This window comes from Crotalus tigris, unplaced genomic scaffold (assembly GCF_016545835.1).
Source record: "Crotalus tigris isolate CLP2741 ecotype Arizona unplaced genomic scaffold, ASM1654583v1 scf7180000019173.45859301935:6455823, whole genome shotgun sequence".
Classification (NCBI taxonomy): Eukaryota; Metazoa; Chordata; class Lepidosauria; order Squamata; family Viperidae; genus Crotalus; species Crotalus tigris.
Window position 1 is genome coordinate 4,885,353 of NW_024097414.1, and position 407,148 is coordinate 5,292,500.

Genomic DNA, 407,148 nt, shown 5'->3' on the forward strand with positions numbered 1-407,148 from the left:
TGCATTGATCAGAGCTCTCCTACATTAGAACATCCCATCTGGATTGCTTTAAAAATTATCAACCTTTATTGTATCCTTTGTGGGGCTGCATTCTAAGAGATACTTCTATCTTCATAGCTTTCCTCCAGATGTTGCCAAAACAGCCCTACCTTATCCATGCCAACATTGTCAACTCATTCTTTGGGGCATCAAGGAATGAGCCCAGTGACTTGATGGAGACAACATTTTTGCCTAGTGGTTAAGGTACCAGGCTTGAAACTGGGAGAGTGTGAGTTCTAGTCCCACTTTAGATGGAGACAGTTAGATAGATTGTGAGTTCTAGTCCCGCCTTAGCCATGAAAGCCAGCTGGGTGGCTTTGGGCCAATCACCAGGAGACAGTGTGTTCTAGTTCTGCCTTAGGCACCAAAGCCAATTGGGTAATTTTAGGCCAATCACCAGGAGTCAGTGAGTTCTAGTCCCTCCTTAGGCATCCAAGTCAGCTAAATGACCTTGAGCCAGTCTGCCTTTCTCAGCTCAACCCACCTCACACAAAGTTGTTGTTGTGTGGAAAATAGAAGGAGGAAGATGTGTTGGATCTGCTCACCGCCTTGACTGATCTGTGAAAATAATAATGGCAGGATATATATAGAATAAATAAAATTTCCAGCCTCCCCAACTTCCCTTTTCAATGGAACCAGATCGGAGAATCTGTGCTTCAGTAAAGGCAGCAACGTAGATCCCTGAAAAATAACTAGCAGATTAATTACTAGCATCAAAGGCGAAGGACTGTTCTGTTTGGAATCAGAGATGGTTACTCAAGCGAGGATAATACATTCAACATTGTCCTTGCGCGGCAAGCTGGAGTATCAAAAAGGAAGGCGTTCGTTCACCTATATGCAACTTTGACTTCTTCACGCAAAGCATTACAAATGTATTATAGAAACAGAGGCAGCCCTATTGTGCATGTCCAATTTAAACAACTTCTCAAGTCTCTTAGGAATCACCATGATTTAGCAGATTAAGCAAGACGTGTGTAAAACACCAAGTTTAATTTTCTAAACACTATCAGTTTGTGGAGTCCTTACAATGAGCCAAGAGTTGTGCAGGAGCCTTTTGAACTGGGCCTGGAAACAAACTAGGAAGAGATTGAATTTGTTGAGGAAATACAATCTCATTATAGAATCTATACCTGATCTATATCTAAAAAATCTAGATCTGATCAGCAACCTTGAACTGTTACTTCCTAACCATCTTGATTGGCAGCGCTGTGGAGAACACATTACTGTAATCTAATTAGGAAATACTAAGAAGTGAGTAAGTAGGTAGAGGTGTGACTGGTTTCAAAATATTGTGGTGAGCCACAATTTGTTTAAACTTTGTTGAACCTACCATAGTTGGCTAGTTTTGCTTGGATAAATCATGATCAGCAATGTTCATAGCTGTGTTCACAAATCACACTGGTGGAAAATTTTGACCCTGTCAACTTTAGCATCTCCTCAAATGTAGCCAATTTTCTCAAAAGGTTGAGTGCAAATTCTAAAATATTGGTTTTTCAAGGTGCGATCCTACCCAACAAATCAATTCCTCTCTGTTCAGTTGAGTTTCTTTGATTGATTGACTGACTGACAGACAGACAGATGTCCTTGAATCCCATCTGTGTTCAGATATAAGTCTGATATGCAGGCTGTTTCGAGGCAGTCATAGTTAAAATATATAATTATTAACTATTAGACTTCCATACTGTTTATCCCAGATGGTAATATGTACAATCCAAGAGGGCATTTTAAAATAGAAAATTGTCATGTTACAACTTGAACAAGAATGTTATGAAACCTCTTTTAATTTCCGAGAATTCATTGATGGTACACCTAGCGAAACAGTTGCTTAATTTTGGAGACTGAGTAAGCATCCATTGCCCAAGATTTCAAAGACTCCTAGTTTTGATTGAGGATCAAATTAGAGTTAGGAAGAATTACAATCCTATCAATGGCTGTAATGCTTGCACATTATTTATTTGAATGTCTCACGAGAACAGGGTTTCTCAACCTTGGCAACATTAAGACATGTACACTTCAACTCCCAGAAATTCCCAGCCAGCCAGGTGGGAATTCTTGAAATTGAAGTCCACTGCTCTTTAAAGTTGCCAAGGCTGAGAAATATTGCACAACAGAGAGGGAGCTCATGTATTTTTCTCTTCTGATCGTTTTTCCATTTTTAATTCCAGAAGCCATCCAGAGTCATACTGCAGTTGGGTGATCTTCTAGATTGAATGAATGAATGAAATAAAAAAACAATGTAAGAAATGCAACAGCCATCCTTCAGAAGAGGGTTCTTGCTTGGATACCATCCCAGATTTGTGTCTTCCTATCTTCCTTTGACAAGATCCAAAAGTTAAGATTTGTACATTCTCCAGATTTCATTGACGTATACCCTACTGCCTCCATCCAACACTGAAGACCACTTGTACTTCAAATGCTTCTCCTTAATCAAACTTCTACAAGCTGATATCCCCCAATGTGCTTGGATTGCAAATTCCCATGATCTCTGACTCAGGAAGAACATGACATTTCATGAAGAATGAGATTTGATAGGTTAAACAAAGATACTCAGTATCTGGTACTTTACTTTTTGCTCAAGCAATTTTGGAAGGAAGGGATCTAAAGTCCTTTGGTGGCCCTCGGTGGTGGCTTTAGTTCAGACTAGACTTTGCACTGGGTTATGAACTCACACTTGGCAGTCACCTTGCTTGTCCAGCTGGCTTCAGAAGCCTTGTCTCCACTCCTGAACTTTGCTGAACTCTTTGTCTACGCAAATATGTTGACAAGAGAAACTCAAGGCACTGACTCACTGGACCTTAAAACTACTCTAGGCAACTTTGCATGCCAAGTTAGATGAAGGACAGGCAGAGATAAAAAGATTACATATCCATTATCTGTTTACTTTACACACACATACCAAAGATTGCTACTATGGCAAGTAGCAGTCTTGATGAGAACGCCTACAGAATGATAGAAAGGATATTAGAGAAAGCAATATCACTTACTAGTTGCATCATCTCAGAAGAAACTCTGCTAACCTTTTGTGAAGTCTGAAAAAGTAATAACTACAGTCACAATAATAATGATATAATAAAACCTTATGAGGGGAACATTGGCTTCAAAGAACATCTTATCCATGATGAATCATGGTTGCTCCAACCCATGGAGAAGACATAAGTCCAGAGCCAATGTTTATCCTCCTTCTGCTCTGAAGGAACATTTTTATTTACAATCCTACCTTCTTCATCCCAACACTCCATCTGTGACCTATACTTGTCAGATATAAGTAGGTAATCAGTGTCTTAAAAATGTCTTTAAAAGCTGTATACCTAGGACCAATACGTTATTTTTGTTTTGTGCAATTCTGCCCTTAGCTAAACCACGACACAAATAGCTAGACACTCTTCAGACTGTTGGGTATCATTCTAAGCTGGGTGTTTGGGATATGTAGTATCTGTGATGCATGAAGACATTGTACAGCTGCAGCTTCCATCTTGCCTTTTTTGCCTTCGCCTGATTCCAGTGTCCCTTCCTGGATAAGATTCCCATCTTGTCAACTCCTCTTGATTCCCATTGCTATCTGAAATTTGGCAGAGGAAGAATATAAACTTGATAAATAAATAAATAAATAAATACATCTATTCTTCACAGTGACCTCCAAATTCTATAGCAATGGCTTCTATACAGTTACCTTTGGAAACCTGGTTTTATTTTTATTTTTTTTAAAGGTCCTATTTGAACATGTTTTTAGCTGCATTTATGATATCAGATCTACTAAGAAGTAAATTTGCTCCAAATCTGTCTTTATCCCTCTTTTAGCTCCTACCTTTGGTGGTGTTTTGGAAAAACCGTATTAGGTGTCTTTACTTTATCCGCTAATACATCTACAAATATCACAAAAGTTAGGCTGCAATTGTGGAATATAAATTTAGAAATTATAGACATTCACAGGAGGTAAGAAAGAAAGAACGATGATGTGTCCTACCACAAAAATTGGGTTGCTAAACAGTTGTTGGATGATATTTTTTCGTGGGTCACTCAGCAGGTTATCTATCTGTCACTAGAACATCCACCCATGTGCCAAAAAACAATGTACTATTTCTAATTCTCTGTAGAAATACTTGTGCCCAGAAGCAGATGTTCTGAACTCATTTTATCTCTAACCTAGATCTTCTACCAGTTCACTCTTTGAGTTTATCTCATTCAAATACACAAAGTTCTTCTTTCTGTTCAAAATGATTGTGCTTCTTGGGGTCTTCAAGATAGATAGGAACTACAATTCCAACCCCTGGAGTAACTTTTGGAGAAAGACAGTCCAAAGTTGCAGAAAACCAGGCTAAAACAGGAGCTTTCTTCTCTTTTAATACCCCTGGATCTTGTGTTCTGGTGCACAGTTTCATTTTTTTCTGCACAAGACATTGGTTCCCCATGTGCTCAGGAGAGAAATAATTTTATGGGACTAACTAAGATGTAGAAGAGTTATAATGTTCCAAACATAGCTGCACCTTAAATCTGTTTATTTACTTACATACCACTGAATAGTCCACTCGCTCTTGGTCAAACCGGTCTGGAGTGGTTAACACTATCACAAGTAGAAAACATAGCAAACAATAAAAGCTTAACACCATTATTACAGCCAAAAATGGACACACAATAACTTTTATAAGTATAATTGTAAAATCTATAGGAGAAGGTGAGCTTTCAAAATTTCATTGGAAACAAATCAGGAAGAGAAGCAACCTAGAAATAAGGAGAAATTTCCTGACAGTTAGAACAGTGGGACAGAAGTTGCCTCCACAAGTTGTGGGTGCTATTAAGTTAATTCAGAAAAAAAATAACAAGAATTGGGAATTCATATCTGTAATCTGTAATCTTTTCCCAGTAAAGTAGTTTCATAATTAGTCATAAATAAGAGACATGATGGCAGTCTTCCAATATCTCAGGGACTGCCCCAAAGAAGAGAGGGACACCTGTTCTCCAAAGCCCCTGAAGGCAGGGCAAGACGCAATGGATGGAAACTAATCAAAGAGAAAAGCAACCTAGAACTAAGGAGAAATTTCCTGACACTGAGATCAATCAATCAGGGGAATCCATAAGTTGTGGGCGCTCCATCACTGGAGATTTTTAAGAAGAGACTGGACAGCCATTTGTCTGAAATGGCACAGGGCTCCCGCCTGAGCAGGGGGTTGGACTAGAAGATCTCCAAAGTTCCCTCCAACTCTATTATTCTGTTGTTCATTGGCTTTATTTTATTTAGTGCTGAATAATATTAGTTTACTGTTCCTAGATAACCAACCTGGATAGCATACTCCAAAGGAAAAACATTTAACCACCTGTTACGCTCAAAAGGCACCATTTTACAGTAGAAAAGGTATTTCCTACTTTAGCCTGGCCATTTTCAATTAAACAGGGTTATGGGACGTTGGAATCAAACTTCAGTTTCTTTTCTGGTTGAATGAGTGAGAAGGATCAGCTGATGCTCCTTCCATACTCTCCAGTTGGATCAACATTTGCCTAATAAGCCAGGAATTTCTACTTTGCATCACACAAACTTTCCTGACCCAGAGTTGTTAACTCATAATTCTTTGACCTTTTTTTCTGGCATGAACTTCTCTGAACGCTGCTGGACAGTGTCACAATCTGTGCTCAGCCCACTTTCCACCAGGAAGATGGCAGAGATCCAGAATTCTTATCCAAGGAGAGTAAAGGGCCAAGAGCTGATCAGATGAGCATGTTTTGCTAGGGTTAAATTGCACACGATGTACTTTCAATACAGTCTGCAGCTTTTCACATTTCATAATGTCTCTCTCTCTCTCTCCCCCCCCAAGTAATATTGGTTTCTGGTTTTAATTAATTCATTATATGTTTTGTTTGTTTCTTCTTTGCTTTTATTATTTTTGTAAACAAAGTGGTGAACATATCCAACACACTTTCCCCCTCCTATTTTCCCCACAATAACAACTCTGTGAGGTGGGCTGGGCTATGAGAAAGGGATTGGCCCAAGGTCCCTCAACTGGCTTTCAAGATTAAGGAAGAACTAGAACTCACCGTCTCCTGGCGATTGGCTCAAAGTCATCCAGTTGATTTTTATGGCTAAGGCAGGACTAGAACTCACCATCTCCTGGCGATTGGCCCAAAGTCACCCAGCTGGCTTTCATGCCTTTCATGAACTCACAGTGTGCCCATTTCTAGCCAGGCGCCTTAACCACTAGACCAAGATATAATTTTAAAGCACCAATATTACCATTTCCTCCCTGGAGAAAGATGGTATGGCAGTCACACAGAGATATTTTTCAACATAAGAAGAAGAAACTTGAATCTAATATGTGTAATTATTACGGAATATTTCTACCTAGTCTTCTCCATGGCTGTCTACTCTGAGAGTCCAGAATTTGGAAAAATTATTTTATATTCAGTAACTTCAATATTGGCAAGTTTTTGTGCAATAGTAGATAAAACCTCTCAGCTCCTGGTGCTGGCTTCTTAATATCAATATTTTATATATTTTATAGATATTGTTGACATTATTGCTGTTCAACTGTTATTTCATGTAATTCTGCTTTGTTGGCTGGTTGGGATCTTTTTGGCAATCATAAACTCCTATTAAGGCTTGGAAGGAATTTGGTAACGTTGTTGGTTTTACAGATTAATGTGATTTTAAACCCAGTTTGCCTTATTCTTTTTTTTCTTCATTAAAAACGATTTTTCAAAGGTTAACTTGATCAATTATTTTCAAGACCTTTTCACCTCCAGAGTGTAAAATTGGCTTATGTGAACCGTGATTGGACAATTGAGTTTCTCCTTTTTTGGCTATACTCCACCTCCTGTTCATTAACTTTCATGCCTAATTCACATACTCTTGATCTGAAAGCAGGTAGGAACCACAATTCTCAACGATTTGAATCTGTAGTACTTTCTGACAACATTTTCCCTCAAACCATCAATCTTTCCAAAAGCAGAAGGAGTAACTCAAGGTCCTCAAAATCCAGGATGGATCACCTTCCATATTTCTCACTAGAGACTTGGACACTTCTCATTTTATTCCTTGGCCTTCTGATGTTGTAAGTAAAACATGATGTTCCATCTTCCTCTGCCTGCATGAATTTCAGCCTTGTTCGCTCCTCACGTCCCGCAAATCAATCAATAAAGTCTTGTGGGTGATAGTCTGTTGAGTTATAGGAACAAAGACAAGCTGCTGGCTTGCCTTAACTGATCTGGTCAACATATCTGAGTCTCAAGCAGAAATCTTTCCTGGCTTTAATTGAACATGTCCAAGATTGAAATAGGATTGCATAGCTTTATTGTTAAGCTAGAGTCAAATTCCACAGACTTATTTTGTCTATGCCACTTATTTTTTTACTATGGAGAGAGAGGAAGGCAATCTTTGCATATTCCAGTTGACCTGATCTACCATTGGTGAAACCATAGACTTCTACAGAAGCCTATTTATTGCTTCAGCATCATTCCTGGCTACCCAAATATTCCACAAGGTGTTTAAAAATTTGAATTGTGATTTTATTTACAAGGGTGGGCTTGGAATCTGAGCAGAGTCTGACCTGTTAGGTTCTTGAGTGTAGCCTGATGTCTACTAGATGGTCTTATCAAAAAGCCTTTGATCTTTGGTGACCACAACCTAATCCTTTAGATCCTCCATCACACATCTGTCTACCCTACACGCATGATCTACCTAAAAATTAAGTAGAAAAGATAAAGAACCAGGAAGAAGTTCAGATTGAAAGAAAAGAACTTCCCCGAATGGATACCTACAGAATCTTTTGCCAGAAAAGCCAGCTCAGCTCTGATTTCTCAGCAGTAAATATGTCTTAAGTTGCATTTTTATTTCTCTCTTCTCCCCACTTTGCTTTTTGCCTTGAGCTGGTAGAAGATCTAAAAGAAAACTTGTCTTTCTTTTTTAAAAAAAATTGATTTTTTGCTCAAGCTTTTAGGGCTTCTTGCTAGTCTGGGCCTCCATTGCTTTATGAAATGATTGCTTTTACCTTGAGGTTATCTCTCTATGAAGATTTCTGCAAAAGCAGCAGCAGCCCCCGCTTATCAATGGCCAGTGCTTATTAAACAGTTTTACAAAGTCATTATGGGAGAAAGAAATGGAGGAAGATGCTGTGGACACACACACACACACATACACAAATATATATATATATGGAGGAAGATGCTGTGAGCATGGACACACACACACACACAAATATATATATATATGGAGGAAGATGCTGTGAGCATGGACACACACACACACACAAATATATATATATATATGGAGGAAGATGCTGCGAGATGAAATGATTAATTCCTGAGTTAACATGAACATGTTTGACTGCCTCTGGCAAAGATTTTGGGAGATTTTGCGTTCCAATCTTGTGTTCTGTTTATTAAGGGAGGGGGGAAATGTTGCCATTTTTTAACAGCTAAGCTAATTTCTTTCAAACAGAATGTAACTTTTTTTTAAAAAAAAAAATCTGCAGCAAACCAAAGTGGAGCTTTTTCTTCTGCTTTTAGCGGTGCATTGATCTGTTTGCAGATTGCAGAATTAAAATAGATAGTGTCTCCTTCCTGGCCGTGCGTTGTGATGCAATCCACCACCGAGGGTTAAATGGGCAATATCCCACATTTAAATCTAATACCCATGAAGGTTCCTGATGCAACGGCACATAGTCCTTGATTTAGAACCATTTGTTTAGCCACTATCTGAATTACAACAGGTTTGCTTAACAGCCACATGACTCTCTTAAAAACTGCAGGGAAGCAGGTGGTTGCTAAGCGACTTACACCTGATTTTATGACCCGTTTTGCCACTGTTGTTAAGTCAAACAGTGGCCAAACAGGTTGTAAAATCAGGTGTAAGTCACTTAGCAACCACCTGCTTCCAAACTGTGGTCGTAAAATGAGGACTACCTGCCCCCATTTCAGCAGCACACTGATTGCTTTGCATTTTTAGACTGGCATTTTTAGACCGTCAGGATGCCGAGATACAGGTCATTCTCGACTTATAACGGTTTGTTTAGTGACCGGTCAAAGTTACAACGGCGCTGCAAAAAGTGACTGAGGACCACTTTTCACACTTATGACCGTTGCAGCCTCCCCAGGGTCACGTGATCAAAATCCAGAGGCTTGGCAACTGGCGTGTATTTGTGACGGTTGCAGTGTCCTGGGATCAACTGATCCCCGTTTGCGATCTTCCACCAAGCAAAGTCAATGGGGAAGCCAACTTCACTTAACAACTGAGTCATTAACTGAACAACTGCAGGGATTCACTTAGCCACCGTGACGAGAAAGGTCATAAAGTGGGGCAAAACCCCCTAAAGAAATTGTCTCACTGAACGACATCAGTTTTGGGCTCAACTGTGGTCGTAAGTTGAGGACTGCCCATATGTTCTCTCCCATATCTCTGATTCATCTATATTAGGGATGTCAAACTCGCAACGTCACGTGACATGTCGCGCCTTTTTTTCCATTGCCGGCAATGGGGTGGCCGCAGTTTCGCCATGACGCATCCTGCCTGTGGGCCGGCAGTTTGACACCCCTGATCTATACGGTCACACTGAAGAGAAATAGGAAGTTCTCTTTTGGTTTCTCTGCACTGTTCTTTCAGAGTGCACATGGGTCCCTGGAGTCCCCAAAGAGCCCAGATGCATGCATTCCATCCAACTAAATGGGGCCGTTCAAGTCTGGTGGGATAGACATTTTTCCTTCCACCTATCACTTCGCTATCCCTATCCAGACTCTCCTGAACCCTGAAAAAAAAGACATTCTCCTTTTACAGATACGGCGTCTGGCCTTATGGAGTCTTCAGGAAGTTGGGCATTCCGGGCCCGATGCCTCTCCCGTTCATCGGTACGGCCTTCGGGTTTCGTTATGTAAGTTTACGGGCTGTTTTTCTGGGCGTGATTTCAAGAGCAGATTTCTGAGAGGCTTCAGATCTTTATGGTTTGTCACGGAAGAGAGGACTTGCAAACTGGGGTTTAGGGCTTTGGGTTTTTAAGATATTGCGTGGACCTTTTCAAGAAAACTTGTTCATGCAGCAGGAGGCATAGAGAAGATAGAATCATAGGATTAGGATGGACCTTGAAGGTCTTCTAGTCCAGCCCCCTGCTCAAGCAGGAGACCTTATACCATTTCAGACCAATGGTTGTCCATTATTGTTCTTAAAAACCTCCAGTGATGGAGCGCCCACAACTTCTGGAGGCCAGCCATCCCACTGGTGAATTGTTTCTCACTGAAATTTCTCCTTATTTCTAGATTCGATCCCTTCTTAACAAGCTTCCACCCATTGCTTCTTGTCCTGTCCTCAGGTGCTTTGGAGAATAAGCACTAGACATTTGAAAATGAATCCTGACATAATGTGCTGGGATTGGTTTGTTGAGGACAAATCAAAAAGAGGCAGGGAATCTTACGATTTCTCTGTCGCCCAGTTTTAATCTAGTTTAGTCTAATCAAGGGCTGAGAAATTTACCTTGTAAAGCAAAAAGCAATAAATAACACAGCTGCTTGTATATTTGAGCCTGGCAAGAAACTGGCTTTAAATTTTTGGGAGTGTGGTGTGAAAAACCTATTACCTAAGCAAACAAGTTGGAAAATTGCTTTAGTTTAATATTGTCATTATTTCAGCTTTGCGAACCCTGTTCTATTTGCAAAGCTCACTAATTATCTAACCACTCTGAATACAGAGATAATCCTCGACTTATGACCACAATTGAATCCAAAATTTCTGTTGCTAAGTGAGACATTTGTTAAACAAGTTGGGGATTAGTTGTAAGCGATTCCTGATCATTGGTGATTAGAGATATTTGCAAATCTGTGTTGGGAATTTTATGGCAAGGAATGATTGCAAGACGGTTTGATCTCAGATCTGCCAAGTGTGGTTTTTGCCTTTGACACTCACTCTTAATGTTTCTGTTACAGGGAAGATCCAATTTTGATATGGTCTGTTATAAAAAATAGGTAAAATGTGGGGGTGAGTATTTATTTCCTTTTTATTCGACTGGCAAAGTTTTCTGGGCTTGTTCCCCTCATTCATGGATATATAGCCCTATCTGTGCCAGACTTCAACGGAGAGACTTTAATCAATTGATCATTTATTCTAGGACTTACGATGGACGACGGCCCATTCTGGCTATAACTGACCCTGAGATAATTAAAATTGTACTGATAAAAGAGAGTTATTCCACCTTCCTGAATCGTGGGGTGAGTTTCAACTTTGCAGACATTCTGACAACGTTGAGAAAAACGCTTTGATTATAGACAGTCAGAGTGCGATAATTACAATCCAAGAGAAGATACCTTGCAAGCTGTGTCAGGGACCTACATTGTGTGGGTCCTGGGACATGGGCCTTCTCTCAGTGGCAACTTCCCTATGGAACATTTTCTCCCCACTCTTCCAAGTCAGGTTAGCCCCATCCCTGCTCTCATTCCAGAAGTCCCTTAAGACCTGTGACCAGGTTGTAATGGGCAGTGCGAATGGTCTTGGGGGAAGAAGGAAAGAGATGCTACTTAGGAAACAATTAGATAAGAGAGGGAGGAGTCTCAGGTTGCTTAATAGTTAGAGGAATAAACTTAGGAAGGACTTAAGTTTAAATGCACCAGCCTTTTAAAAACGATTTGGGAAGCTTGTTTGGAAGTCAGTGTAGATCAGGGGTTCTCAACCTTGGCAACTTTAAGACTTGTGGACTTCAACTCCCAGAATTCCTCAGCCAGCAAAGTCCACAAGTCTTAAAGTTGAGAACCCCTGGTGTAGATAGATTGCCTTGAAAATATAAAAATTGTGTTTGCACAGTTACGGGTGTTTCTAGGCTGGCAAAATACTTTGAAACACAAAGAAGTAAATGTTGACCCAACTTGCTAACCCTTAAATAAACACAACCAAGCTGTAAATAATAACTATACTTAGCATCGTGTCTGAATGCTTGGTTTTCACCTGACGTGATTAACAATGGCCTGCAAACCAACATCTGTGTGAACCTAGATTATAGTCAAGTAGGACCAGCAGGAATATTTCATCAGGGAGCTAGACTTTTGTAAAGTTGTAGAGTTTTGTTGAGTTTTATAGCACGGCGATAAGACTTTTGCCTTTTTGTAAGCGCAGGGCTGGTTGCTGACGAGTCTAGATGGACATCGCAATGGTGTGTTCAAAGCCTCTCCTGTTTTTTTTTGCTCTTCCTAATGTGAGATGGACATCCATTCCTCTCTCTTTCTCAAATGTGTCCCTTAGAATTTTGCTCCCCGTGGCCAGTTGAAGACATCCATTGTGACAGCAGAAGATGAGCAGTGGAAGAGGATTCGGACAGTTCTTTCGCCCACTTTCACCAGTGGAAAGCTAAAAGAGGTGAGGAATAAGAGGGAAGGACATATTAGGGCTGATTTTGCTATAGACAAAAAGTTAGGCTCTGTTTCTCCTTTATTTGCATTTTGTGTGTCTCCATCCTTCTCCCTAAGATGTTTCCCATCATTCAGAACTATGTGAAAAATTTATTAGTGCTTTTGCAGAAGAAAGCAGATCGAGAAGAACTGGTGGACGTTAAAAAGTGAGTAACAGCCTGACTATGTGGGCCGGGGGCTCTGGAGAAATGGTGGTCCTCTGTTTGGAAACTCACTTCTTGAGATGACAAAAATGGCTGCCTGGACAGCTCATGGAAAAGAGGAAAGTTGAGGATGTTAGCAATTGAAACTTGTGGAAGAACCTCTCTGGAGAAAATAGCAGATGGCAATGGAGATCCCATAGAACCGTTCTACTTAGTTCTATAGTATTCCAAATGATGAAGTGTGCTTTAGATAAATTGGATGGTACAGAGATAAATGAACAAAAGAGGAGAATATTTGTAACTCAGGGTCGAAATGAGGGGTCCTTAGTGCTCTCTGAGGATGGTTGTTTTATCGCTAGCACTGATGATGTTATCTAGTTTGGGTAATAAAACATCTACAAGAAAATATCCAAGTTCAAAGAGCGCCAAGGACCCCTCACAAATGGACAAAAAAACAGGTCAGTTGAAGATAAGCCATGATCGAGCCACAGATTATCTTAATCTGGCAGTAGATCGAGATCCCATTTTAGAAGACAATCAGGTAGATAATTGCATCTGTTGGAGTAGATCCCATAGTGCCTCAAAAAACTGATCAAGCTCAAAATCTAGGTCTCAAAAGTAAAGACTCTTCATGTTCCAGATCAAACTGTTGAAAATCTAGATCAAATTGAAATCTAGCAGAGGTTTACAAGCAGATCCAGGTCTGTATCTTGATCACCTAAAGAAAGTGTTCCGGGCATAAAAGTTTGACATATACAAATGGAAGCATACAGATGGACATTTGAGGGCCTTCTTCCTTCTTTTTCCTTATTTTGACCACTCGTGTCTTATATTTCTCCAGAATCTTTGGTGCCTACAGTATGGATGTGGTCACAAGCACCTCTTTTGGTGTCGACACGGATGCCATGAACAACCCCAAAGACCCCTTTGTCCAACAGGCACAAAAACTGATGACGGCTGACTTCCTTTCTCCACTGTTTATTTTATTATGTAGGTTGGTTCTACCTTCAGCTTTGAAATCCATTGTTTGTAACCTCTGACACAGTTTAGCACTTGTCATGGTCTGTGGGGATGGCCTTGAGGGAGAGGAGGAAGAGGTGAAGACTAGACAATGGTCAGATAAGAGGCAGCTGAGCCCACAGAAGGAATGGGAAGTGGCAACCATTTCAGAAGGGACCCTTCCTAGTTTCTTAGACTGTAAAGGGGACAGGGGTATCTCCAGACTTACAAGATTCCATTAGTGTAACCTTACAATAAAATTAGAAGTGGAACTTTTGGGTGTGCTTTTTGTCGGCACCATCTTGCGTGGCTGACGGCACTGAATCTCACGACCACTTCCCCCTTTTAAATAATTAATTACACATCTCAAATAAATGTCTCCTGTCTTGATAACCATCTCCTTCTGTTTCCAAGCAACTCACAACCTATTTGCTGATGGCATCTGCCGTGTTCTTCTAATGCTTTCCCTTCTCTTTCCAGATGTTGCCCCATGGCTAACCCCTCTTCTTGAAAAGATGAATGTAAATATTTTTTCCAACGAGTCCGTGGAATTCTTCGCAAGGTCCATAACAAAACTGAAAGAGAAGAGGGCCAAAGAGGGTCCAATGGTGCGGAAAAAGCCTGCATGACTAAGTTAATTCACGGAAAAACACACACCAAGAATCGGGAATTCATACCTGTAATCTTTTCCCAGCAAAGTAGCTTCATAGTAGCTCTTTCAAACCAAGAGACGTGGTGTCTGTTTTCCAATATGTGAGGAACTGTCACAAACAGGTCAACCTATTTTCCAAAGCATCAGAGAGAGCAGAACAAGAAATAACTGATGGAAATTAATTAAGGAGAGAACCAGCCTAGAACTGAGGAGAAATTTCCTGATAGTGAGAACAATCAATCAGTGGAATGGCTTTCCTTCAGAAGTTGTGGGTGCTCCATTGCTGGAGGCTTTTAAGAAGAGACTGGATAGCCATTTGTCTGAAATAGTATAGGGTCTCCTGCTTGAGCAGGGGTTGGACTAGAAGACCTCCAAGGTCCCTTTTTATTCTGTTAAATCATCAAAATCTAACTTCTTTTTTTTTTTTTTGACATACTGGGCCTCTTGTATAAAGCAATGCCATAAACATATTGTGTTAAGATCAATACAACCAGCTTTTGTGATGGCAATCTCTGGGATTTTGGTTGACTCAGACATGGTTCTATCCTGGGCAGGACCAATCATCTCTTGTTAGATTCAAAATAAAACATAGCATTCCATTTTAGGTATAAGCTTATCCAATCCTTTCCCGTATTAAATCCCTTTAAAATTAAAACGTAGCATTGCAACCAATGATCTGGAAATAATTAGGGGATTTCTTCTAAATAAAATGGCATAGCTGTAATCAGGTTATTGAAGTTGTAGCTATTGTGTAAATACTACTCTGGCCAAGTTGCCAAGAAGCAAGCATTCTGAAATGTTCTTATTATTGCAGGGAAGAGTGGATTTCTTGCAACTGATGATAGAATCTCAAAACTCACTGACAAGCCATGAGATGAATGGTGTCAATCACACCTATAAAGGTAATAATTTGAAACCATCGTCAACGGTCATGTCTTCAAACCGGAACCAGCTTTCATTGCTAAGTCTGCTTGTGGGAATTAATAAAACAATGTGGGCAAGAGAGACAAACTTCTCATTGAAGAAAAGAAGCACTGAGACAGTTTAGGAATATTTTTTAAAAAGTTAGTGGGTTTGAGGGAAACCTTCATAAGAATTCAGATCTTCTTGGATGCAGCCTACAATTTCTTGATCCCACCTATAAACTTCAGTTAAACCTTGTAGGAAACCAGGCTAAAGAACGCCTTGCCAATGGATCCATAAAGAAAGATGACCCCGTTCGTGTGCATTTTCTCCAATGGTTCCTTGAGTTAGGGTTTCTTTGCATCACAAGGTGGCCTTCAACTTTTCTCTCTTCTCTTCTTCATGTAGGTTTGACTGACAGTGAGATTCTGGCTCAAGCAATTATCTTCATCTTTGCTGGCTATGAGACCATTAGCAGTGCCCTCGGTTATTTGACATATGAACTGGCCATCCATCCTGACATACAGCAAAAACTTCAGGAAGAGATTGATATAGTTCTGCCTAACAAGGTAGGTGGGACTCAACTTTGATGCAATTAGGCTTTCAACTATGTCCATTAAGCTCCGCCCTGATTCCCATCATCTGGAATATTAAGTATCCAGGATGCTGGATATTTAATATTCCAGATGAGTGGCATTCTGGAATACTGCATCCCGTTTTGCTCATCACGTTACAAAAAAGATGTTGAGGTTTTGGTTAAAGTGCAGAGAAGACCAACTCAGATGATTAAAGGCCTGGAGACAAAAACATATGAAGAACGGTTGCAGGAATTGCATATGTGTAGTTGAATGAAAAGAAGGACTAGAAGTGACATGATAGCAGCATTCCAGTATTTTGAGGGGCTGACACAAAGAAGAGGGGAGTCAACTAATTTTCCAAAGCACCAGAAGGCAAGACAAGAAGCCATGGATGGAAACTGAACAAAGAGAGAAGCAACCTAGAAATAAGGAGAAATTTCCTAACAGTGAGACCAATTAACCAGTGGAACAGCTTGCCTTCAGAAGTTGTGGGTGCTCCATCACTGAAGGTTTTCAAGAAAAGACTGGATACCTACCTGTGTGAAATGGTATAGGGTCTCCTGCTTGAGCTGGGGGTTGGTCTAGAAGACCTTCAGGGTCCTTTCCAATTCTATTCTGATTGATTGAAGTAGCTCTTTGAACATAATTGGTTTTCCTTTAGATCAGCTGCTAAACAATGATGGAACAAATGCTAAACTATCCGAATTTAGGGTTGGTGCTTTCTTGTGGAAAAATGGCGTAAATCCCACATCAAAGCCTTGAGTTGATGGCCTCCTTGAGAACATTCTAATCATTAAGGAAAACCTATTAACAACGATGATGACAACCACAATAAAACACTTCTTACACTTTGCACCTTTAGAACATGCAATCCATAGTGAGTATGTTGCTATGGTAACACTATGTCACCTCCTACAGCGATAGGGATGTGACAACACAATGCAAAGCAAGCTGTTGTTGATATGCCGTTCTCTCAAAAGAGCAAGCCAGCTAACCTGGCTTGGGTCCCAGGCCTGCGGTTGGTGAATTATTGTTTGTCTAGGCTAAGGTGTCTGTGTTGTTTGATTTGTGTTGTTTACCAGATGGTTTCTGTCTGAGATGCTCACTTGATGTTTTCATTTGTTTCTATGGATTGTCCAGTCTTGTATGCCATTCAGAGTCCCTTTGAGTTCAGTGACTAGTATATTCTAAACAAACAAACAAATAAACAAAAAAAACCCACCACGGTATTGGACCTTGTTGTTATCTGAACAGAAGAGCTTCAAGGACTGTAGGACAAAATGGGAGATTCGAAACACATCCTAGGAAAGACTGTGGGAAATTGAGAGAATCCAGAAAGCCACAGGACTTAACTTTCTTGACTCCATGAGTTTGTGATCTTCTGCTCTAGATACAGATATTAACTTTTAAGCTTAATTAGGGACAAAATAAGCAAGTTTTTTCTATGTCTCTCTCCCTCCCTCCCTCCCTCTCCCTCCCTCCCCCCTCTCTTAGGCTCCAATCACCTATGATACCCTTATGCAAATGGAGTATCTGGATATGGTCCTCAGCGAAACTCTACGAAAGCATCCAAGCACCAGGCGACTTCAAAGAGTGTGCAAGAAAACCATCAAATTAAATGGAATCACCATCCCCAAAGGGATGTTCATTATGATTCCTCCCACCATCTTGCACTATGATCCAGAATACTGGCCTGAACCTGATCAATTTAGACCTGAAAGGTACCCTTTGATATTTCTATGGGTTTTTTTTAATTCTTCCAGTTCTCATAACCAATGACTTGATGGTAAGAAAAAATCAGAATGAGTTGAAACTTCCTGACAAAATGCTTGTTAGGTGATCTTGTCTGCTCATAAGGCAGACAAATTGGGTGCCTGTAACGGGCTGTGAGAATGACTTTGGGAGATGGAAGGAAGTATCCGCAGCCTAAACAATGGTCTGATAAAAGACATCTAAGTCCAGAGCAGGAATAGGGCTGGAGGAAGCATCTCAGAAGGGACTCTTCCTATTTCTCTGGAACATAAACATAGAGGAGAAGAGAAGAGTTTTCAGACTTGCAATATTCTGTTACTCTCACCTTAGAGTAAAGGCTTTGTTGTATTCCTGGTTTCACTTACCTGGTCTGGGCTTCCCTGAAGGGCTAATGGTGCCATTCTAAGACTCTTCCAACCTGCCCCCTTGAAGAATCTGCTGCCCCGAGGATCCACTTGAAAGGTTCCACCAACAAAAGGCCTCAGAAGAGATGCAACTTGCTAAAATGAGAATGGAATGAATTGGTGGTTGTCAGGTGTGAAGAATCAGGACCACATGTTAAACTCCAGTTTAGCTGATTTATTCCATCACTGGAGATTTTTAAAAAGAGGCTGGACAGTCACTTGTCTGAGATGGCATAGGTTCTCCTGCTTGAGCAGGGGGCTGGACTAGAAGACCTCCAAGGTCCCTTCCAGCTGTATTCTATTCAATTCAATTGTTTATGCCTACATGCAAGACTCTGACTGTGAGCTAGATAAGAGTTAAGGGAATTCAAGAGAGATTGGACTTAGACCGTTTGTGAGAATGTAATGATTCCAGGCTGATTGCTCTTTTGACTCCACCCCCAGGCTCTGCCTGTCCTTTTTCTAGACCGGCTGACTACTGCAATTGACTGAATGTTGGCCTGTCCCAACAGATTCAGCAAAGAGGTCAAGGAGAAGATCAACCCCTATACTTACTTGCCTTTTGGAGCCGGTCCTAGGAATTGTATCGGGATGAGATTCGCTCTCATTACCATGAAGGCCGCCGTAGCCAGGTTGATGCAGCATTTCACCTTCCAGCCCTGCAAAGAAACTCAGGTGAGGCTCAGGAATTGAGCTGTGCTCATTTATGGAGGGAAAACAACACATTGGCATCAAATCCCCCCTTTCTTTCTCAGTAGCAGAGACAGGAGATCTAATGAAAGTGTCACGCACAGAGCTATTCTGGAGGGTAAATGCTCGACAGGTAACGCTTCACCTGCAGCCAACATAACATCAAATATCTGGAAGATGTAGCTTGCATTTTTGCAGCTTAACCCTTTGACTCTTGCTTCCCAGTTGGAAGAAAATAAGAGGCATGAACTCCAAAGCCGTGTTCTTGGCCCAACTCTTTCTTTTTCTAGCATGGATCCAACTCCACAAGGGAGAAATGCAATTACTAATTTAGAAATAAATTGATATCTTCCCATATAAAATACAACTCACTTGTTCCCGGTCTCTTTCGAAGCATGCTCAGATGTTGCTCCTACACTGGTCCCTAGCATGGATGATTTTACCTGGTCTGAGTAATGAAATGCTCCTTCAAAGCATGAGAATAGGAACGACCAATAAGTCCTTGGTGCTCTCTGAGCTTGGTTGTTTTCTTGCAGAAGTTTCATTACTCAAACTAGGCAACATCTTCAGTGCTAGTATTAGCAACATCAGTGGTAGGAACATTTGAGCATGCCTTGAACATGATCAGGTCTCTGGTTTTTGACAGTAATAATCTTGATTTGATTTGATTTCACCAGGAACGAGTGATTTGGACTTTGCTGTATAAGTGCAGAACCAATAGTCTTCATTAAGATAGTCCATCTTGTTTCTGGCTTCTGCATAATGAATTGTGAAGATCTGCACTCATGCAAGTTCTGGATCACTTCTTCTGAATCATGTCTGGAGGATGCATCTCATCCTTCTTCCTCAAGAATGACCAGCTGTGAATTGGCAGCTACTTATCTTCAACTAAAGCTACAGAAGAGAAGATAAATTCTCTCTCTGGGTGCTATTTTTTCTTCTTCTAAAAATGAACTTATTGTCCAGTTATGGGATGACAAGAATCAAAAACCCCATGCAATCATAGGAAAACACTGATATATACTAGGAAATATATTTATAGGGCGAAATGAGATTTCAAAATCTATCTTCCAATATGCTACAGTCACTTGGAATGGACAACCCACAGACTGAAATTTCTTAAAACAATGACTCACCTTCAAATTAAGTAATTCTAGAAAACATTCAACACCCTTCCCTAAGGCGGATTCTTCCAAATTTGTGGATTCTGAGTCCCATCATTCCCAGCCAGTCAAACCTAATGATAGAATTATATTAGGTAGAATTAATAGATGAAAGAAATTCAGACCTTGCCCTGAATTTCCCTATATTTTATTTCTTTGTATTTAAATATATCTTGTCCACCTCTTTCCTGTTGCAGATCCCACTGGTGTTAGCCACAAAAGGGATCTTCAGAAGACCTACAAAACCCATCACCTTGAAGATCGTTCACAGGACCTAAACCAAGGTATAGTAGAGATTCCCACCCTCCAAATGGAATTTCTATGCATTTTTAAGGACTATTTTCTTAACTGGAAAATGTATTTTACCTGGCTATTATGAACTCTCTCTCCATCTCTCTTTTTTTTGTATATAATTGTAGGAGATTTAACTGTATGAAGATCCCTGCTCATAAAGATGGATGAAATCTGCCAGGTTCGCTGTTTCTCGAGTTGCTTTGTTTTGTAACTCGCGTTTTATCTCTGCCATTCCACTAAATCGTTTTCTATATATTCACCCCCTCAAGTGAAATTAATGAAATTCTTCCTTGGTTGGACCAGCTGATAGGAGAAGACCAGAACAGTTCAAAATCAGGGTCCAGTCAGGCCAGGAGAGCCAATTGGCCTTTGAAATCATAAAGATTTCATGATGATAACAGAGACTTTTATTCTTATTTCTTGTGTAATGTTTGCTTGGAATCCTGTACAAGTACTTCATAACTAGTTATGTGGAGAAATAACAAGAATTTAATAAGAGTAAATTACATTTTCCTGTGGCATACAAATGTAAAATCTGAAGAGGGCAACTGCTCTCCAAGAAAGAGTTCTTCATAATAAAGAAACTCTAAAGATAACAACAGGCTCTGTAGCTGTTTTTCAGACACACCCACTTAGGTAATAGTTGGGGAAGTGTAAATGCAAACAAGAACCCTGAAACCACATTGAAAAGTTTTGTGTTTGTTCTTTTTTAAAAAAAATCTCTTGTGTTTCTAGGAAGATGACAGAATAATGGACTAAAAGCAATGTTTGCCAACATCCGGAAAGCCGATTACTGTCATATTTTGATGCAATATGCAGTTACTCTAGTATGACACAATAATTCTGAATTTTGGAATTGGGAACATCCGGTTTATAACGTCCAACATTTTAAGCCTAGCCTTTCTTATTTTCATTTAGTTAGTGTGGAAGGAAGGAAGGAAGGAAGGGAAGGGAAGGGAAGGGAAGGGAAGGGAAAGGAAAATGATGGAAAGGAAAGGAATGGGAAAGGAAAGGAACGGGAAGGGAAGGGAAGAGAAGGAAAGGGAAGGATAGGGGAAGGGAAGGAATATCCAAATTATCCAAATTATTTTCAGCAAGACGATGGAGGAAGTGCACAGTTTTTTAAAACAGCCTCAGAAGAAAAAGGAAACGGAGCAAGAGAGAAATATTTGCATTTAGCAATCAAAACAGCCTTTTCTAGTAAGATATTTAAAATGAATTATTGTTAATCTAGGTGTAATTCGTTACTGATGCGCCCCCCCCCCTCCACAGTACACAAAGCCCTTTAGAAATGAAGTCATTAGTGTAACTGCATATGCTCTTTATTCTCTTCAAGATAGTGAGGGGGGGACCCTGAATAATTCTGTGCCAAGAGACAATTACAGCCTGCCATTCCCGCCGCAGAAGGCCATATGCATCAAGGGGTAACAAGATAACATTAATAAGCATTTTGCCGAGAAAATGAGATCAATAAAGCCTTGGCGGCACCACATCTGACTTGAAAATGATAGCCCTGATGAGTTGGCGAAACGCAGGAATATTAAGCATTTGTGACTATAAAGAATTAATAAAATATTGGGGGGGGGGGAGAATTTGGACAGCCATTTGTCCTGAAGGGAATAGGGTCTCCTGCCTCCAAGGTCCTTTTCAACTCTCTTAGTCAGTTATAAGTTCTCAATCGTCCCTCAGAATTAACCCCAGTAGCCTGGACACCTCAACAGGAAAAAAAAACAGCTCCTCGGAGAACGCCTGTTTGGTTTCAACCATTTTGTCTTTCATCCTCCACCTTAGCCAAGAGCAGGCAGATTCTCTCTCTGTCGTAGTTTTTGTTATGTCCTGAGCCTGTGCAAGCAGGCTCGGGGCATTGCAAACGGTCCCGGGCAGGTGCAAGTTGCCCGGGACCAGACAGGCTGTCGCCAGTACTTGTGCGCATGCGCAAGTGCTGGCGCGCCAAAAGTTGCAGATTGACCCGGGGATGGCCTATATAAGAGGCCAGGAGTTTTGGGCGTTGCTGGTGTCTTCTAACTGTAAGCTGAACTAAGAATAAAGAGTTCCTGAGAACTACAACTGCTTCTCATGTCTTGCCATTTCGCGAAGGACGCAACAGTTTTAGCTTTTTGTTTAGGTGTGATGCAAGGGAACTCTTCACCTTATGACTGTGGTGGCGAACCTATGGCACGCGTGCCACAGGTGGCATGCAGAGCCCTCTCTATGGGCCCGTGTACCATCGCCCCAGTCCTAGGCCTTCAGCTGGGTTTTATAAAACCTTTTTCGCTTTAGGCCTCCGCCGCCGTGTGCAAAAAAAAAAAAAGGTTCAATCAATTAATTTCAACTTCTATTCTATTCTATTCTATTCTATTCTATTCTATTCTATTCTATTCTATTCTATTCTACTCTACGTTCCACTATTCTATTCTATTCTATTCTATTCTATTCTATTCTATTCTATTCTATTCTATTCTATTCTATTCTACTCTACGTTCCACTATTCTATTCTATTCTATTCTATTCTATTCTATTCTATTCTATTCTATTCTATTCTATTCTATTCTATTCTATTCCATTCCATTCCATTCCATTCCATTCCATTCCATTCCATTCCACTCCACCCCACCCACCCCACCCCATCCCCATTTTAAAACAAGTGCAAAACAGGAACAGAGTGCACTAAGAACCAGCGAGGGTCAGAATGCCTCTCGTCCCCATGTCTTTGTGCCACACGGAAGCAATTTGAGATTTTTAGAACGACTCCCTCAGTGTGCAAATTGCTCCCCTTCCTGCCCAACTGCTAAGCACACACACACACACAGGCAGACAAACACACGTCACCCATTTCTCCCACTCCCTCCCATCAAATCCACAATGTCCCAACTCATTTGAAGAGGAGAACCTGGTTAGTCTGCAAAATTTCAAGGAGGAGCAGGAGAAGGAGGCGGGCAGCCCCCTTTCAGGCTAACAAATATTATTAAGAGGCATTAGCTTCCCTAAGCCGCGACTACCGCTCACAAAAGCAGGTGATTTTTAATAAAAATTTGTAGCTCAGGGAAAACGCTACTGGATCTTTTCAGAGGAGGCAGGCTGAGGAGGGATAGGAGCACCATGAATAATGCAGGAGAAATATTGTGGAGGCGGTTACGCCTGCTTAAGCTCATTTCATTTGAGCATGACATTAAAAGTGAGGCTAAGTCCTCAGCTGGAAACTCTCTTATGATACTTGAGGAACATGACAGGAGATTATTTGGGGGATCAGGTGGGGTGAGAGAGAAAGAATTGGAGTCCTATTCAACCGCAGAGGCATGAGAGGACCTGTGTTCTCCAAACGAGGTGGCAATTCCAGCCTATAGAAGATTGGTTTAAGTTAAGGATTGCTTGCTTGTGTGTTATCAAGTCAGTGTTGACCCTTAGCGACCATGTAGATCGATTTTCTCCAGGATAACCTGTCCCTAATCTGATTTTTCAGGTGCATCCATCTAAAGGTGCATCCATCTCTCCTGTCCCCGAGTCCATCCACTTTGCTGTTAGTTGTCCTCTTCTCTTTCTTCTGCTCTTCCCGGCATGATGGAGCTGGTGGTTTGCCTCTTGACTCTGTTCCATTTGACAGCTTTAATTGTTTTGTTTAAATTGCCTGCACCCACAGTCACACACAGAGGATGGGTGGCTGCAATAAATGAAGTAAATAAATTTGACGCCACGGGCTTTAATTATTTTAATGGTTCTTTCAAGCCCGAGGTGGAATTTTTGATAATGTAAGGTGCCCGAGGCCAGAAAAATAATTGTTGGGCAGCCATCACTGTTTCAATAAAGCCAATAATTAAATAAACAGGCAGAAGGTGAGGACAGGAAATTCAGTCACAGTTCTATTTCTGCCTTTGTTTGGGTTCCAGCTGGTAACTGATCATAAATGTTTGCCTATTGCCGTTTGACATGTTTAAAGTTTGGCCCTTTAAAATAAAACAACTTCCTGTTGACAAAGGGAGGGGAAAGGTGCCTTAGGAAGAAGGAATGCAGAATTCTGGGGTTGGCACGCAAAGGTTTTTGTGCTTCACCTGTTGTTCAGTTCCCTTGAACAAGAGTTCACTTCCGTGTTTACACTGTGTCCAAGTGCAAGACGATCGGGCAGAGGCAGATAAACAGAGTCTTTTTATTGCGTGTTTTGGGTGTGTTGTGTTGAGGTGCTAGGCCTGGCTTGGCTTAATCAGAGTCAGAATCATAGACTCACATCCTGGCCTTTGATCATTACAGGTAATCCTTGACTTAAAAACACAATCAGGACCAGAAAATTCATTGTTAAGTGATTGTTAAGTGAGTCACCATAGGACTGCACCTGATTGAACTATCTTTTTTGTCATGGTCATTAAAGAAACCACTGCAGTCGTTAAATGGGACATCACAGGTCCACGACTGGTGACTTTCTGGCTTCCCTATTGACTTTGCTTGTTGCAAACTGGCTGAGAAAGTTGCAAAACGTGATCGCGTAAGCCTCATCTTGTGAATGCAACTGGGAAACTGGAAAATTCATCTTTCAACGGTGCCACCTGGACCTGATTTTTACTACTTTTTTTCCCCCCCAGGGTCATTAAGAAAATTGCTGTAGTCGTTAAATGAGATATCACGGGAGCACAGCTGGTGACCTTCTGGCTTCCCCAATGACTTTGCTCATCGGAAACCGGCTGGGAAGTTTGCAAAACTTGATCACGTGACTGCCGGATGTTGCAATCGTCATAAACCTGACCCGGCTGCCAAGTGCCCAAGTCACAATCATGTGAGTGCAAGGATGCTAGGATGGTTGTAAGCAGTGGTGGGATTCAAATATGTGAATCACCAGTTTGCTATGTGGATGCCGCTTCCAGAAGTCCATTCTGGGTCTTCCATGGCTGAAGGCAAGATGAAAACATGGACTTCTCCACTCCTAGTCCTCAATGAATACACCATCTTGGGTCCATTGAGGTCACCACACCATGCAGCTTTCCCGTGCTGGTCCCTGACATTGGCCTCAGCCCTGTGGGTCAATCTTTTGTGACTTTGACCGAACAGCTCCAGCATTCTTGGCCCCTGAATCTCTTCCACAGAAGATATTTATCTTCATCAGAAACGGCTCCATTAAAAACACAGCCAACTTGCAAGCTCAGGTTATTATTACTGACCTTATCTCGCTCTGGCGTGCTTTTCTGTCAGATAAATCAGCTTTACGCCATCTTTTTTTTTCTATTTTATTACTACCATGTAATCTTTTCCCTGCATGCCAGAGCTATGACAGGTGCCAGATAAAATAGCTTTTGGTAATAAAGTTGTCTTTTAAATAAGAAAATACGTATCCCCTCCTACTTTCCAGTCTGGTCTGGAGTGGTTTAAGGAGGCAGGATTTTTTTCCCAGACAGGGAAAGAGGACTGAAGAGATGTTTCGTTGATTCTCAGTGCTAGAGTTTACTGAAAAACTAATTTTCTCCAGCGTTCTCCACTTATTCGATTAGCAAGTGAATTTGATCTTTAAATCCGGGTTAGAGCGGAATCAGCAACTACTGCTGGGAGGTTTCGTAATAACCTTCTACAATCTTCTACAAGGTCATCTCATTATGTTACCTAGTTTGGTCATGACATGTCTGAAGAACACAGCCCAGCACAGACAGCACCAAGGATCCCACATTTCTCCTCCTCCTCCTCCTCCCTGAAAAACTCACTCCCTTCCAGCACTGATGAGGTTACCTAGTTGGGTAATGAAATGTCTGAAAAAAACAGCCAAGCTCAGAGAGCACCAAGGATTCCACAGTTGTCTTCCTCCCCCTCCCCTCCCCTCCTTCTCCTCCTCCTCCTCCTTCCTCCACAAATCCCACTCCCTTCTAGTACTGATGATGTTACCTAGTTTGGGTCATGAAATCTCTGCAAGGAAACAAGCACGTTCAGAGAGCACCAAGGACCAAACCATATCTTAGAGCACTTCAGCGCCTATGCTAAGTTCTTCCTCTTAAAAGAGGCAAAAATGTTTCCCTCCCCCTAACCTTATTACATCATCTAATTGACACACAGAAGCCGTTGCATAATGGCATGAGGTCATCTTTTATGGTGAGCATTATTCCAGGTCTTGAGAAATGCCTTGGTGGAGAACACCCACTTGACATGTAGAAGGTCCAAAGTTTAATATCCGACGTTTTCTGGTGAGATTAAAGCTGCTGTAAACCTCAGGGATATTTCCTGGTACAGTATGCAATGATTGTATCATTCAAAAATTGTTTTTAGGCCGGATGCTAGCGTGTTTTTATTGTGAAATCTTTTCGTGACAACAGGTGTCCCCTGCTTTTCCTCTCTCCTGGCAGAGCAGCTCTCCATAAAACCTCTGTTTATTTAATCCCCTTTCTACCCCAGCAGTTGAGGAACCCTGAGGCTGTCCACAGGGAGATGCTTGAGGAACTTCCTTTGGCAGAAGAAGAGCGAAGCTTAGAGAAGAACTCAGAAAATTGCAGTGGTCCCTTGAATGCTTGGGCATCAAGTGATGTGTATATTAAATAAGAAGGTTTATTATTGTTTTTTTAAGCAAAGACTGGAGGGATCCCAAGATTAACTGGCACATCCAACATTCCTTGAAAACTGCATGAGGAAATGTCTAAACAGGCATTTAATTCTATAGATTCAGAGTGCTACTGTTATGTAACATGAAGGTACAACAGGAAGGAAGGAAGGAAGGAAAGAAGGAAGGAAGGGAGGAAGGGAGGAAGGGAGGAAGGAAGGAAGGAAGGACACACCACAGCCTCTTTGCAGCCTCCAGGTCTTCTATTCCTCATGTTCTACAACAGTTCTGGGCACCAACTTCAACATAATGGGCTTCTTTGGCTTGAGGAACCCTCTGTCATCCAGTTCCAAGGGGATCTTCCCCATTAACCAAAAGAAAGGAAGAAAGAAAACATCACAGAGATGGAATAAAGGCAATTCAACTAACAACAATCATGTTTTACACACATGCCTTTTCCTTTGCCTACACAATGCCTTGGTTGTATTTTGTTCAACTCAAACACTTTCCCCCCACTGTCTGGGATGCAACTGACAAAGGCTCAGAGAGTGTCCAGGGGTTTCACTCTGCTGTGAGCACCAAACAAGATTCTATTCTCAGTAGGCGTAAAAGCAAAACCTCTTCGTTGGTGTATCTCTCCCTCTCCCTCTCCCCCTCCTCCTTCTCTCTCTCTCTCTCTCTCTCTCTCTCTCTCTCTCTCTCTCTCTCTCTCTCTCTCTCTCTCTCACACACACACACACACACAAACACACAGGATGGACTGGGCTCCTCACCCCGAAAAGATGACTCTGTCTTTCCAAAGAGATCTTCCTTTCACATTCATCAACTTTGAACAAGACATATATGTGAGATAAGAATTCAGCTGAGTGAACTTTTCAGCGAATGAGCAAGAACCAGTTCTAACCCAAGTGGTAAATAGAACTCACCGGTGTCTCTTTGCAGGTTTGGAAGCGAAATCTTTGCAGTGCAACCACCAGACCCATTTTCAGCACCAGCAGGGCGAAACGCATAGCGATGCAGTTCCTGGGACCCGCTCCGAAAGGGAGGAAGACATACGGGTCTCGGCTCTCTTTGTTCTCTTTACTAAACCTATTTGCAAATCAGAAAAAAAAATCACAGCTGAATAAAGCTACTCTTCCCAATAGTCTGTACTTCAGCTCTGTAACTAAGATGCACCTTTGCTCCTTTCCTGCTGGATAAACTGGACTGAGAGCCATAAAGAAAGATAGTTTGTGGAGAGAGATGATTATGGTTCGATGGCTGATCTGGTGTAGTGGAATGTAGTCTGGATTCCCAGAAGGGAGGGGCTGCATTCCAGAGGACCAAGAGACAGTAAAATTTAGATAATATGTTTGGCAGGAAGAGAATTAAGACAACCTTTCTCTAGCAATTCTCAGAGTATTTTAGGAAAAGAGCAGGCATAGGGTTAGGGTTAGGGTTCTCATGGTCTAAGTTCAACCCTTCAAACTCCATTGACCCTTATCAGGTGCCAAATTAGTTGACTAAATTCTAGATCAGTGTGGCTCAATGCCAGTGGCCGTACAGCTTTTTTTTTGAGTTGTTGGAACATTAAACCAAATCATTGTCTCAGCTGTTACAGACAGCTTAGCCATCATTTTCTCCACTGGAGTTAATTAAGTTCCAACCACAGTTTATGGATGTGAATCATAAAAAATGCCCTGAGTGACATTGTTGATGTCGAAGAATGATCTGTGTCTCATTTGAGATGTTACAACCAACACCTTGCTCCCTGATGTCTTCATGGTGCTGTGTCCCTTATTCAATAGTTCCAGAAGAACCGTGTTCCTCACAACATACCTCTCAGGTCTGAACTCCTCGGGCTCAGGCCAATATTCTGGGATCCGATGTAGGACATAAACAGGAATCATAACCACGGTCCCTTCTGGGATGGTCACTCCATGGATTTCCACTGTCTTTTTGCAAACTCTGTCAATTCGTACCCCGGGAGGGTAAAGACGAAATGTTTCATTCACTACCATATCTAGATATTCCATTTGTTGGATACCCTCATAAGTGGGAGGGGCCTGCACAAAAGGACAAAACAAAACAAAATAATATGACATTCTGATACATAAGAAGTGATCTGGAAAGAAAGAATCTGAATTGGAATATTATAAAAAATGTTGTTGCAGAACAGGAATCCTGGAAAACTGGCCATCTCCCACCTCCTCAAAGTTCACATTTTGGTTTTGTAAACATTTTGTAAAAATGCTGTCCTGTTAGAAGAAGATTCTGGTTTTGCTCTTCTGGGGGAAAACATCTCTGCTCTTGGGAAGCACCTATCCTGGCCAGGAGGAGGGATCAAGTGAGAAGCTAGCCTGGAATCACCTTGCAATCACAAAAGAGCCAGGGCTGATCCCACTTTAGTTCCTCGAGCTTTATCTAATTATTCCCAGGAGTTGGCTTCCAGACTGGGGAGATTCCTGTACCACAGGCAGAACATAATAAAGTAGTTAGTGTGAACACCGCATGTGTGGGTCTGGTTGTTCATGCCTGGCAGCTCCTAAAATGATCCATTTTCATAGACCCCAAAAGAGTCTTACCTGATTGGGAAAAGTTTCATTGATCTCTTGGTACAATTTCTCTTGAACATCAGGGTACATGGCCAGACAATAAGACATGAAGCTGAGGGCGGTTCCCGTGGTTTCATAGCCACCAAAAATAAAAATAACTGACTGGGCCAAAATCTCTGTGTCTGTTAAAGCTATCAGATGAGAAAAGAAAGCACAGGAAGAGGTTTGAAGTAAAAGTTGAACTCCGTCTAGATCCCAATGACCTAAAGTCGACAGGTAAGCTGCAAATTCAAGGTGATAATCTAAGGAATCCTGTAGGGTGTTATCCATCCATTGTCGCTTATCTCATTATCTTTCAAGACCAGCCTCCTCTCTAATCAAACATTCTGATCCCTTTCAGTGAATCTGGCCTTTGTGCATGGCATTCAACCCACAATATATTTCACTTTTCCTCTCTTCCAGTGCCCGGAGGTTTCAGCATCCTTCAATAATGTTTATTTTGAGTTCATCCATGCACATCAATGTGCCCCAAGCAACCTTGTTTTTTTTTCCTTTTTCAAAAGCGAGATCTGTAACTTTACCTTTCTCTGAATTTGCCTCCCCAGAGGTATTGGCTGCAGCTTGAGAGTCCATCATGAGCCGAAGAAAGTCAACCCGGTTCTGGAATGGTAGAGAGACCCCAAAACTGTCATTAAGGAGATACAACTAACATTGATAGCTCTAATTGCCCATTGTAGACTTCCAAAGTATTTGAGATGCTCTCTGAGCTTGCGTGTTTTTCTTGCAGATGTTTCATTACCCAAACTAGGTAACATCATCAGGGCTAGACGGGAGTGAAGTTTCATCATCATGTTACCTTGTTGGGCCATGGAAGGTCTGCAAGAAAACCACCAAGTTCAGAGAGTACCAAGGATCCCACTTGTTAACCCTGAGCTACAAATATTCTCCATTATTAGAAGGTGTTTGAAACTCAACGGGCAGTTCTGAAACCTGCCTGGCATGCATAAACATACACTGAGTGCACAAAATCCAGGTCACAAAGGCCACAGAAGACCAACCACGAGACAAATAGTCTAGACTGACCGTGTGATTCCCCTTTTGTCGATCTTCTTTGATTTTTTTGACGACACCATGGAAGTAGTCTAATGAAGATTTGGGAAATATACTTAGGTTGAGCTTGTTCAGCACTGGAATAAGGAATGGGAAAAAAACTGGGGGAGGGATGGGGGTGGGAAAAAGCAAAGAGATCATTTGTGTGAACATAACCAAGTTGCAACACAGCAAGAAAAAACCCAGTGAGAGGCCTCCGTTAGCTTTGTGGAGGAGAGAGATTCTAGGAAAATTATAGTTACAATAGTGATTTCATGAGAAGGTTACAATAGTGATTGAGGCAGCCTAAAATTGAGGGAGTCAATAATGATGTTTAATAAAAATACCAGCTTGAGCAGCTACTACAATAGCTTTCTCCTACCCAAGGGACTCCTATATTATTGTCCCTATTATTCACAACCAACCCAGACTTGGGATGGTAGCCAATGAAGATGTTAGATGGTGCTAGTTTAGGGAAAGAGGTTCTAAGCTTCTTGTCAAGAATCTCAGATACTGAACAGCTAGTATGAGATAGTGGCAAAACCATGTCTCCCAACATCTATGGAGATCCTCAGTCATCCAGGTCATGGTTGGCCCTAAGAGGTTTTTTTGGGGGGAGGGGGAAAGCATCTTTGGGACAACCTTTCTCAGCCATAAAACACACTGTCTGATTTTTCTTTTCTCCTATTTTCAACTAAAATTTATGGAAAGATAAGAAGAAAAGTGGAAGATATGGAGGAAAACATGGGAATTTATAAATATGTCATCTGAATCCTCCATAAAACATAGCAGATGAAATGCAGTCTATAAGGAGTGCCTTTCCGGTAAGCAAGCAAGAGGCAGAGCAGAGATGTCCACCTCTGTGGCCTACAAAGTCATCTTACCAGCCAACATTAAAACAGGGTTGAGCAGGGTAAATCTGAGGAACTTCTTCATGTGCACAACAATAGGATCATTGGGATGGTTGAGGGAGTCAATATTGACACTGAATGAAGTGCTGGTTACCACATCCAAACTGTAGGCTGAAAAGATCCTGGAGGGAAGAAGGAGAAGCATAGCGTGGAGGTTCAACTATTAGAAGCCACCTCATAATACGTTCAATAGATGATCTCAGGGAACCCTTAATAATTGCACAAGGGATTTCGTATATTATGGAAAATGTGAATCCATTTTGATATGTCTGGGTTACAAATTTTCCTTCTGTAAATTTCTGTTAGAAAAGGGATGCTCAATAACCAATCTTATAGATATTACTTACAACTTCATATCTATGGCTTCATCACTCTCCACTTTCTTTTGAAGGTTCTTTTCCAAGATTTCATTATAATGGTTGATGATGGGCATCATCTGAAAGGAAGACCAATGTACCAGCTGCTGAAGACCCCTTGACCATTTGTGGACTGAAACCAACAAGTCGGCTCAGATAGCTATTTTCAAACCACCAGCTGCTAAGCAACATTAACTTGAATTTCTTGCTTCTGGGTGAATCTTCTCAAACTTATTTAAAATGTACCACTTATTATAATCTTAAATGTCATAGCTTGCTGACTTTGTAGCTGTTTCTTCATTTGCTGTAAGCATTGAGCATGTCAAGATATTAAACTAGATCCCATTCAGTGAGGCTGGTGGATCACAAGGGCATACAAATGTTGGCTGCTAATAAAATTCAGCTAGGATTTATGAAAGTGAGCAGAGCTAGAACCATCTTCATAGAAGAGAACTTACAAAGCTCCATCATTCCAAAGCTGGAAATAATTAATTGTCGCTAAAATAAAATGGCACTCATGGAAACCTTTTCCAATCTGATATTCTCTTCCCATGATAATCGGAAATTTTGAGAGTTGGAATCTCAGATTAAGGAAGGTCAACCTTACTTTTGATATAAGGAAGGTGGAGAAATTTAGTCAAACATTTCAAATACCTACTCCAAGGAGTGCTGGAATTTCTTGAAAAATTATTAGGAAGAAAATCAGTAACAAAGAAGAGGATTTTCTAAAAGATACCGCCTGTCTTAATAGCTGAAGGAAATTAATGGGTGTGTTCACATGAGACTTAATAGGGTTTGGGCAAGGCTCCAGAAAACTTAGGTGTTCCAGAATAGGATTTATATGACTCTTAGACTTGGTCTTTTCTTTTAGGACAAGCTGATTTCACAGATCAACGGGATCAACAAGGCTGCTAAACAGTGTAAAGCAGGTGAAGTAATATATGGAGGCTTCCTCCATGCTAATGAAGACAGAATTTGCTTAAAATCAACCACGGACAATGATTAATGCCAGGCTGAGTTTTCCTTAGGCAAGGCAAGAATTGTTGAGAAGGATGAAATGCATCCACCTCTTACCTCCTTCAGCCTCCCACTGGTGAAAGTGGGAGACAAGGCACTACGAATCCTCTTCCACTGTTCATCAACAACGATAGATAAGGCTGTATCCAGATTTCCATTCAGACCAAAGTCCTGAATAATGTGAAATATAAAGAAAGTAAAAACAGAAATGTCTCATTTTGTTCTTCTCAGGCCTTTCTTTTCAATTTGCTGTCTTATTAGCTAAGTAGACAATCTCTCTCTCTCTCTCTCTCTCTCTCTCTCTCTCTCTCTCTCTCTCTCTCTCTCCCTCTCTCTCTCTCTCTCTCCTATATATCTCTCTTATCTATTTCTCTATCATTATGATCAATATCTATCTCTATCTCTCTATCTAATCTTCTCTGTCAATTGTCTATCTAATTGATAGCCAGATATCTACTGCTGTTCTGGAATTCAAGGCGGCATACATATTGTTCCACCTCCAATCTCTTTCACAACAAGTACATGAGTTTCGGTGGAGAAAGAGTGACTGGCCCAAAGTGACTTGGGAGGCTTCCAGGATTCAGGGAGACCCTGGACCCAGGTCTCCCCAGTGCCAACCCAATACCTAAACCACAACTGCTCTGCCAAGTTCCCTTGCTGGGTTTATGTTTCTCAGCCCTGGTGAAGTTCTAACAGACTCACATTTGGATACCTACCCGGCGATTGGTGAAATAAGTATAGAATTCTTTGACCATGATGGTTTTAATGAGGGCAGGATCCAGAATGGCCATCACAGGTTGCCGGCCATCAAATAGTCTGATTGCCAAAATAAATAAAAAAAAATGTTTTGAAATGCAGGGTTTATCTTTATAGAGAGACAGGATCAAGGGTTCCTATTTTCCTGCTAAATAGCCAGTCAAGTAAAGAGCATTGTTCTGAAGTTCAGTTCTTGGCCCAAAAGTGATGTGTGTGTTGCAACAATTGTCTACCCCTTAAGAGTTTGAGGAGTGGAGGAAATAAGGATTTATAGACAGGTTGTCCAACTTACATCTCTGCCCGGTGAGCAAACCCAAATGAAATAATGAAGAACCCTAAAAAGCAGGTTAACAGCAGACAAGGCTGAAAAGACACTGCAAATAGTTTCTATCTTGCATGTCCTACATGAGCAAAGAATTCTCAATTTTTTTAGGGCAGAATGTAGACTTTCTTTCTTTCTTGTCTCAGCATAGCACACGGGCCCTGGAATTTGATGGATAAAGAGAATGATCTCTCTATCATCTCAGACAAGTGACTGCCCAGCCTCTTCTTAAAAATCTCCAGTGATGGAGCACCCACGATTGCTGGTGGCAAGCTGTTCCACTGGTTAATTTTCCTCACTGTCATTTTTGCCCTTCTATATTAGAAATCACCCTCTGAAGACAAAAGTAGATATTAACATTCCGCCCATCACCCTTCCTTCTTGAAGGTGACATTCTGACAGGTGACTCACCCCCAGATTTTGCCGTATTTCTCAAAGCATTTTTGGTCAAACTTCAGGACACCCTGTCAAATTAAAGAGGGAGATCAGTGACAACAAGGCAGTGTAAACCTTTCTTCAACAGAGACTGGAAGAGTATAAACAGCCATTAGCAACCATTAAAAGCCCTTCAACTAGTAAGCCTTGAATCCCTACTGATATGATGATTAAACCGATACAGTGACAATATCTTCAGAATGAAGACCAAGGAATTCTAAGAGAAGTGCCAAAGAAAGGCAGATGGCTTTAGTGGTAGTCCTCAACTTATGGCTACAAGCTGAGGACTACCTCTACTAGTAGTCTTTATTCTCCCGGCTCTTCTTCTGAGGAGGCCAAGAAGAGGTGATACAAGTCACAATATCTCCCTTAGGAAAGAAAAAGACCAAAAAGACTCCTTTTTCTTCCAAACTTTTTGGATTTGTTTACAAGCTACTAGGACATGAAACAGGACAACACACTCACGTGCCGATATTCATGGAAAGTTCCGATAAAAGGCAGTGGTCTTGGCCCAGGAATTCCCAACTTCTTAAATAAATTAAACGGCCAGGTCCCATAGCTGAAAGAAAAAAAAAAGAATATCAGCAGGATAATGTCACTGGGTTCTAAACAAAGAAGGCTTGGCAGGTGGAGAAGATCAGAAGGTCCATCAAGCCCACCTTGAAGGACAGCAAAGATGTCCTAGATGCAGAGAATGGGGAAGATGACCTCGACAAAGCTGTGCAGAAGCGATTTCCCAGGTAAAAGGGGCTGAAACTTTTTTTAAGTCCAGAAAAAGGAGAAAGCACTTGGAAGCTGTTCAAGCAGACACTTCCTAATTTACTGCTACATAAGGAGGAGGAGGAACTGTCCAGCCCAATAAAGCAATGACCTGTTATTATAACAAACTGCATAAATCTAGCCTTCTGGTGCAGTTGATTTCCTGGTCTAGTCTTACTACTAAGGTTGACACAGTGAGAATGGCATTGATAGCTATTAATTAGCCCCAGAAGCTGAATATCAGGTGTATCTGGATACCCCACGTCCTGTGGTTTTCCACCTCCTATTCTTTCCCACTCAAAGTCACTGGGAGTAGAACAAGTCAGAAAGAAAAACAGAGCCAAGCAGAGAGAAGAAGGGAGAAGGCAAGGCAAGATAAGAGAAAGGAGGAGAAGGGAGGTGAGGGGAGGGGGAGAGCAGAAGAAGAGGAGAAGAAAGGAAATGAGAAGAGAGCAGAGCAGAGGAGAGGAGAGGTGACAGCAGGAGAAGAAAAGAAAGAGGAAGAGAGCACAGGAGAGATAAGAGGAGAGGAGAGGAGAGAAGGAGAAGGAGAAAAGAAAAAAAATTAACAGAAAAAAACCTGAAGTCAACTCAAGTCACAATTTAACAGAACTACTATCCAATAACCGGCCCCACCTTCCGCTTTTACGCCACCAAAAGCCCCAATCCGCCCTCCAAACGCCCCAGCCGGGAGCCCTGCAACTTCGGGAGGGGCTTCCCCGTTTCCCTCTCCCCCCTCTAGCCCCCAACCCGGCCTGGCGCAGCCCCCACTTACAGCAGCCCCAGGGCCAGGAGGAGCAGGAGCAGCGCCCAAGTTTCCAGCGCCCAGCCCAGGACCGGGTCTCCCATGGCGAGCGCTTCTTCGGAGGCTTCTGAGCCGCGTCTCGGAAGTTCCGGGGTTGTATAACCGTCCTGGGAAAGAAGCCTGCCCGGGACTCCTCCTCGGCCGGCCTCCCGGGGCCACTCCCCGCTATGACTCCGATTACAAGCCCTGGAATGTCCGGCCAGCCCAGGACTATGTAGTCCTAACAGCCGAAGAGGGTTGCTCTTTCTCCATCATCATTCCTTCTCTTCACCATCTTCCTTCTCCTTTTCCTACTCTTCTTGTCTCCTCCTCCTCCTCCTCCTCTATCACTTTTCCTTCTCCTCCTCCTTCTCCTTCTCCATTATTCCTTCTCTTTCTCCTCTTTTTTTCTGGTGTTTTCTTTTCGTCCGTTCTGAAAATCAAAAAGAGAAGTTTGCTCTTTTTGTCCCGTGACTCGTCTCCTGTTCTTTTGGGACTGAGGCTCAAGCGAGCAGTATTTATAGGCAGATGGAAACTTCTCCTTTTGCTGGTGTTCTGTTAGGCCAGCAGCCCAGGCACATTTGGCCTCTGAGACCCCCTTGACCCAAGCAGGAAATCCCCTCCCTTTGCACCCCTCTGGGCAATGCAGCCCTCATTGCCCAGTTTCGCTCTCCAAACTTGTTGGGGGTCTGTGTCTACTGGAGGGTCAATTCTTCTAGGAGCTGAATTCTGGTTGGGTGTGCTTGAAGCAGAGTTTCCCCTATTTTGCCCCTTCCCCACTGCTGGACACCCCAACATCCGGCAGGTGTCTTGGTGGGAAGCAGCTGGCTTCAGAAGAAGGCTGTGTGAGGTGGGTGGTCCTGAAGAGGCTTGCGAAGGAGAGGGGGGGGCTTCTCATTTGAACACCCCTTCCTCACCCGATTGCGTCATTCCCCTTGCGCCCTGTCCAGTTATATACAGCTTTCTTTTCTTTTCAATTTTTCTTTTCTGTACTTTTTATTTTTCATTTATTTGTTAGTTAGTTTGTATTAATTTTCAACTATTTAATTGTAATTTCCGATGCAACTACTACTTAAAAAAACATCAAATACTTGCAAAGTATCCAAATGACACTTTCCTTCTTCTTCTTTCATTTAGTTCTGTGAGACTGCAAGAAACTTTATTAAGATGGCCTCTTTGTTTTTATACAACATTTCTTGAAATCTTGCGCACTAAGAAAGAAAAAAGAAGAAAGGCCAGCTGCCTTGTGAAAAAGCACCTTTGGGACAACCATGACCTGGATGACCGAGAATCTGCATAGTCAGTCTTAGTAAGACTTTTTGAGGTCATCTCAAGTAACCTCCATAGTGTCCCAAGGTTTTTGTAGCAGTGGATGGTTTGACCATACGAAACAGACTGCAAGTGGCCTTTGCATACAGTTTGTTGACCCCAACTCTCATCAAACTAGTAAAGGGGTGCCAAAAAGCCAGGGCATCTTCATGATCTTTCACTTGGCTTGCTTTCCAGATGTTTCTCATGATCGTATCTTCATCTTATCAAAGAGAGATCCAAGCCAGAAGAAATTTCTCAACAAAAATTCAGGGATTTTCCCTGATAGTTTGCAATGGCTGTCTTATTCAAAAGCTGTGTTTAGGCACGACACTAGGATGTTTTTATTGTGAAATCTTTTCGTGACTAACAAGGAAGTTCAGAGAGCACTAAGGACCAAACCATATCTTAGAGCACTTCAGCCACTATGCTAAGTTCTTCCTCTTAAAAGAGGCAAAAATGTTTCCCTCCCCCTAACCTTATTGCATCATCTGATTGACACACAGAAGCTCTTGCATAATGGCATGAGGTCATCTTTTATGGTGAGCATTATTCCAGGTCTTGAGAAATGCCTTGGTGGAGAATAGCTACTTGACATGTAGAAGGTCCCAAGTTTAATATCCGACGTTTTCTGGTGAGATTAAAGCTGCTGTAAACCTCAGGGATTTTTCCTGGTACAGTATGCAATGATTGTATCATTCAAAAACTGTTTTTAGGCCGGATGCTAGCGTGTTTTTATTGTGAAATCTTTTCGTGACAACAGGTGTCCCCTGCTTTTCCTCTCTCCTGGCAGAGCAGCTCTCCTTAAAAACTCTGTTTATTTAATCCCCTTTCTACCCCAGCAGTTGAGGAACCCTGAGGCTGTCCACAGGGAGATGCTTGAGGAACTTCCTTTGGCAGAAGAAGAGCGAAGCTTAGAGAAGAACTCAGAAAATTGCAGTGGTCCCTTGAATGCTTGTGGCATCAAGTGATGTGTGTATTAAATAAGAAGGTTTATTATTGTTTTTTTAAGCAAAGACTGGAGGGATCCCAAGATTAACTGGTGCATCCAACATTCCTTGAAAACTGCATGAGGAAATGTCTAAACAGGCATTTAATTCTATAGATTCAGAGTGCTACTGTTATGTAACATGAAGGTACAACAGGAAGGAAGGAAGGAAGGAAGGAAGGAAGGAAGGAAAGAAGGAAGGAAGGAAGGGAGGAAGGAAGGAAGGAAGGAAGGAAGGAAGGAAACACAACAGCCTCTTTGCAGCCTCCAGGTCTTCTATTCCTCATGTTCTACAACAGTTCTGGGCACCAACTTCAACATAATGGGCTTCTTTGGTTTGAGGAACCCTCTGTCATCCAGTTCCAAGGGGATCTTCCCCATTAACCAAAAGAAAGGAAGAAAGAAAACATCACAGAGATGGAATTAAATAGAGGCAATTCAACTAACAACAATCATGTTTTACATACATGCCTTTTCCTTTGCCTACACAATGCCTTGGTTGTATTTTGTTCAACTCAAACACTTTCCCCCCACTGTCTGGGATGCAACTGACAAAGGCTCAGAGAGTGTCCAGGGGTTTCACTCTGCTGTGAGCACCAAACAAGATTCTATTCTCAGTAGGCGTAAAAGCAAAACCTCTTCGTTGGTGTATCTCTCCCTCTCCCTCTCCCCCTCCTCCTTCTCTCTCTCTCTCTCTCTCTCTCTCTCTCTCTCTCACACACACACACACACACACACACACACACACACACACACACACACAGGATGGACTGGGCTCCTCACCCCGAAAAGATGACTCTGTCTTTCCAAAGAGATCTTCCTTTCACATTCATCAACTTTGAACAAGACATATGTGTGAGATAAGAATTCAGCTGAGTGAACTTTTCAGCGAATGACAAGAACCAGCTTCTAACCCAAGTGGTAAATAGAACTCACCGGTGTCTCTTTGCAGGTTTGGAAGCAAAATCTTTGTAGTGCAACCACCAGACCCATTTTCAGCACCAGGAGGGCAAAACGCATAGCGATGCAGTTCCTGGGACCCGCTCCGAAAGGGAGGAAGACATATGGGTCTCGGCTCTCTTTGTTCTCTTTAGTAAACCTATATGCAAATCAGAAAAAAAAATCACAGCTGAATAAAGCTACTCTTCCAAATAGTCTGTACTTCAGCTCTGTAACTAAAATGCACCTTTGCTCCTTCCCTCCTGGATAAACTGGACTGAGAGCCATAAAGAAAGATAGTTTGTGGAGAGAGATGATTGTGGTTCGGTGGCTGATCTGGTGTAGTGGAATATAGTCTGGATTCCCAGAAGGGAGGGGCTGCTTTCCAGAGGACCAAGAGACAGTAAAAATTAGATAATATGTTTGGCAGGAAAAGAATTAGGACAACCTTTCTGTAGCAATTCTCAGAGTATTTTAGGAAAAGATCAGGCATAGGGTTAGGGTTAGGGTTCTCATGGTCTAAGTTCAATCCCATCATTTTCTCCATTGAAGTTAATTAAGTTCTAATAACAGTTTATGGATGTGGATCATAAGAAAAGCCCTGCATGACATTGTAGATGTCAAAGAATGATCCACATCTCATTTGTGATGTTACAACCAATACGTTGCTCCCTGATGTCTTCATGGTGCTGTGTCCCTTATTCACTAGTTTAAGAAGAGTGATGTTCCTCACAACATACCTCTCAGGTCTGAACTCTTCGGGTTCAGGCCAATATTCTGGGAGCCGATGTAGGACAAAAACAGGGACAATAACCACGGTCCCTTCTCGGATGGTCACTCCATGGATTTCCACTGTCTTTTTGCAAACTCTGTCAAGTAGTGGCCCAGGAGGGTAAAGACGAAATGTTTCATTCACTACCATATCTAGATATTCCATTTGTTGGACACCGTCATAAGTGGGAGGGGCCTACACAAAAGGACAAAACAAGACAAAATAAAATAATATGACATTCTGATACATAAGAAGTGATCTGGAAAGAAAGAATCAAAATTGGAATACTATAAAAATGTTCTTGCAGAACAGGAATCCTGGAAAACTGGCCATCTCCCACCTCCTCAAGGGTCACATTTTGGTTTTGTAAACATTTTGTAAAAATCCTGTCCTGTTAAAAGAAGACTCTGGTTTTGCTCTTCTGGGGGAAAACATCTCTACTCTTGGGAAGCACCCATCCTGGCTGGGAGGAGGGATCAAGTGAGAAGCTAGCCTGGAATCACCTTGCAATCACAAAAGAGCCAGGTCTGATCCCACTTTAGTTCCTCGAGCTTTATCTAATTATTCCCAGGAGTTGGCTTCCAGACTGGGGAGATACCTGTACTACAGGCAGAACATAATAAAGTAATTAGTGTGAACACTGCATGTGTGTCTCTAGTTGTTCATGCCTGGCAGCTCCTAAAATGATCCATTTTCATAGAGCCCAAAAGAGTCTTACCTGATTGGGAAAAGTTTCATTGATCTCTTGGTACAATTTCTCTTGAACATCGGGGTGCATGGCCAGACAATAAGACATGAAGCTGAGGAAGGTTCCTATGGTCTCATAGCCACCAAAAATAAAAATAATTGACTGGGCCAAAATCTCTTTGTCTGTTAAAGCTATCAGACGAGAAAAGAAAGCACAGGAAGAGGTTTGAAGTAAAAGTTCAACTCCGTCTAGATCCCAATGACCTAAAGTCGACAGGTAAGCTGCAATTCAAGGTGATAATCTAAGGAATCCTGTAGGGTGTTACCTATCCATTGTCTCTTATCTCATTTTCTTTCAAGACCAGCCTTCTCTCTAATCAAACATTCTGATCCCTTTCAGTGAATCTGGCCTTTGTGCATGGCATTCAACCCACAATATATTTCACTTTTCCTCTCTTCCAGTGCCCGGCGGTTTCAGCATCCTTCAATAATGTTTATTTTGAGTTCATCCATGCACATCAATGTGCCCCAAGCAACCTTGGTTTTTTTCCTTTTTCAAAAGCGAGATCTGTAACTTTACCTTTCTCTGAATTTGCCTCCACAGAGGTATTGGCTGCAGCTTGAGAGTCCATCATGAGCCGAAGAAAGTCAACCCGGTTCTGGAATGGTAGAGAGACCCAAAAAACTGTCATTAAGGAGATACAACTAACATTGATGGCTCCAATTGCCCATTGTAGACTTCCAAAGTATATGAGGTGCTCTCTGAGCTTGCGTGTTGTTCTTGCAGATGTTTCATTACCCAAACTAGGTAACATCAGCAGGGCTAGAGGGGAGTGAGGTTTCATCATCATGTTATCTTGTTGGGCCATGAAAGGTCTGCAAGAAAACCGCCAAGTTCAGAGAGTACCAAGGATCCCACTTGTCAACCCTGAGCTACAAATCTTCTCCATTATTAGAAGGTGTTTGAAACTCAATGGGCAGTTCTGAAACCTGCCTGGCATGCATAAACATACACCGAGTGCACAAAATCCAGGTCACAAAGGACACAGAAGACCAACCATGAGACAAATAGTCTAGACTGACCGTGTGATTCCCCTTTTGTCGATCTTCTTTGATTTTTTTGACGACACGATGGAGGAAGTCCATTGTAGACTTGGGGAATATAGTCAGATTGAGCTTGTTCAGCACTGGAATAAGGAATGGGAAAAGAACTGGGGGAGGGGTGGGGGGGGGGAAAGCAAAGAGATCATTTGCGTGAACACAACCAAGCTGCAACACAGAAAAGTGGAAGATATGGAGGAAAACATGGGAATTTTGCAAAGATGTCATCTGAATCCTCCATAAAATGAATGAAATGGGGTCTACAAGGAGTGCCTTTCCAGTAAGCAAGCAAGAGGCAGAGCAGAGATGTCCACCTCTGTGGCCTACAAAGTAATCTTACCAGCCAAGATTACAACAGGATTGAGGAAGGAAAATTTGAGGAACTTCTTCATGTGCACAACAATAGGATCATTGGGATGGTTGAGGGAGTCAATATCAACACCGAATGAAGTGCTGGTTACCACATCCAAACTGTAGGCTGAAAAGATCCTGGAGGGAAGAAGGAGAAGCATAGTGTGGAGGTTCAACAATTAGAAGCCACCTCATAATACGTTCAATAGATGATCTCAGGGAACCCTTAATAATTGCATAAAGGATTTCATGTGTTATGGAAAATGTGAATCCATTTTGACATGTCTGGGTTACAAATTTTCCTTGTGTAAATTTCTGTTAGAAAAGGGATGTTCAATAACCAATCTTATAGATATTACTTACAACTTCATATCTATGGCTTCATCACTCTCCACTTTCTTTTGAAGGTTCTTTTCCAAGATTTCATTATAATGGTTGATGATGGGCATCATCTGAAAGGAAGACCAATGTACCAGCTGCTGAAGACCCCTTGACCATTTGTGGACTGAAACCAACAAGTCGGCTCAGATAGCTATTTTCAAACCACCAGCTGCTAAGCAACATTAACTTGAATTTCTTGCTTCTGGGTGAATCTTCTCAAACTTATTTAAAATGTACCTCTTCTTATAATCTTAAATGTCATAGCTAAGACTCTTAGACTTGGTCTTTTCTTTTAGGACAAGCTGATTTCACAGATCAACGGGATCAACAATGCTGCTAAACAGTGTAAAGCAGGTGAAGTAATATATGGAGGCTTCCTCCATGCTAATGAAGACAGAATTCACTTAAAATCAACCACGGACAATGATTAATGCCAGGCTGAGTTTTCCTTAGGCAAGGCAAGAATTGTTGAGAAGGATGAAATGCATCCACCTCTTACCTCCTTCAGTCTCCCACTGGTGAAAGTGGGAGACAAGGCACTACGAATCCTCTTCCACTGTTCATCAACAACAACAGATAAGGCTGTATCCAGATTTCCATTCAGACCAAAGTCCTGAATAATGTGAAATATAAAGAAAGTAAAAACAGAAATGTCTCATTTTGTTCTTCTCAGGCCTTTCTTTTCAATTTGCTGTCTTATTAGCTAAGTAGACAATCTCTCTCTCTCTCTCTCCTATATATCTCTCTTATCTATTTCTCTATCATTATGATCAATATCTCTATCTCTCTATCTAATCTTCTCTGTCATTTGTCTATCTAATTGATAGCCAGATATCTACTGCTGTTCTGGAATTCAATACGGCATACATATTGTTCCACCTCCAATCTCTTTCACAACAAGTACATGAGTTTCGGTGGAGAAAGAGTGACTGGCCCAAAGTTGACTTGGGGGGCTTCCAGGATTCAGGGAGACCCTGGACCCAGGTGTCCCCAGTGCCAACCCAACACTTAAACCACAACATTAGACTTGCTCTGCCCAGTTCCCTTGCTAGGTTTCTGTTTCTCAGCCCTGGTGAAGTTCTAACCGCCACATGTTTGGATACCTACCCGGCGATTGGTGAAATAAGTATAGAATTCTTTGACCAGGATGGTTTTAATGAGGGCGGGATCCAGAATGGCCATCACAGGTTGCCGGCCATCAAATAGTCTGATTGTCAAAATAAATAAAAAAATGTTTTGAAATGCAGGCCTTATCTTTATAAAGAGACAGGATCAATATTTCTTATTTTCCTGCTAAATAGCCAGTCAAGTAAAGAACATTGTTCTGAAGTCCAGTTCTTGGCCCAAAAGTGATGTGTATGTTGCAACAATTGTCTACCCCTTAAGAGTTTGAGGAGTGGAGGAAATAAGGATTTATAGACAGGTTGTCCAACTTACATCTCTGCCCGGTGAGCAAACCCAAATGAAATAATGAAGAACCCTAAAAAGCAGGTTAACAGCAGACAAGGCTGAAAAAACACTGCAAATAGTTTCTATCTTGCATGTCCTACATGAGCAAAGAATTCTCAATTTTTTTAGGGCAGAATGTAGACTTTCTTTCTTTCTTGTCTCAGCATAGCACACGGGCCCTGGAATTTGATGGATAAAGAGAATGATCTCTCTATCATCTCAGACAAGTGACTGCCCAGCCTCTTCTTAAAAATCTCCAGTGATGGAGCACCCACGATTGCTGGTGGCAAGCTGTTCCACTGGTTAATTTTCCTCACTGTCATTTTTGCCCTTCTATATTAGAAATCACCCTCTGAAGACAAAAGTAGATATTAACATTCCACCCATCACCCTTCCTTCTTGAAGGTGAGATTCTGACAGGTGACTCACCCCCAGATTTTGCCGTATTTCTCAAAGCATGTCTGGCTAAACTTCAGGATACCCTGCCAAATTAAAGAGGGAGATCAGTGAAAACAAGGCAGTGTAAACCTTTCTTCAACGGAGACTGGAAGAATATAAACAGCCATTAAAAGGCCTTCAACTTTGAATCTCTATTGATGATATGGTTAAACCGATACAGGGACAATATCTTCAGAATGAAGATGCCAAAGAAAGGCAGATGGCTTTAGTGGTAGTCCTTATCTTATGACTGCAATCAATGGTTATAAGCTGAGGACTACTTGTACTAATGGCCTTCTTCTGAGGAGGCCACAAAGAGGTGATATTAGGATGTGAAACAGGACAACACACTCACATGCCGATATTCATGCAAAGTTCCAATAAAAGGCAGCGGTGTTGGCCCAGGAATTCCCAACTTCTTAAAGTAATATAACGGCCAGGTTCCATAGCTGAAAAAAAAAACAAAGGAAGATCAGCAGGATAATGTCACTGGGTTCCATACAAAGAAGGCTTGGCAGGTGGAGAAGATCAGAAGGTCCATCAAGCCCACCTTGAAGGACAGCAAAGATGTCCTAGATGCAGAGAATGGGGAAGATGACCTTGACAAAGCTGTGCAGAAGCTGTTTCTCAGGTAAAAGGGGCGGAAACTTTTTTTAAGTCTAGAAAAAGGAGACAGCACTTGGAAGCTGTTCAAGCAGACACTCCCTAATTCACTGCAGCATAAGGAGGAGGAGGAGGAGGAGGAGGAGGAGGAGGAGGCAGCTGTCCAGCACAATAAGACAATGACCTGTTATTATAACAAACTGCATAAAAGTAAATCTAGCCTTCTGGTGCAGTTGATTTCCTGGTCTAGTCTTGCTACTAAGGTTGACATAGTGAGAATGGCACTGATAGCTATTAATTAGCCCCAGAAGGTGAATATCAGGTGTACCTGGATACCCCAAGTCCTGTGGTTTTCCACCTCCTATCCTTTCCCACTCAAAGTCACTGGGAGTAGAACAAGTCAGAAAGAAAAACAGAGCCAAGCAGAGAGAAGAAGGGAGAAGGCAAGGCAAGATAAGGAGGGGAGGGGAGGGGAGGGGGAGAGCAGAAGAAGAGGAGAAGAAAGGAAATGAGAAGAGAGCAGAGCAGAGGAGAGGAGAGGTGACAGCAGGAGAAGAAAAGAAAGAGGAAGAGAGCACAGGAGAGATAAGAGGAGAGGAGAGGAGAGAAGGAGAAGGAGAAAAGAAAAAAAATTAACAGAAAAAAACCTGAAGTCAACTCAAGTCACAATTTAACAGAACTACTATCCAATAACCGGCCCCACCTTCCGCTTTTACGCCACCAAAAGCCCCAATCCGCCCTCCAAACGCCCCAGCCGGGAGCCCTGCAACTTCGGGAGGGGCTTCCCCGTTTCCCTCTCCCCCCTCTAGCCCCTAACCCGGCCTGGCGCAGCCCCCACTTACAGCAGCCCCAGGGCCAGGAGGAGCAGGAGCAGCGCCCAAGTTTCCAGCGCCCAGCCCAGGACCGGGTCTCCCATGGCGAGCGCTTCTTCGGAGGCTTCTGAGCCGCGTCTCGGAAGTTCCGGGGTTTTATAACCGTCCTGGGAAAGAAGCCTGCCCGGGACTCCTCCTCGGCCGGCCTCCCGGGGCCACTCCCCGCTATGACTCCGATTACAAGCCCTGGAATGTCCGGCCAGCCCAGGACTATGTAGTCCTAACAGCCGAAGAGGGTTGCTCTTTCTCCATCATCATTCCTTCTCTTCACCATCTTCCTTCTCCTTTTCCTACTCTTCTTGTCTCCTGCTCCTGCTCCTCCTCCTCCTCCTCCTCCTCCTCCTCCTCTATCACCTTTCCTTCTCCTCCTCCTTCTCCTTCTCCATTATTCCTTCTCTTTCTCCTCTTTTTTTCTGGTGTTTTCTTTTCATCCGTTCTGAAAATCAAAAAGAGAAGTTTGCTCTTTTTGTCCCGTGACTCGTCTCCTGTTCTTTTGGGACTGAGGCTCAAGCGAGCAGTATTTATAGGCAGATGGAAACTTCTCCTTTTGCTGGTGTTCTGTTAGGCCAGCAGCCCAGGCACATTTGGCTTCTGAGACCCCCTTGCACCCAAGCAGGAAACCCCCTCCCTTTGCACCCCCTCTGGGCAATGCAGCCCTCGTTGCCCAGTTTCGCTCTCCAAACTTGTTGGGGGTCTCTGTGTCTACTGGAGGGTCAATTCTTCTAGGAGCTGAATTCTGGTTGGGTGTGCTTGAAGCAGAGTTTCCCCTATTTTGCCCCTTCCCCACTGCTGGACACCCCAACATCCGGCAAGTGTCTTGGTGGGAAGCAGCTGGCTTCAGAAGAAGGCTGTGTGAGGTGGGTGGTCCTGAAGAGGCTTGCGAAGGAGAGGGGGGGGGCTTCTCATTTGAACACCCCTTCCTCCACCGATTGCGTCATTCCCCTTGCGCCCTGTCCAGTTATATACAGCTTTCTTTTCTTTTCAATTTTTCTTTTCTGTACTTTTTATTTTTCATTTATTTGTTAGTTAGTTTGTATTAATTTTCAACTATTTAATTGTAATTTCCGATGCAATTACTACTTAAAAAAACATCAAATACTTGCAAAGTATCCAAATGACACTTTTCTTCTTCTTTCATTTAGTTCTGTGAGACTGCAAGAAAGTTTATTAAGACCGCCTCTTCGTTTTTATACAACATTTCTTGAAATCTCACGCACTAAGAAAGAAAAAACAAGAAAGCACCTTTGAGAGAACCATGACCTGGATGATGGAGAATCTGCACAGTCTGTCTTAGTAAGACTTTTTGAGGTCATCTCAAGTAACCTCCATAGTGTCCCAAGGTTTTTGTAGCAGTGGATGGTTTGACCATACGAAACAGACTGCAAGTGGCCTTTGCATACAGTTTGTTGACCCCAACTCTCATCAAACCAAAAAGACAGGGCATCTTCATTATCTTTCACTTGGCTTGCTTTCCAGATGTTTCTCGTGATCGTATCTTCATCTTATCAAAGAGAGATCCAAGCTAGAAGAAATTTCCCGACAAAAATTCAGGGATTTTCTCTGATAGTTTGCAATGGCTGTCTTATTCAAAAGCTGTGTTTAGATAGGATGCTAGCATGTTTTTATTGTGAAATCTTTTTGTGACCAACAAGCGAGTTCAGAGAGCACCAATGACTTAACCATATCTTAGACCACTTCAACCACTATGCCAAGTTCTTCCTCTTAAAAGAGGCAAAAATGTTTCCCTCCCCTTAACCTTATTACCTCATCTGATTGACACACAGAAGCCGTTGCATAATGGCATGAGGTCATCTTTTATGGTGAGCATTATTCCAGGTCTTGAGAAATGCCTTAGTGGAGAACATCCACTTGATATGTAGAAGATCCAAAGTTTAATATCCGACATTTCTTGGTGAGATTAAAGCTGCTGTAAACCTCAGGGATTTTTCCCGGTACAGTATGCAATGATTGTTTCATTCAAAAGCTGTGTTTAGGCCAGATGCTAGCGTGTTTTTATTGTGAAATCTTTTTGTGACCAACAGGTGTCTCCTACTCTCCATAAAACGTCTGTTTATTTAATCCCCTTTCTACCCCAGCAATCAAGGAACCCTGAGGCCGTCCGTCCGTAGGGAGATGCTTGAGGAACTTCCTTTGGCAGAAGAAGAGCGAAGCTTAGAAAAGATTCAGAAACTTGCAGTGGTGTCTTGAATGCTTGTGGCAGGAGTCACTCAAAATCAAGTGATGTGTATATTAAATAAGTGAGCTTTTTTTAAAAAAGTTAAGACTGGAGGGATCCCAAGATTAACTGGCGCATCCAACATTCCTTGAAAACTGCATGAGGAAATGTCTAAACAGGCATTTAATTCTATAGATTCAGACTGCTGCTGTTATGTGACATGAAGGCACAACAGGAAGGAAGGAAGGAAGGAAGGAAGGAAGGAAGGAAGGAAGGAAGGAAGGAAGGAAGGAAGGAAGGAGACACCACAGCCTCTTTTCAGCCTCCAGGTCTTCTATTCCTCATGTTCTACAATAGTTCTGGGCACCAACTTCAACATGATGGGCTTCTTCGGCTTGAGGAACCCTGTATCATTCAATTCCAAAGGGATCTTCCCCATTAACCAAAAGAAAGGGAGGAAGAAAACATCACAGAGATGGAATTAAATAGAGACAATTCAACTAACAAGGTGACTGTGTACATGTTACACTATGATAATAAAGGTTCATTTATTCATTCAATGACCCGTATTTTACATACATGCCTTTTCCTTTGCCTTCCTCTTTGTTGGAGTATCTCTCTCTCTCTCTTTCTCTCTCTCACTCACTCACTCACTCACACACACACAAACACAACTGGGCTTCTCACCCCAAAAAGATGACCCTGTCTTTCCAAAGAGATCTTCCTTTCACATTCATCAACTCCTTGTGTCTTTGAACAAGACATATATGTGAGATAAGAATTCAGCTGAATGAACTCTTCAGTGAATGAGCAAGAACCAGCTTCTAACCCAAGTGGTAAATAGGACTCACCGGTGTCTCTTTGCAGGTTTGGAAGCGAAATCTTTGCAGTGCTACCACCAGACCCATTTTCAGCACCAGCAGGGCAAAACGCATAGCGATGCAGTTCCTGGGACCCGCTCCGAAAGGGAGGAAGACATACGGGTCTCGGCTCTCTTTGTTCTCTTTACTAAACCTATTTGCAAATCAGAAAAAAATATCACAGCTAAATAAAGCTACTATTCCCAATAGTCTGTTCTTTGATTCTGTAACTAAGATGCACCTTTGCTCCTTCCTTGGTGGATAAACTGACTGAGACCCATAAAGAAAGATAGTTTGTGGAGAGAGATGATTGTGGTTCGGTAGCTGATCTGGTGTAGTGGAATGTAGTCTGGATTCTCAGAAGGGAGGGGCTGCTTTCCAGAGGACCAAGAGACAGTGAAATTTAGATAATATGTTTGGCAGGAATTAAGAAAACCTTTCTCTAGCAATTCTCAGAGTATTTTAAGAAAAGAGCAGGCATTAGGTTAGGTTAGGATTAGGGTTAGAGTTAGGGTTCTCATGGTCTAAGTTCAACCCCTCAACCTCCATAGAACCTTATCAGAGGCCAAATTAGTTGACTAGATTCTAGATCAATGTGGTTCAATGCCAGTTGCCCTACAGCTTTTTGTTCAGTTGTTGGAACATTAAACCAAGCCATTGTCTCAGCTGCTACAGACAGCTTAGGCATCATTTTCTTCACTGGAGTTAATTAAGTTCCAACCACAGTTTATGGATGTGGATCATAAAAAAAGCCCTGAGTGACATTGTTGATGTCGAAGAATGATCTGTGTCTCATTTGAGATGTTTCAACCAACATGTTGCTCCCTGATGCCTTCATGGTGCTATGTCTCTTATTCCCCATATTTCAGAAGAACGGTGTTCCTCATATCATACCTCTCAGGTCTGAATTCCTCGGGCTCAGGCCAATATTCTGGGATCCGATGTAGGGCATAAGCAGGAATTATAACCACGGTCCCTTCTGGGATGGTCACTCCATGGATTTCCACTGTCTTTTTGCAAACTCTCTCAAGTGGTGGCCCAGGAGGGTAAAGACGAAATGTTTCATTCACTACCATATCTAGATATTCCATTTGTTGGATACCCTCATAAGTGGGAGGGACCTGCACAAAAGGACAAAACAAAACAAAATAAAATAACATGACATTCTGATACATAAGAAGTGATCTGGAAAGAAAGAATCAGAATTGGAATATTATAAAAAATGTTCTTGCAGAACAGGAATCCTGGAAAACTGGCATCTCCCACCTCCTCAAGGGTCACATTTTGGTTTTGTAAACATTGGAAAAAGTAAAATAAGTCCTGTCCTGTTAGAAGAAGACTCTGGTTTTGCTCTTCTGGGTGAAAACATCTCCACTCTTGGGAAGCACCCAACCTGGCGGGAGGAAGGATCAAGTGAGGAGCTAGCCTGGAATCACTTTGCAATGACAAAAGGGCCAGGTCTGATCCCACTTTAGTTCCTTGAGCTTTATCTAATTATTCCCAGGAGTTGGCTGCCAGACTGGGGAGATTCCTGTACCACAGGCAGAACATAATAAAATAGCTCAAACTCTGCTTGTGTGGGTCTAGTTGTTCATGCCTGGCAGCTACTAAAATGATCCATCCTCAGCCAAGGTAGTCGCACAGCCCACAAAAGTGTCTTACCTGTTTGGGAAAAATTTCATTGATCTCTTCGTACAATTTCTCTTGAACATCGGGGTGCATGGCCAGACAATAAGACATGAAGCTGAGGGAGGTTCCCGTGGGCTCATAGCCACCAAAAATAAAAATAATTGACTGGGCCAAGATCTCTTTGTCTGTTAAAGCTATCAGATGAGAAAAGAAAGCACAGAAGAAGCTGGTGATCATCAGCACAACATTCACTGTTACACCACAGGTACACTAGAGGAGATATCTCCAATTGACTTGTGGCTTTCAGGGTAACACAATTATCCAGGAGATCTGATTTTGATCAACAGCTTTAAACAGCTCTCTCTCTCTCTCTCCCTCTCTCTTTATCATCATATGAAGAACATCAGCAGCTGTATTTGTAGCTGCAGGCAGGGAAAACTAAAATACGAAACATTAGTTTAATCAAATGAACACATTGTGGGGCCATGTAGTTTTTTCCAGTTGACTAAACCTTCCATCCTTTGATATCAATAAAATGAGGATCCAGATTGTTAGGGACAATATGCAAATAAAGGAAAGGAGAAACAGAGATAGGTCTAAAATTAATCAACCTTAAAAGAGTCTTTAGAATTTTCTCTTTTCCCCCTCACTTTCTCCTTTCAATCTCACTTCAATTAATGTTAGCTATATTTTGCAGAAAAACAGGTGACTTTTGAAGCTGACACTGTCAATAAGCCATAGAGAAGCTTTATTATATTTAACGCTATATTTGAATGGCGACTAATTTAAAGTAGGAACATTTGATCTTCTTCTCTTGACTTTGTTCTAAGAGGCAGGCATGGAGAGCAAGAAAACCTACAGGAAGAGGTTTGAAGTAAAAGTTGAACCCCATCTAGATCCCAATGACCTAAAGTCGACAGGTAAGCTGCAAATTCAAGGTGATAATCTAAGGAATCCTGTAGGGTGTTATCCATCCATTGTCTCTTATCTCATTATCTTTCAAGACCAGCCTTCTCTCTAATCAAACATTCTGATCCCTTTCAGAGAATCTGGCCTTTGTGCATGGCATTCAACCCACAATATATTTCACTTTTCCTCTCTTCCAGTGCCCGGCGGTTTCAGCATCCTTCAATAATGTTTATTTTGAGTTCATCCATGCACATCAATGTGCCCCAAGCAACCTTGTTTTTTTTTTTTTCCTTTTTCAAAAGTGAGATCTGTAACTTTACCTTTCTCTGAATTTGCCTCCCCAGAGGTATTGGCTGCAGTTTGAGAGTCCATCATGAGCCGAAGAAAGTCAACCCGGTTCTGGAATGGTAGAGAGACCCAAAAACTGTCATTAAGGAGATACATCTAACATTGATGGCTCCAATTGCTCATTGTAGACTTCCAAAGTATATGAGGTGCTCTCTGAGCTTGCGTGTTTTGCTTGCAGATGTTTCATTACCCAAACTAGGTAACATCATCATGTTGGGCCATGAAAGGTCTGCAAGAAAACCGCCAAGGTCAGAGAGTACCAAGGATCCCACTTGTCAACCCTGAGCTACAAATCTTCTCCATTATTAGAAGGTGTTTGAAACTCAACGGGCAGTTCTGAAACCTGCCTGGCATGCATAAACATACACCGAGTGCACAAAATCCAGGTCACAAAGGCCACAGAACACCAACCACGAGACAAATAGTCTAGACTGACCGTGTGATTCTCCTTTTGTCGATCTTCTTTGATTTTTTTGGCGACACGATGGAGGAAGTCTATGGTAGACTTGGGGAATATAGTCAGATTGAGCTTGTTCAGCACTGGAGTAAGGAATGGAAAAAGAACTGGGGGAGGGGTGGGGGGGGGAAAGCAAAGAGATCATTTGTGTGAACACAACCAAGCTGCAACACAGAAAAGTGGAAGATATGGAGGAAAACATGGGAATTTTGCAAAGATGTCATCTGAATCCTCCAAAAAATGAATGAAATGTGGTCTACAAGGAGTGCCTTTCCAGTAAGCAAGCAAGAGGCAGAGCAGAGATGTCCACCTCTGTGGCCTACAAAGTCATCTTACCAGCCAAGATTAAAACAGGGTTGAGGAAGGAAAATCTGAGGAACTTCTTCATGTGCACAACAACAGGATCATTGGGATGGTTGAGGGAGTCAATATCGACACCGAATGAAGTGCTGGTTACCACATCCAAACTGTAGGCTGAAAAGATCCTGGAGGGAAGAAGGAGAAGCATAGCGTGGAGGTTCAACTATTAGAAGCCACCTCATAATACGTTCAATAGATGATCTCAGGGAACCCTTAATAATTGCACAAGGGATTTCGTGTATTATGAAAAATGTGAATCCATTTTGATATGTCTGTAAATTTCCTTCTGTAAATTCCTGTTAGAAAAGGGATGCTCAATAAACAATCTTATGGATATTACTTACAACTTCATATCTATGGCTTCATCATTCTCCACTTTCCTTTGAAAGTTCTTCTCCAGGATTTCATTATAATGGTTAATGATGGGCAGCATCTGAAAGGAAAACCAATGTACCAGCTGCTGAAGACCCTTTGACCATTTATAGACTGAAACCAACAAGTCGGCTCAGATAGCCATTTTCAAACCACCAGGTGCTAAGCAACATCAAGTTGAATTTCTTGCTTCTGGGTGAATCCTCTCAAACTTATTTAAAATGTAGCTCTTATTATAATCTTAAATGTCATAGCTTGCTGGCTTTGTAGCTGTTTCTTCATTTGCTGTAAGCATTGAGCATGTCACGATATTAAACTAGATCCCATTCAGTGCGGCTGGTGGATCACAAGGGCGTACAAATGTTGGCTGCTAATAAAACTCAGCTAGGATTTATGAAAGTGAGCAGAGCTAGAACCATCTTCATAGAAGAGAACTTGCAAAGCTCCATCATTCCAAAACTGGAAGAAAGCCTAGGCTAACCAGGTTATATTTCCCAATTCTGGAAATAATTAATTGTAGCTAAAATAAAATGCACTCATGGAAACCTTTTCCAATCTGATATTCTCTTCCATGATAATCGGAAATTTTGAGAGTTGGAATCCCAGGCTGTCTGGAACGGTTAAGGAAGGTTTGATATAAGAAAGGTGGAGAAATTTAGTCAAACATTTTAAATACCTACTCCAAGGAATGCTGGAATTTCTTGGAAAGTTATTAGGAAGAAAATCAGTAACGAAGAAGAGGCTTTTCTAAAATATACACTCTGTCTTAATAGCTGAAGGAAATTAATGGGTGACCTCTTACCTCCTTCAGCCTCCCACTGGTGAAAGTGGGAGACAAGGCACTACGAATCCTCTTCCACTGTTCATCAGCAACCAAGGATAAGGCTGTGTCCAGATTTCCATTCAGACCAAGGATCTGAGAAATGTGAAATATAAAGAAAATAAAAACAGAAATGTCTCACATTGTTCTTCTCATTCCTTTCTTTCCAAGTTGCTGTCTTATTAGCTAAGTAGACTCTCTCTCTCTTATCTATATATCTTTATGATCTATTTATCATCATCATCATCATTATCAATATCTATCTATCATCTATCTACCTATCTATCTACCTATCTATCTATTTATCTATCTCTCTATAGTTTGTCTATAATTGATAGCTAGATATCTACTGCTGTTCTGGAATTCAAGACAGCATACATATTGTTCCACCTCCAATCTCTTTTACAACAAGTACATGAGTTTTGGTGGAGAAAGAGTGACTGGCCCAAAGTGACTTGGGAGGCTTCCAGGATTCAGGGAGACCCTGGACCCAGGTCTCCCCAGTGCCAGCCCAACACTTAAACCACAACACTAGACTTGCTCTTCCCAGTTCCCTTGCTAGGTTTCTGTTTCTCAGCCCTGGTGAAGTTCTAACAGCCACATGTTTGGATACCTACCCGGCGATTGGTGAAATAAGTATAGAATTCTTTGACCAGGATGGTTTTAATGAGGGCGGGATCCAGAATGGCCATCACAGGTTGTCGGCCATCAAACAGTCTGATTGTCAAAACAAAAAAAGATGTTTTGAAATGCAGGCTTTATCTTTATAAAGAGACAGGATCAACGTTTCTTATTTTCCTGCTAGCCAGTCAAGTAAAGAACATTGTTCTGAAGTTCAGTTCTTGGCCCAAAAGTGATGTGTATATTGCAACTGTGATTCTGCACAATTGTCTACCCCTTAAGATTTTGAGGAGTGGAGGAAATAAGGATTTATAGACAGGTTGTCCAACTTACATCTGTGCCCGGTGAGCAAAACCAAATGAAATAATGAAGAACCCTAAAAAGCAGGTTAACAGCAGACAAGGCTGAAAAGACACTGCAAATAGTTTCTATCTTGCATGTCCTACATGAGCAAAGAATTCTCAATTTTTTTAGGGCAGAATGTAGACTTTCTTTCTTTCTTGTCTCAGCATAGCACACAGGCCCTGGAATTTGATGGATAAAGAGAATGATCTCTCTATCATCTCAGACAAGTGACTCCCTAGCCTCTTCTTAAAAATCTCCAGTGATAGAGCTCCCACAATTGCTGGTGGCAAGCTGTTCCACTGGTTAATTTTGCTCACTGTCACTTTTGCACTTCTATATTAGAAATCATCCTTTGAAGACAAAATTAGATATTAACATTCTGTCCATCACCCTTCCTTCTTGAAGGTGACATTCTGACAGGTGACTCACCCCCAGATTTTGCCGTATCTCTCAAAGCATGTCTGGCTAAACTTCAGGATACCCTGTCAAATTAAAGAGGGAGATCAGTGAAAACAAGGCAGTGTAAACCTTTCTTCAATGGAGACTGGAAGAGTATAAACAGCCATTAAAATCCCTATTGATGGTTAAACCGATACAAGGACAATATCTTCAGAATGAAGACCAAGGAATTCTTAGAGAGATGCCAAAGAAAGGCAGATGGCTTTAGTGGTAGTCCTTATCTTACGACTGCAATGAATGGTTATAAGCTGAGGACTACCTGTACTAGTGGCCTTCTTCTGAGGAGGCCACGGAGAGGCGATATTAGGATGTGAAACAGGACAACACACTCACATGCCGATATTCATGCAAAGTTCCAATAAAAGGCAGCGGTCTTGGCCCAGGAATTCCCAACTTCTTAAATAAATTAAACGGCCAGGTTCCATAGCTGAAAAAAAAACAAAGGAAGATCAGCAGGATAATGTCACTGGGTTCCATACAAAGAAGGCTTGGCAGGTGGAGAAGATCAGAAGGTCCATCAAGCCCACCTTGAAGGACAGCAAAAATGTCCTAGATGCAGAGAATGGGGAAGATGACCTCGACAAAGCTGTGCAGAAGCCATTTTCCAGGTAAAAGGGGCGGAAACCTTTTTTAAGTCTAGAAAAAGGAGAAAGCACTTGGAAGCTGTTCAAGCAGACACTCCCTAATTCACTGCTACATAAGGAGGAGGAGGAGGAGGAGGAGGAGGCAGCTGTCCAGCACAATAAGACAATGACCTGTTATTATAACAAACTGCATAAAAGTAACTCTAGCCTTCTGGTGCAGTTGATTTCCTGGTCTAGTCTTGCTACTAAGGTTGACATAGTGAGAATGGCACTGATAGCTATTAATTAGCCCCAGAAGGTGAATATCAGGTGTACCTGGATACCCCACGTCCTGTGGTTTTCCACCTCCTATCCTTTCCCACTCAAAGTCACTGGGAGTAGAGCAAGTCAGAAAGAAGAAGAGAGCCAAGCAGAGAGAAGAAGGGAAAAGGCAAGGCAAGATAAGAGAAAGGAGGGGAGGAGGAGAGTAGAAGAAGAGGAGAAGAAAGGAAATGAGAAGAGAGCAGAAGAGAAGAGAAGACAAATAAAGAGGAGAGGAGAGGTGAGTTGAGGACAGCAGAAGTGAAGAAAGGAAAAGGGAAGAGAGCACAGGATAGGAAATAACGGAGAGGAGAGGAAAGGAGAAGAGAAAAAAAAATTAACAAAAAAAAACCCTGAAATCAAGTTAACATTCACAAGTTAACAGAACATCCATCCAATAACCATCTCCACCTTCTGCTTTTACGCCACCAAAATCCCCAATCCGCTCTCCAAATGCCCCAGCCAGGAGCCCTGCAGCTTCGGGAGGGGCTTCCCCATTTCCCTCTCTCCCCTCTAACCCCCCCCCTTACAGCAGTCCCAGGGCTAGGAGCAGCAGGACCAGCTCTGTTACATAAGGAGGAGGCTGTGCAGCACAATAAGACAGTGACCTGTTATTATAACAAACTCCATAACAGTAACTCTAGCCTTCTGGTGCAGATGATTTCCTGGTCTAGTCTTGCTACTAAGGTTGACATAGTGAGAATGGCACTGATAGCTATTAATTAGCCCCAGAAGGTGAATATCAGGTGTACCTGGATACCCCAAGTCCTGTGGTTTTCCACCTCCTATCCTTTCCCACTCAAAGTCACTGGGAGTAGAGCAAGTCAGAAAGAAGAAGAGAGCCAAGCAGAGAGAAGAAAGGAGAAAGGACGGGAGGAGAGGAGAGCAGAAGAGAAGAAAACAAAGGAGAAGAGAGGAGAAGAGAAGAAAAAAGAGGTGAGACGCTGACAGCAGAAGAAGAGGAGAAGAAAGGAAAGGGGAAGAGAAAACAAGAGAGGAGATAAAAGAAGACAAGTTTTAACAGGGAAAAAAAACACCCTAAAATCAAGTCAAGTCACAATTTAACAGAACTACGATCCAATAACCGGCTCCGCTTTTGGCTTTTACTCCACCAAACGCCCCAGCTGGGAGCCCTGCAACTCGGGGAGGGGCTTTCCTGTTTCCCCCTCCCCCCTCTAGCCCCCCCCGGCCTGGCGCAGCCCCCACTTACAGCAGCCCCAGGGCCAGGAGGAGCAGGAGCAGCGCCCAGGTTCCCAGCGCCCAGCCCAGGACCGGGTCTCCCATGGCGAGCGCTTCTTCGGAGGCTTCTGAGCCGCGTCTGGGAGGTCTCGGGGTTATGTAATAATTCTGGGAAAGGAGCCAAGCCCGGGACTCCTCCTCCGGGCCGGCCTCCCGGGGTCATTCCCCGCTAGGACTACAAGCCCTTGAATGTCCGGCCAGCCCAGGACTATGTAGTCCTAATAGCTGGAGGGGGTTGCTCCTTCTCCATCATCATTCCTTCTCTTCACCATCTTCCTTCTCCTTTTCCTACTCTTCTTGTCTCCTCCTCCTCTATCACCTTTCCTTCTCCTCCTCCTTCTCCTTCTCCATTATTCCTTCTCTTTCTCCTCTTTTTTTTTTCTGGTGTTTTCTTTTCGTCCGTTCTGAAAATCAAAAAGAGATGTTTGCTCTTTTTGTCCCGTGACTCGTCTCCTGTTCTTTTGGGACTGAGGCTCAAGCGAGCAGTATTTATAGGCAGATGGAAACTTCTCCTTTTGCTGGTGTTCTGTTAGGCCAGCAGCCCAGGCACATTTGGCCTCTGAGACCCCCTTGCACCCAAGCAGGAAACCCCCTCCATTTGCACCCCCTCTGGGCAATGCAGCCCTCGTTGCCCAGTTTCGCTCTCCAAACTTGTTGGGGGTCTCTGTGTCTACTGGAGGGTAAATTCTTCTAGGAGCTGAATTCTGGTTGGGTGTGCTTGAAGCAGAGTTTCCCCTATTTTGCCCCTTCCCCACTGCTGGACACCCCAACCTCCGGCAGGTGTCTTGGTGGGAAACAGCTGGTTTCAGAAGAAGGCTGTGTGAGGTGGGTGGTCCTGAAGAGGCTTGCGAAGGAGAGGGGGGGGGCTTCTCATTTGAACACCCCTTCCTCCACCGATTGCGTCATTCCCCTTGCGCCCTGTCCAGTTATATACAGCTTTCTTTTCTTTTCTTTTCTTTTCAATTTTCTTTTCTGTACTTTTTATTTTTCATTTATTTGTTAGTTAGTTTGTATTAATTTTCAACTATTTAATTGTAATTTCAGATGCAACTACTACTACTTAAAAAAACATCAAATACTTGCAAAGTATCCAAATGACACTTTTCTTCTTCTTTCATTTAGTTCTGTGAGGCTGCAAGAAACTTTATTAAGATGGCCTCTTCGTTTTTATACATTTCTTGAAATCTCACGCACTAAGAAAAAGAATGGTGCATCAACTTTTCATTTCCGTGACAGTGTAAGAAATTTTTAACAAGATGGCCTCTTTGTTTTTATACAACATTTCTTGAAATCTCATGCACTAAGAAGAAGAGTGGTGCATCAACTTATTTAATCTGTTTATTTAATCACCTTTCTACCCCATCAGTCACTCAAAAATCAAGTGATGTGTGTATTACATAAGCAGGTTTATTATTATTTGCTTTTGAAGTGAAGACTGGAGGGATCCCAAGGTTAACTGGCACATCCAACTTTCCTTGAAAATCACCTGAGGAAATGTCTAAACAGGCATTTAACTCCACTGATTCAGAGTGCTGCTGTTATATGACATAAAGGCACAATAGGAAGGAAGGAAGGAAGGAAGGAAGGAAGGAAGGAAGGAAGGAAGGAAGGAAGGAAGGAAGGAAGAAAGGAAGGAAGGAAGGAAGGAAGGAAGGAAGGAAGGAAGGAAGAAGAGAGAGAGAGAGAGACAATGAGAGAGAGACATCACAGCCTCTTTCCATCCTCCAGATCTTCTATTCTTCATGTTCTACAACAGTTCTGGGCAGCAATTTCAACTTGATAGGATTCTTTGGTTGCACAAACCCTCTGTTGTCCAGCTCCAGTGGGATCTTCCCCATTAACCAAAAGAAAGGGAGAAAGAAAGATCACAGAGATGGAATTAAATAGAGGTGATTCTTCAAGGGAGGCCTGAGATGACTAACAAGAGCAATGTTTTACCTGTCTACACAAGACCTCTGTAGTATTTTGTTCAACTCAAATGTCTTTTCCCACTGTCTATGTTGTAACTAACAAGGGCACAGGGAGTGTCTGGAGCTTCACACTGGTGTTGTGAACACCAAACAGGACTTTACTATCAGTAGACATAGAAGCAAAACCACACGGAGTGATGATAATTGAAATGTAGTTAACAAGTTGGCTCTCCATCCATGCTATTCATTGCAGAATCACACACACACACACACACACACACACACACACACACACACGGTGGACTCTCATCCCAAAAAGATGACCCTGTCTTTCCAAAGAGATGTTCCTTTCACGTTCATCACCTCTCTGTGTCTTTGAACAAGACATATATGTGAGATCGGAATTCAGTTGAGTGAATTCTTTAGTGAATGAGCAGAAACCTGCTTCCAACACAAGTTGTTTCCCTGTAAAAAAAAAAAAAAATGACTCACCGGTGTCTCTTTGCAAGTTTGGAAGTGAAATTTTTGCAGCACAACCACCAGACCCATTTTCAGCACCAGGAGGGCGAAACGCATAGCGATGCAGTTCCTGGGACCCGCTCCGAAAGGGAGGAAGACATACGGGTTTCGGTTCTCTTTGTTCTCTTTGCTAAACCTATTTGGAAATCGGAGAAAAATCATGGCTGAGCAAAGTTTCGGTCCCCAACGGCCTGTGCCTCAGTTCTGTAATCAAGAAACATCTCTGCACCTCTAGCTAAGTTGGACTGAGACCAATGAAGAAAGAGAAACATTTATGAAGAGAGAAATCAGTGTGGTTCAAGGGCTGATTTGATGTAGTGGAATGTGGCCTGGATTCCCAGAAGGGAGGGGCAGCAGTTCAGAGGGCCAGGAGACAGCAACGTTTAGATCGTTGGGCTGGCAGAAAGAGAATTAAGACAGCCCCTCTGCAGAAAGCCTCAGAGTGTATCTTTAACGATGTAAGCAATTGCTGTATTTTGGCAAGATTCTGTCTACAGAGAACCACTTAGAAGTAACTCTGTGTGCCTTTCTTTGTTTTTTGGACCCTGAAACCTAAGGCTGAACTAAAGGAGTGCCCTAAAAATTGTTGCAACAGACTGTAAGTCAGAAAAACAATCTTCTAAAAACTGTCTGACATCTTTAGTTTTATAATGGTATGTACTGTCCACCATTTACTTGTGTAGACATCCTCTGGTGTAGACAGTCTACTTCCAACAATGCTATGTTACTAGTGGATGGTAATATAGTTAAAACATACTATTTCTGTGTCATTTTCAATGAATGTTGAGATTAACTGCTGATCTTTGCTGAATACCATGTTGATAATGCTCTCCTTCCTCAAATTGATACCCTCCAAATACTGTGGGACAATCTGTAGAAATAGGCTATGATGATGAGAAGTTCTGGAGTTGTGGTCCCAAGACTTCTGAAAAATTGAGGAATGCTATCCTGATTCAATCCTTAGTTCAGGAGTGCTGCTATAAAATTCACAAGCAGGACAGGAGAGTATCATTTGCTCTTGGTATTTAGTGTGTATGGAGATTTTCTATCCTAAAGAGTGTTGGCCTTATTCCCCATGACCACGTCATCAATGCCATGTTCTAGTTCCAGCACAGTTAAATCTAGACAACCTATCCTTGCCTTGTCATATTTGACCACTGAATTCAATGCTATTTATGGGCTATTTTCTACCACCTGATCCTCTTTAGTTGAGGATGCCAGAGTTCAAGATTGTCTGCTTGCTACTGAGACATGGTCCTTCCTGAATTCTTGGTCTTTGGCAAGTCCTGCTTAATTAATTTGGGCTTGTTATGGAGTTATGCCCAAGAATCCTTGAGTCTACTATGATACCCCGTTAGTGACAGCTACAATGTAAGTCAACAGACCCTATTTCTCATATTTTGGTCCACCCAGCCCTGTTCAAAAGGGAAATCTTTTCTAATTAATAGGATGGGAGATTAAATATAATTTCCTTCATATACCTTTACTCTTCTACTCCTATCAGTGTGGCATGTTGCCAGTTGCCCTACAGCTTTTTGTTCAGTTGCTGGAACATTAAGCCAAGCCATTGTCTCAGCAGCTACAGTCAGCTTAGCTATCATTTTCTCCCATGGAGTTAATTAAGTTCCACACACAGTTTATGGATGTGGATCATAAAAAAAAAGCCCTCAGTGACTTTGTAGATGTCAAAGAATGATCCACCTCTCATTTGAGATGTTACAGCCAACACCTTGCTCCCTGATGCCTTCATGGTGCTGTGTCCCTTATTCACTAGTTCCAGAAGAACGGTGTTCCTCACAACATACCTCTCAGGTCTGAACTCCTCGGGCTCAGGCCAATATTCTGGGATACGATGCAAGACAAAAACAGGGACAATAACCACGGTCCCTTCTGGGATGGTCACTCCATGGATTTCCACTGTCTTTTTGCAAACTCTATCAAGACGTTCTCCTGGAGGGTAAAGACGAAATGTTTCATTCACCACCATGTCTAGATATTCCATATGTTGGATGGCCTCATAAGTGGGAGGGGCCTACAAAAAAAGTCAAAACAAAACCAAATAAATAACATTCTGGCATACAAGAGGTGGTTTAGAAGTCAAGGATCAGAACCGGAATCCTAAAGAAAATGTTCTCGCACAACAGGAATCATAGAATGCCAGCTATCTCCCACCTCCTCAAAGTTTGCATTTCAGTTTTGTAATCTTTGCAGTAAGGAAAAGAAGTCCTGTCCTGTCAGAACAAGAATCTGGTTTTGCTCTTCTACATCTGCTACTGTTGGGATCACCCAACTTGACAGAGAGGAAGTATCAAGCAAGGAATTAGCTTGTAGTCTCTGCGTAACTACAAAAGGGCTAGGACCGACTTCGCCCTCTAAGTTCCTTAGAGCCTTGTCTAATTGTTCCCAGGAGTTGGCTGCCAGCCTGGGGAGATTCCTGTATTATAGACAGAACATAATAAAGTTGTTAGCTTGAAGTCTGCATGTGTGGGCCTGGTGGGACAGCTCCTAAAACGATCCATCCTAAGATAACATAAATGTATAAGACACAACAAATTCTTACCTGATTGGGAAACGTTTCATTGATCTCTTGATACAATTTCTCTTGAACATCAGGATGGATGGCCAGACAATAAGATACGAAGCTGAGTGTGATACCGATGGTGTCATAACCACCAAAAATAAAAATTATTGATTGGGCCAAAATCTCTTTGTCTGTTAAAGCTGTCAGATGAGAAAAGAAAGCACAGAAAAAGCTGGTGATAATCTGCTCAACATTCACTATTACATCACACACACACACACACACACACACACACACACACACTAGCAAATATCTCAAATTGACTTGTGGCTTTCAGGGTAACACAATTATCCCAGGGATCTGATTTCATCAACAGTTTTAAACAGCTTTCTCTCTCATCATACGAAGAACGTCAGCAGCTGTATTTGCAGCTGCAGGGAAAACTAAAATACCAAACACTAGTTTGATCAAATGAACACATCTATCAAACTGAATCTATCAGTTTGAATATTAGCACAGGGTAGGAAGAGCAGATAAAGATGTAATTTTAATCAACATTAAACTTAAACAAAGTCTTTAGAATCCTCTCTTTGTCTTCTATCTATTTTTTCAAACTCACTTCAGCTAAAGGAAACTATATTTTGCGGGGGAAAAAAAATCAAATTTTGAAGCTGATGCCAAGGTTAATAAACCGTAGACAAGATTAGTTATAGTTTAACGTTATACTGGAAGGGTGACCAATTTAAAATAGAAGCATTTTTGATCTCCTTGGGACTCTGTTCTAGGAGGCATGTGTGAAGAGCAAGAGAACTTAAAAGAGGTTTGAAGTTAAAGTTGCACCCCCTTCTGCACCAGGGTGACCTAAGGTAGACAGCTAAGCTGCAAATTCAAGGTGATAATCACTTGAAGGAGTGATGTAGATGTCTCGTCCATCTATTGTCTCTTATCTCATTATCTTTCAGGCGCAGCCTTCTCTGTAATCAACATTCTGATCCCATTTCAGTAAAGCCGGCCTTTGTGCATAGCATCCAACTTACAACATATTTGATTCATCCTTTCTCCCAGTGTCTTGTGGCTTCAGCATAATTTGCTAATATTTATTTTGAGTTCATCCATGCACATCAATTTGCCTCAAGCAACCCTTTTTTTTCTTTCAAAAGTGAGATCTGTAACTTTACCTTTCTCTGAATTTGCCTCCCCGGAGGTGTTGGCTGCAGCTTGAGAGTCCATCATGAGCTGCAGAAAGTCAACCCGGTTCTGGAATGGTAGAGAGACCAAAAAACGGTCATTAAGGAGATACAGCTAACATTGGTGGCTCCAATTGCCCATTGTAGACTTCCAAGATATTTGAGGTGCTCGCTTGTTTTTCTTGCAGATGTTTCATTATCCAAACTAGGTAACATCATCAGGGCTAGACGGGAGTGAGGTTTCATCATCATGTTACCTTGTTGGGCCATGAAAGGTCTGCAAGAAAACCGCCAAGTTCAGAGAGTACCAAGGATCCCACTTGTCAACCTGGAGCTACAAATATTCTCCTTTATTAGAAGGTGTTTGAAACTCAATGGGCAGTTCTGAAACCTGCCTGGCATGCACAGACATACACTGAGTGCACAAAATCCAGGTCACAAAGGCCACAGAACAAGACCAGCCATGAGACAAATAGTCTAGACTGACCGTGTGATTCTCCTTTTGTCGATCTTCTTTGATTTTTTTGATGACACCAGAGAAGAAGTCTATCGAAGACTTGGGAAACACGCTAAAGTTGAGCTTTTCCAGCACTGGAATAAAGAATGGGAAAAGAACTGGGGGAGGGGTGGGGGAGTGGGAAAAAAACCAGATCATTTGCCTGAACACAACCAAGCTGCAACACAGTGAGAAAAACACAGCAGGAAGCTCCCATTAGCTGTTTTGTTTGTTTGTTTTAGGAAAAAGACTCTAGCAAAGTTGCCGGTCTATTGTGAGACAGTTGCAATAATGATTGAGAAAGGTTAAAATTGATTGAGTAAAAATAATAATAATAATAAAAAAACAACAATAACAACAACAATAATAATAGAGTTGGAAGGGACCTTGAAGGTCTTCTAGTCCAACCCCCTACTTAGGCAGGAAACCTATACCATTCCAGACAAATGGCTGTCCAATTTCTTCTTAAAAGCCCCCCAGTGATGGAAATTCTGGTTAATTGTTCTCACTGTCAGGAAGTTTCTCCTTAGTTCTAGGTTGCTTCTCTCCTTGACTAGTTTCCATCCGTTGCTTCTTGTCCTGCCTTCTGATGTTTTGGAGAATAGCTTGACTCCCTCTTCTTTGTGGCAGCCCTTGAGATATTGGAACACTGCTATCATGTCCCCCCTCGTCCTTCTCTTCATTAGACTAGAAATTTAATAAAGCTATAGCTTGAATAGCTATTGCAAAAGTTTTATTCTACCATACTTTCCCCATTATTTACCAACCAACACAGGTTGGGATGGTAGCCAATGAAGACCTTGGGTAAGTAGGGAATTACCCTATTAGTTTAGGGAAAGAAGGTCTAACATTCTAGTGAAGGATCTCAGGTACTGAACAATTAGGGCCAAAACAACTTTTCTCAACCATGAAACACCTAGTCTGATTTTTCTTTTCTTTTCTCCTCTCAACTAATTTTTATGGAAAGATGAAAAGTGCAAGACATGGGGAAAACACAGGAATTTTACTCAGATATCATTGGAATCAAGAATGAAATGCAGCCTAGAATGAGTGCCTTTCCAGCAAGCAACCAAGATGCAGAGCAGAGATGTTCACCTCTGTGGCCTACAAAGACATCTTACCAGTTAAGATTAAAACAGGATCGAGGAAGCTAAATTTAAGGAGCTTCTTGATGTTCACAACAACAGGATCATTGGGATGGTTGAGGGAGTCAATGTTGATGCCAAATGAAGTGCTGCTTACCACATCCAAACTGTAGGCTGAAAAGATCCTGGAGGAAAGAAGGAGAAGCCTAGTGTGGAGGTTCAACCACTGGAAGCCACCTCCTGATATATTCAATGGGTCATTTCAGGAATCCTTTCATAATCCCGAGGGATTATGGAAACTATGAACTGACAGGTCCAACATCATTTTTATATGCTTGGGCTACGAACTCTCCTTTTGTAAATTTATGCTAGAAAAGGGAAACTCTCCACCAAATTCTTATAGATACTACTTACAGCCTCATATCCATCACTTCATCATTGTCCACTTTCTTCTGAAGGTTCTTTACCAAGATTTCATTATAATGGTTGATGATGGGCAGCATCTGACAGGAAGACCAAGGTATGAGATGTAATAGACACTTCTACCATTTATAGACTGAAACCAACAAGACGGTTCAGGCAATGTTTAATGGCGGGCACAAATCGCTGAGAAGTCTGAAAGGCACCCAACCCTCATCGCTTACCTCCTTCAGCCTCCCACTGGTGAAACTAGGAGACCAGGCATTGCGAATCCTCTTCCACTGTTCATTGACAGTGGAGAATATGTTTGTGTCCATATCGCCATTCAGACCAAAATCCTGAATAATGGGAAATATAAAGAAAATGAAAACAGAAAAGTTTTTTGCTGTTCTTCTGTCCTTTCCTTTAAATTTGCTTTTATTAGCTGTATGTCATCTCTCTCATGTCTCCCATCTATCTATCTATCATCTATCATCTCCATCTCCACGTCTATCTGTCTGTCTGTCTGTCTGTCTATCTATCATCTATCTATCTACTTGCATAACTACCTAGCTATCTCTCTGAACTCAAGATGGCATATTGTTCCACCTTCAATCTCTTTCACAATAACTACATAAGTTTCGGTGGAGAAAGAGTGACTGGCCCAAAGGCTTCCAGGATTCAGGGAGACCTTGGACCCAGGTCTCCCCAGTGCCAACGCAACACCTAGATCACAACACTAGACTTGTTTTCCATATGCACTTGCTGGGCTTCTATTTCTGAATCCTGGTGAAGTTCTAACAGACTCATGTTTGGATACCTACCCGGCGATTGGTGAAATAAGTATGGAATTCTTTGACCAGGACACTTTTAATGAGGGCAGGATCCAGAATGGCCATCACAGGTTGCCGGCCATCAAACAGTCTGATTGTCAAAACAAAAATAGATGTTTTGAAATGTAGGCTTTATCTTTATAAAGAGACAGGATCAAGGCTTCCTATTTTCCATCTGAACAGTTGGTCAAGTAGAGGACATTGTTCTGAATTCTAGTTTTCAGCTCAAAAGGGATGTGGGGGGAGGTCCTTGGTGCTCTCTGAGCTGGGTAGTTTTCTTGTAGTACTAGATGAAGTTATCTAGTTTGGATCATGAAACATCAAAAAGCAAGCAAGTTCAGAGAGCACCAAGGACCCCTCATTTCAACCTTGAGCTACAGATATTCTCCTTTATTGCTATCAAAAGGGATGTGTGTGTTGCAAATGTGATTCTGCACAATTGTCTACCCTTTAAGGGTTTAAGGAGGGGAGGAAATAAGGATGAGAATCTTAGCAATTACAGAGCGTTCATCCAACCTACGCCTCTACTCGGACAGCAAAAGCAAATTAAATCCTGCAGACCGATTAAAAGCCCCTTCCCTTATGAAGGTGACATTCTGACAGGTGACTCACCCCCAGAGTTTGCCGTATCTCTCAAAGCATATCTGGTCAAACTGCAGAATACCCTGTCAGGTTAAAGAGGGAGATCAGTGAAAACAAGGCAGTGTAATCCTTTCTTCAACAGAGACTGGAAGAGTATGAACAGCCATTAAAAGGCCTTCAACTAGTAAGCCTTGAATCCCTGTTGATGATATGGTTAAACCAATACAGGGACAATAGTTTCAGAATGAAGACCAAGGAATTCTGACAGAGGTGCCAAAGAAAGACAGATGGCTTTAGTGGTAGTCCTTGACTTATGATTGCAATGAATAGTCATAAGCTGAGGACTACCTCAGTTTAGTACTAGTAGCCTTTATTCTTTCAGACTTTCTTCTGAGGAGGCCAAGAAGAGGTGACACAAGTCACAACATCCCCCTTGGGGGGGGGGACAAAGGAAACAATTCCTTTTCACCATTGGATTTGTCTACAGGTTACTGGGATGTGAACAGTACAATATACTCACATGCCGATATTCGTGGAAACTTCCGATAAAAGGCAGTGGTGTTGGGCCAGGAATTCCCAATTTCTTGAAGAAATTATACGGCCAGATCCCATAGCTGAAAGAAAAAAAAAAAGAATATCAGCAGGATAATGTCACTGGGTTCCAACCAAAGAAGGCTTGGCAGGTGGAGAAGATCAGAAGGTCCATCAAGCCCACCTTGAAGGACAGCAAAGATGTCCTAGATGCAGAGAATGGGGCAGATGACCTCGACAAAGCTGTGCAGAAGCCGTTTCCCAGGTAAAAGGGGCTGAAACTTTTTTAAAGTCCAGAAAAAGGAGAAAGCACTTGGAAGCTGTTCAAGCAGACACTCCCTAATTCACTGCTACATAAGGAGGAGGAGGAACTGTCCAGCGCAATAAAGCAATGACCTGTTATTATAACAAACTGCATAAAAGTAAATCTAGCCTTCTGGTGCAGTTGATTTCCTGGTCTAGTCTTGCTACTAAGGTTGACATAGTGTGAATGGCATTGATAGCCATTGATAGGGTGTATCCACTTGGATTGTGCCACCACCACCACCACCACCACCTGGTTACCACAGTGTTAATTCCTGCGGTTTTTCACCTCCAGTTCTCTTCCACGCAGCAGCTCAAAGTCGCCTGAAGCAGAGCAACGGGACAAAGTCAACAAGAAGAATAGAGGAGAGAGAAGAGGAGCGAAGAATGGAGAAGAAAAGAGAGGAACGGAGAAGAGAGAAGAACACAGGAGAGGAGATAAAAGAAGAAAAGAGTCGAGTCGAGTCGAGTCGAGCAGAGCGGAGTGGAGCAGAGGAGGGGGAGAGAGCAGAGAAGAAGAAAAGTTTTAACAGAAAAAAAAAAACTAAAATCAAATCGAGTCGCAAGTTACCACAACTGCGATCCAATAACCGGCTCCACCTTGCGCTTTTACGCCACCAAAAGCCCCAGTCCCGTCCTGCAACTCGGGAGGGGGTTCCCCCCGTTTCCCTCTCCCCTCTCTAAACCTCCCCCCCCGGCCTGGCGCAGCCCCCACTTACAGCAGCCCCAGGGCCAGGAGCAGCAGGATCAGCGCCCAGGTTCCCAGCGCCCAGCCCAGGACCGGGTCGCCCATGGCGAGCGCTTCTGCGGGCTCCCGGGCGAGGTCGGCGCCTTCTGCACGCGCCTGGGGTTTTATAGCTGCAGCGACTACTAGCTCTAGTTCGGGTGTCGGATGGGGTGGAAAGTTCATTGTCCGAGCTTGTGGGTTGTTTGCGAACGTTATATAACTGTCCTCGGGAGAAGGAGCCAAGTCCTCGGGGCGGCCTCCTGTGGCCGGTCCAAGTTAGGACTACAAGCCCGAGAATGTCCGGCCATCCCTGGGATATGTAGTCCTAACAGCTGGAGAGGGTCGCTCTTTTCCTTTCTCTTTCTCCTCCTCTTCCACCTTCTCTTTCCCCTCCACCTTCTCCTCCTCCTCCTCCTCCTGGTCCTTCCGCTCCACCTTCTTCTCCTCCTCCTCCTCCTTCTCCTGGTCCTTCCATTCCACCTTCTTCTCCTCCTTCTCCTGGTCCTTCCATTCCACCTTCTTCTCCTCCTTCTCCTGGTCCTTCCATTCCACCTTCTTCTCCTCCTTCTCCTGGTCCTTCCCCTCCACCTACTCCTTCTCCTCCTTCTCCTGGTCCTTCCACTCCACTTACTCCTTCTCCTCCTTCTCCTGGTCCTTCCATTCCACCTTCTTCTCCTCCTCCTGGTCCTTCCGCTCCACCTTCTCCTTCTCCTCAATTAAAAAAAAATGTTATGACCTGGCTATCATAAAGGACATAGTTTTGGATACCAGGAGTAAAATCTGTCATCACCTTTAAGAAAGGAAACATGATATTTGATGGGACAGAAAAATGAATGGTGAGCTGTTTTGGCTTTGATGCTCAAGCTTTAGAGATATGCCAGAGGCTGAAATGGCTCCAATTAAACATTACCAAAACATTAATTTTCACCCCAGTATGACTTCCTCATTCAAGAGATTATACCGTGCATCCGAATGAAGACTGCCAAATGGGATAGGCTTGCCCTGATTTTAAATAAAGTACTTTTATTATGTATTTTAATTTTCTTCTATGTTGCCCGAGGGGCCCTTTTTCCTTAAAAAAAAAAGCAGCACTAAAATAATATTAAAATAAGCATTAAAACTATGCCCTCTCAAATGAATATGTTGTTTAAATTTTAAAAAAATCCCTTCTTCTGTCTATTGTATTCCTTTACCTCTGCTTACCATAAATTGAGTAAATTAATGTTATTCTAGAACTTTTGAGAAGGAAATGTTCTGGATTTCCTTTATAATGGTGAGTTTCCATACACAGCCATTAGTTTTAAAGTCACTAGGCCACATGAGAAATGCATAGGTGGTATAAATTTGTGCAAGATGTTCCTTTGCAAGGGACATTGGACTGCATGGCTGTGACTCCCAGCTTGCTCTATTGGATCACATTCTTGAAGATCCCACTGGCTTTCCTGCTAGGATCGGGGGATCTCCTGGCAGACATGTGTAATCTCAAACTGAAGATCCCTCCTATTAGTAGCACCAGTTTTAGCCTGTTTCCCCAAAGTGGCTTTTGAACAAGGATGTTTGATTCTAACTGAGCACCTGTGAGATTAAATTTAATATCCTCCACTTGTTTTGGTTTTTTTTTGTTTTTGTTTTAAATGCTTGTGTTCTGTATTTGTGTGGCTCAGTGCCAGGGTCTTTTTTTAAAAGAAAAAGTCTGGATGTAAAACTAGGCCAGTGCTGCAGTCACTAAGCCATTTTAAATTGTCATTTTCCCCAGAATAGTTAATGCACATTATGAGCGTAGATCATAAAAGGCTGAGCACAGGGCGGCAGACCCTGAATGTCAAACAATGATAAATGGGCTATTTAATCATCGGCACACACACGCACACACATACACACACTCACCTGCTTCCCAAGCCGTGATTTGCATGCAGCGGGATAGTCTCCTTGCCAAGGAACTTTTCTTGGGCCTGAACAGTTTTGGTTCCTAAAATATGGTGTCTCACGAAAGGGGTGATTATAGGTCCAGTTCCTCTTGGTTGCTCACTTCATTGACATCCTGTTCTCTTTCTCTTTGTCCTGCTCTTCTATCATTCTTTCTCTTTCTCTTTCTCCTTCTCTTCCTCCTCCACCATAATTCCTTGTCCTTCTCCTCCACCATCATGCCTTCTCCTCTTCCACCATCTTCTCCTTCTCCACCACCATTCCTTGTCCTTCTCTACCATCATGCTATCTCCATCTCGTCTACCATCTTCTCTTTCTCCTTTCTCCTCCTCTTCCTCTTCCTCCTCCTCCTCCACCTCTTTTCTGTGTTTTACTTGTTCTCCTTAATTCTGAAGGTAAAAATCAAAACGAGAAGTTTGCTCATTTTGTCCCGTGACTCATGTCCTGTTATTTTACAGACTGAGGCTCAACCAAGCAGTATTCATACGCAGAAAGAAACTTTGGAGAACTTTTAATTAAAGTTAAATGGGCCCAAAGTGACCCAGCCAGCTTTCATGCCCGGACTAGAACTCACCGTCTCCTGGTTTCTAGATCAGCACCTTTACCACTAGACCAAACTGACTCACCTCACCTAATAAGGTAATGCACAAAACCGGGCTGTGCCCTGCATTTTTCCACCTGCCTATTCTAGTTTATGTTTCACCTCTCTGGGCTGCACTTGAACCAAGACTTTGAACTTGGGAGAAGCGACTGACGTCATGCAACAATTCATCTTGCAGAATCTGTGGTCAATTAAGGGAAGGAGATCTGCCTTAGCTTGAATGCAGCTAAGGCTTGCTTAAGCAGAGAGCATGATGTAACCTTGCAGCAATTAAATCCAAGTCCTTTCTTTTGCTTTCACTGAAAGGATTAGCAATTGCCACCCTGGGGAAAACATTTCACAACACGGAGCCGCTGGCACGCAAGGAGTGTTATTTATTTACTTGTCGGTGTCTCGCTTTCTCCAGTTTTCAAGGAACACCCAAAACATGAGAGAAAGAGATGGCTGCACCATAGTATATGGCCCAAGTCTTCCCCTTCTCTACGATCTTTACCAAAACCTTGTGAGGTAGATACAGGAGAAAAAGAAAAAAAACTTGTTTAGAAATTCAAAGAAGCAGAGATTTTTATTTTTATTATATCAAGTTACTCGGGGATTGAAAACCCCAGAAACAATTCATTTTGGGTCATTAAATGACAAGAAGAATCAGCTCAACTATGGAGGATTTGCTGGTTTCTCGGTGACACTCTAAAGCTAATTTTTCTCAATACAATTGGCCCTGAAAGGGTAACTTTTAACTGTGGTTAGTTTGTTTATCTGCCAAAGGAAGGGAAGATGATTGTGTTATGAAGGTTTATGAAGGAAATGGGGATGTCTAGTTTAATAAAAAGAAGGACTAGAGCTGACATGATAGCAGTCTTCCAATATTTAAAGGGCTGCTACAAAGAAGGGGGGGGGTCAACCTATTCTCCAAAGCCCCTGAAGGCAGGAGAAGAAGCAACAGATGGAAACTAACCAAGGAGAAAAGCAACCTGGAATTAAGGAGAAATTTCCTGACAGTGAGGACAATTAATCAGTGGAGCAGACTGCCTCCAGAAGTTGGGAATGCTCCAACACCTCAAGTATTTAAAAAGAGGCTGGACAGCCATTTGTCTGAAATGGTATAGTGTTTCCTGCTTGAGCAGGGGGTTGGACTAGAAGACCTCCAAGGCCCTTCCAGCTCTGTTATTCTGTTTTTCCCATTTCAGTTCACAAAGAACATTCTGGAAGAAGGCCTGGTGCTCCTTGCTAATATCGATAAAATAAGATGGATCTCGACATCTTTGATAACTCCTATTGCACCGTCTTCCTTCTGCGGCTTCTCATTCTGCATTTCATAATGTTGTACTTTATGGCAATTCTTTACAGCGATATTTTAGAGCAACTGTTAATATTTAATATCTTGTGAGCCCGGCTGGGATTTTATGGAAGAGAAGAGGCGGGTGATAAATGTTTTAAATTCAGGGGTGGGAAGGGGAAAAGGATAAGACATTGGTGAGCTCTGAAATTTGCTGAGCTACAACTCATGGCATCGCTCATCCTTGGCTCCTGTGGCTGGGAAAGATGGAGGTTGGAGCTGAATATTTTTGACATTCTATTCTGCCTTTAGATAAATCCATAAAAATAAATAAGGCTTCTGCCTTTTGTCAAGGAAGCAATCAGGAAATGTATTTTAAAATAATGCAAGTGGTCCTCAACTTAGCAACTGTTTGTTTAGTGACTGTGTGAAGTTACAACGGCACTGAAAAAAGTGATGTGTGACTGTTTTTCACACTTACGGCCCTTGCAGCATCCTCACGATCACGTGATCAAAATTTAGACGCTTGGCAACTGGCTCGTATTTGTGATGATTGCAGTGTCCTGGGATCCTGGGATTCCCCTTCTGCGGCCTTCTCTGAAGCATGGTTGGGCTGAGTGACCAACCATGCTAATAATAAAGACCTTGAACCCCATTGAACCTCCATATCTGCCCTTCCTAGGTCCTTGGGAAGGAAGAGGTGGACAAAAGTGCCAAAACCAGTCAAAACATCTGGCTGACCGAGCGACCAACCATGATAATAATAAAGAGCTTGGACACCACTGAACTTCCATATCTGCCCATCCCAGGTCCTTGGGAAGGAAGAGGGGGACAAAAGTGCCAAAACCAGTCAAAACATCTGGCTGACAGTGTGACGAACAATAACATTGATTGCAAAAAGACTTTGGATAGTCTTCGGTCCACCTCATTCTGGAGATGGATTGTCAAGGCCTCTACATTGCTCATAGGTTGCACCAGAAACAGCTGTTCCCTCCAAACGTGGTAACTAGTCTACTAAATCAACCAAAACCCAACTCTACATGAAATATTGTCTCTGGAAAGATCCCCTCCAGTGTCGGAAACCTATTTAACCCCCCCCCCCAAAAAGTAATGTCATCAACTCCTATTTGGCTCCTTTCTTCATTAAGAGACCTGCTTATATCTGATTTGCATATCCAGCTGAGCTGGTGCTGGCTCACTCAATTTATTTCCCCTGCAGAACGTGGGTTAGCAGACAAGAAGAGTAAGACATTAAAATAGAAATCAGAAAATGTGTTAAAGACAGCAGAAAGGGAGAGGGAAATATCCCGGAAACATTCAAGATAGAAAAAAAAGATCATGCTTAATAAATGATAAACATGCAGCAGCTGCTGTTAGTGGACATAAATCAGCTTTTCATAAGATATGGATGTAAAAGGAGTTATCGGATGGTCTACGAGGGGAGACCGCTGTAATTATGGGGTGACCTACTCTGGCTAATAGCCTATCCGCTTTTAGATGATAATTAGACTACTTTTTTCTTGCTCAATATCTACATCAAAAATTAGAGACCATCAACTGGAATCTAAAGACAATAAACCAAAGGCACAAAACACGGGAGAAGCAAATGGTTAAACAACTGAAAAATGGATATTTGTTCTCGTTCTGCCCTCAGGTGCTAGCCCCTTGTCCTTCTCTTGGCGAGTTAAGTCTAGTCTAACGAAGAGAAGGATTAGGGGTGACACAATAGCTGTCTTCCAGGACTTGAGGAGCTGCTGCAGAGAGGAGGGAGAGTCAACCTACTCTCCAAAGCCCCCGAAGGCAGGACAAGAAGCAACGGATGGAAACTCATCATGGAGAGAAGCAACCTGGAACTAAGAGAGAAATTTCCTGAGAGTGAGAACAATTAACCAGTGGAACAATCTGCCTCCAGAAGTTGTGGGTGCTCCATCACTGGAGACTTTCAAGAAGAGATTGACTGACATGGTATAGGGCTTCCTGCCTGAGCAAGGGGTTGGACTAGAAGACCTCCAAGGTCCCTTACAACCCTGTGAGTCTATGTTTTACGTTCAGTCGCTTTCTCTCAGCCCAACCCATCTCGCAGGATTGTCGTTGTGGGGAAAGCAGGAGGAAGGTGCGTTGTATCTGTTGGCTAGCTGGTAAAATAATAATAAAGGCAGGCTACAAATCAGTCAATCAATCAATCAATTAAATAAACAAAGGAATAAATATAGTCATTCAGCCTGAAAGAAAAATAAGACGTATTGCATTCATTCAATAGAGAAAGGGACAATATTTTACAATTCCCAGAAGTGGCCTACTTCCTAATTGTCTTCTGGTGGATCACATGGCCTTGTTCGTGGAGTTGCAATCAGGCCGGTCACATTGCCTCATCCATCAGCTGTCTTTCAGTCACAAGAACCGATTCAGCAAGCAGACAAAGGAAGTTATTTCAGGTTGCTCTATCCGCCTGGGAAATCCCTTTTCAAGGACTGCCCCATTGTTCTGCTTCTTTCGGGACCTTTGCATCACCTAGTCATAAAGTCACAGGCGGTGAAGCATGTGATGTACTTGAGATGACCTGTCAGTCCGGAATGAATTCTGCCGTCCTTGTGTCTACTTACTATATGACACACTGAGAGGGTTGTTGTGAGAAAAGACATCACCCTCCAATGGAGCAGAGATAGACCAGCAGGTAGCACCTGCTAGCACTTCCACATTAGGGAAAGTCTCTCTCTCCAATTATTGAAATGTAGGGGATGGGGGGGGGGAAAGAGACACTTCAGGTTGTGGGTGCAAAGACATCAAAGCTAAATTTTTGGGCTCCCTGCTTGAAAGTGCTGTAAGGGACAATTCCCGAATTTGAGAGGTGCTGGTGCTCTCTGAGTTGGTTGTTTTCTTGCAGACATTTCATTACCCAACTAGGTAACATTGTCAGAGCGAGTGAGTGTGGGGTTTGTTCACTGTTTATATACAGTTCTCTGCCCTGCCGATATTGGTGGCATTGTCCTTAGGCTGTGGTTGACAGAGATAGATAGATAGATAGATAGATAGATAGATAGATAGATAGATAGATAGATAGATAGATAGATAGATAGATATGGATGGATGGATGGAGACAGACAGGTAAGTAGGTAGGTAGACAGACAGATTGACAGCTGTGGGGTCTTTGGTACTCTCTGAGCTTGAGTGTTTTCTTGCAGACATTTCATTACCCAACTAGTTAATATCATCAGTGCTGTTTTTTTCTAGTTTGGATAATGAAACATTTGCAAGAAAACAACCAGCCTCAGAGAGCATCAAGGGCCCTAATTTCAACTCTCAGCTACAAAGATTCTCCTTGATTGGTAATTCCAAATTTCTCAACACTGCTATAATCCACCAGGTTATAGGCAACTGAAGAATAGTCCTTGGGCTAATTGGGAGGTGGGGAGCAAGTTGGAGGCAAACTTACCATTGCAGATGAGTGGCTATGGGGTGATGTACGTGAAGCTACCTGCCGCCCTTTGCAGATCCAACTCAGCTTTATACTGTAGACCTTCCTAGGAACACAAGGCACCCATCGTTGCATGTAGGAAAAAGAAGAGCCGTCTGTTTACAGCATCAATGGAGATATGTCACAGTATGCGAGGAAGACCTTGGGAGATGGGAAAGCAGAAGAACCATCCAGCCGGTGTAAAATGCTGCCACACTGTAAGATTAAAGGGATTTTGCCCCTAACCGAGTTGTAACAGTTGGCACCAGCCATGAGGGCTGGGAACATATTTTGGGATTTCAACTTGGCAATGTGGATTTTGCTTAATGCTTATAGGCGAAACCCAGAGTGGCTTTGCTATATGGTTTGATTTGTATGATGTTTAGCGGAATTGTTGCTTTTCATCCAAGTGGCATTTTAGGTTTCAGGTTGGGCGTGCTGGGTTCAATGTGAGAAAAGGGCATACAATTAAGCGACGCAAAACCAGAGGCAGAGACCAGCTCGTCCTAAAAGGAAGAACTTGGCTAGCAATGTACGCAGATTCAAAAATACAATTATGCATTGCTTTTGATTTATTCCAGGTTGCTGAAATCAGCCCAAAGCAGTGAACAGCCAAGGAAGAAGGAGTGGGATGCTCACTTTCTGTCTCAAAATTAGCCCAACCTGGTTCTCTGGGCAAACAGTGATAAATGTACCAATTAACTCTTGCCAGGCAGGACTAGAAAAGTAATCTAGTTAGCGCTCTGTGCCAGGATGGCCAGGGGTGCCTGCTCAGGCCAGGCAGTGGGATAATCAGTTTTTGCTATCTATCATCTATCTCTAATTGCTCTAATCTATTTCATCTCTCTCTCTCTCTCTCTCTCTCTCTCTCTCTCTCTCTCTCAAACCACCCATCTCCCTCAGAAAGGGACTTTGGGCAATGAACATTAGAATATTAAAATATAAAACCAATATATAAAAGTTAAAAGTTCTTGTTGTTTGATGGAGTTAAAAGTATCATTCCAAGATGTAAACTGTTTCAAGTCAAGCTGCCTTTTTGCAATTGACCGATGGGGATTTTGTCAATGCCGATGGTGTTTATTTTGATATTTATCAATGCAGCTGTAGGGTCTCTGCCCACCTAGTTCCTTTCCTGCATCCTCAAAGAGTCTTTCCAGTAGGGGCCTCCTTCTGACCACCTTGATTGATTACCTGCAGCAAATCAGGCCGGTCAATGACTGACAGCAAAACAGCGCCCTCTGCTGGATCTTGGTCAGCAAGATCTTGCTGTAGCTAATATGAGCTTGCTGTAGCTAATATTTCTTCAAGACAGGATTGTAGCTGAAGCTTTATCTGGGGGGTGGGGGGAGGTCACTAAATAAACTGTTGTAAGTTGAGCACTACTTGTAATTGCTTTCTGAGTGGACAGTCCTAGATCGTCCAATATTTCTGGCGAATAAGAGTTTAACCAATGTGGGATGATTGTCAAAGTTTTTAGCCCCTTTCTCATCCACATGAGCAACTGAAGCTACGTCCAGGGTAAATAATAAAAATGACCTTTGTGATTAATTCTATGGTTAGGGGTGTTGCATACCAAGACCTGGTCATGTCAAGTCTCTAATGCATGGCGATGAGAGTAAAGGAATAAAATTCAATTTGCGTGTCTTAAGGATATCCAATTCTGCAGCGTTTCAATCGGCCTCTCTCTTCCAGTTCGGTTGTAACCGAATAAGCACAGCCAATAAAAACAGAATTACAGAGATGGATGTGGAATGGAAGAGCAGAAATTACTTTGTTACTGTCGACGAGCTTTAAAAGAATCACCTTTGATGTCTTCCATTTGAAAGGCAAACAGAAGAAGGAAAGGCTTTCTAAAGCAATGCCTCTTATTTTGCAAAAACACTCTCAAAAGCAGCCATCACTTCTTTCCATTATCAATTCTCTCTTTGGGGAAATGGTGACAGTTAAAAGTTCATTCCTTTTTTTTTTATTTCAGGTTTTTGCTTTTTTTTTTTTTTTGTGTGCCATTCTTTCCAAACTATTTGCTTAAAGGAAAGTGAGAGCTGCACTAGCTTGTAGAACTGCATGGCTGGGTCCTTAATTCAAGTTGATGGGAAAGACTCCACTTCTGACGAAATATCCAGATAGCTTTCTTGGCTGCAGAAAAGAATTGGTTGGAATTGTCTTCTTCTGAGATATTTTTTTTCCAACCTCCCAATCTAGCTGGAATTCCTTGGCAGATGTTAACCAAGTATTACCCACACCTCATTGTCCGTAGTTTTCTATGCATCTGCCTGGTTCTGTAAGCTGAATGACGTAACTGACAACATGAGGAGGAGGAGGAGGAGGAGGAGGAGGAGGAGGAGGACTGTGGGGTTTGATGCTCTCTGAACTTGGTGGTTTTCTTACAGACGTTTCATGACCCAACTAAGTAACATCAACAGTATTATGATGATAAAACCTCACTCGCTTCTAGCACTGATGATGTTACCTAGTTTGGATCATGAAACGTCTGCAAGAAAACATGCAAGCTCAGAAAGCGCCAGGGACTCTTCAGCATCACCAAGGGCTGCTCCATTGGGCTTACAGACATTAATGCCTGAATGCTGCTGATTTTTTTGCTTGTTTATGTTAAATATCCAAAGTCTTTTTTAGGTGGACCAGCATATTAACATAATGGGTGGAAACTAATCAAGGCGAGAAGCAATCTAGAACTAAGGAGAAATTTCCTGACAGTGAGAACAATTAATCAGTGGAACAACTTGTCCTCCAGATGTTGTGGGTGCTCCATCCCTGGAAGAAAATAATGGACACCCCTTGGTCTGAAATGGTACAGGGTCTCCTGCTTGAGCTGGGAGTTGGACTAGAAGACCTCCAAAGTCCCTTCCAACTCTGTTATTCTGTTTTCCATATTCAGCTGTTTATCTTTACATTCTGAAACTAAGATCAGATAAAAGAACATGGAGAGCTTTCCTTCACCTTGAGAGGTTTCATCTTGTAAAGAGGCAGAGTAGTAGATGAGGTAGATCCTGAATAATTTTTTTCTTTTGCAGAAAGCTTCTCCCATGTTTCCATTTGAGTAGAAGGGAGCAAAGTTAGGACACAGTGACCTGCAATATTTGCAGAGCAGTAAACCTCTTCCATCTTCCCAGATATTTTTCCCAGAGTAATATAGAGCCTGCAGAAGGAGGATTGTGATCAGAGTAAAGAGGATCTTCTCCCCTTCCCAGTTATTTAATGATAGTGACAGCACATTTTTCTTTCCCCTTTTTAACTAAGGCTGGGTAGGAAAAGAAGAGGAACAGGAGTGAAATTATATGTGAAAGGATTCTGGGCTTCGTTGTAGAACTGCCAAAAACTCTTGGTCCAACCTGGGTTCAGAGGTCTTATGGGATAATAAAAAAGCCCCTTTCCTTCTCATTCTCCATCCTTAGTGTTTTGCTTCAGTAGGTCTTGTTCAACCAATCAATATAATGAAATAATTACACTTACCTGTTCAGCTCTGAACACCAGCTGAATCTGGCGATGAAGCGCTGTAATTTCTTCTAAAAATACACAACAACTTAATTAAGACCTATCAAGTAGACCCAACCACACACAATTATCAGAAAGGGATCATTAAGCCCACATCTCTAAGGCCTGGGGAGCTAAGGCTGAAGAACTCTAAGAGAAATGGCTTTTTCTGTCCAGTGTCATCCTTATTTCTTACATCCCTTCGGGTCAGCCTTTATTTAATGGCGAGAAAAGGCGTTTGTGCTTGACTGGTTGATCTCCCTGGTCTAACTCTTTACATTTGTGACCCAAAATGCCAGCCTTAACATTTTGAACTATAGCTATCATGGGATGGGAGCCTTAGCCATGAAGGCCGGCTGGGTGACTTGGGGCCAATCACCAGTGGACAGTGGAAAGGAGAACAACCAACAGTATTGAGAGATACCATCTGTCAGGTGATCATTTGTAATCCCTGGGTTTCCAAAGCCATTTGACTCTTGTCAAGAGATTCCAAGCTGTTTTGTTCGAGGATGCAGCTGAACAGTCTTGCACAAAGACATCCGTCTGACACCCACTTTTTCTAAGACAGATAATGCAGCAAGATAGGATCTCCTCCTGTTTTAAAAATAAGCACTTCTTTTAAAAAAAAACATATTTGGTATCTCTCTCTCTCTCTCTCTCCATATCTATATCTATATCTATATATATATATCATCTGTCTATCTATCATCTGTCTATCTATCATCTATCTATCTATCCGTCTATCCATCTATCTATCTATCTATCTATCTATCTATCTATCTATCTATCTATCATCTACACACACACACACACACACACACACACACACACACACACACACACGTACAGACTGGGTGAGACTTGGCTTAAAAACAGTAACTGTGAAAGGGACCTTGGAGTCCTAGTAGACGATCACTTGACTATGAGCCAGCAGCAGCCAAAAAAGCTAATACAATCCTGGGTTGTATAAACAGGCATAGAATCAAGATCACGTGAAGTATTAGTACCACTTTATAAAACCCTAGTGAGGTCACACCTGGAATACTGCAGCCAATTTTGGTCACCATATCACAAAAAAGATGTTGAGAGTTTGGAAAAAAATCAGAGAAGAGCAACTAAGATGATCAAAGTTCTAGAGACTAAAACATACGAAGAATGGCTGCAGGACTTGGGTTTGGCTAGTCTAAAGAAACGAAGAAATAGGAGAGACATGATAGCAGCATTCCAGTATTTGAGGGGCTGCCACAAAGAAGAGGGGGTCACGTTATTCTCCAAAGCACCAGAGGGTAGGATGAGAAACAATGGTTGGAAACTGATCAAAGAGAGAAGCAACCTGGAATTAAGGAGAAACTTCCTGACAGTGAGGACAATTAATCAGTGGAACAGTTGGCCTCCAGAAGTCATGGGCGCTCCATCACTGGAAATTTTTAAGAAGAGGCTAGACAGTCACTTGTCTGAGATGGTATAGGTCCTCCTGTTTAAGCAGGGGGCTGGACTAGAAGACCTCCAAGGTCCCTTCCAGCTCTATTCTCTATATATGGAGCCTCTCCTTCCTTATTTTTAAAGAATGGTGCAACAAAATATTCTAAGCGTGACAAAGCTGAAGTGAGAGATTAGGTTCCTTCTAAATATAAAATCCTTTTTTTTAAAAAAAAAAAAAACCTTGGAAATCTCCAACTCACTCATAAATGCCACCTTTGTTAAAAGGACTGCTCTTTACCCCCTTCTTCAACTTATAATGGACATTCGCAGCTGCAGTCTGGCAGGACCAGAAGTGAGAGTAAAACGGACCCACTTCAAAAGGGTCTTTCTTCAACAGCTTTCGCCGAACATTATCCATGGTGCTTTTGCACTAACCTGTCTTGCCAACAGCCAGGAGTGGGGATAATGAGTTTAGGAAGGCAGCAAGCCCTGACGGAGAAGAATCGAGATAAAAGACAAAGGTGACCTCTGAGGAAAGTCACGTGAAAGTGAGGAGGAACTTTGGAGGCAACGGGAGATGATGCTTCAGCAAAGCAAGCAGCAAAAGGAGGGAACCGTCGGTAAAAATATTCTTTTCATCACTTTGGGGTGATGTATTTTTCCACTTGATCAGAGGTGGGGAGAGTCTTTGGAAGAAAAACCTGGAATCAACTTCATTTACATTACCTGTGGAACTGAGTTCTTGGATGAAAGAAGGAAAGAAAGAAGAAAGAAAAGAGAAAGAAGAGAAAGAAAGAAGAAAGAAAAGAGAAAGAAAGAAAAGAGAAAGAAAGAAAAAGAAAAAAGAAAGAAAGAAAGAAAGAAAGAAAGGAGAAAGTAAGAAAGAAAAAAGAAAGAAAAGAGAAAGAAACAAGAAAGAGAAAGAAAGAAAGAAAAGAGAAAGAAAGAAAGAAAAAGAAAGAGAAAGAGAAAGAAAGAAAGAGGCCAGGAGAAAGAAAACCCAGACATTAAAAAAGCATATTTTTATTTTTAAAAAATTCTTTTAAATCATACTCCAAAGTGGTTAAAATGGTGAGGTTTTGATCATTTATGGGATTTTTCAAAGGGGGGAAAAAAATCAAAGCAAACTCATCAGCTCCATGTCTTAAAGTGTTGATTGTCTTGAAAAAAAAAACAAAAAACAAAAGACATTCACATGTACATCCATTCTACCCTGATAAAGAGAAATATACTCCCAGTCCACTGCATTGGTGCCGCCCGGAGTCACATCAGGATGGGCTGGTGTTGGCCCAAACCTGGGCAGGCCACTGAGTTGAGGTTGGCGCGCTTTGCTTGGGTCTTAGACGAATGAAGAGAAACCTGTCACTGGAGTTCTTGAGCCCGGAGCGGGCTGTCCTGTTGGGGTGTAGACCCCTCCTGAACTCTGTGTTGTGATAACAGTCTGGAAGTAAGGTTCAGCCTCGCTGGCAACTCGCTCCTCATACCTGTAAGGCGTTGAATGCTTTGTGCCCTTTTGCTGGCGTTTCCAGGAATTGTAGTACGTTGGGTCGCTCATGTAGTGGTTGACAAAAGAATGCTTGGGCAGCTCATCTTCGTAGTCTGAATCTGTCCCCTGGGGTTGGAGAGAGAGAGAAAAGGATCTGTTAATGTCTAGGTGACAATGTGGTCAATGCGATCGTTTTTTAATTGTGAATCTTTGGAAATGGATCAAAGAGATAAGCAACCTGGAATTAAGGAGAAACTTCCTAACAGTGAGGGCAATTAACCAGTGGAACAGCTTGCCACCAGAAATCATGGGTGCTCCATCACTGGAGGCTTTTAAGTTTTTAAGGATAATCATTTATCTGAAATGGTATAAGGCCTCCTGCTCAAGCAGGGGGCTGGAATAGAAGACCTCCAAGGTCCCTTCCAGCTCTATTCTATTCTATTCTATTCTATTCTATTCTATTCTATTCTATTCTATTCTATTCTATATTCTATTCTATATTCTATTCTGTTCTATTCTATTCTATTCCATTCCATTCCATATCTTCTATTCTATTCTATTCTATTCTATTCTATTCTATTCTATTCTATTCTATTCTATTCTATTCTATTCTATTCTATTCTATTCCTTTCCATTCTATAATCTATCCATTCCATTCCATTCCATTCCATTCCATTCCATTCTATTCTATTCTATTCTATTCTATTCTATTCTATTCTATTCTATTCTATTCTATTCTATTCCTTTACACTCCACTCCACTCCATTCCATGTAGGTTGGAGGACTAAGAGACAGCTCTACTTCAGGTTGCAAAGAAGGTAAAAGACTGGATTCCCCAAAACACCAAGGTGCCCCAGGGTGAAAGAGAGCACGGTGCAGGACTCGGGAAGCACCTGAAACCGAAAGGTGCCCAGCCTTACCTTCAGGGTGGCAGGAAAGAAAGAGCTTTGTCTCTTCCACCTTGTCTTGGTCCTTTTCAAACCTCTCCCAGATGTGGATCAGAATGTTTACCCTACTGAGCTGAATCTCATGTGTGTTTTCGAGATGTGGATCTCAACAAACGTATCTACATCCTAAAAAGACCCATAACCTTTCCTCGAGTTGATCCCTCCAACTGGACTGACCAGGGAAATATTGAGGGAGGGAATCTTCTCTGGGTCCTGCTTCCCATCTTGGCTCTTTCAGGAGGAACCTGTATGAACGTCCACCTCGAGTTCTCATTTATCTTTTAAGGTCTTCTGTCAAATGTATCGCTTTTCTTTTTATATGATGCCCCTAGGAGTTTAAGCTGAATGGTTAGATCTTAGAATGGCTTCTCTGCTCTGTGTTCAAATCCAACCCAGGGGGGCCATTTCGGATTTTCCCCTAGAGTGGCAGTCTGGGGTGGGGTGGGAGGGGGCTTAATTTATTATCTTTTAAGTGTGACGTTCTCTGTTTTATCTGTTGTTAAAAACACATTTGAGGACTCTAAATCTGAACGATACAGTTTGAGACGCATAAAATCAATTTTCGCGATGCAGCCACCGGTATAATGAGAATCCTACCTGGTGCTTTCAGTGGCGAGTGAGGGTCCCCCAGATAAGAAAAAGGAGGCAAACTGAAGGGAAGGGGAAGAGAGGGGTAGACAGGAAACTGGCAAGCAAATTAGGAATTATAGCTACTTGAAAAGAGCGGCAAGGAATCCCGTGTGTGTGTGTGTGTGTGTGTGTGTGTGTGTGTGTGTGTGTGTGCCCTTCTCGTGGTAAAATCAGCCTGTTCAGCTGTTTCTCCAAAGCCGGAGGATGTTAAAGCCTTGTCTGACTCTTTACATGCCCAGCAGGGAAATGACAGAAGGGAAATGACAGGAATAATGAGTCCCAGCCTGATTAGGAATTTCTATTTTTGTACGCATCGCTATTCCAAGAGAGAGCCAGCCCCCCCCCTCAAAAGGCTAAATCTAGCCACTTTATTCCTTGTTCTTTCTCAGGATGTCTCCGCACTGTTATTAATAAGAAATACACAACCAAAGCTTTGACTGAAAGGCAGAGTGGCATCGACTTACAAGCCTGTGTTTACAAGTCAGAAGTGAAGAAGCTTCTTGGATGAGAAGCAAAACATTTTCAAGGAAAAACGAAGTCCCCTTTGCCTTTTGAAAAAGCAGCTTTGGGACAACCAGGACTGGCTGGTTGCCCCAATGGCTGAGGATGTGGCAGGTAAGAATTACACCTGGCTTGAGGACATCCAGATGGGTGGGAAGTGGCCCTGTAGCCATCCAGCTTGGGGTTGATGGTCTACCGCAGGGATGTCCAACCTTGGCAACTTTAAGACTTGTGGACTTCAACTCCCAGAATTCCCCATTCAGCATCCCAGAGGTCCGCAGGTCTTAAAGTTGCCAAGGTTGGACACTCCTGGGGTAGACCATCAACCCCAAGCTGGATGGCTACAGGGCCAATTCCCACCCATCTGGATGTCCCCAAGCTAGGTGCAATTCTTACCTGCCACGTCTTCAGCCATTTGGGTTTTTCCATCTTCCACTGGGAAGGGAACCCCATACGATGATGCCCAAAGGGTTCCTGGTCTCTATTTGAATCCAGAAGGGACATCCTTGGCTTGTAAAAGCTTCTGTTCTCAAGACACTTCTGTGGACTTGACCATTTCTCAAGGGTAGCTTGTTGCTGAATGGAGAGGTAACCCGCCTTGTGAACAAGACTGGTTAGCCATGATTAGCTCCAAGCATTAGGCATACTCAGGTTCCTGTGTGGGGACCCTGAGCCTCTCCAAACTTTTTCCCACTCCGGCTCTCCTGCAGCCCTTCCCCATTATTACCCAAACAGCCTCCATCCCAGCTTACAGCTCAAAATGACTTCAAACTATTGACTAAGTGGCAATGCAGCAGGGCTGTTTGGTCTCAGCAAGGCCTCCCGATGGTTGCCAGGGCAACAGCATCAGCCTGGAATTTGATTGGGCGCTCAGGTGTGATTGGAAATTGACCAGCCAAGGTGCACGGATGCCTGGGCAGCCACACAGCAGAGAAAATGTCCCACCATTTCAAGTATTTGTATTGGTCAGGCGGAAGAAACAAAGCTCCGGGCGGACAAATTGCAGCACCCCGGGCTGGTCTCGCTTAAGGCCGGCATTATAAGGAATTTCAAAAGCCTGGCAGCTGTCAAATTTTGAGCGGCAACAGGCTGAGAGAAAGAATCAGGTACCTTTGTTTCTGATCATGCGAGAGGCAAATGGCTGGGTGTATTTGAATCCTTTTCAAAAGGCATCAGAAGAAAAAAAATATATGTACATTACTCCGCTTGGTTTCCAGCCCCTCTCTTCAGCCTTTGCTTTTCTAGGACTGATAAATTCTGCAATTCCAAGGCTCGAACCTTCATCAAAATGCAAGATTCTGATAGCTTTGCCACACTGGCATGAAGAACCAAAGGGCTTGGGTTCCTTAAACAAGCCCCCAATGCATTTGCTTTGGGGTCCCTGCTCTCAGGCGGTCTGGAGCGGAAGAGGCTTAATGATATGCAGTCTGAGGCCAGACATGTCTGATCTTCAATAATAATATTAATGAGATCTCTCTCTCTCTCTCCCCATTTGTACGCTCTCTGCTTGACAGAAACAAGCGTTATTGATGTGATTACCTTGGCCTTGTTAAAATTCAGCTTGCAGGGGATCCAAAATATTTGCCCCATTGTCACCACCAACTTTGACAGGAAGGCAATGTGCAAGAGACCCACGCAGGGGCAGAGACAGACATCCATCTCTTGCACACACCTGGGTTCAGCAGAATTATTCTGAGGGGTGGTGGGGGTGGCAGGTGGGACCTCGAAGGAGCAAAGAAGCAGGCAGGGGAATTACTGTCCAGCGTCAGTGCTAGGAGGGGTTCTTTTGGGCAATGCTCCCTCTGAGTGTTTCTGTCCAAACTGGACCAATTTCAGTTTCCAAGCGTGGATGGAGAAAACTGATTAGGGACATTTTGATTTGCATTTTCCTAAAGCAAATATTTTCCCCACCTTGCAAGGAAGTCACGCCCATCTGCCTGCCCCCAACTAAGCAGAAGTTAGACAAATCCACATTCTGCTTAAACAACCGCTCTCAAAAGCTCTGAGTGTCCACCAAGATATTTATATATGTCTACGTGCATCATAGCTCCAGACAGTTTCTGGAGTCTTATTGCTTTTTTTTTTTTTAACATTTTGGAGTCAGAGTCAGCATGTCAGGGATGTGTAGAGAAGTATCTATCTGGTACAGAGTTCGTTCATTCTTTCTTTTTTAAAAAAAGGATTAAAATCTGAAAGAAAAGCAGATTAAGAAGACTTTGGCCTCGGATATTCTGGAGCTCAATCCCATTTTCTACCCTGAAAGGTCCATCAAAGAAAAACCACTCTCTGAAAAGCTGAGGTAGGTTTGGCTTCTCCAGGAGGAACATCTGCCAAGTTGTGCAGAAATGTGAGTTCATGGCTTCTCCTTCCCTCGTAAAAATGAAGAGATTGGAATACTCAGACAAGCAAAAGTTAGTTTCCCCTCCAGATAACCAAGAAGACAATTCACATCCTCCCCAAACAAGTTGAGTTGGCTTTTTCTCCAGAGTGAACCAAAACAAGTTCTAGGTCCTCCAAATTTGAATCACGGGAAACCAGCCAGCAATGGAAGTCTAAAGGGGACAGGCATGATAATGGGGAGGGACGTCACAAAACCAGGATTTGTATTCATGCCTAAATTCCTCACAAGGTTAGGTTAGGAGTTATGGCCTCCTTGACATCGTGGACAAGGAAAGGGTTTAATGAGAGGACGGACATGGTTGGGTGACCTGTTCCTCTCTTGGCTCTGCGTACAGAAGTCGTCTTGGCCTGGAGATGGGTCTTAACGCTCTCTCCGGCGGCGTGTGGAACTCCTGACATGAATATCAAAAGTGACCCAGCCACATTCTGCACCGTCTAATGGCAGATTTTAATTCCAGGATGTCACACAGAGAAGAACAGAGCCACTGTGAGTGTGTAATCGCAAGATAATGTTGTCACTCCCCAGCGGCTCGGTCAGAGGGCAGCCGAAAGCAGCAGGCTGCCAAAGATAATTAACAAGAGGTGAAAGGCAGGTGATCAGGTGGAAGCCTCAGCAGAAACACAGCCCAGAAGACAATTAATCTTTTCTCTCTTGGGGGCCCCCATGGCTGATCCTGGTTCTTCCTGGATTCTCCTTGCCAAAGAGCTAAGCTGGTGGTAATATTTTTGCTGCTCTGGCTGCTTTCTCTGTTCTCTCAGTTGGGTTAGAGCTTACTGGTTCTCAACAGGGGTGATGGAGTTCATGGAAGACCTTTTTCCTGGTGGACACCAGCCCTGCCGAGATCTGGCCCTGGGGCAATGGCCTTGTCCTGATTGCAAAGATCATGAGGAAAAGTTTGGGGAAAGACAAAACGCTGTGTTGGGTTTCAGGGAAAGCCACCAAGTGCTGGTAGGAGGCTGAGAAGGTTACTCTTCTCCCGTTCCTTCTCTTTCCCTTCCCTTGTGGATAATGTTTGATCAGATGTTAGGAAACATCTGGAAAGGAAAACGGGAAGGAGTGAAGCTGACAGAAAAGCTCATCTAAACACAGGATGGTTGGTGGTTAAAAAAAACACCACAATTCTCAGAGCTTTTCAGAGCTTGCATTAACATTGGCCCCAACCTTTTATGGACCTTTTAAAAATGTCTTTAAAATACAGCCTCCTTGCTTTGATCTATCATAAATGTCAATACTACTATGTCTCACACTCAGTTGTAGGAGTACAGAGACTCGGAAAGTGTGAGTTTTCTGTTTGCCTTCCTCACGAATAGGATCTATAATTGCGTTTCCATCAGAGAAATCAGCCTTTCTTCCTTCCCTCCCTCCCTTCCTCTCATTTCATCTCCTTCCTTTCTCCTTCTCTCTCTCTCTCCCTCCCTCTCCTTGTATTTCTCCTCCTCTCTCCCCCCTTCCTCTCATTTCATCTCCTTCCTTCCTCCTTCCCTCCCTCTCCTTGTATTTCTTTTCCTCCCTCCCTTCCTTCCCTCCCTCCCTTTTCCTCTCCCTCCATCCTTCCTTCCTCCTCTCCTCCCTCCCTCCCTTCCTCTCATTTCATTTCCTTCCTTCCTTCCTCCCTCCCTCCCTCTCCTTGTATTTCTCCTCCCTCCCTTCCTTCCCTCCCTCCCTCCCTCCCTTTTCCTCTCCCTCCATCCTTCCTTCCTCATCCTCCTCCCTCCCTCCCTTCCTCTCATTTCCTCCCTCCCTCCCTCCCTCCCTTCCTTCGTCCCCCCCTTCCTGGACAGAAAGGACTTTCCATTCAAACCCTTACAAGGGAGGAGGGAGTGCAGAGGGCGTCATGACGTCCTAACCTGTCAGAGCCTTTCTCTCCAAGAGCTTCAGCCCGGGAGGATCCTCTCCGCAAGAGCAGCAAGCAGGGGGTCCCTAATCAACATGCCTCTGGCATTCACCTTGATTGATTGCATTTCCCTTCCACAATCTGGTATTTCAGATCCGGAGATAGAAATGCAGGCATTGTGTTGAGAAGGGGAGGGGGGTCTTCACCCTGCCTTGTCAACTTGAGGCTTTCAAGATAATATTGTGTTACATGGAAAAATGGATTAAAAATGGGAGTCGAAAGGAGACAGCCGCAAAGCTTCCAAACTTAACAACCAAAAGATTCCCCTTGGCGGGTCCCTTTTATGAGTCCATCAGGTGAAAATTGAAAAGAATGACCCTTGCTTGCTTGGAGGGAAGTGATGGCTACCACCAGGTGTGAACTGTTCAGGTTCTTGGCACAAGTTCCCCAGAAACATCAGGCTACAAGAAAATTTGGGTGACAAGAAACTTAACTCTGGTCCTTGTTTTGTAGCCCAGATCTGGCAGCCCTATATATATAAAAAATGGCTGTTTGGTGGCCTCTGATGGTCTTCGACTTCCAGGCAGATTCAGTGCAAGGTGTTCACTAGAGATCTGTTTTTACCAGGATATGTGCATTTGCATCATGTTTCCCTGGATGCTTGCTAGTTCTAAAGTCCTGCATTTGCTGTGGAATGTCTCTGATTTTGACTCACTAGCCCCTTTCATGCCAAGGAAATCACCTGCTGTCAGAAACATTATGGAGAGTTGGCTGATCCAGCAAGGTGTGGTCTGAGCTAGAGGGCACTAAAAGAATAAAGGGTGAAAAATTTCCAGAGTTACAGGATCCCCTGAAACCATGATTTGTTAGATACAAAGCCATGGGCCATCTTTCTGTTGGTGATGCTCTCGTAAGTCTTACTTACTTACTTGATCTTTGATTTTTTGGGTTCCTAGTGTGGATTCCTTTCCTTCCCAAGAGACCATAAAAACTGGTGGGACATTTGGTCCTAAACTTCTATCTCTATCAGGCTGGAGATAGATTTCCCCTTTCTCTTCACCCTACTTCTCCATTTCCTGATGCAACTTGCCTACTTTAGCAATAATCCCAAGCAAACCTTTGCTGTCCCATCTTAATAGGGTTCCTCCAACGACTGTTGAACAATCAACTCACTTTAAATGTCTACGGAGGTTCTCAGTCCTCCAGGTCATGGTTGTCCCAAAGGTGCTTTTTCACGAGGCAACTGGACTTCCTTTTTTTTCTCTTTGAAGTCGTTTTACTTCTCATCCAAGAAGCTTCTTCAGCTCTGAGCTCTGAGCTGAAGAAGCTTCTTGGATGAGAACTGAAATGTCTTCAAAGAGAAAAAAAAAAAGGACATCCAGTTGCCTCGTGAAAAAGCACCTTTGAGACAATCAACTCACTTCTGACTCTGAAGCATCCAAGGGTTTCTCGGTGAGGGCAATGCTTTCTGCCAGCACGGCTCCGTTGTACTTATTGCAGATGTCCTCATCCGAATAATGAAGGCCTCCAGGGCTTGGGCGAGGTGGCGATCTGGAACCAGGAAAGGAAATAAAACTAAGTCCGGGCTGGCTTTTGATTCTGTCTGATAGACAGAACACATTTGCCAACCTCCATCTCTCAACTGGTTACAATAAAAGCTGTGAGGCAGAATTGTTTTCTTTCTGGAAAATACCCATAAAGGAGAATATTTGTAGCCGAGGGTTGAACTGTGGGGTCCTCAGTGCTCTCTGAGCTTGGTTGTTTACTTGCAGCAGTACTGATGATGTAACCTAGTTGGGTCATGAAACATCTGAAAAAAACCCAACCAAACTCAAAGACCACCAAGGACCACACACTCTTCCTCCTCCTCCTCCTCCTCCTCCTCCTCCTCTTCCCTGCAAACCACACTCCCTTCTAGCACTGATGATTTTACTTAGTTGGGTCACGAAACATCTGCAAGTAAACAACCAAGCTCAGAGAACACCGAGGACCCCACAGTTCAACCTACAAATATTCTCCTTTATGGGTACATATATATCATCAAGTACCTTATTTTCCAGAAAGAAAACAATTCTGCCTCACAGCTTTTACTGTAACCAGTTGAGAGATAGAGGTTGGCAAATGTGTTCTGTCTATCAAATAGGCAAACAACTGGTTCTCTGTGTGGATGCCGCTTCCAGAAGTCCATTCCGGGCCTCGGCAACAAAAAATTAGCTACCGGTTCTGCCAAAGTGGTGCAAATTGGCTGAATCCCACCACTGTTCCCGCCCTTCCAAGAGAATATGCCTACATAAGCCTATCCTACTGGATGTCTGCCTGAATTCTAGGTGCTCTGGTGCCACCTCACCTGGTCCCGTTCTTCTTCAAGAAAGCATTTTTAACACTGAGATGCCGGCTGTTGAGCTCCAGAGATGTAAACCCCCCGTTATCCAGAGTGACACTTTCTTCCACGCTGGCCGCATTTTTTCCTGGAGACAAATGGCGACAGAATGAGCGAAGGCGTAGACCTTTCTCTGGCTCTGGGTGAAAACAGAGAAGAAGAAGAAGAAGAAGAAGAAGAAAAACAACCCGCCATTTTTGAGGTAACTGTCAGGCACAAAGGATCAGGACCACACATTTCATTCCTGCTCAACTCATGCCTCTATGCAAGAATCTAGTTACCTAATGGTCAGCACAAAATTGGCATGAGATAAGAGTCAACGGAATCCAGGAGGGGCTGGACTTGGAGTCTTTGTGGCAACATAAGGATGCTAAGATTATGACCTGTTTAACTCCACCCCCAGCTCTACCTGCTCTTCTCCTACAATAGCCATTTTTAAATAAAATATAAGCAGTAAAAGATAGTAGGACCACTCATCCTGCAAATCTGTTATACTGTGCTTATTGGACCATTGCGTGCATGTTTACAAAGGATAGGCAAGTTTTAACTTTTATTGAGGGAACTTTATGTTTTTTGCTCTTTTATGCAGCATGTGTTTTTCATTTGTTTGGGCCTTTGCAGAGGGATGGGAGAGAGAAGCCAGCCCTTTCCAACGAACATATTGATTTCCTTCTTCTAACCAATGAATCCAAAGCAAAGATGAAAGCACTGATGTTTTCAGACTCAGCAGGTCCTTTCCTTTTGGCTGTCCCGAGAACAGACAATCTATTGGCAAATCATGGATGGCCCATTCAAGGTAGCTTAAAAGAAAAGCTACATTGACTTCAGGGAGATTTGTTCCCAAGGAAGTAACTTTAGGATTACGGCTTTGCAGCCCGAATCTGCTCCTGTTCACTGAAAGAATTACTTCCGCCGAATTCATTGGGAATCCAATATGGTGAAGATGAAGCAAACTGGAGCGAGAAAGGCTTAGGACAACATTTAGAGATGATAAAACAAGTCGTGACCTCTTTTCAGAGTGGATGAGCACAATTATATTTTGGAACATTCTTTTGTTGCTGCTGTTGTTGTTTTTTTTAAAAAAAATACCGTTCTGTAAATTAAAAACTAGAGTAGACGTTTCTCCCGAATGCCCCTCTTAACTTGCAGGGAAGTTTTTGATTTGTAATGGCGAAAATTATTTGAAAAATCACCTCATCTTTGTGGGGTGGTATGACCCATTTTCCTATTCGGGTGAAAATGAGAAACTTGAAAGACCATCTGGTGGGACAGTAAGCATTCTAGATAGCCTCCTTATCACAACCATGGGGTTTTCCCAGATGGATCTCCATGCCACAATGGCTTTCAGGATCCTGCACAGGTGCTCTGGAACTTATAAGACCTGGTCTCTGTTCTGGAATATAAACCCAAAGGCCTTGTTGGTTTTAAGCTTTGATATTGTTAAGGAACACTCTTGTCCTTGGTCTGCCATCAATTTCTCCTGCTTCAGGAAAGTTGTTCCTGCACAACTTCTCCTGCTACACCACACCAAGACTCTGCAAAAGGTGAAGGTCAGAACTGCCCTTTCGCATTTGTCATCCAGAGAGAGAGCTCCCTGTGCATGGTGCATAGGAATTTAAAATAGCATTTAGCTCGATAAGATGCCATGCCATTCAAACGTTTCAAATCCCAGAGGAATAAAACCCGATTTACTAACACTTGTAAGAAGTGAATTTATTCCTGGGGGAAGCGGTTTTGCAGGGAAGGGAATAAGAGAATATAAATTGGGCAAATTGTGGAGTTCTGACGTAAGTTTACCTGTGTGGTTTATTTATTTATTATCACTTGCATATACAAACTCCGGGGACAAAATCTCCTACTGCCTGTGTGCCAAACATCACCGTGGTCAACAGCACCATTTTGCTTGCTGCTTGCTTGTTCTAAGGTCTGGAGTGTGTGGGCGAACCCCATTTTTCAGTCTCAAAGAGTTAACGTGCCTGTCACACAGAGACACCCAGGCTACTGGAGTGGCATGTGCTATTGGCAGCTTTTGAAAGGACTTCGTGTCTCAGGCGGAAAGGGCACAACATTGATTTGCAAAGCTCTGAAAACAGAGTTCGGGGGCTGAGCTATAAATATTTAAGCTCCCTCTGAAAGAGACCAGGAGTCTGGGTTGGCTGATAGGTGGAAACAAAGACCTACATGTATTATTAAGGGCACCCAGGAACGAAGAACGCAACCCAGGGAATCCAAATTTTCAACAGGCACTTCAACCTTCAGTGATGATAACTCAAGTCACTTGAGATCAGGCACACAAGGCAAGGATGCTATTTGAATGTTATGGAATTTCATCTGATAAAATGCACAACAAGTGTATTGTGTAAGGTGGGAGGCAGGGATCAGCCATGGGACAAGCCCAGGAGGCCTGAGGATTTAATTAGGAAATATTATTTTCTACTTTGTCACAGGCTGAGGGTCCAAGGCATGGGGAATGGAGAAGATAGCCCACCTGCACTGTTGTCTCGATATTTCTTAGTCTGGTTGTGCAAGATCAACGCAAAGACGACCATCAGGATGAGAATGAGGCTGCAGAGGGCCACTACAAGCAAGAACCACCATTCTTCGTAGAAAGGAGATCCTGTGTGAGCTGGAGGGAAGAAGGACCAACAAGTTGAGGGATCAGCTCTGAAACAGTTATGTTTACCCAAACTCTCCTCTTTTAGGCATCTCTTTCTTTCCTTTGAGAACATGGATTTATTTTGAAGGACAAGCACGGGAGGATCTCCTAGAAAGCCCACTGTGATCTGTCTGCCCTTCTACTCAGAATAAGAGAATACAAAGTTGGAAAGGACCTTGGAGGTCTTCTAGTCCACCCCCCTGCTCAGACCATTCCAGACAAATGGTTGTCCAATCTCTTCTTAGAAACCTCCAGTGTTGGAGCATCCACAACCTCTGGAGGCAAGTGGAGTGTCCCAATGTCAGTCTTGCTCAAGTATCCCAATATCAATCTTGCCCCAATAAAGACTTCTCCACATTCCCCAGGGAACGCTAAACTGAGTTTACCAACCTGAGATGGCTACAGAAGCTGCACTGGGTTCTCCGTATCCAAACTCATTCACCGCCACCACCCGGAACTGATAGCTTACTCCTTCTTTCAGCTGGTCCATGCTGACTGTGTAGGATGTGGCACTCCGCGGGATGTTCTTCACAAACAGGTCCCACACACCTTCATCTGCAGAAGCAGTAAGGAATGAGGAGGTCTGGTGGTCACTGCTGATCGTTTCACAGGGCTTACCCCAACCTTATTATGAGCAGAGATTGACACCAAACTTAACACTAGGCCAGACTTGGCAATTTTAAGACCTATGGACTTCAACTCCTACAGCTGGCTGAGGAACTGTGGGAATCAAAGTCCACAAGGCTTACAGTTGTCAAGTCTGGAGACTCCTGTACTAGTCCAATAGCCAAGAAGTAAACAATACCCCAGTTAAGGAACTACCAATGCAGACAAACAAGCTAACAGTAAACCACAACCTAATCAAGAAGCTACCAAGAATACTTACACCAACGCTGACAGGGCAAGCTCTTAGTATATAAAAATAAAAGCAAGCCCTACTTCCTTGATGATGTTACCTAGTCAGGTGACGAAAGGCCTGCAAGCAAACCACCACGCTCGGAGAGTAATAGGAACCCCACAAATACATAATCAAGAGACTTCAGGTCTATGAAGTGTTTTTTTAAAATCCCTGAAATAACCTTTCATTTGACTTGAAACAAATCATCTGGAACCCTTTTCTCTCATTGTCCTTTACATGTTCTTGATGCAGAGAGCTTCCAGCAGCAGAAAAACCCATTCCTCTGATTTGCGTGTCTCTAAACTTGGCTGCCCATAAATTTCAGCCCAAAAAGGTATTAGATTCTGAGCACCGGTGACTGTGATTAATACTTTCTCCATTGCCCATTGTTTGATGGTGGTATTTGGCAAGCCCCCAGTGATGAGGCGGTGGGCTGGGACTGAAAACCCAGCCACATTTTAGCAGTCCAACATCATGAGGGAGCAGGTAATTCCTCCTCTAAAAATCCACTGTGGAGAATCATTTGCTGGCACGGATCATAAATTCAGCCAAATGCCACCCCTTCACGTTGGGATAGATCTCTGTGCAGACTGCAGAGGATCAAATAAAAGATGGAGCTTTTAATACATAATTTTACAAGGTAATAAAGGAAGCCAAGAGTTTTATTTACTTCGAGAGGCAGAGGACAGAGAGGTAGCGACAGAGCTGATAGTTCAGAGCACTTGCAAAGAAATAAAAGGATTGCTTGTTTTATTCGGCACAAGATCCTGCTAATAGATAGGGCTGTCAGAGGAAATATGGAGGAGAATTCCAAATTAGGGGTGGGGGGTGGGTGGCATCTTTCTAAACCTTGATAAAGATAATGTTCCATGGAAACCATTAGAAAAGGCTCCAGAAATCATTGCTGTGGTTAAATCCATGGTTTAACCACTTGTCGGAGGTGAGGGGGAAAAAAAAAGAGAATTTCAATTGTCTGGGGAAAATCTATCAATTCTGCTAGCAGCCGGTCTGCCTTTTGACCCTGACTGCTCTTTAGAAGGCCAGATCCTGAAGTTGAAACTCAAATACTTTGGCCACCTAATGAGAAGGAAGGACTCACTGGAGAAGGGCCAGTAAGAAGGGGACGACAGAGAATGAGATGGCTGGATGGAGTCACTGAAGCAGTAGGTGTGAACTTAAATCGACTCCAGAAGATGGTAGAGGACAGGAAGACCTGGAAGAACGTTGTCCATGGGGTTGCGATGGGTCGGACACGACTTCACAATTAACAACAACAACAAATTTAACAGGAACTCTTAGAGTTGGCTGGAGAATTGTAGGAGTTGAAGGCCACACATCTTAAAGTTGCCAAGGTTGAGAGACACCCTCTTGGTTTGGATACGGAGATTCGCAATCATCCAAGGTTCATGGTTATCCCACAGGTGCTTTTTCCACAAGGCAACTAGACTTTCTTTTGTTTTTTTCCTCGAAAATGTTTTGCTTCTTATCCAAGGAGCTGAAGAACTGAAGGAGGAGAAGCCAAACGTTTTCAAGGAAAAAGCACTTTTGGGTCTGTCTTGCTTTCTTGCTAAGGCATCCCCTTTTGTCATACAAGTCCTATCTTCCTAGGTAAGAGGCCCATCCTGAGTTTTCCAAATGAGATTCAGGCAGGGTCCATCTTATCTTTCTCCTGACCACCCATGGAGCAAAAACATCCTGCTACTTTAGGTCCATCCTATTAAGTGGTCTCATCCCAGAATCTGGTGCCAGACCTGACATGAAGCACACATGCAGCCATGGATCAGTTGCATCCATCCTTCCTTCCTTCCTCCTCCTCCTTCCTTCCTTCCTTCCTTCCTTCCTTCCTTCCTTCCTTCCTTCCTTCCTTCCTTCCTTCCTTCCTTCCTTCCTTCCTTCCTCTTCCACCCAACATCCATTTTCCCATCAAAGGGTTGAATTCTCAATTCCGCATTACAATTCTTTTTGTAACTTGTGGCAGCTTTCCATCAAGGCAAGCTGTTGCAATGCGTTTTCCGTCTCCAAGCCATTCATCCCAAAATGTTAGAAGACGATTCTGGAAAAGGAGACTTTGCTTTTCTAGATCTACACCAAGGAGCATGAGGGAAGTCTAGTCTACATTCTCCGGGTTGGTTGGCGATTTCCTGTATCCTGACCGGGAGGCTTGCATGCGGAAGACTAGTAACTGAAGGAATGTGGGCTTTTTTTTTTTAAACCTGAGAGAAAAGAAAGCTTGTCCTGGTAAATCATACGCCCCCCAAATATGTGCAGTTACTCCCCATCAATTCTTGCTTAACGTACTGTTAGATGCAGCATGGCTGGTTATGGGGTTGCAAGAGAATTGCTCTCAATTGCTTTTCTGTTTAGAAACATCTGTCCCCTTGTCTGCTTTTCCTATAGGTTTGGATTGGCTACTTTATTTGGAAAGAGGAGATTAAAGGGAATAACTACTTTTTTTAAAAAAAAAAATGCTATCATTACACAGGTTGGGTTGCTTTTTAGCCTATTGCTTTGACTCTAACGGTAGAAGTAGGAAAGGATGCATTGCTTCTTTATACATATAAAGAACGGTTGCTGGAATATCTAGTTTAATGAAAAGAAGGACTAGGGGTGACATGATAGCAGTCTTCCAATATCTCAAGGGTTGCCACAAAGAAGAAGGAGTCAAGCTGTTCTCCAAAGCACTACAAACACAAGACAAGAACAATGGATGGAAACTCATCAAGGAGAGAAGCAACCTGGAACTAAGGAGAAACTTCCTGACAGAACGATTAATCAGTGGAACAACCTGCCTCCAGAAGCAGTGAATGCTCCAACACTGGAGGTTTTTAAGAAGAGACTGGACAGCCAGTTGTCTGAAATGGTATAGGGTTTCCTGCCTGAGCAGGGGGTTGGACTAGAAGACCTCCAAGGTCCCTTCCAACTCTGTTATTCTGTTATATGGTTACCACTGGATTCTGAAGAAGACCTAGGGGACAATCTATATTTTCTTTTACAGCTCACAAAGCCTCCTGTACCTTCAGGTTTTATTCTTCCAGGGGAGTGTGTGTGTGTGATCAGTGGTTCTGTGAGCCGCAGGTGTTAGAACAGACGCTGCACCAATGCAAGAGTGCGATTTCATGGACAATTAACCACTGCCGTGGGCTGAATCACACTGTCAGTCAAACCACTGCGGCTTCAGAACCTGACAGGGTAGATGTCACTGATTAATTCCTTCCACATTAGACGTAGGGCTGATGGAAACCTGCCACTTTTATGTCTGCCTTGCCACCACTGGCATTTCCCAGTGAGTGTGGCAAAACGGGGCATTCATCCCATGCCAGACAACGCCGGCAGCTGGGCCTTCACAGAAGCGCCTCCTGAAAGGAGCCCAGGAGAACCACATGAAAACGTGAATTTATTTTCAAGGAGGAAGAGGTGAAACCACAGCCTTGACTATTGGGAGGGCAAAGATGCCAAATGAAGGCTGACAAGCTGTTGACGTGACACCTGTCTGTCATTCAGGGGAAGAGACGAAGGAAAAATTGCCCACTGGGAGAGACAGGCCAGGCAACGGAAGACCTTGCTTTGAACTGACCGACTTGTGCTGGTTTAGGCACACGTTTGAAATGGAATAAGTGGAAGTGATAAAAATGCTATGGAAAAGCGCAGAAGGTCTTTTCCTTGAGGGCTGAGAAGCCAAGTTGAGCCCTAAATGAAGAATGAATATGAGGAGGGGAACCCGTATCACAAACTCAGCATTAGTGAAGAAATCTAGATTCTTCCTGCTAGGTGGGGATGGAGAGGTGGGAAACAGGGACATATTTTATCTCCTCTATCTGAATCCATATGGATCTGTTGTCTTGGGCAGGGTGAGAAAAAATCTCCTTCGATAGGGCCCTGAAGAATCACCAGCCCTAAGGAAATCTTTAAAACCTTCTGAAGATTGTCTGAGAATCACAGAATCATAGGCCTGGAAAGGATCTTGATCTTGAAGGTCTTTTACTCCAGTCTCCTGCCCAAGACAGGAGTCCTTATTCCATCCCAGGCATGTGGTTGCCCAATCTTTTCTTGAAAACTTCCATTGATGGATGGAGCACCCACAACAATGGGAGACAAGTGGTCCCATTGATTAATTGTTCTCACCATCAGGGAATTCTTCCTTATTTCCAAGTTGGCTGTCCCTCTGATGAGCTTCCACCCATCACTGAAGACAGAATGGAAAGTCCCAAATGGATGGTGGCCTACCAAGCCTGCTATCCAAGCGGCAGACTCTAGATAAATTCTACTTAGCTCTAATTTGGCAACGGAACTATTGGAAATTTATGATAAACAGGTGTCCTATTTTCCCGAACAAATTTAACATCCTGGGTGGAGACACTTGTTCCTCAAGAGATTGAATTTGGCCTGAGGTCCCTCAGTTGCCAGTTCCGGTTGCTCATGCAAATTTCTGGCAATTGTTGATAGGCTCTGGAGGTTTAAGTTCTGTTTTTTAAAAAATCTACAGATCTGGCTATTTCATGCCTTTTAAGATCTATCGCTCCCCAGGAAGTATGGCTCTAATACTCTTAGAAGAAAAAAAATCAAATAATTATACCTTGAGGGTATTAAAAAGAGATTCCTTTGAAACTGAGAAATGCAGAGATTATTGGGAGAGGGAGAGTGGAGAAGTGTGCTTTGGAGTTTCCTAGCTCAGAACGACAATTCTAGTGACAAATAAAGAAAAAGAGGAAAAGAAAGAGAGAAGCTGTGGCATTAAAAGTTTAGAGCTATGATAGATGGCAATTGAGAATGCTGGCTGGGGAATTCTGGGAGTTGAAGTCCACACATCTAAAGTTGGCATATTTGAGAAACACTGCCCTAAAGTAACCGCAAGATGTTTAAATATTGATAAAGTACCAGCATTTTTCATTTGCCAGTTAATATGTCGAGGTTGGGACAACTGAGAACACTGAAATTCCCCCGTCTTTTTTGTAGCTTGGTAAGTGAAGTCAGTGGCTTGGGGTCAATTGCCCAGCTGCGCATCCCTGCTAAGGATGCGATGCAGTGTCTCTTGGCCAACCTTGGGTAAAAATAATGACTCATTCAACCTCCTCTTCTGCTGAGCTTTGTAACCAGACAGAGAAGCATCCAAAGCACAAGGAGGTTCAACTCAGAAAGATCTGGAAGGTTTTAAGTGAAGCTGAAGCAGCTGGATTAGTAACTTTGGTTTTCCCTGGATCAAATTTCATGTTCTATACATTATTATTATTTGTTGCAGTCTTGTTGCTGTTGCTGTTGCTGTATCTTGCACTTATTTGCTGTAGCTGGCTATGATTGGGCCCATAGAAATTCTGTATATAGCCCTACAGAACAGACAGTGCACAATCCACATGTGCTTTTCTGCTTAACTGCAACAAGGAAGCAGGAAACTTTATTCAGAGAAAAGACATAGAGTATACCATAGATGCAACTACAAACGTATAAACATGCCATCTACTGGTTGGATGTAGTTGTTGTACAAAATACATGAACACAATATTCCAACATTAAAGAATAGGGGACTCAGTGCACAACTGTCCTGTCCATTTCTTGCAAATAAATGAATAGGATTTAAATAATCTCAGAGAAACTGAACAACAAAATACTTAAGACCCTTCCCCTCTATTTACAGATTCAATGAAGTGGGCCAAAGTTGCATTAGTATAGTTAAAAGCATCTTTGGAGCGATCTTCTCAACTTTTTCTCAGTGACACAATAAATTCTGTTCTGGTGTAGCTAAGATGCTAAAGACGATTAAAGGACGGATAACAGAGCCAGTACTGGAACAATAGAGATAGAAAATTCTGTCTTGACAATGTAACTCTTTATCAAAGGTAGGAAAGTTATCTCTTTTCTACCTGGAACCAGAATCTGAAGGTTCTTCCTTCATATATACAGGTATTCCTCGACGTACGACCCCAATTGAGCCCAAAATTTCTGTTGCTAAGCAAGACAGATGTTAAGTGACTTTTGCCCCATTTTACAACCTTTCTAGCCATAGTTGTTAAGTGAATCACTGCAGTTGACAAGTTAGTAGCACAGTTGTTAAGTGAACCTAACTTCCTCATGACTTTGCTTGTTGGAAGACCACAAAAGGGGACCACGTGACCCCAGGACACTGCGACCATCATAAATATGAGTCAGCTGTAGGGATGTAAGTGTGAAAAACGGTCCTTTTTTCAGTGCCTTATAACTTGAAACGGTCACTAAACGAACTATTGTGACTCAAGGATAACCTGAATATTCAGAGTCTTGGATCCCAGGGAGAAAATGCAGGAGGATCCCACAATGTAAGTTTCTAAGTTTTCTAATTAATATCTGTTTTGAGACATTTTCCTGGACAAGTTTCACTGAAATGAATCGGACCAGGAGAAGAGAGAAATGCTTCTATGGGGGGGGGGGGAATCCTGAAGCTTAGTTTCCCTTCATTTTGTTATGATGGATAGGCCACCCTTAGATAGTCTTGTTTTATTCAGAACATTAATTAATTTAAATGGATGAAAAAGTGGGTTACAAGCTCCAGTGACTGGTGGACGGGAGAGGAAGGGAAAGGGGGGAGGGCAGCCTGGAAATAGTGATCTTGAATGCTAAGCATGTTTCATTAACTTAGTTGTGAAAACTGTTATCAAAGCTACACTCTGGAAATTAAGAGAAAATAATGGAGTAGTTGAGATAAGCACTGGGATGGAAAAACGGCTGGCCTCAGCAAGAAGGGGGAATTTGTAGCCCTCTTCATTTGTGGGGATGATGGAGGAGTGGGGAGAGGAACGATGAAGGCAGACGAGAAGCGTCAATAAGAAGCAGCGAAGGGGATGTGTTAATGATGGTGGGGGGATGACTTGTCTTGGTGTCAGAGAAGCAAGGTAGACCTAATGCTTAGCGAGGCCTTTTGGGAAATAGAGCTTTGAAAAAAATGGGAAGAGTTCAGGGGACAGTAGAAGAGAAAACACTTCTGGAAGTCTAGAAGACTCATGGAGGCTGGGATTCAAGACCGTCAACATTTGGGCTGAGGACCATCAACATCCCAACCAAGAGTAACCAGGACCAGTCAGGAGAATGGGATCCTCAACAGTGGCCCTGGAGAAGATCTAGAAGAAAACTCATCATAAAGGGGGGTGCATCCTATATCAATCTGTAGCAGGAACCATCCATCCTTTGTGAGCTCTGAGCAAGCAAGTGAAGAATTATGGGTAGGGGTTCCACAGCTGGTTTGGGATATCTTCCTATGGTAATATCCCCCTTCATTTCTCTCTTTCCTTCTTTGGTTCTAACTAAGTTTGCTCAGTCAGTTGATTTTGATCTTCTGTTGCACAGAGAATTCAAAATGACCTACCTGAAGGCCGACTTTCTATGACGTAGCCAGTGATCGGCTTCACTCCTGCAACTCCCTCCGTCCAGTACAACGTGAGCCCAGAGGCAGATTTTGAGACCAGCACATGCTGTGGAGAACCAGGAGATCCTGCAAGAGCGGGGGGAGGGGGGGGAGGAAGAATTGGTTGAGGCAGGGGAACAAATGAATAAATAAATAATTAATAAAACACAGGATGTAGAATCATAGGGTTAGCGGGGAACTCAAAGATCTTCTAGTTGAACTTTCTGCTCAGGGCAAGAGATCTTACAGCATCCTGAACAAATGGTTCTCCAATCTTTTCTTGAAGGTCTCCAGCGTTGAAGCACCCACAATTCTGAGAGGCAAGTGGTTCCACTGAATCCTCCTTTCTCACGCTCAGGAAATTTCTCCTTCTTCCTAACTTGGATCTCTCCTTGATCAGCTTCCATCTGTTCTTTCTTGTCCTGCTCTCAGGGGCTTAGGAGAATAAGTCAATCCCTTCTTCTCTGGGACAGCCCCTCAAGTATTGGAAGACTGCTATCATATCACCCTTGGTCCTTCTCTTTGGAAGACTAGATGTATCTAGCTCCCTCAACCGTTCATCAAACAATTGAGCCCCCAGGTCCCTGTTCATCTTTGTTGCTCTTCTCCGCATACTTCTGAGAACTTTTTAAAATCATTGTCTTCCCTCAATTTGCACAATCCATCATTACCTTTCCATTAGGGAGATCAGAAAATCTTGCCTTACAACTTGGAAGTACGTGTTGCATCTGGGTGCTGAATCAGCTCCCCTCTTTGCCCACAATCGTTGTTTCGCGTTTGGCCCGCTCCTCAGATCTCACTTACCTTCCGCTGGCCCAGCTGTGATGTTGGCTTGCAGTTCAGGTCCATAGATAATGGTCCTGGCTTGTACTCGGAACAAGTAGGTCATTCCTTTGGTGAGATCTCTGACTTTTAGCCAGCGCTGCCAATTACCCTGGATGTCCACGGTCACCACTTTGCTCACCCCTTTAAAAAAAAAAGGATCAAAACAGTGTTCAAAAGAAAAGGAGAGATTGGGGAGGGAGGTGTAAAAGGGTCAGGGGGAAGAAAGCAAACAAGCAGTGAGACAGCAGAAACGATGCCAACGAGATTACGGGCAGAATGATGATCGAGCCATTTGCTAAAGAAGCTTTTCTTACAATTAGTGGGAATTTAAGTGGCAATAATGGACAATTTTCGGCAGAGATAAGTGTAATTAGACTCTGGGCTTGATAAGTGGAGGCTGGCGAGAGGCAGGGGGCAGGGGGGACCTTACAGCGCAGTTGGGAGATTTTGAAGAGGCTGCAGATTACCCTTGCTGATTAGCCAGGAGAGGTGAACAGAAGTAATTGCGGCCTGTAGCTTCTCTCTGAAAACCCAAACTGACTCTGCGGGGGGTCCTTTAACCCTCATCATTCTGTCGAATGATTCCTGGGGAGAAAAATTGCCAGACCACAGTCTCTATTGACCAACGGCTCAAGGTCTTGGAGGAAAGCGAAGTAAATATAAATCTTTTAGCATTTCCCGTGTCTACTGCTTGTGGATTAGTTCCTTCTAAAAGAAGGGAAAGAGACAACAGCAGAGGAGAAAGAAGCAGGAGATGGGATATAAGGGAGCAGGTTATGCTTTGTCATGTAAAAAGTTTCTTTTAAATCAGTTTAGAGCAGAGGTGCCCAACCTTGGCACCTTTAAGACCTGTGGACTTCAACTCCCAGAATTCCCCAGCCAGCAACCTTTGCAACTTTAAGACTTATGGCCTACAACTCCCAGAATTCCCTAGCCAGTGATACTAGCTGGGGAATTCTGGGAGTTGATGTCCACAAGTCTTAAAGTTGCCAAAGTTGGACACCCCTGGTTTAAAGTAAGAGATGCTATTTGATTAAATGCCTTTAGGTAGAAAAGGGTCTAATAGTATTGTACTTGGTGTTTAACCTTTATTTAATGGCTGATAATTTTAATATTTTTAATGCTTTTATATTCATTCATTCATTTCCCATGCCTGCCCAACTCAACCAGGTGACTCTGGGCAGCTTACAGTTCTGACATTATAAAACAGTGAAAACAATTCAAAACATCAAAGTTGTAAAAACATCCCCAACATAAACAAATAAATACAAACGGCAGCTGGGATGATTACGCGTTTACGCCACTGTAAGCAGCCCAGAGACACCCTGGCTAGCGATATGGGCGGCATCTACATTTAATAAATAAATAGATAGATGAATAAAAGGCTCACACGGATGAAATGAGGGCTAAGGATCACCTGCATTTCGTTTGGGTTAGGATGTGTTTCTAACAGAAGAAAGACGATGCAGGGACACTTCCCCTTCTCACCTAAAATTTAAATCCAAAGTTTGTTTTTTTAGGGGGAGGGAGTTTGAAAGTTAAGTAGTGGCCTTCTTGAGACTTATTAGAAAATCAATCTTTTTCCTTCCTTTAAACATCCTTCCTCCTACTGTGACTACAATGTGGCAGTTGGTATTTGTGGAAAAACCCAGGAGCACTGAATGCCTCGGCAGTTAATTGAAAGCCAACAATAGGTGGCATCTCCACAAAACTTAATTTTGCCTGGATGGGTTCAATCAATTTCAGGACTTTCCAAAGCACTTTGGTTCAATTTCTCCTTCCAGCTGCAATTTGAAATCCCAGAATCGGAAGGAAGAAGGCTGGGTCAAACACATTAGATGCCGTTCACTGTCTCTAGCGGGATCATCCAATCCGGAGAACAAAACCTCAACAATATTGTTATTTAAAAGAGGGGCGAAGAACGGCTCTGGGGTTACTTTGTTATATCTTGATATTAGGGAAATTGATTTTTAAACAAGCTGTAAGGAGCGAGTTCATAATATGAGGGGAAACCAGGCACAAAGTCTGCAGAGACCCCCTTCTTTGAAAGCAATTTGAAGCTCGGGAAATGAGGGATGGTTTCTGTATCAGAAGCAGACTGTTGCAGGAAAATATAAAATAACCTTTTTTTAAAAAAAAGGGGCAGAACCTCCCCCCCCCGCAAATTCCTGAAGGTCCTTAGTACAATTGAATATTTCTACATGCAGATGCTTTCTCTGGATCTCTTTTGACCAACAGGACCAGCGAGCCCCTATTAGAGAGGAGTTGGAATGAATTTTTAGCATGGTTTTGTGTATTTTCTAGGAAACAAGTTTGTGGAAACACACAGGGGGAAGAAACTGGATTCTCATGTCAGCTGCCTCAGATAGGTGGCCGAAATTAGTCTTTGTCAAAGGAGAAAGAGAAGATGAATGGGTGTGTACAAAAGTCAACCAAATCTCCGTGATAGATCGCCCACCTCCCAAGACTAATAGATCCTTCTTGGGGTTCCCTACCTTGAACTGGAGCCAAAGGTTCATAGATCACCCGATAACCCTGCAGGATCCCATTGGCGGCTGTTGGCTCTCCCCAAGACACATTAAGTGCAGAACACGTGATTTCGGAGAAGATCAAGAAACCAGGGGCACCTGGAGCTGGAAGAGATCAAGCAGAAGGCATGCTTGGAGTCACAGGATCACAAATGTTGCCCTGCACCACACAACCTGGATTCGTTCTATCAGGGCATTGCTTCAAGGTTGGTACCAAGTCCTGCAACAAAAAAAGTTCTTATCTGGAGTTTTGATCAGTTGGGATTGGGAAGCTCCTCAAATAGCCATCTTGATTTGTAAACTGTGGTTTATCACTGCAAGGTGAACCCAGATAAAGCTGGTTTCTTTAACGAGCCGTGGCTCAAACGCACCGTGCTGTAGGATGGTGCAGGAACCCAACCGCCGAGTTAAAAGTGCAAAGCAAGGCATCTACTCCGTGGAAGGATCCTTCTGGTGCTCACCTGCCTGGAGGGTCCTGCCTTCCGCAGGGCTTGTCTTGGGTCCATCCCCCGCTGCATTAAAAGCGGAAATACAGACCAGGTACTTGGAGAAACTGGTCAGGTTTTTGAGCCGGATGCTCGTATCGGGGAAGAAGAGAACCTTCACTTTTTCAGTGTCATTCTGACCGTCTTTCTCCCAATAATAAACCTAGTTAGGGGGAAAAAAAGAGGTAAGCCCAATAGTCTACCTTTCAAGTTACCACGACATCATTTCATACTCCAGTTCTCAACCAGCATACCTGTTGGCTCACTGGCAGGGAATGCTGGGAGTCGGAACCCCAGCACACGTGAGAAACGCTTTAGATCTAGCAGGCAGTTCTTACAGTTGGGTTTACTCAGCCAAGTTAAGGTGTCAACAGTGGTTTAGAAACCCCAAACCCAGTTTCCCATAATTCCCTAGCAGAGCCCCTGGTTTGGCAGTGGAGAGCCACTTATAATGTGTAATGGCTTATCAAGTCCACCCAAAGCTCAGCCAGAACCTGTCCAGTCAAGAACCTGCTTTGTGTTTACAAACCCAGCGATCAGAAGAATCTGTGCCAAACAGAAGAGAAGGTACACGGATTGTTATAGCTGGTAGCTATTTCTACCCAAGAGTAATGCCAGCTTCTGGGATTGGCACAGGTGGAAGCTGTACTTGGCCAAGCTCCAAGACTGATCAGGAGACAAGCATCTCAGAGTTTTAGAAGCGAATTGTTGGTTCTAGCTAGTGACAGTTACCTGGTGTGTTTTTCTCCAACTTGGCCTAGACTTCTAACATCACCCTTCATGAGGAGGAGGAGGAGGAGGAGGAGGAGGACTTGGCTTTGAGTAATTACTCTGGCAATATGCAGATTGGATTGCATTTGCATATTTGACACTTGGCAATTCTGAAAGGTCCCCGGAAATGAATGATCGTAGATGTGTTTCTGCCAAGGATTTTCTGCCCAGAAAATATTCTTAATTGGTGACAAAGGGCTTCTAGATGGTATTTTGGGAAGAATTCTTGATGATAAGTGTCACCAAACCTGGCAACTTTTAACACTTCTGGACTTCAATTCCCAGAATTCTCCAGCCAGTTGAAGTCCACAAGTCTTAAAAGTTGCCGGGTTTGGAGATCCCTGCTCTATGATCTAAGGCTAGAACTGTCCAGGGCCACCTGGATCCCAGCAGGCCCTCAATTCAGATTTCCCACCCAGAAGAGGTGCAGTAGTAACTCTCCTGAGGACAGCCCCTTAATGAAAGCATTAAGACTAATGTTTTTAGGGTTTAGAGTCCATTGAGACTTTCTTTTATGGGATCCACCTGAGCGAGGAAGTCTTCAAGTTAAGAGAAGAGGGAGTCCAACTGTGTTAGGCTTCAACTCCCATCATCCTCAGCCAATAGAGCCTCTGCAGTTTGGGAACAGCATCCTCCGGGTTGGAAAAAGCTATTCTCAGCTGACATTGTTGTATCTACGCTGATTCTTTAACTGCTCGTTGTAGGTTTGCAATTGGTTGCCTTTCTAACTCACTGAGATTGGTGGACCCTGAGAAAGCAGGTCCACAAGGAAGAATAAAGACGACATAGTTAAATAATCAAATAATTCCCGCGTTTGTGGAAACAAGGTGGGCTTGGGCAATCTGCCTTTTGGTCTCGCTCAAAGAGTCCCAAAATGCACCTGGGCTAATCTCTGAAGGGCATTTTGACCCTGACTTGCCTTGTAGCCTTGAATGATTCCGTTCTGGCTGTCGACGGGAGGGGGGTCCCAGGTGATCTCCAGCTGGCTTGCAGACACGGCACTGAGGTGGATATTCTGGGGAGGCATTGCGGGAGCTTGGAAAAGAAAGAAGAGAGAAGAGATTGGGAGAGCATTGAGGAGGCATTGATTTGGCAGTATCATCTTTAGAAACTCTGCCATCATCTCCAAAAGAATTCATTTACAATATCCTTCCTTCCTTCCTTCCTTCCTTCCTTCCTTCCTTCCTTCCTTCCTTCCTTCCTTCCTTCCTTCCTTCCTTCCTTCCTTCCTTCCTTCTTCCTTCCTTCCTTCCTTCCTTCCTTCCTTCCTTCCTTCCTTCTTCCCTCCCTCCCTCCCTCCCTCCCTCCCTCTCTCTCTTCCTTTTCTGCAGATCACCAAGAAAGCAGATTGAAACCCAACTGTTGATGTGCCTCGTAATCATCAATTTGGGAAACACAGCCTCATTTCCTTTCTGAAACTGCCCCCAATGTTTTTAAAACCAGGAGAAGAAAAAACGGGAGATGCATTCTTTCCTGAGTCCATTGTCAGTGGAAATTCCCCCCCCCCCCAACAGTGGCACTCTCTTCTCTTGAGGGTTTACAAATGCTTTGTAGAAGCAACACAAACATTTTCCCCGGTAAGCTGGCATTTGGAAAGCCTGATCCAAGTGGGGGGATTTAATTTGATTGGCATTTTAGGCCTCTTAATTATCTGCTAGAAATGAATGGTGGGACATAAGTAGGATAAATAAATGCATGTTATTTTGATGGCCTAGATTAGCCAGTAAAACAAAAAAGCCCAACCAGACTTGCTTTCTCCTAACCACCCAATCAACTTTGGCAGATGTGCACAAGCTCTCCAGCACTGTTGCTGCCTTCAACGTCACATTTAGGATCTCTGCTTCCACCTCCAAAGGAACTCATTTGTTGCAGGATCCAACAAACCAATTCCTTTGGAGGTCTCCAGGACCACAGGTTGCTCTTCCAAGCTTTTGGACTTGTGCTGGAGCCCATCCTTGGGGAACACACTCTGGAGAGGGAGAAGTTCCCTGGGGATGGGCTCCAGCATGAGTCCAGAAGCTTGGAAGAACAAATTTCTGATCCCGGGGATTGACTCAGATTGGATCTTCAGCATTATCCTGGGACATTTATATTGCCTTCATTCCCCAATTCATCCATCAGATATTTCCATCAACTTTCCAATATCCTTCCTTCCTTCCTTCCTTCCTTCCTTCCTTCCTTCCTTCCTTCCTTCCTTCCTTCCTTCCTTCCTTCCTTCCTTCCTCCCTCCCTTCCTTCCTTTCCTCCCTCTCCCATCTCCTCCCTCCCTCCCTTCTTCATTCCTCTTTTCCTTCCTCCCTCCCTCCCTCCATTTCCTCCCTTCCTTCCTTCCCTCCCTCTCCCATCTCCTTCCTTCCTCCCTCCCTCTCTTGTTCATTCCTCTTTTCCTTCCTTCCTTCCTTCCTTCCTTCCTTCCTTCCTTCCTTCCTTCCTTCCTTCCTTCCTACCTACCTACCTACCTACCTACCTACCTCCCCTTCCCTCCACTTCCCTTCCCTCATCTTTCCTTTCCTTTCCCTTCTTTGAAGATGCATGCTTTCGGTATCCCAAGCCAATTTGAGCGTGGATAACCAGAGGCAACCACCTCTTCCAAGAGCTAAGAGAGCCAAGCACAAACTGTTTCTGGCTTGCTAAAGGGATGCCAATAACATCTCTCCACAGTGCCAGAGAGCAGGACTCTGCTTGCTCGATGCTCATTCAATGCCCCACAAATGGAATCACAAACCATTTGCTACTCAAAATGAGGGTCCAATTATCTCCCCTCTGGTGGCTTCTTCCTTTACAGGCTCTGACCTTCATAAGGCACATTATTATTATATATTTTTATATTTCCTCCTCCATTTCTCTCTGGGGTTATAAAATAAAATAGTAATTAACACCCACTCTGCCTGACACCAACTATTTATTTTGTTCTAACTGTGCTGCTTCCTTATTACTGCTGCCCACCCTGCCGTTAATGGAAATGTTAATAACCAGCGCCAGGTTGTTGTGACAGATGCTTGAGCTCATTATCAGAAATTCTTATTTACCGCTCCATTAAATGATAGAATCACACACCCAAAACAGATGGGGGGGCGAGGGGGGGGGAGAGAAAAGGGAAAAAAGAAACAATTCCATGAAACTAACTGGGAAGAATTGGAGCAATTGCATTGGTCATCCAAAACATAAAAAGATAGATAGATAGATAGATAGATAGATAGATAGATAGATAGATAGATAGATAGATAGATAGATAGATAACCTTATTAAATGACCATACCAAATACATAAAACTCCTAAAAATATAAAGAAATACAAAGAAAACAATAGGGCATGTTCCTAACAAGACATCAATCCTACAGTTAACCCCAGTTTGATCTAGATATTATGCTCTCTTTGTGATGGCCTTTGAAATAAAGCATGCAAAACATCAATAAAAAGACTTGGCATGCATGACACGTTGGCCCTTTGCAAGGTAGGGAAAAAAGATTAAAAAGCAAAATGCAAAAAAGCATAACAATTGGGGGGGGGAGAGGAAGAGGAAGGAAGGAAGGAAGGAAGGAAGGAAGGAAGGAAGGAAGGAAGGAAGGAGAAAGGGAGGGAGGGAGGAGAGATGGAGGGAGAAAGGAAGGAAGGAGAGAGAGAGAGAGAAAGAAGGAAAGGAGGAAAGGAGGGAGGGAGGGAGAGAAGGAAGGAAGGAAGGAAGGAGAAAGGGAGGGAGGAGGGAGGCAGAGAGAAAGGAAGGAAGGAGAAAGAGAGAGAAAGAAGAAGGGAGGGAGGGAGGGAAGGAAGGAGAAGGGGAGAAGGGAAGGATTAAATGATAGTGATGATACTAATTAAGTGACTATTCTTTTATGAACATGTTTTCTCAAGACATTTCAATTCCTTGGGGTGCTCACTGAATACACCTATAAATATTGAAAATGACAGATATATTTGATGCACAAGAAAAAAAAAACATTCAGCCCCCTCCTCTCCAGATATACAAAATGCCCCCTCTCTATCCCATCTTTTCTCTGAGCACAGCATGAAAGCAACCCCCCTTTCTTTATCTTTGCACAAACCCAAGAAATGAATTTGACTTTTTAACGCTGGTTGTAAGAGCACGTCTTTCCCTCTACAGAATAGGTTGTCGGCGCTTCCTGGTTTTTCTCTTTGTCCGTGGCGAGAAAGAAGCATCCATATGGATTTTTCTTAAATAACTTTTAATCCAGAAAATCTTTTTTTTTTCCCGGTGGATAAAAAAGAGACATCCCACCCCCTGCAGGGGTGTTACACAAGTGGGAGAGGAAATTGCTTCTTTTCCACTTTGCCGGCTGGATTGACAGCTGGGGGCTCATCGATAGATAATGATTCAAAGAAAGTGAGATGAATTAAGGGCTGATTTTCAACAAGAAGCCCATCGATTGCAGCCTTGTTCCCAAACTGGGTGCCTACAGCATAAGTGCATCTTTTTATATGCTTATTCTTGCGCTTCTCGGTTCAGATGTGCTCCAGCTGTTTGCTAAGCTAAAAGGCTGATGCTCGCTTTTCATCAACGAAACAGCCAGGTCTTCAGAAGAAGGATGAGTTTTTGGGTTGGTTTGGGTTTCTTTCTTTCTTTCTTTCTTTCTTTCTTTCTTTTTTCTTTTTGGTCTATATGCTGCTGAATTTGACGGGGAGAGCAGCTCATTTCTCTTTTCACGGAAGCAGAACCTTTGGAAATATTTCTGGGGTTCTTTGAAGAACAGTGGGGTCCTGGTTCATGCTGACCACTTGGATTGAGGATGACGGCTTACTGTAGAAAAGCAGGCTGAGCTGGAAGGCGGGGTTAAATGTGCTATCAGTTTGGAGACATTGCATTGCCACAAAAGACCCTAGTGTCTAGATAGCAATAATAAATTCTTCAGTGCTTTGAACTCAGCATGTGTTCCTGGTTCCTTTGCACCTGACATTTATAGACATAATACTATTGGTATGTAGTTTAGAACAGCAATCTCTCCCCTCCAAAGGATGAACAAGTTTTGGTTCTCCAAGCCTTGCTGGACTACAACTTCTCTTGGCCATGATGTGGAAACAGCTGGCTTTTATAAAGCATAATATATCCATGTTCCATCCATGTTCAGGAGCATCATTCTTTGGTGAATAGACAAGGAGGCACATTTTTCCCCCAGCTCCTCTGCTTTTCCGAGGTGTGGTGGACTCCATAAAACTTAATCTCACCATGTCTACTTGCATATTTTCGGAGATTAAAATGGCACCACCCCAAACAAGTGTGAGCTGTTGGAATCAGAGCAATTAGTTAATTGACTTGTTTTATCTACACAATTTAACATAGTTGCCTCTTCTTCAGGGAGCAGTTTTGGAATCAAAGCTGTTAATCAGGCAGTTATTAAGGAGAGCAGAGACAAATCCAAAGCCTTATCTAGGCAACAAGGAAGTTCCTGGGTAATTTGCCCAGGAATTCTCTTCATCATTGCCTAAAAAAGCTCTCATGGTGGGAGATGGGGGACTTTCTGAATTATTTCAGCAGCCAGGAAGTGCAAAAGAAAAAGTGCTATTTCTATTAATGATATCAGAAATGTAGAATATGTTCTTAAATGCAAATTCAGATGAAGATTGATCCTGTGACTACACAGATATGAGAAACCAACCTTTGGACATTTAGAAATACTTTTGTAGGAGAATGACTGGGTTGAGCACAAGGGAGGGGTCAAGAATGTCATCAGTCTCAAGTCCTTTTGTGTCCAGCCCATCTTGAATCCCATTGACTCTTATCTACTGGCAATGCCCTTTGACCATTAGTAGTTCAGGTTCTTGTAGAAAGCTTAAGTTTGCAATAAGCCTGTCTTCATTTGAACCACGTTGGCTCCTGGTTTCCTGCACTTGACAAATTTACATAGACTATGTAGAGAAAAATTTCTCCAAGCAAGGATTCAGCTTGTCGGGGGGACATGGCAAGGCTCTCAAACTTTATGAGCAGTATGAAGATGGGGTATCTTCCTCTCTTGTCTTCCATCTGGAGGTGAGGAAAGAAGATCAATAGGCTTCTGAGGTCCATTTGGACCAACCCTGGAACCAATGAGGCTGAATTCTATGCAAAAGTGAAAAATTCTGTGTGAAAGTGATTAACAGTTCAGAAGAAGTGATTTTCCAGTGGGAACCAGGCAATTTCAAAGCTATTCCTTTCATACTTTCTTTCTGCTGGCCACAGCTGAGGCTGGGGAGGACTTGACCCACACCCTACTGGACAAAATCAAATTCCTTTGGTATGGAGGTGTCTTCTAGCTACACAAGATCACAAACCCCAGCGCTTAACCAAGAGTTAAACAAGGAGCCGTACCTCCGCCACACAACCCATTGGAGTCATGCTGAGCACTGCTCGTGAGTCATATTAACAGCTCAATGAGCTTTTAATGAAGCACTCAGCTGCTGCAGCAGCCAGACCAAAGCAAATGATTGCTTTGCATTTCCAATCTTATCGGTGAGGAATTAAGGGTGGCAGATAAAAGGCTGCAACAAACGTCTCAATGGGAATGTGTTTTCTTGGTGTTTTAAGACTGTGGACTTGCAAATGGGTCTGGAAGTAGAATGTGGACTCCGCAAACCTTTATAAACCCAGTGGACATTGGAAGACCTTAAGGAGCTGCAAGTTCCCTGGGATCACGCAGCTGCCCTTAGGTAGGTACTCTCAGGTCCTGGGGAAAAAAAGATGCATTAATTTAAGGCATGGGTGTCCAACCATGGCAATTTTAAGACCTGTGGACTTCAACTCCCAGAATTCCCCAGCCAGCCATGCTAGGAGTTGAAATTAAAGTCTCAAAGTTGCTAAGGTTGGACACCCCTAGTTTAAGGTGTTCCCAGGAGATGCTGAACACATAGTTCATTTTGATGTGCATAATGTTGTTGGAATGCAGGGTGCTATAAATCTGAGCACACTGCACATTGCCACTGCAGAAGGAGATCAGGGAAGCTTCTGTTTAGAAAAGATTAAATGGAACCTGAGGCACAAAAGTCAATTTTTATTTATCCTTCTCCCTTTTCTTTCCCTAAGTGACTTTCCGCCTTCCTTCAACTTTCCCCGAAAATCCCACGCTCACGTTCATTATCTAGGCTGCTGGCAGATGTCCTTGGACCACTTTCCGCTCCTTCGTAGCCAACCTGTTCCACCACAGACCCTCTGGGGAAATCAGGGGACATTATTTCCTGGGCTCTGTCCTGAAAAGCAAGCCTCCTGCAATTTATTTATTTGATTTGTCTCCTGCCTTTCTCATCCCCTGGCTGACAAGAGATAAAATAGAGCTTCTTTTAAGAAAGCCAGCAAACAGATGCGCAATTGATGTTGAAGGTTCCTAGGTAGGAAAACAAGTCAGGGAACGATAGCCCCAGACTATTTCCACAGCCACGTGGGTTTGCCAGCAACAGGGAAGCAAATAATTACAGTCAATGGGAGGATGACATCTTTGCTTTTGGCTCGTTCAAGATGAAGACAGAAGAGGCGAAGTCGGTAAAATGAGGACCCAGATTGCTGGGGGAAATATCCATAAAACTACTTAGAGAGGGCTGTAAAGCACTGTGTAGCATTATATAAGTCTAAGTGCTAATGCTATTGTTCATTTTTGACTATTTTGCACAGCTGCCCTTATGGTGACCAGATATAGTAGTGTTGGCTGTGTCATCAGTTTCTGGGCTACCTGTACTGGAATTTTGCCCCCAACTGGTGCAACCTGGTCTGAGGAACCTCAATAGAAGTCTTTCTTCACTGTTCATTTGTTGGAAAGGCGTTCTAGGGCGTTCTAAGAAGACCAGCAAAAAGAGCAGGTGTAAGATGTATTCTACTCCTTTTTGTATTCCTTTGGAAAGCATGGCATAGATCATTGTTCAACGCATGCAGAATTCTATCTACATGGTTTGGCGAGTGGAAGATGAACCGATTGGAAAATTCTACCAGCGGTTCCTCAAGTTTTAGAAACTGTTCCACAGAGAACAGGGCTGATTAATTTATGGAGTTTAGGAAGACAACAACAGAGCATTAGCTCAATGTTTGAAATGAAAAGGTCTGGAAGAGAAATGTCTCAAAATTTAATGAGAATATAATGCAAGTAGTGCTAGAACTTGACATGAAATCTTTCGTGTTAAATTCAGATGATCAGCAAAATTTAAGAGAAAGAAGATTGATGCTGAAGGTAAACATAGAATTTATTGTGAGGATCTTCCTCCAAAGGAAAGACATGAGTTTGCAGCCATGAAAGTAGGCACCTTCTAGAGCAAAGAGACCCAACAACCATGTGTGAACCTGGCCAGACTGGGAAAAGGCAGAGGATGTGATCCACCATGCAAAACATAATGACAGTTTGGCAGCCTAATTGATGCCTGAAGAATCTCTGCCTTCCATATCTGATACCTAAAGGCCACCATCAGTGATGGACAAGATAGCATTTAGCTTGGTGGATCACAACCTCTTTAGAACTTCATCTGTGCTAGACTATTTGGGAAAGGCAGCAGTGGGAGTCCTTTTATGAAATTGCCTGAAACCTCTCTCTTCTACCATCACCCCATTAATACCAATATTAGCCTGAGCAAATTAACACCAGATATTTATTTCTGATAGACAACTTTTCATTTATATGTATAGCGTGCTCCGATTTCTCCTCCTCTCTGAGGTTCTCAAGATGGTTACCTTGCATGTTTTCAGATTTCCGCTTACCTGCTTCTCCAACGTAGACTTCCACAGGGGCGCTGGCCGGGCTTTCCCCAATAATGTTATATGCTGTCATGACCACTTCATACCTCTTGTACTTTTTCAGCTCTAGAAATGTAAATAATTTGCATTACCGGCTAGCATCCTCTTTAACAATCCCCAGTAGAATTTCCCAGCTCTTGTCCTCCTGAAGCATACCAGGGGATCACCGTTCCAAAAAGCGGTTGAACATCCTTTACTTGCAACTCCTAAGTTGATACTTTCTAGAAAACAGACAACTGGACCAGCATAACCTTAGTAGCTTGAAGATGGGTGGAACTCTAGGAGCTGAAGTCCACACATTGGTTGGGGAACTCTGGGAGTTGGTCCACTCTTCTGAGAGTTGGAGTACACTCATCTTCAAGTGCCAAGGTGGAGAAACATTGCCCCAGATGATTAAAAAAAAAATCTTTGAGAGATGGCCCGTTTTGAATATGCCAACCTTAAAGTTACCCATATCTGCAGACTCTCGGATGAGACATCCATGGGTGGGCCTCTCCTTAACATCCTGCAAGTTATTACTGGAGGAAGCTGTCTGGGCTGATGGTGGAAACTGGCTGATAGAGAACTCCATCGTTTGATTCATCAGAAGATCTACCCAGCTGGACGACGGTCCAAATGGGTCTTCTGTAAACAGCTCCAGTGCTAAGCTTGCCTCTTAAAATAAAGCCACTGTCAAAGCTGCAATACCCAGCTTGATATTTTGGGGAAGGAGGGAGCGATGGAGGATTTATTAGAGAGTAAAAAAAAGCATAAACTTGGGAGATTTAGTGGAGTGAGACTGCAATGTCTTTCTTGTGCTGCAATCAGGGCTCTGGAAAATCACCAACACCGACGTTCAGTTGCAACCCTTTGTGAGCTAAAACAAGGAAGCTGCACTGACAGATATAAGAAAGAAATGACAGCACACTGCAACGCATTAAAAAAACAAAATCAAGCCTGGACAGGGAAGGAAAGAAAGTGTGTGCCTGTGTGTATGTGTGTGTGTGTGTGTGTGAGAGAGAGAGAGAGGGGGGGGGGGGAAGAGAGAAGTATTCTGGCTGTGGTGTAATTAATAACCAAACAAGCATGATATCAAGAAGACCAAATTTCATGCCTTTTACCCCAGAGGCCTTTGCGTCATCCTTGAAGTTATGGGGATTTGCATATTCAAATCAGGCCACCTATCTTTACGGAGAATATGGATCACCTGAGGAAGCCCACCAGCAAAATACAACTCAGGAGCTTTGCTGGAAATCTCCGAGAACAGGGCCGGTCTCCGTTCAGAGGCGTTTTACTTGCAAATTCGTTTTCGTTTTTTTTCCCTGCAATGTGTGAACTACCCTTCAGCTCTGCCAGCACTACCGTTGCCTTTCATTGCAGACTCTCATCCCAGGAAAGGCTCTGCGAGATTGATAATGAGGCCCTTCTAATTTCAGATTTCCTAAAGTGCTCGCAAATATTCTGCCCACGTAACTCAGTCAGACACCGGTGTGTTGCCTGCCAGTTCCAGGTAGACAGACAGCTGATGGTATCTAATTTACTGCTTACATTTTGTCAGCACAATAAATAAAACCACTTGATATATTGTAGGAAACTGACAGTTTTATGGGAATCTGAAACTCCCGCCAGTTAATACACAAGGACTTATTTTTTCCCCCACTTTGCTTGCCAGGGATGTCATGTATTTCCAAGCAATCTGCAGGAAAATGGCATTTGGGCATGGCAGTATTTGGGGAGGGGGGATCCAGGGGGAATGCTAGAGTAGAATTGTAGTGTAGTGGGCAGAGCTTATGAACGTTCATGAGGGATGGAAGCTGAGAAGGTTCAGGGGATAGTATGGAGATGCCAGCAGTATTATGGGCTGGGGGGAGCGTAGTGTTCTCCAGAATCTAAGGTGTAGAGGACCACCTAGCTCAAATACAGCACCTGCAACACACCTGGTTCACCCAAGGTGACTCTTTTCCAAGAGGACACTTTTCTGAACCACGCATCAAGCTTCCCCGGCACCTTTTAATTTGGTCCTGAAGTCTTAAAGGTTTCCCCTGTCCAGTCATATCTGACTCTAGGGCAGGGGTAGGCAACCTTGTCTCTTTTATGACTCGTGGACTTCAACTCCCAGAATTCCTGAGCCAGCCATGCTGAAGGGAAAGGGAGAGGTTTCTAAGCTGAGCCATGCTGGCTCAGGAATTCTGGGAGTTGAAGTCCATGAGTCCCCTGATATAGGGGAGGCTACTCATCTCTGTTTCCTAGCCGAGGGAGCCAGTGTTGTCTGAAGACATTTCCATGATTATGTGGCCAGAATGACTACATGCCGAGGAACGCTGGTACCTTCCCATCAAAGTGGTACCTATTTATCTACTTGCATCTGCATGCTTTCGAATTGCTAGATGGACAGGAGCTGGGGCAAGAACAGAAGCTCACCCTGTCGCATAGAGCCCGGGTCTCGAACCCGGCTTTCCAGCTTTCCCAGCCCTGCAAGGATTACATCAATGAGTACTCCCAATTAACTTACTTGTTAATTCGTAGGTTGTTAAGTCTGAGCTGCTGTTCACAGCCTTGAAGATGCTTTGGGCTATTCAAGGAAAGCAAAGAATCAGAGGACAAGGTTAGCAATTATTGCCAATTCCACATAGTTCCAGCAGTTTGAGGTGACGGTGTTGGGTGCAGGCAAAGTTCAAGGCAAAGACCCCTCCAGTCCCCCCAAGCCCCCTGGCTATATAAGTCAGCACCCTTCCCAGACAACATGCTCAAAGATCCTCAAACTGGAGGGCTTACTCAGTTATCTTACCGCACAGAAAGAAATTATGGAGATGGATGCTATAAAGCAATGAGAAATGTCTGGAGAATGACTGAGCGAACACAACTCTGTTCTAAGGAGAAGAGAAAGAGGAGATTTCTCTAGAAGCTTTTTATTCTTAGGCCTTCCAGTGAGGAAATAGTATCCCTCCCTCCCTCCCTCCATCCATTCATGTTCCTGCCATCCCTCCATCTCACCATCCTTCCATCGCTCCATCCAAATCCTCACCCCCAGTTATTACACTGGTGGTTGCTAAAGTCTCGTGGTTGTGTCCAATTTCTTTAAAGGACTTGAAACACATATATTCCCAATTCTAACCTTTTGGTTCCCATTGCAGTCCAGCTTCTTGAGGACACAGCAGACACAGATCTGGTCTTCTTCCTTGCCCTTCCTTGCCCCTCCCCCCAAGATTAATTTGATGTATTAGGAATGCTAGTTCTAGATACCAGATTTACAACCAAGACTCAAACTGGGGGGAAAAAGAAGAAAGCAAGAAATAAGAGAGGTTGGGTAAAAGAGAGAAGAGAGAAAAAGCCCAATGGATCAGTTGCCAATCTGACAGCCAGCTATTAGAATAAATTTGAGAGCGTGCACAATTTTTTCCATTCTCCGTCAACTGTTTTAATATTTGTTCATCTGACTGCAAATGACAAACCATTCATCACACATTAAAACAGCCCAAATAATTGGCTCCATACCTGTAATTTCTGCTCGCAAAGCTGATGGGTTTTTAAGGACTTTGGACTCTGTTCCTGGCCCAGCATTTTCAGGTTCGAGCTCCCGATAATAAATACGATATCCCAAAAGAAGGCCATTCAGACTCTCTACTTTTGGAGGCTGCAAAAAATGCCCATGAAAAGGGTTAAGTCGCAACATGTCTCTGATAATTCACAAAAAAATGCCACTAAGAAATACAGATGTATGTATTTCTAGAAAATGATGATATATCTGGGTGTTGGTTCAAAATATTTTGCTGCATCACATGATCAAAACTTCCATTTGGAATATCTTGCAAAGTTGAGATGCCGTGGAGAGATTATCCATCGACCTGGACAGGACATCTCTAGTGATCTTTGGAGTCAAGAGTCAAGCTGAGATGAATAGGCTAGGATCAATGGGGAGGATGCTGAGGTACAATCTGCAATCTCAGTCTTGAAGAGTTCTTTGGAGGACTCTGAAAGAGGCTCTCCTCAGACCAACAACGTTCACCCACTGGTGTCAGGGTGGTGTTAAAAGGCAGGAGAAACGAGGTGGGTCTCTCTGAAACATCAGTTTCCTCAAGGAACAGCAGCCATCTCCTGTCTTCTGACGATCTTCTGAAATTGTCCCCATGAATTAGAAACCTCGCAAGTCTAGAAAGATTGAGAAGGTTCCAGAGAGGCAATTTCCTCGGCTGACACAGGTTATTCATCAGGATTTAGCTAGGCAAGCTCAAGAAGTCAATCAAGGTGACAAAGTTAGCTTTCCTTCAACATTCCAGCCACAAGGCTGCTCCTGAGGTAATCTGCTTCATCTCAAACTTTACAGAGTTGATCTCTCAGGGCCCAGTTCTTATCACTCCCCAGGGGGTGGGAGTAAGGAGCTACATCATTAATCTGCAGCAGGCCTTAACTTTGATTTATTGTTCTCCGTCCCCTCATTTCAGCTCCCTGGTCTCCAGAACATACCTTTTGTACACTGCTAAGCCATTTGCTTGCGGCCATGTTTTCTGATAGTCTGGGCGAGTATCCCTTAAGTTCACTTAATTAAAAACTATATATGAAGGGGAGAGGGCTTGAGAAAAGGTGATTTGATTAGAATCTAAGGGGGGGAATACACCACCATACCAATGGACGAGTCATTTTCCATAATCAAGGTTGTGATATTGAAGGCCCCACAGCATTCCACCCCTCCTCCCAAATTATTCTCCTTCATGTCCTTCATAGCAACTTCCTTGAGGCATATCATCTGGTCCACATCTCAAAAGCCAGCAAAGGGTCTCGGTCTCTCTCTCTCTCTCTCTCTCTCTCTCTCTCTCTCTCTCTCTCTCTCTCTCTCTCTCTCTCTCTCTCTCTCCAGCAGCCTGTGTCTGATCTCAGATTCAGAAGCTATTAAGTGAGCCAGCACAAAGGAACCTGGGATAAATGGCATGAGATGACATTTCCTTCTTTCCTTGACAGTTTTATTTCTGCCCTGGAAAAGGTACTCTAGCAAAAAGGTCATGGCACCCTGCTCTTATCCATCTTTCATGAGTAAAAACATTCAAGTTTTGATGTAAAGGATTATTTAGGATTTCCTAACGATCTGTGAGAGAGGCCCAGAGGAACTGTGGAAGGCCCAGGAATCTATTATGATTCAAAGAGATGATAACAACTGTTGTGTTTACACTGTGAAATTGGGACAAATTCCAGATTAAGGGAAGGAACGAGTGAAAACAAAGCTGGCAAGTTAACTTCCATGCCGAGTGGGGCAGGAAAATCGGAATTTTTGACGGCAAGGACTTTCTTATTGTTAGTGATGGGTATGAAATTAAGGGATGAAATGCTGGATGCATTGGCATTTAATTCTCCAGCAAAGCAATAAAATATTACCTTATGCCCACCTGTGTTTCCTCCACATTTAACTGGAGTTTCAAATTATTTTACTTTTTTTTCATTTGAAAACTATAGAGCCCAGACTGCTGAGTGCCCCAATAATGTAAGCGTAGTAATGACATGTAATTGTCTTCAATTCCCTAGATGCAGCTCGGATGCAAGTCTTCCATTAGGTTTTCACGAAATAAAAGGCGCCTAATTATCTCAACTACCACCTATTTCACATTCATTATCCACCCCAAATCTATCAACAGGATCAACCTTTAATGAGATGTACACCATCGCGTTGTCCTTCGTGTGCGTTACTGAAATTCCATTGTATGCCTGAATGAGGGGCAAGTGACTGATAGGTACCTACGTTTGGTTCCTTAGTTAAAAACTGTCAAAATGTCTCACATTTGTTTAACATATTGTAACAGAGTGTGATTGCACCATGAACTGGGCTTCCTGTGCAATCAGGAAGACCGACACAAACTCTACATGACTAAGTGGCTGTCATGAAGTGAAGAGGAAGAGATAGGAGAAGAGTAGGCAGAGCTAGCGGGCAGAGTTAAATGCATCATTAGTTTGGAATCCTTGCATTGCCTAAGAGATCTAAGTCCAGACCCCTTGAATTCTGTTGAGTCTTATCTAGCGCCAATTTAGTGCTGACCATTAGTTGACTGGATTCTTGTGTATGGGATGACATAATCTTTTGTGCTTGGACTTAAGGAATGATCCTGGTTTTTTGTGCCTGACAAACGATGTCAGCCTACCAGCCTGTTCTCAAATCCACAGGTCCTGTGTGATCTCAGGGAAACTGCATTGTGATGCTGTGCCTTGCAGGACTGGGAGAATGGAAGATATCTTCCAGTCCTATCAGAAGGTACCAGCTTGGTCCAGGCAATGGCGTGGAGATTTGGAAACATCTTTGTAGGAATATCCAAACAATTTGAGACAAAGGGCAAAGTGTTGTCATTTTTACATTGCAGTTGTCTTGTTCTTGCTTTTAGAAGTCCAGATTCATGTGTGAATCTGGATGTCCTTATTCATTTCTTTAAAACAAAGAAACAAAGAAAGCCACCAGGTCCTCTATTAACCTGATGATATTTTAACACTGGAATCTGTAAATGAGGATTGAAGTGTTCCAGGAGTTATACTAATGATTTATTTCACACATGGAAGTTTTCTATGATTGATCCTAGGAATCATCTCCTGGTTATTGGAACCCAGGCTTCAGGGCTATCTTTCTACTCACCTGCCACTGTATTAGAACCGAGGATGTTGTGTATGGGGTCACAGACACGGAACTTGGCGGTTCATCTGGAACTAGAAAGAAAAAAAAAACCAGATATGGAGATGAGAAATGTGTTACTTGGCCATATAACTCTATAGTTGAATGACAGAGGGGTACAGGATCACTTCCCACCTTGGGAGGTCCAGAAGCTTTGGCCTATTCAGGGGAATGAGTGTCTATGCCCATGTTTTTCAATTTGGGCAACTTCAAGATGGGTGGACTTCAACTCCCTAGCCTTGCTGGCTGGGGAATTCTGGTTTATGCACTCAAGGTACAGATGTAAAACTCATTATCAGAAGACAGGGCAAGAAAGCTACTTTTGAATATAATTTGAAAGAATATAGAAATGCCTTGAAGCAGAATTCAAAAGTTTCATCAACCTAATGTAGCCTTGAAAAGCGAGAGGAAATGAGTTTCAGTAGTCTTTGCAGTGGGTTTCCTGAGCTAGCTTATCTGGAAGAACAAACATCTAAATATGGTCCTAGGGACCCAAGAATTTTTTTGGGTTGGGTGGATATTCAGTCCTAAATGGACAATGTTGGGAATAAACGTGTAGGTGAGGTTCCTGAATGATGTCTATGAAGATTCTCAGTCATCCACGTCATGGTTGTCCCAAAGGTGCTTTTTCAAAAGACAGCTGGACTCTAGGAGGGATACAACACCACCTCTCTCCTATTTACAGTTCCAAGAAGATTCCACACCCATCTGCAATATTCAGGTGACCCTGGGGGCCCCCAAAAAACTCCAAGTAGTCTCAACAACTCTCAGAGAGGGCACCAACAATCAGATGACTGCAAGAAATGGAAATCCTTCCATTCTCCACCGTTCAATCAGAACTGAAGAAGCTTCTTGGATGAAAAGCGAAACGTCTTTAGGCAAACCAAAGGAAGACCAGTTGCCTTTTGAAAAAGCACCGTCCTGAATGATGGTGAAAGAGGCACCCCAAGGAAGAAGCTGGCTGGCTGTTGTGGTCCTCACCATCTTGCAGTGTAGTGACTGCCTCCGTCTCGGCACCAAAGTTGCTGTCTCCAACATCGTTGGTGGCTTTCAGGCGCAGCTTGTAAGAGGTAAAAGGGTTCAACCTGCAGGGGAGGACAATTTTTTTTTTAAAAAATCAACATTTGCCTCATTTTGTTATGGTTCTCCTAATCTATGCGGAAGGCAGCATGGCACCATCTAAATCAGGGGTAGTCAACCTTGGCTCTTTTATGACTCATGGACTTCAACTCCCAGAATTCCTGAACCAGCCCTGCTGAGGGGAAAGGGAGAGGTTTCCAAGCTGAGCCATGCTGGCTCAGGAATTCTGGGAGTTGAAGTCCAACGAGTCATAAAAGAGCCAAGGTTGACTACCCCTGATCTAAATGTTCTGGATTACAGCTCCCAGAAGCACTAATGATGCCATCTCAGTTGGAGTTTGTGGAAATTGTAGACCCGAAGACCTGAAAGACCCCAGGTTTTTTTGTACGGCCTCTTCTGGATTTAAGTTCACTTAGCTACGCTCTCTCTAAATCTATTAGTGGGCGAAAGAATTAGTTTATAAGAGGGCATTGTGAACAGCTAATTAAAGAGTGATAATTTATTATTACCATGCTAATATTATAATCTTTTTTGCTTCAAACGCTGAAGTACCGAGGTTATTGCTGAGAGCTTGTTTGAGATAAGAACAGGGTTTACAAGACCTTTCCCCCCCACCTTAAAAATAAAACCTACCAAATGTATTACTGTAAGGCCACTCATTAATATTCTAATGTAGCCCAGCATTATATGGTTCCGGGGGTGAAAGCAATAATCACAAAGTCAAATTAATCATACATGGACGTATTGTAGAGGGCTCCAATCTTCTTGGCTACATTTCTTGGTGAATCGGAGTGACACCTTTTGCAGTGATCAAAGATTACCTACTGCTGGTTACCTACGTGGGAGATATCAGTGGATTTATGCAAGAGCAGTTTGAATGACAGAGGGATAAATGGAATGAGATCCACCTTGGTTAATCTACTAGACAATGCTCTCTAATCATGGCTGCAACTCAGAGAAGCAGTTATTCAGCTTATTTAACTTTGACAGAGACAGGGGATTCCCTGCAGGATTCCTGCACTCTCAGTGACGTTAAGATATTCAAAGATGGACTTCCAGCTGAGGTGAATTGATCTGAGCTTCCAGCATAACCAGCAGGAGTTTTCCTTTCGTGTGACTAACAAGGTCTGCAGGAGTTCAGAGTTGTTCACGATAGGCTGAGCTAATTATAATCAGTGAGAAAGTCAGCCAATGCGCAGACCCAGCTAAGCAACCCAGAGAGAAGTACTGAGGACAGAAGATTAAAACATGGGGAGGTAAGAGGTTGGGCCCAAGCAGCAGCAGAGGACTTTGCTTGGGGAAGGTCCATGTTGGAAAAATGCTGTATATTGTCTCCGCTTGGCTTGATATGAGGCAATTGCAACAGTGGGGAACCCCAAGAATGGGACCCTGTGCTTCACAACTCTATGTTTGGAAGCCACTTGTGGAAACAGTGGTTGGAATGTTTCTACTCTTCAGAGCTTCTCAATCCAGGAGGATCTCTAAACAAATCCTTCTAACATCCTACTAGCAGTTAGTGTGTTGTTCAAAATGACTGCATTTGTTGGCCAAGTATGAGATCTTCCCAAGGCTGTGCTTCACCCAGAAAGAATTAGCTCATTAATCTTGGCAACAAGAGTGTTTTTGCTTTAAAGTTGAATAGTAGCAACGTAATGAGCTATCGGCACCTCCCAGGGCAGGTCAGTTTTCTGAAGAACCCTTAGAGATAAACTCTTTCAGTACTTTGATGGATAAGGAATAAGTGGGTATTATGAAAAGGTAGATGATCTGAGGGGATTATTAGCAATAACACATACAGTTGCTAAATCTCGAATAGAGCTGGTCACTCCCACCTGCCAAGAAAATGGTACTTATCTTCAGAAACCATCTGCTGGTTCACTCCTATTTGAAGGTGGAATATAAACATGAGAATGAACAATGACTCTCAAGGAGTCCTTGAGAGAAGTTTCTTCTATCTTCCTGATAAAAGAACTACCATATCCCATGGAAAATGTAAGAAGAAATGGAAACAAAATTGAGGCCAATACACAAGAGGAAGCAAGATCTCCAGATCTTTGGAGACACCACAGAGGTTGGCCATACAGAGAAGGACTGAGTTACAAGCTCATCATTTCTCCAAACAGACATAGGCCCAAAGGGCTACAGATCATGAAGCGGTCCAAAATGGGTTAAGGAGAGAACTTGAGGGAGGAAAATCATCTAAGCTATCCCTTTTGGATGTTCGCACACTTCTGAATAGTCAGCCTACCAACGTACTTCTTCAAATGCTCACCCCCAAACCTATTGGAGCTGATACAATAGTAAGGCAGTGGTGAAAGTAGACAAATTTCAAACCAGTGTATTTTTTTCGACAATGGAGGAATCTTGGGCAACCTCCCTCCCTCTGAATAACTGAAGGATTCATACTCTTCAACCTCAAAATCCAAAACATTCCCAGTCATCCAGGAGGATTGGGATGTTACCATTAAAGTCCCCAGATATTAAAAAAGGAAACAAAAGTGGCTTACATGCTGATTCTTTGTACTTCTGTATTTTATTACTGTATTTTATTGCTTTTATCTATTTTACCCTGGAATTAGATCCTATATTTTGCCTTTATTTTTATTTTTTTATATGATTGTAAGACCAATCGATTAATCAAGCACCACATTTAATTCTGCTGCACTGCATGGAGGAGATGGGAGAATTGCCCAGAGGGGTTGGAATAGCTGTTTACATGTAGGAAAGAGCTCTGAGTGCTTAAAGATGAGAAATTCTAATGTCAAACAAACAAACATCCTTGATTGAGTAGGCAATGCTCAGGGCTTTAAATAATGAAATTGAAGTCTCTTTAGACAAGATCTTAAAGACATTCAGGTTGGCATGATTTAGAGCTAATGGAATCTTTCAGCAGAATCTCTAAAAAAAGCAAAAAAAATTCCCAATCAGACACAATTCTTTTTGGGAGTTGCAATCCCACACATTCAGAAAGCTCAAGGTTGAAGAGACAGTTCTTAGGAATATAAAGATCAATACAAACTGTAACAAGAGATGCATAGGTAGCTGTGAGGAAAGGCAGGCAGTTGCTTGAAGACAGGGGTGTTTGTAGGGGGTTGGACCTGGGGAGTCCAGGCTATCACATTCAATTTAGAATTTAGAATAGAATAGAGCTGGAAGGGACCTTGGAGGTCTTCTAGTCCAGTCCCCTGCTCAAGCAGCAGAACCTATACCATCTCAGACAAGTGACTGTCTAGCCTCTTCTTAAAAATCTCCAGGGATGGAGTGCCCACAATTTCTGGAGGCAAGCTGTTCCACTGGTTAATTGTCCGCACTGTCAGGAAGTTTCTCCTTAATTCTAGGTTGAATCTTTCAATCAGAAAAGACTCTTGGATCGGAGAATTCAAGAACCTCCATGATCTTGGAGAAGGACCTGGTCAGTCATGGAGATGTAGTCACTGGCATCTCCAATTAACATCTGCTGGAGTTTGGCAGAACCAGGAGTATGTCTGAGGGAGATTTGCATCAATGGGACAGAAGGATGGAGTTGAGAGAGACTTTCATAGAATCATGGTGCTGAAAGAGTCCTTGGAAGTCTTCTGGTCCTCTGGGTCACAAAGGGCTGGAAGCAACCAAACAACGGTGTGATAATTCCAAGGGAAGTCCACCTTATCCAGTCATCACAAAAGAAATGTGGAAATGAGCCGGACTGAAAGAAGACTGTTTGGAGTCCATCCCTACAGCCCATCTTGCTACGATAGTAACAGTAGCAACTCTACCATCGCAATTTCTTTTTAAAACCTCAACACTTCTAATGTAATGCCCTAAAGTTCCCTTCCATTGCTCAACACTTTTTTCAACAGCAAGCCATTGGCAGCTTTAAAACACCTGGATTTCCATCGGCACATTGGGAAGTAAATTAACTGGGAAGTTTCTTTTGCAAGCAGAGTGCAGCTTGAGAGGTGATTGTGGCAAGAATCTTAATGCCAGCCCAATCTAACCAAGGCTGGATAATACTATTTAAACAGGCAATGCGATCTCTTTCTTCTTCACTAGGATAAAAACGCCCTCGTTTAATCTGAAAATAAGATTTAAACACAGAGGCAGAAACTCAGAATGGAATGAATGTCAAGAAGTGGCTGCCAAAAAAAGGGCTGAAGGATTTGCAATGGTTGGCTTTGTTCCTGCATAGCCGGACAGAGGCTGAGGAGAAAAAACACACACAAGAGTCTTGCTAATTAACAAATGGAAATTAACTTGTCTGCGGTTAACATGGGGCGTTCTTTCTGAGATTTGGCAGAGAGCAAAAAGGAGATTGTGACTTAGTTCTCGGTCCAACATCACTTCTTGCAAACCTGGGTGAAGGAAGGGATGAATACAGGTAGCCCTCGACACAAGTGAGCCCAAAATATTGGTTGCTAAGCAAAGTAGTTGAGTTTTGCCCCCTTTTACAACTTTTCTTGCCACATTGGTTTAAGGAATAATTAAAAATAATAATATAATAAAGTTGGAAGGGACCTTGGAGGTCATCGAGTCCAACCTCCTGCTCAGGCAGGAAACCCTACACCATTTCGGACAAATGGCTGTCCAGTCTCTTCTTAAAGACTTCCAGTTAAGTTGATAACACAGTTGTGAAGTGAATCTGCTTTCCCCATTGACTTTGCTTGTCAGAAGATTGCAAAAGGGGATGACGTGATCCCGGGACGCTGCGACCGTCATAAATATGAATCAGTTGCCAAGCACCTGAATTTGGATCACAACCTGGGGATGCTGCAATGGTTGTAGGTGTGAAAAACAGCCCTAAAAGTCACTTTTTTTTAGTGGTGTTGTAACTTTGAACAGTCACTAATTGAACTGTCGTAAGTCAAGGACTATCTCTATACAGCGAAGAACAAATTATATTTCTATTAAGAAGACATTTTCAAGAGGCGAATCGTTGCTGTATTGCTACGCTACAGCCATTTTTCATTATTGGGGTGGGAGGAGTTTCATCATGATGCCTTTACACCTTGCTGTTGCGTAACCAGCTCTTTTGTGTTAAAGAGTGGTTCCACAAGTTCATTCAGAAATTAATTCCAGCAATGTTAATTAGTAGCGGTCTCTTTCTACCCTTTTTATTACTTCCTGTTCAGTGTGGGAGCCACTCTGCGGATAAATAGCATCAACCTGATATTAATTATTCTGAGCTTGTTCCTGTCTGTTGGGGAAGCGGTTTAATCACCTGATTTCTTTTTGTGGTTGTCGTCGTCGTTCGTTCCTTTTCATCCTTTATTAATTTATTGAAAGTATATCAGGGGAACAAATTATGAAATCACCTTCGTAATAATGAAAAAAAGCTAAAGCTGGTAGATCTCGGCTATTTATGGGTGATGGGTTAACAGGGAGATTTGGGCCTCAGGACTCTTCAGTCCAGCCTGGAGATTTGTTTGGTCACAACTTTCTGATCTTGAATTTTACTACAAAAAAAAAAAAAAAGTTGTATGTCAAGGACGACCTGTCAAAGGGATCAGTTTTTTTCTGCTTTGAGATGAGATGTTTTGCATTTTCTGTCATCTCCTGATGGAAGTATTTATACGAGACTTACCTGTCAATCAAACAGGAAGTAGCTTTGTGATTGACGGATGAAGTGTAGGTTTTCCAGTCTCCGTTTGGCAGCTCTTTCAACTGAATGGTAAAGTAACGTATCGGAGAAGAGCCGTCACTTCCAGGGACCCAGTGCAAGTGGAGACTCCGGGATGTGACTTCAGACTGAGGGACTTTTAATTCCTTGGGAGGGGCTGGCCGTTCTGAAAAACAAAACACAGAGCAGTTATGATCCTTCTAAGAAATCAAGACTAACAGATGGAGAACTTCAGAAGCAGTTGTCTATGGAGATTCTCAACCATCCACGGTCCAAAGGTCCTTTTCCAAAAGGCAACTGGACTTTCTTACTAGTTTTGTTTTCTTGAAAATGTTTCGCTAGTCATCTATGAAGCTTTTTCAGTTCAGATGAGAAGCAGAATGTTTTCAAGGGAAAAAAAAACCCTCAAGGAAGTCCAGTTGCCTTTTGGAAAAGAACTTTTTGGGACTCAGAAGCAGTCGTGGCACTGAAGTGCTGTTCACTTGAGTGCAGTCTCCTGATTTTATTCTGCCTAAACAAAATGCCCGTCAAGCACTGACGATGTCACCTAGTTGGGTCATGAAACATCTGCAAGAAAACCACCAAGCTCAGAGAGCACCAAGGACTCTACAGTTCAATTCTGAGCTACAAACATACAAAGGAATCCTCCTCCACCCTCTCCCTTCCAGCACTGATGATGTTACCTAGTTGGGTAATAAAATATCTGCCAAGAAAACAATCAAGTTCAGAGAGCACCCAAGGCCCCATAGTTCATGAATGTTAGATGAGAAGAAAAAAAATAGCATGGCCTAGTGCATGGTTAGGCAACCTTGGCTCTTTTATGACTCGTGGACTTCAACTCCCAGAATTCCTGAGCCAGCCATGCTGAGCGAAAAGGGAGAGGTTTCCAAGCTGAGCTATGCTGGCTCAGGAATTCTGGGAGTTGAAGTCCACAAGTCATAAAAGAGGCAAGGTTGCCTACCCCTGGCCTAGTGCTATGTTTGTTGGTCCCGATTATAATTCTGTTCTTCTCTTTTGCTTAACTGCTCAGGACAAAGTGCAGGGTGCATGCCTTTTCCTTTGAATCTATGAAGGAAGGAGCAGGGAGATTAGCCCATATTTCTAAGGTTTTTTTCCCCTTACATCCTTATGATGGTTGACGGCACCCTGGTAGATTTATTCAAAGGAATCTCCGGTGCCAGACGTTGCTTAATGCAGAGGAGAAAGGAGGCCATCAGTAATGTATCAGCAGAAAACTTGGCACCCATCTCTCCGCACCCATCAATTTCAGTCAGAGAAAATCAACACGGTGAGGAATACTTATTTAATTGTTTATCATGGACATTATTGATTCTGATTAAAATGTGTGGCATGTAATAAAGCAGGCATTGATTAGTGATGCCACAGTGACTTGTCTTGGAATTAATTTGAATCAAATTGAGAATCTAATTTGATTCAATTCCATCAGCACCTGTTTCGGTAAATATCTACTCCTGGCTGCCTGAACCTCCGACAGTTTTCTACAAAGAACAGCTTGTGTTTTGGCGTTTCTCTCTTCCGTCCCTCTGCCCTTCTGAAAACATTCGCCATAAGACACGGTGTGTTTTAGCACTCGGTGCTTTGACGGTGCCAACAGGATGATCAACCGTGCATTGACAAGCATCCTCTCGATGTCAACAGCCTGAGTTGTATGAGATGATGTTGGGGTCAGGACAAAAATGTTTGTTCCACTTGAAGACTCAAGGATTTGGCCAGGGTTGGGGAGAATGTAATGTGGGAACCTAGAGTGGGAAGCACATTGTATCATGGGTTGGTTCTCTCCCGGACCAACAGATTTAATGTGGTGGAATCACTAGCTAGAGTAGAAGGAGGAGTAAAGAGTGGGTGTAGCTTGGAGTTACTTTGTGGGAGGAAACGGCAGAGGCCAGACTAGTGAAGCCTTTATCTGCCTGTTCCCAAGTGAATGTATTTAGTGTGGCAAGATTCTTATAAATGCATAATCAACAATAAAGGGGGATCCTTTATGCTCTCTGAGCTTGCTTGTTTTCTTGCAGATGTTTCATTATACAAACTAGATAACATCATCAGTGTTAGCTTTCCTCCTCCTCCTCCTCCTCCTCCTCCTCCTCCTCCTCCTCCTCCTCCTCCTCCTCCTCACAAACCCCACTCCCCTAGTTTAGGTAATGAAATGTCTGCAAGAAAACAAGCAAGCTCAGAGACCACCAAGGACTCCTCATGTCAACCCTGAGCTACAGATATTCTCCTTTATTAGTGCAGCAATAAAAAAAAACGGCTTGGACCTACTCATGGAATTGTTCTGCTTCCTTGTGCCTGGCATGAAATCTCTTTCCTCCCAGGGATTTCAAAGGTTTCCCTTGACACCACCCAGCTCCCTAACTGCGCCCAGGTCCTCCACAGTGTTTAAATGATTCCGAGAGCAACTGATTCACCCACCAAGATACAGTGCAGACCGATTATCCTGCTCGTCATTGTTCCATCATTCACTGTCTGATTGGAAATTGTTTTCCCGGATGGCAGGTGGATGGATGACTTTTCAACTCGTGGTCCTTGCCTTCCTGATTCTTGACGTTCTTGGCAATAAACATTCATGCTTTGGGGCCCTTCTGATTGAATTGCTAATATATGGAAGGGTGTCCTTGAGCATGACTTGGAAGGACAGATTTGAGCGGACTGGCTGCCATTTTCACTCAAATTGTTGGACTGGTTCAGCCAATCGTATAATAAAGAATGGTTCTGTTTACTTCGGGTCTTAATTAAATTGGCCAGCTCTTCCTTGAGGTGGGTTAGGATCAAAGTATTTCTTCTCAGCCTGGCCTTTCTCAAATCTTCTGCTGACATGTTAGGTTCCTTCTTAATTCCAAATGGGTGATGCAATTATAAAGAAGATTTGTTTTAACAGGAGGCTGGGTGGGAGCGCCCTCTCTCCCCAGTGAGGTAGGCCAGGAGTCTAAATTACAGTCTTTGGGGATTTTTCACTTCAGGTTTATTTTTCTGATCTGGACATTTTCTTTACGTGTTGGCTGGAAGAATTCTGGGAGTTGAAATCCACTGTGGAAGAGGTTGACAAATGCAGGGAGTCCTCGTCTTACGGCCTGAAATTTCTGTTGCTAAGCAAGGCGGTTGTGAAGTGAGTTGTGGTAGCAGGTAGAATACAAAGTTTTCTACAGACCCCATAAAGTGCAGGAATCTTGTCTGGTTTTGCACCCCAGATTGGTGGCATCAGACAGACTTGAGATGAACTTGGAAGCTAAGGTGGCTAGGATCTTGTTAATAGTTGAATGGTGACCACGAGATCATTCCAAGATTTGGGGATATTTTGGGAAGTCAACAAAACATTCTGGAAGACTACAGTGCCAACCTCCTTCCGTACAGTTGCCAAAGGAAGTGCTTTCCGTTGATGTCCATTAATTATTGGCAGGGTTGGGCAGATAAAGTCGCAGAGGCTGGGAGGAAATGGATCCAGCTTAAATTATGATTTACAGCATTATACTTGTTTTGGCCAAGCTGTCAGCATTATTTGTGAACGGGCACGGGCTCCATCTGCTCCTTGTATGTTGTAAGTGAACAATTTATGACACGAGCATCGGAAATCTTCAGCATTCAATAATAAGCATCCAAGAAGCAGCCTTGGAGCTTCCTAGGACTGGAGGAGGAAGCTTGAAATGACATCAAGGACGGCAGAGATAGGAATGGGTAGTAGGTGCTTCGTAGAGTTTTCTAGAAGGCCATTTTTTACATTCACAAAAAGATTAACCCCCCCCCCTTGATTTCAGATTTTACTACTCAATGGAGAGTAGGTTGAACATGTCCATGGGAAAGCTTCTGGTGGCAAGCCGTTCCACTGATTAATTGTTCTCACTGTCAGGAAATTACTCCTTACGTCTAGGCTGGACCTCTTTTGGATAAGCTTTAAGTTTTATCCCTAACTGCAGTTCTTACCTCTCTTTTCTGTCGTGATCACAGTGGCTTCCAAGGGCTCACCCCAACCCTGACGGGTTTTGGCCAAAGCTCGGAAAATATATGCAGATTCAGGGATGAGATCTGTAGCTGCAAACTGTTGGACTGTCGATCCCACTTCCACCGTGGTGAACTTGTTGGGGCTGCTGGATGCCAGACGGTAAGCGATCTGATACCCTGGATTCAGAGAGACAAAGGATGAGGTCATCCTTACGAGGATACCAACACGCACACATCAGAATAATAACATTATTGTTGCAGTTGAGTTAGCTTCTCCGGTCTTTTCATGAAGGGAAAAAGTCAAGACGATTAGCCCATCCTAATTCCCTTATTTAATTTAAAGGGGAAGCAATTGAATTGACTTTTTTTTTTTTTTTTAGGATGGATCAGCTGAGTTTGTAACACCTCTCCCCCTTGGATAAAAGTCTGATTCAGTACATTATCTGGGAAATCACTGCAAAAAGACTTCTGAGTGGTAATCCACCATGAAATGTTTGAAATGTTTCACACTTCCTTCTTTGGAATGAGATACTAGAGCCGTTTCACCTTCCTGGAGCATATCCATATGGTACAGTATATGTCTAGTCTAATGAAGAGAAGGACTATGGGAGACATGATAGCAGAGTTCCAATATCTCAGGGGTTGCCCCAAAGAAGAGGGAGTCAAGCTATTCTCCAAAGTGCCTGAAGGCAGGGCAAGAAGCAACGGATGGAAACTAATCAAGGAGAGAAGCAACCTAGAACTCTATCTGCCCAACCCTGCTGATCATTAAAGCGTGCCTGGCTAAGGAATTCTGGGAGTCGAAGTCCACAAGTCATAAAAGGGGCAAGTTTGAATAAGGGGTCTCATGAAGTCCAGACCTTTGGAAAATGTTTTAAGTGGCATGAACTTTGGGTGACGAGATGGAGCAGATGCTAACTAGCTTGTCTATTTTTTTAAAAAAATGTTTATACCACCTCAATCAGAATAACAGAGGGACTTTGGAGGTCTTCTAGTCTAACCTGTTCCTCAAGCAGGAGACTCTACATTGTTTCGGACAAGTGGTTGTCCAGTCTCTTCTTAAAAACCTCCAGTGATGGAGCACCCACAACTTCTGGAGCCGTTTCACTAGTTAATTGTTCACTATCCCCTTTCCATTAGGAAAAAAAAAAGATAGGACTTCCAACAGATAATGTTCTTAGGGATGTCAAAAACTGTTGTAAAAATATAAAAATAGTTTCTGCCTGCTGGTGACCAGACACGTAACAGGAAGAGTGATTTGCAAAGGCCACGTTTTATTACATAGTGCCTCCATAATCCGTCTATTCCTTTCTTGCAAGTTTGCCTACAAATTATGCTAATTATAACCTGCATCTCACAGTTCTTTCTTCTTTCAGCATTCAGAAATTTATTGAAAACCTCTATGCCTGCCTACCCACATATTCTGAGCTGGGAGATATTTTCAGTTTGACTGATGTGAATTCTCAGCCATCCTTTTGCGGGTGGCTTTTGCCTCAGCTATTTTATGCTTTTGTTTTTAAATTTGCTGCTATTCCAGTTGCTTTCCTTTCTAATTATTGTGCATTGTCTGGCTTTTAATTGTTTTAATTCTATATGCTGCTTCCCAAGTCCCAAGGAAAGAAAAAGCATGATAAACATAATAAATCTAATCCAAATGTTTGTTCATGCTTTTGCTCTTTTTCTTTCTTTTTTTGTAATATGGCACTTGGAAAAAAAAATGCTTTTGGAAACCAATCATCACACCATGCAGGAAAATGTTGATAGGGATGAACAGATCCTTAAGAAAAAAAATCCCTTTAATTGCTGCTTTGGTAGCACAATTTTCCTTAAAAAGTAGAGAAATAACTGGAAATAAATGACCTCCAGAGCAACTTTTTATCCCTGTTTCAGTTTGGATGTTCTCCAGAACTTCCTTCACTATAACATTTCTGGGGGCCACATGCATTTTTTTAATTCAAGGCTGGCACCATAAATTGTGCATCTAAGCAAGCAGCTTCACAGGGTACCACAACTGTGATACCACAGCAGTAGCACTTAGACTTATATACCGCTTCACAGTGCTTTACAGCCCTCTCTAAGCAGTTTACAGAGTCACCATATATTGCCCTCAACCACCTGAGTCCTCATTTTACCAACCTCAGAAGGATGGAAGGCTGAGTCAACCTCAAGCCGGTCAGGATTGAATCCCTGGCAGTCGGCAGAATTAGCCTGCAATACCGCCTTCTAACCACTGCGCCACCATGGCTCAGTGTAAGCTAGACGTAGGAAGCCCTGCAAGATAATTGCTCGTCTATGGACATGCATGGATGATAAAATTAAATCATCTAAAAGGCTCAGCAAAGACTGTAAAAAATGTCAAAAGCTTGGACATGGGATCACAACACTAGATGAATTTCAAAATTATAATCCCAGTTCTGTGTTTAAGCTGCAGCCGATGCGCTTAGTTACATACAAGTTGTTGCAAACAATGTGACAGTTCTGGCTTAAGCTGAAATCCATTAAAAATGTCATCCTCTGCTCACGGGTTTAGGCATCGGGCTTAAATAAATGCAATGCATTTGATGAACAAGAGGCTGGTGGCAATCCCTCCGTGAGTGGATCAACATATTAGATACTTTCTCATCAGTATTATTTGTGTAACTCGAAGCTACGTATTTGCATAAGGAACTTACGGCTAGCTTAAGGAAGAGCAGCAGAGTTCTCTGAAATCTGCAAAGCACTAATAGGAGTATTAGCAACCAGGTGGTGCTGTTAGATATTTGCATTAAACAAGTTTCATCTTCAGAGATCATTAACTAGGAACTCTTTGTACGGGAATTTCAAGGGGAAAAAGAGAAAAACCAAGCGGTAATATCTTTAGCTTTATCCTTTCAAGATGCGATGCCGCCTGACTAGGCTGAACACCATGAATCCTTGGGAAATGAGATCTGAGGAAGTAGACTTTGCCTGAAGCCTTTCATGATGGTCCTTCTCAATCTACTCTGCTCTTGTTGCTGAGTCCCAGAATGTTCCTTGGAGAAAGAGGAAGGAAGGTGCCAGCTAAGGAGAAACTTCCTGAGAGTGAGGACAATTAACCAATGAAACAGCTTGCCACCAGAAGTCGTGGGCGCTCCATCACTGGAGGTTTTTAAGAAGAGGCTAGACAGATACTTGTCTGAGATGGCATAGGTTCTCCTGCTTGAGCGGGGGGCTGGACTAGAAGATCTCCAAGGTACCTTTCAGTTCTATTCTATTCTATTCTATTCTATTCTATTCTATTCTATTCTATTCTATTCTATTCTATTCTACTCTATTCTACTCTATTCAACGAGAAATGGTTTTGCAAAATGTTCACCCCAAATTTTGTTCCTAAAACACTTTTTTTTACTATCAGACACTTAATGCAGAAGGAACTTCGTCTAAGCACAAAGAAAAGTTAGCAGATTAGATTATCCCAGATTTCAACTCCTAATCTGTGATTGTCCATGTCTTTCTGCTCCAAAAAACCAAACCAAAACAAAAAACCCCACCATGGAATAGCTTTTAAACTTTGGGCCATTTGCTAAAAAGCAAAATTGCAGGATTTTTAATTTTTTTTTTGCAAGTAGTACAAATATAACAGAAAAGGAGGATGTTTTATTATTGGAGTTTTTAAAATGACAGATATAAGAATTTACTGCCCCCTATTAAGATTTCCTTTGGCTCCAGAAATATAGTTGGAAAAAAATAACCAATTTCACGGCAGGAAAAATAACCGAAATAGCCCTTGCCGATTCTGTACTGTTCTTATTTCAAGCCAATTTGAGCCTGGGATAGCTAAAAAGAAATTGTCAGATTAATGTGAAAATATGCTATTAAAGATGTCTCCAAATTAATCCAAAAACCACGGTTTAAGAAATCAACCTTCAAAAGGCACTTGGGCTGCAGTGAAACACTGGGATGGGTAACTTCTACAAGACCAGGGGAAGCACCGGTGAACTCAAACAAGGAAAATCAATAGAGGTAAATGGAAAATGTTCAAGGAGAAATGAATGAATGCCCTCAGGGCTGCGGGAGCAAGACAGCAATAAATGCAAGAGGCATTTTAAAGGCCATTAAGACCTGAAGAATAGAAAGTCGGAATAAAACAGGAGTCAAAACATTGCTAAACACGTAAAGAACATCATAAGGATATATATATATATATATGGGTATATTTTCAGAGTTGAATGGAGACATGCAAGGAGAGTGCCGACCTCTTTTAAATGGAAGGTTAATTGAGGTGCCCTCCAAGGGGAAATGATTCAGAGACCCAGAAAAATTCAAGCAGGAATTGAGAATTGTCCAGTTCCTGTTGGTTTAAGATGGTCAATCCAGAGGTATTTTCCAAAAGGCAACTGGACTTCCTTTTTTTTTCTCCTTGAAACATCCAAGAACTGGACCCAAGAGAGTCCAGTTACCTTTTTGGAAAGCATTTTTGGGACAACCATGACCTGCATGATTGAGAATCTCCATAGATGGTCAACTTCCAAAAATCAACCTTCGGCTGTTCCCAAGTATTTTTTTCTCTTTCCAATCAACCTGAACCAACCAGAAGCAAGCCATATTCAGCTGATGTAGCTTCTGACTGGCTTTTTCTAAATCCCAGGGCAGTTAATGGGCAAGTCACCAGCCTTCCCCAAAATTGGTGCCCTCCAAATGGGTTGGATTTGACTTTCCCTAATTCCTAAACAAACATTCAATGGTTATTGCTACATACGCTCTGCTAGACTGTTATATGTTGCTTAAAGTGATACTTCCCTAGTAATTTTCCACAGTTGTTTGGGTCTGGCTCCCCTACATGCACCTGATTCTCGTCCCTCTTTAGATTAGTGGAAGTCCTTTTACACAATCTAAGGTTTATAATTAGCATCCAGAGGTGCGCTACAAGCTGTCTTCAAACAAATGCAGGATCCGCTGGCACACCATTGCTTTCTGAGCCAAGTAAATGGCAACAGTTTAATGTGTCTATTAAATGTTAGGTCACTCTAAGTCATTTCTTCCCTCAGAGCAAACAAGCAGGAGCAAGAACAGGTTTTGCACTCGGAATACTAATGCTGGTTTTATACTCATCGTCACCTTCCAAAGCTCTTCAGACCTAACACGACCATGTCTGGGCAAGGAGACGAGCATTAATGGAGGAGAAGGAGGAGGAATGTTAGTGGTAGTGAAAGAGAAGGAGGAGGAGGAGGAGAAGGAGGAGGAGGAGGAGGAGGAGGAGGAGGAGGAGGAGGAGGAGGAGGAGGAGGAGAAGGAGAAGGAGAAGGAATGGTGATGGTGGTGGATGAGGAGAAGGCATAAAGAGAGGATATGAAAAATGGAATGCAAAATGCAGTGTCTATTCAGGATCTCCAAGTCACATTCTTTAAAACAAGGATTTAAATTTAACCCATTTCCCCTCCTCCCCGGGACTTGCTGCATTTGCACGCTCACTGCTAAAATGCTCAATCATACTTTAATACCAACTATTGGCATCTTCAACGTATAGAAAGGCCTTACAAGCTTTCTCATGTCGCCACTTCAATATTTGGATTCCTTCATCATTCAAGTGAAGAATTGTAATACGTTGTGGATAAACGGATTGTCAGGCTGTGAGGAAGGCCAAGCAAAACCAACCAAAGGAATGAGAAAAAAATATTTTGTTTTGGGTAAAATATTAGAGATGGTAGGAATGGTTTTGGGGGTTTTTTTGGGGAACGTAACCACCATTTTTGTGCTAACCCCCCAACACAAAAAGATGCTCTTCTTTTGATTTCTTTGACTTTGAAAACATCTTGAGATGTTCTAACTCTCTCCCTCACCATTTGCTTTTCACTTTCACTTACCAAGAATAATTCCATTTGGTTCCTCAGGAGCCTGCCACATAATTTGCACGGACGTCAGCCTCACTTCAGGAAATACCAATCGCACCGGGGGGCCTGGGACTGCAAGAAACCCAAAACAATACCATTATGATGGCTACCTGCTGAATTGTTCAAAGCTATCCAGATACCTTGATATAAAGATCCTGCTTGTGGAAGGTTCTAGACCTAATCTAGCCTTCTAGAAAAAGGACGTCCTACATGAAAAGGATCCAGTGGAAGAATTCCAGAACTTTTCTGGAGACATGTTTCCTTCTTGAGTAGAAAGTCCCCATCTCTAGTCTGTGAAGCTTCCTTGCTGAGCTAGAGAGACCATTTGTTTGAACTTCTAGAGGTAAATCATAAATGGTACAGAACTCAAAGAGAATGAAGAATTTTCTGCAATGTGAAAAGTTTGCTATTTGGGGAGTTAGCCTAGCCTGGAGTCCTTGAGCTAACGCATACCCAAGAAGTATATTTACAGTGGGTTCTTTAACAAATGAAGGTTGACCTCCGGAGATATCAACAGGCAAGGACCTCTGAAGATTCTTCACAGTTGGACCATGTTCTATAGACATGAAACTCCTGGCATCATATATCACAGCCCTACTGAACTTCACGTCCTCTGGGTGTTTCAAACTACAGCTCCCAATGGGGAGAGACATTGGCTGGGCAGATGGAAAGTATGGGAGCTGTAATCCAAGGCATCTGCTGGATGCCAATTAGGTTAAGGAGGATATATCAATGTCCTATGGAAACACTGAATTATCCTGAGAGGGAGAGGTTAATTTCCACATCATCCGTTTTCATGAATATTCACCCGGCACATTGCTAGCTTCCCAAATGAATTATCTTCTAATTGCATGTACTCAACGTGAGTGCCTCTGATCTTTTGAGCATCAAAGGGGTGGGGGGAGTGGGTGAACAGTGACACAGATGACAAATTACCTACACCAAGGTCACCAGGGGGACTTAATGATAATTTGCAAACCTGGAGGCACCTCAAGCCCGAATCCCACCTCTCCTCTTACCTAGGATGTTTTTAATTAAACTGGTCGGGGAGGAATCAAGCAAGCTTATGTCAGGAGTTTGGGAACGGAAGAGCAAATAGCGCCATTTGTCACCCAGGGCTGGAGGAAGGATAAAGTAGTCCAATTCTGATTTGTTAGCTAACTTAGCAAGGTTAAGCCAGACTGTGTGTACACATTGAATTGTCCATCTCATTAGGCAACAGCCTCCAAGGGGTTACTGATAGCGGATTACTCCAATAATCCTGAGAAGTATTGAATCCCATCAAAAACCCCTAGGAAAGGGGCAGCAACTCTGATTTAGGTGAGGGACTGGAATTATATGATATAATTGGACCCTCATTTCAAAAAATAAGCAGATCAGGACAAATAACCAACTCAGGGCTATGATTTTCTGTGGAGCCTTGGTGCTCGCTGGGCGTAGTTGTTTTCTTACATATTTTTTAGGATCCAACTAGGTAACATTATCAGTGCTAGAAGAGACATGGGTTTGTTATCTAGCTGGGTCACGAAATGTCTGCAAGAAAATCACCCAGCTGAGAGCGGAAAAGGACTCATAGTCTTTCTCCTTGTCTCCTCTTCCTCCTTGTCCTTCTCCCCTTCTCCTCCACTCCACTCATCCCACTCCCTTCTAGTACTAATGAGTTGGGTCATGAGACGTCTGCAAGAAAACCACCAAGCTCAGAGAGCGCCAAGGACCCACAGGTCAACCTTGAGCTACGAATATTCTCTTCTAGGAATATAGTTTTCTGGTGAGTTCAATCAAGTTAATTCAACACGGTTAATGTGATTGCTTCCTGTGGATATAATATTTGCTCTCCTGTCATATCAAAAGTGACCCGCTTGGTTGGCAACATCTGGAACTTCTACAGCCTTCAGAGGCCATGTGCAACTTGGATACTGGGTCACTTGTCCTCTCCCCTAATCAAGAAGAAGGATAGAAATCTCCCTTTATTTATTTTGCTTCAGTTCTATTATGGGATGTCAGTAGCCCAGAGCTCTTCTGAGCAACTTCTTTAGGGAAAAAGCTGTAACGGAGAGAAGGAAAAACAGCATGTGGTGGATGAAGGTTAGCTCCAAGCCTCCCCATTGTCAGAAAGTCACCGGGAGCAACATTTTTCTCAAAGTCAGACTTCAGAGCATTGACTGAGCATTCAGGGCGCTTCTAGGGATTAGATGAGCAAAGCGTTAGGGCACCCTCAAAAGCATAATCCAAAGGCATTCTGGAAGCGTTTATTATCCTAAGCAAGCATTTTAATGGCTTTTTTAAATAAGATGAGCTTTGGAATTGCCAAATTCAGAATCGCAAGTTCCTTCAGAGTCTGGGACTATGAGATGTTGGTACGGATTCATGGGAAGCTCAGACTGTTGAAGTTTCTCACCTTTGTGCCTCTTCCATTAACAAGGATTTAACTAATACCTTTCTAAGAAGCTAAGGCTAGAAAAGTTGGATAACCGTTTCCATAACAAACAGGGAGACAAGCTGTAGGATTAGGCTGGCCTCTCTATCTCTACAGCTAACGAATCTTTCGATCAGGAACTTGCAATAAAGCCCTCTCTTCTTTCGAGATGTCAAATTCTAAAAACAAATTTTCATCCTCGGGAAAAGTATTTGCGACTAATACTAAATGTTTTATTTTTTTTATAGAACAGAAAAGGTCATGTTGTTATTCCTTTGTCAGAGGCTGTTAGGAGGCCCATTTATGGTATATGAACCTGCATTGTATTCCCATTCAATCACAGAAAGGTTTATTTATCCCGTCCTGTTATATCAGAAGGTGTTTTTTTCTTTTATTGGTAGGATTGAATTTCGGTAAGAGTTCATAATTGGACTGTAAAGGTTTCCTTTAAGGCTTGGAGCTGGCTAGAAAATGCAAGGCTTTTTGGGTGAAGTGGCCTTTTTTTCCAATATTTTTACAAGAAGGGAACGGTTTAGGGAACAGATGCTCGGCTCAAAGTTAAAAGAGCATTGTCCATTGGTACAAGGAGAAAAAATTGGCTTTTTAAAAGATTAAAACTATAATCAACATAGAACATAACATGATAGGGCAGGAAGGGACCTTGGAGGTCTTCTAGTCCAACCCCCTGCTCAGGGCAGAAGCCTTACACCATCCCAGACAAATGGTTGTCAAATCTATTTGTTCTATCAAGATGCATTTTTCTTGTATTGTATTGTTTAATAATATTGACTTGTTTATATTATTATGTTTATTTTTAATTTGTTTATACTTATGTTAAAGGGGAGTTAAAGCGCATTATGGACTTGGTTATTTTTATAGTTGTTATTTTAATGTTAGTTAGAGTTTGATTATTATATTTGTAACCCTGTACTCAGCTCTGGGAAGTGGGGGAGGGAGAGGGGGGGTTTAGGGTGGGTGGGTTTTGGGGTGTATACTGTAATTTTTATAAAACTTTCCAATAAAAAAAAGATGCTTTTTTCTTAGAATGCAGGCAGTGAATGGAGATAGTTTCTGGAAGCTGGAAAGTCCACACACTGATACACAAACTTACACACACACACACACACACACACACACACACACACACTTACCATCATCCTTAGTTCGCTCAGTGACTGGTGGATTGCTGGCCACCCCATCTCCAATGCGTGTGAAGGCCAGCACCTGAATCTCATAGACCACGTACTTCTGAAGGCCAGCTAGCAGGATGGAAAGGCTGTGGTTCCCTCTGACCACTTGACTGCTTGGCTGACTTTGCACATCTCTGGCCTTATACAAAATCTGCAGGGGGAAACAAAAAGTTTTGATAGAAGTGTCTGGGGAAAGGAACAAAACTCTTCCCCAAAGAGTAACGTCCTTCCTAATAAAAGAAGCACAACCACATGAGCTGTTTTGACTTATCCAGGGCTACAAAAATCTGTTCTCATATGTACGAAGATGACGACAGAAGCTGACGTATCTTCGCAGTAGTGCTTCTCAACCTGGATGACTTTAAGATGGGTGGACTTCAACTCCCAGAATTCCCCAGCCAATTCCCCATGCTGGCTGGGGAATTCTGGGAGTTGAAGTCCACCCATCTTAAAGTCGTTCAGGTTGAGATATGCTGCTTAAGACAAATGGGGGACAATATTTGGGTTTAGATGCCTACCTTGTAGCCCAGAATGAGCCCATTTTGCTCGGGTTCGGGCACAGCTGACCACGTCAAAAGGATCTGAGTGGAACTTACTGCTTCAGCGGACACATTTGCTGGGGAAGCCAAAGGAACTGTGTGCAATCAAATGAACAGCAATTAGAACCAAACACACCATCCCATCATTCCTTTGTGCTTCTAGGATCTGAGCCACCACTGAAACACCAAAGAGAAATATAGAGCTAGAGTTGTTTTAGAAACGAAGTACAGTGTAAGAGATGAGCAGGCTGAGCCTGAGGAAGGGGTCAAACGTGTCATCCGTCATGAGTCCCTGCGCACCCTCAAGAGATCTAAGTCCAGCCCACCTTGAATGCCTTTCTTATCTCCTGCTCATTTCGCTTGATTGTTAGTTGGCCAGATTCTTTTAGAGGGCTGAGGCTTGCAATGAATCTTCATACTCATTTGAACTGCCTGAATCTGTGCACACCCAGATATCAGAACTTCTGATCTAGGTCATAAGTCCCCTTTTTTGGGTCAGTCATAACTTCCAATAGAGTCTAAGCAACTGGTCATAAGTCACAAAAAAATCCATGTGTTAAGGGCAGCTTTGACCAAAGAGATGATCTCATTCATTGGAAGTCCAGAAATGAGATTCAAACAGAGCTACACTAAATCTTGAGATGTTAAACTGAATTCACAGCTACTGGGGGGGCAGCCCCTCTGAAGGGAACCCGGTTAACCATCTGATTATGAATAGCTTTTTCCTCTTGTTTGTTGTCTTGCCGTTCCTAGCCCAACCCTTTTCTTCTCCTTTGCCTTGTAATGACATTTGAATATAATGGTTTTCCGCCATAGTAGCAGTTGTTTGATTTGCCCTGTTAAATATTTTAATGAATTGTACTGTGGAATGGGGTTGTTTTCAACAGTATTATAAGCTGTCTTGGAGATCAATCTGTATTTGAGTGGCTTGCTATAAATCTTTTAGATGAACAAATAAATTAAACACAGGTCCCCAGATGGAGGTCTCATTACCCGAACCGTTTCTCTCTACCTTGTACAGGACATTATGCATACATATCAACTCTTGCAAATATGCAAGGCTTCACACAGCAGTCTGCAACTGTCTCTTTTTTTTCCTTATGTAACCATCTTTGCTCCGTTCCTGTGGCCTAGTTGGAGAGGAATATTTGGAGTTACATTTTCAGCAAGATATGAAAGCAAGGTAAGATACTGCTATTCCCTATTGTCCAAGATATGGTCTATTAATTCTGGCTGACCACAGAATTGGTGCAAAACTTTCCCTCCCCAAGGAAGTTATTTCAGAAATAACTACCTAATGGTCCACTTTGTCTCAAGGTAGCCTTAGGAAGAACTGCAACTACTGTGCTTTATTCTTCAGCCAGTTTTAGGTACCAACTATCCCACTTCAGTAATTCCAGCACCTCCTGGCACCTTGATGCAGCCATTGGACATGTTCAGATAGAAGCAGAGGTTATAATAAGAGGTTGTTTGAGGAACTCAATGAGTGTGGACTACTCTACCTGGAAATGGCCTGATATGAAGATGTTTGACAGCATCCTGCACCCAAAGTCCATCTCTTTTCTCACAGAGATTCCAAAATTGCTTATAGTATCAGTTAAGACAAGATGCTTCTAATATTACAAGACACACTGAACAAAGACAAAAATGCCAGAAGCCAGATACCACAACCACGACAAATTGGTCTCTAGGCAGGATATAAATGTTGTCACTAGCTTGCCACAATTAAAGAGGGGACCACAAAGAACCTCCAGGGACAGACAACTCTCCAGTCCTAGACCGAGCCAAAAATGCTAGAGAATTCCTGAAAGCCTGGCGCTCAGCCAAATCAGCCATCAACAGGCACATAGAGATAAACAACATCTACATACCATTCAAAAGAAAGAATCAGCAAGCTAAAAGGCCACAGCATCTCCTGACCAGCGATCCACACAGAGATAAGCAGAAATTAACACCAAGCGATAAACAGGATAACGCCCTATTTGTAATCTCAGCTAAAAGGAGCTTTTGTGGCCATGTCACTCAAAGCAGGCTCTTTGGTGACCACAGTAGTAGGCCCACTGGTAGTTTCATATGGAAGATAATGCCTTGAAATACCCTGAAACTAATAAATGGCTTAAGTCAGGCTCTAACTGTTGCAAAAACTACAAATGGAGACTCCAATTTCAGATCGATTTAGTTCCAATAAAAGCAAGAGGCAGGATTGGGACATTGTGGTCCCTTAAGTGACCAGCTGAGATCTTTTTTCACGAGAGAAGCAAGATCCAAACTCTTCATTTTCTACAGAGATGATTCGATGTCCTGCAGCAATATTTGATGAAAGGCCATCTCATCTAACCTAATTCTTTTAGAAAGCCAGAAGCTATCCAATTAAGTCCAGGCCCTCAATATTTGCTATGGAAACATAGCCTAAGAATGTCGAACGTTTTCAAATAAAAACTTTTTTGAGGAAAAGAGAGGAAGGAAACAAGGCATCCCTTTTCAGTGTGAAGACTTTAATTTAAAGGTCACAATAAAATTACTGTCATTAACTCCCCATGACAGGCAGAAATCCTACATCTCCCCTCTCAATTGCCTCTCCATTCCTATGCCTCTGAGCACCTTTTAGAGATGTGTAACTCTATTTGGTTAACACAATTAGATCTTCAGCTTGCTCTAAGCATCTCAGATGAGAATTTTATTCATTTGTGAAAGGGTAGGGGTGGAAGGTAGCTTCCTCTCAACCTTAAAGGACAACTTGTTCAAAGCAGGAGAACGTCTCCGAGCATCTCAACAAGAAAAACTGGCAGAGGGAAACTTGCTTTGTGTGTGTGTATGTGTGTGTGTGTGTGCGTGTGCGTGCTTGTGGTAGAAAAAGGCTTTTGACCTCTAGTTCTGGAAATATGAGCTGTCTAAACAAGCACCTGTGACAATTCAGCCACAAGAAGAGCCATAGTGGAAGCCATTCGTGCTGTTGGCGGATTCCTGAAAGCTTCTGGTTGACCTGTTGTGAGCGTTCGTTCAAGCGCAGCTGGTCTTTTGAAAGGGGCCTCTGATGAAAGATACACGGATTCCCAGGGAGCCTCTGGAAATGCTGAAGAGAGTGAAGGTATTGGGGTGCCAGGTAGGGTGGTGGTAGTATCTCCCCCATCAGAGACGTAGAGGAGAAAGGATGTTCCAGAGTCTTCTGGAAATGCAAAAGAGAGTGAAGGCATCGGGAAGGCTAGGAGTGGTAGCGGTAGTTTCCTCCAGAATAGGAAAAGGACAAGCAGGGCCTGGGGGTGGAGTCAAGAGAGGAATCAACCTAGAATCATTACGTTCCCCCAAACAGTCCAACCCCTCTTGAATTCCTCTGGCTCTTATCTAGCTCCAAACTAGTGCTGACCACTAGTTGACTAGATTCTTGTGTCTAGGGATGAACAATAAATCAGTTTCATTGGAACTTAATGTGTGATCCTGACTGTTTTGCTCCTGATCCCCTCCCATCAAATACTTAGAGGAGAAACGATATGCCCTACTTAAGAGTCACAGACCACTTGTAGAAAGGCTCCAGGCAGCGATTCTTCTTGTCTGTCAATCAAAGCTGGAATAATAACCAGTAGCTTTTGGAGAGGAAGATGTCATACTCAAGGGTAGAACAGGATGTGTGGGGTGAGTACAGACATCCCTGACAGTTCGCCTCATGTCTCGTTCCTTCTTCATCAGTACCATGCACAACATTTCAGATCTGTCAAAACCTTGCCATCTGTCACTTTTAACTCCGTACCTGTATCCTCCGAGTCACACGAGAGTATTCCCAAGAAAGGCACGCACACACACACACACACACAGTGACATACCAGCCACCCTCTCTGTGAGCTCCAGGTGACCAAATCACCTCTGTAACGGTTTCTGCATCGCCAATTAGCCAGAAATATCAGGAAAAAAAAATTCTAGTTCCCTCTCCTATTCCCTCTATATTGATCCTCGGGTTGATTTTTTTTTTCTTTTTAGGTTCCTCTTCACCTGGATTTATCTCTCGCCAGAATATAATTATGTTAAAGGACTATAGATTGCCAAGAGACACGAATGTTTTTGGCAGGCTGCCTCGGATTTATCTACAGATCTTCACAAAGAGAAACTCCGTTATGAATGGCTTCGCGAGGGACAGGGTGGGGAGAAATGAAAAACAAGTGGCAATGCACCAGATTTTCGGGGCGAAAGGAGCGACTTGTCATCCAGCCGCTGTTGTTTTTCGGTTTGTTCAGTTGCTCCCGACTCTTCGAGACCCAACGGATGCAATTTTGCCGGGATTGTTTGTCAGTAGCTACTTCTTGGCGTTCTTGCAAGCTCACCGTCATGGCCCCGTGTTATTTTCTCCCAAGGAAGTTTGACCTTTTCATAGAAATTTCTTAGAGAGGGAATCATTTCATGGCTGGCACGGGTGACATCCTTCTGAATTCTGGACAGTTAACTTCTGAATAAATCTGGGTCGCTCTTTGGAGAAAACCAGGGGGCTAAATTGCATCACATTGCCTTACTGTGATATCCCAAAGCTCCTCTTAAACCAGATTAAAGCTCCGTACAGGTAGTCCTCAATTTAGGACCTCATTGGAGCCTGACATTTCTGTTGCTGAGACATTTGTGAACTGTTTTGCCCCCATTTTATGACCTTTCTTGCCACAGTTGTTAAGTGAATCACAATAATAATAATAACAACAACGATAAAAAGTTGGAAGGGACCTTGGAGGTCATCTAGTCCAACCCCCTGCTCAGGCAGGAAAACCTATCCCATTTCAGACAAATGGCTGTCCAGTCTCTTCTTAAAAACTTCCAGTGTTGGAGCATTCACAACTTCTGGAGGCAAAGAGTTTCACTAGTTTATTGGAGAAAGGTTGGTTGTGATGGCCAACAGTCTTGATGGTAACATCCAGTAACTTCAATGCCACCCAATCAGATCCATAAAGTATAATTCCTGGGATTATAAAACTGAGCAGTCCCTCAATCTGGACTGGTGATAACAGCTGCTATCTACACAGCCCACAGAATTGTTGCCAACCTCTTGAATGACTTTGCACGATGCATCAACGGGGCAGTCCTCCTTACCTGACGCCCTCTCAGCCACCTTTGTTCAAGAGCAAGCATTATACGTGGTTCTCTTTTGGTTTAATTGAGCCCTTCCTCCATCATGAATGAAAATATGCAAATTTGAAGATGCCAAGCATTTTATTGCAAAAAGAAATGGGAAGAACAAAGGGTAAGTCCCATTTTCAGTGATAAATGAGAAACTCAACCTTAGCCATGCAGCAACGGGAGGGCCTTGTATGATTATGGAGACAAATTGCAGATACAACCCCTACTCATTGGGCAGGTTAGCCACGGCGTGATTTACTCTCACTGTTGAATACTTAATTCCGGAAAGGTCACTGTGCTCAATTATTCACCCACAGGAGAAAGGTAAATTACATGGGGTGCATATGGGACGGGAGTTAAGGAAGAAGCCTTGTTAGAAGTTATCCGGATAACAGCTTAATCACTACCTTCTGCCAAAGAGCTAGTCTGGCTACTTTGCCTTGCTGCTATAAGGGTGTCTTTCTTCTGGCCGTATGTCCTTCTGAACCTGCTTGGCTGAGGTTCACTCTTGCTAAAATTGGACTACTCGGCATAGCTGGACTACATGCATCAGTGACGGAATGTAGTATGGAAGTGGATCCCTAGGAGGGAAGGGGTGGATTTCATGGGAGTAAGAGGCCACTCAGACCAGAGATTACCTGTGAGAGGAAGAGGGTAAAGACAGCCCCTCCTCAAGAGTTACCAGAGTATATTGTAGATGCAGATAGTAAAGTCTTCATTCTGGCAAGATTCTGTCTATCGGTATGAAACAATAAAGAATTCAGCTTGGAAGAACAGCTGCAGGTTGTTCTTGGTTTGGGACTTGACAGAGTCGGACTGATGTAAAAAAAAATGCCTTCCAGGTGCAGATCTATTCAGATTCAGTAGAACAGAGCCGAGGTGGCGCAGCAGTTAGAGTGCAGTAGTGCAGGCCACTTTAGCTGTTCAAATCTCACCAGCTCAAGGTTGACTCAGCCTTCTATCCTTCCGGGGTAGGTAAAATGAGGACCCAGATTGTTGGGGGCAATGTGTATATATATATATATACATTGCTTACTGGTGTACACCGCTTAGAGAGTGCTTGCACTTAAAGCGGTATATAAGTCTCATAAATAAATAATTAAATAAACAGTCCCAAGCCAAAGGAAACGCTTGGAAAAGCATTTAAGAGCAAGAAAAGATGCTCCTTTCCCATTGCTTACCTGATTCTCGTGTACGGCCTCGCACCACCTCACTCCAGGGTCCCGACCCAATGGCGTTGAAGGCTTGGATCTGCAGTTCATACTCGGTCCACTCTTGAAGATCCTCGACGGTGACTTCAGTCTCCAGTCGGTCGCTGATGACCTTGGTCAGGGCAGGACACTGCATGTCTGCACACCAGTACTTGATCCTGTAACCGACTGACTCGGGGTTCCCATTGTATTGCGCATCAGGCAGAGGCTGAACATGGTCAAAAGAAAAAAAAAAAGATCAGTGAGAATAAGGTCACTTAATCTACTGCCTGTTGTGTGCTACTTGAAGGACCACTTCTCTCTCCCCTGTTGCATCCACCCAGCTCACCAGGATAGGAAGGCAAGATATGTTGCGAGTCCCCTTGGTTAGTGATTTACATCTGGTGGGATCATGAAAAAGGACCTTCTTGGTGGTGGCCCCTTCTCTGTGGAACGTCATTCACTTGGAGTACAATAAGCCCCCATCTCGTTGCTTTTCCAAAAGGCCCTGAAGACACTGTTTTGTTAGTGGGCCCGAGGATCACAAATGGAGATGGTTGATTTGATTGTGTTGTTGCTCCCATGGGGGAAAGGGGTTGTGGGTTGTTGTTATTTTTAATGTGGTAAGACACCCAGAATTGTCTGTGAGTGAGTTGGGTAGCCATAAATTTGTTTAATAAATAAATAAAATATTCTTACAAATGTCCTTAGCAAGTGGGAGGATTCTAGAACTACAATAGATGTTTGAACTGTGGGGTCCTTGGTGCTCTCTGAGCTTGTTTGTTTTCTTGCAGATGTTTCATTACCCAACTAGGGAACATCATCCAGTAGCACTGATGATGTTGCCTAGTTTGGGTAATGAAATGTCTCTAAGAAAACAACCAAGTTCAGAGAGCACCCAGAACCTCTTAGTTCAAACATCTATGTGTAGTTCTAGAATCCTTTTTTTTTCATTTTTATTAATAATACAAAATTAAAAACACATTGGACATAGATATGACATCACTAGTTCCATACATCTTCCGACATTTTACAGTAGTATTAGTACTCATATAGAACTTTTTAATTCAAAAAGGCACTAGACAAGGCTGTCCGCTGCTTTTTATCTTATCATTAGAGGTTTTACTTAGAACAATTCGAGAAGACAAACAAATTAAAAGTTTAAAAGTAAGAAAAGAAAGTTTTAAGGTACAGGCATTTGCAGACGACCTTGCGTTTATTATTGAAGAGCCTGTACAATCTGGTCTTAGGCTGATGGAAGTGCTGGAGGACTATGGAGAAGTAGCAGGCCTGAAAATAAATAAGTGTAGTTCTAGAATCCATGAGGGTTTAAATCCTTGTAGTTCAGGGTGGAAATGAGATGTCCTTGGTGCCCTCTGAACTTGTTTGTTTTCTTGCAGACATTTTATTATTCAGCTCAACTAGGGATCATCACCGGTTCCCCTCCCATTTCAACCCTGAGCCACAAGTATTCTCCTTTATTAGATGTTTGAACTTTCAGAGCCGATGGCTGTCTGCAAACTGTTAAGACAGAGCCAGACATGTAGCTCACACTACTAATAACACTAATTATACAGTCAGGTGACCCACGCCTGTCGTTTTGTTCCCCTCTCTGGCTCCCTTCCAATTAATCCATCTTCCGCACTTAGAGCATCACCCCACACCTCTTTGACTAGGATCTAAAATGATGGTTTCGGGGTGCACACTGGCATCTGGGGTACGTCTGCCGGGATCTGCAGCTATTTTTATCCTGAAGAACTGGCTCATGCGGCAGATGACAAACAGGAGGAAAACTTCATTCTCCTGGTTAATGGGGTGCCTCAATGACCTGGAGAACACACAGGAGCTTGGGGGGTGGGGGGGGGAAGTCTTCCTTCTCTGTAAGATGAGGATGGTGAATTTGCTTGGGGAATTCAGACAGCAGTTTGGTTTTTTGCATTCGGCAGCAAAACAGGAAGGCGTCTTAGAGTGGCCGAGCAGCAGAATTGGAATATTTGAATGAATTTTCATCAAGCAAGGGTGGGTTAGCAGTCAAAGGCACAAGATAAATTCATTTATCAAGGGCCGTGCCATTTATCACCCGCTTCCAGAGTTAATCACTCAGCTCTGCAATCTATCACGGAGATATAACCTCCACATTCACTCCTGTTTCTACGTGAAAACCATTCTCTTTACAGTTTAAAACTTTTTGGAAATTCAGCTAAGAGCAGCACCGGTGGCCAAGAACTCCTTTTCATTTGCTTTGGAGTCATGTTGCCTTAAACAAAGAGGCAACATATGGTTGAGTCCCATTATGTTGCCTTGGAAATGTCTTGCTATGTTTTTAGTAGTCGGTCTGCTAGTGACTGAGCCCCCCCAGGGAGAAGGTCAGACTCAGATTGGAAATTGCAGATAGGAAAAAGAATAGAGGGGAGATAGGCGGAAGCTCAATTATGACCTCAGATTTTTTGGGGTAGGGGAGTAAATAACATAAGAAAAATTCAATGGATTTGAGCATCATCCATTAGGACAGGCGTTCCTCTCCCTATCAGTTCTGGAAGTATCATGGGAAGAAGAGCAGGCAGAGCTGGGTAGCAGAATTAAGTGCACCATCTGCTTAGAATCATTACATTGCCACAAACGATCCAACCCCTCTTGAATTCTGTTGACCCTTATCTGGTGTCGATTTAGCATTGAATTTTAGTTCACTAGATTCTTGTGTACAGGTCTGAACGTTGAATCTCTGAACTGCAACTTAGCATACGGTCTTGATCCTTTGCACCTGACAAATTGGCTTCCATTGTTCTCAAACATCTCAGGTGTTTGGGGGGTGCTGACATTCCACCCATTTGAAGGTCAATTCGAGGAGAAAAGTCTCCTAAGAGAATTAATTAGGAAGCCTTGCTTTCTTCTACATAAGCCGGTTATTGGTAACTTACCACCCAGCGGACCCATAAGCTTGTCTCACTGGCAGTACGCACTGTCACACTCCCCGGTGCCACATCTGGGGGTGCTTGGAGGGTCTGAATGACCCGTGAGGGCTGGCTGAATGGGCTTTGGCCAACAATGTTTTCCTGCTTCATCCTGAACCTGTTGGGCAGAGAGAGGCATCAATGCACAGGACTGAAAAGCTAGAAGTTCAGTTTTCCTTGAAAAGAGAGTGAGCTTTGCCCATCCATTCCAGCTTAAGAAGTGTTTCACCTATTTACATAATTAAGCCACAGACCCAACCTACGAAAGTTAAACAAAATGCATTTTATTCCATTTAAAACCAAGAAAGGAAAAGACGTATTTATGTCTGCATAAGACACACCTAGAGAAACGATAAAGGAAAATCTCATAGGTGCTCCATTATTAAAATGTGAACTAGCTGGACTAGAACACTTGTTGGTTAATTTATGAGATCCAGATAGGGTAGGGCCCCCTCCATACTTGGGGGTGGGCAGCAGAGGGAAACATGTTCAAAGAACAACGGTCACTACTGAGAAGACTGTCACAAGATTGTCCATTTTCTTGATGTTTGGAAGAGTTAGCAGTGAAAGGAAACCAGGCCTCCAAAGGACCCATTGGCTGGACACCATCAAAGCTGACACCATTACTCAAAGAGTAGTGTGAGATCAGAAGATGTGGAGAGACCTGGCCCACAGAGTCGCCAAGAGTCAGACATGACTGAAGGGATATCACCATAATCGGCATCCATTTTCTAGATATTCTCAAGGAATGGAGTCCCACAAAAGAACAGAACAAATTATACAGTTCAATTGTTTTGATTCTTATGAACCACACTGGATCTAATTAAGAGTGGTAGTGTGGAAATCTAAAGAATAATCCAATAAATATGCTTCTGTCCCAGAATGTACTGAATAGGTCTGTGCAGGGACAGGAAGCCCAAAGGTGTGACATACACAGACCATAAGGAAGAATGCCTGGTTTATAAATATCCACATGAAGTCAGCCCATGGATTCATTCTCCTCTCTTTTCCACAAGTTGTTTGTCTTCTGACAGCAGTAGTTTGGGAAGATGGACCTTCCAATTCCAGAAAAGGCATTAGCTACAAAAAGTATTAGACTCCAGTGATCAGAAGCAGAGCCGTTATAATGGAAAGAGAAAGCTTTGGGTTAAAGTCACATTGTGTTAAGGCATCATCTTCTCAACCTGTCCTGGGTTGTTCTCCCACTAAAATGTTAAGACTGAAAGAAAAGTGCACACTACATCCTCTTCATTCTTGTTAAGAGGGTGCACTAACAAAACAGGCATTAAGCAAAACAAAGCCATTAATTTCCCAAACATCAACAACAGACATGTGGAAAGAAGGACATTTGACAAAAATGTAGTCCAAGTTCAACAGTTCATGCTTCCTCCTCCTCCTCCTCCTCCTCCTCCTCCTCCTCCTCCTCCTCCTCCTCCATCATTTATGAAGGTGGGACATCACGTTGAGTCCCACCAAGATAAAAGGGACCCACCAGCCGAGGCTTCACCTGGATGGGGTATCTTTTTCAACTGTTGTGTCGATGCTCATGCAATAATTTTAGGTCTCAAAGGAACAAAAATAAGACAAATGAAATTCAGTCAGGAGAGCCATCTACAATGGCCTAACAGATGGATGCAGAGCAGGTACGTCCAGCCTAGCTTAGTTATCTGCCTCCAATGACTTTCTCCATCAAACAATGTGTCTAGAAAGTTGCCAGTTTTTTTTTTTAAACTGGCCCTGCTCCTTTTTTCACAAATTCAGACACAGATACAGAGCAGGTGGCACATTCATCAGCACAGCGATCCATGGAAATTTTGAGATGCTGCCTTTTTCCGGCGTCAACCTGCCAATGAACCTGAGGATATTGGTAAACGGGTTGAGACTGCAGATGGAGATGGCTTCTTGAAAGGAAAGAGAGAGAGGAGGGTTCTCCATCTTTTTTTTCTTTCATTTTTCCTTTCCCTTTTTTAATTTGGCCCCTTAGGTGCTGCAATCCTGCAGCTGTGATCTCAGTTTTTTAAATGGATGGGTAAGTCTGGTTTAATGAAAGCGTAGAATTGCTCTACAGCCAGAAGAATGCCTCCGTGTGATCGTATCAAAATAATTATGTACTGTCGGAACTCAATGCATCTAACATGCATTTTCCGTCACAGGGCTGGCCAACTACACGGAGAATCCAAAACAATTTATTCCAATTTACGGTTTCTCTATTGTGCGTGTTTTCCTCTTGCTATCTCTCTTAGTCCCTGTGACTTCAGTGGGAAGATTTACATTTACATTACAGGAGCATAAATAGCAAAAATCTAGTCTTTACGATTTTTGTAATGTAATGTAAGATTTACATTACGAGTGGAGAATAAATAGCAAATTCGACGGCTCCTGCTTCTGATCTGAAGCTCGTCCCTTTGATCGCGAAGCCGTTGCAAAGCATGAATTCAGTAGATTAAAACTGCAACATTGCATGACATTGTTTTTATTCCTAATTCTCTGAATTCGTTTAAAACATCTTTGCCAAAAAGATGCTAGAAGATGCTGGAGAATGAATACGAACAGGGGGAGAAATTTCATTGCATCTGCCAGCATTTTGCTGAGAAATTTTAAAAAGCCTTAATTTTATGTTTGGGCTTAATTTGGGGGAATCAGAAGCAATAAAAGAACCTATGGTAGTTAAGAAAGTAATTTGCATAAAAATGGAAAGGGAGACTTGCAGGGTACCAGAATTGTGACTATTTTTGGTATAGCACCTAATGTAAATGATTTTTTTGAGCTTTTTTTTTTTTTACTTCGACATCTTTTTCTATAAAAAGTATGCCAATGGGTCATTCAAGAACCATGACATAAAAGCAGCAGTCTATGATTTGGTGTGTTTCAGATCTGTCTGGACTCTTCTTCCAAAATTCCCAGTGAATAAGACGTTGCAAATTCTCCATAGATCAAGCATTTGCTCTTCATAATAAGCTCCAGCTCGAGGCTCAATCTCCAAAAGCTAGGCAAGATCTTTGTCAGAAAACCCTAGGAAATGGACAGGGCAAGGTAGAATGGCAACACCTTCTGAATACTCATTTGATAACCTAAACTTCTCAGGATCTTCTGACTATGTTTAACACTGTTATTTGAGACTTGACTCGATATAGTGAGAATGAAGAGAGACAGCTTGGTATTGTGGTTAAGGTGTTGGCCCACAAACCAGGAGATGGTGAGTTCTAGTCCCACCTTAGACATGAAAGCCAGCTGGGTGACTTTGGGCCAATCACCAGGAGATGGTGAGTTCTAGTCCCACCTTAGCCTTGAAAGATAGCTGGGTGACTTTGGGCCAATCACCAGGAGACGGTGAGTTCTAGTGCTGCTCTAGGCACAAAACCTGGCTAGATGATCCAAGGCCAGTATCTCTTTTTCAGCCCAACTTACCTGGGGAAAATAGGAAGAGGAAGGAGTATTAAATATGTTCACTGCCTTCAGTTACTTATAAAGTAATAAAGGCAGGATAAAAAAAAATCTAATACATAAAAATAAATAACCAAGCTGTGTCCCTGACCACACCTGGTTTAATCCTGAATCTTCTTTTGAGTTCCGCTAAATGCAGTAGGGATGGGAGAAGCAGAGCTTCACTTAATAATATTAACAATGCCCTTCATTTACAAAACAAAAGAAACCACTGCCATCTAAACAAGCAACTGCAGTGCTGTTTTACCTACAGAGAAACCAAAATCAATTAAATCAGGAGAGCTTTTAGAGGAGGCAGATTCTCAGCCACGGGAAGTGTGAACATCTTCAGCAGCCCTGTTTAAGAGGGGCTATTTGTACCTTGTCCTCTTCCCCGGGTTAATTATTTTACTCTGTGGAGAATGACCATGAAAATGCACCAAGCTGAGATCATTTCAGGGCAAACTCTGTGGAGGTGCAAATTTAAGCTCTTCGGTCCCACTGTCCCTCCCACTAGCTGCTTGGAGGATCCTAATGCTGCTTCCCCGTTGCCGGCAACCTGCCAGTAGATGCAAGCAATGAATCATCAGCTGTTTTGTTTTTTGTTTTTACCTGTAATGAGTGTAAGGTGTGAGGTTTGGGATCTCCAACAATTGAGCATTCGACTCCTTCTCCACTTGGCACAGAGTTATCCACTCTTCTTCCTCTCCTATTACGCCAACCTACGGGAAGGAGAAGAGGCAGATTTATGCATTTGAGTGGCCACACACTCAAGCAGAATGACAGAGTTGGAAGGCACCTTGGGGTCTTCTAGTCCAACCCCCTGCTCAAGCAGGAGACTCTACACCATTTCAGACAAAATGCTGTCCAGTCTTTTATTAAAAACTTCCAGTGATGGAGCACCCACAACTTCTGGAGGCAAGTCGTTCCACTGACTGATTGTTCTCTCTGTCAGGAAGTTTCTCTTTAGTTCTAGATTGGTTCTCTCCTTGATTAGTTTCCATCTGTTGCTTGTTGTCCTGCTTTCAGATTGACCTCGCCCACTTTGGGGCAGCCCCTGAGATACTGGAAGACTGCTATCATGTCACCCCTAGTTCTTCTTTTCACTAGACTAGACATACCCAATTCCTGCAACCATTCTTCACATGTTTTCGTCTCCAGTTTCCTAATCATCTTTGTTGCTCTTCTCTGCACTCTTTCTAGAGTCTCGACATCTTTTTTTATACCATGGCAACCAAAACTGAATGCAATACTTCTAGTGTGGTCTTACCAAGGCATTGTAAAGTGGTATTAACACTCCATTAAAGGTTCTTCTTCAATGTTTTTTCAACTCCCAATAGCAACCCAGTGTTCCTGGTAGAGTCCCTTCTATGTATTACAGTCACAAACTCAACTTGATGTTTGGATTCCCGTCACTTCATCCCTTCAAACTAATCACACAAAGTCAGTTGGAGGAGGAATAAATGCATTCAGAGAGAGAACTACACATGCTGCTCTAAACACCTTGAAAGATGGGCAGGACACCAATGTAATATTGTAAATATACATTCAATTTGCATCAGTGTACCAAAGGAATAGTGAAGGAGCTTAGAGTCTACAGCATGGAGACCACAGAGGGTGGGGGGGGGAATCAAAGGAACTGGAACAGTGGCAACTTGAATGTTATCTTTGTTCAAATGTTGTCCTTCTGGAGCAACAAATGGAACTGCCTTGGCAAGCACTGAGAAGAGTTGTCCCAAGTGAGCATTCAAACCAAAAGGCAGGTTTTTGTAATTAGAGGAGATTATTGGTATGGTCTCAAAGGGAACAGCTGACTCAGGACATGTCTGGAATGTGGAAAGATTCCTCCTTGAAAAGCCAGCTGGATGACAGGTGGTGAGTTACCTACCTATGGGGCTCAAGAGGCCATAGACAGATCTGGGGATGATCATTATGTCTAGTGCATCTGGAAATTGCCCAGAGCTGTGGCACAATAGTGACAAAGGCAGCCGAGCGCATCACCTTCTCTCAGTAGAAATGCCTAGCAAGCATTTGGAGCTGAGCTAAATTAGTTGGCCATTAGGAAAAGGAACACACAATTCACCTCCTGAGATGGAAACACACAGAGAATGAGAACAGAGAGAGCTTTTCCTCTAAGTTGGCAGAAGCCAAAATCTCTATTTGTGATGTGTCCCAGTTATAAGAATATCATTCTACTATCAGAAGGAGCCAAAGTGCTGTTGATGTTCTCCTTAGATATCATTAGATATCATTCAGTGGCCAGGGCTGTTGATTTCTCTGGACCTAGGATCTGAGCTACAATATGAGAGAAGGCATCTAGATACCTGGAGGACGTTCTGCTAATTTCTGGGCCGTTACAGAAGTGAACGCAGAAACATTGGAAGGAACACAGGAAGCTGTTAGACCACTAGTTATCTAGTGTAGTATAGTCTGCACAGAGATGATCTCAGAAGAGTTTAAGAAAAAAAAAATCTGAGCTTTCAATATGATGCTCTCAACCTACTACTTCTAATTTATAAGATTTGTATTTCAGCCATTGAAATTGGGCACATCTAGGCAATCAACCTCAATGCCGGGGTTTTTCCTTTTTACAAAAGAAGTCTTAAATTGATTCAGCTGGTTTTGATTTAAAGATCAGCAAAAGCATAAAATTGTCTGAATCCCAGATTCTTTACTTACCAAGCTCTAAAGGGAGAATGACATCAAGAGGCCCACTTTATACAATGAATGAATCTTAATGGCTTTGTTGACACTGAAAATCTGTCAGGCGCGAACAACCAGTTCCACGTGTGAAGAGTGCAGTTAACTATTTTTTTGCTCAAACCTTATAATACAGGAATCTTCTCAGACTGATAGTTTGCATCTGGGTAAGACTAGATAAGGTTCAACAGCATTCAAGGGGGCTTGCTCTTTTGTGACTACATAAAGATTACAAGCTAATTCCCAGCTTGACTTCTCGCCCAGTCACTCTCCATCAAAATCTAAATTGGATTTTGATGGAGAGAGACTGGGTGAGGACTCAAACTGGGAATCTATTGAAACTCATTGAGAAGTCTGTCTGTAAACTCTTAACTGTGCATTGTGGACTTGTGTGGCTAACAAATTGATCATATTTCAATGCCTTCAATGCCCAAATTGTAATATGAATTTTGGAAATAATTTGGAAGGGATTTTGAGAAATATTACTTCATGTTTTGTTATCCATAGGACCATCTCTGTGTGTTTATATATCACATACATAGATGCATATAAAATTGTGTGATGTATCAAAAGATACTTGTCTTTCGACATCCAGCTTTTCATTATTATCTCAGTTCATACGTGCAGTTGGAGGGAAATGAAAAATTAGTTCTAATACATTTTAATAGACCTTTTAAGAAACATGTCATGTAGATCCTCTGTAAAACAGGATGATGGCATTACAAGGTCAAAAACATCTTGACCTGCATGAGATAAGGCACATATAACTTCATTCTCCTTTCACATAAAGTGAAATAAAAAAGACGGAACACACTGATATTTTAAAAAAATAACCAAAGATTTGGAGAACCCAGTTGTTTTCATGCATGGGAAAATCAGATAGGAAAAAAAAAGATAATGGGAAAAGTTTAGGAACATTAACAGGGATGGAGCTAACCTGACTTTGAGGCTGGGGAAGAATGTTCCACAACTCATTATATCAACAAACTAGAATATGATTCTGTAGATGATTTCAAGATTCATAGTTTGGCCACCTGCCCAGAAAACCTGTTAATTCATTGCAGCTGCAATTCTAGCCACAGCGACAATGGAGTAATGCTCCTAGAGCTCAATAGACGTTTCTTCTGAGTCATGATGTTGAGCTGGCCAAATTCCCTACCATCTCAATGACCGGAGCAAAGTCCTGCAGGTTTTGATTTACGTGCCAGAAAGTTTGGTAAAGCCTGTCCTTTGATATCTCCTAGAAAATCTTGAATCTGGTCGTTCTCCAAGTTATCCTCTCCAAGAGCCATCTGTCCTCCCCCAAAATGATGGACTTCATTTACCACTGATGAAGAGGGCTGCTTTCGCAAAGTCAAAAGCCATCCTTGCTCCTTCTGTTTCAAGTTAGGAGCTGGGGGGGGGGGGCAGAACGATGGAAGCAAGCATTCACAGCCAAGCCAAAGCTGTTTCAAAGGATGCTGAAGAGAGAGATTCATTCCGCAAAGGCAGCCTTAATGATGATTGGAAAGAGACTAGGTTTCCATTGGAGGAAACCAAGCAACAGGCACCTGGGTTAATGAGAATTATCCAGCTGCCCTGTTTGGCCCAGCGAGAATTGGCTTGAAGAATAATTCCAACTTTGGGTTTTCTACTTAAAGAAGAATATCAAAGTCCACAGGAACAAGCCCACCGGTGAATGGATTTCTTTCCTTTGCTTTCTTGCTTTCCCACAGATTTTCTACTGCTCTGTTTAACGGAGATGTTCAGAGGAATTGCAGCATGTGCTTTGGGCCACAGGCTTAAGGGTCCGGCACCTTATTTCAGCCCACTCTCTCCTTCAGCTTTCCTGGATCCTTCTGCTCTCCAGACAGATGAATTTCTGCTCTCCAATTCTCCTTACTCCAATGCAATTATTGGGGGGTCCTTAGTGCTCACTGAGCTTGGTTGTTTACTTGCATTCATTACCAAACTAGGTAACATCCTCAGTGATGATGAACTATGATGTTGCCTAGTTTGGCGAAGAAAGATCGGCAAGCAAGCAGCCAAGCTCAGAGAGCACTAAGGACCCCAGAGTTCAACCTTGAGCTGCAAATATTTTACCAATAATACAGTTATTGCTGAGAATTTTGGGACTTGAACCACACAATCTGAAAACACAGAATTTTGGAGAAGGCCAAAAGCTGTGTTTTATAATCATATAATTTTGTGCGTTCAAGTCAGACTCGATGCTAAAGACTGTGTTCCCAGAACATTTGTCCACTTTCTCCTTCTACAGTACATTTTTGACGGCGAGAACTGCCAGGGGCGAAAGATTGAGTCCATCATAAGACTGATTTATTGCTAAAATGCCTATCCACAGGAGTCTTCTCAACTAAAGAACAGCATTTGCTTGGAGTTAGATAAAGGTCAACGGCAATTAAAGGGGGTTGGACGTAGTCTGCTTGTGACTACATAGGGATTCCAGGCTGCTTCCTCTTTTCACCCTGCCTCCAGGTTCTGCCACTTCTCCCACAGATTGCAAATTAAGAGGGTTTTAAGGGGAAGGGACTAACTTTTATATGTGGGTATGTCTCATCAGTGATCAGCCAACTTTTCTGTTATGTGCATTTCACTCCTATCACTCCCAAATCCCTCTAGAGTGTGATGTTCTCCCTATAAAATTTTCACTAGACTGCTGACATTTGGGAGATTTTTACCCATGCTTATTTTTAATTATACTTGAAATGAAAGGGGAAGTTTGGGATACCAATCAAGCTTGTTTTCTAAGCTTTAGAAGCCTGCACATATTGTCCCCATAAATCTGCATCAGACTACAAAACATAAAATGACAACAGTACCGGAGAGAGTTATATATTGAAGATTAGCAGTGGATCATGGCAGAAACATTTTCATTTATCCTTTACATTACAGGGTATTAAGTACATTTTCTTATGGCATTTCAAAAATTCTATTTTTTTAGTAGTTAAATAGACGACCCTCTCCCAAAAACTGTTAGAACGGTTAGGACAAAACTCTTCTAAGTCTTTTTGTTTATTTGTTTTTTTTTTTTTTAAAAAAAAAACACCCATCCAGATGCCAATTTTGATCCTGTCTAATGAAGCATAATAAAAGCTTTCAGTCTGTGACCCATAAACTATTTCCAAGGATATTGCAGACATAACCATTTAGAATGACAAAGGGGAAAAAATATCAGCTCTAAAAATGAAACCTTGCAAAGTACAATAAGGGATGTGAAACAAGAAGCAACTGCCAGGGGCAGCTGCTGAAGGCAGAGCCTGGGTTACACTATCAAAAATTAACAGAATAACAGAGTTGGAAGGCACCTTGGAGGTCTTTTAGTCCAACCCCCTCTCAAGGAGATCATAGGGTTAGGTCACCATGAACTCGGAGAGCAAAGTGGACATCGCCAACAAATTTGGAGTGCTTGGTTATGTTTAGGAGTGCACTGACTTTTCTAGGCTGCCCTATCTATTTTTTCCTGGTAAAATACATGGGAAAATCCCATTGGAGGAAAATTCCAGACAAGTGGCTGTCCAGTCTCTTCTTAAAAACTCCAGTGATGGAGCACTCACAACTTCTGGAGGCAAATCATTCCACTGGTTAATTGTTCTCACTGTCAGGAAATTTCTCCTTAGTTCTAGATTGCTTCACTCCTTGATTAGTTTCCACCCATTGCTTCTTGTCTTACCTTCTGGTGCTTTGGAGAATAGGTCGACCCCCTCTTCCTTTGTGGAAGCCCCTCAAATATTGTAACCCTGCTATCATGTCCCCCCTAGTCCTTTTTTTCACTAGACATACCCAATTCCTCAATTTTGGTAACCCAGGGATCCATTTTAGGAGTTGGAATGCTCTTTTTCTTTCTTTTTTAACAGGGTCTTCAATTTCCACCCCAATCCATTCTCTGTAAGAGGGATGAATCATAACATCTGGGAACATCCTATATGCTGATGTTTATGCAGATCCCAAGTAAATGCTACTGCAGGCAATGGGATCATATCAACAGCAAGAAGAGAATTCAGAAGAAAGATCAACATCCTTGGTAACTGTTCCAGCGCTGTTCCCCTAATGCAAAGAAATGACAGCTCAGGGCAAAAGTCAAAGATGGCATTTGAGGAATCACAGCCATCTGAAAATCTTTTTGAACTGCAGAAAGGAAAGCAAAGGGTGTGTGTAAGAGAGAAGTTGCAGCTGGAAAAGGAGGAGAATTCAATCAAGGGAGAGGCAGAGCTTTGCTCCCGGAGGGTTTAATGTTGAGCCGCTCAATGAAGCCAAGTACAATTATTTAAAATGAGCCCGACATCAAATTGATTCTTGGCCTTGGAGGGCCAAGAATGTTAGGGCAGATTTCTTGTGTGCTTCCCTGGATTCTTTCACATCCAGAATCACACATGGAAAAGGGAAAATGTATGGGTCAATCTTTGAGGAAGGACACCTCACTTAGAGGACATGTGAAGGTGGGTTGAGTCTGAAAGATGAGGAACTTTGGTGACGTTGGAGGCCTCCTCTTTCCAAAGCTCTGGAGGGGGCAGGTAGACAGGTTGGGTTGGGGAAGGTCTTCAAAACATTTGGGAAGCCTCTTCCTTTCTATTGCTTAGAGTGGGAAGGATTTCCACCCAGCCATCTATCCCCAAACCAAGCAAAAAATAGAAAAAGCTCTAAAGACTACCACTTCCTGCATTCACCTTACATCAGATCTCCAAAAGTATTTTGACCAACAAAGAACTTAACTGCACATTCAACGGAGTTGCTCTCCTTTCTTTTATGCACGGTCATCTCTTATGTATGTTGGGAATCTAGTAAGAATTGACTGAGGTAGGATCTTTAGGTCTGGTTAGAAACAGGCCCCTCAACTGTTGTCTAAACTACGCATGAGGGGCCAAACCATGGACAAGGTTGCTTAGTGACAAGGAAGGAGGAAGGAAGGAAGGAAGGAAGGAAGGAAGGAAGGAAGGAAGGAAGGAAGGAAGGAAGGAAGGAAGAAAGGAAGGAAGGAAGGAAGGGGAGAAAGGGAGAAAGGGAAAGGAAGAAATGAGAGAGAGGCAGGAGAGAAGAAAAGGAAAGGAAAGAGCAACTTGGTTATCAGATGAAGGGTCTGCATGTAACATGGCAAAATAGCCAGCAGAAGAATACAGAAGAATAACAGAGTTGGAAAGGACCTTGTAGGTCATCCAGTCCAAGACAGTTGCAAGACTCAGTATTAAACCTAAGAAATACCCATGGATGCTAATAAGGGGAAGGAAGGAAGGAAGGAAGGAAGGAAGGAAGGAAGGAAGGAAGGAAGGAAGGAAGGAAGGAAGGAAGGAAGGAAGGAAGGAAGGACCACAATTTGATTAACAGAAGGAGGAATGGCTTGAGTCTGCAGAATGGAATGACAGAACCCAAGAAGGATATTCTGAGCAGGCGGGGCAAAGAGGATTTCCCAAAGACTGAGAATTTTCAAACCTATCTGGCTCCAGCAATAACCACCGAGTTGGGCACGTGAGTGATTGAAAGCCCATTGTACAAGGCAAGCCAGCCAGTTCTGCTTTTCAGGTCCCATAACTTAATCCCCCCCGACATTCTGTTTAGCATAGAAACTCCCATAATAGAAGCTAAACTCGGATTTCTCCACCCAGGAGAAGATCAATTCCTTGGATTTGGAATGAGGCCCCCCTGTGCGATTTTCATGGTGCTGACTTTCTCCTGAAGATCTCAAAAGAGCTTCTGTGCCTGGAGATACTCCCACTTTTGCTCTTTTATGCTGATTATTAAAGGCACAGATTTCTTGGAAAATAGGATCATCTCCTCCGATGCAAGCTTATACTCTGATTTCTCTGGAGACGGTATAAATCCTTTGCAAGCTTGGAGGGAGAACCTGTTTTCAAGATCAAACATTGTACAATATGTTGCCCTTCTTCAGCATTTGAAGACCTAATTAACTGCAGCACAGAGATGGTGACTTCCACTTCTTGCATTAGAGTAATATCTCTCAACTTTGACTCCTTGAAGAAGAGTGGACTTAACAGAATAACACAGTTGGAAGGGACCTTGGGAATTTTCTAGTCCAATGCCCTGTTCAAGCAGGAAATCCTTTCAAACAAATGGTTGTCCAACCTTTTCTTAAAAACCGCCAGTGTTGGAGCATTCACTGCTTCTGGAGGCAGATTGTTCCACTGGTTAATTGTTCTGACTTCCAGGAAATTTCTCCTTAGTTCTAGATTGCTTCTCTCCTTGATGAGTTTCCATCCATTGCTTCTCACCCTGCGCTTTGGAGAATAGCTTGACTCCCTCTTCTTTGGGGCAGCTCCTGAGATATTGGAAGACTGCTATCATGTCACCCCTCATCCTTTTTTTCATTAAAGAAAATCACTTCAACGCCCAGAATTGCCCAGCCAGCTTTTCATGTTTTTTTTTTTTAATTCTAGGAGTTGAAGTCCACATCTCTTCAAGGTGTCAAGGTCGAGAAACGTCATGTTAGGAGAGCCATCCTGGCCAAACCCAACTCCATGCTCTTGCAATCTCCTGAAAAGCAACTTAAACTAAGCCAAAGAGAAAAGTAAATTCTGAAAGAAAGACAGGCCGAAGTGGAGAAGCTGAGCCAACACTTGAGGCACACGCTTTCTTTTGCCTGCCCCCATGAGCTCAGAGGGGGGAACTGTCTTTTCTACAATGGAAGCTGACATGAAAGGCATAAAGGGACAAAGAACCTCGGGCTCCATTGGAGAGGTGACCATTTTATGTGTGATCCTACCAGCACACCTAAGGTTAAAAGTGCCTTGCAATGCAAAACATCTGCAGGGCATGGGTTGACCTCCTTCTGACATAAGCTTTTAGGGGTTACCTAGCAATGTGTGAAGTGTTAACCAATTACTGGCAGGCATATACGAGTGGAATAAAAAATTATATCCTAGTGGGGCACCATTAAAAAAAAAGGCAATAGGCAACTATGAGTCCAGAGAAGCTTCACGTGATGAAAGAGAAGCAGGCATGAGCTGATGGCATTTATCCCAGCTGGAATAAATGTATTATACACTAAAATTCCAAAACACAAGCCCTAAACATTATTAAACTAATAAAAAAATGTGAACCATAGAGCAGATGGGTAAGCTTCATAAAATCCCAAATACGTTGGTTATAAATATATGTCTTTGTAGCCCATTTTAGCTAGATCGGACGAGTTTCAACTAGCATTTCCTCTTGAGAATGAACTCAGCAACAATAACAAAGAACAGTGAGTATCTGTGTCCTGCATCATAAGAGGCAACCATTAATATCTTGAGTTTAGAGCCGAAATGTGTACTCAGCGAGCATTATTATAGAGAAGTGGTACTCTAATGCAAGAGGGAAGCAGTAACTAAAGAAAAAAAAGGAGACCAGTCAAGATCACAGAATGCTTCTCTGACAAAACGTTCCTTCATTTCATCAATCCATTTCTTTACAAGACGACTATGGCCACCAAACTCACATAATCACAAGGCAGCACACAACAAATAAATCCCCAAGTCAACATGGAAAATTAAAAACAACAACCAAAAATGAAATCCGTAAACACTTCGAACAAACACACAGCTGGTGACACCCATTGTGGAATCCACTTCCCCAAAGGGAAACCGTTTTTGCATGAAATGATTTTTGATTTTCATGAAAACGTCACTTGTAGGTGGAATGCTTTGACCGTCCCAATTGTAAACATGTGAAAGAAGGAGCTGTAGATTAAAAGAGCATCCATGGATCGAGAGAAAGAATTTGGCATTTTTTCTCTTTTTTCTAGAAATCGATCTCTTAGCAAATGTGCTTCCCTACTTTGCAGCCGAAGCCAAGTAAAGATTAATTTGAGCTGCTAAGAGGATTAGGATGATTACATTAGGTTTTCTTTCTTTTTATTTCTTTATTTCTTTTCTTTTTTTTTCTTTTCTTTTTTTTTTTGCATACCTGGCCCTCCACGATCCACTTAGAAACTGAGGTCTTTCCATCATATCCAGGCCGGAACTGAAGAGTTGCAGATCGAGGGCTGATGTTTGAGATGACCAAATTGGAAGGTGCACCAGGAAGCTCTGCAGAAGTCAACAAGTCGAATAAAAAAGAGTACTCAGAGCAGAAAAATAAACTTATGGCTCAATTTTGGGACTGCTTGATCCACTTTACAGGACAGAATTGAAGTCAAGGTGATAAACAGAGCTTTGTGAATCCATCTAGCCCACATCCTTTCTCCAAAAGAGTGATCCATCACTTGCCTCTAGGGAGATCACCAGTATTCCTGTCCAGTGTGTTGCCTCTCAACTAGACAGCAGCACAATTAATTGGTTTTGGAATCAAAAATGATCTCCTAAGGCTACCAGAAAGCCTTTCGTACCTTAGTAAGCCACCACCTCAACATAGCTGACTCTTAGTTGGGAACTGCCTTGTCCCAATTGTCCCACTTAAAGTGTAATTTCAAAGGCCAGCCTAAATAATTAATCTGTAACACTGTAGTCCTGCTCTTTCTATACACAGTAAGCAAGGCTCAAAAGATGTTTGGGGATGGAGCATCAAATTTAGTCAGAAACTGAAGCTGGAAGGTCTCTCATTCCTTTGAATGGGGCAAAAAAAGAGGAATAAGCCAGCCTGGTCCATCTCTTGTTCTATTTCTCCTTTTCCAGCTTGTTAGATTCCTCGCCTTTATCCCTGTTGACATTTCTACAGAGATAGATGCCAGCAAAGTATCAGGATTAGCTGCTTTCTCTTTAATCTTTTTTTAAAGTCAGTAGGAAAAGAGGCTTTCATTAACCTTGCAAAGCCCCCAATTTTTACATATCAGGACAGCCCATCAGCTGCAATGCCTTCAGACCAGTAGAAAGCAGTGCTTCCCAACCTTGGCCACTTGAAGATGGGTGGACTTCAACTGCCAGAATTCCAGGCTGGCTGTGGAATTCTGGAAGTTGAAGTCCACACATCTTCCTGTGGCTAAGGTTGGGAAACACTGGTACAGAATGTAGAATAACAGAGTCGGAAAGTGAGAACTTGGAGGTCTTCTAGTCCAACCCCCTGTTCAAGCAAGAAACCTTATCCCATTCCAGACAGATGGTTGTCCAATCTCTTCTTAAAAACTCCCAGTGATGGAGCACCCACAACTTCTGGAGGCAGGCTGTTCCTCTGATGAATTGTTCTCACTGTCAGGAAATTTCTGCACCCGATTTTAATTTTATTTTTTAATTTTTCCAAGTCGTTCTTGTGTCCCTGAACAACCCCTGGGCGCTAAGCTCAATTAAATGCAACTCTGATGTATTTCTTGAGCATCTCCGAATGCTGCTTGACCAACCTGGGGGGACGCCGGATGAGATGGTCGATGAAGTGATCAAGCCAGTTCCCTTTGCTGTCCTGGCTGCTACTTCGATGGTGTAGGTCGTGAGAGACGACAGGCCTGTGATTTTGTACTCGAGGGTTGTGTTCGCCAGCGTACGAACCAGGCGAGATTCATTCCTGCTGTAGACCTCCCAGGAGATTTGATAGCCTGGAGGGAAACAAAGGAAGAGGCAATAAACCAAGCTGGTACTATCAGAAGCATCTTCTAAAGGCTCTTCCTGTGGAGCTTGGTTAAAGGACATCTCCCAGAACTGAGCAAGGAGCTCCGGAGGTTTTCATTACTTCAGCTGGAGAGGGAAGTGCTTCCATTTAAGAAAACTCTGCCTGGTAATGAGAAGCCAGCTATCAGAAATCAGTCTTCTGCCAGCTTCTTTGGTCTGCTACCTTGACGAGCTTCAAAATACATGGAGAAGCCATGTCTCTCAACAGTATTGGTCACCTTACAACTAAGGACATGTAGCTTGACCTCTTGAACTTCATCCCTTCAATGGCCCTCATAGGCATCAAGAAAAGTCTTCTCTTCTGTATTAACTGCAGTAAGAACTGTATTTGCCCAATATTGGAAAAATGAAAACTTACCAACGGAAGAAGGACTAATTAAGAAAATTTTAGATAGTGCAGAAATGGACTGATTGACATTAAGGATAAAAGAGAAAGAAGACTCAGTGTACTTTAGAACATGGGACAATTTTTATCAATGGCTAGAGAAACGAGATAGAGAGAAAGGAACGTAATATGTACCATATAACTAGCATGAATACATACTAGTAAGAAGAAGACTATTGAGTGATTAACTAACATATTTGACCACCATCACCCAAAAAAATCTCTCTTCTTTAAATTACTGAATGGCCCTGATTTTCCTCCATTTCCTTTCAGAACTGATTTAAGGACCTGCTTCTTAAAATGTGCCCTATTTTATGCCGGGAGACCTGAAATGCACCTCAGTTTATCAATTAAATGTTTTCATTCTCCAAAAGTTGTTTGTAACCAGAAGATCTAAAGCGTGAGAACAGCATCAAGTGAAGATGCTACATTTTCTTTAAAAAAAAAAAAGACATTCCTTTTGCCCAATACTTCAACAAATAGAAGAAGGGAATGTGATGGATTGTGTACTTGCAGGAGCAGTGGGGAGGGGGGGTTGGCAACTCCCCAAAAGAGGCCCAGATTAAGAGATTGTGCAGCTCCAAACTGGATGGGGAAGAGGGGAAGAGTTTCAGAGTAGCCACTCTCTAGGATATCTCAGAATATATCTAGAAGGATATACTTTTAGTCTGGCAAGATTCTGTCCCTTATCATAGAATTATAGAATTATAAACTGGAAGGGACCTTGGAGGTCTTCTAGTCTAACTCCCTGCCCAAGGTAGGAGAACTTATTCCATCCCAAACAGCTGGTTGACCAATCTTTGCTTGCAAACCACGAGCAATGTTGGTCTATCTGGAGCTCCCCAAAGGACCAATGTCCATCTCAGAAGGATTGTGTGTCCAACCTATGCCCAGGACTTTTGCAGAATACTGCTGTTTGAGCCTGCAGTGCGTGCCTCTACTTTTATACATCAATTGATGACTTTCCTTTAAACAAGAACAAAACACTTGGAATCGCTTTCTCTTGATCGGTTTCTATCGAGGCTCGGAAGTCGATTGGTGAGGCCGATTAACTGCCCTTGATGGATCTTCTTGTACAGTAGTGTAAGCAAATAAAGAATTGAACTCAATTGGATCTCACTGTCTCGTCTCTGGGTTGGGCCGGACAGGGAAACACCGATGCAAGACAGGCAGAAATGTTCTCTTCAATGAGAATCAAAGGAAGCAAATGAGATGCTAATTGGCCAATGGGAACGCATTGCAAAGTCTGAAAGAGTGGAAAATGCCTTTGTTCTGTGTTGCTGCCCTAGCACAGGCTCTGCACGCCTGGCAAATCATTTTATCTTGTCATTTCAAGCCACGTCAAGCAAAGCCATTATCCCCCTGTGTTGAAGACCTAACCCTCTACCTCACTTGCCTATTGTAGACTTCTGGGGCAAGCTATTAATGCTTTTCTTCTGTTCTTTCTCCCTGCTTCCATCAACTTCCACGAGGTCCTGATTTTTCTCAATTCCGCTTCTGATTTTACTTGTTCTCTTCTCTCCCTGATTCTGAACCCTCCGTAACAACTTCATTCACCCTGGAACTCTTTTATGAACCTTGCTGGTGTTCGTGCCCCTAGAGTGCCTAGGGGGGGGGGGAAACAGGCTTGATTGCATCTTCCTTGGTGATTAGGCCTGGGGGAAGACAAGGCAGAATCTCTGGAAGCGAGGTGCAGCAGAGGACAGGCAAAAAAGCATCAAGAGGCTGGAGTGATTTCTCCCACGAGCAAAGGAGACTTGGGCAGATGTAATAGATCTCAGAGGAAGAGGGAAGCAAATAATAGAGAACTTGACCGAAGGGCTCAAAAATATGCAGATGGATTGCAAAGGGAGAAGCAAGACCAGATGGAGATCCTTGAGCTACCAAAATCGTGGCTGCAAATGTTGTATTGGCTGCAAACATTGTGTTGGAAGGAGGGCTGGGTGAATCTTCCTCCAGCCAGAATGACCGATGCCTTTAATTTCTTTGACTTGTTGCCTGGATTCAGCAAATTATTTGTAATGAAGAGTCGCCTGTCGGAGAATTGGCTCATGATAAATAAGAGGAATAACCTAGGAATAGGCTGATGAAGGCAGGCCTTACATTTTTAACCTTCCTAAAGAGGTGTGAATCCCTATCGGGTTCAAGAGGTTCTTCAGCACTCATCCAAGCATCACGTGACCATGTCAAAATGCCCTGGCACCGTGTGGTCCATCAAGTAGATCGGCTGCTGATAACAACAACAACAATCACATCAGTAGGAGAAAGCTTTGAAGCTGGAAAAAGGAAGCATGAACTAACACGCAGAACTAAGCTTGTAGAAGACGTCTTGGGGGCCCAGTGAATGAGGCAGATAAAAAGAACTCGGAAAAGCAAATTAATGATGTTTTCCTTCTTTTGAAAAAAAAATAACGTCAAAAAATTATCAAATGGGACAAATGAATGGCCAAAAGTACTAATGAAATTGAGAAGAACAGATCTGATCCAAGGCCAAGCAGCTAAGAAGCATCTCTTTATACACTGGCCTTAGTAGCTTCTCCCTAAGCTGTGGTGTAACTGAAATGAATGACCTAAGGAGCTTCAGAAATAATTTTCTGTTGATCTGGACTAAATTCTGGATGAGAGAGCTGTACACCCAATCACCAACTGTCCGCCTGCATCCAGGCCCTCATAAATCAGAATTTATTGAGAGAACGAGGAAGATACTGAAATTTACAATGGGCAATTCACCAAAAACTGGCTGGTTCCCTCTGGTGCCCCCGTGTTTTCTTCTTATTCCATGGATTAGATTTAAAGACAAAGTCTCAGAAAATGGCATCGTCACAGCAAAGTGACAAAGGAGGAATCTCCTAGGAATTCTTAGCTTTCTGAGCAGTGTTATCTAAGCCACCTAATCCTTCGCAAGCAGTGAATGATTTTTGTCGCTTCCAGTCTTTCAGCCTAAAATGCGACGTTCCTCACAATACGAGATGGTTTCCAGTAGTGACCATAGCAGGGGATCCAAATCTGCAAGATGGTGAGCGTGGCATCACGGTCCAAGCTTGGATGGTGACACCATAAACAGCATCTTTGAGATACGAATCCTCCCTGAAGATGATCCCATGATTTCGTCTTATAAAGCTAGCCTGGTACATCTTTACACCAACATTATTATCATAAATATAAAAGCGCCTCCTTTTTGGGACAATGGAGTTAGCTTTCTACATGTGGTGGAATCTCCAGATAGACTGGAGGGAGGAGTTAAGAGGGGCCCAAGCTTAGAATCCTTGCGCTATAGAAAACGGCACAGGGTGATCTCCACCAAAATCCTTGAAGCCGTATCTTGCAATTCTGAAGGGAATGCAGTTAGTCTGGCAAGATTAAGGCCAAACAAAAGCAACCATAACTCAAGAAGAGCCACAACAATAGTTGTATTGCTAGTCAACTATGTTACAAGAATCTTGCTAGACTGATTGCATTCCCTCGGGAATGGCAAGATAATGCTTCAAGTATTTTGGTGGAGGTCCAGCAGTGTAAAGACTCTAAACTTGGGCCTCTCTTGACCCGTCCTTCTAGTCTAGCTGGCGATTCTACCACACTATCTCAGTTACTGAAAATCTATGCTACTGCGGAATTTTTTCATTGAGTGACCTGTGGGTCAGTGAGTCTTTTCTCCACTTCTGGTGTCACCTTCGTGAGTGATATATCCCAGCTCCTCACTTGCAATCTCCCAGCACCATGAGATCAAATCAGCTGGTCAAATTTCATAGGGTCATTTTGTGTTCCTCAAAGTGAAGGAGGGGAGCATGTGAGCATCTCCAAGTTCTTTTCTCTCTTCCACCCATAAACATCCTCTCCCATCTGGGGATTTGGAATCAAGATTTGAATTGAGGTGAATTAAGATGAAAGGAGAACAGAAGACCTTTAGAAGGAAAATTGATCCCACTTCAAGGTCTAAAACTCAAATCATCTTCTGCCATCTTTAAAGCTCCCGAAAACCATGGTTGAAAAAAAAATTCACTCGGGTTTCCATGGAAAGGCAAGAAACTAAATTGTGGACACTTAGCTCCTTCAGTTCTATTTCATTGTTTTTTCATCATTTTTAACTGGATATGCTGGAGGAGGAATAAACACTTTGTCTATGCAACATAAATTATTTTCCCTAGAATGATGGAGCATTTTCTTTTTCTGTCCTTGGATTTAAGGTTCATTTATCATAATAACAAATGTTTGCTAATAAACCCTTCCATTGCCTACTGTAGCTCAAATGTATAATGTGAATAAGAATAGTATACTCACAACGCAGAAGATATGTGAAACCATTACACGGTTCTGGAAGTGTAAGTGGCAGAAAGGTCCATTACTACAACATTCCAACCATAATGGAACAATGAACAGCGAGATTATGTTCTGAATCTCACCAAAATGAAGTGGAGAAGTGGAGAAGTAGAAGGGAGCAGTGACCTTCTAGGTCCTACCATGTTTGCGAAAGAAGCTTATGGATATATTTGCTCAACAGAGAAGCAACTCAACAAGCTATTTTCCGCTTTGGAGAGCGAGACAACATCTTAAGATGCCATGACTCTCCTTGGTGTAAATTCAGGCATCCCTCTAATCTCAGAGGGGTGGTAGAAAAGTGGAAAGTGTGGTGTGTACCTTTGATGGTGGTGGAAAGACATGATATTAAGTAGGTTCAAGACTGGTGTAGTTGTGTGTTGTCCCACAGATTCCTCTTGGCAAGGTCATTATTGTCAAATAGCAGTATACTGGTCCTCATACTCTCCAACCACTCATTGGTGCTCTCAGCTCCAGAGAAGTCAAAGCCAAGATCTTAACATTTTCCTCTCAGCCAGAGGCTCTTCACAGATACAAATTCCCTGAGCAGAGCAATTTCTCTAGCCTTCCCTTTCTACATTCACAGGCCCAATTGCCCCCTCTGCGATTTTCTTTGCAAGGTGTTTTCTAACAGCTCTTTGCTGATACTTGCCTGTAATGATGCCGTTTCTCTCAACAGGTTCTTGCCAGCTGACCTTGAGTGAAGTGTCCAGAATTTCTGTGAAGCTCAGGTGTCCCACCGTTCCTGGTGCTGGCAAGAGGAAAAGGAACACACACAAAAAAAATCTGTTAATGGGGGAAAAGCTTCTTTCATTTGGGATCAGATTCAGGTCAGCGGTTTGAGGATTGAAGAAACAAAACAGCCAGCAGCGAGGGCTGGCTGAGAGTGAGAATCTGAGAGCTGTCAGAAACATCGAGGTGCTAAAGATGATTGTGGTTATCACTGGTATGAATGCTTTTCCCCACTTCATCCCAACTGCTCACTCAAGGGACTGGGATGGATTGGACAGCACAGATTTATAAATAGAAAGAGGGATGGTCTTCTCTGAGCTTGGGAAGAAGGAGAGAGGTTTGGAAAACTCTGCAGGCTCAGAACCTTTGGGGTGAGAGTTTCTCCGTCATTTGGAAGAGACTAATTGTCAAACCACAGCTTAGTGCAGTGGTTCCCAACCTTTTCTATAGCCCGTGCCCTACAACGCTTCTGATATATTCTCGCACCCCTTACAACAGTTCGAAATAAGGACAACAAATTATGCACATACACTATAATTTTGAAAACCCAAGTTTTTGCATCCTCTGGTTGGGAACCCTTGGCTTAGTGAATACCAGAGTCGGAAGAGTCCTCGGAGGACACTTAGTCCAACCCCTTGCTCAAGCAGGAGCTAACCTCTTGCCCAGCTGGCAAAGAACAAAACAAACCCAGCAGTAGCCAAGAATAACTGGCTGGGGGCCATGCTAGTTAGATGGATGCTGAAAATGCTGGATCAATCGGGCTGGCTTAATGGGCACCAGAGGAAATTCTGAAGCCTTCAAAACAGATGATGTCTGGAGAAGGTAATCCAGAGCACCCATTCACCCTTGCCGCTCTGCATTTCTTGTAAACCCCGTATAAAATTAAGTGACACAGCAAGCCTTACTTATCAGATTAATCCCTTTTCTGGGTTTACAGGATAGAATAGATCTGAAGCTCACCCAAAGAGGTGCCCCTGCCTATAAGACAAACAACCAAGATCAAAACAAGTCACATTTATGAACGTGGCTCCATGGCAGCAAGGAGATCCTTCCTTAACCTTGTTAATTGGGTTGTGTGAACCCAGACAAGGAGGCTTTCGCTGATCAGGCAGACATTAATTATCCTCTCCTCCCTCAACTTTCATGAATGAGCTAAAGAATGAGTTACATTCTGGAACTGTTGCACACAGCTGTGTATCTCTGTGGTTTAGCCCCTCCACAATTGCAAATCTTGCAGGCGTTGACAGGCAGACAGCCTAATTCGTCCTACCCAAATTTTGCATTTTGCAGGAGCTCAACCCCAAATATAAAATAAGATATATACACATATATACAAGATGGGCTTGTTCCCGTTGGCAAGCTGCGAGGTGATTGTGTGAGAAATGCTGGAAAGCAGAAATCCTTGTGAAATATACCGAGATCAGCGAGAAAAGCTGCTATAACTCAGCGAGGATTGGACAGGACCAGACCTCGGTATGTTATGCCCAGGGGTATCTGCTTGTTGAAATGCTCTAACCTGGATGGTTAAAAAAAAAAAAAAAAAAAACAGGCTACCCAAATCCTCCAGAGGAAGCCCTGGATTTCAGAAAGACCCTCTTGATGTTTCAATATTGTCTTTCAAGTGTCCCTTCTGCTTGGCTAATATGAATCAATAATTCAACCTGGTGATTCATTTATCTCGTCTGTATCTCAAGAGAACTCTGGAGCTGCCTTTAATGGGTTCTCAAACAGGGTCTCAATCAGGCTCTGTCCACCCAGACCAACTCTTCCTGGTTTCCATCAACATGTCGTGAATCTCAGCCCCAAACATCCGGGAGATCAGCAGGAAGAAAGAGATCCGAATGCATATTAACTGTATGTTTTTTGAGACCTCTCTCTCTCTCTCTCTCTCTCTCTCTCTCTCTCTCTCTCTCTCTCTCTCTCTCTCTCTCCCTGTGTTTGTCAACCTTGTCAGCTTTAAGAAGTTTGGACTTCAACTCCCAGAATTTCCCAGCCAGCTCTTTCCGCCAACAACCATTATAGCATCTGGACCTGCGTTTGTCAATCTTGACAATTTTAAGAAGCACAGCTGGGGGATTCTGGGAGTTGAAGTCCAAACTTACTAAAGTTGACAAGATTGAGAAACATTGATCTGCACTGTAAAAATGAACAAATACAATCCTTCTTTAATGAAACAATAATTAAGCCCTTCATTGGTCTGCTCATGTAAGTAACACAGCGCCTTAATCACAGTTGATTCTTAGAAGCAGGGCAAGCATTCATAAGGCTCAATAATTTACAAAACAATTCCCAGAAGGCAGAGCTGCACATTATTTATAACCCTGCAGCCAATTCTCTTCCAATATGGAAGTGTTCCCCTCGGTAAGAGTCTTTTATTTTCAGATCTGCAGTGATCCTTTGCGCAGGTTAATCAAACCGAAGGAAAGGTTTTCACCTAATTAGGAAGGCTATAAACCTTGTTCATTGGCAGGCTACCTATCTCTTGTAGAAAAACAGAACAACCTCAAGAGGCTGGCTAGGAAGAGAATAAGTGGCACTGGAAGAAAAATAACAAAGGCTTATGAAACAAGATTTATTTAAGATTCATTGTACTTAGTTTGCAGAAGAGATAGTTTAAAGGGTCACTCTGTAAATATCTGAACATTTATGCATTTAAAATTCGTTGTCTGATGCCTGTTGCCTCCAACATTTCACCAACCTTGGAAGGATGGAAGGCTATCAATTTTGAGCTGGTCAAAATCAAACACCTGGCAGTGGACAGATTCAGCCTGAAATATTGCATTCTAACCACTGGGAAGGAAGGAAGGAAGGAAGGAAGGAAGGAAGGAAGGAAGGAAGGAAGGAAGGAAGGAAGGAAGGAAGGAAGGAAGGAAGGAAGGAAGGAAGCCAATAGCAATAAGTATATAAGTATACAGTATAAACACTTAAACTTATATACTGCTTCACAGTGCTTTACAGCCCTCTCTAAGCAGTTTACAGAGTCAGCCTGTTGCCCCCAACAATCTGTAAAGACAATGGCTCTACTTACTGTCTTCATGAGTCTGCAGCAACTGTGGTGGACTGGGTGGTCCATCTCCTGGGGTGGTGAAGCAAAGGATTGATGTATAGTAAGCTGTAAATTTCTTCAGGTTGGTTATGTATCCTCTGTGGACGCCATGAAAATCTGGAGGAATGGTGACGGCGGTCTTAGCATCTGGGGCATCAACTGGCCATGCCAAAAGCTGGACAGGGGTGTGGTGGAATCAAAGAGAGATGACATACTTTGAGGGTGACCTACCATCCCCGGTCAACGCCATAGACAGCAGAACTTGGATTAGCTCAGTTACGAAAGCACGGAGATTCTTCTTAACATAACTGACATAGTAAGTCATCCCAGACAGACTTACGGTGTTATGAGGCTTGTAATGTATCTAGATGCAGAAAGACAGCCCACCACCCCCATCCCCAAGACATTCAAGCTATTTTTAAGGACATAAAGAACCACGGGCAAGCTTCCTTTTCTGCTTAATGGTGGTATGACTAATCACAATAACAAGATAACAGAGTTGGAAGGGACAAATGGCTATCTAGTCTCTTCTTGAAAACCTCCAATTATGGGGCACCCACAACTTCTGGAGGCAAGCCATTCCACTGGTTAATTGTCCTCATTGTGTAATCACAGGAATGCCAAGAATATAAGAGCCCATCTCAGCAAAGAAAACCATTCAGGGGTTAGAAGGGGGAAAAAAGGATTAATGAAAGAAGGAGGATGGTCACCCGAGGAAAGGAGACGCGTGGGAGATATGGTGATAATATGTAGGAAACAGACCCAGGATGTGAAGCACTCACACAATGTATAGTGCATTGGACTCTGTCCTCTAAGCTCTACTTTTCAACTCTTCAAGGCTGAGGTAGGACCCCAAGGTTGAGATCGTTGCCTTAATATTAACATTGCTTCGTAGGAACAGCTCCCTCCATTTCTCCGTAGTCTAGATTAAAATCTCCCTTGTTCGTGTCTGGATTAAAATCCCTTCGCTGCAGAATTCTATCATGCTACTTAATAAGCTTGCTCCAAGATACAATGAACTACCATTGGCAGATTACAGAGAGCAGAAGACAAATGGAAGCTTGGCTGCCTACATCCCACTTTGATTTAACTGTGATTGATCTGTTTTTGCTTCACTGTATTGTCTGCAACCGGGCTAAGGCACTGAGAGGCCCGCAGTGAAGGATTTGGCTGCAGAAATGCTATCTCTAACAAACACAATGCTAGGCTTGCAAACCACAATGTGATACCCACAAGGTGGCAAGCTAAATATTCTCGACTAAGCATGGATAAGGTAGCCTAATCCATTAGGACAGGGTGTCCAAACCTTGGCAGCTTTAAGGGCTGGGGACTTCAATTGCCAGGCTAGAAATCAGGAGGCAGTGAGTTCTAGTTCTGCTTTCGGCATGAAAGCCAGCTGGTTGACTTTGGGCCAATCACCAGGAGACGGTGAGTTCTAGTCCAGCCTTAGCCATGAAAGCCAGGTAGGTGACTCTGGGCCAATCACTAGGAGAAGGTGAGTTCTAGTCCTGTTTTAGCCATAAAAGCCAACTGGTTGACTTTGGGCCAATCACCAGGACATGGTGAGTTCTAGTCCCACCTTAGCCATGAAAGCTGGCTGGTTGACTTTGGGCCAATCACCAGGAGATGGTGAGTTCCAGTCCCGTCTTAGCCATGAAAGCCAGCTGGATGACTTTGTGCCAATCCTTATGTTCACCACTTTGAGTTATTTATAAAAATAATAAAAGGCAGGATACAAATAAACAAAAACTTCCAGAAGTAAAAAACAACAACTCCACTCCCCAATTCATGATGGCAGAGAAAGCGTCGTGTTCGGCTTTGCTAAATTATACCTATAAAGCAGATTGAAAATGTACCAATGGGTCACCAATGGGCTTTTACATTTCTTCGAGTTGAATATTCGACACTTCCATAAAAAGAAGCTGAGTGCATTTGCCAGGAAAAAATACACAATGAGTGACACCAGCCAGGCAAGGAAGCGCACGAAATGTGGCAATTTATAAATCATTACGCAAATTATGTGCTACATAAAAATATGATAGAAATGTCCTCCCTACAACTGTCCCTATTATAATGTGGTGTTTTTTTAAAAAAAAATCTAGACTGTGAAATAAATATGATCTGTCCAGCTGCTTCAGTCATTAAAGGGGGGGAGGGAAATGAGATGAAAAAGCAAGGAAAGAGAAGGTTAAAAAAAGAAAGAAAGAAAAGAACCTTGACAGTTAAAAACCGGGATTTGAGTAGTTCTTGACAAGTGCAAATCAACCTGTGTACATTTTGCTTTGTATGTTTTCTGAGAGAACTGCTATTTAAACAACAATTGAATATAAAAACAACTTCTGAAAACAGCCTAATGATATTGGAAAATTTAGACATTTCGGGTGGGTTATTTTTTTCTTTTAAGGGGGACCTTTTATTCAGCTGCCTTCCTCATTCAGGTAGCAGTGGCAGGAAGGAAAGGAAGTCAGATCTGCATTGAACATGCCCCCCCCTCCCAGGAGAGACCCATGTTTGTAGGGTGGCGATCTGCTTCCTGGAACCCACCCTAACGTGGACTCATCCCAACCTTATATCCTTGGTTGATCCCGTTGATGAACTGCTGCGGAGGTGGGTTCCAGAAGAACTGGACGGTGGTGGAGTTGACTGCTTCTGCTTGGACATTCTGGGGGGGAGCGGTGGGCACTGCACAGAACCAGCCAGGAAGACGACCAGGCAGACGGGAAGGTAGAAACAGAGGAGGAGGAAGTCAAAAAAGAAAAAAAGGAAAAATAAGCCCTTCCTTGACTGCCATTCACAATTCAAAGGCTGTAACAGTGGTGTGGAAAAAGAGACTGGAGATTTATGTCCCGGATATTCAGGGGAGGGGGGAGAAGTGACTTAAAAAAGAAAGTTAATTGGGTGATTTTTCATTTTCTCTGAGATGGGGATCCTTCTGTGGATAGAGCAAGAGATGGAATGGTTCTTGGGCCTTTGTTATTCCACCGACAGGCTTTTTCCCCAAGATAGAATCGCTAATAATGATGGGTGAATCCTTTCTCTTTGTTATCAGAGGAAAAAAGAAACACTCACAATGTAAAAGAAGGGTTGTGTTTTCCTTGGGAGAAGAAAATTGCGGAAGGGAAAGAGACACCAAGGCAGCCTCTTCTGGGAGAAAGATCCCATCCCACAATAGAGTAGCTTCTCTTTTATTGGGGAAGGAGGTCTTCTCCTTCTGCTCTTATGGTCAACCGGGCCAAGTCCTAAGTGAGGGCGCACAGATTATAGAACGAAGGACACCGTTTTAAACAAACAGAAGTGCTAAATGCAGGCTGTTAGTATGCCACACATCTGGAATTGTGTTTCACATAGCTCTCCATTTGCAAACTGAATGGATACAACAGAAAGATGAAAGAATAAAGGATCTGTAAATTTATCTTTTACAGGGCTTAATTCTTTTTGCTTTTGGTCTTTTTAAAGAATATCCTGAATACAGTGGTCCACTATCAAGGAACGGACTCTCACTAAAGTAGTCCTTAGTTGTTCAAGCACAAAGTAACAGGACTACCTGTTAAGCTCCAATAAAACTGGTTTATTCCTCATGCTTATACACAACAATCCAGTTAACTAATGGTCAGCACTAAATTGGTATTAGATAAGAGTCAATGGAACTCAAGTGGGGTTGAACTTTGACCATTTGTGATAACAATTCCAGATACATCACTTGCTGGACTCCATCCCCAGGCTCTGCCTGTCCTCCTCTATCAATAGGCATTCTCCCCAAATAAGAGAAAAATACATTTTGTACATTTATTTGGACTGCCAGTTCTCCTAGTAGCTGAAATCGGAGAATAAATCCTCAATAAGATATTCAAATGAATGTTGTTGTTTTTTTGTTGGTTTCTCTGAGGGGAGATATCTCTGCAATCTGATATTTGAGTTGCATTTGTTTGTGAGATTTGTCTATGTACATTTGGCAAATAAATAAATAAAAGTTAAGAGAGTTTGTATGCAACAAGCGATTGAGATTTCTCCCTGGAATTACCATTCTCACATAGTCCTTGTGTTGTGAAAGGGGGGATGAGCTATGGTAATACAAGAGGACTATAACGGACATCATTAATCACTTTAATTCTACCACCTGATTTGATTCCTGGAGTTACCCCATGTATGATTCATCTTTACAAGATTGTCTGGACTCCCCTAATGATTCCGCCTCTAATGAGGTCTGTCATTCCCAGGAAGTCTTTCAGAAAAAGGTATGGGATATTAACTCCCATTAATTTAATAAAGCTCTTCTTCGTCATTCTCAAAATAGCATGTATCCTTCAGGTAACCTTTTATAACTTTCAGTCCCTTTGTCCTATTGCTGAAGTGTTGTGAAAGCTAAAGGGGAGGATCCAAACTCCCCATTTCTTGGTCTAAGAAAGTCTAACTGCCTTTTGGAAAAAGAGCCTTTGAGTTTTTCTGATCTGTCTTTACAATTTCTGCTTTGGAGATTTCGTTTCTTTTTTCAGCTTGGGCTTGCATGGATTACTCCTGGGGCCTCCTGTACTTCATTTTGGACAACTGCTTGTGCTTCACCCTTGACACAGCTTCAACCTTGGCAAATCTCTCTTATTTAAGATCAATCAATTTAGAACTCGTTTCAATATTGAAGGAGAAAACTTCTCTTAATCTCACTTTCTCGTATTAGTCATAAGTGGCCCAATCTACGTGTAACTTCCCCTAGATTGGGAGATGCTCTCTTTTATTTCCCCATGCACACACACACACACAAAAACCCCCACGTTCATTTCTTACATCCAGGAAATACCCTTCCATACGCACACCTGGCACATAGGCAAACAGACCCAACTCTAGTGTACTGATAGAACCCCTGAGGCCGGGCCAAATCCCCCGACAAAGAGGATCTGGAAGACCATCACTCACCTCCTTGCAATGTATATTCAGTGACTGCCCTGCTGAAGGCTCCCAGGCCAGCTCCATTATAAGATGCCACCTGGATTTCATACTGAGTCCAGATGATCAGGTCTTTGATCAAGCAGTAGTTTATCTCCGCGCTGGTTATGTTCTTGTATTGATACTCCCCAGGAAGTCCTGCTAAGCGGTATCTATAAAGAGAAACGATTCTTGATTGCAATCAGTTCAAGGATTTCAATGAAAGAAACCCATTGGGTTGGACTCTTGAGCAAGAGTAATGGGTGATGGCAACATTGCCCTTCTAAGATCACTAACTGAAAAACCAACAAACCACAGATCCAGTCCATTTGGACCTTGACGCCATTCCCTAGATCAGTGTTTCTCAACCTAAGAATTTAGGATGTATGGACCTCAACTCCCAGAATTCCCCATGCTGGCTGGGGAATTCTGGGAGTTGAGGTCCATGCAATGTAAACTTGCTGAGGTTGAGAAACACTAGTCCAGACAAAGTCACTCTTGGAAAAGCCATGAATGTAGGCTCAGTCCTAAAAGTGAAGATGCATCTTCTCTTCCTTTTCTTAAACCCTAATTACGTGAACAAGCCAGAACTGATATGGACTCAAAAGTTATTGGTAGGGTGGTTTCAGCCCTTCATCTGGTGCTTAGAGGTTGCTGAACCAACATTTTATTATTATTATTCATGCTCAGTCCAATGGGATTGTCTAACTGGCCAGCTCTTTTACAGTTTTAGAAATCTCACTTTATTCTGCTGGACTTTGATGGTAAGAGAAAAATAAATTAAGCTCTATTTCTCTTGGGAATGGGATTAACTCTGCAAACATCATCACTACCACCGGCACAGCAAGAACTATTCATAATAGCGGTATTAACAAATTTTTAGCAAGATTATTATCAACACATTTAAAAACTTGCAAAGACAGAATTACAATGATTCTTATCTGATTGCCAAAATATTTATATGATGAGTCTGGGTGGCGCAGTGGTTAGAATGCAGTATTGCAGGCTAATTCTGTCAATTTCTAGCAGTTCGATCCTGATTCAGCCTTCCATCTTTCCGAGATCGGTAAAATGAGGACTCAGATTGTTGGGGGGCACCATGCCGACTCTGTAAACTGCTTAGAGAGGGTTGTAAAGCACTGTGAAGCAGTTTATAAGTCTCAGTGCTATTCCTATATTCTGATCTCATTATAAATACATGTCCAGGACTAGAACAAAAACTTGTGTTTTATCCTGTTTCATAGCTGTTAGAAGAAAAAAAATTACAGCCTTGTGTAATAAAAATGTTGATTTAGTGTCCAACTTCCATTTGCTTCCTCCCTTCTCTCTGACACACTTAAATATTGTATTTGATCAGGCTGCAGCTTTAAATCACTTTCCTTGTTTATTCCTTACTTGGTTCCCTAAAATGAAGAAGTGGATGCGATCAAGCTATCCCCAGGATGCATGCCGAAAGCAGAATGTTAACAATCACGGAAGTAAAAAGGCTGTCTTAGAAGTGAAAAAGTTGATGGAAAATTCTGAAGAAATGACTAGATGATTAAGAGTTTGCCAGTTCAGGCTACTAACAGGATTAGGCCTTTTCTTGCTTTGCTTTACCACTGCATTCAAATAAGTAAATTTGCTGTTGTGTTTGTTTTACCTGAAGCAGGCAAAAGATGGAGAGTTCCTTCAACACTGTAGAACACATAACATAGAATAGTAAGGTTGGAGGAGACCGTGGAGATCATCTAGTCCAGGGGTAGGCAACCTTGGCTCTTTTATGACTCGTGGACTTCAACTCCCAGAATTCCTGAGCCAAGGTTGCCTACCCCTGTTCTGCACTGCAAGTATCCAACAAGCCATTATTAAAACAGGTTTAGTGCGATAGGCAAGTGGAATCCATTGCTCCAACCTCTCAAAGTCAGTCAAGGGTCTTTTACCTTATGATGTAGCCATGGAGAACACCATTATGTTCACTTTCGGGAGGAGGTTGCCACTGAACCATGATGGATTGATTGGTCCGTCCGCTAGCCACAATGTTTTTGGGCGCCGCACTTGGGGGTTCTTCCGGTAACATCAATCTGAGCACAAGAAAAGTCAAACAAAACAACAACGACAGATCTTTACTCGTATCTTTGCTTAAAAAGAAAAGAAAAGAAATCTTGTTTGCTTCACGGAGGCTAAATTAGAAAGCAACAAAGCTGAGTTGCTGTGGACATTTGTTGCAACAAATCAGTGTAATGGAAGAATCAGTTAGGCAGACATTCAAGAAAGAGCTGCTTATTCTAGCTCAGGGGTGGGCAACCTTGGCTCTTTTATGACTTGTGGACTTCAACTCCCAGAATTCCTGTGCCAGCTAGCTCAAGTATGCAGCTTGCCCTGATCAAGATAGCAAGCCTGAATGAGGTCATAATCTGGCCTCAAATTTGCAATCTTGATGAAATTGGCTCCTTGGTTTTGCTCCCTCAACCTCACCCAAGGTGAGATGTTCACACCACTTCACACCAGTTCACAATCCCAAGCCCCTTTCTGCTTTGAGTAATAGCACTAGCGAGTTTTAATCAGATGTGGTTGAGCTGTGCTTTTATGCCTTTTCCAGTGGGATTCCAGTAAGGAACAACTAATGTGCTGGAGCAGCTACGCAGATGATAAAATAGAATTTAAAATCATTTAAGAGAGAGATTTGAAGCGATTTCTCTGTTTACACTGCACTTGTGTTGGTACACGAAGGCTCAAATAGCTAACTTCCCTGAAAATCCACCCAGGTTGAGAGAGAATTTAGAGCACTGAAGCAGGATGTTTATCTTCATCCAACCTCTCAAAAAGATCTCCAGAAGGTTAGGAGAGATATTGGAGAGGAATCTCCTGAGACAGCAAAGGCAGTAGCCACCTTTCTCTTAATTCATAATCTATGTTTATGCCTTCTCTCTTTCAAGTGCCCATCACATTTTTCTCTCGGACCTACGTTGAAGTAGCAAAGTCAAGCAAGCCATTCAGGTTATAAGAGTTTCCAGCCATAGTTTTTGTTGCTTGGAGAAGAAATGATTAGGAAAATCCACATCATTTTGGCTGGCGTTTCTACAGACAGCATGGGACTGCTTTTCCATGAACCAGCCCTTGATTCCCAACAAATACAATCCACCTGGCACTCATCAAGAGATATCATTTCAGCCTACCTGCTGGTTTCTAGGCTGTACTGCCCTTTACCCACTTGGTTAACAGCACAGACTCTAAACTGGTAAGTCCGGGCTGGAGTTAACCCGCTCACAGTGATGCTGGTCAATGCTGGATCAATATTGGAGAGATGAACTTTCCAGGGAGAATCTAGTGGAGAGAAAGAGAGTTCCTATCATTAATGCTCCCCCAATAAGTCATTAATCAAGTAGACTTACTCTGTCTAAGTGTCAGTTCTGGATGACTCTCAGAAAATCAATATGTAGTTCCCCAGTCCTGTCCCTTGTCCTGATTGTCACTGTTATTTTCCATGGATAGACCTAACTTTTTGTAGACCTCACATTACAGGGTATAAAATATTTCAGAGGAGAGCCCAAGTATTCAGATAGTAACAGGGATTCCCTTATTCATGATTTCTAAATTAGAGTTATCAAGAGATCAAAGATTTTTTTTTCCCCAACTCAATCCATATACCCATTAGGCCAGAGTTCTTGACAAAGTGATTTGGCCTTACTAGACCTAGCTTTATTACCATAAAGACAGAGTAGTTACACCCCAATCCAGAATATATCGACTGAGAAGATACAAGCTCAATTCAAATCAATGCATCTTGCTTACAAGTAAACACTCTTAGGAGTGGACTGCTAGTCAATTAATAGCCCACCCCCTTCCACCCATTGATCAGTTGCTTAGCTGCTTAAAATAATGTAATAGAGGACACTTCAACACTGAATGTAATAGGCTTGACCTAACAACACAGACATATGTTTTATGTTTAAAAAACAAACTATTTTCCCTTCTTTGCTTAAAGAAGTCCTCATCAGCAATAAAACATCTTCATGTAAAGTAACAGATTAAAATTCAATTAAAATGTACCTTTTAATCCACTTTACAATTATCCCAGGCTGTATGTCCCATCTAATCCTCCCTTAACTGTTCTTTTCTAAGTTGAAGGGCCTTAATCTTCTTAATGATGTTTTTTCATATTACCTCTTAATGATAGGAGTGGGTTGTTTTTTTTAAAAAGTAAGTTATAAGCACAATGGCTTGATGCCACTTAATACTTAAAGAGTTTTCCTCAAATACCTGAATTGTTGTGCAGGTAAAGATAGTTTTCCTAAAGACTAAAATTGTGGTTTTATTTTTCCTTAGTGTCTTTGAAGGTCTTCTAGAGACGTCCAACAAAAATAGTTTTTGCCAAAATAAGATATTTATAATTACTTCACGTGATGGTGGACGGAGATGCTGTAAGTTACTAACAGGAAGATGGTTCGAATTTGTCCCTTTTTCCTGGGCATGACCCACTCCTTTGGGTCTAAAGCAAAGCCCTGTGTGTTGTCACATCAAACTGTTTGAGATGTTCACACAACCAATAACACTCCAGTTTTTATCTGCCTTCTGCATTCCTGCTAGAAGGCAGGAATTTTACAAAAGTGAAATGAAGAGCTGTCCTTATCTGGTCATCTCCTCAAAAGCATCCAATTGTCCTAACTCATACCACGAACCTTCTCCATCATTCCATCCCTAGAATAGTTACTTAAAACTATTTCCCAGAATATATGTCCAGGGGATCCCCCCCTCCCCTTCACATCCCACTCTAAGCCCGCCAATATATCTCTTTTATCCTTCTTCCACAGCCCCTTTCCATCAGAGTTACTTTGTTCATTCCTGGGATGGGATTTCTTTGATGACGACTGAAAGCTGGATTAAGACTGAGCATGCAAATGCACACATGTGAACGCGCGCAGGGGAACGTACATATATCCCTCAAACTTTTCCTGAGATCAACTCCCACCTTACGATGCTTTGTCTGCATGTTGTTAAGCATCCCCTTAAACCAGGGATCTTCAAACTTGGCAACTTCAAGACTTGTGGACTTCAACTCCCAGAATTCCTCAGCCAGCCAGTCTTAAAGTTGCCAAGTTTGAAGACCTCTGCCTTAAACCATGGGTTACCTGGGACTCAAATCCTGAATGAATGGTGAATTGATAGAAAATGATTCCAACTTTCCTCCAACTTTTTCTAACTAGAGTTTTCAGTTTTTCAATTCAACTCGGCTCAGCAGAGGCTTCTTTCATGAGCCTAAGAGGAGAGAGCTTCGCTCGGTGTCCACATAGTTAAGCTGATGGAACATTTCTCCATCAGAGAGTGACACTGCGTGTGTCACCCTGCAATAAATAAAAACTGTATTCATTAACATATTAATAAAGGAGGAAATGAGCGTGATGGAGACAGATGGGTTGCGTATCTCTCAACCCATCTGTTTGGCAGTCCATTTGTAACACCACACCCAGCAGCCGAGCAGACGGAAGGACCCTGATGGAATTCACAGGCAGCTAGCTTGGAATAGCTCCCTTCCCCGCATTTCACGCAGGAATGGGGTGATGGTTTTCTCTGCCAGGTCAGCTCGGTGCCACTAGCCTAATAGGGTTTTCTCCGCTGGGAATCCTGGACACTTGGAAAAAAAAATGTGTGTGTGTGTGTGTGTGTGTGTGTGTGTGTTGTGGGAGAGTGACTTGGCCTAACATTTTCAAAGGGGAAACCTCAAAGGTAAGGCAGCTGTGCTGGGAGGGCCGTAATCTATTCCGCTGCCAATGCCTGTGGCTCATGCGCTCTGTTTCTTCCCTGCAAGGCTGCGAAGAAATGAAAGCTTGAAATCTGCATGAAATAAAGCAGAGTCGCCTTCTTTCCATCTGAGGCTGCTGCGGCTATTATTATTATGAGAAAGCCATCTGCCTCTGCACTGGGTGGATGGGATTCATTTTTCTCATCAGTATCAAAAGATGCTGCAGAGTCACCCCCAACATTTGGAAAATGGGGAAGCTGTCTCAGATGACTTTTTGAAAGGGCTGGCTGAAGAACAGAGTTGGAAGGGACCTTGGAAGTCTTCTAGTCCAATCCCCTGCTCAAGTAAGAGACCTTATGCCATTCCAGACAAGTGGCTGTCCAGTCTCTTCTTGAAAATGCTAACCCCTAGCATAGCTATCTAAAAAAATCCTGGAAATATTCTGGAAAGCAAAGACCTCAAGAAATATATTTATCTGCAAGTCTCATCGCTTTTTTTATTGAATTAATTCAAATTATCACCAAGTTGGCCTGCCAAATTTGCATGGTTTCTACAGGGGAGAACTGTAGTAGTAGTAGTAGTAGTAGTAGTAGTAGTAGTAGTAGTAGTAGTAGTAGTAGTAGTAGTAATGTTGTAAGGGACCTTGGAGGTCATCTGGTCCAACCCCCTGCTCAGGCAGGAAACCCTATACCATTTCAGACAAATGGCCTTCTAGTGTCTTCTTAAAAACTTCCAGTATTGGAGCATTCACCACCTCTGGATAATTCAGTATAGCCCCTTTCTCCTCCTTGTTCTCCCGGATGAAGGTTGCTTGGTTTCTTCACAACAGCTACGTAAGCTTTAAGTTGGATCATGGTTGCCCCATTTTGAGAAAGTTCCAATCCTAAGTATCCATACTTTTCAACAAACACAGTGGAAATGTCTATCTAGGTGTTGAGACACCAACTCCTTGCAGGAGCTGGATGTGGTCCAAAGCCGCTTGGCAATTATATGTCCTCACTATGCTTCTTGTTGATAGTGTGGGGATACGAGTAACCCTTCATGGTGAAGGAGTTACAATCTGTCAACATGAGGATAATCAGCAATTCCCCACCGAGTCTGTTCCCTCCATTTCTCCATCTTCCACAAACCACATAGATTATTCCATTGCCTTTTACAGGTGAGCTGCTATGAATCAAAAGAGGATTTGTTGCTGTGTTGGTGTCCAAAGAATGTGACAAAAATGAATAGGAAGGTAAAAAGAAGGCCGGGCCGAATTAGTAAGCAACTTAAAGAAGTTTAATCAAGAAAACGGAAGGGCAGACACTAACTAGAATATTGAATGACCATAAATGAGCTAATTGTCATCGGTCTGTTTCCTGAAGCTATTCTGTTCCGTTTGTTTACTGCTAGTGTAAACACCACTCAAGAGTGCTTAACCTGAGCCGTTCGATCAACTCAGCAACAGCCAAACCTATTAATCTCTCCACCGGCTTAGAATTGTGTTCTGTTTATATGCTGCATCCGTAGAATGCCTTTTCCGCCCTCACTTCCTTGGTGGAAGATAAAAGATCTGGCAAGAAGAGAGATTAAGGTAAAAACTAATATAAACGAACCCTATTCATCTTCCGGCACTCGGCTTTGCAGGGAAAAAAGTAGTTTGAACGGAGGGGGGGGGGGAAGGGGCTTTCTTGCACAACCCAAGGACCCAGCCAGTTTGAGGAGCACCTTTAAAAATTTAAACAGAAAGTTTCTCCTAATCATCAAACTAACCCCTTTTCAAAGGCTGCTTCTCCCTGAAGCACAGAATCAACCAGAAGAAAAGGCTGGATATAAAAATCACTTATTCAACGCTACAAAAAGAATGCGGCTATTCCACGGACTGGAATATTTCTTTGTGCCCTTTTCTACTTTGCTTTCAGAGGAAGCATTGCATAAATACCCACGCCCGATTTCATGGCCTTTGTCCTTCCTAAGCAACTGTCCCTCGGCCATTCCTGAAGATCTAGAGAAGTTCGGTAGAGGGGACCATATCAGCATTGGGTCAAAGTACTCAGTGGACCTTCATAGCACCTCTCACTTGGCATCAATTGTCACATCAACATGACGTTCTCCTGCCAAGTTCTTCTCCCTTGTGATGGACAACGCCTGAACTTGTCACTCCCCAGAATTCCCCGATGGATAGAGAATATTTGATCACGAACTCAACTCTGCAGGAACAAAGGTATCATGACCATCATGCTGTAAAAGGCAGCTGGAGCTTACTCCAGAGGTTGAGTTGTGCTCCAGGTTGAAGGTGGAATGGCCTGGTTACCCTCTCTTCCACCCCATTCATCACTAACCCTACTCTTCCTTTTTATAAGTCGCATGTGTGCAGGGCATGCGCTGAAGGGCCTCAGCATCCTGTGTAATGAATACAACACTCAAGAAATTTCTATTTTGATGCCTCAGAAATGCTCTCCTTTCAGAGAAAAAGGGCAGATGGAGAGAAGGGTCTTCTGCTCCCCCACACTGTCTTCACGGTGGTTTTCTATGCCCCGAACAGCTATTTCCACCCTGCTTTGAGAAAATAGCCTGACAGGGGTCCAAAATCTTAAGCCCTATGTAAAACGAACATTTTATCCATCTCAAATGCTAGGCAGAAGCTCTAAGCAGTTCTGGAAGGCACCAAGCTGACACAGGCCAATTTAAAACAATCACTTAAATTAAATCATCTGTAATTTTTATTCATTACAACAATTGTGACAGAAAGGATCTCTTCTGCAAATTACTTTCACCAGAACGTATCTACAGATAATGCTTGTATAAATCCCAACTCTCCGCTGAAAGAGAGATGGAAGACAATATTCGGATGGCGATAAAATACATTCCCATGTGTTACACCAAAATTATAGTAAATGGTGAGGTTTTCTACTATAATTCCTCTAACCTTAGCTAAGGATATGTTGAATTCTTGAGAACACATAGAACAGGTTGACACTCACTCTCTCTCTCTCTCTCTCTCTCTCTCTCTCTCTCTCTCTCTCGTTTAATGGGAGCTACCAAATTATTTACTAATACCATATACCTGTTCTGAGTAATAATTATCATTTTGTAAGATGCCCAGAAGAAGCTACTACTCTGCTTTTCAGAAATCATTCTCCCCCCCCCCAATATAAATTTAGAAGCGACAGGTTACCATCCTCTGTCTTAAATTCATACTTTAGAAGATGTAGTTTCCTAGCTGCTCTTAATAATGGTGAGTTGAATTAAGGATTTTGTTCAGGCTATAAATTGACATGTGCACTATATGTTATTAGAAAGTCAGTCAAGCTTTGGCAATCAAAAGGAGAAAAACGCTGAATAACTGTAGAACCCCATTTGGGAGCAGATGCACTGTATGATAAAAATCAAACTCCTTGTTTAGTTTTTCACAACAGACACACCCCACAGCATCCTGTCTACAAATATCTCTTGACCTCTGGAGAATTACCCTGCCCCTGTCTTCCTTTGCAAGCGAGGATTTGGGTTGTTCCCACATATTGTAACTTCTTGGCAGTATAAAGGTCCATGGATAGTTCAATATGAAACCCCAATTCTTCATTTTTATAGAATTGATCCAACTGATCTCACCCCTTTCCTCCAATTATACAATTCTGTTGGAGCTCCACCATCTGCTCACTCCCTGGTTTTCTCTCCTGTATGGATGCTCACAGATAGCTAACACGAGCAAAGTTGGTGTATTTGATGGGCACTGAGATATGCTGGTAGATTATGATGTTATCAAATAAAATCATAGGATTTGTCCGACAGTGTGTGAGAGTTCAGAAAAAAGAATCTTTTCATCCTCTCCAGGATTACAGAAGCAATTTTTGTAGGATATTATCAAATCTCTACTGAGCTTCTTACAGAATTTTAGAGGTGAATTATTACATTTTCCAGTTGACAATCCTCCCTTAGCCAATCTGTTAGATTCTGGAAATGGTTGGTATCCTGCATTGTATCTGACCACTCAGAATGGCAAAATCTCAGAAGGGAGTCTTTGTAAACTGGGCTCTGGTCATCCAGGTGCAGACTGGCCCAGTTCATCACCAGAGAAATTTAGAACGACAACTTCAACACCACCAAAATTTCAGAACAATCCCTGGACTTCACAAGGGCAGCTTCCAGCAAGGGATAGCAAGGTGCTCACCCTAAGCTTAGGAAGCCAAATGTCGTGCAGTACGCAGCAGCTGGAAGAACAGATGTGGCCAAGGGAAGCTCCCAATTAAAGTCCCCAGCATGGCAGAGCAAGCCATTATTCGCTCAGTGAAATAGTAATTATTTTTAAAAATCCACACAAATAAGATGCGCAGGGCACTGGTTTTGCATGCCTATTTTGAAGAAAGTGAGAAAGAGGAATTGGCCAGAAAGCTCCGGAGGTGAAGGGGTCTCTTGACCATCACTTACTGTTCTCAGAGACTTCGACGATGTAGTGCAGAACGGGACTGTTTCCATCAAAGGGTCTCACCCAGGAGAGGATGACGCTGCGGCTGAAGGAAGAATTCAGAGTGGCAAGTAGGTTCTGTGGCGGATGTGGCAGCTCTCTGTGAAAATAAACCACCTGTTATTCCACCTGCCATTTGGACCAACAAGTAGGGACTTGACAAAGAAGTCTGGCTAGCTGAAGGATGCCAAGATGGTTACAAGTGGACTGGATTAATCACCACGTCAAATAGTGCTATGGTGGCGCAGTGGTTAGAATGCAGTACTGCAGGCTATTTCTGCTGACTGCCAGCTGCCAGCAGTTTGGCAGTTCTATTCTCACTGGCTCAAGGTTTGGCAGTTCTATTCTCACCGGCTCAAGTCTTCCATCCTTCTGAGGATGGTAAAATGAGGACCCAGATGGTTGAGGGCAAGATGCTGGTTCTGTAAACCACTTAGAGAGGGCAATAAAGCCCTGTGAAGCAGTATATAAGCCTCAGTACTTTTGCTATTGCTATTGCAAATACTGTTGGAACGTTGCTGAGTTGTGTCAGGTTTCTAATTATGATTTATTTGGGAGAATCTCAGCTAATGACACCACTATTTAACCTAGGGGTAAAAAGTCAATTTTCACATTTGTGATTTGTTGGTGTTTTTGTGTAATTGAGGCAACTTGGTCCATAAATTCTTTTTTATGGGGAGATTTTTTTTAATTGAAAAGCTGTAAAACTGAGGAGCAGACGATCAGAGTGATGGAATGGGGCAGAGTGAGGATTTAAATCAGAATTATTAATACTTAGGCGAGCAGAAGACATCATGGCTATTTGTGGAGAGTTTCCAAACTCACTTAAGGTGGTGGAGATCCACCATTTTAAAGGCAGCCATCAGTACAAGTCAGGGTTGGGAGATCCGTAATAACATAATTGGGATTAAAAGAATACTCAGGCAGAGCAAATGAAAACGCTCACAAATACCATATAATAAGCACTCCCTTAGTATACAGTACTGGGAAAAAAATAGCCTTAAGACAGGACTTCTAAAAATGCATGCCATTAAGCACACATAGACCTGTCCTCTCCAAAAGATGCAGAAAAGGAAGTGAAACATGCATTGTTTTCATCTGAAAAGCACCAGGAAAGCTTTCTGCAAATTAAGACAATCAAATGTCTTCAGTCTAAGGGGGAAGGCAGGATTGTAAGAAGATTCTTCATGTTCAGTCAGATTCACCTGTTCTACACTAGGATTGCACAATGCTTTTTCCAGACCAAGGTTGCGCATGGATTTTGAGTAGCTTGTCTGGGTTTGCGCCGCAGAATGCACAGATATGATGGTTTATTCCCCAAAGGGATAAAAAGTCAGGAAGCCATTATGGAAACTACCAGTAACAAACACTAGAGATGCTTCCTAGTCCTATCTGGTGATGGTGGTCATTGAAGTTAAGGTTCCTCTAGACAAGAATATGCAACATCTTTACCATTGCTGGCTGTGGAATTCTGGGAGTTGAAGTCCACATGCCTTAACATTGTCAAGGTTGAGAAACACTGCAAGTCTAAGTAGTCAACCCAACCTAGCTTTGCGGAGCTGTAGAAAGTCAGGAGAAAGCCGAAAGTTTGATTGATTGATTGTTTTTTTTTTTTCGTTAAATCATGACAACCCAAGGAAAGGTGGTCTGAATCTTGTCTCACCAAGTCTTAAGTTATCTCTGCAGATGACAAACCTTGATTCATCTCCTTCCTTGAAGAAAGGGGAAATGCAACCCACCTAAGAATTTAGCTCTGAGTACTCTCAGGAAGTTTCAGTGTCAAGTATTGCTGATCCTCACTACTCAGACAAAAAAAAGTAGTAATTGTACTTGACATCCTTCATTTAAATCTGTACTCATTTCTTTTCATGTTTTATGAAGCTGATGCGTACTTAGAGCTATCTAAAATCTCAGCATGACCATCTTCATAAACAAATGCATTTCCAGCTCAGTGCCGTTTTAAAACCGGCGTTTCAGATGTGGCTGACGTGGAAAAAAGAACTTAATTTGGCATCACCGCGTACGTGGTTCTTACCAGCTTGGCCTTAACTGAAGAACTAAATTAGATTTAGTTGAAAGGGATCCCTGAAAGGGAACAAGCCTGCTTCTGACTGTTTATTAAATTCCAAATGAAAAGAGCTACTACCTTTTCAACAGCAACAGAGGTGACAGAAAGCCTCTGCAACAATTCTAAGGGCTAATGTAATAAGGGGACTTGCCTGATGCAAATAATAATTTCTAGGAATGCAGATCGTCTCATTCTTTCAGATATTATCTCTCAGATGCAAGCATCCTGAGCCACTTGTGAATAACTAAAGTCAGTAACATTATTGTTTAATATCTGTGCTACAAGAACTTCCCCAGACTGCTTACCTTTCCCTGAGAATGGTCAAATAAAGGCTTCCTGGCTCTTGGGGGAGGCCAAGGTTATGCCTCTTGTAGCAGTGCAAGGACTCCAAGCTATGTCCTCGCTTGACCCCTCCTTCCAGTCTAGCTGGCAGTTTTCCAACATAACTGGAGTCCAAGGCAGTGATGTGCCAGAACAAGTGAGATCAAGAGCTACAAAAGCTGAAGCAGCGACTGTACAACACAGTGAATTTAGGACCCATGTGTTGATTGGAAGCTGTTCACACTGCTGAAATCCCAGTCTGAATTACAGCTGGCCCTCCTTTCAAAGCGGGCTGCGTTTCTGCAGAAAAGCTGTGAAAACTGTCAAACGAATGGCCTAATTATGCAAAACGAAACATGCAAGTGCACACTGAAAGAACAGTTGTTAGCAGAGAGTGACTACTGATGCCCCAAATAAACGTGTGACGGTGACTGCAGGAAAGTCAAACCAGTTTTTGCTAGTTAGGCATGTCTTTCAAGGTAGAGGTAGTAGGTAATCTTTCATGTTCTTTTGCTGGCACTTGAAGATGTTCTTTTAAGCAGACTTAGAAACAGGGATCTTTGCGGTGAGTAGAAAATGATGGGAATCTGGTTGTACCTACTTCAAATTCAAATCTCAAAGTGGAAACGCAAAGAGATTCTTTGTCTCCTGAAACACAGCATCAATCTTGTCTACATTGTTTAGGAAAACATGCTGGCTCCTTATTTGGGGAAGACTGCATCAGCTAATATTTCTAATAATCCCGAGTTCATGTATTACAGAATTACAGAATAACAGAATTGGAAGGGACCATGGAGGTCTTCTAGTCCAACCCCCTGCTCAGGCAGGAGACAAATGCCTCAAATTCTGCTTTAGAATTTCCTGATGAACCCGGAGGACTTCCTGCAAACTTTATTAACACCTTGGCTGAGATATCAGCCTTAGAAGAGCTTAATCTAGAAAAGTCTGAACTGTGGCTCACTAATTCACAGTATATTGACCGCGATGACTTGGAATTAATGGAGTTCAGAGTTCGACACATATGGCGAGCATCAAAGTGAAAAACCTGGTATATTTTAAACTGTCACATTATCGCCAACTCCTTTCTTCAGTTATATTCGGCTTGTAATAATAGCAAAATGTTAAATGGTCTTTTCAGTTAAATAGTCTATGGTGTTAATCTCAAAGACCATAAAATCTGAGGATAATGAACTGGTTGCCTTCAGTAATCTATAACTGTCTGCAGCCATTCAAGCCTATGTAACTCTAAGCCCTTAAAGGTAAAATCAGCCAGCATGCAAGCAACATTTTTCACCAGAAACACTGATGGAAAAAGGAAAGAGAATTCCAGTCCAAAAAAATGTACTGGCCTCTCAATTCCATACAAAAAGTGAATATTAGCCATTATTAATCTCAGGTGAACAAATGTTTTGATGTCATGCACTGAAGCACAGGAAGGATTGCAAGAACAGTGAGTAAAAAAAAGAAAAAAGAGCTACTTTTACAGTCATGAACTCTGATGTGTTGATCTGGATTTCCTGCCTTCCTTGAAAATTTAAATCTATGATTTTTTTTTTGCCTATTAATGAAATCTCAGAAGTGTCAAAGGGGCAAATCTTCCGCGAAGTATCTTGTCTGTCTAAACAAGGAAGTAAAAATCCTTCCAACTCAAAAAATATTACATTGCCTTTAAAATAGAAACCCAAAGTAAGCACTATTATTAGATCTGCTGTAGGCAAATGTGCTGCAGATATTTAACGAATCTTCTCTTGAGATGAACAAGGAGGACTTCTAATTATAAATAAAACATCTCTTCATCCATTGGCGAGAAGTTTCAAGATGCTATCAAATTTTAGGGGGAAAAAAATTCCTTTTCAGTTTTGGCCTTATTTTTTTTTTATTTTTTTTTTTACATAAGCTTGACGTTTTGGGTACCAATCTTAAAACAAGGCATTTTAAGGCAACAGGATGGTTTCCCGGTTAGCTATTTAGCTGCTTTGCCCAGGAAATCACCTGGAACCAGACAAAAACTTATTAAAAGCCAATAGATTAGCACCTACACTGGGATGTTCATATTAGCAGCAGCCTGAACTTTCGTTCCTTACGGGCTCAAGGTTGACTCAGCCTTCCATCCTTCCGAGGTTGGTAAAATGAGGACCTAGATTATTGGGGACAATATGCTGACTCTGTAAACTGCTTAGAGGGAGCTGTAAAGTATTATGAAATGGTATATAAGTCTAAGTGCTATTGCTATTGTCCATTGCTCTATTTTCCTCTGAGTTGGCTATTCTGGATTTCACAAAAGGGTTGAACTAGGCCTGCCTGCATACCAAAGCTTGTGTGCTACCACAAAGTCATGAAGTGCTTCATCACTGGAGGCTTTCAAGAAGAGACTGGACTGCCATCCGTCAAAAATGGTATAGGGGCTCCTGCTTGGGCAGCGGGTTGGACTAGATGACCTACAAGTCCCTTCCAGCTCTACTCTACTCTAGTCTACTCTAGTCTACTCTACTCTAGTCTAGTCTACGATCTGTTAATTCTATTCTATTCTATTCTATTCTATTCTATTCTATTCTATTCTATTCTATTCTATTCTATTCTATTCTATTCTATTCCAAGCACATTGGTTTCTCAGTGGGTCTACCTTGATGATGGTTCTCTTGCTTTCCTATCAGTACTGCTTAAGACCAGTTGCTTATTTTGGGAAGCTGTCCGATTCACACAACACATGTTTTTGGTGCTACAAAGGGAATCTTCTGAGATCTTCTTCTGTTTCACCCTGGCACTCAGAATAAGGCATTGGGGGAGAAGACTTAATCCTTCCCTCCCTTTGCACCGTGCAAGTCGGCACATGTGTTTTTCTACCACTGCAGGTAATTTTGGATACAGCAGTAATTTTTCTTTCCTGCATAATAGCCCACCAGAGAGGTTGAAAATGACTAAAAACCTTCTCTATTGTATGGAAAAGATAATCTGCTTTCTGCCTGACTTCTTCTTAATTGTTCTCACTCAGATGAAGCGTGGAAAATAAAAGGAGCGCAAATGGTACAAGCAGTCAATGCAGCTGAAGAAATATGCACAATCCACAACAGGTTTTTTTTTTAAAAAAAAATCACTGGGTGTCATTTAGAGTTGTGCCAGTGTGCATTACTGAATGCCGTTCTTATTGAGTCTCTTTTATTGATGAAGAAATTCAAACTGGTTTGGTTTATATTGCTGGGATTTGTGTTCTTGACTCTTTTTTTCTGTTGCTGTCATTGCGTTTGCATTTTGATTGTCCTTTGGCAGAATCTCTACAGATGCATAGTGGAGGACTGGCTCCTACTGTCTGATATGGGAAAACTGAGGTAGACAAGGAGTGGTGGAAGAAGAAATGGTTAAGGGAGAAAGTGGAGGAAGAGAATGAACCAATAGAAGAGAATTTTTGTAGCTCAGAGTTGAAATCTGGGGTTCTTGGTGCTCTCTGAGCTTGGTGGTTTTTTTGCAGATGTTTCATTACCCACCTAGATAACAAACCCCACTTCTTTCCAGCACTGATGATGTTACCTAGTTAGAGCATAAAACATCTGCAAGAAAATAAGCAAGCTCAGAGAGCACCAAAGACTCCATAGCAAGCAAGCAAGAAAGCAAAATATATATGTATATGTGAAAATATCTCTCCTACCAAAATTGGCAGGGCAAACTACTGTATGTAAACAGGGATCAAACCCCACTCCCTTCTAGCACGGATGGTATTACCTACCATAGTTGGTTTATAAAATGCCTGCAAGAAAATCACCAAGTTCAGAGAGCACCAAGGACCCCACAGAAGAGAATTACGCTAGAGTCCCTGAAAACCAGTCCAGTTTGTAGCAGAAAATATTCTCTCTATGCTAAAGTCCTTAAATCCAATGGTAGACAACCTTGGTTAATACTGCAAGGCTGGCAGAGATCCCAGTTGGTGGACACCTGGCCAGGATGAGAAGGTAACTGAAACCGATGAGTCAAGGGCCTGCAATGTCTTTGCCCTTTAAAGGTCTGGAGATGGTCTACAGCCCAAATGCCAGGTTAAAATTTCTCAATGGGCACAGGAGATGTCAAATTACAAATGAGAGCTGGGCCAATCCTTTGAAGGAGGTGCTTCAGAACACGCAGGAACACACCAGAGGCATCCAACCGTGGCAACTTTAAGACCTCTGGACGTGCTGGCTGCGGAATTCTGGGAGTTGAAGTCCACCAGTTTTAAAGTTGCCAAGGTTGAACACCCCTGTGGTACATTCTGCATCTTCTTTTGCTATCATTAAAGCAACCGCATCTGGGAAACCGCAAAGCCAAGGGTCTGCTGATGCGTAAACAGGCAGGGACAGCTGGGAACTGCTTTGGCAGCAGCTGTGAGCCAGGAACCGGCCTGTCTGCTTTAACAATTCAAAAAAAAGTGTGCGGTATGCTCCCCTGTGCTTTCTGAAGCTTTCTTTCAAAGGATTTATGCAGCCCTGTTGAATCCAAGACAGAAGACAATCTACAGTCAGCTTCTAATAGGCTTCTTCATTTTGTATTTTGTCTCCAGAGGAAAAAAACGAACAGGACAAGGCAACAGCTGGCAATTTCAAAAACAGACTCAATCTAGGCTTGGCAGTGGAGAGGTGATGCTCTTCAGAAACCCAGGATGTCTTGTAATACACTTCAAAAATGCACACATTATTTGGGATGGTTGACAAAGGAGCCTTCACAAGAAGGTTAGGTATGGTGAGCTGTCAAAAATGGATACTGTTCCCTCTAAAACTCGATGGACCTTCTAGATTCTAGAAATTATCGCATTAGGAGATTTCTCCGTCTTGTTCCACAAAACACTCTGATTCTTTCATGAGCTGCATTTGTTGCTCCGGTGGAAGAAATTCAGCCAAGGAGCAATGAATTCAAGGCCTTTTCAGTTTCACGAGAAGGTTTAATAGGGAGAAAAGTAGGCAAATACAATTCTTAATGAGGAAAATCTCACATAAGAAGGAATGTAAGATCAGAGGACCTGGACAGAAATGTGGGCTTGTTAGAAGCCCTTTTTCCGATCGATTCATGAACTGCAATAATAAGACCCAATCATCTTGCAATTTCGTCTTGCAATTTAACACAAAGTGCAGCACTTTAGGCAGGTGCAAATACATTTTGCTTGTCGGGGGGAAAAACACACACACACGCACACATTCAGCTTTTTTACATTGTTGTCACGTACAGAGACCTGTGACTGCCATCCATGCAAAGTCTGCTGTGTTCATTGGGCTGACTGAATATTCAAAATGAGCCAGTAAGAGGAGACTTTAACCATAGTTTCCATTGGGAACACATGACCGTCCAAGTCCAAGCCAAGTCCCAAAGTGCCAGGAAGTTTCTAGAAGCCTGACACTCTGACAAATTAGCCATCAACAGACACATAGACATTAACCACATCTATAGACTAAACCAAAGAGACAATCAACCAGCCCAAAAGGGAACAAAAGACTCCAGCACTTCTCCACCAGCAGTCAGCATCTGGATCAGCATAGATTAACTCCAAAGTCAACTTCAGACCAACAGTCAAGTAAACAATAGTACCTCAATCAAGAAACTGCCAAAGAGCTAACAGTAACCAGCCCAGTCAAAGAGCCTCTAAGGAGAACACCACTGACACTAACCAAAACATAAACGGATAGCAAACAGCACTGATGATGTTACCTAGTTTGGGTAATGAAACATCTGTAAGAAAAGAAGCAAGTTCAGAGAGCACCCAGGACCCTTAAGAGGAGATGATTATTACAGCTTACAGATAATCCTTGACTTGCAACCATCTGTTTAGCAACCATTTGAAGTTGCAAGAGCCCCGATCACATCCAGGCATCTGCACGGAGGACCCACTTTACAAATTAAGCTGTGAATGTGCTGGAGTTAAGAATTCTCTCTGGCCATGTCCAGAAGCTTTGGAGGGAAGTGATCTAATTAACCTTAGAAATACCTTTTTACAAAATAAGACCAATCCTGATTAGTAGAGACAACTGTCATGATGAGGACTCCAGCTGGGAAGAAAAGGAATCCTGTCTCTTTGTTGAATGATGAATGTTAAACAGAGAAAACTATTGGTATTATTATGTAAACTAGCTTTTTCGGTGTAACTTTATAGTAGCTCATAAAATATTCTATTCAGGAGATTTAGTTTCATTGATTTTGAAAGCCTTTCTGTGTGATGAATCTCGAGAAAAATTAAAACCTTCGGGAGGAATACACTCAAATAAAAGACAAAAGTCAAAGCTAAGAAAGAGATAAAGGAAGAAGAAGAATAAGCTGCTTGTCATTTCACAAGTTTTATAAAAGAGAAGGAGTGGCAGAACCTGGGGTGGAGTTAAAAGAGGGATCAGCCTAGAATCCCTACCCAGGCACAAACAAAGTCCAACTTTCCTTGAGTTCTGTTGACCTTCATCTAAACTCAAGCAGGTATTAACTGTTAGTTGAGAAGACTCTTGTGCCTAAGAATGATTAGCAATAAATCTGTTTCATTTCATAAAGGGACCTGATCTTTCACACCTGACATTTGCTATCTCAACATGCTACGAGGGAACTTACATTACTTCCATTCGGGCCACCCGTGAATCATTCCCGCCTGAGGAACTGACTTCGCAGGTGTAGTCTCCAATGTCCCCTGACCACGTCTGGCCAATGATGAGACTGCCATCTTTCTCGATAGTGATTCGGGAGCTGCTGGATGGATTGATGATCACGGCATCCTTTTTCCAAGTGTACCTGATGGTCACAGTACATCAGTCTATTTTGTTAAACATGATGAATGTGCTGAAATTACACAGCAAAACCATAGGTGAATAATCTAAGATGGGTGGACTTCAACTCTGAATTCCCCAGCCATTCATGCATGGCTGGCTAGGGAATTCTGGGCGTTGAAGTCCACCCATCTTGAATTTGTTAAGTTTGATAAAAACTGTAATAAAGGATGCAACCCTTCTTTATAGACCTCAAACACAAATACCTCCCTTATTTTTTTGAGGTTGGGGGGACAAATTTGAAGCTATGATGGGCATAGCAAGTTTGTGTTGTGTTTTCTTGGCTTCACTAAAAGTACCCAGAATTTGAGTTTTGTTCCACAAACTAACGGGAGCCAAAACTCTTCATTTATCTATAGGGGAAGCCCAAGGTTTTATTTCATTTTTAAAATATGTTCCATCATACTGTGTGATAAACAACTCCTTCCATACATAAAGGTACACAAGACAGGTTTCCTCTCCCCCCAGCTGTTATTAAATGTAATAATTAATATACTAAGAATGATCAGAAATACAGTAAGATATGGTCTTTCATGGCACCTATAAAAAGATTAGACACTTTCTGTCATTTCAAAATTCAAGGTCAGTGATTTGTAAAGGGCAAGCGTCTCAAAAACTGAGATTAAAGAATAAAGGATGTTTATTATACCCAACTTAGAATATTCTCTGCCTTGTCTTTCAAAGCTGCTCCAAAGGTTTCTTAGGCAACAGGTGAACAAACTTCACTCTCCAAAAATACTGTGTAAATGTTAATTATACTTAGCGTGAACTTCTTATGCTGGTCTTCCACAGCAATAAAGATTTGATTAGATTAGGATAAAAGATTGCAAGGTGGGTTCGGGGGGGGCTGGTCCTCCTTTATCCTTTCTCTGTGATTTAATGTCACAATTTGTAGAATAGAATCCCTCCTTTAAACCATTTGTAGCGGGACGTCTACTCAAAATCCTACCAGCGTTTATGAGAACAAAAAGCTTCTAAGATACTGTTTCTTCTTTATGCAAGTCTAGGTTTTTTTCCCCCCTTCCTTTTTTCCTTTTGACAAATGGCATTGTTTGATGTTTTCTAAGGGGAATGGAAGCATTTTAGATAGATTTGGATATATCTATATTCATTCTTGTGTATGAAACACAGAAGGAAGTCTTTTGATCCCCTGTTTGTAAAGTTTATTAGTTTAAAGATTCACTTTATCTGGTGAATCTTTGGTACTTGGCATTTTTTCTCAGGGAGGGGGGTAAATGTGACACTTCTAAGACTTCCCCCAAACCGATTTGCAAAACCAATTGCCTTAAATTGCTTTGGGTTTCATTCTCATTAAGGATCGGCTTGTGACAAGTCGGTTTTATTGATATTGTGTTAACCTTGACAGTAAATCATAGGACGTTGTATTGAAATCATGAAGCGAAACGTGGCTCATCATAAATAATGTATATGGTTGTGGCAGAAAAAAATAAATAAAGAGAACCGGATGTGATTATTGGCATACCTTACCATCTCAAACTGAGATGGTTGAGAAAACCAGGGGAAGGAAACCCACCCAAGCCAAGGCTGATGGCTGGGACAATTAAGCTGAGATAAATGATATGAACAACCACAAACACAATCAACCCGATCGGCCCAATTTCTGCCTCTTGAAAAAGCACCTTTGGGAAAACTGTCACCTGGAGGACCGAGAATCTCCATTCAGACAACAAACCTGATTGAAATCCTTGGGTCGTGAGCAGCTTCACACTGCAGCATTGCTGTTGTCCCCTTAATGACAGTGCTGTCCTCTGGAGGGCGGGCGATAAAAGTGCGATCTGAAAAGGAGACGACCCACAATTCAGGTCAAATTGCCTGCTTCCATCCTGATTTGGGGTTTTGCCTTGGAAAGACTGCAAGCCTGGTTACTCGTTATTCCACCACTCAGCTCCTGAAGACAGCCTCTGGCTGCAGGTTTTTAGGAAGTGAGTGGTGAAGGTCTCATCCATTACTAAGCTTTCAGGGGGCATTGTAAAGAGGGTGGGATGACACAAAAGTAGGACCAACATGTTAGCCCCGAGACACCATTGCAAAGGGACGAAGATTTCCTTTTGATGCTTCGGGGTATGTACAAAGAGCAACTCCACTGCACAAAGCTCAAAGTCAAAGATACAGCAAGACATTAAAAGGTGCTGTACGTTTGTATTATATGCTAAAATTCCACTGGAGATCTTAGCCTCTCCCAGCCTCCTTCTGAACTGATCCGATGCTGGATAACAAGCAGCTGAATGCTGGATTTAGATATGGTCCTATCCCATCAGGAAGATGCTGAGGCCTGGCCAATGACAGCACTTTGGGGTGACTTCCATCTAACTTAAGTGATTTTGAGATGCACCTCATTTCTTTTCCAGATCTTTACAGTGGGACGTGGCATACAAGTACTTTTAATACATTAATAATATTAAAAGTTGATATTGCCGCAGTATTACTGTCTCCCTTCGATGTATGGCTGGGTTCTCCCATGTTAATTTGGTGGCCTTCCTAACAAAGGATGAACAGTTGCAATCAGTGAGATCTATGAATGCAGAGGCCACCTTAAGAGGCTGCCAAAAATATGCTGGCTGCTTCTTTCAGGAGAGATTGTTAAGGTGGTTCTCAACATTGCTTCTAAAAATCATGATCTTATTACCCAGAGCCGCCCTAGCCTCATGACACCAATGCTTTGTCATTAGATTCCTAATTAATCAGCTACAAGGAGAGCCGATTAAGTCAAGATGAACAGGAATGCTGAAAAAGAGCAGGGTCTTACTCCACACGGTGAGAGAAGCAGAGGCGTTCAGGGCACCTTCGGAGTTGACCGCGCAGCAGGTGTACACCCCAGCATCTTCGAGGAAGACAGGGTTGATCTGAAGACCACCAGACCCAAGGAGACGGAACCTGGGGAGCTGAATGGAGCCACTGGCCAAAATCTGATTCCCTGGAACACAGCAAGTGGAAACAGCCTCAGTCCTCTTGACTTGCAGCGCATGAAGATGTTAATGCTATGCTCATTTGTCCTGGTGAGCGACCACAATTTGAGTGGATTCCTAGCAGAATAGTAAGCGTGTACCCCTTTTCCATGCAATGGCGGGCTTTGGGGCTCCAGAAACTTCACATCTTAACATGGCACTCATCCCTTCGGTGATGGTGGCATCTGCCGGGGGCCAGGAGAACGTGGGTGCCACATCTGGAATCAAAACCAGGGGTTTTGTTAAAAAGTGGTCGAAAGAGAGCATTTTGAAAGTTCAGAACATTTGTGGGGTTTTCCCACTCTACCAGAACAATCATGATAACCCCAAGCTCCCCTCGCAGGGTAGACACCAAACGCTCACTGTCCCTCTCAGAAGAACGCTGCCACTTGAGCATCAGCCATTTTGAGATCAAGCCAAACAGTGGGCTTTTGAGAAGAATGGATGGATGGATCAAATTAAGCCAGGACTGTTGAGTCTTCTGCAGGATGAAAAGCAATTTCAGTCTGACACCAATTTGCAGGAATTAAATGTCAGCCAAAAGAAGTTTCCATTTGATTCAAAATATTGCCATGTGCTTCCTTTCGTAATATCTCTTTGGCTTTCTTTCAGCCTCTGATGCAGACGTTCAGGGGGAGGGCCTTATTATCTTCAGCTCAGAAAAGATTTTAGACGTGTGAATTTGATGGAAGGCCTAATAGATAGCTAACAGCCTATACACTGGGAAAGTTGAAAAGCAGGTGTCCATCCATCCAGAATGTATTTTTCTTTGGAAAAACTGACAGTGGATGCAATGGATAGGGAAGAGAAGCGGCCCACCTTGGGAAGACAAATGAGTCAGGAAGGAGTAAAATATGGCCACCACAAAATCTATGTGGAATTTAAATGAGGAACTCTTGAGATGGAATGACCCTCCCCTTTTGCCATTTTACTCCCTTCATTCACTTTCCCGACAACCTGTCAAATGCTGCTTCCTAAGCTGTCAGGAGTGTGACACTACTGCTGGAGAATATGGTGATCGGGGATATCTCTCCACCATTCTGTGGAGGACAGAAGCGTTCAACAGTGTGGGCGATAGCAACACCTTATCTAGCCACCACCGGCTGTATGCTTGAGATGAGAAAATGCGATTGTAAGTAAAGGGTGGATTATTGAGGAAAGGCTGGAAGGAGGGGTCAAGAGAGGACCTAGCTTGGAGTCATTGTGCAGCCACAAATGGCATAGGTTTGATCTGCCCCAAGATCCATGAAGCTTAATCTGGTTATTCCCAGAGGAAGGCAAGCAGTCTGGGGAGATTCTTGTAACACAGGTAATAAGCAATAAAGCTATTGACATAGGCTAGCCACAAGTGGCTCTGGTTACTTATGCCTGAAAGGGTCTCACTAAGTACTGTAGCAGGTGCTCCAAAACCTTTCCTTAATTTCCCCACTCCCTTACAGGCTGTGTGAAGATCCAAACTTACTGGTGACCTCAAGGTAGGTATGGCTCTCTATCTCGCCAACCTCATTCCTTGCAAAACATTGAAAGATTCCAGAATCTTCCGGCTGTCCTCTCCGAATCTGAAGAGTCCCGTTGAGTAGCACCGTGTAACGAGGATGAACTCGTTGGCTGATGAGGACAGCGTCCTTATACCAAGCTAGAAGAGGCTGTGGAATGCCTGCGTGAGACCAACAGAGAGAAAACTTGTTCAGATTTGCACTCTCACCAGCTCAGCTTTTTTTATCATGAACATTTTTGTTTGGTCCTCCTCCCCTTTGTGACATCTAGAACAACCATCTTCGTTTCTCTCCCCCAAATATGGATGCTTAAGAAAGTGCAGTACATATAATTTATCAAGTTGCATCAAATTAAGAAGAAATCAATGCTTTATGAACTCAGAAGTCAATACAGTCAATGTAATTGTATGTAAAAATTCTGTCCTCGGTTTACTCGTCTTTCTATTTAGACGGAAAGTTGTATGATTTTCCCAAATAATACAAAGACAAATGAGAAAAGAAGGGTTCTGAAAACGAAGAAGGAAATATAGTGGCGATAAAACTATTTCTGTACCAAGATGTAATCAGTTCCTGAAATCGCACTTGAAGCTTCCATTTTGTTAGAATAATAAAGCCATTTATTGTCTTAAAAAACCACCTTCTGTGTGCTGGGTATTTATTTGTGACAAAGTAGACGCAATATTGCACTGGGAAACAAAACGTGATTTAAAGTTCATACCAAAGGCTTATCCACAGAAATTCTGATTGTCAGAATCCTTAGCAGAAGCACAATTTACTTCATGAAGCTGCTGCAAACTGCAATTACTACAGACTGGAGTCATGAGGAAGCAGATAATGCGAAAATGAAATAGTCACCCAGGACAGAAATAAGGATGGAAATAGCTTGAAGCTTGAATAATAATAATTCTTTATATTTTAAAAGGAACATAATAGAATTAAGTCTAGCATTTGGCTTATTCCTTAAATCCCCTCTGACTTATTAATAATATTAATTCAAAAAAATCAGCAGGGAAACTAATTTTTCAACTGTAACCACAACTGCTGAAATTATCCTCTGAAAGGAAGGACAAAATGCCCACTGATGCTTTGTCTTTACAAATAAAGCCTGGACGTGTTCTCAATCAGATGTTACTGAATTGTAGGTAGGGGTGCTTCACAGTCATTGGAAACCCATTAAGCACCGGTGTTCCTCAAAGATTTAAGATACCTGAAAAAAGTCCCATCTGGGTAAATGTAACCAGGTAAATGGCATCCTTCAGGAGGTGATAGAAAGTGTTTTTTAAGAGTGTTTCTGGGTTCATGGGGAGGTTCTAGGGACAAGGAGTCTGCTAGATGAAGTAGAGAACCATCTGAGATGTTAGAAGGGAGGGGTGCTGGAAGCAGCTGCAGGGATTCCCAGATGGGATCAGTTGAGAGAAGTTGTCCAGACCACAAAAGAATGGTTCATTCTGATAGAAGAGAATATTTGTAGCTCAGGGGGTGACCTGTGGGGTCCAACTTGGTTGTTTTCTTGTAGATGTTTCACGATCCAACTAGGTAACATCATCACATCAATGCTAGAAGGGAGTGGGGTTGTGGACAGGGGGAGGAGGAGGAGGAGGAGGACTGTGGTGTCATTGGAGCTCTTTGAGCTTGGTTGTTTTCTTACAGACATTTCATGACTCAACTAGGTAACATCATCAGTGCTAGAAGGGAATGGGGTGGTGGGGAGAAGGAGGAGGACAAGGACTATGGGATCCTTGGGGCTCTCTGAGCTTAGTTGTTTTCTTGCAGATGTTTCATGACCCAACTGGGTAACATCATCACTGCTAGAAATCAGTGAGGTTTACAGAGTGGAGGAGGAGGAAGATGGTTGAGGGCTTATGTTCATGAGATCCAGTCTCAAAAATGACTCAGCCATGCCATGAAATGCAAAGTGCCTCGCCATCAGTCCTTCTCAAGAGATCTATGCTTCCTTTCGGCTGTTTTGCATTAGCATGCTAAAAGAGGCGCGGGAACCTCTTGCTGAAGAGGATCCTTCTGAGAAAGGCATTTGGATTTAAGTGGGATTATAAATGTTTTGCAAGTTCTGGTCTGTTCGAACATCTTCCCGTTAAAACGGGGATGAATGAAGGCTATCGCAGACGTGTAACTGCAGCTTTTCCTCCTCTTGAAGAAGCTCCATAATTTTAAGGAGCTTTCGCTGTTGTGGTTATTGACTGCTTCCCCGCAACCTAAGTTATGGGTCCCACAGCAACTGTTTCCCTTCCATTAATCCATCCGGCTCAAGATGTTCAGCCCTTTCTTTATGGAGCACTCAAAGACTGAGGGGCATCTTCAGAATACTGCACCTTTCCAGCCTCTTTGCTATTTACATTGGGTTGTTTAAGAAAAAAAAGGTAGTGATTTTTTTTCTCAAATGATTAACCCAAACATAAATAAATTGCAGCCAGCTGGACAGCTCCATCTTATCATAGCCAGGAACAGATTTTTTTTTAAAAAAAAAAAAGCATAAAGGATAAATACAGGAAGTCCTCTTCTTATAATCACTTTAGTGACAAAGTTATGACTGCAATGGAAAGTGACTTACGACCAGTCCTCGCATTTAAGACTGTTGTAGCATTCCTGTTGTGATGGGATTAAAATTCAGGCAGTTGGCAACTGGACTGTATTTATGACAGTTGCCACATCCTGGGGTCAGGTGGTCACCATTTGCAACCTTCCCAACAGATAAGCAAAGTCAGCTTAGTGACTGGATGAATCATTTAACAACTGCCTTTATTTCTTTAACCGCCATGGCAAAAAAAAAGTCACCAAATTGGGCACTTAACTCTGGTCCAAATTGTGCTTTTGAGTCAAGAACTACCTGTACCTCTTTAAATGAAATTCTTTGTTCATTACCCTACTTACCTGTTGCTTGGCATGGGATGCTCACGGTCTTCTGTACTTCTAGCAAAATCCGGTCTTCCGGTTCAGCGGTAAAATACGGTGGCTCTTATGGAAGACAAACCAGAAGACCACATTAGTTCTTCTCCAATGGTAGAGCTACTCTCCTCGGTTGCAGAAGATCACACCCAGGTAGAAGCATAGAGAAGACCCACTCTCTTCCAAGAGAGATGCAAAGTCTTCACCCAGCCCTGTCACCCCGATGGGTTTAATATAGTGTTACAAATGGAGTAAGTCTGACTTCTAGTGTTGAGTTCACAGATTCTTTTCAGTGACAGGCTCGTAAAAACCACCTCAACAATTATCGGCGATGAGGAACCCGCATTTCAGAGCATATGGAATCACTGCCAATTCATATTTAGAGTGCCACGTGGCAGATTAACATCCGAGCCGAGGGCCTTCTCATTTTACAAGCACGAATCAGTGAATTTTTCAATTCTCTGCTGAGAAGGTTCTTCCATAAAGGTTTTATTTACAGCAATAGATTAGATGAAAGGGTCGGCCTCAGTTTCTGCTCAATAACCCATGCAGCTTCAGACATAAAACACGAGAGCAGAAATGTAGCACGGCGTGGTGCATAAGGATCCCATCAAGTTTTCCTCACGGTGTGCGATGAAGGTGGGAAATTTAAATTAAGCTACATCACAACAGCTTTGGACTAACCAAGACTGGTGCGGCATTCAGCATTCCTACAACCCTCCAGAATTGGTTCTGTCACATGTGAGCAAGAATGCCCACTCCTTGCAAGTTTGGCTTGTCTAATAAGAGATAATTTTTATCTTTAAAAGCAAGCCTGGTAGGAATGGCAGCGTCCTAAATTGATAACACTGAACACTGTCACATCGAATTAAAGAAAGGGATCTGAAGTAAGCGTCAAGCAAAATCAAGGAAACAAAGCAAACAATTTGGGGATATCAGTGAGGGTAAAGTTTACTTCCTGCTATTTGGACTATAATTGCAACCTTTCTCCTGGTAGATGGGCTCCTAAGTTTGAATTAATTTGTCTGTGTTCATACATGTTTCATTAGAACTAATAAGAATGGAGTAACTACTGTATATTCCTTCCCTGTAGACCCTTGTTGTTGTTGTTAATTGCGAAGTCGTGTCCGACCCATCGTGATCCCATGGACAATGTTCCTCCAGGTCTTCCTGTCCTCTACCATCTTCTGAAGTCCATTTAAGTTCACACCTACTGCTTCAGTGACTCCATCCAGCCATCTCATTCTCTGTCGTCCCCTTCTTCTATTGCCCTTAATCTTTCCCAGCATTAGGCCCTTCTCCAGTGAGTCCTTCCTTTTCATTAGGTGGCCAAAGTATTTGAGTTTCAACTGTAGGCCCTATTGAGACTCAAATCTTCTTTAATCCATTTTATCGTGGCTCAGGGTAACCATTTATTTCATCTTTCTAGAAAATCTCAAACCACAAAGGAGCCACCACACAAGAGGCTACAAGTCAGGAAGAATCAGGACCACCTGTTAACCTACAGTTAAGCTGGTTTATTTCTCATGCCTATACACAACAATCTAGTCAACTAATGGTCAGCACTAAATTGGTGCCAGATCAATGGAATTCAAGAAAGATTGAACTTAGATGATTCCTCACTTGATTCCACCCTCGGGCTCTGCCCGTCCTTCTTCTTCACTATTTCCTTTTTTTGCAACCTTACAAGGTGTCTTCTATGTGTCCCATCTTGAGGTTTAGCCTGCAAAAATTAATATTTTGGGCCCTTCTCTTTCTCAACTTCTGGTGTTGTCAAGAGCCGCAAAGGCCAACACAAATTGCTATGGCTACTGCTTGGTAGGTTCATTAGCAGAGCCAGCTGAGTTGTTCCATTGACAGCTCAAATCAAGTGAGATCCAGCATTTGTTCTTCACCTTTCTTCAGGCAGTGGACATCTGCCAAAATCTATTCCAGCCACAGCTATGACATTGATGGGAAAAAAATAATCATAAAAGAACTGGAAGAAAAGAATGGATGGCTTCAGCCATTACCGTACTGGCTGTTAGGAAAACAAAGGTGTTTTTTTTTTAAAAAAAAAAATCTCTGTGGTGCAGACCATCTTCCATTCAAAGAAAAGACTCTGTTGAAAGACAGAAGATGGAGAAGAGGTGCAAATGGTGGCAATGCATTTCTGTTAAAAGCAGGGACACCCTTTGAAGATTGCAAGTGAAAAGTGGCTGGGAAAGTGCAGGATGCCTCACTGTTGCTCATCTAGTGGCAAATTTCTGTAGATCGGGTGCAGGATGAGGGTGGAGATTCGTTCTCTGAGTTGGTGGATTGATTTCCAAACATTTCGTTACCAGGCTAGGTAACATCTTCAGCGGAGTTTAAGGGATGTCAATAATGTCGGTGGTTTTCTGCTTATAAGGGCTTTGTGTAAGTCTCCACATCACAAGTCAGTAAGTCTTGTGATGTGAAGGTCACGTCAGGTGAGGATCATGTCAGGTGAGAGTCACATCAGATGAGGGTCTTGTGATGGGTCAAGTGTGGGTTGCATCAAGTGAGGGTCTTGTGATGGGTCAGGTGTGATGGGTCCCACCTGACCCATCACAAGATCCTCACCTGATGTGACCTCCCCATCACAAGACTTACTGACCACACACAGCAGAAGAAGACTGACACGGACATGCCTAAACTCCACTGAAGATGTTACCTAGCCTGGTAACGAAATGTGTGGAAAGCCACCCACAAGCTCAGGGAACGAACCTCCACCCTTAATTTCAATCCTTTTGAATGGTTATATTTCTCTTCCTGGTCTAAATATCTTTTCCTCTCCTCTCTATCCAGTTTTATTCCTCCCCCCTTGGTATTCCTTCCCTACACAACTCTCCTGTCATCCTGGGGTTTGTTTGTTTTTTGGGACAGCTTCTACTAAAAGGGGGGAGGGGAGAAAAATGGGTGTGGGTGGGATTGTTGCCTGGGTTTGCGTGTTGCCAAATTTGAGAACGGTGGTTTCTCCGAAGTCTGAATATAGTTGATAGATGTAAATGGGGGTTCATTTAATTTTATGAATGGATACCTAATTTTACAGGCAATTAATTTTAATTCATAGTTATCAATTCAACGGATTTTATTTTATTTTATTTTTTGTTCCTACATTTCAGAGCGGCTGTCTTGCTTCTGGCAGAAAGAGACACGCGCACACACATCTCATTCACTAGCTTAATAAACCCAAATCACATCCACATGCAATCTTGAGGGGAAAACTCGGAACGATCTGACAATCTTTCTTCCCATTCATTTTATATGTAATGTCCTCGTATTAATTATTTAAAAAACCCTCGGTGTCTGCTCTCACTGCTTCTTTGCAACAGAGGCGTCAAGAAATTGCGTCTCTGAGAAAATTAAACCTGTAGAGTGAAACCAATGTGCTTAGCTGTTTGTACAATTTATAGCTTTTTAATAGTATAAATTTTCAACTATAATAGATTTTCTATGCCCAAGTAGACACTAATATATAGAGATACATTTACTGTGGACAGGAGGCAAAAAAAAACAAAAAACTCAACACCCCTAGACATTATTGGAAAGTCAAAGTGGATGGCTTGATTTTCCCTGACCCTGATTTTTCTCATTGATCCTAGGTTATTTGGCCGAGTTCATGCTTAACGCAAATTGGTGCATTTGCCTCAGCAGAAAAACGTGTGATCCTCATATAGGAGCCTTGTAAAATGGTACGTGTTGATAGAGATAATAGTCCAGGGACAATCAGTATGAGAGCAATGCTTTGCAAAATCAAGCCATCTTTAAAATGTCTGACTAGAGTTCAGAAATATAAAAAAAAATGCATAAAATCATGGAATGGGTGAGTTGAAAGAGAAAACCTTGCTTGGTGAAAGAATCCTCTGTCCGTTTTGTCATCTCCCCAACTGAACATCTCCAGGAAGAAGAAAACCTCGTAACTCCCTTAGGTAGTTGTAAAGATACTCTCAAATAATTCTAAAGCTCTAAAATAATTTGAGTTTTATAGATTCTGATAGGAACTGGCCTAGATGCACGCTTTCGAGAGTTAGGGGCAGATTGGAAGGCCTGATTCTGCATGCTCTAAACTTTGTGGCACAATATTTAGCTGAAAGATATAGAAAATATAGTTGGAAATGCAGAAGAGAATATTTGCAGCTCAGGGTTGAATTGTGGGGTCCTTTGTGCTCTCTGAGCTTAGTGGTTTTCTTCCAGACATTTCATGACCCAACTAAGGAACATCCTCAGTGCTAGAAGTTTGCTCAGAGAGCAAATCCCATTTCCTTCTGTCACTGATGGTGTTACCCAGTTGGATTATGAAACAAAAAACAAAAAAACAAAACCCAACCCCAGGCTCAAAGTGCACCAAGGCCATACCCTTCCATTTGGCTGTTCATAATCCTGTCCCCCGTACACCAAATTATAATCTCTGAGGGGTCCCAACTCACAACTGAGACACTTTGACGTATGAGATTGCACTCAATGACTGATAACTCAAAGATCTTTTTAACCCACAATGGATTTCACAGCATTAACTTTCACTTTCTCCCTTGTCCTTTTGGGTTAACCACAGATCCGCTTGTCGTAACTGAGCACCGTATTGTCCCAAAGCAGGCTAGCCTGCCCTTTCTTCCACTAGAGAAAAGCAGAATCATAGTTAACTTGTCCTCTTTGCTGTTTTCTCCTCTCCTCCTTCATAGCAATGAGAAATTTGCACTGGCTTGACTTTTAAGTCAATAAATTGAATGACATTTAACCTGTTGTATCTTTCAGACTGGCACCCTCAGCTTTTCTACCTACCCAGATGTGAACCTTCATTTTACATCATCCACGTGGCCTTTTGCCCATCAACATCATGCTGATCTTTCTTATTAGTCCTGGTTACAAATTATAAATTGTATCTGCCTTGTAGAGACATATAATTATCACTGTCTATTGATTTCTGGAACAATTCCTTCAGATTCCAGGCTGAACTATTTCAAGTATCCTATCTCGATTATAAACATGACCCATTAAAGACCTTTCTGAAAATCATAGTGTTTCTATTTTATTTTATTTTTTGGGCGTACTTAAGATTTTATCCCAACGAAAGAAAGTCTACATATGTAGTCTTTCTAGTGTTTTCAGACTTGTGATGAAATATACAGTGGACAACATTCCCAGTGCAAATAACGTTTAGCCACTTTAGCCATAGATTTTATTGTAAACTAGTTCAAGAAATGTTTTGTTGCTGAAGCCAAAACTTGCACTGTGGTGTTCCTTACTTGTGTCCCCAGCATATGTTTTACGTGCACAAATGGACAAGTATAATTAGGTTTTTATGTGCTACTAAAACAGGGCTTAATAATGCAGCCTTGTACAAGAAACACCTTCAGGATAGCTTAGAAAGAATTATCCCTTTTATATGAGCGCTCTCATTTTTAAATTTGGGTCTATTTTCCTCCAGATTCTGTTCCCTTGCCAATTAAAACCTTGCAGGGTTTCTGTTTTAAATTTTTCATGAATTATTCCACAGTCTGCTGTGGCACAAATGCATATATATGTAAACGTAACAGACCAAGCTGGATAAAGACTAAAATGAGAAGGACTTCGGGTGTCCAAGGTGCAAGAAAGAGAATTGATCACTAGTGTTGTTCCTGACTTGTCTTCAAACTTTTTACATTGTGGCCTCTGTTCATAATTTTGTTCATCAAGCAGCGCTCTAAAAACTGAGACTAGGAATAAAACATGGCATACAAAGAAACAGAAGCTACTAATCAAAGCTGTTGCGACTTTTCAGATCTTTTATCTCTGCTTGTTTGTTTTTTTAATATTATCTGAACACCACCTAAGTGCCAACCGCAACAGAAGAATCATTGCTTGCAACATTGCAAGAGGCAGGATCTGACAGTACAGCAAAAAAAATAAATAAAAATAATAAAAAAAATTAAATGAGTTACTATAAAATTGCAGAGTGGCGGGGTGGCATGAACTGATTTTAATCCAAATCATAAATAACGGAAATGGGTTCGAAAGAAAGGAGAGGCAATAATTTGAAAAAGTGAAAGAAAGGGAGAAATGGAAGGACAAGGATGGAACTTAAAACCAACCTTGATGTAATTTATTATAAAGCAGGAAATAGAAGATGGGGCTGGAAGAGCCTCTAGTACAGAGGGAAGAACTTCTGCTTGACTTAAATGAAATAGGGACTGTCTGAAATGATATGGGGACTCCTGCTTGAGCAGGGGGCTGGACTAGAAGACCCTCAAGGTCCCTTCCAGCTCTATTTTGAGTCAGATTCTAAATCTTTCAACACACCTGAATACACAAAGGGCTGATATTCATGGCAACCTTCACAGGTTTCTTGTGACTCTATCGCAACAGACGAAGGTGGGTGGTCTTAGGGCACAAGGAGAAGGTCCCTGAACGTCTCCCAGGAAAGAGAAGCTTCATAAGTGTCTTAGCACTTAGACTCGTTCTAATTTGACAATCACAACTGAAGATTTTGAATGGCTTCTGTTCATGAGGAACAGCGTTTCTTCCAAGATATGTATGTCTCTCTGTCTTCAAATGTGCCAGAACTCTCAAGTTCCCAGGTCTTGGATTAGGGTGTCTGTGGAACAATTTTCATTTTTCATTTTAATGTTACTTATGTGGTTTTGTCTGGGAGGATATGTTCACTTTTAAATTAGGTATTCGTGTAAATAATGTAAGCCATTTTGGAGTCAGGTGGCCTTGAAATCCAATAAGCAAACGAACAATTTCTACAAAAAAGAACATATCATATTAATATCCTTAATATTAGCACCCACAAAGAAGGGATGAATTAATTTTGAAGACTGCCTTACACGCCCTCCTTTTTTTTATTATCTGTGGAGAAGTTTGATGGGCAAGTCAATGGCATATTACAATAACTATTTCAACTGGCTATTATCCTTTGATTTAAGATGCTTAATATGAAAAAAAAAAGAAAGAAAAAGGAAAGAAAGCAGCATTACCCAGGATATATAGGAAGGTGTTAGCTCTTTCAGGCTGGATGGGGCTGTCATTCAGTTGTGCCTCGCAGACATACATTCCCATGTCGGCTGAAGTTGGGTTTGTGATAGCTAGACGTCTGCCCAGGCTGCCGATCCCATTGAGGATTTTCCCATTCCTCTTCCAGGTGATACTTAATTTCTCAATGGGGCTAGGAGGGGAAAAAAAAACATGTGTCTGTTATTGCTCTGACGTAAGTTATGACGTTAGCATCATTCCACTAGGAAAGAACCACAGGTGAGCAGAGAATGAGTTGTTTAGAAAGAAGCTCAGAAGCAACTCCCAGATCTTCTGCCAAAATATCCAGAAAAAAAGAAAAGGTGGGGAGGGAGGGGAATAGCCTTTCATAAGAAGATGTCCTCCAGAGCTATTGGTCTTACAAAACTCATAACCCCCAGCCTGATGGAACCAGGCTACTTGAGAATCATGACAGCTGATATCCAAGGTATTCTAAAGGATATCAGAACGAGGGAGATAGCAACAGAGCCAGAGTCCAAGACCTTTGCTCCTTGATCTATTTCTCTTCCAGGTACAGAAGATAACTGGACAGTTGAATATTGCTCTAATACTGGCAATAGAAGGGGGATCATCCCAGTAGTAAGGGGAGAAGGCTAGATTAGGACATGCAGAACAAGTTGTATCTCCTCTCTCCCCCAAGAGAGAAGAATGATATAGTGCAGGGGTCTCCAACCTTAGCAACTTTAAGGCCTGCGGACTTCAGCTCCCAGAATTCCCCAGCTGTGCTGGCTTTGGAATTCTGGGAGTTTTAAATCTGTAAGGTCTTCACGTTGCCAAGGCTGGACACCCCTGATTGAGCATCTCAGTAAACAAATACAGAGAAAGTTCAAACGTTCGCTGAAGTCTCTGAACATCTGCTGTCCAGCGACCATATTTAATTGTAATGGTAATTTTACTTCTTCATGCTAATGGTTTGTTTTGCCTAAGGGAAGGATGGTAAAAATAAATGCAACTCAGGGGGTACATCCGTACTGAGAAATACATCCATTATAATTCAATTATAAATAATTGAAATAATTGAAATCTCTGCTTTCATAGGAAAAAGGAACCGGCTGGCCCTTGAAGCATTCCAGGTTCTCTTCCAGGATGCATCTTTTCCCTCTTTTCATCCAGGCCAGATATTCACGTTGCCCAGAAGGAAAGCGGGCAAGTTCCCAATTTTCAGTAAGCGCTATTTTGGGTAGAAGAGTTGCCCAGCAGTCAATACTTTGATTTCCTCTTTTCCAAACATTTCTTTTTTGCCCAAAATGTGGAACAAAATGAGAAGTCATTATCGATTTTAAAAATTGTTAGCACTCTGGACAATTGTCACAAGCGGTGGCCCAGATGAGGTAAATCTCTGGTGTTTTACAGTAGTTCCATACAAATAATTTGTGTATGTATACATATATATACATATATACATACACACACATACATACATACATATATACATACATACATACATATATATTCCTCAAAGCACGAAGCTGAAAACACCAGCCTGAAGATGACGAATGGGACTTTGTCGAAACGTCGCCAAGACACTTCCAATTTTACGCGGGAGAAAACCCAAACAACCAAAGACCTACATACAAACACCCGCTAAAACCTCAGAAAACATATATATGCATTTTTTAAATCTGCGCCAAAAGAACACATATTTTGGTGAGGTTAGAAAAAATAAAGTTGGCTGCAAAACTGACTAAAGAAAGTTGTACGGAGCAATAAATACAGATCTTCTAAATGGTTTGTCTTAGAATTGAGTGAGAGAGGCTGGCTGAAGGTCACCTAGCTGGCTTCATGCCCAAGGCAGGACTCCAACTTGCCGTCTCCCAGTTTCTAGCTTGTTGCATTAACCACCCCAACAAATTGGGTCTCTCGTCGGGGGCTGGGTGTACCTTACCTGCCATTGGCCAGACACTCCAGGATGGCTCCATTGCTCCCAGGGGTTGCACTTGAGTTATGTGGAGGGATCACGATCGTGGGGGTCATGGTGTTGGTTGAGGCATCAGCACCTGTAAAGAGGAGGTGGAAGACCGGCAAGGGGTTAAATGCCAATCAAGGAGAAGCTCAGGGTTGAAATGAGGGGTCCTTGATGCCCTCTGAGCTTGTTTTCTTGCAGACATTTCATTACCCAGACTAGGTAACAACAGCACGGATGATGTTATCTAGTTGGGTAATGAAATGTCTGCAAGAAAACAACCAAGCTCAGAGAGTACCAAGGACCCCACATGTGTCTGTCTGTCTGTCTGTCTGTCTGTCCATCCGTCCGTCCATCCATCCAGCTGTAAACAACAGCCTAAGTTCAATGCTACCAACACTGTCAGGGCAGGGAACTATATATAAACAGTGAACAAGCCCCACACTCACTTGCACTGATGATGTTACCTAGCTGGGTAATGAAATGTCTGCAAGAAAACAACCAAGCTCAGAGACCATCAAGGATCCCATGGTTATTGTCCTCCCCCTTCTCCACTCCACAAACCCCAGTCTCTTCTAGCACTGATGAAGTTATCTAGTCAGGTTATGAAACATCTGCAAGAAAAAAACCAAGCTCAGAGAGTCTCAAGGACCACACAGTCCTCCTCCTCCTCCTCCTCCCCTCTGCAAATACCCACTCCCTTCTAGCACTGATGATGTTACCTAGTCGGGTCATGAAACATTTGCAAGAAAACCACCAAGCTAAGAGGGCACCAAGGACCTCATAGTCTTCCTCCTCTTTCTCTTCCTCCTCCACTCCATAAACCCCACTCCCTTCTACCAGTAGCACTGAGGATGTTACCTAGTCGGGTCATGAAATGTCTGCAAGCAAGCAACCAAGCCCAGAGAGCACCAAGAGCAAGTCAGGAGTTAAATATTCAGACCATCATTTGTATTGAACGTAAGAGGTTGATGGGTGGTGGGATCCATCTCCACTGTTCTCTGCTCCCAATTAGGACTGGCAGGGCTCCAGGCCATTCCATTGTAGATACCCATAATGTATATTGTACTTGAAGTTTCCTGTCACTGGAAACAAAGCAAATTCTTTTTTTTTTCCCTCCCCGCTACCAAGCACTTCTATTTTTATCAACCACTTGCTGATTTATATTTTTAGGATCTTTTCATGTTCTGTTTAATCTTATAAGTTCTGTGCGATCTTAATAGAGGCTTTCAAGTGAGTTCTTTTTTTTTAAAGAAATAAAACCTATTTTTTACATACACTGGTGAACAAGAATGAAATTAACAAAGCAGCAGATCACAACAATTTCAATCCTCTTTCCTTATCGGAAAAGTAAATAACCCAAATCGGCTTCTCTTTTGTGAATCGACAAACTGTAAATAATTTAGCTTATGCAATCCTCAGACACTTCAGAAAAAAAGATGGCAGAAGGGGGGGGGGAAATCCTGCCAACTTCGCCGTTTCTCTTTTCAAAAATTTCAGTGCGTGTATTTAATAAGTAAATTAAAATACCAATATGCTATTGCTTTGCTTCGAGCTATTCATTTGGGGAAAACACAGTATTATTTCCCTACATGAACAAGAGAATAATAACAGATTGCTAAAAATAAAAACAGCAATAAAAGAGTTGCAAAGGGAAGGAAAATTAAACCATGTCTAAACCAATGCAAATCCAAACCGACTCATCAAACACTATACATTAAGGCAGCTTAGCATTATAAAACCCCAAATTATAAGTTAATGCAATTTAGAAGTAGCAGCTGAAATATTTCAAATCCTTCCATCACCAGCGCAAACATCTATTATAACAAAGCAGAGGACGAAAAAAAAATCTTTATGGTAAATTTGATTCCTTTGTATCTTGAGTGGAATGATATTGTAATTTGGGATACACACAGGGGGAGGGGGGGATTTCCCAAAAAACATCGCTGCAAATACCACGGAACTGGAACCGTGACTTAGCTAGCATGACCCTGTGGCCAGTTTGATTGGCTTCAGACTGTTGACCTAAGGTAGCCATGCCTGTTATGTGAAGGTCCACAAAAAAAAGAAGGATTAGGGGTCCTTGGTGGTCTCTGAGCTTGCTTGTTTTCTTGCCGATGTTTTGTGACCCAAACTAGGTAACATCATCAGTGCTAGAGAAGGGCTTTGAGGATTGGAAAGAAGGACCCCATCCAAAGCAACGCAGACACTTTCTGGAGGATCGGTGTGATTGCCTTCTGATGTAGAATTCTCACCACACAGAGAAGATGAGGGCCAGACAAGAAGCAGCTCCTGACGGGGAGAATGGTTAATCAATGGAACAGTTTGCCTCCTAGAATTGTGGGTGCTCCATCCCTGGAGATTTTCCAGACAAGATCGGACAACTGTTTGTCCAAGATGGAATAAGGACGTCTGTCTAGGGGAGGGGGGTGACTAGAAGACCTCCAAGGTCCCTTTCCAGCCTTTGGATTCTATGATGAGACTGAAAGAGGATACCCAAGCTAGGCCTCAGAATAGATTAACGTTTGTTTCTGAAGAACAGCAATACTGCCAGAATAACTGAAATTGATAAAGGCAGCAGTGTTATTTAGGACTAAAGGAAAACATTACATTCGCATTCCATTTCAAATGGACCAATATTCTTGTGCATATTCATGGAGCGCCATATTTATCCCCAAGAAAACGTGAATGGTTGAAGGATGTGGCTTATTCTTTTTATGGAGCATCCGCTTTTATGATTGATTTCCCGCAATTTATACCTGCTTTATACCCGTAGGACTGAATAGAGAAGGACCTCGTTTCTAGAACTGGGGCAGAACTGAGAGATGGAACATCTCTCTCTTCCTATTCTAACAAGAAGATATTCAATGACTGTGTGGACCCTTCCCAACTTCAATGCTCAGGTTCTAACGCAGCATTATATTCTTTTCTTTTTTTAAAGCAGGGGAATGATTAGAATGGAGTAAAATGTGGAGAGGCCAAGAAGGACACTTTTAATTTGGCAATGCATTCACCTCAGTCTCTTATTCCCAAGCATTGTTTTTTTTTCTTCTTTTTTTCAGTTCTTCACCACTTCAAAAGGAACCAAAGAACCAGTGAGGACCTGGGCTGACTTCTAGCCATTCATGCTTCGAGAATCTCTTTGTGCCTAAATAGATGAGTAGAGGAGACGGAATGACAGCAGTGAAGTGGATGGAGGCCAGGCTTCATTAGCTGCTTACTACTAATTGCAGGGAGAACAACAGTGTCCAACATCAATGCTTATTTCATTTCCATTCATCTTATGTACTAGAAGCACCCTATTAGCAAAATTAGTCATCTGATAATGGTTTCCGAACTTGTAGAGTTAAGATGAGGCTGATAAGGACTTAATCTATTTCCTTTGAATCCTGGCACAACGGTGGAATAACAGTAGCCCTTTATCTAATGGAGGACTAATGTACTTATATTGAATATGCTGCACTGTTCAGTTATATTCAACATGTCAAAATGTTTCATGATCGGCTTGCAAGAGGTCAACCAAGGGAATAGTTATTAACCAATGAATAACACTTCATATTTCAGAAAAGATCTTATAATTAGATGTCCACTTTCTTTTTGACATATTTTTATTCCCAGAAGATGCCGTTCCCAAATGAGTTTGGACATGCCATCAAGTGCACATTGATGAATCAGCAGAGAGGCATGGAGAAGACCAATGATGGTACGTATTCATGCACAAAGAATAACAGTCAATGTTATTTTATTTGCAAATGACAACACAGCTCAATTTTCTACAAAAAAAAAATAATAACTAGATCTTGAAATACTATGTTCCTGGCCTTGTCTGAAAGCCATCAAAGACCCAAAGAAGAGACAAGCTGTCTTTCTCCAGGAAAGGGAGGAGAAGCTCCAGTTTTTACTACTCCATGTCCACACTTTCATATAGTGGCCTCAATGTCAACTTCTCCATATATGGAAGATAGCAGTATGCTTAAACTTTAAACAAATGGCAAGGGGCAATTTGTTAAATTATCCCACTCTTACAGACACTACAGTCTAGGAAGAGCTCATCTTATGGCCATGCCCAAGGCCTAAGAAGTTTGCATGACTATTGCCATCAGGAAACCAAGGACATTAGCCTGGAAACCATAATGGAGTCACTACTGTGTATAAACATATAAGAGAGGAGCAGGCAGAGCTGGGGAGGGTGGGAGTTAAAAGTGTCATTAGTTTGGAATCCTTGCAAGAGATCCAAGCTCTGCCCACCTTGAATTCCCTATATCTAACACCAATTTAGTGCTGACTGTTAGTTGACCAGATTCTTTTGTATAAGTATGAATAAATCTTCTATGCTGCAATTTTACCAATGATCCTGATTCTTTGCATCTGGAGATGATGGAGATGGAGATAAGAGATGATAGAAATGGAACTGGAGAGACATCAGAGCCAAAGAGACATCTGCCCACAGAAACGGGGCTAGCCTAAACTGACCCACTTAAGTCTTACTTTTAAGTCAACTATTGCTGCCTGTTTGGGTAGGATTTTTGTGTGTCAGTTATTTTGCTGGCAAATGAATATTATTTGCTAGCAGAACCACAAATGTAGAGATGAGCTCAGCTCTTTGGACAGGAACTACTTGTCCCATTAGGGACCAAATTCTTCATTTTGAAAAACGTTGCAAATACTGAAAAGCTATGGAAAATTAAGCCACATATTCTAGCACTTTCCAGTTACAACTCAGTGGCTCACCTCAAAAGCAAGGATAATTTTTGTCCCCTGTTCTGAACTCGCTTTCTAACAACTCTTTGCATTCAAAAAGCAATTTGGAAGTTCAGACTGTCACTGACCCGACTTTCCTCTCATGCACAGCAAGACACTTTTCCCCCTTTCTTTTTTTTTTTCTTTTTCCTTTCCCAGAAATGAAACAGCTGCACACATCGTCATAGCTTTTAACTTGAATATATATATATATATATATATATATATATATATATATATATATATATATATATATATAGCTGTGAGACATATTTTATCCAAAGAACGTTCAGGTAGCTTTTCATAATTTTTTAAAAGAGCTTTGATATCAAATACACGACTTCCAGGAGCGTGCAATTTTGCACAATGAAAGGGAACCAGCACTGTAGTTGGACAGCATGAACAATTAGGCTTTCAAAGTTTTTCAAGGAGAAACAGGCCCCGCATCCTCTTCCCAGACAAACTTCTGGGTGGGAATCAGTTAATTTACATCATTTACCTGGCCAGAAAACCAGCTGTTGTTCCCTTAAGGGTGGAATTTGCAAGACAAAAGACTACATCTGAGTAGGAATCTAAAACAGCAGATCAAAGGGATGCTAAATAGAATTGTAGAATTGACCTCCTCAGTGTCCATGAACAGGGGGCGTAGTATCCCAGGGCTGAAAGGGACCTTGAAGGTCAACATCTAGTCCAACCCCCAGCTCATGGAGGAGACCCTATACCCGGGGTCTTCAAACATGGCCATTTTATGACTTGTGGACTTCAACTCGCAGAATTCCTCACTCGTCTGTGTTCGGCAGAACTTTTTTATCAAATTTAATAAGGACATGGATTTAATTTAATTTAATTATTTATTTTAGAGAGAGAGAAAGAGTCCATTTGGCCTAGTGGTTAAGGCAACAGGCTAGAAACTAGGTGACGGTGAGTTCTAGTCCTGCCTTAGGTATGAAAGCCAGTTGGGTGAGCTTGGGCCAATCACCAGGAGACGGTGAGTTGTAGTCCTGCCTTAGGCATGAAAGCCAGCTGGGTGACCTTGGGCCAATCACCAAGAGACAGTGAGTTCTAGTCCTGCCTTAGGTATGAAAGCCAGTTGGGTGAGCTTGGGCTAATCACCAGGAGACGGTGAGTTGTAGTCCTGCCTTAGGCATGAAAGCCAGCTGGGTGACCTTGGGCCAATCACCAGGAGACAGTGAGTTCTAGTCCTGCCTTAGGCGTGAAAACCGGCTGGGTGACCTTCAGCCAGTCCATATGGCTTGAGCGACAATTCGATCCATTCTTGTCGCAAGCAATGGATCAATGCTAGGTTGATCTGAGAAAAGCAGACTCTGCACTTGTGGGAAAATGCTTGGATGGAAAAAAAGAAACTTTTCATGGATGTTGCAAAGAATAAGGAACATAGATACAGCTTTGTGAACAGATCTGCTCACTGAATGCCAATCACCCAGCTCATCTTTCAGCACACAATGAAATGAAGAAGAAAATTCACGCCACTTCACACTCGGCAAGATAAGGGAATGGATGACTGTTTAGCTATTCTCTCTTTGCTGACTTGCTACACGAATACTGGTGTGTCGGCAATGCGCCGAGAATTCCATTTTAGTTGTGTGAACTAGCCCCAAGTGGCTGTGAAGATTCCTCTGGAAAAGAAGAACACCATACTGTATTTCTCAGGCTGTCCCAAGCTAACTTTAAAAAATAAAATAAGAAATACATTTTCCTACAGCACAAAAACACAAGAGCTCAGCAAATGCAAGACAAATGCAGACCCAAAGCTGCAGGTTGCGTTTGATTTGCAATACGTGGTTATCACAGCAACTTAATATTTAAGGTTAGTCTTCGCACTCATTTTATATGCTTTGCATTCCTCCAGATAAATCTTATTATGAGAGGGCAGGGAATGCAAGGGGTTTTGAAAATAAACCCATTTTTTAATAAATTGATTATCCCGACAATTTAACTATTTCAAGCTAATTATATAGAGAAGACCTTATTCTTTTTTTTTCTTCTTTAAAAGCAAGTGTAATTTATTGCCAGAAGAATGCAAAAAAATCACCTCTGCTCTTGGCAGGTGCCAAATGAGAGAGCCTCGTAACATCCAGCCACACAAAACCAACAATGAACTTAGGTTAGTGTATGATTTATTCACTTAACTATATCAAATTCTTTGGGGGCTAGTGTTGCAGCTGTCTTTGCAAGGAATGGAAGGGACATAAATGCATTTTCATGGGAGGGAGGGAGGGAGGGAGGGAGGGAGGGAGGAAGGAAGGAAGGAAGGAAGGAAGGAAGGAAGGAGGGAAGGAAGAAGGGAAGGAAGGAAGGAAGGAGGGAGGGAGGGAGGGAGGGAGGGAGGGAGGGAAGGAAGGAAGGAAGGAAGGAAGGAAGGAAGGAAGGAAGGAAGGAAGGAAGGAAGGAAGGAAGGAAGGAGAGGCAAGGAACTCAAAATGGTGTCCACAACATGTTTCTTATGATGTATGTAAAACATGGGTTTTACATACATAAATGAAGCCATCTTGACGTCCTTGATTACCCCCTGGGGACAGAAAGGGCACTTCTACATGAGAATTCTGTGCCAATTGGAAACCTATTCTGAACATCCACAATCTACGTTAGCTGTATTTTATTGCCGATTTAATGCTGCAATGCCTTTAAACTTGTAATAAAACTTTTTTAAAAAATAACGGTGGGATTCTGGAGGCCTTCTCGATAGTCCATTTTGCCATTTGCAAGAATTCTTGCTTCGAAACAATATTGGTGTGGTTTTTTTTTGGGGTTTTTTTTTTTTTTTGCAATATTGCAAACCGATTTGCTTTTTAAGGGTCATTTGCTTTAACATCCTGAAAATCATTCAAAGGGATGCACGGGGTGGGTGGTGTAGAACTGTAGTACATAATTAAATCCATCTAAAAAGTATCATTTTAAACTAGAGTAAGGCTGCAAAAATGTATGACCACCAAATCCTGGAATGATGATTGCCTGTGTTTCTTCTTAAGACTTGATTAGTATCGCATCTATTAAGATATCTTTGGCAAATTTATCACATGACACCTTGTGTTGCCTATAACAATCACTTGTTTTTTTTAATGGTTTTTAAAAAACAGCCAGTACCATATGGTATCAAAACCTAGCAGAAAATGTAAATTAAATATAATGAGGATCAAGATAAACTGTGTTTGCTAGAAACCTAAGGGGAAAATTCCAAATCTGAGTAGCTATAAATACTAATTATGAAGTGGAAATGAAAAATCCACTTCATAATTCAGAACAGGAGATAGTCCCTCACATTTGACCAATCGGTGACGTTCTTAGACCATTCAGCTCCTTCAGGCATCTTGTGGAACTATAGAAAATAAAAATAATAGCTCAGAAATTCAAACCTCAAGGCCATTGCCAAGATTAAATATGATATATAATGTTGAAATGCAATTTTAGGATTATCCCAACGGTACGGAAAAAAAAAAGCTTTTAAACTGAAGTCTAGTTGTTCCTCAGAAATCTAAGCAGATGGAAGAAGTATTGTGTGTGTGTGTGTGTGTGTGTGTGTGTGTGTGTGTGTACATACATACATATATCTCTAATAATCTTAAAAACTTGAATCCCAGGAATATTCATTAAAATACAATAGAGCCACTGAACTCCGGGATAGAAAAAACTTTTTAACAAATACAACTTAGCTTTTGTCAATCCTATATATATATAAACATGGTCCCTTCCACGTAATCAGCTTCAAGGGTAGAACAGTAATATCAGCAAATTGTTCAGTGGCCTCACCAGCAAAAGGATAATTCTGGACCTAATGAAAGATTAACTAAGCCATGAACGCTAAACAAGCTTCTGCCCTGGATACGGGAGGAATGGTCATTTCCAATATGTTCCCTATTCAGCAGACCTGTTTTGCTCCAAAAGCAAATAAGCTGCAGAGAGAAAAAAAAATATTTATCTGCCTCATTGACCTAAAAACATATCTTGGTTCCATCTGGCAATTGCATCCTGCAATATGGTGGCATTAAAATTGTCAGGAGGTATGTGTGTGACACTGTTTCTTTCCCACGTCTACAGTGTATCATCTTCAGAACAGAACTGCAAGGAAATGTTAAATAAACTAATAAATAAAGGAGAATATTTGCAGCTCAAGGTTGATGTGAGAGGTCCTTGGTGCTCTCTGAGCTTGTTTGTTTTCTTGCAGATGTTTCATGACCCAAACTAGGTAACATCATCAGTGTTAGGGTGAGAAACTAATAAATGGCTTTTTGTACCTGTACTTCAATTATCTCCAGATCTTCTTGGCATAGATAACAAAGCTAAACCTGGAGTTAAAAGCCAGAGGTACATAGAGAATGCAGAAATGTTAAACTCCTGCTGAAAATGAATAACAGAATAAAGAGAGATGGAAGGGACCTTGGAGGTCTTCTAGTCTGACCCCCTGCTCCAACAGGAGAGCTTATACCATTCCGGAGAAATGATCAGCACAGAATAATGCTGACTGCAATTTCTATCTGAAAATTTTTTTTAATGGATCCTTTTCCTCATCGGCAATTTGATGCAATTTGTGATTGAATTGTACTTTGTGACTATGGTTCACGGTGAAACTGATCAAAAGTTCTATTATTTTTTGGGGGGAAGCTGCTATGACTACATACTGCAGACACCTTCAACTTTGCAGTCAGAAATGATGGAGATGACGGGAAATGTGGAAAAGAGAGATTCTTTTGGAGGTCTCTTCTAAGGGAGACCCCAGAAAATTCATCAAAAGCTGAAACGGGGAATGAGGCAATTGTGGAAAAGTCTATGTCAGGGGTGTCCAATCTTGCAACTTTAAGACCTGTGGACTTCAACTCCCAGAATTCTGGGTGGTGAAGTCCACAGGTTTTGGAGTTGCCAAGTTTGAACACCCCTGGTCAACATGGTTCCTAGGATAAAAATTCCAGAATCAGTTGAGCAAACCCAACAGTACCAAGGGCTGGACCATGAACAATCACCCAGGTCCTTCTGTTTGGAGAGGAGAAATTTTAACACCACCAACGAAAGAAAATGTGATCCAGACACTAGCCAAGTACTTATCTATCCACCCATCCTCCTATATGCCTGTCTGCCCTATCCTACTCGGGCTTCTTATTGGCATTTCTCCAAATGCAATTGCGGTACGAAATATTTTTAAATACGTTTACAGAGAGCTAAAGAAATTAGACTGCACTTACAAAGCGGATGAAAAGCTGTTCTATTGATCTTCTGTGCACAAGGAGAGAAATACCCTTAATTTGACAAGCATTAATTTTTGTCTTCCTTTCTGCTACATCCTAGATCTCTTCTCACCCTGCTGCTCTTTTATGTGCTTTCGTTCTGAGGAAGTGGTCATTGTAAAACCGTTCCAACGAAGGAACCAAACAGGGGAGTTTCAGAAAAAAACGAGAACGGACGGCGAGCCACATCAACGTGAAGATTGAGGGAGCAGAAGAAAAAGAGAGAGAGAGGAAGCCAAAACGTGAACGACGGGAGATGAGCAATCCTAAGCAGAAATTTCATTGGGAAGAATGGAAAGGAGGCTGTGTTGCATGAAAGAACAACAATAATAATAAAAAAGTTGGAAGGGACCTTGGAGATCATCTAGCCCAACCCCTTGCTCAGGCAGGAAACCCTATACCATTTCAGACAAATGGTTGTCCAGTCTCTTCTTAAAAACTTCCAGTGTTGGAGCACCCACAACTTCTGGAGGCAGGTTGTTCCACTGGTTAATTGTTCTAACTGTCAGGAAGTTTCTCCTCAGTTCTAGGTTGCTTCTCTCCTTGATTGGTTTCCATCTGTTGCTTCTTGTCCTGCCTTCAGGTGCTTTGGAGACTAGCTTGACTCCCTTTTATTTGGGGCAGACCCTGAGATATTGGAGCACTGCTGTCATGTTCCCCCTTGTCCTTCTCTTCATTAACAACCAGAAGAGGCTGAATTGACATCACAGCCTAAAAGTGGCTTTTGAAGACCAAGGACAGGTAGTCCTTCACTTATAACCATTACTAAGCGATCGTTCAAATTTACCACAGCACGGGGAAAAAGTGACTTATAACCATTGTAGAATCCCTACCATCAAGTGATCACCATTCAAATGGCATGTACTTACGACAGCTGCAGCATCTTGGGGGAAATGGGATCGCCATTCATGAGCTTCCCAACCAGCATCCGAGAAGCAAAGTCAATGAGAGGGGGGGAAGCTGGATTTGCTTAACGACTTAACTGCAGTGAGTTGCTCAACAACGATGGCAAAAAAGAGATAGTAAAATTGGCCACCATTCACTTAACAATCTGGACATTCAGGTCCCTATAAGTACAAATGGGCGTTGCAGAACTTATAAACCTTCATCAATAGCTGCAACTAGTCTAAATGCATGTCAAGGATAAGCAACATGTTCTCTGTAATCACTTTCTTTCCTATCCAGGAAATTTTTTTCCCCAAATTACAGATCTTCATGATGATGATAATAATGCAGGTGTATTCTCATCTGCTTTACTGCATCCATTCATTCCAGTTCTGGCTCCCTCTCGAATCCCAGTTATTCAGAGAAATTGCCTGAAATTCAAGTGAGTTATTACGAGAGTTTCCTTAGATTTAAGCTCCAAAAACAGTTGAGCTTCCAAGTTAATCCACTGCTGCCCTTCCGTGGCCAAGCCTGTTTCCATGGATGCCATGATGTTGCCACACAAATAGGGCACGTTAATGGAACAGTCCCATCATGCATATGACTTAAATTTCACAGTTCAGGTCATCAGCACGAAGATGGCATTCTGGCTTCCGTCTGGATGGATGCTTAATATTTCTACGCATGTAACTGTAAGCAACTGAGAGGCAAGGCCAGATTACAAATGTAAAAATAAATGGAACCATAAATAAAAAACATCTTTAAACTAGTTGCAAGACAGATGCACATCGAGTGACACGCAATGTTCTGTGCAGACAGAGTTCTGCTGAAAAGATTTTGATTGATTTGCACTGTTGGGTAGCCTAGCACAGCAGAGCAAACATTTAGGGAAGCGATGTGATCTGAAGTAATAGGAGAAGAAATGAGAAGGCATTATGCTCAAGCCAAAGAGGGAGACCGCTTAAGTGCTAATGTTACAGGACAGAGACTTCTCCTGTGGAGACGCACAACCATCCTTCAGACGGTGGCATTTATTTGAAAGCTGAAAGAGACCAAAGCATTTATCTTGGCTGCCACTTAAGGACTGGGTTCCCCAACGCTCAGCGCTGTGGCTGTGACCCAGAGCGCAAGGCACCACAAACAGAAACCACAGCGAGGAAACAACTCAGCAACATCCTGAGATGCCCGCATCAATTCCCGTTGAGCCAAATAAAGCAGAACTTTATTAAGCAGGCTCACAGCTAAGAAGAGCACTTGCAGAAACATCACTGAGGTCGCATCCTGAACAATTATGCTGAAATAGTTCTTAAAAATAAGGACTCCCAACCTTTCATGTCTATCAAAGATCATTTTGCAAGACACGGGGTGCCGTCAGCTCTTGACCTCCACTTCCTACTACATTAATTGACTCGATAAGAGCCTTCTTGGCTGCCCCGATTGAAAAGAGCAATTAAAGAAGCAAAACATAATTTGCCTATAATAGATGAGTGTTTGCGACTGTAAGAGACTTTCTTGTTAAGGACCAGGTGGGCACAAGACATGATACATCCACCCACCCGTTTAGATTCACATCCACAGGACCAGAAGGAAAAGCTGCCCAGAGCATCCTCAAATCGGTACTTGGTCTGAACACAATTTTAAACCAGGAATTCCCAGAAAGCAAGAACCAAGTCACAAATGTCGCACTGTCGTATGCAATTTTGCAGTGCTTCTAAATCCTCATCACATCTGTAGGGATTCCAGACTAATTCCCTCTTCCATCGCTAACACAAAGAGAAATGAGAGTTCCACAAAATTCCACAAATGAGGGCAAAGACTTTGCATGCCTGGGGGCTTTCTAGACCTAACAATGTGCTTGCTTGGAAGTCTCTCATAAAAAAAGATTTTTTTTTAGCCCCTCTTCATTTATGATCTAGGCATTATACTGAATAATTCCCCAATTATTGGTATGCAGAAAGCCACCCAGAAAATTTAGTACTCTCTGTCTCTCTCTCTCTCTCTCTCTCTCTCTCTCTCTCTCTCTCTCTCTCTCTCTCTCTCTCTCTCTCTCTCTCTCTCTCTCTCTCTCCCCTTCTGGCACATCAGCTTTGTTAAAGAACAAAAAGCAAAAGCAAAAAGCAAAAGCAAAGAGAAATGAATGACTAGATTAAACAAGGAGATAGCATATATCTTGTCTGGCTTTTTCACATCATTCCATCACCCATACACTTTCTCTGTTTCACTAAATTAGGTAAATTTACCTTCCATTAGAGGGTCTGCAAAATGTCCCTTCCAAATCCTCATAGGCTGTAATATCACCATGGTAATGCAATGCTGCAGAGAAGCTGCTCATTTAATTTTTCCCTGGGCCCTATTGATTTATGGCCCATTAAAGAGGATTTGGAAATGCAGGCTGAACAAACCTTTGCACATTTCCTTCAACTAAGGCTGGCCATTACAGTAGGCATAGTTCAGGCAGGATAATCAAAGATGGGACGGTACTGGAATATTACCCTCTAATCATAGTCACCTGATGTTCATTTCAGACTAACATCTGATAGATCTGTAGATATTTACAGGCACATGCATGCACAGACTCTGCTACAGCACTGAAATTTTACATGGTGGATTATTATTATTTTAATGCACTTGGAGAATAAGGAAAAGAAAACACACCGGCAGATCATAAAAGCCACAAGAATTGTGACTGCTTTCGCCCTACTTCTTCCATCTTTCACAAGTATAGTTCAATAAATGCATGAGCCATGTGAATAACTGATAGAAGAGGGAGAAAAATGGAAGGGGAAAAATTTATTGCACCCTACAGCATCCTTTCTCATCCCGAATTCGTAAAAGCAATTAAAAACACACATTTTATTGAAAATCACATTTAATTAAAATTATACGCAATACAAAGATTTTTTTTAAAAGCCGCAGTTGATTTTTGATTTTTTATTTTGTCAAGGACGTTTATAGAACAAGGCCAATGCAATAATTTACTAAGAATCAGACATGGTCTTGATCAAATTTTCATGAGAGTTAGAAGCAAATGAAAGAGAGAAAATTGCCCAAGAGGGGTGTTCTATAAAAGAAACCTTACTTTCTTAGGCTCGTACCTTGAAAAAATATTTATTCTGAAGGTGGCAGTACTTATTCACTACTTGCTTTGCAAATTTGGGGAAACAGAGAAGCCAGACTAGCAGGGACCCCAATCACTGTATCTCCTGGATGGATGGGAAACTACCAGCCTGGCAAGGTGGAGGAGTCAAGAGAGGAACTAGCCTCGAGTCTTGCGTAGCCACAAGAGACTTAGGACTGACCCCTCCTCAGTTCCATGGAATCTTATTGGTTTGTTCTCAAGGGAAGACTGGGGAGATGTTTGTATTATAAGTTGAATACTGTAGAGCAGTCAACTTGAATCCTTCATCTATGGATCTGGTTGTTTACCCTTGACATAAATGGTCTCTTTCTTATCCAGGCACATTCGCAACTTCCATCCAGTGCTCACAATGCTCTACTACCCATGTTGTCATGCAATGATGTAACAGTTGTATATCCATCAGGAAAGGTCAACTTAGCATATAAGGAAGACAGTGCTATAGAGAAATAGGCTGTATCAGGCATTGTTCAGAGGCTACAAGCTGGGAGAGAGATGGCCACTGAGAGGTGGTGAAAGCAGGAGTGTCCAACCTTGCCAATTTTAAGGCTTGTGGACTTCAATTCCCAAAATTCCCAAGCCAGCAGGGAACTGAAGTCCACAAGTCTTAAAGTTGCCAAGGGTAGACAATCCTGAACCTTTCTTCCCTCTTTAGCAACATTCCCACCACAACAGAGCAAAGCCCCAAAGACTAGGAAACAACGATTGCCACATTTTAATAGAATCCAAGTAGGATGAGGGGAACTTATTAAGGAACAAGACAGTAATAGGTCATTGTTTGCTGTAGGTACACATTTTGGCAAAATGAGGAATAAGGAATTAGAGGCATTCATTTCGATCATTCTGCAATTTAATCATAAGTTGTTTTTTTCCTAGTACAATATAGGAGTGATTAGTAGCATAATGAAATTCACCAGAAAATATGGAACACATACTTGAAAAATGCAGCTGCTAAAAAAAGGTGCCAGAATTGTAATGATATAAGCAACAGCATTATCTAAGAATGCATTTTGTGTTGTCTGCTATGGAAAATAATAGCCGCGACGAGCTGAGCCATCAGGAGCATAAAAGGGGGGGGGCTTTAATTTAAAACAATCAAGTAGAATGTGATAGGAAAATGATATTTTTGAGTACCTGGGCAATCTCTCCCAACCAGAGCAAATATCACTTGGACTAGGTGATCTTGTAGTTTTATTCTGTTAGTAAGCTTGGACAATGTCATAAGTAAGGCTTCTGAGCAGATTTGCTCATTCAAGTTCTCTATCCTTCATCAGGGTGGAGCAGCTAAAAAGCAACTGCTTACAAATTGTTCTAAGCTAACCATGACATCTGCTGGTTTATTCCAAACCTTAGAAACCAGAGACTATCTCCATGGAAACAATTCCTGACCTGCAGAGTCCAAACGTACCTTTGAGATGACATGGAAAGCTTCAAAAGACTGTGAATAGCTGCACGATCAATTCAAGTGTCCTTGCAAATCTGATTATTAAAAGTATTGGGAAGAGCTTCAGGGACAAGAGGCAACAACATCCTGAGCGAGTCCTCATTTTATTATTATTATTATTATTATTATTATTATTCTTGGATGGACTGTTTTCTCTATGTTCACCTCCAATAGCCAGGAACCAATGAAGAGGAGAAGTCAACCATCTCTAGATACGCAGAAGAGATAGGAAGTTTCAAAAATCAATCCCAGGCTATTAGGCGACATGTTTGGTTACTCAGTGTGTACTCTCAAATATTAGTGTTATTGCTTATTGTCATTGGTTATGAGTTCTTTGGTCTTTGATCACACATATTGCAACAAGCAGTGCAGACGTGGCCACAAAAACAGCCACAGAGGAAAAAATAAAACATATCCCCAAAAACATATTTCTGTGGGGTCCTTGGTGCTCTTTGAGCTTGGTTGTTTTCTTGCAAATGAGTCATCCAGCTAGGTCACATCATCAGCGCTAGAAGGGAGTGGAGTTTGTTGGGTAATGAAACCTCTGCAAGAAAACAACCAAGTTCACCAAAGACCCCCTCCTCCTCCTCCTCCTCCTCCTCCTCCTCCTCCTCCTCCTCCTCCTCTCCAAAAACCCACTCCTTCAAGCACTGATAACATTATCCAGTTGAGCAATGAAACATCTGCAAGAAAACAATCAAGCTCAGAGGTCTCCAAGGACCCCTAATTCCTCCTCCTCCACTCCACAAACCCACTCGCTTCTAGCACTGATAATGTATCCGGTTGGGTCATGAAATGTCTACAAACAAACAACCAAGCTCAGAGAGCACCGAGGACCCCACAGTTTAACCCAGAGCTACAAAAAAATCTCTTCTATTGGTAAACATCTCTCCATTTTAAGAATAGCCTCCTGAATGAAATCCATCATGTGGAAATCAAGACCCTGAGATCAAGAAATTCAGTTGGGAGGCAAAGTATGGTTGTCCTAATGGCTTTTTTTTTTTTTTTTTAGATTTTATAACCCTACACGACTCTGATTGATTCAACCCTGAATGATATTATTTTGTTTTAAAAAAAGATACTACCTATTGGCGAAAGCTGTGCTAAATTCCATCAGAGAAGTGACAGATGACAATTTTTTTGCCTAACTACCAGCCGTGGCAAGGTGAAATGCGGGTCGAATGGATATAATGTCAGCTTGCTTATTTGATTTGATTTTCTTTTCTTGTCTTGTCTTTTTGCATGTATGGCTATTCTGTTTTTGTTTTTGTCTCATTTGCAATTGACTCGGAGTTCACACTGTGCCCGCGCTTTTCTTTCTCTCTGTTTAGGCTGCCTTCTTCGGGCTGGAGATTCTGCTTGTTCCGTCATTTTTTATTTCTCCACTAAATCTTCGGAAATGTACTGTGGATGGCCCCAGGAGCCAAAACAGCAAAGATGAAGTAAAATGAGAAGCAGAGCTGTCTTGTTTAATCTATGAGTGTTCCCAGCCAGGATTCTGTTTTGAAAATTTGTAACCGCCTGCTTCTCTGGTGAGGCTGAAGAATTCCCATCAAAGCTGAAGTCCTGTGGCCAGCCAGAAGCAGAACTCACTGGATGCTGGGTTTTCCTGAATCTGAGGATCACCCAAACTCTCTTCCATTGCTTCAGGAGCATACAGTGTCTGTGTGTGTAGCTAAAACAACACCCACACAGTGTATATACAGGTAGTCCTGGACTTACAAACACAATTAGGATCAGAATTTCCATCGCTAAAGAAGATGGTTATTGAGTCATGCACAATTCTATTTTTTTTTTTTTTGCCCTGATAGTTAATTGAATCACTGCAGTTGATAAGTGAGTAATGTAGTTGTTAAGCAAATCCAGCTTCCCCCGTTGGCTTTGTTTGTAGCTTGGCTGGGAAGGTTACCAAGTGGTGCTCATGTAACCCTGGGGTGCTACAACTGTCAGAAGTATGTGTTGGTTGCCGAGTGCCCAAATTTTGATCACTGTGATGGACATGAAAACAAGGGCTGGTCATAAAGTCACTTTTTTCACAGTCCTTATCACTTTGAATGGCCATTGAATCTATGGTTATAAGTCAAGCACTTACCTGTACTCTCTTAGAATAACAGAGTGGGAAAGGACCTTGTAGGTCATCTAGTCGAACCCCCTGCCCAAGCAAGAGTCCCTACACCATTTCTGACAGATGGCAGTCCAGTCTTACTTCGATGACCAGCTGACAGAGCTCTCTAATTTAATTCTCACTTAAAATTGGAAGTTGATATCAGAGTTTTTTTTCTGAGTAGAATCGAGGGGTGATTCTGCTCAGCCTAGCGCAGAGATATTTTTGTAATGAGAGGGTTTTTGGGGGGGGTGCATCCCTTCAATCTGGGTACTTAAATTCGTTATTAAGCAATCGAGACATTCCCCAATTCCTGGGAAGTTCCAGAAAGTGGAAAACATTCATTTTTTTTTTCATTCTTTCCTTCCCGGCAATGACAGACATGTCATTTCTGGCACCATGTTTTAGATCTATCTGTAAATGTAGACTCAGTTATCCAGGCCAAAAGCATGTGAAAAGGTTAAAATCATGGCAACTTATAAACTTTGGTCTAGTTGCTATGATTAACCTTTTAAATATTTTGGATCACATTGCAAATGCTTCAGCATTTGGCTATGCTGAAGCATTTGAGCTTCAGCATAGCCAAAAACAGAAGCTAGGATCTACAGCTTCCCCGCTCCTCCCACTGTCAATCATCCTGAAATAAATCAAATATAATCAAATGTATTTTCTTTAACGAGTTTATATAGAAACCCATATGCCCAAGGAGCTCTGGATAGCGCTTTGATCAAATCGAATCAAATCTATCACGAAGAGCGATATACAGACTCTCTGGTAATTAAGTCAGATAGATGGCACCTAGAATTTATTTTAAAAAATCGAAAAACGCTTTGCAATTCTTGATATGTCAACTAACATTCAGAGCACAACCTACTCATCACATTTCACAGTTCTCAGATATATACGCACAACTGAGGGAAAAATATATGAGAGGACATACACTTGAATCTGCGGTTTAATTAACGTGTTAGCTGACTGACTTTAAACGATATTAAAATATGAATTCTGAGAATTGTTAACCTGCAAATTAAAGTTGAACGATAAAGGATGTATACATTAAAACACAAATAGTCTAACTGAATAAATGCTGGAATGTTCTGAAATGGCGATCACTCAGGGTTGTTTTGCTAGAGACTGACACTTACTTGAAGAGCTATCAGCTTCCCTGACCTTACTTATCTCAAGGGGTGACAAAGAATAAAAGAGGCTGTGAATAGCTACAGGCAGAGTAGAACAGTTAGCTGCAAGACCAAGATGTTTCCTGTGATATATTATACATTATTTGTTCTATTATTAGCATTCCTGTTAGTAACAGCAGTAGTAGCTCATTGCGTAGTCAGCCAGATGTTTAGACTGGGCATTCGGCATTCTTGCCCTCCTATCGAGTTCTTCCCAAGGAGCTGGGATAGGCAGATGTTGTTCTTTGATGAAAGATCTCGTCGCGGGATGTAAGCTCTTTCTGAGTCAAGCTGCCTTTTGCAATTGACCAACCTGGATGTTGTCAATGCCGAAGGCGTTCAAGTTGTGCTCCAGTTGTTTTGGGATTGCACCCAAGGTGCCTATTACTATTGGTTTTCGATCTCTGTATACTTGCAATGAGCAAACAATTTTTCTTCAAGTGGTCCTACAGCTTCAACTTTTCTTCAAGTAGTCCTGTAGCCCTGGTTGCTCAATCAAAAGTCTTGAGTCCTGTAGCCCATTTGTCACCAGATGTGCAGGAATTGCAGATCCTAATACAGTCCTTGTTGAACCTGGCAAGAACCAATCCAGTATGGGTTTCTGTAAATTACGTCTCTCTCTATTTTTATAGGAGTGATACTCTTCATTTGACTCCTCTGATGAGACCTGTCTAGTATGGTTGAACCTCTGACCTAGCTCTTCCTCAGGAAACACAAGGCCCATAACCACGTCAAAGTATTGTTGTTATTATTTTTCTCTTGGGCACATTATTTCAGAAGTACAGAATTCTCAGAGTGGTAAAAAAAAAAGATAAAATGTATTCAAATCTTCTTCTAGAGTTTCTTGTTTCTGTATTTTCTGTATTGGCCTGGTCTAATACTTATCTCTTAAAACAGAACCATGTAATCCTTTCCTCTAAGTCAAGACATGCATGGTTCATCACATTTTCCACTGAAATGAAAGCAAAGTTACTAAAATGATCAGCCACTCTTGCTCTACCCAACCTATGTGAGGGACAAATAGGAGAAAAGAGACCTAGTGGGCTTCTTGAGTCCTTGAAAGAAAGATGAAACAAGACTTGCCAGCTTGCTAGCTGGGGAATTCTGGGCGTTGACATCCACCCATCTTAACATTGCTGAATTCGAAAAACTCTGCTTTAAAACATTCTGTGCCTGGTATTTTCGCTGCGGAAAACTAACGTGGCTTCAGTTCTGTAAATTCAATTTGTGTGGTTTCTGTAAACTCATCTGAAGCAGCATATAATGTGTTTTAGCTAAACAACAATTATTATGGAAAGATCTGTAGAGACTGCAGGGGTTATTTTGCCTTTAATAGCATGACAAAAGGATTGGTATTTAATAATGCAGCAGCAATGTGGCTGGTGGGTGGGAACTGTGTTGGAATACCTGTTTTATAGGCACTGCATTGGCTCTAAAAACTAGGAGGAGGAGAAGGAGGAGGAGGAGGAGGAGGAGGAGGAGGAGGAGGAAGAAGAAGAAGAGGAAGAAGAAGAAGAAGAAGAAGAAGAAGAAGAAGAAGAAGAAGAAGAAGAAGAAGAAGAAGAAGAAGAAGAAGAAGAAGAAGAAGAAGAAGAAGAAGAAGAAGAAGAAGAAGAAGAAATATGTCTTGCTTTAGTGATCCACCTTACAGTCAACAATTCCATCAAATCTCCAACCTCCACCATGGACCAGATCTTCTTTTGAATTCTGTTTCTTCTAACTGTTTGCCAGCTCATTTCCCAAAGCATGAGGCAATTTCAGAGTCTAATAGACATTATGTTAAAATTCTCTCGGGATATATGGATCTTCTCCAAGTTTTTATAAAGTACCTTTCACTCATGCTTGTTATAAGCAAGATGAGAGAATGTCTAGGATTTCAGGGAAATGACCTACGAATGCAGGGTAGGGCTGATTAATATCAGGTAAACTGGAAGATTTCTTTCTAGATGTTTTTTATCGATGGCAATTGCGTGGTTTTTTTATTTTTCAAATTATATCCACAATGATGTATTTACCTTTTTATAGTCGTTATAAAGGGATTATTTTATCCATTGTGACATTCTCCCCACCCCCTTCAAGTCAGGCTGTTTTAGAGGCAAAAAAAGTATAAAAATCATTAAATTCTGGAGTGCTACGCTATGCTATGTTCTCATAGTAACTTAATAATTGTAAACTAGCAAAAAACAGCAAAAGACTGTTCCCCCCCCCATTGGCAATGCCAGATAAGAGATATAAAGCTCGGTGTGGTGATTTGCTGTTGATTTCCTTCATAATATTGCAAACTTTTTCATTTCTAAAAAGTGGCGAAGCTGCTGATGGAGGGGAGAAGTCAATGTACAATCAAAGCACATGTTTCTTATTTGCATAGCTTCTGAATTCAGACAGAATACTTAGATTTTCTGGGTGAACTGAGAAGATAAATTGAGCTCAAGCGAACTTAGAGACATGAAGCTAAGATGATTAAAATACATACAAATCTTGGACTTTTCTTCTTACCTTTGATCTGAAATTCTTTAAGGAAGTGTGGTTTTGAGAGTCTTAAAGGAGGCACAATGGCATTAAAATTGCCAGCTCAAAATCTGTGCATATATATTTCCTCAAATTAGATCCACATTCTAAATAAAGCATAGTTTTCATACATAATTTATCAGTCAAATATATACTACGGGGATGCTACATTTCACAAGCACAGAAAGAGAACACTTTGGTCAAAAAGGGTGAGGGGTGGAGTAGTTGGCTGTGGACAGAATTTTACACCATTGTTCACAAATGCAGTGTATGACCGGTCCCAGAGAAGCTTCTGGACAAGGAAACTGGCTCTTTGCTTGCTAACTGCAGATGTTGTGTGGTCCCTGATGCTCTCTGAGCTTGGTTGTTTTCACGCAGATGTTTCATGACTTGGGAGTGGGGCTTGCTCTCATTTTATATACAAATTTTATATATATATATATTTTCATATATAAGACTTGTAGATAAACCCCGTTCTTTTCTAGCACTGATGATGTAACTCAGTTGGGCGATGAAATATCTGCAAGAAAACAACCAGGCTCAGAAAGCACCAAGGATCTTAGAGTCCTCCTCCTCCTCCTCCTCCTCCCTCCCTCCCTCCCTCCCCCACTCCCTCCCCCACTCCCTTCCCCACTCCCTTCTAGCACTGATGATGTAACTCAATGGGGTGATGAAATATCTGCATGAAAGCCACAAACTCAGAGACCATCAAGGACCCCACCGAGATCTATTCATTTGCTGTGTCCAGGTACTACTAACATCTACTAATAGTATCAATGCCTTTCATTTATGGTTCTTTGATTCTAAAGGGGGCCTGTAGTGGATGGCACTTAGAGGGATCCCACTTTCTAGCACTAGTACATAAGCTTTATCTTTGATAGCCATTCGAACAAAGAACTCACATCTGTAAAGGAAGGTTTCTCTTTTCTTTTCTTTTTTTCAAAGCACACAGATAGTTGACAATTAATGTGAGTAGCCTTGCTTTGTTTATTTCGACTTTGATTTATTCTGTCTCTGATCTTCAACTCCCTCCCCCGCCCCTTCAAACCAACTATTCATTGTATTTACTTGGCTTCAAAACAATCATTCTGCAATATCAGCATTTCCCTTTTGCTTCTGGCCTTTAAACTCTGGCAAATCATTTCACAAGCTGGCCCTCTCCGACTCCTTTTCATTTTGTCTTGCTGCTACAGGAAAAGTCTATTACATTCGCTGCCTCTTTCTGCTTTCCCCTCTTCCTTGTTTTTACTCAACGTCTCCCCCATGGCAGTTTAATCTCTCCTTGTTTCTAGATCTTCCACACACATGTCCCAATTTCCTCCTTCAAAAACTGATTTTGCTTCTGATTTTTCTCAGTTTAGGTCCACTGAGTTTCCTTACAAAGTTCCTCTTCTTCTTTCTCTTTTGGATCATGCTTGCTTAGAGAACAAAGGCCACCCCTGGGGATCTCTCCAATGCAAGAGCATTATCAATATTTGATGGCATTCCAGGTTGGTCTGAGAGAAAACAAACCGCCACAAAAATAAGAACAACCCGTGCTTGGTAGTTGTAGATCAGGGGTGTCAAACTCAATTTCAGCATTGCAGTTTATTTATTTATGAGACTTATATACCGCTTTTAAGTGCAAGCCCTCTCTAAGCGGTGTACACCAGTAAGCAATGTATATATATATATTTACATTGCCCCCAACAATCTGGGTCCTACCCCGGAAGGATGGAAGGCTGAGTCAACCTTGAGTCGGTGGGATTTGAACCGCTGACCTTGGGGGGCCAGGTGGGTGCTGCCAGAGTGGGTGCAGCCTACTGGGTGGGCGGGGATGGAGTGGGTGTGTCCTACTGGGTGGGCGTGGCCAGTTCTACATCGTTCGCATCAAGGGTGCCTGTGGGGGCCTGGGCAGGAGTGGGACAGATCTGAGGGTCTCTGGCAGAAGGGGGTGGGACTGGGGCAAGTGCCAAGGCATGATCTACCTGGGCAAGTGCCAAGATGGCCACCACAAAATTGTACATTGGCTTCCGGCTGGCCTGGGCCAGGGCCAAGGCAGCGGGGGCCGTTCCCTCACTGTTTCCAGGATGGCTTCCCGGGCCACATGAAACTACTTTGCGGGCCGCATCCGGCCCCCGGGCCTTGTGTTTGACATGTCTGTCATAGATGGTGATCTACGGGGAAAGCAATGCCTTTGAGGCGGGATGGGCCTTGCCCCACTCTTCTGAGGAGCATCTGGACAAAGAAGAGAGAGAAGAAGCTTGAGGGTGCAACGGAGAAGACTGCAGGAAGTGTAGTAGATGGATTCTTGGGTCAGGGAATTCTGACTTGAAGAGAAAAGCAAGGTTAGGAACAGGAGAACTACAAGGCCAAAGGACAGCAGAGAGGATCTCTGAAGATCAGAAAATAAAAACAGAGATGGAGAGAGAACACACAGCTGTGAGTTGTGTAAAAGGAGACTCATTATGTTTGGAAAGCAGCATAGCCAGGCATGTTTCTCTGTGCATATTGTCCCCTTTCGGTGGCTAATCTTCTACCATCTGCTCCAACTGTAGCTGAAAAAACAGGACTGCTTTCAACAAAACGACAATCTGCAATGGAGGACTCTACCAGGATGGTTCTGATCAGGCCGTGCTGACTGTTTCAACCTCTGAGCTTCCCAAGACTCTTTTTTAACTGGGAACTCATGAACCCTCTGTGTGTTCCAGAAATATTTCCATTTCGCCCTTCTATTTATGAATGCCTGAGTCCTGTTATATGTGGCATTCGTTAACTCTTACAATCATTGGCACCATCATCTATCCAAGTTCCAGGCTGAAGCGGAGAAAAGAGTGCCACTAGTAATTAGAATATGGTACAATTACTTTAAAACTCCAAATGTTTCTGATCGAGTGCTTAATCCAGATTGGCTGCATTTGCACTCTTTAAAAGGAGGTTCTGATCATGAGTGAAACTATTTTCTTTTTCTTTTTCTTTAATTAAAACAACAATCCCAAGTGAGTGGGATTCACATCAAGAAACACAACCTGGAAACACTTCTCAAGAACAAATCAATAACCGGAACACAAGTAGAGGCCAACATTTTCCAATTGCTCACAACTGCTAGAATTAAAAAAAAGCCAAAATGCTGACTATTTCTACTAACACATTGCCTCCTCATAAATCTAAATCGTCATTTAACAAGAGATGCATTCATCTTTTTCCCCCCCTTAAGAAAACATCAATGTCAAAAACATGTTATGCTGTATAATACGAGCCATCTTCAGTTCAAATTAATCTACTTCTGTGCTCATTTTTAAAAAAACGATAGGCTTAGGGTGGAAAGAGAATTAGAAAATAAAGCAGATGGAAGGACAATGCAGAGTTACATCAAAAGCTTTAATTACAACTTCAACTGCAGCTATTATGACAAGGCACCGAATGGAAATTCAGATGCTGGGTTTGGAATAAGGCTATTATTCATGACTTCTTCCACACGTTTCATTTACAGTGGCAATCGTAACTTCAAACATTTTTTCCCCAATCTTCCTGTGAAACAGACCATTAACATTCCCATTTTACAGGTGAAGTAGCAAACTGACAGAGGCCACCAGCAAACGGAGCTGAGAAACAAGGCACTTGAACCAGTTTGATCCAATTCGGGAGAGAAAGTGTAATTTAACCTTCCCTCGCCCTCCCCCACCCCCCAAAAAATAATCTAAAACTTGGCCCAATAACTCTCCAGGCTTTTTGTAGCTTTTATTCAAAACTCTGTTCTTGTTTGATCCCACTTTTTTAGTTCCTTTTAACGTCCTATTAATCTATGCAAATACACCAAGATTCAGAAGAATGGGAAAGAAAGACTAACGGGGAGGAAAAACGAGAACTAATTAAAAATATTAAAAATCAGCAATGAAGACTCCAATCAAATCGCCGGAGAAAGAATGCCAGAATGCTAAACAAAGGAAAGGTTTTAAAGTGTAGTAATAAGCTTTGTGAGATACTATCCTGTCAAGAAATACAACTGCAGAAGTTAACAAAGGAGTATTTCAGTCTCTTCCAGCTAAGAATAACATCCAGCCGAAATGACAGTAAAGTCTTTTTCCAATTTCCTAATCAGCTCTATCTGAGAAGGATGAGGAGGGGCGGGAAGTGTAGCATTAACTATAGGCAGTGCTCAATTTACAACTACAATTAGGACCCAGTTTCACAACCTTATTTTTGCCATGGTTGCTGAGTGAATCACTGCAGTTAAGTGAACCAGATGGTCGTTAAATGAATCTGTCATCTTCCATCAACTTTGCTGGTCGGACAACAGCTAGGGAGGACGCTAATGGCGATCACATGCCCTGGTATGGTCGTAAGGGTGAGGACTGGATGCAAGGCACTTTTTTCACTGCTGTTGTAACTCTGAGCAGTCACAGTAAGATGACGTCTACCTGCAACTACTACTGGAAATGCGACATTATTCCAGCATTGTGTACATTTGTCTTCCCATAAGTGCTCCATCCAAATAAACAGACATTCTTGGTCTCGCCAAGTCAACCGGGGCTTCTCCAATATTTTTCTATCCCAAACTGAGCGTCAAGATGGGCTACTCGTGACCGGAGACCTAGCGGCAGCCACAGCCCCTCCAGAGGATGATGTGCTTCCCAACAGCCATTTCCTTCTCACCTCTTGTTCCCCAGCATGTTTCTATAATGGACTACACAATTAAGAGAGCCACAGCCTGCTTGTGCATCATTCTGGCAGGACTTCACCAAGGGGATCGAATGTTAAGTGAGGCTATTTGCCCGTCTGCCTGCCTGCCGTGACCCTTTGACATTCGTCCACTCTGCTGTTTGTTCGGGATACCAATTCCTTCCCTCCGTTCCCCGCTCTTGCTTCTCCTCCCTCCCCCCACATTGTGTTTCTACCTGGTGGGGGCTTTCCCCCTCCTTTCTGACATGCACCTTGCTGATATGGTTTTCCCTGCTGTTTGGTCAACTCCGAGGTGTTAGCGGTGTTTCTTTAGCTCAATCTTTGCTGCAAAACAAAAAACAAAAAAACCCAAACCCAGCACTTGACCTTTTCTTTTTAACACCAGCAGCCCTGTCCCCTTTTACTCTGCTCCTCAACCAAATGAGGAACAGAGACTTTATGCCTCTTAAATTAGGCTTTCAAAATTATGCCATCCTTAGAAGCCAAAGGCTCTGGCATTGTTGATCTTGGTATCTAGGATTAAAGTCGCTTTCTTCTGGAGTAGCAGAAGAGTAGCCGAAATTATCTTGTAAAGCCATTGGGAGAATTAATTCTGCCTTCCTCTGCCTTCTCTCTCAGCCCTCCCCACACCTTCTCCAGGCTCTTTATCTCAAGTGATTGAAATTCTTGGGGGGGGGGGGAATGGTCCTGTAACATCTGCCAGCTGCCAAAGACAGATACACTATTGGCCAAGTGCATGAGCTCCTTGTGACAGCTAGGACAAAGGTTAATTATGTATTCTGTATATAGTTTTAATCACCTTAATCACAGTTATTCTGCTGCATTCCTGGCCATAACTTTTCTACAAGCAGGAGCACTTCAAGCGTGGCTTCAAGCATGGGGGAGGGGGGATAAAGAAGGGAGAAATATGGCAGATTACCCATGATGTACAGATGCTGAAACCATCAACAAAAGAAGATGCATCTGAGCCAAACTGGGGTGAATTTTCCAAACTGAGTTTTGTTGCTGTTGTTGTTTTACATCTATAGACAGAGTCTTGCCAGACTGAAGTGTCTACTATCTGCATCTACAATATGCTATGGGAACTATTGATGAGGGGCTGTCTTCACTCTCTTTCTCCCACACATGATCTCTGGCCTCAGTTGCCTCTTACTCCTCTGGAATCCACCCCCTCCCTTCTGGGGACCTACCTCCATATTGCTTAATCCTATTTTTGTAGGGGGAGGGGGTAATATTTGCATTAAAATTTGCATGCCCCGCAGGTTCTCTAAACATACGTATTTTTGTCCACACATTTACCTAATACAGGTTTTGCTTACAATTTCTCATAGTTCATTTCTTTTGGCATTTGCTTTAATGGATATGAAATATTTGCACAGTTTCTCCTTTATATAGATATTTTTAATTGGCAACCTTCATTTTGTCATTGTGAAGTCCAATATTTCAAACAATAGCTGCAGAACGCCTCCTAAATACATGTCCCACATCACACGTCAAAATTAATAATATGTCTCCCCGTCAACTCTCAAATGCATCAACTCTCAACGGATGTTGGTTATCAATCTTTTGGCCTTCATCTCCCTCTTCCTCACATCCTCTAAATAAAGCCAACAGTGAGTGGCATTCTTTGTCAATAATAGCTTCATATTATTCATCTCCACATGACATTGTGTGTGGGATTTTTTTTTGCAGAAATCTAATAAACATAGACTAGACGGCTATTCTTAAGACTTCCAAATAACTCTTTGGGGTTTTATTGTGCAAGACATCCTAAAGTGATTGCGATCTTGTGGTAATTCATACTTTTATTGATCGGTGAACATATGCAAGACTATCCCTGAATAGTATCAAATCGTCCCTATTGTATTTTAAGCTGTACTAGCTGAAGCAATATCTCTAACTTTTTTTTCTGTATTACACAATGAGTACAATATCCAATCTGAAATCTTCATAGCAACTAACAGTCGACAGAATATTGTCAACCCAACTTCTTCTATAAAGCTTTATGTTATTAAGAACAGCTCAATTTAGAACACGGAATGGGTAAGCTACAAGATAAATCTTGCTAAAGGAGTGAATAAGGACCTAATATAATATGATAAATGAGGTTATCTTCTAGGATTCCCTAATATCTATTTAAGAGAGCTTTTCAGTTCTGAATGGAGCATCGTGCTAGGTTTTCAAGATGCAAACTTGAGCCAGTACACAGGGTCCTCGATTTACAACATTTAGTGACCATTCAAAGATACCACGGCACTGAAAAAAGGGACTTGTCACATTTATGACCATCGCACATCCCCGTGGTCACATGATCAAAATTCACATGCTTGGCAACTGGTTCCTGTTTATGACAGTCGCACCGTCCGGGGGGGGGGTCACGTGATCCCCTTTTGTGACCTTCTGACACACAAAGTCGCTAACATAACAATTGCAATGATTCACTTAACAACTTGGGGAGAGAAAGGTCATGAAATGGGGCAAAACTCAATTAACAACTGTCTGTCGCTTAGCCACAGAAACTTTGGGCTGGTAAGTCAGGGACTACCTGTAGGTCAAACCTCCTTTATGACATCTGATCCACTCAAATATTTTCCCGAGGAATTCTTTCACGCAGTTGATCCTACGCAATTTGGATGTTGAAAAGAAAAGAAAAAAATAAGTAAATAAAGCAGCCGGTGCTAATCAGAAACAAGGCCATGAGCGGTTATTTATACAGTCCTTCCCCGGTTGAAATGTATTAAACCGTACTTCAAATTAGTCCTCAAACCCGGATAGTGAACTCTTAATTAGGTGTCACCTGTGATGTAAAGTCAGCGTTGATGAGACAGCTCTCATTCTCAGCTGCCACGACGTTTGGTTTCCTGATGCAGTTTCAGTCTCATTACACCAAAGGTTTTGTTCAACAGTATTTAATAACCCCAGTATTATCAAGAGACACATTCCTCCGGTAGGGATGATAATGTTTATTGGAATAAATTATGCAGCGCATTTCCCTGGAATCAATGACTAGTGACAAGTTTGTTTACTGTTCATTAGCAAACAATAAAAAGGTATCGCCGCAGCTGAATAATACTGAGGTGACTTGATTGTATTCCTTACCAGTTATTGCAAGGCGACCTATAACTCATCTGAGATTTGGGGGCATTTATTCTGCACTTCGCACAGAATAAATCTGCCGTGACTCGTTTTGGCAGATAGATGTGCTCAGCGGTCACGTCCAAAAATTACGTCATGTTTGTAAAATGGGTGTAGGGCTGGGAGGGTAGATGAGAAGGAATGGTCTGACGTAATTAGCACCAAAATGATATCAATCGTAAGCAATTGTCCAGCGGGATGTGATTTTTGCCTCTCTGTTAAGCAAACATGCTCAGCCCACATCAGGAAATGAAAAGGGCATTGTGTAAATTACAGTTGTTGTCATTTTAAATCAAAAGTGATATTATGAGGGGTGTATTCTCGAACAGGAATATAGAGTCATAAAAGTGATTTATGATCATTTTTCACAGTTACGAATGTTGCAGCAGCAGCAGCAGCAGTAGTAGTACTAGTAGTTGGAAGGGACCTTGGAGGTCATCTAGTTTTAGCCTTCAGTCCTGTGATCATCTCTGTTGCTCTTCTCCGTACTCTTTCTAGAGTCTCAACATCTTTTTTATATCGTACTTGATTGGACATATATACTTCTCTGCTTTCATTATACAGTTGAGACACTTTCTTCTAAATACTTTCTCTTAAATGCCTGGAAATAGTTCAGAATTAATACTATACTGCAAATAACTGCATCGTGGCCCTCAGTGGGCTGAAGGAATTTTTGGACCTGCCAATCAAATCTCCATTATTTGTGGCCATAAGATATGGAACACTGCAGCATAAGCTCAGTTAATATGGTGAGCATGGAGACCCAGCCACCCCCTTCACTATTTCTGCTGGTCACTAAGCATGATCCTTTCCCACCAGCCAGATCACGAGTCCCTTTATTTGAACTTCTCCCTTTTCTCCTCATACATTTTTTGGAGCATTGGTGACCTTAAATTACTGCTGCCATTAATTATCAAATAAATAATCCGAGAACCTCAAACTGAAAGAAATTTGTTTTGCCAATACATGCCCATTAAAAAATGGGTAGTGCAACAGCAAATGTCAAACATGACAGCAGCTGTCAGTGAGCAAAACTGAGGCAGACTCTTAACTTCCAACATAAAAAATAAAATAAATAAAATAAAAAATTGACTGCCTGACTGAGCCGATCTATTCTCAGAGCTTAAACCCCATTACAAAATAAGACCCATCTTGACAAGCATCAACCAGCAAGTGTTCAGATGAATTTGACCCTGAGAAAGAATAATATATGATGTGTGGATTTTTGCCTATGAATTATAAATTTACTGGACCGATTAAATGAATTTTAAATTGTGTAAATGCTACAGTGCATGATTGCTGCTAATAAGAAATTGATGTACAAAGTGCGAAGCTAAATGTATGTACGTATGAGTCATATTATTTGACTTTAATGTCGCTCTTCTCTCGGTTAATGCTTCACAAAGTGAACCTGAATATAATGTGCTTATTCCCACCTCAGCAAGGCTCTGTCATGCTTGGCTCTGTCTCTGGGTGAATTCTTTTAATTTATTTATTTGTCACTTTTATGAAGCTGCCCAACTCACAAACAAGCGAACTCAGGGCAGCGCGAATAAGACGAGAAAAAAAAGTAGTATATAATAAACAGTGATTGACTAGAATAGAATAATAACATTATTGCCACTTGAAATGTACAGTAAATGGCATACATCAAAATGAAATTTCGTTACGTTCAGCTCTCAAAGAGTCACCACCTCTGATTAAAAAAAAACTTGAACAAACTTATAAAAATGCAAGTCTAAGAAATGTTACTAACATTGTCATTGATTCCCTGGGCTACCCAGGACTGATGGCACCTAAGGAAAATCTCTGCAGTCAGTTTAAGTGCAGGTTGCACTTGACTTATGAACATATTTGGGAAAAGAAATTCCATTGCTAAGCAAAGCGGTTGTTAAATGAGTCACACCCGATTTTTTTCGCCACCATTTTTAAGCAAATCACTGCAGTTGATAAGTACATTGTATGTTTGTTAAGGGAATCCAGCTTCCCCGTTGATTTTGTCTACTGGAAGTCAGTTTGTGGGGGTATCGAAAAGGTTAAATCACAGCCATGGAGCCAACATTTGTTAATCTGAGCCGTTTCGTTGCTCACAAAGTGGGCAGACAGAGGGAAGGACGAGAAACAATGGATGGAAACTGATCAAAGGGAGAAGCAACCTGGAATTAAGAAGAAACTTCCTGACACGGAGGACAATTAACCACTGGAACAGCTTGCCACCAGAAGTAGAGGGCGCTCCATCTCTGGAGGTTTTTAAGAAGAGACTGGACAGTCACCTATCTGAGACAATATAGGTTCTCCTGCTTAAGCAGGGGGCTGGACTAGAAGACCTCCAAGGTCCCTTCCAGCTTCTATTCTATTCTATTCTATTCTATTCTAGTCTAGTCTAGTCTAGTCTAGTCTAGTCTAGTCTAGTCTAGTCTAGTCTAGTCTATTCTAGTCTAGTCTATGTCACTTTTTTCCAGTGCCGTTGTAACTTCAAACAGTTGCTAAATAAATATGTTGAGGTCTATCCAGACATGTTATCTTCTCACTTGGGAAGGCAATGCAAATTTGAACCTCTCATTCATCCCTCTGACCTTCCTAGACCTTTTTTTTTTTCAACAAACCCATATTTTTATCCTTCTGTTATGAAAGAATGCTAATGAAAGTGTGCATTCAGCCCTGGCTGATCCATTTTCATCTTACCTGCAAATGAAATAAATACAAACTCTTCTAATTTAGCAATCAGGTAAGATAATTATACCCTCTGAACTATTTTCCCTTTTTTTCTTACTTACGTTCATTTCAATTAGAGACAGAAAAATTACTCCATGGGCTATCTGTAGTGATTAAAGCCCTTAATTTGTTCAGGCTGTTTCTTATAAATCACATCTGCAGCACCTCGAGAAAGATCTCATCCAATCTTTCCTCATTCTTCTTCCATTATTTTTACTATGAAACATGATCCTCTCCCTAAAAAAAGTGCTTAAGCATCTTTTCACCAAGGATCATAGCTTTGTTTTCAGGGATGCTCTCAAAAAACAGAAACCTTTTCAAACTTAGAAATACTCTACCAGATATTTCTAATAGAAGGCCAAGTTCATAAATGTAAAAATAATAAGAATTTTTTTTTACAAAATATCTATTATAGCTCTTTAAAAAACCAAACTCCTTCGCCACTATCTGTACTACTACATTGTATTGTATAATTTGTCTCTTGGAAACTCTAATCAGGCCCAAATTTCAGCCTGAGTTATTAGCCAGGACATCTTTGGGAAAAATAAAATCTGGCTTATAAACTTCCTGGTGTAATCAAAGATAAAAAGAGCATTTGTATAATTCTGAAGGTCCCTTCAAACTGAGTCACTAAAACCACAAGAGTCCGTTTCAGATTTCTGCATTTGCAGAGGTCAAAGTCTCTATTGGATTTTCTTAATTTGATATTCATCCCCTTTTTCTGGGGACTCGCTTCTGCTCACCTTTGCATCCAGCCTAAAATGATAAATACCCTTTTAAAGTATGGAGACCACTTAATCCATACCGTTTCCCTCACAATTTCCATTTCTCTAATGGAAATGTTCACCAGCTGATTGGCTTTTACTCTCTCGAGAAATAAGGTGCAGTGCTCATACATCTGCCTCCTCAATCTCCAGTTTGGGGGTAAGTCACAGACTGCTATGCTGATTGATAGACATCTGTCCACCGTGCAAAGGTAGACAGATGGACAGCCCTACCATTCGGTAAAATGAGGCAGCCAAAGTCATCTCACTAGCTTTTCTTGGATGGAGGACATAGTTCTGAGTTTCAGCCTTGTAGAACGGGGGTGTCCAACCTTGGCAACGTTAAGATCTGTGGACTTCAGCTGCCAGAATTCCCCAGTCAGCATGGAGTGAAGTCCACAGGTCTAAAAGTTCAAGCTTGCTGAAGAAGATGCTATCTCCTAAGCAACTGTGTGTCAGGTCTGCCATCTTCAGCTTCTTTGTCTTGCTGGCATCCTGCCATAAATTGCAAGGGAGGAAGGAGAAGGAATTTGGGACAGTAACATACGGGCCTGAGAATGAGATGACAAACAGTGGAAGGGAAGGCATGTTGACAAGAATCAGAGGTGCCAAACTGGAATAAACCAGCCTCCAAGGACATCTGGCCTGGGAACTGAATGTGAAACTGCAGTGAGAGGCACCAAACATCTGAGCCGTTCCCAGACATCCCAAAGGCATCCTATTGGACAGGGAAAGGGGATATCCAGATCTAGCTTCACTTTCGCTGCAACCACTTAGCTTTAGTAAAAGAACCTTTCACTTCAATCAAGTGGAGCTGAGGGTTTTTCTTTCCTAAATGTTTAAGTTGGGGCAGGTCTGACACTATGGAAGAACGTTGCCAGAATACACACATACAAAGCACACACACAATCCTCCCTCCTCCTCCCTACTCATATATGTCTTGTGTGTATATATAAAATTGGATAAGTGCCGTCTTCTTTGCCTCGGGCAGAAAAATATATTAGGCACATCCAGGAATTAGGGCATGCATATAATCATGTGCATAAGTAGCGGTGGTGCTTTTTAAGTGCATCGCCAAGCTCCTAAAACTTAATTTCAAAACACATTGAATTAAATATTCTTCTGGATCATCCCCTAAGACAGTAACAAGTGTTAAATGGGAGAACTCTGTCAATCCCTAGCCCACCACATTCCTCTCCAGCCCATCTGAAGTAATGAGGGCTTTGGGTGCGAAGGTTTAGGGCTTCCGTCGTAACCTGCCTCTAGATCGTATAACTTTCATAGCAGGTTAATCCGCCTTTATTTGCGAGGCTGTTATTAAAAATATGACTGGCAAGTGTTCCCATCACAAAGATTACTAATCTAAATTGCAGTTCACCGGGGATTAATATTTTGAAAATATTGGCCCATTAAAGTAACTGCTTATGACAAATCTAATATCTACCACAGATTAGTTTTGAGCTTGCAGAGAGATTGAGGTCTAAAGCAGGTGCAAATACTCTAGCAAGAAGCTGTAAAGCACCCAAAATGCTTTCAAGATTATTAATGAGAAACTGAAATGAATCACCAGCCAATATAGTGCAATATAAACACAAAGACTTGCTCATTATTGGAGGTTTTTTTCCTACTTTGCCAGCACAAATAACTGGATGTTAAATCATTCTTGAATTTTAAGGAAGCCTTTAAATCATGCTTTTTAAATATAGTTATAGAACACATGCACATCCAATGCAGCTGCACATTTACACTAATCTTCAGCATAAAAAAAATCACACAACTAACTACTCGTTTCTCACTTTTGCTTACAACAGCGGAGTCGTTATATACTCGTGTAAGGCATATTATTAGGCGACATATTATTTCAAACATTTCTGAATGTATACAATCTTGTACATTCTATAAGTCTAAGTTTGCACAGACATATGCATTTTGTACTCTTTAAGGCCTTCCATTTCCAACATCACAAAAGGATGACTAAATTAAATGCATAAAAAGAAAATTTAATATGTCTCCTTACATGAGCAATCAGAAGCCAATGTATTTATGTACGCTCGTAGATCTTTTGCTTTCAGAGAAAGCGAAACTGCTGATGGAGCATTCCTTCCAAAGCTCTCCTCGACTGATGGGTTGTATGATCACGGAGACTATGCAAAAGATCACTTGCTAAAGGTTGTTGTGAATCATTTGCAAGATCACCAAGTCGGTGTGACGATGCAATTAGGAAAAAAATATCATCATACCTCAGTTTTGGAAGGAGGTTAATTTGATCCGAGCACCTTTTTCCAAAGTTCTGGATGAGCTTCTGGTCATCCTGCCCTTGTGTGGACCCTACCAAGTACTTTCTCGGAAACCACTCAGAAAAGCAGGCAAATCATATCAGTGAAGGTAAATAATCATTGATTGTCCAAGACACAATCAGTTATTATTTTGTTCCAGTATTTGAGAATGGGGGGGGGGTGTCAACTTGTTTTCCAAAGTACCAGAAGGCAAGACAAGAATCAATGGATGGAAACTAATCAGGGAGAGAAGCAATCTGGAATTAAGGAATTAACAGTGAGAACAATTAACCAGTGGAATGACTTGCCTCCAGAGGTTGTGGGTGCTCCATCAATGGAGGCTTTTCAGAAAAGTCTGGACAGCCATTTTGTCTGGAAAGGTATAGGGTCTCCTGCTTGAGCAGGGGGTTGGATTAGAAGACCTCCAAGGTCCATTCCAGCTTTATTCTGTAATTCACTAAGAACTTAACTGATTGTATAGATGAAGAGAGGCAGTTGTGGCTATTCACAACTTCATTACAATCAGGTATCTGGATAATTTGTTGGTAAATTGTCACATGTCTATTAAAACGATTTCTTCATGGAAGCCATTGATCAAAATATACCAGCAATGCTAACTCAATGTTATTGGCGTCAATTAATTATCTAAAACTAATATGCAAGCATGGCTATGGTCTCAGATGGATTTTCTTTAGGGGGTTGCCACCCCCTTCCGCCTCCCAGCACAGTACAGTGAATGCCAAAAGCTGAAAACAATACCAGACGGATCCGAGATTTGTGTATACAAGAAACATATCAATATCAATATCTATACAAAGATGTATGAGTCTTGCTCGCTCACTAGCTGTGAAATGAAGGTTTCTATAATAAATAGACAATACCCCCACTAGTAGTTAAAAGGAAGAAACAGCTATAATCACACATTGCTCCTAGAAGAAAGAAGCTGAAAACACCAGCCTGAAGATGTTGAATGGGACTTCATCGAAACGTCGCCAAGACACTTCCAATTTGACGTGGGAGAAAACCCGAATAACCAAAGACCTACATAAAACACCCGCAAAAACCTCAGAATATATAACCTCAGAATATATATATATATATATATATATATATATATATATATATATATATATATATATATATGTGTGTGTGTGTGTGTGTGTGTGTGTGTGTGTGTGTGTGTGTGTATGTGGGTCTTTGGTTATATATATGCATATGGTTTGATTCAGAGAGAGATTACATTTTTTGCAGATTTCTCTTAAACCAGGAGATAATCCATCTCTACTTTCTGTCAGGATCTTGGCAGCCACCAGCAACCTGCACCTAAATAAGCAATTTATTTAGTATTCCATGGCCAAAAACTCAGCAAGTAGAAAAAAAACCAACAAGAAGAAAGATGGCTCTCTCCTTGGGAAATGAAGACCCAAGCTGGTATATCAAGACTCTCAAGACAGAAAGTCAGTAAACTCCAAGAAGGGAATAAAAAAAAATCAACATCTGAATTTCTGCCCTTGATTTACAGCGCATGTGTTTTGTCATTTTTCTAGACCCTTTCATCTCCCTCGAAATGATTCCATTTAACCTCTCCGATCACCTTGAAAATATTATTTGCAATTGAAATCACTCACTACTAATTACCTGCCGCAACAGTTATGGGAATGTCACTTGATGTGATACTCAGGATAAACCTGCCCGAGTCTCAGTGTTTGAAAATCCATCATTTAATACCCTGCTTTTTGTTCTTTCTGCTTTTCTAGGTGTATTTAAAATCTGGAGTGCTCCAGGTGTGAAATGAGATTGCATCTGGAGAATGTCTAAACAGTTGTTACCTGTCTTTTTACCTGAAGCAGAACCTCAATTTGAGAATCCTCTTCCAGCAGAACATCTAATGAACATTGGGAAAAGGTGAGCTGGTTAGTGCTTTAGAATAGAATTTATCAACCTTGGTGACTTTAAGGTGGGTGAACCTCAACTCCCAGAATTCCCCAGCCAGCCATGCTGGCTAGGGAATTCTGGGAGTTGAAGTTCACCCATCTTAAAGCTACCGAATTTGAGAAGCACTGCCTTAAAACAAACTGGCAAGAAAAGTTGTCGTCTTGTCATGACTAGATTTTGTACAGCAATCCCCTTCTTCAAATATTTTTAAGGACTGGTTAAAGTAGACTCTCCTCGTCCATAATATCTGAGAAAGAAAAGGAAGTGGGATTCCAGGCTTCTAGGGACTTAGACTGAACCTAATTGCTTAATTTGTTTTTTCTCGCCATGGGTACAAAATGCTGATGCTAGCCGCCAAGCAGCTTGAATATGCAGGACATGGGGAACAATGAAAATTTGAGGGTTACCCATCTTCATTGGGCAGTGAAATAGATTTATTTTTCTGTTATTCAGTGGAAGGCTCAGAGACAATATTTGGTCCCAATAGGCTTTGCCCTGAGAGCTCACCACTTGAGAAGTTTTAGCAAGCAAGAGTATGTACGTCACCTGGGAAATATGAATTCTGATCATCCAATAAACCCAGGGAATTTGTCCCCGCGATAGAACTCTAGAGGGGAACCACAATTTTGTTTGATGATACTAAGCGTTTTCTTCTGTTAAAATTCTCATCGCGATGTTGCATCCATCGCCTAGGGAATGTTATTAATTATTAATTACATGATTAACATTACACATCCCCTCCTCTTCCGTATGTTTAACGTCCTAAGAGGATGCCAAAAGAAAGAAAAACTGTATGCATATGTTTACATTTTGAGGGGAAAATAAAAACAGCTGTCTTAGCTACTTGACGCCCTCTTTTTCTTAATGGGAAATTTTAGCTTACATCAACCGCTTGCGCCTTGTGGGACTGCAAAGACCTTCTTTGCTAAGAAATAATGGGACAGGCGGAGAAAAAAGTGAGTGACATTTTTATAATGGATTTGATTTAAAACAAGTTATACGTAGATGATATTGGGGAAATGACCTCCATCCATCAACGGGACGCACATAACTTCCGTCACTATATGAAAGACATTACGGAGGGCTGAAGGCCCCCGAAAGATCTCCTGCCTGCACCCTGAAGAAATTAATGGGAGACATTTGAAGGCTACACAAAGCAGATAAACAGGAGATGGGCAATTCATTTTATTAGAAGTGGTCTCGTAGAAGGAGTGGCGGAAGCAAAAAGAGGGATCAGCCTAGAATCCCTATGAAGTGAGTCCAACTCTCTTTGAGTGCCATTGTTTCTTATCTAACTCTGTCAACCCTCAGCTGAGAAGTTTCCTGGGCACAGGCTTTTAGCAATAAATCAGTTTAATGGAAACTTCAAGGTGGACTTGGTGTTTCACACCTGACAGGTCCTCCTCTAGGAACAGTGGTTATTCAATCCATTAAAAATAAAGCAAAGAAAGTGGAAATGATTTAAGTCAAATGTCAAGTCAAATGTCTATGGAGATCCTTTATCATCTAGGTCATGGTTGTGCCAAAGGTGTTTTCCAAGAGGCAACTGGGCTTTCTTATTTTTTTTCCCTTGCAAACATTTCACTTCTGATCTTGTTCAGAACTGAAGAAACTTCTTGTATGAGAAGAACTGAATTGAAGTTTTCGGATGAAGAAAAGTTGAAGAAGTGTCTTAGATGAAAAGCAAAATGTTCTCAAGGGAAAAAAAACAAGAAAGTCCAGTTGTCTCTTGGTATAGCCAAGTCAGAAAGGTGCTGGGATGAGGCCAAAGGCAAAGGATCAACAGAAATTATTAACAGTTAGACCATATTGATATAGATTGTCTCAACATTTTGGGGGAGGGAGGAACTACATTCTGCATTATTTTACATAAACAGAAATACAGATGGTTTGGTTTTTTTTGCACCCAACACTAAAATAGAGATCGGCAACATGTTTATCTTTCACTAAACCTGTTTTGAGGAACCCCCAGTTGAGATGCATTTTGATGAAAAGGAAAGGCTAACTCACAAGGAGCCCTTCAAATAATTCTAGTTTATTTATGCTAGGGTAGGCAAGCATTTGGAGAAAGTGACAGCTTCTTGATTATGGGTTATTTGTGGTTAGTCATCTAACAGCCTAAGAAAATAGTCTCGGTGGGACATTACAGTTCAGTTTTAATGAAATTCCTGGCTTGATAATAGAATAAATGCCATTTATTACTTGGGATTTTTAACCTTTAACTATGGCCTTGTAGCTAGTCTAGCGACTGCAGTAATTTTATTGAGAGCCTGACAATAGCCAACGTTATTTTTATAATCCAGCTGTCTGCATCCCTAAATGTCAGTTTTCATTAAAATCTGGGTTTTATGACAGCAGAAAGAAGACGGGCCTCTTGGATAGCCAAATTTGAAATTATGCCTCTCTTCTGCCTAAGCCAGCCAGCTTTCCATAGCCCAGGCAAAGCTATTATTACGGCCGCTGTACTCTTGGCCTGGATGCTACAGCGCGCCGCTTCTTTCCATCCATGATCATGTTGGGCCATCAACTCTCATGCAGCATATAAGCTACTTCCAGAGTTATGGAGACAAAATGAGTGATAACTGTATTCTCCATAAGGTTGGAAAATGATCAGGAAACTATGGCCCTGTAATACGAACAGGGCATTATCAGGTAGAGGAAAGGTAATCTGCATTTTAGAATTCAACAAAATATTTATTTTTCACACTGAAAATGTGTTGTTTACCATCAGTGAATATTCTATTATCATTAGTAAATCATTTTATTTTATTTTTTCTTTCAGCACATTAAAAAGATCCGGCAACAGCAAGCACACACAAACGCACAAACACATATATGTATATATGTATACATACATACACACACACACACACACACACACACAAACATCCCCACGCACATATAGCAATTATGTTTTTTTAATTCAGAATGGAATTCCACAGATGGCCTGTCTAATTGATGTGTGTCGTGTTTTATAAAATAATTAATAATTTCTGGGTAAATTCAATTTTGTGTTTTCCTTCTTTGGCTTCCAAGAAGCTCTTACCACAACGTTTCAATTCAAGCACAGCAACAAGACAGCAGAAACCAATCTTTTCAATGAATGCAATAACAAAAGCGATTAGAGATTGAGAAAGACTAATTCCATGTGCCAGATATAAATAAAGGACTTAGAAAGAAGTCCCAACTGGCTTCTACAGTGCAGGAAAAAGCAATATGTCCAGATTCAATATAAATACTGTATGTGGTATTTACAAATCATACTTTTAAATGTTAATTTCTTGAAGTCAACTTTACAAAGCATCCTCAAAGCATTTTTTTTTGTTTAGCAATATGACATAATAATGGTTTGCATGCAAACAATTAGGAGAAAAAAACAGCTATTAATGTTCCTTGCGAAAGAATTTGTAGTATCTGTTAATAAATAACAGACATTTCATCATGCAGCTGAGTTACATTATTAGTGCACTGATAATGTTACTCAGTTGGATAATGAAATGTCTGCAAGAAAACCACCAAGCTCAGAGAGCACCAAGGAGCCCACGGATCAATCCTGAGCTACAAATATTCTCTTCTATTAGTATCGGCAAACAATCAAGCAGTAAACAATGCTGTAATCAAGGAAGACCACACCTCCACCAAATAGCAGGGCAAGCTACTGTATATAAGTAGAAAGCAAACCCCTCTCCCTTCTAGCACTGATAATGTTCCCTAGGTGGGTCATGAAACGTCTGCAAGAAAACCACCAAACTCAGAGACCACCAAGGACCTCACAATCCTCCTCCTCCTCCTCCTCCTCCTCCTCCTCCTCCTCCTCCTCCTCCTCCTCCTCCTCCTCCTCCTCCTCCTCCTCCTCCTCTTCCCGAGCTACAAACAGTCTCTTCTATTGGATTCTTTTGGGAACAGTGCCATTCTCATTCACAAACAATGCAAACATCTCAATCTGAAGGGTGTACAAGAGGTTCTTTGCGTTTTCCACAACATAAAGAACAATGGCTTCCTTTTCTTGTTCAACACTTGAAAACATGATCTCTGATCGATTGTATGGGGTACTCTGCAAAGAGAACATCACCACATATCAAAGCAAGGCCAGATGGAAAACAAGACACACACTGAGTTGGCCTAGCTGTATTCCTCTTTTATTTTCCAGATTGAGAATTAATTAAACAAGGAACTCTTCCACCACCCTTCCACTCTCTTTTCTTCAGGTGTATGTATATTAGCCTCCTTTGAAGTTCAGAGGCAGCATGAAAAATATTCCTTTGTCAAGAGAAGGGCAGTACGTTTTGAATTGCTTTTTACCAGATATTATACATATAGATCTAGCTTAGCTCCAAAACACTTGTACAGCTACTTGAAATTAGCTTTCTGGATGACAAAGGAATATTGAAGGATTGCTCAAGCATAAAGCCGATATTCGTGAGCTACAGAAAGAACAAATTGCTGCAGATTTTTTTTTTCTCCTTCAGAATTTTGTTTGACAGGAAGAAACCTTAAAGGTTATCAAGAAAGTGTGCGTGGGGGGGGGGATGAAATGTTATTATTCCACAGATGGATTTAAACATGGCATAACTCATAAGACTGATTTTGCTCTATATGTTATATTTGGTGTAGGAATCAAAGCTGTGCGACATTGCAGAAACATCCAGTCCTCTCACAACTTCTCTTTGCTGTAGTTTCTTCTTCGATGAGAAAAAAAAAAATAAGCTTGAGGATTAATTTCATTTTAGCCAAAGTAATCCATGAAAGTGAAGCAAGGAGTAGGAGCTATTTGATGCAATGAATCTGGGGCTTCTGTTCTTTTTCTCTATCTGCCACTGAGTCACCTGGAATTCTGTGTCGAAAAATCATACAATATAGGTAGCCCTTCCTGATTTAGCAACTGCAGTTGGGACCGGCAACTTGGCCCTTAAGCGATGTGATTGCTTTGTGAAACCATAATTGTGTTTATAATCTGTTTTCAGCTTTCCTCCACTGTACAGACCTGCAAGGGTGATGCTTCCATCACTGTTGTGACTGCAAAACACCACCGAACGAGGATTCCCCATAATGCACTTCAGGGGACCCCAGTCATCTTCAACATGTTTGAGTCTGCTCTATTGTTAAAAATCTCAAGAATAGAATCTGGCCGTTTAGCAAGATTTAGCAAATGATACCTCTGGTGCAGGAATGGTTTTGATCTGCAGAACAAGGGCTGTGGGGGAAAACGTTGCCGAGGGAGAGGCAAATATTATTGAGAATGATAAGATTTATATAATAAAACAGGGCTTTGGGACTAAATTTTCGAAGGAATGGGGCAGGAATCTTTTTTGTCTGGATGGTTTAAGAAACACAGCAAGAGGCCTACTGGGTCAGACCAAAAGAAGAGTTTGTGCAAGACATTTCCCACAATTCTTTGCCATTGTTCATGCTGGTTGAGGTTGCTGGGAATTGGTAAAATACTTCGGGTCTGTTTCCACAATGGCCAGTCTGTAAGAGAAGAGCAGGCAGAGCCTGCGAGTGGAGTCAAGAGAGGAATCAACCGAGAATCACTACATTCCCACAAGCAGTCCAATCTCTCTTGAATTCTGTAAACTCTTATCTAGTGCCAGTTTAGTGCTGAACGTTAGTTGACTAGATTCTTATGTGTAGATATAACCAATAAACCAGCTTAAGTGGGGCTTAACGTGTGGTCCTGATTCTTCATGCCTGACACAGTCAGATACCCTGAGAAATCCACACGCATAGGGAAAAAACAGAATATCCAGCAAACTCTCTTCTTTGTTGACTATTATTCAGACCCAGACTCAATTTTTGGAGAGTTTTTCCAGCTTCTTATGGAAGGGTTTAAGGTCAGGGCTATGGTGCCCCAAATCTTCCATATGCCTTCCCTAATTTTATGCAACTTTTATCCATACTCTGCATCCCAAATAGCACATCCACATAACATCCAGGCAATTCCATTGAATATACTGCTTTAATATTTCCCACTTTTAAAATTCAGGCTATGATTTAACTCAGAGCCTTTATTGGCTGCCATCCCATGGATAGAAATGGGTCCTGGTGCTTCTTTTTTTGTTAATTAACATTTAGAATGTTTTTTTTACCCAAGCGAGTTTGTGCATGTTGATGAACCACAATATAACTCGATTATTTTCAGGGCCAATCGCCTATTTTTAACAGGCCATCTTGTTGCCTGGCTCACCAAAAATGAAATCTGTGACATCTAGACATCAGGAGAAAATATATATATATATATATATCAGCCTATCAAGTTCAAATCACAGCTCTATAAGTAGGAAGCCTCAATCCATTTTTAATCCTGTCAACCAGAGACATGCTCAATGAGAAACATGTGATTTTTTAAAAACATTTTTTTGCACATATTTATCATACCTACATATTTATTTAGTATAATTAAATCCACAGAGGCATAATCCATATGTAGAAGTGCAGTACAATGAGAAAATTGTTAGCCCAGGGTGAATCTCATGAACTGGTAGAGCAGTCAACATAGGGACAATGCCCTATTGTTAGAAAGCTTGCATGAGGATTAAGGAATAAATTAATCGCTAAAGACTTTGATGAAAGAGCTGTTTATTATAGATACCAGGCCTCTTCATGCCCTGAAATGAAGACCCAGGGCAAAGTGATATCCTTATATTAAAAATTAATTACCATACGACCAAACCAAGGGTGTAATTTTATTCCTTTCACTACTTTCATATTATCAGCAAGACAATAGATTCTTTTCTTTGCAATGCTTGGGAGATTATTTATCTCCATTAAACAATGGGCTATATCATCTATGGATTTCCCAGAACCAGTGGCTGGACAGACTTTTTAAACTTTCATCCATCACGTTTTGCCTTTTTTTAAAAGCCTGCATTGGAAGGGGAGAAAAAAAATAAGACATCTAAATGTGAAAAAAAGCATGCAGCTCCTAACATTGTGAATTGTGGCAGAGAATATTTACTTTATTAATAATCTGCCAGATGTCACTCTTTCCTTACAGCAAAGCCTGAAATGGCACCACCAATTAGCAGAGTAGCAAAACCCAACCTGGTGCCAAAAAAGATTACTGATGAGTATCATTTTCAAACTTGCCTCTTAGTCATTTGCTCAAGTTAGACTCTTGGTGTTTTTTAATAAACTTTTTGAAGAGTTTATTAAACTCTTGTATGGTTAACAGTTTGAAAAGTAATTCACTTTGCTTATAAAAGAGATCAAAATGACCACTGATCTTCAGGTCATTGTCGATCCAATTCAAAATGGTTTAGTAACAGTTCTTGATTTTCTATCCTTTGATTCTCAATTAACAAAAAAGAAAACGAAAGAAACTTGAAGATGCTCGGTTTTAAGATCTTGAAAACGTGCGGGAGAGAGTACTCCAGTTGTGGTAGTGAGATCAATTCACTTGGATGATTTTGGCATCCTTGTCAGGCACAAGCGGCCAGACCCACACGTGTAAAGTTTCGTCTAACTACTTCATTGTTCTCTGCCTATAATACAGGAATCTCTCTAGACTTCACCTGAGAAAGACCAGAGTAAGGTTCAAAGCCTTTGGGGGGAGAGGTGTCAAATCTTTTCCTCCTGTGTTTACATGAATCTAGGCTTGAGTTCTCAACCCAAGTGGGACAGTTGCCCCCCCCCCCTTTCTAATGAGCTTCAGTTGGCTTTGGGAGAAAAAAAGACTTCCAAAGCAGTTAAATACCGTATGTCTCTCTTGACTGTCATTTGTTACTTTTATGGTCTTGATATTTAAACATTCTTCCTGCTGCCATTTTTCATGGTGGAGAAATTTAACTTACTTTAAATTACGGCGTTTATTGCGGATCAGCCCCAGCATCTGGCGTGCCAAAAGCTTGTTTTGTAAATCAATTAAATTGAGGACATTAATAAGCAAAACGTTGAGACCTAGTATGGTCAGTATAATAGGGCCATCACTGAAATTAAACAGGGGTGGGAGTGGTGAGTGGGGTCAGATTGGGGCCAGGTGGAAGGAATTAATTCTTTGCCCAGCACGTAATTCAAGGATGGGAATGATGGTCTTCCAAAGGCAGTCACAGTTAGCAATTGGTATGGCTTGAAAAAGGGGTTGAATCAGGTAAGATGCCCCTTGGGGTGAGATCTGGCCTTCTACAGTGCCCTTAAAACCTGGCTCAGCCTGGCTCCCCAATGTGGGCATGTCACACTGGAAGTGATTAATGCATTGAGAGAAGACTCCACCTCCACCCACGGGCATCTTGCTCCCTTCCTTGGCCATCTTTGCTACTTTAAATGTTAACTTCAATATTCTTGTTGTTTTTACTTTTCTGCAAGCCGCCCAGAATCACTTCTAGGTGAGATGGACAGCATATCAATTTCATAATAAATAAAAATAAATAAAACTTGGCTCTCTACCTTAGATGAAGAATAGTCCTGGAGCAACATTTAATTCAGGCCTTTGGCCTCTCCGACTTCTCTGAATACTGGCATTTCTGACATTAAAGCATTATCAAAACTGTTGGAATCAAGTTTCCAACCTTTTTAGGGACCCTAACACACTGTAGGAGAAGTGGCAGAACCCGAGGGTAGAGTGAAAAGAGGAATCAACCTAGAATCGCTAGGTAGCCACAAGCAACCTTCCTTGAATTCTGTGCACCCTTATCTTAACTGCTAGCAAATGCTGACCCTCAGTTGAGAAGATCCCTGTGCATTGGTTGTTCCGCAATAGATCAGTGTGGTGTGGACTCGATGTTTCACACCTCACACAAACATACACACACACAGAGAATGCTGGATTTCCTGTTCTTCTTTTAGTCATTAACTTTTCAGCCACTCTTAGGAAACTTCCTTTTCTAAGGCCCCACAGCATGCATTGCCCCCTATGGAGTACTGTAAATGCTTTATTCCTATGGCCATAAGCCGGCTGTTCTCCAATGTTAATTAAGATCAGAAAATGAGCTGCAGAGTGCCTTAGTGGTTATGTAATACAGACCATTAAAGCCTGCTTTATAAACGAGTGTCATTAAATTCTAAGTATAGCGGCTTTTCTTGGGTAGCCAGGAAAAAAAAAGAAAGAAAGAAAGTTGAGAGGTTACACGTCAGAATTTATGCAAAAATTTTAAAACAACTTAGCAAGGCGCAGGGTAAAGCAATTACTAAGGCTATTTTACCAGGTGTAGCAAGCAAGCTGGAGCAAAAAGCTTTACAGTAATAGATTTCCAGATCTGGCCTCTTAGCCTGTGACTTCTGGTGGAATAACACGAGCAGAGGAGATAGAAAAGCTTTTGTACAAATTCTCCCCTCCAAGGTCTTTCTATTGTTTTATGAGATGGGTTCTTATATGACACCATTAGCAGGGTTGGGATATGTGTGTGTATGTATGTATGTATGTATGTATGTATGTATGTATGTATGTATATATACTTGCAATCACTGGAGCAACGAAATATTAGTGCCTCTTGCCTTCCGGACAGAAAATATTTCTTCCTTTCTCCTTATATTGGAATGAGCCTCCAAAGCAGGGCTGTCTAACCCTGGCACCTCTAACACTTGTGGACTAAATAAATGAATAAACAGCTTCTCTTTTTGCGCTCTGTTTGTCAAAATGACGGTACTCACTTGTCACGTTCAGGTAAATCAACGGACTCGTCTTGTTCTCGCCATTCTTCTCATTGACTGCCTGGGCGTAGTAATTCCCAGCATCAGTTGGCAACGTTGCAAGAATGACCAACTGATTCTCTAGGGTGATGGTTCTGCATTGAGGGGAAAAAATAAGAGCGTGTTACTCACTTAGGACAAGACAATATTCGGACTGAGTATGCTGCAAAACGGGAGTAGTGCATCTCAACGGGAAGATGTTTATATGGCACTCAGAAGAAAACTTTTAAAGAATGATGGTATATCCATGGGTGAAAATCAGAATGTAGGTGACAGGAAATCTGGGAGCCTGGAAACCTGGTTTCCAGGGATGGCAGCAGTATCATTTCGCTCACAGGGATGACAGCCAGGCATAAAGGTTCACACCAATTAGTCATTCACAAATATTGATATGAAAAACTACTACAAAAGGGTGCTTGTTTTTTAAAACAAAGCTTTTCAAATCTCTGGGCTAAAAGAAAGAACTCTTTGGGGGTGGGGAAAATAATGCCAGGGGGAAAAAAATCAAAGGCAAGAGATTCTCAAGAGGCTTCCCTTCTGTTTTTAGGATGTGTTTAGCTCTTTTGGTTTCAGATACCAAGAGGTGATGCAAGTTGTTAATTAACATGCTCAGCTGGGAAGACATGGAGGGAATAAAAAGTAAAGATATTTACAAGTGACAGGAAATCTGGGAGCCTGGAAGCCTGGTTTCCAGGGATGGCAGCAGTATCATTTTGCTCACAGGGATGACAGCCAGGCAATTCACACCAATTAGTCATTCACAAATATTGATATGAAAAACTACTACAAAAGGGTGCTTGTTTTTTAAAATTTAATTGTAGCTATAGTCATTGGGGTCATAGCTTCTCAAAGAGTGATGAAATATCAGAGTCAAATGCACAATTTTCTCTTTTTGTAACAAAAGGCTATGGGTACTTTCCTTGTGAAACGTCTCCAACTATTTCTGTTCTAGATACCACTCTTATTCCTTACCCAATCCATTTTTAAATTAAAAATGAAACCCATTAATGGAGAAAAACAAACTTATGGAAGCTTTGAACTGTGGGGTCCTCGGTGCTCTCTGAGCTTGGCTGTTTTCTTGCAGATGTTTCATGACCCAATTAGGGAACGTCATCAGTGCTAGGAGGGAGGGGGGCTTGGTCTGTGAACAAACGTCTAGCACTGATGATGTTATCCATTCAGGTAATGAAAAGTCTGCAAGCAAACAAGAGCTCAGACAGCACCAAGGGCCCCGCAGCCCTCCACCACTCCACAAATCCCATTCCCTTCTATCGTTGATGATGCTACCTAATTGGGTCATGAAACATCTGCAAGAAAACTACCAATCTCAGAGAGCACCAAGGACCCCACAAAACCAAACCTTGGGTGATGCCCATTTCATATTCCAAAACAAAAAGGACAAAATGGCTCAGAATTCTACATGGATTTTTGAAGTCTGAGCAAGTTCCACCAATCCTAACCCAAGACTCAATATGTGGAGATACAGAAACTGAGTATGAGATGTAAGGTCAAGAATTGATGTGAAAATACTAAATAAGAAATGACAGCAGGAGATGAATCCACTAATAACACACTAAGCAACACTACTGCAACAAGGAGAGTGAACAACCAATGGAACAGCTTGCCTCCAGAAGTTGTGGGTGCTCCATCACTGGAGGCTTTAAAAAAAACCTGGACAATCACTTGTCTGAAATGATATAGGGTCTCCTGTTCAAGCAGGTGGTTGGATTAGAAGACCTCCAAGGTTCCTTCCAACTCTATTATTCTATGTTCAATGTTCTACTTGCAGAGAGGAGTGTGAGAGAGTGAGTTTTCAAGAGAGTCAAGCCATTGCATTTACCTGAACGGCCAAACCGATTTGAATCAATTAATCCCATTAGTTGTAGTCCATCAGCTAATTGATCGAGTCATTAAAGTGGTATACGGATAAATCAGTAAGAAGGATTTCTGTTTAGTTGAAGACTTCCATTTATCCTAGTAGATGATATGAGTTTATGGTGCAGTTCTGATCTCATTGTTTTGTTAACTGTCACATGCTATTGTAAACAGATCCATCACTCTGGAGCAAGAAGCTAATTGCTTCATGCTTTTATGATACGGCCATGTGAAAGAGGGCAAAGCCTTAGAAAAGACTGTCTTCTTAGATTTGGGTGAAGGTTGGAAAGAGGGCAATGTTCTTGAGCCAAGTCACAACCAGGATGCAAACTGACCATCAGTCACAACTAAAGGACAAAGCAGAAGGTAGATGGGCCTTTGGGCCACAAAGCACAGGCCCAGTTTGTTGATTAATCTAAGATAAAAAATAAATAAAAGGAACATTTAATGACAACTTGTGGACCCCTTTTTAAATTTGTTGGTACAGAAACTAAGACGTGAAACTGCAAATTAAAAAGCCACTCACTGAGACAGAACATGTTAAAAATAGGTACTTGTGTGCCTATATTTAAGGATTACTAAAGAGGAATCTTAAAATAATGTCCTTCTTAGGCTTCAATAGCTTCGTTAATCTGCGTAGGAGATGCATTCTTTTCTCCAAAGAGTACTAGGTTATTACTGGTTTTTTTCCCATAAATAATTTGTGTAAACTTATGTGGCTGGGGGATGATGTCAAGGATGAAAAATCAGAAGTACTTCCCAAAGGTGTACCCAGAATAGATTGCATTTGTTGTGTTACAATGAGACTTCCTTGGAAATACAAGCTGCCTTTCACCAAGGGCAACATTATTATTTTGTTGGGAAATGCCATAACATTCAGATAATTTCTGATGGAACCTGTGTTTTCCACCCAAAGGGATCAAGGCCGGGCTTTAATAGATTAGGATTAAGAGTTTTGCAGTAAATAAATGTATTTATAAACAAAAATATGAAAAAATAAGACTATGCACAAGCGTGCCCTGACGGGACTCTTGAGGAAAACAAGTGGAAGGCAACATCAGCCTCTGTGAATTATTGGAAATGACCCCTGGAATGAAAAGGACGCTAAGAGGGAAAGGAAAAACTACTTTATTGCCACCAGTTACAGCATTGTGTTTGCTTCCTGCCAGATGGTACCCTTATTCTCACATACACGATTAAAATACAGAAACTCGGTCCGAAATAACAATGTCTTTTACATCCTCTTTAACATTAGATCTGTGATTAAACACAGCAGGAAAACCGAAGTCAAAGGGCACACCTGTCCTCCTAAAACAAGCAATTCAGTCTAGCAAGGAGAGTGAAAAACACAAGGCAAAATATTCATGGCTTGCATCCAAGGATGCTGGGTCAGACATACTACAGACCCTGGTGCGCATTCCCTTTTTAGCAGTGTTTTCAAGAGTTTATTCTGCAGCATATGATATTTATGAAAATGCCAAACCACTTATTTTTTCAGGATTGTCTATTTGGAATATCAGTTTGCTCTCTCAAGCCCTCATATCCCTCATGGAGACCTGTTCTCCAATCCACCTGAGGGCAGCACAAGGAGTAACGGATCAAGGACACATCCAACCTAGAACTAAGAAGAACTTTCCTGACAGCGAGAGCAATTCATCCGTGGAATGGCTTGCCTTTGGAAGTTGTGGGTGCTCCATCACTGGTGGGTTTCAAGAAGAGAACTGGACAGCCATAGGGCAGGGGTCCTCAACCTTGTCAACTTTAAGACTTGTGGACTTCAACTCCCAGAACTGGCTGAGGAATTCTGGGAGTTGAAGTCCACAAGTCTTAAAGTTGATAAGGTTGAGGACCCCTGGTATAGGGTCTACTGCTTGGAGTAGAAGACCTCCATGGTTCCTTCCAACCACATTATTCTATATTCTAAAATTCAGGAAGAAACAGCATGGGTCAGGATATTTGAGGAACCACCTTTTCCTGATTACGTCTGCCCATCTTTTCTGTTCTGGATCCTGCCTGCTAAGGAGCTCCATCTAAGTGAGTCCCAGGAGATGGGTCTTTTCTGTTGTGGCACCCTCCCTGTAGAATATCATCCCCTCCATCACCATGCCAAGTAAGACTGGTCCCATCCTTGAGGTCCTTCTGGAAGTCTTTCAAAAATTGGTTAGGTTAACCAGCCTGCAGAGGGATTGGGGGGGAGAGTCCTCATGGAAATGGGGATCTAATGTGCTGGCTATATTATTATGTGCCACATCTTATATACATTCCCTTAATCCTTCAACTTTTATAATAATAATATGAATGTTTTAACTGTAGAGGTTTTTGTGTAATTATACTTTTTATGGTATTATTGCACATCACTCAGAGTTATGTTTTGAGAAATGGAGGGAGGAGATATAAATGTGATCAATCAATAAATAAATGGCATCTGCAAATGGAGCTCTTTAAAATGAGAAGTGGCCCTCCAATATCCACAGAGGCTTTATTCTTGACTCATGAGAGCATAACCAAGGGCATAAAGAAAAACGCACTTTTTTTGTACGTCCATAAAGTCATACTCTCCTCCCCCAGGGCTAAAACCACAGACAGGTGAGATAACCAAAGTCCAGGCTCTGTTTAGGAACCTTGGAAATTGCAAGATTCTAGAGATAATGAAGGCCTCCTGCCTATTTTTCCTAAACTCTGCAGGGCATATCAACCTGGGGAACAAAATCAACATTCGGATTAATGATTGGCTTATTAGTGTTTCTGTATTCAAGATATTCTGATGGAACCAGAATTCTGTCACCGGTAGGATAATTGTAGCTTTCACTTACATATAACCCTGAAACTCTCCGAAATCTCCCAAGACCAGATGCCAATTTAGAGAGGAAAAATCTCAGAAATAATCCTAAGTATTTGTTTGCGATTGGCTTTTTTACAAGACGCATCAAATGATGCATGCTTAAAAGACTAGCTTGCTCACTTTCTGCTGAGATTTAGAGTTTTTATAGGAGGGATTAAGAGTTGAAAAAAGTTTCTAACTCTTACTCCCCCCAGTCCTAGGGGAAGACAAGCATTCTAATTTGCTAATATTTTTTTTTCTTTCCTAATAGAAGAGAAAATTAGATGTTTGCTACTTCTAGTAGCTAGACTGCCTGATAAATCAGATCATGCCAAGTTGTTGAATCATAACAGAATAAAATCCAAACCATAACAGAATCTCATTTAGCCTCTGCTTATAACATAGCCATCTGTTCAGGATCCCATGCAATTTATTTATCATTTTATTTATTCCAAAGTTCTAAATGAAGTTTCTTTTCCAGGGCTGCCGCACAGCCCACGCCAAAGTGTAGCTGTTTGTCAAGTGATGGCAAACACCAGGGGGAAAAAAAGGGGTCCCGATACTAAACAAAACTTCACTTTGTATCACATCACAGGAGATGAACCTTCTGCTGGAGGATTTAGGCAATCCAGCGAGACTGATTTCATTAAGAAAAGAGATTTTACAATATAATTACTCGGAAATGCCCCCCCCCAGGAATGTCATCAATTGGCAAAACATGACACATGTAAACTTTTTTGGGAAAAAAATAAGACTGGTTAAATCTTTCATGAGTATTTACTGCAATTCTGGGCAAATCTTTTCACTTCTGTAAATGTTTAATCTGGTAGCCTTCAGAAAAGTCAGACTGCAACGTCCTCCACTTACAACAGTTCATTTAGTGACCATTCCAAGTTACAACAGCACTGAAAAAAGTGTTTTTCACACTTAGCAACAGTTGCAGCCTCCCCAGGGTCATTATGTCATTATGTCGGGGACTACCTGCACACGGGACATTATGCGTCTCTTGATGGAGTGATGGGGGGTTGTGATCTCATCCTTTATGTGGTTTAGAACAGGGGTCCCCAACTCCCAGTCCATGGACCAACACTGGGCTGCGGCATGCCAGCAACCGGTCTGCACAATCAAAGCCCCATCTGTGGGATGCAGGCAGCACCCAAAACCATGCACCCTCTGGTCCATGGAAAAACCTTTCTCCACGGAACCGGTCCCTGGTGCCCCAAAGGTTGGGGACCTCTGGTTTAGAACACACAGCCTTTGATTGTTCATAACAATGTAGAAAGTCACAGTGAGGACGAGTTTGCTTTGCCTTGCCAATTTGTGATCCTGCTCACGATGATTGGTAAACTCTAAGGTTTACACATGAACCAAGCTACGGTAATTTATTTCCCCAAGCCATGGCCCAATAAAACAATAATTTTTAGTAACATATTGGATCCAAAGCTAACAGAAACAAAATGAGTTTCAATTTGTTCTGCGCTCTGTACTTCAGCAGAGTCTGTTCTGATGGCAGAAAAAGGAATCCCCCAGATGCACACAGATTTTTGCACCATATTTCGGTTTTTTACACCACACAGAGACCTTAACGCCGTTGTTCAGAAGGCCACTGTTGAGACTCTTCAAGATAAGAAGAGCAGAGATGGTTATTGGTTTCCTAGAAGAAGGTGGTAGCTAAAAGCATTCTTGATTAGGAATTTAAGCGTTCTTCAAACTGGAACTGAATAGGAATTGTGATGTGTCTTTTCTGTTCTGGACCAGATCTTTCTCAATTTGCAGAAGGAAATGGGGCAGAGAGACTTCCAAACCTGATCTCAATCTCCAAAAATTCTTTTGATCCAAGACAAAGACCACCTTCTGGGGCTGGACAAAAGAAAATATGCTTCTATTAAACAACAAGAATTACAGTATAGCAACAGGAGGGGCAGGATGCAGGGCTATTTGGAAGCATCATCTGCCAGGTAGATCCAAAACAAGATATCAACATGGCTGGATTTTTCTTAAGCTGCAAGTTTGCCTCAAATCTGAAGAGGCATCATTATCGCCTGAGTCAACTCTTTGTGCTGGTTTTATTTTAATCTCCCAAGAGAAACAGGCGACAACTATATGACACAAACGCTCATAATGGGCCTGACTGAACACAAGCTCTTGAATGTATCTTTACCGCATTCTGTGATTCTCTCAGAACCATGGCAACTCCAGATATAACCTTTGTCATGCAAACTACAAAACACAGTCAACAATTGGAATGCTAATGCGAACACACAAACATAAAGGTGCACATGGAAACACACACACACACACATGCAAACTTAAAAAGTACTTTCTGCTTAGGGGGCAAAAGTCACATTCCCCAGGCCAAAGTTGCATTAAAAGAGCTATTGCTTATTAGTTTCAATAGAAGACAATATTTGTAGCACAAGGTTGACGTGTCCTTGGTGCTCTCTGAGCTTGGCTGTTTTCTTGCAGACGTTTCACTCCCCAGCTGGGTAACATCATCAGTGCTAGAAGGGACTGGGGTTTGTGGCAGGAGGGGGAGGAAGAGGAGGAGACCTGGAGGGGTGTCTTTGGTGGGCTCCACACTTGGTTATTTTCTTGTAGACATTTCATTACCAAACTAGCATCATCAGTGCTACCAGACCTATGATCATCAGGTAACAATGATGATGTATCGCACTTGGGTAATGAAATGTCTACAAGAAAACAACCAAGCTCAGAGACCACCAAGGGCCCCACGGTTCTCCTCCTCCTCCTCCTCCTCCTCCTCCTCCTCCTCCTCCTCCTCCTCCTCTCTGCAATCCCCACTCCTTTGTAGCACTGATGAAATTCCCTAGTTGGGTAAATGAAATGTCTGCAAGAAAACCACCAAGCTCAAAGACCACCAAGGACCACTTTACTTGTTAGTTGATCATACTTTCATCTCACCAGACACTCCAGGACTGCAGAAGTCCCATCCAGCTATTGCAAAAGCCAAGCGTAGAATTGATCCCTTCTGCATACATACCATAATCCGACTTCATGCACTGAATTTCTTAAGTCATCACACAACATGCGTTATTTTCATTAAAATGGCATTTGGTCCTTGGGTAAATATTTTGAATGCTTTTATCCTGTTTTAGACTTCCTAGACCCAGAGGCTGTTGACACGGGCGACTATAATAAATGCAATTTAATTTTAACCGTTTTTCAACTGGCGTGAGAAGACTGCAGTGTTGAAGGGCACCTAAAACTGATTAAATTGAAATTAAAATAATCCTAATTGCATTTCTTTAATTTCTGACATCGCACTGACATTGCATTTCTGATGATTGCATTTCATTAATTTCGGACATCACATTTCTTTCATTTCTACCTTACCCTACCATCAGATAAGTTTAACATCCCATCTATTAACATTTTTCACTATGCTACAGCTTCTTGGCTGAGCTTAATAAAATAAAGTAAAATAAAATGCACCCTGTTGGTGCTTTGACGTTTTATTAATCTGGCACATCAAAACAGCCATGTGCATTTCATAAATGGAAGCTGTGCTTTTCTGATCATTACCATGAATTTTAGCAACAACTGAAAGCATTATTCTTGAGTCACATGATCCATCAAACTGCTTTTCTTTCTTTGTCATCAATGATCATAAAACACAAGCTACTGTAGTTTGCGGAGTTTTTTTTTTCCCCATCTCTATACAGACTGTTTTTATTCATGTACTTCCCTAATGGGTTTTGTGCTAGTCTGGTTTGGAAAATGGAACAACTGATTGCCAGCTTTTTGTTTGTTTGATTTTTCTTTGCTTAACCTCCTTACATTTCCACATTTGCGTGTGTGTGTGTGTGTGTGTGTGTGTGTGTGTGTGTGTGTGTGTGTGTAGTTAGAGCCAGATAAAAAGATGAGGCAATTATGTATCATGCTCATTAGCGTAGAAATATGAATTCTATTAGCCTCTCTGATTCATACCAACACTGGAATTAGAATTTATTTTGCATTATTATGGTGGTTTCCCTCCATCCTGCCCATGCACACAACTTCTAGAACTGGTTGCTGTGGTTATCTTAGAATAAGAATAGAATATTAGAATAGAATAGAGCTGGAAGGGACCTTGGGGGTCTTCTAGTCCAGCCCCCTGCTCAAGCAGGAGAACCTATCTCATTTCAGAACAACCTGGCCCCCTTCTGCCTTGTGGCAGCCTCTCAAATACTGGAACCCTGCTATCATGTCTCCCCTATTTCTTCTTTTCTTTAGACTGGCCAAACCCAAGTTCCGCAGCTGTTCTTCATATGTTTTAGTCTCCAGGCCTTTGATCATCTTTGCTGCTCTTCTCTGATTTTTTCCTAAACCCTCAACATCTTTTTTGTGATAAGGTGACCAAAATTGGCTGCAGTATTCCAGGTGTGGCCTTACTAGGGTTTCTTGAGATCATGTATTTTCATCTGGATCCTCTCCTTGCCGCAGGACAGGATTGTGCAAACTCTCACAAAAGCGCCCCTTTGGGGACACAAGGGCGCTACATTTTTAAACAACTAGATTCTTAGCAGGGTTTTTCCTAGAACATAGTTCAGTTTAGCCTACTGAATAGGATATATTACTCTAGGAGTTAGTTTAGGTGATAAAGCAGTTAACTTTGTGTTAGAAAGCTGGGAAGAGAAAGATAGCTCAATTCTAAATATTAATGCTGCTCTGGTCCTAAGTTTCATGACCGTGTTTCAGCCAAAAAATTTTTCGATATGCCTGGAAGACATTCTGTTAAGACCGCGGGGAATAGACAATCTGATTCTTGCAAGAGTCTTCCCAGTTTCTTTTCTATCCTTTTAATAGCAGTTGAACAACATACAATAAGTGGACAATAGTTCTACTTCAATTGCTGGTTTTCTATCAATTTCTTCTGCTGACACCTACTGAAAAATCACCTATCCCATGTGTTCAGGATATACACATTTTCCATGAACCTTAGACGCATATTGTAATGGCTGTGCTTTTCTTTGTCAGGTGTCACATCCTCTTGGAAGCACTATTTTTCTCTGCCGTATTTTCAAGTTTGATGCTTAATGGAAGCCCAGTGGCGCCCCTGACACTTATAACAAAGAAGGGCCTGAGACAAACTGCAGCTAAATAAGATTTTAATAGGCAAACTGGTGAGAAGGATAATTCGGCTGTATTTGCAGGATCATAAGCTTTAAGGCAGATGAAAGAAAACTCTGCTTCAGGTATATTTTAAAACCTTGCAATCACCATGCAAACATGAAAACAACCAGAGATGTCACCTTTTGCAAAGCATGCCCTGAGCAGCAAAAAGGGCTATGATTTGGAAAAAGGGCATGTGTTGTCTTTGAAACACTGCCTTTATTCAAAATCTAAAAGCAGCATCACCCACAGAGCCATGCTATGTTATCTTGACACCATCAGCCAGAAAGAGCACATACATGTGCAAATCTTATAGTGATAGAGATAATAGTTCTTCCTCTTCCTGGAAGGAGAAGAAGAACAGCCAGCTGGTCAAGTGGTTAAGGCACCAGGCTAGGAAGCAGGGGACCCTGAGTTCTAATCCTGCCTTAGGCACAAAAGTCAGCTGGTTATCTTTGAATCAGTCACTAGGAGATAGTGAGTTCTAGTCCTGCCTTTGGCATGAAAGCTGACTGGCTGACTTTGGGCCAATCACCAGGTGACAAAGAGTTCTAGTCCCACCTTAGGCATGAAAGGCAGCTGGGTGACTTTGGGCCAGTCCCTCTCTCTCAGTCCAACCCACCTCACAAGGTTGTAGCTGTGGGGAAAATAGGAGGAGGAAAGTATGTTGGATATGTTTGTCACCTTGAGTGATTGGTAGGAATATCAGAAGGCAGGATACAAATAAATAAAGTACAAAAAAAAAAAAAAAGTTGGAGATTTCATCGAGTCCTCAGAATTCCAAGTGCCTGATCTGTTTCATGGGATAGCTTATCAAAACCATCTAACTTTTAGGAGGGGGTGAGCCATCTTCACATAGCCCCCATGAGACAAAGTCGACCGAGAGGTTTTTCAAATGTTGCTTCAGCTTTGTCTGCCAGACAGCCTTGCTTTCTGCTCCTGGCCATCAACCTTTTCTCCTTTTGATCCTCTCTCTGTCGGATTGTACGGGTGACAGAGGGAGAAACACTCTTACTCTGCATGGTCCATTCAATAACACCTGATAACAGGCAACTGAAATCAATGCTTGTTTCCCTCTGCTTCCCCATCCTCTGTTGTCTCCCTTGTGGGAAAGCTTGATCTCAGCAGGGCCCAACTTCCTTCTTTGTAAAAAAAATATTATGATCGATAAATAATAGGAACGCATTGCACATTTTTAATTGCATCCCAGGGGATAAAGGGTGTGTGTGTATGTGTGTGTGTGATTGAAAAGGGCAACACCACAATGCGAATTCTTGAATACAAGGCACTGGGATGGAACTTTGAGATATCGTATGTCTTCACTACGACCATTTTCTCCATACGTTTCAAAATTTATAATATTGGATCTTGCTAAAAAAAAAAAGGTAGCTGGATCTTCTTTTTGCTCCTAGTATTAATGACAGGGATAAATAAATAGGTCTTTGGACACGTGCAAAATTTAGTTAAGGTGCAACCAGGTAGTTTTTTTGTATAGTTTTTTTTTAATTGGAAATCAATCCCCACCCTTGTTGGCGTTGAGATTCCTGGACCGAAGTGATAAGGACATCTTCAATGTTGCCAATTCCATCTGCCTGTACGTTTGTGTGGGCAGCCGGATTAGCGGAGCGCTGATGCTGCCGTTCAGTGAATGTGAGGGAGGAAAGTGAGATCCTCATTACAGAGTGAAGTGGATAATGGGAATTGGTAAGTGAGGGTGATGGAACTGTGTATACTGGCCATTAATTCAGTAATAGCGTCTTTCCTTCTCCAGATGAGGGATTCTCTGGCACCAGCATTTTGCAGTGTTGCATGAGCAAATCCCACAGCCTCCCCAGCAGAAATGTCTGCAACTGGAGAGATAACTCTAAGACAGGCGCAAAGCAGGCTGGGGGAGAATTTCACTCCTTCGGTTCCCTCCTCACCAGCAAGCTGAGATGCCACCAGCATCTCAGTCGAGGTCTCAAGCAGGCAAGCCAAGGCTCAGACCAAAAAAAAAAAAGCAGAGGTTTAACTAGCTACCTTATATTTAGGTCAAGCTTACAATAGTTGGCTGCTTAATCCATATAAAGATAATGTCAATATGTCTAGTTGAATGAAAAGAAGGACCAGGGGGGACATGACAGCAGCCTTCCAATATTTGAGGGGCTGCCCCAAAGAAAGATGGAGTCAACCCATTCTCCAAAACACCTGAAGGCAGAACAAGAAGAAGCAGATGGAAACGAATCAAGAAGAGAAGCAACCTGGAACTAAGGAGAAATTTCCTGGCAGTGAGAACAATTAATTATTTTACTGTGCATCTTGGAATGTTGGGAAAAACATACCAATAGTGGAATCAGTTTCCCAGAGGATTTGTAGACTAGACTAGACTAGACTAGACTAGACTAGACTAGAATAGACTAGAATAGACTAGACTAGACTAGACTAGAATAGAATAGAATAGAATAGAATAGAATAGAATAGAATATCTTTATTGTCATTGTGTATCTCACAACGAAATTAAGGCAATTAAATTGAAGCAGGAGATGGAGAGATATTTATCAGGATAGGTGGATTCCTGCATGGAGCAGAGAGTTGAACTCTTGGATTTCAGTTGACCCCTTCCAAATCAATTATTGACTTTTGAGCACAGGCCTCTACTGCAAAATCCCAAGGAATGCAAAAATCAAGGATAGCAGCATTCTACTTTGCATATTATAGTTTGAGAAGCATAACTACAGATTGGGTGGTTTAAAAATACGAACCATCTTAAAGCAAATATCCACAAATTAGGGCAGGCATCAACTTCTGGATCAAGCCACTCCGAGTAAATGCCATTTTTTTCCTACCTCCTTGTGACCTCACCTCCCTAATAGTAAAAATAGAAGAATCATTCTAAAGGAAAAATAGCAAATTCCATTTTTTTTAATCGTTCATAAGTTTCCTTAAATAAAGTCTTTCGTGGGCTGTTTCTGTTCATGTATAATTTTTCAACTGGTAGGAACAAAAAAAAACCCACTAGTGGACTGAATAGCAGACTAAACTGCCAACTATCAAAAATATTCAAATGTTTTCTCATGGATTAAACACAGATTAAGGATGCAGAGAAGATGATAATAAACAAAGATGATGAGGGGAATGGAGGCTAAAACATATAAAGAATGGTTGCTGGAATTGGGTAGGTCTAGTTTATTGAAAAGAAGGAATAGGGGTGATATGAGAGCAGTGTCCTAGTATTTGAGGGGTCCAACTCTGTTATTCTGTTATTCTTAGGATATTACATATTTCACTAATCAATCCCCATCAAACCCTGTAACTGTTTCGCATTCGGCAATGTTCAAAGCAACTTTTGATTCCATGTCTCCTTCATTTTCTTTCCCCCATTTTCTTAGCCTACAAATGACAACCAGGGTAGGTATAAATAGCCGTGCAAATAACTCTTTCCAAGATGATAAATCTTATGCAAAAAGGAAGGCAGGGAGTCTCGGAAGGACCACAAAATTCTTTGCTGATTTCGTTGCACAGGTTTAAGGACACCTGCTGCGGCTTTATTTATGACCACCATCTCAGCAATTCTATGTTTAGGTCTCCCAGTTGCCGAAGCAACTTTTCTCCCCATCCCTTCCTCCCCCCCCACTTCCTAGAACACTATATTTTTATTTTATGTAATCTCACTCATTGGAAATTGCTCCGTTTCTCTGAGCCATTCGCATGAGCCGTGAAGCTTTATAGGATAATATAATTGATTACTTCTCCTAGAATCACAACCACTTTGGCTTAAAGTAGGACTTTTTAGAGCTGTCCTCTTTTTGTTCTTAATGCTGGGGGGGGGGAGAGGCCGGGCCCCTTTCCCCAAAGGCCTTCCCCATTGTGTGGGGGTTTCTGAACGCAGAATGACCAAATATGAACCAGGTTCAGTTTACTTGATCTTCAACTATGCAATGACCATCTTCATTTTAGCAGATTGTACCCTTTGTGCAGCTGCTGCTGCTGAATCCATGGGGAATCTCATTTACAGGCAGTCCTTGACTTACAACAATTCATTTAGTGACCGTTCAAAGTTACAACGGCAGTGAAAAATGTGTCTTGTGCCCGTCGTTCACAGCTACAACCTTTGCAGCATCCCCAAATTCAGACGCTTGGCAGTTGGTTTGTATTTATGACCATTGCTTTGTCCCGGGGTCACGTGATCACTTAGTGTGACCTTCTGACAAGCCAAGTCAATGGGGGGGGGAGCCAGATTCACTTAGCAACTGGGTTACTAACTTGTCAACTGCAGTGATTCACTTAACAGCTGTAGCAAGGCAGGTTGTAAAATAGGATAAAACTCGCTGAACAAATATTTCACTGAAGAACAGAAATGTTGGACTCAACGGTGCTCACCAGTCAAGGACTATCTGTATATCCCTCACAAGTATTTACACTCAAGTATTCTCCTAGGGGGTCCTGAATCCATAATGGTGGATTCCACCACGATTCGTGGCTATTGTATAAGCATTTAGACCTCCCCCCCCCCAAAAAAGTCTGAATATCAAAACATGAAATATTGAAAGGCTGGACATTGACACAAGGAGCAGCAATGTTGCTGTCCTGTTTCTACATCCACCAGAGGCCATTTCTGAATGAAGTGTCTGAGATACAGGCTGCTCAAATTTGCTCCACGGGGGGAAATTAAAGAGCTTTTGCACAGCTCTAAGCACCAACCATCTTTAAATAACACCTGGGGCATGCTGATAGAACAAAATAAGAGTTACTATTTTCATTACAGGGCTGGTGGGTTGTTTTTTTCTCCTTTTTATCCCTAGATTTTTGTCTGAGTACTGTCCAGATAAGGAAAGGAGATTCTGCAAGATTTCTGCAATGGAAGATCAGCATTTTGTTAGCGGTTAGGAGCTAGACGCATTTAATATGCTAAAGTGAAAGCGGGTGATGTTATCTGCCTTTGGCAATTTCAAACTGGGAAAACCTCTACCCCCCTTCAGCTTTCCGTCCCAGGCAATTTGCAAGAAGAAATCATTCAAAGGTAGGAACGCCGCCCCTCCCCAAATTAAAAACTCAGAAAAATGAATAAAAGCAGCACGGCGCAGCAGCAGGGTTAAAGCAATCTAAAAAGTCTTTCTGGGGTGCCGAAAAGAAAAAGATGAGGTACTCTAAAAGCCGTATTTTAAGGGCTGTGGTTCATTTTGGGAAGCACGACTGGAAATCACAACCAACTTGACTTTTACTTACAAGAGATGACGCTCCCCCCCCCATGCTAGGTTTGCTCCAGTTGCCTCCATCGGATAAACTGGGACTGGTTTTTGGTTGGTAAGGAGGAAGCCCGAATTTATTTAACAATGTTCCAATATCTCAGGGGCTGCCCCAAAGAAGAGGGGGTCCACCTATTCTCCAAAGCCCCTGAAGGCCGGACAAGAAGCAATGGGTGGAAACTAATCAAGGAGAGAAGCAACCTGGAACTAAGGAGAAACTTCCTGACAGTGAGAACAATTAACCAGTGGGACAACCTGCCTCCAGACGCTGTGAGTGCTCCAACACTGGAAGTCTTTAAGAAGAGATTAGACAACCATTTGAATGAAATGGTATAGGGTTTCCTGCCTGAGCAGGACTAGATGGCCTCCAAGGTCCCTTCCAATTTTATTATTATTATATTATATTATTTCACCCTTTGGATAAAGGAGGGCGAGGGAAATTTTAATGTACCTTCAAGCTTTTCTGTGAAAGTCTTAGATTTTTGATTGCCATCTCAGAATCGTGAGCCACCCAATGAAGATTAGGTCTTGCAGTCTCCTGACCATAGTAGGGCCATGAGGTCATAGTGACAGGTTGTGATAATAGTGGAGGATTGTTATTATTAGCCGGGAGATTCTATTCTATTCTATTCTATTCTATTCTATTCTATTCTATTCTATTCTATTCTATTCTATTCTATTCTATTCTATTCTACTCTACTCTACTCTACTCTACCCTACCCTACCCTACCCTACCCTACCTGCTCTGTTTGATTTGATTCTATCATACGAAAAATAACCATTTTCTTTGTAACTTTTCTATTGAGGGCTGTTGCTCTAAAACAACACCAACCCCCTGGATGCCTGGAGCACAACCATAGCGATGTAAGGAGAGAGAAAAAATGATGCCTGAGCAAACTTTTTCCCCAAAGCATGATTATTTCTGATTAGAGTTAACAACTGCAGTAAGGAAGACAGAGAAATGGGTGACAAAGGAGTCCTGTGCAGAGCTTGCAACATTATAAGCCCCAAAGCACTCCAAGACAATCACAGGAAAAAGTTGACAGCAAAGCCGTACACAATAGCACGTTAAGGAGAGAATCCACACAAGTGTTAAATTAATCAGGGAAGCTTGATTGTCTTTGTGGGCTCTTCTGTCAAGGAAGAAAAGACCTGGCTGAGTTGGCAAGGAAGGGGGGGATTGAAACTGACCTTGAATGCAGCCCCCTAAAAGAGCAGCTCCTCCCTAAAGGAGACAGGAAAAACAGGCTGAGAGAAACAGAGAATATTTATAGTCCAGGGTTGGACTGTGAGGTCCTTGCTGACCTCATGGCTGATATCTTGCAGAGGTTTCATGACCCAACTGGGGAACATCATCAGTGCTAGAAGGGAGAGGGGTTTGCAGGGAGGAGGAGGAGGAGGAGGAGGAGGAGGAGGAGGAGGAGGAGGAGGAGGAGGAGGAGGAGGAGGAGAAGAACTGAGGGGTCCTTAGTGCTCTCTGAACATGGCTGTTTTCTTGCAGACATTTCATGACCCAGTTGGGGAACATCATCAGTGCTAGAAGGGAGAGGGGTTTGCAGGGAAGAGGAAGAGGAGGAGGAGGAGGAGGAGGAGGAGGAGGAGAACAACTGAGGCAGCTTTATATCTTAATTTAGCATTTACACTCAAGAGCCTTGCAGTTGCAGCTGGTTACCCTTGGTGGGTCTTCGCTTCCATTGCAGGAAAGCCAAGTGTAACCTCATTCATTTTGTGCTCCTGTGAATTGGGGAAATGTGTTCATTTCTAGGCCAGTCCAACCAGACAGACAGCCGGATTTGCCCATCGGCAGAATAGCCTCACAGTGGAAAATGGAAACTGTGTAGAAGAAGCAATCGCCATGAGCCAGCACAGCATCTCGGAGCAAAGGAGATTTTTTTGAAGGTCACTTTTTGTTAGCTGGGGTAAGAGAGCTAGCTCAGGCAGCTGGTTTCCGAGTTTAGGAAAGGCTGGTCCCTTCTCCCCAACTACTCCGGCTTAAAATCTTTCTCAACATAGGAAGGTCATCACATTTTCTCCCACGTTATCAGAAAGCACTTTAGGAAAAGAGCAGCTGAACAAATCAATGGGGGGGGGAGGCAAGCTAGGGTGGAGGTGTGCATTAGCAGGTATTATTCTTAAATAGGTTTGTTGGTTTGAATGGCAACTAAAATGGGTTGCTATCTGCCCAGAATCCCATCTGTGTGATAAGAGGCTATAGGAAGGAAGGAAGGAAGGAAGGAAGGAAGGAAGGAAGGGAGGGAGGGAGGGAGGGAGGGAGGGAGGGAGGGAGGAGAGGCGAAGGAGGGAGGGAGGGAGGAGGAGGAGGAAGGAGAAAGGAAGGGAGGGAGGGAGGGAGGGACAGAAAGAAGGAGGAGGAAGGAAGGAAGGAAGGAAGGAAGGAAGGAAGGAAGGAAGGAAGGAAGGAAGGAAGGAAGGAAGGAAGGAAGGATATTCTTAATAAAACCTGAGAGACTAAAGATATATACCTAATTTGTAAATTGGTTCATCAGAATAGTAGAATTCAAATAAACTTTGAATGTATCCTTCATCTTGAACTGAATCTGTACCTCTGCTTTGATTTCTAGGTTTCAACCACAATGCCATTTTCATATCTATTCAAATTATCTCTCTTCAAATGCTAAGGACAGATCATAAACTGTTCTATACTCACTTAGTTTGGTCCCATCTGCAAAATGACAAAGCCTTCCTATTTAGCTATAAAAAACGAGAGTTCTTTTTTTTTTAACCTTTCTTTCCCAGTTTCTAATTCAAAGTAAGATATGACCAACGAAAAGTTTATAGCCATTTTAAAATCGCCCCTCTTCCGCTGCAAATTTTCCCTATGTAAGACAACTGGCAAACCGTCTGCTACACAGACATTATTCTGATTTTTTTCACAATTTGCAGACAGTTTCTCCATACCATACCCTTAAACAGACTGTGTATTTGTTTTCACATTATTGCACAGCACAAAATATAAGAAAGGAAAATCCTCAGAGTGCCAGATCAGAAGGGAATAAAAAGAAACATGAATAATTTAGCACTGTCTTTGTTAATTCCATTTTAACTGTCCAACATTCAATTAAAGTGTCACAGAATGAAAGTAGCAGGTAAAATGAAAATCCAAATCCTATTAAGTGTTAAGGATGTTCAACTTAACCACTAATACATCCCTTCATCTAAGGCCACTTAACCAATTTATAAGGCTGCCACTGAATATCCCAACTGAACAGTTTTTCTCAGGCAATATTTGGGCTATCAAAAAGGATCACCAAAACACATCGACATAATGAGTCCTAATGGCCTCGTTAACCTTTTCCAGCTTCCATTAAATAATTCTGAATTCATTTGTCCAAGGTGGAACTGAGTTCTCAGATGCAATTTCAAAGTCTAGGTCTTCAAAGTGCTTTCTGCCTTATTTTTTTTTTCATGTGCAAATGTCCTTGTTTTTTTGAAAAGAAATATCTCCTCTTTAATGGTTAAGAATTTAAACACTGTCCCACTGGCTCTGAAGAGTGCCTTTTTACTTTAGAATCTGATTTCCAGCATTGATTAGTTTGAGGCCTGTGGGAGATCTAACTCCCTGGCAAGGCCTGGGCATAACAAATCCTGTTACTATTTGCTCACCAGAAGACAGTCTACTGTGATTTTAGACAATTTGCTTTGTAAACATATTTAACTTCATTTTTAAAAGCTAATGTGACTAGGAGCCTCAAACTGTGTTATTGTGCCATAGTCAATCTTTTATTAGATGCATATTTATATTTATTAGGATGAGCTCAATACTCTTTTTTTTCCCTCAGTCAAGTGTCCTTCATCTCCTCTCTCATCCATCTAGCCGCTGGCTAGACATAAAGGGGAAAAAAATGCCATATTTTTAGTATCTGTATGCAGAATGGCGAGCTAGAATCCTTTCCAACTTGAACTTCATAGGAAGGAAGGTCATTTTTTCTCCCAGTTTTGCCTTCGTTTTAACCAGTTAAGAGAAACTAATTACAAATGGGCAAATAAACCAATACGTATTTTGCATATTGCTCAGACAGCAATCCCCACCTCCTTCTAGCACTGATGGTCTTACCTAGCTGGGTCATGAAACATCTGCAAGAAACCACCCAAGCTCAGAAGGCACCAAAGACCCCACAGTCCTTCTCCCCCTCACCTTCTTCTTGCAAACTCCACTCCCTTCTAGCTGTGATGATGTTCCCTAGCCAGCTCATGAAACGTCTGCAAGAAAGCAACTGAGCTCAGACAGTACCAAGGACAGCACCCACAGATCAACCCCAAGTTCGTTCTCTCTCTCTCTCTCTCTCTCTCTCTCTATCTATCTATCTATATATATATATATATATAGTTTATAGTGTTTCAAACAATGTTATTTTTTTAAAATAACAAACAAGAATATCCCGCTGCCGATAATAAATTATCAGCTTTTATTTTTTTTTCCAACTGGCTTTGATGGAAGACATCGTTCTTCCATCTAATCTTCTGCTAAGGTTGGCCATCTCAAGGAGGTTGGATAGCTTTGGCTCAGATCATTCCGGGTGGCCATCAGAGGTTCTCTTGTGAAGGATGTCAAGAGATGAAGTACCAGGGCAATGTTTCTTCCTATCATTTGTTTTGTATGGTAGAGGAATTTAGGCCAGAAATCAGATTGAGAAATTGGTCTTATACCCATCAAAACCCAAAAAGGGTCTATTTCTTTCTCCGTTTCATGGGAAAGGGTGAAGGTGGGCATTGTAACCTGCTGTGAAGTGTCAACTGTTCCCACACTCACCCTTAATACAGTCTGAAACTAGATCTCAGAAATTCTACTCTTCTCTGATGGGTTATCATGAGAGCCATCATTTTTAGATTAAACATGAAGTATGTATGTATGTATGTATGTATGTATGTATGTATGTATGTATGTATTTAGTGCCCCATCTCATAACAAAATGTCTCTTTTCCTACCTCTACCTGGGGATTCCCAGGATTGCAAACAGATGTTTTCCCAGTGAATTACAGCTCTTCTTGCACCATATGAGGATTAATAAAGAACCAAGCATTAAATCACTTTTTTTCTGCAGAATGAGAAAAGACACAGAGGCTTAGCAGACCTCAAACTGGGTCACAGACAATATGTTAAATATCCATATACTTCAATAGCAGAATAAATCCCTTCATGTGGTGTGTGTGTGTGTGTGTGTGTGTGTGTGTGTGTGTGATTAGAAATGGAAGAAGTCAAGAACCAAGAGAGAAGGGAGAAAGAGAAATAACCAGACTGGATGACAAAAGATCAACTTAGCAATCATTTGGAAATGTTGGATATGGTAAATGTTAAAGTCAGTTCACTCCTATTCAGTGTCCAATTGTAATACATGTCACTGTGTTAGAGTTGCATAATCCAGACTTGGACACATAAATTAGGAAATATGAGATATAGCTACTGAGGTTTTGTAATGCGCAGCTAAGCTGAATCCAAACATTTGAATAATGCAATTATTTTTCACGGTTGGAATAATTTATATCCTTTATTATGGGCCACTACGAAGAATAAATATGAATTAAGAAAAGCAATAGATGCATTTTCCCTTCATGTTCTTAGATCTAGGTCCGTACTTTTTATTTTTACTCTCTTCATTTGATGATCTCACTTAAATCAATGCTGGCCTTAATCTGATCCATTTATCAACTAACTACATCTTAGCCAACATCCTTCAAAGCCACAAAGGAGAGGTTTTAAACTTAATACTGTCTTCCACTCATCCACGTTGGACTTTAATAGCTGCCAGTAGACTGAAAACCTAAAATAATATTTTGATCTTTCTTTGGTATCCTGACTATGTATCCCCTTTTGTTGTGATCTAACAAACACCATCTGGGTTCTAATACCTGTACTTATGTGCAAACAAATACAGGAAATCGTTCACAGAGTTATATGCCTCTGATGGTTATTCTTCAAAGCAACATCTTCTCAAAGAAGACAACAATAATAATTTAATCCTTAAGGGGGAAAATGTTGACCACTTGTCCGGCCAGGATTATGGAATATGATCTTTGGCTTGTTTTAATATTCTTGGATTTCTAATCTACCAGCCTTCAGTAATCTCTGTGTTAACAACTTGTAAAAAAAGCAGAAACCTATCCCCACTGACACCCAGCTCTGTTTATTACTTGGAGAGCAGCTCTATTTGTGAATAATAATACAGTATGCACAGTGATTTATACTTTGTAAATACCATGTGTGTGGCTTCAAGAAGATAAGTCAGGTCAAAAGTTACAACACAAAAAGTAGGTTTCTGCATGCTGCAAGGATGATTCATTGATGAAGTTCAGAAGCAACTGGGGACAGGCCAATCACAGGCTAATGTTTTTTTTTTTTAATTGTTTGATATTTCTGTAAGCCACCCTACATGTTACATCCCGGACTATCATAATCAAATGAAAGTATTCCTCACTGATCATGGGACAGATGGACAGTTAGTATTTCTACAGCATAATTACCCCAAAATACCTTGCATTTTGGGAAGTGTGAGAGAGGACAAGGCAGAAAGGCACATCCAATGTGAAGGAACATATTTAAATTAAAAAGTCGTCAGATTAAAAAAAGACATATTTTTCAGGGAAAAAAGAGACTGAATGTATCATTTTAGCCTCTACTTATAGCCCGCTGTCCAATTTCTCTATAACAAAATGGAGGTGTCACCTTTTTTTTAACAACTGACTTGTGGCTAAACTAGGATAGCTCAGGAAGAAAGAGGCCTAACTTCAGACTGCATAGCATCCAGAAGGATATCTAGCAAAAAGGACAGAAGGCTGATAAAGCAGATCATGTGTTTTTTCACCATCCCTAGAAGCCAGGATGACCAAAGCATTTGTTCCTCTTCATATTTGTGGATCTAGAAGCAAGCGGATTATTTTGGGAACCCCGCCCCCCAAAAAGTTCCAAACATTGATGGCAGTAAAGGACACCAGACAGGGATACTCCCATTATGCCCCAAAACTAAGTTATATAAACTTTTTGAAGTTGGGGGTGGTAGCATCTATCTTGCTACTAAGGGAAGATAACAGTAACCCTAAACCAGGGGCCTTCAAACTTGGTCCTTTTATGACTTGTGGACTTCAACTCCCAGAATTCCTCAACTGATGCTGGCTGAGGAATTCTGGGAGTTGAAGTCCACAAGTCATAAAAGGGCCAAGTTTGAAGACCCCTGCCCTAAACCAAACAAGTAGCATTTAGTTCATTTCTACAAGATGCGGGAAGGGATGACCAAGACCAAGGCTATTTCAAACTCTTGTCTCCAAAGAATGAGGGTAGCTTGACAGACATCCTTACAATACACGATTGATGCCATGCTGAAGAGAAGACGCACACGAGGAGGAAAAAAATTCTGTATGGAAGTCGGATAAGTATTACTCTACCGATGCTATAGCAACAATTGTTAATCATAAGTCTTTCGGCTACAACAGCTTCAAGCAATGGGAGCACGTGTTGTTTGCAGGTAATGATATTTTGAAGACGTGATGAAAATGGATCTGATTACTGAAGCATGAAGTTCCAGAGGAGGTAGGACGAGATGGACGTTTGCATTCTTTTTATGAGATGCGAAGGAGGAAGGAAGGAAAAACAGAGCTGCTCTTATTACTTAATACTTGTGTTCCCCAGGAAGCAAAGACTAATGCTTTCCATAAGATCCAGCTGCCTTCAGATGCAAAAGCCGCCTCTTTATCCTTGAAAAAGATGAGACTTTATCACATGCCACAATCCCTAGGAGTATGTAAATTTGAATTTGGGAGAACCTGGAGGGGGGAAGACCACAAACGTGAACGTGGATTCAATTTTCAGTGTCACACAGAGTCTCGGAGTAAAATAAGTATTTACAGAATATACCCTTCCTCCTAAATTCCCTAAACCCGAGGTGGGAAAGCTTTTTTTATTAGTTCTGTCATATTTTAAGAGCTGAATGGCAGAATTAAATAGCTACAAACAGGGAAAGGGAAAGGGCTTAGAAAGAAAACAATGTGCCAGATGGAAACTCATCAATTCACTGCAATTATTGCTCCAATATTTTTTTAAAAAAAATCTATTAATCTAGGAGAATTAAATAACTGTTACCATTATATTTTTCCCCCATTTTGAGTAGCAGTGACAGCTTTGAATCCCAGCCAGTGTGTGTACAATGGAGAAAGATATGTATTTCCAAAACAAATTGCATTTGCATCGTTCTCTTATTAACACTGTACTGAATATCGAATAATTCTACCCTGTAATAGACATTGTCTCAATCACCTCTCCCAGTTTGCTTTTTCTGTTCCTTAAGGCAAGGGTTATTGAAAAGCAGAGATCACTAAGTAGGATTTTGGCTTCTCTTTTCAAGGTAAACTTCCTTCCTGCTGTACCCAGGTTAAGCTGTTGATCTGGGGTGGTCAATATTTTACTTATTGGATACCTATAAGCATACTACACTTGTCATAACTCAGTCACTCTGTCATGCAATTTTTCCCAGTCCCAACAGCCAGGATAAATAAGTTTTAAAAAATCGCCCTGCAGATTTTTGTCACCACAATAAAAGCAGCTCATGATTGCATTTTCCTGGTATGCAATTCATTTAGTAGCACATACACTGTGTTCTAGCATTAAATCTAATCCTTATTGAGCTGTAGCAGGAAAACACTTTCATTAGACACAAGTTTCTTACAGAGCAGGAGCAGAGGTGTTTTTTTTTTAATCAAGGACATGAAATTGTCAGCATTTGCTCAAATTAATTCTGACATACAGGAAAGGAACATGGTTGAGGGACAAAGGTGCCAGGCATGATAGGAAACTTACCTCTGCGAAAGCATACAGATGGTTGCAGTCTTGCCATTGTAAATTAAAGGATGCTAGGCTGGTTTCGATGCTGGCCAAGATGTAGCCACATTTGACCTATGTTGTCTTCACTGCTAGTATGGAATTGTAGTTGTGGCATGGGTATAATAACCAAGGCTACTATGACTTAGACTTGGGGGTCTTCAAACTTGGCCCTTTTATGACTTGTGAACTTCAACTCCCAGAATTCCTCAGCCAGGCACATGTGGTGCCTCCATTATTATATTTTAAAGCAGTGGTTCATTCAATTTTCTTGCACTTTGGATAGCTATCATTGTCTGTTGCTTTTGCTCTTTTTTAGACTGGTTTTTTTATTGTTATTTATGTATTGTCAGCTGGAAGGGTTTTTCAGCCAATGGATTGCAAGAAGGATGAAGGATCAGTCAATGATGACGGACAATTGAAACATAACTCTCGGAATCAAGCAAAGAGAAGAAATAAAATATCCTGTCATTCATACTTGTCTTACTGTCTGGAGATGTGATGGTTATTACCAAAACCATATATAACTAGTAGATTTTTCTCGAAGTAAAACAAAAACACGCCATTGAATGTATGGGATTATAGTTGCAAATGACCAAGCCAACCATTTTAGGAATGAATCAGTGAAACTTAAATATTTCTAAGAATATCACGGGGGAGATATTAACATGTACTAAATTGCTTGATGGCACTTTGAAACTTATTCAGAAACTGAAATAAAACAAATTTTGCTGCCAGAACTAGCACGTTTGATATCCAGAAATTCAGAGAGAGTTTAATAGTCAGTCATGAACTATACAGGAATCCCTAGAGAATGCGGGAGACAATTGCTTAAAAGTGTGTACTTTTCAAGTTGGTTTCAGTTTGATTGAATAAAACGATCTCTTCCTCACAGCTTTCACAGATCTTATTATACTTTACTGATGTTTATTCAGACATTCATGTTCCTTAAACAATCACGGTACTTTCGCATCAAATGCTCACTTCAAAAAATACTTCCTGGGATGGGTTGGGGGAGTTGAATGTGCTACAAGAATAAAACTAAACTGAGATTTCCACAATCTGGTGCTTTCCAGGTGCTAACTTAGAATTCCAACAGACACAGTCCCTATATTTCTGTAAATATTTCTGCATTTCAGTGAGGAAGAACGTGTGTCTGCAAAAATGAAAAACAACTCATTCTCATTTAGAGACTGCTTCACTTAGCGGCTGTTCTCAGCTAGGACAGTGATGAAAAAGTAACGTTGCGGACAATCCCCCCATTTACAGCTGCAGGTCTGCAAAGCAAAGGAAAGCTGAAATCAGATCGTAAACAGAGTCTGGTTTCACTTAGTGACCTAATGATCAAGTGGCTGGTCCCAACCGTGGTTGCTAAAAAGGACTACCTGTATTTTTCTACTGCTTTGTATCAAACTTTTAAATATGTTTTCTTCACATCCAAATGTGTTTAAAATAATTGTTCTGAAGACTTGAGCTTACTAAAGAAAGAAAGTCAACTGTCCCCATGTTGAATAACAGAATAATGACAGAATAACAGAGTTGGAAGGGATCTTGGAGGTCTTTTAGTCCAACCCCCTGCTCAAACAGGGGACCCTATCTCTTTCCAGACAAATGGTGGTGTGATCTCTTCTTAAAAACCTCCAGTGTTGGAGTACCCACAACTTCTGGAGGCAAGTTGTTCCACTGATTCATTGTTATCACCATCTCCTTAATTAGTTTCCATCCATTGCTTCATGTCCTGCCTTCAGGTGCTTTGGAGAATAGGTTGACCCCCCTCCCACCTCTTCTTTGTGGCAGCCCCTCAAATAATGGAAGACTCCTATCATGTCAGCCCCTAAAGCCTTCTTTTAATTAAACTAGACATACCCAATTCCTGCAACCGTTGAACTCATAGTCCATACATCTGTGCTTTGTCCATCAGAAGAAAGACCATCAGACCATCTCTGTGATTAGGTGCAGAAAGACCACGAGACCAATGACAGGGCATGCTGAAGTTCTTCCAAGATGGAGATCTCTGACCACGCTCTTATTTACACAACCCAGGCTCTAAGTACAGAGCCAGGCCAATAAAATAACCCCTTTCCCCTGAGAACAACTCGCAATGTCACCAGGAGAACATTTGTAATGCAGCGTTTGTGAGGTAGCAGCTGAAAGAGACAGTCTTCAAGATGATTTACGGAAGGGCTGGTCATGAGATAGCACTTGAAATATGGAACTCAATTCACAAGAACGCCGAGCCTTGAATGTGAAATGAAAGTCTGACTCCATAATGCACACAAGTGGAAATCTATCACATATGTTTGTGAGAGTCAAAGTGGTGTTGTGATTAAGGCATTGGATCTGGCCAAATCGAGCTCTAGCCAATGGTCTCAGGAGACGCTTTGGAGAAATGGTTTTCTTTCCATCCAAACTCTCTCCGGTGGTTATTGGAGTGAGGCAAAATGAGGAGAGATACCTATTCCACCTTGAATTCTCGGGGAAAAAAGAGGATAGATGTCCGGTAGATAAATAGCAGAAGAATTAAGGCAATATAACTGGATTTATATTCAATCCTAAAATTAAAATAACTTGTCTTGAGCTGGTGGAAACAACACTTAAGGCTGTCTTTTTGCAAACAAATATGAATTAGCATACTTATAAAGCGAAATATCAAGATATGAGTCGGTGATGGCTATGTGAAGTCTGACGTTTTAGTTTTTCTCTCTTGCTCATCATGCAGAATCCAATTAACACCTCTTCCTTAGCCTTTTTTGGTACCTTTGCTCAACTTCCACCTGACGCTAACCATGTCTGGCACATCTTTCAAAGACCTTCACACTACATTTACAGAAAACCGGGCGGGGATTTAAGTTAAAAGAATAATAAAAAAAAAAGAATGCAGGAAATATTTAGAAGTCATGTCAAAAATATCTAAAACAGCACTCCCATTTTGGGCATCAAGGAGAGGTTCAATGGTGTTTCTCCAGACCACAGGGGACATGGCTTTGTGTGCTGCCTGCATCCTGTAGATGGGGCTTGTTTGATGGCCCAACTTCTGGCATGCCATGGACCGGTGCCAGTCCACAGACCAGGGGTTGAGGACCCCTGACCTGTTTGTATTCTGGCTCTTTTGCCTTGTTCCCAGTGTAAACTGTCCTTTTCATCTGATGTCCTTTCACCCAATTTCCCATTGATCCATCTGATGAAATCTGGGTTGTCCAACCTTGACAGCTTTAAGACCTGTGGACTTCAACTCCCATGCTGGCTGGGGAATTCTGGGAATTGAAGTCCACAGGTCTTAAAGCTGTCAAGGTTGGACATCCCTGGATTAAGCCATAAAGTGTATAATAACAAACCAAAGGCCTATAAAAAAAACATACCATCGCCATCTATTTTTTTTCTTTCTACATTAAGTTTTCTTTTCTCTCACTGCCAAGGTAATAAACTTTGTGGTAGGATCACTGTGTCACCGATGGAATTATTATTTATTTATTTTCCCAGCAAAGAAAGGCACCGGACTCAAACTGCGAGCCCAGCATGCAACAGCTGAAGCAGTAAACCGGCTTCGTTGAGAGATTTAAAAAGAGAGGACAATCATTGGATTTATTACCTTTTTATTCTTTGCAACTAAACAGGATGGCAGAAAGAGGAGGAGGTCAGCACTGTAACAGTCAGTATAACTCTTCCAAGCTTTAAATGGAATAGGACAAGTTTGGTTTGGGAGAGGGAGAAAAAGGTCAAAGAAAGATTGAGCTGGAAAGGTGCAAATAACTAGGAGCATTTGTTGAGTTCAAAGCACAGAAGAGTTTATTATTGCCACTAATACACATCAATCTAGCCAACTAATGGTCAAAACTAAATTGGCACTAGATAAGGGCAAGAGAATTCAAGGGGAGCTGAACCTAGGTCTTTTGTGGCAACTCAATGATTCTAAACTAGTGACATGTTTGACTCCACCTTCCAACTCAGCCAGCTCTTCTCCTACATTTAGGCTACTGGGCAAAAAATGTTCACTGTACATGTCGAAAGGAGAAGTGGTTGGCCAATAGCTCAGGATACTGGTGAAGGCTCCATTCTCAGCCTTCTTTCCTCCCAGAACCAGGACCACCACAGTAACATGTTCAGTTTTACACTCCTTCCCACCTACACATGGACTTAAGTGATGCAAAGGGACAGCAGAAATACACCCTGACAGCGCACACAAAAGTTGCAGAGGCAGAACACGGCGGGCATCCACTTAGATGATCAAAGGCCTAGAGACTAAAACATATGAAGAATGGCTACGGGACTTGGGTTTAACTAGTCTAAAGAAAAGAAGAAATAGGGGAGACTTGATAGCAGTGTTCCAATATCTGAGGGGCTGCCACAAGGCAGAGGGGGCCAGATTGTTCACCAAAGCACCAGAGGGAAGGATGAGAAACAATGGTTGGAAACTGATCAAAGAGAAATGCAACTTGGAATTAAGGAGAAACTTCCTGACAGTGATGACAATCAACCAGTGGAACAACTTGCCCCCAGAAATCATGGGCGCTCCACTGCTGGAATTTTTTAAGAAGAGACTGGACATTCACCTGTCTGAGATGGTATAGGTTCTCCTACCTGAGCAGGGGGCTGAACTAGAAGACTTCCAAGGTCCTTTCCAGCTCTATTCTATTCTTATAATAAGGCGACAGGCAGCAGCAGAGCTAAATAAGGAACGCTTTTCCCTGCCACCGTGTTTTTGATGCATTGCTCAATTAGAAGGGAAGTGGACAACGTTTGAGATTATTCAGAGTTTATTTACTGCATTTGCATAGCTTCTAGCATTCCACTCTGAAAAAAAACCTGCCATGGGGAGATGGCTGTCATCTGTCCTTCTAAAGGAACTGGAAGAATGGAACATTCCCTCCCCGAAACAGGCAATTTAAGCTGGAAGAGTCAGATGCATGAAGAGACATCAGCATAAACCCTGGAAACTTCTCAAAAGCAGTGCTGTCTGCAGTTATTTACCCTTATTGCCTAAACCCAACATGGCATTATTCTCTAATTAGCTACAGCTTTGGCGTCAACCAGATTCCTACTCTATTTTAACTGGAGAGAATATTCAACAGCAAAATTTACCCTGCCACATATTTCTATAGTCCATCCATGACATGATGATGGCTGATTTCTTCTGCAAAGGAAGAAAAGCAAAAAGGAATCTAAAGGTCTCCAGGAGAGGCATTTGCAACTTCTGGAGAGAAAACAAGAGCTGTAGAACTGATTGAAAGCTTTCGTTTGTTTTTTCCTGGCAATGTTGAAGTTAGAACTTGTTTAGAATTGCTGGTGGGGTGGGATGGGTTGCGGGTGGGAGGCTTAAGCCATTCAAACATCGATGCAGTAGCTTTCCTTCATCAATAATAACCTTCTCAATAAACATTTCAGATGCTGATGGCAGACTTTTCACAGTCGATAAAAGTAAAGTCGTAAGAGTGTGATAAAAGGATTTTGATGTTTATTTCTATCTGCAGTAGAGAGCAAGCAATATAAAGTCTCCTTTCCCAATGCTAGATATTCAGAAATATTTTGGTTTCAGTATATTTTTGTCTTTCATTGTTCTGATGATGCTCCCTTTTTTTCTTTTTCTTTTTTAGGTTAAGGCGAGCCCACTTCCTAAGACTTGATGCACTGTTTTGATTATTATTCAATTAAGTGAGTATAAAAAATGTTTGGAAATTTATAGGAGCAGCTTTGTTCAGAATGAGTGCTCAGCTTGCGTAAGGGATAAAGGTTTCAGAAACCTACAAGCAGCATTTCATTAAGCTCTTACTCGGCACAAGGCAATCAGCAAACTAGTACAAAATAGCAGAGTGTACTTAAAGCTTAAGGTTTTCTAGAAGAAATGAATATTTAGTACATCATTGATTTCTAGTTTTAAAGAAAGCAGAAGGAAAACTATTTTGGTTCCTTTTAACAGTACAACAATGCATTTTTTTAAAAATGCATTGAAAAGCTTATATTTTCTTTAATTAGGGCAAAGGGCAAAAGGAAATGAAGCTTTACTTTAAATCAATGAACAGACCCTGGATTCATGGGTGAAGAGAAAGCAAGACCCCCCCTCCAAATCAAGTGAATACAAACAAAGATGGCAGCACGTGCCCAAAGCCAACGGTGAACGAGATGTTTCCCTGATTTGGTTTCCATATACCTGCCATTTTTTCCTTTGTACTGATCTTCTGTGAAGGAAGTAAGGCAGAGAGAGGGAAGAAAAGAAGTGAAAAAGAAAAAAAGAAGGGAAGGACTGTGCAAAGAAGGGGATTAAAAGGTCAACGAAGGTGGAGAAAAGCAGAGGGCATTTGCACCCCAAATTCCGAACTCCTGCGTATTCCACAGTATAGGCAGTCCTCAACTTAAGACCACAATTGAGCCTAAAATATATGTTGCTATACGAGACATTCGTTAAGTGAGTTTGGCCCATTTTGCGGCCTTTCTTTCTCTGGTTGTTAAGTGAATCACTGCAGTTGTTAAGTTAGTCACATGGCTGTTGTGGGAATCTGGCTTTCCCCCTTGACTTTGCTTGTCAGGAGGTCACAAAACGGGATGCTGCAAGCGTCCTAAGTGTGAAAAATTGTCCTAAGTCCCTTTTTTCAGTGCCGTTGTAACTTTGAACAGTCACTAAATGAACTGTTGTAAGTCAAGGACGATCTGTACATACTGCCCCCGACCAGGATTCACTAGCAAATTAATATCTTTGCAGAAAGCCCAACAAATGATAGCTATCCCACTATAACATTTCCTTTAAGCCTTCGAGTATGGGAAGGTAATGCTATGTGTACTTTCAAGTATTTACAAAGCGAGGGGGAAACAGATGTCTTGCCGTAGAAGCAAAATTGTAGACTCTTGTCTATTTTAAGACCATAATTGGTTATTATTCATTTAATCATGCTTTTTCTTCTTCTTTTTTTTCCATTCTGGATTGATTCAGACCAGAACGCGGATCCTGAAAGGTTAGTTCCAGGAAGATATTACCTTCTTCTCTGAATGTTTGCCTCTTCAAGTTTTTAACTGACTTGGAAATGATAAATTACTGCCTTATTTATATTCCTGTGGGTTTTATCTCATCTCATTTTAAGGGAAGTAACAGGTTGACAATGAAAAATGGATTTCCCACCACCCCCCAAAAAAGAAAAAAAATCGTTTAAATCTTATCTTGTTGAAAAAAAATGCACGTTGAGACAAAACACAATTAAAAAGCCAAGGCAAACAAACTTTTGGCACAAAAGGCAGGGCTGTAAACGTGCCAGTTTCTAGAAGATCAAAGAAACGGACATGCTAAATAAAAAGATGCCAGTGGAAGGGGGTACATTTTAGGCAGATCAGAGGGGGTGCAGGACCGCCCTTGGTAGCCCCAGCTAAGCAAATGTAACTGAAACATCTAGACCAGTGGTTCTCAACCTTTTTAATGCCGCGACCCCCAACCTGTTGTAAGTCAAGGACTACTCAACCGGTCGTAAGTCAAGGACTACTCAACTGGTGCAGCACTGTTTGCAGAATGGGACTTTTGGCGGGCTCAGCAGGGCAGAGACAGCCTGGACAATTTCTATTGGCTTTTGAAAGCCAATAGAATTAGACTCTATTCAAGAGAGTCTATTCTATTGGCTTTCAAAAGCCAATAGAATAAAAGGGAGTAACACAGCTAAGGAAAAGGGAGAAAAAAATGGCGGACTGCATTGTTTGGCGACCCCCGTGAAATGGTCATTCGACCCCAAATGGGGTCCTGACCCACAGGTTGAGAACCACTGGTCTAGACCATCGTGGTAATCTCAATGCCTTTATATTAGTCACAAGTACACCTTTCAAGGGAGTTTCAAGGGAGGAAAAACGATGGAATTATATCATGCTTTTCAAGCCCACACAAACTGTCTTCATATCACAGCAGGCTCAAATATCCTTCCTACCTATATAATAGTTCTGCCATTCTCCCTTTGACGTAAAAACGAATCATGCAAAATTATTCCCCTTATCCATTTGAGATACGCATTATATTTACTCAGCTGAGTGGAATTCCTCTCCATCTCCGGAGACCTGTCCTTCTTGAGTTAACTTTCCTACGAACAATGTCAACTTCAGTGCTGGAAGTGCCTCTTTCCTGCTCTTCCCCCTCTACCCCCACCCCCGTGTAATTTAATATCTAAATACATATGACTGAGCACAGAAAGATTGGATAATAGAAGAGCTGTTTTGTTTGCTTGTTCTTATGCGGCTCATGGATGAATACGCCAGACCTGTAATTTCATATGTTCTGCCTGGTCCCTTTTTCCTCATGTCAAAAGAGTTCAGGACCCTTTGTGATCTGCGTCCCATTTTATTTCCTTTGCTCTTTGAATTCCTGCTCATCTGATGTCAACTGTTATGAAGAATCTCCGCATCTCCCATCAAAGCAGCAAATTTAAATCATACTGCTCTAATGATTAACTAGTCCTAGCAGCCAAGTGAAATTTCCATGGGCAGAGAAAGAAAATGGCAGATACTAGGGGCCATGAATGAAGGCCTGCTCTGCAATGTTAGTTTTCCCAGAAGCATCTGGCTGGTTTCTGTCAGAACCAAAACGCAAGGGGGTCTCAAACCAACAGGCTTCTTCCGAACGTCCTTATAAGGGTAGTCCTCGACTTACAACAGTTCATTTAGTGACCGTTCAAAGTTACAATGGTCACACTTATGACCGTTGCAGCATCCCCCATTAAATTTGGATGCTTGGCCACTGGTTCATATTTACGACGGTCACAGTGTCCTGAGGTCATGTGACCATCTTCTGCGGCCTTCCGACAAGCAACGTCAAGGGGAAGTCAGGTTCATTTCACAACCGTGTTACTCAATTAACACCTGCGGTGATTCACTTCACAAACATGGCGAGAAAAGTCGTAAAAGGGGACAAAACTCACTTAACGAATGCCTCACTTAGCGAGATAAATCCTGGCTCCATTGTGATGGTAGGTTGAGGACAGCTGGTAGTATGAAGTAGCCCATGCACTTCAATCCTTCTCCCAATGCAGCGGTTTTATGTTCAGGTGTCCTTGATCCATCACACTTCAGACCTTTCTTACAAAAGTCTTGCCATACAGATAATTGCCAATTAGGGCGGTCCAGTCACCCCAGGACACATCTGTCTTGCTAATCCATTGGGATGACTTTCCAGACCGCATATGACAAATCCGGAGAACTCACAGGAATGCCTCCGGCTGTTTAAAAAAAGGGGCCACTGCTAACGGTGTTTGCCATAACGTAGGGGCTGCCCAAATTCCTACAAAGTGATGCCATTTGAATGAGCAGTTCGGAACGGATGTGGTGTTCTTCCAATTCTGCCTTCCCTGTCGTTGTCGTTCTATCTAAGCGATAAGGCTCTCCCTGACTGTCTCTCCTGTTTAGCACTTTTTATTCAACATTACATCCCTTGACACAAACAAATAGGAGCCAGATAAAATTATTGCCACTGCAAAGCTGCCTTTTAAGCCAAGAATAACCGGGTTCTCTTTCTGCCATGCACAGAGTCACCGAGCAATTGTCTTTCCCACTTGTCTGTTTATGATTCCAGCTGAAAAGGAAAATCAGTTGCCTTCAGGGGACTGAAATGCTAAATGCACGTCTGAAGAATCTCCAGTAAGTGACTGGCAGCAGATCCTTTTCATGCTCATCAAAAATAAAGACTTCCATTGGTTTTTATAGTACATTTGTTAATTGGCCGTTACAGATACTCCTTGATTCGTTTAGTGACTGAAGTTGCAACAGCACCGAAAAAGTGACTTTTTCACACTTGTGACCATTGTAGCCTCCCCATGCTCATATGATCAAAATTCAGACGCTTGGCAACTGACTCATATTTATGATGGCCACAGTGTCCTGGGGTCACGTGATCATCCCCTTTTGTGACCTTCTGACAAGCAAAGTCAATGGGGGATCCAGTTTTACTTAACAACCAGGATACTAACTTATGAACTGCAGTGACTCACTTAACAACTGTGGCAAGAAAGGTTGTAAAATGGAGACAAAACTCACTTAACAACTTAGCAACAGAAATGTTGGGCTTAATTGTGGCTGTAAGTCGAACTACCTCTACTTGATTGGACTTATCTACTTTTCTGATTATATAGTTGAGACACATTCTTCTAAATACATCCTGTTAAATACCCAGAAATAGTTCAGAATTAATAATATATTGAAAATAATTGGAGCAAGTGACTGGATCGTGGCCCTCAGCTTGGGCTGAAGGAATGTTTGTCCTTCCCAATCCAATCTCCATTATTTGTCAGCTCCCTGAAAAAGGGGCATTTTAAGAAAATGATTAATTAAAATCGGAAGCTCAACATTCGAAAGAGAACTCAACCCGATCAGATAATACAGACTCAAAGGAAAGACCAAAGGAGAGACTCAAAGAAAAAGAGAGAGATAAACTGAGAACTAAAATCCCTGAAAGCTGTTTTGAGGGGGAATTAAATGTGATTGATAACAATGTAAAAAGCCGCAGCAGGAGAGATCAAAGCAAGGCCGAAGGACTTTATATAAATGGCAAGAAGATAGACTTCTGTTTTGTTTTGCTTATTTTTATGATGGCTGTAATTCTCCCAGTAGGGCAAAAGATCCTTCAGCTGGGCGGCCACGTTGGCAACTTGATCAGGAAAGGAATAGAGACTTCAATTTCAGTTCTAGTTAAAACAGCATCGATCACCAAAAAACTTCAAGCAGAGAACTTCCTGCAATACATCAATAAATGGGGGCTCCAGTTATCAGCACTTAGAGAAATATAACTCACGTTAATTGAATGCTAATGATATGGGCAATTATTCTGGATCACAGGGAGCTGTTTGGAGAGACTACCTTTAGCATTTAATGTGAATCCTCCAGCCATCATTTGAAAATGGGAGCTAATTGAGAGGCTGGGGTTCCCTAACATCATCTTCCATCTCTTTCATTTTAATAAAAGTCTGGTCTTGTAGCACACAGGGCCATGCTAGGAGAAGTGAAGTGACTAGGGTGTATTGTACATGCTGGATGTCCGTCACAGAAGAAGCACCTGGCATGGGGGGGGGGTGTCTTTAAACCCATCTCTCTTTAGTTCCTGTCAAAAAGACAGTTTGAAGACTTGCTTTTTAATTCAGAGCTTTGTCTGACAAGAGTAGAACAGATAGAAGGAAAGGGGGACCAAGAATTGGACTGGTCATATTGCCCTCCATTCCGAAAATGACCATTGGAGAGTTTTCTTGACACACTTCAGCGATTCGTATCATCACTGCTTCTGCATTCGTCGCAGAGAAAAAATGGGCATTTTTCTGTAGTGTCAATTGATCTGTTCCTCTCCATTTCCACAAGTAAAGGTGCACACGCTCAACGATTAAAGAGGGGAGCAAACCTCTTCCATAGAGCCTGTGTTAATTGGGACAGGAGAGGAGGCAAGCTAATCAATATTTACTCATAAATTATCAGTTGAAATTCTGACATTTCCAGGCATATTTTTCAGTGAGCATGGCAATAGCTCCAGGCTGGTGGTTATTATTCCCATCTTCAAAAAAAGGTAGGACAGATAATCCAGCAAAAGATGGCCCATTAGCTGCTCCTAAGGGCTCAGCTCTTTGCTGAAAAATTCTCCATCCATCCTACAGGCTCCATATTTTTCCCTGGTTAGATTTTTGACAGGGTTCATCTTTCCCTTTTTGCAAGCAGTCGGCACGTCCAGGACAATTTCCCTTCAAAGGCAAGGCTGTTTGGTTCTTGCTGTACAATTCCTTTTCTTCCAGAAATTCCTTCCTCCCTCCTTGTTCGTCCGGCTCTCTACCCAGTTAAGATTGCCTTGCACCTTATGCAACTTTAAACACAGCTGCAACAACTCTCATTCCGCAAATGTTGTATAATAACATTGCACTTTTCCCCAAGCATGTAAAACTATCGATTCTTCCCTCTTTCATTGTTCAGTAGCTAAACTGCACTGGGAAGAAATGCAGGTTTGGCTATTTCGCTGATTTGATGTTATGCTTTCCCTGGTTTAAATGCTCAGTTACCCAACTGGGGTTTTAATCAGATCCCATGTACTTTGGGTGGCCTGCAAAAGTTGCAAGAGGAAAAAAAAACTAAACAAAAATAAAATAAAATAAAATAAAATAATAAAGTACTCAGTTACCCCAATTTGTTTTCATCATACCTCAAATACTTTGTGTGGCCTGCACAAGCTAAAATAAAATTAATATAATAAAACAAATCACAAGAGACGTAAATCACATCCTGGGCAACTATATTTTCAACATTGCTTCATTTGTTGTTATGCCACCAGTTCATGGAGACTCTCGAAAGTTGTGGGTCAGGCTCATATTTTACACTACGTTTAATCTCATTCTTTCAATATAACCCCTGAATTGGCTGGACCAATTCGATCTAAGAAACTTGAAGCAGCAGTAAGTAGAGTGGAGGTGCAAGCAAGACTTGCCACCAAGCTTCCCTTTATCACAGGGTGGTTTGCTATTGAAAGTGTCAGCTCACCTTAGTTAATATGTAGTGTATATGATTGTATAATGAATTAAATGTTAAGCTTTTCATTCTGTTCTGCTCCTTACTCAAAGCAATATAATGCTCCTTTCCCACTCTGCTTAAGCCTATCTAACAGCTGGATTGTGATTATCATTAAAATCAGAATTAGACTCAAGGCCATGCATTTCAGCTTTGTGGTTGAATGCTGATTTGAAGTAGAAATTCTCTGGTTTCAGTCCAATTCTGTAGCCATTGCACTGGATTTAGATTAATTAGATGGGCAAGAAGACCTTAGTTTGCAAGTAGGCTCTTTATGTCAAACAACTTAATATCAAATCAAAGAGGAGAGAATCCCTTCTGGCAAACAATGTTCCTTCAAATAGGTTTAAACCATAGTGTGCTTCTGGAGGCACTGAATAATTACAGTCATGCCAGTTTCAATACACTGATTTCTTTTCTCATAATTAGCACTTGAGACATTTGAAAACTCCAAGTTTTATCAGTCTTACTTTTCACGGGGAGAAAAGACTACAGTGCCTGTTTGCTCCAATCACTCTTTTATTCCAGGTCATTACTACCATGTTTTCCCCTCATTTTTCTGCCAACCAAAAATAAGGAAAGATGGACAGGATGTGTTTCTCTTACACTGGATGACATTTATGCTCACAAAGAGAAAATCTGTTATGGGCCCCATGCAATCCTGCTGAAGCTGATAAAAACTGCACCACTGCACAGTAGGTTGAGCCCACATTTGACCTCAAGCTTCCTATGACAATTGTTGTAGGAGCTGTTTCCCTGTAGGACCAACTTTGCACAAGGAATGCTCAAGTCACAGGAACATGAATTATGGCCCTCTTCTCTCTCCTTTTGCTATCTCCACTGCTAGAGGCCCAGTCTGGTCTAGGACTAGCACCCAATCATCTCTATAAGCATAGGAAACCCAAGACTTCTCTGGAACATGACACCGATGTGGAACCGAGAGTGGAGATCAGGGAGAATTATATGGTCCTAAATGTGAGCCCTCATATTGCATCTGTTCTGTGGGACTATTGGTGAGAACATGTACAGCCCTCTTCCCATATTGTGTTGCTCTCAAGATTCTGGATCACACTTAGCTGCGTGTACCTGCATGTAAGGTTGTGCAAGTCTCTTCAGATGCAATAAAGATGGTGGAAAGTTGATGATCTAATGCATAAAGGGGAAAAAAGGCCACCTCAGTCATTCCTATTGCAGGATTCACAGTAACAGATGGAGGTTTAGCCTGGATATCTAATGTCATTCCAGGTCATCAGTTCCATTGTCATATTAATTATATTCAAAGGACTTTTTTTTAAGGGAGCATTCAGTCTGAATCTGCTTTCTTGGACTTTAAGGCTAGCATAAATTCTTAGTTTTTGCTTTGTAATTTGTTCCTTCAGGTTCTTCAAAAGATCTTGAAAATTCCTCTGTCACCTTTGCTTAAGGCTCAGACACCCAGTCCTTCAATTTCTCTTCATAGGATAGACTTCGTTTTTAATTATCCAGTCATCTGCACTGGCCTTGACCCAACTGACCATGGAATTTAGAAGTGGACAGAGGCGCTCAGGAGCAAGCAGGATGTTTGTTTACTGTGATTTAAAGATTAATTATTCTCTGATGATGTTTACCTAGTCTCAACCTTCACTCCTGTCCTTCACAGTTTCTTGGTGGAACCTACTTTTCAAACCCAAAGAGGAACTGAATAGCTGTGCCTTTCCTTAATTCAGGTTCACAGGTGATAAACTGTATTTTTAATTTTATTTTGAAGGTAATACACTTAAATCTGTCTGGCACAGATTTAGAATATTGGTTTAGAAATTATTATTCAATAGGAGGATTAAGTTTACATGTTTCGATTGGGAGAAGAACACTATTTTTTAAAAAAATGTTCAAGGTTTTCTAGGATAAAAAACAAGTAGAAAAAATGATTATCTGAAGCACATTCATATTTGAACTAGAAGAAAAAAGGGCACTGCAAAAAAAAAAAAGATACAAATCAATACAATTGTTCTTCATTGGATTTGGCCAGGCAGCATTTTTTCCCAATATGTCATAATATTAAAACACAAAGAAGGTATAATCTTTTCAAATTATTAAGCCCTACTCTTCTTTACAAGCCTTATTTTTCAAGGTTAATTTTTATTTTAAGAAGGAAAGTGTCACTGCTATATTGGGCATGTTTGTCTGGTCTTTTTTTTTTTTTTTACTTATGGGTAGAATTTAAATATATAAATTGCTCAAGGCAATTTCTTGGGTGCATTTGTGTTTCTAGTAGCTGCTTCTCTGGCTTCAGTGCTTTTAGATCAATGCTGAAAAGTTCCATAAAGATACCTCAATCAATTTTGGCCAGGAAGATGGAGGTGATGAGCACAGCGGGGACAATCAACTTAAAGATTATTTAAAATGTTAAAGGATTAAATAAAAGACAGGACTTTAGATGCTTCCAATCAAATCCTGCTGGAAGAGAGTTTTCTCCAGTTAACAAAAGGAAGGCGGGGGTTTAGTCTAAGCATCACTTGACAGCCAAGTAAAAACCACATCTAGTCAACAAGGCAACAAGGCATCTACTGAGCTTGTGGCCTATCCAACCTCTCTGGAGAATCTGTCCAAGCTGTAAACGGTTCTTATCTCATTTTCAGGCTCCAAAGCCAGTAGGAGAGAGGATCTATTAGTTATTGCTTGTCAGATGATCTAGTTGAGGCAGGTCCTTACACAAAGAATCCGTTTGGTTGCAGCATAGAAGATTTATTCAAGTCTATACACAAGAATCTGGTCAACTAAAGTTCAACTCTAAATGGGCACCAGGTAAGGGTCAACCAAATTCAGAAGGGTTGGACTTGGACTGCTTGTGAGAATATAATGATTCTAAGCTGATGTGTGCTTAACTCCACCCTCTCCCCAGCTCTGCCTACTCTTCTCCTAAATCACTCCTAACATTATTCTTCAATAGAATAATAACTACTGCAGTGGAAAGAAACAAAATGGCAAAAGCATGCAATATCTTGAGGACTGGTTGATAAAACAGAGCTGTTGTGCTCACCTAAGATGTTATTCCAAAACAAACAATCCTATTATAGCTTTAAATGATGGCCAGGATGCTACGACAAGGATGAGTTCCAACAACACACTCAGCTAGACCTTGGTGAACCCAGACTATAAATGCTGTTACTGCTGCACCCAATGTGTTATAGTTACAAGAGTTGTTCTCTTAGTATAGGAGTTAAAATAGAACTTAAATGTTTCATTTTTTAAAATTTATTTGTCAAACTTATAAAGTCACCCATCTTGCAAACTACTGACACTGGACAGTGTACAACAAAGCTAAAAGGAATACGAAACTATGAGTATTTAAAAACATTAAAAACAGTCTCCTGGTCCCATGAGATGTTAATAAGCAGACTTTTTATTTCTCTAGCAGACAGCATGAAAGCATCTACTGAGCTTATTTCTGGAAGCAGTCACTGAGAGGACAATCTGCTGCTAGACAAGGCTACGAAGAATATAGACTCTTGTAAGAATGCAAACATATCTGCGCACATGCTCAGTGTCAAGACACTTTAATCAGAATATGAATACTTTTGCTTTAGCCTCAAAATTCATTTTATATATGTTGAAAGTTATGCTTGGACAAGAATGACCTTAAGAGTTTGGAAGATGCAGCCTGCAGGACACCCACACGCAACAAAGCTACGGTGTCATTGCTACATATGGACAAGTCCCCCAAATGGCTCCAGGTCAAGGCATTTGGGGGTATCCAAAGCAGTGACATTTACCAGCCAGAGGGAAGCTTGGCTGATCTCTGTTAGTCCAAATGTCATGCCGGAAGCCAGAATGATGGCATGGCTTCCCTTCCCTCAACGGCACAAAATCAGCTACCTGAAGCGGCAAGCTGCATAAGGTTAGAATTCCAAAACAGAGAAATTCTTGCTGATTTTCAGTTTTTCTGTGCTGTGGGGCAAGGGTGTCCAACCTTGGCAACTTTAAGACCTGCGGACTTCAACTCCCAGAATTCCCCAGCCAGCCGTGCTCACAGGCTCATTTTGATTATAGACTGTTGTGCAATAGAAGGATCAACAACAAATTGGAAAATTGTATCTTTCTTATTTATCCCCAAAACTCCAAGCAGAAAATGTCTTTCTCATGACTAGCCAAGAAAATCTATGCAGAAAGGATCACATGATAAGACAGTTCCACTCTGCAAAGACACAAGTATTCTCCTTTTAGTGGTTAAATTAGGTTTAGAAATCTGTATTCGTTTTTCCTCCCCATTTGTTCATTTTACAAAACCTAAACATGAATTATTTGTGAAAAATGAACCCAGCCATATTTTCGTTGCCTGTACAGTCAGCCTGAGTTATTGCAACACAGCTGAATGCACAGCAGAATCACATCTTCATTGTCTGGTGCTCTAAGGTGCCCTTTGAATGCAGTAAGTGAAATCTTGGTGAACAATTTATTAGCCTGGGTTAGAAATGCCCCTTCAACTGAGCTGCTGTACCGCAATGGCATTCAATGAGTTATGAGTTCTCCTTAAGCTGGATGTCATAAGGTACTACACAGCCTTGTACAATGCAGACCTTAACTATTCCTGGTCCTAAAAAGAAGATAAAGAAACCAAGCAACCAAAAAAACTAGGAGTAATTAAAAGACTCTAAGCAGCCATTTCTGAAGCTCATTTCATTAATTTCTGTAATGTAATTATATGTCTCTGTTCGGGGGGAATAACTTCAAAATTTATTGTATCTCTAATATAAGGCACGATGTTGGAGAAGAAGAGGCAGAGCTTGGAGGTGGAGTCAAAAGAGGGATCAGCCTGGAGTTGTTACATTCCCACAAGAAGTCCAACCTCCCCTTGAATTGTTAACTCTTACCTAACATCAGTTTGGTGCTGTTAGTTGACTAGATTCTTGGGTATAAGTGTGAGTAATAAATCTTATTAACTGGAACTTAACATGTGGCCCTGAGTCTTCAGCCTGACCCATTCCCTAACATTGCCTTAGCCCCAACGAATGGAGGAAATAACTGATCAGTTGGCAGCATTGCTAGCTACTTTCAGTGGTAATGGGTCTTGAAGAGGGATGCTGAGTATCATCTCAAAGACAGAAAGGGCTGGTTCTTTTTAGGGGTCCAGGCACTGAATCCATCATAGGGGTTGAAGGACTTTCACTCCTGCCCAGGAAATCTGATCAGAAGAAAGTCAACTATTTTGAAAAAAAAAATCTGATTATTTGTTTGCTTCTGGTTATTATCTCCCTTGTAGAGAAGAAAGAAGTCCAAGATATAAGTGACACTACAAGTATCATCTCAGAGGTGTAATGACTTATCAAGTGGCCAATGGGTATTTTCACAGCTTTTCTCAATGGCAGACTTTGTTTCCTTTGTCTGCAAAATTGTTCTTGGGGGTTTTTTGAGGTTGGAGGAGAACCCTCTGAACTGATTTCAGGCATATAATATAAAAACATCTCGCTGAGATCCTTTAAAGCTCCCTTAAAGAGGCTGTTAGTTTGTTCCAAGCACTCTGATTGAAAGCTATATGGTACAAAAAATGATTTTTTTATTTTATTTTTTGCTGAAGGACTGTTTAACATTATCTGGACTAAGTGAAACGTAAAAGAGGTTTTGCTTTGTTTTTCAAAAAGGCCCTCGTATCAGCAATTCTAGCTTCAGTGTTTATTTTAAAAGGATACTTGACAAAGAAGTAATGAAGTATAATTTAAAAACGAACCAAAAGTTGTTTTTGTAGGCTTCAGTTATTGACTGATATATTAAGGAACACATCAGAGAGAGGCCACACAAAGTAGCGGGCAAGAAGAAGAAACAACAGATGTTTTGTGGAGATGACAAATCTTTTAGCTCACTGTAGCAACAAGCAGGGAGTGGGAAGGAAAGAGGTTGCCTAGACAGACATTCTTAAAACTGCCAGACAACAGAAATAGAAATAAAAATCCAACAATATTTCTCATAGCAATCAATCCAGGTGTTGTTGAAAGATGACAGGTGTGCTAGCTGCAGATATTTTTTTTATCAGACATTCACTGAGAAATGAACATTGGCAAGAAAAAAACACAAAAGCAAAAGCTCCAAATTATGGTAAGGTGGGCAAGAATTTGTTGTGCTGGTGTTACCTCCCGGTTGTAGGAGAAGAGCAGACGAAACTGGGGGTGGAGTTAAGTGAAACATCAGCCTGGAGTCATTACATTCCCACATATGGTCTAAGTTCAATCCCTCTTGAATTCTGTTGACCTTTATGTGGTTACAATTTAGTGCTGAATTTTAGTTAACTAGATTCTTGTGTGTAGGCTTGAGAAATGAATCTTCTCAATGGCAACTTAATGTATGGTCCTGATTCTTTGCACCTGATACCAGCCAGTATCCTATGCCATTGTTTTTTCATTGGCTATCTGGGACTCACTGTCTAAATATGCCTTTTATTACGTCTTTTAGACCAGGGATGGCATGCCAGTAACCGGTCCACACAAACAAGGAAAACCCCATCCACAGGATGCAGGCAGCATACAAAACCACACCCCCTCTGGTCCGCGGAAAAACCCCTCTCCACGTAACTGATCCCTGGTGCCCAAAAGGTTGGGGACCTCTGTTTTAGACCACTACATATTCCAAAAGTTGAGTTTTAGGCAGCTATCTTCTATTTAATAGATCAACACAATAACATTTCAACTCTCTCTTTCAAACATGTAAGACTGAGTTGTGATGTCCTTTCATGTTGGCACAGAGACAACAGCTTTTCATCTCTCTGGAAAATGTGGGCGAAAGATTTGATGATCCATTTTACAAATCCATTCAAAGTCTCCGATATATATACACACATACAACTAAAAAAAAAAAAGAATGCCTGACAACTCCTGCCTCTGCCACATGAAGAAAGGAATTGCTGCTAATTCAGAAATCCCAACACTTTGAAATCTGCGAGAACAGCCACTTCATTAGCCAGCAATTCAGAAATATTTGAAGGCATATAACCCCTGAAGAAAGAGAGGACTCTGTCGATATTGCAACAAATTAGAGGCAAGGGAAATGGAATTCTAGTTCAAGGAAAGAAAAGCTCTGGGAAAAATTAAGATAATGGCTTTCCCATTATTAAAATTATTTTAAACTATATAGAAATCAATAACAAATAATAATAATCATGAGCTGTAGAGAAAGATTCATCCCATGGCTTCCACCCACATTTGCCATCTAACAAGTTTCTTTAACAAGGTTATGGGGAGAAAAAAATTGCTTTCTGAGGGATCCCTAGAAGATTTTAATGGTAGCATGTGTCTTCTCAGAAGTAAGCCCACTGGATTCAATTAGAGTTATAGTATTCTTTTTAAGTAAACATGTATAGAATTGTAACCTGTATGTATTAAATCTCCTAAAAAAATTCAAGAGCTACATCCAGGTAGAACAAGCGTTGGATGATAGCAATAGCCAGAGCACTTACAGCCCTCTCTAAGCGGTCTACAGAATCAGCATATTTGCTCCCAACAATCTGAGTCCTCATTTTACCGACCTCGGAAGGATGGAAGGCTGAGTCAACCCTGAGCTGGTCAGGATCAAACTCTTCGCAGTGGGCAGAGTTATCCTGCAATACTGCATTCTAACCACTACGCAACCAGGGCTCTTGATACAACCTTTGTAATGGAAATTAAAAGTGGTAAGTCCGTTTCTTTACATCCCTCCCTAATTTCTATCCATCCATTATATACTAAAAGCATTTGGTTAATTTTTATTACGTTGGTTTATTTGAATCGCCTCCTATTGGACTTGAATGGTTTATACTTCTTTTTTACATGTGAGGGTAAAACAAAATGATTTTCAGTTCCATGCTATCAATAATTTTTAATGCACATCTTTTCCGTGTTTTCTCCAAGGCAGTCACAATAAATTTGCAGACTAACTTTGATTGGCATGAAATACAATTATTTGAAACCAGCTAACATCATATTGGAGATTAGCTCAGTAATGGTTATTTTAAAATAGAAGAGGACTCTTTTCATCCCCTTGGGAAAACAGTGTCTGAATGCTTTACTATGGTTTAGAAGAAGCATGGTAGTCAACTATAGGCCAAAGAGAGAGATACTTAGCTTCCATCCCTATTAAATATTTCCTTCATAAATATTCTGTTCGCAGCACCTCAGGCACTTAAAAAAAATCAGAAGGTTCTGAAGATGTGGCTTTTACCCCAGTCATTAGTGATAAGATGCTAATGGATGTATGTACAAAATGCTAGCAATGAAATTACTTTCTCTTTTTTCAAGGAACCTCAGCTTAGTTTTTCGCGAATCAATCTGTATGATATTTTTATCTCTTTGCTGCCCAGAACTCTCCCGGTTAGATGGGCAGCTATATATTCATTTGTTGAATACAGAAAATAAAAATAAATTACGTGTTGTATTAGAAATCCATACACATTGTTAGAAAGTGAAAGTGCACCTCTTCATTTTATATCTATTGGGTTTTTATTTCCTTTTCTCTGCCCCATCCTCATAAATTGGTTTATCATGCACTGCAGGAGGGTGATAAATGATATTTAACTTTTATGAATCTTGATTAGCAAAACCTCATGGCAATGAACCTTGCTCAAAGAATATATATATATATAATCAAATTAACACTGACAGCTATAGATTAAAAGCCACCAGGTATTAAACTATTAAGCTTTCATTTCTTTCTTTTTTTTACTTCCATAAAAACATTTTCTTTGCAAACTACCAACCCGTTAGATTATCAGTGACATATCAGTTTAACATGCCTAATGGAAAGCTAAATCAAGACCATGTCAAAGAGAGGCTATTTGCAAGGGCATATATCTATTCACTAATCAAAACAAGATCTTAAATACAATGGTGAGCTATGGTTTTCTGAATTTATATAGGGCTTCCCGATGCGGTAAAATACCACACTTTCAATCAATAGCATTACATTTCCTCTTCAATCTCAGATTTTATGTGAGCTGTGCAGAGAAAGCTGCTTTGGGCTGCTTTGATCCATGTTGGGCTGTGGTAGGTACCCATGCAAAGTTTAGAGGCTGGGTGCATTCACATATCATTCTAAATCCAGGTCCATTTTAACCACTGAGTGGTTGAATAAACCACGGTGACTTTGTCCATGCATAGCACTAAATCATAATGGGTGAGTTTAGCCAGGATTGCTTGTTTTTTTTATTATTATTATTTAGTCCCTTTATGGAGGTACCAAGTTCTGGTCATTACAAGCACCAGAGGTCACAAAATCGGAGGGTTTGGAAATATTTTAGCCCAATCTCTGCACAAGGCAGGAGTCCTTATTCCATCCCAAATAAATGGTTGTCCAATATTTTCTTGAAAACCTCCAAAGATGGAGCACTCACAACTCCAGGCGGGAATTTTTTTCTCATTCCAGGCTGGATCTCCCTCTGATGAGCTTCTACCCATTGCTTCTTGTCCTGCCCTCAGGTGCTGAGAAGAATAAACTGACTCACTCTTCCCTGTGATGGTCTGTCAAGTATTGGAAGATGGCTATCAGATCCCCCCTAAGCCTTCTCTTTGTTAGGCTAAACCAGGGGTCTTCAAACTTGGCCCCTGAGCTTACTTGCTCTTCCCTGCACTCTTTCTAAGGTCTCAACGTCTTCTTTGTATCCTGGTGACCAGAACTGGACACAGCATTCCACGTTTGGTCTCAACAGTGCAGTATAGAGCAGTATTATCACCTCCCAGAATATATTTATTCTCCTTCCTTTTCCTATAAGATAGTATTGCGTCCCCTTGTACGATGGTGGGCTATTCAACTGTCTTCAGTACTGCTGCCCCATGACAGCAGAATACATAATTAACATCTTAATTCACCAGTACAGTTTTCTGACTTTTCAATACAAAGAGCAAGAACAATGGCATTTCAGCCAGAGAAGCCTGTCTTTAGAATGAAATATAGACCTTGACCTGAAGTTTGAAAGAAAAGATCAAAATGCTGTTAATTAACAGATGCATCTTGAATTTCCTTGGAAATCAACGTTCTCTTCCCCTTCATCTTTCTTCACCTTCCTTTATTTTGCAAATATCTATTTCTTTTCCTCTAGCAACAACAAAATAAAACCTGCCTCACAGGCACAGATCAAAGAGGAGCTCTATCCCTCTGAAGATTGACGCCAAAGTGGACAACTAATCTAGGCATAGTTAGAGATCATCGTTAAGCCCCTCCACCTTAATTATATTCATTAACCTGCCCTGGGTTGACTTAGATAACCCACATAGCCAAACAGCAACATGGCTTAGCATGTTCTGCAAACACAATTGCTCTTCTAAAAAGGAGTAAAATATTCAGACTGCAGGCATTAATTAAAATACTCATGATACTGTTTCCTCTTCAGAATGCATTAGGTCTACTTTCTGCTTGTGTGAATGTTGGCCCAGTAAAATCAAGAGGTTTCTATCTGCTTTGCAATGCTTTAAATACAATAGTTTCAAAATCAATCCAAATAAGGGATTCAGCAATGGGCTGGTTTCAAATGGTAAGACATTTAAAAACAAAAAAACATTTGACCATTTTCCAAAACTGAAATTTAGAAGCTCCCTAATTTCTGGGTTTCTGGACATGCAGTCCTATTTTTGTTTCTGTGGAAACAGGTGACAGCTTGCCCACAAATATCACCTGAAGTGATATTAATACCATAATCAAGGTATTAAATCAGTTATTAATATTAAGGGCATTTGGGTCTGGTCTATCAGTTTTCCTACCGCAAAGGAAGAACATGAACAAATCATGCAAAAAGCTAGCAAAATAAAATAAAATAATTACATACTTGATAAATCAGTGGTTAGTCAACAAAGAAAGCTAAACTGCTGCATTCCTTAAAGCCCAACATAGACTTGAGAGGAAACAATATTATTCCAGCTATTTCTCACCCCTTGGGCACAATCGAGCGCACATGTTGTGGGATGTGCATTGTGAACCAGAGTCCAAATCATCAGTTGCTTGCTGTAATCAGGTCAGGTGCAGGAGAAGGAAGGGAGAAAGCAATCTAACCATGCAGAGTCAAGAGACCACATCTTATAGCCATTCAAAGCACAGCAGAAGTGAAGCAATCAAGGCCACCCAACCAGGATGAGTCACTTCTGTTCACCTCTTGTGATAAGCAAGCAAAGCAAGACTGATGATGGCAATAATTCATCATTTTCATCCCTGAATAATGCGGGACTATAATGCAACCAGCGATAAGAGCTGACATTAAAATACAATTCATTAGAATAACTAACTCTGGGGGATATAAATACACCTTTAAAAGAAGAGCAGTTGTTTGCTGCTCTCAAGATCTCATTTCCAAATAAACTAACCTGCACCTGGTCACATTCACTAATGAAATCCAGCTCGGTAGCTTCAAAAGAAAACGTTATTTCCGATTTCTCCCTGGGAGCTATGAAAAGGTTGAAGTCTATTTTCAGGATGCCCTGAAAAGGCTAAAATATATAATTATGGGTTACTGGGGACCATTATTTGCAGCCTTGCTTTCACTGCTTTCTGTAGAGTTTTTCTTGAGTTGGGTTATATTCATGTTTTAACTCACAGCAGATTGTGTATTTTAAGAGGGCATACATATATTAGAAAGGGAAGGGACTGGTAAAAAAAAAACATCTCTGAAGTATGTAAAATAAAAATGCTTTGTTTTTTTTACCAGCTGGTTGGAGGAATTCTGGGAGTTGAAGTCCACCCATCTTGCCAAGGTTGAGAAACACTGCTATGGAGTAAACTAATTCAATTTAGGCTTTATAATCTTAAAAAGGGATGACGTGTGAAGCTCTTTTGCTGGCAACAGTCCTACATATGGGGTTGAACTGAATAAATAGTATAAAACCAGTATAGTTTTGTTGGGAGACATATTTCTTGAGAAATCACAGGTTGAATAAGGAATCCAAGTTGTCTTCCCCCCCAACCCAATTAAAACCGTATCCCTTGCAGAGAGGGCAATGCCATTTGTAGATAATTCTACATCTGTGCCTTTTCTTTAAATAGATAAATAACGGCATTCTAAAACTAAAGTTTGCAGATTTAGAAGCTTTATGGGGGGGTCTTTTGCCTTTTTTCCAAAAAGCAGTATTATTCAGTTAACGCACCAACAACTTGGCAATCTCAGAATTTATTGTTCATTAAAAATACATGCTAATTATCGCAATTTTAATTAAAGTATTATCTGGTGTACGTGAAGTGCAATTATGTGCAACTAGGCTAGGCTGTTCAACAGGCTAATATTTGCAAAGAAGTGCAGCATTGGAGTCGTTGCATATATGCATGAACAAGTGGTGTAAATTTTCAAGTAACAAAGTGATACATGAAACATTAAGCTGAGCTATTGCCACCAAAAAAAACAACCACCAGCCATTTATAGCCCAGCAGGTGTTATTCAGAAGTTAATGTCCTTTTATTCTGTTATCAACGCAGGTAGTCCTCAAGTTATGGCCACAGCTGAGCCCAGAATTTATGTTGCTAAGTGAGAAATTCGTTAAGTGAATTTTAGCCCCATTTTACAATTTTCCTTGCCACGTTTGTTAAGTCAATCACCGCAGTTATTAAATTAGTGACACTGTTGTTAAGTGACTCTGGTTTTCCTATTCACTTTGCTTGTCAGAAGGTTGGAAAGGGGGGTCACGGGAGCCCAGGACACACGGCAACCATCATAAATGTGAGTCGGCTGTCTAGCATCCGAATCACAGGATCATGGGGATGCTGCAATGGTCCTAAGTTTGCAAAATGGTCCTAAGTCGCTTTTTTCAGTGCCGTTGTAACTTTGAACTGTGGTAAGTCAAGGGCTGCCTGTATACAGAGAACAGACCATGATGATGTTGTCGTAAGCATGGCTTTTCAAATATTTACCGATATTTCTTCATAAGCAAAGAGACAATACTCCACACAGCCTTAAAGATATAAAAAGCCTGAACATTTTCACAGAACGATTATACGGTTCTCTGAGCTTGTAAATCCCCTTCCTGAGGTCCCACCACAAAAATCAACAACGTAGTTTCAGTTGAGTTCTATACACTCTAGGCAAACAATTCTCAATCTTTCTTTTTTGGCCGTGTTGGTGAGTAAAAGAGATGAACTGTATCCCCTAAAACTCACTCCCTTGCTAAGGAGATTGTTAAACTGATTGCACTGGGATAACCAAAATAAGCAGATGAAGAATCATTATACTATTAGGAGATTTACCGCATTGCATCGTTCAGAAGGCTTCATATTATCCTTCTGGATAATGATGAAATCTTATCAGTGTACTCTAGCTTAGCCATCACCTGTTGATTGAGCTATTGGCAGAAAGAAGAATGCCAGCTTAAGATAACAGTGTTTAATGTGGGGCTACTTTCTCTTCCTCTCTCTTTTTCAAATTGTTTATAAGTTTATTCTTCATCTAACAGAATATGTGAAATGGACTAGCTATTCCCAAGACATGCACCTGGTAATTATAACCATTTATGATGTGTGATGCCCAAACAGCCTAGTGATAAATAATATTTTAGCAACAATAGTCAACAGCTGGCACCGTCTGTTTATTTATCAAGAATGTGTCTTTGGACCAAATCACCAAGGAGGTATGCAATAGAACAAGGAAAACATTAAACCTAAAACACTCAAAGTAATTTAAAAGGCTGGATTGAAGAGGTATGGCAAGTTCTATTCCCAGTGTGGAAAGGAAACCGGCAACTACAAGTTTGTGCTCATACAATGACTGTATTAATAGGATGGGAAATTATATCACTGAGCACAAATGAATCTTGCATTTACACATTTCTAAAGAGGATTCCATTTTCTCAACCAAGTGCATTTTTCTCGTCCCAAGCAATATTGAGTATATAAATTTATATAAAATAACAACCCTATAAATATGTACATGCTCAAGCTTTGTACATATTTATTTTTCATCAATGTTTTACAAGCCCATGAAAGATGCATAACCAGAGCAAAAAAAAATTATAAAGTCATTCAAGCAAAAGTGATCAATAATTAAAGCAAAAAATGTGCAATTAAACATGAAGAGAAATGAAAATAGTACTATTAGGGCTCCTAGAGAGAGATATAAATAATAAAAAGTGCTGACTGAAAGCAAATTTTAAAGAAACATGATCAAATATTGCACAAAGGAAAAGGAGAAACACTTGACTTTATTCCATACCCAAAAGGAAAGGCAATGGTTGCAAAAGGGAAAGTTTTCCTTTTTGTAAAATAATAATAATAATAATTAAAAAAAATAGGGGTGAGATGGTTTCCTAGATACTGAAGGTTACAAATTACTTTTAGTAAGATGAAAAACTGCTTACTTAATGAATTACCCTAAACATACAACTCAAGAGGAGAGGTAGTGTTAAATAAATGAAAAAAAATCCCCAAACAAGTGAAAGAGCTTAATACGTTAATAAGTGATGAAGAGATTAGAATTAGCCACAGATTGATTTACTGCATTCTTGGGCCAGAAAGTACTACAGCAGGTGTGTCCAACCTTGGCCTCTTTAAGACTGGTGGACTGCACCTCCCAGAATTGAGAGATGGCTGGCTGGGGAATTCTGGGAGTTGAAGTCTCCAAGTCTTAAAGAGGCCAAGATTGGACACCCCTGTGCTAAAGCATCCAAACACAAAACTGAGCAGTGATGGAACATTGAACGGTATTTAAAGGAAAGGACAGTGTCTTTATTCATCTATCCCACAACAGCCAGGAACACATCAATACCCTTTGGACTGAACATTAAGAAGGTTCATTTCAGCATCTTTGTGAGATAACTGCTTCAGCCAACATCAAGGGCGCCTTTGGGAAAAAGCACTTCAAGCACAGTAGCCTATTCTCAAAGGATCCAAGAAGCTAAGCAACAAACGTATGTTTAGAGAAATGATTTTGTTAGAGCGCTCACTGGAGGCCATCATTGATTGCCCAATATTTCAATGCAGAATGCAACAAAATGGGTTTTACAGCTAGATTGGCAACCAGTTCTTTACTTGGCCTTCGCCAAGCAGTGTCAATGTATCCTATCCAAGGAAAATCCAATCTCTCTCTAATCCAGGATTTCCCCAACCTTGGCAACTTTAAGACATATTGACTTCAAACTCCTTAAATTCCGCAGCCAACCGTGTCTTAGACAGGTTGGAAAATAACTAAAAATACTGTTTAAAAGTGTAAATCCATAAACACCGTTTGCTTTAAAATTTCAAGCTTCGGTCCATTTACAATGCCTGGACGGTGTTGGCAGACTAAACATGTTTCTTACTATTAGAAAATGTTGTGTGTTCATACTTTTTGATAGAGTTCCTTTCTTTCTGTTTCTGTTTCTGCAGAAAGAGCAACATCTAGCAACTCTTCCCTGATTTCCACTGCCTTTCAGTCTTTTGATCTGAAAAGGCTAGCCCACCCTCTTCGTCCCATGCCAGAAATATTCCTCCTGTTCAAAAAGAATGCATAATTTAACTTTCATTAAGCAATCGGGCGCAAAAATCTTTGCCTGAAAGATGGCAAAACACAACTGCTATATATTTTATTTTTTGCTGTAGTGTCGTGGATGTGCTTTGTAGAGAAGCGAAAGTGAGATCCCTGCCAGGAGGGAACTTAGCTGGGACAGATTAAGAGAGCTATCATTTGTGAACCGCTTATGGCTGAAATCCCAGGCACGCTTGGAAGTTGAACACGTGGAATTCAACAGATAACATTTCCAAGTTCATAGACTGGATTTTGGTGAAAATTGCTTTCAGTTTAGAGCAGGGATGTCCAACTTTGGCAACTTAAAAGAACCTGTGGACTTCAACTTCCAGGATTCCCCAGCCAGCCATGCTGGCTGGGAAATTCTGATGGTTGAAGTCCACAAGTCTTCAGATTGCCAAGGTTGGGGACCCCTGGTCTAGAGAATTTCAGAAAACCTTGCCCTGGGACCATAAAACCCCAAGTTATTGAAGTGTTACCATTTGCTAAACCTTGAGGACTTTGGATTGTGGACAATCCAAATTGTACGTAAATCCTTTGTCGCTAACTAAAAATCCAACCATTTGAATTATGGCAATGCCACATCACACAAAGTGACATTGATATCACGTTTGGATATGAGATGCTTGTCCACAACGAGACAAGCAAAAGTGTCAGGTAAAAAAAAAATTGCTCCTGGATACTGGTAGGGCATCCACCCTTGCCGCTAAGGATCAATTTTTCATTAGTGTCCCGAGATACTCTGCAACCTTCCTTATTTTATTTTATTTAGAAAATTCAACCTTCCTTGAATTCGTGGTGGTAGCTATATAAATCATTCTGATAGTCTTGCCCACCAAACACACCAAAGCAAAACCCTCGAGTCTCCACTAATTGTTTTACTAAATCACGTGAGGGAGCCGCTGAAAGAAAGGCCGGAGTTTGAGTTAAAATCAGATTGGCATTTTGGACGGGTTGTTGATGTGGCCGCCTAGTGACAATGCTTTAGGTAATCAGAGCGCAGCCACTGCCTGTGAATGGTTGAACTGCTAATTAGAGTGAAGAAAATAAAACTGTCACTGCAGGGTAAAAGGAGGTAAAAGAAAACAAACACTCATTGCCGTTTCATTGTTAAATAAAATACTGTAAAGTGGAATGGAAGGTGGGTGCATGAGGTTAAATAACTATCTGTTGATTGGTTGAGGGTTTGTTTTAAATAAGCTAAGCAAATAATCATCCCTAGAGGGGGTCAGATCAATACTGCAAAGGTAGATGCAACTATTGTCTTGAAATAGTTGATGTACATCTGATAGACTTGCTTAAAACAAGCATTTATCTCAGTCTGTGAAAAAATTAAGTTGCCTGGTTATCGCTAGCCCATGACCTTGTGCTTAAAACACAAGTCGCATTATAAAATTAAATGTGCAGTTGGTCACAATTGAAACAATAATTGGGTTGTTACTTACATTCTGCTGCTCGGTATAATCTTGTGTCCATCTCTAAACCACGTCACTTGGGGTTTGGGGTAACTGGGGATGTGGGGAACGTTGAGGACAGCAGCTTGTCCTTCGGGTACGGTTGTCCACTGGTTCCCATGCTGGAAGCTTCCCATGTCTGCAAAGAAAAGTTTGGGCTAAGAACTTCAGGAGTTTCCCCTCCCCTCCCATGTCATGCCACGCCATGTTTTTCAGGAACACAATGAGTTCTGTAATCATGACGCTGCCATGTAATCATTGCTACCATCAAGCAGCAAGCTGTAACAGACCTGGTGCAGCTTTGTGAGTGTGTACTGAGGCATGAAACAAAGCCCAGTGACTCTACGACCCCTCAAAGATCTGTCTGCACTACTCCTTGCTTGCATTTCACGGGACGGGCAACTGATTGACACAGATTCACAGAAGGCAAGCGTCTGTCATGTCACGTTACAATGCAGACAAATATTCTGAAGGCAGATGAAAATCTAATAGCTCAAGATGACAACTTTAACAAAGGTTCTCCTGCTTGAAACCTGGGCAAGTAAGAATTTTCTTTTCCCGAAAAAGAGGGGAAATCAAAGCCAAAAACCAAGCTCAGTTCCAAAGAAAAGAGAAGCGGGGCCAAAACACCAACTCTACGTAATAAAGGGAGCAGCATAAGATGGATTAAAAAGTACCAAGGTTGTCGTAAAGAGTTATGGTTAATAGGAGAGCTTCCGAATGGGATCTTTTGAGTGCAAAAATGGATCTGGGTGAACAAAATATCTGGGACGCCATTCAAGAAACGGCTTGTTCAACTAGGAGGAGGCAGAATTCGGAGGGAAGAAAAGGCCAGTTAAATACAAATGCAGTTAAATAAGCAATGCAAACCTTTGATATGATGCCAACGGCACTCGGGGAGTGAACTGTGCCCCAAACAATTGGCAGAAGAGCTTTCCAATATGTGTGTCGTACCACCCCTGCTGTGAACTCACATTTCATAAGTCCCCTGCAGGGTGACCAAATTCTGTAAGTTTCCAAATGCTTCCCAAAGCAAAGAGATGTAGGACACGGGATCGAAACACAGGAAACTTTTTCAATCTGGAATAACTGGAGAAGGGAGTGTTCAGCTACAGGTACCATTCAACTAACTGGGTTAAAATGGTCAAAATTTGGATATTAGTCCCCGAGGTCATAAAGTGGGGTAGGCTCAATAATAACAGGCAGGAAATCAAGGATAAATGCTATAAAGGGGGATGTGCAAATGGAATTGGAGTTTCAACAGATAGGCCCAGAATTGAGCAGGCACCCACTAAAGAAGGGGAAACAGATGAGTTAAGATTTGGGATACGGATTGTATATACTACTCCATGCTGGAAAAAATATAGATAATGAAGAAATTTACTTCTGTGGAAATGTTGTGTCTGAGTTTTTAAAAAGGTGTCAGGCCCAGGATTGAAGAGATGCATAAAGGGAAGGGAAGTGATGGTCTCTTTAAAACAAAAAAAACTGCCCAGTATTCCAATTTCAAAATGAGTCATTATTTCAACCGGGGTTTTATTGGCAGGGTGATTTTTTTTTTCTCCTGGCTCTAAAATGGCCCATAGTTTTTGTTTTCTATTGTAATAAGATTACCTACTTAAACAGAAGTATTGAACCATGCAAGTACTTCTAATTAACCTTGTTGTTGCACGATCAGTTTAGCCTTCAGAATTCAGACATTTTCTAATTAAGAATTGCCAGCCAAGTCCTATGGACCTCTTTTGCGTTAATTTGCAACTCAGCTAATTATTTTTTCAAGCATAAGAATTTTGCCTTACGAGGAAAGTTATCCAAGGCTCAAAGTTTCTAATGCCTTCCTAATTTTATTATGATTTTAAAGGATCGTTCCTTGCATATAATTCATTACAAGATGTAAGCTTTACATAACAATTTACTGTAAAACAATTACTTGGTGGTTGTATCATCTAATTTAGGAAAACGGTCTCTTAATTTTTTGTTTTTGAAACATAAAATCCCAGCCATAAAAGAGGAATTCCAATTAATATCATACTATGCTGAGTGTAGCATTGCCACTAAAAATATATCAACTGTGTTTTGCACTGCTGAATGTCTGCCAGAGCATAATTAAACTAGCACTGAGTCAAAGGGAAAACAGCAGAGGCAAAAGGATCAAGCGTCTTCAACCATTGCAATAACAACAATGAAACCACACTGACCCTTTTCCAATGGTTTCAGCTTTAAGGCTGCTAACTTCCTCAATACGTAGGTTGAACTGTGGGGTCTTTGATGCTCTCTGAGTTTGGCTGTTGGTTGTTGTGTGGCAGACGTTTCATTACCCAACTAGGGAACATCATCAGTGCTAAAATCAGTGCAAGCTCCACTCCCATCCAACACTGATGATGTTATCTAGTTGGGTAATGAAACATCTGCAACACAACAAGCAAGTTCAGAAAGCACCAAGGACACCACACTTTTGTTCATGGCTTAGCACTGGCTAGCAATCCTCAAATGTCTCATTTTTTTCCAGGATCTTCTCCATCCCAAACACCATGCAATGAAGTTATTAATGTTATAGGATTACGGACACAAGTGAAGCTGTTCCTCTTCAAAGATGCCCTGCTTCTAAACTGGTCCATTCATTATTTATGTAAGGTTTATTCTTAAATGCATTTGCTGCCATAATTCAACAGTTAACACCAGCTTTATCATTACCAAGTCTCCCTTTTATATATATATAATTCTCAATAGAGCATATGAGAACTGTTACAGCTTGGTGGAGGCTTATCTTAAAGACTAAAAGAATGAGAATTTCCTTTGATCCGATTAAGAAAAAAAAAATCATTATGGTTACTGTTGAAAACCACGTAACATTTGACTGAGATGAAAAGTGAAAGAAACCAGGTTTCAGAACCATGGAAGGAAGGCCTACATAATATTTTGGATTCTATTATTCTAGATCTTTTAAGAGAGCTGAGAACTTCTTGAGCAACGTTTTGGCAGCCAAACCTACCTGAATAATTTAAAAACAAGCATTGTCACAATCCCACCCACTTTTCAAAGCCGCCTCTGTTGCAGTTTTGCAAAACAAACATTAAATAGCAGTTAGCTGGAAGAGTTAATGGCCGCTTGGCCAATTTGCACAGCATTTCGCTATTATTCTTGATGCTAATATTAAACAGGAGGAAAAATAAATTCAGCACATTTTCCCTCGTGATACCTCTCTTCTCTGTTTAATCACTTCCTTGTAAATGGTCATGTCTAATAAAGAATTCTGTTCACCCACTTCATCTTCCTGCCATTTATCAAATGACAGCCACCACTGCTGACCTTCCAGTTAAGTGCTCTGAGGAACAATAATTAAAGTCTCAGGTAAAGACGTGTCATGTATAAACAAATAGTGAAACTTCGTTCCATTTCTGGGAGATTTCAATTTGGCTTCTCCATTAATAGCTGGTGATAAGGAAGAACTACTTGGAGCACCTAGTAATCAAAGGTGGTGAGTAAAAGAGATTAGAAGGTGGACAGGACATACTTGGGACTTGTTTCCAAATTTTCCCAATGTGCAATTCTTAAAGACGTATCACCATCCACAAAAGGAGCAGGGAAAATGCACTCTGAACATTTTAGTGCCTGTGTTGTAGAGAAGATTCATCATATGATTGTCTGCTTTTTTTAATGTATTCTCCTTTAAAAGCAAATGTGAAGGGTTGCATGCTGTATTAAGCAATTCAGGAAAGAGAGATTTAACTGTTTAAATTAATGGTTCTTCACCAACCCTACTGTAATAGGGTGGCAAGGTGGGTTGTATGACATGTGTGAGTGTGGCGAAGAAAATAAAATGGGCAGAAGCTAAGAGGCAAAATAAGGCTCTACTTTTGCATCCTGCCTAACTGGGTTGTATTTAGAAAGTATGGAATAAATGTCCTTCAGACGTACATGCCACTTGAACCTCTGATTTCCTTTGCAAGAGGGCCCCCATCCTGTTTCGCACAATGCACTGATAAAAACCACCATCCGATTTTTTCAAGGATGGAATGACATATCTGGAAGACAAAAGAGAGAAACGTCAATTGAAAGACATTCTTGGTTTTAATCTTGGGACACAGCCACAGTCATAAATATGAACTAGTGACCAAGCGTCTGAATTTTGATCACTCAACTAAGGGGAGGCTGCAACGGTTGTAAGTGTGAAAAACGGCAATACATCACTTTTTTCAGTATCGTTGTAACTTTGAACGGTCATGAAATGAACTGTTGTAAGTTGAGGACTGCCTGTGAACTCACAGCAACAGGCATACTTGTGGGTGTCACCTTTTCCCATCAAGACACTATAGAGGATAAGTTGGAAAACCAAGCTTAAACTCAGCGTTCAGCCATGAAGCTGACTGGGTTAAGTCAGGAAGTCATTTACTTTCAAATTCATCTTATCCTGCAAGGTTGTTGATAAAGATAACATGGGGGAAATCACATCTGCTACATTCATTTCTTTGGGGGAAAGAAAAGCATGATAAAAGCAAGAAAGAAATGCCCATTTTCTTGCAACATTATTGTCTACTGTGAATGTAAATCTTGTTTTGGAAATGCCAAGATAAGATATATCGCTTTTCATCTTCCCTCCACAACTTACATATTAATAAATTGTTCTACATTACACAAAACTACACATGAATCATGCAGAGGTTGGATAGTGTGGATTTTATCAAACACATCATATATTGATGACAGACTGTGATTAATAATGTGAACAGGCAAGGCATAACTGCGTAAAAATCTTAGTTGTTCTCTTTTTCGGCCTTAACCCTCAAGCTTGCTATATAAACTATGGAAGTATTTATTAGCAATGAATAATTTACTTTGTACTAACTAAAATGCATTGTAAACTTAAGCTGGGGGATCATTTTTTATTGCTATTTGGGCTGGAGAGCAACTCATCTTCTACTCTAATCAATTATTACTTTATCGCTGATTGTAACTGGCAGGGTTTATAAGTAGCGTTTGAACCATATTGTAGTCACTTGGCAAAACGACAAAGCTACAACAATGAGGTATTTTGTTATGCTGCTTGCCAACAAGACAAGAGTAGAGCCAAATTTAGCCAAACTCTCTTCTGCCCAAGGCAAACAGTCTGTAATCATTTCATCCCAATGAATAAATGCAATCCCCTGAACGTAAGAACAAAAACAGGCCAACCATATCTTGGATTGTGGCACACAATTACAAATAAATAACAGGACTTTAACATTCACAGTAGCATATTTATTCAAATAAATATTGTAAACTTTGATTAGTTTTCTGGGCACACTTTGTTCCACAAAATAAATGTTTCAAGGATAGGAAACAAATTAATCAAGGACTAAGGGGGGGGTTGAACCCTCTGTGTTTCATTGGGAACAAACAAACCTATATATTATTTGTTAGCAAAACTTAAATACCTTAATTATTACTTTAAAAGGGTAGTTTTTCAGCTAATCCCTGTAGCTGTGACATAGTACAGTGCCAAGTGCTGATTGCTTTTGAATTATAAATGGTACACTGTTTCATATTAATTGTAGGTATTATTAAAAATACCTACCAGAACCTGTTATGCATAATCAATGCCTAATCTAGCTAAGGTCAAAAATGGTTTAGTCAAGTAAAAAACCCTAACCCTAACCTTTGGCAATTCCAGTTTCTCTGAGAGCCATTTTGCATCACATTCTATTTGTATCCCTCTTTTCCACTGCATATATGAATGTGTGATTTTTTTTTCTATTACTGGCAGACCACAGCATAGCTTGCCCCATTGATCAAATGAACAGCTGTGTTGACTTGTGTTTGTTTTCTTCCATGATTAATCAAAATGCCTTGACCTTAAATAGCTTTTAAATTTCAGTTCCATACACAGAAAACATCCCGCCACTTAAAAAAAACAATGAGGGCAAAATGAGAGAAACAGAAATAATGAGGATTATTTGATTGGGTAAACAAGATGTGTCCAACCTTGGCAACTTTAGGACTTGTGGACTTCAACTCCCAAAATTCCCCAGCCAGCAGGGTTGGCTGGGAAATTCTAAGAATTAAAATCTAAGAATTAAAGTCACTAAGATTGCACACCTCTGGTGTAGATTGTTGCTTAGATTCTAGCATTTCTTTGGTGATGAGACCAGAAGGTAGAAGGTGTTTGTGAGAACAGTGACCATGGAATGATCCATTGATTTCTTCATGTGTATGTTAAGACATAAAAAGGACCAGTCGCTGCTTCTCTTAGCAAAGGAACAGCTAAAATGCTGACATACAAACAGCTCATTTATCTTTGTCGTAGCTTGCTCATAAGAGCAGAGAGCTGAAATGCTTTTGGGAAGGACTCGGGTAACCTTCTAAATGTATATCAAAGAAGCAATGAGTAACAGAAGAGAGAAATTAATGAAGAGATAAATTTGGATTGGGTCAATATGATGGAGATATATTGATAAACATTGCAGAGTGTTCAAAAAGAGACTGGACAACCATTTATTCAGAAGGGTATGGAACCTCCTGCTTGAGCAGGTAGTTGGACTAGAAAACATCCTATTATTCTATGTTCTAGACATTAGTAGGATTCTGCATTCTCAAATCACTTACTTATATTCCCTGGAGAACTCTGTGATTTCCATATCGTTATGCAGCCACTTAAATTCCAAAGGCCAGCTTCCTTCTGCTAAGCAGGTGAGAATAAGGCGGTTTCCTTCCAGATGCGTCTGAGGCAAACTGGGTGCCGTCTTGAAATAGGGAGCTACGTCATCTGCAAGACAACATTATCACTTTTAGATATTTTGACACCTTATGTGCTAAATGATATATCACATCATTGGACAAATCAAAATTAAAAAAAAACAACCTATAGCTGGATTCTGCATTCAGATCCATGCCACAAAATATTTTCATTAATAACCATCAAAGTGATGAGGCCAGTAGTGGGATTCAGCCGGTTCGTACCAGTTGAGCACAACTAGTAGCTAATTTTTTTGTTGCCCAGGCCCAGAATGGAATTCTGGAAGTGGCATCCACATAGAGAACTGGTTGTTCACATATTTGAATCCCACCACTAGATGAGGCCAATGTACAAAAGAAGGAAAGTCCCAAAATGCTCTTATTTCCCTAAGGCCCTAGAGATTGGATGTTCTCCAAGAGGTATTGGGAGTAAGTTGGGAATAAAAGATACAATAGATAATATAGCCTCTTTTATTATAGCACTCTATCTTTTGTTATACAGTATATATAGCATACTCAGCTGTGTGGGTGCTTTAGTTTTGGCTAAGAGTGGGGCATGAACTTATCTCCTGTGGTTATAAGCCACTGATTACAGATTAGAAGTTACACATATCCAGCATACTGGGGTTTTTAAAAAGCCACAAACTCATTTAGCATGATGAATCAATGTTCACTCAATGCTGCAGACCGAGAATGCTTGGTTTTCAGGACCATGGAGAGCAATCTTATAGCTAAAATATAGGTCAATGGCTACCCCAGTTCCCTTAAATCCAAATCTCGTAAAGTCAAGCTCAGAGGGCATCCAGAACCCCAAAGTGAAGGGTTCCCTCACTTGAAAACACTGGGGCATTGTACGAGGAATCAACAAATGTCTCTTCTGTGCATGCACAGCACACGTCCATAAACCAGTCAACTTTAAGGTAAGATGGCCAGAAGAGCATGGCTCAACCCTGCCTCGAATCTTGACCAAAGTAGAACATCACAAACGGTGTTTTGTCCTAGCCCAGTCCCTTGAAACGTAACAATGCCACCCTGCACACAACTACCGATCACCACAACAAGAACTGAAGAATAGGAAAAATTAAATTCAATCAACTACACTGCACTTAATACAAGAACCCCGCTGCTAAGCTGCCCCTGCCAATTGTTGGTTACCCTCAAGAAACGCAATTCTCTTTGAAGAGACAGCAAAAAGCAAGTTGCCCTTTAGAACGGTTCCAGCAAGCAACTGTGAAAATGTGTGTGTGATGGAGCAGCCAAAATATTTAAGTGCTTTCTTTGAAATAAAACATAGAAGACAGCAATAAATAGGAAAAAAAGTTCCTCAAGGATGGGTACATTCTGTAATAGATTCTGGTTCCACTGAAGCCTGTGGCAAAAATTGCACTGATATGGGAGAATCTCGGTAACATTTCTTTTGTAAACCTGCCAGGGTATTTTTTTTTTTACCAAACACACAAAATATGTTTCCCAACTATGGAGGAAAAGTCAGAAGAGTTCTATATAATTATGAACGCTTTGCATGTTTCAGACCATAAGCAAGCAAGGAAAGCTTTCCTTCAGGGCTTTCATATATCAATTAAAATTGCCACCATGTGACAAAGGCAGCTGTGGATTAAATTTACTAATCCACTTTCTTTTCCTTAGGAACTATTGAGCGGAGCATCCAGTGAAGCCATGTCTAAAAATTAGCTACCCTAATTAGCTCTTTGTACCCATTTTCATTTGTTTACAATCGACATGCAAATTAACAGGGAAATAATGCTACACTGGGGGACTTCCTTGTTGCTTCTTTCTGGCATAATCGTGTCTCCATTTTCTTTACTGGGCCCTACCCAATAATTTGTATCGGTTTAAAAAGTGAAGGCTAATAGTTATGAGCACTGGCCTCTGTACAACCAATGAATAATAAAATAGATGCAAAATAATTGTCTTCAGATTAAAAACATCATTCTTAAATTAAGTGGGTCTGCAAATTAATTATCTACAAGTGAAGGACTTGACTTGAGAATCTGATGTTGGACATTAGAAGCTGGATTTTTTTTTCATTAACTTTGTGTTGCTCAGACCTCTGAGAAAGAAATTGCCTTTTATACAACATCAGCTTGTTTGTTTGGCAAGCAGTGTGGGGTCTCAAGTAGACAGACCTAAGACATATGTTAAGAACTGGAAAAAAAACCCCAAATTTGGACATCAGTTTTCCATCTTTCCAAACTCAAGGAAACAGAAGCAAGTAAGATCTTGAATGTCTACGTTCAAGTATGATGATCCATGATCTTGATCTTTCCATATCTGTTAACTTCTCAACTGGAATCCATCATTGCCAGTAATCTAAATCAGAAGCACCAGCCTGGTCTCCCAGAAATTGTGTTTCTTATCATGCCCAGTATTTCAACAGCTGTAGGTTGCTGAATAAATGCTTATGAGCAACATTAAAGATCTATTCAGGCAAGATTATAAGAAAATCATCAAACTCAAGTATTTTTAGAACTAAAAATTAGTAGATCAGAACATTCTGAAAAGCATGATTTATAAAACAGCATGATTTATATAAAACAGGTCAACGTTCTGCAAGATTTATTTGAGCCCATTCAAAAAAGACATTCGTTCAAGTTTGTGTTTACATATTATGCAAATAGCTTTCGTTGAGCTAAATAAGCAGTGCAGAGTAACATTTGTTTGGAACAAAATTAAAATACTATCCTAGGCACAACCTCATTGTAACCAAGGATTCCAATGCAAATTTGCATAATTATTCCCACATTTTTTTAGATTTTATTTTAGATTTGATGTTTAGATTTGATCATGTAGGTAGGTGCCTTTTTTCCAAACTATGTTCCCATATATTTACGCCTACAGCCAAAATGGACTCATTAGCTACCAGAAGAGCTACCAGGGGCTCATATGTATCTCAGTTTATAAAGTGGATATTCAGCTGCTCATACCAAGTTCTCAACTGTCTCTTTTTGCTACATCACAAATGGAAAGCCAACTTTTGTTCAATAGTGCAGAGTCACAATAAACTCATCCTTTGAACCTGCATCCCAAATCTGTGGAAATCTCTAGAATGAACCCTAAAGTTTCTTAAATTTCAGGGCTTATAAAAACAGGGTCAAAATGAGGAAGAGAGCAGTCAAACGATGCCCCAAAGATGCTTTTTCACAAGGCAACTGGACTTTCTTGTTTTTCTTTGAAGATGTTTCACTTCTCATCCAAGAAGCTTCTTCAGTTCTGACTGGATGGTGGGGAATGGGAGGATTTATACTCCTTGCAGACAGCTGGTCCTTTGCCTTCTTTTAGAGAGTCATTGATTATTAGTCAATTATTGATTGATCATTGATTATTAGTCAAAAGATGCATTTTCATCTGGATTTCCACCCTGTTCTGTGCCACCAGTAGGCAGAAGACTATCTTTCTGGAACTATTTTTAATAGGATTTTCTTTCTCCTAGGTTTATCAGTTCATCTGAAAGTCTTCTTTTAACAGGCACTCCTGCAGCTGAGATTCAAAGCCCTCAGAACATATACACAAAGCGAAAAAGACAGTATGATTAATAGTATTCAAATTCATGAGCTGTAAAGTACACTGTAACTCACATACCCCTAAGGATGCTCAAGCAGCAGCAGCAGCAGTGGCTCAAGATAGCTAACACCAATATATTCTAAATGGTAATTACTATATCCTATTTACTAAAACAGATGATGGTCCTGAATTTTCGACAAACCTTCCAAAAGATAGGGGGAAAATATATATATTTATGCCTCCATTACTGTATGCTCAGCAAATCTAAAACGACTCTCTTATTTTTATAGATAATTTTTAGCGGGGAGAAACTAGTCTGCATTTCAGGTGGATAAATGTAATGGATAAATGTGACTCAGACAGCAACAGCAGTCAGATAAATCTAGGAGTTTTAAGAAGGAAAAACTCTGCTGGAATGAGGCCATAGTTTGTATGCTCTGGCAGGATTCTCCCTACAGTCCAGACAATCCCCAATAATGGAGAGATCAAAGTAATCTCCACATCTAAGAAAGAGCTCAGAAACTTTTAGATGAAGTCTGGTATCTATATCACATCTATGCGGAAGTCACCTTCCAGAATCACACTCTAATAATCTCATTTTCCTTTTCACATTGATTTATGGATTCTGGCAAAGGTAGGGCTGAAGGAATTTAGTAATACATCATCAGGCATTTAGACCTTAGCAGACGGATGAGATGCAGTAACACTAAAAAGAAAAAAGAAAAAGAAAGGAAGGTTTTACTTAGTCTCTTAGGACTCTCCCAGGTATTTTTCTACTCATTGGGGAATCTGGACTCTAGTCATTGCTTACAGGCCTGTAAATGCAAGGTCAATTGCCTGAAATCCATGAAATTTTCAATTTATCTCATTTATAAATTAGATTCCCAAACAGATCCAGACTTGCTGGTGTGATAAACAGAGCTTTGTTTTTGAAAACTGTAGTAAGCAGAGAATATTTGTTATACTCTTCTAGCTTTATTGAGTCCCCAGATGACTCTTGATCTCTCTCGTTGGGATTGCTGCTTGTATTAATAAACAAGGGCAGGTGAGAAAAATAAAAAACTTTTGCTCTATGCCTTTGCTTCAGAAATAAACTGCCACACAACGAATGAATCAGATGCAAATCTGAAGTGTGGGAAACAAGCAATTTTCATCTAACTGAAAAGTCCCTCCCCCTGCCAATAATCAACAATAGCAAAGAAGTCAACATAGGGTTTAATTATTCCCTTTATGGAAGATGCAATATATATTATTACAAAATTACAAGCTAATATGCTATCCGTTCATTGGCACCGTTTCAGTCATGCTGTTAATTAAAAACTGGAACCTCTCAAAACCACTTTGCCACTTTGTGTTACTCTGAAAGCGGAGAGAAGAAAAGCAATTTGGACACTCTTTGATAAGGTTAGACACGGTTGTCCAAAATCCTTCAATAAACAGACCTACAGAGATTGGTATATGATTCCAAGTTCCCCAGAGGGATTAGATGCCAAAATGTTGGGTTCAACAAGAGATCAGAAGGGTCTTTCCATTATTAAGGGGCATAGAGAATGGATATCCCTAGATTGATTCACTTCATCATAACAGAACATTTTTAACGAAAAGGGGGAGGCTAAGCTTTGTTGTGCAGATTTCCTGAGTTATTATCACTATTGTCAAATATTTATTGCAAAAGAGACTACAGGCAGAACTCAACTGACGACCACAAGGGAGCCCCAAATTGATATTGCTAAGTGAGAAATTTGTTAAATTGAAGACTACCTGTATTAGAGACTGAATTATTGGGAATTTGTAATTAGACTTCCCATTTTTCTCCATTTGGAACTGTTCTGGTCCAAAGTCTTTGACAATAGCAGAGGTTAGTAGGGGTGCTCATCTAAAATAACTGGAGAACTCAGGATGGGGCAGAGTGATTTAGATTAAACAAAGTGACATCAATCAACTTTGAAATCAGAACTCTCTCCTTCAGAGGGGAGAGGGGGAGAAAAAAACCCACCTTAGCTCATTTGATAGGAATAGCTGCAGTCCTAAATCTTTAATATGGAAATAAAATGAGAGGCGCTTGCTAGAAAGGGAAGGTAGACCTGAAATCTCAAAAAAGCATTATCAGAATGGTTTTGAACTTTGAGGATAATGTAGTCACATCAAAAGGCATAGCTAAGCCCGTCATAGAGATCAATCATCTTTAGCCATTAAAGGTAAAATAAATATTCAGCTGCTTTCTGATGTTTTCTTTCCAGAGATGGCTGTGATTACTAAGAAACTCAGAAAAGGCCATCGCCTTCACTGTTCAGGTCAAAAACCACTTGGGGGAATAGTCAACGTTTAGTAGGCTCTACCTTTTTTGCTCAGCCTTCCTTGTGTATGAACATTTTTCTTTTTCATTTTATTCAGAGCAGATACTTGAGTGGTTCATGCTTTTTTTTGACTATGCAAATCCCGTGTGAAATGCAGAAGGAACAAGGTGGCAAATGTTGGTGTATAGGTAGTCCTCACCTTACGGCCACAATTGAGCCCAACAATTCCGGCATTAAGCAAGACAGTTGTTAAAGGAGTTTTCCCCACAGCTGTTATGTGAATCACCGCAGTTTTTCAGTTAGTAACACAGTTGTTAAGTGAATCTGGCTTCCCAATTAACGTGGCTTGTCAGAAGTTTGCAAAAGGGGATCACGTGATCCCTGGGGACACTGCGATCATCATAAATACATGCCAGTTGCCAAGTATCCAAATTTTGATCACATGATGGTGGGCATGCTGCAATGGTTAATAATAATAACAACAACAACAACAACTGTGTCACTAATTTGCAGTGATTTGCTTAACAACTCTGGCAAGAAAGGTGTAAAATGGGGCCAAATTCATTTAACAAATGTTTCACTTAGCAACAGAAGTTTTGAGCTCAGTTGTGGTCGTAAGTCGAGAAATAATAATAATAATAATAATAATAATAATAATAATAATAATAAGAAGAAGAAGAAGAAGAAGAAGAAGAAGAAGAAGAAGAAGAAGAAGAAGAAGAAGAAGAAGAAGAAGAAGAAGAAGAAGAAGAAGAAGAAGAAGAAGTTGGAAGGGACCTTGAAGGTCTTCTAGTCCAGCCCCCTGCTCAGGCAGGAAACCCTATACCCTTTCAGACAAATGGTTAAAAATTTCCAATGTTGGAGCACCTAAAACCTCTGGGGGCAAGTGGTTCCACTGATTAATTGTTCTCACTGTCACTATTTCTCCATAGTTCTAGGTTTCTGCAGCATCCGCGGGACAAGAGGTCACCTTTGGCTATCTTGAAAATAAGGAATTACTTTCAGGATAGCCAAAAGTGAACTCTTGTCCCTCATTGTGTGAAAAACAGTCATACGTTCCTTTTCTTTGGGTTACTGTAACTTCGAACAGTCACTAAAGGAATGTTTGTACCTGTATACTCTTTAAAATGCTCCAAAGGGAAAGCTAGAAACCTACCTCTTGCCTGTATTTTCAGGAGCAACACACTAACATAGATGGAATGACAAGCTAGAGTGGAGAATTATATTCAGAAAACTCATTATTGTTTAATTGTGTCTGTGGGTAATAGCTGCTAAGAGTTCAACCGGGAAGAAAAGATGAGCAAGCAAAATTGCATCAGCTCCTGGGAGAGGAACAGAATCGGCAGGGAGGGATTTTTAGTGGGAAACCTTACAGCTCACATAAATATGAAGACTGGACTTTATCCCAAACTGGTATTATACAGATGAATAAACAGAATATGTCATTCTCTGGGCTTGTAAAGCCTCTGCTTTAATTAGCAACACAATGCGTATCTATCTATCTATCTATCTATCTATCTATCTATCTATCTATCTATCTATCTATAGGAAGTTTTTCTATATATATGTAATCAATCTAATTGATTACACCTTGACATTTTTTAACTATACTGCAGTTTTACTTTTTACAATCTCTTTTGCCTTGCAGCCCCCAACTAGGGGCGTTAAGCAGGCCATCTTATTCTCCCAATTTAATTCTTTAATTCTTTGTCAGAAAAAGAAATTTGGATATATATCTCACAGTGATTCTTTGAAACTCAGACCGGATATCAGCTAAGGAACATGACAAGACAGGTGCATTCACACAAACGCCCAGGCCATAGTCCAGAAATTGTCTGGGTCAGTAGTTGAGAACAGATGATAAATTGGGAGCTATTAAACAGCCTTGGTGGCGCAGTGGTTAGAAGGCAGTATTGCAGGCTAACTCTGCCCACAGCCAGGAGTTCGATCCTGACCAGCTCAAGGTTGACTCAGCCTTCCATCCTTCTGAGCTTCGTAAAACGAGGCCCCAGAGGCAATATGCTAACATTTGTAAACCGCTTAGAGAGTGCTATAAAGCACTATGAAGCAGTATATGTCTAAGTGCTGTTGCTATTATTGCTAATGCTACCCCAAAACCAAGCTCTGTACTATCTACAGCCTTCCAGTTCTCTGCTACCTGCTGCCCAATGGGAGAGCCGGAGATAATAGATCTTAAATGCTTCTAGGTCCTCTGTTTCATTCTGTTCATCCAGATGTGAAATATTTAATCTTTTCTGTTAGATGTTTCATCAGAAGCTGATTCCCCTGACCAGTTCGGTACCCTAAGGAAATTGCTGAACAGCAGCATTTATCACCATTCATATTTCATTTGTACCTTGAAACAGCTGGAGTCATGTCCAAATTGAGCCAACATTCAATAAACTCTTTGTAGTGGCTCCTGAGGAATCCCTCCATCCCACGGAGGCTGTGCTCGGAGCGTAAACCCCGATTCAGCAAAATTGCTCAACGGGAAAGAGCCATTTCTGCTGCTCATTTTTTAAAAACTCTCTACTGCATCTCACAAGTGCCTCCAGTCATCTGTTTCTATTGCATAATATATAATTTAAATGACAATTCAGAAATCGGACCAGATGGATGTCTAACTCAAATTTGCAAATATGTTTCCTAAGAGCGAAAACTATTAATAATCTAAAGGGTATGGTTTTCAAAACTAAGGGGAGGGAAGGGAGGGAAGGAGGGGAAGGGAGGGAAGGAGGTCCATGTTGTATTTTAATCGACACCGTATAAAAATATCTCGGTGAACTTGAGATAACTCTTTACCCTCCTTCGGTTGGTTAGATGTGTTTCAGGATATCTGCGTGACGAGTCCCTGCATCCTTTAAGCACAAAAGTGTCACAATACTTTGTGGCAGACAGATGTCTACACATTGTGTCTTTCAGCTAAGCCCTCTACATCATTTCCCATTTCCCAACAGTACAAACGGGATAACATGTTTGGCATTAAGAGGGCTTGGAGGATAGACTTGGAGTAGAATTAGGACTGGTCCTTGTTTCAAAGCCAAGGGATGAGGGAAACAACGGTTTCCCCTAAATAGCAGGTGATCCCAAGGGCCAGAAACTTTTTAAAATGTCTATCGCTAATCTGCTTGAATATCAACTTCATCTGCAATGCTTTGGGAGGCACAAAACAGGCCTGTTCCCTGGGGTACCCCTGGGGTGCAACAGAAAGCAACACAATTTAACTCGCCTCGATATAGTATGTATTAATCGCACATGTAAGTGATTAGAGATTGGAACTGTAATCTCAACATCTGGGACACAGCAACCATCATAAATGTGAGTCAGTTGCCAAGCAGCTGAATTTTGATCACGTGCCCCTGTGGATGCTGCAAGGGTCATAACTGTGAAAAACGGTCATAAGTCGCTTTTTCAGTGCTGTTGTAACTTTGTACGGTCACTAAATGAACAGTTGTAAGTCGAGAACTACCTCTATTATCCAGGGTCCTGAGGGACTGGGTAGATTCTAAGCATTGTAAGTAAATATGAATTACGAAAAGGAATGGTTACCTATGGTTACCTCAAACATCTTTGGGCTAGAAAGAAATCATGATCAGCTTCGTATCTGAATGTTTTTATCTGCTTTATTTAAACTGGTTATGACTGGATTTAAATATCGGCACTAGGTATCACAACAGGCATTTAACAGTACTAATAGCTACTGCACTGTGCAAAAACACCCCCTCTTTTCAATAGAAGAATTCACCCAGTACCAGCTGTTTACATGTTCTTGTTTTCACACATAACAAACTACTACATCATTAAGCTGTGCCTCTGTAGTTACACATATCATTGGAAGTACATCCTTAACCACAAACCTTGACTGATGTAAAATGGATTAAAATAATAGCATACTATTATTTGCTCATTAAAAAGCAAATTAGTTGCATTTTGTGTTGTTTGCTGAACAACCTCAGGCAACGCTTAACAGGTGCTAATTCCAAAATTGGTTTCAGGTGCAAATAGATTAAATTAGCATGTTTCATGATTACAGAAAACATTTGCTGGACAAAAGCCAATTCAGAAGGCTAACAGCGAAGCAGAAGCATTTTCAAATTAAAGCCAAACCCATTAAATTAATAAGTATTACAGACATTTTTTTACATTTCTCAATAGCTTGCAGCATTTGTCAACAATGCATTCATTTGCATAGATCTAATGTATCCTGGATGATAAATATCAAAACCAACTTTGTCTAAATTACTGGCATACTGATGGAAAAAAATATATCAGAGGAATAAAGTAAACATAACAATATATTCACTCAGCTGCCCTATTTGCAGCAAATCTATTTACTGCTTTAATAACTGGCAGGTACTAATAAAAATGTGGATAATATAGTTAGAAGCTGGCTTAAAAAATACACAGTCTGTTGGAATTGGACAGCCAACAAATCTGAATAAATAAATAAATTATGCTTGCTTTTGAACAAAGAAAAGCAATTGTGTCTAATAACAAGCAAGTAGCCATACTTATACTTCCATATGCATGGTATTTAAATATACTCTGGAAAATGCAGTTGTCTTATTAAAAAAAAATTGGGTAGAAATATATTTGACTTCCTAAGTTGATGTGTTCTTTGGAAAGTGGGCTTGAGAACGTTAAGCACCTCTCAAGAGAGATTTAAAAATGAAATTGTTCATATAAAGTAACTGTCAATGTTGTTATAAAAACACTCTTGTATCAAGGAAAATTGAAAACAGGAGGAACAAAAGAACCATTTACATAAGAGAAATGTAGAAGCACTGAAGTCTCAAAAGCTTCATTGAGGTCTTTGGAGTGGATCAAAATTCTGATTAAAATGGATTCAAAATAAAACTCCCACCAGAAGCATACTGCCCATACAGATTTCCTATCATAATGTAAGGAAGTGAGGCTATTAGTTTAATTTGAGGGAGGAAGGGAATTAATCTTGCAGAAAACTTGCCATCTCCCCCAAGATTCCCCAAAACAAGCCATGGATCTAAGTAGTATTTTGATCAGGCATCCTATCCTGTTTGCCTGACCTCTTACAAAAGAGGCACTGACATTTTTTTTCCATTTATGCCAGCCCAATTGACTTAATGAATCCTGCGTTTGCAATATTGAGTTCGGTTTTGGAACGGCGTTTGATGAAACGCTGCCCAGTGCTAACCATTTTGGTCTCTTCAGCCAGCAAAATATTCCACAATAGGCTCAGCCAGCATGTTCTATACACAGATTACAAAATAAAACGCAAATTACCATTGGCTACATTTAACAAGCGAGGCAAGAGCCACTGGCACCATTTGTAAGATGAGGGAGAAGAGAAGGAAGGTTGGGCAAAATGCAACGTTTAGTAATGACTCTTCCAAATATTTGACAGGTCTTTCCAATTTGCTCCTCTCCAGTATTCCAGTTATAAAGATAACACAGGAAGTACCTAGGATGGATTCTTGGACCATCCTTCTCTAACACTTCAGAGTGCCTAAAACAGGGGTCTTCCAACTTGGCCCTTTTATGACTTGTGTACTTCAACTCCCAGAATTCCTCAGCCTGGCACGCGTCCTGTCCACAAGTCATAAAAGGGCCAAGTTGGAAGACCCCTGGCCTAAAAGTAGGTCTGATTCATGACACCGAAGTAACAGTCCTCAACTTACGACGGGTCGCTTTTGAAATTACATTTGAAATAGGTGCTTTATAGTCCACAAAGCACTTCTGGTTGTCATAAAATGTCGTGCCAACCCCTCCCCCCCCACCGCTGGAGTCACGTGATCCCATTTTAGGCACTTGGCAACTGGCTTGCCTTTACAACTGGTTGAAGTAGCCTGGCAGTCACATGACCATGATTTGTGGTGTTTCTCCCTGGTATCTGGCAAAAAAACCAAAACAAAACACCCATTCCAAAGAATGGGTTGACACCTACAACCCTGTGCGTGCCTAATTTGCTTAATGACCATGGTGCAAACAATGTCCTAAAGATAGGCCTGATCACATGGGTGCTTCGACTTACAACCATAATCAACTTGCAACCAGAAATCCAGTATCTACTGCGGTCTTAAGTCAAGGACTATCATAATGGCATACCCTTATGTTGCTTGTTCAAATGGCTACAGGTTTATTATATGCTAACCTTTTCTACAAGAATCTGAACTACTAACGGTCCAGGGAAATTGGCAGTAGGTAAGAGTCAATGAAATTCAAGGCAGGCTGGACTTACAGGCGCAAAGGGACTTGAGACTGATGACGCATTTTATTCCTCCCTCAGGCTCATCCTAGTCATCTCCTACAACATGACTTTCAATGTAAGGACAACTGCAACACATCCATCACAGACACAGACACACACAAACACAGACTTTGGATGTCACAAATTAAAATTGGGTCCTCCCATAGTTGGCAGCCATCCCTAAACCAAATGCAAAAATCCTGCATTCCTAAAAACCCCTCTCTCCACTGTGTCCCACATCCCCACCCTAAACATTAAATAAGATTAAGGTAATTTACATAACAGTAATAATCATAAGCACATTGTAAAGCCCCTCTTTTAAACCTGAAGTGTTTATAGCCCAACAAACAAGCCATAGGGGTGCTTCACCAAGACCCCACAACAAGGGAGAGGATTTACACAGAAATACCTTTTCTCGGTCCCCTAATTATGCTTCCAAAACTTAATTTGTTAAGTCCAACCTTGTAGGCTCCTCATTCTACAATGCGTTCTGAAGCCTGATCTTCTTCTGTGGAATTTGCCATATTTTGCATCGCAAAACAAAAAACCGCTCGGGGGGCTTATTGAAATTCTCTATCCATGCACTTTCTGCATGATTAAGCATCTAAGCTCCCCCACCCCCTTAGCCCAGGGTCCTATGTTCATTGTTATTATCCTTTCTTTTCCAAAATAAATGAAATGGTCGTGTTTGCCATGCATATGTGGATCAAGAGATTTTATTTTGGCAGTCTCTTTCCTTGCTCAACAAGGGTTGACAGGAACTGTCAGCAACATATTGACCTCCGGTGACAAAGTTAATAACAGCCAATCAGAAAGGGACGGATGGCGAATTATCATGTTGTCATGTGCAAGCTGGAAAATAATACTATACTACCATGTAATATTTTGGCGTGATTTTAATGCCACTAGATTCCAGTGACAAATTACAAGACTCAGATATTGGAGGTATTTTTCTCATAGACGTTGGGAGCACCCATTTATGCCTCCATGTAATTTTTAATATGTATTTATTTATACAATGCAATAAAGCTGCCCATCTTATCATAAGGGGACTCTAGGCAGCAAGCAAGGATTGAAACCAACAAACAAATAAAAAACAACAAATATTGTAGGCTACGGTAACATCAGTCTAGTCAATCTGTAAACAGTTTCTCCTCAGATATGGAAACTGGGGACAGGAGAAATGGTAAAGTAACTGTGAAGGTACCGAACCAGAGAAATGTTAGTGTTTCCATGACATCAAGTCAACTTTTTTAATGCATAATGTAAAATTGCGTGTTATATTCACTTTATCCATAAGTCCACTAATTCTGGCCTTATAAAACTGTTATTTAGACACACTAGACATGTTCTCAGCTCCCTTAATGGGTTTATTATAGTATTTAAGATCTGATTTCTTTAGCTTTAGCTCTTTTGACATAATGAATTGGCTGCTTTAGAAACATTAAAACCTCTGAATCACTATTGTACGTTGAAATTTATAGAGTTTGTTCAGTCTTCACTTCTTTGATGGGACCCTATTCAAAATAAATGCAAGAATTTTAGTTTTTTGCGTTTCCACTTCTTTCTTTCTGACGGGCATATTAAAATATACCTATTATGGCTAAAGCAGAATATGAAATACTTATGTGTCTTTCCTTACAAGTGAAAAGTTATTAGTTTGACATCTGAAGCTGAGCTGCAAATGAGAGGAGACACATTGTTTTGTTCTCCAGTAATATTCTGTAGTTTGACTTGAGTCCTTTGCCTGTTATTAACAGAAAATTTCACCCGCAGAAGTAGTGAATGGAGAGAAATTGAAAACGTCAATATATATTTATCTAATTGGACCTTTTCCACCATTCTCCTTTCTTTTCCTTTTTCCCCTTCTTTCTTTCCTTTCTTTCCCCAAATATATCTAGTTCCACGACAGGCTATTAGTAATTGCAAGAAGTCTATTTTTTAAAAAAATTATTTCCAAAATTGAAAACGTGACCCATTCTGTGCAGTCAAAGGCCTTGGAGAGCTGTCCATTTCAAAACCAGCGTCTTCCTGGGATTTGACTTTTGCAGCAATAAAGAGAGAGTCACCAAGGGAAGCAGAAGTCTTCCAATTGGTAGTAATCCATATAGAAGAATAAAAAAAGTTAGCAAGAAGATGGCTCTGTTTGCCAATGTTGGGGATCAGCTTTGTACTGAGATGCATTGAGAGTCAGATCTCTGAATTCAAAGATTAAAAAATCCAGTTGTCTTTTAAAAAGCACCACTGGGATAACCATGACCTTGATGATTGAGAACTTCCCTAGACACTGAGATGCTTGCTTTTTTTAAACCATTGCAAAAAGAAGAAGAAGAAGAATCACAAAAAGTAAATGGAAATCAAGACAAGCGTGAGATTTTAATTTACAATTTAACTTTAAATAATACCTCTATTTAACTAATATTAATTAAGTTCATGGATGCCCCACCACCAGCCTGGAAATGAGCTTTCTTTGCAAATGGGATGAGCTTCAAATGACGGGACTTTTTTACATGGAATTATTTCTAATAAGCCCATTTCTGTGCTTGTACAAAACCTGTGACATGTTAGTAACATTGGCGCATTAGCGTTGGCATATGTCCTCATTAAATGGCTTCAGGCAATGTTAAATTCATAAAAATGCCATTGAGATGCAGCACTGGATAGGTGGCCCAGCTAGATTCAACTTCTATTTTAAAAGACTAAAATCACCAAACACTACATACTGTTCTACTGGAACAGAAGGAGCAAAAAGGCCAGGTTTGTTATGATGCCCTGAAATTAAGGAGATTTTTGAAGTGCCATACTGTGAAGAAGCTCTACATAAGTCGGGGCCATTTTGAAGTCTCTATGGTAAAGAGAATTAAATCAAGAGAATCTAAGCAGAATATATTCTAGCATCTGCTATTTTAAAGGAAAGAACTATGACATTTAAAATTCTCCAAAGCCAATAGTGATATTTAGCCAGTTACCCAACAGCTGTAGCTTTCTTAACAGCTGTTTATAAATAAGTGTCAGGCACAAAGAATCAGGACCACACATTATGTTCCAGCTAGGCTGATTTATATGCCCACGCCTATACATAAGAATTTGGTCAACTATACAGCCAGCAATAAATTGGCACCAGAAACAGCCAATGGAATTCAAGAGAATAGTTGAGAGGGGTTGGATTAAGACCGCTTGTGGGAACCTAATGATTCCAGGCTAATTCCTCTCTTGACTCCACCCCCTAGGTTCTGCCTGTCCTTCTTCTATAAGCCTATTGCAATCAATATGGTTGCCATAGCCACGTCATCATAGCTGTCACCTTGGATGCTATTTAGTCTTCCTCTCACCAACTCACCGATATCCTATGGACATTGGATTGTTTTCCAAGACCTTATCGGGGGACAAACCTCTTGAGTTCATGCAAGAATGAAACAATAGGAATGTATTTAACAAAATTAAATGATAAACAGTTTTCATCATGGCTGCTTAGACAATCAAAACAATAATTTCAGGAAGCTTAGCTTCTCAAAAAAGACCCAGGCGAAGAGGGAAAAGGTGGCATCTTTCCAGACCATGTTCCATAATCAGTTCTGAGGTACCACTAAGTGTTCTAATTAAATAAATAAAATTTACCCGATTGAGTTTATTACTTTGAGATAATACCGGCATCTGTATAGTTTTCATTCACTACTGTTAACTATCTTTATATTAATCAGCCACAAGAGCAAATTTTGAAAAGCAAAGCAATCAACCTCTTCGAATTAGGTTATAAATTTGTGTTGAAGTAGATTTTTATACTTTGATCTAATACTATTACTGAAGTCTTGTACAGCGTAATTAAATAAATGTTAACCAGTCCTTAGGGACCTCTTGCTCCAAAGTGAAATTTCAGACCCAAAGAGTGCTTGTAACCAATATTGTAACCAATCTAAATGCGGCTTGCAAATTCTACATGGTAATCATATTGTATCTCCATAGAAAATCAAACACTTGCTGATGTGCTTATGGATGTCCCCTAGGAATTCAGCACATCATGAATTACTCAGATCTTGCTAAAATACAATCTATGCTGTAAAAGGATATGATGAGTTAAAGCAAAATAGGGTTCTCTTCCACTAGCCTTATTCTCCCAATAGAATAGCGTATACTGTAGTATATCAAATATTTGAATTAATGGCTTCTTTGCTGTGTGTATTTTTATATTCTTTTCCTGCTTACCATTAATACTCTATGGCAAAAAAAAAAAAACAACCCCTAACAAGGTTTTTGTATTATTTACTTCTTAGCATAGCTGAGTTCAAAGAGTTGCTCTGATGTACAAATATGGAACTGGATCAAAGCTGCCATCTGAAACGTACAAAGTTATCAATAGTCAATTGCAATTTTTGTGGTCCAGGCCAATTGCCACACACTTGCACACAGACAAATTTCACTGCTGAAGCCCTAACCTCAAGCAGAGACTTATCTTAGCTTGCACAAAGGCACACCATTACACCGACAAGGTTCTCTTCAAGTTTATACAGGTGGGTAGCATATTTTGGAACAAAAGAAACAGGTTGCTAATGTTCAATTATCAATTAAGATGTTTTTCATTCCATGGGAGGTTGGTTGAACTGAAATTACCATCTTCTGTGAGGTCCAAGCTACAAATAGAGAAAATACAGATGGTCCTAATTTGGATCACTGGTATTCTGGAAGGACATAAAACTAACAATAATAAGAGCACACCCAAAATGCATATTATATCAAATTAAGGAGCGTGGTGGTGGCTCATTTGGTTAGGGCGCTGGGCTGGGAGTTAGCAAGCCCACGTTTGAGACCCAAGTCCTGCTGCATGACAGGGTGAGCTCCTGTCATTTGCTCCAGCTCCTTGTTGAGGGTATGAAAGGAGCCCCCATGGGTGTTTGCTGGGCAATGGTGATGTCACCAGCTAATCCTTTCAACCCAGAAGCACCTTAAAAGGTGCCTCCGATACCTTTATTGCTAAACCACATGTGAAATCTTCTCAAGTAATGGTCAGCACCTGTTTGGAGTTAGATAGGATCAACGGAATTCAAGGGGGATTGGGCATAGTCTGCTTGTGACTATGTAGAGGGATTCTAGGCTGATCCCTCTTTTGACTCCACCCAGAGGTTCTGCCACTCCTTCTCCCACATGGACACAGCCATAAGGAAAAGACCACTGGCTTGACATACCTTACCAGTCCATCCCCTCCTCCACCCAGTTCTCCCAGTATTCACTTCCCAGTAAATTGTAGCCTGACATTTTAGCACAATCATGCTCCAGAAATCTAGAACTAGAAAGCAAAGTGTGTGGTTTTGTTTGGATTATCAGCTTGCAAAACTGGAGGAAACCAATGGTCTTAGCAGCTTCTGGGCCTCTTATTTTCCATGAGTTGAACACTTTTCATTTTTTTTATTAGCATGAATTTTGGTGAATATTGTTTCTAAGAACAAAATTTGACACTGGCACATTAGATTTTCATAAAGCCATAGAAAGGTAGCATACTTACAGAAAGCAATTTAATATTTTAAGACTTAGCTCCTACAGAATGACTTGAATGACTTTCCATGCAAAGAGACTAGGGATCTGTCAAGATATATCCAATCTTTATCACTCTAAAACACTTAGCGTAAAAATAGTAGTAAAATAATCCTGGTAAGTGGTATTCTCTTGTGGCTCTGACAAATTCCAGTCAATCTAATACATAAAACTTTTATAAATATAAATACATTTGCATTGTTACATACTGAAACTTCGCAATACTGTTTTGCTGACTATTTTAACATTTAAACTTAGTTGGAAATATAAAAACCAGCACGAGAATAAAAATATTATGAAAACAGAAAGGGTGGGGAAGTGTTCAATGCCTAAAGACAGGAAGGTTGACATTGTCCTGGGGCAAAATATATTCTGCAGGTCTTGAACAATCCGTGCTGACTCAGTCTCAGACCAGAAATAAATAAATGAAATGCAAAAGTTTCTTTGTGGGACTCAGCAACATTTCTGCAAATGAACTAGGGAAAAAGATGTCAATCTAAGGAAAATTACAAAAAAAAAAATTGGAAACAAGTGTTTGACTTTAGTTTGAGTTTGCCCTCCAGGTAGGGGAGATGACAACTGCCATCATACTCATCAGCATGGTTTAAAAAGGTCTGAGTGCCATTTTACAACATTTTTCAAAGGGTAGGAAAAAAACCAAACAAAGGAGCAATGAAGAATTCTAGCGGAACTGACTCCAGGGGGGGAGGGGGGGAAATCTCTCCTAACCAATAATGTGCAACAATTTGACTCACAGTCATCCCCTAACATCATTTCAACAGCTTTCGCACCTCACACGCTTCTGTGTGTTTATTTTTGCTTCTCAGACTACAAACAGATATGCAAATCCAGAGGCAGGAAGACTCTTTTATTTGAGTTCATTGAAACAGCAGGTTGCTGACATTCTGCTAATCACATTCCTAGGCCAGGAGACAATTCTCTGTGCAATGGATGAAATGAAATATGATGCTAGCACCATAAACGTATATTTTATTGCAGAGAGAGGGCTGGCAGAAGAGATCAGGAAATTATTAAGCTAAGCAGGCAAATCTGTACAAAAGACATTGGACATTAGTTCGGTTCAATCCAGCAGGAGAAATTAATTTTTTCCCAAGCCATTTCGATGCAGAGGCGGGCTAGAAGTTTTAAGGGGGGAAACAAGAGGTGGAGGACAACTGTTCCCAAGGGGTTGCAGCTATTTGCAAAAATTGTTCCAGAGAAATTGATTTGAGAGGAGAATATTTGTAACTCAGGGTTGAACTGTGTGTGAATCCGGCTTCTCCATTGACTTTGCTTCTCAGAAGGTCGCAAAAGGGACACAGCGACCATCATAAATATGAACCAGTTGCCAAGCATCTGGATTTTGATCACGTGACCACGGGGATGCTACAACGGCCGTAACTGTGACAAACGGTCATAAGTCCCTTTTTTTCAGCGCTGTTGTAACTTTGAATGGTCAAGTGAACTGTTGTGTGTTCTCTTCTATCAGATCGTTTACATAAAGGAGGGGTGGTGAGCAACAATTGTTAGCTACAACCAGTAACTTCCTCAACATAACTTGCCAACAATAGAGATGCCAAGACTCCATCTCTTCAGGTTTACACAACACGGTGGAGTCATTCATAACCAGTCACAATGTGGTTTAGCCATAGTGATACACAGAGTCACCAGGTGTCCCCCTACAACACACCAGAACAAACAACAATTAAACCTGCTCATTTAGTAATCCAGCCCCATTAAATCCAGGGAAGTGGGGTAAAGCTGGGTGAAAGTGTCTATCAGATGCTCTGTGTTTTCATTACAAACTTTTTAATGCCTTTTTGCCTCATCAGAGAAATTGCCAAGCCATTGTAGGCAAACTTTTTGCCCCCATACCTATCAACAGAATGATTTCATTCAAGGGCTGCAATGCTCTCTAATTATACCAGTGGGATTTTACAGGTCTCATTTGCCTTCCCTTTATTAATGTCATACTGACTCCAGAGCTGCTAATTTAGGAGAAGCCACAAAGAAGACAGAGAGAGAGAAAGGTGGGAGTTTTTTTAAAAATGTAAAAATAGGCACGGATACAAGGTAAGTTGAAAGGGAGAATAATACAGTATGTGGAACCCTGCTAGGCCATATTAAAACTGGAAATGTGACTTTAATTTTCCACATGGATCCATAACACTTACTTTCAAGGAGCTTAAAATACACTTTATCCATAGGGAGGAATGGCATGTTGTCATGCGGAGAACAAATGTCACATTTTCATGGTTTGCTACATCTATTTAGCAGCCTCTCACTGTTCCACAAGTATTGCAAAAAAAAAAAAGAAGAAGAAGTATGCTTCATTAGATTCCCAAAAGTCAAAGTCTCTAGAATGATGAAATGTTTGTTTAACCATCAGCATTTTCAATGCTGAATACCTAAGTTATTTTGGTTATTTATGAACACGGAGGGGAAAATTACTGATTTCAAAGAACTGTATATAGAATTTCCCCACCACAATGGGTTTCTCCATCTGCAACTTCAGGAGATCCCTGGAAAGTATAATTGATAACAGTGTGAAATGCATTACTGAATTATTAATAGTAGAAACTCAACTCAGGGTGACTGCTATCAACCTCACTTGTAGCTTAAGCCACCGTTCTCTTGCTTTGAAAAAAGTACAGAGGCCTTTTAGCCCTCTAGACCCAACAGCTTAGTCTCCCCTCTCATTTCCAGCTTGGCATCCTGTATAAAAGAGAAGAGAAAAATAATCTGTCTTTCCACATGTCTTTTCTGCTTCTAATAGGATGCTTCTTCTTGAAAGCCTATTGGGAAATCAGGCCTAATTAGAATAAATACAGTGTAGATCATTCAAACTAAGTTTTTACTATGTTCAGACTGTTTGAATGTATTATTTCATTTCATTGATTTGTTTAATTAAATCACTGATGTAGCTGCCCTTCTTTCAGCTAACTCTGAGCGACTCCCACTCAAAAAACTTTTTAAAAAACTATAACGTTCAACCAGTTAAAACATAAAACATTAAAAACAATAAAAACTTGGCACCTCTGACAAGTAATGCTGTGGGGGTCCTTAATGCTCTCCGAGCTTGGTTGTTTTCTTGCAGACATTTCAGCACCCAACTAAATAACATCATTAGTGCTAGAAGGGAGTGGGATATGCAGAGGGAGGAGGAGGAGGAGGAGGAGGATAGACATATTGTGTCTATCCTCAACTTGATGCCACTCAGATCCATAATAATATTTTTGGCCCAAATCTGGAACAAGCCAAATGCACAGTTTTGAACCACAATGTGGTCTTTTGTTTTTTCCTGTCTTCAAATCAAACACAATTTCTTTTTTCATTCGTACTCCTAAAAGAGGATTATCAGTCTCCAGGCTGTGAACATTCAAATGACCACTAAGGTAGCAAACAACCATTTTCTGCATTTCTTGGCTTCTATCGAGTGTCTTTTAATTTTATTTATTTCTTTGCAGCTCTGCTATGACAACCTACTTGTAAATAACAAAGCTCTCCTTTCATTTGGAAGAAATAATGCTTTCAGCTGAAAAACTGCAACACTGTATATTATGGGGGCAAGGTGAAAAGAAAATTAATTTAAGGAGTTCTACTTATAGGTCTACAAGTAGCTTTTGAAATGGTATCCTTAATCATGAATCTGCATTTCCAATTTTTAGAGTGCACCCCAAAATATCAATCATGATCTCAATGGGAGTTATATCTGTACTGAAAAAATCTGATTTTCAGCACTTTGCAACAAGTGTGTATATTACATTTACACTCACTCTGCATGTTTAGAATCACAAGATCTGTTTGTGATTGAATTCTTTTCTTAAATTATCTTCCTTTCCGAGTGAGGATTTGTCAGAAAGTCAATGAGGTTCTGAAGAAACACCACCCTCATTTCTGGACCCACAAATGATGTCCACACTCTGATCTGTCACACTTAACAGTCTTAATTTAATTTGTCTCCTTAGAAGCGTTCTCTAGTTTTTGCAATTTCATCTTTAATAGAAGTAATATTCCTGAAAAGATTAAAGCCAAACACAACCAAATTCATGTCAGTAATCCAGAGGAAAACAGCTAACCTTTTCACAGTTCTTAAAAAAAAACAACCACTAATCTTTTCCCATACAGAAAAACCAAGAAGACACAATAACACCATTATGAAGAATTAATGAGCCATGTCATCTCAATATGGCTTGCGTTTACCCTCTTATTTTCTTCCCCAATAATATTTAAAAAACAAAAGAAGACCCTTTCCAGAATTATTAAGGTTAAATGGTCATTCTTTTCTCTTTAATTCTCGTGCACAAAAAAACCCCCCAAAATTCCCATTAACCTAAATATGTCCAAAATGATTTGTTAGCCCATCTTTCACTTAAGGGACAATTTAGTAATCTATTATTGATGTTCAAATGACTTGTCTAGCAACTAAAGACCATGGCAGTTACAGGATTAAATTATCACGAACATGGAATTGTACCATACCATGCTTGTGGTAATTCACCAAAAGACAGATTTATTTCCGGTTAATTGGTGTCTTGGAGCCAGGCTGGATTTGATAGTGGCCATATGGGAGCCAATGAATGCTAGTTACTCACAAAACCGTTCGAGATGTCATTTGCAAAAGGTTTCCAGATATTCCATGTCTCCACAACCATCAGCAGCTTCTCAGGAAGCAAAGTAAAGCTTTCAGTGAGAGCATGCCTAGATAATGTGTAAGTCTTGAGTCTTTTGCAGGAAAAGCCTACCGTGCACTGTGTCAGTCATATTGATTATTATATCCATCTCTTATCGGGGAGAACAAATTCACAATGTGTTCCTCAACAGAGGCCTATCCATTAAGAGAGAAAACAGAGAGAGGGAACAAGGACAACAAAGTTGACTGAAAAGTGCACAGGGATCTTTTTAAATGTCAAGTTGTACCTCTGCTCCTTATTTTGAGTGGCCCTGTGACTCAAGGATCAGAGGATGGAGCTTGTATGGTGGTTCTGTTCTTTATTTCAATGAGTTGTCGGTCCTGTGTTTTGTCATTAGGCCATCACTGTGGTAATATATATGTAATCTTAACTGCAGTTTTTCCAAATTGTGTGGCAGGGAGGTAAACAAATGGTACATATTATCATCTTTGATGGCACAGTCCAATTTGAAAAGTGCTTTTTGAAAAATTGAGGAAGGCATCTAACCATCTTTTAGGATGAATGCTGAGGTTGGTTTACTGTTTGCAGTTTGTAATATATATAAATTGATGCAGTGCAAGAAAGTGATTCCATTACTATTGTTAGTCACTAGCTTCTTTTAATTGGAAAACAGTGAAAACACTGTTAAAAAACATATTTCATTGCCTCAGTGGCAATAATTGCGCAGGAAATTGCTTTGGCCTAAAATTAATGCCAAAAACCCAGAGCTTTGATAATGCCGGGATGGATTACAAATTCTTTCAGTTTGATTACTGCTGATTAGCCATATTAAGAACTTTTTTCTAATATTCTTCCCAAGTACAAATCTTAATTTGGAATTAAAGTACTTAAATGTGGTTGTGGAAAATATTTGTATCTCTCCTTAGGTGTGTACAAATCTATATTAGCACAAGGATTTTCTAAAAACACATTGTTTACTTTGTTAACAAAGTTAATATTTGCTTTGTTATTATTAGTTACACTTTTTTTTCTGCTTTGTGAATTGTATTGTCCCCAAAAACATTGGAACTTTTTCTGTGCTATTAGATTGTTGTTGTTGTTGTTTAGAATACTAGACCAAGTCATTGTTTGTTTATATTAGAGTACTTTAATGACTCCTTAATTAGTAAGACTTGTCAGTGTTTATGACTGGGATGGGGGGTTTAACTCCTGGTGTTAAAAATACAGGTGCGAAATAACTCAATTTGCAATGTTTGAAGATGTTAATGAACTCACACAAAGAAGTGAGACCCTTTGAAAAATAATCTGAATCTTTATTACTCCCTACTAACAATCGCAGTTTTACATCATGCAGAAATTACTATACTTATCTTCTCATTAACAGCTCATCTTATGCCAGCTACTTGCCAAACCAATTATAAGACATTTTCTAGACTTGAATGAAATGAATTAATAGGACACTTGGCCCTCACTCATTTTTCTCATGACTGAATAAAAGATAGCTGTTTGGGCATAAATCTAACATTGTTACGATTTAATTGGTAGAATTAAGCTGTAGTAGGCTAAAATTAACACCATCTTCTAATGGTCTGTGATGAAATAGCCATCAGATCTTCTTATTACACAATCTAACATATTGCTGGTGAATTAAGTGACGCTGTTGGAGCCCTAGCCTGATATCTGGGTGGGGAGCAATTGACTGAATGTTGGCAAGAGTGGCTTTAGATTGGGGGTCTCCTGATTCCAGGGTCTGACCATCTTTGATGTCAAGTGCAGGAAATGAGAAGCCAAATGAATGAATATATATTATTACATGGTAATGCTCCTTAGAAGAACCTCAACTACTAAAAGGTTAAAGCAAATGGGCGGTAGATAAAGGTCAACAGAATTCAAGGTAGGCTGGACTTAGATCTGTTGAGGGCACAAAGGGACTCAAGACGGATGACGTGCTTAATGCCTCCCTCGGGCTCAGCCTGATCATCTCTTACATTTGGTTCTGGATGGGGTGGCCCTTACCCAAAGAGACCCAATGTTTAATCTGGGGGTTCTGCCATCCTGCCTGGCAATGGTGGGGAGTTTAATACTCATGGATGATGAATGTCAAAGCAAACCTTCCTTGCCTTGAAAACTAGAAAGAAATTCCATGTGCTTTTCATCTTGAGCTAATGTTTTGAAAATAAAAATATATCACTCATATCCGTGTTGAAGGTTGGAGAAAAAAGGAGAGCCTTCAGTCTTCTGTGAATATATAACTGCAGGAAGGGAATATAAAATCTACAAAATTTGCTTAAAAATTGATGACAAGAAAGATTGGCCTGTGCCAAATCTTTGCATGTTTTGGAAAGAGGCTCTACAAAGGCATTGAGCCCAGACACAAAACTAGCTTGAAGAAGCCCAGTTTTTAACCACTGATGTTCAAGCCCCAATTGGCTAGATTCACTCTCAAACTAGAAACCAGGCTGATTGCCCATTCTGCTGGACCAAATCCGACATAGGATGGCTTTGCTTATAGACCTTATTACTATATTATTAAGGAAGTCCAGTCACTTAAAAAAAATGCAACGTGAGAGTTAGCAAGAAATACTTTTTGTTCCGTAAATGAACATAAGCCCTCGGATGACATAAAGAAGAGATCTAAACAAATGATTCTTCCTTACATAATTAAAATGTTAGCTGGCCAAGTAGGTATTAGAGCATGACTTTATAGCTGCAGTCTAATCTTTAAATCAGATGGTTCATTATCTTTCTATCATAGATTACATAATTAAAATGTAATCTATTTTTCTCAAAGATATTAATTTAATCTTACAAACTCAATAGTTTCTAGCTGTGGAGGTAAGCATGCACACCAAAACAGAAATATGGAAACTCTATGGACTTATTCAGCCATCCATCATCAAGGTTAATTTAAATCACGATAAAGCCTTCAATCGGCAATGCTCAAATTTTACAAAAATCCAACTGTAATGTCATTTTTCTTAGGCTAACCCGTCAGTCAGAAAGCCTAAAAAATGATAAAATCATCGTTCCCAGTAGTTTATATAAGACATCCATCTTTTCTCCAATTTGGGGTGGACATTTTGGTATTGATCAAACTCCAAAGGAACAAAACACAGATTATAGGATAGTCACAAAAAATAATGTAAAACAATGAATGATAAATGGTTAAGGCAGAGGCAGGATATTCAAAGACTGTCCTTAACGGTTGTATTTATTCTCTCCTGTTAGCTGTGGCATAAGAAAAGTTTTAGTCATTTTAGTATAAGAAAACCCAGTTGCCTTCAAGACAAACTTCACCCTTGATGGTTCCATGTGGGCGGGGGGTCCATACAGATATCTTAGGGCACCAAATTAAGGAGAAAAACAAACAAACAAACAAAAAGCCTGGGTTCAGGGGTAGAGAGGGAAAATTGTACTTTCAAACTTGCAAGATTCTGTTAATGTCACTTTACCAAAATAGAAATAGCTCATCTTGACATATTTCCTGTCCAGTCTATCTCATAAAGTTGACATTAATCTTGTAAGTCTGAAAGTACAATTCTCTCCCCCCCCCTCCCCTTTACACGCCAGGAAACTAGGGAGGGTCTTTTTTTGAGCCTCTTCCCTTGCCCATTATGCAATGCTGGGCTTTGCTGTCTCTTATCTGCCCATTTCATAGGCGGCATCACTTCACTCCATGTCCCAAGGTCTTTCTCATATTACAATATCCCAGGATAGATGATCTTTTAAAGTGCTGTGTTGTGTTTCTCGTTTCTCCCAAAGATTCTAAGCTATCCGTAGTAAGCATAACAGACTATGGATATTTCAAGTCTATTGCTCACAATTTTGTGCAGGCTTTTTTTTTCTAATACATTGTTAATAAATCATTTAATTCCTACCTCTGCTGATTTTTGCAATGCGACCCTTCTTCATGAAAGAAACCTTTTCACCACAAAGTTATCTTGTTAAAGGAAATCCTGAACCCATATTGTTCCCTGGATTCAAAGCTCCTATTTAATTGGTAATTTTAAAGACACAGATAAATATTTTAGCACCTCGATCTCTAGGACCTTTGGAGAACTATTGGTTTTATGTAAGCTTTTTACTATTTTAGTCATCTGATGATTTAGACAATATATAAAATAAGTAATTGGATACCTCGTGCAAGGTGATGACATTCATTATCTTCAATAAATTCACAAAGCGTAATTGTTATTAGGATTTTAGATGCACTCACCAGAAAGGCATTAAAATGCCTAGTTGATGTGAAACCTAATTTTCTGCATCTTAAAATACTTAATATCAACCAAAGCAGTTTTTAGTTAACTCCTTAGGCTCATGAAAGCATATATTCTTATTCAATTGGGGGGGGAAACATCATTTAAAGAATTCAGAACACCTACAAGATCTCTGATGATCCCTCAAAATGATTTTGGTATTCTTACAAAAGGGTGGATCCTACCCTTCACCTGGAATTCCCTTCTGGGATTTTTAATCCCAGCAGAGACACAAGAGTAAAAATTAGCTGCACACAAGCTATTGAACAGTGGGAGGGTTTGGACTTTTGTTATAGAATCAAACTATCTTAATTCTTCTGGTGGTGCTGGAACCAATGCTATTCTTTTGCAATTTTAAAAAGAGAAATATTGTATAAGGGAAAAATATTATGAGGCACATGCTTATTTTTGCTGGGGAAGAAAATCCAGGTCCCAATCCAGAAGATATATACACAATTCTTAGAATAATCCTTTGGGGGGGGGAAAGTAGGTTTTGTTGGACACAACTTATATATGCAAAGAGCACTCAGATGTGTTATGGTTACATCTCCTATGTAGAGTTGGAACCAACGTAAGAAAATGTATGGAAACAAAAGAAAATTTATTATAACAGCCATTAATAACTTGGCAATTATACACCGAAGAAAGTGACAGGTTAATTAAATGATATTGTTTAGTGTACTGAAGCCCAACAAAAATGGAAGGGAAGCCAAGCAGGTTCTCCTGCTTCAGAAGCCATCCCAATTATAGATTACTTCCCCCAAGTTACCGCATGCAGCAAGTTAGAGAAACAGAAACGTCCCTGCCCAGGTTAATCACGGCAATTATGAAAACTTGTGGCTCAAAATTCCAACTACTGCACCCAACATACGAAAGAGACAACCCTATAGTGGAATCGTTCCTCATGCTTTAGCCCAACCAGCTACACTGGTAACTGAAACTCATTTCAGTACCATTAGAAGATTCTGTTTGTAGCTCAGGGTTGAACGACGGGGTCCTTGGTGGTCTCTGAGCTTGGTGGTTTTCTTGCAGATGTTTCATGACCCAACTAGGTAACATCAACAGTGGTGGAAGGGAGTAGGGTTTGCGATTGCAAGGAGGAGGAGGTGGAGGAGGAGGAGGAGGAGGAGGAGGAGGAGGAGGAGGAGGAGTCCTTAGTGGTCTCTGAGCTTGGTGGTTTTCTTGCAGATGTTTCATTACCAAACTAGATAAGACCTACTGGTAGTTATTTAGATGGGGAGGGTAGTAGGAGGTAGGGTTTGCTGTCATTTTATATTCTAGTGTCTTGCCCTGTCAGTGTTGGTGGGATCATTAGAAAACAAAGTGAGAGTAAACCCCACTCTCTACTAGCCCTGATGATGTTACCTAGTTTGGTTAAGAAACATCTGCAAGAAAGCAACCCAGCACAGAGAGCACCAAGGACCTCCCTTAATTCAGGGTTAGCCACAAGACAAGATTTCTCTCTACAATATGTAAGATGGCAAATTGTTTCAAGGGGCCGAAGACAAATTGTGTAGTGCTCCTAGCTTGGTCCTGCAATGGAAGAACATGTGGACATGCTGCCTAAGATAATCCTGCCTAATGAACATGCCAGCCTGCAAAAGATTTGGTGGCTCAAGCTTTGCTAAAAAAAAAAAAAAAATGTACACACCTCGACTGTAACATGAAACGATCCCATTTTGCAGAGATTTACACAGCAGGAAAGAATAGGTACATTCGGTTCTCTGGATGGGAAAATATTAAACAAACAAAAAACCTTTAGTTCCATTAAGAGCTCAGGCATATTTTTCCTAAACAAAGTAGGCTTTGAAATTCCTCCCTGCATTAGTCAGAAGTAAGCATTCCTGCTCACAATAGCAAGTTCTTCACCTGCTAAATGGCACAACAATGGAACTTGGCGAGTTGGCAGAAAGCAGAAATAATAGTTTGTGTACATTTGCTGCATAACCGAGATATCTTTGAAACCCTGGCTCAAAATCAAGCTTCCTCTTCAAAGTTACATCAAAGACAGAGGCAGAGTTTTGTCACTTTTCAAAAGCAAGAGCTAAACTTTAAAGTCGGGAGTGTTATTGTGTCTGTCACCGGCTGTCACCTTGGGAACTATCTTTAGTTGCAACAAACACTTTGGATAGCCTGAGTTCTTTCATTACTGGAAAAAAAAAAAAAGAACTATCACATCTTCTCCAAGTAAAAGTAAAATTTCTAATCTTTCTTTTAATGGACCGCTTTCCTGGATTTTGGATGTTGATGTGAAACAGAAAGGAGACAGAAAGTAGGACTCTGAACTGTGCCCCAATTTAGATCGGGGGAGTCAACAGACAAATTATAGCATGAAACTCCTCAAGCTGTGAAGTTTTTATCTGGCATTGTGTAGAAATGAATATTTAAAAACAGTAACAATAAGCTCAGAGTTACAAACTGCAGAAGTATTAAGAATGGAATGATTTGCTGGGGAAAAAAAATAATACAACCCCATCTATTTCTATTATTATTTGCAATGGATGGCAGAGTTCTTTTTGAAGTAAAGAATTAGATTTTCTTTTCTTTTGGTTACGCTCAATAGAACATGTTAACAACAAAACAGTACAATATTCCACTTCTGAAAAACTAATATGCTAAATCATCACGAAAAGCAGATAAACATCCAGGATCCGCCGTTCGGTTAGATGGTTCTAATGGAAAGCAAATACATTTAATTCAGAAAGAGGGAATAGAAGAAGCTCGTCCATATTATAGACTTATACAATTGTGTACCTAGAGCCAGATTTATATTCAAAGCAATCACTAGAAGCTTACTTTAAATAAATGGTTGTAATGGCAGGGACCATTTTATGCATTAGCCAGAAAGCTTCTTTGTGAACACTTACTCCACAATGCTTTTCAGAAGAAAGATGGAGGGTTTATACTAGGGAGTTACCAGCTCCCGGAATTCCCCACGCTAGATGGGGAATTTTGGGAGTTGCAGTCCAGAAGTCTTAAGGTTGGACACCCCTACCATCATCCCAAGGACTGAACAAAGCTTGATGTGCCCAATCGCTTTGCCTAGGAATTATTTTTGTGACTCAGTTAACTGACTTCTGGCTATTGAATAGATTAATTGGCAGGCCACCCACACTCTCCGAAGAGCATCATCAAGACGACCGTATTATTGGGCTTAAATTTTTAAACTACGTAAATCAGATTGTTTTTTTTTAAAAAAAAAACACACATAGCACTATTAATATTAATGTAGATGTTGATCTATAGACAGAAATGGTAAAAGGTGTTCCTACGAATTTTGTGTTGATATGCTTGTATATATAAGCATAAAGCATCGTGCAAAATCGAATCTGGCTCGGTTACCGGGATCAGAGATTTCCTCTGCCGAGTTTATGGACTCATGCTGGAGCCCATATATTCTCCACTGGAATATGTGCTCTGGAGGAAGCTAACCACCAAATTGCAAGGACACAAGCGAGTGGTCAGACGAGGAGACCCGAACTCATTGGTAGCCTCACATTGCAATGAACAATGAACACACATTTAATTTTGCAGCTATTAAGATTGTTGGATGAGCAGGCACAAAAACAGCCAGGGAAGTGGAGTGCTGAATTACCACCAGTCTATCAAATACTTAGGAGACGAGGACTTGGCAGTCCAAGGAAAGGACAGCCAATTGCCAGCCATCAACCAATCAGCTGATAGGAAGGCACCACATAAACACAACTCACAGAACAGCCCAAAGCACATATTCCAGTCGAGAGAAATTCCCTGAGGATAGGCTCCAGTACGAGTCTCAAAGCTCGGAAGAATAAATCTCTGGACCCAAATTCGATTTTGCATCATTATCCTGGGACACGTATATTTGCCTCCATTCATAAAGCATCGTTGCTACACTGCACTTGATTTTCAGTTTTAATGGTCCCTTTTTAATACAAAAAATGAATAAATCACGTTCCTTAAATTTAGCCTCTAAAAACATCAATAAACCTAAACTTGCTTGGTTCCTGATGAATCAGCACAATTAAAACACACAGCTTTTTATTGCCTCCAGCTAAAGCCTGCAGTAATAGCATTTTTAAGTTTACAGGAGGACCTGCAGCTACACAGCGGGGTAGAGTTTTTATACACACAGAGAGACACAATAATTACAGAGACCGGCCCAAAGAAGTGGAACCATCCTTAAATATAAGAATATTGGGAAACAGATTGATTGCAAAAAGTTGTTTTTTCCCTTCAGCAAACAACACACCTGTCTCCTTCACTTTCACCTGGTGTTTCCAAGAATTTAAAGGTAGCTCCGTGGTATATTGACCCAGGTTCATCCTTATTTCACTGTGCATTTTCAACAAGTGTTCATCTTAAAGGTATGTTTTACAGAGTTACAGAATAACAGAGTTGGAAGGGATCTTGGAGGTCTTCTAGTCCAACTCCCTGCTCAGGCAGGAGACCCTACCCCATTTCAAACAAGTGTCTTCTTAAAAACCTCCAGTGTTGGAGCAACTACAACTTCTGGAGGGAAGCTGTTCCACTGATTAATTATTTTCCCTTTCAGGAGATTTCTCCTTAATTCTAGGTTGGCTCTCTTCTTGTAAGTTTCAATTTTCTTTGAGTCCCTCTTGGCTCCTACTGACTTATCCATCTAGCCCAGTGGTTCTCAACCTGTGGGTCGGGACCCCATTTGGGGTCAAACAACCATTTCACGGGGGTCGCCAAACAAGGCTGTCCGCCATTTTTCCCCCATTTTCTTTGGCCACGCCCCTGGCACCCAGTGATGTATAAGTGGTTGGGGGTCACCACAACATGGGGAACTGTATTATGGGGTCGCGGCATTAGAAAGGTTGAGAACCACTGATCTAGCCTTCCTAGCAGCCATATGGAAATGGCTTGCCAATCCAGCCCTGATATTTTCAGTGGCCTCCCGCCCAAATGCTAACCAGACCTGGCCCTGCTTAGCTTTAAAAGTAGGCAAGCTACTGCCAGAGCCTGAAGGAACAAAAGAAATAAATTTCTATTGATGAACAGCTTGTTGTTGTTTTTTCCTTCCCTGGCCACAGTCCAGGGATTGTTGCTTGCAACACAGCCAGAAGTCTGACCTTTGCTTTCTGCTAGACGGTATTCCCGGGAACTCTGCATCAAGTCACATTTAGAACTTCAGATGTTTATAACGAAATCAAAGTGGAAGGCGAAGAACAGAGTCAGGATATTCCATGAGAAAAATCTCTTTTGTTTTTGTGTGGGCGTGTTGAAATTTTCTTTTGATCAAGAGGGGAGTCAAGAGGGAGTTCCTTTTGCTAATGGCAAACAAATCTTTTGTCTTTTAGGAGCATTCCTAGGGCTCCCACTGAGTTGCTGATTAGGAAGGAACAGGGACAAGGTCCTCCATGCCCTGCCTGTTAAGAATAACATCATTTCCTCTGCAGTGCTGAAGCACAGGAACTGAGGTCTGAGGGCTGGTTCCATTCCATTAGAAGAATCTGGCCAGAAAGGAGCCAGCACTGGGGAAGATCATTTTAAAAAGTATAAAAGTGAACCGATTATAACATAAAACACTAAAAAAAAACCAAAACATGGCACCAACCCAAATAATGCTGTGGGGTCCTTGGTACTCTCTCATCTTGGTGATTTTCTTGCAGATATTTCATGACCCAGCTAGGTAACACCATCAGTAATAGAAGGGAGTGGGATTTGCAGGGAGGAGGAGGAGGAGGAGGAGGAGGAGGAGGAGGAGGAGGAGGAGGAGGAGGAGGAGGAGGAGATCTGTAGAGCCCTTGATGCTCTCTAAGCTTGGTTGTTTCTTTGCAGATGTTTCATGATCCAACTAGGTAACATCATCAGTATTGGAAGAAGTGAGGTTTGATCTCATTTGATATATGGAAAGCTACTCATATATAAACAGAGAGCAAATCCCACTCCCTTGTAGCATTGATGATGTTACCTAGTTAGGTAATGAAATGTCTGAACACCCAAGTTCAGAGAGCACCGAGGACCTCACTACTCCATGCACAAGATTGTATTGGTTGTGGCACATTCAATGGCCCATTTCTTTAACAAAAGGCTCCTGCCAGCAAAGTCCCCTTCAATTCAATCTTCAGGATTTGGGGAAAACTTTACTAAAACTCACAGGGGCTGATTTAAACTGATTTTTCTCTTTGGTGCAGATGGCATATTATCACAACTATAATTTTGCTTATTCAGTGACTGGAATGATTACCTTTTAGTTCTTCAGGGTACTTGCTAACTATAATTTCTTGTTGTTTTTTTTATTCCAAGAAACAAAAAAGATGAGATGTAAATTAAAAAAAAAGAGACAGAGGTAAAGATAGCAAGCTTAGAGTAGGTCTTTGGAAGCATTAAGGTCAATGAGGGACTATCATGGAAAGTGCAAAAAAAACCTTGTTTCTCCACGATTTGTAACTGAGCAGTACTGTGAATGCCATCTGCTTTTTAAATAAATTATATCCTCATTTAAGAAGCAAAACCTGCCCCTCTTCCCTGTGCCAGAGCACAATACAAGAAAGACGAAAATGGCTGGGTGTGAGCTAAAGCATTAAACAAATGAGTGGCATGAAATCTACAAAATGGAGAGTCTGAATGTCGGTTAAGTGTCTTATTAACAATAGCAATAAGAGAGCGGGTTTTGTTAAGCCAGGGGCCTCCAAACCTGTCCACGTTAAGACTTGTGGACTTCAACTCCCAGAATTCCCCAGCCAGCAAGTCTTAAAGTTGGTTCACAAGTCTTAAAGTGGACAAGTTTGGGGACCCCTGGGTTAAGGCATCAGGTTAGAAACCAGTTCTAGTCCCACCTTGGGCATGAAAGCTGGCTCCGTGGCCTTGAGCCAGTCACTCTCTCTCAGCCCTAGGAAGGAGGCAATGACAAATCCTTCTGAAAAGTGCCTTCCAGAGATCTTAAGAAGAGATTCCTTCTATGATTACCAGCCGAAAACAAAGACGAGTAAGGAACGGGAATATCACAATAGGATTAAAAAGCCCCTGGGAGCTTCACAATTAAGCACTTGTTAAGACTGTTCTCACTAAACTATAAGCTTAAATGAATATTCATTACATAAACCTTAAGCATTTCACTTAAACTTGTCAGCTGTTTGCACGTCCTATATAATTACTTTAAGATTTTTATCGATTCAGTTCCATCTGGTGCAAGGAATTTCACTTGTGCAGGATCTGTTGAATTGAGAAGTATACACTGTGCTTCTGTGTCCCAGCTTTTTAGTATAACATTTATTTTTTTAAAAGCACATAGTTTTATCTGTTAAATACCATCTGTGTTGGCACCAGATCAGCAAGCTACAGATCTACAAGAGAATGAATACAACCCATTTATATGTAATATATACTTTTGCATTATGGAAACTTTCTTAAGAATGTAATCTTGACAAGCATTAAACTACTTAAAATTCATAGTTTACAACAGATATCCACAAACTTACTTAATGATGCTAACAGGCCAGTCTGGATACCATTTTCTTAAAGCAACTATTTGCACAACTACAGATATACCCTGGGAATCACTAAGGAGGAATCTCCTTAACCCTTTTCTTGCCAACTAAACTTTCGAAGCTCTCTGGACTGTAGCCCCTCCTTCCTGGGCATCCAGACTATATTCCACCACACAGATCGCATGATGCCTGTAATGAGTGTCTATGATGATTCTCAATCATCCAGGACATGGTATCCCAATGGTGCTTTTGCAAACAGCAAATGGATTTTGTGGGGGTTTTTTTCCATGTAAACGTTTCTCTTTTTTGTTTTCAAGGGGAAAAAACCAATAAAGCCCAATTGCCTTTTGGAAAAGTACCTTTAGGACCTGTAACAAGTGGATGCCACTGATTAAATGGTACAAAGTGATGTTAGCATTATGAACTTTCACATCCTAACTGGCCCAAAATCTGTAAGAGAAGGAGCGGCAGAACCTGGAGGCAGAGTTAAACAAGACAGCAGTCTAGAATCCATACATAGTCACAAGTGGTCTTATCTAACTCCTAGCAAGTGTTGATCATCAGCTGAGAAGACTTCTGGGCCAAGGTTTTAGGCAATAGATCAGTTAAACTGGACCTTCCCATGTGGTCCTGATTTTTCACATCTGACAAGATCTGATCATAGGAGAGAGGACTTCTCCCATTACAGACCTGTTAAGAGCACGCAAAGAGGACCTTTGAAGACCCCTGTGCGGTTGAAGACTTACTCATCTAGGCTGCAAGGGACAGCTAGTTCTGCTCTGTTGAGCAGAATCTTTTTTAAAAAAAAAACCTTTCTAATCTTTGTGTTTTTTTGAACTTTAGGGATTTTTTTAAAAAAAAAACAACACTTTAAGCTGCTTTGGGTGGAAGGTGAGATATAAACTGAATGGAAAAAATAAATAGCAGCAGTAGGAAACCTGGTTGAGAGAAATATGCTGTCAGATGGCAATTAAGTTTCTAAAAACAAACATCCAGCCCCTGTCCATCCCTGCTACAGCAGAGCAAATTAAAATAACTCGTTCTGCAAAGCCTACTTTTTATATCCATTTAACATGAACGTTCTTGTTCCTCCATTATACTGCATTTGTTCATTTTATATACTTGGGAGTAATTGCGTCTACTATTAGGGGGGAAAAAAAGCAAATTAACATTAGGCCTTTTTTATTTTCCATGAAGGACAAATAAAAGATCTCACTTGCCAGCCAAACCTTTTGAATGGAAAATTAGAAATTTGTTCAATCGGAGGTCCCTAAAAGATCAGTTTTTCTAAATGAGGGATATACCAAATGTTTAATTGTACTATTCATGCACAGTTGGATAAAAAGCCAAACGCTACTATGAATGACAATCACCCACGTTATATTAGATGCTTCATTACAACATGAAGTTAATGAACACCAAGGATTTATCAATCTGACAGCCTATTAGAATGAAACGCACATTGGGATGTTTCTGTGGTAAATCACTGAGTGATATAAGCCAGGAGAAAAGTCCTTACTCCTATAAAAAATATATATTAGACTCTCTAATATAGATAGACTTTATCAACAAAGATGATCAGGGGACTGGAGGCTAAAACATATAAGGAACGGTTGCTGGAATTGGGTATGTCTAGTTTAATGAAGAGAAGGTCAAGGGGTGATGTGATAGCAGTCTTCCAGTATCTCAGGGGCTGCCCCAAAGAAGAGGCAGTCAAGCTATTCTCCAAAGCACCAGAAGGCAGGACAAGAAGCAATGGGTGGAAACTAATCAAGGAGAGAAGCAGCCTAGAACTAAGGAGAAACTTCCTGACAGAACAATTAACCAGTGGAACAGCTTGCCTCCAGAAATCGTGGCTACTCCATCACTGGAGGTTTTTTAAGAAGAGACTGGACAATCACTTGTCTGGAATGATACTATAGGGTCTCCTGCCTGACCAGGCAGTTGGACTAGAAGACCTCCAAGGTCCCTTCCAACTTTATTATTATTATTATTATTATTATTATTATTGTTGTTGTTGTTGTTATTGTTATTATTATTATTATTATAGATGGCAGGAACCCAACCAGTGATTTAGGCTAGAGGATGCCCTTCTTCATCAGAAATGTCCATTTCAGATAAGAGTTTTTCTTTTAGATACAAAGATATTCCTTCCAAACAAGTGTGGTATATATTTCTGTCCAAAGACTAGTAGTCCTGCTTGGAGATGCCGATTGACATATCTTATTAGTAAGCTATCAAGGAAATGAAAGACTGTTTTGCAATCCCTGCTCTTCCATTCCAACCAAATATGATTTGGACTCTCAGCTCATTCATGCAAAACATGACAAGAATGACCGGGGGCAGGGGGGGGGGGAATGAAAAGAAATGCAAGAAAAAAACTAATGAGAAACTGCCAATGAACTTATTTCCAAAACAGATTTTTAAACAGCTGAAGAGGTTCACACAGAGATGTTTAAAAAGTGCAGAAAAAGGACCTTTGCAGCCCATTTGTCTCACTTCTGCTCTTTCTCCTCCATAAAGCCTACCAGAACTGCCTTCTCGGGGAGTTGGGTATCATATAAAGTGAATAGATAAATAAATAAAACCAAAGTGTATAATTTCCAACCAACACCGCCAAGATCCTACAACAATTGCAAATTGCATTGGTCCCCTTAACTTTCACCTGTAGGTATAACAGCCATCTCTTCCAAAGGTTTTCTGTATCATTTTATTAGGGGGGGGGAAGCCTTTTGCCTATCCTGAAATATTATTCAAGTATCATGCATTGCAGCATTTGCATTAACTTTAAAAGCTTCCCTCTGTTTCACTACACAGAATGGTTACCATCAATATATTTTATTTCCTGTCACATTGGAATTTGCAAAAGACCTTTGGGGAAAACAACACACTTCAAGGGATTGAAACCAAGATCTGTCAAAGGTGAGGCATATATTTTAAGAATTAACGGTGGAATATCTATCTCTCTATCTCTGCGTTGTTTAAAGAAAACTCCTACTGGATAGCTTAGCTAGGAAGGATGCATGGAGAACTGGATTCTTCGACATAATTTACTGCTTCTCTCAACTTTTCTAAGTCCCTGATCTTGGAAGTCGGAAATCCTGGAAGTGGCAATTAGAAAAAAGCAGTTATCCTACCAACCAATGGGATTACAGGGTATAAAGCAGAATAAAATCTGTTTAAATGTGATCAAGAACCAACTCATTTCGCTTGTTGTTCTTTAGGTCATTCCCATTTGTCCTGGGTAAATTTCTGGTTGCACAAATTATTCAGACAGTTCTAAATTGTAATGGTGTTTTTTCTCTCTCTCTCTCTTTCTCTCTCTCATCAAATGTGCTTGGCAGCCATTAACTTTTTAAGGCTACAGTAATTTCTACAATTTGCTGGAGAGAAAGTTTTGGGGAAAGTGTATCTTGGTGACAATTTGGGAAGAAAGTCGTGTTTTTAGGTTACCTACAACAAGATGCATTTGACAAAGTGACAGGTTAAAAACCTCTTCTGTCTTAATCTGTTCGGACATCAATAACTTTTTGCTTACAGAGCTTCATTCCTTTTAAACCACACAAATCTGGAAAAATAATAATAATACAAACCTCTCCTCTGTAAGAACAGGTTGACCAATGAAGAGATCTACCCACTGGTAATCCTCTTTCAATTTCCAGAATTACTGGGGGGAGGGGAGGCAAAATCATAGATAGATCCTATCTTTTATATGATCCCATCTTCTATTAGTTTGTCCAGTTGCTCTCTTGCCTAATAGCTTCTTCCTGGTATTTTCAAATCAGTTCAATACAACCTGAAGCACATCTAATCTGTGTTCTGTCACTGTGATTAATGTAAACCAACTAGGATCAATACTGCATTTTTTTTTAAAAAAATAAACCCTTTTAATTGTGAGAAAATTCTAAATACCATGAAATACATGGAGGAAATTTGAAATATACTATGAGCAGAATATAACTGGAGTGATTTGTTTATCTGAATTTATAACGTCCATGTACAGATTTAGTTTTGATTGCTCCTGCCATAAATATTTGTGCTTAAGCTTGCTTTACCTACCCTGATACTTCACACTTTGCAAGAAATAACTCTTGATGGATTCAAATGGACATAAAATAATACCTAACACCGAGGAGGGTTTTTTTTTTCCCCTGCAAAGGTTCCATTTGCCAGTTAATTCTTTTTCCTTTCCTTTTGCAATCATGATTTAGGAAGTTATCGCTTAGACCTTGGGGCAGGTTGTCTCTTTGAAGGTTAGTGAGAGAGAATCATGGTTTCAGAGCCAAGCCTGGAAACTTCCTTGCCAGCAATCAACACCCAGATGAGCAGAGGTTAATACCAAGATTAATACTAGGCCAACAATCAAGAAGTAAACAATATCCCAATCAAGGAACTGCCAGCTCAGAAAAACAAACTAACAATAAACAACAGCCTAATTAAGAAAACACCAAGAACACTCCCATCAACATTGAAAGGGCAAGCTTCTATAGCTTATAAAATGAGAGCAAAATCCCCTCTTTCCTAGCACTGATGATGTTACCTGGTTGGGTAATGAAACATCTGCAAACAAACAACCAAGCTCAGAGAGCACCAAGGACCCCACAGTCCTCCTCCTCCTCGTTGCAAACTCCATGTCCTTCTAGCACTGATGATGTTACTTAGTTGGATCAAGAAACATCTGCAAGAAAACAACCAAGCTCAGAGAGCACCAAGGACCTCACAGTTCTCCTCCTCTTTCTTCTCCTCCTCTTCCTCCTCCTCCTCCTCCCAAATCCCATTCCCTTCTAGCACTGATGATGTTACCTATTTGGGTAATGAAATGTCTGCAAGAAAACAACCATGCTCTAATCCAGTGATGGCGAACCTTTTAGAGACCGAGTGTCCAAACTGCAACCCCAAACCCACTTATTTATTGCAAAGTGCCAGGGCCACATCAGCATTGTGGTGCCCTCGGGGGTGGCAGGGAGGTGCCTCTGGCATGCCTCTGGCATGAAAAAACCGGTGGGCACAAAAATGGACCACCATGCTGCAAGGCGCAAAAACGGCTGCCACCGCACCGCAGGATGCAGATACAAGGCGCTGCACCATACAAGAACAGGGCAGGACTAGTGAGTATCACACAGGCACTAGTCCTGCCCCATTTGCAGTGCGTGCATGCTCATGACCCCATGTGCACATGCATGCATGTAAAATGCTAGTCGGCCGCTTTGCCTCCTTTGTGCCAGGCGGGGCTCCTGCTCCGGGCAGCGGTAGTGGCGGGGGGGGCGCTTGCTGGTGGCAGGGGGGGGCGCGTGCCAACAGAGAGGGCTCTGAGTGCCGCCTCTGGCACACGTGCCATAGGTTCACCACCACTGCTCTAATCAATCCCTGAATTGACTAGATCTTTATTTTAAGATTGATACTGGCTTTGTTTTGTTCTTCCCCCAATATACTGTGAGATACTGCTGTTTGTTTTTATTATTGTGCCGTTATTTTTAATCCTGTTATTATGCAGGTTTCCCCCTTTTGCAATGGAGATGGCCTTAAAATGGATGAAATAAATGCTTTCCTAAATAGTTGAACAGACTAAATTATTTACTTCTAGGCTATACCATCCTGTGTACAACTAGCTATTTCCTAAAATTAGCATCAACACAAATGTAAAATTACATGCTAGTTAAATCTAATAAGAGAAATGCACTTGCATTTTAATCTGGGGACAAAGAAGAGCTCGCAAGTCAGCCAGAACTGGTCCCTGCAGAACAGAAGATTAGAAATACAATACATTTTGTCGGCTGGTGCATATTCATGTCAGTAGACACTGGCTGAATATCAATATAAAAGAGATGAAACTCTACCAAGAATCTAATGCTGGAAAATATGCTACAACATGGTTTATAGCTTGTTCGGTACTTCACTTTTATGAGCAATGTACAACAAAGCGAAACAAAAATTCATCTGAGCATCTTCTTCATAGGAGCATACCTTATATGTGTGGGATAGGAAGTTGGACTACAGCTGAGTGACTATCCATCTTTAGGAGAAACTCAAAGTCTGGGACATATCTAAAACAAAAGCCTAAAAGGTTGTTTTATGTATGTATCCTTTAGGTTAAAGGACTCCAGCAGAATGCCACACATTTTTGTAGAAATGATAGGGTCCACATTTGCATGCAAAGATGCCCAGTGTGACACAACCAACTTTCTGGGTTGGGGCATCAAAGGCATCTTCCAGAAGAGCTGGTTTGAAGTTCTGACAGCTACAATACTTATCGAGTTGTTTTCTTCGTGTGTCTATTTTTCTGGGCCACTGAGCCTCCTTTTATTTAATTGCTTTGAAATTGTACAGCTTTCAAATCGCCTACGGGGGGGGGTGCTTTAGAAAATAATAAAAACAAACTGCCCATTTGCCTGAAACTCAGCCAGGGTGTTTTCATTTCATGCCATTCTATCTGGTCCAAGGTGCTTCCTAATTCTCGGCTGGAACAAGCGAAGAGAAGATGCTCATTTTCACTATCAATAAACTGTGAAATATATTTGAATGTGTTTTAATTATAAATGGCATTCATAAGGGCTGTATCTGTGGGCAGGCTATTCTCTACAAGAGAATGTTGCTTCTAATGCAAACAGTGCAAAAAACTGTATAGCAAAATAGCTCCCAACTTGGTTACTAACGATGGTTTAACAGCCTGAAGATAGAATTTGCAGAATTGTCTTAACAGCAAGGTGCTTTTTCTAATTTCCATATTTTTGCATGATATTTATTTAATTAGCTTAAATGCACAACAATTCAAATCTTGCTCAAAAACATTTAAACCCCTCGTCTTTTAGGAGCACTTCTCCAAGAAGTCAAATAACACAACTATTTTATGGTGCGATCAACCATCCTAGGTGCCCCATAAAATATTTTAATGCATCTTTACAATCAAGTTAAAAACAGTAATAGAACTGCCATCGTAAAACAGTTAATATGCGACATATGCATCCATATGGATGGGAGAGGAACAGGAAAGGGGTGAATAGAAATAAATAAAAATCTATTTCTTCCATCACACAGATGAGAGTTCTCACAAGACGGTCAGTCCATATTGTGTGGTACCCACCATAAGACTTTCCACCCTGAAAATAAGTAAACATGACTTTACACCGAAGCACATTACTTCCAAGACATACATGATCTTCAGCCTGCGTGACTGTAACATTTAACAAAGACTATGAAGACATCACCCTGCCAACAAAAGTGTGTATAGTCCAGGCCATGGTTTTCCCAGTTGCAATGTATGGCTGTGAAAGTTGGACCATAAGAAAGGCTGAGCGCCAAAGAATGGAGGCCTTTGAACTATGGTGCTGGAGAAGACTCCTGCGAGTCCCTTGGACTGCAAGGCGTTCAAACCGGTCAGTCCTAGAAGAGATCAATCCCGACTGCTCTTTAGAAGGCAGTTGAAGTTGAAACTCAAATACTTTGGCCACCTAATGAGAAGGAAGGACTCACTGGAGAAGGGCCTAATGCTGGGAAAGATTGAGGGCAATAGAAGAAAGGGACGACAGAGAATGAGGTGGCTGGATGGAGTCACTGAAGCAGTAGGTGTGAACTTAAATGGACTCCAGAAGATGGTAGAGGACAGGAAGACCTGGAGGAACGTTGTCCAAGGGGTCGCGATGGGTTGGACACGACTTCGCAATTAACAACAACAATAATGAAGACAGACTGCCCCAACTAACCAGTAATTACTTTGATGATTTTTTGCAATTCTTGCAGTCAACAGCCAAAGCTTTCATCTTTGCAAAGGATTTATGAGCTAAATAATCCTGTCACTAGCAAATATTGAAAGTGTCACCATGAATTAATGCTGTTTTCTCCCTATTTTCAAACATAGAAATTGGTTAAACATATGTTAAGATCAGTGGGAAACCATCACTGTTATAGGCTTGTCCAGAGGCAAGGGTCCTGATGTTATTTTTGACCTCTTAGCTACATGAATAATGTTTCTTAAAATATTAAATGTTGCAATATGGGGTGCATTCTTTGTAGAGATGACTCCAAATTTGGAAATGTTTATACTCATACCATTAAAAGCATTCTCAAACTTATTTTAGAAGAGGAGACAGGCAGAAGTTATTGTTATTTATCATGCCTTCACATCTGCTCAGTTGCTGTTTTTGGAGGTGATGGGACAAGCTAAATAAAACATTTATCCAATTATTTGGAACAGCCTATTTATTTCATAGCATCCATACTGGAGGTGGACAGCACACAATTCCATATAGACTAAAAAGGCACTTGTTTTCTGTTAGGCACTATTCACAGTGAGATAAGTTACTAAAGCAGTATTTGCTTTGGGCTCTGGTAACCAACACCTGGAGATCAGGATTTTCCTGACAAGACTTCCTGGGGTTTGCAAACTCTGTTCATAACTTTAACGGTTCATCACAATAACATGAACATACCAATTACAGTGGAGCTTTTTTTAAAGATAATGTTAGTGAAATGCAAAGCCTTTTTTATCTTCACTGGGCCTTTAATACTAAATCATAATTCATGAGTGATACAAAGCTTCCCATTTTGCTTCAGTACTGGAATAAAAGAGGCATGCACTTCTCTATGATATGGAACAAGAAATATTCTGAAAACTCTTTGTATTGACAAGACTAAAGTAGATTGCCCTAAGAAATGCTGTATGCAATTGATTATGTGCCATCAAGTTGTTGTTGCTGATACTTAGTGACTACATATATAGAGTTTTATGGGATGGTCTTGTCCCCAAATCTTCCAATGGCGTATACATCATCATCATAACTTCAACATGAAGCTGTGAAAATATTTGAAGTCTGGGTGATTCTGGAGAATCCTTAAAATTGAAAATTCTTCATTAAATATGTACCTGCATGTGATCATTCTTTGGGAATCAAATAGACGGTGAAAAAATCCGAATGTGAGACAACTTATCTGTTTCCAGTGACGATTATAAACGCCATCAAATACAATCAGTACTAATTCAAATACTGAAGCCTCTTTCTACTGTGGTCTTTAAAAAGCTTAAACTGAACTGACCACAGCTACTAAGACCTGACCTGGTGGATATTGCTCTTTTTAACCCCAAACCTTTAGCCCTTCTAATAATATTTAACTAAAGTTATTGGCAGTCAGGAAATGCAGTAAAATGGCAGAATTCACTTAATCAGAAATTTCCATGCTGATTGTAATGCTATTTCTTCTGCTTAGGTATGCACAACAATATATTACTGGAACAATAAAATCATATACACATTATAATTTTACACTAATTATACAATAATTAAAATGGCCATTTACCTAGAAGAGGCACTGCTCAGTTTGTTACTTTTATTAACAAATATCACTCTAAACTGTATGAAAATGCAAAGAGAGAGTATTAAATCAGTTATATAGCCTTAACTTACTTAAATTAAAAACAGCATTCAGCAAATAGAGATTCGGCATTAAAACTAATCTAATTTCTGAAAGAGCTGCAGGTTTGCAGATTAAAGGGCCTTAGCTACTATGCTCATCCATTTGATTTGTCTGAAATATTTAGAGACTTATTATGTTTTCATCTACGTTAACAATATGAAATCAATATTTTGAAGGCACTGCAAGAATAATTAGGAAAATGCAATGAATATTAACTACCCACCTAAAGTTTCATTATCTGCTGTCTCTTTATATTTAATCCATGGGGGAAATGTGTATGAAAAAGGAGTTTCATGTAAGCCACAAAGATTATTTGCAGGCATCTTTATAGTAATTTACAGGAGAACAGTGTGCTCCTTCGGTGCAGAGCTGAGTGAGTTATTAGGGAATTGTTGCCATGCAGGATTATAGATTTTTATGAGTCTACAAGGGAGTTGCAAGCTGTCTCCTGTCTCCTCACTGGATCCAGACTCCCTCTACTGGACTTCTACTAAAGAGACCGTTTTGTGCACCGTTTTGTGCAGAATAACTAGACAGTTTAGGGATTATCCCAGCAGCTGCAGAAAGTAACTTCTGGGGGGGGGGGAAATATTTCCTGTTTTATTTGAATGACGGCTTTGCACACTTAGCTCCTGCAAATCATTCTCAGAAGACAAATTGAGTGAATTTATCTACTCACCAGCCAAATGTGGTTGTGCTAAATTGCTTCTGGCTTCTTGATATACATATGGCTCATGGCGGCACTCATAATTCTTGACAATGGCGGGCTGTTTTTTTTTTTAAGCAACGGGCAAGATTATTCAAAAAGGAGAGACTAACAAAGGGGATAGAGTCAAGAAACTGCTTAATTCTAACTCTCTCCCCCTATTCCATGTCTTTCAATGCTATCAGCTGTTGGGGGGAGGGATGGGAATTATATCGTTATTTTATTGGATAGGCTATACCCCTGGTTCTCTTTAACTGCATTTGGTACATAGCATAGATGTCAATGCTGCTAACATCGGATGTTTTTGCACTGACAACAGATGGAAATGTAGCCATCTTTTTACCTTTTGCTTTTAGATTAGATGATACTGGGAGGGGGATGTGAACGAGAGTCCAGCTCCAGTGTTTCTCAACCTTGACAATTTTAAGGCATGTGGACTTCAACTCCCAGAATTCCGCAGCCAGCATTGCTGGCTGTGGAATTCTGGGAGTTGAAGTCCACATGCCTTAAAATTGTCAAGGTTGAGAAACACTAACAGCACCAAGCCTAGCATGAGAAACAAGGTTATTGTAACCAGAGCTGATAAGGACTTATGGGTTTCAAGCTAATTGGGGAATGTGATTTATGACTGTTAATTGGAGGAGGGAATTGTGCTTTGATACTATGTGCCCAGGGGAGGGGAATTCAGTTTTTGGCTTGATTATGCACTGCCGATGTTATCCTACTTGAAATAAAGATTCTTTAAGGTCAACAATGCTTCAAAGTTCTTTTGAAGAGTTTCATCTGTCGGAACCATGACAATAGATAGCACAATCATCTCCAGATCTTTCTCCTTTAACCTCTCTATTGGAAGGTTGCATTCACCGGATGCGCTGAACCATAAACTAGACAGTCACATTTTTTAGGCTGATGTGTGACCTCAGCCCATATCTGCAATTCAATGTTCTGTAAACCTAGAAATTTGACCTGACTGACTAAACCACATTTAAGTCATCTATGGATTAAACATATCATATCAACACAGCCTAACACTTGAACTGAGTTCCCACCTAGATACAAAGCACTATCTACTGTCCTGGCTGTTTCAGGGGGGAAAAACCAATATTCCAATCTCTGTAGCAGCTGTATAAACACTGATTTTTGCTACAGGAGTCAAATAAACAATCCAGCACATTGTGATGCTCTGTTTTTTAGCTGAGGGCTGCCTGGGGTGTACATGGAGCTACGGAGCGAGGGAGATGCCACCTCTACATGGTTTCTGCTGCTTCTGCCTGAAAACTACTCACCGCAATTTGGCATGGGCAAAAGCATTAGCAGTGGGATTTTTTTAAAAAACAACACCTTGCAACTTGGCACCCTGCAAAATTTGGAAGGCAGAAATCCAGTAACTGCAGGGAAGGCTCTGGAGGACTTGAGGGCAAGGCGAACCCGTTGGGCCCTGATTTCAGAGGGGAAAAAACAACTTTGTTCCAATGGTAAGTCAGTATTATTGGTGCTGCAAATGTAAAAAGATATAATTAACACCAGGTGTGTAAATACACAGTCTGTTCAGTGTTGCTATGACACTGCCAAGACATCAACATTTTTCACAGACAAGGCTCAGATGGACACTTAAATGCCAACTGTTAAGTACAATGATTGCTAAAAGATGAAATAGCTTGCAATTGGTTATTTTGGGGTGGGGGGAAACCAGGGAGACAAAATGTTATCCTCCATAGTTTGATTAGTTTCTTACTTGGTGTATTCTGACAGCTTACTAACCCAGTTAGTGTGGAATTTCAGGAGAAAGTTTCTTTCTTTGAAAGGACTTAGTGATAAATGAACTTGAGGTTTTGATATTTTGACTGAAGGAGAGAATATTGTTTAAATATTCTGTGCTTCTGTTTCTCTGAATTAATTTAAGACAGGAGTTGCAACATTAGAAACAGACAGAACTTCAATCATCATAGATGTCATTCTAACTTTTTTTTTTAAATCATATCTTGTAGACACCGCTGAGCCTAACAAAAATTTATCATGGTGACCAACTCAGCCATTTTTTTTTAAAGTGGGTGCTTCTTATTCCCGCTCAGAAAACAAGTACTTCAGCAAATACTAGTCTGATCTAGTCATATCCTCCTAACAGGAAACAACCTACAAGTTGAGGACTCTACTAGCACATTCATTCTGGAAATGGAATAGGATTTCATCATCTTTTTGGCTTCCTGGATTTTTTTTTTAAAGCAGAACAATGGAAACAATTATTTAATGTGTGGTTCTGTATTGCTCATAAAACTTCTTTCCAGTATCCTGGCAACCTAGCAATGCTAGGGAATTGTAGAAGTGAGTCATGGCTACCTTCAGCCAACTGGAAGAAGAGTTAACTTCAAAGATTTCCTTAGCAACCTTTAGACTGTATTATTGTTTTACTACTACCGAGAATAAAGTAACTTTTGCATTAATAAAATGGAAGGGAACACAATCAGGTTTAAAAATGACAGAGTATTTTGTCTCCCTTACAATTGTGCCAAACTAGCTATTAAGTCTCTGAAGCAGGATGGCTTGTCCAAGGAATTCATTTCACTGACCAGAAAACAGGATGCATTCATTGTACTGCAGCATGTTTAAGCTTTATGAATGGAATAATAAAGCTTGGCTAGTGTTCCATAAATAAATGGAATAAAGCTTGGCTAGTTTTCTACAATATGCACAGTCAATAAACAGAAAATTCCTTATGTTTAGAAAAGGAAGTACACTGGTGTGATCTACTTGGAGAGCTGTTAGACTGGGAATGAAGACACTAAAGCAGGGGTGTCTAACCTTGGCAATTTTAAGGCCCGTGCTGGCTGGGGAATTCTGGGAATTGAAGTCCATAGGTCTTAAAGTTGCCAAGGCTGAACACTTTGCACTAAAGCTTTAAATCCAGCCTCCTGCAGTGGGGCAAGCCTGGCTTGGAGAGTTGTTTTTTTTTTTGTGTGTGTGTAGGAAACCTAGAAGAGGGGTCCCGCCTTGAATACGTAGATAATAAATAAAATAAATAATCCATTTATACAGTGCTTCTGATGCAAGAGCAAAAAGGGAGACATAACCACAGCTCCTTCAGCTTCTTCAACCAAACCATCAAAACCCAAACTGCTTTCAGAAGCCGCAGTTGCTAAGTTAATGCTAAGAGCGCAGTGGTTAGAACGGAGTATTGCAGGCCGACTCTGCCCACTGCCAAGAGTTCGATCCTGACCGGTTCAAAGTTGACTCAGCCTTCCATCCTTCCCAGGTCAGTAAAATGAGGACCCAGATTGTTGGGGGCAACAGGCTGACTCTGTAAACCGCTTAGAAGGGGCTGTAAAACATGACAAGTGTGATGAAACAGTATATAAGTATCAGTGCTATGGCAAATTGCTATTACTAATGCACCAAAATATTCCTAAGCACTTTTCTGCCTTCAGATCCCTAAAGCTACACAGCCCTTATGTGTGTGTATACACACACATGCACACGCACACCCACAAATATGGTCTCAGGTAAGAATCAACTCCAGCAGCAGTCTTAAAATGAAAACATGGTTAAAAACTCTTGCATTTCTGGGAAGCTGGCATTAAAACCAATTAAATTAAAGGAAATATTTATTTTTAATCGGTTTCAACGCAGATTGGAATGGTACCTCCTCCCCTTCGCCAGTGCTATTGGGATTGCCAATTCTATGGGCTGATTAAAAATGAATACCCCTGCCAAGGATTAGAGACAAGCAATATGCAATTACGTTCGATTTGCAGAGAGGAAGGGGGGCAGGGAATTGGCCACATGCCATCCAGCCTGCCCCTGGCGAACCCCCTCTGTTCATGCCAGCCAGCTTAGAACGGCAGCCGAGGGATCACAGGGGCTCCCAGACAGCATTACCCCCTTGGGGAAATTTAACACAGAAACCAATGAGCCAATTTTGTGCGGCATCAGATAAGCCTGTTCCTAAAGGAATGACTACTCACAGGGCTCAGCATGAGTGTCACTAGACGTTTCCCTACAACCTGGCCAGGACAACTGGCCAAGGGATGCTCCCTATGTAGCCCTGGATCTGCCCTGTATCGCCCGCCTTGTTGCATTCATCCCCTCTTCCACAGTGCATAAGAGGCTACAGGCACTCAAGCCACACAAAGTGTTTTGCAGATGTCTTTCCTTTGAGTCCCCCCTGGCAACTCAAACAGTCTCCTTACGTTGGCAGGCAGAATAGCTGTGGCCCAGATCCTATGAGCTGGCACCTCAAGCACTTGGCTTCATAGGATTTGATCTTTATCCCCCACCCCCACCCCAACAACTCAAGGCGAGCTGGGCTTTGAATAGGAAGGGTAATTATCATCTTGGGCTGGTTCAATAAAGATTGCAAACTAGGACTTCTCTGGCTACTTTTTCATTCCGAGGCGATTCCAGAAGCCAGGATCAAAGTGGAGATAAGCAGTAGGGAGGAGAAAACTGTCCAAGTTAATATGATGAAAACTGACAACTCTGCTAGGCAGCCTTGTCATAACACCACATGTGGGGGGGAGTGAAGTGCAGCCCCTGGAATGTTGCAAATACTCTTTTTCAGCATCTTAATTTCCTGACCATTTTCACCCTCCTGGCACCCAGCCCTGGGCTCCATGTTCCCCTCTATTCCGCTTTTGAAAATTGTGTCAGTCATTTGTGGGCAATTCCCGAACAGTTTTCGCCTTCAGAGTAGGGTTTCCCATGTTACACTGCTTCCAGAAGGTCACCATTTTCAATAGCCACAGGACAAAACATGCCGGAGATGATAATTAAAGTTATTTTATTTAGTTGGTCACAAATGATTTTTTTTCCTAGCTGGGCCAAGTATTAGCAAAGATGCTAATATTGAGATAATCTCCAGGAATCAACTTGACTCGTTTTCTAACTGGCTATTTTCTTCTGCCACCAAAAGGACTTTGAGTTTGGGATCCAGTTTCATTGCAAGGGAAGAAAGTGAAGGAAGACATCAGTTTCCTTGCACTAATAACAGGGTGCTTGCTCTGCTAGCATGTTCAGAACTAATCTGCTTACATGAATATGTGATAGAAATCAATCTTAGATCCGAATCTGTGGTAAATATCATTACCCTCTGTGCTCAACTTTGACTGACAGCTAGATACCTCCTATCGGTACCAATTGACAGATGGGGAAATAAAAGCTGGAATGTGTCATAATTTACCACATCATCATGCCTATTTGTTTCAGGTTACAGTGATTCAGCAGTAAACATAACATGCCATTAAGTCAAAATGAATGACAACCAGAAGCTCAAGAGCAGAAACCATACAACTTCTTTTTAAAACAGTTTATAGCCGTGGCTTAGGAAAATTGTAACTCTGCTTTTTTTAAAGAAAGAAAACTAAATGCACAGCTGGGCCAAAATATTAGGCTCTGCTTCCATAGAATTTAACTCTTTTTTAAAAAGTTATTATAGTTATCAAATTTTCGGGTTGCTGTATACTGTAAGTCCCATTGAATATCTTTTCTAGATACAGCAGCTCAGCTCATAAATATTTTAAGTACCTGAGTGTGATGTTCTGTTGAAGTGAAAGGAGGCTATCACAACTAAGCCTGACCTGTGCAACACTTAGGCGATCACACCAAAAAGGGATGGATGGCACTACAGACTTGAGCATGTTCATTTTTCCCAGGTTAAAAAAGGAAATGTTGCTGTAATAAAAGAATTAGAGCAATCAATGGGCTCATGAAAGAAGCTGGGGCTGTAGATAGCAAATGGATTCCAATGGGAATTTGATTGCATAAAAAAGTACAGGGGGTTCTCGACTTACAAGAAGTCATTTACCGATGGTTCAAAGTTACAACAACACTGCCAAAAGGGACTGACAACGGTCCTCACACTGATAATCACTGCAGCATTCCCCACAAACACATGATCAAAATGTGGGTGTTTGACAACTGGGAACAGTTGCAGCATCCTGGGATCATGTGAACACCACTTCCGACTTTCTGAGCAACTCACAACAATCAATTTTTTAATCATTAAACTAGCAATTAGAGATAAAACATGACAAGTGTGACAAAGTGAAGTACATGATGTACAAGTTCATATAAATCCCTGATGCATGGACTTTAACCCAAGCTCTGTTTTCTACAACACTAAGCCGGTTTCCTACATACTATATATTTTTTTAAAAAATGCTGCTATGAAGAAGAAAAAGGAATGAAATAAAATTACAATATAGCACAGCAGTTCAAAGTAGGCAACCCAGAGTGATAAACACTAGATTGGCAACAATTCTCGGCAAATGGGTGATAACATATTGTAGCATCAATGCTTCAAATTTTAAAACCCCTGAGACACCTGTAACTGGTCATTTGTAAACCGAAGTCTGAGCATTTGCTGCTTTTGGTATTTAAAAGAACTTCCCATTGACAGAACATCTGGCAGTGGGGGGGGACATTTTCAATCCTCAAAGATCTGCCATTACCATAAAACTAGTTTAAGTAAGAAAAAGTATTAAGTATGACGGAGTAGCAATGAAGAAAGAGCGATTACTTTTCAGAGAAGCGCCTTATATGTTTCCACAGAGTAACTCCTAACCAGATTTTTTTCTCTCTCTCATTTAACTGTACAGAAATTCTATCAAACTTCCCAGCCCATTTTATGCTGAAATATGCAGGCGTTGCTTTCTTATCTGAAAGAGAAGTGCCTAAATGCCAGCCAGTTTCAGGGAAGCTAGGAAGAAGAAAACCTACATTTCTTGATCTCTGGTATCATTTTAGAGTTCTAAAACAAACAAACAAAAATCCCAATTATCTGCAATAATCCATCGTGAATATAAGGAACAGGAAGAAAAGTAAATGAGTTTCCTAGCCACCCTTCACCAGTCTTGAAAGACTACACAGGATCTGAATCAGGAGCAACAAGTCAACAATGGATGGACAGCGCCCAGTATCAGGGCTATAGATTATATTCAATAAAGTTCTCCAACAAATCAGCCACCAAACCACCCCCATTTTTGGAAGTCGCCAGAAGTTAAACCATCTTAGTGTTGAAGAAGAGACAAGATCATCAGGCACGTTCAAATTATTAGCCTCTCAAGCATGCATATTGTCTATAATCATCTTGAAAATTAATAATCCTCATCAAGTGAAGATTCTAAACCCACCTTGTAATTTTCTTCTTACCTGTAGCAACCAACAACTTGCCTGCAAGGAAACCTCAGGTGTTCCCCCATTCCTTTCTCTAGAATCCCATTTTTGTCTTCATCTGCAAAATTTCTCCTTTACTCTCAGAAGTTGTAAATTTAGCACCTACAAGGAGAGGTGGCTAAGGCAGATGGTGAGGGGAAAAAAATAACCACCCAAGATAACAAGAACACAATCAGATGATTGCTGCTTTTAGGAGTGATCTTTTGGGGGAGGTGCTGAAATTAAATTCTGGGAGAATGCATAACCCGCCCAGCTCTTAGAAATATTTCCCCCGTCTCTTTGGAGAATCCATTTTCTCTCCCTTGACTTCCATACATTTGCAAGTTTGTACACATGATTTATGTCTTTGCAAAAGACAAGGCACTTGAGCAAACAAATTCAATGGTGAAATACCTAGTGGGGGGGGGATTAAAAATCTCACACCCTTACAGAGATGCCTGACAACTGTCCCTCGGAAGATCTGGAGGGAAATGAGCTGTCCAGTTAACAATGCAAATTGCTGTTTAATTCGAAAGTATGGTTTAAACTCTGGAGTAAAGAAAAGAAAAAAGGGCATTGGTCCAGATGTGATTGGGCAGAAGAAAACTCATTGGGAGGAACAGAATGAAACTAAGACTTATTACTTCTGTCTACAGTAGAGTATAGAGTAGACACAGAATGGAGGAAGAAGGGCTGGTTAAGAGAATTTTTTAGGAGGAAGGGAGTGAAGAGGAAGGGCTGGAGAATGAAACTAAGACACAGATGGACAAAAGGGTGGTGCTTCCAAGTTGTAGAGCAAGTCTGTTGGTAAAATGATCCTGAACTGGGCAGGTGGAAAAGAGAACCAGCCAAATTGCAAGGAGAAAGAAATAGGTGTAATAATAGGAATGGATCAGGTTGCAAGGCAGGCAAAAGATATCCTGGATATTTGCAGGTAATGGTGAGGGTTGCACTCCAGACAAAATTAGACAGGGCTAGGAGTGTACATCAGGTGTATATGCAACAGGTATATGTGTATGAAAAGGTACCCAAACGTGTCACAATAGAAGTTCCCGCCTCTTCTTTATTGTACACCTCCCACCATCTTAGCTCTTTCTTTGTTGACTCTAATGCATTGATTGTCTCACTGTTTTAATCTTTTATAATATCATTTTATCAGATGGTAAGCCACCCAGAGCTGCACGATGGCAAGATGGATGGTGGGTAAATTTAATAAATAAACACATCCATCACTGGAAATGAAAAATATACAACCAAAAGGATGGAGTGTACAGTAATCACAGAGGACAGGAGTGGGAGCCATCGTCATCTGGAAGACCAGGGGAAGAAGGTCTGATGCAAGACCAAACATTTACAATCCATCGAAGCTCTCCACTGCACACCCTTGCTCCTTATATCCTTTTCTATAATTAAAACAAATACGATCACCCTTCAAGTCAAGCAGGAAAGATCACATCCATGCAGTGACGGTCCAATTACAAGGATTTACTGCTATTCATGCCTATGCATGGGAACCTTTTCTTCACAACTAGCCCCTGCTTGGCGTCGGATAAAGGTCTAACTTTAGAATTCAAGGAAGGTGAACTTAGTTCACTTGTGGCTACGTAGGGATTCTAGGCTGATACTTCTTTTCATTCCGACCCCAGATTCTGCCACTCCTTCTTTTACACTTCACTAAGTCACTTTGTGAGGAACCTGCTGGCCTTAAATGTTTAAAGATAGATCTGGAAGTTGGAGGCAGGTTTGTCACACTTTGTGTGGACTAGGGTTTGTTTGTTTGTTTTTTAAATGTATTTACATGGCTGTTGAAAAGATATGAAAAACCCCTTCTAGGGGAGATCACCTCTTTTTATGTCTCAGAAAGTGAGAGCGAAGCGGAAAGAACAGATGGAGCTAATTTGATCCTCAACCTGACTACCTGCATTGCCAGGCTCTAAATAGACCAGGTGGAAACTCTCCCAGTTTCAAAGCAGTGGTAGAGATATTATGGGCTGGAATCAGAAGTGGATGAATTGTCAGTTAGACTGCCATATCCCAGGATGCTGAGCGATGGGACAGAGTGGCAGAAACACCGGGCTTGAATTAAAATCAATGGGGATGAGGGGGAAAGCACCTATCGCCTTTTCTTGAATTCCTCTGACTTCAATTTAAGTCCTGTGGCCGTTATTCCAAGTATTGCCTGGAAGCTCATCGCTAGGATGGTTCTGTTACAAATCCTCTTTCCCTATCCAGGAGCCTGGCCATTGATACCAGAATGAATAATTCTGTCTATTCCGTTAGCAGATGGATTGGCAGCACATAAAGAATATTAAAATGGTGGGTAGTGAAAGCCACAATATTCTGAAGGAGCGTAATGAAAAAACAATCTGTTGTATCTGAGTGAAATTAAGTGTGTTATGCTAAGCTTTCAAAGAGAACCCTGTTGCAATGGCTGATTCTATAAATGCCATTAACTCGGCTCTCTCAGATCTGATACCAAATGTCTTTTCATTTGGTCTCACAAGAAATGTTATTATTTGCCTTTTAGAATAGACCACATTGCCTCTAGCCAAAGCTGCAAAAGAAGTACACAGCTGTCAAAACCTGTAAGATTTAAAAAAGCATGCTGCATTCACAAAATGATGAATGATCAGAAGAGTGGATCAGATTGCTTATTCCTGCCGAATCGCTTTCTATTATTGCATATTTTCCCCTCTTTAAAAGAATAATAAAATCCAGGCCACCAATATAATCTACTGAGTTGTATTACTGTACTTCTCTTGTGTGGAAACTTGAAAAGCTTCCCACGTTATTGGTGTACCAAGTCACAAAACACTATCTCGTTTTTCATTATCAGACAGGACTGACCCTTATCTGTCCCTCCCTTCCAGTATCATCTGCAAGTCAGAGTCCATTTTTTCTGACTTGCTCATAAGTTAAAATAAAGAGCAGGTTGCCACTGCAAAGCATAACAGAGCTTAAGCAGGGAGAAGCAAAAGTCCTCTCCAGATGCTAGAGTAGAAAACAGAAGAGGAGAAGGATTTCCTGTCTATGTTTATTGTTCTTATCTTTGGTGAGACAATAAATACAATGCAGTTTCTCAACAATGACAATACATCTGTCTTAATATTGTTATCATCCTTCTCCTCAAAGTAAAAGTTGAAATATTTTTTTCCCATCAGGTCTTCAAATTCATCTTGGCTACAAGGAGAAAAATTTATTTTTTACAACCCAAGCGTGAAGTTGGAAATTTCAACATTTCCCAAGGCAACAAATTGCTGGTGCTTAATGAAGAGGCCAGCTTCAAGGAGCTACATATTTCCATCTGTCTTCCCCATTGCCATCCCTGAGGTAGCAGTCGTGATACTTTCTCCAAGAGATCAGATACCTCCCATTCATCATCTTTCCAACATGCTGGGAAGGTGGCGGAAAGAATTCCAGGCCATTTTGGCAAATACAGTTTCCAGAAGGATTGTTGCCAGTATAACACAAATATACATAAAATTAAGACAAAAAAGGGAGAGGGTTGATTATCCAAATTATCTCCATATTCTTCTATTAGTAGAGTGAATAGAAATATCTTTCTCAAGCGTCAAAGGTCAACCCAGAGCTGGTTCTATTTAGGTTCAACAGCACCAAAGAAGCATATTAATATGCATTTTGCAACCATCTGAAATGAAGCACTAAGACAGTGGTTCTCAACCTGTGGGTCGGGACCCCATTTGGGGTCGAACGACCATTTCACGGGGGTCGCCAAACAACGCAGTCCGCCATTTTTCCCCCCTCCCTTTTCCTTAGCTATGCTACTCCCTTTTATTCTATTGGCTTTTGAAAGCCAATAGAATAGACTCTCTTGAATAGAGTCTAATTCTATTGGCTTTCAAAAGCCAATAGGAATTGTCCAGGCTGTCTCTGCCCTGCTGAGCCCGCCAAAAGTCCCATTCTGCAAACGGTGCTGCACCAGTTGAGTAAGTCCTCGACTTACGACCGGTTGGGGGTCGCGGCATTAAAAAGGTTGAGAACCACTGCACTAAGAAGTAGTCTTTGTTGTGTATTGTTAACCCCTCCCCTTAAAATTTCTGACCTGAAGATTTGCAGCCTGTCAGGAGAAATGTCTACAGCCTTTCTACACAGTATCTTTGGCTATATTTGCAACTTCTCAGATATTTCTCTGCCTTTAGTGCAGTGGTTCTCAACCTTTCTAATGCTGCGACCCCATAATACAGTTCCCCATGTTGTGGTGACCCCCAACCACTTATACATCACCAGGTGCCAGGGGCGTGGCCAAGGAAAAGGGGAAAAAAATGGTGGACAGCCTTGTTTGGCGACCCCCATGAAATGGTTGTTCGACCCCAAATGGAGTCCCGACCCACATGTTGAGAACCACTGCTTTAGTGGAAAACAAGTTTGTCAACTGAGCATCATTTTTGAATTCTTCATGCTCTCTAGGTTAAATGCTGTTTCTATTTTATGGAATTATTGAAATTAGCACATTTTGCTAATGCTACCAGTTCATATATTTGATGTCTTAAAAGCCCCATTGTCACATAACAATATGTTCCTCTTCCATCAGATTTTTTTTTTTTTTTGGTTTTAATAAAGCACGTGGAACATTAATCTCACTTTAAGCATTCAGCTCTTTAAACCACTTTAAATTAAAGATTTGATCAAGTATCATACAATGTTGCACCAACATCTCTTTAATCTAAGAAAACCAGGCATGTTCTCTTTCTTTAAACATTAAAGTACTGTTTTACATTAAAGAATGCTTACAGCTATACCCTGTGCTTTTATTTCCCTAAAAAAAAAAAAAATCAACTCAGCTCCTGTTGTTAAGTGCCAAAGAAAATAATTTGTCTAGGGCTAGGCCATCTTTCAATGCTTAAAAAATGCTTATTGTTGAAAAAAAAAGTATGTTGGAAGATGTCCTCCAGTAAGATATGCCTTTTCCCTTAATAATTCTATTTGTATTTAAGGAAGAAAGGAAGGGTTTATTAGCTAAAGTCAGCTCCTTATCTTGGGCCTGATAGCTCACAGGAAAATGGAGTGCCAGTTTCAGACCAGTTATGTGGCACTTAGGATGTCCCAGTTAGTTGCTAAGAGCATCTCAGACTATTTCCCTACTTTCCAGGCCTGTAACCACCTTATCTCCTTTATCTTGGAGGCAGCTGCAATTTGCCAGCTCTCACCCAATCCATCACAGCTCCTCTGGCAACTGTCAAAAGATCTGTTAACCTTAATCCAGATAGAATATGGTGGAGGGGAGAAGTTGAGCAACATTAGCAAACTACGAGCGTATTGTGGTTTATTAGCAAACTACAAGCGTGTTGTAGCTTCTATTGACTACTTGTTATTTGATAACATTGATAATGTGTTAATTATTGTGAGGTGATTAACATATGTTGTTCAGGCAAGGTGCTTCGAGGGAAATTATTGAGGTGGCGGAAAAGCATTCATGATAGATAAATAAATAAATACTAACGACATGGCACTTCGAATCTCGGAATGACTGCTTTCAGCAGGTCCGTGTAGATGCAGAACAGCAGGGGAAAATGTCTGTGGAGATTCTCAAATCATCCATGTCATAGTTACCCCAAAGGTGCTTTTCCACGAGGCAACTGGATTTTCCTGTTTTTGTTTGAAGACGTTTCGCTTCTCATCCAAGAAACTTCTTCAGCCTGACTTCCCCACCATCCAAGTCAGAGCTGAAGAAGCTTCTTGGATGAGAAGGAAAACATCTTCAAAGAAAAACAAGAGAATCCAGTTGCCTTGGGAAAAAGCACCTTTGGGATAGCAGGGGAAAATGAAAAGAAATTTATGGGTCTCCACAGAGTTATGTCTTAGGGGGTCAAACAGAATTTCCCCATTGCCACACTGATGGTGGCCTTCAAATATAAAACTAGACAATCCACCACGAGTTCAAGAGAATCAACGTCTCCATGCCTCTCCCTCGGCCAAAGTCCTCCACCCAACTGGTCCAGAGCTGAAATAAATTCTATTCACCAGTTTCTTCCAAGCATACTTCTAACTGGATAGCCACTTCTTTCTCTTCTTGGGATACCAATATTTGGATGATAAATGAGAGTCATGAGGTCACTAGAAAAAAAATAACACTTAAAAGACAAACTTCTTTAAAAGTTGAAGGATGAAGATTCTTTGTGTGTGGGGGGGGGGAGATTTATAATGATCCATCACTTGTAATCGATTTAAATTTGACCTTCTCCATTTTATAAACTGTTTCAAATAATCTTCCTAGCATGCTTTTGTACAAAAGGCCTCTAATCAATTTGAGCTGTAGACCCAGCAAAGAGATTCCCACAGCCATTTGAGAAAACTTTTGGACCAATCAACAAATTACATCCAAAGTAAATTGTGTATGAGTCTGTTTCTTTTTTGTAGCTGGTTTAGTAACAATGTATTTAGTGCTTTTTATGTAGGTGATTAATTTGAAACTGGCCTACACTGAATTGTTACATTGGGAATGTTTATATTAAATTTCTGGAAGGAAGTTATTTTGTATGAAAATATGTTCTCATATGCCAGGAAAAATACTGAAAAGCAAAACTGTTTTAAAAAGTCAGTAAAGAACCTTTGCTAATAATAATAATAATAAAAGGCCTTGAAAGTATTCTGGGAAACACAAATGCTAAACAATCTTTGCTTGAGACATGTAAACCAAGGGGGCTCAGAATTATTCATTGTATCTGAAAGCTAAAGTTTTGTCCCACAGATCTCAAACTCTTTCAGATGCTAACTAATAGGAAATTAACATAATCTCAAATTAAGTCCACTAATTATAAGAAATATGAACAATGTACCAACTTCAGCATTGTAAGATTATAGCCAATTAGACCACAATTAGATCTGCAGCGATATCCCCTTATGTCTGGTTTCCCTTCAAAAAGAATTCACACAAACTTCTAGGGACATATCATAATGTTTATGTCCTGAATGCCACAGGCCCTATTCTTGTGATCCCTTAAAAGCTAATGAAACATACAAGTTGTTGTGGGTTTCAATAAATAAAGTTTATATCTAAAATATTAAAGTTTTCAAGATGGGGCAGGAGAGCTGCTTATTAATAGTTTAGAACAAGACTTTCCATGTTGTTGGTCTGTTTATTTTGAGTTGCTACAAGAAACCCATAAGATTCCTGGGCTCCTGACCAATTCAGTCATTTGAAGTACCAACAAAATGCCAATCCTTTCCCTTTAAAAGACGAACTCCCATTGTGCCTTTTATTCATTGAAAGATGCAGTCCTAATCATTGATGTAAATCAACTTTAGGGGACAAGGAATCACAGCCTCATGATTTCAACAAATCATGTGTTTGCTCCATGTGCTCCTCAATCAATCCTATAGTTTTCAGAGGGCTATGAAAGAAAGGCTGAATAATAACCAGCACGTTGTTAGCACTTCCGGAAATGAAGTGGTCACTTAAGCACCGGTCAAAATATGATAGCAGCTGGATCCCTGGTCCATATTTGGCACCAGGGAGTTTTAAGTGCTTAATACTTAATAATTCCCTCGAAATGTGATTTCCTAGCTTGGCAGTGCATGCCTGCTGACCATTACAAGTATCTTACATCGCAAGGAGTGGCCTTATCTTTACAGTATTCAGAAGGTCACTTATTATCCAAGCCATAGCATTGCACTACTAAAGGATCATCTCCAATAACTGAGGAACAGCAAGTCTTTTTTTTCTTAAAGCTACAGAACATGGAAGCTTCAATAAAATAAAACCACTTCTGGTAACATAATCCAGTTCCTAAGTATATTTAAGCAATTTCTATTGAATACACCAAGTTATTGTTGCACCAAGCTGCAGACTTGTTTCATCTTGACTGCTCCCAAATGCTCAGATCTTATTAGCTAATCAGGGAGAAGAGCCTCACTTTCTCTAGGGAAAGTTACTTTCACTCTTCAGCCGGAGAAAAAACAATATCAGAAAGGTCATTTTAATTGATTCAAGCCCATGCATGCAAAACTGGCTTCACTGCGGACTGCAAGAAATCTCGTTTAAACATCCGTTCAAATATTTATCTTCCCAAAGGTCATGACGATATTTATCACAAAAAGAAAAGAGAGAGGGGGGGAGGGGGCAATACAAAATACAAGGGAAGGGGCCACTTTCACTCGAGATGATGAAAGGGTTGGGAGAAAGACTGCCAATATTTGGCTTGGCCTCTCGCGTTTCTCGGGACAAGAAGGGAGGGGGCAGACTCAACCCGGGAGGGGGAGGGAGTGGAAGAGCAGCTGGGCGCCAAGGCCCGGACGGGAAACTTCCGCGAGGAACGGGGAAGCCGAGCAGCGGAGCTCGTCTTCCCCTCCCCTCCCCTCCCCAAAGGCCGGCGAGGCGGGGATTTGGCTGGTCGACTTCGCTCCTGGCTGCTTCCTGGAGCCCCCCAGCCAAGAGCGGGCGAGGCCGGATCTCCCGAGCCCAGGAAGCGCGTCGGCGGCCAGCACCACGCTCCTCGCCCCGGCGCCGCGCTGGCTCACGCGCCGCCCGCTTCTCGGCTCGGGTGGGGGGGAGGGAAACGAGGCTTGCCCCCTCCCCCGGCAGCAGCCGAGCTTAGCCCTCCGGGGAGCGCTCCTCGCCTCCGCCCCAGCTCCCCGGAGCCCCTCCACCCGTCCTGTTGCAGCCTCTGGGGCGGCGGCCGAGCCAGCATCCCCGAAGCCCCCCACCCCCTAGTCCCGGCCGCCTGCTCCCCCGCCTCTGGCTCCACTGCCGGCGGGGCGGAACTGCAGATTCATGCCCGGCGCTGGCCAAGCGGAGCGGAGGCGGGCAGAGGCGAGGGGGGCCCCGGCCGCTTACCTTGCGCCAGGGCGCGCCACACGTGCAGCTGGAGCCAGAGCAACGCCCACCAGCCCGGGCAGCGGCGGGAGAAGCCGGGCGGCGAGGAGAAGAAGCCGCAGCCGCCACCTGGGTCTTCGCAGCAGAAGTTTAACTTTGTCCGTGTCCGGCCGCGCCGGGCGCCGCTGCTCCGCCGAGGAGCGTCCCGGGCCGGCGCGGGGCTGCGCGCAGAGTCCCGTCGGGGTCCGTCGGAGTCCCGGCGAAGTTGCCGCGGCCGGGCAGAGCGGCACGCCCGCATGGCAGCCTGGCAGGGGGCGGCGGGCGGGCGGGCGAAGCGCGGGAGCTGCGCCGTCGTCCCGGCGGCGGAGGGGCCGCTTAGCTGGAGCGGCGGCGGAGCTGCTCCCTCCTCGCGCCGGCTAGGCGAGCTCCAGACCCGGGCGAAGCAGGCGGCGGCGGCGGCATCGTCTCCATCTCCTCCTCCGCCGCCGCCACCAGCGCCGTGGCGGCCGCCTCCCTTCCCTGCTGCAAGGCTGGAGGACGCGGCTGGCGGCGGGCACTGCCCTGCCTGGCGAGGCGGCGGCGGCGACTTCAGCCTTCCCCTCCGCCTGGCTTTAGCCTCGCTCGCCTGCCCGCCCGCCCACTCGCCGCCGTCCTCCGGAGCTGGCGAAGTTGGCCAAGTCCCTCGCGCCGGGCAGAGGCAGCGCCGCGGGGATCGGACCACCGGGGCGGCTGGTGGTGCTGCTGCTGCTGCTGCTGCTGGAGCTGCTGCGCCTCGACGAGCCCCCAGCCCGGCTTCCACGCGTGCGGGAGGGGGGGGGAGCCACTCGCTGGCGCCTCGCCCGGCTCCGGAGACTGGAAGAGCCCCGCCGCCTACAGGTGAAGCGCAGCCTGGCTTGAGCTGGGGAAGAAGCCGCCGGTGTTGCTGCTGCTGCTGCTCTCCCGGCGACCTGCGCCACCGGCGACCCGCCGGCGGGAGGAGGAGGAGGAGGCGAGGCGGAGGAAGCGGTGGCGGCGAAGGGAGACCTGCTCGAGTTTCCCTCCCGCGGGAGAAGCAGCGGCGCGAGCGGAGGAGAAGCGCCCTTCGCCTCCCCGCCAGCTCCGGGGCGGGGGGAGGCGGGTCCGTCGGTTGTAGGGGCGGGCGGGAGGGACGGCCGGGGAGGTGGTCGTCGCCTCGAGACGGGCTCGGTCGTGCGCGACCCTTGGAAGAATCTGCCAGGACGAGAAGAAGAAGAAGAAAAAAAAGAGCGAATGAGACTCTCGTGACAGCAGCGCGTAGCCACGCCGCGCGCAGCCCGTTTGGAATCCCGCGCAGCTCGGGGGCTTGAACAGAACAGAACAGAATGCAGAATAGAATAGAATAGAATAGAATAGGATGGGGAACTCAGATTTGCAGATGACACCAAGCTGGCAGGAACAGCCAACACCCCAGAAGACAGGCTTAAGATACAGGAGGATCTAGACAGACTTGAACACTGGACGCTGTCTAACAAAATTCAGTGGTGAAAAAGGTAAGGTTCTACATTTAGGCAAGAAAAACCAAACGTACTACTATAGTATAGGTGGGACCTTGCTCAATAGTAGTAACTGTGAGAGGGATCTTGGAGTCCTAGTGGACAATCACTTAAATATGGGCCAGTGGTGTGCTACAGCTGCCAAAAAAGCCAACACAGTGCTAGGCTGTCTGACTGATCCCAAGGAACAGACTTTTCCAAGCAATCTCTTTACACAGAGAAATCCCACTAATTGCCAGAAGACTAGATGCCTGGGAAAAACTTTGGGCTATGCAATTTTTCCCACAGAGCTTCTGCAAATTCAGTTCCCTGAGCTGCAATGTAACTAACCCTGAATGGCCTGGCCTTTATTTGGGGATAACTTTAACCTGTCCAATTATTTATTTTATTTATATCCCACTGTTATTGTTTTTTTTTATAAACAACACCAGGCGGGAAACATATCTCATCCTCCTCCATCCTTTTTTCTCCACAGCAATCTTGTGAGGTAGGTTGGTAGAGAGAATGACTTGCTCAGCTGGCTTTTCTGTCTAAGGGCAGGACTAGAACTCACAATCTCCTGGTTTTTAGTCTTAATCACCAGACCAAAATGGCTCTTTTTTGGTCTTTCTTCCATCCATCCATTTCGTTCGATGATGTTTTCCACCCCTGGTTCTTCCCTCCTGGCCTTCCTTTCCCAATCTTTTTTCAAGTCTGCTTTTATCTCTGAAATCTCCCTTTTCCTTAGCACCTTGCTAAGAGTTGTTGGACAAGATGAGCAGCAAATAAGTTTTATAAACAAATAAATAAAATATATAAGAAGACACACCCCCCCTCAACTGCCCTCCTAACTTACACCACAGGGACATTGTGAAAATTGAAAAAAATAAATCACCCAGAGCCTTGGAAACCCCATAGCTGCTGAAACCCTTGAGAAGACTGAAAAATCTGTTTTATTTCCTCAGCAAGGAGCTGCAACCTGAGAGACCCTCCACCATTTTAAGGGGTTACAATAATCCCCTCCCTCATGGAAGCCCCTCAGAGCCTCAAAGGTTCCTTCCAAAGAAATTAAACTCTTGTGTGGGTGAATGGAAGGTGCAGTTAAACAATGGCTGCTGTCCAGGCAGCTTTGATAGGTTTCCATCTCTGCAGGGATAAATAAAGCATTTTAGAAATAACACATCCGCAGACTCACCCTGGGTGCAATTTGCACGTGCATAGATGCCCAAAAGACACAGCTACGTGGTTGTCTGTGTTCATGTATGTTACATACATGCATGTAGAGATATCGCAAGGGACCCTCTTTTTTTGCCCCAGGTATCTCTTTTATAGAGCCTACATGGATATAGGCGCGTGTCTGGGATAGGGGCGACTTATGGTTGTGTGTCACAGAACGTGGGTTTATACTTTTAACACGCTTTTTCGTCTTTACTGAGGGGAGCCAACAGCAGCACCATCACACACAATCCGTCGCCTGCCAGCCTCCAACTGGCAAGAGCGCAAAAATCTGTCCCGCGCAGGGCTCGCGCTCCACCTTTTTCGCGGGCGCCTCTCGCCCGCTGATTGGACAATCAAGCGTCCGAGGGGCGTGGCGGGAACCAGCCGGCGCTCTTTCCCTGCCTAACGGCTGAGAGGGGAAAAAAAAAAGAAAAGGAAAGAAATAGCGCGCGCGCCTAAGCCCCGCGCGCCTGCGCGCTCTTCTACTCTCTCTCTCTCTCTCCCCCCCCCCTCCACCACCCGGCCTGCTGGAGGGGCTTTCTCCGAAGCCGTCCCGCTTTGCCAGGCGTCGGCTCTACCGCGTCCCCTACCGGCTGCCAGGGAAGCGACAGCGACGTTGCGCCGAAGAGACCCGCCCTTTGCTCGGGGGAAATTAATAGTAATTAGGGAGATGCAGCTGCGCCAGCGGTGCAAAAAGACCGCGGGGGATGCAGGACAGCGCCGGGTTTTTTTTTTCTTTTTTTTCTTTTTTTTCTTTTTTTACATTTTTGCAAGAAGGGAGAGGTCAGGTTGATGCAATGGTGGCCCGTTTCTATTTTATTTTATGTTCTGTTTTCATTTATTTTATTTTTTCTTTCATATTTTCTTTCTGTTTCATTTTTTTATTATTCCATATCCGTTATTTATTTTTTTAAATAATTTATATTCTTTTAATTTTTCCTTTTTTTTAAGGGTTTTATGTTTTTTCTTTTTTTAAGAAAATGTCCCCTCCCCCCTTAGGCACTGCAGGAGCTTGACACCGCTTTAGCAAACTTGCAGCCCGCGGGGCTTTCTCTCATGACATCGTTGCGGCTTAGCAAGGTAGGACGGGGTGGGGGGGGTCTCTTCAGGCAGCAGCCGCGTGATGCGCGACCTCCCACGTTGCAGGCTTTCCTCCCGCTTTGCGTCTTAACTGAGAGCCCTAAGAAGGGGCTTTGACAAAGCGCTCACATCAAAGCGGACTCTTGGTTGCAAAGCTTGCAGAATAAATGGGTGGAAGACCCCCCCCCCGCAAGCCATTGACTTCTTTTTCTGGTGCCCAGCAGACCCCCGGGTCTCCCCCTCCGTGGCCTCCTTGCACGTTACCTACACCCCAAATCTATCTTATGGCACAGGAGAGGAACCGGTGGTTCAGAAAGACCAAAAATATTCCTGGGGCTGCTTTACATAACAATATCCATTGGATGCAAATGTCCCTTTTCTAACCCAGCATCTTAGGAATAATCAAAGAACACCTGTTGCACACAGGTAAAGTGAGAAATAGGTGAAGATGCTCCGGAAACTTGCAATAGAAGCAGGATGGGAAACCATCCCTAACCTGGTTTCCAAATTCTGATCTGTGAGAATCTGCTTGAAGAGACACAGACCACAATTAAGGAAACAATATCTTAGTACAAGGGTGTCAAACTCGCAACGTCACATGACGTGTCACGACGTATTGCAACTTTTCCCCCATTGCCGGAGCTAGGGAGGGCGCGGTTTTGGCATGATGTATCCGGCCTGCAGGCCGGCAGTTTGATACCCCTGTCTTAGTATGTAATAATAATAATAATAAAGTTGGAAGGGACCTTGGAGGTCATCTAGTCCAGCCCCCGCTCAGGCAGGAAACCCTATACCATTTCAGACAAATGGCTGTCCAGTCTCTTCTTAAAAACTTCCAGTGTTGTAGCATTCGCCGCTTCTGGAGGCAGGTTGTTCCACTGGTTAATTGTTCTAACTGTCAGGAAGTTTCTCCTTAGTTCTAGGTTGCTTCTCTCCTCAATGAGTTTCCATCCGTTGCTTCTTATCCTGCCTTCTGGTGCTTTGGAGAATAGCTTGACTCCCTCTTCTTTGGGGCAGCCCCTGAGATACTGGAACACTGCTATCATGTCCCTCCCTCGTCCTTCTCTTCGTTAAACTAGACATACCCAATTCCAGCAGCCGTTCCTTATATGTTTTAGCCTCCAGTCCCCTAATCATCTTTCTTGCTCTTCTCTGTATTCTTTCTAGAGTCTCATCGTGGTGACCAAAACTGGATGCAGTATTCTATGTGTGGCTTTATGTCATGTGAATACAACTCCTATTGCACATTAGGCTGGTAGAGAAACAGAACCAGCTGATAGATTGCAAAAAAAAAAAAAAAAAAGATAGCCTGATTTCAGTGAACATGGTTTATTCTATAAGCACAAGTGGAATTCATACAATATACCTCCTGAATCCTAGTTTATAAACCCAATGGCAGCATTCACCCCTCAAATCCAAAAGGACTCTTAAGGTTTTTTAGGAGACCTGGCACAACATTAAACCCAAGCTAAGAATATTATGCAAGATGCCCATTGCTGTTTGGTTTTAGCTGTTCTCCACCCTCCTGGCTAATCTCCGGAATCCCTCGTGTACAAAGCCTGCCACGATATTTCATAGGCAATACACAAAAAAGCACCAAAAACTCTTCACTTTGAAAATGGCGAGCTTCCGTAAAATGTTTTTGCCAAGAGTTCCATCAAAAGATTCCGTTCTCATTGACTCTAAAAATAGACAGGGAAAACAAGGGGAAAATAATCCATTTTGCTCTATTACAATGGCAGATATGTAATTGATATAAAGTACAGGGATCTGCACTTTGTTAAACTTGCAGATTGCCTTTGGATTAAAAATGGGCCAAGTCCAACGGGGCCAGCGAAATCCCCCAGGGAAAGGCTATATTTACAGCTACTGCTGTACAATTACCAATAGTTAATTCAGAGCAGCAGCAAAGTGTTACCTTTGTCTTGAGTTTTTTAAGGTAGAGGCAAGATTTAATTTACCTTAGCCAGGAATGCAAAGCACTCTTAATTAGGTTTTTAATTACTTCTAACAAAGGGAATGGCGGGAGAAAAATCTCCTAGCTAACTCCTTTTTAAGTTTTCAAGGTCAGGCAGGAGGACAGACTTTACGACTTACAATTTAGCCCAAAACTTCGGTGCATAAGTGAGCTTTGCCCCTATTGCTTGTTAAGTGAATCCATTGCCGTTGTTCCATTAGTAACATGATTGCAAAGTGAATCTGGGTTCCCCATTGACTTTGCTTATGAGAAGGTCTCAAAAGGGGATGACGTGACCCCGAGACCTTTTGCAATCTTCCCAGCCAGCTTCTGACAAGCAAGGTCAATGAGGAACCTGGATTGACTTGGCAACACGTGATTCATGTACCACCTGCAGTGTTTCACTTAACGGTAGTCAAAAAAGGCTGTAAAATCAAGTGCAACTCATTTAACTTGCTTAGAATAGAATAGAATAGAATAGAATAGAATAGAATAGAATAGAATAGAATAGAATAGAATAGAATAGAATATGGAATGGAGAAGAGAAGAGGGAATAATAGGAATATGAACAATAGAATAGAATAGAATAGAATAGAATAGAATAGAATAGAATAGAATAGAATAGAATAGAATAGAATAGAATATGGAATGAAGAGAAGAGAAGAGGGAATAATAGGAATATGAACAATGAATAGAATAGAATAGAATAGAATAGAATAGAATAGAATAGAATAGAATAGAATAGAATAGAATAGAATATGGATTGGAGAAGAGAAGAGAAGAGAAGAGGGAATAATAGGAATATGAACAATGAATAGAATAGAATAGAATAGAGAAGAGTAGAGTAGAGTAGAATAGAATAGAATAGAATAGAATAGAATAGAATAGAATAGAATAGAATAGAATAGAATAGAATAGAATAGAATAGAATAGAAGCTGGAAAGGACCTTGGAGGTCTTCTAGTCCAGCCCCCTGCTCAAAACACTAGTAGTGAGGAAGTAGTCCTGGTGACTTAATACATTTACTAAGCCTCCAGCTATCACTCTGGGCTGAAAACATCTGGAGCAGGCATCTCTGTAGGCCTTACACATCCCACAGCTGTAGCCCTACGGCCTCTAACTAGACTCTAGTTAGTCTGGGGCTCAAATCTTTCCACCTTGGAAACACCCAGCCCTTCTGCTGAACTCTTTAGGATTAAGGATGGATATTCAGATCACTTAGAACCTCGGCTGGACTTCCTTGTTAAGCTTTTTTTCCCCTTCCCCGAATAAACAAAAACAGAATGGTGCATTTGTCATAAATGGTGACTCTTCTTCGCACAGGCACTTAATTTCCACACCGGTGAGAATATTCTCTCCTCCTCTCCCGATCCCTGTCCCAAAGATAACCAACTCCTGCAGACAGAGCTCTGATTGTGACACGGGGCCCGGCGTCTTACTTGCCAGACAAATGCCTGGAATCCTTTTTTTCTTCCGAGCTCCCCACCTGCTTGGTGGAATCAGGGCGGGAAAACACGTTGCTCAAGTTGCTTATTTTAGCTGTATAATTAAAACTGAGTCATTTGTCTTCTGTCCATTCTTTGCCTAATTTTATACCTGCAGGTGGTTCTTCTTTCGTTTCTCCTCGGCTGCCTGGGATGTTTTGAAAAACAACAGTCATAACAACAGTTATTAGCCAGAAGGATGTGATGGTTTAAAATAAACAATATACACTTAGTCCTTGACTTACAACCATTTGTTTAGCGACCGTTTGAACTTATAACACGCTGAAAGAGACTTATGACCGTCGTAGCATCTCCATAGCCATGTGATCAAAATCCAGGCTCTTGACAACAGCCATATATTTATGGTTTTAGCCTTCCTGGGTCATTTGTGACTTTTCCAGCTGGCTTCCAACAAGCAAAGTCAACGAGGAAGCCGATTCCGGAGACAGCCCAAGATCCAAATTTTCTGCACATTTCCCCGATTCCTGGTCATGCTGCTGCTGCTACTGCTGCTGCTATTACTCTGGTTCTTTGATTTACTAGCTATTATGGGATGCACCTCCTCAAACCTGCAAATCCAAAGAATTCATATTGTAAGGGGGGGGGAGATCCGTCTAGGTTATGCAAGAAACTGATTTTGAAAATCTGTGCGATGGCTGTCAAAAGTAATTTGCATTACAGTGTGCAAACCCCACTGTTAGGAAAAGATGGTGGTGTTTAAAAATGTATAGCAATCTTTCTCACTGTGGTTCAGTAACTCAGCTGGAGGGGAGGGGTTGGCATCTAGAAATAAGAATGTTTAAAAGGTACCAGAATAGGAAAAGTTGACAAATTATAGTAGTGGAGAAGTTTCTCCTTAGAGCGAAACAAGGTGGAGGAAGAGGGTGGAAGTCATTTTTTTCCCCCTTCGTTAAAAATAATTTTTTATTGAAGCAACTTTTTACAAAGTGAAATCAATGATGATGTTACCTAGTTTGGTTATGAAACAAGAAAACAAGCCAGCTCAGAGAGCACCCGGGACCCCTCATTTCAACCCTGAGCTACAGATATTCTCTTTTATTGGAAAGCAATACCCTTTTTAAAAGGAAAAGAAAAGTAATCAGTAAATAAGAAAGAACAGAGAGAAGGAGAAAAAAAAGAAAGGGAAGGGAGGAAGGAAGGAAGGAAGGAAGGAAGGAAGGAAGGAAGGAAAAAGGGAAGGAAGAAGGAGGAGGGAGGGGAGGGAGGAAGGCAGAAAGGGAGAAGGAAGAGGAAGGGAGGAGGGAAGGAAAAAAGGAAGGGGGAAAGTCTTCTGATCTTCTTTACAACAGTTATAAAGGCATTTATGTTTTACCCTCTCTAAGATTACATCCTTCTAAGCTTGCTCCTTTCCATATTCTACTCTTTCTAATCATCAAACCCATAAATTACAAGTTCATTTTTTCCATTTTCAGCAAAAAGGCCTTCCTTCTAGCCGCCAGCCAACCTACTTGTCTTTTCCCTAATCAAACACGTCGGTTTTGCCAACTCGGCAAATTCTGCCCCCTTCACCAACCATTGTGGGGGTTTCCAAATTTGCCCTCTTCTTGGCGCGTGGCATAATCTCGCTGCAGCTACTTGTGCACAAAACCAATCTTCAGCGTTCTTCCTATGTATTCATCAGCTTAATTGTTCTTTTAAATCCTAAAAATGAATTCCTACTGATGATTCTTAAAAAGCTCCGTTTTGCTTTAATAGCAAGCAACAGCTGAATGCATGTCCAATAAACAAACCGTAATGTCTTCATCACAGCGACGTCTCAGTAGATTTGATGATTGCGTCTCGCATATACTGTTTCCTTCCCTTGAGAAAGATGGAGACTGAGTTAGAAAAACAGCAGAATATTACTGGGAAGGCAGTTCGTTTTCTCCGTAATGGATTTTTTTTTTTATGGCTCTCTAAATCAACCCCAAAGCTGTAGATGATCAGAAGGTGCCAGAGGCCTTTTGAAGGACATCTCAAGAACCATCCAAAGCTGTTCCTGTTTTAGGGCATTTTTCCATCAGTCTCAAGAATAGAGATGAATGAGACAAGGATATCTTGTTAACCAGCTTAAAATCCAGAGGGATACAGTGAAAGTGATGACCTCATGGTTCTTTTGTGCCCAACCAGTCTTGAATTTCTTCTTAGGCAAGGAGAAACCCGAGTTGCCCAACAGAATTCCAGCAGGTTTCAATGGTTTGGATATGGCATCAATTATCTCCACTCTGGGCACACTTTCTCTTTCACAGACGAAGCAAATTAGGGAAAGGAAATAAGATCCAGGCTGAAGGGAGTGAGGGGGTACTGTTAACTTATAGCTATGATAATATCCAGCGATTTAAGTAGCCCCAGCTGGCAGCTCTGTAAGGTAACAAGGCTGAAGAGAAAATAAGGATTACCTTATTAAGGCTCCATTGTGAGAATGAAGCACTGAAGAGAAAATTGAAGGGTCAGATTGTAGGTTTTAGACCTACTTATAAAGCTTCTGAGAGATCATTGTTGCGGGTAAGGAGAAAATTCATTAACTTCTCCAGATACCCTAAGGAATGGCTAAGAAATAAACAATCCATTTTTTGCATCATGGGTGTTATCCTACCGCAAACACAAACTTATCCCATATTGATTTCAAGAGAAACCTTCAAAGACTTGGATGCTTGTGGTGTTTCACTCCCTTTCAGTAAGAAGACTGGACCACAAAGGATCAAACCTAGGGTGCTGTAGATGTTTTGAGTGCACTCTTGGAGGCAAGAACATATTCAAAAGTCTGGAAGAATCTCCTCTAGATAAATTGAGACAGAAAGGAAGGGAGCCATTACACTGGGAGAATTTATAGACATTTTTATATCTGCTGTAGTCTAAGATGGAAAAAAGATACTTCACATTCCCAAGGAATAACAAACATTCAATACTACAGATAGAGGAACCAAAGTCTGTAGCAGAACTAGATGTCAAAGGTGCCTCATCACTACTCTGGCAGGAACAGTTCTAACAACATCACAACAATGTCAAGATAACTCCTACATATGCAGTATAGCTTGAATTGAGCTATCTTTTTGTTCAGCGGTTTGTCATTGTCTACACCGCCGTTTCTCAACCTTAGCAACGTTAAGATGTGTAGACTTCAATTCCCAGAATTGGAGTGATTCTGGGAGTTGAGGTCCACCCATCTTAAAGTTGTAAAGGCCATGAAATATTGGTCTAAACAAAAGAGTTATGGGACACCAACCTGATCTGGGAGAGAGAGAGAGAGAGAGAGAGACACTTTTCAAGACTTTTCTTGTGACGAGGAATTACAACAGCAATTGCCTTGCTAAATCATTGAGTCATTTCCTGAAGATTAAACCAATAACCAGGATTGGTTATCACATTGCAGATTAACCCACTTGTCACTTACTCTATCTCCCTTGGGCTGTCCAACCCATCAAATATAAACATCCATCCCTTTCTTAGGACTCAATTCCATCCGTGATTGAGGAAAGTTTATGCAATCATAAATATGCTCGCGTTTAAGATGCTACATGACTCTTTCTGGTTTATGGAGGGGTGTGTGTAAATCAATAGCGTGATCAATAAAGCTTTATGTGCCTACATTTCTTCTTGGAGAGTTAAGAGTAGCAGCCTTTTCTGCCCAACTCCATGTATTCTGTTTACCGGTCCAGATAAATATCTCCAGCCTCAAGGGACACATTTCTTGCTGAGAGCTCTCTTTGAAGGCAATCTGTGTTGGAGAGAAGATTGGAAGGTGACAATTTCACATCAAGTGATAGTACAGCTCTATACTGCACTTGTGAGGCCACCCTTGGAATGTTGCATCCAATTCTGGTCAGCACAATTCAAAAAGGAAGTCGAGATCCTAGGAAGAGTGCAGAGAAGAGCAATCAAGATGGTCAGGGGAATGGAGGATAAAACATACAATGAATGGTTGCAGGAACTGGGTATGTCTAGTTTAACGAAGAGAAGGACCAAGGGTGACATTTTAATAGTATTCCAATATTTGAGAGGCTGTTACAAAGAAGAGAACAGCCTCTTCTCCAAAGCAGCACAAGAAACAATGGATGGAAACTAATCAAAGAGAGAAGCAACCTCAAACTTATTTCCTGACAGTGAGAACAATTAATCAGTGGAACAATTTGCCTTCAGAAGGTTTGGCTGCTCCATCACTGGAGGTTTTCAAGAAGAGCCTGGACAGTCATTTGCTCAGAATGGTATAGAGCAGGGGTAGTCAACCATTCCTAAGCTGGCTCAGGAATTCTGGGAATTGAAGTCCGTGAGTCATAAAAGAGCCAAGGTTGACTACCTCTGGTATAGAGTCTCCTGCTTGAGCAGGAAGATGGACTAGAAGACCTCCAAGGTCCCTTCCATCAGTATGTTCTGTATTCAAAAGAGGAGCAAAGTTTCAAAGCACTTTCCATGAAACTCATCCCATTCTACCTGCATTACAGAATAAAATTTCTCCCCCCCCCCAGACAATATATTTTTGAAAAGTGATTTTGAATCTGCATAGGGGGCAGGGGGCAATCAGTAATTAATTATATCTACCGAACAGAATTTGTTCTATTGCTCTCTTTTTTTTTACTCCAAACAAAGAACAATATTGGGTGTGGATGTCTACTCCCTGCTCACTTTCTACCCCCACCCCCGAGGAAATCCTGAACCGGGATCCCAGTTATATCATTACGCCCTTTGGTACCGTTTGCCCATCCTTAGGAATGAAATGGAGCGTGACCCAAGAAAGTTAAATTTCAAAACACACACTTGGAGAGGGATAAAAGAAAATTACAGTACAGCCTGCATGATTTTCATATAAATCAGAAGAGTCGAGGGACAGGAAGGAAAAAAAAAAAAAGGAATCAATACCGATTTAGATGGAGGTTCAAAACCACGAGAATTTATAGCATGGCTGCTTTCGGCAAGTGGCTTTACCATTTTACACATTACACACAGAGAGGCACACCGAGACGTAGACAGCTCCACTTATCTTTTAATGATCCTTTGTGGGCTGGCTAATCGCTGGTTCATGAATCCACTTGCCTTTCAAAGCATTCCCCAGACTAAGCAACAGTTCAAACACAGAAAGGTTGAGTTTTCATCACTCCAGGTGGCCAAACTGAGGGGGGGGGGGAGAGAAAAATGTTATTTCTTCTTCTTGCCATCCACCCCTTCTTAAAAAAAAAAAACCTTTAGAAGAGATCATTGACTCTTGAGAGATGAAACAGGAGAGAGGAGCAGATGAGCAGACACGCCAACCAGCTGCGTCTTCCCAGTTTCAGGGGTCTTGGCCTTTTCCTTCTCCCATCTCTTGGCACCACGAAGATGCCCTCAGTATCCTTTAAACTCCAAGAGCAGCTGGAATAATTTATTGGCCACCTTCTCCTAAGTGGCCTCCTGACCTATATTTTTGGCCTTGGGAAGGACTTGTCGTGATTTGGCTAAATCTATCTCTGCTTTTCAGGCTAAACCCTGCTGCCAGCTTAAAAGCAACCTGAGCATCGGAAACACTTCATCCCAAATGAAGGGAGCTTTTTGAGAAGCGACATCCCGTTGTCTCTGCAGCATTTGGCTTCCGTAGCACCAAGGAGTAGCAATCCATTTAAGCCAAGGGCTTCCTAACTTATTTATTTTTCTATCCAATTTGCATAGCTGAATGCACCTCCCTTCTATTTCTAAATCATTTAAAATAATGATCCTGTCCGACTGAATTCAAGATGTTTCAATGGTTTCCTTTCTTCGTATGAAATAAAACCCCTCATCATAATTAGGACCGAATAAATAAACAGCTGCCAACAAAATCTTCTTTTTTTTTTTTTTTTTGCTGCCTTATAAAATCAAAGGCGCCTGGGACCACACCAAAATAGGCTTAGAGAACTGGCTATTGTTTCCCAGGCCAGTGCTGAAATTGTAACACCCATCTTGAACTTCCTGAGTCCCGAAATGGAAAACAGTTTTTCTTCATGAATGGGCGAGAAAGTCCTCAATATGAGACACATAATTTCCTGTCTCTTCTTATCTCCCCTTTTAGGGCGAGGCGTCTCCCCGTTTGGTCGAGGAGAGTAGAGTGAGATTATGGAAAGACTGAGAAAGAGACACAGACCGTCAAGAGGTCAAAAATGAGCCTGGTGGTAGCATATCTCAAAAATGTCAAGTTAGCTCCGGGGATGAGACACCTGGGAAGAAAGGTTTCATATCATTCAAGCTTGACCAGAAGAGTTCTTCTGAGAACCCCAATTCCTGGATCTGTGAAGTTCTCCAGAACGTCACCTCCTTGATACAACATCTCTTCTCCACAAGTTTTGGCTTTACCATGCTTTTCATCCTCACATACTCTTCATATTTGGGCTGAATTAGGCTTGATAGCATAGAGTCACAGACAAAGTGGAGGATTAACTTGGAACAGACAGCCCATAGGAGGCAACCATGCATTCCCACAGCCTCCCAGTTCTGATTGCTCCTTCCCAGTTCTACCTTCCTGTTAGCCCCACTTTTTCTCCCCTGTGCTTTTCCTTCCCTCTCTCTTCTTTCCCTCCTCTTACCAAAATATATTGTAGCTTTTCTTTCAAGGCACAGAAGATAGGCACTTTGCTTTTTGTGCAGATGGCCGAGGCACAACTTTCAGTTGTATATCTGTGGCTGGTTTACTCAATACATATAGGCCTTCCTAGAAAAATCTTGAAAGCTAACAGACCTTCTCCAGCTTATCCCCATGCTAAATGTCCCCCCAAAACGACACAATATTTAAAACATGGAACTTATGCTCATCGTTCAGGACGCCTTGCAACATCTGCAGAGCGTCAGCATCCCCAGCGTAGGAGAAGCTCCTTAAGGAACGAGAAATGAGCCTCGGAAGACTTTGGGGGGAAGTCAGGCAAAGAGTGATTCATACTGTGAAGCTTTGCAGAGTATAATGTTCTCTGTAAAGCCCCTGGGCTACTTTTCCATCTGATAACGTGGTGCTGAAAGACGTCGTTTGGACGAAGGCCAGAAGGGCATGGATGGAGAAGGCCACAAGGGCAACAGATACATCTTTTGAGCAGGTCTTCTAGAAATCATCTTTCTCTCAACACATCCCCCATCTTCATTTCTACCAATTTGTCTAGAGTCAAAAAAGCCCTTTGGGATTTGGGTCTGTCTTCAGACAGGGCCATCTAGACTACCTTAGACCTGTTGGGCAGGAACAGAGGTAGACAAATATATCAAAAATGCCTTCCTGTTACGTGGAAATCGACAGCTGGACAGCTTTTTCGCACTAAGCAACCAGTCCTTCAACACTGAAAAGATAAATTTATGCCCCCAAACACTCCAATGGACTGAAGGCTTGATGCTACTTGTGACTTATGCACGAGTTGCTTGCAGAACATAGGTTATGTCTGGACAATTACAATGAAATACAGTCACCTTTGATTGAAACTGCTATCCAGACCTTCACATAGATCTATAGGAGATCCTTCTGTATGCACAGAAATTGTTCTTTCCTCCGGTTCTTTTTTATTTTGTCTTTTTTTTCCCTTTGTTCCATTCTGTTAAATAGTTTATTTATTTACTTAAATGCCACCCAACTATGGTGGAAACAAATAAAGCAGAAATGAGAAGTAGTGAAAAAAAAAACAACCCTCTAGATTTTTCCTGTACTGTACATATGGGTCCTCGACTTACAACAATCCATTTAGCCATCTTTTGAAGTTACAACAGTACTTTAAAAACTGACTGATGACCATTTTTATACTTGCAATCTCCCCAGGGTCACGTGATCAAAATTCGGACGCTTGGCAACTGATTCATATTTATGACGATTACAACATCCCGGGGGTCCCCTTTTGTGACCTTCTGACAAGCAAAGTCCAGGGGAAGCCAGGTTCACCCCACAACCTGGTTACCAATTTAACAACTGCAGTGACTCACTTAAAAACCAAGGGAAGAACAGTCGCAAAATGGGGCAAAACTGACTTAAAAACTGCCTCGCTTAGCAGTTTGGGAAAAATTGATCTCAATTGTGGCTGTAAGTCAAGAACTACCTGTACATTGGCCAGTCTCTATCCATTGCAGTAAATCCTGGTTTAATTGTGGCTAATAAACCATGTTGGATGGGGGTTTGAGCACCGTGCTACAGCATAAAATAGGCATCACAGACTCTAATCGCTGGTGCTGTCCGCAAGCGGCAGGAACCCATTTACCCTGAGCCACAAAAGAACCGTTTCACTCTTGCCTCTTAACTTTCCGCATTTTAATATTACTCCGTGGGCAAATAATCTTTAAAGGAATAGAAAAATCCATAGACTAAGGGTGGAAAAATGAAAGGTGCCCTTTGGTGTGAACGTATCTCTTTCCCCGCACGTATTTTCCATCTGAAAATAGCCTTTGTTCTTTACACATTCCTATAGGAATAATTATTCTCCTAATGTTCCACATAGGTGTTTAACATTATTTTTTTATTTCCTTTGGAGAAAGACAGTGTCTCGTTTTCCTGGAAGGAAACTGGACTTATTAAGTAAACAAAGGAAGAAGATCTCTCCATCCCTTTGGCAAAGCCATACATATTCCTACCCCCTTTTATCGTAAATATATATGTAGATATCATGTATACTTCCACACACACACACACACACACATACTTTAAGGAGCTCAAGTACGACTATGGAAATAGAAGCTGAAATTGAAACTTTATGAGAAAAATCCCTAGGGAAAATGAACTTAGTTAAACTTGATAACACAAGAATGAAAAAGCCGGGTCCGGTGTTTTTCTCCGTCTTCAGCACCTCACAACACATCTTCCTTGCTGTCTTTTAAGATCAATAACACAACCCTGCATATTTTATTTTTAGATTTCAAAGGCTCTCCGCATTTCATTTCTCTAATGGGAAAGAGAACTACAAAATGCCTTGGACACCTTACAAATATATATCAATAAGAAATAAATTGCTCTTGAACGCTAGCAAAAATTCAAAACCATATGCTCGGAGAGTTGTCGCGGGCCCTCGTAATTAAATTTTTACAAATTGAATCCCCTCCTCCTTTTTTTTTTTTTTATCTTATCTGGCATTTTCTTCCAGTATCTCTTGTTTCTTCAGCCTAAGCAAACAGACGCCAGAATGTGGGCATCTGGTAGGCGTCTGCTCCTTTTCATGGAAGGAGAAGGGAAATTTCGATATCACAGTCTCAAGGCCCATTTTACTTCTCTAATACAACTTAACAACCACAAGTGAGACTAGAACTTACATTGTGAAAAAAAGCAGTTGTTAAATGAGTCACAATTTGCCATAGCACTGAGACATATACCGCTTCACAGTGCTTTACAGCCCTCTCTAAAAGGTATATAGAGTCAGCCTGTTACCCCCAAAAATCTGGGTCCTCATTTTACTGACCTCGGAAGATTGGAAGGCTGAGTCAATCTTGAGCCAGTCAGGATCGAACTCTTGGCGGTGGGCAGAGTCAGCCTGCAATACTGCATTCTAACCACTGGGCCACCATGTAAGTCGAGATTTCCTGTATTATTATGAAACCTCTCCTTCTGAGCTAATGCAGAAGACAAGTGATATGACTCTTCTTAGGACTTCTGAGATCTTTACAAGTTCCAGAAGACCCTGCCCTTCTAATCGCATAGAAGAATGTCCCATTGGGGCAGCTGACTACCCATCAGAACCATCTGTGGTTCCTAGGAAGAGTCAGCACAAAGATGGTTATAATACAGTGGGGGTAAAAAAAGCAAGAGAGAGAAGCAAGATTTCCCCTCTGAGTTAATAAACACCAGAGTGTAACTAATTGATTGGCAGGGGGAGCATGTTTGTTGGTTTATCTGGTTTTTTTTCACAAAACCACGCTTGTCGAAGAAAAAAGGCTGGTATGAGCTTGCAAAAACGAACTCGTCCCAGGTTGCACCACAAAATGAACCTGGAGATTTAGGGAAATGTGTGAGCTCACCGGAGCTGAGATACAAGAAAGTTTTCCAATGAAGCAGGAGGCTCAGGTGAAAATGTTTATCTACTGTACTGGACACCAGCTGGGCTGAAAATGTTTTGATGCCTCAGGCCATCAATACAGGAGCACCGCCTTTTGTCTGATTTCAAATTATCAGAAACAGTTGGAAACTCCCAGGGTGCCCTAACCCATAGTTTGCTTAACCACTGGTACTTTTTTTTGGAATAAGAATCAATAGCTGGGTCCGCACAACATGCCAACCCAAATCCTAGCAAGCTATGTTATGATTGAATAAGATCAAGTATAATAATAACCCAGCTCTGAAGATCTACTTCTAATAAAGATCTAACATACGAAGAACGGCTGTGGGACTTGGGTTTGGCTAGTCTAAAGAAAAGAAGAAATAGGGGAGACATGATAGCAGTCTTCCAATATCTTAGGGGCTGCTGCAAAGAAGAGGGGGTCAGGTTGTTCACCAAAGCACCAGAGGGAAGGAGGAGAAACAATGGTTGGAAACTGATCAAAGAGAGAAGCAATCTAGAATTAAGGAGAAACTTCCTGACAGTGAGGACAATCAACCAGTGGAACAGCTTATCTCCAGAAATCGTGGGCACTCCATCACTGGAGATTTTTAAAAAGAGGCTAGACAGACATTTGTTTGAGACTGTACAGGTTCTCCTGCTTGAGCAGGAGGCTGGACTAGAAGACCTCCAAGGTCCCTTCCAGCTCTATTCTATTCTATTCTAATTTTTATTATGTATTGGCTAGGCTAGGCAGTATTTGAGGCAGCCTGGACCACAAAACCAAAATCAAAAATACTAATACTTCTATTGTGGGCGCTCCATCACTGGAGATTTTTTAAGAAGAGGCTAGACAATCACCTGTCCGAGATGGTGTAGGTTCTCCTGCTTGAGCAGGGTGCTCGACTAGAAGACCTCCAGGGTCCCTTCCAGCTCTATTCTATTCTAGTTCCAACTCCGTTTTTGATCTACAGAGACAGACTTGTGAAGAGGTAGTCACATGTTCCAGAAACAGTGATTGGTGGTTCTAGAAACAATTCCTGGAGTCCTTCAACAGGGGAAGATCTTGAATCCTTGGAGAATCCTATACCGTTTCTCTTCCTCCCCAACGCTACCTGTTTTTAATCTGCTCTACAGGTGGACAAATGGTTCCAGAGCACAGAAATATACAAAGGTCCTTTCAGAAGGCCACCAAAAACACCCAATCCTGACCCACATGAAATTAAGGTAGAAGACATTGTCCTATCTCCTTTCTTTAATCACTTATGGAGGGCCTTCAGTACGGAACGTTACCTTCTCTTTAAAGGTTGGCTTGGGAGACACTGCTTGGGAAGTTGCTTTGCAGATGGGGTCCTCCCCAGTTTAATCTCCTTGAATAAAGGTAAGCTAAAACCCTCCTAAAAAATCTTGGACAATGTTTGGTTGAATAGCCAAGATCTGACTATGTAGAATGCATGAAGCATCTGCTTGGGATCCATCCCGGCAAACCACTGTTGAAAATGTCACCAAGAACAGGTTGTTGATGAACTTCTTCAGCACTCTCTGCATAGATCTTCTGGATGCCATTGCTAAACTCCATAACCACCCTCCATTAAGCTTAGGGACAAAAGGACGGTGAGATCTTCCAAAGTCAAACTGTTCTTGCTATGAAAAGGGAAGGGAGCACATTACCTTATCAAGTTAATACTGTGTGATAGACTGTTACAGACAGCACATCCAGAAAGACTGTAAATGTCTAACAGATTTAGGAAAACGGTTCCTCAGGGAACAGCATCTCAGAAAGAAGCCTCAATGGTTCAAATTGGCCACTGAGCATCGCTTACTGGGGACGATTGCTCTCAAAAATTGGGAAACAAATGGGATGCAGAATAACAGGATTAGAAGAGACCTTAGAGATCTTCTGCTCTGCTCTGCTCTGCTCTACTCTACTCTACTCTACTCTACTCTACTCTACTCTACTCTACTCTACTCTACTCTACTCTACTCTATTCCAACTCCCTGCTCAATCAGGAAACCCTATACCATTCCAGACAAATGGCTGTCCAGTCTCTTAAAAACCTCCAGTGATGGAACACCCACAACTTCTGGAGGGAAGCTGTTCCACTGGTTAATTGTTCTGACTGTCAGGAAATTTCTCCTTAGATTCTTAGATAAGCACCTTAGATCAATGCTTCAAGAATGGGCCAGCCCTTTTCTGTTGAAGGACCTGCCGTGTTTAGAAGGTGGACAGCAGGTTGACAGCTTCCCTCTAAATGCCAGCTGGACAACTCCACGAAATTTGAAATACTGCTAATTATGTTCTGTAGAGAAGAATTTTTGCCATTTTCCAGCGACTTAATATGCCATCAATCTCCAGTCATTCTTTTAGAGATGAAAAGTCTCAAAGCCACTTGCCATTAATAGAAAAACAGCTTTATTTCTAAACTGCGGTCCGTGGACGGTTGCATTAATCAACCGATACCAATCAAGTGTAAAGTGCTGTTAGCAGATCTCATAAGAGGCAATCAAACTTTTGTCCCACGTGGCTATCGATTGTGGAATAAATATGTTTGGGGCCACACCATCATTTTAGTATTTTTCTCGTTCCTGTTTCAGCGTCTCTTAAGTGTTTCTAGATAGGATGTCACCCATAAGTTAGCTGAGATTAGCTGAAAGTTGTTTAGAATTGTCTTTCTTTCTTTACTTCTTTCTTTCTCTCTCTCTCTCCTTCCTTCCTTCATGCCTCCCTCCTTTCTTTCTCCTTCCTTCCTTCCTTCCTTCCTTCCTCCCTCCCTCCCTCCCTCCTTTCTTTCTTTCTTTCTTTTCTTTCCTTCCTTCCTTCCTTCCTTCTCTGTACACATCAAGCCCCAAACCTCAAAATGTAGTTTTGTTGTTTTGTCTCCTGTTGGAAGCCGGGAAGAGACTGAAGCGCCATCAACTTAGTGGTCTCTGAAAATTGAGTAGTGGGAAGAAAAATTATGGTGACATTTATGGAACGTTCCTGCATCTCTGGAATTGAAACAAAACAAGAGCGATTCACGTTGTTCATGAATCATAGATGGAACGCCGCATTTATGCTCCCAACATCTGGCTTGAAAGCACCTTCATCTTCCCACCAGGTGACTGAGTTAATTAAGGAATGGATGACTTCATAGCTAGGGTAGGAAGCGAAAGACGGGCGCAAAGAAGAAGCCAAGAAGAACTCTAGATTTGCAAAAGGCGTCTTAAGTGCTGCCTACTTCAGAAGTTCATCAGTGTCCAAGTGAGGTAACGGTGACAGGGCACCTGCCTCTTTTAGCTGACACCGGAATAATTAATTTCAGGGAAACAACTTGCATCATAGATTAATTTATTTTGGCTGGCAGCTGCATACATTAGAAGACGTGTTAACTCCACAGCCGAGGCAAGATTTATTTGAAGGAGTTGGTTTATTTATAACTTTGGATGATTTCACTGCAAAGAAATGGATAGAGAAGAGCCAGGGCTCTGAGAGGGAGCATCTCCACCCACGGTTGATTTAAGGTTTAAAAAAACAAAAAACAAGCAAGCAAGATTTTTGCACAAACTTAAAAAGTGTCTTTCAGTAAAGCAAAATATTGTGATAGGAGATGTAAAGGAATTCTACTTATAGGAAGGAATTCTTCTGTGAGATCTCTTTGGCTCTAACCCAATGATTAGACTAGCACACTATGCTAAGCCATAGTTGGCTTGATCTGTGAATAAACCATACTTGGCTGAGTTAATACAACATAAATCATAAACTGTGATTTGAGAGCTACAATGATTGGGTTCCTATTGCAGTAAGCCAAAATCAAAGAAAGCACATTAGAATAGAATAGAATAGAATAGAATAGAATACAATAGAATAGAATAGAATAGAATAGAATAGAATAGAATAGAATAGAGCTGGATGGGACCTTGGAGGTCTTCTAGTCCAGCCCCCTGCTCAAACAGGAGAACCTATACCATCCCAGACAGGTGAATGGCTAGTCTCTTCTTAAAAATCTCCAGTGAAGGAGCTCCCACAATTTCTGGTGGCAAGCTGTTCCACTGGTTGATTGTCCTCACTGTCAGGAAGTTTCTCCTTAATTCCAGGTTGCTTCTCTATTTGATCAGTTTCCAACCATTGCTTCTCCTCCTTCCCTCTGGTCCTTTGGTGAATAACGTGACCCCCTCTCCTCTGTGGCAGCCCCTCAGATACTAGAACACTGCTATCATGTCTCCCCTATTTATTCTTTTCTTTAGACTAGCCAAACCCAAAGTCCCATGGCTGTTCTTTGTATATTTTAGTCTCCAGGCCTTTTATGACATTACCATTCATTTGTTTAATTGTTGTTGTTGTTGTTGTTATCATCATCATTATCATCATCATCATCATCATATTTTATTCTATTTTATTTTATATTTTACTTATTTAATTTATATTCCACCTTTTTAGGGGCGTGATGGCTCAGTGGTTAGCGGAAAGCTGACAGCATGAGTTTGAGACTCAAGTGCCGCCCGATGGGGTGAGCTCCTGTTTCCTGCTCCAGCTCCTGCCCCCCCCAGCATTTGGAAGTATGTAAATGTGAATAGATAAATAGGTACCACTTTGGTGGGAAGGTAGCCATGCTCCGTTTGCCTCAGCGTATAGTCATGCTGGTTTCCTGACCACTGGAAAATGTCTTCGGACAACTGTGGCTTCCTCGGCTAAAAAATGGAGATAAGCCCCACTCCCTAGAATAGGGAACAACTGGACAGAGGAAATTATCTGTACCTTTACATTCTGCTTTTATTTTTGATAAATAACTTATCTTCTATGCGGCGAGAACTTGAAAATAACATTTAACGCAGCACAGTATTTAAACAAAATGGTTCGGTTGAGATCTACATATGTGGGACTGATTGGGGTAGATTGCAAGGGTGACTCCAAGATATAATTTTATCATATTTTATCTATATTTTAAATTACTGTACTCTATTTTAATTTCATTTTAGACTATATTTTATTCCAATTTCATTTTAAGTCGTATTTTAAACTGTATTTTATCAAATTTCATTTTAAATTGCTTTTATCAAACTTTAGTAATAATTTGTTGCTGGACTTTGCACTTTGATATGGCCCAAGGGCTAATCAATAAAGATGTATTATTATTTGATAAATAACCATGCACTCACAATCTCCCAGTTTCTAGCTTTAACCACTAGACCAAACTGGTGTTTGAAGGTAACGTCTCAATCATGCTGCAGCTCTTTGGATGTTTATCAAAGGTTTCTCAATCAAAGCTGGATTCAGTTATCGTGTATGGTTTGTTAGTCCAGGATTTCCCACAATGCACAAACTAGTGCATGGAAAAAGCCAACGGCTTCTAGCCCAGAGGAATTGCTGCAAGAATATCCATAAGGAGTGCCATTCCAGATGTTGAAGTTCACGCAGTGGTTCCATGGATGAGACCAGAACTGGCTTTGAAGATCCAAAAAAGCACTTATAGAAATAGATGCTGCTATTTCCCAGCATTTCAACTTCTTCCGCCTCTGTTCCTGTCAGGAAAAACATTCATACCAAAATGCTAGGGTTTGGCCAACATGTTGTAACTTGGGTTTGGCCTGTGACAAACTGACAATGGCTCTCAGCCAATGGCTTCCAGCCCAGAGGAATTGCTGCAAGAATATCCATACAGGCTGGAATTCCAGATGTTGAAGTTCACGCGATGGTTCCATGGATGAGACCAGAACTGGCTTTTAAGGTCCGAAAAAGTAGGAAACTGTTTGAGGATTCTTTGAACCGGGCTAAAAGACAGAACCTGGGAAATCTCGTGTGCTTCACTCCAGTTTAATTGGTGGATCCCTTTTTCCCCCCGAATAAAGACCATGGAGGGAGATCTTCCTTGTACTCTTCCCTGCTGGATTTGCCTCTCTGTGAGATTCACAAATGCCTCAAGAAAACAAGGTGTTGCTGAGCTGCTGCTGAGCAAATGTTCCTGACTGTTTCCAAGCTTGTTTTAACTGGGGCTGCGTTAAAAATGCACCTCTTTTTCCTCGTTGGTACTTGTCCCTGGAATAGAGAGATTATTATGGTATTGATTTCCTCCCCTGCTGCTCTCCCTGCTAGATAAATAAACCCCGTGTCTTTTGAAGACCCGAAGATTGTGGGGTCTTGACTCCACAATGTGGGAAAACATTGAACCTGATTGAAATGCATCAAGAGCCAGCTTCTGGAGCTGTTTAGAGATTATATTATTTCTGAAATGCGCCTGGTTATCCTGGCTGTATCTGACCACAAACAGAAAAGAAAAAGGAAAAAAAAATATCAAACTTTTGTATTTCTCAAGTTCCTCTTGAAAAAAAAGAGGCAAAAGAACACAATACTTTTTTTCCCCATAAGTGTTCTCTTTAAGCATCATTCAGCGTTTGTATCATATGAGTCAAGTTTGTGCTAGCATTACAGGATTCGTGTGACATGCCCAGCATTTGCTGCACAATCCAAGATGAGCGCTGTGCATCGTGGCTTGGGGTCTACTTCAGCGAGAGGAGGCGCTTCTTTTGGTGAGGGTCCCTCTGTTCTTTCTGAGCAGGGGAAAGATACGGCAGACCCCTGAGCTTGCGTGGATTTTGCTCAGCCAAGAATTAGCTTAAGGAGTCCTCGTTCAGCAACTGCCTCAGACACAGACTATTTGCACTGACAATGGTGATGAATAAGGCACCTGGCAACCAGTCCTTGCACCAGCCACCTTGGCAAAGCAAAGGACAGCCGAAGGAAGACCATCAGCACAGTCAGTTTCATTAAGCGACCGCTTCATTTAATGACCAAGTTGCAGATCTCAATTGTAGTTGCTAAAGGAGGACAACCTGCAATCGCCTTTACATCCCCATAACGTGGATTATCTGAGTTGTCTTTTTTTTTCCCCTCTGTCTCTCTTTCCCTCTCTCCCTCCCTCCCTCCCAACCTTTGTTAATGCTAAGCTCCAAAACGGGGTGGGGTCTTTTAGGAGGATGGGGACTCCGCTAACTGCAATCTTGTGATCTCGAGCACAATTAAAACACCTCACACAAAACACCCAGAGTCAGACTTCAAATCTTGCCCTGCAGGAAGAATTGGCTTACATTGCAAGCAAAAGCCAGAAACCTTTATTATTATTATTACTCCTTTTTCTTTCTTTCCTTTTTTCCCTCCATTTTAGAAAAAAGACCCTCGTTCTTGTTCATGCGGGGGGGGGGGAATTTATCCTTTGATCTCTATTTTTCAGGATCAGTGAAAAGCCAGCTCTGCTTTTGAGCCTATCTTCATACAGACTCAGCCTTTTGTACAGGGGGTGGGAGGGGGGATAATGGCTGGTTTGTATACGGCTGATTGCCAGCCTGCCTTTGAAAGAAAGGTGGTTTGTTGATGTCATTGCCACCACGGCTCTTTTCAGATGGCTACCGAGCGCTGTGATTAAGTTGCAGCTGGGTGTATCTCCGCACAATGTCAATTACTTGGCTTAATTTGCAGCCAACCTACAATGGCAGGCGGCATCCAATAGCCGGTGGGGATCGCTCGCCTTGGGTGGTGGCGAAGCATGTAGATCAAACAATAAAAAATAAATAAATAATAGAACCCCATGCCGAGCCTAGGCGTGTGCGGCACACGTCCTGACACATGTTTGAGATGGCAGCGTAATCTCTCTTGAATTGTGCTTCTGGCAGGGAAGTCTCTGGCGCTAATTGGCTGAGCCAGTGTGATGGCGCAGCACACTTAGTTGTGCAGAGAGCTAAGCAGGTGGCGGTCCAGCTCCTGAGAGGGCGGGAATGTTGGTCCGGTTATCCAAGATGACAGCCAGGCACAGGATCTGAAGGAAAATTCGCTGGGAGAAGACCGTGGGATGCAGGGAAGGCCGCAGACCCTTGCCCAGAGGAAGGTGAAGGAAAGGTGTGGAGTTGTAAATGTCTGGAAAAAAGTTGAGCTGAGATGATGGCTGTACAGCAGCAGCAGCCCCCAACCTTTTGGGCACCAGAGATTGGTTCCATGGACAAAAGGTTTTACCGTGGATGGAGGGTGTGTGGTTTTGTGTGCTGCCTGCATCCCGGGGATGGGGCTTTGCTTATTTACATGGGCTGGTTGCTGGCATGCCGTGGACTGGTGCTGCTCCATGGACTGGGTGTTGGGGACCCCTGCTATACAGTATAGAAGATGTAGAGGAAGGCTGATTGGGAAAACCTTGGGATGCAAGGAAAGTCAGTGACC

The 407,148-nt window shown here is 41.6% G+C and overlaps 7 protein-coding genes and 1 long non-coding RNA gene across 13 annotated transcripts in view; 3 read left to right on the forward strand and 5 right to left on the reverse strand.

Annotated features, from left to right (window-relative positions):
* The first annotated feature begins 6,899 nt into the window (after positions 1-6,899).
* Positions 6,900-20,582, forward strand: LOC120315817 (cytochrome P450 3A9-like). The gene is given in 15 exon segments (XM_039360781.1): positions 6,900-7,079; positions 9,797-9,890; positions 10,936-10,969; positions 10,972-10,987; positions 11,118-11,217; positions 12,242-12,355; positions 12,466-12,554; positions 13,393-13,541; positions 14,031-14,158; positions 15,017-15,104; positions 15,514-15,674; positions 17,178-17,404; positions 18,352-18,514; positions 19,890-19,976; positions 20,112-20,582. Coding segments are annotated over 14 exon segments (1,515 nt in total). The 5' UTR covers positions 6,900-7,008; the 3' UTR covers positions 19,971-19,976; positions 20,112-20,582.
* Positions 20,583-26,456: 5,874 nt separating this feature from the next.
* LOC120315616 (cytochrome P450 3A24-like) lies at positions 26,457-36,923 on the reverse strand. Its single transcript, XM_039360270.1, has 13 exons — positions 35,443-36,923; positions 34,374-34,467; positions 33,885-33,937; positions 33,112-33,211; positions 32,453-32,566; positions 31,370-31,458; positions 30,996-31,144; positions 30,106-30,233; positions 29,604-29,682; positions 29,053-29,213; positions 28,307-28,533; positions 27,415-27,577; positions 26,457-26,847 (listed from the first exon to the last, which is right to left on the reverse strand). The coding sequence occupies exons 1-13, from the start codon at positions 35,514-35,516 to the stop codon at positions 26,752-26,754; spliced, it is 1,527 nt and encodes a 508-aa protein (XP_039216204.1). The 5' UTR covers positions 35,517-36,923; the 3' UTR covers positions 26,457-26,751.
* Positions 36,924-37,732: 809 nt separating this feature from the next.
* LOC120315617 (cytochrome P450 3A24-like) lies at positions 37,733-45,646 on the reverse strand. Its single transcript, XM_039360271.1, has 13 exons — positions 45,311-45,646; positions 44,221-44,314; positions 43,857-43,909; positions 43,086-43,185; positions 42,478-42,591; positions 41,961-42,049; positions 41,587-41,735; positions 41,229-41,356; positions 40,726-40,804; positions 40,177-40,337; positions 39,427-39,653; positions 38,684-38,846; positions 37,733-38,119 (listed from the first exon to the last, which is right to left on the reverse strand). The coding sequence occupies exons 1-13, from the start codon at positions 45,382-45,384 to the stop codon at positions 38,024-38,026; spliced, it is 1,527 nt and encodes a 508-aa protein (XP_039216205.1). The 5' UTR covers positions 45,385-45,646; the 3' UTR covers positions 37,733-38,023.
* A 1,489-nt stretch (positions 45,647-47,135) lies between these two features.
* Positions 47,136-57,080, reverse strand: LOC120315618 (cytochrome P450 3A24-like). The gene is made up of 13 exons (XM_039360272.1): positions 56,791-57,080; positions 55,030-55,123; positions 54,667-54,719; positions 53,889-53,988; positions 53,254-53,367; positions 52,424-52,512; positions 52,056-52,204; positions 51,699-51,826; positions 51,235-51,313; positions 50,039-50,199; positions 49,271-49,497; positions 48,368-48,530; positions 47,136-47,946 (listed from the first exon to the last, which is right to left on the reverse strand). The coding sequence occupies exons 1-13, from the start codon at positions 56,862-56,864 to the stop codon at positions 47,851-47,853; spliced, it is 1,527 nt and encodes a 508-aa protein (XP_039216206.1). The 5' UTR covers positions 56,865-57,080; the 3' UTR covers positions 47,136-47,850.
* A 1,059-nt stretch (positions 57,081-58,139) lies between these two features.
* Positions 58,140-68,276, reverse strand: LOC120315615 (cytochrome P450 3A24-like). Of its 2 annotated transcripts, XM_039360269.1 has the most exons (13): positions 67,905-68,263; positions 66,872-66,965; positions 66,382-66,434; positions 65,761-65,860; positions 65,182-65,295; positions 64,952-65,040; positions 64,574-64,722; positions 63,444-63,571; positions 62,948-63,026; positions 61,809-61,969; positions 61,054-61,280; positions 59,222-59,384; positions 58,140-58,648 (listed from the first exon to the last, which is right to left on the reverse strand). In XM_039360269.1, the coding sequence occupies exons 1-13, from the start codon at positions 68,093-68,095 to the stop codon at positions 58,553-58,555; spliced, it is 1,644 nt and encodes a 547-aa protein (XP_039216203.1). In that variant the 5' UTR covers positions 68,096-68,263; the 3' UTR covers positions 58,140-58,552. The 2 variants fall into 2 exon arrangements, 1 of the variants encoding a protein (XP_039216203.1); XR_005558730.1 differs by lacking the exon at positions 58,140-58,648 and having other exon boundaries at positions 59,247-59,384; positions 61,054-61,198; positions 67,905-68,276.
* Positions 68,277-81,090: 12,814 nt separating this feature from the next.
* SDK1 (sidekick cell adhesion molecule 1) lies at positions 81,091-382,907 on the reverse strand. 2 transcript variants are annotated; one of them, XM_039360268.1, is made up of 45 exons: positions 381,831-382,907; positions 321,751-321,910; positions 319,087-319,193; positions 315,160-315,307; positions 261,918-262,051; positions 215,596-215,707; positions 213,656-213,843; positions 206,682-206,765; positions 203,759-203,953; positions 202,398-202,514; positions 202,098-202,265; positions 201,024-201,126; positions 199,119-199,295; positions 190,147-190,283; positions 183,176-183,323; positions 181,940-182,080; positions 180,009-180,190; positions 177,667-177,782; positions 175,083-175,275; positions 171,975-172,073; positions 166,359-166,550; positions 164,993-165,114; positions 155,012-155,121; positions 150,944-151,094; positions 148,017-148,254; positions 141,724-141,839; positions 141,167-141,356; positions 137,573-137,671; positions 131,733-131,927; positions 127,758-127,959; positions 122,099-122,202; positions 121,082-121,152; positions 117,970-118,108; positions 116,987-117,046; positions 114,460-114,561; positions 106,714-106,829; positions 105,000-105,186; positions 104,506-104,643; positions 101,990-102,151; positions 101,147-101,272; positions 93,309-93,473; positions 92,751-92,888; positions 90,230-90,350; positions 89,304-89,433; positions 81,091-81,695 (listed from the first exon to the last, which is right to left on the reverse strand). In XM_039360268.1, exons 1-45 carry the CDS (start codon positions 382,105-382,107, stop codon positions 81,423-81,425), a joined length of 6,633 nt encoding a protein of 2,210 aa, XP_039216202.1. In that variant the 5' UTR covers positions 382,108-382,907; the 3' UTR covers positions 81,091-81,422. The 2 variants fall into 2 exon arrangements, with proteins under 2 accessions (XP_039216202.1, XP_039216201.1); XM_039360267.1 differs by having other exon boundaries at positions 90,230-90,401.
* Positions 366,574-368,112, forward strand: LOC120315619. Its single transcript, XR_005558731.1, has 2 exons — positions 366,574-367,365; positions 367,879-368,112. It is a non-coding gene; the product is annotated as an uncharacterized LOC120315619 (long non-coding RNA).
* A 23,697-nt stretch (positions 382,908-406,604) lies between the features above and the next one.
* CARD11 (caspase recruitment domain family member 11) overlaps positions 406,605-407,148 on the forward strand; it is a 78,525-nt gene continuing 77,981 nt past the window's right edge. For 2 of the 4 annotated variants that reach the window (XM_039360755.1, XM_039360758.1), the window contains exon 1: positions 406,605-406,833. The gene's annotated coding sequence lies outside the window, so the exon portion shown is untranslated. The remainder of the gene's footprint in view (positions 406,834-407,148) is intronic. The other 2 variants (XM_039360756.1, XM_039360760.1) reach the window with 2 other exon arrangements.

Bases quoted from the DNA above. Each gene is read 5' to 3' on its own strand.
- SDK1 (XM_039360267.1), bottom strand. From the start codon at position 382,107: ATGCGGGCGTGCCGCTCTGCCCGGCCGCGGCAACTTCGCCGGGACTCC. The intron at 206,766-213,655 runs GTAATGCTGCTT...GTCTTCCATAAG, and splicing joins CACCTTCCTATATATCCTGG to AGCCACCGTATTTTACCGCT. The intron at 177,783-180,008 runs GTGAGTGATGGT...GGTTCTGTGCAG, and splicing joins TGAATATACATTGCAAGGAG to TGCCCACCGCTCCCCCCCAG.
- LOC120315615 (XM_039360269.1), bottom strand. From the start codon at position 68,095: ATGAACTTTCCACCCCATCCGACACCCGAACTAGAGCTAGTAGTCGCT. The intron at 63,572-64,573 runs GTAAGATGTCTT...CCCCTCCCCCAG, and splicing joins TCCTGTTTTAATCTTAACTG to TTCTTTTCCCATTCTTTATT. The intron at 61,970-62,947 runs GTAAAGTTACAG...CTCATCTGACAG, and splicing joins GGAGGCAAATTCAGAGAAAG to CTTTAACAGACAAAGAGATT.
- LOC120315618 (XM_039360272.1), bottom strand. From the start codon at position 56,864: ATGGGAGACCCGGTCCTGGGCTGGGCGCTGGGAACCTGGGCGCTGCTC. The intron at 55,124-56,790 runs GTAAGTGGGGGC...TTTTTTTTTCAG, and splicing joins CTCCTGGCCCTGGGGCTGCT to CTATGGAACCTGGCCGTTTA. The intron at 54,720-55,029 runs GTGAGTGTGTTG...TTAATTTGACAG, and splicing joins CTTTGCATGAATATCGGCAT to GGTATCCTGAAGTTTAGCCA.
- LOC120315617 (XM_039360271.1), bottom strand. From the start codon at position 45,384: ATGGGAGACCCGGTCCTGGGCTGGGCGCTGGAAACTTGGGCGCTGCTC. The intron at 43,910-44,220 runs GTGAGTGTGTTG...TTAATTTGGCAG, and splicing joins CTTTGCATGAATATCGGCAT to GGTATCCTGAAGTTTAGCCA. The intron at 38,847-39,426 runs GTATGTTGTGAG...ATTTGCATATAG, and splicing joins GAAGAGTTCAGACCTGAGAG to GTTTACTAAAGAGAACAAAG.
- LOC120315616 (XM_039360270.1), bottom strand. From the start codon at position 35,516: ATGGGAGACCCGGTCCTGGGCTGGGCGCTGGAAACTTGGGCGCTGCTC. The intron at 33,938-34,373 runs GTGAGTGTGTTG...TTAATTTGACAG, and splicing joins CTTTCCATGAATATCGGCAC to GGTGTCCTGAAGTTTGACCA. The intron at 29,683-30,105 runs GTCAGTCTAGAC...CTACCATTCCAG, and splicing joins GACAAAAGGGGAATCACACG to AACCGGGTTGACTTTCTTCG.